This window comes from Caenorhabditis remanei, chromosome II, assembly GCF_010183535.1.
Source record: "Caenorhabditis remanei strain PX506 chromosome II, whole genome shotgun sequence".
Classification (NCBI taxonomy): Eukaryota; Metazoa; Nematoda; class Chromadorea; order Rhabditida; family Rhabditidae; genus Caenorhabditis; species Caenorhabditis remanei.
The window spans coordinates 9,847,323-10,264,746 of record NC_071329.1 but is presented as its reverse complement, the minus strand read 5'-3'; the positions used below and the strand labels follow the sequence as shown (position 1 = coordinate 10,264,746).

Genomic DNA, 417,424 nt, shown 5'->3' with positions numbered 1-417,424 from the left:
ATTTATTTTTGATATGAAGACATTTTTTAACTGGAGTTGTGAAAAAGGATCTCCAGGACTTCTTATGTTAACCGTTCAAGAAATGAAATACTTAGATCGTAGAATTTGGTTGATGAATCGACGATATTTTTCCACTGTAATGAAGACCGAATAGTGTGCCTCGCGTATAACTATCGAACGAATAAACAACAGTTGAAAAAATCAGGTGGGGGTGGAAACCTGAGGAGACGCGAAGAGACGCAGTGTGCGAAAGAGGTGAAAAGGTAGCTGGAAACCGAACGTTGGAGCAACCAGTTCAGACAGTAATTTTACTGGAATGACAGTTAAAACGAGGTCGAGAAGGGATAAGAAAGGGACAAAGCTACTACTTCTTTTTTCTTCTTCTTCGACCAGCAGCCAGTAGCAGCCGTTGGCCAAGAAAGGCCCCTCGGAAGATGATGGTGTGGAATGAACAAGGCGATTGGGAGAGGAGAAGCAGAGAGAGAAAGAGTCCCACCGAGAGAGATTATTACAGAATAGAGAGTTTCTGAAGAGACGGAGAGAACACTGTGGTGTCTGTGAACGGAGATAGAGAGTATATCTCAAGAGAGAATAGGGAGAGCTCGAGAAAAGGAAGAAGAAGCACCCCAAAGGATGAGATGATGCAGAGAAGTGAGAAGGTCGACGACGACATCGGCGGGAGGGTGACATGCATTGTTGGACACACAGAGAGACTCTACCTCCTTTCCCTCTATCTCTCCTTCTCGTTTCCTCTCTCATCTCTCTGTATGCATACTGACACAGCGGCCTTTGCGTATCTCGCGTGCGCACTGACCCCTACAGCTGGCAAGCAGCCAACTAACAGAACTCTGGTAATATCTGCGTGTCTCGAATATCGATTGCTTATTTTTCCTCGTTCCCTCCCTTTTCTCGTAGTTACAAAGAGAGGGTTGAGGTCTTCTCCACGAGTGACGGGGGTTAGATGCGCGCTCGTTTAACAATAGCCTCTCCGCGCATACGGACTGCACGCGGGGTCTCGCGCCGTCGCCGACGACGACTCGACCCACCGACCTTATTTACTGTGAGAGTGGCGAGAGGAAGCTGGCCGACATTACCGCGATAGCAGGTCAATACTGTACAAGCGAGACATCAAAAACAGAGAGATAGTAGAGTAGGCGTAGCTAGTCGGATGAGTAGAAAAGACACATCCGAGTTCGCAAGGGATCTCAAGATCTGCAGACTATCATCATTCAACAATCGATTATGAACTTTGTTCGAAGTGGAGGTTTCCTGATCTGATCTAGGTCGCGTGTCAAATGTTTTTCTTTCTGAAAAAAGGTGCACTTGAATACTTGCTAATGGAAACCGTGGTAGAAGCTGATATACTAAATATAATACAGATTTTTCAAAGACGATAAAATAAAATTGGGAGAAACTATACAATAACCAAAACACTATGTATATCGAACTTATCCAGAATAGAAAGAAACACCCTCCACGATTTTAACTCACTATTAGTCGTTAACAACTTTTTAAAGAGCTTTGATTACAGCCAGAGAATGACGGATGACTGTTAACAAACTAAATATATCAACCTGAGCTCCACGGAGTTAATAAAGCTTGAAAACAGTCCGGTTTCAAATTCATTACGGTAGCTTTTGAAGAACAAAACGAAACGAAACAATTTTAGATTTAAGAGACTCATTTGATCATAGTTGGATTATGAAATATATTACATTTGAATAAGCCCAAAAACTTTATCGAAGATACATCCGGCTTACAGTATACCATTTCGATTTGTGAACTTCTGAATTTGATTAGGCAAACTCAACCACAGATCGGGTAAAAATCAGTGGCCCGAAAATTATGGAAAATTCCTTTTGAAAAACAAGCAATATATTAAATATTGTATGATTCCTAGTAAGTGAAACTCATATAAGATCATTTTTGACAAATACTTTATCTGAAAACTTTTAAATTATTTTTACCTATGATTATTTGAACTTATAAAATTTTTAAGTAGCCCTATTTACACTACAATAGATACAAAAATATGTATTAGTAGGAAAACATGAAGTTTTCGGATTTGAAAAATAAAAACTCGAAAAATATTGAAAACAATAAACAGGGCGCGGTACGTAATTATGGAGTGTCGTAGTGCGTCCGAGTCTCCCGTTTTTGTTCACTCTCTCGCACTGCAAATTTTTTTTTTTTTTTTCTGAGTCGAAATTCGACCCGAAATCAGCCAAACTCTTCAATTTTTCTATGACGCTTTCTTTTCCATATACTCATTAGAAAACTTCAACATTTTTCCCAGAATGCATCTTTCAACGACACTATCTCTGCGTAGAATTCTGAACAGTGGATTTCACCCATTCCAAGTGATTCCAAAACCAGATGTATGGATGAAGCGAGAACGTCTTAATCGGTTCACAGCGGTATGTTTTAAAATTTAAAATTTACCAATTAAAACGATTTATAGTGGCAATACGCTTCGGAGAGAAGCACAGTGAAAGGAGCTTACCGAAAAGAAGACAAGATCTTCACGTATTTGAGCATGCAACGCGAGGATGAGAAGAAACTCGAGAAATTCGTAAGACATTTTCTTCTTAATTGATGAATGAATGGCTGTTTTTAGCACGCTGAAGAACGAGTTCGAACTGCTCTTGCTGAGCATGACATGGAATACTCAAAGTTCAAGACAGTTCTCTCACAGTCACATATTCTTCTCGACAACATATGCCTTTCACAGCTAGCTATATACGAACCAAGGTCTTTCAGAGTAAGGTTTTGAAAAGTAATTTTTTAAAAACCCGTTCGATAAAAATATAAAAATATGGAAATTTCTCTAATTACACGAAATAACTGTGAATTAAGTTTTTTTTTCTTTGCTTCTGACATGAGATCATGCTGAAATTCTCTTGATTTGAAAATTAAAACATGACATTTTTCCAGAGTCTCGTTGCATTTGCTAAAGAACTTGCTCGCCAGGAGGGAATGAATGTGATTCCAGACGACTCTGAATTTTCTTATGATGTTGGTTTCATGATTGAATATATATATTTTTTTAACTATGTTTCGTTCAGGTTCATGTTGATAATAAGTCAGTACTCCGTAAACCACTTCCACGAGCTGTCGAGTACACACGAGGAGCCACTGAAAATCATACTAACAAGCCTCGAAAACTGCGTGAAGAAGAGTATTAACATGATTTTTGTTAGTTCTTTCTTGTTGATCCTCTTCTAGAATCTAAATAGTTATCTTTGTTGTTTGTAGCTTTTTTCAGTTTTTCAATGATATCGAATCTTCCATATTTATTTAATCAAATCATGAACTCTATTCATAAATACATACAAAAAAGAAAAATGCAAATTTTTTGGCTATTTTTGGTCGCTTGGCACTTGATTAATTTTGGTGGCGATGAATTGGATGTATAAGAAGAAGACACCCGTGTCTTAGAGAACCGCATAATTTTCTGATTTGTCAATGTGACAATTGGTGATGATGATCGTGTTATGCTCCAGAAGTGCATCGTGTCCAGAAGAGCTTGCGGCGACCGGGCTAAAATATTATTCATTTACTGGGGGGAAGAAGCTTCAATATTTATACCTTGGTGGGGGACAAACTGTAGCAAATATTCTTCCGATTGATCGAACACAAGCTAGCTCCTTGAATGCTGAACGAATTTTGCCATTCATTGAGCAGAGTAAAGTAAAGATAATAATAGAAGTGAGCAGTGTGAATAGTTCTGTTAAATCTCCCAATTCATAAATCAATTTGACACTTGATATAGTCGAAAGAACAGCGAGAACTCCTTGTGGAAGTTCAACGATAATAAATAAAACCATGATTGCAAGGATCATATTTGTAGTTCTTGAGTGTTGTTTGTCTCGTTCCACATTTGAGAAACGTGAACTCAACACTTGAATTTTTTTGAGTTGATCCAGAATGAGACATGTCATTATGCAGAGTATGATCTGAAATAAAATTTTTCTTTCAGCCTAATTATAGATTGATCTTACCGAAGGAACGACTTTTGCAACCAGATAAAAAAGCCAGAAGTTTAAATTTCTCAACCAAATACTTTGAGTATACGTCAATTGATAGGCAACTTTATTTCTCAACATTGGATATCTTTCAGCACATCCCTCGTTTTCGGTGACCTAAAAAAGGTTAGCTTGGAGGAAGAGACGACATTTTCTTTTTCATTTCTCTGAACTTTTCAATAAAGTCAACAACATTTCACCGCGACTTCTCCATATTTCACACGTATATTTCCAAATGTCTAGAGAGGAAAAGTCCCTATTTCTGCCACTCAAAAAGTTGTAGAAGGACGTGCTTGTAATTAAAGAAAAAAAGAAGAAATGTAAACAAGACGTCTTTTAATGAGGTCCAATCAAGAAGCTTTCTCTCTTTTTGTAGAAAGAACTAATCCGCTTCTAACTCTAATTATTTTCAGAAGATCTCTTAGAATCACCAAAAGTAGGAAGTCTATGTGGGTTGTTGTATAGAGATTTAACATTTCAAAGATCTCTTACTTCTGTTAGTTGTGAAGTAAAATGGAGTGGAATGCACAGGAAGATTACGCTCACGTAGATTGCAACGATTGCAACTCGAGATTTCTGAAATAAGAAATTGTTAGAAGATGGAACTGAATTCCCAGTTTCAGAGATATACAAGACAAAGAATGAAAAGGATTTTGATCTTGTTCTATAGTTTCTCATTTCTACCGTAATCCAGACATCATATTCACATCTGTCTCAACTTTCAAATACATCGATGTTTCATCTGGACCCTTACCTGCCATGTGAACCACGGTACATTTGAATTGGCACTTGAGAGTTGAGCCAATGAAAAGAATCTGATCAATGAAAGAGCAACTACATGAAACACCTGAAAATGGGAATCTTTGGAGATAAATATGAATCACTAGAGTTCACTTACAGCTGACATATGAACTAGAACTGAAATAGTTACGGAGAAATGCATTGTGGATGCCATATAATAAGAGAAGAAGAATGGTTGACATAGTTGATCCGACATGAATTTGAAGAATGTTGAGTAGAGAAAGTTGATGCATAAAGCTAGTTGACTGCTGAAAATGATAAAAAAAATACTGTAAAACTGTGAATCATCTGGAGCCAGCCCCCCGTTTCTTTTCTATAGTGTCCCATGTTTTGTTGATTTCATTAATACGTCACATTCCCATTTCCACAAAGATCAAGATTCGGTCATAATGTTGTTTTTTCTTCCATTCAAATTCACTAGACTCTAAAAGGAAAAAAGGAAGGACCAGGTGCACTCACTCCCCCATATAACAACTTCCGGAGGATACAAAAGTATGATTTGTCATCCCTCACTCTCGTTTTTTTTTCTTTTTCTACTACTTCTTCCTTCGATTTTCCGGATCGATGCGCTCCCGATTGTTTACAGAAAACGCAAGAAGTCAACCTTTCTTTTGCAGAGAAAGAGAGCATTCACGTTGTTTTCATTTATCTTTTTCTCTTCAAGTTCTTCCTAATGAAGAAACTGAAAAGACGAGAAAGGAGTAAAGAGTATGTCAACTGACAGGAAGGAAGGACCTCATGATTTAGAGTACGACAAACTCGAAAGATCCAAGAATGTTAAGATTAAAAGGTCTAAAAGTAGGAAGATAGGTCTAGACCACACGAATTACTCACGGAGAATGTGACGAAGGTCTTCTTATTTATCTATCTTCTATTTTTTATTTGTTTTCTGTCACAATATTTCAGAAAAGATATCGATAAAGATTATAAAGATATTAGCAAAAATGCTGAAATTCTTCTAATTATCTATCCAATTCATTGTTTTGAAAAGTCTTGCATCGACAGATTTTTGTTTTTAGGTCACGAACTTTTATTCGTTTCCAGATTTCCCCTCTAGATATAACTCTTTCGAACCAGAAATCTGAAACCCCCAGAGCCCATCGAATCGACCACCAACAAAAAAGAACTATGAAGATGTTAAGTGAAGATTAATCGAAGTCGGAAACACATTCACGATCCCTTATTCTTCTTCCTATCCCCCCACTAAAAGTCAATAAATTCTGTCAACTAGATTGAATAGCTTTTTTGTTCTTTTTGTTCATGTTTTCCAGATTACATTCGTAACGTATTCACGAATCAGAGAGAATTGAATAATGGGTTGATTGGTGAAACGAATGAATCTTGTAATGTTGGAATACGATTATGTAAAATGTCAAGAATTCTTGAAGGAAAATAGGAAAGGGACGTCGATACAGATTAGGACTAATGTGTGCTGAAATAGGAAAAACGTACTACGGAATTAGAAATTTTCTGAAACTACAGTAACCTACTTACCAACTCATCGAGATCAGAAACATATTCGTCGGATTGAGCATTGAAGAGAGCGTTGTTATCGTGAGCATATGTCCGAGAGCTCCCGAGATACAAAGCAGAAGAACCATCGGAGGATGAAATATTCTGCCATATTCGAGAAGAAATGTCTCGAATACGGTAGTGGAATCGGTCGAATTGCTCATTCTGAAATGAATTTTAATATATAAACAAGAAGGGATTCTTTTTGGGAAATAGAGGAAGTGACTTTATCAACTGTCTACGTAATTTGCTTTTTTCAAATTTACAGCCCTCCATAACTTGAAAATAATCTATTATTGCTTACTTAGATTCTGAAATGAAAAATGAGAAAATTTTTCTTGAGTAATTTCTCTTTTAAAAAAGCTTTTTCGTCGAAAACCAAAGGAAAATTCTAGTAAGAGAAGACAACAATTAAGATGATGAGGTATCCAGAATAATACTAAAACTCAATTTCAAGAATATTTATGGTAGTGGAGGAGAGAGAGGTTCAAATGAAAATAAAGAGTAAACAGATTCAGAAGGATTCAGATGAATAAGTTTCTGTAGTCTTGACGATCTTCAAATTTCAGGAAGAACTGGAAAAACTAGAAAAATGAACTGAGAGAAATGAAAGGGGGCAATCAAAACGAATAATCTTTTGAGCGGAAGAAAATGAGATAGAATAGGAAAAGAGGGTGGGATTAGGAGCCGCCTCCTTGGAAAAAATGAAAGAATAAGAGAAGATGTGGAAAACAAAAAAGAACGGAAAGATGATCTTAGATGGTAATCAGAAAAAGGATAATACAGAAGAAAGAGGATAGTAAAGCACATATTAAGAGGATCGTATTTTAACGTGGGTGCTTTTTATGGGAACGGATGAACTGAAAATAGAGTATTTGGAATGTTGAGGTGGCTGTACCAGTTTGGAACTGATCAAGTATCTTCATGTGAATTGGATAGTCTATACTTATTAGGGATAGATAACGTAAAAACTTCTAAAAACTACAATAAAATTGTTCTGAGATTATTGAATTGGCTTTCATTATCTTTCGACAAAAATAGCGTTGAAAAAATCTGGCTAGAACAAACATAATTACCTAAAGGTTTTTCCTCGTTCATATTTTGATTTTTTGACACAAAAGAAGATAAGGGTTTAAGTGAGGAACCTTCCATCAGATTATACATTGTCTGAAAAAAGAACACCAACTGACACGGAGGAAGTTCACTTTATTTTCATCAATTGAATTCGACGATGTTCGATTCTTAGAACATTATCGATAGACTTTCGAGATTCTCTAAAAGTACTCATGATTTGAAAAAGGGTATGGGAAAGAAAGTGAGTCAGTTGAGTGGGAGAAATGGTGAATCAAATCCCAATTACGGCGTGTTTCATTCCCAATTATTGAGAGTACTGCAGCGCTTTGTGTGGGAGAAAATGAAGAAAAAGAAGAAGGAGTGGGGGAATTGTTATGGAAAGGATTGGGGGCGGAGCTTGGTGATTCAAGGAAAACGTTCTGGAACCTTTTGTTTCAGAAATAGATTTTCGGGAGGGGTGACTGAGAGATTCTCAAGAGCAACAAAGCCGAAAGCTACATTGAGAACAAAAACTATTACTCCACAGAAAGCAGATGACGAAAATAATATTGTAACTGAAAATTCAAAAAACCGGAAGAAAAAACGATGAGATCACCTGTATTGAAAAGAAAAGGAATTAAAAGGAAAGAATATAAATGTGTTCAAAAACAATCTGATGACTCTAGATGATTCTGAGAACGTACTGAGATCCAGTTGAAAACAAATGAACGAGTTTTAAAATTCGTTAGTCCATAAACTGTTCGTTTAAATTTTGTTCCAGTTATCAAGAAGAGTAAATATTCGATGAATTTCACAAGAATAGGACGTCCGACTTTCCAACAAAAAAACAACCCCTTTTTATAGTAACATATTAAATAGGAAACGTAGCTGGTACACCGACAAAAACGTCTTCTTCAAATCCACTCAGTGAAAAAAGAGCATTTCATCCATCCGGTTACTAAAAGGTGGGCGTGTCTTCTCTCCAAACTTGCTCTTATACTCGGAAATGGGCGTGGCTTTCATTCAAAATGAAATACTCTCTCTCTTTTTTTCTTCTCATTACTGACAATGATTTATGTGAATCTTGATTAAATTATAAGAAAAACTACAAGTATGAGCCAAAAGAAATGGGATAGAGAGAAAGCGAACACTAAAAAATATAAAGAAAAAGGGAATAAAAAGTCAAAAACAAGGCAATAACTATTGCATATTAATGTAAAATCTTTCTTGACACCAACCCCTTACCTTGTGAGCCAAACTCCTTGAAACCGCCACCTTGAATTTCGTTTCTCAGATTTTGAATATCACGAGAATTCTCTGAAATAAAGAATGGAATTATTTTTTTCTGGAAGTGCAAAAACGGATTGAGAAAAGAGAGAGGAAAGCGAAAGGAAAAAGAAAAGTAACTGGGAAATCAAATCAAATCAAAATCGAGTTGGGCCTAACAAAGGGAACTTTTTCCGCCTCAGACTCTTTTTGGGCGGAGAATAAGGAAACTGGGAAGGACACATGTCTGGACTAAGGTCAGAAAGGAAACGGAACTTTGTGTTGACACTCGGATTGTTTTAGGAAAGAGAGAAGTTAAGAAGAATTGAGATATGTATTGTCGTCCAGACACGTTACGAAGAATACGACACAATCATTTGCAAGGCGACAAACAAAGGACGAGAAGCCAAGATTTCTATATTTATGGTCTAGAACATCAGGAAATCAGGGTTTTTGGTTATTTTATTCTGATTTCGTTGTAGGATTCCGGATGGTTTTATGATGTCATATGGATCCGTTTTAACGAATTCTTCAGAAAATCTGTGACAAGAACATTAAAGTCTTCAAAAAAAGTGTGTAACGTCATACATGTCAAATTATATTTGAAACTATGAAATAATAATTTTAATTTTGAATGATGTGAACAACATTGTATGGAAGGGTCTAAAAATATTTCGAGCTTTGAAAAAAAAACAGTATTTTTGATAAAGATTTGTGTTTTCTAAAACTGAATTACCAATATTGCCTCCCAATTGGAAACCAACAATGAAAACTTACAAAATGAACACGCATAATCATAGAAAAATGGAAAGTGTCATCATTTGAACTCCCTCTTCCAGCAGGAAAATGATACGTCAGTAGAAGATGATAGAAAAGAAAAAAGAAAAAAAAAGAAGGAATTTAAATGCTCAATACAAAACACATCATAAACACCTCGACACTAGAAAAAAACATTTTGTTCCTGAAAATTCCAAAGTATCGGAAGAAAAAGGTCAAAGTTTGGGAAGTGTGGGAGGGCGAAAAGGGTCCGACAACATGCCGATTTATTTCTTTTTCGACACTGAACTTCCCTCCTTTTCGGATTCTCTTCTTCCTCTTATCCCACCTAAATACTTTTCCATTCACATCTTTTTTCTGATAAACAACATTCTTCTAGGAACACATCGTTCTTATGTTTATGAAATGAGAAACAGAGAAGAAATCATTTTCTTTTGTGGAGAAATTTTGAATTCCAAATTGAGAGGAAGTGTAGGTGTACTGCTGCTCATTAAAATGTGTTATACCACAAGATATTTTGTAGACAAACAGAAGGAAGTGGGAGAATTATTAGGAAAATAAGGATCTTCGAAACAAGTATAAGATGAGGAAGAGCTGAATATGAAAGATCAAATATTCATGGAGGTTATAAAGGCGAACGTGGGGGAATTTCTAGAAAAGAAGAGAGGCAATAATGATGATGAGGTCGAGTGGGAGACAACGTATATTGAAAAATGTAGGAGTCCCGAATTTGGTTGAATTGAGATTAGCAGTAGAAGCCGTATGAGTTCTAGAAAAATATACAGTTGAAGTTCCAGGCTGCTATCTGACAACTAAGTAATAGTTTCAGAATCGAAATTCAGACACTTTTTGAGATATCGAAAAATTCGTGATTTTTTGTACTAATTTGCTAGACTGGAATGCTCTATGTTAGGATTAGGAAAAACAGATAGGTTTGGGAGAAATAAAAGTAAGAACTTTTTGTTGTACTGGGGAACCAAGTAAGAATGATTAGTAGCAGTTTATCTGGAAATGCTAACATATATAAACAGGACTCACTAGATGGAGTAGTGATAGATATTGAAAGTGTAGATCAACATTTATTTTCTCGTTCTTCTCAGTTTTCGAACGATATTTTTCCAAAGTTGGCATGCTCAAAACACAAAATGAAAGAACAAGTATATAAGAAAATAGAATTCGATGCGAAAATCGAATATCCTGGTTCGGTTGATCCCATCTCGTTTTGCATCGGATTATACACGAGGAAGAAAACACTTGCACTCTGACACTATCAATCAGAAGTGCTTCGTCATTAATTCGGATTAAGGTATCATCATCTGTAGTAGTCGTAGTAGTGAAATCTTATTAGGGTTTGTTTTTAAATTTAACCAAATAGTCGGATAAATCTGATCTTTGTTTCCGTTTTGGGGGAACCAGAGAAACAAAAGTTGGAATGTTTTTAGATACACTAACGTCAATGTCCTGAGAAAATGCTCTAATCGAACTTCTAAATTCTCTAAAATTCTTTAGAACTATGTTCTTGATCTATTGAGTTACATATTTAACAAGGGTTTCATTAGACTTTGAAATCTGGAATTTGAGAATTCTTTTGTACTTTGACTTGATGATGATATGGTGTTAGCGATGGAATAAGGATCAAGACAGATTATTGCAACTTATCTCCAAGAAAAAATAAGCGAGTGGCCTGAAATATTCAGGGGTCAGGAAGTTCTTCGTGCTTTTATATTCTATTCTGAAGGTCAAACATCTTTTTTGTTCTTATTCTTTTGATGTGCAAGTGCACACCTGAAGACACCAAATGTCGGAAAAAAGTCATCGGAGTAGTCGTAGTTGATATGACATACGGAAATGATGTAACGAGAAGTGAAGAGAATGAAATTGGTTGATGTTTGGATTCAGATCATGGTAATGTTTATTTTGCCATAGGTTCAAAAAGCATAAGAAGTTTCTTACCATTAACAATATGCCAATTTTCTTCTCGAGAAAAAAAAAATGAAAACATCGGTCTCCAGTTGTAGACCAATGGGTATTCTTCTGAAAGGCTTAGTCGATGACTCCCAGAGGCTCATCTAATTTGATTGGAATCACAAACGAGAGGGAGAAGAAAACGGAAAGAAGAGGTCATGTTTTTGTGATTGACTCCAGAAAAAATACGTTTTTTTTTCATGAAACCAAACCCATCACATGGCACGAAACCATTCGAAATGTACGAATCACTTAATAGAAAGAAGAGGTGAAGAACAATTGATCGTTGGTTTAGAAATTAGAACAAATGACGACACTTCTTTGGATTTTAAGTGAAAATGATCTACGAACAGGCACATTAGAATTGTCGAAAGGATTACTGTTGATTGTGAAGAAGAGGTAAGAATTGATAGCAAAGTGCAGATCTTCGTTTGTCGTGGTCCCCCAGAACCAGAAAATAGGAAATCACAACTCAAGAATTCAGAAGAAAATATGTGTTCCACATTAGTTTTTAGAGAAATGTACAGATGCCATCAGGTGACGGAAAACCAATAAAACAGAGGCAGAAGTAGCACTTAAAATATTAATTACACATTTTATTGCAGTCAGAGCATGAAGATTTTGAAATTGAAGAATGACTTGGTCTTTGTCGAGCAGAAATCTCTACAAGACTTCTAGGAACATAAAGCATGGATGTGAAGATGAAGATGCAATTGCATTGAAACTTTATATTCCAATACAGAAATGTGGAGTGATGATAATGTCAAAGTAGGGGAAAGTATGACCTAGTTGGAATTGCGAGTAAATAAATAAACCCAACTCGTTACCAATTCTCAACGTTTTTTGGTAGGCAATAGGTCCCTTTTTTCGGACTTCCCATAACTTGAGGGGTCCTTAATATTGAATATTTCAATGGAAATAACGAGAGAGAAGAGGTGAAAAAGATTGGAAACTCTTGAAACAAGGAAAGAAGCTATTCCAAGTACTGGGAACTTACGTGAGAAGTGCTTGAGAATAAGATGAAACAGAAATAAAATGAATGACGAGAAGAAGCAAATTTATGACATTGAAATTGGACTTGCGGGAGGCGTTACGGAGGTCGAAGAGCGGACTCCCGATTGATGGAAGAGCAATGATGGATTCTGAGAGCTATGTTATTGATAAACCTCTCATTTGTATACATGACAGGAGACTGAGGAAGAAGGAAGGATGCCTGGATCAGCATCTACTCTAAAACTTCACTCGGAAGAATCATATTCAAGCACTCATCATTCGTTTCTCTCAATTTAAAATTATTTTAATTTCATTTTTCGGTTACTGTAAGTTCTCTCTTTCCATGTTTCCAACCGACCAGAATTCAAACACATTGGGGGTTCATATACATATTATTCAAAGCATAATCACTCAAAATGTAATCTAATTTCTTAAAAACAGAATGGACCAGAAGAACAAACTGAATATAAAGAGAGCAATGAGTAGAGCCTCCGAAAACAATTTCCGTGTATATGCCATATGTATTTGTAAGAGAAAGTGAGGGCGGAGAGCCTCGGAAACCTAATAGCTTGAAGAACCAAACACAAAAAAATAACATTTTTTGGAGGAAATGTCGAGAGAAAAGACACAACGAGAGTCCGCTTTGTTTCTTTTGCTGATTCGATTGATATAATTTAATTAAAGATTGAACAAGAATCAAAGTTCTTTTCTCAAGGGTACTAACATTTGACCTGTCTGTACTAGAATGAGAATTCAAATACAGCTTCCTACTGTTTTCATCGATGATTTTCTGAAAATACTTTTTTTTTTCAGAACGTTTTCTTCAAATATCATGATTTCCAGGTGTTCCGATGTTATTTCGAGATATGATATATTCGATGACTATTGTTTTTTATTTCTCTGTGACAACAAAAAGAAAATCAGACGTACGACTGAAAACATTCTCTGTTATAATCAGCCGCCCACAAACCATCAGATACTACCAGACTGGTTTTTGACCAAGTATTAAAAATAACCCAAAAAGATGAGTGGGTGCAGAAAAAAGAGTGTGTGATACTCAAAAAAGTTGGGAAAACGGAAATTGGATATTTGATGTTAGATACATCTTTCAGGAATATGTTGGAAAATTTTTAAAATGAAATGATGATTGGAAGGGAAACTTTAAGAACAGATAACACTTACTGGACGGAATTTTCCTCGCAGCAAGATCTTATTTCTACAGTACACCCAAGCCTTTGAATGAATTTATTGAAACGGAGGAGTAAGTCACTGGCAAGTTACATTTGAAATAAATTAAGATGAAACATTAAATTTAGACCGGGAGCACAGATTAGAAATTACTTTCGTTGAAAAAAAGATATTTTTAGAGCATGTTATTGGTAGAACACTCATAAATGTTCTTCTCGAAAGAATAGATGTCTGTTCGTATTTTTATACATGTGAGATAATTCTTTGAAGAAAAAGGCTTTAATCAGACAGAAAAATGATGACTATAGAAAGAAAAAAATAAGAGTATCTGGAAGGTTTTAGGCATTTCTCGGATGAAGAACTTGACTTGTCTGGAAAGTTGTTTATGATAATAAGTACAGTATTTGGTAACATCGAGAAGATTACTTCATATGCAGGGATATTCAAATATAAATATTCTCACAGAGATTACTGGAATATATTCTGATTCAGAATCTAAATACTCCATTTTTCTCCAAATTGTAATAATTGTCTATACCTTGAATAGACTGTTATTATTCCCTTTTATAACCACCCTCCATCCTTCATCGAATTTTATTGTACTGAAAAAAATATTCACTCCAAAATATTTAGAAAAGGAGACAAATTTTAGAGTAGTGATCTTTTAGAGTAGTGATCTCGGTACATCACAGATCTACGCAAGTTATGAATGTTTCCTTAGTTTAAAAATGTCTGAAACACGAAAAGAATTGGAAAACATCGAAAAATGTAACCAGGAAATTTTTCGAAACTTGGGTTCAGAATTTTCATCAGGAATGATATCATCTTCACCTTGTTATATGCTGATTGAAATCTTTCCAGTGAAAACTTGGATTTTCGATTTTATCCCAACTTTTAGATGCTTTCAAAACATTCATTTCAATTCAATAATGTGATCGTTTCGATTTGAGTCAACAGTCGATGCGACACTTCATGCTTTCGAAGGATATTTTACATTAGAACGCTTCTATCCCATACAGTTGCAGGTTTTTATGCTGATCAATAAATCATTGATGAATCGTCTGAAGTGAATAAAAAAAGCTGTCTGAGCTCAGAGAACGCAACTTAGCTTGAAACCGGAGTTTTTGAGCTTCCCTTGTTTACTTTGCAGCTTCATCATATAATTTGAAGAGAATATGATTCATGTTTTCATCGATTATCAGTTTCCCGGAAAGAAATTGATCGAAACCTTTTCAAATCAGTTGTTGCTATTCAATAGGCCGTCCTTTCTCTCCGAAAATAAGAGAGCGTGCGATGGCTAGAGAATTAGAAAGTACACCGTGACGCACTTATGCAGACGTTTCATTTTTTAATTTCTCTCTTGTTTCGCATTGTTTTACCTCATTTTGTATGGAAAGAAGACAATGATTCTAATAGTTTTGTTTCATTGTTATTCTCTGTTTTTTCTTCATAAACTGTCTTGCTCAAGCTAAAAATCAATTCGTTTCAGATGACAAGTCAGAAAAAACCTTTGGCATTATGTGAAATTTGTGTTCGGCAAATTTCAGGTGACGCAGATAATGTCACAAAATGTGAAAATTCATTTGAATGCCAACTCTGCTTTGGAATTATGGATCAAGCTATGATTGATGAGGTAAGCATATTTTGAACATGTTATTATTTAAACTGCTCAATTTTCTATTTTCAGGTCGGAGAAAAAGTGCAAGAAGAGCTTGAAAAACTTCCCTACGACTCAAATAGTTTCATTTTAGCATTAAACTTACCTGTCGGACAAACATTGAGGTAAGATTTTACAAGTAAGAAACGAATTAACGAAAGATTAAAAATAGGGAGATTCTAGTCAGTCGGCTTCGTCCGGATTTCAATGGAACACTTGTTCAAGTTCCACATAAAGTTAGGAATGTTGACGGATATTTGAAGAAGCTTGGATCCGTAAGTTTTATATGTAATGTTCAAATTTTTAAAGAACCATCATTTAAGTATTCTGGAAAACGACCGACACTAAGCTCTGATCTGCAACTGATGATTACTTTCGAACAAACGGAATCAGATCTCACCGATCTTCAGTTTCTCCAAAAAGAGTTTCCGAATGATTTTCGTGTCGGAAAACGCAATAGATACAATCATCAAGAAGCTCCGTCGAGCTGTTCGAAGCAACAATTGCAGCAGGTCACTGGAAGAATAAATGAACATATCGCTAAGTAAGAAATATTTTTAATGAACAAAATACTGCATCGATATAATTTTAGCAAATACATTTTCTCTTCACCTACTCGAAAATGCTCATTTTCTCTATCTTTTGAAAGAGATCCTGTGTACGTTGCTGGAAGATACTGCAAATACTCTAGATGTCTTCCTCAATCTCCATGGAGCGAGGACAAGGATGCACCAAGAGAACCTGGAAATTCAGTAAGTATTTTTTCCAAAAAATGTTCTAAAATTAAAGTTATGCTTTTGACAGGTATCTGAAAAAGTCTGTGATATTTTGAAGAAACACTTCGGTGCAAGTGATAGTAAATTTGTCACATCCGGTCGTGAAGATATTGACGTTAGAATGCTCGGAACCGGAAGACCATTTGTCGTTGAACTTCGGAATTGTAGAATCACAGCCCCAGTGAGAGGGTAAGCCAGTGAATTTTCATGTATAAATCCATCGCATTAATTTCAGTTTGAATTATCTGGAAACGTTAAAATCAATTGAAGAAACAATCAATTCTCAGAAGGATATTAAAATTAATTCGTTGACAAGAGTAGCTCGCGATGTAGCGGAGAAATTAAGTGTTGGGGAAGAAGGTAAATTTACATAATAACTTTAGAACTTAAAATGAAACGTTCTCTCAGATAAACGAAAGCAGTATTGCGCATACTGTTACAGCATCTTGCCTATTTCTGATGAACAATTCGCGACAGCTCGATCCAAAATTCCTCTAACCATCGTTCAAAAAACTCCAGTCCGTGTTATGAAACGAAGAGCATTATTAGACAGAGAGCGGACTATTTTTTCGATGGATTTTTTGAAACTCGACGATCATCATTTTGAAGTGAGACTCGAGACGCAAGCAGGAACTTACATTAAAGAATTTGTACACGGAGACTTTGGAAGAACACGTCCATCATTGGCTGAACTATTAGGTGTGGAACACGGAGAAGTCGATATTCTGGAATTAGATGTTGAAAAAGTCGATCTCGAATGGCCACCCAAATTGAAGGAAGGTCAAGCTTCTATAAAATTCCGCTAATTCATGTTTTTCATTTTTGTAATTCATTTTTGTTGACCACATTTTTTGTTACCATTTCTTGTTTTCTTGTTATAACCGTTATTTATCGAAAAAGGTTGAAGTTTGAATTCTGGAACCAGTCGAACGGGTAATCAACCCATTGATATATATGTATATGCACTCTCTACTTCTCGTCATTTTCTTCTTATTAATTCGATTTTCAGACATGGGTGAATCGTCTGCACAAGTTGCGGAAGGACCACAGCCGAAACCTTCACGGTTCCAGTTCGTCCCGGTGCCTGGAGAGTTCACTAGGTTTGCAATCTATTGGACATTACATTTGTTTCGTAACCCATAATTTACAGAGGACGATGGAAGTGCCGCGATTCGTATCATCCAAATGCCGAAACTCTCGAGTTTGAAAAGAACAAGACAAAAGAAGAGGCGAATCCTGAAAAGTAAGTTGTGAATAATTTTGCAAGCGGATAAATCAAAATTGAAATTATTCAGAATCTCTGTGTTCTTCAAATTGAGACAGCCTGAAGAAGAAGAGAGCACGATTCAAGTAACTTCTGTCGAAAACAAAGAACCTGATAATGGAGATGAAGTGTCGAACTCATCAGAAAGTATCATAATTACTCGGAAGAATGGAGTGACGATAGTTCGAAAAACTTCAAACTCTCTTCTTCCGGAGAAGTATGATCAAATAAGAGAGTTATCAATCGACGATTTCGAAAATAAACCTGACGAAAAAGCTCAACAAGTGCCACCGACTCCTATGAATACACCACCAGCGAGTATGGCAGTTCTTGATACAGGGGTAAGAAATCGAGAAAGTGTTCAGAGACGAACGCATTCTCATCTCACAATTTTCTAACCCTAGGTAGTTTTCCCAGTTTTCTTCCCCGATTGCAAATCAGGAAAGAGTGAAAATAATATTGAGTTCCATTTTTCAGTATTTCAACAGTGTCTTTTCCTACGTTTCAAACTAATTTTCTCTCAGAGTTTTCAGATTCAAGCAATTGTGGACAGTTCACTCTCACCGCATTCTAGTCGTAAACCTTCCAACGAAGATAAAACTGACATGCAAAAACTTGCTGACTCATCCATCACATCCATTACATCTTCGTCCTCACTCCCATTGGAAACATCAAAACCTACTCGACACTTCCAAGTTGAACCAGTCGTTCTCAGTGAGCCAAGCACTCCTGCTCCAGTTGCTCCAGCCCCATCTATCGAAACTCTTGCACCGTCTCCTACTGTTCATTCTGAGAACCATCCTCTCAATGAACCAACGTTTCAAGTTATTCAAGTATGAATTTATAAATGTGTTCTAAGTATACGTTTTTCACTTACAGACCGAAGAGAGCAAGAACATGTCTATGGACTCGGTGAAGAATGTGATTGACGCTGCACTTATGCCGCCTCAAACAGACCGTCTCAACCTTGTTGATGAGGTGGAGACCCCCACCAACGTAATGATAACGGTTTCGGCCGCATTGGAGAAAAAGGAGGTGGGTAAATTCCTCAAAAAGGAAATAGTTTTTTTTTGTCTAATTAATTCACAATTTTCAAAGAGATAATTCATTATTTTCAGACAGCAGTAGCAGGAAGCGTTGGAAGTCTTGATGCATGTGGAATTCCAATTGCTTGCCCTCCAATCAGTGCACCGCATTCAACCCCTTACGGAACTCCCAAGGAAACTCAAAATATACCCATTTTCGAAGAAGTTTTTTCCACGAATGTAACTTCAACACCTCCTACAATTATCACGACCACAACTGCCCCAACTACTGCCCCTGCATCTTCCCCTGTATCTTCTTCTGTTCCTGCATCTGCTTCTTCATCCAGTGTTACTCTTCCTTCTGTAACAACAACTGCTACAGTTAATACTTCTGCACTGACGACTCCATCCGCAATAGACTCACATACTCCAATTGACAATAAAATTGAACAAGCTATGGAATTGGTGAAGACTCATTTGACGTATGCGGTTCGAGAAGAAGTTGACACATTGAGAAATACGATTGCTGAGTTGGAATATCAGGTAAAATACTGTAAAACGGGATTCTTTAAGCTATATTTTTTCAGATGCGAGAGTTTCAATACGAATGCAACTACTACCGGCAAAACTGTTCTCCTGAAGTTGTTGATCAAGCATCTGCATTTGTTCACCAGCAGATGTCGGCTCATCAACGCCCGACAAGAAAAGCAGTTAGCTCAACCAATGTGATCTTCGATGGTATATCAGCTCAGAACGCATCTGCGTCTGCATCTGCATCGTCAGCTCATATGCGGAACTTGCAGAATCAAATTCAGCAAATGAAACAGGTTAAGTGTAAAAATCAAAACAATTGACTATATATATTTAACGGCATATTGTGACAACTTCAGCATCGGTTACTAAAATAAAAAAGTGAATAGTAGCTAACTAAAAGTTAAGAGATATTCCAGATCGCTCCTATTACAACCAATATATCCACCAACACCGCCACCTACAATTCGACTCCCTCCGCCACTGTTCCCCCCAAGCCCTCTCCCACCACCTCCGAGTCCTCATTGAATAATGCGACTGGAAACACGCCTGGAGCACCACCCACCAGCAACTAATTCCTCATTCTGATTGTATTTCTAATTCATCGACATTATTTCCCTCTCATCCAAAGCATATAGCGGATACTAGTGAATTGCTTTAAACCGCGCTAACACGACATTTTTCTTTTGCATTTTATGTATTTTCTTCCGAAAACTCTTGTCCCTTTTATTTATTGTCAACTGATACGAATGATTGAAATATTTATAAAATATAGCATCTCGTTAAAGTAATTTTTACGTTGCCGTATTTCACCTTTAGAGATCTCTTTTGGACTCTTTCAATTCTTTCGCTTCTGTCTCTATTTTCTGAATTTCACAGTGTTTCAGATGGCTCCAACCGTTTTGATGGTAGCTGAAAAGCCTATGTTAGCAGATTCAATTGCACATCTGCTGTCCAATGGTCAAGCTAGAAAACGAAAAGGTGCGAGTTTGAATATTATATATCATCTCAAACTCAAAACAATTTAGGCTGGAATGGCGTTTGCTCAGTGAGTGAATACGATGGTCAATTTAATGGTAAAAATGCGAAATTTAAAGTAACGAGTACATGCGGACATGTAATGTCCCTTGATTTTCCTGCTAAATTCAACAACTGGGAACGAGTTGATCCAGCTGAATTGTACAGTGCTCCAGCGGTCAAAATCGAAGCGAATCCAAAAATGAAAATGAATGAGTTTCTTGCTTCTGAAGCTAAGAATGCAGATTACTTGGTACTTTGGCTTGATTGCGATAAAGAAGGAGAGAACATTTGTTTTGAAGTAAGTACCAAGTAGGGAATAAAAATCTGATTTTTTAGTTTTAGGTTGTCGATGCTGTAAAATCTGCAATGTTCAAGAATCGGCCGGATTACATGTCAGATGTATATCGTGCACATTTCTCTGCTATCACTGAAAAAGATATCAAAGCGGCGATGAAAAATTTGGGTCGTCCTGATCAAAACATGGCATTATCAGTCGATGCAAGACAAGAATTAGATCTTCGCATTGGATGTTCGTTCACAAGATTTCAGACGAAGTTTTTCCAGGTATCCAAACCAAACAGTTGTAACCATTTATCTTGGATGTTGTTCAGGGAAAATACGGAGACTTGGATAGTAACGTGATCTCATACGGGCCATGCCAAACACCAACATTGGGATTCTGTGTTACTAGGCACGATCAGATTGTACAGTTCAAACCAGAAGCGTACTGGGTTTTGAAGACCACTTTTTCATGTGATTCTCAGACGTTTTCTCCTGAATGGCAACGTGGAAGGATTTTCGATGCTGAAATTGCTCGGCTTTTCGTTGACAGAATCAAAGTAAGTTATAGATGGATTCTGAAGTTTTCCGTAAATTTACTACTTTCAGAAGTCTCATTCTGGAGTGGTAGTTGATGTGAGCAAAAAAGAAGCGAGAAAAGAACGGCCATGTGCTTTGAATACAGTTGAACTGATGAGAGTCGCCAGTAGTTCCCTTGGTTTGAGTCCTTCAACAACAATGCATGTCGCTGAATCACTGTATACGCAAGGATACATTTCATATCCAAGAACGGAAACAACTGCATATCCAGCAAATTTCGATTTGAATGGAACTCTCAAAATTCTATCAGGAGATCGGAAATGGGGATCAGTTGTTTCACAAGTTTTAGCCGAAGGAATCAAACGGCCGAAGAGTGGAGTTGATAAAGGAGATCACCCTCCAATCACTCCAATGAGAGCAAATACTGGAAATTTATCCGGCGACATGGCAAGAATTTACGAATACGTTTCTCAACATTTCGTGGCAACTTTAATGAAACAATGTGTCTATGAAGTGACAACAGTGAAAATGGAATGTGGAGAAGAACAGTTTACAATTCAAGGAAAGAATGTTATCGATCCAGGGTTCACGGCAGTTATGCCTTGGTTGAGTGTAGAAGAGGAATGCAGTGTTCCAAAGAGCTTGCAGCAAATCGGAGCGAGAATTGAACTACAGTAAGATTTGAATCAGAAAAAAAACTTGTAACTTATTGTAATTACAGAGATGCTCAAATTCAAGCTCGTGAAACGACTCCTCCTGGTTATTTAACCGAATCAGAGTTGATTACTTTGATGGAAAAACATGGAATCGGTACTGACGCTTCAATTCCAGTTCACATAAACACTATCACTCAGCGAAACTACGTGACGGTAGAAAGTGGGCGGAGACTTGTTCCAACTCGTTTAGGGCAATGTCTTGTCAGAGGATATTGGAAAGTTGATCCAGAATTAGTTTTGCCCACAATGAGATCAGAATTAGAAGAACAATTGAACTTGGTTGCTAGTGGAAAAGCAGATTATCATGATGTGAGTTTCAAGCTTTTCGTGATTTGTTTCAATCTCTTCATTGATTTTTTCAGGTCAAAAATCACGCTCTCAAAATGTTCGAAATGAAGTTTCAATTCTTTGTAAACAATATTCCCGCTGTTGACACTTTGTTTGAGGCGTCATTCACTACTCTTTCAGATACGGGAAAACCATTTTCTCGATGTGGAAAGTGTCGACGATACATGAAATTAGTGCAAACGAAACCGCAGAGACTTTTCTGCCCTACTTGTCAAGAGACTTATTCAGTTCCGAATTTCAAAGATGGAGTACTTAAAGTAATCGGTGATCATAAATGTCCTCTCGATGACTTTGACATAATTTTATGGCAGGTGAGAACGCATATAACGATGTGAATGCATCATGGCAGTTGAAAAGTATAACGACATGCCGTTATAATACAGTTTTACGGCATTTTATATATTTGAATGTGACTATGAGAATGATCAGAACTATCAATTTAGGGTGCCGGTGGGAAACTGGCTCGTTCATTCACTCTCTGTCCATTCTGTTTCAACAATCCCCCGTTCGAGAAAATGCCACAAGGATCAGGTTGCGACAATTGCGTGCATCCATCATGTCAATATTCAATCAGGTACACCACAAATGAGTTTGACTATTTTTCAACATATGATTATTTTCAGCTCGAATGGAGTATGTGCATGCCTCCAAGATTGTGGTGGTGTTATGCTTCTAGATACTCAATCTCATCCAAAATGGCGAATGACATGCAACAAATGCCCATCTGTTGTTGGATTGTTCGATGGAGCATTAAAAGTGAAAGTGGACCGAAACAATAGTTGTGAAGAATGTGGATCCCAGTTCATAAAAGCAGAGTTCAAGGTAAGTTAATTCTGAAGAAATTCCATCTAAAACTGATAATTCTACAGCCGAACTCTGGGAAACCTGGTGCTATCGAATACGAATCAAGCAGCTACGAAGTTTGCATATTCTGCGATGCAATGAAAAAATATCCAGATGCGATCAATATGAATCACGCTTATCTGACAGAAGAATCGCGTCTGAAAAACACGCAACCTTCGAGACGTGGAGGTAGAGGAAGAGGTGGATCGAGAGGAGGTGGTAGAGGTCGTGGAGGAAAAGGCAGAGGGCGGGGTCGATGAAATTGTAGGAATTAGTAATGAATGTTTTTTTCTAATAATTGTTGATTTACGGTTTTATTGCATTCGAGTTTGAAAAATATTTAATTTAAAATAATTCAATGTGTTGTTATATTCAGTCCATGTGTACCTTAGCACATTTCCTATCTCTTAAAAAAAATTTCATCAGTTGAATCTATTCCGCTCTTTAGATGCCTCCAAAGAAGGCTCCAAAAGGAGGAAGCGGTAAAGATGAGCCAAAGAAGGAAGCGAAAGGAGGAACTGCTGTGAAAGTTCGTCATATTCTTTGTGAGAAGCAAGGGAAAGCATTAGAAGCAATTGAAAAACTGAAAGCTGGAATGAAGTTCAACGAAGTGGCTTCTCAATACAGTGAAGACAAAGCGAGAAGCGGTGGAGATCTTGGATGGATGACACGTGGTAGCATGGTTGGGCCATTCCAGGTGAGTCAATGAAATATCTTATAATGGGTGAGAACTCATGCCAAAATTTTCAGGATGCAGCGTTTGCTTTGTCCAATAGCTCATGTGATAAACCAATTTATACGGACCCACCAGTAAAAACGAAGTTTGGTTATCACGTAATCATGGTCGAGGGGAAGAAGTGATTCATCTTGGGAACATTCCTTTTTTTTGCATATTTATCTGAATAAACATCTCTTTTTATCACCCTTATTCATGGTTATTTAAAAATTTATACGTTCTTTTCAAACGTTGTCATATCTTCAATAATTATTTAAATCAAATGTAATAAGCTATGTTTTTAGATCTCATAATGAGTAGCAAAGATCCAGCTTCGATAGATCTCAGTACAGTTGGCAGCCTGCTGGATGAAACAGAATCTGGCTCGAAAGAAGTGTTCCGTAGCCAACAGTCACTCGGACTTATTACACAACGATTTATGAGTTTGAGGGCGAAAAATGAAACGATGAACTTGAATGATGTGGCCAAAGAGTTGAGCATTCCAAAACGACGAGTGTATGACGTGGTTAATGTTTTGGAAGGTCTTGGATATGTGCAGAAAGTTGAAAAGAATAATATCAAGTGGATGTAAGCAATTCTGAGTTATCTGAAGTATTCGATAAGCAAGTTTTTTCAGAGGAGACGATGTAAAAGATGAAGAACAAAATCAGTTAGAAGCTAGGGTTGAGATACTACGCCAAGAAGAGAAAATCCTGGAAATGATGATTCAAGACGCTCAAGCAGTTATTAATCTACATTTCGAAGATCCCATTGCGAGACCGTACAAGTAAAAGATACAACTTTTTCGCTTGACAAAATGTTTATTTTTCAGTTACGTCCGGAAAGAAGATATCAGAAACACTTCTGAGCTCGATACAAAATCAATCATCATGAAATCCGAACACGATGACAGTAAATTTAATGTGAGAGTAGATTCCGTAGTCAAAATGCTAAGTGTTTAATTCCAGGTTCTAATCAGAGATCCTACTGGTAGTAGTGCTCACGAAATGATAGTCAAAAACATAAATGGTGTGCGGTCGCATGCCTTGTTGTTTAGTAATGAACCAACTATCACTGTGAAGCAGGAATCACCAGAGAAGGATGACCCATTACCAGAAGAAATGAATAATGAATGGTCTCTGTCCGATGTTGGATCGAATCAAAATTTGGAACAAATCAAAACAGAGGATCCTGATGAAATCGATACAGAAGACTTAGGTATTTTTGGCATCGTCTTGAACAATATAACCGTCTCTTCTTTCAGAGACCTTCGTTCTTCCTTCTACCTCCACCAATCCACAAAATACTCAATATCTTCCTGAAACTCCTGGTCGTGGTCTATTTTTCAGTCCTTTTAAATCTCTCATAGACCCATGTATTTTGCCTGCTTTTTCTGATGACCTAACAAGCGGATACATCAACATTACAACACCTTCAAGAGCTGCAGCTGAACATGCTCTGCAAGCAGATGTTGAACCGCCGAGCATTATGGACTTTTTCAATGATTAATCGAAAACGATAAATAGTATTCGAATCTTCTTATTCTCCCCATCCTTTGTTTCCCTGTTTTGTTTCGACCTCAAAGTATGCCCGTAATAATAATTCCCTTTCCACAATAGATCTAACAATCTCGGTTTATAATCTCTCTATCCTTTTCAATCTCAGGGTTACAATTTTAATTATGTTTTCTTGTTGTATTATTTTCACTATGCACTATCACTATGCACTATTTTAAGCTCATAGAGCATTCAAAAAATAATACAGTTATGAGTGTTTTTTCGTTTGTTTTTATTGGAAGTTAGGTTGCGATTTTCCTAACCTATATCGTTTAGCTGTCCTAGAAAGTCTCGTTATATATTTTTTCCAGAGAAAATGACCACCGGAAGAATCTTACGGTTAACAGCTGATAACATGGAAGAAGCCATTGACACGGCAGTTTCGGTGTTTTTGAGAGGAGGTTGGAAACCTATTCTTATCCTTTCTCACCTCCTCTTTACCAGGAATCGTGGCTCTTCCGACTGATACACTTTATGGAATATCAACACTTCTTCCATTTTCCGATAGACTTTACGCCTTGAAACAGCGTCCGTTTGAAAAGCCATTGGGAATATTTTTACCAAGTCCCACTTCTATGAAATTAGTGTCAAAGCAAACAATTTCAGACGAATTAGCGAACTGGTTAGTGTATAAAGTTATAAATCTCCTTTAATGTTCAATTTCAGTTTGCTCCCAGGACCTGTGACTTTGATGTTTGAACGTCTTCCTAATCTTCCAGATGAATTCAATCCAGGTGTGGTGAATGTTGCTTGCCGAGTGCCAGACTGTGCGATCGTATCGAGAATATGCAGGTTTAAAATCTCTTCCCAACTTGCTTATTAATTTTTTTAAAATATTTTTCAGAAAACTCGGCCAACCGTTGGCTCAAACATCGGCGAATGTTAGTGGATCTCCTCTAAATCCAACCTCAATCGATCATTTCAAAAATCTACATTCGGACATCGATTTGATTTTGGACAACGGACAAATTGTATCCAGTGGTGAAGGATCCACAATTGTCGATTTGACAGTTGAATCTTGCTTTCGAATCGTTCGAAGTGGATGTGCAGAAAGTGAAACCATAAAGAAGTTGAAGTCATTTGGATTGACAGAAATTCAATAAAGTAATATTGTATCAGATAATTTGTTTTGTACATTTTCATCATTGTTTTCTGTTAATGAACTTGTTGCTTGTTATTTACAGCAAATCAATCTCTAATGGCCAACATTTTTTGTGTTTCTAACACTTTCATATTCTCTCTTTCTCTTGAATATGCTTGTTGAGACTAGACTATATTCCAGATGTTTGGTGATCAGACAGAAAAGAAGACGGGTGGACCACAAAGTCGGAAAAAGAAAGGTAAGGGGGTTACTGAAAAACAATTGAAAAGCAAATAATTTTTGTTTTCAGAATCAGAAGAAGAGAAAATAAATAACCGCGATGAAGTCGATTTTGTTGATGAAAAGGTTCGTTTAAAAACTCCCAAAGTAATAATAAAAATAGTTAGCGAATACTTACAACCTATGGAATTATTGTATTTTTATGAACTGTCGATCTCTAGATTCATCTCAAAATGTCTTCTTGCCTTTCTTCTGGTTCCCTTGATTCGGCACCTTCTTCTGCAACTTCGTCTGCTCCATCTTCCACGTCATCAATACGTGCACGTCGTAACTGGTCGGTTTTTTCGGAACGTCTTCGCGAGACACTTAGTAAATCTCGGAAGTCGTCCACTGCAGATTCACTGATATTGTTTGATGTGAAGTGTGTTGAGATTTCAAGCGAGGATAGTGATTGCATGTGGATTTATCAACGGGATATTTCATCTTTCGATTCTGATTTCGACGATTTCGATGATTCTCACCTTCGAATATTCAAATTTTTCCCACCGAATAAGCCAACTTCTTTGCATTCTCTTGCTTCTGGTTTTGACAACACTGGAAATGTTAGAATTTGGCCAGGGAGCGAAGCTTTGGCATGGCTGATTCTGAAAGATTCCTCGAGTATTTTGGCACGTGGAAACCGGATTCTAGAGCTTGGAGCAGGCTTTCTAGGCCTCTCAAGTTTCCTAATCGCTAAAAAGTTTCCTGAAACAACAGTTTGGATAACTGATGGAAATCTAGAGTCGATAAATTCCTTGAAACAAATTCGAAATGCAAATCCTGATTTCCTTAATCGAGTTCATGTCCAACAACTGATTTGGGGTCAAGATCAGTTGAAAACATCGCGATTCAATACAATTCTAGCGGCTGACTGTGTCTTTTTTACGGAGCATCACGAGTCTTTGATGAAATGCATTCACTCGCACCTCGCACCAAATGGAAATGCAGTGATATCGAGTCCACGTCGGAAACAAAGCCTTCAAAAATTTCTCGATTATGTTCAGAATGCTTGGAGTGATGAGTTCTCGGTTGATTTGAACACAGAAATTAATGCTATCCTTGAGCAAAAAATTGGCGGAATTTGGATTAGTGAAGAAGATAAAGATGAAAAATATCCGGTGATCATCACACTCAAAAAACGTTGTTGATGGTTTAAATATTCTCTTTTTCCAGTTGATTAGTTTAATTGTGAAAAAGTCAGTTGTATATCATTTCAAATGTTTAAAAAAATTCAATTAGCTGTGATTTATGTACAATTTTTGGTGATGGTGATATAATGTTTCTTGAGCTTTAGGTAGTTATGTATCTCTTTTTGAGCATTTCATTCGGATATAGATCTTGATATATCATAAGGCATTTTTAAAATTTAGTTGCATTTTATAAATAAAATGGTTAATTTTCATCTATATTTACTGGACAGGAATTGAAAGGTGCTCTTCAACTCGGTGTTCTCAAAACCGCTGATTCGGTATCTCTACGAGTCGGAGGTCGAAATGGATTAGATTTGGAAATCAAGGAAGAAGTCGTCAACCAAGTCGCTGCGTTTGTCTGGGATACTGTATCAGAAGACTGGGCTGATGACTTGGCGAGATTCACGGTGCATGCAGGAAGGCAGAAAATTAATATGGATGATATTTCTTTGTTGACAAGAAGAAATCCAGAGTTGGTGAGAGTGTTTCAAAGATTGTTTATTGAAATTAAAAAGTATTTTTCAGTTTCAAGCGGCATGCAAACTGGCGGGTGTCGACCATCACCAAGACGCCGCTGGACAAAAAACTGGAAAAGGAAGAAAGAGAAAGAAAGAAGAAGTCGTTTCTATTCAACATTCAAAACTGTCGGAGGACGACATAACAGTACTCGATGACAATAATGCACTACATACTCCAAAATCATATCTCAAAAAACCGAAACTCCAAGAGGAAATATCGAAAGGGAGACTAACATCAACACCTAAAGTCGCAGAGAGAACTCTCAAATTTCCTGATGACATAACACCGATTCGCCCGACAGATAATGAAGTTTTCAGTTCAAATCTAGTGAATTTGAGTGTAATTGAAGAAGAAAAGACATCCTTAGAGGATAAGCAAAACGAAGAAGAGGAGCAAGACTCATTTGATGTTTTCGGATCAATAAAAGGAAACGATTCATCCAAAACGGTACACCAACTATTTTTCTCGCTTCTTAGTGGATATATTTTCAGATTACTAATATGTCATCTCTCTTAAAAAGAGCCGAAGAATATTCTTCTGTCGTCGAATCAACGAATGATCGTCTTGAGAATGAGCGATTGGAAAGGATGATTCCAGCTGATGTAGAAGAAGTAGAGTTGCTTCGAAATCCAAGAATTTTGTTTTCGGTTTCAGATAGATAATGTTAGTATCGATTCGTTTGATAACTATAATGTACACGAAGAGCCTCCAGTTGACAAAAGTGCCGGAACACCGAAAAATGCGGTATTCAATAATAGTACGTCAAAATCATTCAAGCCTTTGTGTCCCATTCTCCGCTTTCAGAAATGTCTTCATTCGCTTTCGACGATGAAGACTCTTTCGATGAGCCGGTGGTTATACACGTTTCAAAGACAACACCGAAAAATGCAAGTACTTCCGCGGAGAAAAAGTATAACAACGAAGTTTTAATCACTAAGAATGCTTCGAATTTCAGAGGAAAAGGTATCGAAACTACTCCGAAAACCTCTACAGCGACTAAGAAGAACAAAAAATTACAACGGGATCACGACAGTTTTGACGAATTTGATTTCGACATTTAAATAAAAAACGACCTGTAAAATAGTTAAAAAATTAAAAAATAAAAAGTTTATATCTCTTATCAATAGTTTTTAATTTTATTTGGGGTTTTTAAATCCTATTTATTGTTTTCCAAACACAACTTTCTCGATAACTTCCTTAACTCCAACTCAGAAGTACGGTATGTCACAACATCCGGAAGAAGGTGAATCATCAGTCAATGATGAAACACGAGCAATCGAAGAAGTTATCAATGCATTCATGTACTATGGGAAGTTCGGAACTGAGAAAATACTCAAAACTATTCAACAAATGAAGTATAATATTTTCAGATTATTTTCATCCTCTATTGATATGATATCCTTTTTCAGAAACTATCCTCAAGATTTTCAAATATTGGTTGTCAACAAAAACAAAGAGTTCGTTGAAAGTATGAAACAGAGAATTGAGCATAATCATAGGTGAGAACTAAATTTGTACAAATAATCCGCGGAATAGTTAATTTGAAGTATTCTCAAAATGATCTCCAACAGTGCATCAGGAATGATAGGAGAAAACCACACAAAGGCTTTACGAATTCATCAAGCAAGGCGTCCTACAGGAGAATTTCTATCCAAAGTGCTGAGCACGATTCGTCAAATTTGTCGTGAATGGTCTTCAGAAGGGTTACCAGAAAGAGAAGCGACATTTAAACCGATAATTGAGGAATTAAATTCAATCTTTCCGACCGAAACAGAACGACATAATATTCGAATTCTGGTTCCAGGATGTGGTCTTGGAAGATTGGCTCATGATTTGATAGAACAAGGATACACAGTTCAAGGAAATGAATTCAGTTATTTCATGTTGTTTACTTCGTTTTTCATTTTGAATTGCTGCAAAGAGGTAGATACTTTTTTTGAGAAACCCCGAGTGAACTTCTTGTTTCAGGTCGATCAGTTCACAATTTATCCGTATCTTTTCGATAAAAGTAATTGCTGGAAGTCAGAAGATCGTCTTCGAGGAGTCACTTTCCCGGATAAAACTCTCATTTCTTCAGTAACTAATCGGCCGAATTCATTCTCGATGTGTGCTGGAGACTTTTTAGAAATAGTCAAAGATACTCAATTCGATGCAATCGTCACTGCCTGGTTCATTGATACAGCAAATGACATTTTCAAATACATTGGTATACATAGTTGTATATCAATCTTTTCTAATATTTATGCATATTTCAGATGCTATCTACGACGCTTTACCGGAAAATGGTATATGGATAAATGTGGGTCCGTTGACATGGCACTTCGAAGATATCGCTGGGGAAATGTCGATAGAGCTACCGTATTCTGATATTATGCTACGTATTCGTCAGAAGGGTTTCGAAGTTGTGTCGGAAAAAGAAATTGATAGCAAGTACACAGTTAATCGACTATCAATGCTTCAAAATCAATTCAACTGTGCGTACTTTTACGCAAGAAAAGGCGGCCAGAAGCCACAGTAGCAACAGATTTTATCGTTTTCACTGGTGTCAGCTCATTTTCCCTGTGTTTTATTGTTCTTATTCGTATCAGTTCTATTTCGGGCAGTTCTGATTCGGGGCAGCACCTTATTATGTCTGTTGGAAGTTACTAATCAAAAATTTTCAAACGAAAACCTTTTTCAATGTGGTATAAATACTTATTTATCTTCAATTGTTTGACTCTTCAAGTCACATTATAAATTTATTAAACTGGAAAACGAAACAAATAATAATTCAAAACAATTCAGAAAACAATAGAAAGACATGGACTTTTCCTAATGATCTACTCACAAACATCTAGTCTATGAAACTTTTTTTAGCTGTGATACTGCCTATCAAACTCTTTTCGCATTTCTTTTTCCTCGTTTCGAACTTCCTCTTGATACTGCTGTTCCTTCAGTTTTGCAAGGGACTTTGCTCCTTCTCGATCGGATGCTGTGATCTGTAACCACTTATTATGAACTAATCAACTCATATCCCCTTACCGCTCGATTGACAATTTGTAGTACATGTCCGCTCTGATCAATTCGTACATCCAACGCTCCTTCCTTCACTATCATTTTATTCTCTTTTTTCGTAATAAAAGATGGGAAGTAGGTCATGAAACTGGAATCGAGAGTTGTGAGACGCCAGAGGACAACAATGACATCTTCATTTTCATATACACAGGAGCCGATCCACTGGAATCAGAAAAGTTAGTCATAACAGGAAAACGTTGTACGCTCACTTCAACTTTGTTAAAAGGAGACAAGTAACGATAATACATTCGAACTTTTGCAATATGAGACATCAATTGGGTCCTTCCATTTAACTTTTTCGAAAATATGCGGTCATCGAATTGAACGTCTTCCTTGCAAATATCAATGAAATCTCGTACATTTGATTTGAGAACTAAAGGAGTCTGAAATATTGTAAATTTATATAGAAATACTTAAATGAGCACTACAATTTTTTGAAGGAGCCAATCGACTTTCAAAAGTGTACTTGTTGATGGAGCTGAAGATATAGCTGGTTTTTGATTTGATAATGCTCTTGTAAAAGCAAATCCAGATGACTGGAAGCTTCCTGTAAACTTTAGTTTCAGTCTATCGTGTTTCCATCGTGTAATGATTACCGAGACTACTGTAGCGAGAAGTTATCGGTAAAAGAACGGCGGCTCGATTAACTAGATTCATCTGAAAACCACAATTGATTCCAGGAACTCATTTTGGTATTTGTCGAAATACTGAACCTGATGATAACGGTGAGAACTTTCTAGCACATTGACTAAATATTTAATGATTCATTACTCTGTTACAAATATTTTAGATTATGATGGAGAAAGGTGAACTTACAAAAGAAAAGGGAGAGTGGGCGGGGTGGCAAACAAATAAAAACTGATTTTCTGATATACTAGTCATCATATATATCACAGAATTGGAGAATTACGAAAAGATGTACAAAATGGTTTGATGAAAAAATACAAATTGGAGTTTTACAAATTTTACAAATCCTCTCGATCTGGGTCACTTCTTGATGGACTGTTGTTACTGGAGCTGACAGCAGATTCCCCAATATTCAGGTACTGACAAATATGAGCTGGGAGTTTGTTCTGACTGGCTGATAATTGATGAAAGATTGCTTCGGCGGCAGTGAGAATCTCATCAACTTTCAAATGCATAGACAAGTCATTGATGTGCTGAAATTGAATTCGAGAAATAACAAGGAGAGCGAAAAATGAAATCCACCTTCAATATTTCAGTCAATCCGAAATGGTTGTCGATGATAATATTGGTTTGTGAATCTAGAATAGCGACGCAAATGAGAAGAAGAAATCGTGGACATGGTTGTCCGGACCATAAAACTTCCCAAAGTTTGCACGTATCGAGGAAAGAGAATTCTCGTTTGAACCATACTAGAACCCAACGGAAGCAGAAATACATATCGTCAGATTTTTCGCTTTCTGAAATGAAGAAAACGGCGAATAAAGAATTTAGTAATAGTCTTACCCAAATAATTCGCCAACTTAGGATTGATAATCATTACCAAATCTCTCAATTGGTTCATCTGGAGCTTTATGAATGCTTGATCTTTCTCGAAATTTTTATGTGTCATTTCCATCAATCCAACGAAACACCAGAATGTATCAACTTCGTCTTTCATCACGAAAAGAAGTGGAGATGCGAAATCAGACATTCCTTGAACATAACCCAAATCGAAGTTGTACATAACGTAGGTCATAAGAACATTGTGAAGATGAATCAGATTCACGTTGTCTTCTCCTTGGAAGAATGGAACAGTCCTATCAGTTCGTGCAACGTCCTTTTCTGAAAAATGGAAAAAATAATTCAAAAATCAGCTGATAATTCAGGTAAGCTCACCAACAAGAGACTTTCTCTTCACAAACTTTGAGAATCGTTTTTCTTGATCTTCAGTGACTGACATCCACTGACTCTTCATATTGTGATATTGCTTCGCCAACTCCGTGCGTCGCTTTTCGAACTCAGAATCTGATTCGTGCCATTGACGATATCCAAGTAAACACTTCCAAGCTTCTTTCCGAAGTTCTGCATTAAGACCACCTCGGAACACATTCATCTTGAGATGATGTAGTTTCATTGGATCAATTGAACCGTTCGATAGCTGAAATTATTGACTGTGATAGGGGAACATCAAGAATGTTTTACTTTAAAGGAATTCCACAATTCTCTGGAAACTGGTAGTTCTCTATATATTTCAGGTCTTGGTGGTAAATCCAATTGAGTGACTACTTCGAATTCTCCGGCAGCATCTGAATGTACACGCATTTGCTCTTCAGCTAATCTCAACTCTCTCATCAATCTGATTTTCTCTTCTTGGGTAACAGCATCAGTATCATTAAGAACTGAGGGAATCACTTGATCTTGCACAAATGAAGTAATTTTGCTGAATCCCGTCATTGCAGTCATGTAAGGGTTTTGCATGAATCTCTGAAATTGTTATAACTGCTGTTGTTTTCTTTTATTAATTACAATTTACCGAAAGAATATCCCCATTTTCATCGAGCATGCTGACACTTTTTGCAAGTGCTTCTGACTTTTGATCAACGACGATAACGAGGTCTGCGTCCCGGTGCGAACGGCGAAGAGTAATGTATCTTAAATTGTGTTTATTAGAAAGTTGTTGATTAGAAAATATCAGATTACCCTTGCAACCGATCAATAAATTCTCCTGTAGAAGAATTTCTGAAGAACAGTGGAACTTGGCTACTTCCGTCACGACAAATCAAACGGATTGATGGAAAACCACCACTTCCTGGAAAAATCATAGTTATGGATTTTGAGAAATTAATTGAATATGCCATCAAGTATTAATACCTCTTTTCGGTTCATCGTTCCGGAAACTGCTCAAATCATTCACATCCATCGAAAATGCTACACGCGCTCCTCGATCTCGTTTTTCTTCAGGACTTCTGGAGTGAACCATTTCGGCATTACCGTCATCTGACGTCATGACCCACGTAGCATCCGGATCTTCGGATGGTCTCCATTCGATGAATACTCCTACTGATTTTTCGAGAATCGATAGAACTCCGGGAATGTACTCTTTCGAGTCTTCACCCAACTTGGCCGCAACACCGGGGATACTGATTACTGCCTGAAAAATTCCACTTTTTAAATAAAAATTTATTAAGATGTACCTTATCCGGAACTATGCTCCGGACCATTGAATCCAAATCACTATCCATATCTCTCTGATTCTTTTCGCGTTTGTTTTTGACGTATCGATATGCCAGATATGGCAACATTCAACGCATCAAACAGTTATCTGGAAATCAATAAATATTAGTGAAAAGTACGAGATTCGAGTAAATATTAGCGAGTAAAATATCAAGTTTTGATATAATAATGAACTTGAGGAACATGAAAGTTCTTGAATGGACTTGAATCTTTTCAAATAAGAATCTCACGTAGTTGGATTGACACAATTAAACCACATGCTTCTTCCGCGACGTTTTAGTATTAAAGCATACTTGTCAAATGACGGGCCCGTCTTGTCAGGGATATGGGATTTTTGAGACAAATTTTCAATTTTCATGCGGACAAATTGACAAAAAGACACTCATATTATTCTATGAGAAAAACCTGAGTTCACCTTATTTAGTACACCTTTAATCAAATTTGGAAAAAAAAATTCCCTCCAAATAGACTGGCCTGAAGTTTTGAAAAAAAAAGCCCGGCCCGGCCCGGCCCTTGACAAGTATGTATTAAAGGAATTCAATACAATAATTTAGCCCATCGTAACGCGAGTTCTAAATCAAAATAAGAAGAAAGAATTTAGGAGTATGAAAACGAGAAGAACTGGAAGCTATTCTGGATTCAAAAAGAGAAATCACGTCATTTTTGTAAATAACTCGGAAATGTTCTTGTGAAATAGAGGGAGGGTCATCAGCTGACGAGACACAAGACGTAGAGAGGTTGGAGACACCAACAAACGTCAAAGGAGCGCATTTGCGGGTGTCAACATATCTCAATTTTATTAATTCTAGATGCATCTGGATCTAGATTAGATAAAAACAGTTATATTGCAAACTTTGACATCGAACTCTGTAAATTAATAAAATGGAAATAGTTGGATTAGGAAAGAACCCTCACTTTCACTATCAATTATTCAAAACAACATTTCAGAAACTCAAGTTTATGCCAAAAGAATCTACTATATCTAAATAGTATTAATCTCACAGGTTAGAAAGAGAACATTGTAATAAAAAAGAGCAAAAAATAGATAGGAGCCGAGTTGCGCAAAATAGTATGAATCGGAAGAAAGAAAGATGTAAAATAAAACGAGTACTTTATACGAAACATGAGAGAACGAGAACGGAAGAAATTTAGTGGAAAAGAAACACACGCAATCACAGCTTTCTGTTCAGGTCAATAGAAATCGAGGAATCAAAGTGGAAAAGGAAAGTACGAGATAATGCTACGAATATTATTTTTCATGAAGCAATAATAAGCATGAGAGCACAGCTCTATTTCTCTTCGGTTGCTGCTTTTTCTTCATCATCTCCTTTGATATTGCAGTTTTGCAGCATCTCTGCTGTTTTCAATTCCTGAAACAACAATTTATAGTGAAAAAATTTGGTCAAGAATCGCTCACCTCCGCCTGCAACAACTCCTCTTTCACAAACTTTCCAAACTCTTTCATCATTTCTTGATCGTCAAAATCGTCTTCTCCAGCCCGCCCAGATTCCACCTGATCCAAATGGCTCTCCAAAAAGAGGCGCTCCTCTTCTGTCAAATCGTTGTCAGTCGACTCATCGAACGAGTCTTGATCCCGATCAGCAACATTACCAGCTACTTCCGGACCACGGGTAGCAGGACGATCCCAACCACGTGTACGGCATTCAATCAGCGAGAAAATTTGAGCTTTTACTGATCTGAAAATTACTTCATAATTGAATAGAATTAGGTGAAAAATAACTCACTCTCCAAGAAGAGGTGAACCTTTAGCATAACCACCCATGATAGTCAAAATTTGATCAACACGCCGTCTCAATGATTCAGAAGTGTCAAGCTCCGCACCAGCCACTTTGAACGCACGGATCAAACTTTTCATGTATTCATCCTTCGGTTGAAACTTCAGAATTTCATCAATCTGATCAGCTAGAGCTTCGCCAATGCGTTCAAAACGACTTCCGTTCTCCTGAAAATTACAATAATTCAAGTCACCCCAACAGCAGCTTCTTACCAAGAACAACTTGACGTACACTTCAGCATAGAAAATAGCCATAAAAACACGGTCATCATTCTCAAACTGTTTACGGGACTCGTGGTATTCTCCAAGAGCAGGGACAATGAATTTACGCAAGAAACCTTTCAACTGCAATAATGACTTTACTTATTCATTTCAGAGGGTTTTTAACTAACCTCCAGTGACAGTGTCTTTAATAAATTGGAAAAAGTATTTTGAGGATCAATACTACGGAATTGATTCGATTCCATGGAATATGCCATCTCAATAATCAGTTTCACCCCTATTTTTTTAGACTCTTCATCCATTTGAGGATCTTCGAATCTTTGCCGAATAGCTGAAATCCATGTGGATGACTCTTCTTCATCTTCTGCTATCAGTTGTTCGCACCCGACAAGAATCTGAAAATATAATTTCATAACTCAAGATATTGGTTCGTGATGAAAAATACCTCGGTCAAATACGAGGAGCATTTGCTACTTTGAATCTGATCAGCTAGCTCTTTAGAAGGAAGATATTGTTGAGATTGCTGACCAAATTGAGCGAACGCTTCGAAACCCTGAATAAAGCGTTCATATTCCTGCATTCTAACTCGTTTTTACCGCATCTTCCTGTTGGTACATGGCGTTGTAGGAAGATGATGGAGAAGACGTGATACCGAATTGCTGAAAAATAATATGACTTCATAGTGAAATTAAACTCTTTTTGCTTCAAAAAATTGGCTATGACGTTCGATTTTTTGATAAACTATTGTTGATCGGCGAGCCGTCTACTGTAAACAAGAGAATACAGACAACAAGAAAGAAACACATCAGAACTGAGGGAGGTCGATGTTTTTAGTATGCCCTCGGAGTCAAAATTATCATCAGCTGGAAGAGTGAGCAATACAACAATAATTAAAAAAAAAAGGGTACATTTTCGTATATATGATCATTTGTTGGAATTTCAATTAGTGAAATTCTGGTTGGGTTTGACGACTCAATTGACCTAGGTGAACGTGTTCATCTAAATGATGTACAACTACCGGACGACGAGAAAACGAACGAAAAACTGCGTAGCCTCACTCTATTATTCCTAGATAGAGAGACAGAGAGAAACAGCGGTAAACTATTTGAGAAACACGGAGTGAAAGAAGAGAATGTCGACCGCCGCAGAGAGAAACAGCTTTCGGTGACTGAGGGAACTGAGGCACAGGGACGGGAGAGGACACGAATCAACGGAGGGAGCGCGCACACGTTTCTCTTCCTAGTTGTTATACCATTCTGCTTTCCACTTTTGTGTATTGTATGCCGGTGTTTGTCTGCTCTGTTTTCCATCCGTTGAAAATTTTTTGTTTCGTTTATTGTGATCAATAATAGACTGTATCAACTCTAGAAAAAACATCTGCTGCTGAGCGGTGAGAATTAATAGCACATCTAGTGTCCAAAGAATCGTAACTTACTGACGATTCGCCTCATGATTAGATTGACATCTGCAGTTTCAAAAAATTGAATGATTAAGAAATACCTTGGCCTGTAGAAAAATGACTTGAATAAAATACCAATAGCTCTCAAAAATGTTTGTTTCAAAAACAGAGATCCGTATTTTTGTAACAATTTTCAAAATATAAAACCGTTTTCTCTCTCAGACGACTCAGTTACATTATAACGCTGTAAAAACTAACGCCAGGAACGGAAAATAATGATACCTAACTTTTCAGTGGTAATTATTGAAGTCGAAGTATTACTGAAAACTTTTGAACTTATGGAACTATTCACAAGGTAGCAAAAAAGCAAAAAACTAATTTTTGCTAGCACTAAAATAGTTTTTCGATATTTTTTTGCTACTCTGTGAATAGGAATAGTCATAACAGTCAGGACTGAGCAAAAAACGAAGAATTTAACGGAATAAGTTGCAAGATCAAAAATACTGCCTGCTGAGAGAATAGATGCAGCTGTATTTTAATGTTGAAAAGTAAGCATGATCAGAAAAACTCGGAACTCAGAAAAGTCTCATTTGCGTGCCAAAAATCACTTACGTTCTGCTGATATTGAGCATGGTTATGTTGTTGGTATGGTGGTCCAGCATAATATCCGTAGTCTTGATGAGATTGCATTATTTGGTTCCGTGGCACAAAAACGTTGGCATTCGCATTGAACATGAATGGTTGCTGTTGATGGTGATAGCCGTGGAGATGTTGCTGGGCCATGTCTGAATCACACAGTTGTGCCAGTGTACTAAAACAATTACAATACAATTTTGTTGGTACTGTTGATGGGGTGGTTGGCGATTAAAAGCGTTTGGAGCGCCTGAAGGACGTTGATGTTGGTATGAAATATAATCATTTTGACGTATTTGCTGTTGTGGAGGTCCTCTAGCTTGAGATTGATTGTAACCATAGCCTAAAAGCTCAAAACTCAGCATTTTTTCCCAGTTCTCGTTACCTGGCTGACTTTGGTTGTACATGTCCTGTTGAGGTTGCTGGGGATGTTGAGGAGGCTGTTGCGACCAAGTGTTCTGCCAATTTCCGCCAGACATCTGGAAGAAACACTATGTCTGAATTCAACAGCTAAAAACAATTAGGACAGAAAAAATAACAGAAAACGGCGTGAAGAAGCAATATTTTCGCGCTTTAAGATAGCTGAAGGAAGGTGGTTTTTTGTTTTTGCTTTTTAACCATTATTTTAAACCTAGTTCAAGAAGTGAACACTTTATTGAGACATTAAAAACTGAAGTTGAAGAGCGTAGAATTTTCCAGAAAGTGAATTTTTCGGTGAACACTTTAGGGGAAATATCCGAAAAGCCGATTTCATGAAGTAATTTTCACGTGTTTTTTTCTAAAAAAAGAAGTGTGCATTTTGTCGTGATGGTGTTCGCACACAATACACAACATCTCACGATCAAGGCAGCAAATGAGCGCGCCGATGATGATAAACAGGTTTTCAGACTAAAAGTCGATTTTAGAAAGAAAAAAAACTGTATTCAATGGTTCTGCACTTTTTTCACATTTACAACAATAACTTTTTCTCTAAAATACGATAAGCGGTATATATTTTAATTGGAATATTTAGCAATGCAGTTTTTCATCCCTCAACATGCTCTGAGCTCATTTGAAAAACCAGAGCAAAACATTTCCAGTCACTTCAATGACTGGACTTCAACACCATGCATAAAACTCATCTTTAAAGGCGAGACTGAATTTAAGAATAGTGATTGAAAAACTGAGGAGCATAAGCCCAAAGAGACGGAGTTGCAGCTGAAAAATGAGAGGCTATAGAGCGCGAGAGTGTTCGTGTGTGCATATTTGTCAGCACTACTCTGAAAGTCGTTGTTTTTTCTCTACGCCCGTGTTTTTTTGACAAAATGGGAATTCGATTCTGCGAAATTATATTGTCCTTCCTGGCCAATAATAACAGTGCTATGAACGAACAGTTTCCTCTGCAATTAGTGTTTTGTGTTAAATACACGGATTAATAAATCAGAGAAATTATTTTATTTTTCATCTGAGAGAATTCGATTTCGAATGCAAGAATAAAACATGCGGACATGGTTGTGGCACCTATAGATTTACACGTAATGATGTGAAGAGCTACTCGTAGTAAACAGATCAAGAATGAGAAGAAAGAAGAAAGAAGAAAAAGTAGAAGATAAAAGATCGAAACATTTCTGAGAAAGATCTACTCTTCCTCAGCAATATCGAACAACTGAGGGCTTGGAGGTCTCGAGTAGAAAATACGCTTCTTTGAGTTTCTGCGAACTGGCCGAAGTGGTCCGGAAATGATTGGCGAGGTGAGGTGACGGAGCATCTGAAAATATCATAAATTAATGCCGGTTCAAAGTTTTCAAGTTTGTAAACATATGAATGGTTGATCGAAGTAATTGCAAAACGGGGATGAAACACTAACCTTCTGTTCAATATCCTCTATCCTCTTCTTTGGCTCAGGCCGTTCTGGTTGCTTCTTCTGTGTTTTCTTCTCGTCTTCTTCTCCGCAACAGTTGATAACACATAATACTGTCATCCAGAATAGTTGCATGCACCAGTTATGAAGTGTTTCGATCAGGGCATGTGCGAGTACTTGTCGTGCTTGAGTTGATGGCATCTTGAAAAGTAGAAATTAACAAAAGTTCTTGTGAAACAATAAGTCAAAAATTATGGATTCCACTAGAAAAATAAGAATTAATGACTTCACGCATCCATTTAGATCGCGAAATAGATAAATCTAGTGAATGGCAGATGGGAAAAGACGTTGATCGTAAATTGATTGAAGAATCCATAATTTTTTTCTATTGCGTACTGCGTTTTCTCCGAACCAATGTTGGATGTAAACACGATAACGATAGTTTTGACCTCCATAATAAGAAAGAGTAGATCAAATATATGCTTACCTTTTGAGCAGCTAACGATGATTGAAATTGAATGAAAATATTAGAAAGTTCGTTATTTTGCTGAAGCATCTTGTCTTCGTTCGTTTGGTTGTATCAATGAATGAATGAATTGGCTGACGGCTGGTCTGGGGCGTCGTTGTGTATAAGAGAGGAGAAAAGAGATACAACGATGATAGGTGGGCGGAGTTTTTGAAGGGGGAGGCCAATACATTGATTCACGTGAACAATGTGCTGTGTTGCGTGTTCTTTGGTACTGTCAATTGGTGTTGATGGTGGTGTTTTCCGCGTCCAATTCCCACTCTTCTATCACTTTTCGTCGTCGTTGACAGACAAAGATCGTGAAATTTCTATCCATTATCATCACTGACAGAGAAAAAGATAACAAGGAAGAAGGCGAAGAAAGATCATCCTTTGCGTATCAAAGTTGTCTTTTTTTTTGTAAAATCAAGTTGACTTTGCACCCAGTTCATTGAGATTTTTGGGAATAGAGACACAAGGAAAAAGAAGATGAAGAAGAAGAACTGAAAGTACATTCAAGTGTAGCTGAATGGCACTCTTGATTTTCCCTTTTTTCTTCAGAAAACGTCAATCTCCAGTAGAAAAGGTCAATTGGGCGTGAATGCACTTAATATCAGTAGAGACTAAAATCTGCATAACAAATCAATTAGAACGGGCAAAGTTCAACTCTTTTCCAGCAAAATCTAGAAAAACAAAACATTTGCTTTTGAAAAAAAGGAATTCGACCTTTGGAATCTAATCGTTCTCTGAGATTGATACCGTTCTAGAATGGAACAGTTTATGAACCTTTTTATTCAATTCTTGAAAACATGTCTTGATCTTAATTTATCGGAATTCTGCAGAATCTAGAAGAAAGACTATTCTCTTGTTTGAATCAGTTCTGAAGGAGAAGGTTACTGTAGACATTTTGGGTGCGTCTGCTGAAGAATTCTCTAGTTGGTGATAATAGTCTTGCAAACTTTCTAGGGAATCCCTACATTCCCAACTACGATTTCAGCTACAAATAACTGTTTTCTAAGGATCCGCTTGCGATTTGAGATGTAAACAAGTAAGAAGTTTTCAGAAATGTTTTTTGACCATCTCATTTGTCAAATGCTGGTTCCGAATATCCTCTTGTTTGTCTTTTCATTCATTTGATACTGTATCGGAAGTCCGAAGTCCTTTGTGATCTTCATAAAACCTTAGATTCTATCTTCCTGATTATTGATGTTTCTCCTATCTTCTTTTTACAATCTTTTTGTTATTTGTTGCAAGTGAAGACACAAATGTTTCCACTGCCTCGTCAGCAGAAACTCGGCTTCTCCTATCAGAAAATGTTCCAGCTTTGCCTTTCCAAACATTCTTTTCTGAAGTAAACAACATTCTGATGCAATTCGCTGATTCGGCAAAAGATACCAAACACCATTTATTCCTTTCTTTTTCGTTGATTTTTCGGTTATAGAACACTCGCTTATCAAGACAAAAATTGATATTCGCTCTTCTCTGCAAACTGATAATAAATGTAGGAAAAAAAGATGAAAAAAAAAGAAGAAGAGATGGTTTTCGTCGTCGTTTACTATCATGTAAACATATACAACACACCCTTCTTCTGAACGTGTTCATTCACAGGATGACCTCGGTGAATTGACAAGTTGAAAACAACTTCTTCTTTTATTATTTGGGAACGAATGAAAAACAATATTGAAACGTATAACGACCTTGGGAACTGGAGGAAAACAACAAGTAGCAACATGTTATATCATACAAAAATGCCCGTGTATTTTTGTTTTTCTCCAAAAGAGTTTGTGCCAGAAATAGTCATGGAATTTCTATTTATAGTCACGAATTAATTAGATTTTCCTCAAAAAACATCTGAAACCTCATTCAAAAACAAAGATCAGCCTTGAAATCCACGTGGAAGTCAATGAACTTTGTCATCTTTTATTTTTATTTTGCAGGAATCAAGAAATGAGAAATTTGTCAGCTGACTCGTACTTTCAGGTCATGTTGAACGGAAGAATTTTCTAGATCCATAAGATTTTAACCGGTTTCCACAACATAAATAACGGAAAATGCCATCACTTCAGTAAAGTTTTGGAAAGTTCTGCAGACGAGGGACCAAGTTCTGCAAAATATTCAAGTGCAAAAGCATTTCCATTCGTACTTTGGGTCCTGTTTTTTGGTACACAAGCACCTTACTGTTATTATTTTGTAGACACAGAACGTGTGAAGAATCTTCTAAAAACACAAACACTCTATCAACAGAAAACACACAAATGTACAGTACAGTAATCAGAACAGATAACAAAAATCATGTTGATGGGGAAGAGATCTTTAGTTGTTTTCAGTTGTAGTTAGTTGATTTTAGTAAAAATATTAATCAGTCATGTTTTTTCTCTTTGATGACGTTTTGCTTCTAGACACTAGAAACGGCTACAAAGGAAGCATGTGTAGCCTGAACTGTAATAGAAAAAGTCATGTAATTGGTGGAATTTCTCGATAGAAAATGTACTAGATGAACCACATAAAAATATTTGAATTCAAGTGATGGATATTTTCATGAAAATACAAAGTCCTACAATAGTTGGAAAAGTTAGAAATATAAGAAGGGAAAGTATAAAGTTGGTATCTAAGAATACAAAAGTACTTGAATTCAACTGATGGATATTTTCATGAACTTAGAAGTCCTAAAATAGTTGGAAAAGTTAGAAATATGAGAAGGGAAAGCGGTATCTAAGAATACAAAAATACTTTAATGAGAATGGTTAATTCGTCACAGTTGAGTTCGAATTGAATGAGAATTCTGGCGTTCTCGGAAAAATGTGGGCGGTTAGAATACTCTTCTTTCGACTTGAGTATAGGCTACAACTAGTTAAGGAACTTAAGAAATCAGCAGAAAATTATTAGTCTGGTACCGTATACTTCACAGAGACGAGATCGCGCGAACATAACATTTTTTCTATTATTGAAGAATACAAATAAATCAAAAAAGATTATGACGTTTACTCATGAGTATCAATAAGGACGAAATTCACTAAAAGTATAAATATCTAGCAATGAAGGGTGTGACCAAATCTGTAATTATTTAATCAATCATGTTATTCAAGAGCTTAATCTACTCTCAGAACTTGAGAGGCGTCTCAAAAAAAAACTGAGAAAATATAGCTTAACAGTTCGACAACACACATATTTACATATCTCTCTTCGATTTGGGTGATCTGGAAAATTCATTCAAACTGACAGGATACTCCAAATTCTGAAAATAATGGCCATGAAGGCTTTTCAGAAGGAATCACTTAAAATCAGCAAGAGAAGTACCATTCTTGAGAAAATAGTTGAATCGTATCCTATCCGACCGTTGGTCTGAAAACTGGTCTGAAACCAGCAATCAAGAAAATTTATTCAACATATAAAACATAAGAAAATTAGATGTTCTACAGAAACCATTGCAAGAGTTTCGTGTGTTTCATGTATTCTGTTTTATGAAGATGTGATCTCAAACGTTTATTATAGACATTCTTCCCTTGCGTAGTTTCATTTTTACCCAGAATTTGATTTTAGAAACAATGAAAAACCAATTCGAATACTTGACCAATTGACCATTGTCAGGTTCTTTGTCCAAGATTCTGATTTGTTTCATTTCATGATTTCTCTCAATACTGTGTGACCTCTTCTAACTTCAAACATCATCTTTTTTCTTCCAATTCTCCGTTGCGTCATGCTTACACATAGCTGATGGAGGCGGTGATCTACCAGCAGTCAGAATGGACAAAGGACATTCCTCTTCCCCTCTCTTCACGTGAATTGGTTCCTCTCGGTTGAGCGGAAGACCTCTGTGTAACACAGCCTGCACCCAGAGATCGATTGCAGATCATTGATAAGAAATATACACGTAATTCACGTGCATCCAGTTTCACGGGCACGAGATTGATTCAAATTTGTTAAACTCACATGATCTGTGGACACAAATAAATAAAACAATGTATACAAAAAACATAATTAGTGAGGATGTTTTAATATGATGATGCTAAGACCGGGAACCGTGACGTAATCGGTTGAGAAACTTTTTCTAAATGCTTTTCGATTAGTTGTTTTATGATGTGTAAAGCTTCTGATTCATCTGAAGACATAGGAAACATCATGTACTCACATCATTTTATAACTCCCACATAGAAAGGAACAGGCAAAAATAGAAAGATGTCTGAAACTGTACTCAAACAGTGATAAGATACTACGTCTGAAAACCTGTAACTTCTAAAAATCGTTGGTTCTGAAGTCCAAGCTAAGGAACTCATAAAATGTCTCGAGGGTATTTTGAGGACGTATGGGTGTTTGCTCCGGGTAAAAATAGTTTAGTTTGAGCTGATCAAGTGACATAACAACCCGAAAGAAATCCAATACCTAGCAGCTGCTCATTTCAAACGAAAGACCGCTGGGGTTAACTTTATGATGGACACGAAAATTTAAGAACAACATCTTTCTCGGGAAAAAAGCTATATTTATTGTTTAAAAATTTTAAAAAAGGGTTTAAAGTCTGAATGTTACCTCATCTACATATGGACACGCAGATATACCTTCTGAACGGCCGTCAGGGTCGAGATAGATTGTCTCTATCAAGAATATGATTGATTTCATCTACAGAAACAAAACTGGTTCTTTGAAAAATATGATGAGATTCAACGTATCTTCTTTTGTTTTCCGGTTTTGAGTCAAAGGTTATGTTTTCAGAATTGATAACATTGAAAACAAGTACTTTGTTACAGAACTGTGTTTATTTCATTCGAATACTTGTCATCACGTAATAAACAATTCTAGAACGTTTCTCCCTTGCACCCATTTACAAAAGAGAAAAATGTATCAGGCAGTCAACAGATTTTTGCTCTCGCCCTTTGTTTTCCTGTTTCAGAAGGTACAATGTTTTCAAAAAAGATAAACTTTGTACGAGAACATTCTATTAATTGTTTCGAAATAGTTGTTTCAGTTTACCATTTTCAGAGGCACTCAGTGACGTTTGAGTCATTCCGCACAAAAATAGGAGAAATTATCAATAAGCCTTATCTTTTAAAGTCGAACAGCAAATAAACAAACAAAAAAATCTCAATTTGATACGGTGTGGAGGTTTATTAAAAACTATTTTGAGAAAAAGGCTTGGGGGAGTTTGAAAGCCTATTACTGTATTATTGAATAAATTAGGTAATGGATCTACCCACGAAGAAAACTTGTACCATTTAATGCAATTTAATTCTATTCACGAATGCAATTTAATGCATTTTTTGCATTTTTGTGCCATAAAAATGCATTATTTTGCGTTCGTGGGTAGGCAAGTTTTCTTCGTGGGTAGATCCATAAGCAGTGAAAAAATGAGCAGAAAAAAAGAAACTGGCCCTGTGGATTGACTGACATTTTCACAATTATCCAGTCAACATTCCCAACGGATTTTCAGATATTTGACATGTATGTTTTCCTGTTGTACACATCACTTTCACTGGTCACTCTCTTCTTCATTAGTTTGTCGATTAGTTACTTTTCGGATCAATTAGGGAGAACGTATACTTTGGATACAAAAGGAAAACGGAAGAGAATAAGCCAAGTCATTTCATTTCATGCATCTTACATAGCTTTCTGTAATTTTCGTTTTGAATTTATTTGAGTTGATCTTTTCAATAGTAGGAAACCTTCAAAAGTGGGATGTTTTCAGATCCGTATGGAAATTATGATAAATTTCTAGTTTGTTTCAATATTCTCTGTTTTCCGTTTTTCGAAATAAAAACGGTAACTTTAAATATAGTTGTCTATTATACAAAAACAATCAGTTCCAAAAAATATAGTGAAATGAATTCTTTCATCTCTGAATATTGAAATTAAAGCTAATCACTTGGAAATACTTTTGTCTCAAAATGAAATAGTCTCATCGTTTCTCCCTATCCACACAAACATCTCCAATTCTCGATAAGCATTCATTGAGTGTGTTATCTAGGTAGAGACCGGTCTATCTCTCCTCCAAAAAGAGATATGCAACCATTTATCGACCTCTGCTTGTCCCGACTACTTTTTTTAAACGAAGTTTACCTGGTCATCATCTCTGCGGTTCCAGTGGCATGTTCATTTGATTATAACGAGAACGGGAAGAACGATAGACCTCCTTATCACTCGATTTGCGGCCGGACGTATGGATGAAACGAGATTTTTGTGGCGTCGGCTAAAAAAATGAATGAAAAAATGGGGTAAAACGAGCCGAATAAGCAGTACACAATATAAAAGATGAACTGAAGACAAAGATAAAGACTATAGATTCGTTCGAGGATTCATTCCAATTCGAATTTGATTCAAATATTCTTACATTTTCTCAGTATGATCAGATCTGTTTAGAATCAGTTTCAGATCAATTATTAATATAATGAAACTTTAGGAACATTCAATTCATTCAGGATCATTTACTTGTTGGATGTTTTCCTATTATCAATAACTTTTGGAGTTTCTGATACAATTATTGAGAAAAAAGAAATTGTCTAAATCCGAATGACATAACTTTGAATGATGTTCATGCTAATATCTTCATCCCGAATCTTCTTTCCGTTCGTATAGATCAAAGCGGAATAGGCTCGTTAAGTCAATTCAAGCATCTCAGTTAGCAAGTCCTTTATTGAGATTCACCAAGAAGATTACTCTTCCTTTATAAAGAATCGTTTTACCTTCAATGACACTATTCCAATTCCTCTTTTCTCTGTTTTCAGCATGAGGATTCTAGCCCAATCTCTGCTCATTGCTTCACTACTTCCCATCGCCATCGGGTTCAAGACTAACAGAGTAAGAAATTATAGGGAAGCAAATGAAATGTATCTGATTATTTTGAGACATCATGCTTCCATTACGTTTCTTGTCTGGAAGCTACTGAAACAAACTTGAAGCAATGTGCAGGAGGAACGGCTATATCTCTTACTTTGGAGGCGAAAGATGTCAATATCCGAGATCTTGTAAAGTATCGAGCTCTCGAGTTTGTTGGATGTCAAGGTGAGTGATAATAGATTTTAGATTTATTTCATAGATTACCTAATTTCAGATCGCCTTCTGAAAGAGATTGTTGACTTTGAAGCTCTTCAAATTCTTGTGAATGAAGATGCTCGTGAATGTTTCGAGAAGCTTCCTGAGAGCTCAAAACGTGTTGAACAATTCACTGATTCGTGTGATTATGTTCAACCAGTCAGCCGTAATTCATCAAAAGGAGATGCTCTTCAATGCTTGATTGAGTTCAAACAAGATCGTGAATACTGTGAAAGTCTTCTTGAATGTTGTCCAGATCATACAAGATGTGGAGAAAGAATGAATGCTGTCTCTCTTTCCTACCAAAATGCCCGCGTCAAAGCTGAACAAATAGTCTACAGTATGATTTCATGCATTGTTGTCAACGATCCACGTTTCCTGAGAGAAGGAGCACGTCTTCAATCTCTTCGTGATCCATATCGTAATGCCGGAGTTCCATTCCTTCGTCCAGATGCTTACACTGAAGCCAGAATCACCAGAAGACTTGCATTGACATCTACTTCTACTTTATCTCAGAGAAGAGAACGATTCTTGAAGAAATACTCTCAAATCAGACAAGTCGTCACTACAAACTTGTTTGGACAACAACAAAATGCCGCCAAATTGAACCAACCTGTTGAGGATCTTGTGACTGAAACTTCATCCAAACTTGCCGCTGAATCACCTGAAGAAGTCGCCACCACTATTGCCCCAGAGGAAGTGACTTCACAAGAAGACACCACAACTTCAGAAGTATTGACCACACCAGAAGCAATCGAGGCTCCAGAATCTACCGAAGCTCCAGAATCTCCAGCTCCAGAAGACATCAAGGAATCATCTGAAATGCACGTCAACACTATCCGCAACTTGATTCGAAGCGCTTCCGATAAGGATCTCTCCAAATATGTTTCGTTGATTTCGGAGGGAAAGTTTTCTGAGCTTTTCGGACTAGCTGAGAAGAAAAAGGTTAATTTGGCAACGAAGTTCGACGAGAAGCTGTCCGCTAAAATGTCGAAGCTGAAGGACTTGATTAACGAAGCTTTGTCAGAGAAAGATAAGAGTTCTGAGATCGAGAAGGTTGTTGAGAAGATCGAAAAGGCTGAGAAACCAGAGCTTGTTGCCATGGAAGACAAAGATTCTGCAGCTGTTTTCACTATTTCTGATGAATTAGAACAAAAGAACACCTTAAGTGAATCCAAATTGGCTCATACCATCGTTTCCAGAAATGTTGCTGAAGGTAATTCATAGTTAATACTACTTTCAACTTGTACAAATTCAAATTTCAGCTGAAAATGTGAATGTAGCTGAAAAGGCGGAGAAGGAATCAGAGGAACCAAAAGTTGAGTCAAAGAAAGAACCGAAGAAGGCTGATCTTGAGAAAAAAGAAGACGTCAAGGCAGTTGCTGATGAGAAGAAACCAGGAAAACTTCCATTGAAGATTGAGAAACTTGAGAAGGAAATCGACACTAAGTCAGAGAATCAAGAGCTCAAGAAGGTCATTGATGATAAGGAAAGAGCTCTTCTTGTCGAATCAGAAATCAAGAATACCGCTGATGAGACAAAACACATTTTGGAAACATTGAAATCAGAAGAGAGTGCTGTTGTTGGAGAGGATTTACCTGCTTTGGAGAAGGAGGACTCTGCTGAAAAGAAGGATGATGCCACGACTACTACTACTGCCCCAGAAGAGACTACGACTACTTTACCTGCTGAGACTGAGAAGCCAGAAATAGTGAAGCCAGAACTATTGAATACTGATGATGTTCTTACTGTCACACAACCAGAAACTGAAGTTGAAGGAAGCGGAGAAGAAGAACAAGATGTCACCCCATCATCTGAAGCATCTACTCCGATTTCTCTTCTTCAATCAAGCAAAGTATCTGATGGTGTCATCGAGAATGTGAAGAGAATTCGACCAAGAACTGAGCAAACTCATTGTCAACAATATGCTTCTTGCTGGCAAACCGTTTTGGATTATGAGCAACAATGCGATAGAAAGTATTCAACGGAAGTATTGAGTCATGGAATTGACGATAGTGAGATTCTGAATATTCTCCACAACAGCTCCATCTCACATCATGAAATTGTCTTGAAGGCTTGTCTCCGTCCATTGGATAGATCAGTTCATTCTACCGTAAGTTTCGAGTTAATTATGTTTTCACCTATATTTCTATTTTCAGCTCAAGCAACTTCTTGTCATTCAACGTGGAGTCCGCAAGGCTTGTCTCGAACTTGGACGCAACAAGATCGCTGTCACTGATGCTGAAGAAGCTCTCTGTGATACTGAAGTTCCAACGACTGCCTCCATTGACGAGTTCATCTCGTCTGAACATGTTCGCTCTCAATCCAATCATTTGACATGTCGTGCCAAGTTAGAACCAGTTCGTGAAGCATGCGGAATTGTCAGAAACTGTTGTGCATCCGTGGACACTTGTGATAACTACATCAGCTCTTCTCCAGTCAAAAAGTTGGAAACTGAGGCCATCCGTCGATTGGTCAAGAAACAAAATGATTGCGAGACGAAGATGCTTCAAACCTTGAGCTATATTCATGAGCAACTTTCGAATCCATCAAGAAGACGCCGGTTCTATTACCATTAAATAATTGTGATATAGGTCTGCTAGTTGTTGTTTGTAAATTTCTCTGAAACCTCCCCCCTCTGCCCCCTACCTTACTTACGAGTTCTCTACCCTCCTTCATGCAATACAGTACTAACAAAACGTTTACTAATAAGTGAATAAATGTAAGTTTAAGTAAAATGGCATGGAAAAGAAATGATGAGCACTGGAATTTTAGAAATTGGCAAGTGTTATTATAAGGCATACATATAGACTAGATGTGTATGAAAACTGCATAGCAGTTGTGGGGACAAAATTACACGACAGGAATTTAATATTGAGTGCAGATATATTTCCAATTGGTGAATTCGTCCACTCCTTGAGCGCCACCTTCACGACCGATTCCTGATTCTTTGACTCCGCCGAATGCTGCCTCTGCACAACTGATTAATCCTGAAAATATATTTTGCAAGTTTTAGATTCACATAAGGAATTTAACCTTCATTGACTCCAACCATTCCAACTTCAAGTCTTCTGGCAAACGTTTGAAGGCGCGAAGGATCTTTTCCAAAGATATATCCTGCAAGTCCAACGCGGCAGTCATTAGCCGCCTGAAGAACTTCCTCATTGCTGCGGAACTTTTGAATTGATGCGATGGGACCAAAGATTTCGGTATTTGCGATATTGGTATTCGATTGAACATTAGTAATCAGAGTTGGTTCATAAGATGTTCCATGTTCTCCACGTTTACCTCCACAAATCAACTCGGACCCTTTTCCAAGAGCATCAGATAGCAACAGCTCGCACTGAATATTGGTAAATTGAATTAGAATAAAATCTTCTAAAGTACCTTATCGACTGCTTTCTGATTCACAAGTGGACCTTGTGTCGTCTTCGGATCCATTCCGTCGCCGAGAACAAGCTTCTCTTTCATTGCGGCAGCCAGTTTAGAGACATATTGATCATGAATCTTTTCATGAACAAATATACGGTTTGCAGACACACAGGTCTGTCCGGAGCAGCGGAATTTGGTTGCCATTGTACCCTTTAACGCTTTTAAATTTGAACATTTGAAAACCACTTGATTGTCTTATTAGCGGCCCACCCCCTCTTACAACTGCGCCCCACCGCAAACGAGAGAGTATCGGTGATCACGTGAGAGACGCAGAATTTTTTCTCGCGCGAACAAATATTTTTACCATTTTTGACCTATTTTCGCTGTTTTTAAGAACAAATTACATAAAAACTTTCGAAAAATAGTGAAAATAGGTCAAAAACTGTGAAAATAATTGTTGGCGCGAGAAAAAAATCTGCGTCTCTCGCCGATACTCTCTCGTTTGCGGCGGGGCGCAGTTGTAACGAATTTGCTCGGCTAATACCGCAACAGCTATATCCAAATCTGCATCATCGAAAACAATCAATGGAGCATTACCACCGAGCTCAAGGCAGACTCGTTTCACAGTGGAGGCTGATTGAGCAAGAAGAAGTTTCCCAACGGGAGTGCTACCAGTGAAGCTGATTGCAGAGACATCCGTAGATTCACAGAGGAATTTTGAAATCTCTGCAGTATTGGAACGATCAGCAGTGATTACGTTGAATACTCCTGCCGGAATTCCAGCTTCTTCAGCCGTCTGAGCGAGTGCCAATGCTGATAATGGTGTATCTTCAGCTGGCTTCACAACAGCTGAACATCCGACGGCTAGTGCTGCAGCAGCTTTTCTTGCAATCATTGCAGTTGGGAAATTCCACGGAGAAATAAGAGCAACAACTCCAATTGGTTCTCGTGTATGTAAGTGAAGACGATTTTGAACTGGTGATGGAACAACTTGGCCGTAAACTCGACGAGCTTCACCGGCGTACCAATCAAAATATGCTGCGGAATACTGAATTTCTCCTCTGGCTTCTGCAAGTGGTTTGCCTTGTTCTTTAGTGAGAAGAGTAGCCAGTTCTGTTTCGCGTTGGATCAGAATCTCGAACCATTTGTGAAGAATCGCTCCCCTTTGTTTCGCTGTGTATGAGTAAGCCCATTTATCGAAGCCTTCTACTGCACTTTGAACTGCCTGCAAACCCGGATGATATATTTACACAAAGAAGAGATTTGTACTTTTTCAGCATCCTTGACCGTACAATTCGCCACTCTATCGACCACTTGGTTATTGAAAGGATTCAATACGTCAAATGAGTTCCCCGATTCGGAAGGTGTCCATTTGCCGCCTACGTACGATTGTGCTCCTTGAGGAAGCAACGAGTAACTTCGTGAAGACACTTTGATAGCAGAAAGTCTTAGCCACGAATTCATTCTGGCGGAATACCCGATGAACAAAGAACAAGTGTTTTTTCTAAACACGTATGGAGAGGATAGATGACCTCGTTTATGATCAGTCAACAACATCTACGTTCAGACAACTTTCACTTTATAAATTCAAACTCTACTGGGAAAAAAAGACAATCAGCGACAAAAGAACGACACTACTGAATCGAAATTCGAGAGATAACGTCTGAATCAAGATTCAGATATTAGTAAATTTATTGATCGTTGGCATAGTCGGCTGGGTTCTTTCGGTTGGCTTCGTGGTTAGTCTTCTTCGCCCAATCGTAGAGCAAGTAGGCTCCAATGGTCTGAAAACCACTAGGGATAAGGGCATCCAATAAACTCATTAAGAACGAACCTGTGGAATGTAGTAATACCACTGGTCCCAGACGTAGGTTTTGAAAGTTTTAACAAATGCCTGATCGAAGAATCCTTTGTAAGCCTTCTGCTCATTTGGAGCCAACGCGAAACGGTGCTCTCCGTACATCTTTCCAAGATTTCCGAAGTGTTTTCCCATAGAAACAACGGTCGGCCTCATTTTTACTGAAAAAAGCAATAAATACAATATTATCATCACAAGAAAAATAAGAAATCTCGTAGATATAAAAAAGTGGCATAAGAACCTTTCACACAGCGTAAAATAAACAATTCAAAGAAGAGAAACTTTATTCAGAACATTACACATATGTCTAATAGATGACTTGCTTGCCTTAAATTACAGTTTCAACACTATAACTTTCGAGTTCAATTGCTCTTGGCGAACTTATCGAATCGCTGCAAGTACTCGTACTCGGTATTATTTTGCTGACTAGACAGTTCATTTTCTTTCGATCGATTCCATTCGGCACCAAATCCAGGAGTTGGGGCAGTCAAACCAAAATTTGTGGAAACTCCTTGATTCACTTGGACTGGTTGAACTGGCTCTCCGCTGAATTCTCCGGCCGAATAGAGTACTTTTGGTGGTTCAACAGTTCTGCGACCATCTCTGCAAAAAAGATTGACGATCGTTATGCTAAATCAAAGAGTCAAACCTAGTCAGATAGTAATTATCGGCAAGTTTATGATGAACACCTCCGGGGAGGGTAGGGAGCTCAGCAGATCCCGGTCTCGCAGCTTGAGTGTTTGGGAAGCGGAGAGGATTTTGGTAGACAGCTTTTCCATCGGCTCCGGCGATTCCTGGTGGTGGTGTAATTGGTAGTCTATCGGAAGCAAGGAGCTTTTCTACAAAACAAAACTTAAATTATCACGATTCGTCACTGATTGAGCTTACGTTTGAGCCAATTCCAGAATGGTGTTTGAGAACGGTTTTGAACAGTCGCTGCCGCAATTTTGCGACCGCTCATTGTCGGTCTGAAAAATAAGAGTTTACAAGGGGAAAGGGGAAATCTTGCAAGTAAACATAAGAACGAAAATAGAAAGGATTAGTAAAAATATAAACTATTTTCCAAGATGACAGGAAGACATAAGAAAATTACAAAGATTACTTCAAAAAGTCAAGAAAACATGTAGACCGTCCGACCTGAAACTTAGTTATAAGTTAAACATGATAGCTATTAAATGTTCGTAACGTTGAAAAGCATACATTACGTTTAAAAACAAACAACTGAGATTCATCGTACATCGATTGGCCTAAGGTCTCAGGAAGAAAACAAAGGAAGTATGAAACATATGGATTATATAGCTAAAAGTATTCTTGAAAATGTTCCTGTTTGAAATTAAGAAATTTTTGTTTTATAAATCTGAAACCATTTTGTCTTAAAAATAAATAAATGGCCGGCCGGTTACGTCTGCAGTTGCTCGTCATGGTGTTGGCAGACGATGTGCAACAAACTACGACAAATGAGGCCCGGACAAGCGATGGACACAAAATATATACACTGTTTTCAGCAGTGGAAAAATGTTGTTTTTAAGAAAGCAGTTAGAAAATATAGAAAACATGTTTTCCAGTTATAATTAACAAGTTTATTAAACAGAAATCGATATGAAAAACAGAAATTTACAAATCTTGATATGCATTGGATCGGAAAGGATGAGCTGGCTCAATCACAATGTTTTGTCGTTCTGCTTCTGAGCTTGCTTGAACTTCACGATAAATAACTGTACAAGGAACAACATAGAAGATGGTTTGAACGATGAAAAAAAGCTGGAAAAGTTTCACAATTCATCAACTACGGGACACAAGACTTACTCCTGAAGCAATGTATCCAGCCGAAGTACCATAGAGAGATCTGTTAGCAAAAGAGAACGAAAGCCATACAGAGATAACACAGAGTACAGCGAGAATGAAAGAATAGACTAGCTCAACAACATTCCAAGCGACACTTCCATTTGAGATACTTTCCATAAGTTCATCCTGAATTCGAAGAGCAAAGATTACTGTAGCTGCTGCAGAGATCTATAACAGAACGCTTATTTGGAATACTGATCTGATGTATTCAATAACTTACAACCAGAGAAACTATGATTGTGAACCACAGAATCCCGTTGTCTCCAGACGCTGTAGACCCAATACAAATAGCTAAAATAATGGCATTGAGCTGAAAAGGAAGGAATTGGAGTTATGAAACAATTGGAAAGAAGTATATTTGAAACTCTATCAGACGTACCGCTTGAAGAGGTTTGAAAAAATGAGGCATTTTAAGAAAAATGTTATCCTCATTTTCAAAAATGTTTCCAAGAGTTTGCATAATTATCGATCGACTGATTGGTTTTAGAGCAGTAATCGAGCGAGGGAGGGGACACAGTGGTTTATCGATGGTCAATGACTGTTGACAATGAAGAGAATGCACAGAGCACGAGTATCTTATCAAGAACATTATAGTGCACATGATTGCGTATTCATTTTAGTTTGTAGGAATTGTGGGGGAGGTATAGAAAAAAACGGTGGCAGATAGGAGATTGAGTCAGGTTCTGGAAAAAAAATGGAATGAAATAAAGCTTCTCAGAAAACTGAGATTCTTCGGAAGGCTGCAATTTTCAAGATTATGATTCAGTAGTCAAAACTGTTCAGCAAAACACAAATTACTCTACAGTAATACTTCTTTGAGAATGTAATTCATCTTTGGATTATTGAAACTACAGTATTATTCATAACTGAAAACTGGTCATCAGAAGTGTACTCCTTAAAAATGGCTAGACTGCAAAAAAGAAAACACACATCACTTTTCTCGAAAGATTTTGCTGAAAAAAACGGGAAAAACGATAATCAACTAATTAGAGAGACGACGTCAAAGTAATTTGAGTAGTCGATGGGTGGGAAGAGAAGATGGATGGCTTAACTTATTCTCACACGTTTTTTCACTTCACTTCTCTATTCTGAAAGTGTTCTCTTCTTTTCTTTTTTAGTTTTTCTACTTTCAGTTTCTTCTTTTTCTGATCCTTTCTCTTCATATCCTTTTTTCAATTCATCATTACTTCCTCTTTCCGTCTGTTCATCTTCTTTTTATCACCTACTTCCAAAACGTTTCACTTGTCTCTCATCCATCTTATCACATGGTTTAAAGCACTCAATTTGCTCAGAGAAAGAGCTCTCTTGAGAGAGAAATTATATTTTTATGATGAACTAAAGTGTGTATTCTCTATCCAATATCTCTCATTTTTGGGTTGTTTTTGAGTTATTCTAATTAGTTAAACTACAAACAACTCCATCATGTGCCATTAGCTTTTTCAGCTAACCTTTCCTCTTTTTTCAGCTCATTTTCAGTTCATTTCGAAGCAATTTTGTTCGATATTTCAGAAACCCATAATTTAAATAATTCATGTTCTTAGTTAGTTATACATAGTGATTAATGTGTGCAATTATGAAAGCACAAATCAGATCCCAAAACTCATTTCACAGTAGACAGAATGGTGTGAAGTGGTGGAATATAAAATATGTATTCTTGGTTTTTTTCCAGTTCTTGAAGGGGTTCACAGTAGATCCAGAAACAGGAATAAACTTATCAAGTTCAAAATTCTTACAAAATGATTGATCCCTTTTTCTGTGCTGCTATAATCTAGAGTGAGACACAAACTACAATTAGCTGTATCTCTAAAAGGTCGATCCTAAACTTCAAATGTCATTCGAAGGTTTTATTGTTTTGTTTCACGGCCGTCCGATCTGAAATTGAGCCACGGGTCCATAGTCCAACCCCCGCATTTTACTAATTGGAATTCTTTTTTTCCTTTTTCTTTAAATGTTCACACACAAGAAATCTTGATTATAATCAGTTATTAATTTCAAGTTCTTCCATTTATCTCAATTTTGTAGAATGCACTGAATGGGTCATAAAGAACATTATAAATGAGTCTACACACCTGATCAAAAGATCCCCGAAAAATCAAAAATCTTCATCCGCGAATTTCTTTTTTCTTCTTCTTCTTCTGTCCCGTCTGATTCATTGTAAAAGAGTTGCTCACCTGGAAAAAACGCAAAAATAATAGCTTCCACTCGTTCTTTTCCTTTACTCCTCTCACCACATTTATCCTCCATTTTCTGTCTCTTTTTAGTTACAACTCACTCGATTTTTTCGACCCGGAAGACACCCTTTATTCGTTGTTTTCCCAAATACTTTCAACACTTTTTGTACTTTTTCAACCTTTTACCAAAATGAATTCAGAAGACGTAGTGCTTGAGGGTTGTCTTGGATAAACATCGACTCTTTTCTTCAAATGAAATTTAAAATTGAAATTGGTTCGGAGAGGTTCAAAAGTTTCTTTTCAATGCATTTAAAATCATTTTCTTTCTAAATTTCAGCTCTCCGTACTTTCTGTAAATGAGTCATCTGTACTGAGAATATAACGTCATTAACCGTTTAGAATTACTATAATAAAAACCTGATTTCCAGATTTCTTTAGCTTAATCCAGTTCCTGATAACTTTCCCATTCCTGTTTTCGTTGTTACCTATCGCAAATTTTTCAATTTAGTTTTCGCCCACTTCTGTGGGAAAACACTGTCTTTCCATCCCACGGTTTCCAGGTTTTTAGTATAAACATATTTTGCTTTTACTTTCGAGAGAAGTGTTTGAAGTTTTGAAAGTATTTATATTGTAAGTTTTTATTATAGAATCCGTCTATGGATCTGCAGTTAAACTTTCATAAATTTTGAGCTAGAAATCACTTCCAATATTTCGTTCTAGAGATTTTCCATAAATCTGGTTATAATAAAGCACCAGTAGTTCTAAATATACCAATTGTAAAGTACTTTCCTTTGTCATTTTCTCACTCAATCATCTCTCTGATTCCTGTCAATCAGTCAATCATTTCGAAAACAACTGCTCATTTTCTTCTTTTTTCTTATAATTGAGCTGCTTGACAAATAGCATGAAAGAGGAATGAATACGGGAATAAAAAAAGATTTGGGTGTGTTTTCTTCCACACCGGCTGACAACCAAATAGACCTCTTTTTCCTTCTTCTTTTCCCTTTTCCTCCGTTTAGATTTTTCAACAAATTCATCCAGAGAAAAACAAAATCTCTTTCTTTTTGATACACTCTCACTCTTTCCGTTTAAATGTGTATCCACTAAACTTGTTACTTTTTTACTTTTTTCATTTGTCTTTTCTAGTTTTTATCTCATTTTTAATTTCATACTCGTGGTCGTCATTGTTGTAAAAAGAGAAAAAAGAGGCGGGTTTCCAGGAAACGACATCGTAAAATATATTCTTCTTCTCATGCTTCACATAAGTTTATTCTTCATTTTTTACGACATCCATGACTTTTTCCATAGGAAATTCAATTTGTAGATTGTCATTATTCCAGTGTTTCCATGATTATTCTTTCTCAATTCAACCAAGCTTTCTCCATTTTGAGAAAAAAAAACTGGTTTCAAGCCTCTCTATTTTTTGGCTCCGAAAAAACTTACCGTTTACAGGAGCTATAATATCTCGCATTCAATGTCCGACATAGCAAATAGTGGAACATTTTTGCAAGCGTCATCCCCAATCGACTCTGCTCTTTTCTTTGTTTTTGCTGCTTTTATTCTTAACGTCATCGTCGTGATAAGTAAGTTAACTCTCGTTTTTTCGTTTGCAAACTTCCTTTTTTTGGGTGGTTTCGTCATCAAAAATGTAATAAAAATTTGGATTTTTGAATAAATGAATAGGTTCCGGGTTACTTGAAGATGTAGAAAGATGTAATTAATATTTTAAGTAATGAGTAGTTGAAAAAAACAACACTAGAAATCAAGCTTTTGAATTCTTGTAATAAAACCAGAGGAAAATATTCTAAATATTGGAATGGTGTGCTTTTTGAAAAGAATTGAATCTTACCGATAAGAAGTGTTCATTTTTGCAACTCACAGTTGAACCAAATGATATTGGGGGAGATTATATCACCGGTCATCCAAATATCTATTGAGATCAGAAGACGTACTTCTAGCTGAAAATTGCAATATCTTTCGGACTATAACTGTTCTCATTTGTGCTTAAGCAAAAGTGTTCTTCACATAAAATCCAGAAAATCATCATTGATATTCGTTTCAGTAGCATTCTGCTATTTCGATCCGGCACCCCATGAACCTGCTCTCGTATACCGTACCTACCATACATTACGTCGTTTGAGTCGACGAAATGCAGAAGCACGAATTCGAATGTCCATAAAATCAGAAGAACAAGAGGAGGAAAGCAACGATTCACCGGCTCAAGTGCTCTTTGTGTAGATCAATCGCTTCTTCTTCCTTCCACTTCTTCTAGTTCACCTCTGTCTGTAGTGTGTGCTCTCCAAGCTTTTCACGGTTTATGTTCCTTCAATTTCTCTGAAAAATATGAAAAATGTTATTCCCAGTTCATTCGGATTCAGAGAAGTTGAAAACATGTCCGTGTTCTGTACTTCTTTTTGAAATTCCATAAAATTCTCTCAGAAATAATTCTTTATTTTCAGCTCAACTCCTGGTCAACAACTACATTGTGATGTATGCAATTCGGTTTTGAAACTGGTATAATTACAGTTCTTTGTATTAATTTCTCTTATATTTTGTCTGTGAATTTGATCTCTCAACGTTTGGAATATTATTTTTTGGAGTTGTTGAAAAAAGTGATGTCTAAAAATGAACATTTGATGATTTATTCATAAAATTGAGTGACGCAAAAATTGGTTTTCAAAGTTCTGAAGAGCACTGTGAACAGTTGAAATAAGTAGAGATTTGAATTTCGAGAATTCTTGAACAACTTGATTTAAATTCTGATTTCTCCGAGAAGCTACCTGATGTTTGATAATTGAGCTCAGTTCCTATGATTCGGATGAAGTGAAACCGAAAAATAACGAGAGTTGACTCATTTCCTGGTAATCAAACAAAAGAAGCGGTAGTGTTCCAAATCTATTAATAGACAAATACAGAGAGCCGACGGACGAATTTGGACACCTGCTCCCTCCAGAATTGACCCATTCCAAAATGAACAAACATACTGACCAGTGTCACATGAAATACACTGTACAATGAGGTCTTTACTAATTGTTTTAATATTTTCAACATTTTTTGCAACTTTGGAAACTAGAATTCTTCACAGGGTAAGTCTTTCAGATAGTGTTCATTCTGATAATAATTTACGTTTCTCCTGATGGATGCAACGTGAAAATAATCAAAATTGAGTCTCAATTGTGACTCCAAAATCTTTTTATGAAAAGTATGGCTCGTCTCGCGTGTCTGGAAAAAATAAGGATAGTTTGAAAGTGATTATTTTTCAACTGGTATCTACCGTTTCAACTTTACGAACATTCTTTCATTTTAGTCATCTATGACTCGACAGATTATTGAAGATTAGGATTTTTGATGAATCTAACTGAAAATAAAGAAAGCAAGTATCATTTTCAGCCTCGTGACTTCCGATGTGGTCGATTGATTGTCTTTGGAGACAGTTTATCGGATGACGGCGTTGAAGCTGAAGGAGAAAGTCACGGATTTCTGAGAAACTGTAATGGAAAAGTATGGCCGGAGTATGTAAATGCAATGTTGGAATGTGATAGAGTATGTTGTCAACTTCCATAACTTTTTCCAAACTATCTCATTTCACAGTATGTAAACTACGCATACAGCGGAGCGAAATCGGGAATAGGAAACTTCTATTTCGACTCTTTTTCGGGAATTCAATGGCAGATCAATCAGTTTTTGTCGAATAACAAATTTCTATCGGATGGTGAGTCAGAAGATTTGAAACAGCATGATTTTCAGTGTGATGTTCAGACCCGTTGGTGATTCTCCAAACGGGAGGAACCATTGATTTCTTCGGTGGAGATACGAATTCGACTGAAGTTGTAGAGAATATTCAACAGACTATTCAGAATATCACACAGGTGACTTTTTTCTATTAGTGTTCTTTCAGTTTAGGTAATTTCAGACAATGTCATCTGGAACTCTTGTTATTTTATCTCTTCTGGATGTTTCCAATAGTCCAGGTGTTCAAGCAGCAGAAGATTCTGAAATTCTTCAAGAACGACTTGGTCACTTGATATCAGAGACTAATCGGGTAATACTCTTCACTTTGTGTGTTTTTTAAAAATCATTTCCTTGTAATTTCAGCAACTACATCATATTGTTCTTGATAGTGATCTGGGCACTCGCCGTCTAAATCCATTTCTTCGTGTTCGACTAATCGATATCAATACAGTGGCATTAGCAGCTATGCAATCATTGAATACAACTGAGCCGTTCACTCATCACTCTCCGGATCTCATGTCAGTTTTTCCATTTGGAAAGAGAGTGAAATAGGAAAAAAGATAACGAAAAGAAACTTTGAAACTACTTACAAAATGATTAGAGAAGTGTCGGTTTCAGCGGTTTCTTTTTTGTCATTAAACAAATATTCCAGTAGAGTATTTTATCGAAGCGGTCATAAGTTCTTTCTTGATAATAACTTTTATGTGGAGAGAAAGAGTCAAAAATTAGATTTATGATGAGAATAAATCGGAAGACTTGAGAGGAACCGGATAGAAGTCTTAATGTATGAAAGTTGATAAACTGTTTGAATTGAATCCCTCATTGAAACATCCCGCACAGAAAATTTAATTGTATCGAGTCTGGAAGTTCGGATTTATTTATTACTAGTGGCCCGGTTTTCAAATGTTCGGGTGCCTAAATTTGTATACAATCAACAAAATAAAACATACAAGTAGATCTTAAGATGTTGTTTACCGACTAACTGTTATGCTTTTTCCAGACCCCAAGCAATATATAAATATGCTTATCACGACCTCTGGAATCCTTCAACAATCGTCCATTACCACATCGCAAAGGAAATCGTTCGAAATCTTCAGCAATTCTAGTTTGTTTTCATTCGTCTCTCCAGCTCTCTTCCCAACTTTTCTGTATAATAAAGTACCAAACTTTTTCTATTAATCTGCATTCTTATAAATCATTACCCAGTGCCTCCCATTTCTAAACGGAACTGTCTTTCTCACATCATAAATTCACATTTTTATGTCCAAGACCCAAGGAATTTCAGCACAAAATCAAACAACCAACTAAGCTCCTTTTCCCTACTTTCATTTCGTTTTCACTTCAAAATCATCACTAATACGATGCATTGCATGCTAGCTATACAAGTGTCTAAACGCTGACAAAATTCGTTACGTTAATGATAATGATAAGGAAAATTTTGGGAGTGAAAGGGGACGGTGTGATAAAATAAGAGCGAGCGGTTTTGGTTTCATTTTGGCAACGATGGCCGGCATGGGCTCCGCCAATATCGTACACACCATTTTACTGGTATGTTTTTATTTGTTTTTTGATATAAGCTCTAGTGGATAGACTTCCAAATGGAAATTATTAGTACTATGTTGTGGTACGATAGAGTTTTCAATATCTACAGTCAAAAGCGCACTTTGACCTGCGGTTCCAACCACAGTTCCTCATCAAATTTTAAAGACTCTAATAAAAAATAATCACTGAACTTTCATTGGTTTGACTATAAAGTTTATAGACTAAAGAGTAGTTCCGTTAGGTTTTGTTATAGATCTTTGAAGTTCTCGAATCAGTTTCAGGATGGTTCTGAGAGGATTCAAGGATTCAGCATAGCTTTTAGATGAAGCTTGCTTTGTTGAATATTGAAAAGTTTCTCTTTATGGTTTTGAAGATTTTAAGATCTGAACGAGAGACCATCGGAATTGAACTATGAAATTAGATTCCTTGATGCAAATCAATTTTCAGGTGGGAGGATTAGTCCTCACCGCTGGAGTTCTTGGAGTGGTAATTGCAATTCTCGTGAATGAATCCAACAACAACAACAACAACGTCGTCAATCCTGGAACTAACACCATCTACAATGAAACCTTGATCTACAACAGTACCTTGGTCTTCAATTCAACCAACACTGTCAACAATACAAATACCTACAATCAGACTGTTATCCAAGTTCAAACTGTATACGTTGATTCATGTAAGAATGACGAACTTAAATTAAGATTTTCGTGCATAAGTTTGCCAAGAACTACGCTTCTTATCAGTTTTTGGTTTAGCAAAATGAGTTTCTGATCATGATAAGCACATCGAAATTATGTGATGTAACTGAAAGAATGATGACTCTGTTCTTGGAGAAAATGTTTGATTTAATAAAACAAACCCGAATAGAAAGATCTGGAAAACCAAATAATTTTCAGCGAAAGCTGTCAATGTTGCACCACCGAAACAGATTCCATCCTCGAATTCAAAATATCAGTCATATCAACAAGTTGTCCAGTTGTTCAAGTAAGTTTTCTGAAGCAGATAGAAGGCATTTTTAGATGTAATGAACATTTACGGTGGTTTCAATCTGAATAAAAAAACAAAATAATATATTCCAAACTAAATTTTAATTTTTTAATTGAAGGGCCTCCGTGAATCTGTCCGCTGATCCATGCAATGACTTCTACGCCTACACATGTGGAAACTTCCAAGGGGACATGAGTTTTGACGTTTCTGATAACTCAAACGTCAATGATATGGTCTCAAAACTCTCTGATGATGCTTACATCAGCACTGCGGTCAGTTTTAGGAGAGCATTGGAACAAGATGCGATTCGAGAATATCTCCGTTCACTCCGTAGATATTTCAGATGATTCACTGTGTGATATTCTCTTTTTCAGCCTCTCCCAGTCCAACAAACTCGTTGGTATTTCGATCAATGCGTGAGTGCTCGTCAAAACTGGAACACAATCGTTGCAAGTGGAAAAGTTGTCACCGATGCTATCAACAAACTCGGTGCTGGATCAACTGGATTCGAACAATCCACTCAATTCCCATTCCCAATGTTGGATCAAAACAAAGATGTTACCACTTATCCAGGAAAGCTCGGACTCGGATATCTCGTTGGATCTCTCACTGCTTCTGGAGTCGATACTTTTGTGTCTGCTGGAGTTGATACGAACTGGAAAGATCCTGCTGGTCCAGAAGGATTCGCTTATTTGATCGATCAGCCATCCACTTTTGCTCCGAATACCTACTATCTGAAGGATTGGGACGCATTGAATGCACAGTAAGTCTCAGAGAGTTGAATATTTGATAATTCCATACATTTCCAGACTCAATGACTCAATCACCAGCACAATGCTTCTGTTGGCTCAAGTTCAGAACAAAAATCTTGATTTGAACATTCTTGCGAAAGATGTTCAAGACATCATCCATCTTGATTATGTTCTTGCCACTAACTTCTCTACTGATGATACCACTCGTCGTCAATATGATAGAAGTTACAATCCAAACACTTTGGCTCAGCTCAGATCTCTTTACCATGATGATATCTTCAGGTTTGTTCTTTTCAAAACAACATTTGTTCAGAAAATTCATTTTCAGTTGGCACATGTTCTTGCCACTTGCTGTCGGAACCGCCGAGCAAGTTCTTGATAAACTTCTCAATCAAGCGACTTACAATTATTATATTGTTATGGAGCCAGCAAAGATCAACATGCTTTTCGAGGCACTCAATGATCAGAACAAGTACGGAATCACTCCAAGAGCTGTTGTCAATTATCTCTATTACCGTCTCGTTGACTCATTGAGCAATTTCCTTCCATGGCCAACAACTGTAAGTGAAATATATCCGGAGCATAAAGTAGAGAATGTCTTAATTTCAGACGACAATCGCTCGTCCATTCGTCAAGATCCAAAGACAACCAGTTGGACGTCCAAGACACGTTCTTCCACACGAAAGAAAATATGAAATCAAGCAAATCGATGATATTTCTGATGCTCAATACAGTTGTGCTGCTGAAACTATTGATCAAATGCAATATGCCAACGCTCGTGTCTTCGTTGACAAGATCTACCCAACTGCCGATGATCGTAAGAATGTTCGTGAACATGTTGCCAAGGTTGCCAGCAGTATTGTCATTGGATTCCGTTCAATGATTGATCAACTCAACTGGATGACCAGTTCAACCAAAAAGGGCGCTTACAATAAGATTGAGAATCTTGTCAAGAACATCGCTTACCCAGATTGGATCACTGATGATGCTATGTTGACTCAATATCATGTTGTAAGCTAAACATTATGTTTCAATTCCACAATTATGTACATTTTTCCAGCCTATGAACTTCAAACAAACCGATGACTACATTACAATGTATTTCAACGCTCAAGACTTCAATCTCTATGCTCAATGGGATCAACTTGTTCAAGGACCAGCCGATCGTACTGGATTCAACGGACCTCCAGGAGTCACGAATGCTTGGTATCAACCAGAATTGAACTCAATTACTTTCCCAGCTGGAATTCTGAAAAAGCCATTCTATGACTTCAACTGGCCAGCTTCTGTGAACTTCGGAGCTATGGGAGTGATTGCTGGACACGAATTAACTCATGGATTTGATGATCAAGGAGTCCAATGGAATGGAGTCGGAACTCTTAGCGGGTAATTGAACGGAAAGTGTTAATTTATAACAATGTTGTGACATTCAGATGGATGGATGACCAATCAAAGGTCTCATTCACCAACATGGCTCAATGCGTAGTGGATGAATACAGTGGTTTCTGCCCACTCGACAAGGCAACATATGGAGCAGCTGCGTGTATCGATGGAGCTCAGACTCAGGGAGAAAACATTGCAGATAACGGAGGTTTACTCTTCCATTCTGAACTTCTATTCATTTCTTCGTTTTTCAGGAATCCACTCTGCTTTCCGTGCTTACAAGAACTACGTTGACCTATATGGACCAGATCCAGTTCTTCCAGATGACAGTTTCCAATATTTCAATCCAGATCAGCTTTTCTTCTTGAGTTTCGCTCAAGTTTGGTGTCAACTTCCATATAAGGATTACCAATTCCTTCGTCAAATTCTTGTTGATGTTCACTCTCCATCCATCTATCGTGTTCTTGGAACAATTCAAAATTTCCCAGCATTCAAGACTGCATTCAACTGTCCAGCTTCCACGTATGCACCAGACAAGCATTGCAACGTTTGGGTTTCCGATATTGATACCAGTAAGATTTTTAGTATATTGATACATTTAATTTCAAAAACTCCTTTCAGCTTACGGACTTCCAAATGTTCAAACCGATTTGAATGTGGCTCCAGAAGCACCGATCACTGCCACTAATGTTGACAAGATGAATGCTTATCAAATGGCTGTAAACTACTATTCCGTAAGTATCGTTTCGTTTTCTGAGTCATTCAATGAGATTCATATTTCAGAAATCCGTTAACACCAAGATTGATCCATGCAGCGATTTTTACGGATATGCCTGTGGAACATTCAATCAACCAGTGTCCTTCACTACCGCCCGTGCTCAGAACCTCATCTACATGTCCCAAAAACTTGAAGATCCAGCTTATCAACCAACTATCCAAGGCTGTTCTGCTCTAACCAAAGAGAAACAATTGTACACCGCTTGTGTGGCAGCGACTGCTTCTTCACAAACCGAAGACCAACTTCTCATTTCAAAGAACTACATTCAAGCGAGAGTAACAGCACTTCAAGGATTCCTCGGAACACCATTCACACTTGTTGCTGGAGGTGCTGCTACTCTTCCAAACGCCAAACAACTGGGTGATGCTCTCGGATATCTCTCATTCGAGCAAGGAATCGACACTCTTGTTAGTCCACTTGTTGATACATATTGGCCGGATAACAGTAAGGGATATCAAATGTTCATTGACCAGAATACTGCTTACTTGTCAAAGACATACTATCAGCCAGCTGCGTGGAAGATTGAGAAGCCAAAGTATTACAATATGGCTTATGGAGTTATTAAGAGATATGCAAGGGAACAAAACATCAATTTACCTGATTCATTCAATGATACTCTTTCAAAAGTTTTGGATTATGAACAAAATATTGCCACTAAATACAGTACTGACGATGACACCCGTAGGCAATTCGGTCGTTCTTGGAATCTTGTGAATGTTGGAGACTTGGGAAAGACTTACAGCTTCTTGGATTGGATCACATATCTTGGACACGCTCCATCAACTGTCAAGGACAAGGTGACGAATGTCAACTACCAAGTATCTGTTATGGAAATTGATAGACTCACTCATTTCTCTGCCGACTACGCCACACTAGATTCAAATCTTCTTGTTAACTTGCTCTACGTTCGTCTTATTCTCGGAAATGCTCAGTATATTCCATCTTATGCATCAGCATTCAAGGGAATGACTGAAGAGTCAGTTTTCCTTGGACTTTCCAGAAGAAAGACAATTCCAAATAACATTCCACCAAGTTCTGATATTGCTGCAAATGGACCAGGATGCGCCAGTGTTGCCAATAATTTGATGCAGTTTGCCAACGGACGTGTTTTCATTGATTACATGTATCCAACCCCTCAAGATGTGACTAATATTCGTGCTTCTGCTGGCGGTATCATCAAGAATGTAATCAGTTCATTCCAAGGAATGATCGATCAATTAGATTGGATGAGTCCGGATACAAAGAAGAAGGCTTATGACAAGACTGTCAATATTCGTGAGTTTTGATTCTTTCGAACTCTCTTGATCAATCAATAATTTCAGAACAGAACATTGCTTTCCCTGATTGGATCGCTAATGACACTCAACTCAGCAACTATTACAATGATCTGAAGCTTGATCCTGCTGACAACTATTATGATATTCTTGATAAGCTCACAAAGTTCAACATTGAGATTCAATACAACCAATTGAATGCCGCTATGACCGACAGAACTGATTTCTTGGGACAACCAGGAACAGTCAATGCTTGGTATCAACCTGAATTGAACTCGATTACATTCCCAGCTGGTATTCTTGTTCCTCCATATTTCCAACCAAACTGGCCACCAAGTATCAACTACGGAGGAATGGGATTGGTTGCTGGACACGAGTTGACTCACGGATTCGATGATCAAGGAGTTCAATGGGGACCGACTGGAAATCTTGCTGGATGGATGGACGATAACTCAAAGACTGGATTCGTTAATATGGCACAATGTGTTATTAACGAGTATAACAACTTCTGTCCATTGAATGCCACTATGTACACACCAAATTGTGTCAAGGGATCTCAAACTCAAGGAGAGAATATTGCTGATAACGGAGGTACGAACATTCATAATAAAACTAAGAAATAGTGTAAAACTTGCCTGAAGATCATAGTTCAATGTTTTTTGGTTTCTCATGGCTTGAATACCGTTTTCATTCACCAAGAATTCTTGGAATTTCAGTTGAGTTAGAAAAACAAACACCAGGTGTTTTCTTCAGCCTGTTATATTAGTTTTATGAACAATAGTCTCTAATTTCCCGCTAGTAATTATCCTTCGAAAAACATTTTTCCAGGAATTCATGCTGCTTTCAATGCATACAAGACTCACCAAGCCCTCGATGGACCAGATCCACGTCTTCCTGATCGTCTCTTCGGACAATTCACTCATGACCAACTTTTCTTCATGAGTTTCGCTCAAGTTTGGTGTGAAGTCCGTCGTACGGATGAGGCATTGTATACTCAAATTATGGTTGATCCACATTCACCATCAATGTACAGAGTCTTCGGAACCATTCAGGTACACGTCTTACACTCGAAGTGAAAGCTTTCAACAACTTGTTTTCAGAATTTCCCAGCATTCCAAACTGCTTTCAACTGTCCCCTTGGATCAAATAGTGCTCCAACAAATCACTGTGAAGTCTGGGTTCCAGGAAAGTATCAATAGATCTGAATTTAGAGCTTTTTTTGTCATGACTCCTACTATTTCTCCTTTGTTCTCAACTATTCTTCATTTCACAATGAATTTTTCTTCTGAATCTGAAATCTGACTCGATTTTTCAGAACAAAAGACAACAGAAAAATGGAAAATCTGTTCTATGAAAAGAAAACAAATTCAATTATCCAATAGAGTATCCGTGAAAGAAATCAGAAGAGAAATGTTCAATTGATCACTCATTTTTCATAGGCAGCTGAGAGTCTGAGAAAACAAAAAACGACGAAATCTGAGAAATCGAAGCAGCTGAAAATAGCAGAAAATGCATTTTCTAGCTGCTTCAGAGACTACTTTTTAGATTTTATCTTAACTTTTCCCGTCATTATTTCAAAGTTTCTGAGTTGTGAAGTTCAAGAAATTCGATCAATTCAAATTATAGGGCAGTGCAAAAGTTGTTATTCGTTTGAGGTTTTTGCTTGAAAATTTTTTCTAGCTCTCTTTCTTTTAAACAAATTTCAATTAAATTCTTAGTTTTTAAAATAGTAATTGTTGAAGAAGAGATGTGGTTTTGCTCCAACTACTGTAGATATTTTCTCTTTCTTTACACATGAGAAAGCTTGGGTTACAATAACTCAATTTGAAATACTTTTCAAAAATCCTTGACTTTATCTTGAATCCACCTCTTTCAATATCCAATCTCTCGAAAATGCTTCAAATTACAAATGTTTTCCATTTCAGAAAGATATTCATAAAATAGATTTGTATGATATTCTTGATTGGAAACAACACTAGAAACTATTCAGTTTGCTATCCAATTTTCATAATTGAAGATAATCGAAGTCTCGAATTCCCTTTCTCGATGCTCTTATTTTTTGAATTATTTCTGACTTTTGTTTCATTTTATTTCGTTATAAAAGGGGTTTATGTTGCTGCGAGGATTCGAAGTTTTCATCGAAATTTGACTGCTTTATTGATAATTTATTTGTTGCAATGGTTTGAAGGACTCATTTCAAATTTACTCATAAAACCATATGAAATTGGTTATTGGCCACTCGGAGGTGAGTTGATTCCTTTGATTTTGTGCTTTCTGATTCAATAAATTGTAACTTGTCAGACGAAATTTCTCATATCAAATTATATTTTCTATTTTCTTGCGTTTTTGAAACGTCATTTATGCTGAAAAACAATCAGTTTTCGATTAGATTCGAATTCAATCATAAAATAAAATATGTTTTTTTTATTTAAAACAGCAATGTAGAAAGTTTAAAAGTGATGGAACTTCAGAATATACGGAACCAATAAAACAATGGTGGACTGATGATCAATCAAGAATGACAAAAGTAACAGATATGAGAGAATCTCCATATTTTTTTATTGGTGGATTCATCAAATGGCATTATATTTTATCTCTGATCACAACTCTTTTATTCGTCTCAATCGAGAGATCATTCGCTTGTTATTTCCTGAATGATTACGAGAAAAAGTCACGAAATTTATTTTTCTTTCTTCTAATATTCGGACAATTCAGTATGAATATGGTAGCTGCATTCTTATTTTTCTTCAATGCTGCACATTTTGCAGTTGGATTGGCATATATACTTTCAGCCAATCTGATTGCAATGGGGGTGAGTAATTCATCATTTCCAATCAGTTTTTGGGAAGGGCTGTACAAACAAAAAGACAGCAAGATGAATACTTTCAAAACACGAGGTACAAATTTTCTGAATTTCAGATATTCACTTACGTAAAAAATGTAAATAACCAAGTGACGAAAGCAATTGAAGACTTCTCAAATCCATCAGTTTATTGTCTTCCTGCTAGATTTCAAGTGAGAGAGAATATGAAATGTTTTCAAATGATTTCAAGGGTCATTATTGCTGCATTATGTATTATTTTCACTGGTTGTTTTGTCAATTTGATCATGTATCTTGAGTTAACTCCGAGTATTGATCCCTTATTAAATCTCATTTTCGAATGTGCCATCAATTTGTGAGATTTTTCTAATTTTATTTGTTCTTAAAAATTTACTCATTTTCAGAAATCCTGTGATTATTTGTCCAACATTGATGGGTTCAGTAGATGCGTGGAGGAAGTTTTCATTTTCCAATGGGTTCTGTAAAAGAATACAAATGAAAATGAGAAGAAGAAGAGTCACAAAAGTTAGTTCAACAGATGGAGGCTGCTCGTCAAAACATGATAAAACTAAAAAAGAAACGGATGCATATTTCGATCAATTGAACTCTGCATGGATCTAATTTTTTGTAAGCAATGTTTTTGCTAAGTGTGAAAATATTTGTTTAACAATAATAATTTATAAAATGCAATAGATATTATTTACATCATCAAAACTGAAATGAGAAAGGAATGTACTAATTCAAACTATGGCACATCTGAGGGAAAAATACAAAGGGAAATACAAAGGAGTGAAAATACTATTGAAGCGGATGTTGCCCGAGTTCATCAAGTTCTGGGAAAACTTGTAAAAGTAGTCGATCTATGAGCACATATAGAAGTTGTTTGTTGAGACGTGGATACTGTAGACCATCAATTATGCGAGATAGGAGAGTTTTGATGTCATCACGACCGATCAAGCGTTGAGCATGAATTGGGATCTGAAACGAGAACATGCTCCTGTATTATTGTAGAAATTTAATCTGACTGAAACTTACATTATTCTGGAAATATTCGAGAGTTCTCCGCATTGCCAACTCTTCTCGCATCTTCATTTCTTGTTCTGTTGGCCACGGAGCATCATTGCAGAATAATGACCATTGAACGTGTTGAATGAGATAAGTCATGTTAGCAACCGATAGAGATTTTTGGAAAACATTCGCTAAAATCGATCGAATTACTGAATCGATTGTTTTCGAGCATAGTGAACGGATCGCGGTAAATATAGGAGTCATCCACTCGAATTGACATTTCAGAGGTTTCCAGAACAGTAGTAAAATTGAATCATACGCAGAACTGAAAAAAAATTGTTTCAAATAAAAAGATTATGGGAGCTTACGTTGTCCATAATTGAATATCATCTGAATTCTTATATGTTTCCTTGAATACATTGTCGAAATTATTTCCGTATATAGAAGAGTAGACTGCATTTGTGGCTAGAGATGCTCCTGAATTCGTGGGCGTGACGTCTTCAAGTAAATTATCCGACTTCTCTTCAACACGATCAGCTGGAGCCAGTGTTTGAGCTAGGGCTTTCAGAAGGTATGGCTTCAAATTTTGACCCTTTTCTCTTCCAACCAATTTTCCTGGTAATGTCTTTTTTACAACTTTCCATGGATTCAAATCTCCGAGTGACAGTGTGTCTCTGAACTCTTCATTTGACGATAAGAACGCCAGTAGTAACTCAGATCGATTCAACAGTCGTTGTTTACTGAGGGTAGAGATAAAAGTTGAGAATATCAGACGATGTTGTTCCATGTATGGTTTATCTCTAGTCACGAATGTTTTCCGAGTTGGCAGTGGTGAGAAGCGAAGAGAATCTCCGTGGAATTCATTCAGCTTCGACTCAAGTACATAGAATTCGTTGAAGGATCGATGAATTGACCAACGTTGAGTTTCGTGAGGTTTCGCATCGGGACGTTCCACTTCAATAATGAATACAAAAATAGTTCTGTCAGTAATTCTGTCTCTCAATCCACTGACTTGTGACACATTCACTTTCCAGCAATTCAAATCTATTGGTTCCGGATCCATTACAAGTCCTGGATTTGTTGGAATTGGAACTGGTGTTTCTGGTTCTTCGACTCCCTCTTCAATATTTCCATCAGCACTTATAACATCAATAGATGGCACAGCTATATTAACATATGATGAAGACGATGAACCTCCTTGAGATTCTGGAGTCTCTACTCCTCCCCCACTTCCTCCTCCAATTTCTTCTTTTTCTTCATCTCCAACTGAGGTCAAAGCTTTTCTAACTCGAGCTCTAAGTTGTGAAAGTGAGAATGTTCGTTCTACAGGAGCAGCAACCCTCTGTCGATCCTGTTGATCAATTAGTTCATTGATGGTTACTGGTGGTGATCCACATAAATATCCAAGAAAACATTCCGATTGACAAAATGATACGACATGAGTTGATTGAGTACGGTTGTAGACTTCTTGGTAAGACTTAAAAACAGTTTGATCGATTGTTGTTTGTATTGAAAATTTGTGACTTACCAGCTCAATAATTTCTTCTAAAACTGATAAATCATTCACTTCAACTGCTGACTTGTATTGCTCTACCAACTTTTCATTCAACCGGACTCTTTCTTGTGAACTTTCATGCACGAATTGGCCATACAGTTGCCATATATCATAGGCAATTTGACTGGAAGATTCAGACTGAAAAAATGATAGAAAATGAGTAAAATTCTGAAACCAAAGCACCAACTTTTCTTTGAATACTTTCCAAAATGCGTGTGGCTTCGACGAGAAATTGTAACTCGTGAACTGGTCCTCGAATATCTTGGAGATACATTCGAAATATTGAGTAGAGACGAGCATCACGCAACACTTCTGTCAGTTTTAATTGAAGAAGTGAATCCGGAATATTATCAGAAGAAGAAGACGAATCATCACAGAGTCCTTTCAGCAATGGGATTGGAGTAGTCTGAAAATGATAGTTTGTGGCTGTAAGTAGATTGTTTTTACTGACGTCTATATGTTCTTCTATCATTTCCACGTTTCTATCCTCATCGAACAACAAAATCAACCAATAATTGATTGTATCCGGTTGAGTTAACATGTCGAATACTGGGAGCAACACAGCATTCGTCAACATTTCTCTCAAGAATCCTCTCATTGATTTAGATGGCCATGGTCTTTCGTTTTTTCCTCTTCCGAACAAACGCAACGGACTATCATCATCATGTGCTCTACCAGCTAATCGTGTCTCATCTAGTAGTCGTGGAATCAGAAAATCAGCAATCTGACGAACGTATGCAGTTTCTTCTTCTCTTCCACTAAGGGCGACGTGAATATCGTCAAGTTGTTCGGCTATTTTCGACTCAAGAAGAGATCTAGGCGGACCATTAGAAGTTCGAAGTTTTAATTCGAGTTCTGTTAGGCGTGACACATGGAAAGAAGCAATTGGAAGAGCCTCATCGGCTACAAATCGAGATAGATCGACACGACGAATGCAGCGAACAAGATTCGCAGATGCGTATCGCAGTTGGTACCTGAGTTAAAGAAACTTTGATTATGAATGATAACCAATTCGACTCACTTTATTTCGTTTATGAATGCTCGATCTCTGCTTATAGCACCACCATACCATCCATTCACGTACTGTTCCACGATTTCGCAAAGCAAACTCTCGACAGCTTCATTTAATGATGCAGGGAGAGTGAGATCTTGCCATGGCATTTGTCTCGTTTTTGCCGTATCCGTCTTAGCATCGTCCTCTTCCGAGTTCAAGTCAACTGGTGCTGCTGTGGCATTGAAATAATCCTGAAGAAAGCTATTTTTGAACTTATTGCATTTAATTTTGCACTATTACCTTCCACTGAAAAAGTAACTCTCCATTTGAACATTCGAATATCCATCTGGCGAACAAAACTCCCCCTATAAGACTTCCGACAACTAAGAAAATAGATCCAAATCCGAATCCAGCCGCATAGAATATAGCAGTCAGAAGAACCACAGCGGCTGCCACGTGGATCCTCTGTTGATGTTGAAAATCGTTTGTATCACTCATTATATGCGAACATTCATCTTGAAATACTTGGTAAGTTAGAAAAAGTTGAAACTCAAAAAAAATTGGTGATTGACAAAAGATTAAGAATGGAGTTTAGAACCATTGAATCCAGTTCAAAAATAGTATTCGAGTAGGAACCAACAATGTTTATTATGTGAGAAACCAACAAAAATGTGATTATTCATCTAGAAAAACAACAAAAAGTTAAACAAAAAACTATAAATTATGCGAATTTTCTCTTTCTCTTTTCTTTTCTTCACGCTTTCTCGCTTCAGCCCGTTTTCTTCTTACATTCACCGGAAACTCGATAGGTTGAACCTTATAAAACTGACTCCCAGGTAGACGTTTACCACGTAGAGATGCGGAATACGGGAGAATTGGTTGAATACGTGCAGTAAGTCCTTTGTTTGCAGGTGAGAATGCACTAAAATGATGCTATAATCAAACATTCTTGAGAAAAATGTCTCACCTCAACACAACATCCTTCTCGGAAGTTACCATAACCCATCCAATAGAAGATAGAACAATATCGCAGCATCCTTCGTCTTTTCGCCCTTTCATCTCAAATCTTCTACCAATTTCGTTGTTATCATCTTTGAATTCGGGCCATGAAGCCATTCTGGTTATATCTCCTTGTGGTACGACGAGAGAAGGCGTGCCTAGCCATTTACGATAGAATTCTTCAACTTCGTGAGTTGGCATCACATTGAGAGGTAGTTGATCATTGGCGAAAGTGGTTAGAAGAACATTGGCATACCCGGCAATTGATTCGACATCAATTCGTCCAACTCCTCCGATAAGAAGAGATTCTCCTGCTTTAACAATAGCGGTACGTGGTTTAAGAACACGGCGAGGAGTCACATTGACAAGTTCATCGAGTGTAAATAGGGAGAGAACCTGCAAAAAAACATTAATGAGACGGGGAATACGATCGATATAATTTACCTGATTTTGGTTTACTGTACCAGGAGTATCATAACACCACTTCCCCTTAGCAAAAATAGGATCATCAAGTGAATATTTACTTCTTTCCTCGTTTCTTCTTTGAACATCATCTTCGTCTTCTTCTCCTCCTTGTAATTCTTTCAAAGCCATTGGTTGTAACTCTTCTTCAGAATCTTTATAAGTGTTTTGAATCACTGACGTCGGGATTGCATATCGATCATCTCCAGTTTCAGCTAGAAGAAGCTTTCTAGCGTACATCTCTTTCTTGTTCCATGCGCGGTGAGTTAACAAGCGACGACGACGCATCTCGAGACGATACGGTCCAGGTTTCATGACAGGGAATTTAAGCAGAGATATCTGAAAGCAAGAATAACATTTCTGTCAATAATGGAAGAAGACGAACCGTTGTTCCTGGCCAAATACTCGTAGTCGCTCGATCAACAAGATCCACAGCTCTCACTTTACACAAGTCTGACTGGAGAAGAGCATTGAACATTGTTCTATAAATAAAATTATCCACATCTTTCCTCAAAAAAACAGCAACATACGACTTTCCAGCGTTAGTGCAACCAACAAGAAATATATCACCCCGCATTCCTAATCTGACATTTGTATATTTCAAATAAATTTCAGTGATTAGTTCCTCGATTCCATGACCAGTTTTTGCACTGACTAGTGCTGTGTGAAGAATATTGAAACTAAAAATATTTAATCAGTTGAAAATCAAACACAATATTGAAGGTTACTGTTCAAGAAGACCTGCTTTTTCAACAGCTCGCTCTACCGTCTTCTTGAAGCGATACATATATCCAGTTTTAGCATCAGGTGGGAGAAGATCAACTTTATTACCTAGAACAAAAAATTAATTTTCATAAGTAATTGTTTTAAACTTTTACCAACTACAATCATAGGACGACGACTTCCGACCACTTGTGCCAATTTCGGATAAATACTTCCTGGCAAATCGGTGACATCCACAACAAGAACAACGAGCGATTCGGGTTGTTTTCTCAATTCACTCATCATTCGGCTATAATCAACATCACACACATTTACATTCAAGAGAAAATTATGCTCCTGAAGTAAATGGCATCGCTTGCACAGTGATTGAGGCGGATTCTCATTTTTGTGATGAAAAATCGTTTTTCTGTCGATTTTTTCCAAAATTTCCAAAGGGACGAAACCCGGAAGTGAGCTGTCTTTACAATGGAAATTCGCTCCACAGCCAGTGCATTTGGTAGAACTTGCTGGCATGTCTTCAACAATTGTTCCGGTCATAGTTGATATTTCCGGATCATCAATATTGTCGGATGTGTTTGAGGATCCCTAAATTGAATATAAACCTTAATTTCGATCACGGTTCATACTATCTCACTTTTTGCTCATTCTCCTCGACTCCAGCCATTCGCTGTCCTGGTTTTTGGAATGAGATACGTTCAACTGCATCATCACTACCGTAATACTCTCTTGTGGCCACCATTCGATCTCCTGGATCTAAATCCAATGAACTTCCAGCCACATATTCATCAACAAAAACGTCCGCTTCTACATAAAAACCACGGTCTCCATCTGAAGATTTTCCGACACCATTTCCATTTGAGAATATGTCAGTCGAGGACGATGAAGAACTGATGGTATTTATATTCATAGACTTCAATGGAAATGTGATAGGATGTTCTGAACTTGGCTCGGGAGAAGTCACACTTTTGGGCGTTCGTTTTTCGACAATTTTCTGATAACTCGGATCCAGACTAAGCATTTTTTCGCCAAGCATTGATTCTGTTGAATACCGTTCATTTATTGGTTTTTTGTTCTCCGAAGCCATGTTCATCTGTTCTCGTTCAAATGCAGACCACCGTTTATGAATCTCTCCAACTTGCGCCGAACGATTAATTCCCAACTTTTTAACATCATTCAATGTTTTTTGAATTTCTCGTCGTGTGCTGAAGGATCTTGTGAGAACCCAGAAGCTATTCGGATTCAAACACTTTAGCATTTCTTTGCTTTTCTTGAACTGACTTCAATCGATTTCTTTTCTGGCTTCTCGTTAATACTGTCAATAGAATTTGATTTCGATCTCTCTCCAAAATCGTTTTTCACTTCTTGAACGTTGTCAAAGATGGCGTATCCACGGAAATTCCAGCAATTGACAAGAAAGATCGTCGTGACGTAAAGGCAAGCGGCGGATGGGAAGAAAATCCCGATGAAAAGAGCCCAAAGCTTCGATGGAATATATGTGATGCCTGAAGTAATATAATTATATACAGAAGAAGTTTAGCTGAACCCACCTAATCTGTACAAGATTGGAACGGGAGTGATTGCCCAAATCAAGTAAATAACAAGAAGACACCAAGATACAATATACAAGGCAAATCCGTAGATTCCACGTGCCGGATGAGGTCCAGGTAGATGGATTTCTTCAGACGGAAGAGGTGGGTTCTGTTTTAGTTTGCTTTTCGGAGTTGCAGAAGAATTGGAGACCACTTGTGAAGAGCTCATCCGCCAGGAGAGATCTGATTGGACGCGTTTTTAGAACCTATTCGAATTCGCGGTTTCGAAGTAAACATAACATCGATTGAAACACGATATACATATTTTTGATTCAAAAAAGGATTTGAAAAATAATCATTTTTATAAGGAAATATCTCCCGAGACTTCGAAAACCAAAAAACGAGGACAACAACATCGACAATGAAAATAATATCCGTATTTGAAACTGATAAGGAACATTCGGGCAAGTTTGTCAAGAATCACAGTAGAACGTTATACAAAGCCAATCACAAAATATGGAAGTTGGGAAGTTCTAAGTCATGCGAAAATAAAAATTACAAGTAACTACAAAGGTTTCAGTTCCATTCGTCATCACTGAAATGAGGAGGAGCTGGAACGGAATTCGTAGCAACATGAGATGATGACGTGGATGATCGATCATTCTGCCCATTGATCGCTTTTCTCCTGGCGTCTAATGCCTTAGATAGTGCGGACATAAGATCTCCTCCGCCAGGAGGAGTACGAACTGCACCAGGTGTTCCAGTACTTCCTTTCCCTCCAAGCGCAGAAGATTCCAGAATTCCATCAAACTTTCCTTTGCGCTTGACTTGTCTCTCTGTGATTTTACTCAACTTTGCATTACTTGCTCCTCCAGCAGCGCGAATGGCAGCCATTAGATCAGATCTTCCACCATCTACCGATTTTGTGGGACTAAATGTTACAGAGGAAGCTGTAGATTGTGTGAAAGCATCTGGGGTCTGAGGCACAGCAGATGGAGGAGGCGGAGGTGGTGGAGGCGGTGGAGGAGGGGGTGGAGGTGGTGGAGGGATGGAAACAGTTGGAGGAACCATAATTACTGTAGCTACAGGTGGAAGTTCCACCACTAGAGTTTCAGGTGGTGATATTGGTAGAGTTGGTGGTTCCGAAACAGACGTTGGTTGGGGGGAAAATTGAGAGGTTTGGATGTCGAGGGCCAACAATGATGATGAGTCATCAGTAAGATCTGGTAGGAGGTCTTCATCGATTCCCAAATCTCGAAGAGTGAAATCGTGAGCGTGTCCTAAAAACAGTACAATAATATAGACCTTTACTCAGAAAACAACCTTTCAAGTTCGGCAAACTATCTGGTAAATCTACCATAGATTTCCTATCATTAACATTTTGTTCGATTCGGAATGCTAGTGGATGGTCATCGTCCACGGTGTCATCTGCCATCAACCTATTACTCAAAGCGGTATCTTCCAGAAGTTGTTCGTGAAGTCTGGAGTTTAGTATTTCTTCGTTACGCCCACTTCTTCTTGTTGATGTTCCATCATCTGCATCTAGATGACGCTGAGAGAAATCACCGGTGACGCCAACAAAAGCAGGTATGGAGGTACCCGCATAAAACAATTCCGCGATATTCATATCATCGCGAAATAGAGGAAGGTCACGGAGACCACTCGTCAACCGTTTTTTGTATCGTTCCCAACCTTTCTGATCGTATTCTCTCATCACCTGACTCGTCAAGAAGAACTTATCAGCTTTTTTGAGCTCGAACGTGAAGTCAATCGGTTCACAAGGACGGAGAATATGATCATCCGCTCTTCGAAACACGGGAAGATGGTTAGAGTCCGCCAAGTTCTCCGAATCAACATTTATTTGGAAAAGTGATGCCGATGGTGATTCTTCCGAGATAGGAACTTTTGGAAGTTGACGTGGAAGAACAAATGTAATGACGTTGTCGGACTGTAAATAAAACATTGTGAATTCTTGATTTACTTGAAATTATACCCCTTGCAATTGCTCCAACTTTTTTTCCAATAACTCTGTCCGTTTGTCAATTTTTTCCGCTTTTTGATGAAGTCTTACTATTCTTTCTTCGACTTTGTTGAATACATCATCGGAAACCTAAAAACTTTCAGTTTAAAATTTATAAGAACTGGGATGTTACCTTCATTAACTTCTTGAGCGATTGATCTATTCGGAATACAGTTTCCTCTCGTCCAGTATCGCGCGGTACCAACGGAACATGGTACATTTGCTAACTGGATTAAATCTCGTGGATCAATCTGATTTGTTGACCTATTATATACATAACTAACATTATATTTTGAAGTATTCAAACTCGTATTTAACAAGATCAGTATTATAACGAATGAAAGAATGAATTTTGACACTTCATGAAACTCAGTTTGGAAAATAAAATACAAGTCTTGGTTTGGCTGTCAGAAACATCATTTCAAATTAAATACAAATTTCAGTGATTATTCAAAACGAAGTCGAGAAATGTGATCGGCAGCTCTCATTGATACATTCAACGACGGGTGAACTGGGTTGAGTGCCGGCTCTCCGAGCAAAGAGAGTGCAGCAATGGAGAAGTATGTATGGAGAATATCTGAGAAACTTATAAAGAGAAAGTAAGGAAAAAACTTAACGGTACCTGAATAGCCTCCGGGTTCAGGATACTTGCAGAATCCACCGATATGTGGATGTTGAGAGATCATCAGGAACTCACGAAGATGAGCTGGAGAGATAAGATGATAGGCATTCAGAATCTGAAAATATGATAGAAAACATTTATTTGTTTATATAAAAGTGAACAGCTGTTTTACTTTCAATGTTGCACCAATCCAGAATGCGTAGCAACTATCATCAGGTTTGTGAGCTCTTCCATGAAATCCGATTTCTTGTTTCTGAATTGCCCACCGAATCAGGCGATCGATATCTCGACGAGTCAACACTTCTCCTGTCCAGAGACGGTTTGAGAGAGCCAATGAGGCTATTGCGCAGAACGTCGAGCCACCTGATAAAAATTTTTCATAAAAACTATAAGACATGTTTTTCTAACCATGACTTTCATCACCAGGAGCTTGTCCGATTCCTCCGTCAATATTGAGACTGCTTTTCAAAAACTCTGAGAGCTTGACCCAGTTGATAACTTCTTCTTTTTCACCGTCAAGAATTTTACAAATTGCAACAGCACAAAACACGAATCTCATATCCGACTCAGAACCAACTCCTTGACTCCAGAAACTGTAAAATGTATCATAAGTTATCAGAGAATATATCAACTTTCTCACCATCCATTATCTCTCTGAGCATTTTTCACAGTTTTTAAAATCGCCTGTCGATCGACCCTTTTCAAATCATCTCCCAAAATAGCCAATGACAGTAGTGCACTGTAGGTTTGAGCGAGGTTTGCCTCGTCATAATCACTATTCTCACATGAATGTGATCCGCGAAATCCACAGACCGATCCTGAAAATTGTAAAACGTTGCTTACTTATGATGTCATTTTCGAAGAAACAACTTTGGGAAGTTCAAACCCAATAGGAATGACTTTGAAGTTGAACGCATCAAAAATCTAGAGAGCAGGAAAACATTGTAACGTAACAAAAATTTACAAAATAACAAAAAGAAGAACAATTGAATAAAAATGTGCATAAAAAGCTAACAAGAATGTGAATATCAAGATGGGGTAACAACTGGTAACAGTCTAATCAGGAACTATTTTCATTCATCATTTTTTCAACAGCCGCCCAGGTGTCTAATGTAATTTTCGACAGGACGCTGTTTACATCATCAAGTGGAGCAACTTCGAGCTGGCGAGACGGATTTGTAACAATAAGTCGATTTGATTGCCGTTGTAAATTGACAGCACGTTGGTAAAACTTGGATATCACTCGACTATCAACAGAAGGAGAACCAACACTGATCACCTGTCTGAAATTACACATGTTTCAATATGGATTTTGAATAGATTCCGTAACACTGTCCACTTTTTTTAAAAGATAATAGAGCCTACCTGATATCATTGGGGGTTTCTCTCAATTCCTGGGAGAGTTTATCCGAATAAACAGGGTTGTAGTTTTCTCTTTTCCACGTGGATTCATTTCTTCTTTCGTTTATTCGTTTGAAACTTCTTTTCTCCTCTTCTACTTTTTCCTTCATTGACAAGTTTCTTTTGGAGAATTGCTGCCACCAAATCGCACCATCATCGGTTTGGCGCAACAGAATCGAAGCATGAAGTTCTTCATTTTCAATCAACGACATTGCACGCGTTGGCTCGGATATAAAACCGGGTTCCGCGTACTTTCCTCGGCGAGTTGTTTGATTGAAGTGCTTCGGTTCTCCGATAAAATGGAATGGATCAACTGAAGACCAAATTCCGGATGGGTGTGAATAAAGTTTTGTCATAGCAATTGATGAGTTGAGGACTTGGAACTGGTCGAGTGAAAATATTGAATATACCTGAAAAGGAAATAGAGAACCATTCAAGTTTTTAGAAACTAACATCTCCACCACCAGCTGCATCTCTCATCCTATCTGACACAATTAGTCTATGAGTTCCCGAAGAAAATGGATGCTCAACACTCAAAACTGTTTTTCCAGGAAACCGATCATCAATAAGGTGTAAGGCTCTATCAGTCATTACTAAATAATTGTTTGCCGTCCCAGATATTCTCGAAATGTGCCGAATCACAGCAGAAGCAGGTGGAACTCCTTGCACATACATTGCTTCATGTCGACTTCTGGCTTCAAAAATTGGACTTCTCCATAGTTCCGTGCATGCTCTCGATCTTCCTGAAGACCTCATATCCACAGTTTCTACATGGAAGTTTCCGGCCACTGTTATCATTTTTGGGTGATCACAAAATGTAACAAATTGATAAATTTCCTGTTCGTTGGCGTTGAGTTTTTCAGGTTTATCTATTGACTCAGATAAATAGTCATGAATCCAGACACGTCCTCCATAGTCTACAACTCCTAATGGCCCTTCGAGAAGATGTGATTCTGCGTAACTTTTGACGGCGGAGTGGAAAATTGGAATATTTTTTCTGAGGATCGTATCCCCTTCGTCTTGTGAATTTCCCTCTGGTAGATGGACCATTTGTAGTAATGTTGGACTACGAAGAAAAAGACGGGTAAAAGTATCAGAACTCCAATTAGAAGTTTTTAGTTCTAAAAGTGGCTCTTTTGCTTTCGGAGGTCGCGCTTCATTTTTGACAGGCGGTATCATATTCAACTTATATCCAGGCGTGCTTTTGAGAGTTTCGATTATTGGTATTCCATCGGAACAAATCTGAAATGTCGAATACAAAATGCTTTTAAATCGGTTATTCAAATCTTACCTCAACGGAAAAGCACTCCAATAGTCGTCTTTTCGATCTTTCATTAACTGTCCATATTTTTAAAAGTCCAACGTCACTATTTGTTTCAATTTTATCGAAATATCGGGTCGCAAGCAAGTTACGATTATACACTTCAAATTCGTTTGTTCGGAATGGAAGATGACCAGGTAATCGGTGAAAATCATTCGCCTAAAGAAAGAATAAATTATAAAACTCTAAAACGCAATGTTAGAAAACCTACAGTTTTTGTTCTCGGAGGTATGAGCGGTTCGATTAAGCCAGAAGAAAACGGTGGTACTTCACGCCTGAAAGCTCATTCATCGCATAAATCGTTGTTTTCAGAAACGCATTACCTCCAAAAATGTTTCAAATTGTATTGAGGAATCCATCGAGTGCTGCCATCTCGATTTTGATAATTGTGATCTTCTATCAAGCCACCAAATCCACGCTGACCGAAAAATCTCTGCCCGAAATCACGGGACTTGGGCTCACAGAAAAGAGAAGGAAAAGATACAGGAGAATGGAGCAATGAATCATCGGCTTTTTGAGAAGAGGTAGAAGGGTTAGAAATCATGGGGACAACAGACACAAAGAAAAATATAAACAGAACAGTGATCTTTGATGCGTTCAATAACTTCTAAAATCGAAATCGGGTACCGTTAGTCAGCTGAAGATCGTAAATCCAATCGATGAAAGCTTGTCGACGTTCGGGTGTTAGGAGATTGTCAAGTTCTCCGAGCACGTCCAAAGCAGAAATTGCAAATAGAAAGATGGTATTTCTGAAAATCGGAAACTTATTTTCATATGACAGATCCAGAACTTGCCGACTAGTCTCTAAAGTATTGTAGGGTTGTGGAAATACGTTGAGATGACGAATCAAGAAACCAATGTGCTGCTTATATTCGAACTTTAATGGTTTATCTAGTTCTGCGGCTGAAAATATGTAGGTAAGAAATTACAGAAAGCTATAAAATATTACCGTTTTTCGCAATATCTAGCAATTGATCTTCTGTGCTTATATCGCACATTTAGACGAAATGCTACTGAAAAAAATGTGAAGTCAGCCGACTGTCTCTAATGATGCAAATGCAGCACAAGTAAAAATGGCTGGGAACCAAATGATTTCAAATAAAAAAGAATGAAAATAAAAAAGTGCAATATTTATCATTCAATAAAAACAAAAACAATGAAGAAACACATCGAAATACTACCTAAAAGTTCAATATTAAGAAAACAAAAGTTTAATGAACATGTGGTGCGCCAAATCCGAGCATCAAAGCAACAAATTTGTGGAAAACGTTCATGTCAAGCTTCTCAACCACTTCCATTTGCTCATAGTAAGGCTTTGGCTTGTAAAGACGTAATCCTAAAAAGTTTAAAGATTTTTTTAAAATATGTATCAGTTTCTCACCTTTCTCAATCCACACAATGTTTTTCTCGGTGTTCTCGCCTTGCTCCGTCAACTTTAAGGTATTCAACTGCATAGCAACCAAATCAAGACGTCCGTTTACAAGTTGAACTCCACGCACCAGCTGAACAATTTGGATTCAAAATAATTTTATCAAAGACTTTCATTCTAAAATAAGTTGTCAAACCACTCACTACAGGTTTTTTGAGTTCTGTCGTTCCATTTCTCGTGGCCTCAGCAACAGCCGCAGCATAAGTTGTCAAAATTGCGTTGGCCATGTTTTGTTCACTGAAATGATACGACATTACCAGTGAAAATTGATTAGAAACTACCTTGTCCACGGATACTTTTGATCTTGTTCGCGTGACCAAAGCAGAGAATGAACATGAGTTTGTTGCTGGCTTCTGTTCAGCAACAGATCATCGTTGTAGAGAGTATCAGTTTCAAAGTCGATAATTGGAGAAATCGGATAAATATCTGGTAATGGCTCAGTACTGTAATAAAAACTGTTGAACCTACACCAAAATTATTTTTGGTAATCTTACCTAGCCGTTTCAATGTCAATCGGTCCTGCCCATGGCATAGTGACAATCGAATCGGGAGATTGTACTGTGAGGTGAGGTTGAGCACGAAGAACGAGAGGGGTTTTTGAGAAATACTGACCACCGGAGAGATAAACTGATAATGGAGCGTCTCGATTAACTCTGAAACGTTTGAGAACAGTTAAATGTATGCATGCTGCTGCTGACTCACTGTAAACTGTGCTCAAGTGTTTGCGTGCGACGGCCACCTAAAATCACGTGTCTCAAGAGATTGTTAAGAATGATATTGCTGAAAATGTAAAAATTTTACAGAACAAGAAAATTCGACAAGCACATACTTTCTTTTTACAACAGGTGTTCCATGAAGGCGAATATGGCGAACCCAAAACATCACAGGATCGAATCGTGCGGGTAACTTTTGCAGTGTCGGATTATATCTTTCACCATGAAGAATAGCATCACGAACCTTGTAATTTAAAAGTACATGCATTTTCTCTTATAAAGAACAAACCATTTCCTCATCAATTTCCAATTTAGCTGCGGAATTATGGAGAATTGTGTCAGGCAAACCATTTCGAACAACGCTCCGAGTAAGAAGTGCTGCTTGTGCAATACCATCGCTCATTGGCTCAACACCCTCGAAAATATAAGCAGGGTGATTTTTCTGCAGTGGATGTTGTTCTTCCGTAAACTGGAAGATTCAAATTTAAGCAATAATTCGATATAAAGAAATAAACATACTCTAATCTCACTTTCAACTTGCTCTCGAGCTTGTTCAACTAGATTTTTCCTATTCGACAGTGTGAAAATTTCATTGGAATCGAAGACTGGCACACCAAGAGCTTTCACTGCTTCAGGTACATCGAAAGCAGGCATTTTCCTTTTGTTTCGAGAATTATAGATCTCTTTAAAAATTCGTGTGTCCATTTTACCCCATTGTTTGACGGCTCGGTATTTGCGGAACACCATCTGCAAGTAAGTAAAACAAAGTTTTTGAAGCACGTGAAAAAAAGAAGTTCAGAGAAGTTGCCAAAATAAATGTCGAGATGGGATTACGATAGTTTCGTGTTGAAACCCATTCAAAATTTAGCATGTGCCTTTGAAGTACGGTAGATGGCTTTTGCAAAAAAAGCAACTCGACCCTTTTTTAGAAGATGTATAAATTTACAGTTTTCAGCGTTTTTTCAATAAAATATAAACGAGAAAAAACTCAATAAAAATTTTAAAATGTCTTTTTGAATGGAAAACGATCTATTTCATCCATTAGTCAACAGAATTCATCATTCATTCTTGAAACGATATTTAAAAAAATAATTTCAAAAGCAACATAAATTTCACTTTCTCTTTATTTTCATCTTCTTTCTTCTCTTTTCTCTGCGTCTCCTACAGTCCTGCAGCAACCCCGCTCTATCGATCATTTTGCGCCTAGAAGACCCTTCGCACACATTTCTGGTTAGAGGTCGCGTCGTAGGACGTTTGTTTTTCTCTGGACTCTCTACTCTTCGTGTAATGTCTTCTTTTGATTTAACCCTCTCACGTCGCTTTTATCTGCGCTCCGTTGCATTCAGTCCTCATTTTCTTTCTCATATTCGCACAAATTTGAATTTTCTTCGCTCAGGCTCCTCCCTTTTAAAATAACAATCAAAATTTTAAAATCATTTCGAAAAATTCTCAACTCCTTAATTTTAACTGCAGTCCAACAATCAACCGATCAGTATAATGTTTTTCAGATCAAAATGTCACTTCAAGGAATAGAGGATATTGGTAACTTACGCTTTGACAGTTCACTGAAAAATATTTTATATTGTTTCAGGAGCATATCCAGTTGCTGATGACTCTGGAGATCTTCTCGACCCTAATATGATACCGACAGCAGCAACTGAAGTTGTAATGTCAGGAGATGGAATCGAGAGAGTAAGAGTAATTCATAAATGTGATTGATACTAGAGTATTTTTCAGAGATTTGCCGAGGGCGGAGATGACGAGGACACATATCAGTATGAATATGCATACGAAGATGATAATGACGAGCAACAGCATCATCATCCACATCTAGAAATCGGAGAAGAAGAAGTTGTAGTGACCGAAGAAGCCGATTATTCTCAACATTGGAAAGAAGAGAAGTAAGTTCCTGCCACGTAATTATTTGAACACAACTGTTTTATTTTTCAGAAAAATGAACTTGTACGATGTTTTGGATGGAAAAATGTATATGGAAGACCCAAAAACGGAAAAACGTTCTCGACTTGATGATCAAGCTTTTACATCTGTTTATCAACACGGAACTCCCGGATCTCGTGGAACACCATCAGATTACCCATATCCAGTTGAAGAATATCGTGAATATTCCGTTTATTCTAATCAAAAATCAAATGTGTCTGGGGATCGAACATGTCAAGGATGTGGAATGACACTCAGAAGAAGCGTTTTTTATCATCACGCAAGAATGATTCGAGAAAAAGGTGCATGTAACTTGTTCACTCCGCAGAGATTCCCTTGTACTCAGGTATTTTATTATTAGTGGTTTGAATTAAAATTGCACATTTTCAGTGTGATGCACGCATCGGAACACTTGAAAAGTTGTGCCAACATATGGAGCAAATTCACCAGGCGCCAACACAAATCAAAACAATTTCATTCACAAATGAGGAGGACTTTAAACAATTTCGCATCGAATTGGAAGGAAAGGGAGGAAATTTCAGGATGGCGAGAGGAAATAAGAAGAACAAGGTATTTGTAGTCATTTTTGAAACAAAAACAAACTTTCGTTTTTAGAAAGGTGTCGTTCAATACTTCCGCTGTAACCGTCTTCAAACTCTCTCACGTTCTCAAACATTCCGTCCAGTTGACAATCCAGCGCTGGATGATCTACCATCGAACCGAAAACGTGGACGTCTTCATCAACAGGAGCTCCGAGCGCAGAGCGCGAAACAAGTTATTCGTACGGAAAACTCGTGTACTGCATTCTACAATAAGGCATATCTAGATAATGGGTAAATTTATTTCAAATTATAATTTCTACTGTTCTTGTTTTCAGAACTATCGAAGTCCGTTTCTGTGACCATCATCTGCACGACGATGAAAAGTTGAGACTTCCAGAAGCTGTAAGAATGAGAGTGATTGAATTGGCTCGCAAGAATTTGCCACATGTGGTTATTCTGATGATAGTAAAAGGTAAAATAGCAATTGATAAAAGAAGTTGACGTATTTCGTTTTCCTTTCAGATGAACGCTTCAAGTATTGCGAGCGAAATTCGGCCAACGATCGTCGTATTCAGGACATGAAAACTCAGGATATTCGTCAAGTGCTAGCAGGAAACAATCGATCTGAAAAAAGTAAGGCACCTATTTTTTTCACTCACTGTTCAAATTCAAAAGCTTCAGCACGACTCTCACGCGGAGAAGTACCACGAGATATATCGTATGATAGAAGTATGAATGCTATGCCACTTGCCGAAGATGATCCATTGAGACCATGGACTGATGTTAGACCAGCGGCAAAAATTGATCGTTGCTCGTTGTCCCATTCGGAACTTCGATATTTGGATTTGTTTGATAGCAACCGCGAAGAAATTATGGCCAAGTTGAACGAGAGAACAAGAATAGAACAAGATAAAAAGTAAGTTGGGTTTTGAGAATCTTTTCAAATATATTCGTAACCATTCTAGATCACTATTTGACTCCTTCATTCATCGCCTCTCAAGCTCGCAGGAAGTCATAAAGCATCTTCATTACCGCCAACTGGATCCTTCTGAATCGACTTTGATGAAGTTAAAAAAAGCTCACATCTATCTTCAAAAAATTGAGGAACACCTCTTGAATCCACGACGTGAACAATCAAATCCAGTGAGAGTCACTTCTTACATTCGAATGATGGAGGAAGAAGCAAGAAATGTGGAAAGAAGTCGTCAATCGGGAGCAATTCCAGGCGTTGGTGGAATCAATGCTGATGATATTGACGTCGTTGGTATCGATGATGAAGAATATCATCATCATATGAACTTGCACGACGTTGTCGGAGAAGAAGAGGTTGGATATATGGACGATCAAGAAGACGGAGAGGATATGGAACTCCGGAGGGCTATTGAGGAAGTTGAGGAGGATGATTATCCGATTGTAGAGGAGGAAGTTATGGATCATAATGTTGAAGAAGTAGAAAGTGAAGTGGTTGTCGAAGAAGTAGTCGAGGAGAGCATAGCTCACGAAGAAGAAGTAGAGATCGATAATGTTGAAGAAGTACGTCATGAAGATGAAGATGTAGATGAGGATACCGAACCTACAGTCACAAGAGCAGGAAGGGTTGTGAAAAAGAAGTCCCAATTTGATGCATAATAAATTGTCTCACTCGTTACAGTACTCCACTGACCCTATCTATCAATGTAGCCTTAATTTTGTCAAATCATTTTACCTAATTTTTTAACTCTCATGTAAGTCGCACGTTTTCTTTTCCTTTCTTATTACAATTCTAAATTTGTGAGAACTTATGATCTCTGCATATTATTTTTCGACGACTCTGAAATGATGATTTATAATAAAAATAACAATGATGATCAACATTTGAGTAAATGCTTCCCGGAGAGAAAACTTGCTTCAGCAAAGCGCATCTGAACTATCAAGGTTCTTTTGCGCAACCTTGTGAAGAAAGTATCGTTTGCAGAAGTACATTATTTCTGCAGGACATTTTTCCGCCGCGCGTATTTAGAGGCATCAAAATTGGTTAGATAATTTTCGCCCCCTTTCTTTAAATCACGTTGGTATGAGGATGCCGATTTCGGTAGGCGGAGCTTCGCCAAAAGTGTCGATAATTCTGTCAAAAATTTTGTTCCGCAGTCATTTTTTGAATAACTCTTTTTGTTTTAGAGTTTTCCAAAAAGTTCTTTTTCGTTAGTTTTTGAAAACTTAATACGGATGTGGCGACTCAAAGGGGGCAGGTTCAGAATATTCGGAGCAGAGTTAAGAGCGCAAAACCGAGAGCAACTTTTTCCTCTAAAATAAATGGCTTGAGAAATTCACTATTTTTGCCGTTTTCTACTTCTTACGGCACCAGCTTTGAATATATCAGTGGGATATTCTGGACTTAAGATCTCTGAAAATCTGGCTATCGAGACATGTAAAAATTATTTGGATACCTGGGAAAATAAGATTTACAGCCATAAAAGTATGAGCTCAACTTTTTTTCTCAAATTTTTCACTTTCCTCTCGATATCTCGAGTTGTATTGAACCGAGAGCTTTGAAATTTGGTACAGTTATGTAACTTGGCATGGGAAAGATGGCTAAAAAATCAGATTTCAAATCCGATCTAATTGCTTCGAGTTACACTCAAATAACCTCAAAAAATGAGCAAATGTTAAAATTACGTAAAAATGACGTGACGGAATGGATAATGGAATATTAAATTTCAAGGTTTTTTTTTACTTTTTCAAAAATCATTCCTTAAATTATTTTTCTCATTTCTTAATTTATTTATGCAGAATGGTCCGTCAATCTAAAGCGCAAACAGATAATCGAAAAGAAAGTTTAAAAAATCAAGAAAAAAAGTTGAGCTCACACGGTAAAGCTCCGCCCACCGAAATCGCTTACGTCATACAGTACCGGACAAAAAGGTATCAACTTTGGCTGTTTTCAGTTGAAAATGACCAACTTTGAGAGTGTATTTCGGTGTCATCTGATTGTCCGAATAACACAATTTTGTATGGGTTAGAGCAAAAATAAAACATCATTTTTGTAGTTGACCATTTTTTCGTAGTTGCACAACCAGAAAAGTTAGAGGTCATCAAAGTAATTTCGGCTCTATTGGCAAAGAATGGTCCCAACCGCAAAGAACGGTCCCAAAAAATAAAAGAACGGTCCCGAAGAATGACATGGTTCCAACCGCAAAGAATGGTCCCTCGAAATTGATACGAAAAACTTTTCACCATTCTCTTAGGCTTAGGTTTCTTAGAAATTGGGAAAAAAATTGACAAATACGATTAATAACCAATTTCACCAATTTCTAAGAAACCTAAGCCTAAGAGAATGGTGAAAAGTTTTTCGTATCAATTTCGAGGGACCATTCTTTGCGGTTGGGACCATTCAATTCTAAAATTCGTGTCACCCAATATTTTGGGACCATTCTTTGCGGTTGGGACCATTCTTTGCGGTTGGGACCGTTCTTTGCGGTTGGGACCATTCTTTGCCAATAGAGCCGTAATTTCTCCCTGAAATCGACTAATTTCAATGCAAATTAGCAAAATTTTGGAGATTTTCATTTTGAGAACCTATAACTTTAAAGACAGTGTTCCTACAAAAAAGTGGTCAACTTCAAAAATGATGTGCTATGTTTTCTCTGTTCAGTCCATACAAAATTGAGTTTTTTCGGACAATCAGGTGACACCGAAATACACTATCAAAGTTGGTCATTTTCAACTGAAAACAGCCAAAGTTGATAACCTATTGAGTGATACTGTACCTATTGGATTCAAAGAGATTTTTATGGCCAAATCATTAGCCGACTGTAACTTCACTCAGTTTTGCAAAATTTTTGTATCCGAAAAAGGAAATGTGTAGAAAAAAACCTTTATCGAACCATGTAAAATTAAAAGAACTTTTAGTCGGTAAAACTTTCAGTAACCCGAATTTTGTTGTTTTTGGTATAATGAGATTCACTCGGTTTCCTGTTCTGGGAACAGGGTTTACTCAATTGTTTTGAGTTTTTGACACCGATCTAAACCTTTCGAGATCTAATGGAACCAAAAAGTCTAATCGAAAATATCGAAACCGGACGCCCTCCATGATCGCGTTTTCAACACTGAGTCGAAGAAAAATGCTGGGTTTTTCGATCGAACACATGAAAAATTGCGGAACCAAAGGGTTCATTGTTTCGAACTCAGAGGCTTAAATTCTTGGTAATAAAGTCAGCTTTCACTTGCCACTTATTAAAAACCAACTTTTGAATGTAAAACTTGCTAAGCACTGGACTCGAGGCGCAGCCGAGTCTGGCGGAGCGAGCCGTTAGGCTCGGGACGCTAGTCCAATCACTCAGAAATCAAACATGGTAGTCTTCTCGGACAATTTTTGAAAGTATTCGGTTTGAGATGTTTAGATAACGTCTCAAATAACCCTGTTAATCAGATGTGCCGCACTTTTCAAACTGATGGAAATGTGTTATTTAACTGATTAGTGACTGCATGAACTCCTACAACGAAGTATAGATCAAATGTTTTAACCAAAAGTAATGCACTATAAAAGAAGCACGTACAAGGAAAAAATACAACATAACATTTAGCATTAATTAGATATCATTGGAAACATAGAACGTTCGTGGATGTAATCCGAGTGCCTTGAATCGAGACAGCGAACTGTTTGACTGGATATCAAACCATCCGATTCTATTATTCTCAACTGTAACAGTGGCCACCGATTCATCGAATCGAACGATATGATATCCATTTTTAATCAATGTTCCAAAAGAATACTCCTGTTTGTCTTGAAATTTATATGAATGAATCGGAGTGTTCCTGAAAATATTTATTTTATTTAAGAGACTGATTAAATATGAACAAACCTGTCGATGACACTTCTATCTCTATAATCTGTAATTTCTGTAACTGCTCCAACGATATATGAGTCAATATCCAACATTTCATTGAACTCAATCATCAAACGAGTCCATTTTGGTGTCCATCCATCTCTCCATTTTTCAATTAATAATTTAAAATTATAATTTTTGAGTTTTGATCTGAGTAACCGGATCGATTGGAAATCCATCTCAATCACTTGATTAATATCAATCACTTTCGAATACTCCAAATGCAACACCATTGGTTTACTTTGCCGATTTTTGAAATCAAATCGAAATTTACTGCTCGGATTTAGATAAATTTCCAATTCGTGTGTCACATTGATACGTCGTAACGCCGAATGAATCAATTTTTTTTCAGCTTGAAACTTTTTATTATATTTGAACAACATCATCCGTTCGATTCCAGTCTCTTTCTCATTCCTCGGTGTGTATAAATCTGCAATCTCTTGAATATCTCCACTGTTTAATTGATCCAAACCAAGTGAAATAGTATACAACTGTATATTGAAAAGATCCGAAAGATAGAGAATCCACATTTTGATGTCATGAAATAGTTTTCCAGATCGTGACCACATTTTCATTGTGAACACTCTTAGAGGTGGAAAATCTCTGAAAACTGGTTTTGTAGTAGTTGTTTCTGCTGATTTCAATATGAAAAAAAAATTGGAAAACTTGAAAAAAAAAGTTAGAATATTATTCAGAAATTTAGAAACTTACCCAATTGTAACATACTTCTTATTGAAAGACTGCTCATCAGGAGTCCAGCTAGAAAAGTAAAGTTGATCAGAACAGTTTCCTTCTTTTTGCGTCGGAGATTCACATTTGTCTTTTTTTGATATGTAATTCCGAGAAATCGTAGAAAAGTATCCAGAAGTTTCGTTTTTCTTCTTCTTGGATTTGGGTAATTTATCAAAATTAAATTTCCATTCCTGAAATGGATAAAAGTCCAGCCTGATGGAGATAAAAGGGCGTTTCAAACAGATAAAGTCATAATAATGTCTTGCTGTTTGACATTGGATTGAAGTCCAAACTGATTTGCAGATCTTTTTGGATGAACAACTGCACAATGAAAGAGAAACTCTGAAAAAAAAGTGAACGATTGAAATTTTGAATAAGTTTTTCACCAGTCTAAACTTACAGTTCAAATAAACTCATGTATTTCAGAACTTTTCGAATCACAATTATAGGAAGCGAATATATTGGAAATTTAGAAAGAGTCGACATATTGATTGCCAAGGTTCTTGGCCAAATAGTGAAGAATAGATGTAGAGGTGAACGAGAGACAGATGGGCCTTGTTACGATAAGACTGGCAAACAAGAACCCCAAGAGAATACGATATTGCTCTTCTGACGTTATGACCGTTTTACTTGATTTTGGGAAAAACATTTGGAGTCCTCATCAGTGACTCCGCCAATTTACAAGAAATAAATTATATATTTTATATTGATAAATTACCCGAATTAGAGAAAAAGTGAAACTTATTTTTTCTTGTTTTCAACGGTTTCAAGTAGTTACAAAATAGAAATAAAGGAATGTAACAGTCATATGGAAATCAAAGACAAAAGTTCTGAATGTTTTTCGTTTTCTAATTGGACTCCTGATCAGACATAATCTTAGATATATTCCAAGTGGGTATGCTTCGAATTCGACTAAATTAGAATAATATATTTTTTCGAGTTTACCAGAATCCATTTTTCAAACCGAGACTGCCAGAAATGAATATTACAAAACCAGTTTTCAGAGATTTTCCACATTTAGAGTGTTCAAAAGGCGAATGTGATCACTATCTGGAAAACTGTTTAATGACAACAAAATGTGGGTTCTCCATCGTTGAGATCCAAAATGCCCGCCTCTGGAAGAGCTCGATGAGGGATCCAGAATTAGGTAATGGTTTTTAGTTGATCGTAAGAGATTCCTCGGTTCAAGGTTTCTTTTCGGGGGTCGCACTTTTCAAACCACCGAATCGGATCGGATTCTTTTTGCAGAAGTACAAATCACCGGTCTTTTTCTGCAAAATGTTTCTTCGTCCAACCCGTTTCGATCTTTGTCGCACACTTTCAAAAGTATAAATTCACAAGACGATCATTATGATCATTCATAAAATGGAGAAGTCATTGAATCGAAATATCATCTGGAATGCTTTGGATATCATCTTATTCAATAGATTATCACTTATTCTATTCTATTCTTTCTGGTTTTTAGTTGGAATCCTGGCTCTTCGAAAGTCTCAAAATGCGCTGTCAGCTGTTCAATATGTGAAATCGAACAGTGATTCTGTATCCTTAAATTCGATTGAATCATCTTCAGAATTTGAAAAACTAATAGCTGTTTTGGATGAAAAATACCCCCGACCTCCTGCTTTCTTTTTATTAAATCAATATGCTCTCAACATGACGGATAACTTTTTATGCAATACTGGAACATTGGAAGGAGCTCATGAACGATTTGTGTTTGTTACACTGGATGAGATTGCAAGGGATTCAATCAGCAGAAGATGGCCAAATATTCAAATATTTCATTGGCCAACTCCATCTCTTTATGTCAGTCGAAGTGTATTGTGTTTGATTATTATTGCGAATACTTTCAGAAACCATTTTCTTTTGCCGAGGGAGCGTATCAAACAATATATTTATTGAGATCCAATTTGGCACTGGCCCTCATCAAAAAGTAAGACATTCAGCTGTTCCTGGAAAACCTTCATCACTTTCAGAGGAAAATCGTTCTGGATGATGCAACAAGATACTTTCTGGAGAAAAAGTATATTCGATTTGAACTATGAAGACGATATGTCGTATGATGCGATATTTGATCAGCTAGGAGATGGAGATGATTCGTTGAGAAAAGAATGGGTGAATGGAGCAAATTGGTTCATTCGGGCGAACAATGCAACTCAATTCTTTTTTGAAAGATTATCAGAGAAATTGGCACATTGGTACACTCCAGATGTTGGAATTATGATACATCAATGCAATACTTGGGATAAACCAAAGTGTGCTTACATTCCCTACAAGTGAGTCGTATTCTGAACGAGAATTCAATTTGTTTTTGATCAATTGGCCTTCGTAAAAGTACTTTTTCTATCTGGGTACGGTATTTTCTTTGTTTGCAGTGTAACCTATTCATGGGAATGGATGTTCAGTGACCAATCAAATCCACCGTATCTTCTACAACTAGATTGCGAGACCAATGGAGGAACAAAGCTGATGCAATTGGGAAGATATGGATTTCATTTTGTCAATCCTGATGGAACTTGTAACAATGATAAAGTAGTTCTATCTTCAATTTCTAGAGAATTCAAATACCATAATTTCAGATTGCCTCTGCAAAATCACGGATGGAAAACGGAACAGTCGAAGTGCAAATGACAAAAACTCTCCCATCCTGGGGACGACTTCAATTCAAATTGTATTGGTACATCACAGAATACCTTCTATGGATTCCAATTCTAGGAGAATATATGAGACCTTACTTGGCTCTTGCCGGTTTTATTTTGATGATTACTATTTGAATTCGAATTCAAAACATTGTTATATTAACCACGGGTCGAATGAAATATGATTACTTGTTGTGCTGATCTTCGAAAAGTGACCATTAGAACAATGTTGCATCTTTGACATTGCAAAAAACTCCACTACCTTGAGGTGCTTCCACTTGAAGATTACAACAAAAGTCTTAACAAATTTCTGAGGAAAATGTGTAATATCCCTTCCAAATTAAATCAAAAATTTCAATGAGAATGCTAAGAGAAGAACATGGGAAAGCCGATTCAGATTTATTACAACACTGATTTTAAGATGGGACAGTAAATCACAAAGTTATTTCAAATAATTCAAAGAATCTCATGGTATCTCGACCAAAACATCGAAACGAAAAGCTTGACAAAGATACGGGAGTTCCATGGAACATGATGAAATGCTCCATGTCCCATTGCTATCAACAACTCCACAACCATCCAGATGTGAGAAATTTGAGAATTGATCTTGAGATGGGGATACTGATTCAGTTCCAATTTCTGTTCTAAGTCCAAACCAAACCATTGTGATATTTTGAGAATGCAACAGAAGTTTCGCGAAGTTATTCTTTGATTCGCTGTCCAAATATGCGAGATTACTTCCCAACTCTTCACAATGCAACTGTAAAAACCGTGTCGTGATTGAGATTCTCTCTTCTGAGTTACCTGAGCATCGTTCCATGTTTTTTTCTCTTCGAATAGCTTGTATTTCGTTCCAGCTTCACTTGTATTCCATGTTCCTTGTATTGTATTTTGCATGATTTCCAAACGATGTTTCAAATATTCCACTTTCTGGTGGAGATCTGATGAAACCTCTGAATTCCCTCCTCCAGAATATGATCTAGAATTTCCAAAGTCTCTAGAATAACCATTCGAATTGGAAGTTCTTGTCGAATATGCAGCTGTCGCAGTTTTTCTCGATTTCTGAAATTTTTTTAGTTCATTTAAACATTTTTTCTGTACGCATACCTTTTTGAACACGTATTCAGCTGCTTTCTTTCCATATGTCAGAATTTTCGATGGTTTTTTAGGTCCTTCAATTCCAATTCCCAAATCTTTCTTCGCCCATCCAACAGCTTTCCCAACATATTTCTCGGAACCTTTTACTTTTTCTTTGACTCTATCGAATAGTGGTTTTTTCGTGGTGAACATGTTCTTCGGAACTGCATCATTTGCTTGAACATTCGAATTCCATCCATACTTTTTCGTGGTTAGCAGTGGTTTTTTCGTGGTGAAAGAGGTTTTTTCGTGGTGAAAATTGTTCGGAACTGCATCAACTGCTTGAATATTCGAATTCCATCCATACTTTTTCGTTGTTTTCAGATGTAGATCTGGTTTCCGTGACGTAGTTTTTTGGGCGAATGTTTCTTTCGGTTTGATATCATCCGACTTCGACCCGAATGAAAACTTTGATTTTATTTTCTGTTTTCCAGCTTCATATTTCTCTTTTGCGGAATCAATTTTTGATCGAACCCATGATTTATCTTTTTTTGGTGAAGGTGGAGGCGGCGGTGGTGGTTTGGGTTTTTGCGTTACTTTCCGAGTCTCTATCTGAACAGTTGGATGTTTGGCTTCAGATGTTGATACAAAAAAGACACAACCTCGTTACACACCTAGATTTCAGTCAATCTCTTACCTGAGTAATCCAGAGTGCGAGGAAGAAACAAAACAAAATAGAATACTTCAAGTTCATTTTCCAGAAAATGATTACTGGGACTGATTGAATCTCTTTTATAGTTTATTCGGAATAATATTAACAAATTTCTCGGCTTCGCATGACTTTTGACTTTTGTTCGTATCAAATTACTGTTTTCATATTTTATATAAACAGTTTATTGAAAAAAAAAACAATGAGTCATTAGTTTATATTGTTTAGAATCACTTCAAATATTCACATCGTTTCTTATAATTTGACACACGAATGGACGAAGTTGAATACATGATCGAATAGCCCAAACACCTTTTGAATCCATTACAGCACATCCATCGATTGGAGATTCAGAATCAAAGTTTGTGAAAGGAGTTGACGTTTGAGTTGTTGTTTTGGTTTTCATTCCAATCCATGCAAAGTCAGAAGTCTCACTTGAATTGATTAGATCTGGAGAAAGAAGAGGATGTATAAAGTACAGTTCACTGTGAAAATTAGAATATAAGCTATTCTTTTCAAAATTTAGATCCCAGGTGATAAGAAAACTCAAAACAAATCCAATTCCAACTCACTTGTCACAAAAGTGTTCTTTGCTTCATTATCAATAATTGCCAAATGAGCTCCGAATCCTTGACAGTGTTTCTCAGCATTATCCCAATTCTTTCTCTCTTCAAATAAACGATATTTCGATCCACTTTCGGTTTGATTCCATTCTTTCATAAGAATACTCTGAAGTCCTTCAATTAGTTTCTCTAATTTTTCCACTTTTTCTTTTAATGTTCTAATTTCGGTTTGTGTTCGACCTTCAAAGTTTTGAAGTTGAGTCGGAAATTCTTCGTCTGTCGAAAAGAAACTCCTCGACATTCCATGGAAATTCTGAAATAAAAAGTAAAAGTAAATCATCGAAAAAACGTATTAAGTTTCTTATTCGCAGTAACCTTTTTAATTTTCTCCAAAATTTTAGGAGCAAGTTTTTCAACTGCTTTCTTTCCGTATTTAATGACGAGATTAGGTTTTGCTGGATCAGTTGAACCGATGTTTAGCATTGATTTTATTTTCGTAAATGCTTTTCCGAAAAATCCAGGTTCAGAAGGTGGTACGGTAGTTTCAGAGGGTTCAGAGGGAGGGGTCAAAGTGTGAGAAGACATTGTAATAGTAGTGAAAGTTGTGGTTTCTATCAACGTGGGAAGTGTAGTGGAGGCTTGAAACTGAACATTCTGATGTCCTCCTATCCCTAATTTTGATTTTATTTTATCCAAAAAACTTGGATCAGAAGAATCATGTGAAATGGATGTGGAGGGTATAGGGATTGGAACAGGGATTACAGCCATTCCACCTAATTTTGATTTTATTTTATCTAGAAAACTAGAACTCGGTTCTTTGGAAGGCGCTACAGTACTACTAGAGGATCCTCCGCTGAACTTATTTCCGATTCTATCCGAGAAGCTAGGATCCTGTGAATCTCTTGATGACACTGTTGTGCTTTCTGAGTGAATTCTGAGTTTAGATTTCATTCTATTCAAAAAACTCAAGTCAGGAGCATCATTTGGTGAAATTGTAGCGGTTGAAGATCCTCTGAACTTCGTTTTTATTCTATCTAGAAAACTGGAATCGGATGAATCAGATGTGGGTGTTCTAGTAGTTCCTCCTCTAATCTTATCTCTTACTCTATCTATAAAACTACGGTCTCTCGGTGATACTGTAGTTGACCTAATTCTTTCTGAACTATTGTTTATAGTAGTTGATCCTCTTCTCCTCCACCCCGCCCACTCCTGAACCCTCGTCACTTTTGGCCGAATCCACGATGAAGATGGTCGTCTTGTAGTGGTTCGAGTAGCAGTTGACAGCTCCTAGACCTTTTTATTTTTACGAGATTCGAAATGATTTTTTAAAGAAATTTGTTTCAAAAATGTAATTGAAATTTGAGTTTTTCAAAACTTACAAACTGCGTTTGAACCACAGCAGCCAAGAGAAGAACCACAAATATCGAGCGCATTTTGAGAAATAATCAAACGAATTGAATCAAATTCAATTTCAAAATGAAGATGGGCAGGAAAGAAAAAAGGAAAAATAGTGACTAAGATAGATGAAGAAGGAAATAAAAGACCAGTTAAATGTTGAATCAAATCAACAGTCTCCCACCTAAAATGTTTTTCTCTGGAACTCTCTCAATTTTCAATGATCTCTGATAACATCACTTGTTTTCCAACTGTTGGACGAATTTCTCGTGGTATCCTTGAGACGGTTCAGATGGATTTCTGGAGAACGATGATGTCATAATACGCAGAAAACCGTGGATTCGGAGTGTTTTGAAACATACATCTGTTCACTGGAAATTTATTTCAATCCGAAATTTTTTCGTATGTTTTTTCTCTGTAAACACTCAGGAAAGAATATGGCTATTCTGGAAGGTCCAGAAGACACAACGCATGTATTGATGTCTGTCTTGTGAATTAAGAAGGGAATGGGTGATTAACCACGCGAGATCTGTTGCAGAATCACAGTTGGAATCAGAAGATCAATTACATTAGAAGATAGTCTAAGAAGTGTTGTTATTAGGATAATTCGATTCTGAAACAATTGTCCGGTCTTGGGAAGATTTTCACGAGCACCATAATATTTTCCTGCAGGTTGGGAAAATCCCAAATTAAAATTTCCTTCAATTTATCGTTTGGGTGGTGCAAGTTTGTTTTACGATCCCAATGAACTACTTCCTGAATATGAATGACTATAGTCTAGTCCCGAAAATTACGACCAAATGTTAATATTTCTTCCCAAAAGTTGTGTCCACCAGTTTCCGAAACGTCATAAATCTCTCGATTGATTGTCCCGTCATTACACGAATCATCTCTATAACAGGATAAAGTGATCTTCAGTACAGGAAAATAATCCCTCTTTTATCAAGTTCAAATGAAAACCGAAAGTTCAAACGGGAAGGATAAGACGGAGAAGAATAGAAGAGAAGGCACTCAGGTGTGCAAGTCAATTAGCGATCAAAATGTTATCATTTGAGCGAGATGTTATCTTTCTTTCTCTCCTCATTCATCACACACATTCTAGAAGCTGATCACTGGAAAGAAGAGATAAGAGGCGTGGTCTAAGTTCTACATTTTTATTCGGAGACACCTATTAGGAAGTTTAAACAACTAATTGATTTCACAAGGTGTCTGAACATGTCATCTCTCAAATTTATGTACTATCTACATGTTTCTCGACAACAAAGAATTTGTTTTAAGCCTAATTAACCGTTCGTACACGTTCTGGTCAAAATATATTGGCTTAATCCAGTGGATAGCACCTTTTCGGTCGCCCGTACTCAGGAACAAATGAATATAAAAGAGGGCAAGAGAAGGAATGGACTTTTGATTCGAAATGAGTTCTTCCTATGGTCTTTTGACATTCATTCTAATACTATCGTGTCTGGCAGGCAAGTTTTTAATAGATCAATTACATGAATGATATGTATACTCTCCTGGGGAAAAACATATATATCAACTACATATACCAACAGACATATAGTTATTAATTAATTTCTTTTCGCTCTCACTATTTTTTATGGTAATTCTTTTTCATAACAGTTCTGCAATTTCTAGATTCGAGAGCTGTTTTTTTCTTTTCTAGATATTTTGCAAATACATGATTATCCACATCAATCTCATCAAAGCTATCACATTTTTCAGTTGCTTATGGAGAACTAAAACTTGAAAAAGAGCTAAAGGTGGCTCTAGACACAAAAGATGTTAAAGCTTCTCCATACTACAAAGACAAAGTTCTTTCACTTCCAATCACGAAAGAAGCAGGAACTGAATTATGGCAACATTGGACAGATCAGGCGTTTTCCGGACTCATTTCAGCAATTGCTACAAGAAGGTAAAACTCATTTCCCAATCATTGAGCATATTTGTTCATTTTCAGATTGAATTTGGTAGAGAAATACGACAAGAAGAAGCACGAGAAGTGCTCATCGGAGGCTCATGATATAACAAGTCATGCAAAATGTCTGGTTGCATTGGAAGGAGATGGATTGACGAATCGATTACTCAAGAGGAAGAAGTATTTCCATCAGAGTATGTTCACAAATCTCTTTTTGGAGTACTATCAGAATTACAGAAAAACGGAAGACAATCAAAAAGATGTCGAAGAAAAGTTTGAAAAGTAACGAGAAATTGAAGAAATTGAGGAGCATGGAGAGCTATGAAGCATCGAAGAGCGCTGAACACAAGAACAAACGAAGACGGAGAATTTTGAAAAAATCTTCTGAAAATTCTGGAATTTCCAACGAATTGAGTGAAAATGATTGGGTTGGATCGTTCAAAACCGTGAAAAGAGCAAAACGGTCGATCAAAGTGAAAAACACGGATAGTTATATTTTGAAAACAGAATACGACAAGTAAGTTTATCCTATTTAATCGTTTTTGTTCGAGTTCGTTCTTCACAAATCATTTTTCAGATCACCATTTGCTACAATCACGAAGCATTTGACGAAAACTGTGAAGATATTCAACAAGAAGGATAAACTATCGAAATGGCAAGACATCATCGAAAGAATTCAAAAGAAAGGAGATATGATGAAGAAAAGAAAACAAGTTGAAAATCTTCAAAGGAAGAGAATGCAAGTGTTTCAAAATGCAAAGAGAATAAGATCATCTGAAAACAGCTTACTCGAAATGAGAAAGCGGAGGAAAAACAACGAAGATGGATCTATTTTGGTAAGCCATTCTGAAAGATTACGTTAGTAACTTTGAACTTCTTCCGAACAAATGATTATTCTCATTTTATCGAGATTTTTCCAGAATTTCGCAAACTTGGAAAAGCACATCGACGACGAAGAGCTGAAAGAAATGTTCCATCAGAAGGTTTCGAATATGACAGAGGAAGAGAAAATGATGATGATTCCGATTGATTTGATTCGACAAGCAACAAAAATTGGATTGGGACTCAGTGGGCATAATACAACGGATATGGACACGAAAACTATAAAACTCATTAGTCCACGATTTATGAGTGTTCTGCCAGAGGATGAAGAAGCTAGAAAGAATGAGGTAAGCATAATTCAGAGAGAACATGTAACTTATATCTCAGGTTGATGTACTCTCTCCATCGCTGTTTTCTCTCCATGATTCTGGATCAGATCTCGAAAAGAAAACTTCGTTTAAATCAATTTTCGGAATGGCTGATAAAGTGGGAATGACTGCTGAAGATTCTCAGAACTTTCTGGATTTACTTGTGGAAGCAACTGGAGTTGCAGAAGCTGTTGAAGAAGCAGAAGATAAGTTGACAGATGCTTTGAGGAAGAAAGATGATGCAATGGGAAGAGGACCTGATGGACAACCATTGTATTTCACAAAGGAGAATATAACAGAGCGATTTCCAGCAGAAGCGAAGAAAATCGAATTATTCGAGAAATTGGATAAAACATATTCAATTGAACAATTGAAAGATATGAATCAAACTGGTTATACTGTATTGAATCCAAAGCAAATGCAAATGATTTATGGAAAGAAATCTCCATTCAAGAATCCCAGGCTATTGAAGACTTTTAACAATATGACGAGAGCTGAAATTCAACGATCAATTCATTCAACTATCAAGGATGTGGCTGACAAGAAGTTAAAATTTGAGGTGAGTAAAAGAAAAGAGAAAAAAATGTTTCATTAAACCATTGCTCAGGTGCGCCAAAAGGATATTGTCCTCTCTCCAATTGTCAACACTGCAATCATCAATAACCCTGCGTTGGCATCTCAAGCTTTAATCTTGTCACCAGCTGTAATGGTTCCTTTGATTCAATCTCCTGCAATATTCGGAACCGTAGTCTTATCCCCTTGGCTCTTCGTTCCTGTTATCTTGTCTCCTCGTATTCTGAGTCCTGTAATTCTAGATCCATTCATGTTTGTCCCCATCGTACTTTCTCCTCTTGCTCTCGTTCCAGTTGTTCTCTCTCCTGGAGTATTCAATCCATTCGTTCTCTCACCTCTTCTTTTGTGTCCATTTATCCTTTCCCCCCAAGTCATGACCCCATTAATTCTTTCCCCGTTTGCTCTAACTCCGCTAATTCTGAATCCACTTCTGATGTCTCCATTAGTATTATCTCCATTCGTTTTGTCTCCGCAAGTTCTTTCTCCTCAGTTCTTGACTGGAATCATTCTATCCCCATACGCTCTCTCCCCTGCAATTGAGTCAAACGGAAAGTTGGTAACTGTGTTCGCTTCTCCAAGTTGGCTCAGTTAATCGACTACTTTTATTTCCGTTCTTTTTGTTGTTATGGGTAGAAACAAAATGTGATATAATATTATCGATAATAAGACAATTTTTCTTTTCCATAAAATGAATTCATGTTAATAAATCATTTCTCCTTGCTGACCTGGCGTTTGTTATCACCTGTAGACACCTGTCTTCTGTCACTTCATCGTCATATAATGATGGAACAAAAAGATTTATGGGCACACTTGGGAAAACCGAAATAGATGAAGATCGAAATGTGATTTTATGGGAACTGGAGTTGTTAATTACAGCACTATTGAACGTTTTGTTAACTTATTCTCATTGCTACTATGAGAAGAATTGTGTTTATAAACATATCTTGAGCATTTGCTGACCTTTTTTTCAGAAATTTCTTTTGTGAACATTGAGAAGTTTCTGAAGATAAAGAAGGCGTGGCGCCTGTAGACAGATTCCGTTATACAGTTTTCCGAGACTAATCCTTCCACTTTTCAGGCGAAACAAAAGCATTTTCTAATCCTTTTTCGTTTTCACTTTCCCGAATTGTTTTAAGCTCATTAGGATATTGCCTTTTTATCTTTTTTCCTCTTGGTGAATTTCCGAAATCTCGATTCAATTAATAGTTCATTCCACCGAAATGCCTACTAATTGATCAGAAGCTTCACGAATTTCAAAAAGGGGGAATGAAACCTTTAAAGACACTACATTAAAGATACAAAATACATGATAGAGGGGATGGTATAAATAGGAGAATCAATAGGTTCACAGAGTTCACTTTATACTATTTCTATTCAAGATTGGAACAACATCCATGGAGAAAATAGCAACATTATGGACACTTTTGGCTTTTTTGTGTGTACCAGGTGAGGACAGTTTCGAAAAAAAACATTTGACAAAATCATAAGCTATTGATCACCGTACACCTGTCACAAGTTGTAACCTGACGGTCTTTTGTGGTGCGGAGTTAAGAAAATGAAGAATCACCAAGAAGGACGCTTACGGTCTGAATTTTCGATCAAACCTGAAATTTCAGAGATCATTGCTGATATGCAATTTCAAAAGGAACTCCAAGTAGTTCTTGACACAAAAGATGTTAAAGCTTCTCCATACTACAAAGACAAAGTTCTTTCACTTCCAATCACGAAAGAAGCAGGAACTGAATTATGGCAACATTGGACAGATCAGGCGTTTTCCGGACTCATTTCAGCTATTGCCACAAGAAGGTAGAACTCTTTTCCCAATCAAAGAGCTTATTTTAATTTTCAGATTGAATTTGGTAGAGAAATACGACAAGAAGAAGCACGAGAAGTGTTCATCGGAGGCTCATGATATTACAAGTCATGCAAAATGTCTGGTTGCATTGGAAGGAGATGGATTGACGAATCGATTACTCAAGAGGAAGAAGTATTTCCATCAGAGTATGTTCACAAATCTCTTTTTGGAGTACTATCAGAATTACAGAAAAACGGAAGACAATCGAAAAGATGTCGAAGAAAAGATTGAAGAGTAACGAGAAATTGAAGAAATTGAGGAGCATGGAAAGCTATGAAGCATCAAAAAGTGCCGAACAAAAGAACAAACGAAGACGAAGAATTTTGAAAAAATCTTCTGAAAATTCTGGAATTTCCAACGAATTGAGTGAAAATGATTGGATTGGATCGTTCAAAACACTTAGAAGGGCTAAACGATCTGTCAAAACTGTTGATAATTATTCTCTGAAAACAAGTTATGACAAGTGGGTTTACCAATTTCAATGATGCAAGAATTTTTCTATGATCATTTTTAGATCTCCGTTTGCGACAATTACGAAAACTCTATCCAACTATGTGAAGGTTTTCAAGAAGAAGGAAAAAATATCAAAATGGCAAGAAATAATTGAGAGAATTCAAAAGAAAGGAGATATGATGAAGAAACGAAAACAGATGGAGAACTTACAGAAGAAGCGGATTCAAGTATTTCAAAAAGCAACGATTGGGTCATCAGATGACAGCTCATTCAAAATGAGAAAAATAAGACAACAAAATGGGAAAAGTAGTGTAAGTGATGCTAATTACCTAATTTAAACAATACACTAACTTTATTTGAGAACCTTCTTGTTAAACCTAGTGATACTTATTCCAGAATTTCGCAAACTTGGAAAAGCACATCGACGACGAAGAGCTGAAAGAAATGTTCCATCAGAAGGTTTCGAATATGACAGAGGAAGAGAAAATGATGATGATTCCGATTGATTTGATTCGACAAGCAACTAAAATTGGATTGGGACTCAGTGGGCATAATACAACGGATATGGACACGAAAACTATAAAACTCATTAGTCCACGATTTATGAGTGTTCTGCCAGAGGATGAAGAAGCTAGAAAGAATGAGGTAAGCGTAATTCAGAGAGAACATGTAACTTATATCTCAGGTTGATGTACTCTCTCCATCACTGTTTTCTCTCCATGATTCTGGATCAGATCTCGAAAAGAAAACTTCGTTCAAATCAATTTTCGGAATGGCTGATAAAGTGGGAATGACTGCTGAAGATTCTCAGAACTTTCTGGATTTACTTGTGGAAGCAACTGGAGTTGCAGAAGCTGTTGAAGAAGCAGAGGATAAGTTGACTGATGCTTTGAGGAAGAAAGATGATGCAATGGGAAGAGGACCTGATGGACAACCATTGTATTTCACAAAGGAGAATATAACAGAGCGATTTCCAGCAGAAGCTAAGAAAATAGAATTATTCGAGAAATTGGATAAAACGTATTCAATTGAACAATTGAAAGATATGAATCAAACTGGTTATACTGTATTGAATCCAAAGCAAATGCAAATGATTTACGGAAAGAAATCTCCATTCAAGAATCCTAGGGTATTGAAGACTTTTAACAATATGACGAGAGCTGAAATTCAACGATCAATTCATTCAACTATCAAGGATGTGGCTGACAAGAAGTTAAAATTTGAGGTAAGTTGGTTGCATAGATTAATCAATAATTCGGTGCGACAATTTTGAGGTTCGTCAAAAAGACATTGTCCTCTCTCCGATTGTAGCAACTCCAATTATCAACAATCCCGTGCTAACATCTCAGCCTCTTATTTTATCTCCAGCTGTAATGGTCCCTTTGATTCAATCTCCAGCTGTTTTTGGTGCAGTTATTCTATCTCCATGGCTTTTCGTCCCAGTCATTCTTTCACCTCGAATTCTCAGTCCTGTAGTTCTCACTCCTTTTGTTTTTGCTCCAATAGTTCTGTCACCTCTTGCTCTTGTTCCAGTTATCCTCTCTCCTGGAATATTCAATCCATTTATTTTCTCTCCTCTTGTTCTTTGTCCTTTTATTTTGTCCCCTCAAGTCATGACCCCATTAATTCTCTCACCGTTTGCTCTCACTCCGTTGATTCTGACTCCATTGGCTTTATCTCCAATAGTTTTATCCCCGTTTGTATTGTCTCCTCAAGTATTATCACCTCAGTTTGTAACTGGTATCATACTTTCTCCTTATGCATTGTCTCCTGCAGTTGAATCAACTGGTAAAATGGTGACTGTATTCGCATCTCCTAGTTGGCTGAGTTGATTAATTTCGACAGTGTTTGTAGGTTGAATAAAACTATAAAATGTATTTTATTTCAATTCTATAAGAAACATTCTATCCGAAAATCAGAAATCGTCGGGAAAGCATCAATTCATTAATTACCGTAAAATCCAAGTGAATCTCCAACTTTTATGATTCCGAAGGCGTGCGCTTCACGCCGTTTTGCTTAAGAAGTTTAGCGGCAATGATCCTTTTTATCACCCGGAACAAATTGATTATCCCATCATTTGATCTTATTTTTTCATTCGACTGAAGTTTATTCTGAGACTCATTTTGACTGTATTGTTCTTTATTTTGACCATTTTCGATTGGAAAAATTCAATGTTAGCTGGAGGATGTTATCGAGCTTCTTGGATTATTCTTATCTTTTTGATTTTAGGTAGGCGGTACGGGTTTTAAGTTAATGTTTAAGAAAATATCAGTCTCAAAGAATTAAAAATTTCTTTCTTTCTGTACTGCTATACTGTACAATACCCAAATTCATGAATTAATTGAATCCAATCCAAAATTCGATTAAACTTCAATTGAAGATTCCGAACCGAAAGTTATTGAATAAGTTTGACACTTGGCAAGATAGTCTTACAGCAAAGTGGCTGTGCTATAAAAACTCTCTGAAATTACCAAATTTCATTGCCGAAGTATACCGTAATTCTCCGATCAAAATGATCCATCCTCTGTGTTCTGATTTATCGAGAAGACGTTTCGCTTCTTTGTGTATCCAATCATGAAACCACCGATCGTAAATGTTTTATGGTGGCAGACAGATTAATGAGATAGACCGAAAATAAACACAACTTACTGTACTTTTTATAACATTTATTAAAAGAAGACACAAGATAGGTGCTCGCCTTAGCGATCAAATTGGTCAGAGGCGGAGCTTAGATACAGTATAAAAAGTAAGTTAGTAGAAGATAGATGATGATTCAGCCGGACGAAGAATCATCAAAAAGCAGTAAGATGAAAGGGGATACGAAAATGGTAGAGCGTTCACTGTACAATCGAGTACAGAAAATATCCCTCGATCCGGAAACAAATGGACGTCTAATTTATCCATTTTATTTCTCAGAGGTCCAAGGAAATTCTAAACTTGAAAAAGAACTGAAGGTGACCATCGATACAAAAAATGTGAAGTCGTCTCCATACTACAAAGATAAAGTACTTACTCTTCCGATATCGAAAAAGTCGAGTACCGATTTATGGCAACATTGGACAGATCAGGCGTTTTCCGGACTCATTTCAGCAATTGCTACAAGAAGGTAAAACTCATTTCCCAATCATTGAGCATATTTGTTCATTTTCAGATTGAATTTGGTAGAGAAATACGACAAGAAGAAACACGAGAAGTGCTCATCGGAGGCTCATGATATAACAAGTCATGCAAAATGTCTGGTTGCATTGGAAGGAGATGGATTGACGAATCGATTACTCAACAGGAAGAAGTATTTTGATAAAGGTAAAGTAAACTTTACTCTGAAAATTCCGAAAAATTTTCAAATATTTCAGTAGCTCGGAATTCTTCATCTTCTAAATCGAAAAGAATGCAAAAATATTCAAGAAGACTACATAGCCTTGAAAGCATGAAAAACTACAAGGCTTCAAGATTTGGAGGAAAGATGAGAAAATCAGAATCGTCTGTTGTCGCTGATGAAAAAAGTTGGATTGGATCTTTCAAGACTCTGAAAAGAACGAAAAGATCAACAATCAAAAATGCAGAAAGTTATGTGCTAAAATCGGATCAGGATAGGTTAGTTTACCACAAACTTGTCACTGGCCGGGGCGGATCGAAATTGGAATTTTCTCGGTCCGGCCCGGGATTTTGACAAGTTTGGTTTTCCAGAGAGTGGAGTGAGTGAGCAATATAGTAATTAATTGTTTCAGATCTCCATTTGCACTAATAACAAAACAATTGAGTGAAACTGTAAGGATTATAAAAAGAAAAGAGAAACTATCAAAATGGCAAGAGACTATCGAGAGAATAAAAGCGAATGGCGAATCTATGAAGAAAAGAAAAAATATGGAAAACATACAAAGAAAAAGAATGCGAGTGTTTCAAAAAACGAAGAGTTTGCATTTATCTGAAAATAATTCACCGGAAAGAAAGCCAGAGAATACTCGTGGTGGTTTATTAATGGTATGTGGTACGAGTTGATTACGGGTATTCATGTCTCATTGTCAGAACACTGCCAAAATAGAAGAGGAGATTGAAGACGAAGAGCTGAAAGAAATGTTCCATCAGAAGGTTTCGAATATGACAGAGGAAGAGAAAATGATGATGATTCCGATTGATTTGATTCGACAAGCAACTAAAATTGGATTGGGACTCAGCGGGCATAATACAACGGATATGGACACGAAAACTATAAAACTCATTAGTCCACGATTTATGAGTGTTCTGCCAGAGGATGAAGAAGCTAGAAAGAATGAGGTAAGCATAATTCAGAGAGAACATGTAACTTATATCTCAGGTTGATGTACTCTCTCCATCACTGTTTTCTCTCCATGATTCTGGATCAGATCTCGAAAAGAAAACTTCGTTCAAATCAATTTTCGGAATGGCTGATAAAGTGGGAATGACTGCTGAAGATTCTCAGAACTTTCTGGATTTACTTGTGGAAGCAACTGGAGTTGCAGAAGCTGTTGAAGAAGCAGAGGATAAGTTGACTGATGCTTTGAGGAAGACAGATGATGCAATGGGAAGAGGGCCTGATGGACAACCATTGTATTTCACAAAGGAGAATATAACAGAGCGATTTCCAGCAGAAGCTAAGAAAATAGAATTATTCGAGAAATTGGATAAAACATATTCAATTGAACAATTGAAAGATATGAATCAAACTGGTTATACTGTATTGAATCCAAAGCAAATGCAAATGATTTATGGAAAGAAATCTCCATTTAAGAATCCCAGGCTATTGAAGACTTTTAACAATATGACGAGAGCCGAAATTCAACGAGCAATCCATTCGACTATCAAGGATGTGGCAAAGGAAAAATTAAAGTTTGAGGTGAGTGAACAAGATAAACTATTTATGATACTACTCTTGTTTTCAGGTTCGCCAGAATGACATCGTCCTCTCTCCAGTTCTAAACACTGCTCTAATTAATGATCCCAAGACAGCATCTCAAGCTCTCGTTCTTTCTCCAGCTGTTTTCGTTGCTCTAATAAACTCTCCTGCTCTTTTTGGATCCGTAATCTTATCACCCTGGCTATTTGTTCCTCTCATACTGTCTCCTCGTATTTTGAGCCCTGTAATTTTAGATCCATTTATGTTTGTTCCTATAATACTATCTCCCGTTGCACTGGATCCTGTTGTGTTATCTCCTGGAATATTCAATCCATTTGTTCTATCACCCCTTGTAATGTGTCCTTTCATACTTTCCCCTCAAGTAATGACCCCATTAATATTATCTCCATTTGCTCTAACTCCTTTAATTCTTACTCCTCTTGCTCTTTCACCTATCATACTATCTCCATTTGTTCTGTCTCCACAAGTATTATCACCTCAATATATTTCAGGACTCTTCCTGTCTCCATATGCTCTTTCTCCAGCAATTGAATCAAAGGGAGCTCTCTTTACTGTTTTTGCCTCACCGAGTTGGCTAAGTTGAAAGAATGTTGAACTATTTAAATAAAGTTTAATCATGTCAATATAAAACAGTAAAAGCACGGAAAAACAAGGAAAAGGACAGGGAAATTCAAAGAAGATATGTGAAAAGTAGGAGATTGATAGAGGAAAGAGAAAAGGATCAGAGCAGTTTCAAACAAAAAATGAAGAAAATAAAACTAGAGTTGCTAAAATTGAAAGCGATTGAGAATTGCTTGTTGAGATAGCTGAATTACAGCGATCGCCGAGGCAGCTGCAAACCCGAATACGTTGAGAATCTGCTTGTTCATGACGGAATAAATCAGAAGCCGACATGTCCCTGAAATCAATGAAAGTTTCGATTGGAGATTTAGTTTGGGTTTTTTCGAGAGAACTGCTGTGCAAAAAAACCAACACTATTTGACTCAAAACGATGAATTTTTGTCACGGAGCTCATAATATTTCAAGGCAAATATTCGCATTTCAAATAATTCCTTGAATCTTCTCACCTGCATATATCATATCTATCAAACATGCTGAGAGTGTGGTTGTTCAGTCCTCTTCTGGCAATTGTCAGTGCACAACCTCTCATATAGAGTCGATGTCCTGTTGGTTGTCCTGAAGAATAATTCGTTGAGTATTTAGATGTTTTAATACATTAGAACTCACCCAAAACTATTAAATCCTGTTGAATAGTCAAACAAATCGTCCTACATGGAACTGTATGCATATTCGTAATATCCATTTCTCCATCACATTGTGAACTAAAGTTACGAGGTCGGTTGAAGTATCTGAAATTTGGTTATTGTTATGACCTTAGTCCTCCTTTAAATACTCACCTATCCATTCCCTTATTCAAGAACCCTTCGTACATTTCTGACATACAACTATAACATCGATTATGACTATTCTGACGATAACCGGCTGCTGTGGAGTCGGTTGAAGACGTCGATGTGATCAGAATGATAAGAATTGGAATGAGAAGAGAATAGCATTTTGATGAAGACGTGAAGATGGTGAGGAACGTCATCGGTCGGCTCATTCATTGCATTTGAGAAATGAAACAAAATCTAAAAACAGGAAGATCGAAGAGTGATTTGACTGAGAAAGTGAAGAAAACAAGAGCGAAAGAAATAAATAGTATTTACAGTAGATTAAAAATAGTCAAAAAACGCTGTCCTTCTAAGAAAACTGGAGATAGCAAAAAAGAAGAATAGAGAAGCACTCATCTCCCGAATATATCGTCAATAAATTAAATGAATGATATTACTCCATCTATCTCTATTTCTCTTTCTATTTCTAGTTTTCTCCTCTAATATATCTTTACTTCTTCTCCTCTTATTTTTCCGAGTCATCATATTTATTTATCTGTGTTGAGACAAGCCAGAAACACGAGTCAAAACGATCGAGTGACACACACACACATGCTTCTTCTTCTTCAGATGAGAAGGGAATAAGAGCGGAAAACTGATATTTTGAAATATAGAGAGAGGAGACCAAAATGGGCGGAGTCGAAGGGAAGGAAGAGGGATGGAATGATGTACTCAGATTTCAGATTTATTTGAAAAAGGAGAGAATACGAGGTGTCAGCCAATTATAAATCGACGTTGTTCATCATGTTTTCACCAGAAAACGAAGAAGATGGAAAGAAAAGATTTATGTTGGGGGACGCAGGGTATACTGTAAGTCAGAAAATGAGGAAGCTCACCAAGCATAAGTTCTTTGGGAGATTTAAAAGCTTGCAGTGGATTGAACTTCGTCCAAAAATTTTGTGGGGAGTTAGAGTGAAAACTCGATAATTTATGATTTCAGTAACACTACACTATAAGAAAGCTCGAAAAAATAAAAATTAGAAAAGTTGGAGGAGTTCTGGTGGAATCACAATAAAAGTCAAATACTGTGCAAACTGTAGAGAATGGTACTCTTTCAAATCGGATGATTCCAAAAACAACTTGTATTTCTTGCCCACGTTACTTTCTTTTTTCTCTATTTCTACTTTTTCTATTTTCTCTTCTTTCTCTTCTTTCGTCCATATTTCACTCTTCGTCCGTTTTCCTTACTCGAATACTCGAACCACAAAGGCGTCTAATTAGGGGAGCCCGCCTGGAAAAGCAGAGTGGAAGACGAAGAAGATGGAAAAGGCGCGAAAATGTAATCCGAGAATCAAGGAGTAGAAGAAGAAGCAAAAAAGAAAAAGAAGAAGAAGACGTGAAGAGCAAAAAGAAACGGAAAATGCTAATTCTCGTGTCCAGCCTCATTTATGACGGTGGTTTTAGCTTCCAACCGGTAATTGGAAGTGATGGAATTGTCGACAACCTTTTAATTTGCACTTCTCAAAAACGTTTCATACTTGATGCATGGAAGAACAAAATAGAAAGAGCAAAACAACGTTTCTTGGGAAGATTTTTCCGTATAATTCTGAAAACAGGGGAGAGACATGTTCTGAAATTAGGAATTCGAAACAGAAACTTGATCGGTATGAATTAACTAATCAATTCACGTGTGCTAGGAATTATATGAAAAACCGAATCAAAATAATCAGAAACAGGAGATAAATGAGAAGAAAAGGGCTAAGGACAAGAGAAATCTGATATGTTGAATAGAGAGGGTTATCTGTCTATCAGCTGCTTTGAGAATGAAGAATCTTATGAACTCTCAAGATATTTTTAGTGGAGATCCTACACAGAGTCTGAATAATCCATTACAATAGAATATCTTAGCGACCGCTAAAACTTAATTGTCAGGAAGTATATGTGTTCTCTAGGTACCTGTGCTCTAAAGTTCCGAGCAGGAGTAAAGTATGAAACTCAACTGGATACTCCTACGTTTCCTCTTACCAACAACAAATTCTAAAACACACAATCCAATTCCAAAATGCTTCAGATTTCTCTCCCTTTCGATAATAATAATAATCATATTAGATTCTTCCATTTTCAAACACACACGCCTACATTCTCTTCTCCTTTTTCTCTTCATGTCCAATTTGGAGCATGAATAGAAAAATACGAGGAGTTTTGAAGCTGAAAAGCGAATTATAACGATGAATTTGTGCAGTGTACACACATATTTACTGGACATCTCTCCACTACATTTCCATCGAATATTTGTTTACGAATAAAGAAAACAACAGAAATAAAATCAATCCTCATTTTTTGAACTGAAAAAAGTGAAATAAAAAGGTGGGAGAATAAAAAGTATATAATTTTAGGGTATCGAAAAGTTGGAAAGGAAAGAAAAAGATATAAATCAAAACTGAAATAAATCAAAATTGTCAGGGAGAAACCAACACGAGACCTGAGTTTAATTATTAGGGTGCACTCTATCAAAACGAGTCAATTGGATCACTTTTGTGACTAGGCGGGAGGGCAAAAAATAAAAAATCTGAAGAGAAAAGTATCTTGTTGGATAGATTTTTGTCGTTTTCCGGTCATTTCCGGATGGATATCAAATCTTTCAATGTTACGTGAATATTGGAAGAAATATAAGTATATATGAGATTCCGGGATTCGATCGACCAAAATTCCAGGAACGATTTTGAAAAGTGAGGAATCAAGAATAGATGAATTTTGATAGAGAATGCTTATTCTAACCTAGATTTGTATGGGGAATCAAATTGTCATTGTCTACAAAATGATTCTGATTTATGTAGAGGTGTTTTGTTTGATGTAATGTGAACATTAAAATAATTGGAAGATAAAGTATTTATAGTTGAATCCAGTATGATCGAATCGATGAGAAAAATAAGCTTTTGTTGCAAAATCAGTGAAATTAATCGAAAATTCTGCAGGATTTGTTTCAAAACCAAATACTTCCTCGTGATGATTTTTCAATCCAAAACCGGAAAATGTTGGAGACAAACCCACGAAAAGAGTCAGAAAGAGAGAGAGAGGAAGCAGTATGTGATGCGATGTGACTGCTCTTTTTCAAATAGCTTTCTTTACCCTTTTCTCTTAATTTTATGTGACTTTAAGTGTAAATGACAGCTTCTCAGTGATCCAAAAAAGAAAAAAATAACCTCAAGAAAACGCGTGAAAATTGGACAGGTTCGGGTGATGTTCAGGAAATACTTGTTGATTGGACCGCCCGTCTAATTAAAATTTCTTTTGCAGAAGCCCATGCTTTCAAAGTCAAATGGGGGAAATAGGGAAAGAGCATTTGACATCTGCTCGTTGAGAAAAAAGAGCTAACCGATTAGGAGCTAATATTATAGTGGTAGGAAAAAGGAGGAGCTGTGAGAAAGAAGAGAGAAGAGACGAATTGCTGGGAAAATGTGGATGTGTGTGTGTGGTCAGAACATAATAATTTCTAGTTCCATTCTAGTTACCTAGGTGATCCACGTGTTTGTACCCTAGAGAAATCAAGAAGAGATTCGTTACCTGGTGACTTGAGTACAAAATGTGTCTACGATTTTCATAAAACTATTCTATCAGTCAAATAAAGCATTGGAGCCTTAGGTCCGATAAATATATGTGAGAAGCTTAGATGCCATATTTTGGTCACCAATTTCCACATTGAATCGGTCATATTGTAGTCGTATCGATATCAACCAAAGTGGTGACACAAACGTACCAATTAAAACGTATTCCTAGTTTATGTGTTTTCCTCTCTCTGACACCTTCATCAAGGCCCGAGATCTTTCTTTTTCGATATATACAACAACCATTAATCATTGGGTTTCCATAACGAAGTGAGCACCACATCGTCGTCTTTTTCTTCTCTTCTTCACTCCCAGTTCTTCAAAACGACAAATTGGCAGGTTGGTAGTGAGAAGCCACCAACATCACCGTCAACACCCACTAAAAATGCTCATTTTTCATTGGACACGCCAAGGGAACGAAGAGAAATGAGAAAGTAATTTATTTTATTAAAACTGCCCACCCAGAACATCAAGATTCCTAAAGATTTGAATGCAACACAGGGAAAATACAAATATTAATTACGAAGCAGAGAGTCTATATTCTTTGTGAAACTAGACAGATCTCCCCAATTGGGTTGTTGTCCATGATGATGAGATTGAGATTTACGACGACTGACCTGCAATACATATAAAGTGTCATATTTGAATCACACAAAGCAATGTGCGCTCTACTGAACTATCTCAGAAGCGTCTAAAAGTATAAGTCCAGTAGAGCGCACTCAACGAATAGAATGTGTGAAGATTAAGTTCAGTAGAGCGCACTTCAAAAAGTGGTACCTCTAAGTGGGATGATGATACATTTCAAGATTATGATATCACACAAACTCGCTGAAAATTGATAATTATTACAATGAATGACGGATGAAACATGATTCGTATTGTTTAAAATATTGAAGAATATTCAATGAATTCTATCAATTATCTTAATCTTTCTTACCGATTTCCTCCTTTTCTCATCTTTGTTCTTCTTCTCTCCATCCTCGTCTTTCTTCTCATTATGATCATGAACATCTCTTCTACTTTCACGTCGACTCGTGGATCTAGATGGACCAACGCTAGCTTTTGTCGACGGACGGCGATGATGATCAGGTGTTTTGTCTGAAATACACTCATAGGATTTAACTTCAGATGACTTCCTTCATACCTCGGTGATAATGATGGTCCCTTTCGTCTTCCTCTTCTTCTGAATCTTCTATCTCACTTGGAAGTTCGACTTCCGCAGTTTCAGCAAGAGTTTCATCGGACCCATGATGTGCTGCACGATCCAGATGATGTGGGGAATGATCTCTCACTTTCTTTTTGACAACCTTCTTCTTCTTTTTCTTTTTTTCATGTTCGACTGGTTCATTCAATGGAATAGAGATCTCTTCTCCCAGCTCAATGTGTTCTGTTTTTCTTCCTTGAACTGTTTTGGATCGTTTCTTCTTTTTCTTTATCACTTGTTGTTGTTGTTGTCCTCCATAAGCAGCTGGAGTGAAATGAGAACTAGAAGCCACGTAGTTCTAAAAACAAACAGTTTCCTTCTGTATCCAGATCTCTGAACATACCTCTCCATCCTTAATTTTATTGATATCTTTGATGAGTGTTCCACTGGTAGTATACAACTTTTTCGCGCCATTTATCAAACCAATTCGGCTACTGATTACATCCAAAAGGACATCAATTGAAGGAACTCGATGCGTGTTTACAACAACCTAAACAATAAATAGTTAAATAAAATATCAATATCAACCTGTAGAGTTGGATTTTAGGAATATCAAAAAATTCTCTATAGACTTGAAACCCACCTGAATTCCTTGAAAGAAAACATCTGCATTTCTCCAAACGTGAATTCTTTTCACTCCGACCGCATTCGATTGGCTCACCATTGTGGGAACAACCGGAACATGATCGGATGATCGACTTCGAAAAGTCTTTGGCTGTTTCGACATTCAGATTGAAAAAAGTATACGAATATGGACGGAATATGTACAAAAAGAAGAATGAAAGGATGACAAAAGCATGTGAGAGGTCCCTAGAAACATCGGGCGGTGCATTTGTCACTACGCAACCAGACATACATCATAAATTCACTTTTTGAATGGGATTCTTTTGAAGAGAAAAGACAATTTGGAATACTGCAAACGGAGAAAGATACATCAGAACCAAAACGTTCCAACCATTCATACAGGTTCCGAAATTTCTTGTTTAACCGACAAAAAACAGTTATCTATTTCTATCACTTAGGACAGAAACAGACTTCGAGAACTAAGAACACAACTAAAACTTACAAGTCAAAGAGCGTTTATTCGTTGCCAAAAGCAAACTTAGAACTGATTAATTAAGGAAAGTTCAATTTCACATCAGCCTTTGACGTGGCTTGGGTCATCCAGGTTCCACGTGCCTTTTCTCCTTTTGTTTCTTCTCTTCCAATGGGTTTCGAGAATGTACAGGGTGGCGCAGAATTACCCGCACAAAAGTTTGACACCATAAAGCAAGGCGATTGACGCAATTCTGGTGCGCGTATTATTTAAATTTTTGTTAATTATATTATTTTTTATCATTCTGCCAAAATTCAGATCGATCGGTTTTGTTTTAGGTAAATGGCACCGCCGAGTCCACATCGCTCTTCCATTTTGAACCTTTTCAAAACAGGAGTCGCTCCGGTTGACATCATTAAACGGCTCGGAGTCCCAAGTAGAACCGTGTATGACTCGATTTCTCGTTTCAAAAAGCTCGGAACGTTCTTGAATAGACGTGGGAGAGGAAGAAAAGCAACAGTCGTTACTACAGATCGGATCAAAGCTGTGAAAGAGAGAATCAGAAGAAATGCACATCAGAGCATCAGAAAAATGGCGGAAGGTATGAAAATTAGTCGTCGTTCGTTGGGAAGGATTGTCAAAGGCAAGCTGAAGCTTACCTGCTATTGTGTAAGAAAAGCGGCCATTCTCTCGGAAGCTACAACCAAGAAACGGCTCGAAAGATCAAAAAAGCTCCTTCAGCGCACGCGCAATGATGAGCACTTGGTTACAGTGTTCTCTGACAAGAAGCTGTTCACCGTACAAGCCGAATTTAACCCTCAAAATCATCGAGTACTTGGTGAGACATCTGAGGAAGCTTTTGCCAACGGAAAGACGATTCATCAAGCTTCTCATCTTGCTAGTGTGATGGTTTTTGGAGCAGTGTGTGCTGATGGCAAGTCACCATTGCTTTTTGTCGATCAAGAAGTCAAAATCAACAATGAAGTCTACATTTTGCAGATTTTAGAAAAGACATTTCTTCCCTGGGTTTAGAAGCACTTCAATGAACGTCACTGGGTGTTCTAACAAGACGGTGCTCCCGCACACACAGCCAAGTTGTCGCAACAGTGGTGCGAGACCCATTTGCCTGCATTCATCCCGAAGGACGAATGGCCTCCGTCCTCGCCAGACCTCAATCTTTTGGACTATTCCATCTGGGGGTTTTGCAAAACAAGGTCAACGCTAAACCCCACTCAAGTATCGAAGCCCTGAAGAAGACCCTGGTCAAGGAACGGGACGCTTTGTCGCCAGATTACCTGCGTGCAACCATCGATACCTACCCCAGACGTCTCAGTGCTGTCATCGAAAAGAGAGGAGGTCGGATGGAACAAGTTTAGCTGATAATTGTTGCTATGATCATGAATAAACTTTTTGTTGACTCCCATGGTTTTCTGACTTTTAATTTTTTAGATATAGCACTTATAGCTTGTGCGGGTAATTCTGCGCCACCCTGTAGAACTTCGGCGAAGCCACTTCCCCCTCCTCTCGGCGATCGGGCATCCTTTTCCGAGATCTTTCTTCAATCCAGATTGTGGTCTTCTGTCTGTGTTCTTCTCCCACTGGCATCTGACTGAATGGCTCGGCAACGCATTGTGTAAGTACTTCTGTAGACCATCCAGCGACTTCCGATGCCATTTCTCCAAGATCAACGGTGTCTTGTGATTTCCTACGGGCATCAACGGATCCACAACTTCCACGTTCGCGGATGTCTTCAGCCATTCTTTCCACCGTTTGGCCACATTGTCGACGTCCCCGAGTTCACATTGTAGACTTCTCGGCATCATCCAGACTTTCTCCACTTCCTTCGCAACTGATTTTACGAACTCAACTCTCTTGATGTTCTCATCCTCCTTATCAGTGTACTCAACAAGCACCACTGCCTCCTTCACTTCTCCCCAATCGAACTTCTGAGTCCACCCCGTTATCGTCTTATTACGATACTCGAGAACACCTGGCCCCCTCGCCTCCAATCTAGGTCCGATGACCGCCACACTCGCCCGAATCTTCACCTTCTTTCTTTCCTTCTCCTCCCCTTCCGACTTGCTCACCTCTCCCACGTCACCCGTGCTTGCCCTTCTCCCCCTCTCTCCACGCACGGCAACGCTCTTGCACTGTATCCCTGATACCTCCGTCGGAACCTTCCGAAGTTTCTCTCCTGGTCTCTCCAGTTTCTTCTCACCTCCAATGAACTGTACTTCTGCCGAGTTCTCTTCGGCATTCACCAAACCATATGGATCTTTCCATTTCAGCTCAACGCCAATGCTCTCAAAAGCATTAGTTCCTATCAGTATCCTCTCCACCCAATTGTCAACCAACTGGAAAACTACTCTCACTTTCCGCCCTCTGACCACCATGGGAATTTTGATCTGCCCCCTGACTCTCATCTTAGAGTTTGACGCATTCAAAACTGTGAATGTCGGCTTTCCGAAGACTTCAACTTCCTTTTCCCAGTCACGACACCCCGCCTTCAACCTCTCATAAGCAGTAGTCGATATCACCGATACGACTGCCCCACTATCAATGACAACCCGTCTCCGTTGTCCCAACATCTCCACCATTTCCACGGTTTCCACCCCAGCATTCTTGACAGTCCCCTCCTGGATCTGCACTTTATCGACTCTTTTCGATACACATTGCCAGGAACCATGTCCAATTCCTCCACAAGTGAAGCATTTCATTTTCGCTCCACTATCTCTTCTCTCCCCTACAGTTTTCCGGTCACCACGCCTGCCATGCATCGAGAATTCGTCATCCGAATCCCTTGGGGACCACTTTCTGACCACCTCCAACCTCGAGGGCACCGGAACTTCCTTAGTATCACGGGCCTGTCCAGCCTTCTTAGGCTCACTTTCCTGCTTTCTGAGCAGTCCTCTCAACTCGCTACTTGCCTCACGCTCCTCCTTTAGCGTCTTTTTGTACTTCGAGACAGCCTCCTCAGCCAATCGCTTCTCCTCTTTCAGCTTGTTCAATTCTCTAAACAACGTCTCTCTCTCCTCCTTCCAAGCATCTTGTAACAATGCCAACTCATCCCGAGCCTTTTTGGCATTCTCCACGATGCCACCTGGCACCATTTCTACACCTTTCTCACAGAGTTCACGCAACTCTTCTACCGTTTCCACTCCATTTTCCCTCATTACTCCAATAATCTCTAGCGGCCATCTCTCTCCGCCAAGCTCTTCAAATCGTTCTCGCAACTCATGACAGTACTTTTTCACCGGCTCTACAAGCACTTCTGACTGTCTCTCATTGCCTTTGCACGCCGCCTTGAGTGCCTCATACATATCACTCTCCATACGACCCGAAGACTCCAAAAAGTCAGTGAATCCCTTCACCAACTTGCGTCTCTCCTTCAGTCTCACCTCGTTCATTTGGACAGCCCATGACTTCTCGGAAGAAGTAACACTCGAGCTTCCCTTTTTCGTTCTCTCCACACTGAACGACATCACCGTTTCTCACCACCGTCTCACCAATATCACACCAAAGTATCTCACCACGGTCTCACCGTTTTTATTTGTCCGACTCTTCGATCTTCGATCTCCGAGACAGGAACAGTACGTTCGCTGATATTTAGTCAACGAGAGGAAATAGTTCTAATAGCGAAGGAGCTCGGATCAGGTCTTATCACCTTCACCAGCGTCTGACTTCTGCTAATACAACTAATTTGGTTCGGCCCCCAAGTTATCTATTTCTATCACTTAGGACAGAAACAGACTTCGAGAACTAAGAACACAACTAAAACTTACAAGTCAAAGAGCGTTTATTCGTTGCCAAAAGCAAACTTAGAACTGATTAATTGAGGAAAGTTCAATTTCACATCAGCCTTTGACGTGGCTTGGGTCATCCAGGTTCCACGTGCCTTTTCTCCTTTTGTTTCTTCTCTTCCAATGGGTTTCGAGAATGTAGAACTTCGGCGAAGCCACTAAACAAAGATCATCTTCGAGACTTGTAGTTTGTGATAGTGCAGTCTCCGCAGGTGCATCTGAAATAATAATTTATTTCCCACCAGACATGTCTTGGAGATGTTAATCACTGTATTCCATCAGATGACTTCATTCTCAAAATATCTAAAATGCATCTTTTAAAATATCAATGCAACAAGACACCTAACATCATCATCATAAAGCAAATGAAGTCTATAATTTTCTCGCTTTTATTTCAGAAATTGCCAGAGTCTTTCATTGAAATTTATCAGACTCGTCACTGAATTGTCTCAAAAAAAAGACAGGTGAAAATAGTGTTGATCTCTCTTTTTCTCTTTCTCCTATGAACCTTCTTCACTCTAAATTATATTCCCACTAATCATAAATGATTTTTCTGATTGGTAACTCTTCAAATAACTATACAGTTATCTCTCCGACCACAATACTTCATGATCATTTGCTTCGAAGTTACCCGAAGAATATGTATCTATTCATTTATGCAATTCTCCACTTATTCATCATATTTTATGTTCTGAAATGTGCTTACATCTGTTTGAAAATTCGTGTTTTTCATTGGAATCTAACATGTTTGATATTCAGTTGTTCGGTTCAATGGTTTGAAACATTGATCGGAACTCTAATAATATTGCCTTATCAAACAGGATATTGGACACTTGGAAGTAAGAAAAAAAAGTTTTTTAACTCAAATTATTATAAATTAATCTAATCACTAACGGATCCCTACTAGTTAGTTTTCAACTTTAGAATAAATTAAGAAATATCATACCCTGACAGAAATATATTTGTGTAAACGCTGAAGTAATCAGACATCAAACTAAAACTGACAGGCGTTATAAAATTAATTAATATCTCGTGTTTATTTGTTTTTGATGAGAATGTCTGGGTAATTAATTAACATTAGGTCTTTTGGATGCATTTTTTGATCGGCTAAACTATGATTAATCACTTCAGAATCAAACGTGACTGTTCAACAAGGATGGACTGATAATGAATCGGAAATGGTTCGTGTTTCTGATATGTATCATTTATTTTTTGTCGGTGCTTTTCTAAAATTTCATTACATTTTATCAATGGGTTTAACTGGATTTATATTAGCTGTTGAGAGAACATTTGCATGTTATTTCCTGACTGATTATGAGAAGAATCCGAGAGTTTATCTAGTCGTTATTCTGATTGTTGGACATCAGACATTCAGTCTATTCAGCACATTTTTACATTTCTTTCATATTCTTCCAAATCTTTTTCACATGGTTGTTCTGGCGCTGATTCCCAATTTCCTATCTTCCATTGTAAGCTCGGAAGTTTGGAGACAATTTCAAATTGCGCAGTGTTACAGATATTTGCCGTAACAGAAAACTACAATCAAAAAGTTACGAAAACAATCGAAAACTTCGCAAACCCAAACAACTACACGCTGGCTGCCAGATATCAAGCAAAAGAAAATGTGAGATGTTTTGCAATGATCAAGAAAGTGATATTTGCTGGTATCGGGATGATTATCATTTCATGTGCAAGTGCAACGATTGTTTATTTGGGAATACTTCCCGAACAAGAGACACTTTTCAATTTTATATTTGAGGCGTCGTTGAACTTGTGAGTCTTTTAAAATTAAAGTTATTTCTCAAATTTTAAAATCTAGGGGCCCCCTTCTCATTGGTCCAACGTTGATATATTCTGTCAGCTCTTGGCGAAACTACAAAATATTCAAAATGCCGTTTTCATCAAAAATTACCACGGCTCGAAAGATGACAGTAAAAATTGTGGCACCACTGGAAAGAGATGTGGAATTAAAAAAAGAAACGGATACATATTTTCAGCAATTGAAAACATCTTGGATGTGATAATAAAATATTATTTGAATCATGTTTAGTGAAACATCAAATTTGTACATACAAAAATTGAAAAAGTGGAATTTTGAAGTGAAATGGGAAACACAGAGAACTGTCACGGGGATAAAATTGGCACATTTTGATATAAATCCTAAATGATAAGTGAATTTTAGATTAGTTACTGTCTTGCAAGAACTGCCTGTTTCAATTGATCAATCTCTCTTTCCATTCTTGAAACTTGCTCACGCAGCTCATCGTTTCTTTTGGTAAGATCTCCCAACTCTTGCTCTGCACTTTCACGAGCTTCACGTTGTCTTTTACGGTATCTGGCAGCTGCCAAATTGTTCTGAATCCTCTTTCTTCGGAGGATTTCCTCTGGCGATTCTTCTTCTTCTTTTCCTTCTTCGATTTGCGAATCTTTGAGAGCAACAACAACAAGTTTGACAATATCTTCAATTGACATTTGTTGTTTTCCATTTTGAAGCTGAAAATTGAAAAATTTTAAACTACAATCAACTATTGAAGAACGAAACTCACCACTAAATGCTCTTGAATTTCTCTCTTCACATCGAATGGAATATGGGGCATTTGAGGTAGAGTCTGTTGTTGTTGTTGTTGTTGCATACCAGATGATGATTGTGGAGCAAATGAAGAATATGGAGGTGGGGCCATTGGACATTCTGGAAAAATGAGTATTGTTTAATTTGAAGTTATCTAAAAATGAGAAAACTTACGAGTTCCAAGAGGTACTCCATTTGTGTCAACTGGAATTGGATGCGGAGCAATCGGGCTCATAACCATATGATATTGAGATGGATGATGCATCATTTCAGGATGTTGTGGCATACGCAAACTTGGATCAAAGTGTGGGTGTTGTTGTGGTAATGGAAGTGGAGTATAGTAATTGGATGGCTGAGGTGTTGTTGGACAAGAGAAATCAGGAGTTGCCTGAAAACGAAACAATTGAAATCGGGGAAATGAAGGTGAACTAACCGGAGACGATCTCTCAATGTATTCTGCCTCAGAAACGATCTCTTGATAAATGTCGTACTCTGTTCTATTCTGTGGAACAGTTAGATGATGAACTGTGGTTGGAACAGAAGAACTTGACGACTGAAAGTGAGTAGAAGGAGTCGGTTGTTGTGGTGGAGCCGGTGTAAATTTGGGTGGAAGTGGTGGCTCTGCAAAAATGAAACAAAATGTTTATAAGTCTTCTCTCAAGGTGTCAGCAAACATAATATGATGCAATTCATTGGTACTAAGGCGTGTGTGTCTCTCTGTCAACGATGTGTTGAATGATAAGTTTCTGTTTGTGTTGAAAGAAAAGAAAAGAGTGGAAAGAGAAATATAATTGAAAACGAAGAGACTCAGAGACAACCTATCAGCATGAACCTCAAATGCACATGATTATTTCGGATGATTTTACAGTTTAAAAAAAAGAGAAAACAACAAAAATATGTTCGGAAAGGTCAAGAATTTTAGTTCCACAACATCTAAGGCTGAGTTTTTCGTACTTATCATTTTTGTATTCAAGGTGATTACCGTGCGAAACAGAACATGAAAGCGACACTTTATTCAAATTGTGTCTTCTTATAGCAAGTTTATGAGAGTTCCAAACAATCTATCAAAAAAGTATTCTTATTTATCAGTGGGTTCCAGAGAACCAAAATTCATCAAAATTGAAAATACGAAAAGGATGTGCCTCTTGCATAAAAATTACAAAATACCTCGGATAAACGTTCGAAAACGCATACTAATTTGTAAAAGAAATGACAGCCAAGGTCGAATCTCTTCCTAATTTCTTTTTTGATCTTCTACGACAAACAGTCAAAAAGAAGACAGTTTTTTGAACAAAATGTGACGTTGGAGAAGAAAGAAACGATGCGAGATTGAAAAATGTGATAGATGGATCGACGAGAAAATTGAAACTGATGGAAGAATACAGGTAGATGAGGGAGGAGTTGAGATTAATATGATGCAATTTTAGGTTAACTGTAATAGGGTCGGGATTCTCGAAGTTTCTAATCATTGATAAATACTGAGATAACAGAATTATAGAAAAGATATTCCGACGGAAGAAGGAAATGAAATAAACTATAGATTGAGAATAACATTTCTGAATATGATTCGGCTCATTTCTAATTACACTCTTGTCATGAAACAAGATTGTAATAAGAAAGTGGAATACATTTCACGTATTTCTGGTTAGCGAGATTTTTCTGGACATGAGCGTCCATCGTTATATAGTTCTAAAAGCACAAAAGTGTTCTACCAGTTTCATAATCGCATCATTAAGAGTTCAAAGTCAATTACAGTGATTTAATGTACTTTTTAAAAACACAAGTTACTCAGAAAGACGTGCAAAGAACACTTAAAAACGGTTGCTGATAGGTGCAAATCGAGAGAGGAATCAATCAAATCAGGTGATAAAAAGCGATGATAACTTATGGAAATCAAAGAAAAATGACGTTTTTCTGGTTTTGCAGAATAAATGAATGGTATTCTCACCTGGTTTACTAGCTGATCGTTTCCGGAATCCAATTAAAGATCCAAAGAATCCACGACGCATGAAATCATCTGCATCGTAAGATGGTTGCATTTCGATATTTGCAGAGGAAGATTTAGTTACTGAAACACGTTTAAATTGAGGTATTAAACTTGTCGAATTCCGAATTATGAGATTTGCAGTTAGGTTAGCATCGGATAGTCCGAAAGGATCAGATCCTGTAAGGAAATAAATCAGGATGATCAAAACTTGGAGAAAACATGGTAACATATTTTTTGTCTTCTCAAAAAAAGCTCAATTTACTTCCGCTTCTGATACGCATATATTCAGAAATAAAAGTTGAAATCAATGAAAGTATAAATGAACAATTAATAACTCTGCAGACAAGCCACCATTGAAATGATCATCAAATTGAGGTGATATTCTAAGAAAAAGGAAAGATGAAGGAATGAAAAAAGGACTGGACAAAAACGAAGAGAAAGAGACGTTTGGTTGGTACTGATTAGAAATTCGGACCGAGAGTCAATGGGAAATAGTGCGTTGGAGGAAACTGTCTGTGTGCATGCTCCGATAACAACAGGACATTTCTCTTACTCTTTCTACCTACATAATACAGTTTGGTGACACCTGTTTGTGCATCAGGGCGATCTTTGATCGATCTCATGAATATCTTTTGATCTACATTCACAACAAAATCGGAAGAGCGCTCTAATTGACTATCCTAGATAGTAACTGAGCGGAGAGAGTTAGGAAGCCGAATATAATGTTTCTCTGCACCCAGATATCATGAAGTTAATGATGTGAAACAGATGGCTTCCTCGACGATCTTTCTAACAAAACTCCTCAGAGGTCAGCGCCGTTTCATAAAAAATATTGACGTATCTCATAGTAGCTTTCAGTTTTTGTCCATTCTAACTTCCGATTTCGAGAGTCAACAAGCAATCCTAATCTTTCAGTCGGTTGTAATACTATTCACAATTAGTTATGATCTTCAAATCATTCTACTGAACTTTTGATATACACTTTACTAAATCAACAATCCTCAAAAATTCTTCACCCCATATTACCTTTTCAATCAAAAGTATTTCCAGCTGATCCGCATCATCCAAATAAAATACCCTGAAAGCTCAAAGTTGTATCAGCACTGAAGCCATCTAATAAACAATGAATAAAATAAAGTTTGACTCGACACGAAATCGGTGTGACAATTCAAATGATGATGGCCTTATCAGCCAAATCGGCTCCTAGCACAGTAGGGTTTTGGAAGAGAATTCAGTGAAAATCGGGGCGAGTTTAGAGGATTCTGATACTGATAAGACAACGAAATAAAGGATTATTTATTGACGTTGATCAATCATATCACACTAGAGCACAAAATGCAGAAAAGGTAGAAAATTAACTACACTTTTCTCTCTAAATAAGACAGAAATATTGTAAATTAATCAATATTTGTATCTGTTCGTGACTTGTTTGACACAATAATCCGATTATGATTTGTTTTCGAAAACTTGTAACACACACTCGGATATGGTATCTCATTCAACTCTGAATCAAGAAAATAAACAGAATAAAAGTTTGAAAAGTGCCTCCAGACTGATGATTGTTTGATCTTTTTCTCTCAATTGACACTGAATAACCCGTGAAGAGAAATAGAGAAACAGATTGTGTTTTGGTGATTTTGCATCACTATCTTACAACATTCGATGTACCTCAAAAATCTAAATAAAAAGAGAACAGAATCAACAGCATTTCTCGACAAAATCGACTGATTTCTCTTCCATCTCGGAATGTCTGACTGATTTGAAAGTAAAAGTCATCAGTGGTAATTTTTCATAAATCAAAAAGAAAAGAGTGATATGATGTGTATAGATGAACTGATCAGACCGGTTTCTATTGTCAGAAAGTGCGCAAAGAAGTCAAAGATACGCCAAGAATATGGATTCAGATCGTGGCCATTTGTGTCGATTAATCTGACACAGAGTACACTTGCTCCCACAATGATAGCGAGAAGAACAAGGAGCAGCAAACAGTTCTCGATTGATTGATGACGAGGAGGAGTTGAGAGTGAATTCAAATTTAATTATTTCAGCATTTTGAATGTGATCCTTTAGTACTGATGAAGTTTTCTAAATAGTAAGTATCTGAGGAAAACATGAATAAAAGAACATCATACAAAGAGAAAATACATAACAGAATGACTTGTCTAGCAATGAAGGTTAACTTTTTACAATCTCGACTTTATTCCATCCTATTTTGGAAAGAATCATCAAATGGTTTTGTGTAGTGATAAAAATGCATTGCGGTGATTTTCGACCATCCCTGAATGCATTTTTAAGTTTTTTGCAATTGATTCTGAACTTTGAGCTTTTCTTCTCTGCTACGTGATTTTCATTCATTCTTCTCGTATTTTCTACCGTAATCCGTCAATTGAGTGAATAAACTTTGATAAGGAATGAGAATGGAAATTCAACTTTTCCGAAGAAAAGTCATGAAACAGACTGGAAAATGAATAAGTTCAAAGTTTGCAGCTAGTCATTGTTTATTTAGTAATTCGATAAGTGATTGTGATGAGAATTCAAAAAATAAAATGAGTTGGCGGGGTGCGTTGCAGAAAATAAAATATTATTCTTGTCAGTGAAGGTTAGTCATAGTAAAAAAATATTTCCAAAAAATAAAATTTAGAAATCATAACTACCAATCACTTTTTAGCATCTTTGTCCTTGTCATCATGAGAGCCAGCCGATCTATAAAGACAGAAAAATGAACCACAATAAAGAAAGGTCACACTTACGAAACAGCTGATGACGACTTTCTGGATGCTGGTGTTCCAATTCTAGATTCGTCTTCTTCTTCTCCTTCTTCCTCTTCTTCTTCTTCCTCATCTTCCTCATCATCATCTCCTTCTTCTTCATCAGAAGGTTCTTCCACTTCATCTGAGCCAGCTTCCTCTTCGTCATCTTCCACATCTTCATCGTCTTCATGTCCCTCATCTTCCTCTTCTGAACTTTCCTCTGGCGTTGGTTGTCTAAAAATAATTTAAATAAGATTTTTCAAATGTAATTTTTGACTAGATACCAATTTCTACATTTTCTGATAGCTACACTATAAACATCGTATATTCAAACATACTGTGAAACACTTTTAGCCTCCAAAATCTTTGCTGACCTGTCTGCAGCTGGAGTTTCTGGTTTCTTAATCGATTTCGCAGATGCAGATCTTGATGGAACAACAGGAGGAGTAGGAGAACGATGAATCATTGCCACGTCAATCTTCTTCTCTTCTTCTGGGAATTCCAGAATCTCTGCTGCTCCAGATTCAACATTTGGTACTGGCATTATAGATGAAGTAGTTGAACTAACAGAGACCCCAGTAGGAATTGGTTTTGGCTTCGGAGTAGGTGGTTTTGTTTTCTTAGATGCGGCCGCGACGGCTCCGAGAGCAGCTGCTCCGACTACTGTAACACCAACTCCGGCTGCTGCTCCTAGAACTTTCTTCGAAATTTTCCTCTTTGGTGTTGGGGGTTTCTTGGCAGTAGTAGTTGATGCAGGCAAAGTTTTTCTTGGTTTTGGAATAGATTGCTTTGGAACTGGAGCCTTTGGACGCGGTTGATCGAACTTGGGGACGGCTGGTTTTTTAACAGTAGATCCGTTTACATTTGTTCGAATATCATGTGAATTATCTCTTCTTGATTTTCGGTCTTCTGCCAAAGTTCTAACAGAACGACTTCTCTGAACTCCAGAACCAGAGTTTTGAGTCGTTGTTCCTGTTGCATTTCCAGAATTCTGTGGTTGTCTCCTTCTACTTGGGTCTTGACTACGTGTTCTTGCAGTTTTGATTCTATCAGAACTCATAATTGGACTATGTTTCCGACTTGGTGGCTTCCAAACTTTTTCACTAAACTCTCCATATCGCATTGGAATAAATTGAGCCGAAGCAGCCACATAAATCTGAAATTGATGTTTGCGGTGGACCGGAAATTAAACTAAATCGAAACCTAATAGAAAAAAGTACGCATGACCTTTGAGGTCTTTGAACTCACCTTTCCATCCTCTAACTCTTTAATTGAACCAACTACTTTTCCATCAGTCGTATATAACTTTTTGGCTCCATGAGAAAGTTCAATTCGATCATTTATTTGATTGAGCAATGGTTCCATATCTTTCACAACTCGTGGATTTATTACGAACTGAAATATACAAAGTTTCAATTCCATCCACAGACAATAAACTGACTTTTACACCTCTATGATACCGATCACCATTTTTGTAAATAGATATTTTCCGAATATTATAAGCTGAAATTCCGGAAAGTGAGGAGACTCCAGAAGATGAAAGTGGGTCTTCAGCAACCTTTTTCACTTTCTTTTTTGTTGATGGAGTTGGCATTTTTGGATACACAAATCACACAAATAGAGATGAAAGAAGGGGTTGTGTGAGAGTTTTCACCTGGAAAATGATGTCGAAGTTTGGATTTATTTTGATTTTGTAATATGTAGAGAAGATAATAAAAGGGTTGCGGAGCGGAAAATTCACGTCATGGAGGAAGAAGAGAGGCGAAAGAAGTGAATCAAAGAAATGGTAATGTGGTTTCAGCTGTAGTTTCGCTAGGAATAAAATGCAAACCTCACAAGCAAAAACTCGTAAGTTTGGAAGAAACTGATTCAGAGTTTAGAGTGGAATCACTAAACAATCTAAGTAGACATTCTTCTGATGGTTTGTTTTTGCAGAAATAGGTTCTTCATACTCTAATAAATATCTCTGAACACAAAACGGGAAAGTAAGCCGACCTTGTCATACACCCAAAAAGTTTACGATAACCAGTAGTGGTTAGCTTTGGGAGATTATTCACCTGATGCTAATTCTAATTTTTGTTCTATTCATTCAACTTTAAAAAATTTAGAAACCCCAAAAATGGGGTCCAGATCTAAGCTCAAATATTGCAGGCAAAGCTTGCACCTGAGCCTAATTAATGATAATTCTCTGCTGATTCAACAGAAAATCATCTAATAAGCTATACGTTGTGTGTTGAAAAAGAGCAAGAAGGGGGTGGCTGTTGGTGCAGAATACACATATATTCGCATAAACACAAAAAGCGCTATCGCTTTTGATATGGCATCTCCATGACAACCAAAACACGCTTCCCTTTTCAGGGCTCCAGAGCTCTCAACGAGAGACTGAGGGCAGTGGAGAGACTTAGACATTTCGTGAGAAACAAAACGCGAAACGAAATCATTTTTCTTTCTCTCCAGTGTGTCCAACGAAGGAGCAACACAACGGGAATCAACCAACTGGTTTTCAATTTCGAATAAGAGTGAAAATAGGAAATGCAGAATAGACACATGATTCATTTTCAGAAAACAATAAATTGTTTCAGTGGATTTTATAGTTGGATCGAAGGTTCAAACGCATTGTAGCATCAAGACGACGAGCACATTTCGCATCCTTACAGCAACAAGTCTTCTCTTCAGCCTTCTCGAATGAGAAATCCTGAAATTTGGGTCATGATATGATCGAACAACACGACTAAATATGATTAGTACTCCAATCTCCTTCACCAAAACTCTCTTCAACGATCCAACACTTCGATCAATTGATTTACTCGTTTTATCATCTTTGTAGATTTGAGTCGTGCAAGTTTTCTGGAAATTTGGAGATTTCAAGAGTTGCATTTTCTTTGAAGTTTCATTAACTCACGCTACACATCTGTTCCGCTTTTGGTACAATTGGAACACACGAGAAATGAACATTTCGAATATGAGCTTGATTACCATCGGCCATTGTTGCATCCAAAGATACCAGTTTGCTGGAATAAAACGAAAATCAGCACATCATTCAGATATCAAGTGAGATGAACTGTATTTTCTAATTACAGTTTTACCTATCAAAATACTGTACTTCCCTTCTCAACATGACATAATAGTCAAAAGAGTCAAGCTCACCTCACACAGTACCCATTACAATTTTTAACCTTCTCCGTGATTTGCATTGAGAATTCCTTGTTAATGGATCCACTAACAAGGATCGGTTCTTCTTCTGAAATTGATTCTTCTTTTAGAAACTCTGAAAAGAAGAACCGTCTTACTCGAAGTGCATGTCAACAGATCAGCGGCTTCTGAATCAATCAGAATAACGAATAAAAGAAGAAAAACCAATCGATATTTCGGCATGATAACGGCGAAACAGATTGACTACCAGATTCCTTTTTGTTTGTTGATACTGTTTCGGATGTGAATTGTTTCAGTTTCCCATCAATATTCCAATAGATTTGCATACAAGGAATGGGAATTTTCGAATATGAATTTTGACTTCTACACGATTTTCGATCATTTATTCTTCTATTTTTTAATGTGTTCCCTTTTTATTATATTGCTTTAAGAGAACAAAGAAGCAGAAATCATTTATAAGTTTGAGTTTTTCCAGGAATCTTCTAACTGAACAAAATATAAATTAGTTTCCATACTGACTCGAAGTTCATGGTCCAAAATTTCACTATCTGGTCTTCGACGGCGATGATAACGTCTTTTGACAAATGGCATGTGTTTGTAGAATGCTATTTTCCATTCTGGTACAGAAAACATTGCAGCCGGGACGATAAAAAGAGGATTTCTAAAAAGAGAAATGTGTATTTTTCAGTCGAAAAGTCATTGAAATCACAGTTCAAACATCTGACATCAAATATATTGTAACATCTCATGAAACAGGTGGAATTCAAGATCTTCTAGGCCCATTTTAGTTACAGAAACTATGAAAAACTCACAATGAAACAAGGCATTCGAATGCAGTCATAATTGCCACTTCATAATATTCTGGAATCAAATGAAGCACCCAAAAGCCCAACATCGAAATGGCACCAGTAAATATACAACAGATTACAGCAAATACAAATATAGCAAGTCTGAGAGAACGTGCATTTTCAGCAGCTTGAAATCTAGCAGCCAAATTGTAGGAAATATTGATTTGTTTGATATCTAAACGGTTTCGGAGCGATGTATTGTAGTGGAGAAGAAAGAAAAACGTCTGAAATTTATGAATTTTCAATGAGATGGTTACAAGTTGACTCACCAAAACAACGCAACTGAGCATGATAATTACGATGATGAGAGCCGTTTTCAAAGAGAAAAAATAGAAGAAAATAAGAATTGAACCCTGGATTACACAGAACTGAGATGTAACAAGAAGGGTATATCCAATATAACTTCTTTCTTTCTTTTCGTAATCACTGAAAAATATTTCGTTTCCTTCTTTTTTCCAACTTTTAGCTAACCTGAAAAAGAAAGAAGCAATTGCCCTTTCAATTACGAAACTACACGTTCCGGCTACAGTAGACGCCAGATAATGCCAAATCAAGAAGGAGCCAAAGAGCAAACACGTGGATTCTGGATAATTCGTGATTCTTGCCATAATAGATTGGTCGGTGGTTTCGAAATTACTAAACTTCTGATGAGTATCTGTAATCGATTCATATTCAGAATGATCTCCTAGCCAATTCGTCACCTTCTACAAATATCAAACCACATTTATATGGCCAAACAAGTACTAAACCAAGCCAACATTCATACCAAGTCCCAAAATAAAAACTAAAAGAAATTGTCATATTCTTATGGAATTTCCGAATTTTCCATGACGTGACAACGAGGATCCAAGTGAAATAAGCAGAAATCAAAAGTAGAATAAAATATATAATATTGAATACCAGATAATTAAAGTTGATGTATGCTGGATTGTTAATTTCGTGAATCGGAAGCCAAATTATAATTTCATCGGTTAGAAGTAAATTCATTTTTAAAAGAAAGTAAATGAAATGAGGGTATCGTAGTTGAAGGCAAGTATGAAGAAAAAACAAATTCAGCTGCCGAAATGGAGACTGAAAAAGGAAAATCTCTAATTGAAATGTCAGTTCAAAAGAACCACGTCATTAGGTAGGAAGAAGTTTCCGGATGAATATCTCTTCCGGATGAATATCTCTTAGATCACGAGTATCCATTAAGAAAATTAATTTCCTTGGTTGAACCACACAAATTGTCTGAATTTTCCGAAACTTTCTCGAGGAAAAATGACATCACCAGACAAAAAAACTGACATAATCAGCTTTCAATTCATCATAATCTTTATCAAATTATACTCTGGAATCAGTTCGAAATTAATTGATTTAGAATTCCTCGTTGAACCCAAAGAACGGATGATCTCCATCTCTTGGAGAAGGGTCGACAAGTCTCCACCCACGATTCAATGCATCAATTAACTTGATTTCTTCCGAAGTCAACTCAAAATCAAACACCGAGAAGTTGTCAATGATTCTTTCTGCAATAATCAAAAATTAAAATTCTTTAAAATTAAATAATTTATTTTTCAAGTTATCTCAAAAAAATCACATTAGAATCACATAGCAAGGGAAGAGAAAGGCAATTTTAGAATTCTTCGAGGAATGGGCAGTGTGGATGATCTCCGTCACGTTGACTCAAATCGACAATTCGCCAGTTCTTATCAAGACCGTCTATTTGAGAGACCTCTCCTGGGGTCAGTTTGAAGTCGAATACGGCAAAGTTTTCAGCGATTCTTTCTGGAAAAGGACAAAAGGCGTGGGTAAAAGCAAAAAAGGCGGCTGTCAAAAGGGGAGTACAGGTGCGGCAAAAGATACAACAAGTGTTTTTCTTTTCCTGTTGAAAGAGAGCAAGTAGAAGATTATAACTTACGTGCTGTAACCGATTTAGGAATTGCTGAAAGTCCGCTTTCGACAAACCAACGAAGAATGATTTGAGCTGGAGTCTGAAATAATAAATAGTAGCTTTGAAAACAATAAGAAATTGTTTCCTTACTTTTCCATGAGCTTTGGCAATTGAGGCAACGACTTCGTTGGTCAAGACATTTGGGTCACCATCCTTGCGGAAGAAAGCGGATCCAGGATTTCCGAGTGGCGAGTATCCGACAACTACGATACCCTTTTCTTTGCAGAACTCGCGAAGCTTGACTTGTGTGAAATAGGGATGCAATTCGATTTGAAGGCAAGATGGTTTCACCTCAGCCGCATCCCAGACACGTTGAATCTGTTTGTGCGTGAAGTTGGATAACCCAATAGAACGGCATTTTCCAGCCTTTTGATCAGCCTCCAGAGCTTTCCATGTCTCCAAATAGTCGATATCAGAGTATTTCATTTTTCCGTTTTCTCCTGCTGGGAAAAGTCCCTCGTTTTCAGCGTATCCTTGTGGCCAATGAATGAGCATCAAATCGACGTAATCTAGTTGAAGATCCGAGAGAATGATGTTCACATTCTCGTGAGCTTTCGCCTCCGAGTGGAAAGTGTTCCAGATCTTGGAAGTGATGAATAGATCCTCGCGCTAAAAACATTAAACCAGATTATTTCCAGTCTTTAACTATTCTGACACTCACCTTCACTTTTCCCTCCTCCAAAATTTCTTTCAATGCCTCTCCCACTTCTTTTTGATTTTGGTAGACGTGAGCACAATCGATATGACGGTATCCAGCAGCAACGGCAGCCTTAATTGCAGTAGAAACCTCACCAGGTTTCGATTGCCAAGTACCCAATCCAATCGTTGGAATCGAATGGCCAGAGTTGAGTTGAAGAGATGGCGGTGACATTCTAAATATGTGAAAACACTTAATATGATAATAATTTATATGCCTTTAAGGAGAAAGTAGAGACTGGAAATGCATGAATGTGAACATAAACAAGGAATTGTGGGGGGTTCTGAATAGATCTCCGACTGCAGAAAAAGAAAACTCCTTTAATAAACTAGCATGACAATGACTTCGTTTTCAACTACCCACAGAAACAAATGTGTCAAATAGAGGGAAATTGAACTCTGATGTTAGTAATAATTTGACCACTTCGAATCGAAATGCAGGCATTGACACGCAGAAGTGGACAGAAGAAAACACTGCCGAAAAAGAGACTTTAGAGAAAACAGACAGATTTTTGACGGTCGATAATTGGTCTTTGGTGCATCATATAGGTCACTGCGAACATTTTGAATCGAATGATTCTTCCCATTTCAACAAAACACTACATTGAGAATTTACCACTTTCAAACTTCACCAGCTCATCACTGAAGATCAGTTTGGATACATTATCTCGTTGTCTCTATTTAGTGAAACGATTGTTGACATTTGTTTTTTGAAGTACTAAATGTTCGAGGACATATTTTTTGAGCGGGGATTAATCCCGGACTTGAGAAACAAACATAAATTATCTTTATTTAAAATTGAAGTCATGAGCCAGTCGTATATGAGAAGCATTCACAATCATGTTTACAAGATTACCAGTTACAAGAGATCTCATTTACAGAATTTTACACAACAACAGATTTAGAAACTGTAAATATGACTATTTATAATTCACTCTATTCTTTCACATAAGGCCATGGAAAATGTGGATGACTTTCGTTACCGAGCCATGGGTTCAAAATACGGAAGTTCAAGTTAAGGTGCTCGATTCGTTCGATTTGGTCCGTTGAAAGGTGGAATTTGAAAATGTTGATATTTTGACGAATTCTTTCTGTAAGAAGATCTTTTATTTTATGTTGTTTGAATTGAGGTGTTACATCGCTAATTAGTCACTGAGTCAGAAACACAGCAAAAGCTATATTGTATAAGCAGGCTGACATATTTCTTTCAGTTTTCAAATAGATACAACAAGCAAAACAAAAGTACTCACTTGACTCCACCGATTTTATGACAGCCGTGTGGCCAATATCGATAATCCAACGCAGGATAGTTTGTGGAACAGTCTGAAAGTTCGTAGAAATTTAATTTAATTTTTTTTTCCGACCACATACTTTTCCATGACTTTTCGCAATTGCAATGAGTGTTTCGTTGTACAATAAGTTTGGATCTTCATGCTTCCGATAGCATGATGATCCAGGATTTCCAGTAGTCATAGTTGCGAGGAGAGCGATTCCTTTTTCTCGACAATATTCTCTGACTTCTTTTTGAGTAAAAAATGGACTCATCTCAACTTGCAAAACTGCTGGCTTAATCAATCCTTTCGTCCAAATTCGTTCCACTTGTTCAAGGTTGAAGTTAGCGAGCCCGATTGATCGAATCTTTCCGGATCTATGAGCATCTTCAAGTGCTTTCCATGTTTCGAGATAATCAACATTTGAAGCTATAAATTTCCCGTCATTTCCACGAGGAAGATAGCCGCCAGCATCATCTTCCGCCCATCCGAAGGGCCAATGTATAACAACAAGATCCATGTAATTCGTGTCAAAATCAGTAAGCATTTCATCAATCTGTTGCAAACACTTTTCGCGAGAGTGATGAGTATTCCAAATTTTCGAGGAAAGAAAGAGTTCCTCTCGCTGAATATCATACTTTTACTGGTTTAGTTTAAATGCTTCCAATACAGACTCACCCCAGATTTTCCGCTTGAACACCAATTTTTGACAGCCATGCCTACTTCAGCTTGATTTCTGAAACTGGGTGCACTGTCAATGTGTCGATAACCTGCATCAAGAGCTTCTCGTACTTTATCGGTTGTTCTGGACTTTGTAATTTGCCATGTTCCATATCCTATCGCCGGCATTTCGTAGCCAGAGTTCAGCTGGATGGTTAAAACTGGTTTCATAGCTGTATTTCTGAAAATTCTAATTGAATTGTTTTGAAGCAACTTTTTGAAAAAGATAAAGCCAATAAAATAAATAATTGAAACAAAAAAACGAGATCTGTAATTTTTTGAAAAGTTGAGTTGTCGTCATATGTGGTGTTTGCGAACAAACGCGCAGTGTTTGCACACATTTGAAAAAATTTCTGAAAAGACTGGCTTATGAGCCAAATTAGGAAAATGAATGAATCGTTTGATCAAAAGTATTGAACTGATGAATGCTTATGCAAAAAAAAGTTGGAAAAAATAGTTTTCAGAAATAACTGGGACTGTTCTAGAACATATGTTCTCAATTGAAAAATATCATACCGGATTACATTTTGAAGTGATCGAGTAAATATATATAAATACAGGAGCTGGAAGTTAAAATGGAAGTATATATAGAAATGTATTTATGTTAAAAACAACGATTAGCAAAACCCTTATCATCTCCAGGATGCTGCCAGTTGATTGAAATAAGTTTCTGTCTCTTTCCTGATGTCGTCGCTTTTTGCTGAACTCTTTTTTCTTGGTATAATAGCCACTTCCCTCTCTCCAATTTTCAGTTTAACACGAAAATATTCTATTGGTAAAAATGGATAATTACGAAACGAATCGACAGAATTAATGATTGCTGGACATATAACAAGTGGAGGTAAACTCATAACTGCAAGAATACAAATGTTCCAAAGTGTGTCTAATTGCGGGGAAACATTTAAGAACAGTACAATGGCCACAGAGAAACCAAAAACAACAATGCAAAATGCGGCGATTAAAACTTTCTTGATCATTTTGAAACACTTGATGTTCTCCTTCGCTTGGAATCTTGCTGCTAGAGAATAGTTCGACTGGTGTGCATATTTCTCATGAATCCTAGTCACCTTCTGATTATAATTTTGAGAAAGGAGCATTAGCTGGAATAAAATTAATCGAGAATTTGAATTCCGAATGATAAAACCTACAGTAATCGCCATGACATTTGGTGTTCCAGTAATGATAATCATATAGAAAAATGGGACATAATTCATATAAAAAACAATGGAAACCAAAAAATTGAAAGTTTGATCAACAATAACTGTTGTAATTGTTATCCAGAATCGTGGTTTTTTTTCGTAATCATTCAGAAAATAGCAAGCCAACGAACGTTCAATAGCAACGACCAGAAGGATATTAGACATGGAAATCGCGTAATGTAATTTCAGAAAACCCGAAATGAAAAAATAAAAGTTTAGACTGAAGTCTGTAATTTGTATCATGTCTGTCTCTTTTTCAGTCCACCACTGTCTTATTGTTGTATTTGAGAATGAAATATTAGGTGAACCTACAAACAATTCCCATATAGAACTCAATATAACATGAGTTTACCTTTCAAAGTCCAAAACCCAGTTTCGTAAGGCCAACTTATCACTTTGGCTATCAATGGTTCTGCATATTGTAGTATCAGAACTAGTGCCAATGATGATAAATTCTTATGAAATGCTCGTACTTTTATAATGATAAATGCACATTTCACTGCGAAGAATAGTGTTAATAAATACAAGATAAGTTCAATAATAACCAGTAGAATCCATGGAAACGCCAATAGTTTGAATTCTTGTAAAATATAAATAGGAAAACAAAGTTTGATGTTATTGGTTGAATTTCCAACCAAAAATAACATTTTCAGATTGAAAAATGAAAAGATTTGGCAGTATCGACATGCTAGTTATCCAATAAAAATATCAGCTGTTTGGTTTCTTTTTTTTCAAATCTTTTGAAGTTGTGTATGTTTTGGAAAGCGAAAGATTTCAAATGTTAAAGAAATCAGATAATGAGGGTCTGTGGTTTGTTTACACCTGTTGAACAAAATGAAACATCATGATTTCATTGTTATAATTTGTAGAGAGAAAGAGAAAACTGAAATTATAGCTGGAGAAAAAGTGCGGGACTGTGGAACAAGTTCCACAGGTTTTATATTTGAATCAGAGATAGGTATTACTTTAAAAATATAAAAGTTGAAAACTAAATTCAAAGATTTATTCATATCAATTCAGTTGAATTAATTTATTTCAGCTGATGTTTCCTTCTCAAATCCACGAATTTGCCAATTGATTGAAATAAGTTTCTGTCTCCTTTCGAATCATCTCAATCTTCACACTACTGTCCTTTCTGACTAGCGCCACTTTTCTCCGACTAACTCTCAATTTCTCCCATATTGAATCCCCAGTCAAATACTTTCACTTTTCGAAAAGATTCCACAGAATAATTTATAGAAATAGAAATGATCATTGGAGTGAAACTCATTTCACCTTGTATAATTCCATTAAATAATGTGTCAAATTGGGGGAGAATATTCAAAAATAAGAGAACAGCCGTGGAAATACCCAAAGCGAGTATACCCATTCCACATATGATAACCATTTGAATCATCCGAAAACACTTGATGTTTTCTTTTGCTTGAAATCTAGCAGCCAGTGTATAATTCGAATGACTTGCGAATTTCTCATGGGCTTCCGTAACTTTTTGATTGAGATATCGAGTATAGAAAAGGAGCTGAAAGTTCTGAAAATGTAATATGGATCTGAGAACAGCACACCTTGAATCCTATAACATTTGGTGCTAAAATGCAAAGAATCATGCATTCCAATGAAATTAGTTTGAAATAAAATACGAATGCAATAATGAAATTGTAGATGTGACTGATTGATATTATGAGAAGAGCAATCCAGAATCTTGATTTCTTCTCGTAGTCATTCAGATGATAGCAGGCAAAACATCTTTCGACGGATATTGATAAAAGAATAGTTGTCATGGAAAGTGATGAATGCATTTTGAGAAATCCGGATAAAAAGAAAATTATATCAGATTTATGATAGGACATTGGAATCATTTCATTCAACTTTTCAGTGTACCACTGTTTCAGAATTACATTTGTTTGCTTTTCGTTCATTGTACCTGAATAGAGAATGAAGATAATAATATCAAGAGGTATCACAGAATTTGGGGTTTTTCCTACCTTTAAGTGTCCAATATCCAGTTTCGTAGGGCCAACTCAACATGTTTGCTACTAATGTTTCATACCATTGAAATACGAAAACCACAAAAATCGTCGTCAGATTCTTATGGAAAACTCGTATTTTGATAGCAATATAAAACACTTTCAATAAATAAAAAACTGCGAAAACATATAGTGAAAACTCAATGACTTCCAATAGAAACCAGGGAAAAGTCAATAATTCATCGTTTTGGATAATATAAATTGGATAGCAGATCGTCACATTCTTGAATCTTTCTAGATTTTCGAAAAGAAATATCATTTATTTGGTCTGTTGAAAAAAGGAAAGAACACTGAAGTTTCTAGATGGTGAGATTTTGAGACATCCGAAAAACTCATTCTGGTTTTCAGCTGCTATCGAAAATTGCTTTCTTGAGTGGTTAAGGATAACGAATGTTAAGAAAAACTGAAATTTAGTAAATGGAATCCAGATTTAAAAATGGTTTATTTTTCCATATTTAGATAATCAAAAAACGTATTTGACATTTTTGCGCTTCCAGTAGTTTTCATCTTTCCTTCCACTCATTGATCCAATTTTCGAATCTCCTCTTCCGTCAGTAACTCTGATTTCATTGGTGGGAATGTTGGACATGTCTCGTTACATTTATAATCTGGATGACAGAATCCACAAGTTCTCTCACAGTAATGACGACGTTGTTCACATGTCCAATTACAGTTTGTACAGAATCCGTTGCGAGCCCAGTTCAGACAACTGCAATTAAAGATCATTAGGTCTTGATATTGCACCTATGATCTAAATTCATAAAGAATAAAATATACTAACTTGGTTCCAATATCCTTACAATCATCCGCAAGTTGATTTGATTTCTGGAATATTCTTGCAAACGGGTGCTGTGGTTTGGCGAAGACGGCAACAATAACCAAGAAGAAGAGCACTATGAACTTCATTTTGGTAGAGAATTTGCTTGAATGGACTAGGTTAACGGTATTTTATACTAGATCCTATTCAGTACGAATGTACTAAAGACTACGAAGGCGGAGTTTCAAGACAAAGAAAGGTGTTAGCTAATAAAAAATCATTCGATAAGCGGATTACGAGCTTAGATTATTTCATGTTTGAGTTATCAAAAGGATGGTCGGTCGAATTGACACACTATACGTTTTCAGTAATAAAGAAAGAAGTAAATTAAGAAGTGATCATTGCAGTCATTTTAATTTTTATCAGTGTTCGGGAGACAATGGAAATGTGTTTCTAGTATGCTATAGAAGGATAGTCCCGAAAGAGTTTGTTAGTTGAAATTGTATAGAACTTTTTGAAAAACAAAAAAGACTTGAAGACTTATTAATCAAGTTTATTTCAGTGAAAATAGAAGAAATTGGTCATTCTTGAGGTAATTCCAATGAGGTCTGACTGATCAAACTCTTGAAATTCTGTACATTATTACAATCTGTGCATGATCCAGCAGTGCAAAATCCACACGTTTTGGCACAATACTTGATTCGATCAGAGCATTTATAGAAACAATTGGAGCAGAATCCCTTCATCGCCCAACTTTTGCAGCTGAAAAAAACTATTTTAAACTTCTGATATCTAACGTTTACAACTCACTAATCTCCATAATCAACACAGTTTATAGTTGTAGTCGTTGGTGGTGGTTTTGTTGTTGTTACTGTGCAATTTTCACACGTTTTTTGTCCAGTACAGTATTCACAAGTTTTTGCACAATATTTCACTCGGATGTCACAATTATAGAAGCAGTTTGTGCAGAATCCATTTTTTGCCCATGCAGAGCATCTGGGGAAGAACAGGCATAATAGGGGTAAAGAGAGTAAACGAACTTATCACTGGTATCTGCACATTCTTCTGCAGAATTAGACAAAGTGATGAGAAAAGACAATAGAATGAGAAACTTAACTTTCATTCTTTCATCTGGTAACAAGAGAAACTTCTGAAAATTAATTTAATTAAGAACTTTTTCTGAAGATGAGCTGAGAACAAACTATTCAAAATTCTGAATTCATCTGGCAATTCCAAAAATAATGCATCACTACAATAATCTGGTAGACGCCTTGTTTCTATTCTAATCCTTTTGTTCTCAAATGAAGAAAAGTGATAAGGAACTTACACGTTAGGAGAAGTTTTCGAAGTTTTGTGTTTTAGATCAAAAGTCAAATGGGAACTGAATAGGAGTATCTATTTGAAGTTCCACTGAGAAAACCGTTTTGTTTCTTGAAACAGTGTACTGCATAGTAGAGACTTATTGTGAAAACATTTATAAACATTTGCATTTTAAAATTAGGTAGTTAGTTAGTGCTCTGTAGCTCTAGGAGGGCAGTCGACACATTTGGTTGGATCACAGAATCCGCAGGTTTTCGGACAGTACTTGACACGAACATCACATTTGTAGAAACACATTTCACAGAAACCATTCTTTTTCCATGATTCGCAACTGAAATATAGTTCATGATGTCTTCTTTTTTCCCATTTTTCAACAACTCACAAGGTACCGTAATCCTGGCAAGTATCGGCTGAGTAGATAGAAGACGCGAAGAAGAAGACGAAGATTGTAAACAGAAGAATGAGTTTCATATTTAAATTTACCTGATTTTATCAGTGGGATAGGTTCAATTTATACTACTATTTGAGCCACCCACACTTCCTGGATGGCTCGAACAAACGATATTGATAAGGAGAGAAAATTGTAATTTGAAGTAAATACGAAAATTGTGAAAACGAAAAGGAGAGATAGTAAACCCACTAATTTTCTTCCTTCCGGTCATCATCTCAATTTTTTGTGGTATAAAACACATTGTTTATCGAATAATAGTAACATTCAATATTCTTGCTAAAGCTGTGTTAAATCGTACACTTCAAGTGCCCGATGATTGTACAGTGATGAAATTTACTGAAAAGGTTTCTTTGAGGTTGCATACACTAACACAGTTTAAACAAATTCAACGGCTTCTTTCAACGTTTTATTAACAAATTCATTTTTTTAGCATAAAATTATTTATAAAATCATTTAAACCCCTTCTCAGTCTATGTAATCAATTTCAGCAATCCATTCCAAACTAAAAAAAAATTCAGAACTTAACCAATTTATTCTAGAAATGAAAAATGGAAAATTTTATTTCTTGCAATCGACGCATGTTCCTTTTGTACAGAATCCGCATGTCTTTGCACACATTTTGATCTTGTCAGCACATGAATAGAAGCAGTTTGTACAGTAGCCTCTTGCTTTCCATTCTTTACATCTGAAAACATTAACTCTTGTCTACTGAAATTCAGAAAATAAGACTCACTTTGTTTCATTATCATAGCAATGAGGATTTGGAGTTGGAGGAGAAACGGTTGTTGCTCCAGGACACATATTACAAGTGACTGGACAGAACTCTTTCAACATTGGAATATATTTCTCATTATCGCAGTAATCTTTGAAGGTGCTACAATTTGATCCTGGGCTGTCTTCACATGGACCCAACGTTGTTGGAGAAACAGTACTGGGGCACAAATTACATGTAACCGGGCACGATTTCTTGAGCAACGGGATCAATTTATCGTTTTTGCAGTCATCTTTGAATGAATCACAATCAACAGTTGGATCGTTTTCACATTTGGTATCTTCGAAATATTCACAAGAGACCAAAAGAAGGAATGAAACAGAGAAAATGAGGAAGAGTGAATGACGAATCATTTGTGCAGTTTTCCGAATGAGAACATGACTTTCAGCATACGTTTTATAGTCATCTAGATATCGTGTAGGTGTTGGGTGTGGTGTATTAAACTGATAACATAAATCTGTGTAATGCCATGACTATGAACTATGACGTTTTTGAAATATAATCTTCCCAAGAAGAAAATGATTGTGATATTGAACTCGCGGATTAGGAAATGAATCGGAAGAAAATGCACTAATTCCCCGCCTGTTAATCGACGGGTTTCAGAAAAGTCAATGGCAGTCTGCAAAACTGATTTATTCATTGAAAATCAAACATTTTTATGAACTTTGATCTTTGTTTACAGTTGAGACAAGATCCTTCCACACAGAAACCGCATGATTTTGCACAATTCTTGACTCGATCAGAGCAATCAACAAAGCAGGCAGTACAGTATCCTTCCTTCACCCAGGCTTTGCAGCTGAAATTTTGTGTTTGTATCTGCTTGAAACTAACTTTTACCGTGATATTCTTCTTCTACTTTTGAGTTAACTTTTCTTTTTTCTAAACTTACTTGATATTGGTATCCACACAATTCGGCGCAGCAGTGGGCGGAGCAACCGTTGTATTTCCGGGACACAATCCACATGTTTTTGGGCAGAAAACATCTAGAAATGATTGATACATTTTATTATTGCACAAAGCAGCATAATCTTTGCAATCAGTAGTTGGATCATCTTGACATGGGCCTTGAGTTGATATAGAAAATTGACAATTAGTCAGAGAAAAATAGAAAAGGACAAGTAATAGAGCAGAAGTAGAACGAAACATTCTGCAAGAAGCAACTGACCGAATGATTTGGTAAAACAATCATTAATTAATAAGAAATCAAAGGCTCAAGTTCAAAGGTCTGATGCTGACAATTGATACTGACAACATTGTTTGAATTGATAAGAGTTTCTGATGACTACTAATTGTATCTTATTCTTTTCCAATTCAAGAACTCGTCTGATAACTAAAATGCATTTTTCAAAATACCACATTTTTCTTACGTAAAGTTTCATTAAATTTCAACAATCTGAGTGAATCACAATAGAACGGGTGAAGATATTCTCCAAAAAAGAGGATGAGAGTTACGTTAAAAAAGAGGATGAGAGTTATGTCCGATAAGATGTTCTATTGGAAGACTATATTAAAAAAAAGTTTTTTAGTTATTAGTATATAACTAAGAGAATTGGAGACTGATTACCGAAAACGAAGAAGCAATGAGTTCTGGGTACTTTAAAACAGATTAGTGAGAAGTTTGAATTAGTCATGGACATTAGAAATAACTTCTGATACGACAAAATTGAGTTTGGTATTGACTATCAACAATTAGTATAATTGAAGTTAGAAAACAGGAACGATTGATTATTACATATGAAGAACAACAAAGTTTTTCGGAAGATCGTTGAGTTCATTCACTCCGATATTAGTGAATAAACGGTCGAATGGGCATTGGATATAGTGAGACGTGGCGATCTGGGCGAGACAACTGTGACAAAGAGTATGCCCACATTCTGAAAATTGGGAGATATTTACAAAATAATTGAACAGTTATAAACATACTGAGAACACGAGGAGTTCCATTGGCAGTGTGATTGTAAGCCTCATCACACACTTCACAAAGTCTCCATGGTTTCTTTTCTTGTTCGTTCAACTCTTGATTCATTCGTAATGTTTCTTGAGCTTTCAGCATTTTCTTCCTATATTTCATCGTCTTGTTTTGCTCCTCGAGAATTTTTTTTTTCGTTTTCCGCCCGTCCGAACACCTCTTGATCAACTTGAGATCCTCCGTTGCTGAATTCAATTTATCGGTGATTCGAATCATTTCCTTAGTGGTTGAGATGAGTTTGTTCCGATAATACGTGGAATTCGCCCGTGCAGATGAACAAAGTCTCTTTTCTTTGTTGTATAATTCCGTTGCAATCATTTCTTTTTGTTCTGATTTTAGGAGTTTCTCCTCCAGAAGTTTCACTTTAGCCTCCAATTCATATTTTCTTTGAATTGATCCTCTGTTCTGATTGGGCTTACGAGTTCTTCGTGGCATTGCTGGAACAAGATTCTAGTAATAGAAATCACAAAAGACCGAAATGAAAAATTAGAAATTGGGATAATCGGAGTGAAAAAACAAAATATTTTGGGCCATTCCTTTTTCGACCATGAGTTTCGTCTTTCGGTTAAGCCTTTCCTATGGAGCACATTTGCCCGTTGTCATGGGAACAGATTATCGATTATGACAGGATTGTCATACCGAGCATGTGAAAGAAGAGCGATGACAGCAAATTATTGGTTTAGAACAGAGAAACATCTGGCGGTATAATAGGTGTAATCTGAGAGCAAGTCTCAAATAAGCAGGTGTTTTTCACGGGTAAACCGTACTAAAAACCTATGTTCTCAAACGCAGGTTCTCCGCTATTCGCCAGCTTTAATAAACCGGATTGAACGATAACTTTATTTTTGTATTTGGGTGGAAAAGGATGGATCAATTCTAAGTTTTCGCAAGTGAACAATAGCTCAATCGCGTATGGTTCTCGCTTGGGTAAAAAATAATCAACTAGTGAGAAAAATTACCTCAATACAAATAATTTATTCAAAAGCGAATGAATTATGATTTATAAAGTTTTCCAAATTTTTTCAGTCTTTGGATGCTGCTGGAGTACAGTATCCATGTGATTTGGCACAACACTCGGTTTGATCAGTACATTTATAGCAGCAATTTGTGCAGAATCCATCTTTGATCCAGTTTGCACAACTGTAAATCTGAATCTTGAAAAACATAGTGGAAAGAGGTACGGGAGGCTCACAAATGTAATAAAGTTTACAAAAAATGTGATGTCCACAACGATATTTTATAGAGCGCATCTATAAATTCAATTGAACGAGTAAAACAATTTCCGAGCAAAAATGGAAAGTCAACAATCCCTAAAAGGCTGATTGGGAAATTTAAAGAAGAAAACAAAGTAGGAAACAAAGTAGAAGCAAATCGGGAAAACAAGTAAGCTCCATTGACGAGGAAGTAGAAACTGAAACGGTTTCTAGACGACGTTCAAATAAAAAGAAAAGATTTCTTCAAATACAAGTCTTGCGGTCTTTTAGATTCTTTGAACTTCCTGGTTCTTTTGCTGATTTCACTAATTGAGAAACCGATAGATCCGAAATATAAAAGTTCACCAAACGTTCACTTCCAATTTGTATCATCCTGTTCTTTTTTCTTGTACTTTACTATCCTCACTCTCTTTTTTCCGTCTTTCTCTGGCAGACACCACATTATCCAATTCTCTCCTTTTTTCTTCGTTTTCCCCGCTCCACCATACATCCGCAAACCGTAATTACAAACATACAGAATGTCTATTTCTCTGTCAAAATTTCCATAGAAGAATTCTGCCCAATTCTCTCTCTTTTTCCTGTCATCACAGAGAGAGGTTAATCGCACAAAACCCGGTTCGACATGACACGATCCCTCCATCCGATTGTCAAAATAGCTACGTGCCCTCTTCCTCGAATAAGCCGCTTCGTTTCATTTTTCCACCTTTTTGATTTCGATCCAAGTTTGGAAATTCACTCTTTTTATGTGTGTTGGTCTTCATTTATGGTCATATTTTTACACAATTTCCTGTTTTTCCTATTCATATGTAGCCTGATCGTCTATTCCAAATGATATCTAGACATTTGAGATCATATCGTTTCATATTTTAACACGGTCAATTTTCAGTGTTCTATCCAACGGCAATCTCATCCATTTTTATTACAATTTCTGGTTTCTTTTACAATCGAAATTTGAAATCATTTTTACTTTCTGCATGTCGTGACATTGCTGATTTTTTGACCTTATCACTTTTTCTCCCATCTGGTCGTCATTTCCTGCTATAATCCATACATTAAATTAATTCTTTTCTTATCTGGGTGTGTTGCCTGAGAGAACAAAAATGCTATTGTCACCACCAAGACTGCATTATTAAAATAGTGTAAATGTACAGTTAGGGAGCATTAATTTGGAAGATATTAAAACGAAACTATGTCGCGTGATTATATCGAATACGTGGACTGAAAAAAGTAGAATTCATGAAAATTCTGCTCGGTATTTATGAAGAACTAGATAAATAACAACTTGGTGCATTCGGATCACGACGACATCTAGTTTCACCTATTAGGCACTTTGCTCCTGAAAATCTTGCATATTATTTCACAACTGTCCAGGAACCCTACAAAGCCATTCTATTAGAAAGAAGTATTTGCCTTCCAAAAATTCCAATCATCCAGACACCACAGCCCATACTTTGTAGTCTTTTTATGCAGGATTGCCATCTAGCCTCCATCCTCCCCCGTTTATCAAGTTTTTGTTGTCATCCAGGCGTGCCAAAAATCCATTGATATCCTTGTTATCTCACGTTTGATAGCATTTTCAATCAACATGTTTATTGACTTTTGATAATTCTATTTATGATTTTCGATGAATCTGTAGAGCCTATACAATTTCTCTTATAAGCAGAGTGTAAACGGGAGGAAGAAACAAAATAGAATATCTTCAATCTTCGCAATTTCCGCATCTAACTATCTTTTTTCATACTCAAAGTCATAAATAAATAGACTTATTGTATAAGAATGGTCATTTATTGAAAATCGGGCATATATAGGAACACATACAAATGTGAAGGAGATAGGTTCAACAAGAGGAATGAGAAACGAATTGAAGACGTTCGAGACGCAGACAGAAATCTGGTTATGCAGGCAGACGACGTGAGGGATCGTGGTCAGCCGGTTCCTGTAGAAGAAGGAGAAGAAGACGTCGAAGGAGACCCCGGTGAAGCTTATTATCCGACAGAAAGGAAAGAGACATGTTGCTTTGACTTCTCTCTTTTTATTTCAATCCCATCTTTGAACACTTTTCACAAAAGGTGTCATCGTTTTTATGTTACAACTTTTTGGGAGAAGATAATTCTTTGAATGTAGACTTTTACTTTTCTGATCCTTTACTCTTCGGTTATTGAATAACTTTAGAAAGTTCTCTGAACATTTGGGACCTTGAGTTTTTATTCAAAACTTTCTCTGAAGAAATCTGAAAGATCTTTTTACAACATTTAGGTTCCGATCGGAAAACGCTCTTCTTCAAGTTCTCTGCTAATTCCTTTCTCAACATGCACAGATAAATTTTCATAATAGTGGGGTAAATACAATAATCTTAGTTTGTAATTCATTCTTCATTGAAACTTCGTGCTATCCAGAAATAACAATAACCGTTCTTCAAAAACCTCTTAATTTCTCGCACCTATCCTTTCAAACTTTCCTCACTCTCTCCCCTCTTCTACCTTCCTTTCTATCTATTTCCTTGCCTCCAGGAGGTCTTCCAAACTTTTTTGAAACAAGTTGGGGGGATGAAAGACCTCTTATGTATCGTCATTTGCATAAACTGTAAGTGGTTTACACAAGTCCTTGGACACAAAATGTTGTTTGTTTTCTTTCTTCTTCTCCTAGAACTTCTTACTTATAAAGCGACAACCTACTCATAATAGTTGTAAACTGAATTGTAACTTTCAGACGAAATTAATACAGTAGGCACAACAAAAGTGTATATAAGACCTTTCAACTCAGTCAGATGACATATTTCTGGTTTTTGAGAGGTTCCACTTGATCTTGAATCTGTATTGATATGGTTTTCTTGTCTCATTTCGTATTCTTGACATTTCCATCTCACATCTAATTGTTCTGTTGTTCCAGATGCATCCCAAACTCGATCCAATTCTAATCCTTTTTCCTTTTCTCTTCATTTCTCCTTCAGTTGCACAGTTCACATCTCAAACGTATCCGGATCCACGATTAGATCCATTCTCATGTCGATTGGCTCTCCCATCACAAGTATGTGATCCATCTGCAATTGTCTCTGATGAAGAAAGGAGCAGATTGGTTCAAAGAGTGAATCAATTGCATTCTTTGACTTCTGGAATCAAAAATACATCACCATCATGTGCACTGATGCCAGATAGAAATTTAGAGGTATCTTGGAAATTAATTTTAAAATAAATTTGAGAAACAACGAATTTCAGATTATTGTCGCCATCATCGACAAAATTGGAAGCGTTCCCGGAGTGCCAATTGATATTGAGAAGTTTGCTAACAATCTTAAAAGAAGATACCAAAACTTCCAGGTAACTTTTCCCCATTTTTCCCTTTCTACAATGTTGTGTTTCAGGACGTTGGAATGTGTGATACAACTGTTTTGATTGTCAACTCTAGGCAGGATCGTCAAGTGTTCACTGTTGCCGGAAGAGATGCAAAGATTTCAAAAGACACATTGAAATCTGCATTTGAGAGAAATATTGGGCATTTCAAAACAGGAAGATACGCTCTTGGACTCGAAGGAATGATTGAAGTGATCGTGGCTGCTTATTCAAATGCTCACATTGTTCAAGTTCCAACTCCTGAGGCTTTCAGGCCAACCGAGTGAGTCGTTTCTTTATTCAAATCTGTATTCATTGAACTGTTTGTTTTCAGTTTTATGCCATCTCCAGCTGCTGTTTCAGCTGTGGAATCTCAACCATTCCGTGCCGCTGGTCTTCCAAACAGTGTTCAACCAGCCAAAAGACCATTCCCAGCATTCAATTCTATTCAGGAAAATATTGAAGAAGACGACAAGGTTTTTTTCTGAAAAAAAGAACAAACAATACAATGATTCATGTTTCAGATCTGGGTGTCAATTCTGCAACAAGCTATGGCTAGATGTGGACAAAACGACGCTGATCTGCCAAAACATGTGAGAGCTGTTGTCGAAGGTAACGTCAGAGATATGTAATATTGATTTTTATTCTGAAAAATTCAGAAGCTATGAACATCTCTCTGAAATTGATTTCTGATTCGAGATATAACAAGATTGAAGAGGAAACTGAACAAAACAAAGAAGTTTTGGGAAGTAGACAAAAGTGAGTTATTCGAATCATTACACTTTCCTTCTCGCAAAATACCTAATCAAACTCTTTCTATTCCAGAGCATGGGATACTGCAACCAACGAATTCATCCGTCCTCTCTTCCAAAAATACCGTAACTCTGTACTATCCGGAGCCACTCAAACATGTCCAGTCAGTGCTGCAGGAACCCGAAAAAGACATTTGTAAACCAACAAATTCAGTGATTTTCTCTTCGGTTCTCTCTCAATTTTTTCTGTAAATCCGAACAATTTCTTTTCATTTACGGGTGTTCTATTACTCTCGAATTCGAAAAATCCTTAAAAATAAACTTTGTTTTCTCCGTGACATTTTATCATTTTTCTTTTCTCCCCAAGACCTCCCTAAGTTCACTTTTCTTGTTTTTCACCGTCAATTAATGTTTCAATTCAACAAAATCTTTTTTATTTTCTATTATCAAAACACCTCCGATTCTTCATTTTCTGTTCGATGCCACGTGGTGTACAAGTGAGTTTCTGGTTTCAGATGAAGTGAAAGTGCTTCTTCATTGACAATAAACTATGAGAAAACGGAATACAAATAATTGCACTCTCAGCTGAATTGATAGTCAGAAACTGATATGAAAAAGAGAAAAAGAAAAGGCGAAAGTGATAATTGTATTGATTTGTTAGCACGACAAGCACCCAATTTCCACATATTTATTTCCGTTCATTTCTACTAAAACCAACAGTCAAAATTCCCGACCAAAAGTCTCAAAAGTATCAAATCTTCCCAGCTGGCACTGAAATTGTCAAAGTTTTAGGAGTAAGTTGGCGGCGTTTCTAATGCATTACTAATGTGTGTTCCCCCAACTCGTTTTCCTCTTTTTATCCTAACAAAATGCTCTCATCACCATCTTCATCATCACATCCAACCCCCATCTAGTTCTCATTTAATCCTCTATTCCCACCGGAAAACGAGGGCTTCCTTTACTCTCGTTGGGGCTCCAAAGAGCTCGCGTCGTCGTCAAAATAAAAAATTCATTTCGTTTTTGGAATCGAAACTACCTCCGAAAACCTGATTTCTCCACACTCATCTCCTACTTTTTTGATTGCTCAATCTCCGAAAAAAGTTGTTGAAGAATTGGTAAATTTTTGAAAATAATGAGATCGAAATAGTCCTTCTAGATGTTTTCAATTAGTATAGTCTATCTTGGATAAGTGGGACTATATGAAGTGAGAATATTTAATTAAGATTGTAATGTTAGTAGCAAGTGTTTCCTTGCATAAACAAATTATACAAGACACAAAATGCCTCCTTTAAAACTCGTAAAAATACTTTTCCAGCGCGAGCCAGTCGCAGAAAATCAACCCGGATGCTGTGACGTTTTCATCGATTTGCTCCGTGCATGCGGTCTAATATGCTACGTGGCATGTCCACCAGTTCCATCAATTGTCACTCGAAAACTTGCTTTCCATCCACCTGAAAAGGGAATGACATACCGGATAGCACTCAAATCAGACCCCGAGAAACGATTCAAAAATATTCGTGGATGTCGAGATGAGCCAGTTCAACTTGTGGTCAGAAACATTTCAAATGGAGCAGATTATATTCATTCGGAGAAAGAAGTTGAAGTTTTCTCTGTCACAACTGCAAACAATAATGATTTGGTTTGTATCAAGTGTACTCCGGATAGTTATTCAAGTAATCCATCTGTTTCGGACCAAGTAAGTATTCCTTATAAATATTATTGGTGTTAAGAAAAAATTGAAATAGTAAATCTATTCGGAAGTTTTTGTTCCTGTTGCGTCACGTTTTCGAGGAACTCGAGTATTCCTTCGTGACACGTTTCTGTATAAGTGTATAGACAATGTTTGAGAAAAAGAAAATATCGTTTTGTGAAAACAATTTGTGTTTTTAAGCAACCCACAAAAACTTCTCTTCATTTCAGGTTGTCCTCTTCTGCCAACCGAACTCTTCAGATCTCGGAGGATTCTTGCAACCAAGTTCAATGAATTTCGTCACATATGCCAACGTTTTCGAAACTGATTTCTATGCTTTCGACTATTCTGGATATGGTTTTTCATCTGGAACTCAAGGGGAGAAGAACATGTATGCTGATATAAGAGCTGTTTATGATAAGATTCGAGAGACTAGACCGGATAAAAAAGTACTTATTCTAATCTGCGTCTCCGAAATCAAGCTGTTATTTTCCAGATTGTAGTCATGGGATATAGTATCGGAACAACTGCAGCCGTCGATTTAGCTTCAAGCAACCCGGAAGGTCTTGCTGGAGTTGTTCTCATTGCTCCATTTACCAGTGGATTGAGACTTTTCTCGAGTAAACCGGATAAACCAGACACTTGTTGGGCCGATTCATTTACTAGGTACCACAGAGAGAACCAGTAATAAATTAAAAATGAGAACGAATTTCAGCTTTGACAAAGTCAATCGTATCGAGACTCGAGTTCTCATTTGCCATGGAGATCTCGACGAAGTGATTCCATTGGCCCATGGGATGGCCCTCTATGAGAAACTGAAAAATCCAGTTCCGCCGTTGATTGTTCACGGAGCCAATCATCATACGATTCTGAGCGGAAAATATATTCATGTGTTCACCCGAATCGCTGGGTAAGATTCAATTCATGAATGACTCATCAACTAAAAACCCTAATTTCAGTTTTCTTCGTCACGAGACTCTTGTCAGTTGCCGATCGATTGAAGTGGACTCTCAACAGACTTCATCGAAAAAGAAAACTGAAAGTGAAGAATAATCAGGCTCATTGTCTTTCTCCTACTGACTATTAATCTATAAATACGTGTACTTGACCTAAAACAAATCAGAAAAACCCTCGATTTATTATCTGCCACGTAAATAAAATAACCATATTATTGTCTAACAGTGAATTTCAATGGGAATCCCATCGTTGGTCTCGTAATTGTCTCGGGAAGTGGGAAATTCTCCAGAATTCCAATGTCTGTGTGAATATGGAACTTTCGTAAAACCCATGAGATCACTGTTTTCTCCTCTTGCATTGCAAACTTTTGACCAATGCAATTACGTGGACCCGCACTGAATGGAATGTATGCATATGCATGTCTTTTTGAGATTTCCTCTTCACTGAATCTTTCTGGATCATAGATTTCATGATTGGCATAGGTACGTGGATTATTTTGAAGGAAGGCTGGGGATACCATAATAGAACATCCTTTTGGAATGATTGTTCCGTCTGAAAAGAATAAAGTTATTGTTTCTAGAATTCGATTAAAACTTTAATTCGAGAATGGGAAAGTTCTTACCCAGTTCAAATTCTTCGTCAACGGATCTTGCAATTTGAGGAACCGAAGGTCTCATTCGAAGTGCTTCCTTTACACATTTCTCCAGATATTTCATCTTTTTGAGATCTTCGACAGTACATTCTCTGGAGGATCCTTCTATAAGTTGTATACATTTTACTTAAATCCAATAAACTTCTTTACCAAAAATCTGATCCAATTCTTCATGGCACTTCTTCTGATATTCTGCACTGTTTGCAAGACACCATAGAGACCATCCGATTCCAGCTGAAGTTGTATCATGTCCTTCAAACATAAAAGTATCTACTTCTTCTCGAATATCTTCATACCCGAGTCCACCTTCCTCTTTTTTCTGTAATTTTTTTCTTTTTAATCCACTAAAATTCAAAACATTTCACATCAATTAGCATATCAAGAAACGCCTTTTTCGACTTGTCAACTTCTGAAATCCCTCCATTTTCTTCATGTTCTTTCAGTTTCTCTTCAATAACTTTTTTGGTGAAGGAAGTGACGATGTCAAGATTTCGTTGGAAATCTGCTTCATATCCAGTTAAATGTCGAATTGGTTTGATCCAAAGCCAAGGCATTCGCTGATATTTAAATGCCAAACTATTCATTTCATTCACTGCCATCACATACGGATGAGTATGATTTGTTTGGGCACTGACGGTTGTTCCCATCGCAGTTTCTGAAATATTCAGTTCCCAGTATTGAGGAAAAAGACAGAACAATACCGCAAATAATATCCAAAGCGCATCTTTTGATATAAGGGAAAGCATCAATCGTGTTGTCTTTTACTTTCTTCAAAGCCTCTTCGAGTTGTTCCAGTAGAATCTAAAATATATCCACAGTTTCCATTAGCTTAGAAATATCTTAATTGCCTTGCTCTGATTATCAAAAACTGCTTGGAAATCAATAAGAACATTGAAATGGAAAGATGGAGTCATCATTTTCCTTCTTCCTCTCCATTTATCTCCACTTGCAAGTAAAAGACCAGTTCCAAGCCATGGAAGGAATATATCATATTCACTGCTTTTGTTGATCAACACATTGCTTTCCAGTATTTTCTGATATTATCGGTGATTACTTTGAAAACAGTCTGTTTATATCTCACTTTACTGGCCTCTGGAGTCAAAATGATCACCATTGGATACGGTCCCATCCAGAATTTGGCAAGAGAAGCTCCTTTTGCAGAGTATTCGAGACCCCAATTGTAGAGTTGCATGGCAAATTCTGTAATAAGAACAAGCTGGTAAGCAATGTGTTTTGTGAGAAAATTCTTACCGACAGGATCCATTTTAAATTGAAAAGTTGTTCCAAGTAGTGGTAACGCAAGTGGTCCATCTATTTTATCCATCAACTCATACAATCTTTTTCTCTCCTGAATTGACCGAACCAAATGGATTACAAATTTAAAAAAAGTAAATCAGCATACCTTCACAAATTTCAGAATCTTTTTCAAGTTGAACCCAACATAAAGTATCACAAGAGCAACCAAATAAACGGCAAACCCCATTTTGTCTGAAAACAATTGAATAATCTGACTGTTCTAACTGAATTAATTTCCTATAAAAAGAGTAAAAAATGTAGTATAGTTGTGTATTGACATGTCATTTTGGGAGCACATGTGAGATGATAACACTAGTCTTTTAACTTATTTTTTAGGCTAGAAATGACTAGAGAAACATTAATTCATGATCAATTATCAATCAGGTATTTTGCATGGGAATCTGAAAAAGATCTCAAGAATAGGAGCATGAAAATAAAGACTGATATTTCAGATTCTAGAATACAGATTTCCGGTTGAAGATGAGGCATACATAAATACATTACATATTAATTAAAAAGCAATAGAACTAAGCTGGTAAGAGTCAATACAAACTTATTCGAATTGGCTAAGAAGTATAGTTTTTACAAGTTTCCCTTCACTTGAACTGTCAAAGTTTTTCATTCGTGTCGGAAAGTGTCAAGATTTTGATTTGATCTTGAAAAAAAATTTCTGAAGTGAACTACACAATGAGCAATATTTCTACAAAATTTTGAAAATCTAATCTGCTAGGGTTCACAGAGGCTCGGTAACCAGAGACAAACAAAACTGAAAAAATTATAAACAGAATGAAAAGAAATATGAAGTTTATATGCGTTTGCAATGTTATCTGTAACACCCCATTTTGCAGGAATTGCACTTTCAGAAAGTAAATTTGAACTTTCAATAGAAATCCTGTTTCGAAACGCAAACGCAATCTCAAAGATGCACACAAACAAAACTAACAAACATGGACTCGGGCATGATAATAATCTGAAAACCACCACTCTTTACAAAAAAGAATTTGATAAGAAAAGAAGAGCAAAAATGATTTGAAAAACTATTTATAATCAAACAAAAAGAGCACCAAGTTGGAAAAACAAATGAAGAAACCCGTGATTTGTCAACAATGTTTTGGTCGTTTAAGCCTGAGAGAATGAAAAATTAGATATCGAATCCAAATATGATATAATCATGTTCGTATAAATATCGAAATATCCTGAAGAGATCTTCGTCTTTTTTTATCTTTTCCATAATTCTTCTCTCATCAGCACTCAGTGTCAAGGGAATTTCTGAAATTACGAGCATGAATACTTCCCAAGAAATTGATTCTTACTCATCACTTCCTCTTTGATTGTATTTAGTGCCTCTTTAGGAACGCCTTGCTCTCCTAGTATTTTACTCAGTTCGTCTGAAAACCTCGCAAGTTCAGTTTGGTTTCCACCAATTTTCAGTGTTTCAACAACTCGTAACTGACGATTGAAATGACAATTCCTGCAAAACCATCGCAGTAAATCCAAAATGTGAAATTATTTTCAGAAGACGTCCTCAGACAGCCAAGGTGTCTCGACATATTATCGTTCGGCTATTATTTTAGCGAAACCTGTCCTTTTTCTCTCCTCACCAGACGTGAGTTGACAAGACTTGCGGTCGACCCAGTCAAAACAAGCAGCGGACATTTCCCGGGTTCCGCCGGCCGCTATGTTTTTAGTGGGTTTCATGCGAAGACACTGTATAGGTGATAGAGACGCAGCGTGTTCAATTGGAAGGTGGCAATCGCTTGCGAACAGTATTTTAAAAATCAACTTTTTAATACTCACCAGCTCTGTGGGCTGAAATAGTTCGTGATATAGGACCGTACGTGACCAGCCAATCCTTCTGCTACTTTTTCATGTTCTTTTATTAATTTTCTCATGAAACAACCAACGTTTTCCTGACAATTCAAGCATTTCCTTTCTCTGAAAATACAATTTTCAAGAAGATAAACTACACTAACGGCAAACATTTCACAAATTTTCCTGAATGTTCGTGCAAATCGTTCCAATGGATTCTGAACAAACGCAACTCGTCGAAGTTTCTTATCCGTGATATGCTTCTTCCAGAGTTTCCAATCAGTCATCGTAAATGACTTTATTTTCGAGCAGAGTCTGAAAAAACTGAGAATTTTGTTTAGCCCAAAAACCGTACAAGACTAACCCATTCTCTCCTAAATCCTCCGAAATGGTTTTATTTGCAGCTGTGAACAATGTTGAATTATGAAGAAAACAGAAGATAGCTGCACTGATTTCAGGAAAGTTCCCATTTATCGCACATCCTGATATTTTGTATTTTGGCACATACTGAAATGAACGTAGTATGGTTTTTGTTTTCGATTCACTGATAATTCTTACATGTTCTAATCTGTATCCTTCCGCAAACGGCGGAAGTGTCTTCAACAAATCTGGCATCCACCATACTCTCTTTTTATCTGGAAATTAGTTAAATATAAAAGAGAAAAAGAAGAAATTTATGTTTTTGTGATCAGAAAATTTGCAAAGTGAATAGCGGAAACGACAGGGAAAGTAAGAGAAATTGAAGCCAATTTCGTCTAGCGTTCAATCATCAAAAATCGAAAAGATCTAGTAAAAGGGACCGTATTTCTGATAGTTGCAAAAGCTTTCCAAACTCATTTTCGACCAAATTCATTCATTTCCAAAACAAAGAAACTCACGATGATCTTCAACTCTAACAGGTTGTTGTTGGACTTGAGGTGGATTATGCCACTGGGACCATGCAAACCATAATAAACTGAGACAAATGAGCACAGGTATGAACCCATACAATCTATTTGATGGTGGAGCAGGTGGATCATTTCGTGATGCTGACATTCTCTTGTATTGAACTGGAAGTTCACCAACGGGCGGAGGAGGTGGTGTTGTGGGAAGAGGAGGCTTTTCGTTCTCATTTTTATTTCTTTTTACCATTTCCTGGAATTAAGAAAATTGAGATGATGGCAAAGAACATCCATGCAATTTTGGCTGATTTAGCTGACTTTTTCAAACTTTCAACTTCAGAGTAAATAACGGAAACTACCAGTTTCACATGACAAGAATTAGTAAAGAATGAGTTGTTCTTGTCAGGAGAAATTTAAAAGACGCCCATCTTATTAAACGATTGTCGTAAAGTTACAGTATAAAAAAGGTGACATTTTCTAGTTCAAACTGAAAAAAATTCTAAGGCAAAGATCACCGAAAAAACAATGACATGGAAGTGAAATCTCAGATTTCCGAAGCGATAAAACGAACGGAAGTGTGAGAAGTTTTCGTGACGCAAGAGAACAAGTTCAGAGAGATTGAAAAGAAGGAGAAGACAGAAAGAAGGATATTCTTTACAGTAACCAGAGGTAGTTGTAGGCTAATAATCATCTCAATATCCACGTAAATCTTGACTATTTTTTCAAGTTTTCTCTATTCCTAATCAGCAAATGATCAGGTGGGAAGACGATTTATCAATTGATGCTTGTATAGATGATCTATGTTATGTTTGTGATGAGATAGGAGGTTGAGATTCGAAAAGAAAGTTTCAAACATTCGAGGAAGCAGTTTTGTACAAAAGTAATTCAATTGAATTGAAGATTTATTGTGAATCAATTTCCAAAATGTTCCCAGACAATAAACAGACAATATTGTAGTGCATGTATTGCGTAAATGCCCAAGATCTGGGTCTTTCAAGTTTTTTCATCTTCACTTGTATGTCTAAATCTCTTCGGTATAAACAATGTTTCAGCAAGAAAAGGAAGAAGCAACGAAACATCTGTGGCCAGTAGACCGTGCCTTATACAATGTTGGCATGATGATGCCATCAAGGAATGACTCAAAAAATCTCAGCTTGAATTCTAAATATGTGGATACAGGAAGGAACGAGAAAGAATGGTTATAAAGAAAGAACTAGTCAAAGAATTCGGAAAAGTGAAAATGTTTACCTGAATCCTAATTGTAAGGCAGCATGAATTCGAATTTGCTGGTGTCACCATCGGAGGGAACCTATGAAAAAGAGATTCACTTGAGGAATTGAATTAATTCAGACAAAAAATTGAGACTGCAGCGAAATCTACGAAATTTTTATTGAAAAGTTGGTTAGAGAAACTGAGAAGTCAAGATTAAATACAAACAAAGCATACAGGGTGCAGAGAAGTGAGGAAAAAATTAGGCGCATCAGAAATCTTGGATGAGTGACGAATTCTATTCACAACATATTTTGTCAGTTAATAAGCTTTGGATTTAACAAAAGAAGTCTGATTTTCAGTTAGCTCAAATCTTATCTAAAATTCGAAAAGAAGTTACAACGTTCAATTGATCCATACGAGAAATCAGTAGACCAGTGTTCTCCGCCGAAAAACACGAGATTGATAACGGATCGAATCTTTCGAAAATCGCTGTCACTCATAAAATGCCTATCGAAAGAAGCCCTCTTCCAGAGGACACAAACATTTTTCTTTTGCTTCGCTATTCAATTTTTCGCCCGATTTTTCCATGCCAAAACGAGATTCCACTTCTTATTTCTACACCGTTATTCTTCTCCCATTTTGTTCTTTTTCTCTCCGCAAATAAGTCAGTTAAGGAGATTTAGAGAAACTGAAGAGACGAAGAAGAAGAGAAGAAGAAGAAGCTGAAGATGGCGTAATCATCAGATATCGGAAATATCAAAGTGAGTGAGTGTTACGTAACATTTTTTCGGTGAATTGATAATAAATTATTAAACTGATAGTGGAGGGAAAATGAGAATCATTCATTTGATCATGAGAAACTGTTCAGGAAGATTTCAGAAGATATGAACGTTGGATAAGATAACTATTGTTTCGAAAGTTATGTTGGCCCGATATCAGAATTGGCGCCTGAGAATTGGGTATTAGTAAGAAGAGAAGTGGACAACTCACTGAAGTAGAATTTATTCTGAAAATATAGATAATCTCAAATGAAATTACGGCAAAAAGATCCGATCATCACTAAATGAAAAATATTATATTTTGAACAAATCTGTTTTAAAACACGTCGAATTTGAGATTAATGAATCAAAGATCAGAATATCTTGAATACAGATCCTCAGGTATTTTTCAAATGTCATTGTGGGTCAATTTCAGGTTGAAGAAAAGTATAGAAAAATAAGTATGTATAGTTCAAAAATTTTAAGAGAAACCATACCATTGTAGTTATCGACTGTCTAAATTTGACCGTTTTATGATAATATCAGTTTGAAAAATTCAGAATCCAATCTGGTCGAAACAACGTATTTAGTTTAGAACGAACATTTCTTGAAAAACTGAACGCCAGCAAAAAAGGACAATAGAATTCAATAGTTATCTGAACTAAGAAATCTAACATTTTCTAGACACACCTAGAAATCTCATTCAAGATTTACACACCTTTTTGTTTCTCGCCGTTTCTTATCTAGATCATCATCGCTTTTGAAATGGATTTTTTTCAAATTCTGGATTAAAAAGTGAAGGTTACAATCGGAAGGTAACTAAGGACTTCGATGAAAAAATGTTAGTCAATCATAAGAACAGAAAGATGTTTCTATGTCATCCACCTTACAGTCACAAAAAATTAAAAGAACCTGCCTGACGACGTAGATGGGCGGTTGGGTTCTCTGGGTCTCTTGGTTTAACAATATCTAATTTGCCAATCCTCCAAACGAAAGCTTCTTCGCTTTCTCTCATTTTTGTGGTGATTTCCGCACTTTTTCCAAGGTAACCCACACTTTATCACTGATGACATGAATGACTTTATCTTCGACTGTAATGCCTTTGTATTAATTTTTCAGGTGGCTTCATACACTAACAGATGTGTATAGTGTGATGTGATTAGAAGACAAAATGAAAAGGAATCCGTCCGAATAAGGCCAATTAAAGCTAAGCGTGTTGGTGTGATTTGATCACGTTTGAGTTAAAAAGAGGATCCAGATACATATGATAATAACTCAAAGGAAAAGAAGACAATTCTTAAGCTCTGAAACGTTTTCGTTCAGTTTTTTTTTCAAAGGTTTCCAAATTCAGCAACGGTTTTCCCAGTTTGACAGCAATCGGATAGCAATTGAGCTTCAATGAAAAGTAGATAATACAACATTTAAAGCTTTTTTAGATTCCATTTTCCCGGATTTCGCGTTGAAACTATTAACCAAAAGAGTGGTTTAGATCTACTTTCAGAACCTGATGAAAATTTTGAGAACATTTGAATGAATTACTCTAGCCAGATTTACCAGGCTTTGTTCCCTTCTTAACAGGATATTTTCTGGTTGGAAAGTTTTTTTCATTGTCTTGAACTCCCTTTTCAAACTGAAATTTTCTGCTTTGATGTTTCTGGTTGTTCTTTTCTCTTTGCATGTTCTGAAATTTCATAAACTTGCAGAGAACTAATCGAGAAATATAAATAGAAATATAATTCATTCCTGTTTTGTCAATTCATTTGCACACATTACTAAAACGATGACGACGATAGTAATACCAATAACTGTTGCTTTGGGATGACTGTCCTGATTTTGATGAAAAAAATAAAATAGATTAGGGAAGAGTTGAGAGAAAATACATGATCAACCGGGGTATATGGAGCAAAATGAGACGGAGAGAAATTAATTAAAAACTGAAAAGAAAAGAAGTGATTAAAGGAGACAGAACGGGATAGTAACCGAGAGTAGATACAAGTTTTGGTGTAGTTTTGAGAAGAGATACATGTATAAAGTGCGTATGGACAGGGATAGAAACTGTGACAGCTCGGCGTATGGATAAAAAAAGAAATGAAATATATAACAAAGGAAAAACACACAACAGGAAAGAAAAAATAGTGGATAGGGTATGAAGAAAGAAAGGAAAGAGGTACCTAGAATTGTATGGCAAGCTGCAAGAGATAGGGAGAAAGAGAGGTAAAAAGAAGAATAAGAAAGAGATAACGAATGGATAACTGATCCATTGATACGACTAGCGTCATTATAATTATTTGAAATATATGCCTTGTTTGGAAATATGTACATTACCAGGCAACATTTTCCCGGAAAATTTTGTACATGAGTTGAGGGAATGATAAGAAACAGAAAGAAAGAAAAAGGGGTTAGCTGAAAGAAAAAAACAATTTTGTGGTTAGAAAAATCAATTTTTGACTGCGGTAGTCTTCAGAAGATTGACCAAGTTTTCATATGCAGAAGTTGGAATTTTTGGGTAGAAGATCGGGAAGAGGGATGGACTTGAGAGAGCCAATGACAGTTGTTGTTTCTGAAAACAATCAAATTATCTTGGAAAGATATTCAACTCAAAACTCACCAAAATCTCGTAATTTGTGTTAACCGGCAAAGCTGGGAGAGGCATCGTTGGAAATGGAAGTACCGGTAATGGTTTCGAAGGAGCTGGAGTTGGAGCAGATGTAGTTGGAACCGTAGATGAAGCAGGAGAGACAAGTGGAAGTGGAAGGGGGAGTGGGAGCTTGATTCCAGATGCCACGAGTTGTTGAGCAACTTGGGCCAGATTAATATTAGATAATGAGATCGGAAGAGTTGGAAGAGTTGGCTTAATTGGAAGAATCGGTGTAACAACCTTTGGTTTTGGTGGTGGAGGAAGAGGTTTGTTACTGAGTACCCGTAGTGCATCTGTAGAAGACGATGCGATCAATTCTTTCTCTTTTAACATGAATTCCCAAGCATTAAAAACATTTTGTCCGCTCATTTCTTCCTGTAATCTTGAGAATCTATCTGCCAATAGTTTAATTTCTTTTTGCGTTGATTTTGGTGCACTGTGTAGCATATGCATATTCTCGAATGATCCTATATTGGGATTGAAGTTTGCAGAAGTCCTCAAGCGTGATTTTGGATCTTTCTGCTTTGCTTCCCATTCTTTTTGTTGTGCAATAACTTTTTGGCGGAATTCACATTCTCTGATCCAGGTGTAATACTCTTCTGGAGTTTTGAGAAAAAGAAGTTCAAGTGTTGCTTCATCCATTCTATTGAGACAATTAAGAATAGTTTTCTCAAGTTTGTTCCTTGGAACAAGACCTTTCAGTCCTTTTGGACCAAGAAAATCAGAAAGTTGAGGTTTCTCTGAAGGAATCTCCTCTCCTTCATCTTCATCCTCTTCCATTGAATCATCATCATCATCCACAACGATTTTCTTTTCTCTTGCAACCTTCTTCGGCTCTTGTGGTTCTGCATCATCATATGCCCGTTTTCCAATTCTATGCGAGTTCATTCTGAACTTATTCCATGCATCGAGGTTGACTTCTGTTCTATGTTCACTATGAACTTCAATTAGTTCTGACCATCTTTGGGAGTTAAGACCCATATGAATCACTCCTCCTTCTTTCTTTGGGTAATGATGGTGAACTATAAAGTCATTTGGAGTGAACTTCATATCGCATTCTCGGCAAATGATACACCTCATTGTTGGACGGTTTTTATACCAGTAACCATGAACTCCACTCTGAAAATAATAACTTTAATAAAATAGTTGTTATTGTTTTTTCTCCTACCTCCATCGGATCCTCATCCAAATCATCACTTTCTAGCCAATCATCGAGATAGTCGACAAAGTTAATATGAACAATATGGATACGATCTTCTGGATTCCTGTAACTCAGAAAAGTTGGTTTTTTGATCCCCCATACTTTCTTCAGATATTCTGATGATGTTTATAAGCTTTCATGCTCTTCATCATTTCTTTGCTCCGTGAGAGTTAGAGTCCATGAGCTTTGGCCGTGAATGTTTGCGCCTTCTTATATGTCGTCCCTATTTGGAAAGACGGCATGCGTAGGCAAAAGAGTGTGTGGCGCCTCCGCCGAAGAGGGCTCGGCGACTGTGAGTTTTCTTCTAATTAGAGGAAAAAGAAGAAGACAGGAAATGTGCGAAAATAAGATTTAGAGAGCAAGAGAATAAGAAAAAGGTTTGTTTATGCTGTTATGTGTATGTTTGTATATGCATGTGCACAGGGCGTCGCGGAACTATTTTCACGCCGGGTGTCTCGACTCAAATCTCGAAAAGCTCACGTAAAAGATCAAAATATGAGATAGTGTGTGAAAATGGTAACTCACCAGATATCGTGCTCTGACTTGGTCAAGCAACTCTCGGTACGACTTTCACCCATGATTCTTTCAAGATCTGATCGACTAATCAAGTTGATGGAAGTCAGGTTCAAACTTCGGCATATATCACTTTTATCCATGATTGCATTAAATTGGACTGGATTACACATCCTCAGGATGATCCCTTTAATTTCTAAAATGTTGATATAGATTTCTTCAAACTGACTATTAACTTACCAATAAACCTGGTGAAGTTTTCGACTGAATTCAATGATTGCAGTTCACTTAGTTCTTTTCGAAGAAACTCGATCGGCATATATGGTTCTCCATTCAGAAGAAGGGACGGTATTCGCTTTCTGTAAAAATATCCCGTTTAACCGTTGACGTCATGGAGCTGTAGCAACCGATCAATTTACTTTTGCGGGTCATTTTCATGTTAAAAATATCAATCGATTGTCTTAAAGTCTGTTGAAATCTTTTTAAAAGTGAGCGTTCAAAAAAGTGCTCTTAAACTTTTTGTTGATTCGTTTCGTTGTTTTGTTTGCATGTTGCGTCGCCACTTATTTTTGTTTTTGTGATGTGGCTTTCCGGTTTACAGATGCCCTTGTCTTTTCTGGGTGTGATCAGAAATCACCTTCTGGGAGTTGTTATTCTGGAGTCGTTCCTTTTAAAGCGGGGAATGAAATGACGTGGTGTCTTTAGATGGTTCTCTTTTTTGAAGCTGTTCTTTCTTCCCCTAACTCTGACGTCTTATTTTGGAAGATTTGGTACGAACTGTGACTCAATTCAAGGGCTAAACTATAAGAGATTTGCAGAGAGATTATCTTCTTTCAGAAACAATAACATAGTCAAAGCAAACGGTGTTTAATTCTGCGATGTTATATTACTATCTAATGACCTATATCAATTGTTTATTCTCCCTTTCCATCCACCAGACACTTATTTTTTGTTTCCGTGTTCCACCATGATCAACGATTTTCTTTTTTGCGCACTTTGACCTTTGTGCTTACCCAGGTGAAGTGTGTGTACGGGAAGGATGTGCTCTTTTGAGCTTCACCGAAGAAAATGTTGCAACAAGGCTTTTCAAGTCTCGCGCCCCATGTGACCTCGTGCGCCCTTGCTCGCTTCGTAGCACACAAGAATGTGAATGCATAATGATTATGGCGGGTTGTGACGGCTAGACGTTAGTAAGTAAACGACATAAAAATTGGGAAGGAAAAATAAAAAAGTTTGAGATTGTCGATGAAACAACCGAGATTTCCGGAAAGGCTAACTTGGAAAATGTCGATATCAGGTGTTATGTTAAGTTGAGTTTTTCGAATATTAGACGAGACAGGAAATGACATATTGCTTACCCCATTGTGGAGATCCACGCAAATTTTCCATGGTATTCATCTTTTGTTCTGTAACCTATCGGCTCTGCCATTTCTTCCTGTTCTTCTTTCTTTTTTGGAGCCGAAGTTCCTGGTTGCCCATCGTCTTCTTGACCCTCATCATCCGACCTCGTCTCCTCGTGCAACGCCTTCAAGTTCTCAAGCAGTGGATCGTTGTCCATTAAATCTGGAGTGTGGTGTTCCGGCTCCACTGCGACCCGCTGCGAGGAGCCGATCGAGTCGTCGGACATGCAGGATCTGAAAACACAGAGGATTACGGTGGAATGAAATATTTTTAAATAGAAAGTTATTAGAGAGTGATTCTGTCGTGTCGTAATGAGATTGGAAATTGAAAATAAGGGGAGAAAAATGTGAAAACAAGGTGTCTGCTATGGTTTGAGCACGAGAAAATACATGTCTATTTGGCTTTCATTCCAATTAGAATAGCAATGACGTGGCAGCACAAAAGAGATATCACATGGTTGTTCGAAAGACTTCAAACTAATATATTTGGTTCTTGAAGCAAAAATCTGAAGACTGAAATCAGAGAAGGAGAAGAAGAATGTGTCTATAATGAGAGTGGAGAATTCAAGCAAAAAGGAAAAAAGAGGAAGGAGCACAAGCGCTTTTTTCCACCTTCTGAAAGAGGCCCCGCCCATTCGAGTATATGTCTACTTGTCTACTTCTGTTTTCGACAACATACACCACCCCATAGGTCCACGGGGCGCCGGGAATGGAGTGGGAGGGATTGAACTCTTGACCATTCTGCTATGCGGGCATACAAATAGAGACAAGAGCGAGACATTTACGCAAGCACAGGAGATTGAAATGTTTACAATGTAGTAGAAATTCAATTGGTGGCATTCGAGGAGAAAGCTGCTCATGGTCTAGATGAATGAGAGGTGCTAATGCCATCGAAACGGATTATGTATCCTGTAGGTATACGAGTCAGTTTCAGATGTAACAAAATTCTAATCCCCTATAGGAAGTGATGTGCAGACAGAAGAAATGTGATCTATTTGTTTATATCGTTGGCGGTGATGATCTGTGTGTTGTGTCTGCGCAGGTGGCATTTTGAAAACATTTTTTGAAATGATGAGGTTTTTGTTTGACTTTTCACTAATTCAACACTTCCGCAGTCAGATATATTTTGGCTTACGAACATGGCATCGCGTTTCAATTTTTATGATTTTTTTAAATTCGAAAGTGTTCAAGAAAGTGTTGGAACATTTGAAAAAATAAAAATCAAAAAACTCCATCAGAAACTCCATCACTAATTCTAGGTCTTGAGTCAGGTGCCATCAGGAATATTGATATCAACACACATACATCAGGCAGAAAAACATGAAAAGGTTACAAAATTAGCTTCTTTACAACTCTAAATTATCATCATCACTCACTAAAATTCTCTTCAAAAACAGACAGAAATAGAAGTACAAAGAATGAAATGAAACATCGCAACTGAAAATAGCCATCGTCTGGAAACTAGTATCAATGATCTTTTGAGATTAGCTCACTAGCTCTTTGCACTCATAAAACACAACCAAATCGCTCTCTTTCTCTCCTCCTACAAACATCACATAGCTCGTTCTGACTTGGTTACTCGGCTACTCGATCAGGTTGATTATATTAGCTACTTTTGTATGTTCGCGTGTCAATTGAACATATGTGTATGTAGTATGATGTGTCTAGACCGCTCTCGGGGACACATACGTTGTCTCGCAACATTTTGCGGTTCCGTCTACAAGAGAAAGAGAGAGAGAGAGTGGAGAAAGATGGAAAAGAACAAGAGGAAAAGATAGTGAACGATCTTTTGATTCACTGTTGAAAATGAATAAGAGGAAGAGAGAAAGAGGTAAAAGAAGGTGCCATACAAAGTGAGAGCTCACGAAAGAGAGCAAAGAACATTGAAATGATTGCACTAGATAATCATCGGTTTTTGCGCGACAAAGAACTGTCGAATAATGAAAAAAGAAATGAGAACGACTGAAAAGAACATGTGGAATTGCCAAAATTGTAGAGAAGGTCTGATAGTTTTTTTTTTGTTCAACTGAGAAGCCGTTTCGAAGAAAAAGGGAACACCTACTACTCAAAAACTCAGGGATTCTGGAAGCCAAGGTGTGTTATTTTGGAAATTGTCTATAACGAACGTTGACTTAAATGACTCGGTGAGAGTTAGCAGGAAGATTAGATTAATCCGGAATGAAAGATTAAAAACGTAAAATTAAAGATTAAGAAGAATAAAAACGGATAAAAAATAGATGGGTGGCCAAAAAAATGGGGAAATGACGGCTGAAGAATAGATTTCAGCGATAAAACTACCGTAGTAGGTACAGTAATCCAGGGAATGAAAGTGATATTATCAGAGTGAGAGTAGTCGAAAATAGAGAAATGAAGAAGAAAGAAGAAGAAGTTCAAAAAACAAAGTACAGTATCTTAAAAGTTGAAATTTGAAGACAGATCATTGAGCAACAACAAGGAAACAAAAGTACACACCCAGATAGACAACCACATAAAAAAGAAACATAAGAAACATTCCGCATTTTCAAACAGCAAAAAGAAAGAGAAGTCTGGCGCCGGGCGTCGCCCCTCCTCCTTTTTTCCTAACACACATACACTACTAACGACTGCGACCAACGGGAAAAAAACGAAGAAGAAAAACGAATAGGAAAGAAGAAGAGGAGGAGGAGGACATGTGACCGAACTCTCTTCTTCTTCAGTCTAACACTCTTCTTTCCATGTTGCTAGCAATGTTTCTGCAGAGAAGGGCGCCCGGCGCCCGCGTGGATGGCGGCGGGTTGAAAAATGTGAAAAAGATAGACGAGCGTCTAGACGCAGGACTCTGGGATAGGAGATGCTGGCGCGCGCTTTCCTCTCTTTTCCGAATCTTTTCTCGCTACTGCCTGCAGAAAAAAAGAGAAGTGAGAGCGGTTTGTCTGGTTTCTCTCATTTCTCTTTTTGACGCTCCTTTTTTTCAGGAGAGCTCTTGCTCTGATGATGAGAATACTGACTAGACACAGAAACACTCACTTTCTACTGCTCTCTCTTGTGAATGTGTCGTCGTTTTTTGTGCACGCCGACGCTTATATGCGTGAGCTCTCACGAGTTCAAACGGATATCAGAGAGGAGAGAAATAGAGCTAACGGGTCAAAGTAACAACTGATGGATATCTATAAAGTTTTTGAGCGGACGCACAGAAAAGAGATTGAAGGGGCAAAAAATGGTTGGGAATCTCTGATCATTACCAAGGTAAACTATGAGAGGCTGACCTTGAAAGATCAGACAAATGTCATGGGTATGATTGAAAGTTTCATAATATTGCAGCTTCAAGATCCTTATCTCTTTTAAGAAAGTTGAAAAGAAATGTTTCTCGCGCCCATTTACCATAAACTATATCATGTAGACTATTCTTGTGTTACTTTAGTTTTTCAGTTTCTTCTGATTCTGTGCATTCAAAAAGAACACTTCTTGGAACTGTATCCAATTCACAATGCACATATATACATTTCCGTTTCCCTCATTTCACTTTTTCCCCTCACATTCGGAACCCTTTTTTTCCTATCAATTCTTAAGACTCGCAGTCCCGAAACCGCCCATCTTCTTCTTCGGAAAAATGAGAAATGCGAAGACGTGCGAAATGCAAAAAGAGCATCGAGATGAGCTCTTTTCTGCAACAGACTGGACCAAGACGAATTGGACAAAAATCGTTCTTCTTCTTCTTCTTCTTTGCGGGGTGGTTTCGTACCTCATTGTGTGTCAATTTCCTTACTTGGTTTCCTCGGGGGAAAATATTTGGATGGAACGGAGACAAAAAATGATGGAAAATGTAGAAGAAGAAGAATAAGATGGGGATGTTGAAACGAGGAGGACAAAAAAAGAGACAAAAAGTAAATTGATGGAGTGCAGTGCATCTTTCCAAGATTCTGAACCTCCAGATGCTATTCCAGAGGGAAATAGAACATTCAAAACACAGAGAAACTCGTGACTGATTTATGAACAGTTCAAGGGACAATTCTAGACTCTGTTATAATCTCATTCAAAAGACTAGAATTCAATCAAATAAAAATTTTACGTAAATCTGGTCGATATTGGGTGTGTGTGACGCAAAAGTATGAGTGATTATTTGAACTTTAATTCACTTTTTAATATTCAATTTCCAATCGTTGTTACGTCTAGACCATACTCTCTTCGAAAAGTCGGAAACAACAAAACGAAGTGTCAACAATACGGAGAATGTTTAGACAACAATAAACTGTTTCAATCGAAAAGAAACATCACATGAGAACACAAACTCTTTTTTTGTTAAAATAAATTAATCACCAAGTTTTCATGGAAACTGTTTTGATTCTAAAACTGTTTTAAAAAAACCAAAAAACAATCGATTACTATCCATTATGCAACGAGACTAATGCATGAGGTGCGTCTCGACACAGTGCACCAGGAGGGTTCCAAAAAAATGTTTCTAGTTTGATCAGAGTACGGTCTCCCCCCGAGAACAGACGTTCATCTCTCCTCAACAGCAGATGGAAGGAATGACGGTAATCGACGAGACGGATCACCGGTAGACGATGCAATCTAATTGGTCCCCTTTTAGTACAATGCAAAGGTGTAATTCACGTGAATCGGAGGAAGTGTGAGCGGTTTCATTTTGTAAGAGACAGAGCATTGGAATAGATAAGAAGAAATTACTGACTCTCTCGTTATTCGAATGATTTAAAAGTATACTGTAGAATTTGGATGCCACAACAATTGAAAATCAGAATATTGAGATTTTGATTCAGCGTGAGTAATGCCAACAAATTTCAGACACTTGCAGCTTTTGAAGGATGAAAATCAGAATTGGAATTGAAGTTGAATTCAATTCATCAGCACAATATCCTACAAAAATGGAGCTAATCCCTGAATCACACAAGTCAGGATAGAATTTACCTGGATGTGTAAATAACATAATTTTCCTAAATTACACAATGATCTTTCGATCTTTGTGATTGTCTATTCGACCCTGTTGAGCTGAAAAATATACGGCAATCTTCAAAAATGAAATTTTATTTCAACATTTTCAGAGAATACGCAGTTTTGGATACAACTACTCATGAGTGTGAGAGGAATTTGAAAACATCTATGTAAAAAATGATATGTTAGCATACAGAAAACAACAACACCTATCTAGTTCTCGTTCACTTCTCAAAAGTCAGATCTGCGTATTCTGATGCTCAAACTTAATTCGCAACTTCAGACTCCAAAATATGTTATCATTCTCCGGTAGCTAAACTACAAAACCGAATGTGTTTTAAATTTCGAACAAACTGATCTTTCGATCTTCCATTTGTTTGTCTCGCCATTTCCCGCTTCACTTAATTCCATATTCCGAAAAGTAATTTAGCATTCATATTCGCTTTCTGAACATTTTTCTCTTTTTTTTCTCTTTCAATTTCTCTCAATTATCTATGCTCAAGAAGTGATATAGAGATAAAGCATCCGGTTGAAACATCTCTTTTCTCTTCAACTACAAAACCTCGACCGCCCGTTTGAAACCTGACTCCAGATGCTCTTTGGGTGCACAGACATGTGATGTTGATAGGTCCTCTAAGACCACCGACTAGACACCGTTCTCTGTGTCTCTTTCTACTAAGTTATCACTTCTCGAACTTTGTGAGCGCAAAAAAGAGAAGAAGAAGGAAAAGAAGAGAGATGGAAAGGACGCTTCGTGCAGAACTCGAAGAAATTACAAATGTGTTTACGAAGAAAAAAGTGTGTGAAGCGAGTCTAGAATGACGTGAAGAATAAGGAGAAGAAGAAGATGAGTTGGAGGGGCCATTTATGTAATGAAAACACAGAAAACAAAGTGAAAATAATTGGCAAGACAAAAATTTGGCAGGAAAAAGGAAGACGTCATCTAATAATTCTGTGACTGTCTGTATCAAAATAGATAGATCTGGTAGAAATGGGAAATGTGATAAACATGGTGGGCTGATCAAAGATTCTGTGTTCTGATGAACTGCCTCATGTGGGCAGAAACTAAGAAAGTTTCAGTGAAGTAGAAGAATTCGAATAATTAGAGAGCCAGGTGATGTTACAAAGTGATGATGTGAATAGGATAATGAATCACAGGCTTCAAAGAGAAATATCTCGATCCATTGACCTTGAAATGTACAAAATAGCCGATGGCAGACAGTCTCGGATAGTCCAGATCATCAAAAAACACATTCAAATGTGTTTCGGTTTCCCTGCGTTCATCTAACCAATCACATTGAAATCCCCTCTACCACATCGTTTAAAAAATATCTCAGTGTGCCACCTGATCTATCGATCTTTGTACTCGAATCCCAATCGAACCTCATTTAAACTTGACCAAGTTCTAAATGGAAAGCAAAAGATGATTAATGAGAGAGAAGGACACAATTACGACAACGACGACTACATCCAGAAGACATATTTCGTTGAAAGTGTATGTGTGTACGGGAAAGTCTGGGTAGAAGAAACGGGTTGTACTCACAGTGAAGGACGAGAGGAAAATCAAATGATCAAAAAGATTCGCAACTTTTTAGTTATTGATATTATGAGATAAGGGGGATCAGAGCGAGAGAAACTGTAACATCAGCAGTCTCTAGACTAAAATATTGACAGATCACACACATTGAGAGAAAGATTTATAAACATAGACACAGCTGTGAGCATTTCGCGCAGCGGAAAGGGGACCTGCTAGACTGTGGTTTGTATTCTGATCGAAATTGTGTGTTTAATTAAGGAACGGAAGAAGAAATGAACTTATTGATATCAAAATGCCACGTCACAAGACGTTTGATAAGCGAGAAGAGAGAAAAATCAGAGAAGATGTCAGCTGAAAAACATTTGTATTCTATCTCTTTCTCTCTTTTTCATATCAAATTCCCGGAAAAATACAAATATACTTCAAAAAATTGAATGGATTCACAGCAGGGATTCACACGATTATAGAATTCTTTCATTTTACTGAATACAAATAACTGATGCTCATATACATAGGGATCTAGACGGCCTCGAATTGGATGAGGATTCTTTGAAAAACGGAGAAATAAGAGTATTCGAATTGCTAATCGTTTACGATCAGCGAAAAAAGAAAGAAAAAGGGAACCATCTGTTTTGAATATCTATGCCACCCAGTCTGCATTGTTTCAAGGACGTCTACACTCTTTCATCTTGTTTTCCCTTCTCCCATCACCCAATACAACGATCGAAATTTTGCATTTTTCAACGAAACGATATCAAGCTGATAGTGCGCTAGGGCGAACTTTGTTCTCTCGTACACACGTATAATACAAATCAGAGAGAATTAGAGAACGAGAGAAATATAGATAATTGATGAGTGTCTGGCGGGGCAGTGACGATGGAATGAGACGGCGGGTTTTCTAATGTCTAGCGCATAGTTTCGTGGGAGAATTGTTGAAAAGTTAGGGGAGAGAAATTGAGAAACAGAAGTGTTAGTGATAACTGAATAGTGAGAGGTTTGGATACTTAAAGAGTACAAAAGATAAGATATAATTTGATACTGATGTGTGCGTGGATGTAATTGTTTAGCCAGTCTAGAATTTTGAAAGATGGTAAAAAGACAAACGGATATTGGTTTTCGGAGGGGCAGAGAGAACAAACATTTACAAAAACTTCATGGGAGGTCTTTCCGATTTCGTTGAAAGGGCGAGGAGAGAGAGGAAAAGGTGTTCTTTTCAATGCCAACAACATTAATCAAAACAAAACCTAGTTTATTGTTATCATCAATATGTTTGACAAAGTTTTGAAATCCGACTTTTTCCAGACGTTTCGAAATCAGACAACTAACCTAAATTTCCTGAATACGTCAATGAAATTCTCAATTGATATTAAGTTTCTTCCTCATTCAGATTTTTGCTGGAACGATTTAGGGCCATAAGAGAATCCGGAAAGTGTCAAAAGCTTTCGATGAAGTCAGTGAAAATAGACGCCGCATGAAGTCTCTCGAAAATGGGGAATACTGATAAAAAATCTGAACCTGAAATTAAGAAAAGAATCCAAGTTATGAAGCCTACAGTGAAGATCATTGTTTTCGAAAGACCTGGAAACTCAATTGACCGTAGTGATCTTGAAAAGTGTGAGGTAAACAATGTCTGCTGCCTTTCCTCTTCCATCTTAAAGACGGAATTGGAATGAAACCCATTGGTCTTTTCCTCTCTCTTTGTCTCTATCTCTGAAGTCTCACACCTGTCTGATCTTTCGTTGAAAATGAAAAGAACAGTGAGAAGTGAAGAGGAAATAAGATAAAAAGGCCGCCCGTCCTCTCTCTCTCTCTCTCTCTTTTCCGACAACAACAAGTGCCCGTGCCCGCGGGAAGAGAAGAAGAAGAAACGTCGACGTCGTTGAAAATGAGTAGAAGAACGAAAAAGAGGGCGAAAAAGAAAAAGAGAAAGTGTCTGGTTTTGCAACATTTATCAATGTTGATTCTACTTAATAAAGAGTCAATCGTATGTCAACTGATCTTTGGGCTTACTGTAGATGTAATAGATTCTTTATGAGCTGAACTTGCATATTCTGGTCATGCTGCGCGCTTTGTTTCCAACTTTCCATATTGGACTTATCATGTTCAACAACCAGACAGCAACTTTTCCAAATTCTAGAAAGTACCGACACAACCGGTTTATCAAAAGGCGATCAAAGATCTGCGTAAGTTTATCAGTACTTTGTAAACGGAATGAACTTTGAGCGGCCTCATAAACTACACATCCTACCGTATGACCTATTAGTGCGTTTTGAATGAGACTGTTTGAATTCCTACAAAGTTTAGCATGTGATTTTTCGGAAAAAAGAAGGCTGGTTCGTCTCGAGCGGCGTGTGAAGAGTAAGCTGCTAAAGTAATCCTGCGGAACAGCTGAGAAAGTTTTTGTTTCAGTGAGAGTAAAACAAACAGTTTGAAAAAGTTCCGAGTGTCTAGGTGATCTGATCAGTGATCAAGTTTCAAGTGGCCTAGAATTCCTGGATTTCGTAACTGTTACCGTATCCTCTATTAAGTTTCCTAGAGAACGACTGCCTTGAGATCAGAAGAAACATTTGAGAACAGATGTGATCAGAACGAAAAGCTTCAAAGTGTAGCAGACGAATTGATAACCTCTAGGGATGATCCCTCCAATTGTAATAGTAAAAAATGGGAAAGGTACAACAAACACCGAAAAGTCATGTGAGAAAGGGGGGTTGAACACAAAAAAGATGATATGGGTTGGAAGAAACAAAAAGAAAAAGAGAGGGAATGAGGTGGGGGGTTCGGTTCGGAATGCTATGTGCTTGCTTTTGTAAAAAGAAAAGAGATTGTGTGTGTATGTCTAGTGGTCTAGGGGTGGTTTTGTTGACCTATTCGTCGCCACATAGTCAATCTCATAGTCAATTGAGAGAAGAACAGACACGGAGAAGACAGACATGGGTGGGGACGGCGGCAGAGACGTATCAGAAATATTTCGAATTGATACCAGGAGATAAACAGGAAAACGAGAGGGATCGAAAAAGTTGATTGGAAGGCCTCATTTGTTTCGTTGGAGTGGTGGATGAACTATTATTCGACCAGATTCAACTTGGTCTGTGGCGAAAATTGAGAAGGAAAATGTGCATTCGCAAATAAAGAAAAAAAACGTATCAATAGAAAAAAGAGAATGTTTGAAGAAGCACACTACATACGAAAAATACTGTAGCTGATATCAAATGATCAATGCCGAAAAAAGGTATTTTTAGATTAGAGCAAGAATTTGATATGGATATTCAGTAACGAAGGGCTTCCAGTTCTTTAGATTTGAACATTCTCTCCACCCATCAAGCCACATTGTATTCATACATTCAACTCCTTCTTGCAGTTTCCAATTCTCATTATCTGATGACATAAAAAATCCAGAATCTCAAAAGAATCCAATACTTCATTCCCTAACCACACGTCACATTGATGCCATTTCTCTTCACTTTTCACACATTTTTAGACTAGACTTACCCGCAATTCCCTTTTGTTTGTGTCCTTTTTTGTGTTGGATGTGTTGACGACGTTACCGAAACGATGACGTGTGCAACCTCCTTTTGCTCTCAATGAAGACGAATCTCAACGTCTTCACTCTTGATTGAAAAGGTTTTGAGGAAGTAGAGAGAGGAATAGAAGACGACTTTCTATTTATGAAGTTTGTTGATGACAGACGCTTTGACGGCAGACACTGAAGCATGAGAATCATTAGTAATGAGTTGTCATGGTGACATTTAGAACATATCAGATGATATCTACGAGAAATAATTCAAAATTAAAGGAAATGAATACGATGAAATGTGAACATATTTTATAGCTTTGATAATTAAAACTGGATCTAGAGTACGGTAGGTTTATAGATGTGGAGAAATGGTTTATGAGAGTGTACTTTCTGATCGAAGGCGTGTAGAACCCAACATATTTACTGACATTGTCAGAAAGAAATCTCATAGGTTTCTTGTTGGCGGAACGAAGTTGGGATGACGTAGAACTTCAAAGTTATCATTATTATCGAAACTATAACTCGACACAAGATCATTCATCCGTTTTTTTGTCGTTTACACATCGGTTAGATTGGATGAAGAACCTGTGAAGCAGAAGGCATACGGTATCTTTTCCGTGTTGCTTTTAGAATACAGAAGAAGTTATAATCTAGTGATTTCTCATATTTATAGACTAGGCACCTGCCTCAATTTACTAATTATGACAAAAACAGATGTTTTAAATACTGGATTCTGAATCATGCGAATTCAAGTTTAACCCCCACGAGTTCACTTTTTTGGTATTCTCAAATCACATATGTAGAAACATGATTATTACAAAAAACTGAAACTTCTTTGAAAACTGAAAGCTCAATGACATTTCGCCGCCGCCAGACGCTTCTTCTCCCAGTCTCATCAAGTCTTCATCTGATATCAATTTCTCTTCTTATCAGTTCGTCGGGGCCAAAAGTTTGTGCGCCCGTGCTGTCGCTCTTTTATCTTTTCCATAGCAAAAACGTTTCTTCACTCACTTTTTCTATAGGTTTTTCTCTCACTTTTAATACTCTTTTCATGGTTTCTAGTGGTTGGGAAAGAGTCAACGGGTGGTTATCAGTTATCAGACAACGGATGTCGATTCAACAGAAAAATGGAATGATGTTCAGAAGAAATCGAGAATTGAGACGGAATCAAAAAACGAACAAAACACAGTTTTTCTTCTTTTTATTGACTTGTCTAGTTTGCATACAAACTCTTTTTCCTGAGAAGAAACAATTTTTCTTCGAATAAAAAAGACGTGAGACTCCTCCTCCGACGCGTTTCAAATTACACAAAATGACCGTACTGCTCATACAGACTCCGCCCACTTTGAGTTTAGTACCGACTAAATGACTTGGTAGTGTTTTCAAAATAATTCTCACTTCAGCAGAAAGAAAGTTGAAACAAAATTGATATCGGTCAGAGCCGAAATGGAACAAACAGAATGAAAACGAGTGAAGAAGAGTTAAAAAAGGAACTGATAAGAAGGAAAAGAGTGGAATCGGTCTAGAATGTTGATCGGATGAATTCACTTGAATTTAAAATGAATATATGACCTCTGTGGACCTAATAAGTGTGTTAAAACATGGATTGTTGCGGAAGACTTTCAGATTACTGTAGGTCAAACATAACGATTTAATGTGCCATTTGAATTAAATGGACACCGATAAGAGCTTCATAAAAATTTGCGTCTCAAAGAAACTCAAATAGTCAACAATAGAAGTTTCGTCCGTTTTCCTTCCAAATGAAGCGTGATGAGAAAATGAGTAAAAGTTGCCTCACGGAGAAGAGTGCTCACTGTCAGGTCCTATCCATAATCCAAGAGAATGAGATGAATTGTCCAAACGAGTGATTTATAAAACAATATACGTGTCATACCGAACAAAGAACAAAATCCATGATATACAGGAAATTAGTATGCATTTTTTGCATAGCTTCCGAGTTTTGTATCGATGATCGAACGACTCCAAAAGACTGATTTCCTGAACTTTTGATTTCCGGTTCAGTCGTTTCCTTTTAGTTTCAGCTTTTGACTCAAATTCGTGTCAATAATGTTCTAGACTAATCTCAGGAATTCAGTTATCAGTCCACGAAATGGCGAAAAGATGAACGAAAAAGTAGAATTGTTTGTTGAATGATAAGGTCACGTTGATGTAAGAAGCCCAAAACGATGGCTCTAATGTATTGGAAGTTTCATTTCAGAAAAGAGATTCCACCTGTTTCTAGAGACTGAAAATGACTAATCGGAAGCATTTGAAAGCCAAAAAAACAGACAAGCCGTGAATTCAGATATCAAGAATCAAGACACAAAACACGTTGACTATGGGTAAAAGTTTAATGAAATGAATGGGAAGTTATAAAAATCCGAGATTGAGTGGCAGCTGGAGTAGGAATAGAAATGATACCGTTTTCTAGATTGTTTTCTGTTTTGAATCTCGGAAAGTGTAGAGCCATTCGAGTTGTTTTATTGAACAGTTCAGTACTATTAGTCCCACTACTATGCTACAGTAACCCATCATTGTTTCATCAGAATTCGAGCAAGAGATTTCAATTCAATCACAGACGTGCCAATTTGCAAGACGACTACAACATCACCTGCATTCTTCGCCCACATTGACGTGGCATATTCAGGTGTTTTTGTTGACGTTTTCCACGGAAATTGTCTGAATTTGTTCGGAATAAAGACTAGAAGATCATGTTTTGGCTAGCCCGGAAATTGATTTGGTTGAATTTCGAAAGGTTTTGAGAGGTAGTTCAAACGAAGTTCACCAGGCTTGTTGTTTCCCTTGTGAAATCAGAAGTTCGAAACCACAATTATTCCATTTACATCAGTTTTACAAGTTCCGTAGTACTAATTCGAAACAACTAATTGTTCCTCGACATTATCACAGAAATTCGTTTCCGACGTCACTGGGCGCACCAAGCAAACTCAACAAAGAGAGACACAGAAAAATGTACTGTAGTGGACCGAAACTTTTGATTTTCATCGAATGAACCGCCCCGTTGGTCACGAGGTTTTTTGTCTGTGATAAGGTAATAGACGTAGCAAAAAACAGATAACAAATACTTTGAATTGAATCAAATCTTGGAGAAATATTGAAAGTTTATAATAAAGTTTCTAATCAAAAAACTAACGGTTGTTTAAAGGAGGACTGAAGTCATTGGTTTTTATTTCAAATTGTGATACCTCGGAAAATTATGAGCATATGCTAAAATTCGCTCTAAACACCACAATTCCCGTTTCCCGGAATGGTCCTTTGTGGAAGAGATCGCGATTCGCGGTACTATCAATACTTATCAAGTAGTTTCTTAATAACTTCGTCTTAAAGACGATACATCATTTTTAATAGGCAATACTTCGAAAATGACCTCAGCTGATACCGCTTTTGCTCTACTATTGGCTAAATTTGTCATGTTGAACCGCCCTATTCGTATTACGATAGCTATGTGATCTCTTCTGTACCTATTCGAAAGAGGAAAAGTGACAATCCGCGGGGAGATAGAATCCTCAAAGAGAAAAAACGGAGGAGAACCAAAACGAAGACGAGCAAACACAAAAAAGGAAATGATAGACGACTGAAAGAAGCGGGGGACCTCCGCTCCATCGAGGAAGAGTTTATGGTTTTGATCATACTTGTCAAATGACGGGCCGGCCCGCCGGCCCGGCCCGGCCCGGCCCGGCCCGGCCCGTAAAAAGCCCGGCCCGGCCCGGCCCGCCGGGCCGGGCCGGGCCGGGCCTGAAAAGATTAGGCCCGGGCCGGCCCGTCAGGCCCGTCTTGTCAGGAATATGGGATTTTTGAGAAAAATTTTCAATTTTTTTTTTCAATTTTCAATTTTTTTTGCGGAAAAATTGACAAAAAGACACTCATATTATTCTATGAGAAAAGTCTGAGTTCATCTCAGTACACCTTAATCAAATTTGAAAAAAAAAATTGAAAAAAAATTGAAAAAAAAATTCCCTCCAAAAAGACGGGCCTGACGGGCCGGGCCGGGCCGGGCCGGGCCGGGCCGGGCTTCGGGCCGGGCCGGGCCGGGCCTGACGTTTTGAAAAAAAAGCCCGGCCCGGCCCGGCCCGGCCCGGCCCTTGACAAGTATGGTTTTGATGAGGGCTGATGTGGAAGAAGAAGAAGGAAAAAGAAGGAAGAAGTGGTGATAAAAAAGTGATAATAAAACTCTGTGTGCAGATGGATGGATGCTTATTGTATGCACCGATTTGAATATTCAAATTGTATCAACGTGTATGTGTGGGATTTTAGAAATATGTTAGAGCGAAAAGAAAGATGAGAAGTGATGCAAATTGGAGGAAATGTCAGAATGTTTAGTTGTTAGAAGAGCATAATTTTTCATTTTTAGAAACTGAATATACGAATGATGAACCTTTAGAGACGATTCTAGAAGAATAAGACAACAAATTAATCCATTTGAACCATCTGGTTCATTACACTATCTTTGTCTCGCCAACTCCATAAAAAATCCATTGAATGTTTCTTTAGTTTAACAGATAGATGGAGATGAACTTCTGAATAAAACTTAAAAACAAACGTTTTTCTGATAAAGTCTAGGAAAAAGTGAATCGCATCATCATGCAACTCAAACCATTGTAACAATTTGAATAAGAAAACAAGCATCAAACAGTATACAATCTTTTTGCAAAACAGACACATAGTCTTCAGACAATTTCGTTCCTTTTCACCTTCTTTTCCTTTTGCTGTCATCTCAGCAAAACACCGTTCTTCACATATCCAGTTTTACACTTTCTCTGAAAAGGTATGATCTAACAGACTATTGCATCGAAAAAAGAAATCAACAGGGTTGGTTATGTTGATCTTGGTGGCCTAGAAACTCAAAAAATCAATCAGTTTTCGTAGACTTCTGGGTCTCGAGGGGCAAATGAACCGGGATCAAACAAAACAATGAATCTCTCAATATCTCTACGAATTTTCATTTTTCGGGTTTCGATATGGTTGTGTCAACTTAATAGTATAGAGTAACCTAATCGAAATGGTTTTTCTCATCTATAAATAGATGTTATTTACTAACCGAAACCCTATTTTTAGATCAATCGAATTGGCGAGCCACTTGGTCAAACTTTCCTTCTTTTTTATTGTTTGTTATTTCGTCGTCTCATTTTTTTATAGGTAAAGTCCAACTTTTTGTCCTCTTTGTGGAACCCGGAAGAGTTTATTTCCCCGTACGACCAAACAACATATTTCTACAGTATTCCAGATTACGATATTCTGTGACAACTGGAAGATTTATCAAAGTTGGAAATATACTGTTACGATAAGCCAAATGAAACAGAGACCATTATTCCATAACTCAGTTTGATCTCCATACTTGACTCCGTTTGCAAAAAGAAGAAAACACATATGCATCAATATCATTTTTTTTTCATTTTTGTAGCTTCTTGCTTTCCGCTATAAAATAGGACCCATGACACGGCTGAACTCGTAAAATAGCTCCTGCAAGCTCCTGCAGTTAACGATGTCTTGTTCAAACATACAAATTTTTCTGAATTACGGTAGTCGGGGATGCGGCGGAGGATACCCCTTTCTCGCAACATCGAAGACATATAAGTTAAGTATATGTATCACGAAACACATTGAAAACCGCTCAACAAACAAAAATACAGTTTGCAGCGGAGGATCGGGAGACGAAAAGAACGAAGAACGAGATTGAGAGCCCATTTTTTTCTGTTTTGATTCACTTCTCGGATCTTATGACAGCACCAATAACTTCTAAAAGTTTAGCAAACATCAATTTTTGTACGGAGTTTGCTCTAGCCTATAGCAGTCGGCACAGGGTCTAGGTGTGAGTAGTGAAATCGTATGCGCTCCGCTAGACATTGGCGGTAAATTCAAATTTTAATTTTTTTAATTCGCTGTTTCACTGTGGCACTTTGATACGCAGCTTAATCGACCACTTTTTGAGCCGATTTATGTCTGTTTTCCCGCATTTTCAGTCAGTTTTTCGACCGTCGCGCGTCTTTTCGAGATCAATTCTATTGAAAAAATAGATAAAATTTTTAAATATAAAAATTATTTTGAATTTCGCGCTAAAATTTCAGCTGATTTCAGCGGAGCGCGTTTATTTTCACTACTCATCCTGAGACCCTGTGAGTCGGCGCCGTCTAAAAGTTCGACCAAAATCTTCTTTGAACACCCGCGCATAACAAGAATCGCGCAAGCATACACGCGAAGTACGCAATGTAATCAGCTTGCGCAATCGCCATTTCTTCGAAAATTCAAGCAAGTCTCAATTTAGTCTTTCTGTTCAAGCGAGCGGTTAATTTGAGACATTTTCATTGAAAAATTTACAGAAATGAATGCCCCAGCTGCTTTCGAATCATTACTTCTCCTCGACGACAAAAAGTTTTACATTGAAAAAGACACAAAGGTAATTGGACTTTGATATTCGTAATTTGTATTTCAATTAATTGATTTAGGTACCAAATGCAGCAATTTTCACAATTAACAAAGAAGATCATACGCTTGGAAATATGCTGAAAGTGTGAGTTACCCTGATATGAAGTGTTATATTAATTTTCGTATGATTTAGTCAACTTCTCAAAGATCCCGAAGTACTGTTCGCCGGCTACAAAAATCCTCATCCATTGGAACACAAGATCTTGCTTCGTATTCAGACGACTAGCCAAACAACTCCAGCTGATGCTTTAACGACAGCCATTACCGATTTAGTTGGAGAACTGTCGCTACTCGAGCATCGTATCGACGCCGCTATCAAGAAATGTACATCAGCGAGTGACCATGATCGGGGATATAACTAATTTTTACTGATCTCTTCGCATTTTCTATAAATTATTTCTTCAAATTTTTGGTATAGCCTTTTCTATTTTGGGTTTCTTTCCCCATTTACTTCTTCGCGGTGACTTCAGACGATTCAGTAATTAATCATTCAATAACTTTTAAGATGAGTGCTCCGCTCATCCGAGTAAGTCGGAAACGTACCGCTGATCCTCACGAAGCTCTGATTTTGCATACTAAACGAGCAAAGCAAGCAGCTCCTTTGGTGTTCACACTTTTCAAAGCTGCAGCTAGTGGGACCGATGAGGAATTAACTGGCGCCCGTGTTGTTGATCTTCCTAGAGTGGAAAATCGAATGGAAGGTAAGGCAGAGTTTTATTATTTTAAAATGGTTTGATTATTCAGATGAAAGATTAGTCGGGGAATCATCAGAAAACCCACTTGGATTCGTAAAAGATGAAGCAGTCGGATTGGTCGGAGAGGTTGAAAAGCAACAGAAAGCAGAAGAAAACGTACAAGTCTCGGTGAGCTCATGAAGATCATGAATAGGCAGAGTTTTTTTTTAGGAATGTGTTGTCATGTCAGCCCTGTTGAGTAAAATAAAAAATATAATACGATGTGCTCTCATGTGGTTTATATGATTTCTTCGAAAACAAATGTGTTTTTCTTCGGTTTGACAGTTCGGCTTTGTCTGAATTCTGTGATAATATTTAGTCTGTTCTCTGTTATTGTATTTTCGCTATAGAATTTTTGTATTTTCAGCTCAACGGACGCCTATTACTACCAGTCACTAACTCTGAATCAGCTTCAGCTCAGGATGATGTCGTTTACGACTACTATGCTATTCACGAAAAACCAGGAAACGCAGGAATTGTAGGCGGTGATTCCGCGAACTGGGAAGCAGATATCGAAGGTGCTGACGTTCGTTTTGCAAATCGTGACGAATTAGACTTGGGAGACGACGACGACTCGGATGGACCACCTGCAGATGATGAAGATGATTCAAATGACGAAGATAACTGGCGGAATGATTATCCAGATGAAGACTCGTACGATGAGGTAAATTTGAGATCGATTCTATTTTTATCAAAGCAAAAATTAAATATTTTTCAGGATAGCGACCATGGGGACCCGTATGGAATGTTGGAGCCTGGCCGTTGGCATGTTGGTGAGGAGTATGCAGACGAAAGTTTCAATAGACGTCTGCAAAAGTTGGTTTCTAATTGTCTCGCACATTTCTCACTATCTTGTTTTCAGCATGGATCTTAACGAAGAACGTTACGAGTCGTATTTTGAGGGGGAAGACACCGATGACGATGGCGAATAATACTGTTTTGATTGCCTCGCTTCGACGTATCAACTTACAACCTTATTCACTCTTTTTTCGTCTCTTTCTTATTGTGATATGAAAATTGTTTCCTTGCTTTTTGTATTTGCTATACTAACCAGTGGAGCACCTGAAGGGCATAATAAAGATATAGGAGATATCATTAGTAAAATTCAGAATTTCTTCACATTTCTTTGCACCCGATGCAAGGAAGTTGTGAGTGTCATCGACAGTGCAATTGATAGTCAAAGTTTGAAAAAGGTTTGGTTTTAAAAGTTTCCGATTTTTTATGGGTATCCAGGATGCAAACGCACTCTGCGAAGCTGTTTTGGGATTCAATGATGTTGTTGAGAAAGTATGCAAGTCTGTTGGTAAGGATATGTTTTGAGAGAAATATTAAGACCTTTCTTCAGTTGAGGATATTCTTGGCGAGTTGTACACTCAATTAAAAAAGTTTGAGCCAGATCATTCGGCGTGTACGCATTTGCATCTTTGTGATGCTTGTATTGTTCCTGGATTCTATACGGAAGCTCCAACGTCTGTTTTAAATATTAAGCCTCGCTCCCATTCAATTATTTTTATTATTTCTGTTTCAGACAACTTCCAAATATTCAACATAAACAAGAAGTAGATGCTGCAACGTTGATTCGCGGGATTGCAAAGTTACACCACCTTGCATTCAGTTTATCCACTAACTACACTGAGCCACTACATTTTTATTATAAAAAACAACACTTTTGAACTGAATAAACCTTTATTTTAATTTAACGTTCTACTTTTAACCGGGCTATGCCAAACGCGGCACAGACGCGCCAGACTGGGTGCGTATTCGCTCCATTGCGAATTCCCGCCATAACAATTCAAATTTCGCAACACAATATTTTCTGACCTGCTTCGAAAATAGACGATTTTCTTGCTTTTTCTGAGCAAAAGCTCTTTTTATTTTAGCACGTCAGATTTTTTAAATAATTGATTTTTGTTAAAACGTGAATTTCGTATATTTCAGAGAAGTTAACAATGGTGGACGTTGAGAAAATGTCGGACGCGGAGTTGCGTGCCGAACTGACCAGTCTCGGGGCGAATGTTGGCCCAGTCACAGGGACTACTCGATCGCTATATGAGAAAAAGCTTAAAAAATTGATTGCTGGTGGTGCTAAGGTCAGTTTCCATTTAAACAATTCAATTTCATTATACATGTTTTCAGACACCTGCTCGCCCTACTCCATCTGCATCTGTTGTCGCAAAATCAGTTCCGAAGACAACACAAAAAGCTGTTCCAAAATCTCCAAGCAGAAAACCAGAAAAAACTCCTGATACTTCACGTCGCTCTATTCCTCGGGCCGCAGCTAACAGCACTATAAATTCAACATTCAATCGATCCGAGGTCGAAGAAATGAGTGATTCTGATGACGGTCAAGAGGACGAGGAGATTCTCTCTCCAAAATCTCGTCAAGCTTCATTCCGTAGTACAGACACCACCACTAGTAGTGTCGGACGAGGGCGTCCGGTTTCTTCTACACCAACGAAAAAGATGTCTCCAATCAACAAACCATCACCATTTACAACTTCATCGGCTGCTAGAATCTCCTCTACAAAAACTACGATCAACACTACCACTCGTATTCCAACAACTCCAAAGTCAGTTCATGTGCCAGTTCCTGGGCTGATTACTGATTTCACCCCTAGTTTCGCTACTTTCGGAAGTGATCGCCCCGGTGCAACTCCACCCAGAAAGTCGATTTATGCTTCGAAAGTTACGAAAGGGCTCCACGATTTGGGTAATACCACAGGAGAAGAAGATGATGATGATTTTGAAGGACAGGAGTCTAGCAGAATAATCTATAAGAGTGAAGAACCTTCGAAAGGAATCGTTAAAAACGCATGGAACAAAGTGCTTGGTTATGGATTCAATGCATCCAAGGTTCCAGGCGAGAGCTATGATCTTCGTGCTGGTTCATCTCGAGTTCGTGTCCAGAAAAATCCAAGAACTGGAAAAGTTACTGTGAAGCAGTCAAACATTTTCAACGACGCGATTTGGGTGGCATTGTATGCCATCATTATTCTTTTCGTTGTTCTTGTCATCGCGTACGCATTGACTACTCATCAACCGAAAACTGCCAATCTTGCTGGGTACTGGGGAGTTTTGAAAGCAGCTGGACGAGATTCTATCAACTTCTTCTACAATTACGCCATCCTACCAATCGCAACTCTCGGCATTCGTAAGTGTGCAGTTTCAAGTTTTACGCATAAATAGTTTTTTTCAGTCGTAATCATTGGAGCAGGGATTTATCTCGGTCATCGAAAATACAAGGAACAAAAGGAAATAGAGGAAAACAAACTTTATGATCTTATTGAGAATATTACTGACCTCATCAAGGCATCAAATGCAGAAGGGGATGAGTATTTATCGCAACCTCACGTTCGTGACCTCATGTTCCCACCAGCTAAAAGGTATGTTAAACGATAAAAACGTCGCACTTACATAACCATCGCAGAATGTAAGGTTAATATTTATATTAACAGAGGAGTTCGGAAATGACTGTTCAAGTTATCAGTATTTTTTCAGACGCGCCGCCGAAATGACTCGCTGGGAGAAAGCAGTTGAGTTCATTGATACCAATGAGTCGCGTGTTGCTACTGATGTCCTCGTTCTCCCATCAGGAAACGAATGTGCTGTCTGGAAATGGGTTGGCAATAAATCGACTCAAAAGAGATGGTGAACTACTACCAATTGCCAATTGTACATTGTTTCAAACATAAATTACAAACTAATTTTTTTTATTCTTCTCATCAGTTACTTTTGATTCTCATTTTACTACGTTTTTTTCTGCCTTTTTCTAATTGTAATTCACCTATTCCTGGATGAATTTTGCAATGTTTTGAGTGTTTTTTTCTGTCCAATCTTACATTTTTATTGTTTTCAACTTTTCGGTAAAATAAATGTATAGACACCGAAAAAAAATCGTCTTAAACATTACCATTTTCTAGCTAAAAATTGGAGATCGATTAAATTTGTACAATTTACATTGCTTCTGTTAATCCATCGTTTGCCGCCCATAAGTAAGATCTAGATTGATTCGAGTTTATCTGAAGTCGCGCCCTGTTTCAAGAACTACATTCAACTGAAACTGTTCTTTATATTATTTCTCATCTAAAGGAGGTGGTACCGAAAAAATCACCGTGTTTAATCAGAAGCCATATAGACATGTTCTTTCGCGACATGTCGCGGTCCATTTTTGTTCTCTGCTAGTCTGCACTCTCTCCTTTTGAATGAAAACTGGACTGCAGTTTCTCGCTTTCTCCGCTCTACTTCTCTACCACCCGTGCGCGGATGGATAAATTTTATTTAACTAATTCAGCTTTTTGCGATAGACTTTTTCAATTATAAACAATGCTGATAGTTTCTAAATAAAATACTTTATTTCACATTCAAAATTTAGGTACTAATTTAAATAACAAATATGTTTTATTTTAAATTGGTCAATCATGTCCGCTCCAAATTTTACTCTTGATTTTTTCTGCTGAAATGATGCAGCGATGCAGTTGTTCAATTAATATATTTGACGAAAAACTTTTTTTTTCTGAATTAAGTTGCGAAATTCTCTCTCACAATTATTAATTATTGTGACACATTAAGTAGTATTGCATATTTTCTAAAATCGTTTCATCTTTTATAATGACTGTTTATGTTTCAATCCTTTCTCTAATGTGTTCTAATTTCAGCTGTTCAGTTAGAATTCATATCTAAACGAAGATAGTTTATATCCTACTTGAGTTAGCATTACTCATTGAAATACACTAGCGATGGGAGTTCCGAAATTCTACCGTTGGACTTCGGAGCGATATCCGTGTCTGAGTGAGGTGATCAATGAGTCTCAGATACCCGAATTCGATAATTTGTATCTGGATATGAATGGAATCATCCACAATTGCTCACATCCAAATGATGATGATGTCACGTTTAGAATCACGGAGGAAGAGATATTCATCAATATTTTTGCTTACATTGAAGTGGGTTTCGTAAGCACTCGCCAGGTATCTAATAATTGTTTTGCAGAATCTCTATAACTTGATCAGACCTCAAAAGGTGTTCTTCATGGCCGTTGACGGCGTGGCTCCACGAGCCAAGATGAATCAACAAAGAGCGAGACGTTTCATGTAATGAATTTGTCTTTCTGAAATATAATCACGCAGAAAATCTTATAGGTCTGCTCGTACTGCTAATTCTCAAATGGAAAAAGCAATCGCGAATGGCGAAATTTTACCTACAGAAAAGCGGTTCGATTCGAATTGTATTACTCCGGGTACTTATTTTATGACTCGCCTTCACAATAAACTTGATGAATGGATCAAAAAGAAGTCAGCTTCGGATTCTCATTGGCAAGGACGGAAGATCATTCTCAGTGGCCATAATGTAACGGGTTTCAATTGTTTGAAAATCAAACAAATCAGTGTTTTTAGGTTCCTGGAGAAGGAGAGCACAAAATCATGGACTTTATTCGTACCGAGCGGGCGAAATCAGGATATGATCCTAACACTCGTCATTGTATGTACGGTCTAGATGCTGATCTCATTATGCTAGGAATTGTCTCACATGAACCGCATTTCTCGTTGCTTCGGGAAGAAGTTACATTCAATTCACGTCCAAGAAAGAATGAACAGAAAAACAAGAAACCAAAACGAACCGATTCAGATGTCAAAACATTCCATTTACTGCATTTGTCACTCCTCAGAGAGTATCTGGCATGGGAGTTCGCTGATGTTAAGGTATTTCGTCGATCTGAAGTAATTTTATTGATCATATTTTTAATTTCCAGGAGTCTCTTCCATTTGCTTACGATATGGAACGAATTGTAGACGATTGGATTATGATGGGTCTTCTTGTTGGAAACGATTTCCTTCCACATCTTCCGAGTATTCATATTCATGATGATGCTCTTCCCCTTCTCTACTCGACCTACAAAAAGGTTTTGCCTACCCTCGATGGATACATCAACGAATCTGGCTACTTGAATCTGGCACGCTTCGAGAAGTTTTTGGAACAGCTTTCGTTGAACGATAAAAATTCGTTCATGGACAAACTAGAAGATGAACAGTTCATGGAATCGAAAAAACTTCGTCCGTCTCAAAACGACATTTTTCAAGAGGCATCGGTCGAAGAAGAGCTCGTCGCTTTCGAATCATCAGATATTGAAAGTGATGCAGAAGATAAAGATGACGAAAAAAATGAAACCGATGAAAACGGTGACGATGACGCCGCATTCGTTAGTGATCACGAAGAAGAAAACGAGTCAGAAGATAAATTGAGCGGGAAAGAGGTATATTTTGAAGATCAATTATTTTTTATATAATCATTACTTTTTCCAGCTCTCCTCTGAAAACTCCGATGATGTTCTTTTGGAGGAAGAATTCAATGATGAACTGGCTACACTTGCTTTATCAGGAATGGATGATGCCGATTTTGCGAACAACGTTGAAGCGTGCTGGACTAAAACTTTAGACAATCAATTCAAGCGTCACAAAAAGTCGTACTATTCCGATAAACTTCGGTACAAAAACATATCCAAGACTGAACTTCGTGCACAAGCTGAAGGATATGTCCGAGCAATTCAATGGAATTTACATTACTACTATCACGGATGTGTTTCGTGGAGTTGGTTCTATCCACATCATTATGCACCGTTCATTTCGGACGTTCGAGGATTTGCGAACATGAAAATTGAATTCGAACTTTCACAACCTTTCCATCCGTTTGAACAACTTCTCGCTGTACTTCCAGAAGCATCAGCCGATTGTCTTCCAAAACCATTACAAGAATTAATGTCATCAGATCCAACAAAGTCGATGATTCATGATTTTTATCCTGCAAACTTTGAGACCGATTTGAATGGCAAACGAAATGATTGGGAAGCTGTCGTTTTGATTCCTTTCATAGAAGAAAAACGTCTCTTGGAGGCTATCGAATCGAAGAGAAATCGACTGAGTAGAGAAGAAAATATGAGGTACGTATTTTTATAAGAGACACGTAAGTTAAGTTTTATAAGGAACAATTTTCAGAAATACTCATGGCTGTCATATCGAATGTATTTCAACTCGTCAAGATGACGGCCAATGGAGCGTTATTCGCTCGGAGCTTCCACAAGAAATCTATAGAATACCGAAAGAACAAGTAAAATGGGGACTACTTCCAAATGTGAAAATGGATGTATATTTCCCTGGTTTCCCTACAATGAAGCATCTCAATCATTCTGGCCAGCTTAAATTTGCCAACTGTAACATCTTCGGAATGGCATCTCGTAAGGAATCGATGGTCCTCAAAGTGGAAAATGAAAAAAGCGAAAAAGATATCATTGAATGGGGTTCCGAGTTGTGTGACGAAGAAGTTTGTATCGATTGGCCTATTCTTAAATTGGCGAAAGTTGACTCAATATGGGGAGGAGAGGACAAAATAGTGAGAAAGTTACCCGGAGATGATGAGATCATAGTGAAAGGTTAGTTTGAATCAAAATAACAACCTAGAAAATCTGTTTCTTATAGATATGAATGAGGAAGAAAAGCGTCAATGGCAAGCTTACGTGAATCAACTCACAGAGAGATTGATGAGTCGATACGCTATAGAAATTGCTGGACAAAAAGATTCGAAGGGAAAACACATCAGACCCCCTATTGCGTGGGTTCGCAAATTCACTGGGTTGGTGTATGAAACCAAAGAAGGAGAGGATGGCTCAGCACCTACTCTGAAGGCTGTAAAACAGTGGTCGAGCCCACAAACACTGATTCCAGTTTTGTTGCCTCTGGTTGTGAAAGTAAGATTTCAAACAAAAAAAACTTAACATCAAAATAAAACCATTCAGGATGTTCTTCTTGAAAACGCACGTCTTCTTGCTGATCTTCCAGTTCCTATCGCTTATCCACAGCAATCTGTCGTCTGGATCACAGACACCAGAGTGGCTCTTTACGGAATGCCTGGAATGGTTGGTGGTTACAGAAATGAAAAAACTTCGAACTGTGAGTGTTATTTTTAAAGAGATAGCTAACTATTTCATCATTTCAGGTCAAGTTGACGTTGTTGGAATGGTCTCCGATAACAGAATTGCAGTGATGGAAGAATTACGAAAACAAGTGGATCAGAAATCCCTCCGATGGATGGCTGGATATGATTGCGCACGTCAATGTCAAGTCGATGTTCGTCTTTTTGCTCGAATCACTGGAACAATGTTCCTTTGGAATGAACCACGTGCACGAGTAGAGAAAGGTCAACAATTGTCATCTGATTCTAAAATCAATTGCGGATTATGTTTGAAATTCTCGAAAAGAGATATGTGCGTGGCTGATTATACTGATCGCACTGAACATACAAACCACAAAGGAATGACAACCCGAGTGTGGTCGTACACTAATCTGACATGCCGACTGATCACAGAATACAAGAAAAAATTCCCAGAATTGTGGAGACATCTGGAATCAGCTTCATCGACTCAAATGGACGATGTCTATTACGCTGAAGACATTTGGGCGGAAAAAGTTCGTGATCATAGATTCGGAGAACTGAAAGAGTTCTTGGACAATCTTCCTAGCCGTGATGCAGAGCAATTGAAGTGTGGGACGGTTTATGTCGACCGACAAATGATTACTGAAGTTGAGAAAGTAATTAGTGCAGACCCCGTAAAAAAGCCAGTTATGGGCCGATTTTATGTTTCGCCTTCTATTCTCTTCCGATATGAACTGTACGATGGAAAAGTGCAAGCGGATTCGGAAGTGGAGTTTTTGATTCTCGACCGCGTATCAATAATGTCTTCTGATACGGTAAGTTTACTCGAACCGAGTATTAAAGATTAACGTTTTCATGTTTTCAGAAAGTTCCGAAAGTTGTCCAAGGAACCGTTGTTGGTATTCATGACGACAAAATTGATGTTCTGTTCGATAGAGAGTATGAAGGCGGATCAAAAGTCCGCGGTTCCCGCCTTACTTCGGCGTTCCGTGTTCCTCGTACCGCTCTTTTCAATATTACTTTTGGTCTGATTAGAAAAAATGATAAAAATAAGGTTTGTGGAAATTCAAAATTTCAAAACATTGATAACTTATTTTCAGAAGAAGGTAGATCAAGCATTTGATGGCGCATATACTCCATTGCCGCAGAAAAATTCCAAGCATCAACAGAAAAATAATGATTGGCAGCCATCGACTTCAACACCGTCCACTTCTAGTTCTTATTCAAATTCAAAGAATCAGAAGAACAATTCCAAGAAAGATAATCAGAAACAATCAAAGAAAGAGAAAAAGTCCGAAAATAATGTGATGAAGCGAAATAGTGTAGAAACACCCGAAGCTCTTACTAATTCGTTGAATAAACTTCTGAAAATTAAGTCTGGAAACCCTCAAGCTGCAGCAGCGTCGTCGTCTTCTGCAACATCTTCTGAAGTACCTACTACTTCAGGAAAGCAAGTATCTCTCATGGAGTTGCTCGGAGGGTCAACATCCAAGAAAAACACACAATCTGGACCTCAAATGCTGAAGAAGCCTGATGGATCGAAGAACTTGGAAGATATTGAAATGAGCAACAAGAATCAAAAACAAGAAAAGAAACCGGCAAATTCAATTCTTCAGCAACTATCTGATGCTCAAAGCAATTCGAAGAAACAAAAACATCAGAAGAATCAGAAAGAAAAGAAGTCGGATGATTGGCAAAAGAAAAGCGACGTTTCAAAAGCTTCGAAATCTTCCAAGAATTCAAAAGATAATAACAACCAGAAACCGAAAGTTGAAATTTTGCGAAAGACATCTCCAACACAACAAGAGCAGCAACACGCTATACACCAAACTCATCCAGAACAACAACAACATGCTCCACAATTCAAGACTTCGTCACCTCAGCTTGCTCATCCACAACCGTCTGGTCCATTCGTGATGTCGCCTCCAAATTTCAACTTCAGTGTTCCACCACCAGCTCATTTCAATCAGCCTCCTATAGCTATGTTCCCCGGAATGGTTCAAATGACACCGATGGGACTGCAAATGGCTCCTATTGGAATGGTAGGACAACACAATCAACATAACATGGGATATGATAAGTGAGTTTGGAAATAATCTCATCTCATACTCATATTTTTCATTTTCAGCAGACGTCACAACCCAACGTTGACTGATTTTAAGCCATCAGCTATATCTCGTCGACCCAACCATCGTTCTACTAATCAACCACCGAAAGTGACAATGATCACAAAACGAAAGACGGTGACCCCACCACCTCTTCCGGCAGAAGTAGATAAATCAGTAGAGAATAAAGCTAACACACCACCGGCCAGTTCCGAGGAAAAATCGAAAAAGCCACGAAAGAAGAAGCAATCTCGTCTGGGAGTCAACTTCTGCAATCCATCCCCATCTACTTGAACACCAATTGCAGCAATCATCTATAACATTTTTCTTTATTACAGATTATTTATTTCTCCATATTCTCAGAAAATAAGCGACTCGTTTTGTTCTTCTAATTCCAATCAAGTTTGAATCGTGTAACATTTATTCTTGTCTCCTTTTTGTCACCCTGTTTCTGTCAACTTCTCGATAACGCCCCTCCCGGCTCCCAATGTGAGATAATCCTACAGTACTGTCCTTGTATCTTGTTTTTTTTAGAAAGTAATAAAAGTAATAATGTCGCAGTATTTTCTGTCTTTATTAAAATGCTTTGACAATAATTTAGATTCTTCCATTACTAGAAATCGACAAATGGTCTTCTGGCGGATCGAATGCTCCAGATTCCGAAAGATCTTGAGAAGCTTTTTGGAGAAACCTTTCGACGTATGCATTCTCCTTTCCTGCAGAATATTCTGAAGTCTGAATAAACTTTGTTGTCGTTTCCACATATTCGGAATCAGTTGACAACGTTTTGTATCCTGGTGCAGAAGCTTTCACGAAATATCGATAAATCGATGTAGTTGGAGCTTCTGTCGTCGTTTCTACGTAATTGGATTCAGAATAAAAAGAAGAAGAAGACTGATAATATCCAGATGTTGATGTAGCATACGGAAGATGGTATTCGACTGATTGTGGTGTCTGGTAAACTGGTTGTGGTGAGAGTGGATATCCACCCCCGCCTCCTCCGACAGGTCGACGACGTTCCGGACATTTACAATGTCCAACATAACCCCCAGATAATCCAGGTTCACCAGGCTGAAAAATGCAATGAACCGAGAGATTTGGCATCATTCACTTACTGCTCCAGGTGCCCCTGGCGGACCATGAATACCGTGATGACCTGGTGCTCCAGCAACTCCAGCAATCCCTTCAGTCCCCGCATTTCCCAAATTTCCATAGTCACCATTGTCGCCTGGAGGACCAACAACACCAGGTGGACCTGGTGGTCCAGGAAGATTACGGTAGATCTTTGAATCCTCTCCTCGCTGTCCAGGCCATCCATCTGGTCCGAAATCACCATCATATCCAGATTCTCCTTCTTCTCCTGTTTGACCAGGGAAACCTTCGTATCCATCGAGTCCCGGATTTCCATTCTTTCCAATCCCTCCTTTATCCCCTGGTGGTCCTGGATCCCCTTCAACTCCACGTGGACCTTGTGGACATTTCACACATCCCAATATAATAACACGATCCTCTGCTTGTAACTCCCATTCTGTTCCATTCCCACCATCAATTCCATCTGGAGCATCTTCTCCAGGAGATCCTGGAAGACCTGGGGGACCTGGAGGACCACGTGGACATGGATTTCCATAACATTTTATATCAGTATCGGCTGAAATTTAAACATTTATTTTGTTTGTAAGGGAATTATGGATTTTACCGCAACCCTCTTCATTATCATCTCCATCTTCTTCAGTGTAATATCCATCAGTCTCTCCTCCACCTTCTCCTTCATCCTCTTCCACTTCATCCTCCTCTTCTTCTTCATCTCCACCATCGTCAATCTCCAAAAGTTGTGCCAATCCTCCTTCAGTCCTTCCATATTTCATTTTCATCTCTCTTGTTGACATATTCCGAATGACTTCTGTAATGAGCTGCTCCGTTGAACTTTCAGATGTTTCCTGTTTCTCCAGATCTTCAGAATCCTCTTCATTTTCTTCTGTTTCCTTCTCTTCAATCCCAACATCATCTGGATTTTCAGTCACTCCCGAAGTAGTCTGAAATATAAATTTCTCATTCTCACATTATTTGTTTTTCCTCACAATTTCAGTTTCCCCCGACTCATTTTCAGAATCACTTTTTGATTCTTTCTTCCAATCAGAGTTCCGATAACCTTCAAATTCAGTGAGTTCTTCTGCCACTGGGACCAATTGTTTCTGATATAAATGAGGTAGTTTCGGCGGTTTTTTCATTTTCCGAAGTTTTGATTTTCGAGTTTTTCGTTTCTTCGGAATACTGTTTTCAGTCTGGAATGATACTTATGGATAGTTTTTTCCCTTTATCAATGAAATATTGTACCTGTCTTCTCGATCTTGTGTGTATTTTCTCGAAATCAATTATATCTTTCCAGGCAGCTTTTTCGAAAGTCTTAAAAATTAAAGTAACTTTCTGATCTCAAGATAAATGCAAACCTGGAAAAGAATCAATTGACTCTTGCATTTCGCTTCAAATGTTTGCAAATCTGTTGAAAAATAGACTAAAACAATCAGAGAGAATACGAGGAGTACTGTAGGAATATACGCTAGTGTTTTGAAAAAAGAAGAAGATAATGGGTGCATGAAGGGATGAAAAGAATTATTCCAGCTATATGTTGTTTTTATATAGATGCAAAAAAGAGAAAATAAGTGGATTAATTAGTGTTACTTTGTAGGTTATTACTGCCAAATTGATGAGAGAAAACTAGTTTGTTCGGATATTTGTAACCGTTAGGTATATCTGAAGACAGTAATATTTTGAATTGTTTCAGATTTTGAAAGTATGTATTGATTTCAAGAGTAATGTCGTTAATGATTTCAGGTTTTCAATAGAATCTTCATTCTCTTTTCCTAGTTTCCAATGATATTAAACTCAAACAGAGCTGCGCAGCCTCCAGCGGAGGCCCTCTCAATGCATTGCATGCAGTACTTTGAGAGGGTCTATGCAGGAGGCCGTGAGCTGCCTGCACATTCTATGGTTCAGTAAAAATCTTGAATCAATCAATAACAACGCTCGAATAGCAACACGCCTTCTGTCCTGTGAGTATATTGATCAAGTAGTATCTCATTGAACAAGTCATTCGCGTTTCCATGTTATTCTACCCAGTTTTCTATTTTCTACCTTTCTTTATTTTTCACATATCTCCTTCTTTTTCTTTTGTTTCTCTTCAACCTCCCTTTAGACTCAAAATTTCTGTTTTCAGAAATGAATCGACTTCGAAAAATGTTCAAACGGTCAGCGACCGTTGCGCCGGAATCGGTTTCCAACACGGAAAGACTAGAAAAATTGAAAAAAGAATATGAGATTCTTGAAAAAGAAATAAAAGAGGAAAAAGAGAAAAGAAGAGAAATTGAGCAACATCTTGATAAAGTTCGAGAAAGATTCGCTATTTCTACTCTAGAATGTGTCTTTTCCGAAATGGAAATTCAACGACATGTTGAGAAAAATGAGACTCTCGAGAAGACAATTGAATGTCAAAAGAAAAAGTTGAGTGAGTTGGAAAAGCAGCAAGAGAAAGACAGAGAATGGGATTACATTTATGATGTTCTCTCGAGAAATTCATCGACTTCTTCTAATTTTCAATCACTGTTCGGTTTATTAAAAACTGAAAAGGAGCAAACTAAAAAGTATCGGAAGAAGATGCTCTACGTCTATAAAAAACTCCAAGAGGCACAGGAAAAGTCAGATGAAACAACGAAACCATGGAAAATGTGCGAGATTTGTGATACCGAGTATGGAGAAGCTGCGGACAGTGTTCCAAGAGTTCTTGGTATGCTTTCGAAATTATAAACTTTATCAATAACATTTAATAATTTTCAGCCTGCGGACACACAATTTGTCACACATGTGCCACAAAACTAGCGACTTCAGAATACCTCAGATGTCCGTTCGATAGAAAGTGCACCAACTTAAGCAACTGCACATTAGAAAGTCTTCCGAAGAACTTCACCGTTTTGCACATGTGATGATTTGACAAGAGACGAAGAACTTATTCAAATTTCGAACCTAAGATCCACCAATTTTTTTTGGTTTTTTTTTCAAAAAATAAAGCTTTTTTTGTATTTCCGTCCAAAAACACCAACAAAAGAGGTTATCATATATGTCTATTCGGAAACAGCAGCCAAACAAATTTAGAACATTAATTTTAAAATATCTCTCAAGGTTCACAACCTGGTATCTTTCATAATCAGTGAACAACTTTTGAGCGAAAAATAAGAAAGACTTCCAGAGTTTATCAGATATTGTTCTGATTTTCAGACCTAATTTATATTCTGTTCCTTCTAATGAACAGGTGTTGGTAAAATTGAGTTCTCTACTTACCTCTGCAAACGCATTTGACATACTTCTGTATCCCCAGGAACTCATTTCTATATCTTGTTATTGATGTTTTTAAATTTTAGTTAAAGCAAATTTTCGTTCAATAACATCAAATATTGACTTATTCTCTCCCTTCACAATCAGTTTTCCTTTTTCCTAAAGAGCCTTACTTACTTGAATTCAAAAGAATGCATGCAAATCCTCCTCAATTCCACATTCATTTTTCTCACCAACCACTTTTCAACTGAGAAGAAGAAGAAGCATGGCAACCGAAGGGGGATAATCCTCTCTTTGAATGTCCAACTTGGGGGCACTAGTGCCGTCTTAATCTTCTTCTTTCTTCTTTCTCCTCCTTCTACAAAATGCTCTTTTTAAGAGAGACTATTCCAGAAGGATTTGGTCGCTCTCTTACTGGAATAATTAGTGTTTTCCTTTTATTCGGTCATCGTTTTGTTTGGCTTCATCTAGTTTGATTTAAACAATTTTCATAATTCTAAACATTGAGTGACTGTTTTATAAGAAGAGAATACGTGTCCCTCTTAATTTCTATTGAATTAATCTTCCCATCTCGACTAATTACCCCTTCTTGCAAAAAGTCTTGCATTCCAAAATCTCTCTTTCTCTCCAGTTTTTGTTTCGAACCAATGATGAGCATGAAAAAAAAACATATCTAACCCACCCGATGAAATCCAATTTTGTCTTCTTCTTCTCATTCTCCTTCTTCTACTTCTTCCAATTTTAACCCGATTTTCTTTGGACCTTTTCCGTTTCGGTCATTTTCTTTTCTCATGACCACCTGCATTACGAAATCTGTCTTGTTGTTTTCTGAAAGTACTTTTTACTGAAAAACCTCCCGAAAAACAAATAAAAAGAATTCAAATAAAAACTCGTATTCAGTCGTAGACTGTGTTCCCAAATTATCCATCTCAATTTGAAGAGGTTTAGGATCTAGAAAAAATCGAGTGGACACGTACGGATCCAGTTAGAAAACATAAGCATAGCTCTGTAGGAAAATCGAGGATCTCTCTGTCATATTTTACTCGCAACAGTGAGATCCAGCAGTCTCCGAGCGACAAAGTAATATGTCTTCATAATTCTACAGAAAATATTGGTTAGAATCGATGCATTTTTCCTAATTTACGATTCCCAAAAATGTAAATCCTCACTTCAAAGATACCCATTTCAGTTCTCTGAGCCCCATGTTTGATCTTTTAATATTCTGGAAATGGTACAAGATTCCGTGGCATCCAGCTCCATAAAGCTCTCCTAAGTACGTTTTTGCCCTTTCAAGTCCTTTTTCTTTTTCATTATGTGCATACATATCCATCAGCCACGTCACCTCCTTTTTTCTTTCCCCATTATTCCCATTTTCGGCATTCTTCTCCTCGTTTTCATTTCCCGTTTTCTGTCATTTTATTCTCATAAAATGCCCCGTTTTCTAGTTCAGATCTTTTTTAATTTGTGCTCCAAAACCGACTATATAGCTCATAAAATTTGTTCATTTTCTTAAAAAAAGACCGCCCATATTTCCTTGGAAACTCTCATTTCAAATGAGTGTTTATAGGGCGTGAAGAATATGAAAAAATACAAAACAATAAGCTTTTGTTCATTTTTGCTAATTTTTTTCATTCTGTAAACTCATCGTTTTCGTAGTTCCTCAATTTCAGTGATTCCAATGACTTCCTGGTCCTCATGGCCTTCCATTTGATTGATGATGTTATGTTATTTCACTTATCAATTTCAAAAAGCTGTGGTGGTCTCAAGGAAAAAGAGATATTGTTGGAAAACAATGGCACTGATATCAAAACTTCTTGTTACACTTTTCAAAATATTTTTCGCTTTCTTTTTCGTTTGCAAAGTTTATTATTCCGGGACGATATGAGAACAAATATGCACTTTTTAAGAATGTAATTTTTGATTGAAATTGGATTGGGTACAAAGAAAAGTGAAAGCAGAACTTGAAACAATAGTTGATCAATGATGATCTCTCACTCCGAACTTTGATCATATCAAATCAAATTCCCGGGAATGTTTCCTTGATTTTGTGGGAGCTTGAGGATTTCTGGGGTAGTTTTAGAATTTAAATTCAGGTATTGTTTCTTTTCTCTAGCTCTAATTGCTTCATTGATTTTACAATCTGTCTTTTCCAATCTTTTCTAATGTTAACCAACTCAACATTTTAGCTAGATTGTAAATATATCACATGACATTATACTTGTTATGATATTCATAATTGCTCTAGAATTCCAACGCTGGGAACAACGTTTCGAATAAGAGAGAAACGTTGTTTTCCGGGTTATTGGATTTTACCTAATAAAACGAGATTGGAGCTTGATTGGTTTTAGATGTGAACTTGTTTTCTGTTGCTCTTTCTGTTCGAATTAGTGACAACACATTTATATGGATCGATTCGATGGAGAGACCCTAAACAAGTGATCTGAAAATAATCTGAGTTCAATGTTTCTCAGATAACAAACAACCAGAAAGTTCATATTTCGAAGGTCTTCCCCTAAAAAGTAAATCTGCAACATTTTGTTCATTGAATCGAATGACCAAATGACATCACCTTCACTCCCTCTTTCCTATTTTTTCCTCTTCATTCATCTTCTCTAAACAACCTCAAATTCTCAAATTTCACTTTTCCCCATTGTCCGTTTGAAAACTTTTCGATAAAAGTCCAAAATATTTTGAACTTTCAGTCATCTCTCCACTCTCAAAATGTATATAACGACGTCCCGAGTGAATAAAATGCAACCAGGAGAAATTCTGACATGGATCATGTTCTGTTTCACGGTTGCATTGGCTTTGGCAGTGGTCGCTTATTATAAGTTTTGCAAGAAAAGTTGGTTTTTGATTGCTTATAATAAACAAGAATTTATATATCTAATTGTAGATCCATACGCCCATCATCACTATCAAAGGCCGCTTATCACTAAAAATTAGACGATGATTCATGTAAGTTTGGGAGTTATTGCAAGGGAATGGTGGTACTCAGAAGGGGAGAAGTTTGAAAAAACTGAAACCAAAATCCGTCTAGAAACATTTGATTAGGTCACTTTCAAATTCAAATTCATTTTCATTTTCAATCTGTTACTCTCTGCTTACTCGAAGTTCAAAAATCAAGTACGGCAGGAGAACACACAAGAGAAAAATGAAGATAATTTATCAGAAAATGTTACATAGGTTATTAATTATTTTTCACACTTTTCGGTTTTTAAGTGTTACTGAAATACAGAAGATTTACTCAAACTGGGAAGTTTTCTCAATTTTTAAAAACCCTCTCAAATTCTTCTGAAGGTGTTCTGAAATTCAAACTCTCTTCAGAACCCCATAAAATATCTGTCGACGCCCCTGACATATTCTAATGAGCCGAAGAGAAACGGGGGGTCGCTCCCTCCAGAAAGAGAAAGCTGCAGGAAGAAGAGAGAGTGTATGAAAAGAGAGAGGGTAGAGATACATTCATAGTGTCTTCTATTGCTCCGTGGGAGCTGCCACAAATCGATTATCCTCGGTGTTCCCTGCTTTTCTTGCTTGTTATATTCGAGATTCACAGAAGTTTTTTTTCTGAAAATGCCACAAGTAACGTCAAATAGAGGAGGGGAAATTGTAAGTCGTCTATTAGTTGCTTTTCTGAAATTAACTTTAGAGTAAACTTCATATTTTGAAAACATCAATGGTTCCGATAAACAAGACTGAAATTTTCAGAAATTCCAAGCGGGTGAATGGTATACTCTCTACGCATCATTATTCATGACTCTTCTCGTTGTCATCGTCATTTCTTATTATAAATATGTTGAGCAACGTAAGTATTCATCAATTGAAGAAACAATCCATCTCTCCCCAATTGATTCTATTCCATCTCATATTTTTCAGCCGAATCAGTGTGGAAAGCTTCAAAACGAAAAAAGCAGCAGTAATTATTTGATTTAATTTTGCTTCTTCTGTTTATTTCTTTCATATTTATTTCTTTGTTTCTGTACATATTTCTTTCATCTCAATTAAAAGATCTTGCTTTTTTAATTAATAAAAACGTCATGAACGAAGAACTCAGAAAGTACATTTTCATCAAAACGAGAATTGTGACGAAACAGAATTGAAGGAGCACTTGGTCGAAATTGAAATAGAAAAATGGATAAATGAAGGATTAACGTACTGAAAAAAAGAGTCATCAGCCCCAATTTTCCATCTATTTACCCAAAATTTCTAAGCTCCATTTGCATTTTTTCGACTAAAAAACCAACTGGACGAAGGATGAAAAGAAGCAGTAACAAATATTCAGATGAGTAAGTTCCATTTTTGCTCTAAAAAAGATAGAAAAAGATAAAAATCAGTGGATCATCAATCTTCTTTTCTTCTCTCGGGGACCAACTAACATTTGTCGTTTTGCACTTTATGAGTGTCACTGGTCTCACTTCATTTATCCGCAACACGTTTTCTCATTTTTCACACTTTTTTAAGGTTTTCGGTTTAATGTTTCTTTGCACGTACGAATAGTCCAGTATCTGAACTACCATGTTTGAAAATTATGTTTCATTCTCCTCCGATTCATTCAATTGGTTTGAATCTGAAGAACGATTTTTATGAAAAAGTTGTTCTCTAATTTCTAATATTTCTAATTTTTTCAGAATGGAATTACAAGAAGTTCTGATTGCTCAACCAGATGATCAGAAACCAAGAAATTTCAAAAAATCGGAACAAGAACAGCTTGAGTTGATAAATCATTATCATAAACACTTCGGAAGTTACGTTTTCTTTGTTGCCAAAATTTTGAGAATAGATTTGAGAAAACCAGGGAGAAAGAGGAAAGTTAATGGAATTGTGGCTGGGATCTTGTTTCTGATAGGTATATATATTTTTTTTTTCACGGAATAATAGTGAAAAATCCAACTTTTAGCGACCTACTCAATCTGTTTCAACATCAGAATAACATTCTCAACTCGTCATCTTTCTGCAGAACTCGCAGCGCAACTCTTGATAATTCTTTGGGCAGTTCAATCACTTATATCGATGGGTTTTCTTGTCTATTGGCAAATATACGGTCATTTGTCAGAGTTTCGGATAAAACTTGCACTATGTCAGAATCTGAAAGGATTGGAAAGTGAAAATGGAAAGAAATATGTTGAAGGTGAGACCGGAACTTGTTCATATTTATTTTTACATTTTTAGTGACAACTCGATGTTTTTTCTCTGCAATATTTCTGACATGTTCCATCACTGCAGCACTTGCCACGAAGTATCACATGGAAGAAAAGCATACTGAGTTTCAGGAGAAACAGTCTTTTGTGAGTGATTCATGTATTCAATCAACCAACTTCTCGGTTTTCAGATATTCGTTTATCCGGCTCTTCGTCCACTTTATACACTCGTAACTACTTATTTATATATCGTTTTCAACATGACTCTATTCATTTTGATACATTATACAAATGCAACTATGCTTGAAATGCGATATTTCAATGAAGAAATTTCAAACTTCAATGGTTCCGGAGAAGGTGCGTCAGAGAAGTTGATGGAGCATTTGGAGATTTACAGTAATCTGGTTACTGTCATCCGACATTTGGATTTGGTTTTCAGAGTAAGTTAGGAAAATGAAAAGAGATTTTTATGAAGCAGTTTTAGTTGTACACATTCATCATGATTGTTATCACGATTCCATCCATGATATTCACTTTAATGATGATGAACCATCGGATTCATTCTCTGTTCGACTTGTTTTTGTGTATGCCAACAATCGGATTATGTGCATTCAGTTTCTTCGCAGTTACAATTGCTCCGGCAAGATTACACGATGAAGTAAAAAACGACACAAACCTTGATTTGTAACTTAAATAATCGACCTTCAGATTTGTCGTTCAAAAGGGTTCCTCTGCCAGAATCGTTCAATTTGGTTTCCGTATCGAAAAGAAGTTTATCTCATTGCGAATACACTCTGCTCTCATATGGAACAGTTCGATCTCGGTGTCTCCGTTTGGGGATTCGCTCTTCTATCAAGACCTCTGATTCTCGGAGTGAGTCATTTTCTTCTAATCTTTTCAGTCAATTCGTTAATTTCAGACCCTTTCGGCGACTGCAATGATGTTGTCCTTGTTGACTGAACTCGCTCCGAAAGCGGAACTTTTGAATGAAGTTTGATAAATTCGTGTTGTGTTTTGAGTGGATTCAAATGTTTTTATTGATTTTCAAACAATTTTTTCTTTTCTTATTTTTCTTCGTATTTTTACACCGGCCAATCGACAGATAAGTACAAATACACGGAATAACTCAACAACTAGTAAATAAGTTGTCGATAAGTTACTAAACGGAGACTCATCACAAAAAAAAGTACAAAAAGAGATTAGGGTTCAGATGAAATGATGAAGATCTAGACGGAGACGGCGAATTCATTGGCAGTCAATGCTTTGACGTCTTTTGGAGAATCAGAAGCAACGACGGCATTGGTGTTGTTCTCACCGGATCCTTCTCCAGATGATTCGAGAACTCCATCGGAAGCTCCTGATCCTTCACCGCTTCCTTCTCCAGATGCCTCAACAACTGGCTTGTCTCCAGAAGACTCTCCAGATCCCTCTCCAGATGCTTCAACAATTGGTTTCTCCCCAGAAGATTCTCCTGATCCTTCTCCCGATGCTTCTACTACATCACGCCTGGCACGAAGATGATCGAAATCGGCAAAGATCTGGAAACAAGATAATAGAAGTCTAGTTTGAATGAAGAATACGGCTGATCTTTGAAAAACTTCCGCAGTTTTAGAAAAATCTACAGTAACCAACTTACAGGAACAGCAATGCATGCAAGAAGGGCCAAGATTGTGACTGTCTGCATTATGTGTGTAGAGCTGAAAGACCAAGAAAATTTTTTTAAAAACAGGTACTTATAGAAACAAGGAACAAAAGAAGTGAAAAAAGGAAAGTAGTAACTGGAAAGAGGAACCAAACCAAATGGCTAATCATCTTATCCTGTCCAAAAAAGTTCCGGTCTCGGTTTATGGTAAACGCCTCCCTTTCTTATATTTTCGAGGTCACTGCGAGATACTTGACAACATTTTGTGTAAGTTAATCAACTAGATGATGACTAACAAGACAAAATAATGAGACAAAGCGCCGTAAGTGACATTGAAGGCGTTGATCAGAAGGAGGGAGAAGCCTCAGGGATTTGGAAAGAAACTAGTCGACACAAGGGGGCGGAGACGAACGGAGATGAACAGATTCAGGTTCAAAAATCGTCTTATCTTTTTCCTTTTATGTTACGCGACAATATCTTTTGAGTGCGTATGCTTATCGGTTCTTTCGGATCTATGAGATGTTGATTTTGTCAGTATTTCTGAAAAAGCCAGGAGAAAATGATTGAATGGCATGCTTATGGTTGGATAATTGGGAAAATCGAAGATAATGAAAGAACCTTTTTGAAGAGAAAAGAACCTCAGAAACTAATCGATTTCGATAGGACAACTTCGACAAAAACATTTCAAAACTTTTTTAACAGACTTACAGTACCCTTATCAAAACGAGAACAGCTGATCTCTATTCCAAAATAACTCAAAAATACATTTCTTATCAAATTTCAAAATTGTTTCACACTCGAGACTGATAAGATAAGATCAGAAGTTATTGGTCTAAACCTGAAATGAGTTATTTGAAAAACCAACAAAATAGTGAAAACCAAAGTACTCTTTGACATATTCACTCAATGGACTGTCGTACTTTTATACTCTTTTCTTTTTTCTCTTTGTGGACGTCATCAAACTAAAAGAGGGCGGAGCTTGATGACAGGCCACGCCCACTATGAATTTTGACATGCTGCTGCAAAAGACCGAGACAACCAGCAAACGAACGATTTTTACGAGGATTTCGGAATCCTGGATGATAAATTCAAATGGAATCCAGAAGGGAAAATGCGGGAGAAAACGAATGAGGGAACGGTCTCGGATGGATCATAAAAAGTTATATGGTTGGTCAAAAAAAGAGAAGAAGAGGGTCAAGAAGAAATGGAATTCAGATGATAAACATGTGATTCAGATGTATAAATTCAAGAGAAACGATATTCAGTGGGGTGATGATGACAGATGTAAAATGAGGAGGTGTCAACACAGATTATTGTCTCAAAATTTCAGAAGAATAGTGTTTTCTGTGTGAGATGAATAGTTAGAGGGAATGAAATGGAAAATGAAGAAAAAGTGAATGCAGATCACATAGATTAGAGATTGATTCATTGCAATCGAATGACACACCCAAAGAGGAAAAGAACAAGAATATCAAATAGAAAAAGTTCATGAAGTTATGAGGGAAATCACGGTGAATGGAGATTCGGCTGTTTAGGTTATTTCTAGTCGAAAGTTGGATCTTGAAAAACAGATCACACAAAAAGTAATACATTTTTAGATAAAAATGGGAAAGTCAATTCGAACATGTCTTGAAAACAACGATAGACAACTTCATCACCAGAAACATATATTATTTTCACAAACCGATAATACTTTGGGTACTGTATGCATGCTCCTGAATGAAAATTCCTTCATTTTGCAGCTTTCCCACAACTTATTTTCTATTGGCTCTTGCTGAAAACATGTTATTCGACAGTTTTTTTTTTCATTTTCCAGGTTAACTTTTCCACAGAAACAGAGGAAATATGTTTATCAGTAACATCAGGAGACGTATATTTGAAAAAAATATATAATTTAAAAACTGCAAAATGTCTTCTATTAATAAATAAAATTTCAGAGAGTTTGCAAAGTTCTGTCAAATGTTTACAGTTTGTTGAAATATAGTACAACCATGAGTGTTTTTCCTTTTCTCTCCATTTTATCTAATTTCAGTCCAAGTACTTTTAGTCCATTAACAAAAATAGTAGTGCCTCAATAAATTAGTCGCTTCTACTACTTTCCATTCCCGCATAACAACCATGAAAATTGTCCTCATTTTCCTTTTTTTGTTTTCCGTGGTCTTGTTTATGATCGTGTGTCACACTGAACACTCTCTGTTCCTTTCTCCTTCTTTATCAATTCCGAAGAAAAAAGTTTCTTTACTACAAAAAGGATTTCTTTACTTGTTACATGAATCGTCTTTGTTTCAAATTGAAAGAATCTTTGAAAAAAGAAGGAATACACTGTGAGAGAAACCCAAAGAACATTATCAGTTGAAATCTTTCTGCTTTTTGCTGAAATTCAAGTCTCACTACACTTGAACTTTCGACCGAAAACTTCTCTTTCAACAAACAACAACTCAACAAAAAATGAGGTCATGATCTATTGTTGAAAATCTATAAAAATGCAAATTTCTTGTCCATTGCCCACCCATTCTCTTCTTTTCTTCTTCTTTTTTCTTTACCTTGGCCAGTCAGTCAACATTGAATAATAGGAAAAGAATGAGGTGTGAGAATCAGATCGTTAAAATTGACACTGGACAATAGGGGAGGAGAAAAATAAGAAAATACAAAATGAAGAATGGAAAATGACACCGAGAACTAATCAACATCTTCTTATTCACAACTTTCCAGGTAATGCTGGGGTTGAATATAACCTGTAATTTTGAGAGTAATTCAGGAAATACGGTATCTGTCCGAGACATGGAAGTTTACTGAACTGAAACAAAGAGATAAGACAGAAAAGACGAATGAGAAGCCGCAGAAGTGGTGCTCGTAACGGAGGAAATGGTGCTCGTAACGGAGGCCAAAAGTATGTCTGTCAACTGTTCGCGCTCCTATTAAGACAAATTTAACGGAATCAAGTGATGCATCTATCAGTTGTTTCGGATATTTTTGCAAACATGCTTGCTGTTTTCAACAAACGTCAGAAATCATTCCAATATACTCAATTCGGCATTTCACTCATCCAAGCAAAACTCACGTGTTTTCACATTTTTTTGAGCGCTACGCAACCGATTTCTCTTCTCCCTGCCATCATTTCCGATTTCGTAATGTCCTGTGAAGCGTAAAGAAGCTTCCAGATATAGATGAATCGATAAAATTAGCAGAGAAAAAAGAGAAACTCGGATAAAGATCTCTCTGATCCAACTGGATTCATGAACGAAGGGAAAATCATTCGACTTTCTTTTCTGGTGAATTACTGTTCGGCTTTCAACGTTACATTTTTGAGTTTCATTCGAATATCTAAGTGGGTGTAATAAAAGAGAAGGGAAGATAAAGGGATTTTAACTTTGAGATCTAAAACGAAAAATATGTCACACTTGAATTGAAGTATGATAACTACATGGATTGGTTCCAGTCACAGTTGAAAACTGAATACTGATTGTTTGATCTAATTAAATGCATAATTGAAGTGACAAAGTAGAATTAAAGTTCGAATTGTGAAATCTAGAGAAACTGTCATGTTGTTCTGAATGCTTCAGTGTGGACTCGAGGAATAAAAGGACAGGTGGTGAATAAAGTATGACAGAGATGATAGAGAGATATGTTGTAGTAACTCTAGGCTGGGAAATGGTAGGAAAACAGAAAAAACATAAAAAGGAGTGTGTCAGTATGTCGAATTAATCAAAAGTTTTGAAAACGTTTTGATACAAAAATTGGTAGTCCTTTATCCGCAATAAACCATGCTCGCGTTGTTTGCAAAGGTTTCTAGAATTTTTTTTTGAAAAATAGAAATTTCACGTAATCGTTTCCGAGAAATAGAAAATATAAAGCACGTGACCTAAGAAAGTAAACCAGGACGTGACACCCCGTCCCCTAGAGAACTGTGTACCTGACTGCTTCGGCTGACTGAGAAAAGGACTCTGACACCCCCGTCCCATAGAGAACTGTGTACCTGACTGCTTCGGCCTTCCCCCAGACTTATGTGTTTTGGATCTTTTTTAGAGTTCAAAAGTTCAATAGAAACAACAACAATATTGGAATGAAAAAAGAACAAATTCTGTTTTGATTGATACTAAAATGACGAATAAAAATGTTGGATAATCAGGGACTTAGCAAGTTTTCTCGTCACCGATTGCGTCGGTTGAAAAAAAGAGGAAAAAGTATTGATAATCGAATATGAAGATATGGATATATCCATTAATCATATGAAACATCATTCAGATATTTATGGATATCTTAAAGAATACAAACATTATGATTAGATGATTATACAGAGAGAGTTGGGGAAGGGAATGGTAAGAGGATCTTCAATGACGAGAACTCTCTGGATTCATAGAAACTTCACTATACTAGAAAAAACTATACTGCGTTTTTAAAGTTTTTGATGCAGTCATCATCTGGAAAAGAATTGTCTGAAATCTGAAAGAGAGAACAGCTGGTTTATTAACAAAGTTTCATCGGGAAAACTCAAAATTTGGAAAACTCCAAATACAAAAAGCAATAGCAAGATCAAATATTTGAGATTGCAAACGGTCTCTCTACATCGCGGAATACCGAAATAGAGAAATCAGTGTGATTGAAGACGTCGTGCTCTAGAATCCAATCACAAAAGTATTGCCAACGTCGTCCGTAATATCCTGAGAGAAGTCCAGCCCATTCACGATGAGCATAATCAAGATTTTGTCCGGTTGGGCCCCAAACAGTCAAAATATCAGAAGCGGTAACTGGAAAGACTTGGCGTTCTTCCGAAGTGGGAGCGATTGATTTTGAGTCATCTGAAAACAAATGAAGGTATGTTAAACCCTTTTCCATTTTTTTTTGAAGATCTAACCGATCCATTCTTTGAAATCTCTATTAGAATAAGATTCGAGCTTCTGGAACATGTCCATCAAGTTTTCACAACTTGCTCCAATCTGTTGTTTGTCTTCCATCAAGAATGCTTCAGTAAGCGACAACGCAGCTTCGTTTCCGATTTCGAATTGGATGACTGCTCTCATCACATCATTCAGGTCTTCTCTGTAAAAATAATAGTTTTTATAACCAATTTCCGCTTTGGTTCCTCAACTCACTTGAACAACGGATGGTCTCCGAGAACATGCATCAATGAAGGTATAAGTGATTGGAGATGATTAAACGTCTCTTCTACTGGGAACCAATATTCACTCTTCTTAGCAAATGCAGGTCGATGATACAAGAAAACAGAGAATCTTGGGTTACCCCACTTCTCCGGTTGACTATAGAATGATCCAGCTAAAATGGTCCAGAACTTGTGAGAAACTTTGAAATCGGCAGAATAACGAGATTCAGAATAAGATTTCAGCCAATTGTTCAAAGGAATAGGCTCTTGAGACCACATTCGATCAATCATAAACTGATAAACCACGTAGTTCTGGTCGATTGCTTCCATAGAAAGGCCTGCTCCGACGAGATTCGAACCTGCTTTCATCAAAGCCAACTGATATCCTTTGTCAACTTTTTGTAAGTTTCCACGAAGTTCTCTTGATCCTCCGAAGTTATGAAGCAGGCACCAAACAAAGTTATGTCCATGGAAAGATGACGCCATCTGCCATGCTGGAACTACTTCAGAATACAAATCAAGAATGAGAAGATTGCCAATAGGAACTGCTGATAAGAACGATTTGATAGCCCAGTTTGGCCACTGGTCATAAGTAAACGACCAGGACTGGAGAACCCTGGAATAATTTCCATATACATTTTATAATTACTGACGTAATTACTGACCAGATACAATTCTTATCAACTTTCCGACATGAATTCATTATTGATTGAGCAGTTTGTTTCATGAAACTGGCATCAAACTTGGAAGAATCACTGGGCAAAATCTCATTGAATGGATCTGCACTGTAGAGATTAGTAATGTCTCCGCCCAACATTTTCTTTTGATGTCTTAAGAATGTTGATCCAATTTTCTGGAAGAGTGGGTCAAATGGAGAAACGGAAAGAAGACAAGATGTTTCAGAAGTGAAGTTGTTCCAGCATGGTAGACGATTGAATTTGGAAGTTGGGAAGAGTCTGAAATCTCTGAATGGATGATTTCAGTGGAAAAATATAGTCACTTTTCCAGTCGATCAGGTACAAATCCAGCAAAAGTTGGAAGAATCGGAACAATTCCAAGTTCAAGAAGACGATTTATAATTCGTTTGGCTAAGTTGAAGTCATTGAGCATTTGTGCATCAGATAGACCACCACCGTACGCTTTCAGATTTCCCATTCGATGCCTAATGAGAAGGAAATTACTATTTTCTTTAGCATACAGTAACCCACCATGCCAAATAAGCCTGAGATGTGAAGTAGCTATCCAATTCATCTCTTTCAACACCCAATCCCATGAAGACATCTCTCCAAATAGCTTCTTGTCCCAAGGGCATCAATACAGTATTGAATCCATCTGGAAGAGAACAATTGGTTGGATTAAGATACACATAAAAGCCTACTCAAAGCAATCCAATCAATGAATTTTTCCCATTGCGGCCATTCCCACCAAGCAAAAGAATACGAGAATGTACACATATTTCCAAAGTAACGAATTCTGAAAACATTTAAGTAAATTAATTTAATACGTATCGGAACTAACTGTTTTGATTCAAAGTTAAGAATGTCATTTGAATGTTTTCGACAACCACTTGAGAAAGAACTATTCGACCAAGAAACTTGAGAAAGGCATTGAGTTCGAAGGTAGGTCTGAAAATCTCAAAAATAATGGGGTTTAATAGTTATCAGAACAAACATTGATAGCATTCAATGCATCAGTTGGAGTATTGGCCATAACTGACTTCTTTCCGTGCTTGCTGATTTCAATTCGAGCATTTCCAGATTTTGGTAGCTGTAATTATCGGATCACTCGGTTGTGACTACTTTTTATATCTTACCTGGAATCCATTTTCAGCAGCACTTCTCACTCTGACATCTTGAAATTCTTCAAGTACCCAATCAGGTGCAACCCTTTTCAAAACATTTCTCCAGCTATTCTTATCATAATCAGGTAACTGAACACGAAGAGCTCCCTCTCCGGTTTTCGCCCAAACCAAAATGAGCAGTGACACGTAAAAACAAGTTGAACGTGGCATGTTGGCTGAAACAGAGACAAGATATATGAATTTATGACAATTCCGATACACTCTAAGTAAAAGAAGAAAGTGAATAAATGTGAGAAAAATGACCTCTACCCGTTTTCTTGCCGTTTTTGCAATAAAATTGTTCCCAAAGGAAAAGGAGAATAGGATGGAAAGAAAGGCTAAAGATTGAAAAAAGAAACGAACATTTCCTTTCCGGATATTATCCAAAAAAGTTGTCTGGTAGACTACGTGAGCTTTTGAACTTGTTGTGAGCAAAATGAACAAGTTACAGTAAGAAATCTAAAAAAGGAATTCGAGATAACAAGACAAGTTTCGGGAAAGCCGTTATTCGGTGAAGCTTCCAATATATATGTTTTTTTCAACGTTTTTAACTAAATACATTGACTCCGCAAAAATGAAATAATTTAAAAACATGTTATGGAAATATCTCATGACTTACTTCTCAATCTGTTCTTAATGTTGAAATATTCCATTTAGTATCATTAGAATTAATTTGAGCAACTAAATCGCATAGAAACAAAGAAATCCGTCAAAAAATAACAAGAGGATTCGACAGTCGTGTGACCCAAAGATGTTTATCAGAAAATGCAAAGATACCAGTCTAAGACCTTCGGATTTATTGAATGAATAATAGATTTAGCAAAACTGATTTTGTGCTGATCCGATTGAATGTGAGATACTCAAATCAAGTTTGCACAATAACAAACCGTTTAGAATTTCAAAAGAATTTAACAACGTTAATAGAAATTTCTTAGGAGAATAGAGAGAAGCTGTTATTTATTGAATAGATTCTTTCTCAATTGCTCTTACGAGTGACCGATAAATTGATGTGGGAACTTGCGTAACTTCATTTTAACTCTGTCAGATTCGGCAATGTCCAACAAAAACTCATGACATTAATTATGCAAAATGAATTATTACAGCTTTTGATAATTGAAAAAATGTTCAAACATTTCTGGGAACTTCTCCGGATAAAGTCTGAAGTGAATATATGCAGTATATATCTAGTTATATATAGATGTATTGCTTCGACCGAGGGGGTTCAGTTAAGCTGGCTATGAGACCTACAGTAATCCTACAATCCTTCAAAAGTAGGATATACTCTGTGTTTTCAAGTAGATCAAAAAGTGTTCATGAAAATGTGGAAGTTCAAACATAGTTTATTATCTGAGAAGATGAATTTTCACCGAGCTTGGTGTGAAACGTTAGGGTCTTGTATGTAAAATCGAACTACAGTTATGGAAATAGGAAATATAAATAAAAATAGGCATAATATAAATATCATCACAGAAAATATACAGTTGGCTCAAATCTTAACCCTTTGCTCCTCCTCATTTAATCAGATAGTATTCAATCCTTCTTCCGTCCCTGTCACTCTGCATCTCTTGTAAATGTAATGGATATATAATACGCAAGATTTCATTCATATTCAGAATTAAGAGATGATCTGTGAAGCCAACATTATTTTCTATTCTCAAAAACTATAGTTTTAGATCAAAATTATTTTTCACTTTAATAAAGTGCCTTCATTTACAATTCTCGGATTTTATCTGCATTATCTCTCTCCTCAGAATGTCAAAACCATAAATTCAAGATCTTATAGAGTTCTCAGTGGGGGAGTGAGCGCTACCGTAATCATGGCAGCTCAATTCTGACAGAAAGGGAACGGACAATGTTCTTGGATTCTTGTGATAGTTTTCAAATGAAGATTTAAGGAATTTCAGAATGATGTTTTTGTGTTTTTTCTAGAATTAAAACCAAGCTTTCAGAAGAATTATATTCTTCAGGTATATTAAAAAAAAGTTCGAGTCGAGGAACAGAACAGTAGTGCAGAGCCACTCGATGTTGATTTCGCTGAGATGTGACTATTTTTCAAGAATAACATATTTTGAAAAGCATAAAATGAGCATAACAATACGTATGAATATGATCTCACAGAAGGAAAAATGCAAAATGAAACAGAAAAACGCCCTCTTTTGTTTTGCTTTGAAACCTTTACGCCTAAAACTATAATCCTCTTTGATAGTGATCATAAAAATCCTTTTGCTCATCTTCTTCTAATTCTAGCCCACGAAAGTACTTGATTGACGTCAAGTTTTCTATTGGGAGGCAATGTTTTTAGAAAAACAATGTTGCTCGAAAGAACATGAAAAAGAACTGAAAAGGCGGCAAATATGGTACAAACAAGAAATAACATCAAAGATGAGAATGGACTCTTGAATGATCAAACTGGTTCAAGTTGGTGGTCGATGCTCTATTACAATAATATGCTGATTTTTTGAAACTGTTCTTCTCAATCTTCTGTAAATGATCGAGATCTACATGTCCTAGTGAAAACAACTAGTAGCGAATGCATTCTGAAACATTTACAGTACACAAGTTGCTCAGAGAAGCCTTGGAGCAATTCGAAATATGAAGAAGAAAGAAAGGAATACGGTAGTCTTGTTTGTGAAAAAGCTAAACGTAGATATAGAATAAAAATAACAGCAAAAAGAACACACAATGAATAATCATTTCGATTCAAAATTCTTCATTTGGCTCATGTGTTCCCTCCTCCATGAACCAATATTTGCATCAGAACCATTTACCAAAATGAAAACAAGAAGAAAACGGCGATATAACATAGGCACACCCACATTTCCAGGTCGCTTGGCCCTTCCCACCCAATAAAATTGAGCTCTCCTGGGACCATTTTCAAACCAAAAGATGGATATTTCTCGCCTACACTGCACACTTTTTCTCAGTCTTTTTCAAAATGCTCTTCTATATTTCCGTGACGTTTTTCTATGAGAAGAAGGGATCCCCCCGTGTGATCATCGCATCATAATGTCTCAAGGGGCAGAAGAAGGTGAGGAAGGAGTTGAAGAAGATGAAGTGTGCAAAGATACCGTAGTCTTCTGAACAAAAAATATGGGCGGTCTCCTGAAACTTTGAAGTGCAAAACATAAAGGGAATGACTTCGTATTAGATAGTAGCAACCTACCTTCGTTTCGAATCCGCATCAAATGGACAAATATAGAAAACCGCTAACTCAACGAAGCATTGAATAGTACGAAATTCATTCTTGAACTTTTAAAAAGGTCCAAAAAACACATGAAAAGGAAACTTCGACAAAATGTACCTCGTCTTTTCTATGCTCTTTTACTTGTTCACACCTCCGGAATGTCATACTCTGAATTGAGTTTTTTCTTCTTCTGCTTTCTTCACGTCACAACTCTTTTTTTTTTCGATTTTTGTCGGTGTGTAAATATGTGTGTTTTGAGACATGAAACCGGAAACGACAATTTCCGGTTTTCAAGCTTCCGTCGAGAAATTCAAACGTTTCAGAACAGTTTTGGACAAGAACAGGGTTTGAGCAGTTCGTTTCATTATACAAAATAAATATTTTTACCACAGTTTATTGAGCGGCAGCACCTTTTTCACATGACACGAAGAGACCGTACAAATCGGGAAGAAACGAAATCGGGAAGAAACGAAAACGGAAGAAACGAAACGGGAAGAAACGAATCGGGAAGAACAAGCTAAATTTCTGTGAACGCCTTCACGTCAAATTGCGGTGTTGACCGTAATCGAAAATTGAGAAAAGATTTTACTGGCTTATGCGCTAAAATTTGTGTCAAAAATAAAGCTACGGAACTAAAAAATCGATTTAGAGCATTGTGCGCAGCCATTACTATAGCTAAAGTCAGGAAAACTTGCGAAAAACTGTTCTTCCCGTTTCGCTTCTTCCCGATTCGTTTCTTCCCGTTTCGTTTCTTCCGTTTTCGTTTCTTCCCGATTTCGTTTCTTCCCGATTTGTACGGTCTCGACACGAACTTTTTTCAAAGTTACGGTAAGCAACACTAGTCGGTGTTTGCGGGGTTGTGTGATTATTGCTCACTGCGTGTACTTTCGACAAAAGCCGACTCATCCAAGAAAATTTTTCCATTGTTGTTCGTTGATTGCTCAGTATCTAGGTGTTCCTATTATTCCTCGAAATCTCGCTTTTGTAACTTTCTATTGGAAATCCGTTGATGTATTTGTCAACAACGGTCTTTCTCCGAATCTGAAATCATTTGTGGACACAATTCGCATGAATTACCGTCTACACATCCGTGCCTCGCCATGACGTGAAGCAAACCTGTCGACAATCGATGACCTGCCAGACGAGACCAACAAATATTCTCGTTCAAAGTCATCGCAATCAGCAGTGAACGGATCCGTTGATGCTTAAGAACTCGTCATCAAAGAAGAGATCTCTACAAGCATGACGTAGGAATGATATCATCATCTGGAGAAAGTCAGCGTTGAACAATCAGCAAATTCCAAATATATAGGTGAAAGTATTTATCTCGTTTTTAAAGATTTCCGCAGATGGTTCACTCAGAAAATTCAGTGAATACAGGAAACTGGGTTTCCGGAGAAATTAAATTTGATTCTTTATCTGGAAATCTCAAGTTTACTGTACTGATGCTTTCAGTGGGAATATGGGGATAGTTGGAATCATTGTGAACTCCACCAAATTTGAAATATTCAGGCGGCATGTCTCAACAACAACAATCTAACTTCTCCATGGATCTATACACCGACGGAGCCGCTCTCAGAAATGGTCAGAATGACGCGAAAGGTGGATGGGCTGTTGTATACGAAATGAATGGTAAGTTTTTCAATGCATTATTATTAAAAAAAAAGATTTCCAGGCCAAATATTCGTTTCCAAACACTATTTCTCTTGGGGAAGACAGACTAACAACCTCTACGAATTAACTGCAATTTTCGAAGCGATTCGCATTGTAAGTATATAACACAGTTATCAGACAACAAAACATTTTCAGGCTCGTCGTATTGGTATCCGCAACATCACTATTAAGACCGACTCGATGTATTCTATCAATGCGATTACCAAGTGGTACTGGAATTGGAGAAAAAACGGTTGGCTTACTCGCGCAAGAAAAGCCGTCAAGAATAGGGAGATCATCGAAGAAATCCGGAAGAGTATGAGCGACGTTCGCTATGAAGAAGGGGTAGGTTTTTGTGTTATTCACTATTTAAGGGTCACGTTATTTTGGATAGTTATTGTAGTCTTGTATAGCATAGACGAATTGGTAGTAATTAACATAAAATAATTTTCAGACCGTCAAGATCGAATATGTCAAAGCACATGGCCAGAACTATCTCAACAATCTTGCAGACAAAAATGCCAAGCTCGCAGCGTATTACCCATCCGCCGGTGGCTGACCACTCGCTCAAAGTTCGGCCCGGGGACGCGGAGTGGGTCTCGTTGCGGAATTTCGATTTACGGCGGCTCTTGACCGTACTTTCGCCATAAAAAAGTTTTATACTACGGTAGTCGCGTCGAGACCCACTCCGCGTCCCCGGGCCGAACTTTGAGCAAGCGGTCAGCCACCGGCGGATGGGTAATATGAGAACCCAATTTACGATTACCAAAAATATCGGAAGTACAGAAAAATTCCGAAAGACTTGCTCGAATAGTCTCTTTTCAGATACTTTCGTTCTTCTGTTACTTTTTGTTATTTAAATTGCATTGTTAATTTTTCGTTTTTTGTTACAATTGTTGTTTCTTATTGGATAATTGCCAAATTTGGCTCGAGAATAAATCTGCTCCGATTAAGCAATTGAAATTCGTTAGTGCAACGCAACAGTTCAAAACCGCGTGCTTCCACATTTCAGTCACTTTTTTTAATAATGCGGGAGACACGTATTATCAAAAACATTCTGAATCAATCGGTAACTTCTAACTTTCACGTGTTCATTGAAATTTCTTGAAACGTAGCTTTTTTCACTGCTAGTGGATTCTCTAGAGTATTTCAACATTATCAATTGATTATCAATGAAACACATGCAATGGATGATTCTGTTGGGATTTGTATCGTTTCTCTGTTTTAGCGCATTTATATATAATTCTAACAGAAAAGTATCTATGTTCGAAAAAAGTGAGTTCATTTTTCAATTACTCTTAAAGTCGGAAACCTGCATTTCAGCAAATTATACTCTAGGGAACACTTCAATCAAATTATCAAGTTTCGATTTCAATTCGAGAATAGCTTTGCCACTGAAAAAACTGAAAAGATTCCCGAATGGAAGGAACAATAGTCAGTTTACAGTTGACAGAAATAACATGAAAACATTAGAAAATTTTATTACTAAAAGGTTTGTCTAGTCTGGAAAACCGCCTCAACTTATATTTTTAGTGGGCCAATCATTCGACAGCTTACATTCAAAAATTTTGATTCGAATGAAAAAGTTAGTGACGTGTTTCATCACCGATTGATTAGAGCAGCCAAGTTGGATATAAGAGAGACAACTTTTGATTTCAAAGGTGGCCTATCATCATTTTTAAGGTTTTTAATGTATTTTTCAGAATACAGTAGGAGACCTAGATTGATATTTGATAATTGTCAAGATGGATGGTTCCCTTTTCAAAATTTCAAAGTTGGACAACAACTAGAACAAGTGGAGATTCATATTAAAAATTCTAGTTTCGGTTGTGATTTCGACAATAAAAAGTCGCCAAAATCCATGGATCTGATTGATAAATTCGGATCTTTTGTTGTCAGAATAGATCATAAATGCAACTGGAGATACTGGAATTTCGATGTTTCAAACATTAATGTGAAGAAGTATGACACTCATATGAGACCCGACTTGATTTACACATCTACCGTTGACGTTATTTCTCTGAAAGTGAAAGGATTCGGAACAAATTTGAATTTGATGAACTCATTTTTGGTGAAACGATTCCGTTTGGATTGGATTAGAAGTGTTGGAGTTACAAACTTTGGTTAGTTAATAATGGTAGAAGTGAAAACAAATGTTCGTTTTAGAATACAAAAATGGGTGTTTGGTGTTTGGAGAAACCGATCCTCGTGCTGCTTTCCAGTTGAAAGAACTCAGACAACTTCATTATGACAAGGAGAATTTTCAAAACTCAGCTCCGTTTGTTATTAATTCTTCGAATATGGCTTGCATCGATATATCTGAAAAAATCAAACTATATGAAAAGTTCGGAGTTGTTGCTCTTCATATTCTGGATTCTTGTCACGATCGAAGAAAAGTATTGATTCTTGATGGACGACAACCATTTGAGTATATTGAGAACAGAGAAGATGTTAAATTTCGACCTGGAGATACTCTTCTTTTCGTCAGAATTCGTTATTTTACTGAAAAAGATCATTTGAAAAAGTTAGATGAGTGGCTTATGAGACTCGAATATCATAATGTGATTGAAGTTGGAGAATCCCAAAAAGTTCCCAAAGTTCCAGAGGTTACAGTCAGTGACTCTATTTCTACTTTCAATCCACTTCCCTATCTCAAACGAGCTGTCAGAGGTCACGATTCTGATGGAAATTCAAATATAACAGTAAGTGAAACATTGGAATTCTATGCTCGAATTACTAAATTTTTTCAGCTTCCTATTTTTTATTTTCGAAACAACAGCGGTTTGGATTGTGGGAGAAGGAGAACTGTCAATGTTCTAACTCGTTCCATTGGAGAGAATACAGCGACCTCATTGCTTGATTGTGAATGTGGACAGATGACGTCATCTGGTTTCTTTTGGGATCATTGTTTATCACATTTTGGAACAATCGAGATAAAAGGATCAACCGGATCAGAAGATATTTCTAAATATGAAAGAATTCGTGAGATAAGAGATGGTCAACTGTGGATTCACGATACAGAAACATTGACGGATCTGAAAAGTTTCAAAGCTTTGAAACATATTCAATGTGAATCCAAACACAACGAAGACATTGAAAATATTAAGACATCAGCTATTCGAATTGATGGAAAGAATACAAAATTGGAGAATGTGGAACTCCTGAATCTAACGAAAACAGAGAATTGTGATCGTCTTGTTTCGATATACGGTGATAAGAAAATACTACCAATATATTCTGAGTCTCAATGGATGGTAGGCAGCTTTAAAAAATCATCAGCATTTTAGGATTATGTTTTCAGCATTCAATGAAGGAATTAAATTCAACTAATAATTTAAAAGAAAACAAAAGTAAGTTTACCATTGTAAATGAAGAGTTTAGTGATATTTATACTCTCAGCATGTATCGCCTATTCTGGAAGAAATGGTGGATTGACTGCTGAATTCACACATCAGTTAGAAGGATGTGTTACCATTGAAGGTGATTTAACAATTGATGGATTCGGAAACGACGTTCCAAAAGTGACAGCTGCTCTTCGGAACATCCATTCAGTTCAAGGAAACGTTCTGATTAAAAATCTGTATGCTGAAAATTGCACAATTTTGAAGAATGTCAAACACATTGGCGGTAACCTAACTGTCCAAAATAATCCTGTTTTGAAGAGAATGTCTCTTTCTCTTCTTACTCTAGGAGGCGAAATCAATATATTGAAAAGTAAACTTCTCTGCTTAGAAGATTCCGAAATGATATTGTTGGTTGAACGGCTCAAAAATAAGACATTAGTGATGGGTTGCCCATATCGTAAGTTTCCAATCGTTTTCTTCTTTAGTATTAAATTTGATTTTACATTCAGCCGACAAGAATATATTGAGTCTTTTCGAAGATCGATTTGGTGATGTTCTGAACTTATCTCACATTGGAATCGCATTGATATTTCCGATTTTTGTTTGTTATATTATGGGAGCCATACTATTGAAACAGTTGAAGGTGTTGAACATAACTCGATGGAGAAAAATAACATATCTGGATATTCGTCTGAAAACAGATGGAAATGCTTATTTGAATGAAGAAACATCGGATGAAGAGCCCGATGAGATGAGATTGAGAAAGGAAACATTGGCATGGTATGGATTGGACGGAAACGCTTATGGTGGGGAACAAATTCAACAAGAGAAAAAACTGTTTGGAGAAAATCGGATGCATAAGATGACGGCCTGGATGGGAACAAAGAAAGAACTGGAATCTGATTGTGAATTCTTCGGTCAAAGTTGGCTGAGAAGAAAGCAGAAAACGAAGAAGCAAGCGAAAGAAGAACACCCATTCGAGTCGAGACGAACGAGATGGCATGTAAGAGAAACACTTTCAAAAGTTGAAGAAGGAGAGGATGTTGAAATGGAAATTGCCTTTTATGATTCTCTCTCCAGTTGTATCAAAGAAGTCTCGAATGACGGATGTATTGATGTAAGAAATAGATTAATGGTTCTATTGTGCATGATGGAGAGAGAAGGATTCATGAAAAAGCCACACATCGTTTCAAATTATAATAAGATCGAACGTGGTATCGCTATACTGGAAACTTACGCAGCGAAGCATGACGTGGAATCATGGAAGCGCCTGGCAGAATTAAAGACAAAGTTGAACAAAGAAGCTTTAGATGTGCTTAGAAACGAATCACAGATCAGTAGTGATGCGGGTGACCCCAAGACGGCAAAGGAGAAACGCATGACTGCTGGATCCCAAGAAATAGCGAAAAAACGGAAAAACAAAGGAATGTTTGCAAAGGTTATTGTGGAAACATTACACTGGATACCTCCTGATGAAATCGAATATGAGAGGAGAAAGAAGACAGACTATGGTCATTTTAATTAGGTGTTTTGCTATCTGTTGTTGTTGTTTTACGAATAAAGTTTACAATCAGGATATCCCTGTATTTACCGAAGTGTATGTTCTCTTCTACGAACTATCCACCAATGACGCCTTGTGGTATTCAACCAAGTAAAAACAATATTTTATGTTAAAACAGGGAAAGATGGGCAACAACAAAAACTTATGCGATGTTTGCTGGAATATCGTCGAAGAGTGATCTGATGGGTTGACGAGGTGCTGGGCTGTTCGAGTATTTTTGTGGAGTTGATTTCGGACTTCCAGCGAAGGGGAATGCACTATTGGTTGCTTGGATTGCAGGAGAAAGAAAACCGCGCCCAGCTGGTAACTGAAATTAGACACTTGAAAAAAAATAGTTTAACATAAAAGAGTTGCTTCGAGTGGATCGAAACCATCATTCTTATATATAAAACGCGTGTGGGCTCTGTTTGTGGATTTGTCTGTCTGTTTTTCAGGATGTCCGCAAGATTTTTGAGAAATAAAGGGGAGAGCGCGCCATGGGCAAAAGTCGAACCTTCGCCCTTTCAGCGACAGGCGTGAGCGTTAACCACTCGACCACATGAACACTTCTGTGAGAGGGCGAACAGGAAAATAAGAAGAGGCCAGCCGGATGAAGCGCCGAAGGCGCGGCAGCCAGGCTGGTATATTTAAACATTTAATGGGCTTACTGGATTCGTTGGACTCATTCCTGCAGGAAGTGGGGAGGCATTATAATCCTGTTTTTTCTCTTTTCTGAAGAGTAGAATTCATTATGTTTTGATAATTTCGAATTTTACCGATAAATATAATCGAATTCTTCCGATTCCTGATTTTTGTCTAAATATGAGCTTGGTTTTGATTTCATTTCGAATCCGAGAGCAGCCAACTCGAAACGATCGCTCAAAGTGACCTAAAAAAATAGTGCAATAATTGATCCAAAGCTTATATTTACTTTTCTAAGAAGATTTGTGTTGTAATTGAAGCGTTCTGCACATTTAATAGCGATATTTCTGTCTTTTTCGACATCGGAGTCATTTTTCTTCGCTTGCTGGTCCATTCGGTTCTGTAAAAGTCATGGATAACATAAAAATTGATAGGAGAAAAAAAACTTACTTTGAATGGAGTGGATGATAGAGTAATATGCGAAAACTCCCGATTAGCTGACATTTTTTGCGAATTAGTCGAATGTGGAAATTATGTTTCACTCTGGGTGTAATCCTTAAAGGCGCATGCCTCGCTATATCTTCCACGTCTCGCCGCGAAGTTACAAAAAGAGATAATTATTGATAAAACTTCATTCGATGAATGTACATTGTTTATAAAACACAGTCTACCTACTTGAGACCAGTTAATAAAAAGAGAAAGAAAATTGGAAAAAAAGGGGAAGAACCTATACTCTTTCATGGAAGTGACTCGATTCGTCTGATTCATAACCATCGTTTTGAACTCCAACAGTCTCAATTTGTTCAGTTCTAGTAGAGTATTCAATTTCTGAAGTTTCTTGGAAAATGTTAGAAGTTGACACTGGAACATTATCATGTTCATCATAAAGTGTGATTCCATGTTGCTCCTTCATGTGCTTCCCAAAGTCAATTTTTCCAGTTGGACTCACTCCTTCACTGAAAATGTATTTTTCAAAAAATTTATTGACCTCTGAGTTATACTTACATAACTGTATTCGTTCTGCTTCTCGTATGTTCGATAAGGGCTCTTGTGAAAACAAGATTACTATTATAGTCACCTCGAGCAATCTTCTTCGCATCCTCATCAACCAAATGCTTATACTTTCTGACCAATTTCGTCTTATCCATTTCTCTCATATTGCTCTTGTTAACTAATATTGGTCTCAAGTAGTTATTGTTCAATGTATTCCACGAATCACGAATCCAGTGATGTCCCTTGAATCCAGCAATATCTTCCATTCCAGCCATAGTCGTATCAATAAGCTGAAATTTACAAAATAGGAAACGATAACTTTGGATATTTTACTTCACTATAAATATGTTCGATCATGTTCTTCGAGTGAACGTTCTTCTTCTCCACTTGTAGGAATTCAGCAATTGGTTTCAATGTGATTCCCTGAAAACGGAAATCTAATTATATTTCGAAATCCAACATACCTGAAGGAACACAGTGAAGTAAATGACAATGATACAACTTGTCACAAACATGTTCTTTGCCGGAATAAACTCAGGAATAGCAACAACGAGACCGTAAGCAATAGCACCACGGAGACCTCCATAAGCCATAATGAATTGATCAACCTTCAATAAACTATGTTCTTTAGTGAATATTGATAGAGCAACTTACCTTGGTATACTTATTCAAACGGTACTTATTCAAGAAATAACACATGACAACAACTCCAAGAGTACGGTAGATCAGACAAAAGACCACTGTGAGAACGATGAATGAAGTATCCCAATGATGGTTTGATGATACTGTTGAAAGACCGAGGAACACGAAAATGACAGTTTCGGAAGCAAGAGAAAGCACTTTGATGAATGACTCAGTCGATCTGACAGTGTCTGGGTCGACGTTCTCACGACAGTATTGACGCATTGCGGCACCACAAAACACGATTCTGGAAGTGTTGTTTTTTCATTCTTTCTTTCTATTTCCTGAACTTACGCCATAATACTGGAGAGTCCGAAGAGTTCTCCACAAAGATAGCAAGTGTATGGTAGGATGAGAATAAAGACGGAATTGAGCACTTTGATTTCGTCACCACGAGCATATTTTGTGAGAAGACTTGCCAAAAAAGCAAAAAGAAGACCAATTCCAATTCCTCCAAAAGCAACAACAAGGAATGAAACTCCTCCATTGATGTAGTCAGAAGTTATCAAATTCTCTGTTCCGATTTCTGAGAATGTCAAGAACATTCGATACAGTACGACAGCAACTCCATCATTCAAAAGAGACTCTCCGAACACAGCAATGAAAAGTACTTCGTTGACCTGAAAATTTTGATTTCCATCTTCAAATCGTTATCAAAAGACGTTAAACTTTTATTGATTCTCACTTTGAGTTCTTCGAAAATGACGATTACAGCCACTGGATCGACGTCTGCAGCGACCGAACCGAAGAGAAGCATATGAATAAGTGGAGTTTCAACTGAGAATAATCCAGTCAGACCAATGGCCCAAAGGGAGAGAGCTGGAATATAAAAATATTCGATTGTGATAAAGATAAGTGCGAGTCTTCCTAATGTTTCTACTGTTCCGTTTTCCACTTCAAGGAACATTAACAATAAGAAAATACCCATATTTTTTAATTTAGATGACCAAGGTTTAGTATAAGACTCACCAATAGCTACGATGTTGAATGTGGTTCCCAGCATAGCAAAGCAGAGAATCGATCCAAAATTATCGAAGAATTGTCGAGCAGGCATGAAGTATCCAGCATCGAAAACTAGCGGAGGAAGAAGATAAAGCATGAAAACTTCACTTTCCAAAAAGAATGCATTCTTGTTAACTCCCGCCAATTTGAAAATAATTCCAATGATCAAACCGATCATAATAAGAAGAGCAGAGTCGGGGAAGAGTTCATTGAGATGTGGAATCAGATTAAATACTGAAAAAGCGTTTTGCAACTTCAGAAGTTTGTTCATTTGAAGTTTCATCTCGATATTCAGAGAACAAACTTACTAATTTTAGCAATGGATGCACCAATTAACCATAAACAAATCGTCATTGGAATCTTTACATTTTCCCATTCAAAATAAGCAATTGGGTATCTAGATGGATATTCTTCTTCTTTTTCTTCACATTCAGCTCTTGCGTAGTTCACAACCAGCAGGAGACCAATAAGAAGAATCAGACTCCTTTGGAGAAGATTCATGATTTAAAAACTGAAATTAACCAATTCAAAACAACCGGAAATAGATGTTCAAAAAAGAAAAAGAGAGAGATGAGAGAGCATTGTGTGCTCTTGATGTTAAAATAGGAATGACTGATAAAAAGTAATTGATTTTAAAAAAGAGAAACAGAGAAAGAGAAAAAGAGAAACATGGTAATAGGATTGGAATCTGAGGTATGACGATGGTTGTGGTGGACACGACAGGTGAGACTGGAATCAAGAAACAGGATTATTATTAATTCAAGGTCTTTAATGATACATTTAGTTTTTTATATTTCTTGGCACAGACTATTTCTTGAGTTTCCGAAGTTACGGAATTTTAGAGATTCATGAAAAATGGTACCAATCTTCTGAATTCGAATAATTTTTTACAGTAAGAACTGTAATAAGAGTTACATGAGCAATTGTGCAATGCCATCATGAAAAAACTTCCACACCCAAGTTTCAATGAAATTTACAGGAAATCGTAACTTTTAATGTGGTCTGTGTACAAAAATAACTCTTTGAGTGTTTTCAAAAAACCACGGAGGGAGCAAGGAAGCCACGTCCGCATGATAGTCGGTAAAATGGGGGAAAAGGCCATAAAGATAAGGAATTGGAAGAAAGAGAAACGTGTACGCGGATGTGAGAGAATTGAAAGGTAAGATCAGGTTAAGTTTTAGTTATTATGAAACTATTCTATGGTTACGGTAGTTTTGTTTTGTTCGGTCTCAAGAAGAATATAGAATCACATGGATGGAAATATATTCTGTAAATGCGCTTCGATCGGAACAATCCGTAGAAACCAATGATTGGATAAGAGTTTTCCACTCTAAAAAGTCATAGAAAATTCCAACTAAAATACTTTATCTTTTCAGATTAAATATAATTTAAAGTTTTCTAACTGAACCGTCGTTCTGAAATAAAGTAGTTTCAAGTATAACTGTTTTCTTCTTTACAATTTTATCTACAATTGAACTGAATCCTACTGTAGAATTCATCAAACAAAAGTAAATGAATCGAAACTTGTCCTATCTAGCAAGTGAAACCAAACTCTGGAATCAATAAACCAATTAGAAGTGTGCCATTGCGACCGAAGAGCGCTAATAAATTAGCTTGTAAAACTTTGGCAGTGTCGTCAGTCTCCTATATTGATAAGGAGACCGTCCTCTAGCACATTACATGCAAAGTAGTACAATCTGTTAATTTATCAGTCGACACGTGGTGGTCGTGGTGAAGGCTGAAACTGATGTTCGATAGATGGCTAAGAAGTTTATTAAACTGGCAAAAACGACATTTGATTAAAGTTATCTAAAATAGTCTGCAACAGATATGAAATACATATTCACAACTTATTAAACAATTTGTCCAAAGCGTCGATGCTTCTGATTGGTAAGCCGCAAGCGAATCCTTTGCACATGTATACTGCCGGTTGTGGACCTTGCGACATTGCATTATGAGATGGTCCAGATGCTCCGATTTCATTTTCAGAACGAATATGTACAACTGATAAATTCTCTATCAGTTTCTCGTTCAATCGCCGACGAGCTTCAACAAGGAGTTCTGATTCGAACTGTCCCACAAGCACAAACGTTGTTGAACCATTTTGCCAGCGATGGAGAGCAACTGCCATTTTGGGAAGAGCAATTGGAAATCTGGAAACTGATGAAAATAATTAGAAATCTTTGTAATTTATTGTCCCTCACTTGTTAAGTCTTTCAGATGCTCCACGGAAGCATTTATTCGCTTTTTCACGATATTCATCGTTTTCTAGAATATCATGAAGTCGAAGAAGATTGTTTGAAGCTATTGAAGTTGCTGTAGGCTCTGCCCCATCTTGATCTGAAAAAGAAACGTGTGAATCCTAAATTGACTTGTGTTCAGCAAAATACCTTCGATCATTCTCACTGAAACTCCCTCATCTGCCTGTTCACTGATAAAGTATCCGTTTCCACTCCAAAATTTCTGATCACACGTTTTTTGCAGTTCGATGGCTTTTTCAAGATATTCATTTTTCCCAAGAACTGTATATAGATCGAGAAGTCCTTGAATCATGAATGCATAATCATCGGAAAATGCCTTCATATTCTGGTGTCCTTGTTCGATATTTCCTTCACCTCCTAAGTAAACAGATCTCTTCAATTCCCCATTCTCTTCCAGGTATTTTCTGACAAAGGCCGCGCACTTTTCAGCTCTTTCGACATACTTCACATCCTCTGTTGCTTGATATGCCTTGACAAGTCCTGAAATCGCTAATGCCTGCCATGCAGTCACCATTTTTGAATCCAGGTGTGGACTTGGGCGTTTTGTTCTTGCCTCCCAGAGTATTTGTTTCGCTTCTTCGATTCCTTTCTTCAGTTCTTCCACGGTAAGATAGTGATTAGCAGCACATTCGTCATCGGTTAAAAGCTTTCTAAGAACGTTTTTGTTCTTCAATTCTCCATGAGGATCCGATGATCTGGGGACATTTCCATTATCTTCAACGTCGAAATAGTCAGCAACAACGTCAAAAAGATCTGCTGACCCAATTTTTCGTTCACCCAACAGCTTCTTAATTTCTTCCTTTTCCCATACACAAAATGCTCCTTCCATTTTTTCTTTAGAATCATTTTTTGGTAAAGAATCTGCATCTTCCGCTGAATAGAACCCGCCCTCCTTGTGGCTGATCTTCTGCATATATTCAAAAATGTCGTTGATAACAAATTTTATGTCTTCGTTTTTCTTTCCAGTGAGCCTATGGAAATCTGAATATGTGGCCAATAGTTGGGACTGATCATATAACATTTTTTCAAAGTGAGGAACGTGCCATTCGCCGTCAACTGAATATCGATGGAAACCAGTTCCAATGTGATCATGGATTCCTCCATCAGCCATAGATTCTAATGTTTTCTGAAGCATTGTGGTACTCTCTTTGCTCTTATCACCACATGAATCAGCACTCGAAAAAGCTATCAGAAAATCTAAATCTGAGGCTTTCGGAAATTTAGGAGCTCCTCCAAATCCACCAAGCCTGCTGTCGAATGAAGATTGTTTGTGAGAGTAAATTGATTGAAATACTTCTTCTGATTTATTCACATCTCCAGAAGCCGTTTCTGGTTGAAGAAGCTTGATAATCTGTTCACCACGCTTTCGCAAGTTATCCCCTTCCTTTTTCCACTGTAAATTCGATTGATTTTTCAAACTTCGTACTCGCCGAATCAAACCTCGGTTTGAATCATGTTCAGAATGGTAGGAAATCCAAGCATTCCACGATTATCGTCAGGAGGGAAGTACGTACCACCAGTGATGGGATGAAGTTCCGGTGTCAGAAAAACTGACATTGGCCATCCACCATGACCACTTGCAGCCTGAAAAAAAGAAAATGAAGATGTAAAGCAAAAATTCAAATATACCACAACGAAAGCCATATAAAGCTTATCAACATCGGGACGCTCTTCTCTATCGACTTTGATTGCGATAAAGTTTTCATTCAATATTTTTGCAGTATTTTCATTTTCGAATGACTCTTTCTCCATAACGTGACACCAATGACATGTTGAATATCCAACTGTAATTTTTACATTTCAGCTGCCTGACTTTCTATTATTTACCTGACAGAAATATCGGCTTGTTGCTCTCTTTGGCCTTTTTGAAAGCCTCTTCACCCCATGGATACCAGTCGATTGGATTGTTTGCGTGTTGGAGAAGATACGGGCTCTTTTCCAAACCGAGCCGATTTTTGTATGTTGCAAACCTATACTAATGCTGCCATACATCATTCATCTTCAAAGTATTTACTTACATTCTGAACACTAAGTTAGATGCATGTATCGGGCGGTTTAGCATCCACTCTGAACTGCACTAGCTATAGCTAATACTTCAATTCCATGTAAAATAATTCCAAGTATTTCAACAATAACACAGATGTAAAAAAAATCAAACTCTCTGAATCAGATGGAGATCAGTTTTATTCAAGGGCAAAATTATAAGTTAGTCAGATGCTTAAACATCATCGAGTGGATTCTTTTCTGGTGGCGGACCACATGGCTGAATCATCCGGTTTATCAAATTGAATCTTGTGCGTGCACGGCTTTCGTTCTCCACAACTGCGATGTATGTGTTCATTCCGGGATGCGACATTTGGAAAGCTCGAGTGTCACGATGCTGGAAATAATTAAATAAAAATCCAAAAATAGTTGCAATGCATTTCTAGTAGTTTCTATTGCGTTTATGTGCTAAATTCCGGCATAAAATCTTACTTGATTTACTACCCATTCGTGTCTGTTCATGTCGGCGTGGCCTGTACCGGTATACTTAGATTGGAGATGCTCCAATTGGGCGAGCACGTGGAATCGTTCTCCGGGAAGAGCCATTTTCTGATAAAAATTATATAAATAGATAAATAGAAACGTTTGAAAAAAATGACGGTATCCAGGAATTCTAAAATCTATTGACATCTTGGAGTTGGGTTTCACTTCTAATGATTGCTCGTCATGTCTTGGGCACTGGGAAGTAGTGGTGTTTGCGGACTTGCATACCGTATCGTCCTCGAAAATTATTTTTTTGTGAGATAAATTTGGTATTTTAGAAAGCATAAGACAATCTTCAAAAGTTTTTCAGTTTTTATCATGAGCGACCATAAGGAAAGCTCACACGATGAAGGTGAATTATCTGATGAAAGTCATAAAAGAAGTGAGTAATTTTGTTTACTGAACATCTTTGAACATGCAATTTCAGGTAATCGTGCATCAAGTTCAGAAGAAGCCAAATCTACCAGCTCAAGCAAAGGTAATGTATACTGAGATCCAAAGTTTTATTTACCAGTTTAGGTCTAGAATCAAAAATGCGCGAGAGTATCCTCAGCCGATTAAGTAAACGAAAACAAAGTGAAAGCGACGACGATACTACTGAGCAACGTTTTTCGATTCAGCCAAAAGATGCGGTATGATTTCATTTCGGTGCTCAATGTTGATTGAATATATATTTCAGCAAAAAGCTAAGGAAGAGAGATACCGAGAAAAAGAACGAGAAAGAAGAAAAGAACGGGAGCACCGAGATGATAGGAGAGGAGAACGTGAAGTTGAAACGAGACAAAAAGATCGAGATTTCAAAGGTATCCTTTTTATATTCATACACAAGCTGACGGAAGTGAATGATATCAATGTTTTGGTAATATGTTGAGTTTTAGGACGACACGAAAAACCTGGAAGAGATGTAAAGAGCCATGAACACAGACACCATCACCATCGTAAACACGAAGGAGATCAGCATAGAAGACCTGAAAGAGATCGGTCTTCCGACAGAGATGCTGATAAGCATAGAAGACGTGAAGACCGCAACAAGGACCGACATAGAAAGTAAACTCAATCATTCACAAAATGTGATTTAATTTTTTGAAAGTTTCTTCAGGTCGAGAACTCCTGATGAAGATCAACTTAAAGGATCTCCTATCAAAAAGCCACGACATACTAATAATCAAGAAGAAGCAAAACTTTTTGATAGAGGTGTGAAATACAGATGTACTATATACTAATAATTGTCAGTTTTCAGTTTTGGATCCGAATTATAAAACAAAAGAAAAAGAGGTTTTGGTAGTGGAAGATGTTGAAATGTCGCCAATTGAGATATTAGAAGAAAAGGATGAGAAGGAAATCGTTGAAGTAATCATAGATTCCCCAGTTGGACCTAAGAAGTATTCAAAATTCGAAAGTGACCCTGAAAGTGATCATGATGAACAAGGAAAAGTTGAATCTGAAAATGATGATGAAGGTATGCTTATCAATAACAGCAAGACTTCTGCTTAAATTTAAGTTTTTAGACGATGATGTGGTCGAAGTTCTTGATGACCCACTGAACTCTGACGACGAAAGCGATGATGATAAATACAACAGAACTCCCGAAGACAGGGAGTGGGAAGATATGACTGAAGCTGAGCAAAGACTACACAGGGAGGCAATGAAGAAACGACATGCTGTTCGGCAAAAAGCACTTATCTCTCAGCTCCCAGTTTTCTATCCTGGGCTTATGGGATGTAGAAATATCGATGAGTATGAATGTGTCAATCGGGTTGACGAAGGAACTTTCGGAGTTGTTTATCGTGGAAAAGATAAACGGACTGACGAGATTGTTGCGTTGAAACGTTTGAAAATGGAGAAAGAAAAGGAGGGATTTCCGATAACTGCTCTCCGCGAAATCAACATGTTACTGAAAGCTGGAAATCATCCGAATATTGTTAACGTGAAGGAAATTCTGCTGGGAAGTAATATGGATAAAATTTATATGGCTATGGAATTTGTGGAGCATGACATGAAAAGCCTTTTGGATACAATGTCTCGTCGAAACAAACGTTTCTCCATAGGGGAGCAAAAGACTTTGATGAGCCAACTTCTCTCTGGAATTGAGCACATGCACCAATTGTGGATTTTACATCGTGATCTTAAAACTTCCAATCTTCTGATGTCTCATACGGGAGTATTGAAAATTGCCGACTTCGGTCTAGCAAGAGAATATGGTGATCCGTTGAGAAAATTCACATCAATAGTGGTGACTCTATGGTATCGTTCGCCCGAACTGCTCCTCGGCACTCGATTGTATTCAACTCCTGTTGATATGTGGTCTGTTGGATGCATTATGGCTGAATTCATATTACTGAAACCGTTGTTCCCTGGTCGTGGGGAACTAGAGCAGATCAAGAAAATTTTTATGGAATTGGGCACACCAACTGAAGCTATATGGCCTGGAGTGACTGAATTGGACGGATGGAAGGCGTTGACTTTTGAGAAGTATCCATATAATCAATTGAGAAAAAAGTTCCTCGCTGGCAGACTTCTCAACGATACAGGTTTCAAACTTCTTAATGGGTAAAGGTTGAAACCAGAATTAGCTATAAAACAATACTATATTTTCAGTTTGTTGACCTTGGATCCAAAAAACAGATTCTCAGCCTCTCAAGCTCTCGATCATGAATGGTTTACGTAAGTTGCATTCTAATGAAGCAAATAATACAAATTGAGTTTCAGAGAAGAGCCGTATCCAGTACCACCAGAAGAATTTCCAACGTTCCCCGCAAAAAGTGAGCAGAACAAAGCTCCACCCCCAGCAGCCAAACCGAAGCAGCCAGAAAATCGTATGGCGCACGTCGATCCTGAAACTGCAAAACTTTTGAAACAATTTGAAGTTCGACCGGAACAAGTGAAACCTGGGGGATTTTCTCTGAAGTTCGATCCAACAAGATTTTGATCTCTAGTTACTGTCCAATTCGTTCCATCTACCATTAATAAATAAAACAATATTTATACAATCGAAAACGTGTTTCAGTCCGTGATCATAAAACTTTTTATACTCGAAGACCTGAGATGAAACATGTATAAATTGGAACATTTTTTGTTTGCTCACGGGATTTTTGCAACGGGCCAGGCCGACCCGACCCCGGTAAAGTTCACAGCATGTAGTATGAGAAACACTTCCGTAAAACTTTATTTTAATAAATAAATTCTGTAAAATAGTGTTTTTTGTTGTGGAAATGGATCAAGACAAGAACGTTACACCCATACTCGTGATAAATTAATGGAGAAAGGAGAGCAGTAATGGAAGTGGAATGTTTAGAAATTGTAATCGGGGAAAGTTAGAAGGGAAATGTGGAAAGTTGAGAATCACAGTAAAAATCATAAAAGAATCGGAAAAGGTATTTAATAATAGCAGTAAATGCCGTGAATCGTTACATAAAATCTGGATCTCTGTTGTTTAAATGATTAGAAGAGTTTGACAACGATTTCTGAGCGTCCACCGACCATCGTGATTCCCCATCTGAAAAAGATAATTAATAGTTTGCGATCTAGATATCCGGCAATCTCACCTCCACCATCCTACAGCTTGCTCTGGTGTTTGTCTTCTAGATGAAATCATCGCTCTCAGTTGTCTCAACGTCTCGGTTTCCTGGTAGATTCCATGAGCATAATGGGTGGCAACAGACAATTCGAGGTTCTCATGTTTTTCCGGATCCGAGGCAGCTCCGTTTCTCTGAACAGAAGATGAAGTTATATGCTCATTTTTTATTCGATAATCAACTAACATGTTCCAAAAGAATCCAGAATCGGCGAACTCTAGGTGATTCGTATCCATAAGTCATAAAGACGAAATAAGTCTGTCTACGTCCAAACTCCTCGATATCAATATCTGTGAACGACCAGGAGAGAAGATCGTAATCATTCAAAGGAGTGACGTGAAGTGACATTTTGTCATAACCACCACGAATCTGAAAATAGTTCTTGTAAATTCTAATAAATTAATCGGGTTTTACCTCGAACGTGAGATTCAAATTGTTTCCAACTACTTGACGCGAAACCATTTGCAAGTCAATAGGGTATGGAAGTACAACTGGAGATGGAACAGGAACCCACAGCGATTGTTCAGGTGGAAATAGCTCATGAATGGCAGTATAATATGGCATACGACAGTATTCGTCAGCGACACCTGTGCAGTTAGGGGCAGAACTTCCTTGCAAGAATGAATGAGATGGCAGATCTGATGCACCACGGTAATCAAGTGAATGGACAAATAGAGCATTGTCTTTTTGAATGAGATGACCTTCGAAATCGTAAATAGTCCTGTTGGCATGAAGCGCAATAATGCGTCGAAGACGGGGATTTTCATGAGAGTACTCGTATGGATATCCGACTTTTGTGGTCATCAAAACGAGAATGAAGAGTGCGAAAATGGCAAACAGGACTCTGATGATGTAGTTCATTCGGCGGGAAATGTAGAAAAGATTGTTGACGAACAAAATAAAACTGGATGCAATGACAAGTCCGATAGGACCCATAATGAACTCTGGGTTGATAGCGTTTCCGAGTCTGAAAATAAAGATGTTAACTTCGATATATGAAGTATATATTTTACCTTCCCATAACTGGAACGAAGAAGTCGACACACTGACTGATGGCATAAGCAGCAAACACAAATGTTGGTAAGAAACAGAAGAGTTGTGTGAAGAACAGAATTCGAGGAGTAACACGTCGGATTACTCCGAAGATTCCCAAAGTCCAGATGATTATGTCTTTGAAGACTGGTAGAATGAGATTGTTGAGAACATAGAAAGCGGATGAAAGGTTGTAGAATGTCATCAAGAAGAGGATCGAAGCAAATGAAAGTAGGATAGTGTCGTATTGGACCATTTCAACGTTTCGGATGCGGTTGTTGTCAGCGTAATGAGAATGAACAATGGCTCCAGCAATCAGCATTGGAAGAACATACAGTGCTCCAACGATTTCCGGCATCTTATACCAACACATTACAAGATCAAACTGTACCACAAACGCAATGATGACGAGCATCGTAACAGTCATAGCAATAAGAGCAACAACGTGGTGTTTGAATGCAGCAGTCAGATCTCCGATCGAGTAAACTCCTTTTCTGACTCGAAGGAAGACAAGGAGATATGTGGCGAAACAAGCCAAATAATTGAGGAGTTTTCCAAAGCTCACAGAATAGTAAACAGTAAAGAGTCCGACGACATCATAGAATACCCATCGATTTTCTTCGTCAAATGATGCTGGCTTTTCGAGATATGGCGAAGCGAGAATTGCACGAACAACAGCAAGAACATTCTCTCCAGCTCTTTGAATTGCACCGGCTTCGATGCGCCATTCTTCATCGAATTCAGTGTGATAAAACCATCCGTTCTTTGTATAAGCTATATCGAGTCCGGAGATTCGTCCATAATCGCGGAAAATTCGAAAATCAGTATCTGATGGGATTATTCCTGATTGGAAAATTTCTTGAGCCAACACCGAGCAGAATGGATGGGGAGCATTCTCCAAGTATGTTTGTAACAGCCAGGAGTTTCCTGGTCCAGCCTGGAAGAGGATTTCACGTCCACCCGAACCAGTTCCTTCCAAATTTATGAACGCTCGGATGTCATGTCTCCATGGATGTTGATTGATGAAGCCATGAGCAGCTTGGAGGAAATTTTCTTCAGCTCCATTGAAGAGGAAAACGACGTCATTTTGAAGTTCAGTTTTGGAATGAGCCAAAACTTCGAGAACATCCATTAGAATAGTACAAGCAACTGCGTCATCAGTTGCTCCAGGAGTATCAGGCATTGTATCAAAGTGGCAATTGAGAAGAAGAGAGTTTCCAGACGGCCCTTCCTTTGGTCCGATACGAACAACAATATTCGTGATTTTGTGGTAACAAAGAGTAAATGAACTGAGAAACTTCAGATCAAAACATCCAGATGGTCGTTGAACGTCTGATTCCATGCGATTCACTCCAATATCATTAACAACGCTGTGAACTTTTTCAATACGATCTTGAATCATACCGAACGCTTTTTCCTGAAATAAAATTAAGAAACTAGCAAAAATCATATTTGTTCATACTTCTAAATTAGCCGAGCCACTGGGACGAGGACCGAGAGCAGTTAGTTGTTTCAGCAAGACACGAGCTCTCTGCTCACTGAATTCTTCAAAAGATGATCCGTCTCGAACAGCAGGCATTCTTCGATGCAAAGCAACTACTCCAGCATATACGACAGCAACAGTTAACACGAAGTAAATCCAATGGCGAAACCCAATTGATTCCTTTAAAGAACCAATAAATTTCTGATGAAAACTAAAAACGAACTCTTCCTCTTTTAGTTCTTTGATCATCCTCATGGTCGGATATGTTGCTCGGTTCAGCCCGTAACTCATTCGGTCCTCCACGTCTGCGGATCATGTCCTGAAATAATCGATGTTACGAAAAAAGGAACAATAAAACTGATAAAGAATGATTAGTGATATCGTGAGAAAACGTTTCGTCTGATAAACAAATGGAATGACAGTTTACTGAATGGCGAGAGAATTGCAGAGAAAGGAGACCAATGAGTCAGAGCAGCAGACTACAACATAATAGTTGTAGCCAAATCAAATATTGGTTTGTGCTCGTTTCTCGAATTGCCATTGGTTACTTGTTGACATAGCAACAGATATTCGTGTACTCCAGAAATAACACATACTTTGAGCAAAACAGATTAAAACAATCAAATAGCTTATCAATAATTCATTCCATCGAACCATTATAAGAAAAAAAATATTGAGAGTAATCGTTTTGAAGAGAAAATTGTGGACACAAATATATTGAAATGGTTCTGTTGAAGGCGTCCGATGATGAAAGTAAAAGATTTTGTTACCCAAGGTTAGAAGACAGCTCAGTAGCGACGATCGCGTCTGAAAAAAGAACATAGATTAGAATTGGAAGTTGACCTTCAACGATGCGAATGTAATGATACAAACGGAAAGACTTCACGAACAAGGTCATTATCAATTTTCGAACAAAATATAGCGGTGATGGAAAATTTGAATTACCTGTCACGATTGTCGCGATCATATCTGCGGTCCCTATCATCTCGTCTATACGATCGATCGCGTGACCGACTTCTGTCACGATTGCGACGATCACGATCACGATCGCCTCCTCTGTAATCTCCCCTATCTCGGTCACGTCTGAATTAATTCAATGATTTATAAATTTGCCATACAATTTTAAACTTCTAACCTGCCGTATGTATCTCTTCTTTGATAACCTCTTTGGGACCCCAACTTTTCTTCTCTTTCCTTGCGACGTTCTTCGATGGTTTCTTTCATTTTCAGATAAGTTTCTCTAGTTTCAACCATTCCAATATGCATTTTTCCGTTGTAATGATCCGCTATACGTGACTCGTGGTCGGTGATGTTCAACTGGGCTCCACAGTCTTCACAGACACGCAACTTTGCAGAATTAGATCCTGGTCCAGCAGTCTTAATCTCCGTTTGGCTTTCCTGAAAATGTTTGTTTCCTACTGTTTTTGATTTTATCCTCAGTTACCTCAATTTCATGTATCTTTTCTCTGAGTTCTTCCACATATTTGTGCAGTTTCATCGACTCTTCAATCTTTCCTTCGTTTCCCAACTTTTCGATGTCTTCTACATTCTGAAACCAACGCATATGTTTTTCAGGAAAATATACTTATAATTTCCTTACCTTTGCAATCTTTTCTTCAATCTCTGCTACTTGCTTAGCTTTTGAATCTGCTGCTTGTGATGTCTGGGTTTTCACATCATCTTCTAACTTTTCGCGAACTTTAGCGATTTCAACATCAACGAGACGAACGGCATTCTCAATTATTTCATAAGCCTGAAATGTAAAACCTGACTAGAATTAAGAAAACATAATTTTTCCACTCACGTCAACATCGTAGAAATGATCCCGTTCCTTCTGTGCTCGTTCGTAATCTGCTTTGTGAGCAGGCTCATGAACCTTCCGACAGGAAACGACATTCTGAAAACCCATATGTATGACTGGTAATAGAAAACTCTTCTATGTCCGAGACGGTGCACAAAATCGAAGGAAACACCCACAAAAGTTTTTGTTTTCCAGATGGAACGGAGAAGCTGAACTCACGATTTCATGGCTTCAAAGTCTGAGATGATCTTCGACTTTCGACGCGGCAGCCGAACTATTCAAAAAAGAATGACACTTCGGAATCGAGATGGCAGAGTTAGTTAAAGAGTTGTGTGAAATAAAGAGACATTCAAAACTCACAAATCAACCTTGTTTTCCCGACGGATTTATGAAACGCTCGCAGCACTGGGCACCTAACATTTCAGTGGTTTTCTTTTTTCAAAAGTTTAAAGATGTCGTCGGAAACCCGACTGAACTCACCTGTAGACGACTGTCAGGGACCATATCATGCGGACAGATACCCAACAAAAAAGCACGGCAGACACTATGATGGTCAAACGGCATGGATGGTTTCTCTGAAATAAATAGCTAATTTTTCTTCCAGTCAGCTTATTACCTTTGTGGTCGACATGCTGACTTCCCATCAGCTGGGCGATCATATCTCGCATTTGATCAGTCATAGCTGGAAAATAGATTTTGTCTATTTCTTATTGATAGATAACAGAAATAATAGTTTCGTTAGAAAAGAAGTAGAAAGAACAGAAATAACTGTTATGTAACGAACAGAGAAAACAAGTTCAAGTCATTTAAAATCTTTACTAAATCGACAATTTATCTAATTAAGAAAACCAGACATTTCAAGTATACATTAAATTATTTCTTTGCGTTTTTGGCCTGATTCTCCAAGAGTCTTTTCCGTAGGAGACGACCGTACTGAGTTCCTAGCCAAGCGAGAATCACCACTCCAATCAGTAATTCAACCACTCTGAAAAAAATCAACAGAAATTTTCTTTTTAAAATGAAAACATACTTGAGGGTGGTCATTCCTTGATATAGGTCGATTTGTACTCCTTGTGCAAGTCCGATTCCTATTTCCGCTTCAGCTTTTCGAATATCAGCCCAAAATTGCTGAGCATTCTGTGGATATTCGACAACTACAGATTGATCTGACGCTGGTTTTCCGTCGATCACAGCTCCAGGATGCAAAATCGCAATAGCACGGGTGTTTCCGGGAACGAAAACGATTCGCTTCACTTCTCCGTGCTTCAAGTAATTGTCGACAAATGTTTTCATTGGAATGCCGGGTCTGAAAACGTTTTTTGAATACCAACAGGTAAAGCTAATATTACCAACCTGGTAAAGTCTTCACTTGCTAATCCGTCCGTAGAATTTCGATCGCCAGTAAACATTTGTGATAACATTATAAACGAAGTGACAAAAGAAAGACCCGCTACAGCAAGGACATACATCCTCAATTTTCTGACTGAAACAATACTATATTAGTATGCGTGTAGTAACATATTTCTTACTTACTGGTAGCGGGATCGATTTTTTTCGGCCCTTCTTGCTGTTCGCTCGATTTTTCCTCTAAATTCGATTGATTTCCATCATTTTCTTCTTGGGGTTTCCCTTGTTTTTCATCTGGATAACGGGCACGAACCAGTTGTACATCTGAAATTTAAATATTACTCTTTTTAGAAAAATATTCAACGACAAAACATACCAGTCACGTGTAGCATTCGCTTCTGAAGGAAAAGTGCAGAGTTTTTCTGCGGAATAAATGCATTCTCGTAACTTGTCGTAGCATAAACCGAACATCTATGTCCAAAGCAACAAGCGAGTCGATGCGTTGAGAAAGTTAATTGAGAACGCATTTTCGGGTCGAAAAAAGCAAAAGGGAGGGGCGAGGGGAAACGCAATCGGGGCACGCTCCTTTCGCAGTTTTGCCGCACACACTTCTAGTTTTTGCTATTTTACTGCGGAACACTTCTTTTGGTACTGTAAAAACAGTAAAACTCTAGAAAGTAATAGTGTTGAAAAGTGCTTCAAAAACATGTTAGTCAGTCAGTCAATTTTCTGGACAGTGTTCGGTTCCTTTTCGAGGATCGGGCCAAGAAAAGTTGAACCGTGGAGGGCACTTAAATTATGCATCCTGTTGAGAAGACATTTGCAATTCACTCGAAATGAGTACTTAATTAGATGTTTCTGTGATTTCTCGAAAGTTCAGCTGCTCAACAACTATGCACCCTGTCATAGAATTCCAATCCATCATACGAAATTGCTAGTTGTTGCTCACAAGTTGCTCACAAGTTTCTCACCTGTTTTCTTTCTTTTTTCAAAAAAACATTTGATCATTTCTATTCACGAAATCCCTCCTGGAATGAATTTACCTTTTTCGCCAGTGCACAAATGCCCTCCCGAAATATCTTTTCATTGTCAGTGGATGTTCTATTTCATTCACTTCGAAATGCTCGCAATGGTCATCGAGATTCCTTCCTTCTTGCTGGTAATATACGCAACGATCAAGAGTCCGTTTCATTATAATTTGACATTCATCGGTCTTTTTATGCTTTCGGGTTACTATGTCTTCTTAGTTGGTCGATTCATCACTTGTCTCTATGAAATTGGAGTACTAGCATTGACAGGTATGACTTCTGTGAAGAGGAAATACATTTATCTATTTTACTATTATTTTAGATGAAAATGAAGAGAATGAAGTTTATCCAATGTCCCTCGTCATTGGTTCTCTGATGCAGTTCTTTTATATGGGATGTGCTTGTGGAATGTAATATCACGGGTGTATGAAAGGGGTTCCTAACATTTAGAGATTACATGACACTCTCATTGATCTCGATTCTTTCCAAACAAGACGTGACTAATTACAGAAGTCTCGCAGTTGCATTTGAAAGATTCTTTGCAACATACTACGTGGATACATATGAAACTAAAAAACGTAAATGGATATCTGTACTGGTATGCTCTGAACTCACAGTTGCATGTGGTGTATCTGCAATTATTATGCTCTTTGGTACTTGGAAACCACTCAAAAAGTTTCCAGGAAACTTTAATTTTCAGATTTGCTTCCAATTTCAGTCATGGCGTTTCTTGGAGTTTTTATCAGCTGTGCGTCGTTTTTTGTGAGGATCAAAATGGTGGTCATAAATGAACCATAATTTCAAATTTTCAGTTCTATCTCGTTTTATTCATTATGAACAAGCGACGTCTTCAAACTATTCAGCAGGAAAGAGTTGATGACATGTATACATTGAGTGTCCGTTTTCAGCTATCTGAAAACTTGAGAGTGATGACTGTGAATAAAATGTCAGTGTTTTCTTTATGCAGAATCTCGTTTTCAGCTGCTTCGAAACGTTGTCATCTTCTCTGGAGTCAACAACTTTATAATGGCTATAATTCTTACTTTATACATGTCAAAATCGTTCAAAACAGCGTATCCAGTAACCTGTCTCTATCTACATTTTGCATTCAACTTCTGCGTGATAATGTATTCTATAACTACCGTAATCTTTCTATTAACCTCTTTGAATTTCCAGTTACTCATTTCTGATGCTCATAATAATGGTATTCAGTGTGAAACAATATCGAGTTTATTTCTTCTCTCTTCGCTTCGTTCGTAAGTTCAAACTATTCAATCTATTTATTTCGATTTCTGATTTTTCAGGTGTCACTTTGTATCCTCTAGTCGGCAGATGCTTTCAAAATGAGTTCTCAATGCCTCATGTACAGGAATTGTCAATTAGAGATGAAACTGATAGCTATTTTACCAATTTGTCTACTCAATGGGATGAAAAATTCGAGAGATTCAATAGATCATAACCACCATAAATAAACGATTTATACACACAAAATAATCTCGTTGGTTGTCAGTTTTTTGGCCATTCAGAACAGAGAGAAAATAGAAGATTTGGATGAGAAAAATTAACTTGAAATGATAGAAAAATAGAGAAAGAAATAGATTACTATAGAGAAGAGTCTTGTGTAGATCCACCACTTGATTCCAATGTACTCAATTCAACACGCGGGAATTTCATCTGAACTTGAAATCAACTTCAAAAGAAATGTTTTGCTTTGGACAAACCCGTGCCAATCCTCTCTCTTTTAGTCGTCTTTGATATTGTTCTCTACTAGTTTGAAGCACCGAATGACATCTTTCTGGGACTCTGACTGTTAGACTTCCACGCATTGTTTCAATATCAAGATATTCTGAAAAATATGAATTGAGAAATCCGTGTTTAGAAATTTGATGATCTTACGAGTATCACTTCCTCTTCTATCTTGTCTTGGACGAGGTGAAAGATCCGGAGGAAGAATCAAATTGGGCATCAAACTTGGAATTTCAATTCCAACGTGTCGATTGTCTTTTGTTAATTCAAAATCGAATTCAGTTGGTTTATCAGGAATCAAAGAGGAACTGTGGAATAGTGGAGATCGACAAACCTAGAACTTGGAGTAGAAATATTATGTTTTTTGAGTTTTAATACCTGAATAGGTGGTTTCGCAGCAATGTTCGCATTATGCATATACTGGACCATGTGATGAGGAACATTGCGGAGCGCGGTTTCAGCTATTCTTGACTTATTGAGCCAAGGAGCTTCTGCTCCGTTGAGCAAAGATTTCAAATGAATAAATTGAACAACATCTCGTCGACCATCCTTTCGTTTTGAGCAGAGTTTTTGCAAAGGAGTGAAGTCAAAATCACCCATTCCGATGATCAGAATAGATAATGGAGCATCTGATGCAGAGTTCAATGCTTGTTGAATTTCCTTAAAATAAAAGAGCTCTATCGGAAGGAGTATTTGAATCACTCACTTTTAAGTCAGTGACTTCTCCTCTTGTAAATAATGCAAGCACGTGATAATGAAGTCCACGGAATCCTGATCGATGTGACATTCTCGTTACATAATTTATCACAGGAGACAGTTTAGATTCTTTCAATGGAGTCACCATGGATTGAGTCTTCCGATATGCTTCCATCACACCATCCAATCCACGACAAATCGGATCCATTGAAAAATTCTGAAAGGTAATGGAAATCGTATTTCAGTCTGTTACAGTGACTCATCTCACCAAAAAGAATTCATTAGATTCATGAAAAGTTGGTGGGATTTTGGCTCCTATTCCAAAAGCAGCAAAAAGACGATTCCTGAAAACTTGACTGATTAATTAAATGGAACCTAATAACATACGGTGTATAATCTCTGATAATAGATCCAATTGCTCTAATTGCCATATGTAATTCCCCGTCAAATCTTCTTTGATCCAACTCATGAACTGGTTCTGGAGTAGAGAAGTCAACTCCAATTTCGAAATGAAGTTGAGTTCTAAAGATTGAAACTCGTCTCGTGCTGTTTTCAAATGTGTTCATCACTCACCCACTGACAATATAATCCAGAAAAGAGTAAAAAGAGACGTCTGTGAATTTGACAAGTTCCATTTTTCCACTGTTCTCGTAACTCTGTATAACTTTTTTGTTGCTACTACTAGATTAAAAAACAAGAGAATCACCTTTTTCTGTGCTTTCTTCACATCATTGATGACACTATAAACATTATCAGATCCTGGTCCATATTTCATTTTTGCATATGTCGTCAGAAACTTTCCAATATATCCCTCCTTCCCATCGACATCTTTATACATTACCCAAATTTCTAAAAGTCGATTTCTGTTGTCTGCTGCGTCTTGAGTATCCAAACGAAATTCTGCCCATTGAGGATGAGAATGATTCTTCAGAGCTTCACTTTCATAGAGGAAAACCAACGAGTCATCGTCTTTTCCTTCTTCTAAACGGAACACCTGAAAGTTTGAAACTGTTTGAAAGTTCAAAGCGAAAATAAACGAACTCTGAAGAAAACAGCAGTTTCATCCCACAAAAAGTCTTTACGATCCAATGATTTTCCATGGAATTGAACAACAATTGGTTGTTCTTTTTCAGGCATTTCAGCTGATACAATTATTCCTCCCAAATATTCATCAGATTGTCGTAGAGTTCCAGACAATGCTGTTGCAATATTTCCAGTTTTCTGAAGTTGTCGACGAAGTTGTAATCCGAAAGATCCGATCAGTTCATCCACTTTGAAGATAGATGTCGCGAGAATATCACTGCTTGAACTCGACGGTTTATTCCGATCATAACACCGAGAGAATACTGCTTTGACCAATTGAGTCTTTTCGAATACATACTGATAACTGAACTTCTCCGGGAAAACAATATTTCGAGAAAAACGAACTGGAGAGCTTGTTCCAACTTTACTCCAATTTTCTTCAGATTCTGTTTCGTTTTCGTAAAGTTCACAAATTATTTCTTTGGCAGTTTCAGTCGTCGCGAAATCACTATAAAATATGTGTTTTTCAAGCTAAAGCTATTGCGCTTGAATAAAATAATTGGAAAAACTCACTGTATTGTGATGGAGATTTCAATGGTGTTCGACATGTTGACTCCGTGTTTTGATCCAATGCAGCTGGGCGCCACACTGATTCGTGGTGAGACCCGAACACCGGCAATCGACTGCGATCTTCTGAAAAATAAACGAGATTTGGATGGTCAGGGGGAGGATATTCTCAAGGGAGTGATTCTTTTTCTGTTTTAGCTCAGTAGGAGTGAGAAAAGAGACACTAAACGAGGAAAGGAAAACAAGAGTGACGTGGCAAAGGATGATTCCCACAAAAGTCGTTGTCTAGAATACATGTGACAAAACCATTTCATCAGTATCTACATGAAAGTAAGAGAAAAAGAGAAGGAAGAAGCACAATACAATGAGATTTGGCACGGCCGGAGAGAGAAAACGAAAAAATAGAAGAGGAACATGTGACTGACCTTTTTAAGAAAACTCACTTCACAATGTACCTTCACATACTTTTTGACAAAAGATGAAGTGAATATTTTGAGAGAAAATGAGAGAGAGAGAGAGAGAGAGAGAGAGAGAGAGAGAGAGAGAGAGAGAGAGAGAGAGAGAGAGAGAGAGAAAGAGAGCAGACATTGAGAATCGGAGGATAGATGACCGAAAGGTGTCAGTTTTCACAATAAAAGTGAACAAATGGCACGTAGAAAAATAGAGTTCGAAAGAGCGTCACAGTTCGACTGATCCGCTTTGTAATAATTTGATTTTGCATAGTTAGAGTTAGAAATCACACTGAATTTTGAGTATTTGAGTTGAACAATAACAGCTTTGTTCTACATTTGTTTCTTCATCCGCTCTTGCCACGGGATATAGCTGAAAAAACACAAGGAAGACAGATCTGGATTGTTTCATTGCGTTCATTCGAATACTCTCAACGAGAGGAAACTCTGAGAATTTCACTAATCCGTTGAACTTGGAATAAACTCAAGATAGAAAAAGAGAAAAAGAGGGAGAAAGAAGGCTTTCAGTTATCTCCTTTTTATATGTGTGAGCAGTTCAGAAATGTTGTTTCTATACACGTGTGCGTGAAAGTGTAATTGAAATGGCAACAAAAAGAAGACGACACGAGAGAAGAGGTCCTTTTGCCTCTGCGTTGCTTCTTATTCTTCTGTCCTTCAGTCCTTCTTTTACTTCTTCTTTTTTCTTCTTCTTTCAACTATCCTCTTCTTCATCTTCTTCTTCTGTTGCATCCAAGAGAATGTCAAAAATAGATTTAGATAGACATAAAAAGACTCTCTACCTTCCTTCTTTTTCCTTTTTGATATAAGAAAAAGGATCATGAAGCAAACGTAAAGAGAAGATGCTCTTTTCAGCGATGACGATAACAAGAACAGATTCAGATGAAGAAAACGAAGAGAAAAGGAAAGCCATTTCACAGAAGGGATGCAAGAAATTCAAGGCTCGTCTTCTCCTTTCCTCTCTCATTCTCTCTTTTTCCTTTTCTTGTCGTCCCATTTCCGCCGCCTGTCGAAGATTGAATTTCGTAAAAGACATGGAAAACTAAAAAGGAAGATTGAAAGAAGAAAAAGAAGGTGTCGGCTTTTTCTGAAGAGCTGTCCAAACAGATGAATTCTCATATCTTTTTGAAAGTATTCATAGAAACTCAATCAGAAATTGAGACATCTTCCCCTTGAAGTGGAACAGTTCCTTTTCTCAAAAGAATAGAGCAAATAACTAAGGAAAAAACTAGAGTACTTCAGCAGCATTGTTGCATATATAACTATCCTTTCCATTGTTTGTACTTTAAACATTTTTTTGTTTTTATGGGAACCGAAAATACTAGAAAAGGAACTGAATCTTTGTTTTCTAAAGAGCTTTGAGAAAATTAGAGAGATCTAGAAAAATCAGATGAAAATCAGAGACAAAGAAATTCCAAAATAGAGGGATCTAACTGAAAAGAGGAAATGTTCACCTGGCATACATAAACAGAAGCACTTCAAAAAAAGGAGAAACATATAGAGACCTACAGTATCCTTTTCCACCCAACTCACCCATTTCCAACAGCCAATGGTTTTAGTTGAAGTCTCGGAACCATCATGTTTTTGTTTTGTTTGTATATATGTTAGGAAACCAGAAACTTTCGAAAAATAAGTATCAGCGGTGGCGACGGGAAAACATAAAAGTTGGTTGGCGAGTGGTTAGCATGTAAGTTTGCCGGAGCTGAGTGTGTGCTCCAGGCGAGTATGTGAGTGTGCAATTCAAGCGATTAGCAATTCAGTCGAGAGTTCCGGAGGAGTGCAATCCCGGGCACCCGAATGCCTGATGACGTTACAAGGAGGAATCTTCAGATGTTGTTCAGGATGACTAATAGGTAGACAGTGGAAGGGAAGAGGAATGTGTGAATAACCGAGAAGTTCGGGTTCGGAGTAAACCAGTTCAGTGACCACACCTTCCTCGATTATTGTTTATTCTAGAGACCCGTCGTTGAGCAGGACGACCGACAGAAGGAGGGCTCGTGCGAGAAGAAACACTGAGGCGGAATAATTGGGCACCGTGGAGCAACGGGTGGACGAAGAAGAAGAAGACGAAGAACCAAACAAAAAAGGACAATCGGAGGAGGAAATAGGAAAGATCATAAAAAGAGCATCACGATGGTCGAAGGATTTTGTAGGTTTTACGTTTTTGGATGATAATGGGGGTGACCCAATAGTCAACATATGTTTAAAGTGTAACCTGTATTTACAATCAAACTTCTTGGTGGTTATCGATTCGTAGTCATCTATTCCACTCTACAGAGGAGAAAGAATAAGTTTCATAACTGCTGAATTCTATTTCGATTCCTGTAGAATCACCTGTTGATGTCTACATCTGAGTCCCTGACAAGAAGTACTTATCTCGCGTGTTTTCATCCAAAAGTTTAAACTTTTTTGAAGGTTTTTGTAAAAGATGCGTCCTTCCATAACGCCCTTCAACCACTTCGTTAGTCACGCCACGATCTACTTCTTAGTCACGCGAGCTGCCACGTCATAAGGGTTGTGTCTCGTGGCCTATTTTATTTTTCAGATTGAGATAAACGTCACATCAGGAATCAGTTTCTCAGATCTCGATTCGTATAGACTTCCCCCGTCACTTTCATTTCCACTCATAAATCTCAAACAATTTCACATCAAAAGACAAACCAGTCATCCGTCAAAACGGAAGGGACCAATAAAATGAAGATTGACAAATTAGATGAATCAAAAGATATTTAGATGTCTAGTCAGATTAAATTGGAAGAGAATCAAAAAAGGAAAATTACCTTTGAGTGAACGGACGGCTGAAGAAATCATGAAGAGCTTTTGTCGATCGACGACGATTTATTCGAGTTGGAGGCAAGGCGATGGCACTGTTTGTCATTGTAACTTCTGAAAAGTTGAAATGAATTAAAATGAAAAAAGGAAGCGAGACAAAGTGAATGAGAAACTCGCAAAAAGAGCAATTATCAACTCAAGAAGAGAAAGAGGAAATCTTCGTGGGAAGCGACTTTCTGTGATCAAGGCGAAATGCTGAAGAAGGTGAAAGAACTGAGTGCAAAGGCAAAAACATAGATTTAAGTTTCATCATTTCGTTCAAAATTTCAGATAATAACAACTTTTAAATGCCAAATTCGTTGACTCTGTCTGGATAGAGTTAGTGGATTCAAATGTCTTGAAAAAACATGAACTGATAGACAAATGCTAATAAAAACTAATAAAACATTCAGGATTAAGGATTAGAAGATGTACGTATACCAAGGGAATTAAACAAAGAATAAAGTGAATATTGCAGCTAACCGAAACGAGAACTGACAGCTGAAGAATGAAACGTCATCTGCTCGGAGGACGTCAGAGAGAATGGGTACAATGCGATTTGAATTCGTTTCGAAACGCTGCTCTTCCAAATTCAATTGTCCACTTTGAAGTGACATTGATAGTTGCCATTTTGGGACATTTTGTATTTTCATCTCCTTCGAAAAGGATCTTTGAGACTTTCTTAGCAACTCAAAGACACACCTATTGAATTATTTAAATGTGTCACTTGTGGAAGTTTGCATTGCAATACAAAGACGACACTAAAAAGAAATAGCATCACTTTTGATCTGTATTTTGATTGCAAAAAAGAGAATCAGACGCCACAGGAATACTGTATTCGATCTGCGTGTTACTGTAAATTTCAAGAATTGTCAGAAGTTATAATTTTCGATATTGTGAGGGTCTCTGTCTATGACTGAAATGAATCAATTCATGAATTCATGAATTCTCCAATATGTTGTGTTTTGATCAGATTCTTCCGAGTTTCTGTTTTCTACTGTAAACCGGAAAAGAGCGGTAAGTGGGTAACAAAACAAACTTCACCCGACGGAAAGCTTGTGAAATTTTCAATCCAAACTAACCGTTCATCACACGAACTGGAGAAATCATAAATGAAAAGCTCACGATATATATCTGCTGCTGACCACCTCGAGAAATGAAAAGAAACCAGACATCCGATAGAATGAGCTGGTGTCCAGAATTTAACTGACTCATCTCAACACTAAACAGCAGATGCTTTTCCCGAAGATATCAGAAAGCTCCAGATGTCGATGGATGGGAACAAGAAACAATTGGGGGGACGTAAGATATAAAAAGAAAAATCAGTTTGGTCAAACAAAACTTGTAAAACTAAAGAGTTGGGGAGGAGTTGACAAGTGCGAGAACAAACAAAGATCAGAAGCCACGAAAGGTTCTCTTCTCTCGGGCACCGGATAATAGATGTGAGGCGGCGGTGAGTTTAATTAATAGTTCTAGATACAGAATGTAATTGTAAGAGAAGAAGAAGAAAAATAAGGTCTCGAGAAGTATACGTATCTAATGTTCATTTATTATTGTTATTGTGTTAAAAATAAGGGAATGACGAAGGAGGTTTGTTGCTGTAGAGTGTTAGAAAATGGAAATATATAGGAGATGAAAATGAGAAAGCGGCAGAAAGGAAACACGCCTTTTTCAGTGGGTACGTTGGAGAATAATGAACAGATTCATGTGCAGAATCAAATGAAAAATAAGGAAAAACAGAGGGAAACAATATAACAGAATTAGAGTTACGAGAACGAATACATCACTTCCTAAAGAGGGAGAATATGGGTTTGATTAAAAAATATAATTCATATTTTGTGCAAGTTCGTCTTGTTATTTTTCATTTATGGGATTGATCAATGGACTTGATAAAAGTAAGCAACATACCAAGTTTTTTTTTGCAATCTGAAAAAAATCTTCTTTCCTGGAATCTTTGTTGATAATTCGAATAATTTAAGTTTAAGAAATTCAAAGAATACTGTAGATAGACATTAGGATTAGTATCGGTGTCGCGACGCCTTTTTTTCAGAATTCTCATGATTTCATACATAATCTCAGTTCAAACTTTGACATTTTTGACGATTTCTAACTTCCCGAGACTATAGAAAACACCTACGACATCTCCTACTAGAAAATATGCAAAAGTAAAACAATGGTCGAGAAGAAAAAGGAAATATGCAGTAGAAAAAAAACAAAAGAATGTTTTATGACGTGGAAATAACGTATTGGATCACTGAACTAAACAACTGAGGAGAAGAACAAATCTTGGAAGTAGAAGGGCGGATATTCACAATAAAATGGGAAGTTTTTATCAAAGTGCCCACTTGCCGACGGAGTAGCCAGTGCACAAAGTGCGCTCCTGATCACAGTGTAATCTATGTCTGAGTCTCCAAGTATCCAACACTGTCTCTGTTTCGCTATTGAGTTACGATGTCAGACGATCACTGGTTTAGAATTGTAATTTTGATATGATGGACAGCGAGAAGAAGTACCAGACAGAATAATACTAGTCTAGAATAACAGAGGAAAGTGGGACACACGATAACTCAAGTATTCAGTAAAACTGTTCTCTAATTGGACGTTTGGGATATACAGAAACTAGGAAAACGTTATGTGTTTCGAATGCGTGAATTACTGGAAAATAGTCTACAGTTCGAAGGCTCAAGAGAAATGAGCACAGAGAGGGGATGTTTGATAACCTGTCAGTTTTTGATAGGTATTGCCTACAGACGTCATAGAAGATATTGTTCAAGAGCGAATGAAATCATGTGATGACTGAGTGAAAGAGTCTGAAATTTCAATAACTTTTGAATAAGTAAAAAAAATTCGTGGGAGAGGGTGAGAATTTCATGAAAAATTGGTTACTCGTAAAAGTTTATTAGAAACAACTCAGTTTTCCAGGTCAGAAAAGCTCGAGAAGACAGAAAACGGAAATAGTAATAAGAAAACGTTCTCATTAAATTTCTTCTAGACATAAAAACATCAGATATCCGATTAGTGTTTTGAAAAACGAGTAAATGTTCATATAACGAGTCATAGAACTCGTCTGGACACGTCGTAAAAGGGAAGATCATTTATTTTGTCAGAAAGCCAACAAATTATTTACGGAGCAGGACCACACAAACAGACAGAGGCATGGAATACGTAATTAGCGGTAGCCGAGAATGGTTATCGGATTACAAAGAGCACATTGTGAAGGAGAATAAGAGACCCAGACATTGTGTTTCAGACAAAATAAAAAAAGCTCTTGACGATATTTTCGAGTAAAAAGGCAGCCTTTTTTGATGTTTTTTTCAAGAAAGTAGACAGCTTTCCGACGGCAAACCATATAATTATCCAAAGGAAATTGCACCGGAAAAGGTCTCAAAGACTTTTGGAAAGCGAACAAAATCATGATGGATTGAACGTTCAAGTTTTCTTTGAATTTAATAAGAACTTGACTGCTGGTTTTTAAGTTTCAAGACATCAAATGACATCAAATTACGGGAGTTTGAACATTTGATGTTTGGAAGGTCAAGAGAACCTTTTTAAATTAGAGTTAGGGTTTATGAAGTGAAGAAAGAACTTAGGAAACCTGAATTGGAATTCATGAGTGATCGTATTGATAGCAACAGCATGCTCGGGAATTCATTTCAATCAAGAAGATAACTGATCAAAATAATTTTTTAAAGAGTTCATGTTTTGTTTCAGATTTGCAGAAGCCAGCTCTCTGAGTCCTGATTTCGATCACTTCAAACTGCAGACACCATCTTTTGTTCTGTTAATCACCTTTATCTGAATGAGAATTTAAAAAGCTCCCACATAAAACTCTTTTTTCACTGTTCCGGAACTGGTTTAAAAAAACCTCATGGAATCTCTCAGAAACATTTTTATTGCATTCCAAAGATTATGAGGCTCCGACGACATGTGTTTGTTTGTGAGCCGCCATAGGATCCGCAACAAGATATTTCTTTTTTCTTCTAATTTTGTTTCTGTTTGAATGTATCCATCGAGTTCGTGTAACCAGAATCTAGGAATATTGGTTAATATCTGATTTATGTAATGGTCATCAATGATTGATTAACCAAAGCTCGATGTAAACTGAACTGGAGAATGATTGATATCACACCACCCCAGTTGTCTTCCTCGAACACTAAGTTTTCCCTGGCTAACTAGAATAACTCATTTTAAAACTTCCCATGAAACATTTCAAAAGTGGTCAACAGTGAACGTTTCAAAAGTATCAGCAAAGTTTGACAAAGTGTTTCTCGACCATTCAATGGACGCTATTCCCCTCTTCGCCGTCCCAGGTTGTAACATCCTGGCACTTCTTTTTCTCTCCTCTATCAGCTCCAATTGATTGTTCTCTTCATCATCTACAAACTCAAAACTCGGGAAAACATTGATTCGAAGAGACATCAGACACGAACGACAGGCGCCCGATGGAAGTAGCCGAGAAAGAGCTTCATCTGCGGGTATCACACACTTTTCGATCCTCTTCTTCATCTTTCTCTCTCTATTCTATACAATATCTTTTTGCTTCGCCCCCACATGCACACATACATCCTTTTCTCTTATCAATTTCCCACTTTTTATCTCTTCTTTATTGATTGATCTTGTTGTTGTTGTCTTCTTGATGTTCTGAAATTAGAGTGCAATTCTGAAAATATCTGTTATATCTATCTGTCAATATGCTAACATTTTATGAAATGATGCGACATGTGTCAACCGGATTCCAGTCGTTAAATTTCTATACGAGCTGTTCGATTTCACTTTTTTCTTTCTCACCGCCAGACTCTCCTCAGATTTTGAAATTTTCGGCTAAATTTTCTCGAAAATTTCTCAATTGTGTATGTTTATGTATCTACCTTTGTTCCATACTAATACGTTTGACTGATAATCGTACCATCCTCCTGGAAACATTTAGTGCTTCCTTTCTTACCAATGCTTACTGTAACCAGTTGATATCGATGAAATAGAAACTGTGATAGTCATTATCTACAACACCGACGAGACTTAAAATTTCTCTGAATTATAATCTGATATTGTGCGCGAGATTTTTCAGTTGCTTTCACTGCTTTCACATTTCATCAACTAATGATGACACAATTCGGGTAACTATACCATTCCTTCCATTCAGTTATTTGCTGACAATCACTGACAGTAGTTTCACACTTTTACATTCTGAAACCATGACACAAATCTTGCAAACCATTCAATGACGTGGCAGACACCTCTTTTGTCTACACTCGTTTTTTTTTCAAATCACCTCTTTTCTCGTCAAGTATCTTGTCCTCCTGCTTGTTCTCATCCTGTTCAAAAACCAATTTCATCCATATTGTTCTCATTTCTCATTTCTCACGCAAACAGTCTTCAACCTTTTTCTTCTTATCCATAACATTATTTTCAGTGTGATAATTACCCTTTCTCTCTTGTCATTTCTATAACACTTTCTATCAGAAGCTCAAAAATCAACAGCTGTCTGTTGTGAGATTTTTCTCGCAATGAGAATTCCACATCCATCCATCTTCTCTATGATCGCTGTATTCTCTCATCTTTTCTCTAATTCTTCAGACTTAAGTAACCTCAAAAACTGTTCCCACTTCGACTGGTAGCCTACTGAAACTCTGTTTTTTGTAAGTAGTCGACCCGAAAAGAGATGAAAAAGAAGTTGAAAAAAGATATCGAGAAACGTTTGGTGCTAGGACATATGTTCGACAAAAAGTGATAGGCGAAACGGCACATTTCGAGGTCAACAATGTAACTAAGAGAGAGAAAAGAGCACGGAGCATTTTCTGTCGTTTTGGTTCTTACGGATAACAAGCCACTTGGCTGGCAAAGAAACTGGCAGTGGAAACTAGATCAAACGTATCAGCAAAAAGAGAAAGTGGCATGAATGAGAGCAAAACATAAAGTATGAAAAAGAAAAGAAGTTAGGATGCAGATTGTTCTACAAGTATCTAAGAGATACCGGGCATTTTAGAAACAACTTGTCTAATCAACTCTTTCTTTAGAACTGATCCGGAATATTGAATTCTAAAAACAAAGTAGTAATCGTATATCTCAAGAAACAGTTTTGACCTACACCATTCCGTTTGTACTCTCTTCATCTTTCTCTTCCTCATGTTGATCGCTAATCACAAACACTCGTTAATTATTTGCTCTCAATTCTATCTGATACCTCTTCAATCAACACACTATTTCTTCTTGTCTTTTGTGAAGATGGTGGCAAAACGAATGTACTGGTAAGTGTAATCGAAAAGAAAAAAGTTCGATCACTATCCACCCCCACATACATACATTCATTCGTCCTATTCGAAATAAATGAACGACTACGAAATTAGAGATCTCCCCGGATCTTCTATGACGTCATCATGCCACCAGAAGCAATCTAATTATTCTGGTCAAGAGGTGTCTTCTGATGGAGCATCAGATGAATTAATATCTGAATCAGATGACACGTCTTCTTCATCAAAAAGTGTATCAACTCCACTCACAGAAACAGAAAACCACTTGAGTGGTAGCGGTTTCGTGGCAAAAGATTTACTTTCCTCTCCTACTATTCTCTTGCCGCAAACAGCTATTCGCACCTGTCAAAGCATTGATATTGATACGAACAATCGATCGAAAGATGATTATTCTATTCTGACTTCGTTTCTTTATTCTTCTTGTAATATATTTCTGAATTCAATCATTCCTGATCCGTTGGATCTTCTTGCAGCAGCGGTCGGACAATCGACCGCTCAAGCACTTTTAGTTGCACAGGTAACTGTTACTTCCGAATTCCAATCAATCGTGTATATCCCTTTTCCGCTGTGGCGTGCTCTCATTTCTGCGTTTCTTTTGCTTTTGTTCCCACTTGAACATGTGTACAGTCTTAGAGTCTTCATCTACAATCCCTCCTTCATAAGACATGATAACCTCTTGTTACACTCTTAACTTTCACTATTGATTTTTGAAGAAAAAAAAACGATAGGTCTAAAAACTTCTTAAATTGTCTAAAATCTATCTAATTAAAAAATATTGGAAGTTGCTTTACCAGTCTTGTGATTCAAATAGAGAAATTTAAACTTTTAATCTTAGCTGTGAATACGGTACTTTTATTTTCATGTAGAAGGTAATGATATGTTTTCGGTCATATTTGCAGTTTCAACCCGTTTCTGATACGATTCCTCCATAAGAGGGTTTTCTTGGGATTTTTGTAGTTTTTATAGCGTCAGAGCATTAGTCAATTGATATAATAGGTTCAAATCGAATCAATGTTCAACTAACACTATTCATTGTCCTTGTCTTTGTCCTAAATCTATCATTCCAGATCGGTTGGATGGTTTGTGTGTGTTGTCGTTGTTGTCTGTGTAAATGTGTAACAGGCGGCCGAGCGGTTCGAGGACAGAAAAAACAGCTCCAAGAACCAACGATAGCCGACGATGATGGACGTGATTTGCCTTACGAAGTACCGGGTTTAATACATATACCAAAACCCGTGTACGGTAAAAAACTATCAAAATCACGATCATCATCTGTTCCACATGTCGCTGTCCCGTCACTCGTCTCGTCCAGTTCCAACTATAAACGCATGTCAATGTGGGAAACTTCGTTGAATGTACAAAGTGACGTCGAACCGTTGCACACGCCGCCACTCGTTGTGGAACGGAAACTTGACTATATAGACAAAGAAGGCAATAATCCAAGTTGTTGTAGAGAAAAAGGAAAGCGCAAACCTGGCTTCAGACCGCTGAGAGGATCAGGATCACCGTCACCGCCGTGAGTTTTTGATTAATTCGAAAGGGGAATCAATCTGAAATAAAGCATTTCAGTGATACCTTAACATCGACGAAAGTCGCTGTTACCTCAGCATCGGAAGTCAAGAAGATCAAAGATCACAAGAAGGAATTGAAAAAGGAGAAAGAGAAAAAGAAGAAAATGGATAGGAAACAAGCATCAAGTGGAGGAGGTTTCTTCACTCGATGGTTTGGTGGTTCTGGAAGTAACACCAGTCAACAGAATCTATCAGAAGATGTGATCGATGCGCGAAGCGAACGAAAAACCGCGAAACAACGCGAACAGGAGTTATTGCAACGATCTGAAAGAAGATCCGGGGTATGTTATTTTATGGGGTTTTTTGCAAATTGTCTTGACGCAGTCAGATTACGTGTACCAGAAAGATAGGATTTAAAAAAATATACCAAAATTCGCTTGAAAATCTCATTAAAACTGTGTAGTGTTACTATGTACAAGCCAGAAGCATGTAATTCAAGCAACTGAATTCCAGGGAAGAACACACTCCCATGAGGAGTATCGTCGTCATCAACAACCAAATTTAATGGTAAATACGAACCTTGATGATGATGATTATGCAACGATTGATAGAGATCGAAGATCTAACAATCGTGAAAGTGAGTTTTTGCTGAAGATTCATAATATCCTTTATTTTTTCAGTGTCAATGCCAGCCTCGCCACGAAATGTGCACTTTGTCGATGAATCATCAGGTCCACTAAGTCGCACAATGAACGAATCAGCATTCGGTGACCGCGCCCATTTACAATATCGTCCACGTGCTCAGAAGGGAGCCGCCGGTCCAACCACCCGCGGAGCTCCAACATCATCTGTTACAAAACTTGACGAAGCAACACTTGACCTACTCCGTCTGTCCACGGAGCCAAGTCCAGTGCCAAGTAGAAGAGCTCTGCCAAAGTCGGCATCTCTTAGTTCAGTTCAACAGAAACAACCAATCAAAACAATAGATGGTGGACAACTGAGAGTTGGAAATGTGTATACATGGGATCAGAATAGTGTAGACACGGCAACTGATGATGGAAGAGACTTCAACAGAGGCGACAGATCAAGTCGATTATCTCCACAAGCAGAAAGAAGAAATGAGAGACGTAAGCATTGCTTTTCTTAAAAAGATCTAAGTTTTTCTGAATCAAACTTCATTCTTTTAATTATTCCAGAAATTCAAATTCAACAACGAAGTGCGTCAAGCGGGCCTTCTAATCGTCGTGAGACCGAAATCGAATATGAAGAAAAACGCCAAGGACCTCCAGTGGTATTGTTTTGTTTAATTTAACATTTCAATTTATCGATAATTTCAGGTTCGAACGACGGTTGAAGGAAAGCTTAAAATGGAAAAGATCGTGGGAGCCGACTTGATTACTGTAGACAGTTGCATTTCAAGTGCATGGACAGTCAGAGACACTGTCACTAATTATAAGGTTAGAATTTCATTTTCAAATACAAACTTCATTTTTAAACTTCTAGATCAAATCTACAATTGGAAAAAAGAGTTTGATTTTGGAAGAGATGAAAGACGGACAATCTAAGTACAAGGTAACTTTTTACTGCTGACTTTAAAATTTGAAATCGACGGTGTTCAGATCACTCTTATCGAAAACGGCGAAACGAAAATGGAACGAGAAGCTAATTTGAATGTTCCTGACTTTGTTGTAAGTCTTTTAAAAATTAAACTACTTTTCATTTAAAAATTCAGAACAAGAAAGATTACCTTGCCGAAGTGAGCAAGAAATTGCTCAGCGATCTCCGTGAAGATTCTGAATCTGTATCAGCTCTCACTCATATTGAAGTGGAAGTAGTGGAAGACGTCACTAATATTTTGAAGACCTACGTAATCGGAGAACGTGCTGATGATGTATTGGCTGAAGAACAACTCAGACTTCATTTCGAACAAACTGCAGATAAGACACCATCTCCAATTCCTCTTGAAAAAGTTGAAAAAATTTACGTCGATGAACTTCAGAAGGACCAAATTGAGTTGGAAGATCCAGAGAAGGCAGATATTCATTTGATTAAAGATGGACACCACTTTGAAGGAGAAGGTGCATTGAGAAGAATTAGAAGATTTGAAACTGAAGAAAGTATTGAGAAGCCAACTGTTATCAGAATGGAACCAAGATGTGCTCACGCATTTGCTGATTGCGATGTTGCGAAGAAAGAAGATACTTCTAACTACACTGTCAGAATTGCAGTTCCACTTGTTCATACTATAACTTTCTTGCTGAAACAATCGAAAATGATGAGACAACAAAAAGCAGCTGGATATGAAATGGAACAAGAAGGACAACGATTCGAAGATGAAACCACATTGAGAAGAATCAAGAGATATGAAACAGAAGAGGAAGAAGAGAAACACGTGGCTGTTGTTCAACACGTTGAAGAAGTTAAAGTAGCAACAATGAAGACTCAAAGAGAAGTTGAAGCTGAAGGTGGACAATACGAAATGTCCCAAGAAGGAATTCATCTTCGTGGAGAAGTTGCTTTCAAGAAACGTGGAAAACATCTGGATTCTGAATCATCTGAAGAAAGATTCATGGAAAGAGAAGCCGAAGGAGGGCAATATGCAATGCAAATGGAAGGAGAACGACTTCTTGGTGAGAAGAAATTCCGAAGCAAGGGACGTCATTACGAATCAGAATCTGAGGAATCGATGGCTTCGTGGAATGGAGGATCACCGACTCTTGTTGACTTGGTGAAGAAAGAATCTTCTTCAATCTTCGAGGCAACATTTGAAACTGCGAACAATCACTCTCCTATTGTAACAGAAATCAGAAGACCGAAACTGAAGAAAGAGAATACGACAATTGGATGTACGATTGCCAACCAAAAAGCGACATCAGCAAGTGCAGAACTCACCACAAAACATGTTAACATTCAAAAAGAAACTGGAAAGTTCCGTGAATTGGCCGAAGAACAGGCAATGATGTTGTGTGGATTCGAAAATCAGAAGAGTTCGAAAGAAGAAGTTTCTGCGATTCGCCAGCAGAAGAACAAAAGTGAAATTGTGTTCACTGCTGGATCAGCCGAGACTGAAAATACCACATTGTCCACTACAATCTTCCATGACGCTGATTCATTCGCTGTGGAAGGATCTTCCAAGTCGGCCAACTCAACTGCAACATACGGTCGATTCAAAGAAATGTCAGAAGAGAATGCATCGAATATGGTATATCTCCAGAAAAGTGAGAGTTCTAGCAGCAATTTGAGCGGAACTGAAGCCAGAATGAAGGTAATAGTTGCATAGAATTTAGCGAAAAAACATAATTATATGTTTCAGCACGTCCAACGTCAATCATCCGAAGCCCGTTTCACTGAATTCAAACAAGTTGCTGAGAGCTGTGCAGTCATGATCAAGAATACCGGAATCGAGCGTGGATCCACATCGTCGACTGTCGCCGAGGCAGCTACTGGTTAGTTTATTTTGTTATATCCTGTCCCTAGAACAATCTGAGAATCCCCCGCACCTGATTGATTTTGCGTGATTTGAACTGAACCATATCCCCCGTTTCAATGTTTTGCACACACCCAAAAAACCACCATAGCACACAAAAACACACCCACACCACCACCACCACCATCTCCGAGCACCGAGCACGCGCACGCCAAGTTCTAAAACGAAAAAAGAAGAAGGAAACACACCATGACCTTTTTAGATACGTAAACTTCGTCTGTAACTTCTCGTAAAGCGTCGCGCGACTTGTAAATGCGCTCTATTGTAAAGTAAGTTAGGAAGCGTCTCTCCCCCTTGCAAATGCGCTTAACCTCGATTCCCCCCTCAACTCTTGTTGTCCTAAGATCTACGAATTCGTCGCAAGGATGCGAGAGGCGAGATCACCGTGTTCGTGCTTTTCAAGAAAGTATTCGGGAACTATGTGCACGCTTCGATGCGACTTGCCTCTGGTGGGCTCCGAGAGATTCGAGAGACTCGTTCGTCCGAAAAGAAGAGTAGCAGCATCATGCAACAGCAACAGCATCAGCACACAGAAGAGTCTCACTATGCTCAGAGTTCATATGAGCACATGAGTGAACATTACTCACATTCTTCATTCTATCATCAAGGTAAGTCGGCACTTAGTGCCTCCCGCTCGTTGCATCTGCTTGTCCGTGTCGGCATTTTTTGAACTGTGAGAATATTTAATTGGAGCTGTGAGTGATTTAAAGGAGTGAGAGAGAGGGTCTGAGACTGTCAAAACACTTTCTGATGACATAAATAGACACTTGAAACCTTTCTATGACATGGCACCAGGTACTTTCGGTATTCTTACAGAGTCCAGTAGCAGCGTCAGATCCAGTTCGATATACATTGAGCTGGGCGACGACATGGAGATAATTTGTGAACATAATACTAAACACGCCATTTTAGCATACTAAGAAATTATTTTCGTCGTCTCGTACTGTTACTTTTTGTGTCAAAATATCCCAGTAGTGAATGAGTAGAGAGGGGCTCACATCGTCAAAGTCGTTTCTAAACAACCAACAAAACATCCTTTTTTGTCTTTGTAAGTCCCTAAATTTCTAACTTCTACTCCTAACTTTCGTGCCTGGTTGCCCTTTTTTAGTTTTAGTCTGACATAGTGTGTGAGGAATGGATAGGTTTTCGTCTAAAAAAGACTAAAAAAGCTTTCGCATCTTTATCTTTATTCACAACTTTTGCGTTTCTTTCTAAAAGATGAATTCAATAAATGTTGGCTTTTAGCCGAGTGAATAAAGTTTACCTACATTCCAGAGAGTGATGAGAACGGCTTAGAGCCGGAAGTCCAGCAGGTTTCTAAGCAGTTGAGCAGTATCGAAAAGCAGCTTTTGAAACTAGATGATGTCGTTGTCGGGGCTGAAGGGACTGATGTCGTCGAGGTGAAAGTGACAATCAAGAAAAGGGAACAGCATGCCAATCAATTGATTGTTGTGTTGGAAGAACCTTATGAGAATGCGATTTCTAAAGGAATCAAACAAGTGAAAAAGTCTGTAGTGGATACTTCACTTGAGAGCAGAGTCCGCAAACTGGAGCAAAGTTCTTCGTATTCCATCATTAAGAAATCGTCTTCTAAAGAGTCAGTTGTCCATACTGGTAAACCACCGCTTGAAAGACAAGCAAGTCTTGAAGGAAGATTCAAAATGGAAGAGAGTTGGTCAGCAGTTGAATGCAGAAAACGTTCTGCATCGATAGATCGTGCTTCTCTCAATCTCAGAGCTTCACAAGAAGAAGTTTGTACTGGATTCTGGAATACAACAAAAGGAGAAAGTACGAGAAGAACTCTTCTTCAAAAAGCTAAGAGTACTGAGAGCATGAGTCTTAAAACTAAATCAGCATCATTTACGAATATTGAACTGTCATGTCAGCAACAAAAAGCTGATGTCACTAGATCAACATCCACTGAAATTGCTTCTCACAGACGAGAGATTGTAGCAGCTGCGTTCGGAATCACAACGAATTCCCTTGAACGTCTTCTGAATTTCGTCGAAGATATTGATTGGGAAAGTATCACAATGATGGAATCACAAAAAGAGAGACTTTCTGTTAACCTTCAAGCACTGACAAGTTCTCCAGTTGTACTTGATATTCCGAGTGTTTTGGGAAGAATTGTGGCACCACCAGAGCAGGAAGAAAACTTTGATTTAATATTGAGAGACCGTGCTGAATCCAGAGTATTTGCTCAATTGAGAGCTTCAGCTGATGAAATGACAACTCGTGAAGTGTCATTGGGGTCAATGAGTCAGTTAGAGCAAGCCGCATTCATGAGTTTACTCATCACAAGTAGTGCCTCCAGATGTGATTTACGAACGATTGCCCCTCGTAATATCTCATCAACCACTGAAATTTTCTATGATGTTGCTGAAGAGAAAATGAGTACAAGTGGTGTAATGCGTCGTGAATCTCGAAGAGAGTACGAATCCAAAAAGTTCACATCTTCAAGAGAAGAAATTGTTCAAGGATTCTGGAAAGGAGAAAGAGATTCGGAAAGAGTTGTGAAAACTTTGAAAGATCAAATGGAAACTTTCAAACAGTCTCTAACAGTCAAGTCTTCCAAATTCATCTCTGAAACTTCTACCTTGGGAATGAGGAAAGCTGATCAAAAAGCCGAAATAACTCGTTCTCAGAAGTTGACACCGAAAGAAATTGTTTCGCAAGTATTCGGTGTTTCCGAAAGTAAAACCGATCAATTTTTCCAAGTTCTCGAGAAAATGGATTGGAGTAAAATTGAATTTGGTGAGAAAGAACACTCCGCAATTTCAGCCAATATTCGATCACTGGCACCCGAACAAAAGATATGTGATGGAATTTTAGGGAAACTTAGTGCTCCGAAACAACAAAATGAGTCTACAGATGTGAAACTCATTGAAATCAGAAAGGCATCTCTTGTTTTGTCAGTTCGTGTAGCACTCCAATCAACAATTTCCAGCAATTCTAACTTTTCTAAAAACATTTCCAATACGGAAAAAGCAGTTTTCTCTAATCTGATTAGTGTGATTGCTACCCACAATTTATCGACTATTGGCACTTCTTCTGAATTGACAACGGCTACAATAAACTATCAGGATATCCCAGAATCTCTTTCTGCTTCCAAAATTTTGATTTCTAAAAACTTGGATAATTTGAGAATTGAGATTCGTGAGCCAGTTGTTGAGGCAGTTGAATCATTCTGGGAAACAACAAATGATCAAGAAAAATTGCTATTCTGATGAACGAGAAGATTGAATCCATCTACAGTTCTCTGAATACCTTGGCAGCAAGCATGGCAAACGAAGAAATCTCTAAAGATCTCGTGAAAGAAGCTGAAACTTCTGGAGAGGTTAGCGTCAAGAGCATCAGTCCACGGGAAGTTGTCTCCTCTTCATTTCAAATTTCGAAAAGTGATATACAGCAATTCTTTAATATCATGGAAAAGATGGACTGGAGTCAAATCAATTTACCCGTTCCAGAACATTCCATTATTTCGAAAAATGTTCAATGTCTTGCCCCATCTTCATATGAATGTTCAAATATTCTTGGTAAACTGAAAGCACCGAAAATGGAAGAACAATCTGCTGACTTAAAAATACGTCAGGCACAACAATCGAAGGTTGTATTGGATGTTACTGCGGCCATGAAGAATACAATAAACTCAACTGAAACATTCTCTAAAATTCCAGAACAAGAGAAAGCAACATTCACAAATTTTGTTGGGATAATATCTACTCAAGATTTGAGTACAATGGGAACATCATCAGTAAGTCAAACTGTTCAAGTCAATTATTCTGAAGCTCAAGAGCAATTGGAAGCCAGCCGGAAACTTGTTGCCAAGAACCTGACTATTTTGAAGTCAGAAATCCGTGAAAGCAGTGAAGAAGTGGTTCAAGGTTTCTGGAATACGGCTTCAGAACAGGAAAAAGTGGGAGCAATTGTGTGTGAGAAACTGAAAAGTATTCATCATTCTCTTCAAACTCATGCTATCAGAACAGTTACTGAAAGCCTCAGTCATGATATCCGAAAAGAGCATCAAAGTCTTGTCGGGCATCATTACGTGAAGTTGTCACCGAGAGAAGTCGTTCAAGCTGCATTCGGAATTTCATCCGAATCTGTAGATCAACTTTTATCTCTTATTGAGAACATAGATTGGAGTGAAATTAATCTAGCAGAGTCAGTTCATTCAAATATTTCGGCAAATGTCAGAGCTCTTGCTTCAACTTCAGCCCAGTCGTCTGGAATTCTTGAAAAACTTATAGCTCCTAAAACCGAAGATGCTTCTGTTAATAAAGAATTCCGCCATTTGAATACTGCCAAATGTGTTCTCAATGTGATCTCATCGTTCAATTCATCAGTAACTTCTGATTCTTCTCTGCATCGAATTTCGGAGGAGGAACAAGCTATCTTCAGCAACATTATTGGTGTTATGGCTTCAAATAACCTCACAACGTCTTCTGAATCTACATCATCATCGTTTGGATTCAACAACGTTTTCGAACTTTCAGAAGCCAGAAGAGTTTTAAAACAGACGAACCAGCAAAGTTTGACAGAGAAGATAAGAGAATCATCTGAAGAACTTTTCCATGGAATTTGGAATACCGCGAATGAACAAGAGAAAGTTGCAATTGTTGTCAAAGAGAGATTGGAAACTGTACACCAATCCATGAAGACTCTTGCAATCCAGATGGCAACGTTGTCTGTGAACAGAGAATTGGCTGGAAATGAAGAAAACCTTGCGTCATTCAGGAGTGTCGTACTGCCAACTAGAGAAGTTGTTCAAGCTGCATTTGGAATATCAAATGAAAATGTGCAACAAGTATTGGAAGTTTTGGCAAAAGTTGAATGGAGTAATATTTTGTTACCAGAAAAGGAACATCGTATTCTCACCAAGAATATCAAAGCACTTGCTGAACCAAACTTCAACTGCGACAGTATATTAGGACAACTGAATACTCCAGAACAGGAATCAGAAAGTGCTGATATGCTTCTGAATCAAAAACGGAAAGCATCAATTGTGGTTCATGTCAAATCAGCTGTTGAATCTGCGATTTCCAGTGATTCAGTGTTTGTTAAATTACCTTCTGAAGAGAAAGCAGTTATCACAAATATGGCTGGATTAGTTGTCTCGAATGACTTGACATCCCTGTGCAGTAGTTCAGAAACATTTGGATTCCAACAAAGAATTACACGTAATCAAAATGCAAACATTCTTCTTTGTTCAAAGAATTCGCAGTCGCTTTTACAACGTCTTCGTGAACCGATTGAAAACCAAATACAAGGATTTTGGAACACTGCTTCATCGCAAGGAAAGTCATCACTTGTTGTCAAACAGAAATTGGATACAATGTATGAAACGCTGAAGACGATCGCTAGTCAAATGATTTCTGAAACTGTGAATCAGAACATAAAGGCTTCAGAACCAGATGCTGAGTCTATCAAAGTTATTGATAAGGCGGCAAGAGAAATCGTCACAGCTGAATTCGGTGTCAGAAGTGAAAGTGTTCAGACGGCACTCGAAGTTTTGAGTAAAATTGAATGGAATGCAATTTCATTACCAGAGAAAATACATCAAACAATATCGAGAAATGTCAGAGTACTTGCCGAGCCAACATTTAATTGTGACAGTATTCTCGGAACACTCAATCCACCGGAATCTCAAGAAGCTTCTACGGAGAAATCTTTTGCTGATTCGAGAATAATTGAAGTAGTTTCCAGAATAAACTCCGCCGTAGAATCTGTTATATCCAATGATTCGGAACTACGAAAGTTGCCAGCTGAAGAGAAAGCCGTCATCACCAAAATAGCTAGACTTGTAGTTTCAAATGATTTGACATCGATGACAAGTACTTCAAACTCGTTTGGTTATAAACAGACCGTATCTGCTCCACAAAGCACAGAAATTCTTCTCGGAACTCCAGAATCCATGTACTTGCAACAACATCTGCGAGAACCAGTCGAAGAAAGAATTCAAGGCTTCTGGAGTACTTCTTCACCACAAGAAAAAACATCATTCGTTGTAAAACAGAAGTTACACTTTAAATACGATGCAATGAAGATGCTGGCTATGCAAATTGCCTCTGAATCTGTGGAAACTGAATTGAAAGGAGCAGAAAATAATGTTGAGTTAATGAAGAACCTTGGAAGTTCAACAAAAGAAATCATCAGTTCAGCATTCGGAATTACCAGTGAAACGGTTCAAAATGCGCTTGAAACTCTTTCGAAAATTGAATGGACGGATATTTCATTACAAGAGAAAGAGCAGCAAACTGTTTCTCAGAACATCAGAGTTCTTGCTGAACCAAATTTCGATTGTGACAGTATTCTTGGAAAGCTGAGTGCACCCGAACCACAATCTGGAACAACGGAAAAGAAGTTTGTCGAACAGAGAAACATTTATCTTGTTTCAAATGTCAAATCTGCGGTTCAATCAGTAATTTCTCGAGATGCAACACTTCAAAAGTTACCGGAAAATGAAAAGTCAGCTATCATAAAGGTATCTGAAATCATTGTATCGAGTGACTTAACTTCAATGAGCAGTTCTTCGTCTGACTTCAAACTTCTACAGCAATCATCTGAACAAGGGAATGTCGACTTTTTATTGAAATCTCCAAACTCTCAAACCCTGATTGAACATCTTCGTGAACCGATTGAAAACCAAATACAAGGATTTTGGAACACTGCTTCATCGCAGGAAAAATTATCACTCGTTGTCAAACAGAAATTGGATACAATGTATGAAACGCTGAAGACGATCGCTAGTCAAATGATTTCTGAAACTGTGAATCAGAACATAAAGGCTTCAGAACCAGATGCTGAGTCTATCAAAGTTATTGATAAGGCGGCAAGAGAAATCGTCACAGCTGAATTCGGTGTCAGAAGTGAAAGTGTTCAGACGGTACTCGAAGTTTTGAGAAAAATTGAATGGAATGAAATTTCGTTACCAGAGAAAATACATCAAACAATTTCGAGAAATGTCAGAGTACTTGCCGAGCCAACGTTTAATTGTGACAGTATTCTCGGAATACTCAATCCACCGGAATCTCAAGAAGCTTCTACGGAGAAATCTTTTGCTGATTCGAGAATAATTGAAGTAGTTTCCAGAATAAACTCCGCCGTAGAATCTGTTATATCCAATGATTCGGAACTACGAAAGTTGCCAGCTGAAGAGAAAGCCGTCATCACCAAGATCGCTAGACTTGTAGTTCCAAATGATTTGACATCGATGACAAGTACACTTAGTTCCTTTGGTTTAAAACAGAACTCATCTGATCTCCAAAACACAGAAATTCTTCTCGGAACTCCAGAATCCATGTACTTGCAACAACATCTGCGAGAACCAGTCGAAGAAAGAATTCAAGGCTTCTGGAGTACTTCTTCACCACAAGAAAAAACATCATTCGTTGTAAAACAGAAGTTACACTCTAAATACGATGCAATGAAGATGCTGGCTATGCAAGTTGCCTCTGAATCTGTGGAAACTGAATTGAAAGGAGCAGAAAATAATGTTGAGTTAATGAAAAACTTTGGAAGTTCAACAAAAGAAATCATCAGTTCAGCATTCGGAATTACCAGTGAAACGGTTCAAAATGCGCTTGAAACTCTTTCGAAAATTGAATGGACGGATATTTCATTACAAGAGAAAGAGCAGCAAACTGTTTCTCAGAACATCAGAGTTCTTGCTGAACCAAATTTCGATTGTGACAGTATTCTTGGAAAGCTGAGTGCACCCGAACCACAATCTGGAACAACGGAAAAGAAGTTTGTCGAACAGAGAAACATTTATCTAGTTTCAAATGTCAAATCTGCGGTTCAATCAGTAATTTCTCGAGATGCAACACTTCAAAAGTTACCGGAAAATGAAAAGTCAGCTATCATTAAGGTATCTGAGATCATTGTATCGAATGACTTAACTTCAATGAGCAGTTCTTCGTCTGACTTCAAACTTCATCATCAATCATCTGAACAAGGGAATGTCGACTTTTTATTGAAATCTCCAAATTCTCAAACTATGATTGAACGTCTTCGTGAACCAATAGAAAAACAAGTTCAAGGATTCTGGAGTTCTGCAAGTTCGACTGAGAAGCAAGAAATGTTCATGAAAGAAAAGATCGAAACGATTCATGCAATGTTGAAAACATTCTCAGCTTCCCTTGTTAGTGAAACAGTTCATCGAGATTTCATGGCTACTGCCCAAAGTCTTGCAGCTCTGCACTCAATTCGATTGACTCCGCGAGAGATTTTGTGTTCCGCATTTGGAATTTCCAATGAGCAAATGAATGAAACTTTCCGTGCATTGAATGAAGTCCACTGGAGTGAAATTGAGATTCCATCGAGTGAAAGAGAGCATTTGTTGGCTAATTTGAGAATAGTGAATGCTGATGTTCCGAATGTATTTGGAAATTTGATCGGTCGACCAGAAGAAAATCAAGAGATTTCCACAGTTCTTTCTGAAAAACAACATGTTTCCTTTTTATTGAATCTTCAGAAAACACTGGAACAATCTATTGACAATTCATCAACATTTTCAAGGAAAAACGAGCACAGCGGAGCTCAAATTTCAAATGTAATATCTTTGATTACTTCGGAAAATTTGGGAGATTTGATATCTCAAGCTGTTCAACTCGCTCAACCAAACATGTCTGAAGAAACGATGAAAGAATTCGAAATTCCACAAAGAATTCTACTTGATAGAGTTGTTCCAGAGACTACCGAAGAGTCGATTCAATCATTCTGGAATACATCTCAACTCTCTGAAGCAACCATATCAACTATTGCTCAAAAACTATCGACATTAACTTCAGAATTTGTTGTTTCTGCAGCTAAACAAGTGAGCACTTCGTTAACTTTGGATTACCGTAGAAAAATATTCAATCAAAACTCGGAAGTGATCTTCGGAGACGTTACCAGAGATGTCGTCAAGGCAGCTTTCTCGGTCTCTGATGAGACTTTGAATCAATTATTCTTTTATCTAGAACAATCTGATTGGAGTCAAATCAAGTTGACATCGAGGCAAAAAGCGATTCTATCAGCAAATGTGAAATATGTGGCAACTTCAAATCTGAGTACTCTTCTTGGTCATCTCGTCTCTAAACCAGAAGAAATCGAACATTCGGAAGTTTCAATGGCAGAAAAACAACGAGTGGAAATTGAAAATACCTTCAAAATAAGCAGTATTCTACTGGAAAGTAGTTTGTTGAGTGAAAACAGTGAGGAGGAGAAAGCAACATTGTCAAATCTTGTGAAACTTCTCACTTCTGTTGATCTGAAAACAGCAATTCAAAAGGCGGCTTTCGACAAAAAACCTGATTCCCTCGAAGCGAATACTTCCATAACTCCCGTCATGAAAATCCAAGAACATGTTCGTCAACCAGAAGAACACGTCGTCCAAGGATTCTGGAGCAATGATCGGCCGCAGCAAGAAACTGTTGACTTTGTGATTCGGAAGATTGAAGTATTGAAGAGTATTCTGAATTGTTACTCTGTTGCTGAATGTCGAGGAACCATGAACATTTCAGAAGTAGTGAAAGATGCATTTGCTGTAAGTGACCAGACTTACTATAAGATTCTGAAAGTATTGGGATCAATGCAAAGTGCTGAAATTCCTGATACAGTCAAAGAAACTCTTTCGAAAAATCTTCAAATTCTGAATTTGCCACCAGTTGAGTCATTAATTAATTCGGTCCAACAAGAATCCTCAGTCGGCAAAACAATTCGAAATCAACAATTGGCTCAGTTCTTATTCAATTTCAAATCTTCCGTTGATTATGAAATTGGAATAACCGCGAACCTTTCTCAATCATCAGAAAAAGAGAAGATAGTTCTCAACAATTTGGTTGCAATTCTTTCATCTGTTAATCTCTCGAACATCGTTCGAGAGAACGTCCCACTTCCAACTTCTGAAGAATCCGTACTTGACTTCTCGATTCAACTTCCAGAAACCAACCGTTCAATCACGACAACTCAAGATTATGTGAATGTTCTCAGACATTATCTTCAAACATTCGCTATACAAAGAACGTCGACTGAAGTGAACAGAGTCATTGAAATTATCAAAACTTCTCAAAGCTTCCATTTGGTTCATACGACAGTTCTTGAGGAAATTAAAACTATTCAATTGAGAATGGAAGTTTTGAAAAAAGTTCTTTTGAATCAAGCAACGGCCGAAGAAATTCTTCAAGAAGCATTCCAAAGTAGTGAACAACAAATGGAAGTATTCCAGAGAATCATTGAGAATGTGCATTGGGAAGAGACTCAACTAACAGAAGATATCATCCGAAATCTGAGAATCAACTTCAGTGCAATTCCTAATTTCGAAGGATCACTCGGGTGCTTGACAGCTCCAGAAGAGCAGCAACATTCAGTTGATACCAATGTGTCGTCAGTGAGACGTGCTGATGCTGTAATTAATCTAATGGCAGCTGCTGACAATGCGATCTCAACTAGTTCTTGTCTTTCAATGATGGAATCAGATGAGAGACTTCTTCACAAAACAATGCTGAAGACAATGGCTGTTTGTGATTTGACTGCACCAGCAGCTAGTTCAGAAATCGAAACTATGACTCAAGGTTTCTATCGGAAAGTTGAAGAATTCAATACCGAAAAGCAAGTTTCTGAAAAACTGATGAGTAATGCTGAGATGGAAGCTTTTGAGACATCAGAGGAAGCCGTCCACGGTCTTTGGTCAAGTCGAAAAGAGAAGGAAACGTCTCAAATGATCCTCCAGGCAAGAGAACTCGAAAAAGCTACTCTTGCAACATTGGCAAGTGTCGAAGAAGAGAATTCAATTTATACTGAATTGGCATCTTTCGGTTCAAAAGAACAAATCGAGAAGTTGGTTTCCATTGAACTGCGAGACATCATTGAAAACAGTTTTGGTATTTCGGAGCAAAGTTTGGATAAACTTCTGGAAATTGTTCCGAAAATGGATTGGAGTAGTCTAACAATGCCCATCACTCAAAAAGATCTTGTTGTGAGAAACTTGACATTGCTTGTTCCAGCTGAAGCGAACACCATGGAATCGGTTGGAACTATTCAGGCTCCACCCGAAGAAGAAGCTTTTGCTGAGCTGGATCTGAAGCAAGCGAGAGAAGCAAAAGTGATGATGGATATTCAAGAATGCGTATTCACGACTTGTGTTGGATATACTGAAATGAATAAACCAAATGATTCAGAAGTAACCAGTTTCTCAGCGCTACTCGGTACTATGTCTATCTGTGATCTTGTCACAATGGCTGCTTCAAACATTCAAGTTGACAGTAAATACGACTACTATCGTAGGCCAGCACCAAAGGCTGCAGAAGTCACAATCACTGGGTGTAATGCTGATGCATTTTCATTGGCTCTGCAAGAAACTGGAGAAGTGACGTCATCGGGTATCTGGAGTACTGTATCCACATCTGAAGCTGCTAAAACTACTGTTTCCGATAAGATAATCTCTGTTTCAAAAACACAAATGTCGACTAGGGCAAGTAGTGAACAAGTTATTAGTCATGACCATGAGTTGAAGAAAGATTCCGCAGAAACAATTGAAAAGAAAATTCCAGATTCCCTTCAAGAAACTCTTCAGCAGAATTATTCCATCGATCGATCCGATTCGAATGTTCAAATTCAAGGTGCTACTGCTTCTGAGTCATTCGAAGTAAAGTATCCAGAATCAAGAGATGATACTGTTAGTCAAACTATGAGGTCTCAAAGTCAGAAAGATCTTCAATTCGGAGGAACATTTGGAGATCTTCAACCACCTCTTCCACAAGAAGAAGATACTGAAATGACGATACGTCAAAGCAGACTCTACAGATCTTCAAGTCAAGTAAGAGCTCCTTCTGAAGAGTCAATTCACAGAACAGAAGCATTGAGAAGATCAGAATCATTGGAATCAAATGCCAGAAAGACTTTTGTCGAAAAAAGACGCGATAGCATTTCAATGAGTCAAAAAGCTTCTGTGGAAAGAGAAACAAGCATGGAAGCAAGAGTTTTAAGACCAGAAGTCTCCGTTCCAGTTGAATCTCTTCAGAAGACCAAACCTAAGGAATTGACTTCTACCTCAATTGCTGAATCAAAAGATTTGAATGTCTGTGGAAGTTGGACAACAGCTAAACCTCCAATTGGAGCAAAGGTTTCCCTTCAAACTAAAAAAGTACAGAAAGAGGTCACTTCAGCCACGATGACGGTAGCTAGTGCTAGTGTTAATTGTGAAGTAGGTCTAGAAAGTAAAAGAGCTCAAAGTGGTGATGCTACAGGATCATTGGTTCGTGCTAAGAGCATTGAAGAAGTGGAAAGAGAATTTGGAGTGGAAGTGGCATCGACAGAAAAGATCTTGGAGAAGAGAGAACAGATTGAGTCGTGGATTAAGAGCTTACCACAGAGTATGGAAGTTGAAGAGACAGCAGAATTTGGAGATGATGAAGTGAAAATTGGAGGTGTTATGGGAGTATTGAATGCACCGAAAGAACATGATGAAGAAGTTGAAAGCAGTTTAGTAATGAAGAGAGCGGCGAGTGAAGTCAGAAATTTGAAAGCTGCCACAAAAGAATCTATTGACGAATCAGATGAATTCAGCAGAATTGAAGCAGATCAGGAGATTCACACCGTTCAAAAAGAAATGGTTAAAGAGAAAGGATCGTTCAACGCAGCAGCTTCAATGGAAATCAGTGCAACTGCTAAACTTGAATACACAAAGACTCCTTCCGAAGATGTGACCGAGTTGAGTATGACGGAATCGAGACGGCAATCGAATGTTGGTCAATTCCATGAATCCAAGGAAGAAGAGTTTGTTGGTCTCTGGAATACAGTGGCGAAGGGACAGAGTGCGTCAATGATTCTTCCTCATAAACCACCAATTGATACTGCTTCGATCAAAGCAAAAGCTGCGAGAGAAAATTCAATTGAGATGACTGGAAGTCTTCAGAAGTCACCATCAGCTGACGCTTTAGGAGTGATGACTCAAAAAGTCAAAATGGGAGCTGATAGCAAATTTGGTATTGCTCAAGGAGCTGCAGATACAACTTTAACATTATCTGACCAGACAGGAGCAACCAGCCATAATATCAACATCTCCAACACTGGAACAGCTATCGGAACAGTCAATCAATTCTCCAACAAAGAAACTGGAGTTGGCTTTGGAGCCTCATGTTTGGTTCCTCCAAACCCAGAATTTGCCGAAATTGAGTTCACTGAAAAGGTTGTACCAATCACTCAGGCTAGTTTGAGCAAATTAGCTGCTGGAGATTCTGTTGCTGCTGTCGAATCGAAGATTTTTGGAACCGGAGAAACAGAAGCAGATTCTTCTCTACTCACGAAAGTTGCTTCCACGGAGACAATTGGAAAGACACTTCAAGCTTCTAAAGATTCTGTTGTTACCCTCGAAGCCAAACAATCTCGTGATGCAGTGTCAGATGAAAAGAGTGATTTGAATCTGAAGACTGCCAATTTGGAGAGCCAGATGTTGAAACTTGCAGAGACTAAAGAAGAAGAGAGTGGAGTGTTCATTCGTTCTAGTCATGAATATGAGGAAACTCAAAAGACTTTGAGACATCGTAGTACATCCCGTGAATCAGCTAGTCGTACTGTAACAGCCCCGACAAGTCAAGAAGTATTAGTGAACTTTGACAGAAAAGTTGAAGAGTCAGTTGCTGAGGGCTCTTTGAGCATAGGAATTGTGAGAGAGTCGTCGCAAAGTGAAGTCTTGAAACACACCGAACGGACAAGTGACTTGACAAAATCGTTTATGAGTGAAGAAGTTGCAGGTGTAAGAGCTGTCAGCGAAACGAGAGCTGAAGAATTCAGAGGTCGTCAACAAGGAGATGTTGAAGTTCAGACTGGAGCTGCAATGGGAAGAATTGAAGCGCCGAGACCTCAAAGAGAAGAAACTGAAACCACTCAAAAACTGAAGAGAACTTTGAGTGTTGAGAGAAATGCTAAAGCGATTGAAACTGCTGAATCTCAGATGACTGCGAATATTCAGAAGAGAGAAGATTCACTCACTTCTGAATATTCTACAAGAGATAATCTACTTCTGAAATCATCTAGTGTCAGTCATGTGGCAATTCAACAAATGACAGAACATCTTGTGATGAGAAGCAAGAGTGAACACCATATTACTGAGAAGCTCCAAGAGATTCTATGTGAGAAAGAATCATTCAGTTCTCAGGAGTTTATCACTGAGAACCAGGGTATTCATACTCATTGGGATGTTATTGATAACAATGGTGAAGCTCTCATTTGCTGGAAGTCTGCTGAAATTGAACAGAAATCACTAGATGCAAAACAAGTCACAGAATCGACTGCTGGAACAACACTCGACTTATCTGTCCGATTACCTGGTGGAAAGGACGAAGAGAAAATCGCAGAGCACGTCGTAGTCGGAATCAGTGAAGCTTTGAGTGTTTCTGAGACAAGAGCTGACATGGAAATGACGAGACAAGACGCATTTTCTGATGATGCTACTTATGTTGCTTCCGATATTCTTGAAGAACACAGTCTATCAACTGTTCATGAATTTGGAGAATCAGAAGCATCAACTACTTTTGGAATTGGAAAACTTGTGTCCAAAAAACCAGAAAAGGAAGAAGTTGGACGCAGTTTCTCAGAAACTCGAAAGGCTTCTCAATTCTCTGATGTTGCTGCTATCTCTGAACTCACAACTGAAATGGATAGTGAGATTTTACGTCTGCCGGAATGTGATCAGAGTGTGAAGTTGCTGACTTCAAAGACAGAACAGAAAGACTCTAAAGATCTGAAAGCAACTATTGAGACTTCGGCAGGAAAAGATGTTAGCCTGGAAAAAAGAGATGATCGCGAACAGTCGATTGATGTCAAAAAAGTTGACAAGAGAAGCATTGCCGATGGAAAAAGACTTTCTGAGCCACGAAACGAAAATGCTTTGTCCAAATACACTTCTGAAATTGTTGATCTTGAAGAGAAAAAAATAGTTCCATTGACGAGAACTGATTCGGCCAGTATGATTCTGAAAGCACCCCAAACTAATCGAACTGATCGTGAAATCAGTATTGATCGAGGAGAAGCTAACCGAATGGCATCGAAAAACATCATGCAACGTGGAATGTCACGTGCATCCGAAGAACGTCGATTCCAGATTCAGATGACAAAATCGGAGAAGATGTTGAAGCGTGAAGATAGTTTCGATGAATCAGAGTTTGTCACTTCTGTATCTTTGAGAGATGAAGTCACGTCTGGAACATTCCATGAATATGGGGATGCAAGTGTAGAAGTATGCACTTTATTCGGTAAAATTGTTCAGAAGAAGTTTGAAGTTGAAGACTTTGAAGAAGTTCTCCCAATGATTCGAAGATGGGCAGAAGTTCTCAGTATGAAAGCTTCGACAAGTGTTGATATTCAGGCTGATAACTCAATCTCCAAACCAGATTCTCAAGCAGAAAGCAGAAAGAACTTGAGAACTGCAAACGTTGAAAATCATCGAATCAATGTGAATGCAATTCAAGAAGAGGTCATGGATTCTACAACTGCTTTCCAATGTAAAAAGACTGGAGAAGACGTTGCATCGATTCGACTTCGTGATAAATCAAGAGAACGAGTTGAGAAGAAATATCAAGAGAATCAATGGAATCTATTGTCTACAAGTGCCGAATGGGAAACTCTTTTGAATGATTTGGAAGAATCTGTTACAATCGCTCAGAGTGTTCAAGATTCAATGGCATTTTCAGCAAAAGCTTCAGCTACAGTCAACTTGAACAGCGAAACATTGATCAAGAAAACAGAATCTGCTTTCGGAATTCAAAAGTCAATTTCTCAATCGAATGTTGACAAGACGGTTGGACAATTTAGCAGTGCTAATGTTGAAAATGAACTGCTGGTGACCAAGCTTGGAATGGATTTGGAAGAAATTGAAAAGCTTGTTGATGAGATTAATAGAGAACAAGCCGTTGGAGGAAGAATAAGAGAATTCGGAAAATCAGAAACTGGCGGAGGAATTTATTTGGTGAGAAGAGCACTACCAAAGGTGAAAGAGACCTCAACTCATACTGTTACCGTTGCCACAAGTTTCCGTCAAATCTTTTCAACGATGAGTGCTGGAGATGAAATAAGTGAAGCAAATGTTGAACTGACTATTCCAAGTTCTTCAGTTGGGGCCGAATTCCAAAGTACTGTAGCTCGAAGTGATTCGATGACATTTACAACAAGTCATGCTTCTGAATATACCGCAAGTACTGTTGCTGATTATGCAAGAGATATTGCAGTATCTGCATCCACAGCTGCCAGGAAAAAGGCAATTCCAGTTGAGAGATCCAGTCAAAAATTGAAAGAAGTTGGTTCTGATGGAATTGAAATTCTTTCTCTGTGGGAAGGAATCGAGACAGATTTGGATGCAAGCACTCAACTTGTTGATCTACTTCGTGTCAAATCATCGTTGCAAACAATTGAATCAAGTGAAGAAGTTGAAAGAATCAATCAGTTTTTGGAAATGCCAGAAGAAAAAGGATTAGTGATTCATTTGATTAACATTCAAAATAAGGAGATTTGCGAGAGAAACTTCTCAGTTTCAATCTGCTCTTTGGATACTGCTCTCTCTAGGAAATTTGAGATACCATCATCATATTCTGTGAGCAAAGTGTTGACCGATAAACGTGTACTTCGTGAGATTTGGAGAGTGATAGAGAGTGGCGACGTGCGTTTCAACGCCGTCATTAATTTGCATAGATACAGTCTATCGAAACCGACATTGGCACAAGAGACCGTGCTTAGAGATGTTGTTCGAATTGCAGCACAACCATTGTTTATATCAGCAGGAGACATTGAAAGTGACGTCGTTTGGAGTACACATCAATTGGAGAAAGCTGCAGTGAGAGAGGAAACGAATCAAACAATTATTGGAGCAAGGAAAGGAGAAAATATCAAGAAGAAGTTGGAAGAATCTGGAGATGAAAAAGTGAAACTGAAAGTGGAATTGATCGGAGGAAATCAGCCGAATGAGTTCTGTGAGAAGACATGGAATATCCCAAGACTTGGAGACAAAGTCAAGTTGGATGCAGAAGAATTTGAATTTGATGAATGCTTGTTTTACGGACAAATCAATTGCAAACAGACTCACTTTGAAGACAAAGATATCGTCATCAATATTCCACGTGTCACTTCTCTTCAACTAACAACATTGGCATCCAAAGAAGAAACGAAAGAAGTTCATGAAGCATGGTCGATTCCAGATCAGTTCGAAGTTGCTGATAGACTAATTATCATTTCGAATATTGGAGAACCAACATACATGAGAACAAAAGAATCAACGGAAGAAATCGTTGGTGTTGGAATCGCTTACAATGTTCCAGAGGAGAACTTGATCACTTCCATTAAAATCAAGGACAAGGCGTCTGGAGGTAGCTATGACTTAACTACGAAAGCTGCTGGAGATGAATACAAAGCTATCAGTTCTTCACTTTCAAGAACTCAAGATGTCGAGAAAGTCAAAGGAAAAATGGTTCAAAAAGTTATTGCAAAAGAAGAAATCCGTGTTCTCGAAACAACTACAGAATCGGTCAATGCTAACTTCAATTATGAAATTCCAGAGGATAATGTGAAGATTGGAGTTACAAAAACATGTGCAAATAATGCTGCTCCATTCACTATTCGCCTTCATGAATGTCTTGATTTCTATGTGAAGATGTTCTACAATATGAACAAGAAAGATGACTTTGAATCTCTTATTAAGACGATTATAATTTCTAATGGAATGGAACCAAAAACTTTGTCATGCATGGCTGCAGAGTTGGTTGAAGCAACAAGAAATCCAGAATTCAATCGTCCATCTGAGTTCAGTGACTTGGAGAAGACTGTCATCGACTTTAACAAAATCGAAGGAACTTCTTTGAACACTTTCGAACCAACCACTGTGAAGATAACACTTTCAACTGTTCTCAATCGAGAAAACGAATATTTCCGTACCGAACACATCGTCAAAGACAAAAATCGTGGAGCAAGTCTGAAATTCCGATTCATTGAATCCCGCGAGGAGAAGCAAACAATATTTATTGCATTCGAAGTAGATGCTGAAAATGAGAAAATCGAACGAACGATTGATTTGGTTCGTCAAGGAGGACACTATAAATTGTCCACTGACGCAGCCGAAGATAACGAAATCACTTTGCACCGCGATATATCGAAATCGCTTATCACTCATTACGACACTTTGCACCAAATCACGCTTTCGAATTCTGCACCTCACCAAATGCTAAGCACCACTGGAGCATCGCAAGATCTTCAAAATATCTCAGTTCAACTGTCGAAACCGACAGAATGGCTATCCACTGAATTGCTCATTGTTGACAAGAACGTTGAACAACCTGTGACGTGGCGCGTGTTGGAGTGTGAAGAGTGTGTTGAAAACTTGCACCCGATCTACCGTAGACCCGACGACATTTTCGATTTAGATGAGACATGGTACATTGCGAGAAACGGTGGAAAGTTCGAACAACGATGCAAGGCAAGTGGCGACGAGAAGGAAGTTCTCGATCAGGAAATCAGAAGCCGTGGAATCAAAGATGACGTCATTGACAAGAAGTTTATTGTTGGAAATCAAGGAGAACCAACTTCATTCAATACGATTCAAACATCTTCAATTGTTGCATCTATTTCTCAGGATATGAGTCGACTTGGAGAAAAGGAAACTGTGAAAAAGGTCCTTCGAAACTCCAACAAAGGAATCAATGTGGAGAAGAAGATGATTGAAGTAACAGAAACGCGAGAGACTATCAGTGAACAATTCAGAAGAAACGATGATTTCGATAAGGCTGATCTACTTATCAAAGACCGTCGTTTGGGTGGATGTTATGAACTTTCAACAAATGCTTCTGAACAAAGTTCATCGAGTATTTCAACTGCTTTGATTTGTCCAAGACCAAGTCATTTGTCGACTGAAAAGACATTTATCACTGCTCAGACTATCATTCCAGCTGTATTGAATTGTAATGCTTCTGAATCCATCGGACATACTGTCACAGAGCACTGGAACCGTCCAAATGATCATTTCGCAATCTCTAAGATCATCACTGATTCCAACAAAGAAAATGAGCAATTCACGTTCCGAGAAGCTGGAGAAGAATATCACACAACGAACTGTTTCTATTCCCGCGAACAAGAAGAGAAGATCGTTGCAAAGACTTTGTTTGAAGCGAGACAAGGAAGTGGACAGACTTTCGAAACGAAACATGCAACTGACCGATCAATGGATGCTGTTCAGCATTTAGAGAAAGAACGATTGGCAGAAGCTCACGCTGAAAAGTTGTTCGTGATTGGCAACACATCTCAACCAGTATCATGGACTACGAGAGCTTCTTCTGAAATGCAACATAATCAAGTAGTCACTTTGAATCGACCATCTCCATATCATCAAGTAGAGATCATTCGACAGGGAGCAAATCTTGGAATTCCAACATATTTCAACGCTCGGGAAACAACATCAAAGATAGAGAATGTGGCTACACAATTGAGCAGAAAAGAAGAAAAATTGGAGGTTGCAACAACTAAAACCACTCCATTCTTGGCCGAACCTGTCGTTTTTGATTCAAATGCTTCGAAGTCTCATTCAGTTTCTCTGGATAAGAACTTCACTGCTCCAGGAGAGTCTGAACTCGATGCTGTTGTTGTTATTGTCGATAAGAACACCGAACAACCACAATTCTTCCGTTGTTCATGTACGAAGGAAGCCTCAACTTCAGCCGCCGCTTCTCTTTCTGCTGGATCCAAATCTGAAAGTTGTAAACTTGTGCGTGTGTCTTCAAATCTTGGTCATCCGACTAGTCTAGTTTTGCGTGAAAGCAGCTCGGTGCAGGAGACCAACAATGTGCACTATCAGCGTGATGAGCACCATGAGCACATTTCAGAGACCAAGCCGTGGCCGAGAGATGGCGGAATTTTCAAGTTGGAGACGAAAGCGAGTACAGCAAACGAAGTTCGGCTTGATAAAGACTTGGAGAAGAAATCAGACAGAGAGCTGGAAACTGAAAGGAAGACGATAATCCGAAACGAAGAAAAACCAGTTGAAATATTTGTGTCTGCAACGGAAGAATCAGCTGCAGGTGTCAGTGCAAATCTATCAAGAGCCAATCAATATGAGACAACAAATATCACACTGACAGCAGCTAACAAAGGAGAACCAGCTTATTCAAGAGTCACAGAAACAACTGAACTCACTGAAACGAACAATGTTCAACTTCGCCGAGAAGAAGAGCATCAAGATACTGAAAAGATTGTTCAAATTCCTGCTTCTGGAGGTTCAACACTTCTACGTGCTGGATTTGCTGATGAAAAGTTTGCTGATATTGATGCGAACTTGGCCAGAGATTCAGAATTCCAATCTACTCAAATCATCCGACAAATTGGAAATCAAGATAAAACCAACTTATCAATCGGAGCCAGTCAAGAGACATCTGTTAACTTTGATGAGACAATGAAGTGTAATAAGAGTTCTTCCGAAGAAATATCCGTGACAAAAGTGGCTAAAAACATCGAACCTCACGTTATCTTCAGAAGTACAGAAGCGTCTGATATGGCAGTTGGTATTCATTACACTCTTCGAAGCAGTGACAAAGTGGATGAAACAGAAGAAATTAAGAATGTTGCTCGAAATGGAGGCTCGGCAACATTCTCTTGTTTCGCATCTGGAGAGGAATCACCAGACAGTGTCAGTGCATTCCTGACAAGACAACCACAAGAAGAAGCCACTGAGAAACTATTCCCAACCCCAATGTTAGATTCTATCAAATTCAATTCAACTGCTGCAGAAGAATTTGCTGTCTGGAATACAACAAGTTTCCGAAGAAAAGATCATGAAGAAGAGATTGAAAAGGTGTTCAATACTTCTGAAACGGGACAAAATGAATCTTTCACTTCAAAAGCAGCTGAAGATATTTCTATCACTTTGGATGCTGATTTACATTTTGGAGTCGGTTACAAAGAACACCGACAAATTACGAAAGACGAAGCGAACCAGGGAGAAGGTACTGGAATGCACTCTGGTGCATCAGAAGAGACAATCTTCAATCTGGGTTACGATTATTGCAAACAACCAACCGAATTCACAACTGTCTGTGTTACCGAAGACAAACTTCTCATACAAGGAGCTTATGGATTCCGTGCGGCAAAAGAGGAATCGATCACTTTGGATGCTGATCTTCACTTTGGAGTCACTTACCGAGATTTATTAGCAATGGGTCTGCATGCATCTAACAACGAAATTGAAGGTACCGGAATGCGTTCCACTGCATCCGAAGAAACTGTATTTAACCTGGCATACGACTACTGCAAGCAACCCACTGAATTCCGCACTCTATTTATCTCTGAAGACCATCAATTTGTTCACGGCGCGTTCGGTTTCCGAGCTGTCGGTGAAGAGCATATTGAGACACAAGTACTGGAACTTGAGGCCCGCATGGTGGAGGTCATGGTGGAGGGCAGTGTGCACAATGTTGCTCGTAGGCATGAAGATGAACCATTTGTATTGTATACAGAAGTTCTCGAGGAAACAATTATTCGTGTCGACGAGCAGCTTGAGAAGAAGACGACTGTCATTGAGACCGAGCAGGCGTCTGAAGTCAAGATGAGAGAGAAAGGAGAAGAACGTAGAAAGGAAGAGAAGAGGTAGGATATAGAAATGGGAGAAAGTTCAGATTAGATATTTTCTATTGTTTCAGAGTCAGTTTCGCCGCTGAAGTTCAAGAAAAGACCATGGAAGCCATCGATAAGAGTCTTGGATTGGATACTTCCATGGAGGTAATGCATTTCTTGAGTTTTGAACGCTTTTTTTCTGAAGCTCCGTCATGAAACAAGTCTCCAATCTGTTTATTTCAGGTGGAACCAGCCTTCCAAAAGCCATCAATCATCAAGAAGCCAATGAAGAAGGAAAGAGAAAGACGTGGCAGAGATCTTCGTCAGAATGCCGCTCCTGCTTTGTATGTTTTGATATTTATTCTGGTAGTAATTTCCGAATTTCCAGCAAACCTGTTCGGCGGAACTCCCTTCTTCAAGCTCTTGCAATCGGAAGTCCTCACAATATTCCTCACTTCAAAACTCTCGATGATATCGTTAAGGCTATCAAGCATGTGAGTTATCAACACATTTTCGATTCGTATAAACACAATATAAAGCATTAATAAAAACAACCGAAAGTAATCATTAATAATAATAGAGTGAAGTGTGAATCACCATAGACTAGATAATAGAAATAATACCCAAACACCAAATTCAGACCTACATCGGCGATTTTTCAACGGCAAGTTTGATATCCACTACTCTTCTCACGAACATTTTCCCTTTTCACTTTCTCTGTGCATCTAGTTATTTCACTTAGCATGTCTCTCCTGCATTATTTCGGACCAACTCTCTACACATTTTCACTATTTTCTCATTTTCAAATAGGGGTTTCTTATTAATTTTGATACAACTTAATTCAGGCTGGTCTGGAATATTCCAACCTTATTTTCGGAATTGATTACACCAAATCCAACTTCTATCAAGGAGAAAGAACATTCGATAAGAGACCACTTCACACAATTGATCCAGCTGAAATGAACCCATATCAACAGGTATTACAAAAATAAGAAAGTAATCAGACAACAGATGACGTTTCAGGTTATCCAAATTGTCGGAAAAACTCTTTCCTCATTCGATGCTGATGGACAAATCCCTGCATACGGATTCGGAGATGAGGAGTTCACTGATCAAGGAATTTTCAATATTGCGGACAGATACGATCTTGATAAGGATTGCAATGGATTCGAAGGTTGAAATACAATTTTCCAGAGATCTAACGATTTTTTTTGTTTCAGAAGTACTCAGAGTCTACAACGAAGTCACACCATCCATCGAAATGAGCGGACCAACCAACTTTGTGCCACTGATTGGTAACCTAACCACTAAAGTTAATGAGGTTTAATTTGTCTGGATTTCAGATCGAGCGATTGAAATCTGCAAAGAGAAACACTCTTATCACATTTTGGTCATTGTTGCTGACGGACAGGTCACCAACGAAAAGATCAATCAGAAGGCTATTGCCGCCGCTTCCCACTATCCATTGAGTATTATTATGTTAGAAATTCAAATGATTAATGATGAAGTATCATAACTTTCCACTGTTCAGGGTTGGTGTTGGAGACGGTCCATGGAACATGATGGGACGATTCGATGACAACATTCCAAAGCGACTCTTCGACAATTTCCATTTCGTCGATTTCCACAAGGTGAGCATTCAAAAAAAGAGAGTACATCATATCTAAACTTATTCCCAGGTAATGTTCAACGCTCCAAACGCCGATGCTTCATTCGCTTTGAATGCACTCATGGAAATTCCGGATCAATACAAAGCTATCAAAGAATTGGGACTTTTGAAACACAGTCGTCGTAGCTAAATCGTTACTTTTTGTTATCTAGTTCTTTTTTTGTTTATTTTTTTTTCAATTTTTAAATGTGATGATTAGTGCTGCTTGTACATTGTTACATTTGACCTGTTCTTTATTAGCGAAATTTTAGATTTTTTCCAAAAAGAAAACAACAAAATGCAATAATTGTTGCTCTTATTCACCCCCAACCTCCCCCAATTCTTTCGCGACTTTTCATCCTTTTTTTAAATTACGTTTATTTGGAATTGAATACATTTAAATCAAAGCATTTAAGATATATAATTATTATGAATAAACATTTGTCGAACGTTGAGATGAGATCATTAGGCGGGGGGTTAATTGTAGAGAAGCGAAGAGTTCAATGACCAGATTTGGAAGAAGAGCAGATGGTCGGAGATCACTGAGCAGGGGTAGAGTGCTCGCGCACTTTTCTGCGGAGTTCCTCCTCGACACCACCTTCAAGAGTCTCCTGAAATTGGGAAAATTGTCTTTGAGAGTTAACATAGTATAGAAATTACGAACCACGGTCTCTCCGTTTTTGGTGAAGATGAATGTTGGCATCATTTTGACGTCGTACTTTGCGCAAAGATCCTCCTGAAATTGAAAGTATTAATTCATTCGGAAGTGTTCTACCCAATAACTGAAAATCAGATGAATCAATAAAACTAACCGCTTCATCGACATCGACTTTGCAGAAGATGACTCCTTTGTATTCCGTCGCGAGCTCCTTGTACAATGGAGCGATTGCTTTGCATGGACCGCACCACGTGGCGAAGAAATCGAGAATGATAGTTTTCTCTGGATGCTGACGAATCAGATGCTCGAATTCAGACTGAAAAAAAGGTGGAAAGATTATAATGGAATGCGAGTATAGTTGAAACGTACCAAGTCGGTGAGTTCGAGAATTGGTTCCTTGGCGAGAGACATGTCCAGAGTTTCGAAACAAAGGAATAAATAGAAAATGATCAGCAAGAAGGTGATATTTGAAAAATGAATGACAAAAAGAGAAGAAGTGGGCAGGAAAGAAGAAAGAAACGGAAACTTTCATTCGGTCTGACGTAGTCACGCCCACATAATTACAGGTTAGTCGAACGGAGAGAAAGAAGAAGAAGCACCGATAAACAGAAGTGAGTAGGTGGATGAAATAAGAGAAGAAGGAGGAGGAGGGTAATTACTGTTGTCAAAAAACGAATTCTTATGAATTCGAAAAAAGTTTTCGTCGTTGGTTAGACTGGAGGATTTAGAGTAAATAGAGCGAGTAAGTCATAGAAGAAGACGTGGGTGTTATGGTCTTCAGACATCAAAAAATTTGAAGTGACGGGTACGTGATCGGTTCTCCTGATAGCTCCAAGTTTTTCTCAATTGAAATAAATTGAATGATGAAAGCTTTCAATTTTTAAGAAACGTGGAAAAATCATATTTATCGTAGATTTATATTAACAATTTTTTAACACATACATATAAATTGGGAAAGTTTTAAAACAAGACAGAAAATCATTTTCATCTATATATGGGGGAACAATGAATGAAGGAATTATTGTTTTTCTACTTTATTCATTAGTTCTTTTCCGATAGTAGGAGCATAATAAACACGAGTGCATTCCAAGTTTCCGCGTTTATCGTATACATACAGATCACCAAGTTTCAGAAAATACTCGGTTCTGGATACTTCGACTCCATTCTTCTTCTCCAATTTGACCAAAGTTCTTTGAGAAACAAAATATTCAACAGAATAAGTTTTATCAATCATTTCTTTTCTTCCGAAATTGAAGAACTTCTGATCGTAGTTCTGATTAAGGAGAGTTGTCTTCAAAGTCATCTCTTCCAATTCAAATTGATGATCGAAGTTTGGGACTCCACGAACAAAAAGGTCTTCTTCGAATGTGTTCTCCCAATCCATTCCATAAACAAATTCATCAACACCTTCAAAAAATGAAGGATCAGCCATCCATTTTCTACGAAAAGCCAGTTCAATCGGTTCTTTTTCAGATAGAAGATAAAATAGAGTATCCTCTTGACTTTCTCTGGGCTTCCGGTTATTTCTTCCACCCATTTTCAATTTAACAGCAAATTCCGCCACTCTCGATTGTAAAACTTTATCAGCTTCAGTCTTAATCATCATTTCCTTCGCTATATTTGGTTGATCTCTGAGAAAATCCTGGAAAGTATGATTTGAAAATAGTTTCAGATGTTCTGAAAACTCACTTCTGTCATGCTCAAACCGATTATATCTGTAAGCCAGACGATTATTAAGGTGCCAAAGAAACAGGTAATTGCCGCAATCTCACATAAAACTCTCTCGTTTTTAGTTTTTCTTCTTATGGTTTTTATGTTATCTGATGACTCCTTCGTTACCTCATCATTAATATCCTTCTAAAACAAATTTCTTTGTTGTCTCGAAAGGTACACTATTAACTCAACCACGTTCACAGTTGCCTCTTCTTCTTTCTCTACATTTACTCTCTTCCGAATTTCGTCAGATTCCGAAACAATTTCGAAGGTCGATTCCCAGTCGGAGTCCATATTCCTAAACGAACTAACTATTGAAACAGAGAAAAAATGATAGAGTAAGAAAACAATCGGATTCGGGAAACAAATGTAGAGTGGTTGTGCTCTTTCGTTTATTATAATATTATCTCTGTCCATCTGAATCTCTTAATTTCATCGCTATTTCTTGAGAAGAGAAAAGGAACACTTTTGTGTGTAATCTATCAGAAAAGAAGAGACAACGTGACCTCTTAACTACCCTGCTCTCACAATGTGCCCACGAATATTGATTACTTTCGAAGAAGAAAAATAAGAGTCTTTTTGACAGAATAAAGAAGAGAAAACTGAAAAATGTATGTATGAGACACTTAGCAATGAATTTTAGTATGGTGCGTGAGAATATTCTGGACATATGACGAATAGTAGTTTCGACAAATTTATGCTTATTTCAAATTAGTGTAAATGTAAAATTAGCCTGAACCAGTAAACAGAACATAAGAAAAATCTGGGAAGACCAATATGGGAATTCTCATTTTTCCGAACATCCTGAATAAAAACATGTTATGATTTTCTAGTCATTTGATCTTATTTTAGATCATCTTTTTCATATCAGACATTTATATTTTTCATAGTTTTTTATTTTTTGAAGAACGCACGTTTTTCCTTCCAAAATATGACATAGGGCATGAGGTCCTCTTTTGTCCGATAATCCGATTTATGATGGGTATACATTCCAAAGTCATTCTTAAATCGAAGTGACCAAGGTCGAGAAAACAGAATAAAAGTGGGGTTGGACACAAGGAATTTTCAAAAAATGTTTCGTTTTCTTCTTCATTTTCTTGTTCTCTTTTGGTTCACCGTTGGTGCAATTATCAGTCCGATGACTGCTTCTCCAAAAGTTGAGAATGTATCATCCGTGACTATTCCGAAAATTCCAATGAGACCGAATGGATTCGTAGCTGGTAAGACATCGTCTTGGGATACCTAGTCATCTGTGAAAGTTTCAGGTCGAGATTCGAAGAAACTGGCGATTCAAAGATTCAAACTCCTCGTTTCGGACTTTTTGACTGATGCTCAACTTTCTAAAGTTGGTTCTTCTGAATGATTTCTTGAACTATTTTTTCTATTTCAGAGCATTGACGTAGCAGCTGTCGGAATGCATAAAGGAAAACCATTGGATGATATCATAGATGGTAATTATAGCTTACTCATGTGTACACTTTATGATGAAATTCAGATGTTTATGCACGTCTTCGTCGAAATTTGACAACAAAACAAATCAGTCAACTGGCGAAGGCACAGAAGGGATTAGTTGAGGATTTGGATGAGAAATCGGCAAAATTGGTGAAAGCGCGAGTCAAGAGAATGATTGTCTATTCATTTGATCCCGCTGCTGAACAGATTCATAAATTTGCAACGAGACCTTCCATGGCATTTGCTTTGATTGCTGAAACAATCAATGAGAGATTTGTTGGATCTGTGAAGGATTTGATTCGAGATGTTTTAACTCCAAAGGAATACGAAATCTTCCGGAAACACTATCATCCAACGATATTCAAGTTGGATAATGATAATAAAAGTATGGAAATTGTAAACATGACAACTCCGAAAATGTTTCAATCTTTGATCTGGTAGAGGCTGCTTTGTAATCAGATATTATCTTCTCAATCTTTGATGTTTTTTTTTCATTACACTCTTCATTAAAGAACAAAATAAACCGTAACAAACGAAATCATAACAACGTCTTCTGCACGAAATTCGCGTATTCTCCTCCAAGAGCCAGAAGTTTTTGATGAGTTCCCTGTTCAATTACTTTCCCGTTTTTGACGACAGCAACAGTGTCCGCGCCTGAAACGAGCATAATTTTTGAAATAATCCAACTCTTTATTGGAAAAATAATATCAGAAAGAAGTAAAATGCTATACCTCGTATAGTTGACAGTCGATGTGCTATAACCACACAAGTCCGTCCTTCTTTTGCCCTCTCCAATGCTTCTTGTACAAGCTGTTAATCTTAATTTCAGTTAAATTTAATTTATCATTATGCCTACCTTCTCACTCTCCACATCCAATGCACTAGTCGCCTCATCCAGAATCAATATTTTTGGCTTTCTGACAATTGCTCGAGCTATTGCAATCCTTTGTTTTTGCCCACCAGACAATTTGTTACCGGGCTCACCAACTACAGTATCGTATCCCTGAACTTTTAAATCTAACCAAAATAATTCTTATATTCTTCACCTCTGGCATTTTGATAATAAACTCATGTGCATGGGCTTGTTTAGCAGCTGCAATGATTTCGTCTTCTGTGATTTTCTCAAGACCGTAACCAATGTTTTCTCTTATCGAACAGTTGAAAAGAGTTGGTTGTTGTCCTACTAGAGAGATCTGAGATCTCAGGTATCTCAGATTCAAATCCCTCAAACACTCTCGATCGTAATTGATGTTTCCCGCAATAGGATCGTAAAATCTCTCCAAAAGTTTAATTGCCGTGCTCTTCCCGCATCCACTCGCACCAACTATTGCTGTTGTTTTTCCACGTTCAATCTGAAAAAATCTTGGGTCTTTGGCTAGAAAAATTAAGAAAAACTTTCAACGAAAAGTCATTCAATATCATTTTTCTCCCAGAAACTTGATATCCAAAATAGACATTGTTCAGTGAGATGTCTCCATCCAATAATAACTTTTTCCCATCAACCGAACTGTTATCAATTCGTGGCCGTTCTCTCAACATTTCGAATAGAAGACCAGCAGAGACACGTGCCCTCACATATTCCGGCAGATAAGTTCCAAATGCGAGAAGAGACGGAGATGCTGAATTCAAGGACTCGATTACTCTATAAAGTTTAATAATAGAATTTAAAAAAATGGAAATTGAAGTTACTAACTGAAATATAGTGAATGGACTCGTAACATTGGCGTTCACAAGATATACTCCGTATCGATATCCGATTGCAAAATTGAAAAATGTATAGCTGACAGTCAATGCATAAGACAGAGATTGTAGAATTCCTCGTTGTAAATTTCTGTTGTGAATTAATCTCATTCCATCGTCAAATTTCTGAACAAAATGGTTCTCTCTCGTTAAATATTGAACAGTTCGGTGATGTTATATTGCTTCAATTGCTAATCTTGATGGTTCCTCCGCTTTTATTGTGTCTTTTTCTCACCTTTTCTTTAAAATATGACTGATAATTGCTTGAAGTGAAATCAATGTAGCAACTGTAACTATTCCAATTGGAGCCATTGCAGGGTCATACCAAAACGCAATTGCTGTTCCACAAACAATCGCAGAGACTCCTTGAAAAACATCAGCAAGACGTTGATCGATTACTGCGCGGATATTCGGAGCATCTGTTGCCAGACGAGTTGTTAGACGACCTGGGGCATGCTCCGGATGATCAAAGTATTCACCGTCCTGAACATTTAACGGTAATCGTCAGATTTTTTAAAAGCTGAAACCTGTTTGCGAATATTACTGAATAAAAGAATCCTGAGTCTTTTTGTGAGCCTTTCTCCAACATATCCTAATAAACATCCGGCTACCATTGTCACAATTGCAGATGACACTCCTAATATCAAAAAGTAGTATGCGTTGATTTCTGAATTATACTTCTTCTCCATGTCTGTTCCAGTGGAAAGAATCTAGAATTTCAAATGTCGGAGAACTGGAAGAACTCAACTTACTCGAAACATCCTTCCGTACAAAACAGAGAATATTGGAAAACTGAATCCTCGAATGATCGATAATAGGATAGAAATCAGAAGAAGTATCCATTCCGGTTTTGCAAACTGAAGAATCTCGAGGAAACTCGACGAATAACCACGTCCTACTTCTTTCTGAAAATACCAATTTATGACTTATTCGGACTCAAATTCTACCTGTAATTGAGAAATATCAGATTCCATATCCTCCGATGTAAGGGAAAATGCTTTTGAAAGACGTTTGCTGATCTGTATTCTAGAAGATTCCAGATCACAAGACTCGCGTTTGGAGAGAAAAGAATCTTCTGTAATACGATAAATATTTCAGAAATCGAGCAGAAAGAATCAAAAAACCTTCAGCTGATGTAGACTCATCACTATGATCGATGTCTTGTGCTTGAACCATTTTGGAATAATATCCATTCTTCTTCATTAGTTCTTCATGACTTCCTACTTCTATCACTTCTCCATTATCGAACACATAAATGCGTGTGCAATTTCGAATCGTACTCAGTCTATGAGCAATCGTTATAGTTGTTCGTCCTTGCTTTGCTTTTTCTAATGCATGTTAAAATTTGATTCATAACAGATTTTAATAATATTCAATATAATCCACATGTTGGCTAATGTCCTTGCAATAACCAACCGCTGTCGTTGACCTGCAGAGAGCTCCACTCCTCCGTTCCCAACTACTGTCTTATATCCCTGGAAAGCAGATATATTGTGTGATCGAGTACAAAACCAACTTTCGGAAGTTGTTCAATGAAGTCGTGAGCATTTGCCAACTTGCAATAGTATTCCATCTCATTGTCATCAATATCAGGTGCACCCAATCTAATATTGTTTTCAATCTGTAATTCAACACGTTCATTTCCTGGTTGATAACACTTACTCACCGTATCAGCAAATAATAACGGCTCCTGACTGACGATTCCAATTATGTTTCTCAAATGAGCCAAGTTTAATTTTTCAATATTTGTATCATCTATTGATATCTGAAAATCTTTCTGTGAACCTCTTTTCTTCGTTAACCTTACTCTTCCATCATCCAACTCATAGAAATACATCAAAAGTGAAGCCAATGTACTTTTTCCACATCCAGAATGACCCACTAAAGCTATGTTCTCTCCGGAGTTTGCATAAAAACTCACTCCTTTCAGGACATTCACCTGAGCAATTCAATTCATTTTGTTCAAAGTAATTGGGAGAGACTACCTCTGATCGAGTTGGATATTTGAACCAAACATTCTCAAACCTTACATTCCCTTTGACTTTCCACAAGCTTATTCCTCGATTCGAAGAAACATCAATTGGAACAATCTGGAAATAATGTCATAGATGTTTTGATGGTTGTTACTTTTATTAACTCTATCAATAATTTTGAACACAGGAACAGCTGCACTGTGACATGATAAGAACGTTGGAATCTGAGACGACGCCTGAGCAAGACAGTAAATTGCACCAGAAACTGCCCAGAAGACAGCGAATGTGGTACCAGGAGTGATAGATCCATCGAGAACCATTCGAGTTCCATACCTGAAAATTTTACGATTTAAATGATAGGAAAGTACTTACCAAAAAGAAAGTGCCATTGAAGTGAACATTGCAAATGTAACGAAAGCAACTCCAAAAGTTGTCAAAAACGATCCACGAAGACCCCAAAACATTCCTTCGGACAGTGATTTGGAATATCTAAAAGTTTGAAGTTAGGGAAATTCCGGAGTTGTTCGGAAAAACCTTTCAATTTCTTTTTGTTCTCCGTTAAAAGAGGAAACTGTTCTGATACCACTAATCACTTCTTCTGCTGTACTTCCAGCTTTTTCGTATGCTTTCACTTCTTTTGGTGTTACTTTCGACATCATCTAAGAATTTTTTTTTGAAAATCTGTTAAATACTGAACTACAAAAACCTTGTGTGAAAACATAACCGGTCCAAAAAACGCTGGTGTTACCGCTAAAATGACCAAAGTCATCTGCCAAATGGAATAAATCATAGACATTTTTGCACTGACTGAAACGGCTACCTGTAGTAAAAAGCAATGGTTAATCCACAACAAAAGTGAGCTAAATATGATATCATTGCTCCCAATTTGTCTCCGATTCCATCTCGAACTCTTTCTAATCCACTGAAAATCAATGTTTCCGGATTCTATTAGCCTCCCGGAAGACACACTCGCTCATTCTTGTCGTCATCTGTCCAGAATCATTCCGATCAAACCATTCCCAGTTTTGACTGAAAACGGGCGAGCTATACGATTCATTAAGTGTCTGTTACCGTAGCACTGCTGCGAAATATTTTGTAGATTTGACGTTCACAAAAGGTGTGCCAACAACACATCTTAAAAAGAGCTCGGATTTAATTTCATATCCAATTCATTTCTTACCGAACAGAAAGCCAAAATGAGAACAATAGAGCCAAAGAGAAAGTAAATATGGATCACTTTTAACGCATTTTCATGAAATTCGTCATTGTTAAAAGTGTTATTGGACCAGGATTTCTGTCCTAAATGAAACATTTTTCAAAAGATTAATGAGAATCTAGGTACCTGCTATCAATACATCTGTTAGGTCTCTAAACATCACTGTGTTCAATGCACCACTGCAACCTTGTAAAAGAGCGAATATAAGCCCGAAAACAACCAAAAGATAGTCCGTGGAGTTAGAGTATCGAAACTGAAATAAAACCAAGGTTCCACCGAGATTTAAACTCGGGTCGTAGGATTCAACGTTCTGAGCACAATAAATCTTGAGTGCTTTAGAATCCGAACCACTACACCATGGATCCGACGATGACGGGTTTGTGTCAGAGTCTATTTCAATCCACCATGCACTCACCAATGATAAAAATGTGAGAAGCTTTTGTAACAAACAAAATCCGTCGAAGATGCAGTATCGCAATCAACAGATGTAGTCACCGTATAGGACCGAACATCTTTTTCATCCATTCTATTTCAATAAGGATAAAAATGAACGGAATATTGAGTAGAAACTGGTAATAAATCTTATCACCAACCAGTTACTTTCATGTGTAACTCACTTTGTTTTATTGTTTTTCACCTGTTTTGTTTGTAGCGTTCGCCTTATCAAATAATAAGTTTACCATAAAAATTAGAAATGATTGAGAATATTATTATTTCGATGTCACTGGTTTGTTCTCTGTTTGTTTCCTTTCCTGTTGTTGCGCCTAATTTTACATAAGTATTTATTATTTCACGTTAAAAAATTTCAGAGTGCATGCAAAAAGGAAAGCAATTAATAAATCCGATACGTTCAATTTAATGCTTCACAGTTTTATGACTGGCGAACGGTAAGGAATGGGATTACGACATCTGGAGAGATCATGATGGATTCACGAGCTTCGGTTTTCATTTTCAGAATTTCTGCACTCCAATCAATTTTTCCGATTTCTGCAACAGCTTCCACGAATAGTGTTTTTGCTTTTTCAACATTTGCAGCGAACACTTTCATAACAGAAGATGCAGTCACATGATCTTCCTCCTTCCAACAATCGTAGTCGGTGACGAGAGCAGTCGTTGCGTATGGGATTCCGAGCTCTTTGGCCAGAATACACTGAACATGTTCTTAATTTGATAAATTTTTCTTCAAAATAAAATAAAACCTCTGGCATCATAGTCATGTTGACCAGACTAGCTCCCCATGATTTGAAAACCATGCTTTCGGCTTTTGTAGAGAATCGTGGTCCTTCGATGCAAACCCCAAAACCAGTTCTGTGGTGAACGAGTTGACATTTTTCGGCCGTTGAAATGAGCACCTGAAAAAATTTAACTTTTATTTAGAAATATGAATATGCTTCTTACTTGTCTGAGTTTTTCATTGTATGTTGGGTGAGATTGTATGTGACAAACTCCTGGAGCCTGGCTGTAGGTTCCATCAAAGAAGGTGCTTTTACGACTGTTGGTTCTGAAACAATAATTTTAATTTTTTAATGTTCAGCATTTCTAACCGATCAAAGACAGAGTCAGGGAACAGCAATTGCCCTGGTTCAACGTTTTCTTGTAGAGAACCGCATGCTGTTGAGGCGATAATAACGTCAACTCCTTAATTTTTGGATAAAACTTATGTCTTAGATGTTTTGAAAATACCTAATGAATAGAGAGCCCAGAGATTAGCGCGGTAGTTGACGTTTCCTGGCATAATGTCGTGTTTTCGTCCATGACGAGCAAGAAGTACACATTCAACTCCATTGATTGTTCCTGAACTTTGGGTATATGTACGAAAAGATTCAATTACAGAACGGTTTCTTACCTTCAACAAGATGATCACTGGGCTTGCCATACGGTGTGTCAACCGAAACCGTTTGAGGATTAAGAAGAATATTCGGATCTTCTAATCCACTTCCGCCAATGATTCCAACTTTGACCATGTTCGAACCGCTCTAAAAAATGGAAAATTAGGGAAATGATATCTGGAAGGAATGAGCAGAAAAAGGGTAATAAACTGCTCTATCTTATCATAGATAACGCTGATAACACAACCGACTCACGACACATAGTGTATTCCATTCAGAAAATCAATAAGAGCCAAAGTCAAACGGGGTGAAGTGCATGCCTTTTCGAGGGCGCCGCGCACGGAGAACAAACGGCGCCATGGCACCGAAAATGAGACGTCTTCTGCCACTTGACGCATTCAGCGTGGCACCGCGGCGACTCATGCAATCTGACTAGTGAGACATCAAGAAAGACATTAGAAAGCTGACTAGAAACTTAAACTCTTCACGAAAAATGTGAAAATCTGCTCAGTGTGTCCTAGAAAAGCAGTTGTGAATAAATGTCATGGAAGAGCTATTAGGACTACAAAGGAAACGTAGAACTGGAACCATAGTGACGCAAGTTAACTGAATGGAAGTAATTCATTATGTAAATGTCCCATTGAATTATTCAAGTTTCTGGAAAAGCGACAAGGAGATTTTGATGATGAAGTCTTTATTCACGAACAGTTCGAAGAATGAACAAAATTATTTGTCGTTGCATGAGAATCCCAAGTGATTCAGCTGCCAGTGATCATCTTTCTGAAAATGAAATAGATATATAAGGTCTCAATACTGTTTGAACAAACATAGAATCCTTCGAAGTAAACACGACGATTCGATGTGATGTTGTCAGCTCTCGCAGTTAGTGTGTTCACAGCGTAAAATCCTATTTTCTCATCAGCCGCGTAAACACGCGTTTCGATTGGCACGGAGTTAGAGTAGAATTTAGCCTGCTCTCCTAGCCAATTCCCGAAATCTTCTGAAGCCAAGAAACTGAGAAGAAGTTTTTCAGAGTGTTGGGCTTACGGAATGTTCCGAGGTCCTTGCATGCTCCGCAGGCGGTGCATGCGTATCCATGGAATGTGTTCTGATCGAAAAGTTCCTTGAATGCTTGTTGAGTATCCCACGAAATATCTGGGTGGAATAGTTGGTCCCATCGTCTAGAAGCTAAATCCAGTTTGGCTTGAGCTTCATCATGTTTAGACATTCTGAAAATAAACTATTTCTAAAGAAGTGAATGAATTTCACTTTCTTTGTCTTATTCTCCGTGCAATTTTGTTGAACTCGTACAATGTTCCAATCCATAAAAGTCTCGAAATATTCAGAATGATTCGGATTCTGAAAATCTCTATTATGCCACGGAGAGCCCGATGTACTCACCTTTTGTATCTCGAACACATACTTATCTTGGAAGACTGTTCCAGATTCTCCCTGATAAGTCATTGCAAAGTCGATCCATAATTCGGTCCCTTTCTTCACCACTTCAAACTTATGATTCTATAAAATATAAGTTGGATACATATGCTTAATTTCAGGAAACTAACCGTATAGGTCTGGACTTTCCCGTATCTTTTGTACCAATATTCGACAAATTGATCTGAAAATCAAAAACTTGGAATAAATTCCAGGTCGTAAACATACTCAATGACAATTTTCCAACATCACAAGCTTGGATTTCAGATTTCGGATCCAAGTAGGTGTTCAAGGATTCGTATGATGATTTGTATCGAATTCCACCATTCAGGAAGATATCATTAACCAGTCTTGAAAACAATTATTTTAAGAGTTAAACTCATTACCAATCTAACTTAGTTTTCAGCCTCGAAATAAAAGTTTCAAAGGGATTAGCTGGTTCAAGGGGAGGAGACGTCGGAATACTTTTACAATCATTCATCATCTTCAGTGTATTCACAACGAAATATCCTTTCTCACTATCCAAAGACGCTGACATTGTCCATAGATCAGCTCCTACCACATTTCCTCGAGTTTCAGTTCTAATTATAAGTTTAGTAGTGATGTCTGTAATCGAATTATCTTCCATCACGGAGTTCGTAAGCTACAAGCATACTATTTATTGATTTATAAAATTGCTTAACTCACTTCAAACTTCGAATACAACCTGCTCAAATGGGTCATCCATTTGTGAAACTGATCAATACTCAATCCAAAAGCGGGTTCCATACAAGTCTCGATATAGGCGCTTGGAGAAATCATCTCCATCAACTGGTTCCAATTATTCTGGTTTTCCGAAGTCAACAAGTTCAAAAAGTTCCGATTGAATCGAGTCATCATCTCTTCAGCAGCTTTCGGCATTCCTTCACTTGCAACAAGTCTTCGAGGCTTGGAAACAGTTTCAGAATTCATATCAGGAATCTCGTTGTTGTAGAAATTGTTGATGAAATACGAAGGAGCATTGTCTTCCTCGATAGAATCAAAAAATCCGTGAGCTCCTCCTACGAAAAAGAGAAAAGTTGAAAAGACAAACAGACGCATCGCGATACCGGGCGAATGATGAGAAGAGAGGAAGGTCGATGCATTTTATAGCCAGTCTCATATTTTTGATTCGATTATATTTCTGTATATTTCATTGTTGGGGATGTGAACATGGCACTCTGGAGAGGTACCTCCTCCTACGTTCTGATTGGACGCTGGTTTTCAAACTGAAAAAGTTCGAGTCGTGGTTTTTTCGGCGTGTTGACGTTCGGAGAGAAACGCCAGACTAATTTCACCTAGTAATATTAGTTGAAATCCACCACGGCCTCCAGAGACGGATCTAATTACAAATTTTGTTTTATTTACATGCACTAATTAATTAAAGTGAAATACAAAAAATTTATGCAAAGTTGTGCGAAACTTAAAACAGAAAAATACAAACAAGCAGCTTCCTTAATCAGAACAATTTCTCAAACGAATCTGAAACTTATCTTATTATGTCGACGCGCTGCTAAATAAGTACGGCTTTGTTAAATTGACTTGGTGAGATGAATCACATGCAGTTCGAATAGTATACTGTAAAATGTGCCAGAAAACTGTACTGAAGAAAGTACTCATTTTTGGGAATTCTTAATTTTTTCAACTTCAATCAAAACAATGATTATGCAATTAACATTTATCCAAATAAAATCCAATTACAACTCAATGAATTTTCTCTTTTGGGTGGTTTCATCACACAAAAAATACATTCGATTCATTCTCCAGTATCCGTCCTTATCCTTGAATCCGGAGAACCCAACGTCCACTTCTTCTTGTTCCTGAATGTCCGTGGCTCTACTCATCGTAAATGTCGTCGCGAATTCCGCTCGGATCAGATTCCTGATGTTAACTCGAGTAACCACACACTTCGCATATCTCATAGCCACTTTCTCCATATGTTCTCGAATCTTGTCTGAAAGTGAAACGATTGCTTTTCTATACTAAATGTAAACCTACCGTAACCCAGATCTCGTGCACCAACACACGCTCCCCATATCGTATCTTTTGGGTCAAAAAGGTCAAGAAATGACTGGAATACATCCCAATTTTCTCCGTCAATCATTCCACAGAATCGTTTGTTCACTTCCATCAAATTGTTTGCGCCATCCAAAATAGCAGGATGTCTGGTTCGATCTACAGTACACTTTTTCGTGACCCAGTAGATACGCCAATAACTGAATGAGTTATCCAGTTGAGGAACATAGTCTTCTTCCTGGAATTGTTAGGTTTCTCGGATGCTCTAAACCAAAAAAGAAATAACCTTCTTGACACGAAACGTGTAAGTGTCACGGTAGAGAGTTGTGTTTGGAGCTTCCCAAGTTGTAGAGAAAGTTATTTCAATATTTTGTTGATTCTTTGTATAATTGAATACGTTGTCCTGAAACTTTCTAACATCGGACATCAATGATTTTGACTAATGAGACATACCGAGTATCTCCGTATTCCGTGATATCTTTCTGCCATAAATTTGATGAATTCCTCTGAAAATTACTGATCTTATCGCTCAACCCTGTTGGAAATGACCTACTCTTGTTCATTTTTGGTTCATCGCAAACCACAAACTGAGCAGCTTCAGTTATCCAATCACCGAAATCTTCAAAATTCTCCAGTTTTTTGAAATATCCGTACGGTAAGAATAAATCACTGACCAGCCTTTAAATACATTTCTCGTTACTTCATATTTGTATATTTCACTTACTTTGTTCTGACTCTCTCAACGAAATGATCAGGATCTTCCAATGGATCTTGTGGTGCAGTCTGTGGAATGCCTCGACAACTTCCAACAAAAGTGAGATGATCAATCAGAAAGGAATTCCACCCGCGGTAGAACGAAGCTTCGTATTTCCATTTACCAGCTATTTGACTTCCATCGTGAATGGTCGCATTGTGACGCATGATTGCGAAAGCGTACTTCGGACCAGCCAAGTCACGGGTTTCGAATTCCACGTTCTATGTTTAAGCAAATGAATTCGGTTTACCATGTACAAAAACTTACACTCCAAACTCGATAATAAGCAGACAAATGGATCATAAGCTGATACAGTTGATCAGCATTCAAATTTTTTCCAGAAGCGAAACAGGACTGAATTTGTATTTTCGAATTGAAATAACGGGCCAAATCGTCAAAATGAGCACGACTCCTTTTCTGTAGAACTGCCAACATGTCCTCCTTGAATCTTTCGTGCATTAGGTATTGAGTACTCGGTTCGTGTGCTCCTCTTTCAGAGGGTGTTCGTCCATCGTCTCTTCCTAGGTAACGCACGTCTTCAGTTGATTCATATGGAGAATCCCAGTCGAAATCAAAGAAATCTGAGGCTGACGTGGAGAGGAAAAGGAGAAACAACAGATAAAGACGACACATTTCCGCTGAAAATGGAGAAAAGGGGAGAGGAAGGAGAGTTATATATTCATAGATAATTCGATTTGGTTTTCTGGTGGGAAAAGGGGTACTGTATCGGCAATAAATATAGATGTTTTATTATATGGGAAACCGAAGAAAAGGTAGAAACTTCAAATCCAACTAGAAGAAACCGTTAAAACATTCAGGTTTGTGCTGCTTCTTCGGTTTCGAAGTTTCTTTGGAAACATCCACAATTTGACACGATTTCTGAATGGACGGTTGATGGAAATTGTTGAAATAGAAGTAATGGTCCCATGAAATGTGATTAATATTGTGGACAGATTGACGAGAACTGAAATACAACTCTTCTTTTGGGAACACAATTTTAAACATACTTTGATTCCGATATCTCAATAAAAAGGAGAAGAAAGTATAGCCCATTGGCATGACGATTACAGCTAAATGAGTTAGAATCTAAAAATAATTCAGTTCCGCTTCTTTTCGTTCTGATGAAATGTTACCTGCAACCAAGCAGTCAGAAAGAATTTCCTCTGTAAATTTCTCGTTGCTTGTGACATTTTACTCTTTTCCAAAGAGAAGAGGAAGTAGAAACTCAAGCATGCAAAAGTAATAACTTGCACTAATATCAATAGTGAGAATAATAAGACTGTAGTTATCAAGAGAGGTACAGAAACTGGTTTAAAGGAAAATGCAGTTGTGAAAAACTGAGGAATTGGACAGAGAAAATACTGGAAATTACACTGATTGTATATTGAGTGTTGTGGAAATCCCAACCTCCGAATATGCATTTTTCGCAGTCTTTTGATCTTCCAGCTTCAAAAAAGAAGATATCAGAAGTGAGAAACTAATCAAAAACATCACTGAATGAAATGATTTCCTCCAGTGAATTTTAAATCTAAAATTTGGAGGAGCGATAGCATTGAAACGATTTTCAAATATCATAACAATTGCTGATCCGAGTCCTGAAGTTGTCACTTAAAAAAGAAGTTTACAGTTGATTACAAACCAGTAATGATAATCACAAGCATAACAAGCTGAATTTGAGTGGGCACTCCAATCAAACTGAATACGCCAACTGGAAGTACGACAAGAGTTGGAATGAAAAAATATGGAATAACAAAGAGAGAATACATTAGATCCATTGCTCTTGTCCTGAAAATTCAATGAGTTCTCATGGGAAACTTTGTGGATTCCTCACCAACAAGCCATATTGATCAGATACCATTTCATCTCTTTCATTTGTGAAGGTGAATGAAAAACCAATAAATATAAGGTGAGACTAGTGACGGCTACTTCTGAAACCGTCAGCAAGAAACACAAATTACGGAAAAATGTAGGATTTTCCAATAACAAAACTTCCTGATTACAACTCATTGTTTGAACGAAGAGAATTTACTGAATATATTTTTAGTATTCGTAGAGTTTGTGACAACAAGATGTTGGAGGCGAATGATCTCGAGATAGGTCAAGCAGAAATATTAAGAAGAATAAGATAAAGAAGTCAGGCGACACTTTGTTGGGTTTTTGGAAAGAAAACTCGGTTTTTGTGTAGGCTATACTATGACACCACAATAAAATAATTGAATACACGAATTAGTAATTGAGAGAGGACATTTTTCACAGGACAATAGGAATTAAGAACTGTCCCAGCGTGAAAACAAATAAATTTAAAGAGCAAAAGAGCTTTTATTGTTCTTTTTCGCTTTTCAGATAACCATTTTATTTCCTGAAAACAATCAACTCAGGATTAGGCAACCAGTGAAGAGAACTATTCGATTTTGAGGCGTTTTAGCTGAAAACATAGAGCATGAAACATTGAGAATGCAGTCAAACTACCTCTTCATCACTCAAGAATCCACGAATAGTTGGTAAATGGAGAGCATCACTCATATTTTTATCAAAACGATCTTTGCTTCTGAAATGAATCCACGTGATAGATAGATGAGAGAAGCACTATATCACCTTTGTGCTACAATCAAATTCTTTCCCTTCAATGCATCTTCTCTTTCAATTATCAGTTCTCTGAGACCAGCTTCTCTTGCTTTCAAATCTTTCACACTTTCATCTATCGCAGATGCTTGAGCATATCTTAAAATAAGCAAGATTTCAGAAATCTTGAATTCTCAGTGAATACTTTTCATCCCAAATAGATTCTTCTCTTTTTCTTTCCAAAAGTCTCAACATGTTATTGAATTCAGCCATTCGAGAACCAAAGTATACCTGAAAAAGATACCTGAATTGAAATTCGATAAGAGAAATCGAACCTCTTTCCTCGGTTTCCGTTTATTCCCTTTCTCATCAACTCCTAAAATCTCGTCCAATATCTGTTTTTTCGACCTTAAAATATTGTGCTTGTTGTTTACACATCTGCGTTTTTCACTGTGTTCATCTTCATTATTTGGCCTTTTTTTTGCACATGACTAGACGAAATGAGTACATAGAAAAAGCAAGAATTTGTGACGATGCGAGTGATGTCAATGGTGGGAAAAAAGAAGAAACTGAATAATTGAATGGGTGGAAATGTAGATGGAATTGTTTTGGGATAGAGACAAGGAACATGATAGAGGGAAAAATAAAACAAAATGATAAATGGAAAATATCACGCAATCAGAATAATGTTGACTCAATCCAACTACCTGTCGGATAATGGTGGTGATACAGATGATTGCGGTTTTGAAGATGAAGACGATGATGACTCCTGGAATACGGGCAGAAATTCATAATTTTATACGTTTCTTCATAATTCCATATTGTAGTTTTTGCCAGTTTATACAAACCTACAGTATCGCTCAAAAGTACATTAAATTTTTCTTTTTTCAGTTGAAAACTTTGAGAGTGTGTCATAGTAAAACTAAATGTCCCACAAAATATTTTTTTATGAGATCGAACAGACCAAGAGTAGAACTTCATTTTTGTAGTGGACAACTTTTTTGTACGGACACTTCCTAGCAAGTTACATATCGAGAAAGTGATTTCTCCTTCAAATTGATTCATTTCAGTGCAAAATAGTGCGATTTTTGAGCTGTCGTCTAAAAATGACCATAACTTTCCGGGGAATGTCCGTACAAAAAAGTTGTCAACTACAAAAATGGAGCTCTACTTTTGATCTGTACGATCCATAAAAAATCTATTTGATGGGACAATTAGTATTACCATGACACACTCTCAAAGTTGGACCTTTTCCACTGAAAAATCAAAACTTAATATATTTTTGAGCGGTGCTGTAGATACATTAAAAAAAGAAACTCGATAAGTTATCTGTGGAATTTGTAGAATTTTTAAAGCAAAAGGCAAACGACTCAAACTTTTATGATTATTTTTCAAACTAATTTTAAGATCTTAACATGTTTTATAAACCTGACTAACCGGTGCTGATTTTTCACTGTTTGTATCCACTGTAATTGCCTCTGTTACTGCTGATGATGATGAAGGTAATTGTGGATTCTGAAGCCATCTCATTTTATTTTTGAATAACTCAAAACAACTGACTCACCTTCATTGAAGCTTCTCTTTTCCGTAATCTATTCAGCATTTCTTTTGAAAATAATATCTCTTCATCCTCTGAATCAGTGTCATAAAGCCCGACAATTGTCTTTGTTTCTCTCATTTTCTGAAAAAAAAAGAACGAAACGATGGAGAATGGAGTTGTGTATTGGAGCATGAGAAAACAAGGTTTTCTTGAAGAAAAAAGGAGGAAAAGAGAGCTGGAGAATAACAAATTTGAATGGGAAACGAGTGATGGAAAGTTGTCAAGGATACCAGAATCTGACCAACAGTTGTAAGTTTCGAAATAGAGAAACAGAGTCACGTGATCATCTGGAACCTGTATGTAAATACAATATATTCTAGAATAAGTATTAACTTTGTTATGAAATACGTTTCTAGAAAAGAGTAATATGAGAAACCAAAAAGTGTATTTTGTCTAAAGTCGAGTAGGCGGCAGTTCAACTGACTCAATAGCAAATAAGAAATAAGATGAGAGAAGAAAGGAGCAAATAGAAAAGCTGCCAATCTATATTTGTTTTTATTTTGATTATGATGATTATGACAAGAAAATGCATAAAGAAGCAAAACGAAGAATCGAGAAAATATATTATGAGAAATCCACATTAAACTCTGTAAGTCAGATAATCTGTGAGGGAGAAGACGATGAAGAAAATCTTCCGAATTCAAAGGACTCGTAGAAGTAAAAAGACCGGACTTTGCCTGGACTTGTAACTTTTTGAGTGACTCGTACTAAATATACTTTTGTTATGCGATTTAATAAAATCGAGGGAAAAAAGAGAGGCGAAAGAAGAGAGAATGTTTACGTGAGAGTATAACAACAGCGTCAGAAGGTGTCTTTCAATGACTAACCAAATATATACATGTACGTATTTGGTGAGTGTAGACGCTGCTGACGGGAGAAAAAAGCTTTTCTCAAGGAACACCTGCTACTTATTTTCTTAGTTGTTTTGGTTCGTCTTCTTTTAGTTTGGCTACTTAATTGGGAGAAGTAAAAAAAAGGTTTTTGAGGTTCGAAATAAAACTTTGTCGGCTTCCAGCTGTCCGTGGGAATGTGACTGACCGATTTTTAGGATTGCAACATTTAGAATGAAACATTTCAACTCTATGGAAATTACCGGTACCTAGACAGAGAGAGAATGAAGAAGAAGAACTCAGATTTGGGAATTTCCTCGAATCTTTTACAAATCGAAGGGCTTCCTCCTACTCAAGTACTACCACGTTTCCACTGATTTTGTTCACAAAAAGCACATTTCGCTCAGTGACCTTATTTACGAGCCATTTGCCAATTACACCATTTTCTTCCGCACCATTGGCTTTTTCTCCATTTTTCCAGCTTCTTTTTTCTCTACTTGAAAATGTCAATAACACACGTTTAATCAAGAGAAATGGGAAGAGTATTTGAGTTTTAAAACTGAATACTAAAAAAAGAATTATGAAAAACTGACCGGTTTTGCCTTCGACGGCAACAGAATTCCTCTATCGAGTTCGACAAAACTCATCGTTTTCTGTTTTGGTTCGTCCTTGAAATGGCTGTCGAATGGGGGTATTTCACCTGCAAATTGAAGAGGAAAGGTCATTCGGAAAGTGAAATTGAAGAAGGAGAGAATACCGATAATTAGACGAGATCTAGTATACATTTATTCACATTTCAAATCTAAAAATCTTACTTTTCTTATCCATTTCCGTCTCTTTTATATGGTCCAGAAACTCAAAAACTCCAAGAGTCCTTCTAAAATTCGGCTCCATTTTTAGTACTCTTTTTGACTTTTTCGGGTGAAAAAGTGATAGAAAACGAGCGAAAAACGACATTGGATGATGGATTTTTGAATGTTTTTGATGACGAAAAATAACAAAAAAGGAGAAACAAATATTCCGGGGCTTTATGTGACACCGAACTTTGACTTTCCAATTTTCGCATGAACAATGAGTTCTTTTTTCTGGATATTTTATTATTATTCGGCACATAGAATATGGCATCAATTATTATTTTTTCATGAGAACGTGTCACATTTCGAGAAGATTGAAATAATGAAAATAACTGACCTGCTCCACTAATAACAACTGAAAGAATTGACACTTGACGATGATGATTGACGTCAGAATCCGAGAAACCGTGAACGGATATTCTGAAAGAAAATTATCGTAATTCTAGATTATCTTTCAAAAAAGTTTGCGATTCAATCCGAAATGAAAGTGAGTATATAATGGAGCGGAAATCGGGATCAAATTGAAATTCATGGAAAATTGGGAAATGAAGAGAAAGAGAGAGCGCGAATCGGAAATGAGAGCTTTTTTGGACATTGGAGTCATGTGAATTCAATTTTTTTTGAACTTGAAAAGTTAACAAATGTGTTTGTTTCGATAAATGTTGGTTCATTATATTGAAAAGAATTCATCTTGACTCTCGACTCTAGAAAAGAAAAATGTTGTTTTCCTTGATTCATTTTTCTCTAATGAGTTTGTGTTATCTTTTTCAGCATTTATCTAATCGGAACTACAATCAACACAAACAAGAAACAAATGTAGTCGTTTTCTGACTTCTTTTTCTTTTTCTTCTTCTTCTTCAAATTCTGAAAACTAAAAACAAGCAAATTTGAGGCATTTATATCATACGAAACAACTTTTTATAATAATGCTCAATCTTTGATGACTAAAAGAGCTCGATTTGTGTGACAGAAGAAGTTCGAAACGCCTATTAAACAGAAGAGGAAGAATGAAAATTGGAGAAAATATTACGATTATTTCAGCTACCTGAAATCTGAGAAGACGTAGAGAAATAAGAAAGAAGAAAGATAAAAGGCGGTTGTTATGGGGAAAAAGAAAAGGAAAAGGGTGAATAAAAGTGTTGACTGAAAGAAAATAATTGGTATGTCTGATAATTAGAACGAGTATTTTCAGAGCCTAGACAACAACTGAGGTATCCTCGGATTATGAAAAAAAAAAACTTCTAGATACAGAATGACATTTCTCAAGGGACCGCCCTTTCTAGACACGTAGTCTTGGCTACAAACTCTTTTTGTTTTGTGCTCTGTTCCGCGAGCCAAACAGTTTTGGCACATGTACACAAACACAAATGGTTCCTTTCTTTATTATCTGTTTCTCAATTTCTTAGTACTTACCGAAATACTTACTACTCTCAACTAAAAAAAAAACGAGAAAAGTCAACAGAAAACGGACGTGGACATTCAGTGCCAACAGCCTCGGGTTTTTTGAAAAAGAAGTGGAAGCCTAGTGGAGGAACCCATTATTTGCTTTAGAATTGACGATTTGACGACGATTTTGTGCAGATATATTTGAAATGTTGTTTCCTTTTTTGGATAAAAAAGTATGTCTGTTTGTTTTATACCGGGATGTTTTATCCACTTCAAAGCTATGTGATAGAAGATAATTGTTCAGTTTAACTTGACAAAGTTGTATTTTTTAAAGTTGAAAACGTCTCTCAAAAAGTGAAATATATCTGAAAATGCACAACCAAAGAACAAACTCGCCTTACAAACTTTGCAGGTGAATTTAAAAATACAGTAGCTGTCGGATGTTTATTACCGTATTCCAAATGAAAATCATCTTTGAATGACAATTCCTGACGAACCGAATAATCAGCATTATAAGATTTTCCTCGGGAATTTCGGAAGTGATTCGATGGAATTCCCAGAGAAACAGTTAGTGAGGAAGCTGAAAATATAACAGTTCATTGGTATCAACACCTGTATGCGTCATACGAGGATAATCTTTATGAACTGTTACTTTAACACTGCTGACCAAAGATTCTTCCTCTAATTCTAGTACCATTGATTGAGGAAATGAATGATTTCTGAAATTATCAGGGGTCTCTCAACTCAGATACCATCAATTTCAACCTGGCAGATATCCAGTTCACATCGAATGTTTCGGTTTCTTCATCTGAATTGTTTCCTTCCAAAACGTCTTCAGAAGTTGTGGAAATAACAGAGAAGGGAATAGGCATTTCAGGTTGTGTTGAGAAGAAAGAAGAATGAAACAAAGCTGTTTGAAGGGGCTAAAGAAAAAGGAATTATTCACTGGCCCTTTCCATGGTAACAGAAAAATAAACATTTTTATGAGTGGAAGAGTTAGAGTAAAAAACTTCAACAAAAATTTGATTATTGAGTAATATCTAATGAATGCTTCTTGAATACTGCACATCATGTCCTACTGTCATGAATATTCACGTTGGACCAAGATTCTGATTCGAAAATAAGAATACTTCAAGAAAAACATTTCGGGTTACTCTTTTAATTTCCCGCTGAATCTCTGTCTGTACAGAACATATGCAGACATATAGTATGTCATAATCATATACGCAGTCTTTCTCTGAAGTCCTGTGCGCATTCGAGATAGATTAATTTATTCTGTGATCACTTCTAATCTGAGTTCGTCTCAATAACTCTCCTTTTTCTATTCGAAATTCTTCCCCTTCTAATATCTTCTTAATATAAAATGGATGCTCAAATCGATCCAAACCACGTAATCGAGGCTCTACAGTACCGATTGGATGATATCAGAGAGAATTTCTCAAAGTTGTTCAGTTTCGATATTGATGACCCATTGGCTGAATTGCCCGATGAAGATCTTCCAGTTTTCTTTAGCGGACTACGAGAAGCAAGAGAACTTCAAAATGGAATTCGGCAATTGATGATAATTGTGAATAGAAGAAGAGGATAATATCACGAAAGCTCTATAAATGGCATGTTTTTTTTTTCATTCGCTCATGATTTCATCTAATAAATATTTGTAATTTCCGAATATTCCTCTTCATATTTCTCAAATTGAAAAAAGAAAACTTGAACTCAAAAAAGCAAATTATTTGAACTGATTTCAAGCGTGACATTCAATTCAAATGTGCCAATCTTCCACGTATTTTTCTGGAATATTCTCGCAGGAAAGTATTCAGTGGAATCAAGTATTCTCGTATTCTTCCACTTGTCTCTTAAGAATATTCTGAAGAGATGAACGTGACTAGTGTTACCTCGGAAGATGGTGTCAAGGAATACGAAAAGATTGTCGTGGAACCGGAAGAAATTGAATATGTCGAGGTAACTTCAAGTTCTCTTCTTTCCAAAATTGCAATTTCCAGATTGCTTCTGACGCAAAAGTTGTCGATTTGACACGTCATCGTCTGAAGGAAATCGGAGATTACTCGTGGCTTACACACGTTGAACAATTCTATCTTCGTTGGAATTTGATTAAGAAAATCGAGAATCTGGACTGTTTGACCACGTTGACTCATCTTGAGTTTTACGATAATCAAATTGCAAAAGTTGAGAATCTGGATGCTCTTGTTAACTTGGAGGTTCTCGATTTATCATTCAACCGAATCATGAAAATCGAAAATCTCGAGAAGTTGACGAAACTGAAAACTCTGTATTTCGTTCACAACAAGATCACGAAAATTGAGGGATTGGATATGTTGACTGAGTTGGAATATCTGGAATTGGGTGATAATCGGATCACGAAAATTGAGAATCTGGACAACAACCTGAAACTTGATAGACTCTTCCTCGGTGCCAATCAGATTCGTAACATTGAGAATTTGGAACATTTGAAGAATCTCACAGTTCTCAGTCTTCCTGCTAATGCTATCACTGTCGTTGATGTAAGAAAAACTTAATGTTCTTTCAGAAAAAATCAAGAACTTTATTTTAGAACGTGGCTGGATTGACAAAGTTGAAGGAGATCTATCTTGCTCAAAATGGAATCAAGTATTTCTTTGGACTTGATGAGAACCTTCCACTTGAAATTCTTGATTTGAATCAGAATCGTCTCGAGAAAGTTGAGAATATTCATCAATTGTCTACTCTTACTGACTTCTGGGCGAGAGGAAATAAGGTAAAAACAATTAGTTTCACATTTTATTCGATTTCTATTTTCAGCTTTCCGACTGGAACATTCTTGATGAACTCATTCGTCTTCCACAACTCAGTTGCGTCTATTTGGATAACAATCCGATCGCTGATTCTGATACTTATCGCGGAAAAGTTGTCCGTTTCCTTCCACAGATTCATCGTCTCGACGGAACTCAGTGTCGTGAGGTATTATTATTATTGAAGTTTAACTCTATAAGTCTGGACAATTTTTTAGAAATCAATTCTTCGTCCTCCGAAAATTGAGAAGACAGCAGTTGAGACGGCTGCTGTTGAGTTCGAACACCCTACTGAAGAGTCGCAAGTTGTTTGAGAACTCACTTGTCACAAAAATTAAACTATTTTCAAGATTATTTTGTAGTGCCTGAAATAAAATGTGATGAATATATTTTTGAATGCATTTATTTTTAGAAACGGAAGCCGGAAATAAATATTAGAATGAAGCGATTTGGAATCGGAATTCGAAACAAAACTAAAACTAAAATGCAATAATACTGGTAATTAAAGTACGGAGAAAGTTCCCAAGTTAGATTTCATCAACTGAAGTGAATATAAAATTTAAAGTGATAGGTAAACGTAGTACGAGTCAGACTCTAAAAGAGAAAGTCTACTTATAATTTACTTGCGGAGTTCTTCTAGAGCTGTTTGGAGCACATCAAAGAGAACAGATGGCTTTTGGAAGTCGTTGTCCACAAGAGTTACCAAACGGAAAGTATCATGAATTGACTTGATAACTCCGTATGACTTCGATTCTTTTGGATAGAAATCTCCCCTGAAAATTGAAATACAGCTGGAGTTCTGTCAATTGTGATTACCATTGAGCCATCCACATTTGGTAAGCTTCATCTCTCCAAGCACGGAACGAAAGTGGATCGACGACTGTTGGTTGAGCAATCTCTGAACCTGGGAACACTCCCCAGGTGACTGCAATTGGAGTAGTCTCCTCACTGTTTGTCTGGTCAAAGGTACTCTGAAAATTAAATACGGATTAATTTAATAATCACAGTTTCTTTATTTCTTACATCCTTATCAATAGCGTGGTAGTTGACACGAATTGGGAAATCTCTTTGAATAATTTGGATAAGTTTTTCAGAAAGTTCAGCTGTCATAAAGCATTCGAGATATGCTTTTTGATAGCAATAACCTCCTGGTTTTCCCCATCCAACGAGTGGATCAGTTGATGGAGCACCATTGACTGATGGCTGACTGTTAACTGTCAGAATTCCGTTCTCATTGCACCAGACAAGTTGTTCACTGATCAAAGATGTCTCGGGCTGAACTCCTGTTTCGGCTTCAGTCCATGGCAGAACAGTGACTTTCTTGCCGGCCGCATTGGGAGTTTGTGTGATGTAATTGATGAAAACACGTTTAACGTCTTCGATGCTGTCGATATTATCTCCGAACATGGAAAGACGGTCATCACCATTGCGAAGGGTCTGAAATGTGATGGTACAGCTATAATCGCATTTTGAAAACCTCACCGTCAAATTAGACAAATAATAACTGCTGACATCTCCAAACGCTGGAGAGGAACTGTTTCCCCATCTTCCGTTCGGGAATTGATCCCAATCTCTTGTTCTGGTAATGTAGCTGCGTGGTCTGAAGCTCCAGTAAATTGGACGAACACTTTCAAGGCATCTGATTGGATGCTGAGAGCGGTTCTTCCATGGGAAGACACGATCTCCTTCCAGTTTCCACAATCCGAGAGCCTTCAGAATTTCGCGGATACTTCCTTCACGATTCATGGTGTACAAATGAATAGAAGGAGCCGATCCATTATCCAGAAGACGTCTACACATCGCAATACACCGCTCAGTTCCATACTTTTGCACAGCATCGTCATCATGCTTGATTGGTTCAAGATCATCGAGAATATGCTGAGGAATTTCCAATTGGGAAAGTGTGGCGATACGCTTGATAGATTCGTATCCCATAATTGGCATTATTCCCGGAATAATTGGCTGAGTGATACCAATCTCACGACAATCACGAACGAACTTCTCGAAAGTTTCAGGTTCGAAGAAGAGCTGGGTAATGACAAAATTTGCTCCAGCATCGCATTTAGCCTTCAAGTACATGAGATCAGCCTTGTAAGACGGAGCTTGTGGATGTCCAAGTGGGTATCCAGCACAACCGATCGAGAAGTAACTTCCATATTCTTCACGAATCCAACGAATCATATCGAGAGCACGGAACTGATGAGTGTCTTGGAGTTCAGTCTGAAACTCGATGGAAAATATTTACCCCGTGTTAATTAAATATCATTTTTTGTATATACAATAACAAATATAAAATAGTCCTACCCCTGGTGGAAGATCTCCTCTCAGCGCGAGAATACTTCTCAATCCCATTGCCTTGGCTTGCTCCAAATGTTTGAGTGTGTCAGCCTTGTTATATTGAACACACGTCATATGGAGCATCGTATCTACTCCACAGTAATCGAGCATTGAAGCAGCAATTGAAGATGAAGATGTCACTTTATCTATGTTAGCTGGATCACTTCCCATATGCCACGTCATGTCAACAAAGACTGATCCTCCTTCGGACAGGCGCTCGACACGTTCAAGAAAATTTGGGACTCCGTTCACGAAACGAGGTGGGAAAAATTCGAGAGAGAAGAATGGTTGTTTTTCATCGATAAGACGCTCGATTCTCTCGTGTAAAAGCTCATAGTGCCTAGAAAATGTTTAGCTCTGGGATTTTCGACTTTCGATCTAACTCACTTTGGAGACCAACTCTTGCCAGTTTCGAGAGTTGCTCTCTCTTCAACTCCAGTGTTGTCATCCGTATCGATGCCACTGAAACGAAAACAATTATTTTCACATTTGAGCAGAAATCAATTAAAACCTACTTTTCGCGTAAAATAGCCATTACAACTATAGTTTATTCAGACGAAAAAAGAACAAGACAACTAATGAAGAATTGTGTCAAAAACGAGATTATAAGAAGGGGAGTATATCTTCTCTAGGATCATGTGATTCGATATAAATCTAGGGAGAGATGGGCGTCACAAATACAAATTGTACTTTATTTACTAATTCTCCCGTTAACTTTTACCATAGCGATATTTAGAAAAACTAATAATAGAAGTTCAGTTGCTTCAGTTGCCAGTTTACCGAAATCCCTTTATTTTGTATTTTCTTTCAAATTCTCAGGTACTCTTATCATTGCTTCATCTTTCTATGTTGAATCTTGATTACACTCTTTGTTTCCCCGAATTCCTCTTTCCGTGTCTTTTCGTTCATTTTTATAGGAAGATACCGATCACTTCTTTTCCAAAAAATTAGAAACGATAAGATTTGAATGTGATAGATCAGTTTATGATCTAACCAAGTGCATGGCAGGGTACTGTGTCGCAATGGTCATATAAATTTGTTGATAACAGACACGTTTTGTACTCTGACATGTTCGTGCGATATGATAAGAAAATTGTCTAACAATGAGGGAAACTTAGGTGTAAAATATTGTCCATTTATGAATTAGAGATCTGAAATTACTGTTTTGAGAAATCTGACCCGGGGAATCTTATTGAATAGCAATCGCTGAGTTTTTTCAAGTCTAATGATTATTTTCGAAAAACATCTTCTAATTCGCATTACTGTTTTCATTTGTGAAGAAAAAGGGAAAGGTACATTAGATTGATCTATTCGATATTTCGAACGATCTTTCTTGAATCACGTGAAAGTCCTGCTACTAATGAACCACATTCGGTACTGATGTGAGATCAGTTTGTGATCGATGTGTGGAGAATGATGGTAGACGATACCAATTCGTTTGATAAGATAAAGGTCAGCAGGACATCCTGATGACGAGCACTACTTTTTTAGAGAAGAGCACTAGTTAACAGCGAAGTTAAGAATTGATTCAAGTAACGTACCAATATGGCATTGTTGACAGTGAGTCGATCTTCTTGATGGTTTCCTGTGTTTCAGCAACATGTGTTCCTCCAGCGTTCGTCATTTTTGTTGGTTGGATGATTAAGTTTGGTATATCCGTAGTTTTTCTTCTGCAGTTACACGAACCCACAGATTGGTTTGAGGAAACGACTGAAAGATGCTCGTATTAAGTCGTTTGAATTTATACTCATGAAAAGAAGAGGGCGGAGTTTCGAAGAGAAGAAACCCGTAGGTAGGTTAAAAAAAGTCAGAGAACTATCAATGTTTGCTAAATGTTCATTATCTCCGAAAAAACGGTGGTAGGACGATTGGATAGCAGAGAATCAAGTACAGCGCATGATTTTAACACGTATTCAGCACCGATAGACTATTCCACTCTGCGACTCTTGTTCTCTTGTTGGCCGTTCGCTTCGTGGCACCAGCTACGAAGTGTTTCGGCTAGCGGCTTGCATATTTATATTTCAACAGAGCGCTGTTTCTTTTGTTCTGAAGATCAATAGAACACGACCTCGTTCCAGAATCTTGAGAACAGAAACTTAGAATGGATGTAGTCTGTCGAGCCGTAATTTGATAAAAACTTTGAGAACAGTGTTTTGATGCACCTCTGTTGTTTTGAAAGAGTGGAAAGAATGAAACAATAAGTAGCTGAGAGAAAAAAGAAATCGGCCACTGTGATCAAAATTCCGATAGGATGAAAAAAGGAAGAATTCGAATTAGCGATGTCTAGATTATATCTTAATTAACAAGGCCTTGAACGAAACGTTCTTACAGTACAGTTATATTCAAGTATGGAAACTTGAACGTTAGCTAGTTTCCGTGAGAACCTTCCTTCTTCCCATCACTTTCACCTCCGCAGGGATTTCCCGAGAATTTACCAAATTGCTGACACTGGCTTATCACTAGTTTTCAGAATTTGTGCACTTTTCTTTTCCACGAATGGACTGGGGCTACAACACTAAATCGAAGTGATAACCGAAAGAAATAGACATGTACTGCATGATATCAGGCCATTTTATTCGCTTTTTTCGCATCAAATGTCCGAAGATGATACCTTGGACTTATTGAAAGTGAAAGGGATAAAATACATGATAATAAAATAAAGCAAATCGGATATAACTCAACCAGGAATAACAATCATAAATTAAAAAGCGTTATTTTTGTCGAGCAGTAAAAATAAAATTTTATTAGTACAGAGTAAAAATTAGTATTCACAACATAAGAACATTAGTCGAAATTCTTATTCATCTTCGTCCACCATTTCAAGCTTAATTTGACTTTTCAGCTTTTTCAATTGTTTGTCAGTAGCCTCAACTTGTCCAGTCCATGCATGTAGTTTATTCGCCCATTCGTTGCTGATTTTTGGTTTCACATCCTGCTGCAGAGTGGGTCTCTTCTTTTCAGGTGATTTGAATGATGCATCACTGAAACTAGGAACATGAATCAAGAGAAGCTACTACGAGAAACTCATACATTTGAGATGCAGTAATCGGTGTATTATGGTTATCAACTGGTTCTGTTTTGACCTGGATCAACTTTACATTCGTTCGTTTGGGAGCTCGAATTTTCGCAACACCGGATGTTCCTAATTTACCTATTTTCAAACCGAACTTGTGCTCTTCTTCTGAAATAAATTATTTCAAATTATATTAATACTTACATACCTTCTGGCTCAGGTTTGACACGTGCTGCATATTCGTCACGAAGAACTTGTTCAGCCATTGCATGGCCATCTAACTGCTCTAGTGGTTCGGAATCAAACGTTCGCGGTCGCCGTTTGCGCTTCACGGGCCGCTCACTCGGACTGAAATTGTTTTGATTATAACCCGGAATTTCGAAAAAAAACTACCCAAGGTGACTAGATGGCTCTTCCAAACATTCTTGAGCAATTTGTCCGAATGTAAGATGTTTGAAGTTCTCTGAAACGAATTTCCTTTTATACGTGTATTAATTTTATAAAAAGTGTGGCGCACCTTCCATGTTAGGATCAAGATGCCTCCTTTGTCTAGTGTGTTTCAAACCAGCAGAATAAGCCTTGCTTCTTAACGCTGATCGACTGGATCCAGCAGATTCAACTAATTTCTCGTTCGACTCGTCTTCTTTCGTCTTGACCGACTGAAGTTCCTTTTCGTGATGTTCTAGATTTTTTTGAATTTCTTCGATTGGATTCACTTTATCGATCAACTGAATATCAGTCAATCCCAATTTTCTTTTAAACTGAAATATTGTATAAACTCATGCTGATAGACCTTGAAATACTCGATTTACCTTTGTATACATATTATGTATATATTTCAATTCACCAAACGCTTGATGACTCTGAATTTGTTTGATTCTCGAAAACGGCTCGATCGGTTTTCTGCTGTAGTTTGGAAGTTCTTCTTCTGATAAATACTTTTTGTGAGTCACGGGATCGTACATCGACTGGAACAATTTCAATCGAAATGCTTTCTGGAGAAGGAGACTTTTCAGTGCTGCTAGCGGCTCGAGCATTTTCTTCGATGCTAGGATCTTCTGAAATGTAAGCAGTTCTTCGAACTGTGCAAGTGTGACAGGTATCTGAAAGAAATTATATTCGAAAATAATTTGAATTTTTCGATACCTGGCATATGTGATCGACTGGCTGTAAATTGTACAGGGCATAACAGACGTATATACCAAACAATCGTTCCTGAAAGAAGTAGCTATTATTTGGTTTAGGAACAATCGTGGTAAAGTGTTCTTGTCCATAGTTGTTTTGTTCTCGAACTAATTCGAAGAAATGAAAACTTGATTAGTGATTTACCCACTTTAAGCGATCTCGAATCTCCGATTTCATTATATTTATCAAAATATAAAGCTGCGTTTTGAAGTAAGTACTCACTGAACTGAAAATTATAATAATTATTTAGAATAAAAACTATTTTACTTACTTCTAAGCACTCGATTGGGTTCAGCCGATAATGAAAGATAGTTTCGAAGTGTAATTCCCGAAAAACGTCGCTGAAGTCGCGGATTCTGAAAAAATTATAAGCCTGAATATATTAAGTGTTTGATATCAGAGTTTTTTGAACTTACTTATCAGATTCGATAGCGGAGAACTTGTTGAACAACAAATGCAGATCTTGTTTTATTCCTGATCCCATAAAAGGTGTTGGGACTCCGGATGCATTCATTTATCATGAAAATTGGTTGCTTGGGCGAAAAGCGAATGCGGTACTGATGACGTCATACTCGGTATCTGCGCTCCAACGGACAGGCGATTTCTGGCGGCAACTGGCATTTTTGATTTTTTTGATAAGCTTGTTCATGCGTGATTCACGTTTTCAGCATTTCATCAACTTATTTCAAATCCAAATATTCAGATCTTTATGAATATTCATTATTTAAATTGGATTTATTACAGAGCGAACAAAAATAGTTTTCATAAAATGCCCGACGATGATGAAAAGCTGCAACTACGTGCAGTGAGTGGTTAGTGAAGAAAATTTGAAAAAAAAAATTTTCAGGATGTAGAACGATACCGAAAAGCTATTCGTCAAAAAGATGACATGATCGAAGAAATGGAAAATGAACTGAATCACTACGGAAAACCAGCCATATCAGATGGTAAAGCCGAAGCCCGCGAAAAAGAATTAAACGGAAGAATTCGCGATTTACAATTTGAAATGGACGAGAAAGATGCAGCAATTCATGATCAGACTGATCTAATAAGTTCACTCCGTTCTGAAATCGAGAAGCTGGAAAAAACTGTTAGGCAGTGTCGCTAGCCACAATTGATTTCTTGTGTTTTTCAGAATCGAGAGCTAATAAATCGATCTGAGTGTAATGAAAGTGATGAATCCAACTCGTTTGTTGAATCAGAAATGATTCGAATAAGCGAAGAATGTGAAAAGTTTAAAGAAGTCGCATCCACACTGTACGAACAAAACCGGGAACTCAAAAAAGAAGCTGTAGAATTGAGAGAAGAACACGACAGCGCAATGGGACATGTCAAAAACCTGGAAAGTCACATTAAAACAAACGAGGAAGAAATTGCAAGATTGGAAGGAGAAGTTTTTGATCTCAAAAACTCAAATCAAGGAAAACATGCTTCAACTGGTAATTCGATTTTCGCAGAGGTAAAATTCATATTTAAAGTCTTTTTTGGAGATATATAAATCATTTTTGAAGGCCATGGAAGCTGAACAGAAATTGGAAGAGGACTTGAAAGTTCTCTTCAGAGAAAAGCAATCTCTAATGAGCATGGTCAAACGACTCACTATGGAAAAAGATGAAGCTGAAGAGCGCGCTCGATCCTTCATGAATCGTGGTTTAATCGTTCGGAATGCGATAAATCATATCGATGTCGAAGAGATGCGGAGGCTGAGTGCAAGAAATCGTGAACTTGAGACTGAACGTACTCATTTTTGGGAACGGATGTTTATCAAGATGAAAACGGTTCCAAAAAAAGAAATTGGGGCAATAATAGTCGGTTACTTTGAATCATTCAAGTGCTCGATCGCAAGTATAAAAGGAGGTTTCGACGATTTGATGAAAAAAAATGAGCAAAATTTGACCATTATTCGAGGCCAGAATCAGGATCTGGAAAATCAACGTGTGAAGATCGAGCAACTGCAGTTTGACATGGAATGTTTGGAAAGAAAATTGCGCTCAGCTGTGAAGGCTGAGTCAGAAGACTCACAACTACGTGCACCTCTCAAACCAATGAACAATTCCCGCCCTTCGTTTTTCGTTAAACCGAAAAAGACGGACCCGGTACCGCCGTTAGAAACATCTATGTCGAACATGATGATGACACCTCAGGTAATAAAGTTTAGCATTCTCTGAGCCTGCGTTCATTTTCAGAAGCCGTCACCTGTAATTACGGCTCGTTCAACTGCTAAAAAAGAAGATTCATCTGAATGGGCGGAACGTCGACTGAAAGCAAAAGCTGAAAAAAAATCAGCAACTCCCACTCCTCGCTATAACTATGTCACAATGAGCGCTCCAGTTCCGAAATTCAAAGCAGCCGTTCTTCAAATGCCCTCAACGCTTCCAGAATCCCAAGAAAATTAAACTCCGATATGAATATGTATCCAATTAGTTATTGTCTCTTTCGCATGATCTCTCCTCCTATTCACTGATATAATTTAGTCACATCTCACATCCTTCTTGTTTTAACGCATGTCAAATATCAATATTGATTTCATTATAATATATAAACTTTACAGTTGCCTTTTTATTCATGCGATGAGTTTTATTTCCAATTTGCATTTGGAAGTTTCTTCAAGTAAGATCTAATACATTTACCTCCTTGAACAACGGGGAACAAGAAAAGAAATTCTTTGTGTGCAGTGGGGCGCAATGTCGTTTCCAAGCACATCTCTGTGCCAAACAACTGCCAATCGATTTTTTAAATATTTTTGACACTTCCGTGCTTCAGATTATCATTTTTCTGCATCCAAATATTTTCTTTTGAATAGAAACTTCAGGAACCCACAGAAAAATCTGTCGCAATAGTGAATCACTGATTTACAGAAACATGAGTTGCGAAGAGCCCACGACATCTCCTACGCCCGAAAACAATATCACCGTTGTCTCATCTGACGGAAAGGAATTTTTATTAGATCTGAAACTTACTGAACAATCAGAAACGCTGGCCAGACTAATTTCAAACTTTGAGTATGATCGGACTGACGTGAAAAAAGATCCAGTGCCGTTGGGAAATATTACAAGTGCTCAGATGCAGAAAATAATCGAATGGCTTCAACATCATCGTTATTATCCGAAATGGGAACAAAATGACATACATTATTCTACATCTTTCACATTTGAGACATGGGTCGAGGAGTATTTAAATGTAAGTCATTTCCATTCGAAGACTTAGATAAATAGTACGCCTAAAGAGATATTTATATTTAGTTAAGAGTCGGAGTTTCACTTCAATTTAAAAACAACTTTGCCTCATAAAAATACTTCCAGCAATCTCAGGCAACTCGAAAAAAATATTATGAGAAGTTTTAGTAATATTATCGTAGTAAGTTGAGGAGATAACAAGTCATTATAATATTACGATAATTTCTTATAATATTCTCAATTTCTCATAATATTACTGAAATGTCTCATAATATTTTTGGAATTTATAATAATACTGCTAAAAATTCTCATAAAATTTCCAAAATTTGTTATAATATCTGTGATTTTTTGTCACTTGTACATGAAAATTATTATGAACCTATACTGGAGGAAGCAAAAAAAGCAAACAACTATTTTTTTGCTAGTAGTAAAAAATAGTATTTGCTTTTTTTTGCTTACTCCAGAATAGGTCCATTAGGTCAGAAAGCTAGAAATGACAGTGGAAAAACACAACTTAACAATGAGAACTGCTTGTGTTCACTGACTCTACATTCCCATTCTCTGTTGATTTGTCACCATTGAAGCTTTTTATTTGTAGCAAACCGTATTCTCAGGCAACTCAATATCAATCTACTTAGACACAGTAACAGTCAGATTATAATGGGGTTATTCTCCTCCGGAAAAAACGTTTTTCAGAAGGTGAATAACCCCATAAGCTATAGCTTGTATTGTGGCATGCTAAGATTAGCGCCGGGTCTAATTAAATTGATGAACCGCCTTGTAAAATTAATGCGCTGGCTCATTAGATTGGTGTGAGATGTTGTAGGTAAAAAAAAAGTAAATTTATTGAAAAATAAAAAAAAACAAGATTTCTGACAATCGAAATGTACAAAAAATATAAGAGAAAAAAAGAACTAGAAATTAGTCGCACCCATTTCAAAAAAGAAATAGAAATAAATCAAATTTCAAAATAAACAGAGAATTAAAACTTGAAAAAAACATTAAAACGAAAATTCGAAAAAAATTTGCGCGTTTTGTACTGGCTTACTTTCGAATAGTGATGCGAACGAAGTTTGCGCGAGCAAAATCCACTAGTCTCATGAGATTGTGATTAGCTTGATGCGGTTGTAGGGTTAGAACGATATTGAGATGCCTGAGTTGCTAAATAATAATTTAAATGTGATAATACGAATGCTTCTCAAAATATTTTTGCATTTTATCATAATATTACTATTTTCTCAAAATATTTCCAACTTTTCTCATAATATTACTGTATCTTCTCAACGAACAACACGCAATGACCTTGATGGCGCTTTTTTGGCGATCACCGAATACGCCTTCATTTGAAAAGTATTAATATTATAATATCGCAGTAATATTCATAAAAAATCTCAGAATACTGAAAGTATCTTATAATATTTCCAACGTCTCAGAATACTACTAAAACTTCTCATAATATTTTTTTCGAGTTGCCTGAGATTACTCAAAATAATTCAAAAATTGTGATTTTAAAAATTGAAAGACGTATTTTGCAGCTTTTCACTTTAAAATAATCGTCGCAAAACCAAAAGTCTATGACACGAATTCAGTTAAAAATCCCCATTACAGATTCCCAACAATGAGATGTTCGAATTATTGAATGCTGCCAATTATCTCAACATTCCTCGACTGTTCAGCACAATATGCCGTATAATGGCATCAAGAATTACTGGGAAATCTGCTGAACAAATTCGAACCGTTCTTAATATAAAAACCGACGTGAAAAATGACGTCTACACTGGTATTCCTATTCAAGAAGACTCATCCTCCTCCGAAGACGGAATGAGCGAAATATCGTTGAGCCCAAGCCCCCCACCGATATGATATGTATGCAACTTTAGATTTATAGTGGTCATAAAACGAGGTCATACTATCTGAAAAATTTGTACAACATTCATTTTAACATGCATTACCAATTGAATTCCACGCTGTCATCACATTCCCTCCTGTATATCGCAAACAATGAAAAATAAATTATTAGTTAACAGTTGATATTATGTATTATCTTTGTCTTTTTCAGTTCGTTTACTCGGATCTGTAGCTTATTTAACTCAATTTTCAGTCGAAGAAGAGAAACTTGTAGAGATAAAAGAGCATATTCAAATTGGCGCCATTTTTGTTGCCAAAAACGCTCTATTGCGAACAATGCAAAACCACAATAAATACTGAAATTTCCCTCACAAAATGAGTCATGTTTCTCTCCCATTCCTTCTTTTCAAAGATGTTCCTCTATATTTCTAGCCCACGAAACATAATATTTGCTTTACGTTTGCAGGCGGTTTCTCAAACTGAAAATAATAACAATGCCGAAGAAGAATAATTCTAAGCGACCACAAGCCAGGTATTGAAAAAATATTGTTTTATTGAATATATTAGAAGTTTTAAGCTCTATGAAACCTACAACTCCACCTCGAATGATACAGCTGACGTCGTCAGATGGAATCTTATTGCAAGCGGACATTCGTGCACTCATTCTCTCCAGTACTCTCGCCTCTACCATCAAAGAACTTGGTTACGATAAAGAAGATTGCACCGATTTCAAACCATTACCTGTGAATAATGTCATCGCGTTCACCTTGAAACTAGTAATTGAATGGTGCGACAAACACAAAGAAGATGATCCCGCCATCGCACAGGCTGAAAAGGACAAGAAAAACATATTCATTCCATCCTGGGATAGACACTTCCTTGGCCGACTTCCTATGTCAAATCTCTTTGACTTGATTACTGCCGCCTATCATTTGGATATTACTGGACTCATCAACTATGGCTGCAAAACTGTTGCTAATTCAGCCAAAGGTAAATCAACCGAAGAGATGCGTGAGCTGTTCGGAATTCCTGAGCCATGGGAACAACCCTCAACATCTACTGCCACTTGGGACGACTGATTTGCTCTACACTGTTTAGTTATTATTATCGATCTTTACCATTTCAACTTCGCCCACACCGGTACTCCAGAAGCAAGCTTTTGAGTAAGAATTAGTGTTCGATTGCAACTGTTATTTCATTTAAATAGACTGTTTAGTGTTATGTGACTATTGTCTACATTTTTCCAACTTCAATAAAATTGCTGTTTATCCAAAAATGGGTGAATAATCATTTAAAAAAACAAGTAAACTCGTTATTTTGTACTATCATCGGTCGATAGAGTTTTCTCTAAAATTGCTTCTTTAAAATTTTCTTCCCAATCGTATGGATCGGAGAGTCTCTTCGGAGAATACAATTTCTTGACACATGTTTGAAGAGTGGCATATGGAGGATCAACCATCGGATCAAGGCCGGAGACAAGCTTCGAAAAATCGAAAAGTTCGCGTGCCATTCCGTTAAAATATTCGATGTGACCAAAATGCTGCATGATAAATATCATCGGAAGCCTTCCTTACAAGTAACTTACAACAGCTTCTTTGATTTTCCAAATATCATCACTTTGTTCAAGGTTTCTCCAGGGCAACTCTCCTGCCAATAGCTCGAATGCAGTGTACATGAGTGAAACCATATCATCTGCTGGTGTCTGCTCCAGCCGACGATGAACTCGAGTGGAAACATATCTCTGTGTTCCACGAAAACCAGCCTTTGCTCGTTGTGGGCGCCATTCTCCATCTGAATCTTTATATCTTCTGACAAGACCGTAATCGAGAAGCATCAGCACATGACGAGTCTGAATTGAAAGATACCAACAGCTAACAAAACAAGTTTCACTGACCCTGGGTGTGATTCCGAAGCACATATTGGCTGGCTTGATGTCTCTATGTAAGTATCCTATCTCGTGTAAATCACGAATAGCAGCAATTGCTTGAACAGTGATTCGGCCTACAGTGGATTTGCTCAATTTCCTAGTTGGGCTGATTCTTCGAATATCCCCCAAATTAATGCTCAACAATTGGAGCACTGTAAACGTCAAAAATAAAGATTTTTAGATTTTAGATTTCTTGTCTCACCTATATAATTGAACTTATCGGTGTGCCCTGAACCAAAAATCAAAGGAACGTGTGGTTTTCCTTGTAATTTGAGTAAAACCTCTTGTTCTAGAATCATCCGTCTAGCAACTTGTCCTTTTCGAACTATCGGTTCAGCCTTTATTGCAACTTCTTCAGCCAGTTTCATATCAATAGCCAAATAAATTTCACCATAACCTCCCTTCCCAATAATTCCTTCGATATGCCACCTCGTTTTAAACTTCTCATCAATTGGTAACAGGGGGACAGAATCAGGTTCTGGTCTTTTCAATCTTGGCATTACACCAATCCGTTTTGTTGGTGAATTAAGATTCTTTTCGTTTGGCTCAGCGGACTGCGGCTTCGAATCGGTAATTGTCTTCTTAGAATGGGATGAACCTCTTTTGGAATCATCTTTCGTACCTTTTTCTGATTTTTCCGTGGCTAAAACCGACTTTGAGGATTTTCCAGACATCTGTAAACATTTCCATTATATTTGTCTAGCCTTTTCACTCCTTACGTCTGTTTTGACGGTTTCTTGTTTTGGATCCATCAATCTCACAAATGCTCACGACTTCAACTTTAATACAGTGTTAAAAATATAATTACTTTTGCATTTTTCGGTAGCATGCATGGCCACGTCATCGGTAAGAAACTGTTTTATTTCTCGAGGATCACGCCAAATAATTCTTGTTCTAGGAAGAATTTGAAGCTACAGTACTTCGGTACTAAAAAGAAAAAGCTTTGTTTTCAGGGCATTGAAGGTGTATTCGAGTAGAATGTGGCTGATTGTTTTTCTGTTTTTCTCTCTAATGTGGGCTGATAAAATATTTAAAAGGAAAATTATTCTTCGGTTTTTAGGAACAACATCAGAATGAAGACGGTGCTATTCGTTTCAGTAATATGCATCCTTAATTGGTGATCTTTAATTCAAATACGGGCAGATCCATGAAACTAGTTTTCAGTAAGAAATACTTGTTTATATGAGAAAAAATAATTGACTGGGCTTCTTTACAAAAAGTAATTGCTTTCACACACATTGAAAACTCCAAATCATATAGATTAGCTTAAGTTATGGTTTACAGGTCTCCTGTTGTGTCAAACTTTAGTTCGAAACTGTGATTCCAAATGTCAAAATCACGATATTCAAGATGTCTCATCTTGTTGAAAATCTCATCACTGTGTGACTGGAATCTATCAATTATCAAGAGCGTGGTGTTTGAATTGAGTGGTCTTTATTCAAAAGTAATAATAAACCAATTTATTCATTGCTAAAAGATACATATTTTCGTGTCAGTTTATTTCTTGTTGTTTGCACGAGCTGCTGCACGGGCAGCTCTTCCAGCGTTTCAGTCTTTTCAGCAGTTTCAGCAGTTTCAGCTGCTTTTTCGGCAACTTTCCTGGCTGCAGCAGCTTTCTTCTCTTCGACTTTTTGTTTAGCTTCTAGTTCTTCAGCTGTTGGCAAAGTGATCACTTTTATCATTTCCTGTGTGTTTTTTCCTCTCAACATCCGAGCAATTCGTTCACAACAATAACTCGTAAGTCGCTCGATATCCAGAAAATTGGATGCATTTATAACATCGATGAACATTTTCTGGTCCATTTCATTGAAGAAACTCAGATCCCATTTGGACAGATCATCTTGATGTTTTGGTCCCGCGTAATTTTCCTCGTTCTTATAATGCTCACAGAATTCGAAGACTTTTTTCAAAGTCGCTTCATTGTAGTCGGTGAATGGTATCGGTCCATCTGCCCCAATATTCAAGAACATCGCATTAAAAGTATTCGATTGGCGAAGAGCAGCTCCACTGACATCAAAAGTATTTCCTTCAGATGATTCGATCAGATACTTCACCTCGCTCGAAGATGCAGAAGAGGTCATTTTTGTTGAGATTGCAGATCTGAAAATTAAATTTTATGATATATTTTAGAGAAAGAATCAAGAGTATTGCACAAAAGCTGTTTCTTGGAGAGGAAGGTAATCTAAATAAAAGAAATATTTTAAAGTTAACAGAAATTATCGTAATCAGTCCTTTTGATTCTCCTGATTCAACACTTTCGTGAAAACCATTCCCGGGTTACGGTTCTACAGTAATCTTCAAGAAGATGGATTTAAATACATTTTTTCGAAACAAATGTTGGATGTTTCTTCTGAGATCTTACAAAAAGTGATTGACCCGTCCTATCGGAATAAGAAATCAGTGGTGGAGGACAGGTAAAGTGACTGAATAAGAGGGTAGCTGAATCACAACTTGCGAAAGGCAGAAAAAAAGAGGCCGGTGGATCGTAGTTGCTAATTATCTAGGTCATATGAAAGTATGCATAATTTTGTTGAGTGATAGGGTGAAATTGTTGATTCGCTTACATAACTGTTTGTATATTACTCCTCTAAAATATGTAAACACCATGGCATATTTATTATTTATTTCAACTAACAAGAACAGGTTCACTTTCTTCCAAAGCGAATGTTGTTCTGACCTAGGTTTGAGTAAATTGAAGATAGATAGTAATTAAAAATTCCGTTTATTTCAATGATAAAAACTAATTAGACATTTAGTGACCAGTTCAAAAGGAAGAGTTTGGTTTTTCATGATAAATGAATAACGGTTAGAAATTGAAAATAATAATTACAAGATTTACAAAAAAGTCAATAGATTCGAGACGGTTTATTCTAGAATCAAGACATAGATCCCTGTCGAAATCTGGATAACTGTTCATGTGTTGTCGCCGGAAGCATTCGACTCAATCTTCGAAGTCCTGCTCTACTGATTGAAGGAGGTCTATCTCGACTTATTGGTGTTCCATCATCACAGGAAACAACACAAATTGTTGGAGCTGGAGATGAAATTGAGAGACGTGTTGGATCGGGTCTAGAATTTGAAGGGATTGGTGGAGGTTCGCAAGGACGAGTAGATCTGAAATTCAGAATTTAGAGGATGAAAGAAATTCCAGTTAGTTCGAAATCAATTGTGCGTTAGATTAGTTTTGTGATCTTGGGAAAGTTGACATTTCGTGAAAAAGAAGACATTGTGAAAACGGAAAAAGAAGATATTTTTCATTGGACTTTCATTCCACAAATCAAACTGAAAATTATCGAAAATCTCCTTGATACACTCTAGTTTTTGGACTCAATTCTGCTTTTTTTAATAAGTAGGGTTAGTAATTAGTTGATTTACCACAAAATTTTCAGATTAATATTGCAATGCCATATCAAAATGAGGGCGAAAATAAAAGAAAGAGAAGGAAGCATAACTGATATTGCGAGAATTTCAGCCAACAAAACCAAAGAAGAACTGAAGCGTATAGTAGCAGTGAATAAAAAAAAAGAGTAACCAAACAATTCAAAGAATGAAGCATTTCGAGACCATGCACTTTTGATTTGACCTACCTTCCTGCTGCCATTCGGTGCTCTCATTATTCTATTTTATTATTGAAACTGAAAATAAAAGTTGCGAAAATTCTGCCGAATTTTCATGCAAAATCAGGATTTCTGGCCGGAAATCTAACCGAGTATGATGGTACGGGAGAAGCGAGAAACTTTGGAAATTTGCTTTTCAAATAAAAAATTAAGAATTTCTGAAAATTTGAAGCAAGAAGCCCATGAATAACTCACATTGAGATCTCTTGCCCAGCCGTATCCAATTGCATATTTCTCATTTTGTTTCTTGTTTTCGTATCATTTGAATTGCCACGATACCAGTCAATGAACTGGAAAAATACAAAGGTTTTCAGATCTTTGAAATAAAACTCACTTTTCCAACAATTGTTAGTTTCAGTCGGAACGCTTCATGTCGAGATTCGATACAGTATTCTCCACAAGCCAGTAGAAATGCGACGATCAAACCAGTCAACAGAACATAAAATATACCTAAAAAAGAACAAAAATTAGTCTAAAACCGCATCAGATTCATACCAAATATGTTCTGTGGTTTTGAGTTCATCGCTTTTTCAGCAGGCGGAGGACCACAAGAAGGACCTTCTGAAAACGTGAAGTGTCAGTCAATCAGTTTTTTACATCAACAAACCTCTTCGATCCCTCCACCATTTATTTTTCAATGCTTCTAATATGGTTCTTTCTTGTAATTGTAATACTGTTCTTGATAGAATATCTCGTAGCGGTGAACCTTTAGGTAGAGCAATTCCATAACCCTGAAAACTCATTTTACAATGAGTTGAATTTTCCAAAAAGTTTAATATACCTTTGAATCCAAAAGACCTCCAATACTTTGTAAATCACAATCTCGTTCCAAATAATATTCCAACATTGAACTCTCCATCATATACGCGTATCCACCCGATTTAACCCGTGCGATTCCTTCCCTTGAGCTGTTCACAAACACTCCGGGAGAGGATGATTCCATTACAGACCACCTGAAAATGAACTCAGTGATGCTTTCTAAAAGAATGAAGTTGAAACTCACATCCGTTCATACATCGGTATTTTACTTTCACGGAAAAAGTCCATTGTTGACCCACTTTTTAGAACACCGTATCTAATTTTCTGCTGATTAGCCAAGTCTTGTGTACTTTCTGAAAAAAGAAAGTCAATTTCATATTTCTCTCTAAATTCACAAACCAATAGGTGTGGACATTCTCTCCACCGTCAAGAAAGCAGCTAGTTGAGCAGTATACGAAGAGATAATAATTTGAGTGAACATCCACCAAACAACTGCAATCAAACGAGTTGCAGCTGCTCTCGGGATGACATCTGATCCTTGTTGCATAAGTGATCCCATTGTGAACCAGAATGAATTCAACACTGTGAACTGATTCTTCTGATTTTTTATGTTCTCAAAATCTCGTTCATCAATCCTTTCTAAGTTGTACCTAGAAAATAGATATGATTTCACTTAATCCCCAAATTGATTGAGTTACCATTCGTAAGGAGAGAATTTCGCAAGAATATGCATTGAGTATGAAACAATACAATAACTGATCAAAAGACTGATCCAAACTGTCAATGAAAGTGGTTCAAGGAAAGTCCAGAGTGATCCTTTATCTGTTTCTTCTGAAGTTCTTGCTAATAGAATTGAGATTCCTAGGTGCATGAATGGGAGAGTAAAGTCTGAAAATAGGAACATATGTATTTTTAATGGGGAATTCAAGGAAAATCCTACCAACAACTTCTGCTCTACTATAAGTGATAGTAACAGCAGAAAGTGATAAATCAGCTTCATGCCTCTGTAGAGCCCCGATAATTCCATTCCATCTTCCAGATTCATCCTATAAATAAAATCTCACAGCCTTTCATCACAATTCCTCTGCAACCAACCTCAATACCATAAGTTCCGTCTTGCACTTCAATAATCGTGTAATTAAATTTCAAAACTTTTGTCATTTCATTCAGAAGATCAATACAGAATCCTTCATACTGATTGTCTCCTGTTTTGATAACAAATGGTTCTTCCAAATAAACAACAACTCGAAGATGAAGTCCTTCCAGGTCTTCTGAATCCGGATCAATGTCAAATTCCCAACGATTCGCATACCGACTATCGAAATTCCAACCTCGTTTTTCAGACCAGTTACCGAGCTGAAAGTCAGATTTGAGAGATTTTCTGTATTTCCTCATTAACTACAAATGTTCCAGTTCCTTTTACAAACACTCAACTTTCTCATTTGAGTGCTCAGTGAGAAAGTCCAATGTGCGAAAAGTTTTGATTCCAGTAGTAAGTTTATTTGCATTTCAACTCTTTCTCAACGATCAACCTTGTTTGTTTTCCCCCATTTTTTGCTGCTTTTCGGCATTCATTCATTCAATCTCGATACATTCTTTCGTTTCTCTCCAAAAGCTAAATACAGTTTCATTGATCTATGATCGTTTGTTGTGTAGTTTGGTTTGAGTTATATACGGGTCAGTTCCTCCAATTGTGTACAATGCAAAGATTTATGTTGTCTATAAAAACAATGAGTTATCGTGTTTGTCTGCCACGTCATCTGAACAAAGATACGATAGACAGATACATACATTTATTACCTTAAATGTCACGTCATAAGTAATAAGATAAAATCTAATGAATGGAAAATTCTGGAATGGAAGAGTAGGCTATCAATCAAGCGGGTCAAGAGTCCACATGTAGTTTCTATAGTTTTCAGATCAAAAATCACATCAGAAAGGTCTCGATTCAATGAATTGTCTCATTTTATGTTCTGACCGACCATTAGAACAAATCAGAAGATGTCATCTCTGAATATACTCAAAACTGCCTCTGATATACCTTACAACTAAATAGCGATTGAAAGAAAACGACAGTTTTCTCCAACATATCAGGAAATAAAGAGACGGGAATAAAGGATATAAAATCGGAAGGATTGAAGACACAAATGACAAAGAAAACGGATGGAGGAGTGGACTACGTTTTGAGAAAAACTGAAGATGATAATAATCACAACGAGATCGGGTGAATAATGAATTGAGAAGAAGAAAATGAGTTCAAGGTTGTACAAACAACAGTTATTGTTTCAATTTTCACCTATTCTGACCGTGATAAGCTTTGAAATAAGAAGGATGATGTCATCGGAAGAAGTGTAAAAGTCAGACGAAGAAGAGAAAAGATGAGTGTTTCGAAAGGTCAGATGTATCAAATTGATGACAAGTTAAAAGGGAAAAAAGGAGAAGAAACTGGTAATGATAAAAAAAATAGGGAAAAGGGCATTTTACCAGGATTCAACATATGAAATTACAGAGTACATCTCGGTTTTGTAAAATTTTATAGGTGTTCTGGTATGATGGGATGCAAGGGCAGAGAATTGATTTTCAAACATTGGAATGATGTTTCAGGAGGACTCAGAATTTTAAGGTTCATTTCGATTAGATTCCGGAGATACAGAAAAACTGCTCTGATACAGTTTGCAAATGAATAATAAATTTAGAGAAACGAGATTCACACTTATTTTGACGTGACTTGTGATTCATGTCTGAAACACAACTGCGAAGTGAGTTTCAGTATTTTCTGGTGAAGTTTCTATCAAGATTCTCCTAAAAACTACATTTTAACGACTCCCATTTCATGCCATCTAATTTCTGAATTGTAATCCAAATTTTTTCGAATTGCCTCTTCTCAAGAGTTTCGCAAATTAGTGACGTCTATAACTTCTGTTCCAATCGAAAAATCAAAACAATTCGTCACTTCATTTCCTCTCTTTATTCTCTTGAAAAGTCTCAAATTCAGCGATTTTCTCCCTCAGGAAACTAGCCAACTTCAGCGAACACTCTGTCTCTGACTGCGTCTCTCAACTCTCTCATCTATGATCTGACGTGTGGGCGGAGCGAAAGGGCGGCACAGAGACAAGATAGTGTGCGTTGACGGTATAAAAGCGACTATTTCTGTTGGGGAATCCTCATCAGTCGTCTTCTACTTCTTCTGATTTTAATTCCTTCTAAAATGTGCCGTCTTGCCATTTTCGCTCTTCTCGCCGTCGCCGCTGTCTCCGTTTACGGACAACCAGCCGGACAAGATGTTCCACCATTCCTCCGTAATGCTACTCCAGCTCAACTCCAGAGCTTCCAACAACTCATCCAAGCTAACGGTCATTTGACTGAGTCTGCTCTCGACGCCAAGGTCTCCGCCTGGGTTACCACTCAAGGAGGAAAGGTCGCTGCTGATTGGGCTGACTTCCAAAAGTTCATCAAGGGACAACAAGGACAAGCCGAGGCTGCTCATCAAGCTGCTGTTGCCAACTTCTCTCCAGCCGCCAAGAAGGTAAGAGATCTCACAAAAGATTAATGTAACCGTAGGTATTCAGTGAAAAAACTAGTAGCAGGTAAACCTGTCAGATTTTTGTTAGCTGTGTAGTTTCCAAAAGTGAAAGTGAATCAAATTGAGTAACATCCGCCTAATCCTCTAATCTATTACAGGCTGACACTGATCTCACCGCCATCTCCAACGATTCATCCCTCTCTGTTCAAGCCAAGGGACAAAAGATCCAAGCTTACCTCAACTCCCTCCCAGCCAACGTCAAGGCTGAGCTCGAGAAGGCCCAAGGACAATAAGCCAACAACTTAAAACATTTCTCTTTTTGTAAATACCCACATCAACTCACTCGCTCTCTTCGTCGTTCTCATTAGATTGATTCCCTCCTTTTTCTTTTTTTGGAGCTCTAATTATATAATAAAACATCGTGATGTTCTCGAAATCCTTTTCAATAACTAAAAAGTGACACCGACAAAACACATAAAAACTAGAATATTCGTACAAATATGTGTATATAGATGAATGGATGATCGGTAGAGTTGACACAAACTTGTACAACCTGTTTGTTTGCGTCTATAAGTACACAAGTTTTTGCGTCGAAATGAAAGTGCTCGAGGTTTAAAAAACGGTTTGGAACAAGTGGACAGTGGAATTTAGTAACGTTGTTGAGTGGGTGAAGTCAGAAAGAAAGACATCTTCGAGGATGAGATCCATCAGAAAATCTTCAGAAACCATTTGAAGTTTCTTTGATCAGTTTCAATTCATTTGAAATTCTTGAGACTGTATTTCTCTCAATTCGTTTCCCGTTTTGACGTAAAGTGCGATAAAACGTCAACGAAGATCAAGGTCTCTTCAACTAATAGATCATAGAACATATCTCTGATGACCCTTCCATTCTTTCTCTTATCAAATCTCAAATAATTGTTTCCCGATTGTGTTCCAGACTATTTACTTTTCAATTGGTTTGAAAACTTCTTCATAAACCGGTTTTATCAATTAGATCTCATTTCCTGCCTCTTGATCCTCAACTTACCTTTACAAACTGTGAGTTGATGCGTCCAACGCCGTGGTACATGATGTCGTCTCGTTCTCCATTTGATTTGAATTGCACGTCTCCGGTTAATTGGTTACGTAGTTTCAACTGAAATCGCAATATTGCAAAAATCGTATTGTGGATACTTGGAAATTTGAAGAGAGACCAGAATTCAAGTTTTGATTTTAACGGGACTAAAGAATAACAAATTAAATAATTTTCTATGAGACCTGTGGACACTCAATTAGATTTTTAGTGTTTCTAATGATTTTTGTATCATTTTTTTCTGAAACTCTGACATACTATCTCGTTTGCTTTCATAACTGTGCATGTGTCCAGAAAGAAATCCCAGGTTTCCAGTACTATGTATTCATAATTTGATGATTCAAAGTAACCATTATTATCCATAACCTAGTCAGTAATGTCCTCTAGTTGCAGCAGTTATTAAAAATGTGTCATGTCCGTTCCGAAAGATCACGCAATGTCCACTCGATTGCTTTTGCGAACTTTCTACATTCACACATCCGTAAACGAAGCGAATGTATTCTCATTCTTTAATAGTTTCAACAAATACAGTAATCCGTACGTCTTCAAAAGAACTTCCTTCTTTTTTATTCTTCATCCCTCTTCTCTTTTTACAATTGAAAAGAATAGAAAAGACAAGTTTGAAGGATCAAGAGGAATGAAAAAGAAGAAGAAGAGACGGTTTCTATGCCCAGTTGTTTGCGGATTTGAAAGAGAACTTGAAGGACACACAAAAGGAGAAAATTGTTGTGGTATTATTCGAGAATTACCTTTCGAATTCCCTCATTCATTATTCGACCATCCGACCAAATGTCATGCGAATCACACATCACTGCCGATTGACGGGGAGCATGGCCAAGCTAAAATTCAAAAGGTATTACAGAAATTCAGGGAGAAAAAGCCGATACTTCTCTCATTCGATAGATTGCCATTCCTACTACATAAACTGCTTCTGAAGTCAGTGCCAGTTGGGTCTGAAAGATCTTTATTTGAAACTAAAATTTCCTTTAGCACTCACTTTCATCATTGGATCATTCTTTACCAACTGCAATCCAGTTATATTACAGTGAAACGATGCACCGTACATATTGTTCAGAAAGTCTTCCAGAAGTGACAAGTCCTGAAATTCAGAAAATTTAGAAAATATGCCTGTATTTCTGTTGCTTACTGTATTAGTGAAAACATAAGAGAATGGAGGTTCTGCCATATTCAGACCACGGGCTTGTTGAAGGAGATTGTATAGGACTGTTATATTATTCGAGTGAATTATCTGGAACAAAGAAAAGTTGTTTTGTGCAACTTCTTCTTTGAAAAATAAAAAAACTCACAATATTAGTTTGTTTCAGTCTAGTCTTCACATATTTTAAAAATGGTTCATAATCATCTGTATTGTTTGGAAGCCTCCTAACTTTTATATGAATTCTTCGTCCACCAGTATCAGCAATCTGTTTGTATTGCATCAAAGGTGAGAGATCTTCCAGATCTGATCCATGCTGATAAGCTAACAAGAACCCAGTCCATCTCATCGAATCGAGAAATTCACTGGTTGCCCTTGCTCCTGCTCCACGAGATGGACCAAGGAGAGTGACAAAATCAGAAATGGAATCACGAAGAGATGTTGATTGGAGAGAAAGACACGGGATCTGAGAAGAATTCAATAAATTTTAAGAAACGAGTAACTGAAAACTCACATTGAAATAATGGCACATAGATTTGATGAGTTGAGAGTCTTGTTCACTTTCTTCATTTGATAAAACAACCGCAACGATACCTTGCTGCATGATTTCACACACTGAAAGTAATTTTTATTGTCATTTTTACAGTTACAAAGTTTCAGCAGCCACCAACTCACTTCTTTCTTCATAATTGTTATCATATCGAATTGGAGAAACAATCGAAAATTTGATCTGTGTATGTGCACCATGCTCTGTATTCCATCGATCGATTGCATATCTTAAATGTTCGTAAGCAAATGATCCTCGATTTGCAATTGTACCTACAAGAACATAATTTTGAGACTCCGTTCTAAATCTACCTTTCACTCAAAACCTATATGAAATCGATCGTCTGCAGTGGCATCTGAACATAAAATTAGTGTGATCAGAAGATGGATTCCGATTGAAAATCCAATTAAACGACATTTTTCTTGCATGCTTTGTTGAAAGTTTAGCTCATCTGTAACTAAACAAATTAATAATTGAAAAGAAAACGAATCGAGATGACGAATAATGTATGGAGACAATAGAAGGAAGGGATTGCAGCTGCATTTTATATCAAAGAGTCTATCGCAAAAATGAAGAGAAAATAGAGAAGACGAAGAAGAAGGACGGAAGGGATAGTCCCTTGGGATATCAGAAAACGAAGAGGTTATGAGAGGAGTGAATTGCAGTTTGATTGCACCACAGATTTCATCTTATACCACAACATTTTTTAGACTTCAATTCAATATACAACATTCAAAAGTTCGTTTTTTTTTCCAGAAGATCATCGAACAGAAAAAGGGAAAAGGGAGTGAGAGGGGTTAGTTGATTTTCAAAAGTTTTCAAAATTTGATTTCGCGAAGAAACAGTGGAAAATCTAATCTTCCGTTCCAAATTATTAGAGATCTGACTCCGAAAAAGTGAGAAACTTTAAGAGAAAAAAGTAAAAAGAAGAACAAAACGGGAGGAGAAAAAAGTACTTGTTGGTTTGTGGATTTGTCTGTCTGGACCTTTTTGGCACAGGAAAATCCGGATTGGAAAGAGAAAGGAGCGGTTTGTTTTTGCTTTGAAAAACTATTAAAATTTCACAGCTTTTTCTTTTATTTTGGTCAACTTCTGTGTGTGTCAATCGTTCTTTTCGTTCCCCCTCTCTCTCGTGAAACTCCAGAATTTGGGATGAAAGGATCAACTTCTAGAATGAAAGAAAACGAAACGATAGGACATTCTGAGAATGACTAATTTTTGATGTCTATGATCACATTTCTATTAAAGAAAAATTTAGAGAAGATGATTCTCCCTTTCCCTTTTCGTTCTCCCAAAAAGTGCGCGATCAAGACGAACTTTTTGGGTGGAAATAAGGAGAAGGAGCACAAAAAAAGAGAAAAGGGAGAAATGGGCGGCTCCAACGAGCACAAAACGATGATGATGATGACTATGATGATAGGGGGCGGAAAAGAGACTCTGAAATTGAATTGTGTGTCGAATCGAAAAGTGTATATGTAGACAGGAGAGTTAGACATGTGTCAGAGTTTCTTTCAAAAATCTCGGAGCTTCGACGCGGAATCTTTTTGGCGCCGAAGTGGACACAGACATCGGAATTCGGATGACAAAGGTCATCGGAGTTACGGAAAAATATCTTAACTGGAAATAATAATCGGATCTCTGGTTTTTTTTTCATTGCAGACAAAAAACGATCAACCGGAAAAGTCTGATGCATCTTTTTGTATTACTATACTATAGGATTCTATTTCAGCTTGGAATATTTATGATTTCGTAGGAAAATCTACACTTACTATTTCATTATTGTTATTTCATACTGAAACTGTTCGAACTTTAGTAGTGGTCAAATATTGAATCTCGAATTCAAAAATTTCATAGAATTACAATGCTTTTCCTTATTTCAAACAACGAATCACTCTTATTTTTTCGAAAAAAAAGAAGATAAACGTATGAATTGAGTGTAAATGACAAGTTCTCGTGGACAGAAAATAAGTGTATTCGGAATGATTTCAAAACCAGAAAAAGAATGAACTTCACAACCATTTGTCTATTGATACATTGAGTATTCGTCGTGAAAATAAAAATGAGCAAAGATCTGAATAAGTCTGCTTCTCACTCAAATCATTTTCAAACATCTTCTTGTCAATCATTTTTAGAAAACAAGAAGAAATAAGGAGAGATTGGAACATTTGACAAGAACAAGGAAGGTTCGATATTCTAGATTTTAACATGAAGCAAAGTTTTGAGTTTTGAGTTTTGATTTTCAACGAAACTTGGACTTTTTAGAAGAAATCAGTCTCACGTTATAAACAAGCAAATTGGAAAAGTCAGATGAAAGTTTTTTGGAAGGAAGAAATAATGCTCCATCCGATTTATGCACTCACTCAAGAAACATGAAACATCTCCCAAGTTCCTCATTCTCTTTTGTATTCCACTTCAAAGTTCAAATTTCTTTCTTTTTCTCTTCTTTTGGGATAAAATAGTGGCTACTTCTTTCAAATTCTCTTGATCTATGAGCTAATTGAAGTATGCTAAACGTGGATTCAAGATAATCAGAAATCAAATATTGAAGTTGTTTATAAAAACAAAAGAATACGTTTCTCGTACTCTAGAAACACAAATATTGTAGACGAGACATGTATCATAAACTCTATCTTGTGTCTATACAAGAATATCGAAGATACCAAAAACATTTCAGTTTTATATACAGTCCAAAACACTCGATACCAGTTTTACGTACTTCTAAGGTTATTTTTGGGTTAACTTTCAGATTTTCTTTATCTGGGATAACAAGTATTTTGAACATAAAATTATTCCGACAACAATTGGAATCTATACTTCCTAGTTCAAATCTGAAATTTCAGTGTCTCAGCAGCATACAACGTTTTCTTCGAGAAAATCTCACATGACACTCATAAGATTCAAAAAAATATTACTGTAGTCATGAAAAAGTGAATGAGAAATGAAAAAGGAAGTTATTGGAAGAATAACCTTTGCCACATACTCTAATCCCGTTTATTCAGAGGGCGAAGAAGCTGTGTTGCTCTTCCGAATTTCTTTTTGCTCCTCCTTCTCTTGTCGTCGAAAGTCCGTTTAATTCTATGCAAATGTGCAGCAGAAAAGAAGAAAAAGAAGTAGAAGAAGAAGATGTCGAAAAGTAGAATCGAAGTAGAGGTGAAGAGAAAAAGAGTGTGAAGTGGTTATGAAGAAAATAGAAGAATGAAGAGTTAGAAAGAAAAAGAAGAAGCGGAGGAGGATTTTACAGATGGAAACAAGGAAAAGGTCAAAGGAAAGATCAAGGAAGAGAGGTCAAGTTATGGGAAAGTCATAAGTTGAAAGATCTTTGCATGTAGCTTGAATAGGAGATTTCAGATGTTAGTGCCAACAAGAAATAAAGGATTCATATTAAAGTACACAATATTTCAAATTCGAAAAAGGGGAAATTGTATTTTAGAAAGGGAAAAACGTGTTCTTCCTGCACTCTCCATCTTTTCAGATACCATTGGGAATACTAATGGAAGAAAAATAACGTTATGGGTGGTGCCGTTCCGAAAATAAAGTGCAAAAGTTGTGACGCAAAAAGGATAAGGTCACAGACGTTTGGAGGAATCTGAATGACTTTTTGCAAAATTCAAAGTTTCCACAATCGATGTAGAAATCGAGAGGGTACTACGAAAAATTCCGCACGCTCCATAATCTACATATAACTTGACATGGATATGACATGGATATGACTTCAGGATTCTCTAGTTCAAGCAAATAGCTAGAGAAAAGTGATAACCCAGATTGAAAAGTGAACGAACAAAACCTTTTGGTTTCTCTCGCGGGAGTCCATTTTTTCTGGTACTCTACATGCGAAAAACATTCGAATAAGTGCCAGTAAAGCGAATCAAAGGAGATAAATATGCACTCTGAGAGCGAATTTTTCGACTCTTCCACTTCAGAAAATACTCTTTTTACTAGACTTTTTACTAGAAATACTCTTTTTACTATAACACAAATAAAATACAATGTCATGAAAAATTAAACAGAATTAGAGTGGTAATAGTCTGAGTACTTTTTAGGTACAACCTCTTTAGTTTTGAATAATTTAATGGCTGACAATGGAAATAAACCGTTTATTCAGAGTTAGATCAGTGAAATGGAAAATTGTGTTGTTTTGTGACTTTCTGGAAGAATAGACAAGAGGAAAAAGGTTTTTTAGTTTAGTTTTCGTTTCTCGAAAACAATTTGGGTTTCAAAAAAGCCACTTGAAAAGCTACAAATCAAATGAGCACAAAAAGGAGGCGGGCGTCGAAAGAAGGAAAAAAGGAAGGCCTTCTCGTTTTGTGTCCGGCTGGAAAGAGAAGAAAAAGTGTCTTTCGACCTATTTGTTATGCGTACCCGAAACAATAAAAAAGGTGAGAAAAATGAGGTGAAGGGTAGGAAAAAACGAGGAAGGAAGGTAGGTCTTTGCTCCAAGGATTTCTGGGTTTCAGATGAAAGAAAAAGGAAGAATGAAGGGGTGGAGACACGATGAATTATAGACAATCCTGTTGCCACAAAACCCTTCGAACTTTTGTCAGATCTTCCTTGTTTCATTTTTCGAGTTCAAGTGATGATTGAAAGAGAAAAAGTCATGTGATTCGAAATATTAGATTTCCCATTTTCTGGTTCTGACCTTTTCCAGAATGTAGTGACAATTATAAGGCCCAGGAAGCGAGTGGGTCGTTCTAATTCGTTTTTCATTTTAGCGTACACAAAACAAAACCAAATTAGATCTAATGAATGGATATTCCAGTTGATTATGTCAGTCAATCAGCTCAAATGTGTTTTTTCTTTTTGTCTTTCCTCTTTATAAATTTAGTTTTTATACGAGTTCCAAAAATGAATTGAAAAACAAAGGATTTTTGGAACGAATTTTTATCTGAAAGTGTTGGATACCAGTTTTGGGATGACTTTGAAAGTTTATTTCTAATAGCTATGACAAATCATTAATGTTTCTAATTACAGAGAACGGAAACAACTTAGATAGAAGTAGCTAGATCTCATAGATTTCAGAATATTCAAATTTTGTTTTCGGAGAAGAAGTTCAATGAGTTAGATTTGCGCCAGGAAAAGAAACAAACTGATTTGGACGTTATAAATTCATTTTGATTCAGGATAGTCTTGATTGAGGTGAGCCTTCGTTTTGGAGACTTCCTGTTGAGTAGTTAATTATACTTCCTCATAACTACGTCTTCAGACAAGGTGTTACTGTATTTCACATTTTCTTTGCCTCTCTGATTTTCTTCACAAACGTGTATGTAATCTGGCTTTTCATAACTCAACACCTGAAACCTATTCAAATGGTTTCCTTATAGTCCCATTTTCCCACCACAAACTCTCTTCATACACTTCAGAAAACCACCAAAAACTTTTATTCGAAGTGACATTTTGATTATAATCTCTTCTCTTTTTTCATGTTCTTTTTCTAAATTCTCAGATTCCAAAATTCGATGCCAAAAACCACATGTCAAGGGCACTACCCGATTTGCCGCATTTTTGAAGTCACCGACTTTTTTCATTTTATTTTATAAGATCTGATTGCGTGGAATCGGAAAGTTGGTTTTTGAGGATAGATCTGATGAGAAGATTTGGAAGAAGTTGGTATTACTGTACATTTATTTCACAAGATCCCTTCTTTTCTTGACATTCCATTCGTTTTTTTCTCATCTCGACATCGTTATTCTATCGTGAACATGTCGTTTTTTTTTCCCAATAAAATGTAAATTGAACTGTGCAAACACTCCATTTACATACCATCTACAGTAAACCAAGAAAAGAACGATGTTCACTGCAAATAGAATGAAAAGAAATGGATGACAAAAGGAAGAAAAATTGGGAATAATGTGATTGTTGACACATGTCAATCGAAGAAGGAGCTGATGTTATACAGACGAGTTAATGGTCACAAAATGGGCGATTCGTGGTCTTGTACTACCAGGAAAGGGTGAAATGTTCGATGGGTTAATTACCGTAATCGAGATGTCAACTTGACCCGCTTTTGAAAAAATAAAAAGGTTTTGTTGAATTCAAGAAAGTGTTTCTCGGTTTGGAATACCGGAGTTGGTTTAACTGAAGAGAAATGGGAAAACTCATTTTAATCTGGCATAGGCAGCAATAAGTTAGGTATATTTGATACCCTATTGTCTGAAATTCTCTCGAATGTTTCATATGGAATAATGCGGAGTTGAACAAAGCCCGATTTTCAGATTACTACATTCTATCAGCTCAAAACGGTGGATAGTTACTAACTTTTTACTGTTTTCTTCTTCAATTCTAATTCGGTGTATTCTCAATTCTCGATGGAGCAACATTGTAAAAACAATCCGGGATAATACAACTCGATGATATTTTCGTTCTGTTCGTTCAGATCAGTTCAAGCCAAATTAAAAATTGTCTGAAAGTTTAATTATAGAGACTTCTGACAATTACTTGTGCATTTTTTGGGAAGCGAATGATCACTTAAATAAGTGATCAACTCCTCATATGATACTACTATTTTCGCTTTCTGACCCACACTCGAAATGTTTCACCCCCTGACACATGAAATATTTATATTTCATTTCCAAACATGAGTGTGCCGAATGCCTCCTTGACCCCTCCGTTCCGTCTACCGTCCAGCTTCTTTCTTCTCCAAAAAACATTTTGCCACCGATATTTTCTTTGTTGTTCTCATTCCCTCTCTCACAAATAGTTTTGTATTGTAGTTACACAGAGTTTTGGCGCAATTTTCCTATCTGAAGAGACTCGGAAATCATAATTAAAAGAAATTGAGAACAGAAAGAAAAAGAACAAACAAGGAATCAGAAAAAGAAAAAAAAGAAAAGAGAAACAGTTTCTGGAGGCGAATGATAAGAGTGTGTCGAATGATAACCTCCTTCCAGGCATATGTTTTACCTAAAAAATTGATTTCGTTGCCTGAAACATGTGTAAAATTGAAAAGACCACTTGACACTATTACAACGTGCTCTTTCTATGTGAAACTGGTTTTCGGGTGAATCAGGAAGTCAGTAACTGTTACAATTTTGTCCAAAACTTGTGAATATTGGAGAATTATTACTGATTCTGGAATTTACTCTTATTTCTTTGGAATTCCTCCACTGTTGGTTCATTTACTGTAGCTACCGTAATCTGACTTTTAAAAGGTAATCTCGGTGGTTCTTGAAAATCTATTCAAAAGACAAAGTCAAAACTCAGAAAGTTCTTCATTTTCTCCTAGACTACTGTTGCCTGATTCAAACTAAAACCCTCCCATACATCCCCTCTCTCATACTGTTTTTGTATCTACCGTCTTCTTATTCAACCGGCGATTCTCTTTTTTACCGATTGCATTTTCATCACGCAATAGGCCTAACCGCTATCATAGTCCTCATCTTAAGGTCATTCCACCGTCAGAATCCTCAGATAAAAATCTCGAAAAGCCGCGCTCTGATTGGTAATACCTCTTCACTCGTCTTCTTTCCGATGACAAAATGAATTTATCTCATTCTCATTTGAAGAGACTTCTGGCGCCGTGCCAAGTATGCCGACAAACCGTTCCTCCAAGGACAACATAGTCGTTTTTTGCCGTTTTTATAATCAAAAAACGGCGGCAGATTTGTTTGAACAAGTCATCATCAAAGTCATTTGTCGTTGTTCGGAAGATGCTTATCCATTTCGGTTTTTTCTTTTTTGAGTGTTAAATGGACATTCTTTTGAAGTATACAAGCCCTTTTGCTAGAGGGTACCAATTAAAGAAATGAGAGTTAGTCACGAAAAGCCCAGGTGTTTGTCAGGTGTTCCACAGCTGGTGAAACCTTTCATCGAGAAATAAAATTTGTACTATTCGTGATGAATGTCTCGAACACTCTTCTCGTGGGGTCTTTCCTTCCTATCCGGAACGGAAATCCTTGAAAATATACTGTTTTAAAACCCTGTATCGATATAACTGGTAGTTCCAAAACCGTTTTGTTTTTTGAACATCCTCATTCTCTAAATAGAGAGTCCACACCTCTACCGTAACCCAAATCGGCTTTTTCTCATTTCTCTTTATTCTCACCATTCCCACATCCCCCTCTCTCATTCTCTATCCCATTATGCTCTTGCGCAACTTCTTTTTGTTCCGTTCGAGGTCCCTGCACCTGTTGGCTCCCCTCTCAATGTCCATTTCACCACTTTTTTGAAGTGTTCCTCTTCTCACTTCGAAATTGGACATTCCAAACATAAAGAAGAGCATTCATAAGGGGGTCATGTTGATTCTTCTCATTGAAATTCTCGTCAATTACATCTCCTTCTTCTCTCCTCTCATCTCAATTTTCAAATTCTTCGTGTGTTGTCACCCATAACTCAATTTTTGTGTCGGCAGTCCGTCCGATTATTGAGGAGATATGCGAATAGGCGTAGGAGGAGAAGAATTGAAAGATACCAATCACCGATGCTTCGAATTAGTGAAGACACTCAACCGACCGACAAATTTTGACGTTTCTGTTCCGGTTATCTCATCGAGAATCTCTTGAAATTTGAAACCCCAACAAGAGAGTTTGTAGGTCAACAGTCTCTACCGTGAGGGGTGTTTCAGATAATTCAAGATATTGAATTCATATTGAAAATAGTTTATTTTAGTTTGGAAGAATGAAAGATGGTATAGAGCCAGAGTGAATAGTATTGCTCAAGTGAGAAAAAGTAATTTCGTAACTTCATGTCTCGGAGCTTTCCTCTTTGGAACTAATTATGTGTCCCCTGACTTCCTCTAGTTTCCTAGATCTGAAACGAGTGTTCCCATGCTTCTCCGAAACAAATTCAAATTCATCTCCCTCTTCCTCTCCTCTGTTTTTTACGAGATACTGTCCTACCGATACGTTCTACATTTTTATATTCTTATCCCACCCATTCTCTATTTTATATCTTCATAAACTCCTCGAAATGGTCGTTTACCCATTTCTTACTCTCTCGATTTTTTTCGTTTTATTGATAAGAGACTCTCGTTAGTTACCTTCTCGTTACCATGTTCCCATCCATTTGCAATAAAAATGAATATGCAAATTTCCGTGTTTATTGTTGACACGCTTCTTTCCTTCTTTGGCTTCAACATTTGCATATTTATGGTGTAACGGAGAAGTACCTAAAGACTCGTGTAGGGAGAATGGAAGGGAGGTAGTAATGGAGATTCAGGAACAACAGATTTGAATTTTGGAACTACTGAGAAACTTGGAATGTTGAAACATAAGTAACATAATTAAAATTCCCAGATATTTACTCAGTTTCGATTCGAAAAGTCTGAAATATGGTTAGATCAAACACTCGAGCTAAAGTAGGATACAGAAAGTGTTTCAGACCAAAATCGTCTTACATCAGAATATATCATTTTCAACTTCCACCTCCCTACTTGTTTGAATTTTCAAATATTCATCAAATAGGTTGTTTTCCATCTCGGCAGTCTTTGCCCTTTCCAACAACCTCATCAGATCATTGAATACTCCTTATAAACACACCAAATTTCAAGTTTCACCCGCCAAAAAAATGGGCGACGGAAATTTAAAAATTGTTTTTTGTCAATGGCGGTTTTTGGGCGTCGATCGTTTTGGAAATGAGTAGAACCGGTCGGATTGCGGGCGGAATTGAATGGGAAAATGGTGGCAAAAGAGATGCCAATGGTTGCCAAACGATGACATTTTCTCTCGTTTTTGTCAATGAAGATTTAGGATAGGTATGCATTGCTTCTCATGAGAATCTCAATGATTCAGAGATGATTCTGTGAAGGACGATTTAGTTCAAATAGGGCAAAAGCGTTTCCAGATCTTGGATACTGTAATCAACTTCAATTTTCGGGAATGGGTGAAGATGGAGGTTTCATTTGGGAAATCTGGTGAAATTGAGTTCTAGTTCTCTAATTTCACTAATTTAAAAAATTAAGACCCTGATATCTTTCAAGGAATTCCTGGGTGTTCCATGGCTTTGTTCAATATTTTCATGACCTTTGACTGGTAAAAACCTTTCATACGAACTTTTAGATACTGTACTATCCAGTTTGAGCAAATTTCTAGTCCCTAATCGCCAAAATGGCAACATCTGGCTTCGCCATCATCACCAAAAACTTCATCATCCCTTGTTTCGAAGTGATCACATGTTGCATTTTTCTCTTCTGTTGGCATCATGCCAATCGCCATGATCAGCTGCGCGAAAATGACCATTTCGCCCTGCTGTTTTTGTTTCTTGCGCACTCACCTCACACATGTGAAAACGAAATAATGGGACAAAGAAAGAGAAATTTTGTCGAAATTTTTTTGGCGCCAAAAGTGAAGGTGGACAGGTTTTTTTCAATTTCGATTCGCGTGGCGCGAAATGATTGAATTCGAAAAAAAACTCCACATGGGAGAGAATTTCGAGAATGGGAAATGTTGTGAATGAGAACTGTGGTTACAGAAATTTTGAACACAGTCGTTTTTTGGAAGGTTCTACGAACACGATTAAGATTATGAGATTATCATTTAAAAAACTAAAATGGAAAAAAGTAGGACACGATGAGAGTAATATGAAATGACATGAGAATGTGTACTTCTGAAGAAAAATAGATGAGAAGGTCAAGTAGTTGCGGTCATCTTTGAGAAGGTTATGAGTATGGAGGTTCTGGGAAAATTTGAAGATTTCGATTTATTCATCTTCTTTATAACAAGTATACTGTAGCGCCTGCTCCGTTTTCACTGCAAGAATATTCATTGTGATGTATTCATCTCACCTCATGATCCACCTTCCTCTCTGAACCAAAACTGTGAACCGATTTTCCTGTAATGTTTCACTCTATTTCCAATTAATTTCCATCAAGTCGTTCCTATCGGAATTAGTTTCTTTTCTAGTAGCACAAGTGGTTCGGAACCTCCGAAAGACAAAAGAAATTACTTTTCGCATTTTATTTATTTCCTTTATTCTCTCCTCCTAGTTACCCTACTTTCCACATGTGTTCACCACCATGTTGCCGATGGAATGTTTTTGTTTTTCTTCCCAATTTTTCATGAGATCTTTCATGAGGATCTGAGCGGGAAAAACGGTGTCAACGGATGAGATGAAGCAGCTTCTTCCTATTCAAAGTTGTTTGTTTGTGTCAGACTTAGAAACCGTTTCCTCCTTATTCAGGAGATTTGGAACCCGTTTCACTCATTTTTGAAATCATATGATCGGTATTTCGTAGAAAATTTCAATTCTCTGATGAAGATGATGATGAATTGGTCGGTTTTTTAGGTGGTGTACTCACAAGAAGTGTTTGAGATTTCAACGAGAAGATAAGAAGGTTGAATGATGAAACAAACACGGAAGGGGTAGTTAAGTGAAAGGGAGAATGTAGTATCAAAGTACTAAGAGAAAGTTAGAATGACGAATCAGCTCTATGGAAGAGATCTAGAAGATTCAGGAATATGAATCGGATCGTGCTCTGAAAGAGTTCAATTCATTAGGTTACTGTAGATTGAATGCTCTAGAGAAATATATTCCAAACCATCTACAGTATCTATTCAACCTAACAATACCCAAAAACTCTATTTCCATAACCTCTGACTGAATTCCAAAATGAAATATTTCCTAATTTCAGCTGTACTATTTTCCCGAAACATTTTTGTTTTTCACCCATCTTGACTGCAACAACCGACAACAGTCCCCTTCAGAATGACGTGTCTCCTCCCTTTCCTCCAAGAACTATCATTCCTCTCTTTCTCTTTATGTCTTATTTTTGGAGCATTGTTCAACTCAATTCCTGATAAGAGCAACTTGCAGGTCGACAGTCAATATTCCTCCTTCTTCTTTTCGTTCTTCCCCCCTTTTCTCCTTTCACAACTTTCTTATATCGTCCTGAAATGTGTACAGTCACCGACCACCAAAAAACTCAATTCCGTTTTCTTACCAATTTAAAAACCTCCAACTGATAAGCTTATAGTAGAAATTGAGTAAAACAAAATGGAAAGGTGTTACATTATTACCCAAAATTATTGTAACGATAGGAGTAATCTTATCAAACTTTTCACGCCAGAGTCACCATTTTCCTCTTCATTCTCGTACTATTTTCATGCTTCACTCACACCAACGAAGTAACACGAAAGTTGCGATGATCAGGGTGTTGGCGGGAGGGACGATAGAATTGCTCTGCGTCTCTCAGTCTTCTACACTATCTTTTTCTTGGCAGAGTGCCAACCCTCTAGCGGAGGGCGGCGTCGAAACGGAAAAATGGGCGGAGCGAAGTGTAGATGAGACGAGCCGTCTGTCTCTCGCATTTCGTTCTGTTTTCTCCTTGTACCTAACCGCCGTTGTGTTATGGGAAATGTTCATTTGGAGGAGGTACTAAATGAATTCGACTTTTGACTGGGAGGTAAAGGAAAGTGATATCAATCTATTATCTGCACTACGTATTCAGTCTCGAGAAGGTTTGACACATGTCTATTTTCTTTTTCTCTCATTATCCTCGCTTATATTTCCCCCAGCTTCTATATGTTTTATGAATCCAGGGGTTGTAGATAACTCCTGGCTTCTCCTCCCCCATTCCTCATTCCATTCACCTTTTCCTCATTACCTGCCTTAAACCAGCTTGATATATCTCTACTGGTCTAAATGGATTTCATAATTACGTGCTACATAATTTTTTGTTGTGGTTGTTCTCGATCCTCTCCCTTCCCTCCCTATTTTCTCTCAAACATCTGGCTCTCTTCCATAAGCTTTCTCTCCTTCGTTACAACCACTCTACGCACACATATCCTTCTCCTTCTTCTCTCAACCATTCGGGACAGATGCTCGTTTCTTGGTGCAATATCCTCGATTTAGAGCACCCGGTTGGTTGCTTCTACTGACAAATGGCTGGATTTCAGTTTGAAGCTTCGCGGCTGTTATTAGCTCGGTACAGTTGTTACAACTGCGCTCCACCGAAATCCCCTTGAAAAATGTGTCTTTTTCTCTGAGTCTCTCACCTTCGCACACAATTTTCATAAGTTTCGATAGAGCGCGGTTGTAAGATGCGTGCCGTGCTAATAGTTCATACATGAATCATCCTCTCTTTTGAGGTTCGTATATTTCTTAAGAACTTTATAATCGCGTATCAGAAGAGCAAAGATACTAGTACCCCACCTGTGTTTTTCTGTTTCTCTTTGAAAGTTTCCGCTTGTCAGACGTCTTACTGTCTGTTCTCGACCCTAATCACAAGTAACAACATGATCATCGTCTCCTCATTTGTTGACTATTCCCCTTCAAGGGTCAACTATCTTTCCACTCGAGACCGCCCTGTTTGTACAGAGCTCTTGTACAGTATCACTCTTTCCGCCTCGTCTTCTCCTCGTGGTTGTTATTGTTGCTATCACCGCTTCTTCCTATCATTTCACTCTTCTCAACTATACACCTTGTCTTCTTCGTCATCCTATTGTATATACTTGTACTCGTCTTCTCCCGTTCTTCTTCCACAAATTCATTCTATTTGTTTATCCAATTAGTCATAGTCGTACCACCATCCGGTACCAAGGTGTCCAAGTATAAGAATGGAGAGAGCAAGAAGAAGAACCGGATGGGAAAATGTTTTTGTAACACGAATGACACATTGCAATCAAGTGTAAACATTGTATAAAATGGACCAAAAATGACAAAGTGAGCTAATGGAAAATGTATGAATCACTTCTGACATTGGTTTCCAGAAAGTCATCATTCGTATAACTTTTGTGTAATCTTTCTCGTGGAATGGGGATTGCGTCCGTTGACCAACTCTTCCTACAGACTCCTGACATTAGCTTCGAATCTTTTTACACACCATTGCTAATCTTCATATCCTCTCATCTGGTACCCGTAATTAAGAAATTGTTGAGTACATTAGTAAGATTTAATCAGATATTTTAGCAGAAAATTCGTGTGTATCCACACTTCTGAAACTGAATCCGAAAACAAAAGAATTTGCAGTTTTGATTTCTGACATTAGGTTAAAAAATGAAGTGCATCTCTACAATCGATAAAAACAAGAACTAATTGGTTCAAAATATCCTTGTTATAACCGTAATCAATCATCTTCTTCTTGAAGCTTCTTCCGGTCTGCTCTTCATCTCTGTTACTCTCTCATCAGATCTCCTCTCGTATTCCCTTTCTCAGAAGTTCCCGACTGTTTATGCTTTTCCCTTCTTCTTTTTTCTTCTATCAACTTTCGGTCCGTCCGAAAAAGAGCCCCGGTATCTGTTAAAAGTAATCTGATCCGCCGGTCCCCCGCCGAAGTGGTGCCGTTCGGTGCGACCAGACATTGCGCATAGTATATACGTATTTGTTTGGTCCCTTCTTTTATCCGACTGCTGACCTCGGGCCACCTCTTCTAACCCCCTATTACACTCGATGCCTCCGGGTAACGCTTATGACTCCTCCCCTCTCTTCTTCTTCTCGTGGAAAGAGGGAGGCGGGTCTCTCCCTCTCTTTTCCTCCGATGGATATATTCAAATGTATGTGTTCGTGACGGGAGGGCGTCTCGCTTGAGAGCAATTACTCTCTATCCTTCCATTTTGTTTCGTACTCTTTATCTCAGCTTCTCCTTTTTCTCCTCACTTACCGTATTTTTTACCTTGACTCATTTTCTAAACTTTTCATTCTTTCAGCTAGTCTCATTCTGTTTCCAACAGCCACTGGAATGTCATCTGCTCGTCGTTGTCTTTTCGGACGTCCGACTCCGGAACAACGTTCCAGGACCCGGGAATGGCTTGATAAAGCTTGCAAGCGTATGAGAGAGCAGGAAAGCCAGAAATGGGGATTCGACTTCGAACGCGAGCAACCTCTTCCATCCCTTCAATCGGATTTCATCTACGATTGTTTGCCAGCGAACTATGTTCCTGACTTCTACAGGTAAAATAATTCAATAACGAGTTTCAATTTCTTATCTTTATCGTTTTTCAGAGCCAAATTCATCACTGTTGACACCTCGATGTCTACCATCTCAACTTTAGACATCAGCTCCACAACTCTGACTCCATTGAGCTCCCCGAGTACTTCTGATAAGGAGGATCACTCATTGCTCGATCACAACAGCTCGTTTGAAGATGAAGAAGAGCCGAAGAAATGGCAGTTCCGGGAACCCCCAACTCCGAGAAAGTCTCCAATGAAGCGTGTCCAGAAGATCACGGATTACATGACTGTTTCCCGGAAGAAGATCTCATTGTCACCCAACAAGATTTCACCGAAGAATGTGATCTACTCTCCGAAATCCCGTCGTCCAACCGTCAGCACCCGTTCACCGTACTAAGAGGTTATCTTCTGATAGTTGCTTCATTTGCCCATTCTCACGGGTTGAATCTAATCATTTGATTATCTCTTTGTTTTGTGTTCTCTTTATTGTTGAACTAGTCATTCCATCCCATCCCCCTTAAAATATTTTTATTTTTCCCGAAATCCCTGTGATCCACTTCTGTACCCCATTTCTGGAAGTTATCTTTAACTTTAATCCCATGGCCATTTGTTTCAAACAACAAGAAAATAAACCGATTTAATAATTATCCAAATCTGTAGTTTTGAATTCCACTTTTTAGATTAATTTAAATTAGAAAAAGGGTGTGAAAATGAGTAGCACCTGCGGATTACAGATGTTGCGCAATGAATTGCGTGGATTCTTTTTTTTGCTGCCAGCCGATTCACATTGTTCGATTCTTTGAAATTCATGAAAAATGAGAAAGAGAGAGAGAGTGAGAGAGATGTTTGATTACTCTCTCAGTTACATAATAGCAACTCATCATATCAATTTCTCTCCCAAACTTAATGGACCATCACCTCTTGCTTAATAAATCTTCTTGCATAACTTTCGAGAGAGTACATCGTCAATATGACTTCTCTCATGGTCTATTTGGTACTCAAACTGCAGAAATGGTGCCCCGAGAAGACCTTGGAACGGACTTTTTTTATTGCGGTTTGCATTGAATCTCCGAGTGGTACAGAGGCACATGTGGAGTGGAAAGAAGACGAACGGGAGGGCTATTACGTGGAGTGGAGGGCACTGGCGCCCCTCTCCGGGATCAGAATTCGATGATCGATGAAGGGGAACGAAGAATTTATGTGACGTGTATAGAGAAGGAAGGAGCTTCTTGTGGTTTGAGTAATGGGTTATTCAATTTAGCACCACGGTCCAAGGTTGAAGAGAAATAATGGGTCCGAAAAGTTGGGAAACTCCCACAATGTTTAGATGCCTCTCGAGCAAACTATGTTCAGTATTTCTGGCGAAAAAGAATCTTCAAACTTGTAGAACTATCGAAATCATCTACATTCCAAATGAAGAATAAGCTTTCAAATTCAAACTGAAATCCTGTCAACCCTTCACCTTTTAATTCATTCTTTTCATTGAATATTCTCTGAATAGGTATGTCTGCTGAACAATAGTGAGTTGAATAACCCTCTCAAGGATTAGCGTCCACATGCCATCTCTCGATCTCCGCGAGCTGACCTCTGTTGTCCGGTTCAAGAGTGCGACATGGTCCGAATGCAATCTATCCCTTCTTCTCCTCGTACTCACACATTGTATCGTAAGTGTGAAGAATGTTGAGAGAGTCCAGACATAGAATAGAGGAAGGGACCTATGTATGCACAGATGTGTCAAATACACCCTTAAACGTTTTGGAACAGTTCATCTCGCAATCTGTTCCTCACCCATCTGGTACCAATTGCAATTTAGAAAACAGAGTGAGAAAACGAGGTTGTCGATAAAGTGACGCCTGATTTACGGTCGCGCCACACAGTTAATTTGACGGTTTTATGAGATTTTGAGGATCCAGAAGTCGCCCATCAATCCTTCAAGTTTATAGACTTCCAATGAAACACGCGACATGACACAGTTTGGCGTTGTGCCAAGAATTAAAATCAGTTATCAGATAGAAAATGATGACGTTGGAGAACCTTTGTTCATTGGAAAGCAGTGATAAGAAAATGTTCTTGTCGTGTTTGTAAGGGAAGGAAAAGAAAATATGTTTTAAGGAACAACTAAAGCTTAGAGTGACAGGTACTAGAAAAGACTTAAAGTAAATGCTCAATTGAAAAGCATTCCAAATAGAACGGAAAGATGAAAGGTCTTTATGTTTTGACAATTGTCTGTCAGCGGCTTCTTTTTGCATGCACACACACATCAATATTATCTATACAAACCGGCTGCCTACAAGGCATAAAAAAGGCAGATGTATTCTTTCGGCTTCCGTTTTTATTCATCATAAACGCGGACCCAGAACCGTATGCAAATTGAATGTCGGCGCTCAGTCTCTTTTGATAGAATACACAAGGGAACACCCTTGTGTTGGACCGGTCAAGTCAGTACATAAATCATCGGAATACCCATAGACGGACCTAATTAGATTGCAATATGCGCAAACATTGTCTGCAGTCTCTCTGGGTTACGGTGTGTTTCGGTTTTAATTAAAACAGGCGGCAGAAGATAGAACACGGCGACATTTGATGTATAGAAACAGACGATGAGCGAAGAAAGAGAGGAGCACCTAATAATTTACGATGTTCTTTCTTTCCGACAAGCGGATTTTGATTGATGAGGGTGTTGGCGTTAAGGCGTTGAAATGAGGCAGAATAAGAAGAGGGTTACAGTGAACATATTCTGCTGGGTTTTTTTGGTGTTTCTCCTATAATTAAAATGCGGCTTTTCTTCGTGGAAAGTTTCCTTTCTATCCAACTTGTGTTAGCAAATAGATAATAATGGTGCTTTTACCATAGAGATACTGTATCTTGTCCCTTCGCCTACAAATTAGGTTATTCGTGGATTACTGTATCCTTATAAATCGGCTACCTTTGAATAATTGACATGAAACACTATGTCAGTGAGAATCAATTCACAATCCCATCAGACTTTCTCTTTTTCCTCCAGAATCCCATCTCGGCACTTCTTCAAAAGTTTCTTTCTGATTGACCGCCCGTCTCGCTCTACTAATCGTATACGTATGCAAATTTGATACAGTCTCTATAATTTTTCAATTCTGAAGATAATGAAGGAGTAGAGTCCTCGGGAGGAGAGCGAGAGTAAAGTAGTTTTTCTGATAAAGAGTACATGAAATACAACATTTTTGCCAGTGTGCAAGAGAAAAGAAACTATGTCAACTTCTACTTTTCTGGTCATGTGTACACAATTGAGTTTTTTGACAGTTTGACAGGTTTACGGCAGTCAAGTCGACTAAAATGGTTATCGGACGGAGCTGGCATACGGCCAATACCCCCATCTTCGAAGTTTTTACGATTATCAGAATGTGCATGGGGGTGAAAAAGAATCGAAATGTGTTGGTTTGATTCAATTTCTATGGGGGAGAAACACCATGAAATGAACATTTGTTGAAACCAATTTGTTTCAAAATGTATTGAAACAGACTACTTTACAGACTGGCAACAGTTGACATAGACCTTCTGTGCACACGTGTTGCCTACTTATTGCCACCTAATCGGTCACTTATCCTAATTGACATTCCACCAAATTGTCCCCCACTTGAACGATACACCAACTGTTCATTCGATCCGATACGTTTCTTCCGGAAAATGGAGAGGAATGAACTGGTTCGATCTCCAGTTGTCGGCAGGTGGATGGCAGAAAATGACGTAACAGTGCATAAGAGTGTCGGTATGAATATGAAGTCGAGATGCGCAACAGCTGTCAGAAGCCACGAGAAATAATGATGATTATAAGAAGAGGAAACGAAAAAGTGTCTGTGAGACAGTGACCGAGGTCACATTAACGATGTATACATATAATCAGTCGGTCTAGTGTTTTAACTGAAAAAGAAGAAATGTTGGAGCCTATTTTAAAGTATTCGATACAACAACATATTTCTCAATTAAGATAATTTCAGGCTACTATAAACACAAATCGATAATCCTATTCTTCTTGGAGCTCTCCAGAATGGATTTTTTTTCATGAAACTTTTAGAAGTTCGAATATAGGACTAAACCACCTTATCCAGCAAGTTTTCTATTCTTTTCTCACTTTTATGACAGCGATTAAACTTCCCGATAAGCGCCTAACCACCTCCCTCTCCGACTGGCGGTCGAGATTTATGAAGACCACCCGCAGATCTTTAGATTTTCCTTCAACCAAGTTCCGAAGCCTTTGAACTAAAACTATTTCTGCCACCAGCCTGTCCCAGCTGGATCCTAGAAATAATAATTGGGTAGTTGGCCTAACTTTTATTCCATGCAGTCATTCATGCTCCACTGATAATCTGGTAGTCGAAGCGGCAGCTTCGAAGAGTTAAAATTTTTACGCGGTTTGGAACAAAAAAAACATTTTTCCGTGAATTTGCCGCGCTGGCATCGTTTTTCAATTTCTTTGTTCCCCGCCATTCATTTCGCAACTCACTTTCGCCTCGCTTCTCTCGACACTCTTCACACTTTTCGCCGCTTAATCGATCGATTTGCCGTCGGTGCGCCCTGTTTTTCTTCTTTCTTTTCGATTCCAAATGTGCGTTTTACCGCACTTTTCTCTTGTATCGTACCGTTTTTCTATTTTCTTATCAACTATTTATTCCAGAGACGAAGCACCAAATATGGCGACAGCAACCGGCGACTCGAAACGAAAGGCGGCTAGAAGTCTCTTCGGGAGACCAGAACCAGGAGAGGTAACCGAAACAATTATATTATTTACTAGTTAAAATACATTTAAAAAATTACAGGTTACTCGGAAACTTGACAATAGCCTGCAGCGGATGTACAGAGAGGAATCCCGCAAATGGAACTTCGACTTTGCTGGTGGGGTTCCGCTCGTTGGAGCTGAGGGAGACATCGATTTTGTGTCGATCCCCGCTTCCGATGTTCCAGAATTTTACCGAGAGAAAACCATTCGCACTCGAAAAACCATAACAAGACGGGATGTTTCCCCGGTGTCAGACACCCTAGAGGCTCCGGAAGAGCCCTTATTTGTTGTTGAACCAAGTGAGCCACAGTTGTTGCTTGCATCAACTTCTCACGAAATCGAAGAATACATAAAACCGGTTACTAGGTGCGATTTTCAGATCTAATAATTCTTTTCAATCAAATTTGCTTAGATCGTCCAGTGCCAAGAACCAACAGGAAGTGGATACGTTGAAGCAAACTAAGCTGACGAGTAAGTTAAAATCTTCTAATCATTTTACGAACCGAAACGTTTTTAACGCTGAAAAATTGGAACTGTGCCTGCTCTTATCAATTGTTTATTTTTTCAACAGTTTGAACCTTTGTTACCCGAGCAGTCCTTGTCTGCGTCTATACTATTTAATACGTTCTCATAACTAAATGCGAGACAGTTGACCTTTCGACGGTTCATCGATCATTTTTCTTCCGTGATGATGGGTTATGTCAAGTTATGCAAACCTCTACGAAATTCGAGAAAAGAACAGCTGCTCCAGGCTGAATTAAGCGAGTTACGAATTGCAAGTAAATTGGCGTGATCAAGCGTAAAGATCTATAAAAAAACGATACGATAATTTGATTCCCTTATTGTAGATGCCACAGTATTTGAAAACGCTATTGAGAGCAAGACATTTCTATAATATTATTGGCAGTGGATTACCGTAATAATAGCGTAATAATTATCGTTGCCTCTAACTCATTCATATTGCAATAACAGTATTACGTGAATAGGTTCTGTACTTTGTTTTTTTTTCACCTCACCGCTGTGAACATCTTGATAAGAGCGTTCAGTTTTTCAATGTCAAGGGCGCATTACGTATGAATTCCCCGACTCCGACTTCGATTATGTACAAAATCGGTATTTCAGACTACATGCCGGTTCGCAAGCGTCGTAGTGAAACACTCCCGGCATCTGGCACGGTCTTGATGAGCCGTTCCATTTCAATCGACTCAAACTTCGCAACGCAGAAAGAAAAGCGTGGAATAAAACTAGGAAACAACAACAAGGGAGCTCCAAAACGGCCCTTAAGGTTAGTCGACCGGTTTGATTAGTCGTCGGAGCATTCTCTTTCCAGATTCGTCCCACCGAACATACCGAAGTCTGCTCAATCGTCTGTTTCCGACAGTGCTCTCGTCTCGTCTCCTCGTTCTCCGCCGGCTAAAAAGACCACTGTTACTTCTCGCCGTTCCCGTCGCCCTATTGAAGCTGGAGACTTCTAAAACTGTCAAGTGCACTCATCAGTTCTATGACTCATGTTCTATGGCTCCCCATCTTCATCATCCTTGTGTATGGTATGTTTTATTTTGTTTGAAATTTCCTACTAGTTTTCTATCAATCATTGGTCTCAATTGGGTCAAAGGGTTTGCTGTCAAGCGGAGTACATGAAACATGATGCGGCAAACGACGTTTGAAATGAGGTGTTATGGAAAGAACCCATTCATCTATATGCCACCCAACGCAGCTGTACTGATTGCTGTCGCGGTGCGATTGAATTCTCAGACATAATACAAATCATTGTTGTTGCCGACAATCGAAGGGACAAGTGGTTTCGGTTGAATTTGATATTTTAATGAAGAGTAGGGGCTATTTCTTTGTATCTGAATAAGTTGTGTTGTGTATCTCGCTGGAGGTTCTCAGTAGGAATCTGGTCCTGCTTCAATTGGCTTGGGACAAAAAGTAGTCGTTCAAATCATTGCGATTTATGACACATTTTGCGACACTGTTTGGTGGACAAAAAACTGGTTCTTTTGCGCCCATCACACCATTCACCATTCACAATGATTTCAATCGTCCTTTCCTTTCTCGATTATCCTGGTGAATTTCGATGAGGGACTCTTCGGTTTCGTGGTATGTGAAAGTGGACTACCTAACCACCAGTTGAAAGACCCCACCGCCATTGTGTTGTGAGAGAGTTTAGATGAAATTGAAAGAAGCGGAGAGAAAGAACAGATGCGTCCAGTGTCATCGGTTCTTTTTGATGTTCACTCGAAAATTAAAGCGATGAAAAGTAGTAGATGAACGAGTGTTCAGCGAAAAGAAACCGACAAGTGAATTAAATGGGAAAATTAGATTCAGCATCGGACCGACTTTTTACTATTCCCACAAAATTAAAATTCCCTTTATGATGACTGTTTCAACCCGTTTATTCAATTCGGTACTGTCCTGTCCAGTTGATTAAACTTTAATGTAACACATCGAGTTTTTCACACGGATGTGACTTCATCATCTATTAGTTATTCCTATTGTTAATGAATATTTTGAAGCTCCGAGTAACGAATTGGGAGGCACTGGAAATGTCTTGCCTCTTGGCATACGGAGTTGTGGTGTTTTCTAAACAATGTGCTGTTATCCGCGAGCAAAGCGCGGAATAATCTCAAAAGAAAAGTTAATCTTTATCTGCGAATTCCAGAGCTGATTCAAATCTCTGTTTTGCCAAGGTCCCGACCCTTACGAATCCTTTAAGTTTCTTAACTTATCAGATGCATGCGACCTGGATTTTTTCCCTAAGTCAGCTTTCTTTGCAATTGATAAGGATTTTCAGTAATCTGCAAATTTTCTTAACTTTCCGATAGCGGGCCGTATTGTTTTTTAAATACTTGTGCTGAACGACATTTTGATTCAATCACATTAAGAAGACAAAATATACCAGGTGCTATAGCTTTCAACTTCAGAAAGCGGAGAAGCGAGAGAGAGAGAGTACATAATATACATTTATAACTGTAAACCGTTGTTCCAATGATTGACGAAAATTGTCTTTATATTGATTTTCATTTGAATACAAGGCTTGTTCCCTTTTTGAAGTGGAAAACATTTAGTTTTTTTCTGATAATCCCTCAATTGTCCTCTATTTCTTCTCGGTTCATTTTGATTCCATGCACTGAAGAATGACATCAATCTACGTGATTAACACTGTTGAGTTACTTCACTCAACAAAGCTCTCGAATTAGTTACAATGGGATTAGAATGGGCATGCCTGGCTGGTTATAACAATGTTTATGTTTCTCTGTCTGCTTTTTTTCCCAACCTAATCCTTTGTGAATGAACCTCATCCTGTCTCATTAATACCTGGAATCAAATCTGATGTGTTGTTCATAAATAATGTATTCAACAACTTCCATCTCAAGTCATTTCCTCGTATCTTCTGTCTTAGTTACACTTGACGTACACTGGGCGATGATTTGAATGCATCCACGGCTTGTTGCGTAATCCACGAACAGTTCAGATGCGTTTTGCATGATAAGAAAATAATGAAAGATAAAAGATGATGGGTGAACGACGGGTGAATTACGCAATCACGAATAGATGAGGTCGATGTGCATATGCGGGTTAGGAACTTAATACAATTCAAAAGTTTCCTATGGAAAAGTTGAAGTTTGAAAAGATAGTCTATCAGTGAATTTGATTTTCAAAAAACAGGGCTTATTTCTGTTCCCCATGCATTTTAATATGAGTCATAATTCAATTTATGGCCACCTCCAATAAAAAAGAATCTAGTGATGTCAGCAAATTATATTTAATTTATCTCAATAAAAATGAATTATATTCTCTTCCAGACTGCAAATATTCCCCTTCTTCACTCAAAATCAATCAATCTCAATTCCCTGATCGTCATAATGGAATTTCGAATGGAACTTTTTCGTCGGTTTCCATTCTTTATCAAAATCGTCATAAAGTAATAGTTATTGATTTTGTTTATTAAATTGCACCGATTGTTGTTTTTTCTTTCTAGTATATCCCTGTTCCCTTCTTTTTTTAATTCAGAACATTGCTATTTTCAATATCTTCATTGATGCTCCCCATATTCCCGATTATCTGTGAATTTGATTGCCCATTCCCCCGTTCATACCCTGTTCACTGCTCTTGTAAAAATCCTCAATTTTGGAAACGTTTCCAGTGTGTTATCCCCTTATCCGTTATCCCCATATAATTGCCACATCATGCCACCCCTATCATAGACATTCTAGTTGTATCCTCAAAATTCCCATTCCGTTTGCCCCGTGACCACATATCTTGTTTTGTTGGATTTTTGTTTATTATCTGCATGAAAGCTGATGTTTCTGGTAATGTGTTAGCCAATTAAAAGCTCTGATTTTGTCTTATTTCCCGTAGCGTGATCGAAAAGATACAAATCCACATAAACCATTCTATAAACAACCACAATGACAAGGATACACACAAAATTACGTGTTTTTCTCCGAAAAATAAGTCTGGTCTCTTGTGCTTCCCAGAATAATTTTCAAATAATCATCTCGTCACTATACTTCCCTATTCTGGAAAACAAATAATGTTTGTCTGAAAATTTGCACAATTCAAGCATTCTTTCTCACATTTCTTTTTGCTAATTTTCGGATCATCCTGTTCGTTTGGATTTCTGCATGACGCATGTCTTGTGTTGAATTATTTCGGATCAGGCTACGTTGATTAGATTTGTGACGCATTCAGATTTCGAATAGAACAAGAAAATCAACAATAGTTTTGAAAGGTTTTGAGAATTATGTACTCTGAAAATAAATGACTGAAGAAGGAAAAGGATATTGCAAAGATCACAAATTTCTGGGTTTTTGCAAGGAGAGGGGAATGTAGTATGTAGATTACAGTTTCAATGGGACCTATGGGATCAAAACGGCATTTCAAGAGCTGTCAGTCTGGGGAAAGTCCTAGTTGCCCTCGGAAACGTTTACTTGAATTAGTAGAATCTAAATTTCAGAACCTTTCAAGATCAGTCCAGACGAATTCGTATTGCTCTTATTCCCGATCTCTTCTTATTTCTTCAAATCTGTTTCAAACTGAAATCGTTTCGTACTCAGATTGTTAGATCACTGTTTTTCTTATTTCCTCCTTTTCCTCATCCAGATCAAGTTACAACTATCGAAATGCATTTTATCTGTTAGGATCAGAATACTAGACAGACGAGATTTTACAAACGTAACAAGCTCTAGTCTCTTTGTCGAAGAGATTTTTAAGAAGATTTCGGACCCAAAGTTGACTCAATATCAGTATCGTAGAAAACAACGAAACCGGTTAGCCGATTAATCCATGAATCATTCGATTTGACTCATTTTGACTCAAAGGATAACCCACTTAACGTCTGTTTTCTAATTCCTCCCATTATGTTTCTGATTACGGAAGTTTATTTTTTTCTTCGCTGAATAGAATGACGTTTCTCGTAAATCTTCACGTTTCAATGGGTGCAAACTTTTCTGTTTCCGTCATACATGTTCTTGTGTTTTCACTCGAAAATAGAAGAAAACGTGAAAAATACTTCCAATTTAAGAAACTAAACATAGAAGCGGATGTTCTTTGTTTATGATGCACTCAATGGTATTTTGATGTCATTTAGTGCAAATTGTTAAAAGGAAAAGGAGGACCTTCTAGAAAATGCATCTAACGTTTTCATGTTTTTACGGGATGTTGTCTGACTCCGTATTCCGCAGCGTCACGTTCTCGGAATCTTTTTGAGAGTTATGTTGTTTCAGAAGTATGATGAACTGGTTCTTGGTGAAGAATTCACGAGAAAATCAGAAAGAAAACAAGTTCGAAGTTTGGTTATCAGTACGTAAGGAAACGGTTCGAAGTGATCGAACATCTGGGAAATAAGGGAAAGTGTTCAATTTCTTGAATAGATCTTATGAGATGTTTATGGAGACTCGTACAAGGACTTTCAAAAGTTCTGAAAATATCAAATGCGTTTTCATTAGTATAGTCTAGACTAAAGTCACAATACTTGTTGAGACGTTTCATCGGAAGTGGAAAGCGAAAAACTTTGAAAAGAGCAAACCTGGTCTCGGTTTTCAGGTCTTGGAGATATGATTTGAGGCTTTTTTGCAAAGTTAGTCGTATTCTTAACCATGTAAGGATTACTGTAAGACCTTCTTCTCTTCGAATCTCAAAATATTTACCAGATTTCTTACCTTGAACAGTATTTTCGAAATCCGAATTTCATTTCTTCTTATTCCTCAAAAATATATTCAAAATCACATGAATTTAAATAAATATTTCCATAACCAAAATACAATTTACTTTTTTTCCTTTCCTCTATCAACATCTTGTTTTCCGGGGTATTGAGGTGCATATCAGTGAGAAAATCTAAGTAGTTTAGTGGTCAAAACTGCTTCGGATTGATGTTTGATTGCGAGTTGTCAGGACACACCGATTTGAGAATTCTGCATCGAAATCTGTATAAATCTTTTAAGAATACGCTCCTGTTTACTTTAAAATTCTTAGTTTTCTTAGTTTTTTTCCCTTCAAAGTTTTCCACCCACAATTAAATCTGATTTGAGTTCTCCCAAAATACTGATATTTGCAGAAAGTACTCCGAATGAGAAATTGTACAAAAAGTGTCTGAAAAAGCAAAAGAAAACGACATCATTTGAGAGACTGTGAGGAAGAGAGAATTCTTAGAAATGCCAAGAAGTGACTTCCTCCGGATATTTGATTTCCTTTTTTTCCACTGAAATTCGTATTTCGAGGAAGTCGACGAAAGATTAAGCACAAAAATAGTCATGTCCCCAGAATAGTAGCAGAGAAGCTTCATTTTTCAAAGTTATTTTTGCGCACAAAGATATTTTTTCAATTAGTTATTTGAGCGGACCTTGAACATTTCCGTAATGATATCATACCAATTTCTGAATCCCACTCATTCTGAATTCTCAACAAAAAATGCACCCGATTATTCATATGTCAGACGCATCTGTCATGTCAAAAGCTTCTTATGTTATCTTGTCACACGTCTCAAAACTTGTCTGTTAAACTGTTTTCTTTTTCACATTATCCGCTTACCATCTTCGCGTAATTTTCAATCCGATTTTCAGCATAGTCCTCCTCCCTCAAAGTAGGCGGGGTCTTAGGGAGAGAAGTACTGAAAAGAGGGCGGAGTCGAGTTGTCTGCTTCTTCAATCTGGCACCCGCGACATATAAAGCCGGCTTGCTCTGAGGGTGACACCAAACTCAGTGTCATACTTCATTCTCTCTTCTACAAATAATGCGACTTTTCTTCTACTTTCTTGTTCTTTGCAACGTCATCTCCACCCTACTAGCCTATGATGTTCGAGATTTTGAGAATCTCCGACAGAACACTATTCGAAATATTGCGAGTCTAGAGAATATTCTCGAACATAGAATTGCTGGAGCTCATCGACATCATAAAATCCCAAAGGTTCGTTTCACTTTTCTCATTTTTCTGTACTGTTACTGATTGAATTCATTTTTAGAGTCGACGCATCGGTGGCAATATTGTAATGGGTTAATCGCTCAATTGCCTATATATTCAATTGTTTCTCTTCTCAATCCTGCTAGATATCATACGACGGGTTCCAACACGACAAAACTTTCCTCCTTCAAACCGGGTTCAACAATGAATTACTGTAGAAAACAGAGTACTGTGTAATTGTTTTTTTCTTGTTTTTCTTGATCCTTTGGTGCAATTTCAGTTATTTTTTGCCGAAATTATTTTCAAATTGTTTATTAAACGACAATAAAATATTAAAAGCTCATTTTATATTGTTGGATAAGTGATGGAAAAGTAAGCAATTGGTCCAGTTTTGGAAGAAGAGTCAGAAATAAAAAAGCAACACCGGTACAGAAAATGGTCAGAGTATTCTAAAAATACATTAGAGTATCTCATTCTTGAGTCTTGAATTTCTTTCCGAGAAGCCAATTTCCGGGTGATGATGGGTCTTCTGAATGGAAGAATTGTTTCCAAAGAACATGAAATTTCTTCTTGTCAATTGCATGAATCAGTTGTCCCTGATGATTCTGAAATGAGGGTGGTGATCAATTGTTGTTTCCTTCACTTTTTATTTCGCCTAGACAGTGAGAATTCGTATCGAAAGTACGAATTTCATCCCATTATTCATAGACTCTTCAACGTCAAAAACAAAATAGTTTTGACGCGTCTCTCCGAATCGTAAAAAGAGAAAAAAGAAGAAGATTTCGACGTAACGAGTTAATCACTGGAGAAAAGGTTCTTAGATGTTGGATTTCAGTGGTTTAAAACGAATACTGCTCAGTTTTGAATTTTTGAAATCGCTAGGATTTGCAGATTTTTGAAGAAAAACAAGAGGGTTCAGTGGGTGCTTCGAAGGTATCAAGAAACAAGAAATAAGAAGGAGATGATCTTATAAAATAGTTTGGAGGATTGGAACGTAACAGAAGGGGATGATTGAATTTTCGAATGCGATTGAGGAACGAGTAAATAGATTTGTGAAACAGGGATTTTTTCGGATTTTTATATGAAATTGAAGTTGGAAATCTATATATTGAAGCGTCACCTGATTCACAATCACGACGTAATTTCATGAAAACGACAACTTACAAAAGCGAATTGATCAAAACAGTGACTGGAATCTTTTCGATTGACTCCAAAGTACCCGAGCACTTGAACATATTCCGCTTGATCCACAAGATGATCGGCTGAAAATGACAGATCCCTTATTAAGACTTTCTTTATTAGTTCCTCTATACCCGACTCATCCAACAGCTTAAACATGTACTCAACGTACGCTTTCTGCCAAGCTGGCTCTCGAGGTGATTTTCTTGATGATTCGCAAAGTTGAATCCAGTCGGAGAGAGTGATCTACGAGATTGAAATGAGTGAGAAATAAAGTAGACAGAGAAGGGCTACGTGACACTTACAAAGTTTTTATCTGAGGATATAAAATGCCTAGGGAAAGGGATGAGAAGAGGCTTACAATATCTTCTTCTTCCTTTCCAATCGCTTCGGTCATTTTTTGCCAAATATCAGGAAGACACAAACGGGCGGTCATGAAGACATCAGAACGGCGTCCACGAACTTCTCCAATAACCTGAACACATGAAGAACTCATAAATACGACTGAGGAATGAATAAGACAGGATACGGTATAAATATACTCACTCCATGCACTCTTGTTGCTCATTAAGATCAGTTTTGTGTTGCTTACAGTAACCCAAGTCTTCCTATTTTCCTTATTTTATTTATACTTTCATCTCTGAACGATCACTTAGATGGATATCTAAATAAATAAAAAGTAAAGTGGTATCTTCAAAGATGAAAGTAAAGTAAACAAATCGGTAAGCTTTCTTCTTCTTTATCAAAAAACAGAGAATATAAAAATAGAAAAGTGATTTGTTATATTTTGTTCCAAACTTACTTTACATAATCTTTCTATTCCCCGATTAGTCAGATATCATTAATCCTGCCAGACACTTCCAAAAGGGATATATAGCCATCTATTATTTGTGTTTTATTGTCTAACTGAATAATAAAGTAATTCAAATGCTCTCTCTCCCACTCACCTCAATAAGATCCTTGAAATCTTTCCATTCAATTAGTCCATTTCGATCCAAATCTGGAATATTTCTATTTTTAGAAAACAAAAAAACGATGACTCGACATACCGAAGAATGTCGTGAAGGCGTGTTTCCACTTGCTCTCCAGGAACTCTTTTGGGTTTGCAGCTTTCGGATGCATATCTGTCATTTTCAAGATTAGAATTCAAAATATTTTCTAAACGGACAGTTTCAAAGGGCGGAACTTCCAATAGAGAGTTACGTGACATAGAGAAAGAACAAATAAACGAAATGGTAGAGGGAAGGAGAGCTGCGTCACAATTTCAAGTGGCAAAACGATGAAATTTTTGAAACGAACGGATAGAAACGAGAAGTGAGAATTCGGTGGGAAATGTGACACATTACCTTAATATTTGAAAACGAGAAACCGAGTAAACCGCCGATCAGAGATCTGACGAATTGTGGTCAAACTTTAGGAAAAGAGCAACAAGAAGAGGTAGAAAGTTGTTTAGGTGGGATAAGAAAACGGTATCCGATTACTTGAAATACTTGAAATAACCTACGTGAGAATGTTGTTAGAAGGAATTGTGTTATGAAACACTGAATAGATCTTCGATGTTTTATGAGGATAGTGATGCAAAATAATAAGTTCACAAGGAAACTGAATATTGTTGACGGAATTTCAGATCACAAGAAAACTGAAAACGCGAAGATCTCACACTAAAAAAAGCATTGTCAGATTTTTTTATTCGAATACTTATGTTTTGATATAATTCAATATGTGCTCTTTGAGAAGTAGTAAGAGAAACGTAGGAACATATCTAAATTCTGGAGTTAAAACTCTTTATACAAGATCTCCTCAGACAAAAACAAAAGCAGTTAGCGGTCGAATACAGCAGATAGCCAAACTATCTCTACCAATCTCTGCCAATCGAACCATCGACAGACAGAATCATGAAGAGTGAGGAAGTTTCTAGAACGAGAACAGGTGGAACTCTCTATGGGCGGGACAGCATCAAAGGGCAGACGGAAGACATGAAAATAACAAATGTCACACTTTTAAAAAGTTAAAATAAACAGGATCTTTCGAGTCACGTTATCTTAGATCATTCAAATTCAAAAACACAATTATCTCGAGCAAAAACAAAAATTGAAATTGGTTATCAACGAAACAGAATCGGAACAAAAACCTCACGAGGATATTTGTGTTGTTCTGAGAGTTTTGACAATCAGTTATCTCATGATTTTAAAAGAATTGCATGGGCCATCCCATTCGACAAGTGATCCGTACTGCTCTTTGCTCAAAAAATGAGCCCTGACTGACTCGGCGACGAGTAGTTTTAAATTGTTTCTCCTCGGATAACTGCGACTCCTCAATCAGTGTGATACATTCCTGAAATTTGACACGAGGTGAAATGAGACAAGGTGATGACCCTGACAACTGTTTTTCGGATCTTTTACTCTCTCGCAATCTCTCAATCTGTCACAAACAAGTCTATGTTATTTTGAAGTGCAATTAAAGTTGATAAACGATGAGGTGAACGGAGAAGAATTCCACACAGACATCTGGCCTCATTTCACTATAGTTTTACAAAGACAGCTGTTTAAGAAACGTGAAAAAGTCTCGGATAATGTGTGCCATCTTTTGATTCCAACACATTGAAAAAACAAATAAAAATACTGAGGGGTATGGTGGGTGTATTAGTTTGAAAATATCGATTCGATTCAAAAAATGTTCAGATTCGAAGGAAGAAAAGACTGAAATTTGGAGAAACAATTGTAAAACAGTTACATTACTCATCTACATAGCTGCCTGGAAAACTGTTCTGGAAAGATTAAACATTGCAAAAAATGCAATATGGCGGGCAGATTGAACAATTTCGTCTGAAAACTTACATGTTTCGGAAGTTACTTTTTTAATGGGTTCCGCTGGATCGAAAATTTTTTTACGGCAAAGTTCCATCCACATTGTCATATATCGCGGAATTCGTCTCCTAGAGACAACACTCTATATTAACCCAACAACGTGGCCCGTGACCCTTCTTCCTTGGATCTATTCTGCCCATCTCACGATATTGACCTGACCATAACCTCCGAACTCCCGCCGATAACGATCTGCCCCACCTTCGTCTGCATATGATGAAGCCAGAAAACCAATCAAATCACTCTTGCTCCATCCTCTATTGCGCCGATTTGAAAAATTTCCCGGACTTTTTAGTCTTTTAGGCCGGCCGGACTTTTCAGGCTTTTAGGCCGGCCGGACTTTTCAGGCTTTCAGGCCGGCCCAGATGTTTTAGGCTTTTAGGCCGGCCCAGATGTTTTAGGCTTTTAGGCCGGCCCGGACATTTTAGGCTTTTAGGCCGGCCCAGACTTTTCAGGCTTTTAGGCCGGCCCGGACTTTTCAGGCTTTTAGGCCGGCCCGTACTTTTCAGGCTTTTAGACCGGCCCAGACTTTTCAGGCTTTTAGGCCTGCCCGGACTTTTCAGGCTTTTAGGCCGACCCGTACTTTTCAGGCTTTTAGACGGCCCGTACTTTTCAGGCTTTTAGGCCGGCCCGGACTTTTCAGGCTTTTAGGCCTGCCCGGACTTTTCAGGCTTTTAGGCCTGCCCGGACTTTTCAGGCTTTTAGGCCTGCCCGGACTTTTCAGGCTTTTAGGCCGGCCCGTACTTTTCAGGCTTTTAGACCGGCCCAGACTTTTCAGGCTTTTAGGCCTGCCCGGACTTTTCAGGCTTTTAGGCCGACCCGTACTTTTCAGGCTTTTAGGCCGGCCCAGATGTTTTAGGCTTTTAGGCCGGCCCAGATGTTTTAGGCTTTTAGACCGGCCCAGACTTTTCAGGCTTTTAGGCCTGCCCGGACTTTTCAGGCTTTTAGGCCGGCCCAGATGTTTTAGGCTTTTAGACCGGCCCAGACTTTTCAGGCTTTTAGGCCTGCCCGGACTTTTCAGGCTTTTAGGCCGGCCCGTACTTTTCAGGCTTTTAGACCGGCCCGGACTTTTCAGGCTTTTAGGCCGGCCCAGATGTTTTAGGCTTTTAGGCCGGCCCTGGTGTTTTAGGCTTTTAGGCCGGCCCTGGTGTTTTAGGCTTTTAGGTCGGCCCTGGTGTTTTAGGCTTTTAGACCGGCCCAGATGTTTTAGGCTTTTAGACCGGCCCATATGTTTTAGGCTTTTAGACCGGCCCAGATGTTTTAGGCTTTTAGACCGGCCCGGACTTTTCAGGCTTTAAGACCGGCCCATATGTTTTAGGCTTTTAGACCCCCCCAGATGTTTTAGGCTTTTAGACCCCCCCCCCCCCCCCCCCCCCCCCCCCCCCCCCAGATGTTTCAGGCTTTTAGGCCGGCCCGGACTTTTCAGGCTTTTAGGCCGGCCCGGACTTTTCAGGCTTTTAGGCCGGCCCGGACTTTTCAGGCTTTAGGCCGGCCCGGACTTTTCAGGCTTTCAGGCCGGCCCAGATGTTTTAGGCTTTCAGGCCGGCCCAGATTTTTTAGGCTTTCATGCCGGCCCAGATGTTTTAGGCTTTCATGCCGGCCCAGATGTTTCAGGCTTTCAGGCCGGCCCAGATGTTTCAGGCTTTCAGGCCAACCCAGATGTTTTAGGCTTTTAGGCCGGCCCGGACATTTTAGGCTTTTAGGCCGGCCCAGACTTTTCAGGCTTTTAGGCCGGCCCGGACATTTTAGGCTTTTAGGCCGGCCCAGACTTTTCAGGCTTTTAGACCGGCCCGGACATTTTAGGCTTTTAGGCCGGCCCAGACTTTTCAGGCTTTTAGGCCGGCCCGGACTTTTCAGGCTTTCAGGCCGGCCCAGACTTTTCAGGCTTTTAGGCCGGCCCGGACTTTTCAGGCTTTCAGGCCGGCCCAGATGTTTTAGGCTTTTAGGCCGGCCCAGATGTTTTAGGCTTTTAGGCCGGCCCAGATGTTTTAGGCTTTTAGGCCGGCCCGGACATTTTAGGCTTTTAGGCCGGCCCAGACTTTTCAGGATTTCAGGCCGGCCCGGACATTTTAGGCTTTTAGGCCGGCCCAGACTTTTCAGGCTTTTAGGCCGGCCCGGACATTTTAGGCTTTTAGGCCGGCCCAGATGTTTTAGGCTTTTAGGCCGGCCCTGGTGTTTTAGGCTTTTAGGCCGGCCCTGGTGTTTTAGGCTTTTAGGTCGGCCCTGGTGTTTTAGGCTTTTAGACCGGCCCAGATGTTTTAGGCTTTTAGACCGGCCCATATGTTTTAGGCTTTTAGACCGGCCCAGATGTTTTAGGCTTTTAGACCGGCCCGGACTTTTCAGGCTTTAAGACCGGCCCATATGTTTTAGGCTTTTAGACCCCCCCAGATGTTTTAGGCTTTTAGACCCCCCCCCCCCAGATATTTCAGGCTTTTAGGCCGGCCCGGACTTTTCAGGCTTTTAGGCCGGCCCGGACTTTTCAGGCTTTTAGGCCGGCCCGGACTTTTCAGGCTTTCAGGCCGGCCCAGATGTTTTAGGCTTTCAGGCCGGCCCAGATTTTTTAGGCTTTCATGCCGGCCCAGATGTTTTAGGCTTTCATGCCGGCCCAGATGTTTCAGGCTTTCAGGCCGGCCCAGATGTTTCAGGCTTTCAGGCCAACCCAGATGTTTTAGGCTTTTAGGCCGGCCCGGACATTTTAGGCTTTTAGGCCGGCCCAGACTTTTCAGGCTTTTAGGCCGGCCCGGACATTTTAGGCTTTTAGGCCGGCCCAGACTTTTCAGGCTTTTAGACCGGCCCGGACATTTTAGGCTTTTAGGCCGGCCCAGACTTTTCAGGCTTTTAGGCCGGCCCGGACTTTTCAGGCTTTCAGGCCGGCCCAGATGTTTTAGGCTTTTAGGCCGGCCCAGATGTTTTAGGCTTTTAGGCCGGCCCAGATGTTTTAGGCTTTTAGGCCGGCCCGGACATTTTAGGCTTTTAGGCCGGCCCAGACTTTTCAGGATTTCAGGCCGGCCCAGATGTTTTAGGCTTTTAGGCCGGCCCAGATGTTTAAGGCTTTTAGGCCGGCCCGGACATTTTAGGCTTTTAGGCCGGCCCAGACTTTTCAGACTTTTAGGCCGGCCCGGACATTTTAGGCTTTTAGGCCGGCCCGGACATTTTAGGCTTTTTAGGCTGTGAGGCTTTTTAGGCTTTTAGGCCGGCCCGACCGCGTTTCTTATTTTTTGAAGTTAGCGGTCCCTTCCTTAGCTCCCAAACTACTTGGACATGTATTCTGATCCTTCCCGTTGAAATCCTGTCTTGGTACTGCAGGCTTGATGGTGGGATGACTCCAACGAGCTCGAGCAGGAGCAGTGAAGGAGCCAAGCAAAGAGCCAGTCATCGGAAGGCAATTTGGGACCATTGGACATTTAGCAACTTCAACTGAGACAGCAGAGTTCCACAGATGAGAGAATAGGGTAGACTGACTTCAACTGCTGATTTCTCTTCCTTTTATGCATCGATTCCACGTGTCTAGGGCAGATCGTTATCGGGAGGTCAGATTTTGAGGTCACGTCAGATTTTGATTTCGAGAAGAATATTTGGAAAATTCATTTTCAATTTTGGAGGAACGTGAGCTGCGTCGTTAGATTTCTAACGTAATATCCGTAACCGTAAGAGATTCCTGTTTGATAATCCGAAGTTGGTTCCGGAAAATGTGGTAATTTACCGAAAAATTACCGAAAACTGCATTTACCGGTAGTTGTTCCTCGAATACCTCACACTGCTCCGCACCCACCCACACAGAGGGTAGAGCCAAAGTCACCAAACTTTCACGCCAAGCCATCCAGAAACAATATTTGTTTCAAAAACCTGGAACTGCAAAACATTTATATCTTCATGAATACAGTGGTATTTTCACCAAAGACACTAGTTCTAGAAGGTCGAACAACCAAGCGAGATCTTCTGATTTCAACTGAATTGCATGTTTTTGAAAGTAATTAAACGAAATGAAATCAACAAAATCTTATTGCACCCGGGAGGAACGTTCAAAACACAGAGTCCTCCTGGATATGAACTCCCGTTTAAAAATAGAAACTGCTTTTCTTCTCCCGTTTCTATATTCTTTGACCTCGGTTCCCATTACTTTACGGGGATGAAAACACGAGAAAACGGAAGATTTGGCAGTCGTTCTTGTTGTCAGACAAAGGTTGCACCTCTCCCCCTGAGATGATTGACACGTCTATTCGTGGAGAATGGAGAAGCTATTGAGGGAGACCGATGGGAGAGACCGAAAAATGAAAAGACCAATTTTTTGACGTTCAAGAGAAGAAAGGACTGAATGAAGAAGTGGGAGTGATAGTTTTGAAGCAGTATTGGCGTCAATTTAAAGAATAAATTATCAGGAAAAATATCTCAAATTGGAAAACACTGAGAGAGATAACATTTAGCCTTCTGCGAGTGCTTCCCATTTTCCACAGATTATATTGATGTTACTAGATTTGTGAAGAGTGATTTACAGAACTATTCTTTGAATTTTGATTTGGGAGCGTTTTAGAAAATTCCACGCATGATTTAGTATGAAACTCTGCCAAATCACTTCTGTTACCATACGAATATCCCCAAAAACGGAAGAAGGTTACTGAATGATTACGATGTTGAAGCCGTCTGAGGTGCGTCAGACCGTTGGTTTTGTATTCAGCTTTACTGTTAATGTTTTTTCTCGTTTTTCATTTCAATATATCACACAGTATAATTTTTATTTCTGCCATATTTTTTCCTTAACCCACTGCACAATCAACAACTGCTTCTGTTTTCCATCAGATGTTTTCTATTCTTAGCTTCGATATATCTCGTAAACAATAAACGGACAGCTGAATTTCCATATCCAAAAGCATTCAAAACATGCTAATCCAACAACAAGCTGTCCGTTGAATGTGTAGAATGAGAGTGACCAGAGGAGAGGAATGTATCCATGACAACTGAACCAGAAACACGTTCCAAAGGACGTCGTCTCCGAAGCGGAAGGGTCATTTCATTTCCCCAAGTGGTCGAAATCGTGTCGATTTGCTCGCATCTCCTGCCACTTAACGAATTTCTATTCGTGGAGATTCAAGAAAAAATGAAATAGAAAACTGTCATTTAGTCGCATCTCCACGTCTACTTCTGGCCATTACGTTCTCATAACTAGCTTCTTTTGACTTGAAGAAAAGTTTTCTTTAAGAAAATTTAACGAGATCTTCGGATAGTAACGACGAATAATCTAAAAATAAGACGTTTATCTCTAATTTATGTACTCAATCGGTTGAATCTAACATATCCCAAGTATTTTGAAAAATCATCAGACAATACGATAAAGATTTAGATTATTCAATTCCTTTTCATAATACATGGACTATAGCTGGAATTGTAAACTACAGCTTCCCCACCACAACCCAGTATCAGAAACTGCTACTTTCCACCTAAAAATTGAACATTCGTCCTCACAATCTGTTGTATCCATGAAATTCCGAATATTTTTCTCTGCTATAAAATCGAGCAAGTTGAGTTCCCCCGAAATCTGCAAGTATAATACAGATTGAGGTTTGATCAAACGAGCATCTGAATGCAATTATTCTTCTAAAAAATACCAATCAAAAATTCAAATTTTACGCCTTCTCTCTCTCTCTCTCAATTTCTCCGTTACATCATTCGTTTCGTACTCATCGTATCTCATTCAAAATTCATCGGTTTTCGTTTTCGAAACCTAAAACCGCTACAGCAGTTCATCTCATTTTACTCCTTCTCCTCCATCTTCCTTCTATTTTGTTGTTGTTTACTGCTAACTTTCTCTCGTTTTTCCTCTCTTTCTCTGTGTCTAATGACCTCTCGGATGGGCTCGCGGAGCCCCCGCAGTGCCAAACATGGAACAGAAAATGAGGGTGAGAAATGGGAGAAATCGAACAAGAAAAAGAGGACAAGTGACTCAGTTTGAAACACACCCACATCCCTTTTCTTTATTCTCATTCTTCTTTTTTTTTGCTGCAACAAATTTGCTTTTTAGTAGGGCACCCATATGTGTCACTTTTCATTTATCGGTTCATTTGTCATTTTATTTCATTTTTGATAAGAATCGGCTTTTTGAGAGGAGGTTATGATTCCATTCATCGATGAGAGCGAGATTACCCACTGCCGAAAAATTCTATAAAGTCCCTTCGAATATGAATTAGTTGATACTTCTGAATCTGATAGTTTTCTGACTGTTCTGATCATCTTTGGAAAAATAAAAGCAATTGAATGAAAAATGTTCAATGAAAACTTTGGATAAACCGCGCCTAAATTCTTATCAGTCAACAAGTAATCCAACCGGATGAACCGTTAGAATTGATAACGGATAACCACTCCTACGACGGATATAAAAGGGTTGGGTTATCTCTATCAGTCTGACGAAGTTTCCATGTTAACTTGTCTGTTATCTTTTGTCAATGTTTTAAAATAAACAAAAACGATTAAAAAAACGCTCTATAAATCAGTATTTAGATACGTTTTTGTTGGCAAATGAAGTAAAATAACTTGGAATTAGACAATTTTGAGTCGATGTCTCATTAATTTGAATCCATTAACCATGAAAATATTCTACATTTACCTCAGTTTTTCAGTATAATTATCCTATTTTTGTTTCCCAAAAACACTCAACCACATAGTCTGACCAATTATTTCTGCGACCAACTAGTAGGTTCTTCTTCTTCTTCAGCGCCTGTTTATTTATATTATGCGTGTCTCCTGTATGCTTCTCTAATCCTCTCATTGAATTCTACTCTTTCAGGCGGAGTATACTCATTTAATAACATCCTCTTTTCTCTCTCTCCCTCCAATTCTTTTTACCGATTCTCTGATCGTTCAAAGAGAGGTCGGGGATACTCTATTTCTCTCCTTCCGTTATTATTATGTACTACTTGTATGAACATGCCCGGTTTTGTGGTTGTGATGGTAATACCATCCCGTTTCGTGTCAATTCGCTTTCGTTTTGTACTTCTGTAACACCTTTCTGCTTAGAATTTTTATTTTCTGATCTTGGATTCTGAACAAACTTGATTGTTGAGTTCTCTGAAGCGATATTTTTATAAATTTTATCGGAATTCTAGCTGGAAATTGAAGTTCTTCTACGATTCTGAGCCCTGCAAAAGACCTTTTTCAATTCTCAGAATTGATACAGCATTCATTGGGGAAACTTGAACTTTTTAATCATGACTGCTTTCGGTCAGGCATATCAGTGTTTCAAGAAGTGTCTTGACTATTGTAGAAGACTAGAACACAAAACCAAACGTTCCACAATTCTTGTCCATTTTTTTTCTATCCGATTCCCTCTTCTTCTTCTTATGTAATGAGCGGTCTTTTGGTCATAATTGCACGGAAAACCGTTTGTTTATCTGTTATGTAATGTGCATGTTCTCGCCATGAAACAAGAAACAAAACTAGAAAAAATGAAAACAATTGGCTTACTGCCTATTACGTGTTCTCTTTCTCCGTTCCGCTATCTCTGTTCTCCGCCTAGCTCCGCCCCAATCTTTCCTCTTTTTTCAATCTTCGCATCAGTTTTGATCACTTCTACAAACACATTCATGTCCGTCCACTCGACTCTTGAGATGTCTGATTGGTCATTGAATTTTGCCATGGAACTTTTTTCGTTCAATTCATCATTTGTTTTTCTAGCGTGACTTCTCTTTCTCAGTCAGAGAACTGAAACATTCCCTTTCGAGGTCACTTCGTTTTGGCTCTCAGCTAATAAATCACTGTGCTTCAAACGAGAAAAATGTCGTCTTCTTCTTTCTTTTTTCTTTTTCGAGCACTCCTTCTCATCAATTCGAATCCAAACAATGCGAAACGGCATGCATTTCTTTCCCAGATTTTTCTTCATTTTTTTCTCACTTCTCAACGTTCTTTTTTCGCTTTTTTCGCCCACTCGAGAATGTGAAAATTGTCTTCGAAAGGTTTATGTGGGGGCTCCAGTTGTAAGAGTGAACATGAGATCGTTTGTGAAAATCTAAGTATGAAATAAAATAAAATGAGGTGAGCAGGAAAAAAGAAGAAGAAGAACATGAGCTGACAGGATAAGAATCATTTCTCTAGCTTTTGTTTCAACCTAGTCGGTTCTTTTTCCAAAAGTTTTTGAAACTTGAGTTCGATTTTTCAAAATACCTTGCGACCTCCAATTTTGAAGATGTTCACTATTTATCTGAAAAATGATACACTTGAAACCTTTTAAAAAGTTTGGAAGCAATCCATTTTTCGGGAAAAACATGCAAGATATTGGCATTGGCTCGAGAATTTTAATAAACAAGGTTCATTTCTATCCTCTTCCACCTCATGATCCTATTGAGCCATTTTCAAACATGTAAACTATAAATGAACTGAAAAAGAGTTACCTCTTATTGGTGTTGCTTGACAGCAAACAACAGTAATTTCTTCTTCTTCTTTCTTTTTTTTCCCTTTTCTCCGCCCTTCATTGTATTCAATTTCATGTTTGATTTGTGCGGCTGTTTCATCGTAACAAGCCATGTGCATTTATCTTGTCTCTCTTGCCCTTTCAACTTTTCATCCTCTTGCCATTCCAAATTTTATTAGTTTACCTTCTCTCACTTTTATGACGTGGAATCACTATTTGCTTCTTCCTCTTCTTTAGACTTTTTCCTTTTTCTGTTGCTTTACTCGACCAGTTCTTCTTCTTCTTCTTTTTTCTCGGTTCTTCTTCCGCTAATAATACCTGACCAACAATTCATTTGGTCTTGTATAGAAGAAGACGGCCACTTGAAGGTTTCTAAAGGATACTTAGCTGACTGCCATTCTATTTTACTGTTTCATTTTTTGTTATTCTAGTTGCTAACTGAGAGATTATCCCCATTTTGATCTGAGTCTCATTCACTGTTTGTTCTCTGTTTTGGGTAGCAACATTTTTTTCTTTCTGAAGTAAGTTTCATTTTTCACTTTTTGTTGGCCTTCTACCATTTCAAAAAGAACCAAAAAGAACAATATTTAGAGACAGCACAAAATTGTTTTCGTCAATTTCCGGTCGTTTTGTATTCTTCCGAAAAACGCACCCTAAAGTTACTGTTTTTCTAGAAAAATAAACGATCGACACACACAAATAGACAGGGAGAGTCTCTCCATTTCACCCGACTTCAAAAATGGATTCGCATGTTGGAGAAGTTGATATATTCCAACAATGCAAGTATATTCATGAGGTGATATATTCTGATTAGAAAATACGACGGAATTCTGAAATTTGTAGGTGGAACTTGTAAATATGAAGCTGCAAATGCGAATATTGGAGACCCATATTGAGACAAAAGACCGACTTCTGAGAAATTTAGAAGATATTATAGATGAGCAGGAGTCACGAATTGCCAATATGGAAGATTTTATTCAAGGTTCGTTTGATTCGTTTTTTTGTGATTTTGGTTGTTGTGGTGGAAGGTGAAATGAATCAGAACTATCCGGACTGAAAGCATGAGAAGTTGATTGGAATTCGAAGTGTTTTTTGGATAGTTTTGGTTCTCATATTGTGTAGCATGTACCCTTTAAATACTTTTCGGAACTTTCTTGATCCATTCGAGTATCCTTATGGTTCTTGAAAACTCAGTTCCAAAATACATTTCGGATATTTATTTCTGTGTTGTGGTGGTCGGATTGGCATGATTTCCTATAGTAAATTTATTTTAGTAATCCTCTTTTTTGTTTTTGTTTTCAATATTTCGGTATAAAATGTTTCTAGACTCTGAAATTCAATTTCTCATTTTTCAATATCTGAAAATCATTTCCAATCCGGCCTGAAAATTTATTTATCAAAACATTATTTAACAAATGCACTCTGAAATAATTTCGCAAATAAAATAATTTTCTAATGCTTAAAACTCTCTAACCCGGTTAATTGGAATGATAAGGAGAAGAAAAAAGTGAAATTGGATTACAGGTCGAGCAACAACTTATACAAATCGATCAAATATGCTCAGAGGAATTTCAGTTCTTTCGTTGGATTTCGGAACTCTTTCCGAGGAGAACTTGCGTCTGAAAAATGCTCTGAGTCAGTTGCAAAAAGTGGCAAGAGTTAATGAAATACTGGAAACAGATGAGGATTATGAGAGTGATATGACAAGTAATGAGGATCGATTCGCTTTGAGGTAAGTGGAGATTGGATGGTTTTGACGGAAGTCGTTATGTTGTTTGATGTATGAATCTTTTTAATGTCAGTATTGAATTTAGAATTTTTCAAAAATATTGCCATTGACTTTTATGGTAAAAATGTTCCAAATGGAAATCATATTGTTTCTAATCTGTTCTGCACGTTTCCGCATGCATTGTTTGTGTCGTTTCCAGCCGAGATTCGTCATGTTCGGTTCCCAGATCAGTGAGCCCCCAACCAACTGGTGACGTCATCAAACCGTATCCTCAAATGGTTCAATCAATGAGAGAAGAAGGACAAATTAAGAAACTTCAACGATGTGCAGAAGAGTTGAAAAATGAAAAAGACGAATTGAGACGCCTTGCGATTGATACAAAGGATGCATTCAGCGTCTGCATGGCTGAAATGAATATGATGCTCACGTCGAAAACAACTGATTTCTTCCGAGTTCTCATTGAGAGATATAAGGCAGAAATGGAGAAAAGAAAGCAATTGCACAATCAATTGGTTGAGTTGAATGGTAAGATTTGAGTAATTGTTCATGAAATAATTTCAACTTTTTCAGGAAACATTCGAGTTTTCTATCGTATCCGTCCTCAACTTGCATCAGAATCTGATAGTCAGAAGCCAGTTGTCGTGATTGATGATATGGATAATGGAGTAGTTCACGTTTCGAATTCATCTGGATCACGGAAAACAAGTGCTGGAGCAGATAAAGTGATTCCGACTGACTTTTCTCAAGACCAGATATTCAACGAAGTATCTCCAATTATAACATCTTGTATTGATGGATATAATGTATGTATATTCGCTTATGGACATACTGGAAGTGGAAAAACATACACAATGGATGGACCAGTGGAGATGCCAGGAATCAATCAAAGAGCTATTATGCAATTATTTGAAACTGCAAAAGAAAGAACTGGAGATATTAAATATGATATCAAAGTGGCTATGATGGAGATTTATAATGAGAAAATAAGGTGAGAATGTCTCTGGATAACGAAAAAACTGTTAAATGAATTTCAGAGATTTGTTGAACACTTCAAACACTAATCTGGCAATTCGTCAAACGGAAGAAGGCAAGAGTTCGATTCCTGGATTAGAAGAGGTCACAGTGAATTCAGCCCAAGAAGTGACAGAGACATTGGCACGTGGAAGAAAGAATAAGTCTGTGGCTGCAACAGAAGCAAATGTTGAATCAAGTAGATCACATGTCATTGTTCGAGTTTTAGTTTCAGCTACGAATCTCATCACTAAAGTAACTACAGTTGGTGAGTCTTTTGAAGAAATCGGCTCACCGAGCTTACATATGCCGTTTTCAGGACGATTGAACTTGGTTGACCTCGCTGGATCAGAAAGAGTATCTCAAACAAATGCTACTGGTCAACTTCTGAAAGAGGCTCAAGCAATCAATAAATCGCTATCAGAACTTGGAAATGTCGTGTTGGCATTACGTCAGAATCAAAAACATATTCCATTCAGAAACTGCCAATTAACGAGGATTCTTGAGGACAGTTTGAGTGAGTTTTCGTTCCACGTGGTTTCTGAAAACATTCATTTTGTTCCAGATGGCGACAGTAAAACATTGGTGATTGTTCACTTGTCCCCTGATGCGAAGAGTCTGAATGAATCCATCAGCAGTGTCAATTTTGCTGAAAAAATTGGACAGGTAATTCAGTATCAAAGCTAAAAATAGTTAACTAAACCAACCATTTTCAGGTTTTCACAAAAAGTGGAACAATGAAAAGAGAACCAACTCGTAGAAGTATGACTGGAATCACCACTGGTCAGCGAAGAGAAATTCCAGCATCTCCAAAAAAATAAACCTCAATTTTTTCCTCAATCATTTATCATTTTTACAAGTTCGAAATACCCGTACTTCTTTCCATTCTAGTCCATGAAAACAATGAACATTTCAATTGGGTTCCTTCTCCTTTATTTCTGATAATGATATTCGTTTTGACTGACCAAAAACTTGCAATACGGTTTGATCTTCCTTCTATTATTTTATTTTTTCCTATTATTTGTGTGTGAGCTTTTAAAGACAGTCATAATAAAATATTATTGAACAACTGATTCTCGATACAAAGTTTTAAAAATCAATCCAAAATTTTGATAGGTGGAATGAATACAAAAATAGAGCAGAGAGTGATGAAAACAATTGTGAAAAGGATGAGGCAGAAACGATCGACTGCTTGTGCTGCGAACTTCCATTCGTCCTGAAATCATAATTCTAGTCTCAGAATCTTGCATTATCTGCATTATCTTGAAGCGATCTCGAAGAAGTAGTAGGGATGAAGTTAATTTAAAGATTCTATCTTTTGAAACCTTTTCTGAAATTATAGTCTCCCCATTTGAAAATAAGTTTATCCCATTATTCCGAGAGATAGCTAATGACACATATCTATTTTCTAACTAAACCAATACCCTCTTCTCAACTGTTTCCTAAATGCAAGTTGTCATCAAGAGACGCAGAGAATCCACTCATTGTGTGCGCGCTCTCTTCCACGGCCACTCCATCTATTGACTTCCCTTTTCTCTGCTTTTTCAACTAACCTGAATATCTTTTCTTTTCCTTTTCAATGCTATTCTTTTTCGAATTCTTTCAACTTGAGTGACCATCACCTCGTACATTTTGATGATTGTTACCAAAACATTTGCCAGCTCAGATCCTGCGTCAGTCAACATTTACTTTCATTTCACTATAAAAAATTACCATCTTCTCGAAGTGTTCTCTCACAAGCTCTCATTCCTCGTGTGAACTTTTCACTTCTCGCTTCTTCGTGTACTTGACATCTTCTTTGAATGAATAAACCCTGAAACATTTCAGAATAAATGGGAAATGTCAGAGTCGAAAGCAAAGAATATGCTCCAAAAGTTGTCGTTGACTCCAAAAAGAAATCATGAGAACGATGGAGCAAAATCGGTGGAAACCGAAGAAGATCTCCTTTATAAATTGAAGGCGATGCAGTGAGTTTTCCAGTTTTTACAATGATTCGGTGTTTCTAGTTTTCAGAGAAGAGAATGATTACACTCACATCTGGATGACTTATGAGAAACTGGCAACACTTGTTGAAAATAGAAGTACAGATAAAACGAGAAGACCTGAATATGGAAAACTGATGTTCTATTATCAATCAGCTGCACAGGCTCTGGTTAAAATATGGAAAAGAGATTCCCTACTTCCATGTAAGATTTCTTTTTTTTTTCATTATCGTGAACTTGAAATTTTCAGTCGAACAATATCTGGGCGGAGACGTTTCTCGTTTATACAACAAAGCAATCGACATTGCAGTCAGATACATGGATCCTACTGTAGTGCATACTGTATCCAGAGAAGCTGGAATTGCTTTGATGAGTATGGATAAATATGTGGAAGCGAGGGATGTATTTGTGAGAGGAGAACAACAATTAGAAGCAGTTACTCCTGATTGTCAACCAGATTTCATGGAGCGTCTCATCGTTTTGTATGGTATAATGAATACTCTTTTGATTGAAGAAAGATGGAATGACTACATGGTTTACACTGATAAAATATGGATGATGACGATGAAAGAAGATAAAAGATGCCCACTTTTAGAGAACATTATAAAGGAAGTTGAACAGATTGCAGTTCTTCTGTTAGTTTATCAGAAGGTATGAGATAGAAGTTGTCTAATTGATCAGTGTCTGTAATTTCAGAAAGTTGAATGCAGTGAACGACATAAACAACTTTTAGCTTCGTACAGAATGGACGATTGGCAAGCTCCGGTAATTTACCTCTCCCGATTTCAAAGTTTTATTTTAAAACTTCAGATTACAAGGCATAATCCTCCACTTTCATCATTAAGCTCATCTGAACAAAAGGTTTTCCGAAGATTTCTATTTTATGTGACATCCACTAAAAGGAGTTATGAGAAGGTAGTAAAATATTTAATTTCTTGTTTCCAATATTGTATTTTCAGTGCTCCCAAATGATTCCAAAAATCACGGAAATCGTGGCTCGACCGTTCCGAATCGAAGTATACAATGACAATGAAAAACTGAAAAACCGTAGTCACGTTGCAATCTACAGTAGGACATCGATTACATTCTTCCATCATTCAGCACTCAATTACTCTCCATTTGTACTTTATAGGTCCTAATTTCTTTCAATTTTTGAGCCTATAACGGGTTTTGAAACAAACTGTGTTTTATCCGAATAGCCATTATAATGCATAATAAAATTGAACTCACATCACCAACTTTTCGTTTTAAAGAGAGTGTTTCTGCGGGAAAAGGATACAATGTATCATTATCAACTTGTTTTTGATTATCCGTTCCACGAAGAATACTTTTCAGTTCTGCGTTTTTTGCACACTGAAATTGAATTTTTGTTTCAGATCACGAGTGTTTTTAGGTACCTGGACACATTGATCAGCAGTGCTATCCCGATAGGATGATCCTCGACGAAATTTGTGGTCCGGACGTTTCATCATCATGCACCAAGGCAACCATTCCAGAAATATTGAACGAAACTGAAAACGTGATCGTAATTAAACAAAAGATTGACTGAACTAACGAAGGGTGTCAGATAATGATTCGTGATTTGTCGATATCTGATATTTAATACTAGAATAGTAAAAGTCGTGGATATTGCCACAATGAATGTTAATGCTGAGAAGAAAACACCAAGTAGAGGAACAGCTTCAGACGTTGTCGGTGTCATTTCTGACAAAATAGTAAGGAAGAAACAAACAGAGAGAAGAATGGTTGTTTCTGAAATAAGAAGCATTTCAGTCAGTCGGAATAGAAAGAAACTCACGCAGTCCGATTTTCTCACTCAAGTCTGTTGCTGGAAGACAGAAAGCGAGAAGAGACATGAATGAGACTAGAAGTGTTGGCAAAATTACGTTGAACACGTAGTAGAATGTTCGACGGCGAAGATGGAGATAGAATCTAACAAATATTTTGTTCAACGAGCAGATGCAAACTGAGACTTACTTCACAGTTGGATATGGTTCCCGACAACACTTGTAAAACTTTTCTTCTCTTCTAGCCGGTGCAGCCAGTAAGTGCCATTCGCCATTTGTGATATAAGTTGATAAATCAGCTGATGGCTCTGAAATACTTGAAGATTTGGAGATGATGCTCTTTTTTTATATTTTAGAACCTTGTCCTTTGACAGTATCCAGTCTCAAATCTAGTGCGAAACCATGATAAGTCCAACTTCCAAACTTCATGAAACATATTTGTTCATCGAAAGGAAATAAGGTTATATCCATTTTGCAACTCAACTGAAACATTAACGAATTTTCGATTAAACTTCTGTTTTATAACGCACTTTGAATATTCCAGGCGGAATCCAATTAATGACTCCATCGTTATAAACCAACGCATTTGTCTTGTAGGTAATGTCAAAACTTTCTTGTTCACTGTAACAAAGACTCACAATTATTCAACATCAGAACAAAACGACTCAACTCTTCAATGTAACGATTATACAGTAGAATATCAGGTTGCCAGATTTGGTCTTCTCCATAAAACCGTACAGAAGTTATGTTTTCATAATCTGGAGGATGCCAACGAAGACGGAAATCTGTCCAAACCTGTAATCTTTTCTCTTCATCATCTGGAAAAAATATAAAAATCTAACATATTTGAGCCATGCGTTCACTTCAATCATTTGATGTTTTGCATCCACAGTCAGCACTTGTTGAATGAAAACTTTCATCGTCACTGTCAACGCCTTCTTTGGATTTCTAACAGGTCTCACAAGATAACTGTAGTTTGCAAGCAAGTCTCTGAAATCTCAGAATTCTCAAAGGGAATGTCTAAACTTTCAGTTACCTATATAACTGTGCTTCTCTTTTACTTCCTTCCACAGTGTCTAAATTCAAAAATACAACAAATAATACAAAAGCAGAGATGATTATGTTGATGAGCGATACCATTTCGCGTGAAAAAGTCAAATTTCAGGAATAAGCGATTAGGTGATTGGAGGAGAGGGACAAGATGTCGAACCGAACTGTCAAGTGGGCTCGCCGAGCCAGAAGAGCAAACAATGCTCATTCACTCCTCTCGAGAGAACAGAGGGCATTCGTTGTTGGCACTTTATTGAAACTATACGATACTTATTCGAACAATTTAAGATTTATTTCTATCGATGGACGAACGAAAAGCAAATTTGAATCTTCGTTATTGAAAAACTGTAACCGAACGCACGACCTGACGAGAAGAGAGTTTTCTTCTGCGGAACATCGATCTCCAATTGCACCAGATTGATTTTTGTGATTTAAGAACCATCAATTGTATCTCGAAGAATGATGTATACACGAATCGTTTTACTTTCGATTATCCCAGAAGTTGACAGTCATGAGCTCTCTTTTTCATTGTAATCCTGCCTTCTCATCATCATCCTATAAATCTAACAAGGGAACCTTTTAAGTGGGACCTAATGCCAGCAAAAACGACCTATACTGGTGAAAAGAGCATGTTTGAAAACCTATAAATCAACTTTCAAAAGTTGCTTACGTGACCTATAAGTGGCTGAAATCTCGACCTGAAAATTGACCAATTTTACCATTGATTTGCTGTATCTCCAACCACGTTTGTAAAGACTACGGCGGCAGTATAAAAACGTGTTCGAGTGGCGCAGGTGGTTAGAGCCTAGGAGGAGAAAAGTTTTGCCCTGGTTCGACCCCAGCACCATTTTTTCTTTTTTTTGTTGATTTTTCCCACTTTTTTCTGTCATTTTTTGGAATCTATCGTATAAGTTTTACGCGCCTGTATCCCCACACGAGGGGGCATTTTTAAGGGGCATTTTTAGGGGGCATAGCGGTGGACTGGATGACTCCCACCTCGAATACAAAACACATTTGCACTCGGTGGGAATCGATCCAAGAACCTTTCGATTCAAATCCATCCACGTTAACCACTTCTCCAAGCGGCCACATTTAGAAAGAATATTTTTGCTCAAAATAACTTCACGTCAATTTTGTTTTTAACACTCAAACTTGAATAGCGCATTTTTGTGTATTTCACGCGATGAAAACGAGAGTTGCTCTTGTTTTGATTTTTCTATTGTCGAATTAAGAAATAGATACTTGCCTGTTGCGAACTCGGAATATCAAGTTAATCACTACTTCCAGGGCGCTGAGCATAGGGGCGGGGCGAGAGCAAGCTCCAGGGTGTCCTTTTTTAAGGTAATCACTACTTCCAGGGCGCTGAGCATAGGGGCGGGGCGAGAGCAAGCTCCAGGGTGTCCTTTTTTAAGGTAATCACTACTTCCAGGGCGCTGAGCATAGGGGCGGGGCGAGAGCAAGCTCCAGGGTGTCCTTTTTTAAGGTAATCACTACTTCCAGGGCGCTGAGCATAGGGGCGGGGCGAGAGCAAGCTCCAGGGTGTCCTTTTTTAAGGTAATCACTACTTCCAGGGCGCTGAGCTTAGGGGCGGGGCGAGAGCAAGCTCCAGGGTGTCCTTTTTTAAGGTAATCACTACTTCCAGGGCGCTGAGCATAGGGGCGGGGCGAGAGCAAGCTCCAGGGTGTCCTTTTTTAAAAAATGTTCATAATATAGTCCCAACATTCCAATAAGCACCCTCATCCACATGACTAAATCAAGCATTGTGGGGGTGTATTCCAACGTTTAGGGGGATGTATAACCTAATCTTACGGGGGTCTATAACAGAATGTACCCAAAGAGGCTAAGCCTTATAATTGCGAAGAGTTCTTCCAGGGTTATTTTTTGCTTTCAGGTGGGTATCCTTTATAGACCTACTAACAAAGAAAGCATGTACCGTTTAATCCATTTTTTGCGATTTAATTCTATTCACGAATGAAATTTTGCCTTTTCTATTTCTAGAAGCTTGATACAATTGCAATCGTGAATAGAAAAATGTTCTTCGTGAGTAGGCTCATTAGGAACATTCAAGACTTCTATAAATTAAATAAGTTTATTCATGATACATTTATGCGGATATGATGAACCGTATCAATTTTGGATGCTTATAAAATTGATGAGAGCTACAACATACAGTGTCGAGCAGTAGAGAGTAACTTTCTATTTTCCTCTTCAAACAAGTTAATAAATTTATTCGTCTTCTAAAGAGCTACCCAAGAGCTATCAATTCGGTGATTCCCCTTTCGAAAAAGTACTAAAGAAATAAAGAAATGAAAAAAATTTCATATTTGTTCATAATTCAACAAAAGAAAAATGACATTAGCCAAAAAGACGTGAGGTTCTCCGCGTGAATAATAATATCCACGGGAAATCAGCCCAAGAATTCGATGCCCCCTCGTGTGTATATACAAGCATATATAAGTTTTTTGTACCACCACCAACGTGATTCCCTTCTGAATCCATTTCAAATGATGATTATGAGAAATTTCTGCCAGTTGACAGATGAAAGTGCTGAAATTTATGATTTATGATAGATTCCAAAACTCATTGAAAAAAAGGTGGGAAAGATCAACAAAAAAAAGAAAAAATTGTGCTGGGGTCGAACCAGGGCAAAACTTTTCTCCTCCTAGGCTCTAACCACCTGCGCCACTCGAACACGTTTTTATACTGCCGCCGTAGTCTTTACAAACGTGGTAGGAGATACAGCAAATCAATGGTAAAATTGGTCAATTTTCAGGTCGAGATTTCAGCCACTTATAGGTCACGTAAGCAACTTTTGAAAGTTGATTTATAGGTTTTCAAACATGCTCTTTCGACCTGTATAAGTCGTTTTTGCTGGCATTAGGTCCCACTTAAAAGGTTCCCTTGTAAGTCAAGTCCCTGAATCTAAATAATCTCTCATCTGCTTAATACATAAAAATCGAAAGAAGCTCTCTCATTTTGTCGTTCACCTTGCAGTCTAGCTTGTGTATGAACACTTCAAAACACACAGCTCGATCTACAGGGTAGACGAAAACAGTCATGAGATATTCAAACTTACGTTTCCATGTCAACCGGATTCAAATATATCTTGCCAGAATAAGAGAGTATGGAAGTTCAGAAGTGGATGGAAACATCGAATGTCCGGGGAGGACGGACATGAGGGGCGGACGGGGGGAATGAGAGAGGGACGGTCGTAAATTTAACGACCTTCTGGACGGCGAGGGGATTTCCATTGGAAAACTCGTAAAACGAAGGACACGGAGGGTTGAATGACGGTGGTAGTTGAGAAAAAAAGAGGAGACAGAGAAGTCTTTTTGTTGTGTGTTGGAAGGTGTTAGAGATTAGAGAATTATGGGAAAATTCAAAAAGGAGTGAGTTGGATTACGGTAGAATTCGGATGCCCGAGAAGTTATTCTGATCATTTAGGACTTGAAAAATGTGCAGATTGAAAACATTTTTGTTCAGAACCCACCTCCCTCATAGTGATTTTTCTGTTCAAGTTCAAATATCTGGGCGGTACTAGTGCTTTCATGTTGTATTTTCACAACCCACTTTCTTCTACTAAAATGCTTTAAAAGTTTGGGAAGATTGGGAAAGGTGTGAATGTCCGCAAACTAATAAAATTCTGTTGAAAAACGAGAGATGGGCCAGGAGATAGAGGGTGAAAAGTGTCTTTTTGTGTGCTCACTCAAACACATTAAACACGAGTAGAAATGACTCCAGAGAGGTTGGTGATTGAGGGATTGATAAAATGAGAGAAGGAAAAGAAGTGAGAGAAATGATGTATCGAGAAGAGAAGGGGAAGGGTCTCTTATCAATACTAGGTTCTTATCAAAAACATTGTGGGCCCAAGTAAGGTTTGCGCATTAGATGATTTCAGAATTCACAAATAATATTTTGTGATCCCTATAACTCTGTTTCGTGAGAAGTCTTGACAGATCTCACAATTCAAAATCACTCCCAACTACAGTAGTCCTCTGAACAATGACGCATGAAAATGTGCGAAACAAAGAGAATCGAACGAATAAAAATTTGAACGAACGAAGCGAACACTTTTTGTGAAATCCGAAGAACAAGTATGTTGTCTGCGAAATTATTCCTTTTTTATCCATAATTCAATTAAGATCAAAATAAAAACATATGAAACTCCAAAGTAAATGAATTATCCCAAACTATGTTGTGTGTGGAAAAAACGAGAGGTGCAATGCTTCTTTGAACATTCGAACTTAAAAAAAAACGTCTTTTCACTTTCTTTTCCACCAGCTTTGTTCTTTTTCTTCGTAATAATTCAAATGGCATCGTGTGAGTTCAAAGGCACACCGCCGCCCGTCCATTATTCGTCGGACCGCGCATTCGATAAAAGATAAAATTTATTCGTTTTCTGGGAGGGAGATGAAGGGAAAAGAAACGGGAGACTACGGTCGTTCCATTTGAATTATGAGTTCTTTCGTAAAACAAAGCCTCTTCGTCTCTAGTTTTGTGCAATGAAGCTCTTACCAGATTCTGTAGGTAAAAAAAATAACATTTAGCTGTGATTCTGTTTTTGAAAAAAGCTTTCCAAATAGAGTTTTGTATTCGAGGATTGAATGATCTCAAATTTGAAAAAAAATATATTAAAAGAAACGAAGAAACAACAAGGAGACACTAATTTTACACTAAAAACAGAAAGAAATCTAATATTTTCGGTAGGTGAAGTGTGGATGAGTCTTCGCAGTAATTGGCAGTTCGTCCTCTTCCAGAACATCAGCCTTCCATTTGCTCGACACTTGGAACACATCATGTCCCATTGTTTCCGTGTCCCAAAGCTCCTGGCCACGTGGCAGACGACGATTAACACCTCGTCTGTACCCTGCAAATAACGCTTCAAGTTTCATTAAAATAATTAAGCTCAAAACTGACCTTCACGATAGTCTCCTCCAATTGACATTTCTTCAACCATTGAAAGAACTTGCTCCTTAGATTTCCAGTTCACTCGCTTCTTGCGATGACGCAGCCAGTTGTATCTGTAAATGAATCTTCATGACGGAATAACTAAATTCTGTAACCCACTCTCCGACAACAAATGGATCACATGTCGTATATGACCGCTGAAGAAAGTATTTCACTTGCGGATTGTTCTCACGAATGACCGGGAGATACTCTTCAACAAACTTTTCCAGTCCTTCGGCTTTCAGATCATTGTGGGTCCAACTGAGTCGGAGGGCGACGAAGTGAGGCACGAATCGGATGAGTTTGGCAGTGAAGCCATTCTGCACACTCATCACCGCATTCGCCCCAATCGACATCTGAAAAAGTCGGTTGCAAATACTAAAAGAAAAACGAGGTAAATATATGGCTAATTTGACCAAATAGCTCAAGTAAACTTTACAGTTACATGAAATGAACAAGATAAATACATTCATATATTTAATTTTTCAAAATAACCCGACAAAATAAAAGTTTTGGAGAAGTTATCCTCTTTCGTTTCTGTACTCCATGACCAAATCAGGCATTTCTTCGCTGAACTCTTTCATGAGATGTGCTCGGAACTTCTTGTAAATTTCGATTTTACCGTTAACCTGAAAAAATAAATATCTTTGAAACAATACCGTTTTCCCTACCGCTTTATTTTTTTCCAAAGTCTTTTCCATGCAATGTTTCGAATACAACAAAGGATTCTTGCCTTCGTCAAGATATGGTAAAAGATCCATCGGAACTTGTTTATCACTAAAACTCCCTTTCATCCGATCCAAATCCTGTATAACAGAATAGTTGTTATTTGCGAAACTTCATCAACCTACTTGTAATCCTCGGACAAGTGAGTATATTCGTCCGTTCAAAGCGTCCTGGTTCTTTGCTTGGAAATTCGAAGCAAGATCTCCTATAAATCTTGCATTTTCCTGGAACTCCTCCAACTTTTTTTCGAGCTGCAGTATTTTTTCATCCTCCAATTTTCTTCTCTCTTCTTCTCGTTCCTTTTCCTTCTGTCTCGCAGTCTTCTGAAAAAAACTGTTAAGAATATGCATTATTTTCTTTTGAAATTACATCTCTTTCGTTTCTTTCGTTCAATTCCATAATTCTTTGTTGATTTTGTTGTTGCTGCATCGAGTTTTGAAACAATGGACTGCTTGGATCCATCTGAAGTGATTCGTTACTCACTTTGTCTAAATTATGAAAACAAAAGTTGAAAAGGAAACTATTGGATCATAACCAAAAGCTATTATCAAATTCAATCAAGCAATGCTTCAAATTTGTGTTTATAATTTTTCCAGTGTCATGCTTACCGTAAAACAACAAAAGATAAAAACAACCTAGTAACAGAACTGAAATAATTTACAAGCTAGGTTACGTACAAGAGAATTTGGAAGTGAGGAAGATCAGAAGGAAACGAGAACAGCGGGAACGAGTATTATTTATGTTCAGAGTCCGTTGACTGGCGATTTTGTCGGTCTTTCAACTTATCATCATCGGTATTCAAATATTCTTTCCGAATTTCATCCAAATCTATTTCGAATGGTCTCTGAGTTGCCAGTCTCTACAATAAGTTACTACTCAACTTAGTTTGAAAAAAACAGAGCAAACCTCATCAACACATCGTTTGTAAACTTCGTGAAATCGCTCACATGGGTTTACCGCATATTGGTGTCTGTAATTAGGTGTAATGAATTTTTGGAAAAATTCGGTGAAGCATTTGTCGTAAATCTGAAAAAAAACATATAATTCCGTGTTCAACCTAAGTCATTGTTTACCTGTTTCAACTGATCGCATTCTGGAAAAATACTCGACATGTGTCTATCACTCATTTTCTGCATATCTGAAAATGACGAAGTTATTATCCTGATTAATAAGAAGCAAAATATAAGTAACGGTAGACGACCATTTAGGATAGATCATTAATGTCATCCCATATAAACTTCATTGATAAAATAGAACAACATAAAGAAAGAGATTCGTTGTGAAACATACAAAAGAGCTGTTGGAATGTTGACAGGTGTTATGCTTCGATTTAGCGAAAACTGATTCGCTTTTAAAAACGGGGAAACGTTTGATAATGGAAAGGGTGTATAAACGGAAAGATTTCGGCATCTGGTGTGCCTTGATACTGGGAAAGAAGATAAAAATCGAAGAGCAGATAAACAGTTGGAAAGATATTGAGAACAGTTTAAAACTCGCAGCGGTCAAGAAGATACTTGGTGAGGGCCCATGAGTCGAGATTGAATGCTTCTGAAAAACTTCATTTTAAACGGCTATTTCAGTATTAAGAACATACCGTCGGGGTTCAGAACTTTGCGATCTCCAGTGTCTCTGTTTGTCATCAGAATCAGCTTATCGACAACATTACTCTCGTTTTTATGACGAACGATTCCAGTGACACTCCAAAGTGGCTCTATATATGACTGTTATCTAAATGCAGCACAACCGAAACTCACCGTCTTTTTTCTTATGAGGAAGCTCAAGTGATCTATGACGGCCATTCGTCTCCAAGTTCCCGGACGAAGGCTGAATAGAAAAAAAAATGAGACAAACAGTGATATACAATACCTTGTAACTAGATGAAACCGCCGAAGAAGAGCACGGTTGCGGGCTTGAACTCTGTTTCGAAGTAACATTTGAGCCATATTCAGTTTTCGGTTTAGGAGTTTCGGCTGGTCTCTGTATTGGCGATTGGAAGACGTCCTTAGTTTCTTTAGGTTTCACCTTGCTCTGTAATTCATCGACAGCGCTTCTTACTGGTGAAGCATCCTCTTCATCCGACGAATCACCAAACATAGAAGTGCGAATACGAGTCGCCGCTTGCTTTGCTTTGTTCGGTGGAACATGTCCGTGGCTGTCATAAGATTTGAGAGCAGCTTTAGTTGGAACTTTCGCTGCTTTCGATGTTGATGACGGAGTAGCGTTTCTGGACGCTCTGAAAGCAACTTGCATCATCTATTCAAAAGCAATGATAGCCTATTATACATATCAAAGATTTTGTAAGAGCGTAATTCACTGAACATTTTTAGAATAACGAATTCTCAATTTTCTTACTCATACGTTCATAACTGACTTCTTGTTTTTCTTAGCACTCGAGTAGCTTGCGTCACTTTCGGACCCATCATCATCAACGTCGGGACTAGGAGATCTTTCACGCTTCTTCGCCGTTTGTTTTTTAGTGCGTTTAATTTCTTTTTGGAGACGCTCAATTAACTCGGTCTTGTCATTGACTTTCATCTTTCTATAGTATTCTTCGACTACTTCGCTAGCACACTCTTTGATATCATCTTCGGGCTCGAATGTGTCATCGTCAGGGCCATATCCCAACCAGCGGACCTGCAATTGCAATAACTTGACAATATCTTGATAACTGCTCTTACTTTCAATTGCAACTGGTTATTGGTGACTCTATGATCAAGAATCTTCTCTACTTCAAATACTTCATCCGATTTACCCTCCTTAGCTTCCGGCTCACGAGGTTCTGTAAAAAACCAATTATTTTTTGAGTACTTTCAACATTTAACAAACCATCTCCCATTTTTACCAACGTGAAGCTGGAATCGGTGACAGGAATTTACCAAAACTATGGAACTGTGTAAATTTGTTTGTTCGTAGAAGACTAGTACGATACTCCGGTATTCCGCTGCGCGCGTTGTTTAACAGCATATTCTGGCACCAAGTCGCGATAGTCTATTAAGTATCTGAGTTCTATGGAGTAAGATGAGTCTAAAAATATTAACACTAGGAACGAACTTGTCTGATCGTCAAAAATAGCATCGATTATCGTTTTTGATTTTACAAACTCTCAACCGGAATGTGTTTATCCAAGTAAACGGCCAAAATAGTAATTATTTTTCAGCTGAAAATGCGCGTTCCTGCTGGAGCACCAATACCATTCTGGCTGTCAGTGAAAAATCGTTTTCCGAAATGGGCAAAGATGAGTAGACCTACGCTTGGATCGATGGCTGTGGTAGCGACCGCAGTGGTCACTTGTTGTGCTGTTGCCGCTGTGACTCTTTATCCTAAATATCATCATGACTATTACCAAAAAGCTCAAAAGGAAGAACGAGCGATGCTTCGATCTTCTCGTGAACAGCAAGCTGGTCCGCAGAATGTATGGATTGATCCATTCGAAAGAAAATAATACTATATTTTTAATGGTTCTTCATATATTTGTATTACGTGTACTTAAAGACTCGGATTGAACTTTGTAGGTAGTAATCAAATAACACCCCAACGATAAAAGTTGTCTCTTTTTCTGCTGTATTTTTCGTATACTTGGTTTTATTTCCATTATCCTTATTTTTAAACTTTAATCGGCAATAATTATTCGTTAAGACCTAATCACTTATATTCAGAAAATGTCTGAAAAGCCGTCGGCCGGAGTAGTTGATCTACCACAAGAAGAAGAGGAATCTAAAGAGCCGGTTTTGAAAAATCAATTCGATTTAAGCACCTACGATGCGTATTCAACCGTAAGAATAAAAACACTTCATTTTAAAGCATTATGATTTCAGGAAATCGATCTAACTCACACACGTGCTGACCATATTCCAGATCTATCCAGATTCACAAATGTTGAGGTAAAACTAAAAATCACATATTTTCCTCATAGGTTTTTTTTCTTTTGCAGGAGCTCAGAATGAGAAACAATCTACTCACTTCATGCAGCCCTACATTGTCTTCATTGGTCACACTCACATCTCTCGACTTGTACGAAAATCAGTTGACCGAGATTTCGAATCTTGAGTCTTTAGTCAACCTAGTGTCTCTTGATTTAAGTTACAACCGGTTGGTCAGAATGATGGTAAATCGAATCAATTGAAAAATTCAGAATCCGTGAAATCAGTGGGCTTGATAAGTTGACTAAACTCGAAATTCTGTATCTTGTTAATAACAAGATTGAGAAAATCGAAAATTTCGAATCATTGACACAACTGAAACTCCTTGAGCTCGGAGATAATCGGTGAGGAAGTTGGTTATGACAACAACAAGATATAGAGTTTTCAGAATCAAGAAAATCGAAAACATCGAACATCTTGTGAATCTGGAAGAATTATTTTTGGGAAAGAACAAAATACGGCAGATTGAAGGAGTTGGAGGTCTTCAAAAACTTCGCGTTCTGAGCATTCCAGGAAACCGACTCGTGAAAATTGAAAACGTTGAGGAGCTGAAAGATTTGAAAGAACTCTATCTCAGTGATCAAGGTCTTCAGAATATCTATGGTGTCGAAAGTTTGGTAATACAATATAAAATCTTCAACGTAAATGCAAAATGAATTTTTGCCAGGTTAATCTCACTCTGCTGGATGTCGCTAATAATGAAATCAATTCATTCAGTGGAGTTGAAAAGCTGACATCATTAAACGACTTTTGGGTAATTTTTTATATTCCGTTCATTCAACAATTATCTTTTTAGGCGAACGATAACAAGGTTGAAAGTTTCTCAGAGATTGAACTTCTATCGAAGCTGAAAGATCTGCAGACCGTTTACCTTGAACGAAATCCATTCTACTTTCACGATACTAACCAGTATCGTAGAAAGGTTATGATGACGCTGACGCAAGTCACCCAGATCGATGCCACTATGTGCAGACAACCAACTTCTTCATAATTCATCTACTTTGTTCGTATTTCTATTGCTTACATCCTATCTCATTGCAAATATATTGTCATTCTTATATAAATTTTGGAAGCAGTTACTGAGAATCTAAAATTCATTCTTCTATGGGCATTTAAATCTGAGGAATCAAAAATAAGTGATAATGCAGAAAACGATGAATTCATCTGCCTAATCAAGGACAATCAGCTCATTCGGTTCCCCGAAAGCATGTTCCGAAGCCATTGAATTCAACGTATCGATAGCTCTTCCTTCTCCAACAACCACTGCTTTTCCACGTTCCAAATTGACAGTTCGATGATGGAAAGTTGTTGGAAATCTCGTGGAAAGACGATTGACCATTGGATTCAATCCCCATCCACTGCACATTCTATCTAGAATTTCTTCACGAGTCCGATCTTTCAACATCTTCAACTTTCCATGTTTCTCGAGTGCTTCAGCGAGTTCACGGCAACTGAAAACATACGATGATTACACTTCATATCCAAAGACTCACCTTGATTCAGCCCTTTGAATATTGACACGAAGCAAGTTTTTGAGATCAAACTTGTCACCAAAAACCAACTGAGACATGTATTCATCTGGAGTTATCGGTGGTTCGAACTCTTGCTCCAAGTTTTCTTTTACAACATTCCATCCATGGTCATGAGCAAAAACGATACAAGCACGAACCATAGTTGGATGTGGAACGTCTCCCATCGGATGCATATAAGTGAAAAGTTGAACAAGTACTTCACCAGGAATCAAGTTTTCTCTCGCACATTCACGATGGAATTCTGGAGTATAACGAGCAATATACTCTCCATTCTGACCAATACACAACATTTCTTTTCCATGTGCAGCCAAGAGTCCACTGTTGATATAAAAATGAGTTCCTCTGAACAGAATTGATGATTTCGTATTGTCTCCTTCCTGGAAAAACCATGTTTCGTGGCTAGAATTCAGACATATTTCCCTCACTTCCAATTCAATAAAGTTGAGTTTCTGAACTGGCGGTTGAAGAGTTGTTGCATCGGGTCTCGCACTTCTTGCCTCCAGAATTGCTGGACAAACAATCTTTGTATAGACTTGTCTCCCACAGAAATTCTCCGGTTCGAATCCAGATTGAATAAGACGATTCCAAGTTCCATCCAATGCAGCACGGAATGCAAGTTCACGAATTGCCGGTTCGAGACGATTTTCAATGGATGCTTGGAAGCGTTGAATGAATGTCATCTGAATATTAACTGATTCATGGTTCCTCCATAGAAAACTAACCGGTCTGAAGTTGTATTCAATGAGATGTTTTGATAAATGATAGATCAAAATATCACATTTGTAAGCAACAGAAGCAGCAGTCAAACGACGAAAAGATGAATAAATGGGACGACGAGTTGGATATGCTTGATAGAGAAGCTCCAGAAATGCTTCTTTCTCAGAAGACGTTACTCTGATGGCTGAACATCCTGAACGAGATGCATATTGTTTCTCTGCTCCTGCCATGAAATCAGACAAAAGCGCAAGAATATTTGAGTGAACACGAATAGTAGATCCATCATCAAACTCAATAACTTCGTCACCATCTTCAAATTTCGGATGATCAAGATACATCTGAAAGTATCGGACACACTAAACGATAAAATTAATTATGATTACCAGATTAAGGACTCTCATCTCAAATTTCAGAAACTTGACATCATTATTCTGAATTTCCACATTGAGTGGATAGGAAAAAGCATCAAACTTGAATACATCTTTATCGACAACATTCAGAATATTCGATTGGGATCCTGTCTTGATTCTGAGTTGAACAAGAAGATTCCATTCAGCTGGAGTCGTTGATTGAACAGAAAGATAGACACGACGAGTACCGTACTCAACTACTTGTTTCACTCGAAATTCCAGTTTCTCGAAAACAAATGAATCCACATCTTGGCCATTTTTCAGATTCTGATCGTCAACAGCCACAAAAACGACAGGGGTTTCCATCATCTCTTCTACTTCAATCTCCTTTCCAACATTCATTCTGTCATTTATCTCTAGTTCCAAGTTCTTTTGAGTCTCTTTCAAGATTTCCAAGTCCATTTCGTGGAAACTTGTGGCAGTATGAGCGGACAAAACTGATAGATCCGATTGCGACATTCTTTGATTTCGCTTCTATTTCTTCCTCGAAATGTTTGCAATAAACGTATTTCAGGTTTTTTGGTAAGCATGTGGAGCTACGGGTCATATTTTTCGCAGTTTTTTTGGCCACGGGAAATAAACTAGTTTTATGAGAGAAGTTGTGAAATTTTAAGGATAATGTGAATAATCTAATTCAACATTCAAGATACAATTAGAACATAGGATAAGTGCCATACCAAAAGGTTCAACACATTTTTGTTTTGTCTCCACAGTTACCTATTTTGTTCTGATGTTCATTATTTTTCAGTTTTCAAATACTGGCTATACGGAGAGACTTATTCTGGCATCCAGATTTTACTGCTAATCAAGCTCCACACTTGACCAAGCTAGCTTATGGAGCTTAAGCTCCCCATAAGCCTGGAAGATACGGTGTGCACTGTGTGCAATATGCCGTTGCGGTGTTTGCACCACTTGTTCATTCGAATTTGACGTGGCATACACTGCTCTTCTCAATCAGTATTCACAAAGTTCTGTCTCGAAACGTCTTTCTAAAAAATAACTTTTCAGAATGAGGTGGTTACCTACTCTCTTGCTTGTTGCGTCAATCGGAATTCAACAATCCTTTGCTGACCGGGTTCTTGTTTTAGGAGAAACAGCAGCAGTGAAGGATTCGCACTCTGTCTTCCTCAATTCTATCAAAGGTATTTACCGTTTTCTCAATCAATGTTCGTAACGAATCTCTGAAGCTACGAAACACAACATTCACCATAATAGTTTGAGTAATAGTGTTTAACTACAATTTTTATAGAACGTGGGCATGAATTGACTGTTCGTGCTGCCGACGACGCACAACTTGCTTTATTCAAACATGGACAATTGATCTTCGACCATCTTTTTGTTCTCGCTCCAGGAGTCCAGGTTTTTGGAGGATCTCTTTCTCCCATCGAAATTTCTAAATTTGTTGATGCTGGTGGCAACGTTCTTATCGCTGCTGGTTCCAACATTGGTGACGCCCTTCGCGAAGTAGCCGTTGAACACGGTTTCGAGTTCGATGAAGCTGGAACAGCTGTTATTGACCATCATAACTATGATCAGACTCTTGACGCTGGAGACCACACAACTATTGTTGTTGGTAAAGATCAACTCATCAGTGCAGAATTAATTGTTGGAAACGCTGCTAAACTCGGACCAGTTTTATTCAGAGGAGTTGGTTTAGTCAGTGGAAAGTCGAACAATCTTGCATTGAATATTGTAAAGGCTTCTGGAACTGCTTTCTCGTCCGATCCAAAAGCTGCTCGAGCAGTGGTAATTGCAAATTTTTTCTGTTTATGTTAACTTATTGTTTTCTAGAACCCATCTATTGCCGGATCTCGAACTCTTCTTATTGGTGGTCTCCAATCTCGCAACAATGCCAGAATTGTCTTCTCTGGAAGCGCTGAATTCTTCTCCAACACATTCCTTGCAGCCAAAACGAATTCAGTCAATCCATCGGTTCAAGGAGCTTCATCTGGAAATGCTGAACTCGCCAGCGCGATTAGTAAATGGGTGATGAAGGAGAGTGGAGTTCTTCGTGTCAAATCTGTTAACCATCACAAGAAAGGAGAAACGGTCCCACCAGCTGAGGATTATTTCATCACCGAAGATGTTGTATACACAATTGAAATCGAGGAGCTGAAGAATGGAAAATGGGTACCATTCCAAGGAAAAGATGTTCAGCTTGAGTTTGTTCGTATCGATCCATTTGTTAGAGCTACATTGAAAAACAACAATGGTCGTCTCTCAGCTGCATTCAAACTTCCAGATGTCCTCGGAGTTTTCAAGTTCCTCGTTGATTACAGACGAGTTGGATACACACATCTTTATGATGTGCAGCAGGTACGTAAATAATGAAAAAATTTAATTTAAAATTAAAATCTGTGGCAATTTGTCATGGATATTTTTCTAAAATACAATTTTTCAGTTTCCAATAACTTTGAATTTGAACATCAGTCTGTCATCTTTCTGTTCAATTTTGAATTGTTTTTGCAGGTATCGGTTCGTCCATTGTGGCACACACAATACGAGCGTTTCATCCGATCAGCTTATCCATATTACGCCTCCTCCTTCTCAATGATGGCAGGGCTTGTGCTGTTCTCAATTGTGTACCTCTATCACAAAGACACTCCGATCAAGGGAGCTAAAGTTTTGGATTCGGAAAAGAAAAAGAACTGATGACATTAACCCAGCTCTTCACAGAATTTGCCTCTTAAACTGGTTTTCTCTCCATTGAATTTTCATCCAATTCCAATGATTTCTAAATTATTTTGTTTACCGATATTAGGTGATTCGAATTGCTTTCCTTTCCCATCTCCCCACCAAAGCCCTTTAATTTATTTTTCCTTCTTTGACTGGTTGTTTGTTTTGTTGTAAAGAATATGTAAGTTTTGTGATAATAATAGATGGATAAACTGTTATTCAAGTATCAAATTGGTTTTATTATTTTGCTTGAACTCTCAGGCAACTCGATATTAATCTAATGAGACGCCACACTAATCTAATCACAATCTCATTAGATTAGTGGCTTTTGCTTGCGCAAACTTCGTTCGCGCCATGGATCCAAGAATAAGTCAGCACAAAACGCGCAAAATTTCTTTCAATTTTTTGTTTTAATGTTTTTTTCTAAGTTTTAATTCTCTATTTATGTCTCGAAAGTCTGAAATCGTTGCGAACGAATTTCGTTTGCGGTTTATCGACTTTTTCACGATTTTCCATTATTAAAAATTGTATTTTTCGGTTTCTATGGCTCTTCAAGTCTTCAACTGCAGTCTTCACTCTTCCACAATTTCCATTTGGTTTGGAAGAAAAGGCAACATTGCGATGAAATCATGAATAAATTCTCAGGTAAGCAAATTTTTTCTCTTACAATTAACCGTGAATAATAGTTCATTGTTCAGGTATAAACGTCTACTTCTTCAACATCAGCGCTCTCTACACAAGCTTCGAATGAAGATTCTTTTGTGAGTTCTGACATCAAACAGTTTTTTGGTATTAATTTCGTTCATTTTACAGTAAAATTCGCTGAGTGGGCGACAACGGGAAGCATCCGGACAGAGGACAACTTGGAGTTTTTCCACTTGCAATGAATTTGCGACTAATTTCTAAATTTTTTTCTGTTATATTTTTTGTACATTTTGATTGTCAGAACTCTTGTTTTTATTCGAATAAATTTACTATTTCTTATTTTACCTAAAGAATTTTCAAATGTTACAACTAATTGCACAAGATTCCACGTCAATCTAATGAGACCGCGCGCCAATCTAACTAGACTCTACGCTAATCTAATTAGCTGCGGCGCTAATCTTATTATGCCAACATTGCAGCTAATCTAACTGACGCCGTAGCTCATTAGATTAATATCGAGTTGCCTGAGCTATTCAATATTTTTTGTAAAACATGATAAAAACTCAAAAACTAAATAATAATGAAAAAGGACAGAAACTACACTTATCAGTGGGATAGACACACGGGAGACTGGTAAACTAAGAAATAACCGATATATTACATTGAAATGAGCAAGTAATAAGAGAACCAATGTAACATTAAAAAGAAACGTAGAATTGAACCATGTCCTAACCTATGACAAAGTGCAGACACGAGAAAGGCAATACGAGATTTGAGACTGATAATGATGAAGGTTGATTTAAATCTACCGAGAAGTTGGCATAACGGGACCTACTGTGAAAAAAATAAAGTTTGGCCAAGGATTTTCAAAAAAAATTTTCGCGCCCAAAACACTTTAGTTCACAAATGCACTAAAGTGTTTTGGGCGCGAAATTTTTTTTTGAAAATCCTTGGCCAAACTTTATTTTTTTCACAGTATTCTATTCACTCGGGCTTGAATCCTGTTCATAGAAATTGTGATAAAAACACAACCTAAAATTGAAATGAGAAATAAATTGGCTTTGGAGCTGAAAAAACACTAACTAATTAACTAATCTATCTAAAAAAGAATAAAAACAAGAAAATATAACAGATAAAAACATAACATTACTGTCTCAAATACTCTATCTAGACTGAATAAGGAAATCTACCAAGTCTCTAAACGAATCTACAACCTTCAAAAGGCGTTGGTGCGGTCGTTGAAATTGGAGAGTCCAAGAAACTGAAACCGGCAATGTATGTTGAAAACAGATTTGTTATGAATTACCTCATCAAATACGTTGTCGTCAAATGAACCACTAAAGTCAGTGTTCAAATCCATTCCGCACAGCGGATCATTGAAATTTTCTGGTAAATTTGCAGCAAGAATTCCATCTATATTCGAAGTGACACCGGACGCTTCTTCTCCACCGCACAAAATCTCATCATCAGTTCCATGAAGTCCAAACAAATCTTCTGGTTTGAATTCTTCGAACTCATCTTTCAAAATGCTTTGTGTAGCGAGAGCATCTTCGTCATCCATTTCGATTTTCACTTTCTAAACTGACACGTGTTCCTTTTCTAATAACTACAACTAACGCTTTCGTCGTACTCCTGATTTTCCGGATTGAGCTGAACATTTTGAAGTTGTCCACCACTAAAACGAATCGGCACAGCCGCCTTCGTTGCAATTGCGTCTAACTCTTTCTGAAATCTTTCAATTTTCCAGTAAAAGTACATTCTACCGTCGTTACCTTTATATTGATTCCCGAATATTGAACTCTCCGATTTCCGTTTATTGGATGTTTTATCGGCATCGATGACACTGACAAATTTGTAATAACGAGAAGAAATACTTCAGACTTTCACTTACAGTATGAGCTACCGTGTAATGGCCCAGAATCACGGTAACCACTTCCATTATAAGAAGAAACATCACGATGATACTGTTCGAACCAGATTGGCATTTGCTCGATGAGTCCGTTATCGGTTACAAGACGGAAGCGACCCGAAGAACCAAGATAACCTGAGAAAGAATATATACCTCACATGTAAAATATTATATTCTCACTTCGAATAGTTTCAACGTTCCCTAAAACGTCTAAACCTTCATTAACTGCATCTACAAGGAGTCCTATTGAGGCCAGCTGTAAGAGAATGTTTTGAAAAACAATTATTGAAGAGCTGTAAACCTCATTTGGTTCCAGAACCATTCTGGTGTGATCAATTTCGTGTCCACTGTGATGCAGACATCCTTCAATTTGGAGCTCGGAAACTGTCGGATTCTGTTTTATTTTGAGATACGCCATACAGTTTCTTCCACATTTTATTGAGGGTCGTGGTGGTCGAACGTATTTTTTGTTCGGTCGTTCTTTCTGATCTCCGCTTCTCGAACAAGTCAAATAGTGAACCTGAAGACCGCGCCCCCATTTCTTCGATCCAGATGACACCACGAATTCAACTGCATGTGTTTCACGGAGAGAATCGAGCCATGATTGTAACATCTCTCTGTTAGCAAACGTTCGTTTCACAAGGGGAGCTTCAATTCCATGTGAATCATACATATGTCGAAGAAGAAGAGGCCGAGAATACGCAAACGTATCACATTCACTACATTTCACCTAGAAGGAATTTCAGAGAAATGAATGATGAAATCAAAAATTTGAACTCACTCCTTTCGGTTTTGGTTGAACAAGCTGAACTTTCATCGTTTCTCCTGCCTTGTCGTACATAACGGGCTGTTTTTGTCCATGCACTAACATATGTTTTTTCATCGACATTTCGTTTGCACCACGCCAGTAACAATCTGGTTGCGGACACGCAAACCGTGATCCAGGTAACCGATTCCTTTGAAGGATATTGTAATTGGGTGACTTCAATGTTGAAGATGGCTGCACCAATGGACCGGAAGATTTTAAATATGGATCAGGAGATTCTGACTTCGGTGATTTATCGGCGTTGAAACCATCTCCAGTCAGCTCATCAGCTCCAAGATCGGCGATTTCATCGTCAACCTCTTCTTCAAAAACTACCTCCCCTCCCATCGACATACATGCTGGTACTGTTGTGAAATGTTGTTTTGGAGGCTCCTGAGCAGGTACATACATGTTAGAAGTAGGACGGTTTCTGTAAATTGAGTACTGAGATTCGTTTCTGGAGTTTTTTCTCTTACTCATCGAACTTTGATCCAAATTCTGGTTTTGGCAAGCGATACACGTACTTAGGAGCACTTCCACTGGTGTCAAGTGTTACACTTCCAGAAGACATTGATGTTGCATGATATCTAATTAAAAATTATTGGAATGAATTTTCTGTAATAACATACGATGGCGCTCGTATAGAAGTGTTTATCGTTGTGAGTCTCCCCGGAATTGACTGTCCTTTTACCCCACCATTCCGGCGTATATATATCTGAAACTAGTTACAGTTTCCTGGACCTCAAACAAGATAATCTTACAATCTTTCCACTCTCATAATTCTCCTTCATCTTTTTCATATAATCTGGTGGTGGAAATGTGACTCCTGAACTACTCGTCATTGACTTCTGCACACCAGTACCTTCCGCTACGAATAGACGACGTCGTGGAGCTAATCGACATGCTGGTATACTCTGAAAAAGTTACAGAATTCACCAACGTGAGATTAGAACGATGATTGTTTACTTTGTATGTTGTCAGAGGTCGTTTGATTACCTTACTCTGCTGCGACCGGAGTCCGATGGACGAAGCGATTTTTGATGGTCCCTGTAAATGAATAAACTCGTAAATTTCACTGATTTTTGCTAATACTAAATCCTGTGATTGTTTTCATCTTACCTGTACGGGTGAATGATAATCATTCCCGTAAGAATCGCCGTACACGGACGCCTGGTAGCGCAGCATGTAAATTACCTAGAAATTTTGATCATTTATGAAGTGATTACATATGAAAAGATTTAATTTCGGTACAACTATTGAAAGTACAGTAGTTTTTTTCCGAATTTAAAACTTTCAGAAAGTGAGAAAAAGAGTGTAGAGAAAGAAAAAGATGTTGGCAACAATGAAAGAAACTGAAGGAATGTTTGAATGATAAGAGTTTTTGGAAAAATTTGTAATGCTCGAAACCTTCACAATTGTAACAAACACGAATATGTTTTTCATCCAAATTACTTTATATTCTAATTGAATACTCTTTCTCGGAACACATCAAAAAAAGTTCTGAAAAAGGAGTAATTTCATTCCTCATTTTCCGATGACTAGAAATAGTAAAGAAACATTAATGATCTTTGGTTTCATTAAGTTCTTCATGTGTTTATGTTGAAGAACATCCATTGATTGCTTGTTAATCGGAAATCAAATTCATAGTTCGCGTAGTAGGTGTACTTTGAACTCAATTCTGAGACAGACCCAATGGCCTAAATAGTTGTTATCTTAACAGAATTATTTTATTTATATCAATTTTTCCGATAAAACTGAAAAATATCGCAAAAGTGATCAGATGGTTCGAATGGCACACAATAAATCGGTGGCTCAGCGGGCTCTGCAACAGTTGTCGAGTCGCAGCAAAAAAAAGAGAATTGTCGTAGAATGTGGCGCGGCGGGGTACGTGATGCACACTTTCACCCTCCACCGTAGTATCCGCAATGCTTCCGGTTTTGTTTATTCAAAGAAGAAAAAAGAGAAAAAAAGATTTTCTTGAAATAAATCGCAGATAAGAAACGAAAATCACAACAAAAGGCAGAAAAATATGATACAAATGTTGAGAAGCTACACTGGTTGATAAAATTTTTCAAATATCATTGGGATGTGATAAAAAGTCCAAGATATGAAAAATCAATAAAGTTAAGATTTAATAAATGTATAAAATTTGACCAGAAAGGGTAATTTTGGTCAGTATGGCAATTGAGCAAAATTGGAAAGCTTTGAAAGCATAAGCAATTATGAACTAGAATTATGAGTGATCTGATTTATTTTTTGGCTCGATCCTTCTGAGCTCATAAAGGCCACATTCATCTTGATTAAAGTCTATGAGAGCTAAGGATTGCATTTTCGTTGAAGCTGCTAGCGGATCCCAGGACGATGCAGCCCATGAAGCTGATTTTCCTGAAACGGTTCTGAAATTTTTCGATTTTGTAACTGACTATACCTCTTCCGAACACGGCAAACTCGATGGCAACTGCTGATAGAACGAAAAATAGAAACATCGCCACTTTCATCCATTCAGCCAATTTACTAAAAAAATATGTAGATTTACAATCGGAAGAAATTACTAAACTAACTTTTCGTTTATTACATAGGTCCCCACCAGCGGGAGAACTGTGAAAGCCAAACCGAACGGTATTGCGCACATCGCCACAATTTGTTCAGCGAACACTCTTCCAACTACTGTCAAACTTCGCATAAATCCAGTTACGATGGCTAAACCAAACGGAAGCATTGATATTAGAAGAAGGGATAACAGTCTATAAAAGGAAAAATATTGTGGTGTTATACGTTTTCAGCTTACCCTGCTTTAGTCTGAAGATGTGCAACAAGAATTATAGCAACCATAAGAATGGCAGCAAGAGCGAAAGCAGTTGTATTTAAGATTCGAATAATTTTTGTCGACGGCTTGAAGAGAAGATTCAAGGATGCAAAGATGGCACAGGCTAGTGGCTGAAACGAAACATTAATTCACTTTATTATCTGAATATAATAATCTTACTAATAACTGCATCGGTAAACTGCTATGAATTCCGAGACCTTCCACAATGAAAACATCTGGAGAAGAGAGGAATGATGGGAGATATATAGTGACAAAAGCGGTTGCAGAAAAGAATCCGAACGCAGATGTCCAGATGCTCCACGCAGAAAGTGACCGAAAAAGCGATGAAAAAGCATCTGATAGAGCACGGTTTGAATGTAGCTCCTGGAAAACGACATTATATTTCGATTAGATGATTAGTAAATCATTACCTTGACTTTTCCAGCAACAATACGATTCAGTTCAACTCCACTAACCCATGGATGTTCCTGTGGAAGATCTCGATAAAATATAGACCATCTGAAAATATTGATTGTGCTCATTACGAGTTTTCCTACTCACAATACACCAAGGATCGCGATGATTGCCATTTGAACGTAGTAGACGTGATCATGGGCTAACTCCAAGGCGTTGAAATAATTTGCAACTGGCCAAGCAACTACGGGCCCGATCTGAACTAATCGAAAAATTTTAAATTTGATTAATAAACAGATTTTTACGTACCGAAATGAACATAAGCATCGTAGTTAAGAATGTGAGTTGCTCTTTGAGAGGACCCCAGTGAATCAACAAACTACCCATCGTTGGAAACACGGACGAAAACAAAACTCCTTGGATGAAACGGATAATTACCAGCAAGTAAAAATCTGAAAAACTACAAATATAGTTTATTCTCCATTCCCAAAAACTTACAGCGCTTCTGAACGTATAAAAAGATAATGATTGAAAGGGCGGATTGAGACAAACATGTTGTAAAAACTTTCCGGGCTCCGTACTTTTTCGTTAGGTTTATGGTCAGAAAGCTTCCAAAAATAATTCCGATTCCAGGCGAGGAAACAAGTAATCCTCGTCTCAATCTTAGAGACAATGGTTCCGTTCTGAAAAAATATTATTAAAAAAGTACAGTTTTCAAAAGCTACTTACTTGTACTCGAACGTCTCTTCAACACCCTTTTCAGCTTTGTCTTCAACTTTTCCTTCTTCTGCATCTCGCAACTTTTTCAGTGATCTTTGAACTTCTGAAAAATGAGAGTTTTTTAGTTTTGATATGTAACTGATACCTCTTGCAACAACATCATCCTGTGTAGTTGTAGATTCTATTTTCGTCGTCGTTGCTCTTTCAAATCGCTCGGTTGTTGTTTCCGGGCGATTCGTTATGAAAACGGGTATAGGTTTTTCAGTTTTTTTAGTAGCAGGAGTTGAAGTTGTTGGGATTGGTGCTGGTTTCTCCGTTGGTGGAAGAATTGGATGCCCGTCCTCTTCTTCGGTTGATTGATCAAATCGAACTACTTTTGAAGGAACCTTTGGCTCCTCTAATTCTCGTTTGAACCGATCATATCCTGTAAAAAGAATATATTTGAAAAAAAAAACAAAATTGTTTACCTTTATAAGAACTTCCATGTAAAGAGTCGAGTCCAGGAACAGGTCTAATATCAACTTCAGGGTCTAAAATGGCTAGAAGGTTGGGTAAAATCAATGTTGAAAATAAAGCAGCAATACTGAATGTAGTGAGGATTAGAACTGGAAAACGGACATTATTGATGAGACAGCAGCAACCAGCTGCAGGACGCCCTCCTGCCATGGCATCTATCTGAAAAGAAGAAACAAATGTAAATTATCATCATTGAAAGTTTAACGATTATGAAATTCTAAAGAAAAACAAGAACAAGAAAGAGTAAAAACTTATCAGTTGTGGTTTTTAAATTGTATATTTCATTTGAGTGATTAGATTTTTATCTAGCTGTTCAACAATGAAGAAATAGTTTTGAGATATTTAAAAAACGAAATATCCAAAAGTTCAACTCAATTTTCTTTAAAAAAAAGAAAATATTAGCCGACGAGCGCTACTTCTATTGTCCACGAGGAGTACACGGCATCACCAAACAATACACCACCGTTATTTTGGAGTCTCGTACTGGAACAAAAAAAGAAAATAAAATGCTTGATCGACCAAGCTTGAAAAAATAATATTTATTATATTTATTTACAAGGTATAAATATCGAAAGACGCTCACAAGTAGAAACATTACATAATAATTTACAAAATATTAGCATGCTTCTATGTTTAGAATAAGGCCATATTTTTGAGTCCACGCCCCATGTTGGTTGCCCGATCTACATTCCGCATCGCAATAATTGTGGCCTTCCGGTCCGTATACGGAACGACACGCCAATCTCGAACAATCGTAATGTTTGTGCCTCGGACGCAGATCGAACCTGGAGATATCCAATAATTGTTATAATCTCGATGGTTTTTTTTCATCGTTGCTTCAGTTTTATTTTTGAGGTCATACCTTGCGCATTGACAACTGCTTGTTGTAGGTTGTCCATCGGATATGCATCAGAAATTGTTTCTGAAAAATCAAAAATCTTGAGTTTTGAGGAAATGAAAACAATGAATACCGTTTTTGGTATCAATACGGAAAAGGATGAATCCTACTCGTGCATAGAGAATGTCAGAAACACCAGTTAATTCGAGATCCGTAGTTGATTTTTTAGAGAGATGCTGAGTTAAAGGAGAGAGATCCATGTCGAGGTGTCTCCAATCCGAGTTCGAAAGGAAGCTGCTATCATTAGAAATTTGAAGATTTCTTGATGATATCATTCCATCTGAAGTGGCACACCACAACTTCATTCCTTCCGATTGATAATGAATACATGAGATCGGAGAATCAGTGAGTATCTGAAGATATGGTTGATACTATTGTGGAGTTCATACAAAACTACCTCCGTCCAATTTGTACCGGTAAAATTTTCTCTGGTAACTCCGTTTCGTCGTAATATGTGACCATCCTTGGTCAAAGCTACGACGATAATTGTTTCCTGGAAAACAACTTATTCTGATTTGAATATGTGACAAGTATACCGTTGATGCTTGCTTTGCCAACCTAATATATTTCATTGGTGGAGCTTCTACGTGACACCAAGGTGATTTATTACAATCATAACGAGCCCGTCTTATCCATAAACGTCGACGAGCTCTTCCTTGGCCTCTCTCGTTGTAGTCATAAGTACCATCTATTTCATTCGAGTACTTCCATTCTTCGTCTTCCAGATGCCAAGAAGAATCCATCCAGCTCCAATTTGTAGAAGGTAATGATGAGAAATTAGGTGGACAAGGTCTCCCATCACACATCCAAGCTGATACTCCTTTCTGTGATCCTTGAAAAGATATGAATCCACGGAACACGGCATGTTTTTGATATTCATACATTTTGAAAGTACGTTTATTTGTCATTTTGAAGTCGTATGTTTCATCATGAGAGCTCAACGGATTGTATCGACTACTCAAGGCGTACAGTGATCCTGACTGAAAAAAGTTTCTCAATATAAAAAGAAGATTAAAGAGCTGACAACCTCATTGACCGCCCATACACATCCTTTCGCCCCACAGTCGATATTTTCAAAAATCCCTTCTACAGTAAGAGCTCTAGTTTCTCCAGGATTTACACGTTTCTGAATGATTATTGAATACTGAAAACGGAAATACAGTAATCTTTTACCTCAAACTTGCTTTCTTGACTCATTTCTGCTAGACAATGCCATCGAACAACACCTCCAATACTCACAGACCACATACTTTCTCCGAATGAATTTCGGGTAGAACAACATATGAAATTGCGAATAATCTGAAACCACCTTAACGTGCATCTACGTAACCTGTATTTAAACTTGCAAACATACATTTTCTATGTCGATTTGAAATATGCTGCGAGATTTTTCATCTGTGAAAGCAAAACATTCGAATTCTGAGTGAGATCCAGTGAAAAAGTAAAGAAGATACTTCTGAGGAAGACGTTGAAATGATGGGAGAACACATTTGATTTTAGAGTTTTCAATTGATTTTGGTGTTATTTGCTCTCCAGTTATTTCTATAGTTTTGTTAGTTATTGTAACATTGACACTTCTGAAATTATTCGAAATTAGTTCAAAAAATGCAATTCGTCCTGGTGTGATAATACCTGAAGGCGTCCCCTTGCATTATTTGGCATCGAATGTGTTTTACTGAATTCGATCCATCATTATTGTCATCTGGACACTCTAAATCGTCCCCCTTGATACCGTTCATCGCAGACCAGGATCTATTAGTCGACTCTTGTAGTTGTTGCAGAATCTGACAAGATTATGTTATAAGAACAAAGCAATCTACAAACTTTTAATCGCCAGTCTGCTTTCCTGAACAGTGAAACCTCCATTTTAGATTGTAAACTAGAGGAAGATGTGAAATATTCAGGTACTTGAGAGAAATTGACGGATCCACAATGAATCTGAAATAATTTAATCTCATTTTCCAAAAAATCATTCCTTTTCTAACCGAAATCCATCTTTGATCTTTCGGTTCTCCACGATCAACAATACTCTCAAATCTCTTCCCAGATGGTTCATTACTCTCTATTCCGGATCGGATTTCTATTTTCTCACTAGTCGAAATACAGAACACCTGCAATATACTTGGTATCACATTCATGTACTTTCCAAACTGTCCACCTTATCATTTTTTGAAACTGAAAGCCTAGAAACTCCACCTTGAGTCACCATTTGGTAACCTTCAGAACTGATATTTTTCATGGTGTGCTCTTTCAGTTTTTCGTCAACTTCCATACGAGTGAACCATACCTGAAAATGTACTATTCAGATTCAGAAAAAGTATTCCGAAGTTCTTACACATCCATCAGCTGTGATGCACCACATTGTTTTTTTACCGATCGCTGCACAAATTACAGCTTTATTTTTTGGAGTTGGGATACTTTGCCACGTCAATCCAATTGGACTTTTCCGAGTAATTCCTTTCCGATGAAACATTTTCCCATCCCATGTGATAGCTATGAGGGTTGCGAGAGAAGGAGAAGCTGATATGAGTGTAACGTCGTCTGAATCAGAATCTGTAAAACAGTTTCATTCAATCAAATACTTCATATACCCCCGATACCTTTAAAAGTGATTTTTGGAATTATCTGCCACTCCGTTCCACCTGGACAATTAGTCTTAATTCCATCTCTTCTATAAATATTTCCGTCGCTTCCAAGTGCAAACAGAAGACATTCTCCTTCACTCATTACATCCAATCCTCCAATGGCCAACTCCGTGAACAATCGAGTTTCTTCATTTGTCATTTCAATCCATTTATCATGTGATGTGTATCTCATATGTCTTTTAAGAACTCTTCTCCGAACAAGATGATATAATCGACACTGTTTATCCCATTTTGGCGCAAGAAAAGATAACGAATATTGCCATCCTTCTTTATCATATTTTCGTGGATCTAGATGAGGAACCCATTTATCCTCCCAACTCCAACCCGAACTGATTTCATTCAATGATATGTCTTTTGCTATTTGACCGCTTTCATCAGAATATCTGGGCCGATCTATGAAAAATGTTCCTCTCCAAATCCCAATCCATCTCTGATTATTATATATTTCAACACGTTCTCTGATGGCGATATGTGTTGGCATCACTAGAATTAACAGTCTTCCGGTTCGATCAATAGCAAAAGCAGTTGTTGGAGAAGCCACAATTGTGCATATTGAGGAACCATCTGAACACGGTAGTTCCTGCCAATCTGTTTCACTCGTACATCCTGAAATATAACTTAGAGCAGAAATTAAATTTTAATCGAAAGATTACTAGGATCTGAAGGAGCTGGAATTCTGCATGGAACTCCATTGGCTGAAACCGTCCAAATATACTCACTCGGCATCTGTGAATTCAAACTTGTTTTTTCGTGATATCTGGAAGTTGGATAGTTCTAATTCGAAACTACGATTTTCGTTTTCAAATCATGATGCCAGTCTATGACTGTTTTTTTATTTATTAACAGAAAGAGTTGGGACTGAAAAATATATATGGAAGACAGGGAGGAAATGATTATAAAATGGAATCTTTGTCATGAGAGACAAAAATTCGACACATTGAAAACAAAATAAATTGAGAAAATTCAATCAATGTTACAAGAAAAAAAGGGGAATGTATGATGAAATCACCGAAAAAAGGGTGTAAGAGAATGACTGAAAGAGAATATACATTCGTTTTAAATAAGAGAGCGGTGGCGAATTGACTGAATTTTGCTCTAAGGAACTAGAAAAATATCACTAATTTGGGTGGAACAGAGAGAACGGATTGGATGATATTAATTTACTTGTTTCCGAATGAAGCCTTGTTAGTCTGAACAATTCCGATGATCATTCCGAAAAGTCCGATAGCGGAGGCAAAAATTTCAATAATGAGAATTTTGACGAAAAGAGCTGGATTCGCGGCGTCAGCAATGGCGGCTCCTGATCCGACGATTCCGACAGCAAGACCACAAACAAGGTTGGAAAGCCCGACAGTGAGACCACCACCGAAAATCATGTATCCAGCAGCAAGGTTACGAGCAAGAATAGTCATTCCATCTTGACCTTCTGGAAGATCTTCACGACGGAACTCCTGAAAAAAAGAAAATTGAGAGAATGATTAAGACAAACATGAAGAGCTGTGTATGGTGATTAGTAGCCGGATATGATAAATCGGAACATTATTCCTTTTAAAAACAAGACTGGAGTTTTACTTCCGTCATTTTTTAAAACAAACCGAGACTGAAATGACATCCCAAAGATACTTACAGCGAGCTTTCCGACGAATACGAAGGCCATGATAATACCGAAAATCGCAACGGCTTCACAGAAAATGATCGAAACAAGATTCTTTGTTCTGATTCTTGGTGCTTTTACTCCTCCACCTAGGATAGAAGATCCTGTCGTGAAGATTCCCCTGCAAGTTAAAGATTATTGAAAGAGTAAGATGAGGGAATCATTACCATCCGGCTCCGAGCACAGACAAAGACAGTGAGAATCCGATACCAAGACCAGCCCACATGTGTGGAGATGTGGATGTCAAGAACCATGCAATATCGAATCTATGTCCTTGTCCACTGAGCATGTAAAACAACCCTTAAATGTTTTTAGTATAAATAACTATTTTATTTCTTGGGGCGTGGTGTTTCATAACTTTAATAATCAAATTTGAAAATTTACCTGTTCCTACGAGGATCAGGGTTGTAATTACCGTCAAGGTAGCAGTCGTTTTGAGAATTGCTCCGGCCGCCATTACCTATAAAAAATCAATATTTATAAAAGAAAAAAACAAAGTAATTTGATTGAAAAAGTTTCATAGAGAATCGATATCACACAATCTCGATAAAATGGAAAAACAGGATCGAAACGCAAAGAACACGGTGATTTTCAGCTTGGTCGTGGGAAAGGGAATTTTTTGACAAAAATTATCGATGAACGAGTGGTTTTCGGTCGAGCGTGCAGGAAAACCAGGCCGCGGTCTTGACGGCCGCGGCCATTTGAAGGGAAAACTTTGACAGAATTCGGAAAATAATATGGAAACGAGCGAGTAAATTGATGGTAAAATTTCCTAATCATATGCATAACTTATTTAATTCTTGAACATTTGTGTAAAATCACGTTAAAACACGTGTCTCACAAAAATAAAATAAATGACGTAGATACTAAAAGAATAAATTTATTTTCTTACCGCCATGGAGTGGAAAAATGATATTTTAAGCTTCAGTGGATTTGATTATGGTGTTTCGAAACGAACAAAGCTGATAAAAGGTGAGGAATGCAATAAACCATTCCAAAATCTAGTTAGTTTTTAGAATCTTACTGTGATTATAACCAGCAATCTGAGTTGAAGAAGTCTTCTTCAATTGAAGGTTAGCAGTTTTATAGTTCCAAATTATGATCCAATTACCTGAATTCAGAGTTGAAAGAGTACGAATTAGATACTCAGGTTAGACAGACATTAGAAAAAACAGACGAAGATGGTGGGAACAAATATCAACCGGAAGAATGTGAATTCGACTCGATGACTGAAAGGAAAATTGAGAATCTTTATTTTCAAAATGTCGAGCAGGCAGAGAGAAAGAGTAGGCAGCTTGAACAATTAGTATAACTAAATTCACCTCAGCATTTCAGTGAAAAAATTAACAATTCTCAAATCAAAATGGTCGGAACCGTGGCAAGTTGGAGATGAGATAGTTGCAAAAACATATCTGAAACCGAAAAACCATGCGAATCCCTGGAAAGATGGAACGATTCTAGAAAAGGAAGCGGCTGAAACATTGAAGAACCGTCAGAAACGAGGAATGTGTACTATAAGCTAAAACGTACTGAAATGTTGATGAATAAAAATTTCGTTCGATAAAAAATAAACTCTACAAAAAGAAGTCATAATCGTTGTGTGACCTCCGTTGATAAGCGATTACTATTTTGCGTCTATAGTACTGTAACCCTAGTGTTAATCATCCCATATGGATTCATATAAACTGAACTGAAAATAATTTCAAAATGCTGTTTTCAGTAATTGTTTCTTTTTTTTTAATAGTGCTAATTTAGAACCACAGTTGGTTCTGACAACATTTTTTCTCTAAAAACTCAATGGAGCAAACATTTCATCCGAAGCCTTTTCTTCCTCGTGGGGCTCAATCTCCATGGCAACATAGACGCTGAACATTGGAAAGGGGCACTGCACTTCTTCTCTTTCTTCTAGCTATTTTATTCCCCTAATGTCCACTAAAAGCCGAAGCTCTTCCAAAGAAAAGTGAGTTCAAACTTGAAGAAACATTTATTATTTTTTGACTTCCCATATTTGAAGAAAAACCTCGAAAAAAGAAAAACCTACAAAGAAAGAGAGCAAAAAAGAGAAGAAGATAAAAGAGAAGAAACCGAAAACCCCAGAACCAGAACCAGAATATGAGGATGATTTCGAAGAATATGAAGATGACTTTGAAGAAGACGAAGATGATCAAATTGACGATAAAATTTCGAAAACTGAAGAAAAACGAGGAAACAATGAAGAGAAAGAAGTTGATAAATACAAAAACATAATTCACAGTGACTATTTTTAAGGTTCCATTCGAAAGTAATCTCATGCAAAGGCTGGCGACTAGCCATATGAGGAGAACAGAAAACGCTCCAAAACCACCAGTTGTACCCAAAATATCGACTGCTCCAATATCATTTCAGTCTACAGTAGGCCATTTTTACGTGATTAAACTTTGGCTGACTAGGGAATGTTGTGAGTGGGGTATGGAGTTATGGCAAGTGACCTATATCATTGGAAAGCTGAGAACACGTTGTTTATTTATCTGTTTTCCATTTTTGCTGAGGACCCTCATAGTTCGAGAAATTTAGGTCTGAAATTTTGAGGATATTTTCCCCGTGAACTCGCGGTCACAGTTGATTTATGGAGATTTTCGGCAGATTCAGTTCACGTGAAGTTTCAAAATATAATAAAAGTGAAAACCTTAAAAAATCAGCGGTCGAATGGTTCAGTGGTAGAGCTCGGGAATAGTAATCGGAGGGTCTGGGGCTCGATATCCTCTACTCGAGTTATTTTTTTTTTGTAAAGCTCATAACTGGCTCCAAGAGCAATGTGGGTCACTTTTCCATGTTTTCGGGGTTCTCTGATCTTTAGAGCATCTGGTTCAGGCCTTTTTCAAAAATTTTTTTTTTGAATTTTTCAAGACTTTATATGATCATGTATAGGCAAAAATTTTTAGAATTTTTTTTCTGGTTAAAAATGTGAAAGTTGCCTATGTGAGGCTGTTGTTGTGTGTGAAAAAGTGACCCACATTGCTCTTGGAGCCAGTTATGAGCTTTACAAAAAATAAAAAAAATAATTCGAGTAGAGGATATCGAGCCCCAGACCCTCATTACTATTCCCGAGCTCTACCACTGAACCATTCGACCGCTGATTTTTTAAGGTTTTCACTTTTATTATATTTTGAAACTTCACGTGAACTGAATCTGCCGAAAATCTCCAAAAATCAACTGTGACCGCGAGTTCACGGGGAAAATATCCTCAAAATTTCAGACCTAAATTTCTCGAACTGGGAGGGTCCTCAGCAAAAACGGAAAACAGATAAATAAACAACGTGTTCTCAGCTTTCCAATGATATAGGTCACTTGCCATAACTCCATACCCCACTCACAACATTCCCTAGTGAGCTCTTAATCTGAAATTGTTAGAAATATAAATCACTTATTTTTTCAGATTGACAATAAACCGTACTCCTACCACAACGAAGAAGAGAGAAAAACTCAAGAACAGAGAGCATTTGGAAGGTTGAATAAACTGCGAGGACTCATAAGTGAGTTTGAATATAGCAGTGAAAAAAGATAAGTTGAATAGATGGTTTCAGGTATTGAGGTGACCAAAAGTCAAGTGTTTACTGATATTTCATCGAATATATTTGAACCACTGTCTTCTCTTCCTTCAAATAAAGCACATGCATTCACACAAACTGGAAAAGATGTTAATACAGAAGAAGTTCAAACTGAAAAAGGAGAAACAGAAGATAAAGAAACACAATGCCCACATTCAGAAAGTATGAGACTAGAGGATGGAGCAATAGAGAGAGAAAGAACTGCAATTGATAGAGCTCGGCTGAAAAAGTTTTTCTTCGCTGCAACTCAGGTTGATTAAAAATCAGATAACGTATCTGAAACCGTATGATTCAGACTATTCGTGAAATTCTGATAAGTGATGAGAAAACCGCTGAAGAAGATGAGACAAGTGAGAAATCAGTTTCAAAGTTTTCGAGAGGATTCAATCCGTTTCGTCTCTGTCAAGTTGTTTCAAGTGAGTATGATATAGAAACACGACATTGATCAATTCTGAATTTCAGAATGTAAAGCAACATGTATCAAAAAAGGAGAATCCGATAGCGTTCTTGTTGCATATGAAATTTTTGAATCACCAGCTCCAGATTTGATAAACAAAAGTTTAATTGCGGAGTTTTATGTTCATAAGAGGAGACCACCAAAAAGGCTTTTTGTTGTGGAAAGTGTTGTGTCAGCAATGGAATTGAGCCAGTCAACTCAAACGCTTTATGTCTGTTTAGTAAGTTTTCCGTTTCCTTATTTGAAAATGTATTTGAAATTCAGATGGACGGCACATTTTGTGCATTTGATTTGTCAATTACTGATGCATATTTTGATGACAATCTACCTTGGGTTGGTGAGTTACTGTTGTACATATCGTGGTCTTTTCCATTCTCTTTATTTTGAGATTCGGAAACTAACATTGCTCTTCGTCGTCCCACATTCGATTCTTCTTTTTTGGCAACTACGATTTCAGATGCAACACCCTTGATTGGGATTACTGTAGTGAAGTCAAAGTAGGAAAACATGCAAATTCTAAATTGAAATCATTCTATTATTCCAGCATGGGAGAAGATATAACAACAATCGATTCATCTGGAACAATTTCGTATTGGGTGGCTAATCGAATCGAGAAAAATGAGCTCCGTGTACTGTTGACAGCTGTCATTCGTCCTCATCCTGTTCTCAAACGGTATGTCATCAATTACCAAAACCAAAGTCAGTCACGGATCAAACTTGTCAATTATGTATTTAGACATTCGTCAACATTTGCTGTTTCTGCATTCTGTTATACAACTAATCCTTTGAGATTTTTCATCGGAACAGACACAGGAATGATGTATTCCGTTTATAAGTCAGACACTTCTCAAGCTATTCCGAAGATTTTCAAAACTGAGAAAGGTGAGCTTGGAACCTTCCTGTTACTAAACAGACCTTTTTTCAGAAAAGTACGGAGAGGTTACTATGATTACTGCCAATCCATCAGATAACTCAGTACTATTGGTGAGTGAAAAAATAAAACAGATGTTAGTATGTATTTTTAGATTGGTTTTTCAAACGGATCGATTTCTGTCTACCGTGCATCTCAAACGTCAGCAATCGTCAACATTCCGACAGCTGACTTATCAACACGTGTCACGTGGCTTACTTGGAGTCTCACGTGAGTTACTGTAGCCTATGAATCATAGTTTTAAACTCCCATCTTATAGAAATCCATCTGGTTTCTATGCAATTCACAACGGAAATATAACAACTTTTTGGGATTTAGGATTCAAGTTATCGCCAAAAAGTGTTGATCACAGAACGGTAACCGATGATTTATAAAGATACTCGAACACATCGAAGCTTTTTCAGGATTCTATTCAAGTACTTGCATTTGATACGTGGCTCTCAGAGAGTGCGAGAATAGGATATATGGCATTTGGATTAAGTAATGGAGATTCCGAAGTTCACGTTCTAGAAGATCCAGCAAGAAAGAATCAAAATGAAACTATCTTGGATGTGTTGAGAAGAATCAAAAATCTATAAACTGTGACTTTCATTTGTTTTTTTTTCAATATAAAATTAAGTTTCCAATTTTCCACTGATTTCGAATATAATAAAGATGACTTTGAACATTTCTCCGTTTACACTTATAATGTTGAAGAGATGAAATCGTGCACTTGAAGACAGTAGCAAATTGGCGTCTCGAGAAACCCACTTCCAATACTGCTTCGCGCCTTTAATACCGTAATATCGGATTTTCAGTGGCGCGAAAATCTGTCTGTTGCGGGCGCACTAACGCTTTGGAACTGTTGCGTTTTGGAACTGCAACGCTTTGGAACTGCTGCGCTTTGGAACTGCTACGCTTTGGAACTGCTACGTTTTGGAACTCCTTTAGCCTTAGAGCGCGTTTGCATTTTCCACTCAAATTGGAGACTTTAAGCCATATTTTAAATATTTTTTTCTCTATTTCTATCAAAAAAAGTAAAAATACCAACTCTTTTGATAGACAATGAGAAAAAAATATTTAAAATATGGCTTAAAATCTCCTATTTGACTGGAAAATGCAAACGCGCTCTAAGTCTAAAGGAGTTCCAAAACGTAGCAGTTCCAAAGCGTAGCAGTTCCAAAGCGCAGCAGTTCCAAAGCGTAGCAGTTCCAAAACGCAACAGTTCCAAAGCGTTAGTGCGCCCTGTTGCGCTTTTTTCTCTTACAATTTCCGACACACTTTTTTTTCAACGCCGTTTTCTCTCATAACTTCACTTTTTTTATACAGATCTTTCAAAATGCGACTCACAATTCTTGGGAGCAATCTGACAGCACGGCACTTCGTGAAATACTTGGGAAATAATCACCAATCAGTTCAAATTTCACTCTGGACTTACGATGAAGCTCAATATCCAGGCAATTCAATTTCAAATACTTTTGAAAAATAACAAAAAACACTTTTCTCAGAGTTTGAAAATATTCCAACGTGCCTTCGTTACCATGGAATGAAGAACTTGCCGAATGCTCTCTTGGCTGCTGATGTGGTACTCTGTTGGCCCTTTGATCTTGTTTCGTATTGATATAAATTCTCAGGTTGTCAATCTTCACGAGTGTACTGACTTCTCACTGATGCCTGACGTTGCCAAACTTGAACTTCACAACGTTGAAGTTGTTCGTTCTGTGCTTTTTCACAGCAATTCTCCACTGATCCAACTTTCCACTCCGTTCTTGCAATGCTCTCATCGTTGGCCAAATGTCTATGAGCCAGAACGCGATCCAATCGTCTTCAGACCACAGTGGCCATTTCCGGAGTACTGCGCAAGCAAATATGAAGCTGAGAAGCTTGTCAAATCTGCTTCGATTGATTGCTACATTGTGTAAGTTTTTTTAACTCATTGACCAAAATCATTGGATTTTACAGGAGAAGTGTACCAACATACGGAGAAGGAGACAACTGTTCGATTCTCACTGATTTGATTTATCTCTCAAACGATAAAACTGTCTTGTCACTCGGAGATGATGACGGCCATATGCAAATGGCGTACGCTGGGAACGTGTCAGTGGCGTTGTGGTCGGCTGTTTGTCGACTACTTTCTCAATCTACAAGCCTGGATTTGAATGAATCGTTTGATGATGAACTCAACGATCTGCTCACCTCAGCCGAAAATTCTTTCCGTTACCAACAATCTAACGATAAGTGCGAGGATAATAACAAATCAAGATTGTACGCCATTAAAGAAGAAGATGAAAATCTTGAGGGATACCGCGCTCGGCACAATACTGTTCGTACAAGTTTCGATGGGGATTGTGATTCGAAAAGAGGATGCGATGAGAATCTCACTGAAGAAATAGACGTTTTCGATAACGAAAACACCACTGTCCAAATTACTAGTGGTAATACTGAGAAGAGAGGAGCGCATAATGCCGATTTCTCCATCATCAACGATGCAACTTTTTCAAATGGAAAGAAGCGAATTTTCGAGGTAGATTTTATTTTTCAGTGAACAGACTGTTATTTATTTTTGAATTTAGATTTTCCTGGTCAACGACGAAACACCAAAGAAGACGGTGTACAATACATACGGACAGCTCCTTTATGTCAGTTTTCGATTGTTCCAGTATAAAACATGTTATTTTTCAGAACAGCAAACGCCTTCGCTCTGCTACGCAGTTGTCGTTCATTCCATTGTATTACATCTATCTTCTACTCGCGATGGTCATTCAATTCGCTATCAAGTTGATTGGACCACTTCGCTTCGCAACTATGCTACCGAGCCCATCGTTTTTGTACTTCTACTTCCATCACTGGACGTTCTTCAATTCGACAAAAAGTCTCCTAATGCTCGGATACAAACCGGAATTGGGATTCAAGGAATGCGTCAATAAGTGTGCTCAACACTATCGCGAACTTCGCAAAAAAGATGTTCGTACCTTTTCGTGGCAAAACTCAATCATTTATCCAGAAGGTTCCTGTAACCAATTGGTAGTTCGTTGATTTTGTTTTGGACCATCTACTTTATTTCTTTTCTGTTATCCTGTTTTCACCCTTCCCATAGATTTTCTATTGCACCCAACCCATGTGTACATATTTGTAGGTAAGTTTGACAATATTGAAAAAATCTGAATAAATGTATCGAATGATAGGCTATTTGAATGAACAAAGTGTAAATCCGTGGAAAAATGTAGTGATTGTTTCTGAGCAGTTAAACATTTTTTATTGAAGTGTTTCGCAACGGGTTACTGTAACCTACAATAGTGAGAGTAAAAAAGGAGAAAGCGAGATGAGCACATTTTCAGGATATTTGCTGCAGGAAAAATTGAATTTTTCAAACTACCGAATTGCGAAAAGGTCGCGTATAAAATGGGATTTGTTTATTGTTTAGCGAGAATGAATGTTTTATAGGAAACGTGGACATCCGAGAGGTTTTAAATCTGGTGCGCTTTTAGAAACCAAGTCATCTGACGAGTCAAGATCGGAGTCATATTTTTGATGGGGGAAAAGTTTATTTTTTCCGCCCAATCAGAAAAAAAAATGGAATCTGAAATTTTGGGAAAAACTTTACAAAAATTTTTTTTTTCATCTTTTCCCGATCACTTTCTCTTTTCCTTTAAAAAACACCCTGCATTACTGGAATCTGAACATCTATGGAGGAGCAACTCTCCAACAATCAGATTCTACAGTTTTTTTCTTATCTGGAAACGTCCAGGCACAGGAAGAAACTTCCGTTTCAATGGCTTTATCAACTTCATCCCTCTTCAATTCATACGAAAGAACTTCAATCAGTTCTCCATATTAGTATTTTTGTTGATCCCTTTCCGTTCCACTTTAGCATTACTTTTCTTATCACGCTGCTCATCGATATAGTGTTTAGAATGAAGAGACACAGAGAGCTCTTATCAAAACACGCAAATCTGCACAAGTGTTCGGATAGCGACAAAGTTCGTTTGAAGACTAACACAACCTTCCAATTTCAAAGACGTCGAGTTCAAAGTGCTAGAAGAATTCCCTGCTCCCTCCTGAATCAATAAGTAGCCGTGGCCATTTTGGAGCCCCGCCGTCTTCTCATCGATTCTCGGCTCGGTTTTCTGCGTCTCTTCTGAAGAATATTCTTGAAAACTTCTTCTCCCGTTTCGCAATACTTCTTCCTATTCTTTTCTATGCAATTTTGGGTTTCCTTCTAGTTTTTTCTTAGTTTCTAAGTATGGATAAACATAGTTTTGAGGAAGAAACAACTCAAAAAAAGATGGAGAAGGAAGAGCTCATTGAGTTGAAGAACTCTTCTTTGAGCTACATCTCTTTCTCTCTTTTTTGAACGACTTCAGTTCAGTTAGTTCTTGACTGTTATTAGAGTTTTTTGATATGTTTTCTTTTTCAAAGAGTGTTCTTTTGACATTGAAAACTACAGTACTCTGATTTTACATGTGGATGTTCGAGCAAAAGTATGACTTCAATATCACTATCTTATGATTCGTAACGATTTGTTTTCTGGTTTATATATCGAAAAATATAGATTAAATTTCAGAAGTCACGGGTTTAGAGTTAATCATGATGCCACATTATATAAACAATTCCTCAGAAAAACGCTATTTTATTTATATGAAAAATGGTTCTTTCTGGAAAAAGACCTTTCCACTCATACACAACGTTGATACCCTAATTAAATTCTCGTGGTCTCTCTTCTTTTGACGTTGGTTTCCCTTACATTCACCGTTTCTATACACCGCTCATTAACTCATCTCTGCGTTTCCTTTCAATTCAATTCTCTTTTTATTCTTCTCGAAATATCCATGGAAGCGCCCCCGTCCCCCCATAAACAACGGACCACTTCATGTGGCTTCTGGCTCACTTTCTCCCTTTTTTTGCGGAGTCATTTCTTCTCCTTCCCTCTCATATTCTACGAAATGCCCACCTGTTCAGAATACTTAAAAATCCGTTAAATAGGTCAATCCAATCGACATATGGAGTGTCCAGCTGTGTCCGTAGAATATGTGTTTCTTCCTCGTTCTTCAAGTAGTATTCGGTTTCACTCAGTTTTTCTAGAGGTTCCGAAACAAGAGAGTCAAGTGGCTCATGTACTAGTTATATGGAAAACAGGAGAAGAAGAAGACGACGAAGAGAATGATAGGTGTTTGATCAATTAGAAAAATCAAAAAAGCAGTAGTATTTTGATTTTTGATGAGCAAATTCGTAGATATTTCTTAAAATGGTTGAAACAATTAAACGATTTTTATGTTTCGAGAGTGGGTAGGGTTACTGTATCGTTTTGATCAAGCATAGTTTTTTAGCTTTCCTTCCAATATTTCTCACTTAAACTTTTGATGTAGTTACAAAAAATAATACCTATTTCCAGTTCTTCCATAGTTACTTTGTCTACTTTTTCTAATCTCCTCCGTAATCTGAATCGAAAACATTCAAAATGGTTCATTTGAATTTCTTTCCCTCCTCTGACTCTCCCTCTTCCTAATTTGCACACCCCATAATTACCTAAAATGTGTATGTGTTTCGTCGTCAACCTGACATTAGTAACCTGTCGATTTGAATTTCCAACTCCACCCAACAAGTATCTTTTTACCCGAGAATTGTGCCGATTAAGTGCCAATGGAGACAACAAAAACAGGGGCGACCAGCCGACATTCCGGTTTTGAAAAGATAATTCCAATGTCTATGGATGACTGTGTCTCTCTTCTCTCTTTCACTCTCGTCGTGCTCTCAAGAACCCTTGAATACTTGATTTTTTGACGCGAAAATTGTTCTCCGTTTTTTGTGTTGTTGATAGTTTTCATTTATTTTTCATATATTTTTTCAAAAGTCAGGTAATTGAGAATTCCTGTCTTGCTCGAAAGTATTTTTTGCAGCAGAAAGTAGGTTCTTCTGTCTTACCTACCGTAATCCAAACTCGCACTCTGTTGTCACTTCTCACTCTAGTTCTTTCTCATAATTCCAAGTTTATTCTCACATCTTGAATACAGCCAAATTGGTAACCAAGACAACGTTTTCCCCAACCATCTGCTCTCCTCTCTCTCCATCTCTGCCCTTTTACCTATTCTTCTCCTCTTCTTCTTCACATATTTCGTATCCCTTGGTTGTTTACGAGAACTCTCACATTTCGCAACTCTCTCCACCCCTTTTGCCACCACATAATTCTATCTTCGAAACAAAAAATGACTCAGAAGACTCTTTTTGGGTCATGCTTCAACTTTGTTATATGTTTACATCTCCGTGGAATGGTCACCATCGTCTCTTTATTTGTTTCTTGTGAGTTTCATTTTAGTGGCTACGATTACATTTTGTGTTGGATTCTGAACTTGGTCTCTTTGTACTTTGAAATGTAAACGTCTTGGTTTCAAATTTTTAAGTTTTCTGAAAAGTAGCTTATGCTATGCATCAAATGAGAGAGGATCTTGTGAATCTTAACAACAGAGATTTCTGAAAATACGAGAAAAATATTCGATTTATACCAGAATTTCTCTAGCCTACAAACATTTCTTTCTCCATTTATTAACCTTGTTTCTCTGTTTCAAATAGCACATAATCCCGTGTTATCCATTTCCGCTTGTCTTCATGTCCATTTAACACTTCCATCTGCCATCATTTCCATTCAAATTTGCATAGTATGATCCTCCTTCCAACGTCGTCCTTCTGTCGGGGGGTCGCTTCTCATCTCGCATGTTCATCCGACCATAATCTTTCTATTTCTCTCTCAATCAAATACTCTCTCACTCTTCCACCCATTCTTCTTCTTCATCACTCACTTTCACACCGTTTTGACAACATGCGAACAAGATGAAGGAAGAGAAGAAGAATAAGACCGAAATCTCTTTTTTCACTATTTCCCGAATGACTACATCTGAATTGAATCCGCTTTTATCTGATTCTCGGTTCACCTGAAATACTGAATACCTCATTGAAATCATTCCTGCTTTTATCTCTTTCCTACCTATTCGCTTGTTTTTTCAATTCAGAAACTGGCAATTAAAATGAAGGTTGATATAGCCAGAAACCGAACAAATCATGCCGTTAATTTCTGTTTTCTTTTAGAAACCGATTAGAGAAATAGGATTCTCCAAAAGTGCTTTGTCATATTTCAACAGACTTTGTAATACTCTTTGGTTAATCTCTCCATTCGTCACCGAAACGTTTTTATTTCAATTTTTGAAAATCATGAAAGAGGAGAAAGTGTTTTTCAATCCCTTTGAACTATTCGTTTTTTGCTGCCACGACGTATGATACTGCAGTTAAAAAGTAAACAAAAAAGAGGGAGTTCGATCTCACGTGATACAAAATAAAGCACAACAATTTGTGTCTAGAACTTTCAGCACCTGCGAGATTATTATATTTCTAGTGTTGTCTAAACATATTTACAGAATGAATCTTTTTCTGGATGGAATTATAACTCGTTTCCATTTTATTTGTACAAATATGTGTACGATCTTCTTCGCCTACTTCTCTCATTTTTCTAATCCGCTCATTCATTCTTCCGCATCAGTTTTCGCTTGCTTTCCTTTTTCAGTTCAATTTTTCTTTCTTTT

General features: G+C 37.6%; 112 protein-coding genes across 112 annotated transcripts; 47 read left to right on the top strand and 65 right to left on the bottom strand.

Annotated features, from left to right (window-relative positions):
• Window positions 1–2,297: 2,297 nt before the first annotated feature.
• On the top strand, window positions 2,298–3,185 carry GCK72_005795 (uncharacterized protein; the record flags this gene model as incomplete). The annotated part of the gene is made up of 5 exons (XM_003102440.1): window positions 2,298–2,417; window positions 2,462–2,572; window positions 2,618–2,761; window positions 2,935–3,015; window positions 3,066–3,185. The coding sequence occupies 5 exons, from the start codon at window positions 2,298–2,300 to the stop codon at window positions 3,183–3,185; spliced, it is 576 nt and encodes a 191-aa protein (XP_003102488.1).
• A 249-nt stretch (window positions 3,186–3,434) lies between these two features.
• Window positions 3,435–6,502, bottom strand: GCK72_005794 (uncharacterized protein; the record flags this gene model as incomplete). The annotated part of the gene is made up of 7 exons (XM_003102429.1): window positions 3,435–3,540; window positions 3,589–3,956; window positions 4,002–4,142; window positions 4,518–4,601; window positions 4,780–4,872; window positions 4,924–5,074; window positions 6,321–6,502. The coding sequence occupies 7 exons, from the start codon at window positions 6,500–6,502 to the stop codon at window positions 3,435–3,437; spliced, it is 1,125 nt and encodes a 374-aa protein (XP_003102477.1).
• An 8,567-nt stretch (window positions 6,503–15,069) lies between these two features.
• On the top strand, window positions 15,070–16,819 carry GCK72_005793 (uncharacterized protein; the record flags this gene model as incomplete). The annotated part of the gene is made up of 8 exons (XM_053725340.1): window positions 15,070–15,213; window positions 15,268–15,362; window positions 15,410–15,512; window positions 15,561–15,781; window positions 15,830–15,989; window positions 16,042–16,202; window positions 16,249–16,373; window positions 16,422–16,819. 8 exons carry the CDS (start codon window positions 15,070–15,072, stop codon window positions 16,817–16,819), a joined length of 1,407 nt encoding a protein of 468 aa, XP_053589534.1.
• A 205-nt stretch (window positions 16,820–17,024) lies between these two features.
• On the top strand, window positions 17,025–19,408 carry GCK72_005792 (uncharacterized protein; the record flags this gene model as incomplete). The annotated part of the gene is made up of 8 exons (XM_053725339.1): window positions 17,025–17,113; window positions 17,164–17,256; window positions 17,309–17,618; window positions 17,811–18,110; window positions 18,157–18,312; window positions 18,396–18,845; window positions 18,890–19,129; window positions 19,253–19,408. 8 exons carry the CDS (start codon window positions 17,025–17,027, stop codon window positions 19,406–19,408), a joined length of 1,794 nt encoding a protein of 597 aa, XP_053589533.1.
• A 312-nt stretch (window positions 19,409–19,720) lies between these two features.
• On the top strand, window positions 19,721–22,839 carry GCK72_005791 (uncharacterized protein; the record flags this gene model as incomplete). The annotated part of the gene is made up of 10 exons (XM_003102432.2): window positions 19,721–19,814; window positions 19,862–20,151; window positions 20,196–20,417; window positions 20,465–20,692; window positions 20,742–21,346; window positions 21,394–21,697; window positions 21,751–22,047; window positions 22,180–22,310; window positions 22,360–22,558; window positions 22,606–22,839. 10 exons carry the CDS (start codon window positions 19,721–19,723, stop codon window positions 22,837–22,839), a joined length of 2,604 nt encoding a protein of 867 aa, XP_003102480.2.
• Window positions 22,840–23,027: 188 nt separating this feature from the next.
• On the top strand, window positions 23,028–23,440 carry GCK72_005790 (uncharacterized protein; the record flags this gene model as incomplete). Its single annotated transcript, XM_003102495.2, has 2 exons — window positions 23,028–23,276; window positions 23,330–23,440. The coding sequence occupies 2 exons, from the start codon at window positions 23,028–23,030 to the stop codon at window positions 23,438–23,440; spliced, it is 360 nt and encodes a 119-aa protein (XP_003102543.2).
• A 167-nt stretch (window positions 23,441–23,607) lies between these two features.
• GCK72_005789 (uncharacterized protein) lies at window positions 23,608–24,803 on the top strand (the record flags this gene model as incomplete). Its single annotated transcript, XM_003102388.2, has 5 exons — window positions 23,608–23,882; window positions 23,932–24,081; window positions 24,127–24,217; window positions 24,263–24,512; window positions 24,559–24,803. 5 exons carry the CDS (start codon window positions 23,608–23,610, stop codon window positions 24,801–24,803), a joined length of 1,011 nt encoding a protein of 336 aa, XP_003102436.2.
• A 363-nt stretch (window positions 24,804–25,166) lies between these two features.
• On the top strand, window positions 25,167–25,953 carry GCK72_005788 (uncharacterized protein; the record flags this gene model as incomplete). The annotated part of the gene is made up of 4 exons (XM_003102479.2): window positions 25,167–25,251; window positions 25,295–25,472; window positions 25,517–25,642; window positions 25,695–25,953. 4 exons carry the CDS (start codon window positions 25,167–25,169, stop codon window positions 25,951–25,953), a joined length of 648 nt encoding a protein of 215 aa, XP_003102527.2.
• A 179-nt stretch (window positions 25,954–26,132) lies between these two features.
• On the top strand, window positions 26,133–28,980 carry GCK72_005787 (uncharacterized protein; the record flags this gene model as incomplete). The annotated part of the gene is made up of 8 exons (XM_053725338.1): window positions 26,133–26,190; window positions 26,242–26,297; window positions 26,393–27,238; window positions 27,631–27,876; window positions 27,926–28,366; window positions 28,411–28,530; window positions 28,574–28,676; window positions 28,724–28,980. The coding sequence occupies 8 exons, from the start codon at window positions 26,133–26,135 to the stop codon at window positions 28,978–28,980; spliced, it is 2,127 nt and encodes a 708-aa protein (XP_053589532.1).
• Window positions 28,981–29,140: 160 nt separating this feature from the next.
• Window positions 29,141–30,437, top strand: GCK72_005786 (uncharacterized protein; the record flags this gene model as incomplete). Its single annotated transcript, XM_053725337.1, has 5 exons — window positions 29,141–29,274; window positions 29,329–29,418; window positions 29,467–29,842; window positions 29,888–30,125; window positions 30,175–30,437. 5 exons carry the CDS (start codon window positions 29,141–29,143, stop codon window positions 30,435–30,437), a joined length of 1,101 nt encoding a protein of 366 aa, XP_053589531.1.
• Window positions 30,438–30,771: 334 nt separating this feature from the next.
• Window positions 30,772–31,630, bottom strand: GCK72_005785 (uncharacterized protein; the record flags this gene model as incomplete). Its single annotated transcript, XM_003102490.2, has 5 exons — window positions 30,772–30,897; window positions 30,941–31,135; window positions 31,183–31,356; window positions 31,402–31,520; window positions 31,570–31,630. The coding sequence occupies 5 exons, from the start codon at window positions 31,628–31,630 to the stop codon at window positions 30,772–30,774; spliced, it is 675 nt and encodes a 224-aa protein (XP_003102538.2).
• Window positions 31,631–31,938: 308 nt separating this feature from the next.
• Window positions 31,939–34,221, bottom strand: GCK72_005784 (uncharacterized protein; the record flags this gene model as incomplete). Its single annotated transcript, XM_003102417.2, has 9 exons — window positions 31,939–32,133; window positions 32,183–32,397; window positions 32,444–32,761; window positions 32,816–33,077; window positions 33,122–33,403; window positions 33,453–33,570; window positions 33,620–33,728; window positions 33,791–34,070; window positions 34,114–34,221. The coding sequence occupies 9 exons, from the start codon at window positions 34,219–34,221 to the stop codon at window positions 31,939–31,941; spliced, it is 1,887 nt and encodes a 628-aa protein (XP_003102465.1).
• A 1,221-nt stretch (window positions 34,222–35,442) lies between these two features.
• On the bottom strand, window positions 35,443–38,681 carry GCK72_005783 (uncharacterized protein; the record flags this gene model as incomplete). The annotated part of the gene is made up of 10 exons (XM_053725336.1): window positions 35,443–35,523; window positions 35,571–35,850; window positions 35,899–36,116; window positions 36,162–36,293; window positions 36,341–36,565; window positions 36,616–36,723; window positions 36,767–36,829; window positions 38,182–38,354; window positions 38,399–38,545; window positions 38,588–38,681. The coding sequence occupies 10 exons, from the start codon at window positions 38,679–38,681 to the stop codon at window positions 35,443–35,445; spliced, it is 1,521 nt and encodes a 506-aa protein (XP_053589530.1).
• Window positions 38,682–39,820: 1,139 nt separating this feature from the next.
• Window positions 39,821–40,598, bottom strand: GCK72_005782 (uncharacterized protein; the record flags this gene model as incomplete). The annotated part of the gene is made up of 3 exons (XM_003102481.2): window positions 39,821–39,949; window positions 40,049–40,243; window positions 40,530–40,598. The coding sequence occupies 3 exons, from the start codon at window positions 40,596–40,598 to the stop codon at window positions 39,821–39,823; spliced, it is 393 nt and encodes a 130-aa protein (XP_003102529.2).
• Window positions 40,599–50,435: 9,837 nt separating this feature from the next.
• GCK72_005781 (uncharacterized protein) lies at window positions 50,436–52,403 on the bottom strand (the record flags this gene model as incomplete). The annotated part of the gene is made up of 5 exons (XM_003102387.2): window positions 50,436–50,557; window positions 50,604–50,910; window positions 50,955–51,149; window positions 51,484–52,164; window positions 52,209–52,403. The coding sequence occupies 5 exons, from the start codon at window positions 52,401–52,403 to the stop codon at window positions 50,436–50,438; spliced, it is 1,500 nt and encodes a 499-aa protein (XP_003102435.2).
• Window positions 52,404–52,630: 227 nt separating this feature from the next.
• On the bottom strand, window positions 52,631–52,953 carry GCK72_005780 (uncharacterized protein; the record flags this gene model as incomplete). The annotated part of the gene is made up of 2 exons (XM_003102461.2): window positions 52,631–52,723; window positions 52,774–52,953. The coding sequence occupies 2 exons, from the start codon at window positions 52,951–52,953 to the stop codon at window positions 52,631–52,633; spliced, it is 273 nt and encodes a 90-aa protein (XP_003102509.1).
• Window positions 52,954–53,159: 206 nt separating this feature from the next.
• GCK72_005779 (uncharacterized protein) lies at window positions 53,160–53,758 on the bottom strand (the record flags this gene model as incomplete). The annotated part of the gene is made up of 3 exons (XM_003102400.2): window positions 53,160–53,400; window positions 53,447–53,636; window positions 53,686–53,758. 3 exons carry the CDS (start codon window positions 53,756–53,758, stop codon window positions 53,160–53,162), a joined length of 504 nt encoding a protein of 167 aa, XP_003102448.1.
• Window positions 53,759–54,411: 653 nt separating this feature from the next.
• GCK72_005778 (uncharacterized protein) lies at window positions 54,412–55,051 on the bottom strand (the record flags this gene model as incomplete). The annotated part of the gene is made up of 4 exons (XM_003102433.2): window positions 54,412–54,558; window positions 54,604–54,810; window positions 54,863–54,952; window positions 55,022–55,051. The coding sequence occupies 4 exons, from the start codon at window positions 55,049–55,051 to the stop codon at window positions 54,412–54,414; spliced, it is 474 nt and encodes a 157-aa protein (XP_003102481.2).
• A 3,236-nt stretch (window positions 55,052–58,287) lies between these two features.
• On the top strand, window positions 58,288–59,333 carry GCK72_005777 (uncharacterized protein; the record flags this gene model as incomplete). The annotated part of the gene is made up of 3 exons (XM_003102450.2): window positions 58,288–58,396; window positions 58,876–59,047; window positions 59,273–59,333. 3 exons carry the CDS (start codon window positions 58,288–58,290, stop codon window positions 59,331–59,333), a joined length of 342 nt encoding a protein of 113 aa, XP_003102498.2.
• Window positions 59,334–59,827: 494 nt separating this feature from the next.
• Window positions 59,828–61,651, top strand: GCK72_005776 (uncharacterized protein; the record flags this gene model as incomplete). Its single annotated transcript, XM_003102394.2, has 7 exons — window positions 59,828–59,899; window positions 60,204–60,356; window positions 60,405–60,525; window positions 60,573–60,682; window positions 60,727–60,855; window positions 60,909–61,063; window positions 61,546–61,651. 7 exons carry the CDS (start codon window positions 59,828–59,830, stop codon window positions 61,649–61,651), a joined length of 846 nt encoding a protein of 281 aa, XP_003102442.1.
• A 397-nt stretch (window positions 61,652–62,048) lies between these two features.
• GCK72_005775 (uncharacterized protein) lies at window positions 62,049–68,460 on the top strand (the record flags this gene model as incomplete). Its single annotated transcript, XM_053725335.1, has 16 exons — window positions 62,049–62,093; window positions 62,535–62,763; window positions 62,984–63,071; window positions 63,193–63,346; window positions 63,449–63,837; window positions 63,884–64,108; window positions 64,155–64,386; window positions 64,436–64,837; window positions 64,887–65,212; window positions 65,260–65,417; window positions 65,464–65,781; window positions 65,831–65,943; window positions 65,993–67,262; window positions 67,310–67,852; window positions 68,090–68,313; window positions 68,362–68,460. The coding sequence occupies 16 exons, from the start codon at window positions 62,049–62,051 to the stop codon at window positions 68,458–68,460; spliced, it is 4,815 nt and encodes a 1,604-aa protein (XP_053589529.1).
• A 1,523-nt stretch (window positions 68,461–69,983) lies between these two features.
• Window positions 69,984–72,292, top strand: GCK72_005774 (uncharacterized protein; the record flags this gene model as incomplete). The annotated part of the gene is made up of 3 exons (XM_053725334.1): window positions 69,984–70,073; window positions 70,181–70,276; window positions 72,125–72,292. 3 exons carry the CDS (start codon window positions 69,984–69,986, stop codon window positions 72,290–72,292), a joined length of 354 nt encoding a protein of 117 aa, XP_053589528.1.
• Window positions 70,881–76,856, bottom strand: GCK72_005773 (uncharacterized protein; the record flags this gene model as incomplete). Its single annotated transcript, XM_053725333.1, has 16 exons — window positions 70,881–71,060; window positions 71,118–71,415; window positions 71,459–72,567; window positions 72,619–72,783; window positions 72,833–73,051; window positions 73,097–73,619; window positions 73,667–73,890; window positions 73,940–74,104; window positions 74,429–74,561; window positions 74,607–75,034; window positions 75,083–75,439; window positions 75,486–75,582; window positions 75,631–75,780; window positions 75,829–75,931; window positions 75,979–76,408; window positions 76,458–76,856. The coding sequence occupies 16 exons, from the start codon at window positions 76,854–76,856 to the stop codon at window positions 70,881–70,883; spliced, it is 4,980 nt and encodes a 1,659-aa protein (XP_053589527.1).
• Window positions 76,857–77,071: 215 nt separating this feature from the next.
• On the bottom strand, window positions 77,072–77,581 carry GCK72_005772 (uncharacterized protein; the record flags this gene model as incomplete). Its single annotated transcript, XM_053725332.1, has 2 exons — window positions 77,072–77,325; window positions 77,371–77,581. The coding sequence occupies 2 exons, from the start codon at window positions 77,579–77,581 to the stop codon at window positions 77,072–77,074; spliced, it is 465 nt and encodes a 154-aa protein (XP_053589526.1).
• A 347-nt stretch (window positions 77,582–77,928) lies between these two features.
• GCK72_005771 (uncharacterized protein) lies at window positions 77,929–79,592 on the bottom strand (the record flags this gene model as incomplete). The annotated part of the gene is made up of 4 exons (XM_003102405.1): window positions 77,929–78,632; window positions 78,676–79,300; window positions 79,346–79,462; window positions 79,506–79,592. The coding sequence occupies 4 exons, from the start codon at window positions 79,590–79,592 to the stop codon at window positions 77,929–77,931; spliced, it is 1,533 nt and encodes a 510-aa protein (XP_003102453.1).
• Window positions 79,593–79,818: 226 nt separating this feature from the next.
• Window positions 79,819–83,714, bottom strand: GCK72_005770 (uncharacterized protein; the record flags this gene model as incomplete). The annotated part of the gene is made up of 11 exons (XM_053725331.1): window positions 79,819–79,949; window positions 79,995–80,109; window positions 80,167–80,357; window positions 80,403–80,587; window positions 80,635–80,812; window positions 81,063–81,277; window positions 81,360–81,805; window positions 81,849–82,637; window positions 82,687–82,733; window positions 83,344–83,619; window positions 83,666–83,714. 11 exons carry the CDS (start codon window positions 83,712–83,714, stop codon window positions 79,819–79,821), a joined length of 2,622 nt encoding a protein of 873 aa, XP_053589525.1.
• An 8,192-nt stretch (window positions 83,715–91,906) lies between these two features.
• Window positions 91,907–92,733, bottom strand: GCK72_005769 (uncharacterized protein; the record flags this gene model as incomplete). The annotated part of the gene is made up of 2 exons (XM_003102438.2): window positions 91,907–92,132; window positions 92,180–92,733. The coding sequence occupies 2 exons, from the start codon at window positions 92,731–92,733 to the stop codon at window positions 91,907–91,909; spliced, it is 780 nt and encodes a 259-aa protein (XP_003102486.2).
• Window positions 92,734–94,588: 1,855 nt separating this feature from the next.
• On the top strand, window positions 94,589–95,706 carry GCK72_005768 (uncharacterized protein; the record flags this gene model as incomplete). The annotated part of the gene is made up of 5 exons (XM_053725330.1): window positions 94,589–94,738; window positions 94,786–94,865; window positions 94,909–95,208; window positions 95,308–95,464; window positions 95,512–95,706. The coding sequence occupies 5 exons, from the start codon at window positions 94,589–94,591 to the stop codon at window positions 95,704–95,706; spliced, it is 882 nt and encodes a 293-aa protein (XP_053589524.1).
• A 331-nt stretch (window positions 95,707–96,037) lies between these two features.
• GCK72_005767 (uncharacterized protein) lies at window positions 96,038–99,353 on the bottom strand (the record flags this gene model as incomplete). Its single annotated transcript, XM_053725329.1, has 7 exons — window positions 96,038–96,331; window positions 96,376–96,633; window positions 96,679–97,260; window positions 97,605–97,807; window positions 97,930–98,233; window positions 98,296–99,207; window positions 99,300–99,353. 7 exons carry the CDS (start codon window positions 99,351–99,353, stop codon window positions 96,038–96,040), a joined length of 2,607 nt encoding a protein of 868 aa, XP_053589523.1.
• A 1,376-nt stretch (window positions 99,354–100,729) lies between these two features.
• On the top strand, window positions 100,730–107,133 carry GCK72_005766 (uncharacterized protein; the record flags this gene model as incomplete). Its single annotated transcript, XM_053725328.1, has 15 exons — window positions 100,730–100,745; window positions 101,038–101,227; window positions 101,273–101,424; window positions 101,468–101,747; window positions 101,808–102,066; window positions 102,151–102,439; window positions 102,489–102,979; window positions 103,028–103,571; window positions 104,610–104,799; window positions 104,843–104,994; window positions 105,038–105,311; window positions 105,363–105,612; window positions 105,698–105,986; window positions 106,036–106,526; window positions 106,576–107,133. 15 exons carry the CDS (start codon window positions 100,730–100,732, stop codon window positions 107,131–107,133), a joined length of 4,425 nt encoding a protein of 1,474 aa, XP_053589522.1.
• A 933-nt stretch (window positions 107,134–108,066) lies between these two features.
• GCK72_005765 (uncharacterized protein) lies at window positions 108,067–110,755 on the top strand (the record flags this gene model as incomplete). The annotated part of the gene is made up of 8 exons (XM_053725327.1): window positions 108,067–108,407; window positions 108,453–108,604; window positions 108,655–108,895; window positions 109,030–109,069; window positions 109,328–109,616; window positions 109,666–110,156; window positions 110,203–110,340; window positions 110,669–110,755. 8 exons carry the CDS (start codon window positions 108,067–108,069, stop codon window positions 110,753–110,755), a joined length of 1,779 nt encoding a protein of 592 aa, XP_053589521.1.
• Window positions 109,739–111,777, bottom strand: GCK72_005764 (uncharacterized protein; the record flags this gene model as incomplete). The annotated part of the gene is made up of 5 exons (XM_003102473.2): window positions 109,739–109,914; window positions 110,993–111,075; window positions 111,245–111,353; window positions 111,405–111,526; window positions 111,575–111,777. The coding sequence occupies 5 exons, from the start codon at window positions 111,775–111,777 to the stop codon at window positions 109,739–109,741; spliced, it is 693 nt and encodes a 230-aa protein (XP_003102521.2).
• A 3,890-nt stretch (window positions 111,778–115,667) lies between these two features.
• On the bottom strand, window positions 115,668–117,083 carry GCK72_005763 (uncharacterized protein; the record flags this gene model as incomplete). The annotated part of the gene is made up of 5 exons (XM_053725326.1): window positions 115,668–115,769; window positions 116,090–116,250; window positions 116,297–116,654; window positions 116,700–116,846; window positions 116,940–117,083. The coding sequence occupies 5 exons, from the start codon at window positions 117,081–117,083 to the stop codon at window positions 115,668–115,670; spliced, it is 912 nt and encodes a 303-aa protein (XP_053589520.1).
• An 11,322-nt stretch (window positions 117,084–128,405) lies between these two features.
• GCK72_005762 (uncharacterized protein) lies at window positions 128,406–130,092 on the bottom strand (the record flags this gene model as incomplete). The annotated part of the gene is made up of 5 exons (XM_003102460.2): window positions 128,406–128,451; window positions 128,499–128,732; window positions 128,837–129,654; window positions 129,747–129,893; window positions 129,940–130,092. 5 exons carry the CDS (start codon window positions 130,090–130,092, stop codon window positions 128,406–128,408), a joined length of 1,398 nt encoding a protein of 465 aa, XP_003102508.2.
• A 984-nt stretch (window positions 130,093–131,076) lies between these two features.
• Window positions 131,077–131,873, bottom strand: GCK72_005761 (uncharacterized protein; the record flags this gene model as incomplete). Its single annotated transcript, XM_003102444.2, has 5 exons — window positions 131,077–131,193; window positions 131,247–131,345; window positions 131,401–131,509; window positions 131,646–131,739; window positions 131,789–131,873. The coding sequence occupies 5 exons, from the start codon at window positions 131,871–131,873 to the stop codon at window positions 131,077–131,079; spliced, it is 504 nt and encodes a 167-aa protein (XP_003102492.1).
• Window positions 131,874–132,104: 231 nt separating this feature from the next.
• On the bottom strand, window positions 132,105–132,789 carry GCK72_005760 (uncharacterized protein; the record flags this gene model as incomplete). Its single annotated transcript, XM_053725325.1, has 3 exons — window positions 132,105–132,312; window positions 132,464–132,723; window positions 132,769–132,789. The coding sequence occupies 3 exons, from the start codon at window positions 132,787–132,789 to the stop codon at window positions 132,105–132,107; spliced, it is 489 nt and encodes a 162-aa protein (XP_053589519.1).
• Window positions 132,790–134,114: 1,325 nt separating this feature from the next.
• GCK72_005759 (uncharacterized protein) lies at window positions 134,115–135,303 on the bottom strand (the record flags this gene model as incomplete). The annotated part of the gene is made up of 4 exons (XM_003102489.2): window positions 134,115–134,266; window positions 134,400–134,472; window positions 134,523–135,041; window positions 135,094–135,303. 4 exons carry the CDS (start codon window positions 135,301–135,303, stop codon window positions 134,115–134,117), a joined length of 954 nt encoding a protein of 317 aa, XP_003102537.2.
• A 761-nt stretch (window positions 135,304–136,064) lies between these two features.
• GCK72_005758 (uncharacterized protein) lies at window positions 136,065–137,290 on the bottom strand (the record flags this gene model as incomplete). The annotated part of the gene is made up of 4 exons (XM_003102416.2): window positions 136,065–136,219; window positions 136,379–136,451; window positions 136,500–137,024; window positions 137,078–137,290. The coding sequence occupies 4 exons, from the start codon at window positions 137,288–137,290 to the stop codon at window positions 136,065–136,067; spliced, it is 966 nt and encodes a 321-aa protein (XP_003102464.2).
• Window positions 137,291–137,751: 461 nt separating this feature from the next.
• Window positions 137,752–138,333, bottom strand: GCK72_005757 (uncharacterized protein; the record flags this gene model as incomplete). Its single annotated transcript, XM_003102477.2, has 2 exons — window positions 137,752–138,219; window positions 138,268–138,333. 2 exons carry the CDS (start codon window positions 138,331–138,333, stop codon window positions 137,752–137,754), a joined length of 534 nt encoding a protein of 177 aa, XP_003102525.2.
• Window positions 138,334–140,861: 2,528 nt separating this feature from the next.
• GCK72_005756 (uncharacterized protein) lies at window positions 140,862–141,248 on the bottom strand (the record flags this gene model as incomplete). Its single annotated transcript, XM_003102470.2, has 2 exons — window positions 140,862–141,051; window positions 141,124–141,248. 2 exons carry the CDS (start codon window positions 141,246–141,248, stop codon window positions 140,862–140,864), a joined length of 315 nt encoding a protein of 104 aa, XP_003102518.2.
• A 432-nt stretch (window positions 141,249–141,680) lies between these two features.
• GCK72_005755 (uncharacterized protein) lies at window positions 141,681–142,222 on the bottom strand (the record flags this gene model as incomplete). Its single annotated transcript, XM_003102396.2, has 3 exons — window positions 141,681–141,861; window positions 141,910–142,095; window positions 142,140–142,222. The coding sequence occupies 3 exons, from the start codon at window positions 142,220–142,222 to the stop codon at window positions 141,681–141,683; spliced, it is 450 nt and encodes a 149-aa protein (XP_003102444.2).
• Window positions 142,223–142,608: 386 nt separating this feature from the next.
• Window positions 142,609–142,890, bottom strand: GCK72_005754 (uncharacterized protein; the record flags this gene model as incomplete). The annotated part of the gene is made up of 2 exons (XM_003102447.2): window positions 142,609–142,750; window positions 142,802–142,890. 2 exons carry the CDS (start codon window positions 142,888–142,890, stop codon window positions 142,609–142,611), a joined length of 231 nt encoding a protein of 76 aa, XP_003102495.1.
• Window positions 142,891–143,428: 538 nt separating this feature from the next.
• Window positions 143,429–144,644, bottom strand: GCK72_005753 (uncharacterized protein; the record flags this gene model as incomplete). Its single annotated transcript, XM_053725324.1, has 4 exons — window positions 143,429–143,555; window positions 143,604–144,048; window positions 144,323–144,438; window positions 144,532–144,644. 4 exons carry the CDS (start codon window positions 144,642–144,644, stop codon window positions 143,429–143,431), a joined length of 801 nt encoding a protein of 266 aa, XP_053589518.1.
• Window positions 144,645–145,370: 726 nt separating this feature from the next.
• Window positions 145,371–146,046, bottom strand: GCK72_005752 (uncharacterized protein; the record flags this gene model as incomplete). The annotated part of the gene is made up of 2 exons (XM_053725323.1): window positions 145,371–145,516; window positions 145,566–146,046. The coding sequence occupies 2 exons, from the start codon at window positions 146,044–146,046 to the stop codon at window positions 145,371–145,373; spliced, it is 627 nt and encodes a 208-aa protein (XP_053589517.1).
• A 3,668-nt stretch (window positions 146,047–149,714) lies between these two features.
• Window positions 149,715–153,649, top strand: GCK72_005751 (uncharacterized protein; the record flags this gene model as incomplete). Its single annotated transcript, XM_003102445.2, has 12 exons — window positions 149,715–149,990; window positions 150,041–150,142; window positions 150,187–150,437; window positions 150,489–150,630; window positions 150,679–150,766; window positions 150,814–150,913; window positions 150,980–151,070; window positions 152,222–152,602; window positions 152,827–153,045; window positions 153,093–153,262; window positions 153,312–153,506; window positions 153,556–153,649. 12 exons carry the CDS (start codon window positions 149,715–149,717, stop codon window positions 153,647–153,649), a joined length of 2,109 nt encoding a protein of 702 aa, XP_003102493.2.
• A 115-nt stretch (window positions 153,650–153,764) lies between these two features.
• Window positions 153,765–155,688, bottom strand: GCK72_005750 (uncharacterized protein; the record flags this gene model as incomplete). The annotated part of the gene is made up of 9 exons (XM_053725322.1): window positions 153,765–154,105; window positions 154,176–154,310; window positions 154,356–154,524; window positions 154,571–154,860; window positions 154,907–155,006; window positions 155,054–155,239; window positions 155,287–155,405; window positions 155,457–155,553; window positions 155,608–155,688. The coding sequence occupies 9 exons, from the start codon at window positions 155,686–155,688 to the stop codon at window positions 153,765–153,767; spliced, it is 1,518 nt and encodes a 505-aa protein (XP_053589516.1).
• A 954-nt stretch (window positions 155,689–156,642) lies between these two features.
• On the bottom strand, window positions 156,643–158,441 carry GCK72_005749 (uncharacterized protein; the record flags this gene model as incomplete). The annotated part of the gene is made up of 7 exons (XM_003102411.2): window positions 156,643–156,770; window positions 156,815–156,972; window positions 157,299–157,436; window positions 157,482–157,625; window positions 157,675–157,817; window positions 157,869–157,945; window positions 158,189–158,441. The coding sequence occupies 7 exons, from the start codon at window positions 158,439–158,441 to the stop codon at window positions 156,643–156,645; spliced, it is 1,041 nt and encodes a 346-aa protein (XP_003102459.1).
• A 4,157-nt stretch (window positions 158,442–162,598) lies between these two features.
• Window positions 162,599–166,140, bottom strand: GCK72_005748 (uncharacterized protein; the record flags this gene model as incomplete). The annotated part of the gene is made up of 6 exons (XM_053725321.1): window positions 162,599–162,721; window positions 162,770–163,918; window positions 163,968–164,064; window positions 164,526–164,709; window positions 164,754–164,872; window positions 165,872–166,140. 6 exons carry the CDS (start codon window positions 166,138–166,140, stop codon window positions 162,599–162,601), a joined length of 1,941 nt encoding a protein of 646 aa, XP_053589515.1.
• Window positions 166,141–182,230: 16,090 nt separating this feature from the next.
• Window positions 182,231–182,696, top strand: GCK72_005747 (uncharacterized protein; the record flags this gene model as incomplete). Its single annotated transcript, XM_003102403.2, has 3 exons — window positions 182,231–182,305; window positions 182,355–182,419; window positions 182,468–182,696. 3 exons carry the CDS (start codon window positions 182,231–182,233, stop codon window positions 182,694–182,696), a joined length of 369 nt encoding a protein of 122 aa, XP_003102451.2.
• A 143-nt stretch (window positions 182,697–182,839) lies between these two features.
• Window positions 182,840–184,000, top strand: GCK72_005746 (uncharacterized protein; the record flags this gene model as incomplete). The annotated part of the gene is made up of 5 exons (XM_003102492.2): window positions 182,840–183,035; window positions 183,079–183,197; window positions 183,436–183,732; window positions 183,787–183,884; window positions 183,931–184,000. The coding sequence occupies 5 exons, from the start codon at window positions 182,840–182,842 to the stop codon at window positions 183,998–184,000; spliced, it is 780 nt and encodes a 259-aa protein (XP_003102540.2).
• Window positions 184,001–184,289: 289 nt separating this feature from the next.
• On the top strand, window positions 184,290–186,720 carry GCK72_005745 (uncharacterized protein; the record flags this gene model as incomplete). Its single annotated transcript, XM_003102457.1, has 7 exons — window positions 184,290–184,371; window positions 184,414–184,537; window positions 184,597–184,682; window positions 185,007–185,158; window positions 185,205–186,219; window positions 186,265–186,451; window positions 186,567–186,720. 7 exons carry the CDS (start codon window positions 184,290–184,292, stop codon window positions 186,718–186,720), a joined length of 1,800 nt encoding a protein of 599 aa, XP_003102505.1.
• A 1,084-nt stretch (window positions 186,721–187,804) lies between these two features.
• Window positions 187,805–193,390, top strand: GCK72_005744 (uncharacterized protein; the record flags this gene model as incomplete). The annotated part of the gene is made up of 13 exons (XM_003102502.2): window positions 187,805–188,011; window positions 188,058–188,158; window positions 188,207–188,414; window positions 188,462–188,767; window positions 188,818–189,318; window positions 189,368–190,002; window positions 190,058–190,491; window positions 190,538–190,806; window positions 190,855–191,008; window positions 191,055–191,806; window positions 191,857–192,045; window positions 192,092–193,071; window positions 193,120–193,390. The coding sequence occupies 13 exons, from the start codon at window positions 187,805–187,807 to the stop codon at window positions 193,388–193,390; spliced, it is 5,007 nt and encodes a 1,668-aa protein (XP_003102550.2).
• A 2,922-nt stretch (window positions 193,391–196,312) lies between these two features.
• Window positions 196,313–197,073, top strand: GCK72_005743 (uncharacterized protein; the record flags this gene model as incomplete). Its single annotated transcript, XM_003102436.2, has 2 exons — window positions 196,313–196,877; window positions 196,928–197,073. 2 exons carry the CDS (start codon window positions 196,313–196,315, stop codon window positions 197,071–197,073), a joined length of 711 nt encoding a protein of 236 aa, XP_003102484.2.
• A 4,978-nt stretch (window positions 197,074–202,051) lies between these two features.
• Window positions 202,052–204,081, top strand: GCK72_005742 (uncharacterized protein; the record flags this gene model as incomplete). Its single annotated transcript, XM_053725320.1, has 8 exons — window positions 202,052–202,268; window positions 202,320–202,550; window positions 202,646–202,707; window positions 202,752–203,000; window positions 203,045–203,218; window positions 203,269–203,433; window positions 203,480–203,551; window positions 203,791–204,081. 8 exons carry the CDS (start codon window positions 202,052–202,054, stop codon window positions 204,079–204,081), a joined length of 1,461 nt encoding a protein of 486 aa, XP_053589514.1.
• On the bottom strand, window positions 203,787–204,244 carry GCK72_005741 (uncharacterized protein; the record flags this gene model as incomplete). Its single annotated transcript, XM_003102443.1, has 2 exons — window positions 203,787–204,098; window positions 204,197–204,244. The coding sequence occupies 2 exons, from the start codon at window positions 204,242–204,244 to the stop codon at window positions 203,787–203,789; spliced, it is 360 nt and encodes a 119-aa protein (XP_003102491.1).
• A 4,491-nt stretch (window positions 204,245–208,735) lies between these two features.
• On the bottom strand, window positions 208,736–211,314 carry GCK72_005740 (uncharacterized protein; the record flags this gene model as incomplete). Its single annotated transcript, XM_053725319.1, has 10 exons — window positions 208,736–209,001; window positions 209,058–209,242; window positions 209,296–209,919; window positions 209,969–210,259; window positions 210,304–210,465; window positions 210,512–210,635; window positions 210,682–210,776; window positions 210,822–210,928; window positions 210,975–211,070; window positions 211,117–211,314. 10 exons carry the CDS (start codon window positions 211,312–211,314, stop codon window positions 208,736–208,738), a joined length of 2,148 nt encoding a protein of 715 aa, XP_053589513.1.
• A 4,530-nt stretch (window positions 211,315–215,844) lies between these two features.
• GCK72_005739 (uncharacterized protein) lies at window positions 215,845–216,539 on the top strand (the record flags this gene model as incomplete). The annotated part of the gene is made up of 4 exons (XM_003102441.2): window positions 215,845–215,959; window positions 216,003–216,094; window positions 216,137–216,325; window positions 216,435–216,539. 4 exons carry the CDS (start codon window positions 215,845–215,847, stop codon window positions 216,537–216,539), a joined length of 501 nt encoding a protein of 166 aa, XP_003102489.2.
• A 1,302-nt stretch (window positions 216,540–217,841) lies between these two features.
• Window positions 217,842–220,849, top strand: GCK72_005738 (uncharacterized protein; the record flags this gene model as incomplete). The annotated part of the gene is made up of 6 exons (XM_053725318.1): window positions 217,842–218,103; window positions 218,147–218,682; window positions 218,731–219,234; window positions 219,282–219,330; window positions 219,380–219,781; window positions 219,834–220,849. 6 exons carry the CDS (start codon window positions 217,842–217,844, stop codon window positions 220,847–220,849), a joined length of 2,769 nt encoding a protein of 922 aa, XP_053589512.1.
• Window positions 220,850–221,027: 178 nt separating this feature from the next.
• Window positions 221,028–222,010, bottom strand: GCK72_005737 (uncharacterized protein; the record flags this gene model as incomplete). The annotated part of the gene is made up of 5 exons (XM_003102474.2): window positions 221,028–221,192; window positions 221,533–221,596; window positions 221,641–221,753; window positions 221,796–221,906; window positions 221,957–222,010. The coding sequence occupies 5 exons, from the start codon at window positions 222,008–222,010 to the stop codon at window positions 221,028–221,030; spliced, it is 507 nt and encodes a 168-aa protein (XP_003102522.2).
• A 223-nt stretch (window positions 222,011–222,233) lies between these two features.
• Window positions 222,234–224,683, bottom strand: GCK72_005736 (uncharacterized protein; the record flags this gene model as incomplete). Its single annotated transcript, XM_053725317.1, has 8 exons — window positions 222,234–222,462; window positions 222,512–222,789; window positions 222,964–223,107; window positions 223,154–223,427; window positions 223,475–223,800; window positions 223,866–223,999; window positions 224,150–224,416; window positions 224,491–224,683. 8 exons carry the CDS (start codon window positions 224,681–224,683, stop codon window positions 222,234–222,236), a joined length of 1,845 nt encoding a protein of 614 aa, XP_053589511.1.
• Window positions 224,684–226,025: 1,342 nt separating this feature from the next.
• Window positions 226,026–228,505, bottom strand: GCK72_005735 (uncharacterized protein; the record flags this gene model as incomplete). Its single annotated transcript, XM_053725316.1, has 7 exons — window positions 226,026–226,335; window positions 226,387–226,522; window positions 226,573–227,836; window positions 227,884–228,027; window positions 228,073–228,227; window positions 228,271–228,413; window positions 228,462–228,505. The coding sequence occupies 7 exons, from the start codon at window positions 228,503–228,505 to the stop codon at window positions 226,026–226,028; spliced, it is 2,196 nt and encodes a 731-aa protein (XP_053589510.1).
• Window positions 228,506–228,661: 156 nt separating this feature from the next.
• On the bottom strand, window positions 228,662–229,032 carry GCK72_005734 (uncharacterized protein; the record flags this gene model as incomplete). Its single annotated transcript, XM_003102496.2, has 2 exons — window positions 228,662–228,823; window positions 228,919–229,032. 2 exons carry the CDS (start codon window positions 229,030–229,032, stop codon window positions 228,662–228,664), a joined length of 276 nt encoding a protein of 91 aa, XP_003102544.1.
• Window positions 229,033–229,287: 255 nt separating this feature from the next.
• Window positions 229,288–231,898, top strand: GCK72_005733 (uncharacterized protein; the record flags this gene model as incomplete). Its single annotated transcript, XM_053725315.1, has 10 exons — window positions 229,288–229,351; window positions 229,397–229,447; window positions 229,495–229,601; window positions 229,649–229,772; window positions 229,848–230,016; window positions 230,069–230,163; window positions 230,210–230,428; window positions 230,478–231,519; window positions 231,568–231,633; window positions 231,679–231,898. 10 exons carry the CDS (start codon window positions 229,288–229,290, stop codon window positions 231,896–231,898), a joined length of 2,157 nt encoding a protein of 718 aa, XP_053589509.1.
• A 512-nt stretch (window positions 231,899–232,410) lies between these two features.
• On the bottom strand, window positions 232,411–235,375 carry GCK72_005732 (uncharacterized protein; the record flags this gene model as incomplete). Its single annotated transcript, XM_003102420.2, has 7 exons — window positions 232,411–232,465; window positions 232,515–232,678; window positions 232,731–232,913; window positions 232,959–233,511; window positions 233,558–234,993; window positions 235,039–235,239; window positions 235,283–235,375. 7 exons carry the CDS (start codon window positions 235,373–235,375, stop codon window positions 232,411–232,413), a joined length of 2,685 nt encoding a protein of 894 aa, XP_003102468.2.
• A 472-nt stretch (window positions 235,376–235,847) lies between these two features.
• GCK72_005731 (uncharacterized protein) lies at window positions 235,848–237,424 on the bottom strand (the record flags this gene model as incomplete). The annotated part of the gene is made up of 7 exons (XM_003102397.2): window positions 235,848–235,866; window positions 236,005–236,142; window positions 236,195–236,457; window positions 236,504–236,608; window positions 236,660–236,812; window positions 236,864–236,956; window positions 237,341–237,424. 7 exons carry the CDS (start codon window positions 237,422–237,424, stop codon window positions 235,848–235,850), a joined length of 855 nt encoding a protein of 284 aa, XP_003102445.2.
• Window positions 237,425–237,733: 309 nt separating this feature from the next.
• GCK72_005730 (uncharacterized protein) lies at window positions 237,734–238,734 on the bottom strand (the record flags this gene model as incomplete). The annotated part of the gene is made up of 5 exons (XM_053725314.1): window positions 237,734–237,845; window positions 237,891–238,166; window positions 238,214–238,343; window positions 238,394–238,531; window positions 238,584–238,734. The coding sequence occupies 5 exons, from the start codon at window positions 238,732–238,734 to the stop codon at window positions 237,734–237,736; spliced, it is 807 nt and encodes a 268-aa protein (XP_053589508.1).
• Window positions 238,735–239,327: 593 nt separating this feature from the next.
• Window positions 239,328–239,649, top strand: GCK72_005729 (uncharacterized protein; the record flags this gene model as incomplete). The annotated part of the gene is made up of 2 exons (XM_053725313.1): window positions 239,328–239,505; window positions 239,558–239,649. The coding sequence occupies 2 exons, from the start codon at window positions 239,328–239,330 to the stop codon at window positions 239,647–239,649; spliced, it is 270 nt and encodes an 89-aa protein (XP_053589507.1).
• A 43-nt stretch (window positions 239,650–239,692) lies between these two features.
• GCK72_005728 (uncharacterized protein) lies at window positions 239,693–240,694 on the top strand (the record flags this gene model as incomplete). Its single annotated transcript, XM_053725312.1, has 6 exons — window positions 239,693–239,888; window positions 239,936–239,997; window positions 240,048–240,170; window positions 240,217–240,362; window positions 240,412–240,491; window positions 240,540–240,694. The coding sequence occupies 6 exons, from the start codon at window positions 239,693–239,695 to the stop codon at window positions 240,692–240,694; spliced, it is 762 nt and encodes a 253-aa protein (XP_053589506.1).
• A 143-nt stretch (window positions 240,695–240,837) lies between these two features.
• GCK72_005727 (uncharacterized protein) lies at window positions 240,838–246,612 on the bottom strand (the record flags this gene model as incomplete). The annotated part of the gene is made up of 12 exons (XM_053725311.1): window positions 240,838–240,909; window positions 240,957–241,081; window positions 241,132–241,315; window positions 241,360–241,641; window positions 241,688–241,894; window positions 241,946–242,021; window positions 242,065–242,199; window positions 242,251–242,333; window positions 242,384–242,671; window positions 242,719–243,208; window positions 243,274–243,393; window positions 246,515–246,612. 12 exons carry the CDS (start codon window positions 246,610–246,612, stop codon window positions 240,838–240,840), a joined length of 2,160 nt encoding a protein of 719 aa, XP_053589505.1.
• A 14,459-nt stretch (window positions 246,613–261,071) lies between these two features.
• Window positions 261,072–270,192, top strand: GCK72_005726 (uncharacterized protein; the record flags this gene model as incomplete). The annotated part of the gene is made up of 3 exons (XM_053725310.1): window positions 261,072–261,128; window positions 261,201–269,978; window positions 270,022–270,192. 3 exons carry the CDS (start codon window positions 261,072–261,074, stop codon window positions 270,190–270,192), a joined length of 9,006 nt encoding a protein of 3,001 aa, XP_053589504.1.
• Window positions 270,193–270,383: 191 nt separating this feature from the next.
• GCK72_005725 (uncharacterized protein) lies at window positions 270,384–281,154 on the top strand (the record flags this gene model as incomplete). Its single annotated transcript, XM_053725309.1, has 10 exons — window positions 270,384–279,388; window positions 279,442–279,520; window positions 279,599–279,699; window positions 279,744–279,849; window positions 280,201–280,332; window positions 280,379–280,529; window positions 280,576–280,650; window positions 280,699–280,834; window positions 280,887–280,986; window positions 281,035–281,154. The coding sequence occupies 10 exons, from the start codon at window positions 270,384–270,386 to the stop codon at window positions 281,152–281,154; spliced, it is 10,005 nt and encodes a 3,334-aa protein (XP_053589503.1).
• A 388-nt stretch (window positions 281,155–281,542) lies between these two features.
• Window positions 281,543–282,072, bottom strand: GCK72_005724 (uncharacterized protein; the record flags this gene model as incomplete). Its single annotated transcript, XM_003102418.2, has 4 exons — window positions 281,543–281,614; window positions 281,668–281,739; window positions 281,816–281,977; window positions 282,031–282,072. The coding sequence occupies 4 exons, from the start codon at window positions 282,070–282,072 to the stop codon at window positions 281,543–281,545; spliced, it is 348 nt and encodes a 115-aa protein (XP_003102466.1).
• Window positions 282,073–282,679: 607 nt separating this feature from the next.
• Window positions 282,680–283,668, bottom strand: GCK72_005723 (uncharacterized protein; the record flags this gene model as incomplete). The annotated part of the gene is made up of 3 exons (XM_003102430.2): window positions 282,680–283,303; window positions 283,351–283,518; window positions 283,567–283,668. 3 exons carry the CDS (start codon window positions 283,666–283,668, stop codon window positions 282,680–282,682), a joined length of 894 nt encoding a protein of 297 aa, XP_003102478.2.
• An 844-nt stretch (window positions 283,669–284,512) lies between these two features.
• GCK72_005722 (uncharacterized protein) lies at window positions 284,513–285,267 on the top strand (the record flags this gene model as incomplete). Its single annotated transcript, XM_003102419.2, has 4 exons — window positions 284,513–284,594; window positions 284,640–284,719; window positions 284,765–284,825; window positions 284,870–285,267. The coding sequence occupies 4 exons, from the start codon at window positions 284,513–284,515 to the stop codon at window positions 285,265–285,267; spliced, it is 621 nt and encodes a 206-aa protein (XP_003102467.2).
• A 97-nt stretch (window positions 285,268–285,364) lies between these two features.
• On the bottom strand, window positions 285,365–286,677 carry GCK72_005721 (uncharacterized protein; the record flags this gene model as incomplete). The annotated part of the gene is made up of 5 exons (XM_053725308.1): window positions 285,365–285,480; window positions 285,691–285,829; window positions 285,873–286,178; window positions 286,330–286,468; window positions 286,520–286,677. 5 exons carry the CDS (start codon window positions 286,675–286,677, stop codon window positions 285,365–285,367), a joined length of 858 nt encoding a protein of 285 aa, XP_053589502.1.
• Window positions 286,678–286,797: 120 nt separating this feature from the next.
• On the bottom strand, window positions 286,798–289,198 carry GCK72_005720 (uncharacterized protein; the record flags this gene model as incomplete). The annotated part of the gene is made up of 11 exons (XM_053725307.1): window positions 286,798–287,049; window positions 287,094–287,276; window positions 287,319–287,471; window positions 287,514–287,641; window positions 287,691–287,883; window positions 288,083–288,187; window positions 288,233–288,331; window positions 288,374–288,505; window positions 288,552–288,656; window positions 288,704–288,872; window positions 289,074–289,198. 11 exons carry the CDS (start codon window positions 289,196–289,198, stop codon window positions 286,798–286,800), a joined length of 1,644 nt encoding a protein of 547 aa, XP_053589501.1.
• Window positions 289,199–290,626: 1,428 nt separating this feature from the next.
• On the bottom strand, window positions 290,627–291,719 carry GCK72_005719 (uncharacterized protein; the record flags this gene model as incomplete). Its single annotated transcript, XM_003102467.2, has 6 exons — window positions 290,627–290,905; window positions 290,955–291,107; window positions 291,154–291,256; window positions 291,300–291,393; window positions 291,439–291,549; window positions 291,602–291,719. 6 exons carry the CDS (start codon window positions 291,717–291,719, stop codon window positions 290,627–290,629), a joined length of 858 nt encoding a protein of 285 aa, XP_003102515.2.
• A 591-nt stretch (window positions 291,720–292,310) lies between these two features.
• On the bottom strand, window positions 292,311–294,098 carry GCK72_005718 (uncharacterized protein; the record flags this gene model as incomplete). Its single annotated transcript, XM_053725306.1, has 8 exons — window positions 292,311–292,364; window positions 292,412–292,584; window positions 292,632–292,813; window positions 293,008–293,102; window positions 293,150–293,202; window positions 293,247–293,368; window positions 293,414–293,661; window positions 293,706–294,098. 8 exons carry the CDS (start codon window positions 294,096–294,098, stop codon window positions 292,311–292,313), a joined length of 1,320 nt encoding a protein of 439 aa, XP_053589500.1.
• A 635-nt stretch (window positions 294,099–294,733) lies between these two features.
• On the bottom strand, window positions 294,734–297,678 carry GCK72_005717 (uncharacterized protein; the record flags this gene model as incomplete). Its single annotated transcript, XM_003102501.2, has 9 exons — window positions 294,734–294,990; window positions 295,035–295,290; window positions 295,339–295,455; window positions 295,506–295,558; window positions 295,606–295,730; window positions 295,777–296,027; window positions 296,074–296,444; window positions 297,446–297,591; window positions 297,638–297,678. 9 exons carry the CDS (start codon window positions 297,676–297,678, stop codon window positions 294,734–294,736), a joined length of 1,617 nt encoding a protein of 538 aa, XP_003102549.2.
• A 529-nt stretch (window positions 297,679–298,207) lies between these two features.
• Window positions 298,208–303,735, bottom strand: GCK72_005716 (uncharacterized protein; the record flags this gene model as incomplete). The annotated part of the gene is made up of 12 exons (XM_053725305.1): window positions 298,208–298,231; window positions 298,276–298,354; window positions 298,402–298,527; window positions 298,574–298,659; window positions 298,704–298,776; window positions 299,076–299,137; window positions 299,806–299,883; window positions 299,933–300,049; window positions 301,392–301,498; window positions 301,990–302,072; window positions 303,444–303,618; window positions 303,666–303,735. The coding sequence occupies 12 exons, from the start codon at window positions 303,733–303,735 to the stop codon at window positions 298,208–298,210; spliced, it is 1,080 nt and encodes a 359-aa protein (XP_053589499.1).
• A 666-nt stretch (window positions 303,736–304,401) lies between these two features.
• Window positions 304,402–306,138, top strand: GCK72_005715 (uncharacterized protein; the record flags this gene model as incomplete). Its single annotated transcript, XM_053725304.1, has 5 exons — window positions 304,402–304,605; window positions 305,039–305,557; window positions 305,608–305,790; window positions 305,835–305,993; window positions 306,043–306,138. 5 exons carry the CDS (start codon window positions 304,402–304,404, stop codon window positions 306,136–306,138), a joined length of 1,161 nt encoding a protein of 386 aa, XP_053589498.1.
• A 305-nt stretch (window positions 306,139–306,443) lies between these two features.
• GCK72_005714 (uncharacterized protein) lies at window positions 306,444–309,785 on the bottom strand (the record flags this gene model as incomplete). Its single annotated transcript, XM_053725303.1, has 7 exons — window positions 306,444–306,597; window positions 306,641–306,795; window positions 306,848–307,261; window positions 307,307–308,044; window positions 308,129–308,501; window positions 308,549–308,623; window positions 309,703–309,785. 7 exons carry the CDS (start codon window positions 309,783–309,785, stop codon window positions 306,444–306,446), a joined length of 1,992 nt encoding a protein of 663 aa, XP_053589497.1.
• A 1,173-nt stretch (window positions 309,786–310,958) lies between these two features.
• Window positions 310,959–312,873, bottom strand: GCK72_005713 (uncharacterized protein; the record flags this gene model as incomplete). Its single annotated transcript, XM_053725302.1, has 10 exons — window positions 310,959–311,142; window positions 311,192–311,303; window positions 311,383–311,522; window positions 311,568–311,637; window positions 311,692–311,935; window positions 311,987–312,277; window positions 312,321–312,389; window positions 312,508–312,585; window positions 312,631–312,715; window positions 312,776–312,873. 10 exons carry the CDS (start codon window positions 312,871–312,873, stop codon window positions 310,959–310,961), a joined length of 1,371 nt encoding a protein of 456 aa, XP_053589496.1.
• Window positions 312,874–313,128: 255 nt separating this feature from the next.
• On the top strand, window positions 313,129–314,755 carry GCK72_005712 (uncharacterized protein; the record flags this gene model as incomplete). The annotated part of the gene is made up of 5 exons (XM_003102399.2): window positions 313,129–313,164; window positions 313,207–313,449; window positions 313,495–313,818; window positions 313,871–314,503; window positions 314,546–314,755. The coding sequence occupies 5 exons, from the start codon at window positions 313,129–313,131 to the stop codon at window positions 314,753–314,755; spliced, it is 1,446 nt and encodes a 481-aa protein (XP_003102447.1).
• A 466-nt stretch (window positions 314,756–315,221) lies between these two features.
• On the top strand, window positions 315,222–317,398 carry GCK72_005711 (uncharacterized protein; the record flags this gene model as incomplete). Its single annotated transcript, XM_003102393.2, has 2 exons — window positions 315,222–315,539; window positions 317,144–317,398. 2 exons carry the CDS (start codon window positions 315,222–315,224, stop codon window positions 317,396–317,398), a joined length of 573 nt encoding a protein of 190 aa, XP_003102441.2.
• A 479-nt stretch (window positions 317,399–317,877) lies between these two features.
• Window positions 317,878–318,462, top strand: GCK72_005710 (uncharacterized protein; the record flags this gene model as incomplete). The annotated part of the gene is made up of 2 exons (XM_003102431.2): window positions 317,878–317,915; window positions 317,961–318,462. The coding sequence occupies 2 exons, from the start codon at window positions 317,878–317,880 to the stop codon at window positions 318,460–318,462; spliced, it is 540 nt and encodes a 179-aa protein (XP_003102479.1).
• A 233-nt stretch (window positions 318,463–318,695) lies between these two features.
• Window positions 318,696–320,062, bottom strand: GCK72_005709 (uncharacterized protein; the record flags this gene model as incomplete). The annotated part of the gene is made up of 5 exons (XM_053725301.1): window positions 318,696–318,923; window positions 318,969–319,232; window positions 319,278–319,462; window positions 319,513–319,984; window positions 320,030–320,062. 5 exons carry the CDS (start codon window positions 320,060–320,062, stop codon window positions 318,696–318,698), a joined length of 1,182 nt encoding a protein of 393 aa, XP_053589495.1.
• A 708-nt stretch (window positions 320,063–320,770) lies between these two features.
• Window positions 320,771–321,391, bottom strand: GCK72_005708 (uncharacterized protein; the record flags this gene model as incomplete). The annotated part of the gene is made up of 1 exon (XM_003102497.2): window positions 320,771–321,391. The coding sequence occupies one exon, from the start codon at window positions 321,389–321,391 to the stop codon at window positions 320,771–320,773; it is 621 nt and encodes a 206-aa protein (XP_003102545.2).
• A 795-nt stretch (window positions 321,392–322,186) lies between these two features.
• On the bottom strand, window positions 322,187–325,128 carry GCK72_005707 (uncharacterized protein; the record flags this gene model as incomplete). Its single annotated transcript, XM_053725300.1, has 12 exons — window positions 322,187–322,424; window positions 323,123–323,217; window positions 323,262–323,377; window positions 323,423–323,488; window positions 323,535–323,658; window positions 323,709–323,880; window positions 323,931–324,039; window positions 324,086–324,336; window positions 324,385–324,574; window positions 324,627–324,732; window positions 324,782–325,042; window positions 325,114–325,128. The coding sequence occupies 12 exons, from the start codon at window positions 325,126–325,128 to the stop codon at window positions 322,187–322,189; spliced, it is 1,743 nt and encodes a 580-aa protein (XP_053589494.1).
• A 1,766-nt stretch (window positions 325,129–326,894) lies between these two features.
• On the top strand, window positions 326,895–327,502 carry GCK72_005706 (uncharacterized protein; the record flags this gene model as incomplete). Its single annotated transcript, XM_053725299.1, has 2 exons — window positions 326,895–327,212; window positions 327,368–327,502. The coding sequence occupies 2 exons, from the start codon at window positions 326,895–326,897 to the stop codon at window positions 327,500–327,502; spliced, it is 453 nt and encodes a 150-aa protein (XP_053589493.1).
• Window positions 327,503–328,227: 725 nt separating this feature from the next.
• On the bottom strand, window positions 328,228–330,412 carry GCK72_005705 (uncharacterized protein; the record flags this gene model as incomplete). Its single annotated transcript, XM_053725298.1, has 9 exons — window positions 328,228–328,344; window positions 329,031–329,120; window positions 329,169–329,234; window positions 329,279–329,380; window positions 329,429–329,530; window positions 329,589–329,903; window positions 329,952–330,052; window positions 330,113–330,256; window positions 330,310–330,412. 9 exons carry the CDS (start codon window positions 330,410–330,412, stop codon window positions 328,228–328,230), a joined length of 1,140 nt encoding a protein of 379 aa, XP_053589492.1.
• Window positions 330,413–344,300: 13,888 nt separating this feature from the next.
• GCK72_005704 (uncharacterized protein) lies at window positions 344,301–345,198 on the top strand (the record flags this gene model as incomplete). Its single annotated transcript, XM_003102484.2, has 3 exons — window positions 344,301–344,310; window positions 344,558–344,801; window positions 344,853–345,198. 3 exons carry the CDS (start codon window positions 344,301–344,303, stop codon window positions 345,196–345,198), a joined length of 600 nt encoding a protein of 199 aa, XP_003102532.2.
• Window positions 345,199–349,468: 4,270 nt separating this feature from the next.
• Window positions 349,469–351,029, top strand: GCK72_005703 (uncharacterized protein; the record flags this gene model as incomplete). Its single annotated transcript, XM_003102422.2, has 5 exons — window positions 349,469–349,540; window positions 349,595–349,920; window positions 349,967–350,025; window positions 350,677–350,839; window positions 350,885–351,029. 5 exons carry the CDS (start codon window positions 349,469–349,471, stop codon window positions 351,027–351,029), a joined length of 765 nt encoding a protein of 254 aa, XP_003102470.2.
• Window positions 351,030–356,791: 5,762 nt separating this feature from the next.
• On the top strand, window positions 356,792–357,056 carry GCK72_005702 (uncharacterized protein; the record flags this gene model as incomplete). The annotated part of the gene is made up of 2 exons (XM_003102426.1): window positions 356,792–356,965; window positions 357,021–357,056. 2 exons carry the CDS (start codon window positions 356,792–356,794, stop codon window positions 357,054–357,056), a joined length of 210 nt encoding a protein of 69 aa, XP_003102474.1.
• A 373-nt stretch (window positions 357,057–357,429) lies between these two features.
• Window positions 357,430–359,269, bottom strand: GCK72_005701 (uncharacterized protein; the record flags this gene model as incomplete). Its single annotated transcript, XM_053725297.1, has 6 exons — window positions 357,430–357,564; window positions 358,124–358,221; window positions 358,273–358,384; window positions 358,500–358,613; window positions 359,086–359,138; window positions 359,188–359,269. The coding sequence occupies 6 exons, from the start codon at window positions 359,267–359,269 to the stop codon at window positions 357,430–357,432; spliced, it is 594 nt and encodes a 197-aa protein (XP_053589491.1).
• A 10,870-nt stretch (window positions 359,270–370,139) lies between these two features.
• GCK72_005700 (uncharacterized protein) lies at window positions 370,140–372,961 on the top strand (the record flags this gene model as incomplete). The annotated part of the gene is made up of 9 exons (XM_053725296.1): window positions 370,140–370,196; window positions 370,244–370,382; window positions 370,976–371,132; window positions 371,356–371,654; window positions 371,700–372,117; window positions 372,164–372,408; window positions 372,460–372,657; window positions 372,706–372,806; window positions 372,857–372,961. 9 exons carry the CDS (start codon window positions 370,140–370,142, stop codon window positions 372,959–372,961), a joined length of 1,719 nt encoding a protein of 572 aa, XP_053589490.1.
• A 1,018-nt stretch (window positions 372,962–373,979) lies between these two features.
• Window positions 373,980–375,261, top strand: GCK72_005699 (uncharacterized protein; the record flags this gene model as incomplete). The annotated part of the gene is made up of 6 exons (XM_053725295.1): window positions 373,980–374,107; window positions 374,154–374,326; window positions 374,373–374,773; window positions 374,819–374,887; window positions 374,933–375,037; window positions 375,082–375,261. The coding sequence occupies 6 exons, from the start codon at window positions 373,980–373,982 to the stop codon at window positions 375,259–375,261; spliced, it is 1,056 nt and encodes a 351-aa protein (XP_053589489.1).
• A 6,389-nt stretch (window positions 375,262–381,650) lies between these two features.
• GCK72_005698 (uncharacterized protein) lies at window positions 381,651–382,262 on the bottom strand (the record flags this gene model as incomplete). The annotated part of the gene is made up of 3 exons (XM_003102511.2): window positions 381,651–381,826; window positions 381,877–381,980; window positions 382,027–382,262. 3 exons carry the CDS (start codon window positions 382,260–382,262, stop codon window positions 381,651–381,653), a joined length of 516 nt encoding a protein of 171 aa, XP_003102559.2.
• A 165-nt stretch (window positions 382,263–382,427) lies between these two features.
• GCK72_005697 (uncharacterized protein) lies at window positions 382,428–383,094 on the bottom strand (the record flags this gene model as incomplete). Its single annotated transcript, XM_053725294.1, has 4 exons — window positions 382,428–382,535; window positions 382,578–382,712; window positions 382,758–382,955; window positions 383,002–383,094. The coding sequence occupies 4 exons, from the start codon at window positions 383,092–383,094 to the stop codon at window positions 382,428–382,430; spliced, it is 534 nt and encodes a 177-aa protein (XP_053589488.1).
• Window positions 383,095–383,365: 271 nt separating this feature from the next.
• GCK72_005696 (uncharacterized protein) lies at window positions 383,366–383,768 on the bottom strand (the record flags this gene model as incomplete). Its single annotated transcript, XM_003102439.2, has 3 exons — window positions 383,366–383,491; window positions 383,539–383,658; window positions 383,706–383,768. The coding sequence occupies 3 exons, from the start codon at window positions 383,766–383,768 to the stop codon at window positions 383,366–383,368; spliced, it is 309 nt and encodes a 102-aa protein (XP_003102487.2).
• A 350-nt stretch (window positions 383,769–384,118) lies between these two features.
• Window positions 384,119–385,468, bottom strand: GCK72_005695 (uncharacterized protein; the record flags this gene model as incomplete). Its single annotated transcript, XM_053725293.1, has 7 exons — window positions 384,119–384,180; window positions 384,227–384,343; window positions 384,387–384,456; window positions 384,499–384,865; window positions 385,004–385,266; window positions 385,311–385,411; window positions 385,459–385,468. The coding sequence occupies 7 exons, from the start codon at window positions 385,466–385,468 to the stop codon at window positions 384,119–384,121; spliced, it is 990 nt and encodes a 329-aa protein (XP_053589487.1).
• Window positions 385,469–385,795: 327 nt separating this feature from the next.
• GCK72_005694 (uncharacterized protein) lies at window positions 385,796–386,074 on the top strand (the record flags this gene model as incomplete). Its single annotated transcript, XM_003102412.2, has 1 exon — window positions 385,796–386,074. The coding sequence occupies one exon, from the start codon at window positions 385,796–385,798 to the stop codon at window positions 386,072–386,074; it is 279 nt and encodes a 92-aa protein (XP_003102460.1).
• A 217-nt stretch (window positions 386,075–386,291) lies between these two features.
• On the top strand, window positions 386,292–387,543 carry GCK72_005693 (uncharacterized protein; the record flags this gene model as incomplete). Its single annotated transcript, XM_053725292.1, has 7 exons — window positions 386,292–386,405; window positions 386,448–386,513; window positions 386,564–386,721; window positions 386,765–386,896; window positions 386,941–387,169; window positions 387,220–387,306; window positions 387,349–387,543. 7 exons carry the CDS (start codon window positions 386,292–386,294, stop codon window positions 387,541–387,543), a joined length of 981 nt encoding a protein of 326 aa, XP_053589486.1.
• Window positions 387,544–387,720: 177 nt separating this feature from the next.
• GCK72_005692 (uncharacterized protein) lies at window positions 387,721–389,670 on the bottom strand (the record flags this gene model as incomplete). The annotated part of the gene is made up of 5 exons (XM_053725291.1): window positions 387,721–388,003; window positions 388,046–388,461; window positions 388,510–388,764; window positions 388,807–389,139; window positions 389,185–389,670. The coding sequence occupies 5 exons, from the start codon at window positions 389,668–389,670 to the stop codon at window positions 387,721–387,723; spliced, it is 1,773 nt and encodes a 590-aa protein (XP_053589485.1).
• Window positions 389,671–390,220: 550 nt separating this feature from the next.
• GCK72_005691 (uncharacterized protein) lies at window positions 390,221–391,863 on the top strand (the record flags this gene model as incomplete). The annotated part of the gene is made up of 4 exons (XM_003102392.2): window positions 390,221–390,353; window positions 390,461–390,957; window positions 391,003–391,527; window positions 391,681–391,863. 4 exons carry the CDS (start codon window positions 390,221–390,223, stop codon window positions 391,861–391,863), a joined length of 1,338 nt encoding a protein of 445 aa, XP_003102440.2.
• A 1,885-nt stretch (window positions 391,864–393,748) lies between these two features.
• On the bottom strand, window positions 393,749–394,093 carry GCK72_005690 (uncharacterized protein; the record flags this gene model as incomplete). The annotated part of the gene is made up of 2 exons (XM_053725290.1): window positions 393,749–393,793; window positions 393,839–394,093. The coding sequence occupies 2 exons, from the start codon at window positions 394,091–394,093 to the stop codon at window positions 393,749–393,751; spliced, it is 300 nt and encodes a 99-aa protein (XP_053589484.1).
• A 38-nt stretch (window positions 394,094–394,131) lies between these two features.
• Window positions 394,132–396,431, bottom strand: GCK72_005689 (uncharacterized protein; the record flags this gene model as incomplete). Its single annotated transcript, XM_053725289.1, has 11 exons — window positions 394,132–394,257; window positions 394,305–394,375; window positions 394,424–394,576; window positions 394,622–394,697; window positions 394,743–395,171; window positions 395,223–395,676; window positions 395,723–395,833; window positions 395,876–395,961; window positions 396,008–396,160; window positions 396,213–396,293; window positions 396,366–396,431. 11 exons carry the CDS (start codon window positions 396,429–396,431, stop codon window positions 394,132–394,134), a joined length of 1,806 nt encoding a protein of 601 aa, XP_053589483.1.
• A 1,048-nt stretch (window positions 396,432–397,479) lies between these two features.
• Window positions 397,480–403,971, bottom strand: GCK72_005688 (uncharacterized protein; the record flags this gene model as incomplete). The annotated part of the gene is made up of 27 exons (XM_053725288.1): window positions 397,480–397,631; window positions 397,675–397,760; window positions 397,808–397,990; window positions 398,035–398,183; window positions 398,233–398,436; window positions 398,484–398,571; window positions 398,614–398,723; window positions 398,776–398,918; window positions 398,965–399,149; window positions 399,196–399,289; window positions 399,332–399,610; window positions 399,654–399,861; window positions 400,390–400,487; window positions 400,565–400,624; window positions 400,674–400,953; window positions 400,998–401,093; window positions 401,137–401,580; window positions 401,625–401,726; window positions 401,774–401,899; window positions 401,955–402,177; window positions 402,233–402,384; window positions 402,461–402,538; window positions 402,586–402,711; window positions 402,759–402,887; window positions 402,936–403,153; window positions 403,201–403,851; window positions 403,899–403,971. 27 exons carry the CDS (start codon window positions 403,969–403,971, stop codon window positions 397,480–397,482), a joined length of 4,737 nt encoding a protein of 1,578 aa, XP_053589482.1.
• Window positions 403,972–404,405: 434 nt separating this feature from the next.
• GCK72_005687 (uncharacterized protein) lies at window positions 404,406–405,356 on the bottom strand (the record flags this gene model as incomplete). The annotated part of the gene is made up of 4 exons (XM_053725287.1): window positions 404,406–404,696; window positions 404,873–405,020; window positions 405,067–405,199; window positions 405,284–405,356. The coding sequence occupies 4 exons, from the start codon at window positions 405,354–405,356 to the stop codon at window positions 404,406–404,408; spliced, it is 645 nt and encodes a 214-aa protein (XP_053589481.1).
• A 439-nt stretch (window positions 405,357–405,795) lies between these two features.
• GCK72_005686 (uncharacterized protein) lies at window positions 405,796–406,422 on the top strand (the record flags this gene model as incomplete). The annotated part of the gene is made up of 4 exons (XM_003102448.2): window positions 405,796–405,871; window positions 405,916–405,972; window positions 406,021–406,185; window positions 406,235–406,422. 4 exons carry the CDS (start codon window positions 405,796–405,798, stop codon window positions 406,420–406,422), a joined length of 486 nt encoding a protein of 161 aa, XP_003102496.2.
• A 402-nt stretch (window positions 406,423–406,824) lies between these two features.
• Window positions 406,825–410,452, top strand: GCK72_005685 (uncharacterized protein; the record flags this gene model as incomplete). Its single annotated transcript, XM_053725286.1, has 15 exons — window positions 406,825–406,859; window positions 406,914–407,124; window positions 407,168–407,290; window positions 408,315–408,411; window positions 408,463–408,737; window positions 408,782–408,902; window positions 408,949–409,163; window positions 409,208–409,280; window positions 409,332–409,440; window positions 409,488–409,616; window positions 409,680–409,825; window positions 409,869–409,918; window positions 409,969–410,084; window positions 410,134–410,230; window positions 410,279–410,452. The coding sequence occupies 15 exons, from the start codon at window positions 406,825–406,827 to the stop codon at window positions 410,450–410,452; spliced, it is 1,971 nt and encodes a 656-aa protein (XP_053589480.1).
• Window positions 410,453–411,399: 947 nt separating this feature from the next.
• GCK72_005684 (uncharacterized protein) lies at window positions 411,400–412,889 on the top strand (the record flags this gene model as incomplete). Its single annotated transcript, XM_003116908.2, has 5 exons — window positions 411,400–411,438; window positions 411,488–411,771; window positions 411,816–412,377; window positions 412,427–412,492; window positions 412,536–412,889. 5 exons carry the CDS (start codon window positions 411,400–411,402, stop codon window positions 412,887–412,889), a joined length of 1,305 nt encoding a protein of 434 aa, XP_003116956.2.
• Between the last annotated feature and the right edge of the window lie 4,535 nt (window positions 412,890–417,424).